Here is a 576,716-nt window from a genome sequence, read left to right on the forward strand (position 1 = left end):
AATATAGCAGCCTCGAGGTTTGGCTTAAAAACCAATGCTCTACGTTACAAGTCACATTTCAGCACAGCACAAATACAAAAAAATTGAACTGAAAATACTTAATACTCATAAGAAAAACTTGGATATACTTAAATAAAAAATAGACTTTTTGGGACCTCAATTTTAAAAATGGGTAATTATAAAATAATTCCCAAAATAATGTCTTTAAAACTCCATAAAGACATTACTTTTTAGGAATTCCATCTACTACAAAGACTGTGTACCTTTTACCATAATTTCCTTATTCATGACAGATTTTTAAAAAAGATCAACCAAAGAAAAGCCAAAAGCCACAGTAACACAGAACATTGAGCCTAGTGGAAAGTGGTTAAATAAATAAATTGGTCAGCAGGAAATGCCAATTACCCAACAGGCAGTAAAGGAAAAATAAGATGGCAAGAATGCTCTGGTAAAACCGTTTATGTATCTGTAATTATGAATTTAAAAAAAAAAGCACTATGCCTCCAGAATCAGATACAAATCAAGCAAATAATTCAACCAAAATGGCAACAAATAGTAAGGAAGGATAAACCTGGAAAAGGGGACTTGTACTATTAAGAATTTCAAGTTTATATTAACTACAAAGTATAAACCCCTTCCCCTCAGAAATCAAAGGTAAAGGTATCATGATATGTAACTTCACCACATTTCTAGAAAATAAATTATTGCTATGACTGTAAAAATGGAGGCAAGTAAAGAGTTTAGAAATATACTCGTTTATAATCAATTAAATGATGAGCCATAATTTGAACCCTAATTATCACATTATGTAGAAATCACAATTCAGGTATTGTGTCCTCAGTTATTAAGATATATGTTAAATAGTTCACATTTTAAAAACATTTTATCATTACATAATCAAATTTGATAAAATTTTATCAAAACATCTATGTATTCAATATAAATCATATTGTTAAAAGTTTTATAAAGTAACATTTAAAGAAAACTGCTGAGGTGCCAAATAATTATTTTCTATTAAATATACAACTTAACATTTAGAACTCATAAATTAATTCTTGCTAAAAGTTGATCAGGTTTACAAAGGCATACTTTGTGAACTATAATAAATTTCCCCAGCACCACCTTCCTTTTCCATTCCAAAATTCTTTCATTAGGTTTAACTTTCTTCTGTCATTCATACGTAAAAGTTACAGAAGGTTTACAATACGTAGTCTTAATAGTAACATGTTTTTAAAAAATCTAAGCAAAGTGCACATTACACTAGCTACAACTACTCAAATTCCTTGATTATCATCAAATAAAAATAGATGAACACTTCATTCACTTAAATCTTTCTGAGGAAGAAAAAAAAATAGTATAACCTTGCTTAAATAATAATTCCCCAGTAAGGATATTATATAAAAGATTTCCCATGTTATTTTATTTACTTTCTCTCATTAAAACTTTTTAAAAGTCTAATGAAGAACACACACTTATAATGCCATATTACACAACTACAGTACTGTTAAATAAAGCAGCCCAGTATAGTTGTAAACATTTTAAAAATGTAGTAAACAAGACGTGGCATGTCTTTTCTTCCCAAAACTTGCCATTACAATGCTCTTTCCATGAATAATTATTCTTCCTGGAAAAGTTTAAGGTATATTTTAGTCTTTAAAAATATTACACTGAAATAATATGTGAAAAGATTTAGTCATGGCAATTTCACTGAAGCTTTTATTGCCTCTGTTGGTAATATGACAGGGATTGTAAGAAGCACAATTGAACTTACAGAGATATGCAGATGATAGTCACTAAAGATAATCTTGATCTCAAGTATTTTTATATGTGGGCACTTCTAATTTTATACACTTTACTATTTAAAAAGCATTACATTTTAAAATGTGTACCTGTTTTGACATTTGGCAAAAAGGAAACTGTACCTGTGGTTCAATTTAAAACAAAAAATCAGCCTGGGGAGTTTACCAAAATGAAGACTGAAACACTAATGAATTAAAGCATTTCAAGTTGTGTGTGTGTGTGTGTGTGTGTGTGTGTGCACGCGTGTGTGCGTGTGAGAGCATGTGTGTCTCTTTCAACCTCTCTCTGTCAATCTCTCTCACAGACATACTCACACACATACATGGCCATATGTATAAGCATTTTTTTAGTACAAAATATTCCCTGTAACCAGACATATATCCTCAAAATAATCACACCACATTAAACCAGTCTTCTCTTTTCAGCCCTAGTAATAGTATTGTTTAATTCTAAGATGCCATCATAGAGTGAACAACCTTAACTTTTATGCTACATAATTATATTCAAAGCTTTATGTATTTTTTGTTTATAATTACACAGTAATTATAAATGTTTAGTACCAAAATGATGACAAACACTATTTTGTTGAAAAAGGTCTTGCATTTAAAAGGAAAAGTCTGTAAACCCAAGGCACTAAGCCATGAACCAGTATCAGACTTCTAAGAAAAACCATTAATATTGAAGAAAAAAAAAAAAAAGCTAACGGGATCTCATTTTAAAACACAGCATACTCGAATTAATCAATCCGAAAACAATACCATAACTCAAAATCTTCAAGACAAAAAACAAAATAGTACATATATATATATATCTTTTTAAATTTTTCATAATTGAAGTTCCTCTTTATATTTACAAATATGAAATCAGGAAATACTGAAAGCAGCAGGATTCTTTTTTTCTCTTTTTTTTTTTTAAATAACCAATTCCAGTAACCTGAATAGAAGTTTTCAAAATATTCTTTTGGTAGAATTATATTCTTGAGTTGAAGTTATGATTGGAATATTAATATAATACCTATGGGAAAAGCTCAATTTCAGGAACTGTGTAAATAAAAAGTAGTTGTAAGATGTCGTCGTTTCTTAAAATCATTTCCACATCTACATAAAACGTACTGCTGTTCTGAAGTACATTCCTTTGATAATTTTAACATTGGACCTTAGAGAGTTGCCTGGATATACCAAGCAAAATCTATTCCTGCTAAAGACCAAAGTCATCCAATATATGAAGTTTTCCTTTTTTTTTTTTTTTTTTACTTGCCTTACAGAAATGTTTAAGAAAGCAAGAAAACCTTCACATGTCAGGAAGTGAACAGAGAAATGAGGCATCTTCCGCATGAAAGCAGGTCATGGGTCTTGTAAATGAAAAAAATACATACAAGATAGAATTCTGCTTTGATGTGAAAACTGAGCTAATTTGAACGAAACAAAAAAGGTGAAGAAACTAAATAATTTACAAAAATAAAAGCCAGATTTGTATTTTGCATCAAGTACATGCTTGCTTGAAAATTTTTGCTCCTGAAGTATTTGGCAACCACAGTGATTAGCAGTTAAAGCAATTTCAACAAAATAAGAAGTCATCAAAAATGGACTATTTGTCTGAAAGCAGTACCTATAAGGATTGAACTTCATGGCTCATCATGACCATTTTCAAAATTTAATTCCTACTATCTTCTTATAAATTAAGAGAATTTCATTTGTGTTCCATAGTGTGCTGACAAAAACAAAACAAAAAAAAAAACCAAAAAAAACAAAAATAAACCCTCATGCCTAAAATTTAGAATATTGTATTGTGTAGCAATCTAAAACATTCAAAACAAATTAAATAGTTTAACTTATTCGACAGGCATATAAGCATTTCAAAATCATAATGAAATCCAATTACATAGTGCATAATGTAGACAGGAGTAGAATCTAACATTATGCAGACATTTCCTAAATAAAAGTTCCCTGTAAGACAACTATATATAAACAGGGGCAAGGTAAGTGCAGACTAGTTCTGTGGAACCTTTTGAAATCGAGGGTCTGAAACACAATAAATTTTTCAGGTAGGCACACCAAGTTATCCTAAAAATTTTTCACGTTGGTTATTTTGACATCAGTTACTCTACTCACATCAACAATACATGTGATTTGCCAGGAAAAAAAAAAAAATCCCCCCAAACCAAAACACCATTCCAGATCTGGTACACTTAAATATATCACTCTCATTGGAAGTGCTATCAGCATAGTCTTTGCAACTAGCCCAAAGCATATATTTAAGAAGTTTTTATAAATTGTTTGTGATGTTCATATGTTTAATTCTTATGCCAAACTGTTTTCTGATGAAGACAGCATTGTGCTTTATGAATGAATGGAAACCTCAAAATAATCACCATAAAGCTTCTAAGACTTATGGGAGAATAAACTAGGATGGTCCACAGATATAAGATGAAATCCACAATGTTGGAATTATAAATGTTTAGAGCGGCCCAGACTAGAAGACAAGCCCAAACCACCATTAGAAGAATGAAATACGATATGGTCCAAGATGTATCCTTAAAGTTTTGACACAACCCTCAGTCTGAATTGTGAGGATTGATCTTCAGTTCAGTCCAGCCAGCAGAAATTGACTGTGCAATTTTCCGTTGTATTTATTGTACAGACTATGTACATTCTAGAAGGTTCCTTTAGTGCTACACTGTTGTACTTTTTGTCCCAGCAATTTGAGGGCGTGCAAATTCCACAAAGTCATCAATAAGAACAGGCCATGCTCCTGGGGGGAGGGGGGGAACAGTATGGGAACAAAGAAAGGAAGAAAAGCAGAAATAAAACATTTTAAAGAGAATCCTTTACTCTTTAAAATACCTTCCCCACAACAGCTAAAGCATATCATTACAAATATTCCCACTGATAAGACTTCCAAAATTCTGACTTTTCAGAGTTTCAACCTAAAATATTCCTTGTATTCTCCCTGTGCTATTATTCTAAAACTTTATTATCCCCTGAATAATAAATAATAACTCTTCTGGCAATCAATCAATAATACCATGGTTTTCTGAAGGCCACTGAACTGGCAGCCCAAGAAATGGCCATGCTCTAATGGCACGCTGCCAGCACTGAGAGCATAGTTAGGTAGGAGGAAAAAAAGTTCCCAGGCATTTTGTGGCAAACTCACAAGGGAAATCAACAGCAAGTATCAAATTCCATCCTATTTCATGATAATAAATTACTAAACGATTTTAAATTGCATATATGCATGCCTCTACACACCCACATGCCAACCTCCAAATCAGGAAGTTCTCCTTTTGTGTAAGGCATAACAGAAAGCACAATTATTATCAGTCATATGCAGGATTAGACATTTCTCACTTGTTAGTGAAGGCTGTACATTATAATGAAAACAAAGAGAAAAAAATAACATCATCTCTGGTTAGATTAATAGTTCCAGGACACTTTTAAGGAGGCCAAGGTCATTGGAGATTTTTCAAAGAGTACCTCTGTCTATTCGACAATGTCAAAAATGCATCCTGCTAATAACTCTCAAGGGAGGCCAGGTAAGGATGTGTGAGGAAGTCAATATAAACCACTACCACTTCTCAAAAAATAAAAGCACATATCCTCGTAGTGGACAGTAATATCACCTTTTTACATACATGAAAAAATATCAAAAAGATATCAACTGATGATCATTTACTGAATGCCAACAGTACTACAGTAGGCAGCTGAAGTACATTTCAAATTTAACAAAGTCACTAAACTTGAGTTTACAGTCAAGTTCACAGACAAGACAGATAACAATAAAAACACAAATATAAAGTACATTAAGAGAGTACTGAGTAAACTGAAAATCTAAAACATGGATGAAAACTATTCATGCCTTTCTGGAAGACAGGATTACTGAGTTGGTATTTAAAGAAACAGAACAATATAGACTAGTAAAGAGGACAAAGGCATTTTATACATTCAGAACGACACAAATAGGTCAGAGGACAGAAATCCAACTCCAAGAAAAACAGAAGTAGATAAGAAGTTCAAGAGTATGTGATAAAGTAAAACGAAAGCAAAACCAAAATTAGGCAAAAACGTTCATTACCTTCTTCATCATAATTAGACATGTCATCTGCAATCATTGTACTGAAGTCTAAAAGAAGATTCCAAGTATCTTTTGGTATTGATCGTTTATGATGTTCCTATTTTTAAAAAATAAGTAAAAAACATCCAAATCACCAAAGAGAGTTTCAAAATATCAGCCCAAATATCACCCAAATGATGCTAAATTCAAGAATGCAAAATAAATTGTGCAATGAAATTCTGGTAATCAAATTTCTCATTCTATGTCCACTACACACTCTGAGATGAGTCAGTCATGCTTTAAAAAATGTTAATTTATCTTCAAAGTAAAAATATAGAGAAAAGATGGAGCTGCAGAAAACATGAACTTACCAACAAAAATTTATTCCATAAGTCTAAGAATTTAAATCTTCCATTAAGCACTAAATTCCAGTAGGCAATGGCCATTTCTAGATCTGTAATATTAAAAATAAATTATGTATTTCAAATTCCATGAATATTTATCCCCGCAAAAAAAAAAAAACAAAAACAAAAACAAAAAAAACACAGGTAAGACCAAAGATAGTCCTAAAAAAAAAAAAAGGTTTTTTCCTGACTACTTATGTCGTAAAATTTTCACAAACAGATAAGACCAAGGTTTGCATCCTGCCTCCCTCACTAATGAACAGCCCCTTAGGGCAAGAAGAATATCACTTACCTCACAGTGGGTTTTTGAGGCCTAAATTGGTTAGTGCAAAGAAGCACACTTGACTAGAAAAGTATTAAAATGTTAATGTAAGTCAGTGTTTCTCAACCTCAGCACTTTTGACATTTGGGGCTAAATAATTTTTCGTTGTGGGGGACTGTCCTCTATTTTATAACATTAGCAGCATCCCTGGCCTCCACCCACAGCTCCATTCTACCCCCAGTGGTGACAACCAAAACTGTCCCCAGACAGTGCCAAAGCTGGGGGGGGGGGGCGGGGGGCAAAGCTGCCCCGAGTTGAGAACCACCGATGTACAACTACAGGCTGTAACGCAAACGACTGCTCTCCACAATGGCTGACCCTGACTTCGGAGACTACTAAAACTACTGATTGAAAAAATTCATCAACTAAGATTTGCTTTTGGAAAAGTTTGATGAAGACGATATAAATGACTATTTAATTGGGTTTGGAGCAGAGTGAAGCCATACTGTTACATGACACAGTACAATGCCTGTCATGACAGAGAGAAAGAGCTATCTCTTTCAAGGAACTAAACCTGTTAAGAAGGTATCAAGCTTTTATGAGTAAATTTACATCTCTAGGTCAGGAAAAATTACATCCCAAGTAACTTAAAAGTCCTTTCAGATATGATCTCTAAACCACTCCTGATAATCTGAAGAATCCTGAGACTGGGGAAGACTCCAAAGAGGCTCACATCCTACCTCAAAGAACAATATATAGGCCATAAGGCAAAAAATCCCTCTGCCGCACTGGACCTTCACCTCTTCAAGGACAGGGACTGCACACCCCCAAATGAGCAGACTGAAACACACGGTATGCATTCCGAAACCGCTGAATGAATGAGCTTCCTACAGTTCCATGTGCAAATGCACTACTTACCTTCGAATCCATCATTATGTCTTCCTTCAAACTCAGAGGAAAAAGTGTCACTTTTCTTCTACCTAAAGATAAGCCCCTAACACCAGTGTTCTCAGGCCAGTACCACCCTGCCTCTTCAGGAATCTCATCTATTGCTTAGCCTTCCTCTCTCCCTACATCTTCAACTTTGTCGTCTTCCGGCTTTTCCCCCCTCACGAAGAAATATGCTCAAGTTATAGCACTTACCTTAAAAAAAAAACAAAAAACCTTTCTTGGATCTCTCATCCCCTTAACTAGCTATCCTCTTTCTCTTTCCCTTCACGAATAATCTTGAAACACTAGATGGAGTCTTCTACTTTTATCTGTAATGTGCGCCTAAAGCAAGTATGAAAGTCAAATTCAGAGCCCCAGGTTTTAAGAAAACTGGAAATATGACACCAACTCCTAATCATAATACCTTTTTAATCTTTGCAGCCTTTAAGGCTCTATAGCCCATATTCCTTCCAGGTTAATTTTGTGGTTTTTTTGGTTTTTGTTTTTTTTTTAAACGACGACACATGTTAATTGCCTGGCTCTAGTGCAGTACGACGGCTGCTATTAGCATGCTTAATGATCTCCTTCCCTTCAAATGCATGAAATTTATAACTAAGCTTATTACTAGTGCTAGCATTTTTTTCCTTTTCAACTAATTTTCACAAAATAAGGATAAGAAACAACAGAGATATTCAAATAACTACAAACCAGGAGACACCTATAAATACCCATTTGTCAGCCGATACACTAAAGAATCTGACAAGGGTGGAAGCGTATGTGCATGATGTTTGAAGGTTTAGGCTGTAGTCTACGGCCATACCACCCTGAACACGCCCGATCTCGTCTGAAGGTTTAGGTTGTAAAAGAAGATAATTTCTTTGTAATCTACATTCATTGCCCCATTTACTCACCTCCCACACACTCTTTAATTCTATAAACTAGCGTGTACCTCTGTCACTCTACTGAAAGTAATCTCTGCCAAATAAACACTTTTTATGTCCTTAATTTACCTGGCTCTCTGCCATATTGGACAAAACTGAATACACCTCCTAGATGGAACTGTCACTTCCTTTAGCTTTAACTGATAGCGCTCTATTATTTTTCTCTGTCCTCTCTGGCTTTCTCTTTCTCTTTTATTGGCTTCCCTTCCTCCATTCATCCATTCGATGTTGGTGTTCTGTAATACTCTATGTCAGCAATAACCATTTCTACTCCCTGCAGATTTTTCAAACCTTAACTTTTTCCACGTCATACGCTCAACTGTCCTCAACAACTCCTAAACCTGAACCCTTCAACTCTATGTTCTAGATTCATATATCAAATTGCCTAGGACATCTTCAACTGGATATCCATAAGCAGCTCAAATTCAACAGAGCTCAAACTGACCTCATTTTCTGCACAGACCCACTATTCGTTCTCTCAATGTCCTCACCCTACAGTGTTTTTCAATGAAACACAATTTCACATTGTGAAGAACTGCCCTATGCACTGCAGGGTATGTAACACCTTCCTAATGCCAGAAGAAACCCTCAGTCATTATGACAACCAAAAAACACCTGCATGCATTTCCAAATGTCCCCTAAAGGTATTCAGAATTGATAGAGAAACTCCTTTCTTCCTCATCACGCACTTTCAGTCGAAGCACTTTCATTTTGGCTTCTAAGCACTTTTTAAATCTCTCTCTTCTCCATCCCTACTGGCAGGACCAATCCTAGGGTCCTCTTCCAGTCCAGCTAAATCACTGCAACAGCTTCATAACCAATCACTCTTCCTTTAGTTCTGACTACACTCCTTTTAAAGAACCACAATGCTTTCACATGGACCTTTCAGGCATATAAATTTGGTGTCACTTCCATGTTAAAATTCTTCAATAATTAAAACAACAATGAGATACCACTACACACCTTTTGAAATGGCCAAAATCCAAAACACTGACAACACCAAATGCTGGCGAGGATGTGGAGCAACAGGAACTCTCATTCATTGCTGGTGGGAATGCAAAATAGTACAGCTACTTTGGAAGACAGTTTGGCAGTTTCTTACAAAACTAAATATACTCTTACCATATGATTCAGCAATCGCACTCCTTGGTATTTACCCAAATGAACTCAAAACTTAGGTCCACACAAAAACCTGCACATGAATGTTTACAGCAGCTTTATTCATAATGGCCAAAACTTGGAAGCAACCAAGATGTCCTTTAGTAGATAGAGAGATTATATAAACTGTGGTACATCCAGACAAAGGAATATTATTCAGTGCTAAAACAAAATGAGCTATGAAGCCATGAAAAGACATGCAGGAAAACAAATGCATATTAATATTACTAAGTGAAAGAAGCCAGTCTGCAAAGGCTAATTCTGAAAAAGGAAAACTGTGGAGACAGTAAAAAGATCAGCAGTTGCCAGGGGTTAGGAGGAAGGAAAGGATGAATAGGCAAAGCAGAGGACTTTTAGGGTAGTGAAAATTCTCTGTATGATGCTATAATGATGGATACATGTTATTGTTACGTTTGTCCAAACCCACGGAATGTACAACATCAAGAGTGAACCCTAATGTAAACTTGAACTCTGGGTGATAATGATGCATCAATATAGGTATAACTGTAAGAAATGTACCACTCTGGTGAGGAATGTTGATGGGGAAGGAGCTATGTATGTGTGGTAGCAGAGGGTACATGGAAAATCTTTGTACCTTCCTCTGAATTTTGCTGTAAACCTAAAACAGCTTAAAAAATAAAGTTTATTAAAAATTTTTTAGGGGCGCCTGGGTGGTGCAGTCGTTAAGCGTCTGCCTTCGGCTCAGGGCGTGATCCCGGTGTTATGGGATCAAGCCCCACATCAGGCTCCTCTGCTGGGAGCCTGCTTCTTCCTCTCCCACTCCCCCTGCTTGTGTTCCCTCTCTCGCTGGCTGTCTCTATCTCTGTCAAATAAATAAATAAAATCTTTAAAAAAAAATTTTTTTTTAAATCTGCAATGATTTTCCTATTGCCTTCAGATAAAATCTACACTTCTAGTTAAATGAACTTACTTACAGTTCCTTAAAGGTGCTGTGTCTCTCACCTCTGAGCAACTGAACTTGCTAATCTCCCCACAAGAGATGGCTTCTATTTTTTTTGGCCTTGAATACTTATACTCATTCTTCAAGGCTCAAAAATTCATATCTTTGCTTGAAGATCCTGCACTGGAGGAGGTGCACGCAGCTAACCCTGTCTTCCTCACTCGACTCTTACAGCCGGTTCTCTCTGGGCACAGCGGCAACTCTTAAGGAAAAAACTGATTGCACCAGCTGCAGAACCAGCTGCAGAAGGCAACCATCCCAAACAATATGATCACTCTAGTGGGTGTTGGACAAGTTGGAATGGCATGTGCCATCAGCATTCTGGCAAAGTCTCTAGCTCATGAACTTGCCCGTGTGGATGTTTTGGAAGATAAACTCAAAGGAGAAATGATGGATCTGCAAAATGGGAGCTTATTTCCTCAGACACCTAAAATTGTGGCAGATAAAGATTACTCTGTGACTGCCAATTCTAAGATTGTGGTGGTGACTGCAGGACTATGCCAGCAACAGGGAGACAGCTGGCTCAATCTGGTGCAGAAGAATGTTAATGTCTTCAAATTCATTATTCCGCAGGTAGTCAAGTACAGTCCTGATTGTATCCTAATCGTGGTTTCCAACCCAGTGGATATTCTCACATATGTTACCTGGAAACTGAGTGGACTACGCAAGCACCGTATGATTGGAAGTAGGTGTAATCTGAATTCCTCTAGGTTTTCCTATCTTATGGCTAAAACACTTGGCAGTCATCCCAGCAGCTGCCATGGATGGATTTTGGGAGAATATGGCGACTCAAGTGTGGCCGTGTGGAGCGGAGTGAATGTTACGAGTGTTTCTCTTCAGGAACTGAATCCAGAAATGGGAATAGACAACAACAGTGAAAATTGGAAGGAAGTGCATAAGGTGGTGGTTGAAAGTGCCTACAAAGTCATCAAGCTAAAAGGATACACCAACTGGGCTACTGAATTAAGTGTGGCTGATCTCACTGAATCCATGTTGAAAAATCTATCCAAGATTCATCCAGTGTCAACAATGGTGAAGGGGATTTATGGCACTGAGAACGAAGACTTCCTGAGCCTTCCGTGTATCCCGAACACTCGGGGCTTAACCAGTATGATCAACCAGAAGCTGAAGGATGATGAGGTTGCCCAGCTCAAGAAAAGTGTAGATACCTTGAGAGACATCCAGAAAGACCTAAAAGATCTGTGACTTCTGGCTTCTAGGCGGTAGAAATTTAAAACTACAATGTGATTAACTGTGAGCCTTTAGTTTTTCATCCATATACATGGATCACAATTTGCTTTTATCTTCCTAAATACGTGAATCTGGTCTCACAGAATCAAAGCCCATGCTTGGTTTAATGCTTGCCATATGAGCCCTTGAACAAATAAAATTAACTACTGTAGCGTGGGAAAAAAATTGATCATCTTTGTGAAGACTCTGCAAACTCACCCAGACAGACTTAAGACATTCCTGGCTCCATGCTCACAGAGTAAGGAGTCAATAAATATTTTTTGAATGAAAAAGGAATACTCAAAAAAATGAGTAATAATTAAGAGTTGAAACGCAGGGGCGCCTGGGTGACTCAGCTGTTTAGTGTCCGACTCTTGGTTTCAGCTCAGGTCATGATCTCAGGGTCCTGAGATTGAGTTCCACGTCGGGCTCTGCACCTAGTGAGGAGTCTGCTTGAGATTCTCTTCCTCTTCCCCTTTTCATGCACCCCACCCTGGCTCGCTTGTGTGCATATGCATGCCCTCCCTCTCTCCCTCCCCTCCCAAATAAATAAATAAAATCTTAAAAAAAAAAAAAAATTGAAATGCATAAGACTGTACAGGGATAAAACGGCAATTGCCACACATATATGAAAAACTGCCCTTTAGATAGAAATGTCTGGGTGACAAAGAGAAGAGCCTAGCTAGACAGAAGTGGTTTAAAATAGTAGTTTATTTCCCAGAGTCCACAGTCTCTCATGGTTTTAAGGAGGGCACATATTGCATGGTGCACTGGGTGTTATACGCAAATAGTGAATCATGGAACACTGCATCAAAAACCGGGGATGTACTGTATGGTGACTAATAAAACAAAAATTATAAAAAATAAAATAAAAATAAATAAATAAATAAATAAAACAGTAGTTTAGCCTCCCAACCCTACTACTAGTTAAGGAAATCTGGGTAAGTGAATTCACCTCTCCATAATTCAGTTTAAAATAAATATAACAGTACCTACTCACACAGGGTTTAAAATAAATATAACAGTACCTACTCTCAACTTGCTGTAAGGATCAAACAAGTTAATACACATAAAACATTTAGAACAGTGACTGGTAAATAATATAGGAGTCCTTACTCTCGTTATTATTTATTTTTAATAATTTTTAAAAGTATTATTATAGATTCTGAAGCAGTATTGGAAAAGAGTAAATTCAACAAGAAGGTAACAAGTGGCAACAATAGAATAAATAGAAGGAAAATACAGAGAAAAAGAGACAAGCAAATAACAGAATCTCCTAAAACTGATATTTGCAGAATGAATTCTTAAGCCCTTATAGTAAAATTAAAGATGTGAGGTAATCCCAGTGTCACACAAAATCAACAAGGCAACTTGGGATTTCATAAAAAGCAATGAACCGAGTGCAGAATGAACATGGAAATGAACTGAGACTGGATCCAAATACTGTCCCTAAAGAAAACAAAATGTTGCCAACTCACTAGGGAGGATGGAATGGTGATTAACAATCCTATTCACAATGTCTTCATTTACTTAGAAATATCCACAGTTAGCACAACATAGTATAAAAAAAAAAAATACAGAATGTGGGGCCAGAAGATCTGAGACTGAGTCCCAGTTCTACCAACTCTAAAGTTACATGACCTTAGTAAGTCAACATGTCTACCCACAAATTTCTCCATCTTTATGACAAAGAGGATAATAGGTTTTTTACTTAGCTCAAAGGGTTGTTAGAAGAACCAAATGGGATTACATAGATGAAAATACACCTTAAAAACACTCTATAAAATTATTTATTAAAGTAAATGTCTAATAAATAATCTTAAATTTTTTTAAATCAATTGCACAGGTGTAAGATTATAGCTGAACCACAGTTCACAAGAAAATAAGCTACGATCTTTAGAATACTAAAAGTTCAGGATGGTCCTAAAAATGGCATGGTTGCTAAAGAACAAACGTAATTTTTGACCAAACAGAATGAACAGGCTCACAAAAAATAACGGACTCATGGCGTTCTACATTAAACGACCTCCTTCTGGAGTATTATGTTCAGCTTTAAGAGCTCTATTGTGAGAGAATATGAGAAATTGGAAATGTGCCTGGTAGGGGACAGTATAGCAATAACAAAGGTCTTCTCAAATGAACAACAGTTAAAATAATTGGAATGCTGACCTGGAAAAAAAAAAAAAAAAGAAGAGGGTACGTGACAGCAGTCTTTGGACTGGTCAGACTTCCTCCGTGCTGTCAGGAGGACAAATACGAGCAGTGGCAGCAGTGAGCACGGCAAAGATGCTCACTTCTTCATAAGGAAGAACTGTGTGATAAGAAGTAGGAGTATTCTGTGACGAGAACAGACCACTTCCTAAAACAATGTGTGTCCAATCCCTGGATGTTCCAAAGTAAAAACTAAACGAGCATCAGCTACAGATGCTACTTTGGACAGGTTAGACAACTTATGAAATCCCTCTCAAATTTAAGATTCAGAAGACTATCAGAAATGCCAGGTGACGGAAGCAGACGGTGATAGTGGAAGCACCCTATCCTGGTGTCAAAGGAAATCAAGTCACAGAAAATGAGAAAATATGGAAAACACCAGCTCTCATTATAACTAGCAGAGCTATTTATAAATAAACCACAGTGCTGTCACTGTCACTCTGCCAGTTTGTTTTGGGCCTCACCTCCTCTCCTATGATCTTCTAATTCTTCTCTGCCAAATACTGTAATTTAAGAGCCCTGTAAGCCCTTAGAAAGGCTGTCAAGAAAATGGTTTTCCTTTTAATTAAGTTCTTCAACTAAGCAAGTCATTACATTTCCTGACACCCAACACCAATGCAAAACAGAAGGAGAAACTAGGATTTGTTTTCCTATTATGTTTTTTTTTAATTAAGAATTTTTTAGTTTTAGTCTTACAGAAAAATTGAGCAGAAAGTACAGACAGTTCCCATTTACCTCCCCACCCCCCGTTTCCACTATTTTTAATATCTTGCTTTAGTGTGGTATATTTCTTACAACTGATGAGCCAATATGGATATACTATTATTAACTCAAGTCCATATTTTACATTAGGGCTCACTCTGGGCTGTACATTCTATGGGGTTTTTTTAAAACAATTTTAAAATTGTGGTTAAATACACACAACAAAATGTATCATCTAAACCATTTTTGATTGTACAGTTCAGTTAGTATTAGGTACATTCACACTGTTGTGCAACCAATTTCCAGAACACTTTTTTCATCCTGCAAAACAGAAACTCTATACCCATTAAACAATATTACAATTTTCTTAAGTTCAGTACTCTACATTAGATAATAAATTTTTTAAATCTAATTCTATAAAATCTTTTTTGCAATTTTCCCTATAATCCAAAATTCCAATTTATTATCATGTTAATATATCCAACATCTAATAAAAATTTAATTTTGCTGTATTTTCACCACATATAATAAAAACTAAGATTCAATATCAAAACTATATATTCACCCCAAAATATCCTTAGTAGTATGCTCCGATATGGGATAGGGATAGAACTAAGGAAATAGATTCAGCCCATTTAAATCAACATTTTATATTCATAACATTTTGTTTAATCTTATCAAAATATTGTGCTACATTTCTAAACACAACAAAAATAGTTATTGTAGTGTATACATATAAATTCAAAAATGTTAATCAGTTTTTATTTGTGGGAATGAAGGAGGAAACCAGAAAAAAGTAGCCCAGTTAACTGATGGCCACAGATAGTAGAGAAACTAACCCAACGTATCATCCATCCCAGCTTACTTTGCCTGCAAAATGAGGAATTTTACTGCAAGAAGAAAATCCAAACTAAACTGAACAATCAGTTGGAAAAGAGGTTTCATTATTTGTAATTCTGCTTTACAGGTATCTTGTATATCTTCAATCAATTCTTCAACCACGTTCAGTCACTTCTTAGGCCAAATCTCCAATACAAATGTACACTTATCCCTTCCTCACTAGCTTTCAACCACTTCCTTGGTTTAATCCCTAGTCACATAATCCTTTTCTCAATGTGTTTTCCCCTCTAATTTAAAATATAAAGAAGGATTAGCTCAAGAGGCCCCTATTAGCCTCTCCAACTGCTATATCTTCAAAATCAAAAACAAACTCACTTCCATCATTGGTAAGTTACTTAACTTTCCTGTAGGCACATGAAGGTTTCCTCATCTGCAAAATCAGGATAGAAAAATGGCCAGCACTCTATTACTACATATCTGGCACAAGGCAGGTGATGAGTTATTGAACGAAAAAATGAGTAACTCATAAAACTGTTAAACATGAAATGAAGCAGTTCGTGTACTTAGCACACTGCCAGGCACATAGTAAATGGAAGATATTGCCATCACCAAAATCTTCAGTGCATCCCTACTGCCCACAAATCCTAATTTAAACCTTTTCTGCCCTGTTTTTAAAGGAAGCCTCTGGTTGTCAAGCCTGACAATGTCTCACCAACTTAATCTCCAAATAAGCATTCCCACTAAAATCCTATCAATGTTTTCTCTCTTCTACAAAGAAGCCAAGCTTATTTCTGAAGTTTCAGATATTCATTCATAACTATTCTCTCCAGCACCTTTTATCTTTTATCTTCCCTTGTACAGTCAAGTACCATATCCTTTAGTTCACATCCCATCTTGCCCAGGAAACATTTCCCAACCATTCCTGCTTTTACTCATTTCTCCTTTGATCTAAAACCCTCACACACGTTTATTATTGTGTATTACCTGCTATCACCCGATCTTTCTAGGTAAACTGTAAATTACACTGTAGCTTTTACTTCCATATCCTCTAACCATCCCCAAAGCAAGTGTATGGATATTACATACAGCACAAACTGAGCTAAACCATTAAGAGTGGATGATCATGGATAGGATTTCTGGATAAGAATATACTTGATAATCTTCATTTTTATTCTTTCTTACAGCTTCCAAACAAACATAACCAAAAAGAATAGATTTCTTTGTCATTCTATGACTCAGAAATCTTACAATGCTATTGCTACAGATCCATAGTGAAATAACTTATGGTCCTATGGTCCTACAATATCTTCTAAATAATAAATAAATATATACAAATATATATACATAAATATACACAAGTAAATAAAGGTACATATGTATGCCAGTGAAACAACTACTTATTTTCTATATTTTATATTTATATAATTTATATATTTATATTTTATTTCTATATTTTCTATATTTTTATATTTATATTTCTATATTTTCTATATTATAGCTCTTAAAAAAAATCAGTGGTTCAGATATGGTATCCAGGATAACCTTATTATTCAAGGTGCATGGTATTTTCTGATTAACTGAAAGCTCATTGTTTCTCATTGTTTTTCAGTAACTGGTATTTTCATGATGACTTTACGCTCAAAACGCAAAACTTTCTATTACAAAAGTGACAGTCAATGTATTTTAATATATTTGAAACATCAAATATAATTTAAAAAATTCTTACCTAATCCTTTTTGTCCTGGATTCTTTGCAAAATTAAATGTAAACTGGTAAAAATCCTTAAATCGTCCTGGTTCTTTCAATTCTTGTTCCATCTTGGGTATCTGGGCCTTTAGTTTTTCTATGCTGTCACATCTATATTGTAAAATTAAAATTTATAAAAGATAACTTTTTCACTATAAATTAAAGACTTACTTATTCCTATGATAGCTTATATTTATTTCATAGAACCTTTTAAAAAATCAGTTAGTTGAAATTTTATCTTTTTACATTACATAAGCAAGTATAGGGTTAGCTGGAGGAAGTAACAGTCTGGAGTGATTAAACGTCAGAATTACCATTTTTAAAGGAAATGGAGTATTACTTTTAATTATGTAATTCATTGGACTATCAACACACCCAAACTGTAGAAGTCAGCTACAGTGAATAGAATGTATAGTAATCACCATAACAATCACCAGTTTAAACAGTAGTAGATACTCCTTACCTGGTAAGAAGTCACATGTCTAGCTCTCAAACTAACTCAAAGCATGGTCTCTTGCTTAGGTGAGGAACCATTCCCCTTGAAAAGGTGTTGTTATACAAAGTATAATAAGAAATATCACCTGAGCCCCCTACCATCTCCAACTGCATATCTCAAATCAGTATTAAGCTTTTTCTACATTTGCAAAGCATTCAACTTCCAAGGAATTGAAAGGGTCTATGTACCCATCTTACTTTCCACATAACAGCCTGAAGGCAGAAATCCTCTTTTTTTTTTTTTTATAGATTCCACAAACCATCATTCCATTTTTCTTCTAATCGTTTCTGATTTTATTTCCCTTCTATATTCTTCATAACACCTTCTAGCTCATTAGTTTGTAGACTAAAATTTTGATTTGGAAGTTCATTACATTTTATATGAATTCAGTTTCAAATGAAAAAAAAAGTTAAGTTCTAGTGGAACCTATCCTAGTACAGTAAATTCCAGCAAGTTCAGCATACAGCTGGCTTGGGAGGCAGAATACAGTGTCCAGGCCAGTTATTAATTTATTGCTTCTCTGCTTTAAACCTACCATTCTTTGCCCTACTTTGTGACTATCTGCAGTCAACTACCAAGAGGCTTTGTTTTTCTTACCAGCTGACTGTTAGGTTCTACCAATAGAGGGCGACAAGAGGCTGGAAGAGGAAGAAGGAACTTCTATCCTAGCTTGTTTTCTGCAGCGAGCAGTGTTCACAACTGGTGGCAACTCACAGGCCCGGCCGCAAGCGGCCTCCAGCCAGTTTCTTCTCTAACAGAGCGGCAGGCAAAGCAAGCACCACAGGCCCAGTGTTTCTGCAGCAGCTACACCCCTCCTCTGAACTCCTGAATCTCAGCCTTGCAGGGATTTCTTTCGTTTCCAGGTTTCTTCCTTGCTCACTTCCTGCAGCTGCAAGGGTGATGGCAGCTTCCTGCATCTCCCACTTCTGTTATACCTCAGAATTTTCTTTTACCTCTTTTTACACAATACAACTTTTTAAATTTTCCCCGTTCAAATCACTGACATGGTTTTTGTGTCTTTTCTGGACCGACTGATTACAATGTCCCTCAGGCTTGAGAATCAGAATGCCTGGGTTCAAATTCTGGCTCTAATCCTACCTAATTCCATAATTTCTCTGTATCTTACTTTTCTCACCTCTAAAATGAGTAAACACTACTTCTCTCACAAAGTTGTTGTGTAGGTGAAATACTTACTTACTTAGCACAGTTCCTGAAATAAAAATGAATGTTCAACAAATGTTAGCTATTATTACTGGTCACCCACTAAAAACAGAAAGGGTAGCAACCCAACACCTATCCACAGACTGAATACTTTTTCATATTCTCATTAACTACAGACAACTAGACGCCATAGGTAAAATCTCTACCCATGACTTTTTAACTTATTTATCCCAAGTCATTTAGCTCATCAGCTGTTCAAGGTTTAAGTGGAACAAAAAGTGATTAGTAACTTCTAAGATTTTACATTCTAGGAGTTTGTTTATAAATTCAGAGTTCACAGCCTCACAGTGAGAAATAAATTAAAGCTTGCTCATTTCACTTATCCATGTTAAATATTAAAGCATAGTAATTTATTTTAATACTAATGAACCTCCCTTAGAAACAAATGATAAAAGCATAATGCAAATGGAATAGGCTAAACTACACAGAAACCTTGACAAACCCAGAAAACTATGTAACATGGGAAGGAGCTAGCATACTAGCTCATTTCTATTTATACCAATGTTTGTAGGCTGGTAAATTTAAAAACTGACATTTACAAATACATAACACAATTCAGTTCCACGGTTAAATCTCATAGTAATGTACCTAATTTCCTGCGGTAATTAGATACTCACCCTAACTCTGTCATACCATCCATGAACTCTTGTTTGGAGAACTCGCACTGCGTCGCTGCTCTGAACTTCCACGCAATGATCAACACGCTAATGCTGGCGGGATCGAGTGCCAGGTCATCACAGAACTGCTGTATACCATCTATTCCAATTTTATTTTCATCTTGAGGATCTTTAAAAATAACAGTACAATATTAAATTAGTGCTGCACTTTATTATGCTATGCCTGAAACTAGGAAAGTAATGCTCTATATTCCATTAAAAAAAATGTTCACAAAAGATCAGAGATATGAAATGGTAATACTCTAACATATTTTCCCACTATAATATTTAAGCCACTTTGTCCCTGAAATGGCATTCTTGAGATGAAAGGGGGGGGCACTTGATTTTTAAGTTTTATTTATTCATGGGAAAAATGTGCCATGCCCATATACTCAGAAAATCAGACATTCCTACATAGAAAAAAAGGATTTTTTTTCTGAACATATGTACAGAATTTGTTTTCTTACAGCAAAGTTCATTTTATAATGGCAATCATTTCTTAATATCAGAAAAACTAAAACTCTGCAATTCAATCCCAATCTCAACAACATAAACATCTGTTGTTCAAATTAAAGAAAAAACCCAACTATCGATATATTCACTCATTAGATGGCAAAAATTTAAAGTAATGACAGATACAAGGAGAAAGAGGCACTCATACTGTGCACTGTTGTGGGTGATTCTCTAGAAATAAAAAATGTGCCCATCTTTTGGCTTCTGGGCATGAGTTAAGCATAAAATGTAATCCCACTTTAGGAAAAATTTTGAAAGAAACTGTGTTATCTATTTCTGCATAAACATAAAAGATACGGAAGGATCCACACCAGGCTATCAAATATAGGTTCCCTCAGGAGAATTAAGAGGGAGAAGCTATTAACTTCTTCTTTATTCATCTATTATATGTTGTTTAACATTTTTAAAGTATTACTTCATAGTTCTTTAAAGGTTGTTAAAATTATTATGCAGGTTTTCTTAAAATTGGTTCAGCTGAATTTTATGAAAATGAGGGGGGAAATCCAGGCCCCCAGTCACTATTCAAAAACTGGAGCTTGAGGGAAGAAAAAAGGGAAAAGATAAGGGAGGAAGAAATAAAGAGGCTAAGAAGAAATTTTAGTGAAAAGAGGGAAGGAATTTCTCTCACATCTCTTGACATAATACTAAGATCTACAGAGCTCTGCTGGACACATTCACCCAATTTATGTTCTATGTATGCCTGATTTCTCATAAGCATGTAACTGTGGAAAACCTAGCTCAAAATATTTAAAGTCACAAGCACTCACCTTTGTATCTATTGTATAGTTGTTCTAACTTCTTCCTGTCCAATGATCCTTTTACACTCTCTCGTATATAAAGTTCAGGATTTTGGAAAAAATTGTCTGTTGCAACATCTAACTTCCAGTCATTTTGAGACAGACAACTTACTGCTGTTTTTTCACTAGATTGTGTGAAGATCATAAACTGACGAACTTTATCCTTCTGCGATGATTTCAACTTGTTCTATTGAAACCAGAAAATAAATTGAAACTACGTAAAATCAGATGACTATATCTATATGGCCAACTAATCATTCTTAGCAATATTTTTTCCTCATAAAATACTAAAATATTTTAAGTCAAGACTAATTTTTTTTTATTATTCAGAAAGACAAAAGTTTTTAATGTAAAACACAAAATTTAGTATTTTACAGAAGAAATTAAAAGGTAAAGGAGTTTCGACCACCCCGCATTTCTCCTAAAAGTGGGTCCTGAGCACATATATAAAGGCTCTAGAAAGGGAAGTACAGCTACTCTCAAAACCTTGATCAAGCACGAAGCTCTAAAGAGATGCATAAGGAGTGGTGGTGAAGAAGTGACATTATCTAGCCAGCCAGAACAGTCAATGACCCAGGGGAACAATGAGGTTAACAGGTGTTAAGTGCAGTCTTAAAACCCATTCTAAAGGATATAGGGTACAATTCTCCCACCCCCACCCCTTGTTTTCTTGCTATTTTTACCAAATGTGAAAAAGAAATAAAATGAGTACCCTACATTTCTCCCGATGGTGTTCAGGAACCAAGATAATTATCAACAGAATTTCCCCATATTTGCTTTCAAACAGAAAGCAGTGCAATACGAACAAGTACCCTGGATCCTTCCAACGAAGGAAATTCTTAATATAATTCTTTTTTTCCCCTGAAAGCATCACCTCTTTCCCTTGGCCCGAGCCTAACAGAGGCTCTCCCCAAACAGGCTCTCTGCTGTAATAACCTCTTCTTACTTGCCTTATGTTGACACAGATTCATTTCTCATCTGACCTGAACCCTGTGCAAAACAAAGCAGGGCAATTAGGCCCTCTACTCTCCCAGGATCAAGGACCGTGTTCTCCCTCTCTTCCCACCCAACCTGGTCTCCTCTGCAATTTTAGCCTCCCCCCTATTAGTCTTCCCCCTACCAGGTCCTAACACCATCTCTCAGCAAAGTACTTGGGTTCTTGCTGAGCTACTACTGCAAGGGGGGAAAAAAGCACGTGAGTAGGGCACACATTTAATAGACAGAAACCGTTCTGTGGATTAAGCAACACTTCTGAACCCCAGCATCTTTGATCTAGCCCAAACGGACAGATCATAAACTTCAATCCCCTGATTGTACAGATGAGAGAAGACACACAGAAAGTTAAGGAATTTGTTCAAAAATCACCCAGGTTATTATTAGTAGAAATGGGACAAGAACAAAAAGATCTCATGAATCTGAGTCTTAGTAATCTTTCCACAAACCACACTGCGTGCAGTACATAGTTATAAGCCTTTTGAGATTTTCAAGAAATAGACTACCAAAGATATAAATATTTCTACCTATTTCAGAATAAAAACAAGAATATGCAAAATCAAATATGAAAACCAACCCTATCTCTTGAACTATGAAAAATGTTTATGCCTTGGAGTCTGATTCGTCAGCCACACTCTTCACTCTCTGTAAATATGTTATTGTTTAGGATTATGGATTAAAATTTCAACCTCTGTTCTCCATTAAAATTGAGAAACTACAAATTCACTAACCTCATGTTACCTCACTAATAACTCTACCACCTCTGGATAGCAGATAACCCATACCACATTATACAACACATCTCTCAGAGATCTAGGATTCTTCCCTTTTGAAAAATATCTCCTCAAGATTTATTATTCAATTGCAACAAACCCACAATGAAATCAAATGCCAAGGAAGATACCAATCTTATTTTAATACACTGTTTAACTGAAAGAAACCCACTTTGATTTCAACTTGTATTATTAAATACTATTTTTAAAATTCATATACCTTTTCCCTTGAGAGTGATAGTACACAGACATACATTTTAATCTTTCTGTGAAGAACAGAGAAGTATCTGATGGTCACTATGATCACCAGTGACCCCTGTATAAGGTTATAAAAGATGTTGGGAGATTAATCTGAAGTATACCAACTACAGGCTACATCCTGGAAATTACTTTTTAATTAAGCCTGAATTAACTTCTTTGTATTAACTTTTTCCCATTCCCCTAAAACTTGGAGACAGAAAAACAATCAGAATTATTTGGGGTTTCACCATACGATACTAAATTCAGTGCTCTATTCCCTGAAACTTGAATCATTTTTATTGTAAAGAGGAAGGAAAAATATAGCTTAAGTCACTTATGCAAGCCAAAAGAACTGTTCAGTCTATAATGACTTCTTGTCACAGTGCCAGATGAGAAAACTGGGGAACAAAGATAAAAAATCATCTTACCCACACAAATCAGTATCAAAATTATACAAATGAATAATTTAACTCTATTATCTTACTTGAAAAAATGTATGTAATAAGTAATGTCTATGTATATATAAATTAAACTATTTTAACTGGTTAAGTTTCCAGTATATGGGGCAATATCAATATATTTTAAGGAAAAGGGCTGTAGCTCCCACTTCCAACACCATAAAGGCTAATGAGTGAAACCTAGCAGAGAACTGACAGGATGGGTTTCAGCTAGGCCAAGAAGTAACAAGCAATTCCATTCCTGCAAAGGCTAGTAAGAACCCTCCCCTTCTTGTACTGATAATGCACTCTTACCATTTTTCTGTCAGCAATCTGTGCCTAGAATCAATCTTAACCATGTGCTCCCCTACTAGGGAGGATGTACTCAATTCTGTAATCTCAAAGGCTGTCCTACAATAAAGCTGGAGAGTACTACATAGAGTTGTCCCTTCCCCAAGTCTCTAGGAGACCTCTAACACTCCCACCCTCTTTTCCCAGGCTACATAGGGACATCAGGCAAGGTTTTCTGATTTTAAGAGTATAGCATCAAAGGTTTAAATTTCTATCAACTTAAGGAAGAGAAAAAGGGTATCCAGCCAGCAAAAAATTATTTACAGGGGATGAGAGGGTGGATAGAAAACTGAAGTAGAAGACAAAAACAGATGGATTTTCTCTATTTCTACTACAAACACAGTGGGGATCTTCCTAAGAGCAAAAACATGTGACAACTACAATGATTCAGCACTCAAATAAGTATATGTCATTCACTTTCAGATTTTTTTAGTTTGTTCCTTTTAGATAAATCGTATTTATTTAAACTAAATCAATCATTAAATAAGATTATATAATACAATCTTTAGTACTCAAATATGTTATCAAATTTTCAAGGAAATTCAGTATTGAAATATGTAAAATGTATAAAATACAGAATATATTCTGATTATTTTTAATTCTAGCAAAAAAGGGGGGAACCAGAAGAAGGGGGAGAGAGGAAGAGTAGGACAGTGAGAGGAAGGGAAAAAAGGAGAGAAGTGTTGTCTTTTGTAACAGAAAGCTAATTACGATTGTGTATGGTCACCAAAGTTAGAGATACTATTATAATCTGGATAGTAAAAAACACTTACTTATTCATCTTTCCAAAATAAAAAATCCGGTTATCAACACATATTGTTTAATACTTGTATCTATCATGTCTGCAATTTTTTTCACTCAAGAGATTTATGAATCACACTTAAAATAATAGTTTATGGGGCTCCTGCATGCCTCAGTCAGTTAAGCGTCTACCTTTCACTCAGTTCATGATCAGCATCCTGGGATGGGCTCCCAGCATCACTGGAGCCCAGCATCTGGCACTCTGCTCAGCTCAGTGGAAGGTCTGCTTCTCTCTCTGCCCCTCCCCCCACTCGTGCTTTCTCTCTCAGTCACTTTCTCTCTCCCAAATAACATCTTTCTAAAAATTATTAAAAAAGTAAAATATCTTATCTGGAAAAAAACAAAATACTTTGGATGTAGCCAAGTATCATACATACAGTCAAGTACATTTTACCACTGAACCTATAGCCTATTGTGATAGAAGAATGGGGACTTAGAAAGGCTTGCGAAGCCTGCGTGGCTCAGTTGGTTGGGTGTCTGCCTTGGGCTTGGGTCATGATCCTGAGATCCTAGGATCCAGTCCTGCCTCGGGCTCCTTGCTCAGCGGGAAGCCTGTTTCTCCCTCTCCCTCTGCCTGCTGCTCCCCCTGCTTGTGCTCTGACAAATAAGTAAAATCTTAAAACAAAACAAAACAAAAAGAATGGGGACTTAGGCTCTACAATAAAAATAATGATCATAATGGTATGAAATTCCTCTTACTACATATTTCCCTCAAGAAAAATAATGAACATGGAAAATTATTTTCTAGTCAACTAAGTCCTATTAATTCCAAAATGGAAATAGTTTCAATGGACAATATTTTTAAAGCAAAAAAATTAAGGATACATTTTATTATTTCTATTTTTCTGAATTTTCACCTTCTCACCCTTAAGTTTCAAATTCAGTCTGAACTAAAAAAAAAAAAGATACACTTTTAAAGGAATTTTCTTTTTTTTTTTTTTTTTAAGATTTTATTTATTTATTTGACAGAGAGAGACAGCCAGCGAGAGAGGGAACACAAGCAGGGGGAGTGGGAGAGGAAGAAGCAGGCTTCCAGCCCAGGAGCCTGATGCGGGGCTCGATCCCAGATCGCCGGGATCACGCCCTGAGACAAAGGCAGACGCTTAACGACTAAGCCACCCAGGCGTCCCAGGAATTAATCTTCTAACTCAATTCTAGTTCTCTCAGGATTTGATGACTCTAGCTCACAAAAGGCCATATTTAAAAAATCAAAACACTGTAATGATCACCCATAATTCTCACTAAAATCTCTGTATATTGATTCTCATGTATTTACCACATGATTAACAGTTTAACTTTACCTGAAACTTCGAAGAGCTAGTTTAAGTCCAGAGAAATCATACTGTCCATATATGATACACAGTATTCAGCAGATACAACCAAACGTTACCAATATCCCAAACCACTCATCTATAAAAGAGTCCCATAAGATAACAGGTTTGAAGTCAAAAGTGGGAAGAAAAGTCAATTCAACTAATGAGACTACCCACTCCTAGAGAAGACTTTCACCTAGCGGCAAAGCTCTTCGGGAAAGCCAGACTAAGAATCTAGGTAAGAGAAGTTGAAAATCCTCTTCCCTTCTACCTGCACAGAGAGGTAATACATGATTAGTGTGACTCTCAAACCAGACTGGCAGGATTCTAATCCCACCTGTGCCTCTTAATTGCTGTGTGACTTTGGGAGAATTACTTAATCTCTGTGTGCTTCAATTTCCTCATCTGTAAACAGGATGTGAAGGTTACAGGAATTAATTCAGGTTAAACTCTTAGAACTGTACCTAGCACATAGTAAGGCCTCCTTTCAAGTCCGTGAAGGAAAGAATATTCCAGAAGAAAAAAATAATTTTATGCAAATAGTAAAATAAATAATCATAATCAGAAAACTAGCAGCTAACATTTGAGCTCCTACTGTGTGCCAATACTGTGCTAGGTACTTAATTATTAACAATCCTGAAAGGTGGTTATCATTGATTCCACTTTACCAATGAGAAAACCAAGCCTCAGAGCTCCATTTATCTAAAGACAGACAAAAAGTAGCAGGGCTAGGAATGAAACACTGATGCCTGGCTTTAGGGCACTCAGTCTTTCCATTTATTCTATATTTTCATCAAGTGAATGAGAAAACAGAAAGGGCAAAAGTGCAACCACTGACTAATTATGTGTGAACTGGGAGGAGGGGGGAATTGTGAGCAATATTTCTTCACCTACTTTTATGGAAAAGTTAAGTGATCAACTGACCCTTCCCCAATCTCATGTAAACAATCTGTACTCTGACTAAAAATTGCCCATTAAGCATTCCCTCACAACCTAACTAAAAGGCTAATTTAGGGATGGAACTTCCCTTTTAGGGTTTTTGGGAGGAAGAGAAGGGGAGAAAAGGGAGATAGGTTATATTTTAAGAAAAGTAATTCAACAGGAAGAAAAATGTGTTTATTGTCGTGTCATAGTCTATTTTTAGAGCTGTCCACAATCTATAGCTTTAAATGTAAAGATGGAAAACTGGGGGATATTTAAAGTCAGGATTTCCTTTTCCAATGAGAAGGCCTGAAACCCAGAGAAAATACAAACACATCTGTAGGTTATGCCCCCAAAATATAAGCAAATGTGTACAATTTCAAATATTAAGCAAAACAAAAAACACTCAGTATTATTTTAAATTATAATCTGCAGTTTAGAATCATTTTTTATGGTTAGGCCAGTGCCTCTTATCATTCTTCCATAAATTTCCTGTACTTTCAATGACAAACTCTTCTTTAAGAGGTGTTGTATCAATACTAAATTGAATGTGGAATTATACCATACTACATTATGCAATTATTGTAGTCAATGATGTTTTATATAACAACAATTCACCTGAAAAAAATATTACAGAAAGTATACTTGTAAGATTCAAACTGGTTTCGTATGTTTCTCAATTTTGTTTGGTTCGGTATGGTTTTCCTCACATGTTTTAAAGAAGTATCCCGGGGTGCCTGGTTGGCTCAGTCAGCAGAGCACGCAACTGTTGATCTCAGGCTTGTGTGTTCAAGCCCCACAGTGGGTATGGAGCCTACTTAAAATTAAAAAAAAGAAAATTTTTTAATATATTAAAAGAAGTATTGTTGACAGAAATTTAATGGATTTTCTTCTCCTCACCCTAAGAATTATTAGATTATTCAAAAGATGACTCCCACTGTAAATGGAATAAATGGTTTGATTTCAGCAAGACTGTTCTATTAAAAAGTTATTTTTGCTAAATCCTGATTTCTATAATAGGATAGAAATAACCTCCTTAAAACACTTGTGTTAGCCATCATATTTCAATTGATTCCCCCAAACTAATTTTGAACTTTTAACAAGCAGTCAAGGTAACTAATTTAAACTTGCTTCTCCCCTCCATAAACATCTTCTCTAAAGAAATCTAGAATTAACAAAGAGATTACTCAGGCAAAAACAAAACAAAAAACCAAAGAATTTAATGAGATTTTGAAGTTTCATAGTTAAATAACTTATAGTAATGACTAGCATTCAAAAGTCATGTGATCTTTGTTTCATAAAGAGAATAAATGATCCTTGAAAAATGAAATCTCCTAATTCTAAGATCTGGTATCTATTCAAATCCTAAATCCAAAAATATTAGAATCTTATGAATAATAAATAAGCACTCTAAATGTTTACCGAAATGAAAATATCCTAATATAACAAAAATATGGGCCATGAACTTCACCAATTTATCTCTGTTGCTGAACACCATGTTCAGTGTTGAAGGATTCAAAAGTGTAATGCAACAGAATTCTTTAGAAAAGAATTATTATTTAAAAGTAAATCCCTCTTAAAATTTTACAATGCAAACAAGCGGCCTAATCACCGTTAGTGATTAGGTGCTAATTATATAAAAGGGATTCAACAAAGTGATGAAAAATCCTTTAGTAGCATTCTTCTCTTCTGTTTTTGCTTTTTCTTAGGTGGTGTGTGTATACCTAAAATGACTAGGTAAACTAGATAGTCAGCAGGTTATTCAAGAGCTTATTTGTGTCCACAAAGCAACCGAATCCTATTTGGAACTATTTCTCTTCATCAAATGTCATGGCTAATACTATCACAACTTGAACAACACACGCTGAAATTTAAAAAGGCGCTTTCTCACAGATTTTCATTATGCTTGACCCAACCTATAAGACCATAATGGAAACAGCAACTTGACTCAAATGAGCTCAGCTTTTTTAAAGCTTAAAACAAAACAAAACAAAACACCACCACCAGGAGAGTTAATTTTACTTTCAACTTTTTTACTATATGTACCAAAAGAGTTTTAATTTTTCAGTTACTTAAATGTTTACATCAGATCATTTCATTTGATACAAAAACAACTAGGTCACTAGGAAATATGATAAGGAAGAAACAAGAGTGAAACTAATCAAAAATTCCACACCTACTGAAAGAGCACTTGCTGGGTATTTAAAAACGGGGCGGGGGGGGGGGGGGGGGGGAGTAAAGTGTGTTAATCAGAGACCAGGCTTCTAAGCCATGCTCTGCCACATACTAGCTCTTTAACCTTGGTCAAATCATTTAGAACCACTAAATCTCCATTTCCAGAAACATTAAAAGGACATAGCAATACCCATCTCAAGACTGAAGATTAATAATAGTTGTAAATTGTCTGACTAGCAGACAGTATCTTCTCAATAAACGTTAAGGTCCTTCTTTCTCCCCAAAGGCCCAACTTCCTGCATATAGCTATTAAACTATGTACAAACTACTAGAACATATTCAAAAGCAATCTATGGAAGAGGTTTTGTTGTTTTTATTAACTAGCATGGTTAACGGTAAACTCAACGGTCAACTAGTTTTTACTGAATACTAGACAGTCATTTTAACCAGAATTGAAAACCCTATACACAGAAGCTGCAAGGTAAAGAAAACTATAGCAAGGGTTTTGTTGTTTTTAAAAACTGCTTTAAAAAATAATTGCCTATAATATTGTAACTGGACACTGCAGGTGAACAGAAACAGAGTCTGTCATACCACTCAGAATCTTTCAGTGGCTTCCCATTTCTCTAGGAGTAAAAACTCAATATCCTTACAATGCCCACCCACACCCATCCATCTCTACTCCTTACCACTCAGACCTCATCAGCTCTAATGCCCAAATACCCTTCGTCCCCACATACACTGCTCCAGCCACACTGGTCTTACCACATTTCTGCATGGCTTAATCCTTCATCGCCTAGTCTGCTCAAAATTCATCTCATCAGTGGCACAGACACCATTTTGCAAACCCACTACCACTGTGCCCCCACCCCTCTCCCCGTACCCCTCCTTAACACTGTTTTCTCCCAAAGCATTTAACACCTTCTAACAAAGTAGAAGAAAAACATATACTATGTTTATTATTTGTGTCTCCCTACTAAAATGTAGCCCTCACAAGAGGAGGGATTTTCATTTTTTCAGTGAAACACAAAAAATACACACACACACACACACACACACATTTCCAGTGCCCAGAACAGTGCTTGGCACAAAGTGTTTAATAAATAATTACTGAAATGAATTACGGCCCTCCTTTAATTTACTTGTGGATATGCAAAAGACTGTGAAATAAGTTCTAAAGAGACAAACGGGACTACATTCATTTGGACTTATAAACTCTGTATTTGTTGAAAGAACAACTTAAATTTCAAAGTCCACACACTTTTTTTAAAAAGCCATTAAATGCATTGTAATTAACATCATTAGTCATCCATTTGAAATTTATTTAACATATTCATTAATAACACATGGGTTTTCCTCTACTTAAAGGAATAATGTAATTTAACATCAAATCCAATTTTCAACAATTTCTCTAGATTCCATGTGAGTTAAGAGATAACATGTACCACAAATACTGGCGGAAATAGTAAACCAGGAGAAAAAGTTTCAGTTCTGCAACAAACAATTTTGCAAATTTGAACCTCAAAACCTCCTTGATCCTCAATTTCTTCTTCTGTAAAAGGGAAGAGGAGTAAAACAGATGTTCTCTGAAACCATTTCTGGTCAAAAAATCCTATGCCATGAACCTATAAAAATTTAGTAGCTTACCTGGTACACACGCCTCACACATCTATTAGATGAAATTAGAGAGTCAAAATTTTTATCTGAATAGAACTTTAGAAATCATCAAGTTAATCCTGTCATCTTACAAGTAAGAAAACAACCCAGGAATTTTGAATACTTTTTAAAAGATTTTCAGGAATAACAGAATATTGTCTAGTTTTGGAGTTATCTCTGGTCCATGTATGTGTCAGGTAGGTTAACTGAACTTTTCTTTATACAAAATATTTCAGATATCCCATCATTTAAGCCTACCCTAGAATTAACAACATGTCTTCTAGAAATAGGCTGAGCTACACATCCTGAGAAATATTAGCCCCAAAATTATGTCAAGGAACAATTAAACTTATGATGAAAAACTTAACTAAAAAAAATCATATGGCCTACCTTCTATTAGAGTGCATGGTGATTTAGTTTCTAAACTAACGAGAGCATACCAAGACAATTCTAGTGACATGATCTGAGTTCAGCCACAGAAAGTGTTTTAAATTAGTGAAATGTTGCCACTACTAGTATCATTAGATGAGTTATGGCTAAGTTCCAAAACTAGCTAATTTAATATTAACAAAAGGACAGAAGCTTATACAGCCTCCAATCCAAGCTGAACTCTTGCATGAACCACATGAATCCTGAATTCCTGAGCAGGTGATGAGCACTGTCGAGAGCCTGGTTTCTGGAGGATGCTGCAGATTTACAGACTATTATGAACAGTGCACATTTCAGTGCTCTCACAGAGTGTTTACCAGGGAATCACATTTCATTACTTCAAACTTACTATTCATCTACATGCCAAGAGTCTGAAAACTTCAGGAGTAGTGTCTATGACCCTCAAAATACTTTTAAAAATTTAGAAAATGTTTAGATGCCCTAGATCTTTGAACACTGCAATGTCAATCCAAATATTAACCCATATTTTATGGCAAAGTTTTCTTACAAATACAAATGGCACATTTTCATGAAACTTACCATGGAATATATGACAAACCAAACCACATATCCATACATGACACCAAAATTCTGCCAAGTTAGAGGCTGGAGCTAGATAAGTGTTATTCAGCAGAAATAAACCCAACTAAAAACAAAGATACTGGGGCATTCCTTTTAACACAGACACACACACACACACACACACACACACTCCTCAAAGAGGCCTTTATGTTCCTCATGAGCAAAAGGACAACAATATCATTTTTACTGTCTATTCATACGGTAACCTGCATGGAATTCAACTCATGCTCAAACTATAATGCCAAACATCACTTCTAGAAAAGAGAACCCAAAAGAGTCAGGTGCAAGATTACCAAAATGTAAACAGTTAACTTGACTACCACTTCTTCAAGCTGGTAAGACGACTGTTTTTGTTGTTTCTGTTGCTCTTTTTTTTTTCCAAACAAAAAAGAAGAGGGGAACAACTTAACAAACTGTTTTTTAAAAATCACAAATGGTCTTTAACTGACATAATAAAGCAATTACTCCTCCCACCCCAAGCAAATTAAACATGTGCTCAAAAGGTAGCAAGTCTGTTTCTCCTAATTTTACGAAATGAGAACAGGTTGCACTTCCGTACTCCCCGCCCCCCCCCCCCCAGTCCCCCAAGCTCAGCGGTTTCCCATATTCTCAGTTCTCAGCGGAGAGGCGACTATAACCTCCACCAACTGGCCAGTTACACTCTCATTTTCCAAAAGCATGGGACGCATCTAGAGGTGATGGGAGAAAGGAGAAGGGCTAAAACCCCGCCCCAAGCGAAACTGCCTGGAGACTTGAGGGGTGTTGGAGCCGGGAGCGGAGGAGGGAGAGGAGCGCCGGGAAAGTCTTTCCTTCTCGCCGGCGGGGCGGAGGGGGAAGCCCCGGCTCCCGGGCGGGGGGAGGCTTCTCACCCGGAACCCCGGACCCCGGTCCCCGGCCAGACACAATGGAGCCGGCGAGGGGGCCCGGCAGGGGCAGGGCCGTTGCCCCATCCCCTCCCCCCGCCCCAACGCCTCCCCCACCCGCGCCGGGCCCGGCGAGGGGCACCGGAGGCCGCGCCCCGCGCCCCAAACTCCCCGGGGCTCCTGACTAGGCCCAGCTCCGCTCCGCCTCCTCGGCTCTCGCGTAGCGGCGGCGCCCGGGCGGGAAGGGGCGAAGGAGGAAGGGAGAGGAGGGGAGGAGAGCCCCGCTGGGGAGCGGACGGAGGCCGCGGGCCGAGGCTCGGGGCGGCGGGGTCGCCACGGGGCGGAGGGCGGCGGGGCGGGGGTGCGCAGCTGCGCCGGCCCCCAGCCGGCGGGGCGGGCGGGCGGGCGGCCGCAGTGCCTCACCATGTTGGTGTCCTCCAGGCCTCTCCCCTCCTCCTCCGGCTCCGCAGCGAATGGACGGCGGCGGCGGCGGCGGCTCCTCTCACGGGCTTGCCGGGCTCCCGCTCATGCGCAGTGCGGGGCGGCCCCGGCGCGGCCCGAGGAGGCAGCCCCGGGCCTCGGGGAGGCGGAGGGACTGGGGCGGGCGTCCGGCACCCCGCGCGGGGCTTCCCCTGGGCGCGGGGTCCCCCAGGGCGGGGGGCGCGGGCGGGGGAAGGGGGGCGACGCACGCCCTCCGCGCGCCGACATCCTCCCGCCGCGCCTGGCGGTCTCCGGCGGGGTGGGGGGCCGGGGACACCCACCTCCGCTTCCTATGCGCTCCTTCCGCCGTGGGGAAGGTGCCGGCCGTGTCTACACCGTCTCGAGGAGGGGACGAGCGGTGGCCAATAACTTGAGCAGCCGAGGGAGACTGGAAGGGATAGGGCTGAGGCGCTAGATCCATCCCAAACCACCCCTCCCCATCAATACAAAAAAAAAAAAAAAAAGTGAAAACACCTCCACCCCGTGTTTTCTTTTTTGCCCCTCGGTTGCAATATCCGGACTGCATCAGGTCCCCTGTGTGGTCATACCAGAGGAGACCTTAGTCTAGCCACGTGGGAGCCGTAATGCCCTTTAGCATGGCACAGGTTCTTCCCAGACCTAAGTGTCCGCTGGGAGACCAGTGTGCTGGCCTTGGAGTTCTTGGCCAGGAGACCGGAGGAGTCAAGGCCCAACACATCCAACGAGTGGCAGTATCAACACCTGCTTGCTCTAAATATCCCCTCAGTTCAACCTTACCAGGATAAGTTTTGGGAAGTAACTGTAGAACGTTTTGTGTTTTGTTTTGTTTTGTTTTGTTTTTCCTGATGGTTGACGTCATTCCAGGTGCACCGTACGGGCTTCACCTATTCTCGGTTCTAAGTCCGGTGAGGCTGAGGATACCAGGATTCTGAGGGGGGTTCAATTGGACAGGAATGTGCTCACAGGGAGTTCAAAACGCTGGAGTGTGCCCCTGCCCTTAAGAAATTGACTATCCGATTGGAGAGATGGGACACTTACATACACAAAGGAAATAAGAAAACAGGTAATGAAGCAAACCTAGTCAGAAAAATCACATCTAAGACTGAGCCAAGAGTTTGGATGTGTTCCAGGACAGAACCAACTTGAATCAACCTGTTACCACCATCCTCACTAACACCCTTTTCCCCCCAACGCCAGCATAAGCTACCAGATCAACCCTATGACTTTGAACTTCTTATCAAAGCCACAGAATTTCTTTGGCAACTCCCCAGGGCCGCTTAACACTTTCTGGAGCCAGCCCTTTATCAGGAGCTCCCAGACCTCTACTAAGACTCTGGCCACCACAGCCCCTTGCTAGGTTCTGGATAAACAGCTCTGTGAGGACAGGCCAGATCTGCTTCATGCAGCCAGCCTGAAGCTGGCCCACACCCCTGGATGTTCTCCGGGAATTCCCCTCCATTTGACCTGAAATACTAACTAACACCTAGGGTCTTAAGGAAAAGGATTCACTGTATCTCTTTCTCCACACTGTTATACTTAACTGAGGTAATAGCTCACAGGTTTTCTTAAGCTCTTTTTCTAATTGCCCAGTCCAAAGGACAATTCTCAGTTCTCATTCTACTTGACCTCTCTCCTCCATTTGAACACTTCCTCCTTGAATTTCCTCTCCATCATTTTCTGTGATTCCACTTTCTTCTACATTTCCCTCCTTCTTCTATGAACACTCTCCTTTGCTGGCTCAGCTTTCTTTGGCTCTGAAATGTTCCTGAACCATCCCTGAATCTCTTCCTGCATACAATCTGTATCATGTTCTCCCTCACATTCCCACAATGTCAGCTGCTACCTCGATCTTGAGGAATACTGAATCTTGACTTCCAGCTCCTGAGTGGCAGGCCTAAATTCTAATTTTGGTCACATCACAGGCCCATCAACTTTGACAAATCCCAAACCTTATCCCCAAGCCTGCTTTTCCTCCAGTCTTTTTACCAAATCACCCAAACTGGAAGTCCAGGATTCATCCACAACTCCTTCTACCTCAACCCCTTAATCTAATCGTTCACTAAGTCTTATCAATTTTAACTTTGAATCTCCATTCTACCCTCCATCCCCCAGCCAAGCCTTGACCATATCTCTTCTCATCAGTAACCGCTTAACTAATCTAGCCTCTAGTCATTCCCCATTGCTCCAGAGTTACTTTTCTATAATACAAACCTGAATTTGTTCCTTAAAATTCTCTACAGGATCCATAAGCATAAGCCTCCTGGGTGTGGCATAGGAGGCTCTCTCGCCATAATCTGACCATTTCCCACCACCTTCCACAGAAATACACCTCAAATTTCAGTTTTGACAAGCCAAGCCTGCCATACTCCTTTGTGTCTCCTTGCTTTCTCTCATTCTGCTATCCCTGGCATTGGAGCTATGACTGAGTGAGGGTCATGCACTGTCCTGAGGCCATGGCCCACACTAACTCACATAATCCTCCCTTCGGCCCTATGAACCGTGCCCAGTGATTATGCCCATTCTACAGAGGAGGAAACTGAAGCACAGAAAGGTTAAATCACATGCCTAAGTTTCCTTGGCTGGTAAGCGGTAGAGCTGGGATTTAAACCCATATAGTCTGGCTACAGATGATTCTTGAAACCACCACACTGTATTTCCTACCAAGACCTCATACTCAATTCAAAGACCGTCTTCTCTGTGATTATCTCCTGACCTCATTCATTCCCGGATTCCAGCAGTTAGGCATGTTTTTCTTTCTTCACTTGTGACACCTTGTATATGCTTCTATTACACTTAGGATATCGTGACATCATAGGATAATCATTTGCCTACATGACCACCCCCCCTGCCAGACTGTGTACTCCTCCAGGTCAGAGACCCAGCTGCACACATCTTTGAGTTTTCAGTGTCAAAACAAGTATCTGACATATATGACATATGTGTTATGTGATAATAGTTGGATAAATTAAAAAAAAGTTATCCGATGTCTGTCCATTTGCCTTAAGACTATGTCTATGTTGTTTGTTATTGTAATGAAATGTCTGTCCTCTTTGGCAAATACATGTTACACCATATGGTCAGATGGTAAATGTAGTAGCAACTGTACCCATTACTGCACTTACAAGCTACAGAACTGAATGTGAAATGGAGGATTATTACTCAATCATCATTATTGAGAGAAACATGTTTGTTAAAATTGTCCTGATTATTTTTGAAATGGAAAAGTCCTGAAGATAAAGCATAAATTACAATATTCGATCAACTAAGGAATATTCATTAACATGTTCATGTTACTTTTTTGTCATGAGGTTTCAGATATTTAAGTTAAGACTTGGAGGTTTTTTTAAGAGCAGAATTTGTAAGATTATTTCCTGAGTGACAATCTCAATATAAAATAAGAAATAAGATGGAACCATCCAGCTGAAATCCACTATCCTCATTCCCTCTGTGTGTGTGTGTGTATATATATACACACACACATCTCTATATATAACACATATGTGTGTGTATATATACACACGCAGCGAGAAAGTACATGCGTACATATATATTCCCTGTACAGCTATAGCTACATAGACAAATTAACATAGAGTATTTATAGATAGTATAACTTTTCAAGGTAAAACATGCAACTATTTGAAAATGAATGTTGCCTCAGATGCTTAAAAATTCATGTTAAGATAAATATAATTGCTGATAAAATTGTTACAGTTCCGTTTAAAGAAACATGTGAAACCAAGGATTCCATACTTTTAAAATCTGTCTTTTAGCAAAGAGAAAGAGCAAAAGTAATCTGAAGAGACAGATTGCTAACATTTCTGGTAGTTCATCTAGCTAAAATTAAGCCTGCAGGGTACCCATGTATACATAGTTACAGTTCAAAAGCACTAGTCTGGGACGCACAGCCGCCGCCCTCCCACACTGCACTTGGGTGGACTCAATTTTGCCCAACATTTACATAAATGTGCTTATTGAATTCAAGCCCGCCTATTTATAAATACAGAGGAGTAAATGAGACTGACCAATGCATCTTATTTTTGTTTGAGTAAAACGTGGCATTTCAGTCTTATTGATCCAGAATGGTAATATTTTAAAGGGTGAAGCAGACAGGATTAGGCCTCAGGGGCAGGGATGGGCCCTAGCGTAGCTGCAAGGAACCTAACATGAGAGCCATAGCCCCAAATTAATGCCTAGCTCGCCAGGGTAGGGGAAGAAATGGAAGGCTTTGGCTCTCCTTTCCCTAGTAAGCGTGTTCAGTGCGGCTGAAGAAATGAATGATTGCCTGGGACTCCTTCCCCCACATTCTGAACTATTGGAATATGAATCCTTAATCCGGACAAAAGGATAAACCTTAAGGACTGTCCTTAGAAAAAGGAGCACCACTGGCCTCTTCACACAAGAGAGCCAACAGAAGGGTCACCTCTAAAGAGAAGAAGGAAGTATTCACCAGAGCCAGTCTGTCGCCTCAAGGTACATGTGGAGCTGTTGATTTTAGCTGCTCCACACTCATGGTAGAGGAATGGACTTGCAGTAACAGCTGAGACTGGAGGGCCAGCACTGGGAAACCATCTGAGACCGTCACTGATGATGTCACAATGTCCCACTGTCCTAAGGTGTCCATCCTGGACCTCCCCGCCCCGCCCAGCATGGTCCCTCCCACATGAGACTGCAGCTCAGCCCGCGTGTCTGTCTTAGACAGCTCTGGTCAGTTGCAGAGAGTAAATTCATGGAAATCATAAAGGCTGAAGTAGTTCTGCAGGTGGTACAGTTGATAGTCCTCTAGAATCCAGAGTGTTCGTCCCTGGATACTTTGGATATCTTCACTAAGGCATTCGCCACTGATGACGACAGAGAAAATGCTGGTATTGAATCAACACCTTGCGTTCCTGTCTTTAGTCAGTGGGTGGTGCGGAAAGCATACATATTTCTCTGGGACTGGGTATTCTCAATTACAAAATGAGAAGATTGGGTTGAATTATAGTAGTTTCAATCAAACCCTGAGTTTGTTTGATTCCTTCCTGGTAGACCATCATGAGCTGTCCTCAAAGATCAGGAAAGTATAACTTGTCTCATCCGTTCACTCATTCATTCATTTCTAAGTGTATGAACTACCTGAACTAGCACTGTATGGCAAATATAATGCATGCTACAAATGTGAGGCACTTGTGAAATTTTAAAATTTCTAGTAGTGACATTTAAAAGAGTGAAAAGAAACAGGCTTCCCTTATTTTGTTTTTAATATTTAACCTAAGATAGGCAACATATCAACGTATCAACATGTACTCGATCTAAGATATTGAGATAGCTTACATTCTTTCTTTCAGAGCAAGTCTTTAAAATCTGATCTGTATTTTATACTTAAAGTACATCTTAATTTGGACTAGTCATATTTCAAGTGTCTGGTCGCCACATATGGTGATGGCTACTTCATTGGCCAGCACAGGTCCAGACAGTGTCTGTCCTGGAAATAGATTCTCGACAAGTGGGAGAAATAAGTACTCTTACTTCCAGGAAATAAATGAAAACCCAATAAATTTGTTATATCTGTATATAACCAACAGTAGTACAAAAATATTTAGCATTGGGAAAGCTAATGTAGTTCAACTAGAAAAAAAATTGACAAGAGGGCAATGTGAATTCTTTATATTATATAAAAATAATAAATATACAAGTAATCGATGAATTATTAATAACAAGTATATATGTTTACAGACATGAAGTAAATGTTTTCAGTACATAGAGCAAACTAGGAAAATCACCCGTACAAATTTATAAATGTCTACCACACACCAATAATTGCCCTGGCCCTGACCACGTCATCCTCTTAAATGTGATTTTTGTATAAGGATTTTTCTATCAAAGTAAGACATATGAAACACTGAAACACACCTCACAGCGGCTTTAGAGTTTTGAGGGATTTTTTTTCAGGGCTATCCAGTAATATGGTACCCAGTAAACAAGTAAGTGCCATTTTCTCCATTTCTGTTCAGATAGGTTACCCTTTGCAAAGGCATTATTTGGGATGGGTGGAGAGAGAAGCGCTGGTGAAAGAGAAGATTTCTGTGCAAATATTGTACAATTTGAAACAAATTAATATCGGGGTCAGATTAGCCTACAGCCCTATGAAAGAGAAAAAATGATAAAAATCACAAGGAAGCTCCTATTGTAAGATTATCATTTTGAAAATAAATCTACAGAAAGAGAAAGTCAATGAAGGAATCTGCAAGTGAAGCCCAAATGGGTTAATGTGTTGTGAGGACCCTTTAGGACATTTGGGAAAGGAGACAATTGGGCAGAGTTCTTCCGAAGAAAATGTGATGAGGCCACTCTCACCCGAACGTAAGGAAAATGTTGTGGCTGCATATCACCACTTGGAAACAAAACAATGAATTTTAGAGAATTTGAAGAGGTCCCCTGATTTTGACAGCCTGACCTGAAAGAGGAGTGCGGGGGAGGGGGGTTGAGTGGGGCGGAAGCATGATGGCCCAGGGTGAGGCCTGGTGGGTGAGCGCTGGTGACAGCACAATTGGCAGACCAGGTCTGGCTGGAAGGAACAGCCAGTGGGAGGGGCAGGAGAGAGGAAGGGATTATTTTCATTCCTGATCAATAGGCTCCAGCCCGCTGAGTAACAACAGAGTTGTGAAATGCCTAAGAGAGCACTCGCTCAGGCTGGGCACATATGACAGGGCCACACACCTCGGGTGAAGTGTCTGACTCAGAGCCCAGGTTCTTAGTCCATCACCCCAGAGCCAGGGGTTTGGCTGATGTTTCGGCTGAAAAGAGTCTTAAGATTTGATTCTAATCCTTCGGATGGATGATTTCTCCAAAGAAGTAATGAATAGTGTTAAGTCCCTCATGAAGTCACTGTAGTTAGAATTTTTTTTTCCTGCAATGTTATCTTTACATGAATTAAAGTTCAGATCCCTTGTTTTTATTTTCACATGTGTATTACCTTTATATGCCTTACAAACTGAGGGGCGGCATCAGCTTTGAAACGTCGGAAACTGGCCTAGGGGTTCCGCGAAAGAGCCGCGGACTAACCGGATGACTGGGCAAATCACACCTGTCTTCTTGGAGCCTCAACTCCACTGAGTGCAAGTCTGGATTAGATAACTTCCTGATTTCCTTCCAGCTTCAAATCTGAGCTTTCCTCAAAAGTCTAGGAGGTATAATTGTTCTCACTCCGTCACGTATTTCGACATTTGTTGAATGCCTGCACGTCAGCCACAGTATGAGGTACTAGAAATACAAAGAAAGAACCAACAGTCCTGGCATCCCTGCCCCCCCCACCCCAGGAACTCAAGATCAGATGATGGGGAAACTCTGGGGGTTGGGGAAAGGGGTCTGAGACGGCTGTGCACAGTACTGCAGCCGAGAAGCCCAGCAGGAATGTGGGCGGCGGGCGGCTACGTGTAGCAGGAGAGGGTGGGCTTCAAGCTACCTAGAACTGTCCGGGAACCAGACTCTACCATTTTATTATAAAGGTGATGTTGGTGGGGTATCTGGGGTGCTCAGTCGGTTAAGCATCTACCTTCGGCTAGGGTTATGATCCCAGGGTCCTGGGATCCAGCCCCACATTGGACTCACTGCGGGAGCCTGCTTCTCCCTCTCCTCCCTGCTTGTGCTGTCGCTATCTCTGTCTCTCTTTCCCAAATAAATAAATAAATAAATAAATAAAATCTTTAAAAAAAAAAGGTGATGCTGGCATATTTCTTAATATGAGCCCCAGTTTCTTCATATATAAAATACCTACAGCTCAGAGGCTCGTGTGGAGAGTAAATGGGACAGCATATGTAATGCTGTGGCGGGCGCTTGTGCAATCTAGAAGAGGTTACATTTGAGCGGCCTTCTAAAGAATGAACACCAGTGAGCCTCAGTCTGAGGTGACTTATTTTCAGAAAAAGAAAGTCGCTTAAAGTGATGTTTGGAAAAAAAGCAGTTCTTTCCTGTTACATTTAGATGCCTCTTTAATCAAAAGGCGCCCTCAAGTAGAGTATTGTGATTGTGAAAAATAACCCAAATCAGCCATGATCATAACAAATATTAAGGTTATATGATGAGGCAAATGCTGGCTAGATAGTCAATTCCTTCCAAACACTATATCAACACACAGATTCTTCTGATACTTGATATGGTTTTGGCATCTAGAAACACTCTGAGGGTGCCTGGGGGGTTCATTCAGTTAAGCGTCTCCCTTCAGCTCAGGTCATGATCTCAGGGTCCCGGGATCGAGCCCTGTGTTGGGTTTCCCACTCAGCAGGGAGTCTTCTTGTCCTTCTTCTCCCTCTCCCTTTGCTCCTTCTCCTGCTCAGGCTCTCTCTGTCTCTTTCTCAAATAAATAAAATCTTAAAAAAAAAATAGAAACACTTTAATCAGTAGAGTGGGCTTGACTGATTATATATATATAATTATCACATTTCTTCCCCAATACCAAGGGGCTACAATAAGAAGTTACAACAATGTTCAATGACTACTCAGGAGACGTTTTTCTATCCCTCTATGCTACAGAAGAGAAAATGAAGATGGCAACTTTCTCTTCTGTCTGTGATCAGTTGGGAAGTTTGACTTTGAGGTACTTAGGTTCTGTCATACCATCTGTCTCTGCCCTTGTCTGCAGTCTACAGACAGATAGTGTGAATAGAGGACCCTGAATGGGCTCTCAGATGAAACATCTATTAAATTTTGGTGGTCAAACCAGTAGATAAGATCTAGTTTCTGTTTTAAAAATAACTTACATGGGGCGCCTGGGTGGCACAGCGGTTAAGCCTCTGCCTTCGGCTCAGGGCGTGATCCTAGAGTTCTGGGATCGAGCCCCACGTCAGGCTCTTCTGCTATGAGCCTGCTTCTTCCTCTCCCACTCCCCCTGCTTGTATTCCCTCTCTCGCTGGCTGTCTCTCTCTCTGTCGAATAAATAAATAAAAATCTTTAAAAAAATAAAAATAAAAATAAATAAAAATAAAAATAACTTATGAAACTTGTTTCTCAAAAGGAAAAAGAAACAAATAATTGCGAAAATTACTGTAATGCAAATTCTGTTTACCTGTCTATAGAAGGCAGATGTCAATTCCATGAGGCCAGTATTTTCCTGATGTGAAACCAAAAACAGATATCAAAGAAAACAAAACGACAGACTAATACATAAATGCAAAAACCCTTTAAAAATATTAGCAAACCAAATTCAATAATGTATGAAAGGTTTATATACCATGACCATGTACCCAGGAATGCAAGGTTGGTTTAATAGTTGAAAATCAGTTAATGTAACGTACCATATTAATAGGATAAAGAAAAAAACAATACTATCAGGGACACCTGGGTGGCTCAGTCTGTTAAGCATCTGCCTTTGGCTCAGGTCATAATCCCAGGGTGCTGGGATCGAGCCCCATATCAGGCTCCTTGCTCAGTGGGGAGCCTGCTTCTCCCTCTGCCTGCTCTGCCTGCTTGTGCTCTCTCTCTCTCTCTGACAAATAAATAAAATCTTTAAAAAGAAAAAAGAAAAGTGATGGAGGAGAAAAAGAGGATTTTTTAAAAAAGCAATACAATCATCTCAATAGATGCAGAAACAGCATTTAACAAAACCTAACATCCATTTATGTTGAAAATTCTCAATAAACCAGGAATATAAGGGAAGCTCCTTACCTGATAAAGGACATCTACAAAAAAAACCCAAAACAAACAAAACAAACCTAGTGTTATTATCATACTTAATTATGAAAGACCGAATGCTTCTCCCTATAATGGGAACAAGGCAAAGACATTTGCTCTTTCCACCTCTAATCAACCTTGAACTGAGGTCTAGCCAGTTCAATAAGAAAAAAATTTTTAAGGCATCCAGATTAGAAAAAAGAAGTAAAACCGTCTTTATTCTCAGATGATATTGTTTTCTACATAGAAAACTCTAAGGAGTCCCCTACCCCTGCCCAAAGCAGCCAGAACAAAAAAATGAGTTCAGCAAGGCCGTTGGATATAAGATCAATATTTTAAAAATCAGTTGCGTTTCTATATACTAGCAACAAACAATCTAAAATTAAGAAAACAATTTCACTCACAATAGAATCAAAAAATAATACTTGGGAATAAATTTAACAAAAGAAGTGAAAGCTTTGTACACTGAAAATGATAAAACATTGCTGAGAGAAATTAAAGATCTAAATAAGTGGAGAAATATCCCATGTTCATGGATTCTAAGACTCAATATTGGTAGGATGGCAAATCTCCCCCAAATTGTTATATAGATTCACCGCAATCCCTATCAAAATCCCAGTAGGCTTGGTAGAAGTTGATGAGCTGATCCCAAAATTTATGTGGAAATTCAACATCATTGCTCATTGGGGAAATGCAAATTAAAACCACAGGCTAACACTACACATCCACAAGAATGGCTATAATTAAAAAGATGGACCTTCCCAAGCTTGGGCGAGTGTGTAGAGAAAACGGATTCTCATGCACTGCTGATGTAAAATGGAAACTTGGACAATAGTTTGGTGATTTCTTACAACTTAAAGTTACCATATGACCCAGCAATTACACTATTAGGTGTTTACCCAGAAGACATGTACAACAATGTTTAGAGCAGCATTGTACATAATAGACAAAAACTAGAAAATATTTCAATGTTTATCAGTTAGTGAATGGATAAAGAAAATGTGGTATATCCATATAATAGAATACTATTCGGTAATAAAAAAGTGATTCTGTTTGACGCCTGCTTCTTCCTGTTCTCTTACAAATTGGAGTCTCCCTAGGGTAAAAGTAAGCTAAGAGAGTGATGTACTGGCTTCCAGCAGAATCCTTAATGTGGAAAATTCCCCAAACACAAAAAGATTTTCAATTGCTATCGTTGGGTGTCATAAAACATGACAAGTATCCACAGATCTCTCTTTAGGACCACAGACTTCTAGAGTCACAAACTTGGGACTTTGCCCCAGGGCACTGAAATGTTTAAGGCTCAAAAAAATGGATGGGACAAGTGCACCAACGTCAAGAGCAGGCAATGCTTTGTATGTAGATCTGCTCTCTTTCCCAAACACACAGAAGCAAGCCTTGTGCACTGGCCGCAGCAGCAAACTTTCTAGGCATGGCTCTGCCACTTCCCTTTCTTTCTTTCTTTTTTTTTTTTTAAAGACTTTATTTATTCATTCGACAGACAGAGAGATATAGCCAGCGAGAGAGGGAGCACAAGCAGGGGGAGTGGGAGAGGAAGAAGCAGGCTCCCAGCGGAGGAGCCTGACGTGGGGCTCGATCCCAGAACGCTGGGATCACGCCCTGAGCCGAAGGCAGATGCCCAATGACTGAGCCACCCAGGGGTCCCATGCTACTTCCCCTTCTACTCCAACCTCCTGAATTGCCTCACTACCACTCACCAACATTCCGAGCTCCCGAGTTAGGCCCTCCAATCTGTCCTGCTCCCCACCTCATTGTCCTTAAGGTCAGCTTCACGCTGTTCCTCTGGCTCAAAAAATTCCAATGGCCATTTATGTGGATATCATCTTAACTCTTTAGCTTAATTTTCGGAAGCTCCATACTCTGCATACAACTTGTGATGGCGTGGAATGCATCTGATCTGTATTTCCCTGAACTCTCTTTCTTGTATGTTTTCTATTAGGGTGGGCCATAAGGAAGATTCTTGGAGATTTGGAGGGCAGAAGGGAAGCAGCCATTTTGTGGCTCACACACAGTTTGGCTGACGTGCTGATTCACCTCATTGGCATGAAGCAGCAACTAAGCCTGCAGCTTCTCTTCTTTGCCCTGGGTTCTCCCTTCCGCTTCTCCAACTCCTGAGCCAGGTGTTTGTGTTCGGCTCTGTGACATAGGGTCCTCACTTCTGCAGAATAACCTTAACCCCAAGGTCAGAGGTCACAAGAATGGACAGAGCTTTCGGTCCATCCTCGTGGAATTCCATCTCATGCTTACGCCTTCCAGCCTTCTCTTGATCCCCCCTACTTCACATCCATCGTCCCTTCCTAACTGCCTGTACGGTGGTCTTCAAGCTCCAACATTAGACATGGAGACAATGGCTCAGAGCGACTGCTTAACCAGCTCACACAATCGTGTAAGACCAATTCCATAGAACCGTAGATAGACAGACAGGCAAGACGGATCTCCTGGTGGTTCTGCTTCTCTGTCAGGAACACCTTTGTCCCCATCACCCTATCTTTACCTTCCACAGGCTTCCTCTTCTTTCAGTCCCCAGAGCACTTGGCTCACTTGGCCTTTCGTCTTAGGTATTTCTGCCCACGTCACATTTCCTCTACTGGTGACTAGACTGTATGTCTTCCAAGGCAGGGACCATACGTCATACATTTGTAGGTCTCCTAAAGTATTTTCTACTGGCCTAGCACTCCACCCAGTGAACTGAATTGAACCAGGCTGAACACTCAAGGGGGAGAAGAGATGGTTGATAGGGAGATAAAAGGCTTCCAAATAAACCACTTGTTTCACCGCCTGCCTGCCTGCTGAGCCCATGTCCACATGTCAGCCTCAGGATGCCTTTCCTCTCCAGCAATAGCCAGGGACATCGGTTTTATAGCAAGAAGACACAGAAGGAAAAGAATGTAAGGACGCATATACCCAAAAGATTATTTACTAGTTCATGCAATTTTATGTGTAATAATGCCTACCAATGAGAAGGGGAAAAATCATCTTTAAGAAAACCTATTATTTTTTTTTGCTACCAAGGCTCTTTTATAGGAGCTCTGAATGATATAATTTAATGAGTAGAGCTATTACCCCAACTACAGTTTGCAAAGGTAGTAATATAGATCACAGACCATTTTCACTATGTAAAAAAGTCTAACAGAAATGGCTTAGCTAAAGAAAAAATAAAAGCTTCACCTGCTAACAAATTGAAATGCTTCCCTTTTAGCTGGGGCTATTTTAGTCCAGGGTGATAATGCATATTATTCCAAGCTCATTATGAACTACATGTGTCCTTTGATTACTTTAAAAAAAAATGGAGAAGTTGCTTGATGACTTGCTAATAAATACATGTAGCTTGTTAGGGAAAAAATTGTTTTAATGCCAGAAGCCCCTGTTGATAGAAATAATTAAGAAGAATCTAAAAGGTAAAGAGGTTGATTAACTGTAAACTGGATATTTAAATTAGAATAGATGTTAGAAACTGAGGCTTCAAGATATTAAAAATTTACTCCCTTCTCATTGATGGGATCATCTTCTCTACTATGAATCTAAAATCAAAAAATGGTGGCATCAGATTTTCTATTTAATAACAGTGACTTGGGTAATTACAGTGATATAATTCAATGAATTAAGGGGGAACAGCTTCAACAAAGAGGGAATACAACAAAAGAAATCGTTCCTGAGAGTATCCCAGGTTTATACTATCAGTTTCAATTTTAACTCAAAACAATTCAAATCAATAGAAAAATGAATCTCTTTTACCTTACTTGAAAAACTGCAGAAAATTAAGCTTTTATTTTGTAATTTTCCATTTGCTTTACTGGAAGATTTTTTATTTGGCTTTTTGTGTGTGTGTTAGTTATATTCTCTATTGATTAATTCAACCCAGTGCCAAGGAAGCAGGAATTGAGGTGCTGGCAGACGTTGCCGCTTCTAACAGATAGAATGTATAAGAGAAGAGCCAACCGGTTTCCACATTGTGCTTTCAATTAGAGCTTAGAATGAATAAACTCATCTAAGAGAGTTCAGGATCCCACCGATCCTGAGGAAATTCATAAGATGAATCATTTCTGTTTTATTCCCAAATAAACATAGATTTTAAAGTTCAAGCAGGGGTCAAAGTAAGCACGATTTCTCACTAACCAAGCTTTTTTTTTTTTTTTTTAATTATTTCTTTTTTTTTTTTTTTTAAGATTTTATTTATTTATTTGACAGAGATAGAGACAGCCAGCGAGAGAGGGAACACAAGCAGGGGGAGTGGGAGAGGAAGAAGCAGGCTCACAGCGGAGGAGCCTGATGTGGGGCTCGATCCCATAACGCCGGGATCACGCCCTGAGCCGAAGGCAGACGCTTAACCGCTGTGCCACCCAGGCGCCCCACTAACCAAGCTTTTTTGTCAGCATCTCCCTTCCAGGTAGGGACCTCTAAGTCATGCAGGGCAGAGCCTGCGAGCCCACCGAGCAGACCGTCAGAGAGGGGGGAGGCCCAGGAAGAGAGGCCCGGCAGGCTGGCTGGGTAGGATATGAACGTTGAGAGAGTCTAATGGGCTGCGTGGCGGATCACTGAGGCTCCAGTCATACTCAGCGCTTTGATTTCACAGTCCAAGGAAAGCTAAACATGGTGTAATAATTTGTAAAAGTTTTCAAATATATGCAAAAGTAGACCAAATGTATCCAGCACCCAACTTCGACAATTATCAACTCAAGGCCAGCCTCGTCTCGTCTATACACCATCCATTCCCACGGCCTGCACAATTTTGATGCAAATCTCAGATACATTTTATTTGTATGTATTTCCATATCACTATAAGAAGGGGATTTTAGAAAAACAAACAAACAAGATACAATACCATTACCTCACCTGAAAAAGTAACAATTCCTTAAGATCGTCAAGTGTCCAGCTTGTGTTTACATTTCCCTGTGGTGTCTTATACATATTTTAAGAACATAAACTTTACTTAGAAGGTTAATTGACTCAGGTTTATGTCCCTGATTTCCTAATAAAATGTAAACTGCTTGAGCAGAGGGATTGTGTTTTGTTTATGCCTGCCTTTGAGTGTTTTGCCCATGCTTATGCCCAGATTTCACAGAAAAGGTAATTAAGTAAATGTATAATAAAAGCTTTTTATGACTCTTCACGCAATTACATTCACAAATCAGAAAAAAAATCACCACACTACTTGTCCAGATTTTTGATACAGAAAATAGAAACAATATAGATGCTCAATTTCCTCAATTAAATGGAAACGAAATGTCATCTAGAGCATAATTAGGCAATTGCAAATCTGCAACATTTGGCTACTAAAGATCTCTCTTGAGAGCTATCATAATTTCTGACAACCTAAGAAATGGATTCTCCAGACAGTGACCTACTCTGTCAGTTTGGGCAGAGTATCCACGGTGACCAATGAAATGTCAAAGAACATCCCTGATAGGAGAAAAATGTGTTCTATAAATTTTAATGCAAAAAAAAGTATCCTGAGGCATATGACCATAATATGAGAAAAGAAAGCTATGCACATCAAATTATTAAGTGCTGCGTTATTTTATAATAGCAAAAATTAAAAATAATCTGAATGTCTAAGATTAGAAGCATGGTTATATAAATTATATTCTATCCATTTACTGGGAATAACTAAGGAATAATTATGCAGTTTTTAAAATAAGAATTATGAAGACAATGTACCAACATAGAAAATGATGTGTTAGGTCCAAACAATCAGGACTGAAATTTTATGGACACTATGATTTATTTATTTATTTATTTATTTATTTATTTATTTATTTGAGAGAGAGTGAGCACTGGATCTGGGAGTTGCAGGGGGAAGAGAGAGAGAGAATCTCAGGCAGACTCCGTACTAAGCACAGCCCAATGCAGGGCTCTCACAATCTTGAGATCGTGACCTGAGCCGAATTCAAAAGTTGGACACTTAACCGACGGAGCCACCCTAAGCGCCCTTGGACACTATGACTCTAACTATGTAAAAAGTGTACCTATAAGTAAAAAACTGAAGGAAATAAAATAATAATAGTGGTTATGTTAGTGTGTGGAATTACACATGATTTTTAAGATATTATTCCTCTGGCCTTCAGAATATGTTAAATAAAAATGAATTTCTTTTGTTTTTATGTTCCCTCTACCTAATATTTTAAAAAATTGTATGACTGGAGATTAAAAAATTTTAAAGCTAAAAATAATAGAACTTTGGTTAATGGCATTAAATTTAAATGTTTAAATTTATATATAAGCCCGTACCCAGCTTATATATAAAACATATATATAGTTTCATATAGTTATAGTTTCATATTTTTAGTTTTACATATAAAACAATAGTAAAAAAATAAGATGAACTTTCAAAAATGTTGAAATAAAATAAAATTCTTTTTTTTTTAAGTAAGATCTACACCCAAAGGGATCTTGAACCCACCACCCTGAGATCAAGAGTCACATGGTCTACTGACTGACTCAACCAGGTGCCCCTATTTAATTTCTTTCATTAAATTTTACTTAGGGGGACCTGGGTGGCTCAGTTAAGCATCTGGACTCTTGACTTTGGCTCAAGTCATGATTTCGGGGTCATGAGATTGAGTCTCTGGGCACGGAGCCTGCTCAGGATTCTCTCTTCCTCTCCCCCCAACCCCCCATCCCAACCCTGGTGCATGCACAAGCTTTCTCTCTCTCTCTCCTTAAAAAAAAAAAAAAAAAAAAAATTTTAACTTCTTCTACTTAAATAGTAAATATTATAATGTATTTAATAATGCGATACCTAGCAAAGATCCTTACACGTTTAGGCCCTTGATATATAGGGGCTGAATAGATTTGAAATCATTCATTTATTTGTGCATTCATTCAAGAAATGTTTATTGAAGAACTACTGTACCCAATGAAATGTGTATTTTTGCTGACTTAGAAAAGGACCAAATGTTTTTTCAAATTATGAAATACACATAAAACAATAAAAAATGTAAGGGAACAGCTTAACAAATTGCTATAAAATAAACCCCTGGTATCCACCTTCCCACCCAGGTCAAGAAGTGGAACATCACCAGCACCCAGAACACCAGCCCCTCCAGTCCCATCCCAAGCCCTGCCTGCATCCCAGGGGTCATCAGGACAGCGCAGGCATGTGGGGACACCCAGGACGCTCCAGGGCCCTTGTTTGTGTGGGCCCTTCCAAGGGAGTGGGCATTTGCTCTTTGTAAAATTTGTAAAAGTAAACATTTCCCACACTTGGTTAAGATTTCTCTGTACTTTCGTAAATAACTTTGTATTCAGAACTTCACATATTTTTCTTAAATAGGGTCCCACCAAATCGTATAAGCCTCAGGACTCATGAAATCTGGATCTGTCCCTAGGCAGAGCCATCCTGACTATTAGATATTCTTTGCTTCCGGATGGATCACACAATGTGACACTGTCCATTTTCCAATGACAAACATTCCCAAAATATTCCACAGGTTTCTAGGAGCTCAAACCTGTGTCTGCTCCAGGAGCTACTTAGAAGAATTGACTGGCCTCTCCCCCGAGGATAGTAAATGGCTTGGGTTTGGGTCTCCCAGCAGTGGACCTCCAGAGCCAGCTTTCTCTTCTTTATGAGCCAGGCCGGTGAATTGATGACCTCCCGAACTAGTCCCTACAACGTGGAGTTGCTAACAGAAGCCTCGCTTGTTAGGCGCGCAGAATATTTACAACAAATCCAAGGAGTTTGCCAACATTTAAAAATCACAAGATCTCCTGTGAAAAGTTGGCTTTCTGGCTTCTTGTAAGCAATTGGAAGATGTGACTCCTTTGGACCCACATTCCCGCCTGGCCTGGCGCCTGCTGGGTAGAGGCGAGGCCCGGCTGCTTTCTGAAGCCAGACCTCCTGGCCGAAACCCTGCCACTTCACTTCAAGGACTTCTCGGAGTGTTTGGTCCTTTAAAGCATTTGTGAGCGCTGCTCTGACCAATTAGCTTGTATTAATACAAATTAAAGATAACAAGGACTAAGTTCCCCCCAAATAGTAGAAGAGGAGTTTCTTGCCAACATTTCCCAAACACTTGACAAAGGAGCTCGTAAGGTATCACCCCAAATGCAGTTAACTTGTCTAAAGGCAGACAACGTGAATCACATCAGAAATGCGCAATGGTTCATCTCAAAGGAAATAACTTTCCGATCAGAAGCAGTAAGAAGGGGCCAAGCATAACTATAGGTCTGTGGTTCTTGAATTTTCCAATGCATTAAAATCTCACCTGGAGACCTTGTTAAAACAGATTGCTGGGTTGCACCCCAGCGTTTCTGATTCATTACGTGCAGGCTGGGAATTTGCACTTCTAGGAGGTTCTGTGGTATTGCCTGGCCGCTGGCCCAGGAGCGCCTTTTGAAAACCACTGCCACTTCTTACTCAAAATGAGGTCGGTGCCCTGGCCAGAGGCTGGGGGAGCTTGTTAGGAACGGTGCATCTAGGACCCTCCCTAGACCAATGGAGTCAGGAGCGGGCACTTTGTAGGAACATTACGTTCTGAGATACATTGAACTAATTGTTTCCAACCCCCCCCCGGTAAAAATAACCTGGGTGTTTATTAAATATACAGAATGCCAGGCCTTTCTGTTAGAAATTCTATTCAGAAATCTATTTTTGTCAAGCACTCCAGGTGACTCCTTAGCATGCGGAAAGTTTAGGGAAAATAGGGTAATGGTGGTGTTAATAAGTCTAAAGGAAGACGATGTTAACAAATTGGGGGCGAGCAGACGACACACAGGGACGTAGGAAATCCCAGGAGAGCACACTGGTAGGATGATTTCAGCCATTTGGGGCTCTTTAGCCATCGGTATGCGTTCCTTTTGTGGGGAGAGATGCAGCAAATTGTTAGATCCTGTCCCACGCACCAAACTCCTTTTGTCTGGGTCCCTGCCCATCAAGAACCCCTGTCATTACGAGTTGGCTTCCCTGTACTTTTCATACCAGGAGAAACACACCAGTCGAATGAATAGAAGTGCCGGGATCAGAGTGACAGGTGCGTCTCTCACTGTGAATCAAGAACTCATCAGTAAGGTGTTGATGTATTTTTCTCTGGGTTCTATTAGTGTCTCTGAGAGATCAAACCACTTTTGTTTTAATAACAAAATCAAATTTCAGGGCATGTGTGTATGTTCTGTGAATTGAGGAAGGGACAAATTCTTTTGCCCACAAAGTTGTCTTATATGGATTCCACTGTGTAGTTTTTAACCTTTTCATACATTCATTTAAGTAAGTCAGATTTTTTTTGAAAGGAGAATTGCATTGGCAAATAATAAAAGTCTGCAAAATATATAAGAAATAAAATATTTAAAGAAGAGTTGATGAGGAAATTACCTTTTTAAAAAAAATTTTCGTCTAGTTGACATGTATTAGTTTCAGGCCTAGTGATTGGACACTTTCATATGTTATGTTATGCTCACTGCAAGTGTTGCTACCGTCTGTCACCATATAACACGGTTACAACATCACTGACTCTGTTCCTTACGGTGTACCTTTCATTCCTGTGACTCATTCATCCTATAACCGGAAGACTAGATCTCCTACTCCCCTTCACTCATTTTGCCCCTCCCTCTACCCCCTCACTCCTGCAACCACCAGTTTGCTCTCTGTGGAAGTTGTCCTTATTTTTATTTTTTAAGTAGGCTCCATGCCCAGTGTGGAGCTCCATGTGGGGTTTGAGTTGAGGACCCTGCGATCCAGACCTGAGCTGAGATCAAGAGTCGGCCGCCCAACTGACTGAGCCACCCAGGCGTCCCTGGAAGTTGTCTTTAAATTAACAACTCCTTTCAGTTTTTATAGTGAGATATTCGCCTTCATGGGTCATATCTTTTTCTCTTAATCTGTCTCCACAATTTTCCACAAGAAGGGCAAAATTTTACCCTTCTACTCAAGAAAACTAAACCATCATTGAATCTAAGTTTTCCCAAATATTAGATATTTCCAAAGTCCTTTAATGAAGTAAAAATCTCTGAAAGTTAGACCACATTGCCTGCTCTACTATCTACCCTCCCCCAATCCCACAATTTTCATCTGGGAAATTAACAAGTTTCTCGTCGATGGTGAAACATGGTATTTCTCTTAAGGTTTCAAGAGAATGATTTTATTCTGGACATAAGGCCACCAAAAGATCAGTCTGTCTGGAGGGTGTTGTTTTTTTTGTTTTGTTTTGTTTTTTTAAGTAGACTCCACGCTGGGCCCAAACTCACAACCCTGAGATCAAGACCTGAGCCAAGATCGAGTCAGATGCCCAAACAACTGAGCCACCCAGGTGCCCCTGGAGGGGTTAATGTTAACTCCCATTCTGAACAAAATGGTTTTAATTTCCAATTCTGATTCCCAGTTCCAATTCCACCTTAAGTTGCACTGACTTTTTAAAGTAGGGCGGCCTGTCAAGTAGCTTAACTGTGATTCTCTGGCCAAGCAAGCATGGGGGCCATGGTACCAGTAAGTTCTCCAGGTGGAGAGCTAAAAGAGTGACGAGATACTCAGCCAAGGAGGGAATGCTTTCAGAAAATGGGCATTTCTGAAGGAGTAAAATTGCCTTTCACCCGGCCTTCCTACTTTCGGAGGCGGCATCATACATAGAAAGCAGGGAATTTTGGAATGAAAAGTCCTGGTTTCAGTTTCGGTTCCAACGACTATGAAAAGTAGTATTATGTGGAAGTCACTCTCATAATCTCCATTCCCTCAAATTTCTAGGACAATATTGGTGATTCCTCCCTTGGTGATAAAATATCAACACATCATAAAATGCTTTATAAACGTGAGTTGGTACGGTGGGCACGGTAACACTACCCTCAAATGTAGGTGTTTTTGCTTAATTTTTTAATAATTATTATTTTCTGACCAAGGAATTTACTTCTAGGAATTTGTCGTAACAGAATTGTGTATGTGCAAAATGAAATATTGTCAGCTTCTTCACTGTATTTTTTTTTTTTTTTTTGTCATAGCAAGGCTTTGAAAATAACCTACATGTCCACCAATTAAGTGTCTGGTTGAATAAGTGAAGCCCATTCAGTGGAACAAATGGAATAATACCATGCAGCTGTGAAACCAAATAAGGAAACTCCCCGTAGATGGTTATGGAAGGATCTCTCAAGACACACGGTTAAATTAAAAAAAGCAAAGTGCAGAACTTGACCTTTATGGTAGAAGGTAGGAAATTAGATAATAGAGTTGTATTTGGTTTTGAGCACATAAACACTGGAAGTTTACACACAAAAAATAACCTGGGACTTATCTTGCACATGGATCTTCAGTAGTTCGACATAGTGTATCACTGTGGAATGACTCTGGGTTAAGGTGTGTGATGGGTCCCTAGACAGGAGGAAGGAAGGTTGAGGGCAAATGTTGCCTGTTGTGGATGAGGCAGGCTGCTTAGAATGGCACATCAGAAATGGAAGGTCTCAGTGGGGCCCGACGGGCAATAGGAGAACGAACTTAGATGGGATGCCAGTCTGAATTATGACTAACGTGACACCTGCCTTCAGGAATGGGAACAAAACCACAATGCTTTTATGACATAGGTGGTAATGATAAAGGAGTAAGAATAACTGAGGAGAAAGAGAAGCCCCAAGTTATCTTTTGTTGTTGTTGTTAGTGGGGTTTTTTATGTTTTGCTTTTTTTGTTTTGGTTTTTTTTTTTTTTTTTTTTTTTTTTTTTTTTTTTTTTTTTTTTTTTTTTTTTGGTGGGGGTGATGGATTTGGAATGAGGATTTATTTCTAATCTAAACAAAGGGTTTAGCACCAAGCTAACGAGGAGTGGTCTGTACAGAGAATGACATTAGCCATCTTAGGAGGGAGGGAGTTAGGTCAGGGCTTTGACTTGGAGGTTTAAGGGCCGGGTGCTCCTGGTACCTGCCATTCACTGCAGGAGACTGAGCCAGTGAGAGGCACCAGGGCCTTCCGATTCCCATGATCCAGCATATGCGAGACAAATGTCAGAGTGACAGGGTAATCTTTGGTATTGGCTATGATCTGCTAACAATCCAGGCACCCCCTGGTCCAGAAGGAATGGTGTCCCCAGGGTTATTCACAGGGGCTGGGGGCGGATGGGCAAGACTGCTCCCACCCAGCCTGCGACTCTCAGAGCCGTGCAGCATGGGCCGAGCCTCCTGGGACGCCCTATCCTTAGAGTCTGCTGGGGTAGAATCCCTCCCCCAAGGCAGGAGCTCCCTGGGGCCCGCCTTCAGGGAGCAGTGTGTCATTAGCGGGAAGGCACTAATGACCCAAAGCTCCCTGCTCTGCGCAAGGAGCAAAGCATTTGGGGACGTCCATCTCCTTCCCTCTCGCCGCACAGTTTAAATCACGTTTTCCTCTTCCTGGGTATCTTGAAGCTTGGTGTGAATTTCTAGGAGTGCTTTTAGAAATCCCCTGACGAAAGGTGCGACAGAAGTGCGAGGTCTTACTATCAACACCGTAAAATATCTTAACCACAGCAGAAGTGCCATGTGTAGGCAGAACCTAGATGCACGTTTCAACTTCTCATATTCCTCGGAGAACTATTTGAGGGTTAAAGAATGGTGAAGTGCAAGGGTGAGAAGAGAAGCCAGTCGTGGAGGAAAAAAACAGAGAATGAGTTCAGTCCAAGTAAGAGACCTCCCTACTCGGCTGCCCCCGTGGGAGGGGTGACGTCCACTCACACAGAGACTGAAGCCGGACAAGGAAGGTCCCCCCTCCAGCGCCATCCACACGTGTGACAACTGGGAGATGGAGCAAGTCTAGCCCAACCTTCGTGCAGGAAGCAAGCTGCTTCTGGGCGTGCTGCTGTCCCATCAGCACGCAGCCTCTAGGACATGCCAGGCTGGCAGCCCACTGTCGCAGAAGGAGGGGACCACAGAGCCTTCCCCAGATGGCGCCACAATCTGCCTGTGGTTGACCAGCGCCTGGGCCACCCTGAAGCGGGCTAGAGCTGGGGGAGCGAGTGCAGAGAGGGGACAGAGTGATGCATGTCCAGGTGGGGTTTTCCACCACCCCAGCACCTGGGGGTTTTGCCGGCAAGGATAAGCAGCCGAGCTGAATTTAGAGCAGTTCCTTAATTGCTCTGGAGCAACGACGACAGTGAAAAATTAATAATAACTATCAGTTGCGAATAAATGATGTTCTAGGCACAGTGCTAAAGGCAACCTGTACATTTTCTCGTTTAATCTCTAGAACAACCCTGTGAGGTAGTGTCACCACCCCCACTTACGAGGACACTGGGACTGTGACTTTCCCCAAGACATTCTAGTAAGTGGCAAGGCGAGGGTCTGAATGCCAGAATTTTAACTCCCGAGGCTGTTTTGACTACAATGCTATGTGGCCTCGCAGAAGATTAAAAAGCAAGCGTCAGGGCTCTTCTTTTGTTGTTTTCTTCATTATTCTAGACTTGAACACAATGCATCCAGAACGCCATTGTCAGAGAGAAGGGAGCAAACTGCGCTCTTCCAATCATACAGCTCAGGTTTTGACCCGTGCTTGCAAACCGAGGTTATCCCAAACAAAGGCTACTCTTGAGGCGTGGACGTGTGTACCGAGCCCTGTGCTCCCACCCGGCCCATCCAGCTCGGCCAGCCGTATTTGGTGCCTCTTCTGGACTCACTGTCTCAGGTCTCTCTCCACTTTCCAGTCCGTACTCCAGACTGGGGACAGAAACAACTTTGAAAAACGTGTTTGTCTGAAAATCTCCAGGGCTCCCAACTGCCTCCAGACCAGAATCAAGTCCTTTCCCTGCTGGGCTTGGAAAGGAGCCCCTCTCTGCTGCGCCCCTGGTGATCCAGCCTGAGCTGGATGGCTCCGTGCCCCAAATACCGAATACCGTGTGTTCTTTCACGCCTTACTGTTATTATTAGCCCTTGCTAGTCCCTCTCCCTGCGACGGCCTTATCTTACCTTCCTTCTCTGCCTGCGAGTGGCTGTACTCCAAAGCCCAGGTCAGATGTCACCACCTCTCCCTCAGCCTCCCAGCCCAAAGTAGACTTGATAACACCACCCACCTGGCCCCGCCATGGCACCTAGGGCACAGGTGTGTCATACTATCAATTAGAGTACATTCTTCTACACAGCTGAATCCTGTTTCCCATTAATTAGGGCAGGAGCAACAACCATTTCTTACCATCTTGGTTTCCAGAGGCCCCGGTATATGGCAAATGCTCTTAGAAGGAACAGATGCAGTCACCTGCGAGGGAACTCGGCTCACACAGCACCACGGTGGGCAATGCTGTCGAAGAATCCCATCAGTATGTGGGTAATTGGGCTAGCGGCCTTTAAATTCCTTCTATGCACGTTACTACCTATGCCCAACACGGTCAAGTAACAAGGAAATTGAGAGCTTGATCTTGTTCCGTGAAAGAGATGAAAGGGAGAAAATCGCAACTCCAAATTTCCACCAGAGCACCTTCGCTTTTCCCTCTTGTAGAGGGTTTTGCTTGGATAGGGGCAAAGCCTCTGTTGCTAAAAGTAGAGTTTTTAAAAGTTCTGGTTGAGATGGCCTTGTCCTTTATTACCCCACGCCTAAATATCTGTAAGAACTTCCTAACTGGTTTTCCAGGCTCTAGTCTTTTCCTCCTCCATCCACATGCATATTGCTGCCAGATGAAATTTTTAAAAATATTATTGAATTATGAAAACGTTCTACGGAACATGTTAGCTATGAAACATAATTGCATGATAAACATAACCAACCTAACCATTCAGCCCGAGGAGAACATTAGCAGCAGCTTGCGTCTATCTCTATATACCTCACCTGTCTCAACCATTGGCCTAATTAATACCTGAAGCTAATCCCTGTCTTTAATTCTGATTCCAAAACACACGCCTTGATGTTTCTAGTCTATTTTGTTGTTACATAGTATTCCGCTGTGTGCCATACCCGAGTTATTTACCCCTTCTCCTGCCAACCAACTGGGATTGTTTCCAATGTTATGGGTAATGTGGCTATGAACATTCTTAGTGCACAAGTGCACTTCTAGAAGTTGGGTCATAGGGTATGCAAATGTTCAGCCTTGTGAAATAATGTCAAAGTTTCTTAAAGGGGCTCTACTAGCCAGACAAATTTTCTACAAATCAGTTTTCCCTGCTAAAAAATAATTCAGTGTAACTGCTACTTGCAAGATAAAATTCAAAAGGGCTCTTCTTTGCCAGCTAGTCTGGCCCCAACCTAAATTTCACACAATTCTCTTACAGCCCCCAAGTACCCCCTACTTCAGTTGGGCAGATGTGTTTTTGGATGTAGAACACACCTTACTCATTTTCTTTTCTTTTTTTAAAAGATTTTATTTATTTAGAGAGAGCCGACTCTAAGCTGAGCGTGAGCCTGATGCAGAGTCTGATCCCAGGACCCTGAGATCATGACCTGAGCTGAAATCAAGAGCTGGACACTTAACTGACTGAGCCACCCAGGCATCCCAGGAGAATCTTAAGCAGGCTCCACACCCAGCGTGGAGCGAGACACAGGGCTTGATCTCACAATCCTGAGATCATGACTTCAGCAGAAATCAAGAGTCGGACACTTAACCGACTGAGTCACCCAGGCACCCCAGGAAAATCACGTTCAACTCAATCATGTTTTCAGATTTGCTTCTGTCTCTGAAATACGCGTGTTTTCATCATGATTTTAAGTGGGAAATAATTTAAACAACCTTTTCTCTTCCAGTCCTTCTCTTTTGATCAAGTTGCTACCCGCCTTCCTAAAAGACACTCTAGTGTATAAAATCTGAGGCAGAAACAAACTATATTAGCTTCCAATAAAAAAGTGTAACTCAATTTATTAGTATGAAATATTTTGAGATAATTTATTGTATTGGTGACCCCAGTACATGATTCTCAAAGATAAAAATGAGTTTTAGCATAATCATACAATCTTAGTAAAACTGCTGTTTTTTAGACTCCAAGGAAAGCAGAAAGGCACTTTCTCTTTTCGGTGTAGAGATGCTATATTGAAGATACTGCTGAAGGGGACATTTCTTCGACGGAGTTTATTCTGCTTTTCTTTTGTCAGATTCCTCCTCCTCAAACTCGATTAAAGGAGCGTGTCTTTTGGCCTGAGAACCTTCTTTGTAGAACACCTTCTTGATCGTGCCGTCCTTTGGAGACTTGATGGTGTGCTGCAGGGACAAGACACGACAATGACTGCAACGCCGATGAAGACTGAGCACGTGGCAAGGCAAGAGAGATGAAAAGTGAAAAATAAAGCCATTGTTTTGATGTTTCTCGAGCTTTTTTTATACCACAGCGTGCAGAGAAAAGAACATTTTCATGGTGTGCTTTGGGTTGTGAGGAGTCACTGTGCTGACATACCTGTAACACGCCCAGGTCACTGACCGGGAAGCTCTGGCCTCACTGGTAATTCGCAACAAGCCCGACTGCAGAGTCTCACTTGAGCAACTGTTAAAAACTACCGATCCCTGGCCCCCCCGAGGAGACCCCAGTTCAGGCAGTCTGGGGAAGGACTTTTGAAAAGCTCTCCCCATCAGGTGACTGTAATATGTGGCCAGGCTAAGAACTACTGGCCTACAATTTCCAACCATTTAAAAGCCTCAGCAGCTCATCTAGTTTGACAGACGTTTCCACCCTGGTACTGACGCTTGGCATCCAGAACAGCGACAGTTAACAATCAGCTGGGCAACAGCCTGAATTTAAGCTACCGATAATTTCTTTAATTTCAGTATCAGAATTGAGTTTCACAAAATTAAAATGAAAACGTATTTAAAAGAAGGGTGTTTGGTTTTATGTCCCGCAGTTGATGCTTCATCAACCCGTGGCTCTTAATATTTAAAATGGCATGAACTTATGAAATAAGGCAAAAAAAAAAAAAAAATTGATCTGAGAGTTCCCAAGTTTAATTGGCAAGTGAACTTGTGATTTCATTACCTCCATTTTCATGGCAATCATAACCATTAGAGAATCTCCAGCTTTTACTTTGTCTCCGACTTTCACAAATATCTACGAATTAAGAGTGACAGGTTAATATTTAAAAACACGGAGGTCCCTCGTGGCTCAGAGCTGGTATATGAATGTACACAGCAGAGGTACGGATCTATGTGGTTGTCTTATCTGCCACAGACAGGTGCGCGGGGGCAAATCAGAGACCTACACGTCAATCTGTGTTGCTGGCCCTCTTGTCAGTGGGGAGCACTGCTTAGCTCCTCACCTCCATCCCTAAACCATCTAGTTTTCCTTCAATTGATGAATATGCTTCATATATCTTGAGATCCTTTTGTGTCTTCACACATGTACAGACAAACCATACCACCAGCAAGGAAGAACCAATATACTTCAATGTCATAGGCAGGGTGAAGGGTCATGCCTGGTTTTCTAGATTTTATAGGTAGTCTAGGATAGTGCTCCAAGCTTGGAGGCCCCTGTGTAGTAAATGCGTAGACTATCTTCATGCGAAAGAATTAAACTTATTGGCAAACCTGCATAAAATCTCTATTTTCCTTTTTACATGTATAAATGAACTCATATATCCCATGTCTCACTGTCTTCTTGGTTAACATGGTGATGAAGCAGTTTTTGGAAATATCACACAGTGGAGTTAGATTCTAAAGTCCATGTGTAGAGCCCAAAGTGTGAAAAATGAGAAACACCTCTGAAAGCCCCCAAATCACCCAATGCTGGGTGATGCTATGATGGTGCTTGATGAAATCCATGGTCTCGGGGGCAGCTGTGGGGAAAATGTGCATCTTCTACCCACAGATGTGCAGGGACGCCCACATTATGGAATGTCCATGGGAATGGAGACCGAGTGATCCAAGTCTCTGAGCTCATACTCCCTCTGGGGCAAATATCTGGGGAGGGGAATGGTGGGTGCAATCCCTTCCACTACTTAAATGGTTATTTTCTTCTTCTTTTTGGGTACCAAGAATACAGAGCTGAATTTTTATTACTTAGATGCATTTAAAGGGACTTTACTATATTCAAGTGTATAAAAAGGAGACTACTGATCCACCACGATGTGAAGTTATTTCAGTATGGATCTTAACTCTGAATACCTCCAGCATTCAACACCAAACCTCATAGTTCTTCACCAGTACCAGTCTTTCCAATTTTATTTTAACATACATGCAATTACGTACATTAGAAAAAATGTTATTTCGTGATAAATTGTCTGCTGTTAAATTTAACATTAAAAAACAGCCCTTTTGGATAATGCTTGGTGAATGCTCCATTTTAATCACCAAAAGACAAATTTAGATGATTTGTACTTTGATGGAAATTCCCACTTTCAGAAATAACAGTATCATAAAATGGGTATTTTCACTGAAGACTGAACACAGAACTGGAATCTATCACACGGTCTCTTGTTTTCTTTCTTTTTCTAAGATTTTATTTCTAAGTAATCTCTACACACACCATGGGGCTTGAACTTACAACTCCAAGACACATGCTCTATCAACTGAGCCAGCCAGGTGCCCCAGTCTCTTGTTTTCTTGAACAGGATATTTCCAATGAGAAAGATTTGGAGACGGAAAAATGACGTATATGCCATTTACTGAGCCTTACTGAGCACCCTTCTACATATATTCACGTCATTACCTTTTCAATGGTACCCGTCATAGGAGCTCTGGTACCTTCCTGCGTTTCACCTGAGCTCATTGAAGACAAGTATTTGGGGACTGGGATGCCAATCTGAGTACTTCCGTCCTATAAACAGAAAACAAACGGGAAATGAAATCAAGATCAAATCACTGTAGTTTTATTTATATACCTAAGGTAGTGACTATTTTCAAGCTATTTGTTAATTATTAGTCATCTTTAATACCAGACTTCTAATCTAGCTTTGTGACCTTAAGCAAATTACTAACCCCCTCTCAGTCTCGGTTTCCCATTATACAGGAGTAATGGCATCAGGCCTCACAGGGCATTAAAGGAATTAATGTATGTAACTGTTGATAAAAGACAGCCACTGTCTGAAAGCCATACTGAGCAGCATCCCACTATCAAGTGCTTGGTCTAAGCCAGGAACTGTGTGTGTGTGTGTGTGTGTGTGTGTGTGTACAGTCATTAATCATCACAGCAAGCTTATGAGGTAGGTAGGTACTGTTATTTTTCCTGTTTAGAGAAGGGGGAACTGAAGCCAGGGAGTTTAACTTGCCCGAGCTCACACAGCTGCTCAGAGGTAGAGCCGGGATTTGAACCAAAGCGGCTTCACATTCCAGCACTCCTACTCGTCACCACTCCTTCATTCTGCCTCCACCACCATATTGTTAGGACAGAGTAACTGGAAAGGAGAGCCTGCCCAAGTGAGATGACCCTTGACTCTGTATACAGTAAGCAGTTTAATTACCGGAATACTAAAGGCATTTCATCACAAAGGAGTGTGATCTGTAAGATGGATCTCAAATGTGAGAAGACCCTGAAGAGGCCACAGTGTATTTGACAACCCGTTTTTTTTTTCTTTCCCTGCCCGTGCAGAAACTACTGGCTCATCAGGCGGCAGGCTCCTAACTGGGAGCAACGAGTCAGGAGACATGCTCCTACCCAAATCTATGCCATGCCTGCCTCAACCATCAACCATCCTTTGACTGCCAAGATACCACCATTAACCCCCACTACCTGCCTACTGCCCCCCTTCTCCACAAGGAATATGGGGTCCACAGACTCTTCTCTCAGTGGTCACCTCCTCCCAAATCCCCAGAATTCCAAGTGCCAGGAGGACGGGGTTGGCACCAAATCCCTGAGAAAATACCGCACACTGGGCACTGAGATACTCTCTGACAAGAAGAGTGTAAGGATGTGCTTCAGAATTAAAGGGAGAAAATGGATATGTGTCTATCAGTGAGGAGCTGTGTGAACAAAAGAACTAGGGAAGGCAGGACTGTGGCAAAGAAACAGAGTGGAGAGGGGGACAGAGACAAAAAGGTCACAGCAGTGACGGAAGGAAGCAGGGTCTTTCTAATGTTTCAGTGTGATGCCTCTGGTCAAGTAATGTTCTCCCAAACCTCAACAGTGTTATTATAAAAAAGAGACATTACCATGGAAAACAGGTAAATAGTATTTTCCAGGAAAATTAGCTTAGTTTTACTAGCAGCTCCATTTACAGAACATTTCAGGTAAGTGCAGTCTCCCTCAGTACAAAGAACACCAAGGACTTGGAAAGTTTTATCTTCAATCTGAAAAACACAGAAAAATAAGATCCTTAAAATAAATAAACAGCCCTACAGAATTAATAAAATCAGACTCAATTCTTTTCTATTAATAATTTCAAAAGGTAACAGGTGAACTATATTTTTTTGAAAGCCATGTAGGAACTTTCCCCTAAGATTCATAAACAAAGTACTCTAGATAGAAACAATATAAGATAATTAAAAGAAAAAAAACAGGTAGTGCTCTACAGATAAATGTTCATTTAAGAATAACCATAAAAACATGAAATACAAATCAAATTAAGCAAGACCATTAAAATTCAATTGACTATATTACACGTTAGTATTCATTTCTGAGTACTTGAAGTCAAATTTGGTTTTACTATGCCAATGTTAGTAAAGAAAAAAGCCAGAACCACGTAATTAAACGGTATATCTTTTATCTCCCCAACATGCAGATCAAATTTATGGGTTTCCGTTTTGAGTTTAAGAAGATAAATTAGCTGGAGACTGGCCACAGTTCTCTTACTGTAAGAGAGAATGCCAAAGCACAGATTTCACACTTGATCTTTCAAGGAAGCTGACAAAGGGACATGAAACATTTCTGTTTTAAAAAATGTCTTCTCACATATACACTCAAGAAAAAAAATTCCTTTACACACAGGAAATCCATTTAAATCTTCTCTATTTTTCATTTCAATTCCCGTGAGGTTATTGTCAAAGTCCTGTGGCTATTCTTTTCAAATATATTACAGAGGCGAAGGTGAACCAGGTTACTCTGCAGTATTTATATGCTGGTTCTCATCTATCCTAAGTTAAATATGACATTTACTGGGCTCTGTAACCTACTAAAACAGCCATTTGAATGTTTGAAATTCTCAGGACATAAAGGTTAGATCGGGAACAGTTTTGTTTAAAGATTTACACAAGCGCGTTCTAAATTTGTGGATGTAGTTCAAAGAGCAGATTAGAACAAACCTGTAGTTGACTTTACCAAGGGAATAAGAAGGGGTCCCCAAACCAGAGGTGCCAATGTGAATTACAACTCTCATACACTAAAATAGGTAGACTTCCCAGTTTTTCTGAATCTAAGTGAAACAAGATGGTATCTCACGGCATTGGCAGATCCACTGCATACCCCCCATCAGTCCTTTAAGAGACTTAAAGTCTCTTGGCTCACATTAAAAATGATTTATTCTGCTCTCTGAATTTGTACCTTATTATATAGGAATTTGGTTGAGTTCTCACATTGTTGGTTTTTTTAAAAATCCATTTCCACATTTCATTTCGCCAGAGTAATGGACTGCTTTTAATTGAGGATTATCACAAACATTTTGACTAGAGATTCTCCAAGTATGACCTGCCGATCCCTTGGGGTCCCCAAGACCCTTTTCGGGGTCCACAAAGTCAAATTGCTTCATAATAATACTAATGTTACTTGCCTTTTTTACCTCATTCTCTCATGAATATACAGTGGGATTTTCTAGAGACTGCAGGATATGTGATAATGTTACCCCGACAGCTAATGGAACGTATGCTTGTATAATCTTAGGTTTTAAATTTTCTCAGTTTATCCTACAACTCAACAACAACCAAAAAAACCAACCTGATTTAAAAGAGAGGCAAAGGACTTGAATAGACATTTCTCCAAAGAAGATATACAAATGGCCAATTAGCATATGAAAAGATGCTCAACATCATTATTCATTATGGAAATGCAAATCAAAACCACAGTGAGATAACACTTCATACCCATTAGGATGGCTATTATAAAAAAGAAAAAAAAAGAAACAGAAAATCAATGTTGGCGAGGATGCAGAGAAAAGGGAACCCTCGTGCACTGTCGGTAGGAACGTAAAATGGTGCAGCCACTTTGGAAAAGAGTATGATAGTTCCTCAAAAACTTAAAATAGAATATGAACATATGATCCAGCAATTCTATTTATGGGTATATGCCCAAATGGATTAAAAACAGGGTCTCAAAGAGGTATTTGTGCCCCATGTACATAACAGCATTATCAACAATAGGCAAAAGGTGGAAGCAACCCAAGTCTCCATCAAGAGACGAATGAATAAACGGAGTGTGGTATATTCAGAGGCAATGGAATATCATTCTGCTTCAAAAAGGAAGGAAACTCGGACACATGCTACAACGCAGAAGAACCTTAAAGACATGCTAAGTGAAATAGCCAATCACAAAAGGACAAATGTTGAATGAGTTCATTTATATGAGGTACTTAAAGTGGTCAAATTCATAGACATAGAAAAGTAGGACCGTGGTTGCCAGGGGCTGGGGGAGCGGGGAGTGGAAGGGGGCAAGTGGAGAAAAGAGGAGATGGATGGTGGTGATGCTTGTAAAACAATGTGAATGTACTTAATGTCTTTACACTCCAAAATGTTTAATATGGTAAATTTTACATATAATTTTAAAAATAGACATTAAAAAGAACAGTAAGAAATAAAAGTATGCTCGGTTTAACTTTCTAAATGGTAAATATTAATATATGTAATTAACACAAACAAAAGCTCTTCGGGGAGTCTTAATAATTTTTAAGGGTGTATGTGGATTTGGAGACCAAAAAGTTTGAGAACAGCTGCTTTAGATGTAAATACATGCACATACTTTAGAGACTTGTCAGGCATCTGATTCAAAGCTATCATTACTTTTTTTTTTTTTTTTTTTACGAAGTTTTCATTCTTAAGAGAACCACAGCCAAATTGAGGAGACAATCAGAAACTGTAAAGGGGGTAATTTCCCCAAATTGGTCTGAAATAAAAGCACATGACATCCTCTTAACTATAGTCATACTGGTCACTGGCTTAGGAGAAACCAGAGTGCAAAAAAAAGAACCTCCTCGGTATGAGAGAGATCAGCTTTAGTTCTAAACTGTAGAACAAAACCAGTAAGACTTACCCGCATGCCATACGACCCATCATGGTTATATGTTACAGCTATGGTTACATCTTTATGGAAAAGGGGGGAAAATTGAAGAAAAATTAGAAGACATTCATTTATTCAGTAACTGATATTCTACAAATCTCTTTCAACCTAAAAGATAACCAGCTGTTAGGGATATCAACATCTTTTAACTCCCTGACAATAAAGATTTAAAAAAAAATCTATAGGTAGATTCCAATAAAGGTGAATTTCAAAGTTTTCTTTTTTAAAAAATGGAGTTTTAGCAGTCTCTTAACTCTTACAGAGAAGAAACTGATGGTCACCAGAGGGGAGGTGGGTGGGGGGATGGATGAAACAGGTGATGGGGATTAAGAGTACACTTATCTTGATAAGCACTGATAAGCACTGAGTAACGTATAGAATTGCTGAATCACTACATGGTACACTTGAAATTAATATACATTGGAATTTTTAAAAATAGAATTTTAGCTCTTTAAATGTTGTAGGATATTTTAGATATTTTTCCTTCAACAAGAAAAGTTGCAGTGTTAAAGCAGGAAATGCAATGGATTGGGAGAGAGAAATTCTGGTTTAAGACCCAAATCTGCCATCTGTGCCATGATCCCCTCTGTGATCTTGACTAAGTCACTTCAGATCTCAGAGTCCTGATTTCCTGGTCCATTCTGACCCATTAAATGGGCATGAGAATGTAACAATGATTTAATAAATGTGAAAGTGCTTTATAAACGGTAACAGACCATACAAAAATAATATACAATATATTTCATAGTATTATGTGAACACAGAATTGGTTAAAGACTCTCCTAGGAGATGGGAGAGGAAAAAAAAAAAAGACCTTCCTAGGAAATGGAAATCAAAAGTTCTGTGGTACAGAGAATGCAGACCAAAGTCATTTCATCGACTCCTGATACTTTAACCACCATTTTGATGCTGCCAGCTCAAATCTATTTCCAGCCCTGACCTTCCTTCTCCAGAACTCTGATTAGTCATTCCCAGCTGGATGCTCTATCGGCACCTTAAAGTGAACATGGTGGGTCCAATAAATCATCTCCCCGCTCTGCCTGGATTCCCTCCCGCCCTGGGAGCTCCATGACTGGCACTACTATTTTCCTTGTCATCCAGGTTGAAAACCTGTCATCCTTACCTTCTCCTTTGCTTTCCACATGCGACAGTCACTACAAAGTTGCCAAATTCTTCCCCATCTGTTGTATTCATTTCTTCCTCTCATTCCCATCACTCAAACCTGATTCAGGGGGAAGGCCGCAGGCCTGGGTAACGCTGAGGTCTTCCTGGGACTTCCTGCTTCCTGTCTCAGCCCTTCCAGCTAATGCTTCCTAGCGTGTGTCCACGATATTCAAAATACTTGGCCTGGTATTGAAGGCCCTGTAACTCTCAGTTTTATTTCCCACCATTCTTCTACATGGTCCTATATTACAACCAAATGGGAAAATGGGCCAGTTGATGTTCTCCATATGCGCCTCCAGTCTTCCCCGTACTGGGCCTCTTTGCTCATGCCCCTCCTTCACTATGTTGCCAGTCCCCAGTCACACCAACTGAAACCTCGCCCTGTGTTCACGTCACACTCACTCACGGTCCCTGGGAAAAGTCTGTCTAGCTGGAATGAATTTACTCTTCTCTGAACTAGATAGACGTTTGCATATAAAACACCATTATGATTCTTTCCTCATCCAGTTTTATCATAGAGTGATTTTTCTCTTTATCAGCAGTTTTAAAAAAAAGTGCAAAAATAAAACTGTTCACAAAAGTCAAATACTGAAGTATATAAACTAAAAAGGGAAGTCCTCTCTATTGCCCAGTGTAACAACTATTAAACTCTTTAATGTGAGTCCTTTCAGAACACACAAACTTATATTTTTTAATAAAAATAGTATATTCTTATACATATTGTTCTGCAACCAACTTAACAAATTTTTTTTTTATTTTTCCCAACTTTTTTAAATTAACATGTGACACATATATCCACTTTGTGTTTCAATAGTAGGGAGGGGGTAGTTTAATAATAATAATGATGATGATGATGACGACAGCTAATGTCTACTGACTGCTTGCTATACGCCGCACAATGAGCTTTCTATGTGTCTTCTCATTTAGTATCCACAACAACTCAAGGAAGTAATTATCACTATCATTCCCATTCATAGCTGAGGACACTTGATGCTTACAGAGAGTGTGTGTCTTGCCCAAGGGTCACAGACAACAGAGGAACCAGAATCAAACCCATAAGAGCCTAACTCCAGGGTCTGCATTATTTTTAGCTTATTTTAGTTTTTTAAAGATTTTTCTATTTATATTAGAAAGAGAGCAGAGACAGACAGAGAGAACACAGTGGGGAGGAGCAGAGGTGAGGGAGAGAGAGAGTCCCAAGCAGACTCTGTGCTGACTGTGGAGCCTGATGCGGGGCTCGATCCCACGACCCTTAGGTGCCTCAGGGCCTCAGCCCAAACCAAGAGTTGGACGCCTGACCAACTGTGCCCCCCAGGTCTGCATTATTAACCACCACACCATCTATCTTCCCAACATACCCACTTCTCCTCTGCTAGATGGTAAATTCCTTAAGAGGGAAAAGTAGGGACAAAGACATCATTTGTTTCCTCTTCAAATTACTCAGACATCTGTTTTTTTGAAAACTTTGTAATGAACATATGAGTAAATGAAACTTCTCCAACCTACATCTTGCCAATATTATTTTAACCCTTCTTAAGAGAAAATGCATCCAATTATACCAGATTAGGATTTTTTTCTATTTATGAAATATGAAAAGTATTTAGCTGACATGAATGCCAATAGAATCATAGTAAACACATTGCCAGGAAAACTCTATAAATTCTTTTAAAAAATTTTCTTAAAAATTTGAATTATAGTTGACATACATTAAATTAGTTTCAGGTATACAACATAGTTAATTCAGCAATTACATACATTATGAAATGCTTACCATAAGTGTATTCCAATATTATTGACTATATTCCCTATGTTGTACTTTTCATTCCTGTGACTGACTTGTTTTATAACTGGAAGTGTGTACCTCTTAATCCCCTTCACCATTTCATCCACTTGCCCCCCAGTCCTTCAGCAACCACTAGCTTGTTCTCTACGAGTCTGTTTCTCTCTTTATTGTTAATTCACTTGTTTTATTTTTTAGATTCCACATACAAGTGAAATCATATGATATTTGTCTTTCTCTGGCTTATTTCACTTAGCATAATACTGTCTAGGTTCATCTGTGTTGTCACAAAAGGCAAGATTTCATTCTTTCTTAAGGCTGAGTAATATCCCATCGTGTATATATGCCACATCTTCTTTATCCATTCATCTATCGATAACCCACAGCTAACATCATACTCAATGATAAAAAGCTGAAAGTTTTCTCACTAAGGTCAGGAACAAGACAAGGATGTTCGCTCTCACCACTTTTACTCAACATAGTACTGGAAGTCCTAGCCAGAGCAATCAGACAAGAAAATAAATAAATAAAAGGCATTCAATTGATAAAGAAGAAGTAAAACTGTCACTATTTGCAGATAGTATGTTACTATACATAGAAAATCCTAAAGACTCTACCAAAAAACTATTAGATCTAATAAATGAATTCAGTAAAATTGCAGGATACGAAAATCAACACACAAAAATCTGCTGCATTTCTATTCACTAATAATGAAATAGCAGAAAGGGAAATAAAGAAAATTCCATTTACAATTGCACCAAAGAGAATAAATTCTCTCATATGTTACAGGGTAACTGAACTTGCTCCTCCCTCCCCTAGTTATCTCTAGATCTCCACAAGAGAACGTTAAACATACTCTTATTTCTCTATTTGTAAAATTAATTAATTAATTTTAAGTAAGCTCTAAGCCCAACGTGGGTCTTGAACTCACGACCCCATGATCAAGTTGCATGCTCAACAGACTGAACCAGCCAGGCGCCCCATCCTCTTATATATTTAATAAGGTATGGAAGTGTGTAGCATGGTGCAGTGTTAGGTAAGTGCATATACCCCAGAGTGTGGGTTCGAATTCCGGCTCCACCAATTACTTTTGGAATGACTTTAAGAAAATTATTAATCTCTCTAAGCTTTGGTTCCCCATTTATAAAGCTGACACTAATAATAACATCAATTTCATTGGCCTGGTCTGAAAACGATAATTAAATAACCCATGGAAAGCACTTAGTATCTGGCATATACAAAACACTCAATAAATCTTAGCTATTATTCTTATTCTTATTATTGAGGGTAGGGCAGGGTTTTGTGAGGCATGGCCACTAGCAGCAAAGTAGGAATATTTTTCAAGCCTTAAGTATTTAAAATACTTGATCATTCTCACTGAGATCGTTAAGAGCTGGTTCTACTTTAGGTTCATAACTGCTTCTGGGCCCTTAAACTTCCTGTTTGGTGTACTCACTAAGCCATAGCTACTGTCAGTTAGCATTTATCAGAGACCCACCAGAACATTTCTGAACGCTGTTACATTCGGGCCTGGGTTATCGTTGGAAAGACTACCAGAAGGAGGTAGTGAACAGCAATCATGCTGGTTTTCAATAATGTATTCATTTTTAATTAAAAATTTTAAAAATTTCCAAGAAATGCACTGTAGTTCAAAACACTGCTAAGTGCCTTGGTGAAGCTCTCCATACCAAATAACACAGTTGGCTCATCAGAATCTTAATCACATGTGCGATTTTTCTGTTTAATTTAGGTTGAAAAGGCCACTGAAACTTTACTGCTACTGATACTTATATTCAGTATATAGGAGTCTAATGTAAGATAAGCCCTGATTTTGGAGGGGCTGTTTTTAGAATGACATAATTAAACACAGCAGCATAAAATGGACAGGCTAACCATTTGTAGAGTGCTACTCTGTAAGGGATGTTTGCAAACTTTTTTTTCCCCATGTACTCGATACATTGAAGGTAATGACCATCCAGGCTCAGGATGAAAAAATATCTCAAGAGCTGTAACCCAATCAACTTCTGTGAAAAAGGAATTTGCTAAAAACCGAACAGATGTCTACACAGAGTTGGGATAAAGAAGATCTTACTCTGTCTGGGGAGGAGGGTACTGCCGTGAACCAGCAGGAGGATTCTGTTCTACCTGGTAGGCACGTTTCTATAATGGAGCTTTCACAGTTCAATGACACCTCACATTCAAGGTTATGCAGCCCTCCCAGCTCTGACTCTGCCCCCATCTGGCTTCCCATGCAAACTGTCCTGCAGCAGGAGGGATACTGCTATCAAGGGATTCTGATCCCTCTGGTACATTGTTCCAGCCACAAATTTATAAAAAATTTAAAATTTTTGATGTCAGTCTCTCCTGGCTTCAATTACAATAAATCAGTCCCACCCTCAGCCTACTCAAATTAGTTTGCCATTAAAAATCAATTTTCCACTGGAAAAGTAAAAATAGCACAGGAGTCAAGGTCAGAGAGGCTGGATGTCAATGTCACTAACCTTCAGAAAGTTACTTCACCTTCTCTGCCTCAGTTTCATCGGCCATACACAGGTATGGCAGGGACTCCCCCTCATTCAATTATAGTGAAGATAATTTTTTTTAAAGATTTTTTTTCAATTTTTTTTAAAGATTTTATTTATTTATTTGACAGAGAGAGAGACAGCCAGCGAGAGAGAGAACACAAGCAGGAGGAGTGAGAGAGGAAGAAGCAAGCTCCCAACGAAGCAGGGAGCCCAATGCGCGGCTCGATCCCAGGACCCTGGGATCACGCCCTGAGCCGAAGGCAGACACTTAACGACTGAGCCACCCAGGTGCCCCTTTTTTTAAGATTTGATTTATTTATTTGAGGGAGAGACAGAGAGAGAGAGCACAAGTGGTGGGGAGGGGCAGAGGGAGAGGGAGAAGCAGACCCCCTGTTGAGCAATGAGCCCAACAGACACCGGGCTCGAGCCCAGGATCCTGGGATCATGATCAGAGCTGAAGCAGACGTTTAATCAACTGAGCCACCCAGGTGCCCCTATTTTGGTGAAGATAAAAAGTTACATGTGCCCAATTGGGCACTTAATATATCATAGCTCCTCAATAACCCCCTTCAATAACCCCTCAATACCCGAAACACTGCCTGAGTGGTGGGTAATCTTACCCCCTAGAGTAGTTTTGGATATTGTTTTTCTTATTTAAAAGTAGTACATTCTTGCTGAAGAAAAACTGCAAGGCAAAGAAAGTACAAAGAAGTGGGTTGTGGGGTTGGGGGGAGAGGACACAAATCACCTCAGGTCCCACTACCCAACGGTCACCTAACATCTTGGCATATTTCATTTAGTCATTTTGCTATGTATATTTTATGACACGTTTTTCAAATTTTTACAAAATATAGAAAAAGGAAAAAGAAGAAAAATACCACTCATTGTACCACCCAAGCCAATCAATCCTGGTGTTCCTACCAGTGGTTAAGCTAGGGAGTTAAAAAATGTAACTGACTGATCCGTGACTGGTGGATCCTTTTATTCCAGGTGAATGTGACCTACTTCCATGAAGCACACTCCTCTTTTAATAAAACATTACTTACTGTTTTTACCATCCCTCAGAGTTATGTTTCTGGTGTAACAGATATTCAGTCTTCTTCCACTGCTGGATGCAAAAGGCGAGTACTGATCTAGAAAAAAATTAAAATTCAGCAACACATTTACAAACATCAAGCCTGACTTCATACCCTACCAAAAAAAACGTAAAACACTGGCCCTGTGCTGGCAGCCCAAATGTGTCTTCTTTGTTCCTACAGCTTTAAATTTAAATTAGATACTTTCATTTACATCTCAGGAAATGTCATATGAAAAATTCCAGCTTCTCTGAAAAATCAAGAGTATTTGCAGCCTAAGCGCACTTCCTCTGGGGGCGTAAGTGGCACAGTGGTCTCCCCTTCTTGGGCAAATGCATTCCAGGTCACCAAAATGTCCACCACTCACTACTTTCCTCCCGCCTCGCCTCCCTCTGCGTCACCCGTCCCGCCCACAGGCTAGTGCGCTCATCCTCTGTTGGACGACATCCAGGAGTCAGAGCAGAGCTGAGCTGAAGCCATTGCTTCTGAAGCTCGTACGTGTGCCGGTTACAAAGTGTAAAAAGGAAGGAAAGAGTAAGAGGACGCTCGATTCCGGGGCGCCTGGGTGGCTCAGTTGGTTGAGCGTCCGCCTTCGGCTCAGGTCGTGATCCTGGAGTCCCGGATGGAGCCCCACGTCAGGCTCCCTGCTCAGCGGGGTGTCTGCTTCTCCCTCTGACCCTCCCCCCCTCGTGCTCTCTCTCTCTCTCAAATAAATACATAAAATCTTTAAAAAAGAAAAAAGAGGCTACTTGATTCTAACCATGCTGTGTTCAGGCTTAGGAACGCCGTGTGGCGTATTTAGAGGCATTTCCTGTCGTGTAAAAGGACAAAATGAGAATAGAGCACACACCTCCTAAAGCTGTAGTTACATATTTTAAGCTTTCAATATAACTTTCTTGAATGAATCTAGAAATTAAAGATCCTAACAATAAAATCCTATAATATAATAATCCTAAAAATAATTAAGAGATAAGTGGATTAATTTTTTTTTCTTGTTTGCTTCAAAGGTCAGAGTTAGCCTGCAGTAAATATTCTGGAGCAAGTTTGGGAGAGCTCAGATTTTGCTCAATTTAGAGGGAAGAACTTTTACAGGAAGAACTGACTGAAACCATAACAGGCTAATGAGTTCTCGTTACGAATTTCTAGCTTCCTGAGGTGCTAAGAAGAGGTTGAGCAACAACGTAGCGGGGTATGTGCGTGTGGCAACCGTGACGAATCTCTGCCCTAGTCCCTCCCGTGCTCAGATTCTCTGATTTGAGGAAGTACCTCGGTCTCTAGTTCGTCAGAAATTTGATCACAGAATGGAAAAGGAGGAAATAACGCAACGATAAATCTCAGGTAACCCAAGAGAATCTGAGAGTCTCCAGTGCTGCTTCATCCCTCGGACCAAGGAAGTGGCCACAGGTCTAGAACGTACAATAACGTAGGCCCTCGAGGAGCAGCGAATTGAAAAAGCTTCGGAAGGAGTCAGCACAGGGTGTAGGAAGAACTAGTGTTTGGTTGAAAAAAGATCCATCTCAACGCTGCTAGGCAATTAGTTCAGTTACATTCAACGGGTTGGGAAGTGTTTACGGGCACATCCATGCTATTCGAATCTACTTCACCCTAAAAACCACATTAGCAGAGGGCGGTGTCAATCACCGAGGAGGAAAAGGGACGCGAGAGCGGCATCAAGAAAGCAAAGCACCTCCAATGCTTAGTCACAGACTCTGAACAAGCAGAGCAAAGAGAAAAGCATTCCATACCTTGTGACTGAATGTTGAAAACGTCAGACACGGCTTTCTCTTTGAGGATGAGACCCAGAGCTGCCTGGCATAAAAACTCCTTGGCTGTGGCCTTCCTACTGGGAAACAGTTCTTTGTGGTGCTGAGCGATGAAATCAGTGTGCACGTTCCCAGCCTCAAACTCTGGGTGGCCGGACAGGCTAAGGAGGAAGTCAATGTTGGTGTGCAGTCCGACAATCTGGGAAGAGAATAAAGCCCACGTCCCCAGTGAGTGGGGAAAACGACATGTTCAGAAAATCGTTTCTATGGCATCTGCTCTATGTACGAAGTATTTCCTACTACGGACAACTCTCAAGGAAAATAAAAAACCCACTAAGGTACCACCTGGTGGCAATAGGACCACTTGTAGGAAAAACAAAACAAAACAGAAAAACCCACTTCACCATCACTATCTATGTGGACTGGACACTTACAACTGCATTTTATGATACACTTTAAAATGTAGTAGCTACATTTGACTCTTTATGATACAGAGGACATAGGAAATGATGTTCTGGTAGGTAGTATGGAGACATCTAATTGACTCGGGCTAGGAAAGTGATAAATGTTAAGAAACTTAAATGAGATTTATTTGCAAGATATTGAAGGCTTGCTGCTCAGAATACTCCCACAAAATAGGAAGACTGCAAACAGAGAATAGGATTGTTACACTGAGAGGGGAGAGGATCAAATGACCTAAAAGGAACTTCCTTCTGACACTAAAATCCGAACTTTACACACTGATATAAAAATGAAAAGGTGGGGTGCCTGGGTGGCTCAGTCCTTAAGCGTCTGCCTTCGGCTCAGGGCGTGATCCCAGAGTTCTGGGATCGAGTCCCACATTGGGCTCCATGCTCCGCTGGGAGCCTGCTTCTTCCTCTCCCACTCCCCCTGCTTGTGTTCCCTCTCTCTCTGGCTGTCTCTCTGTCAAATAAATAAATAAAATCTTTAAAAAAAAAAATGAAAAGGTATAAAATGAACCCACATATGCCCAATAAATGGGACCAAGGGTAAAACCAGCTATCCGAGTCTTGGGTTCATTAATTAATTCATCCAGTCATTCATTTAATAGCCATTTACTGAGCACTGTTAGGTGCCAGGCCCTGATCCAGGTAATGGGGACACGATGAGGAACAAAACCTCACTGAGCTTACATTCTAAGGACAGATAACAGACAATATCTATAAACAAATATCTAATATGATGTCAGGCCCTATGAAGAAAAATAAGGCTGGTTAAGGGGATAGAAAAGAGTGAAGGGCCCTATTTTAAATGGGGTGACCTGGTTTTAAGCTCACTACAAAGCTGTAGTAATAAAAACATTATGGTACTGGCACAAAAATAGATACAAAGATCAATGGAACAGAACTGACAGCCCAGAACAAACTCATGCTTATATGGTCAATTAATCTATGACAAAGGAGGCTCAAGAATACACAATGGGAAAGGACCATCTTTTCAATAACTGGTTTTGGGAAAACAGGACAGTTATAGGCAAAAGAACGACACTGGACCACTTTCTCACACCATACACAAAAATAAACTCAAAATGGATGACAGACCTAAATGTGAGACCTGAAACAATAAAACTCCTAAAAGAAAACATAGGCAGTAATCTCTTAGATGTCAGCTTTAGCAACATATTTATAGATATGTCTCCTCAGACAAGGGAAACAAAAACAAAAATAAACTACTGGGACTATACCACACTAAAAAGCTTTTACACAGGGAAGGAAACCATCAACAAAATGAAAAGGTAATGGCAGAAGAATGGGAAAAGATAGTTGCAAATGATATGTCCTGGTAAGGGGCTAATATCCAAAATATATAAAGAACTCCTACAACTCAACGCCAAAAACCCTAATAATCCAATTAAAAAGTGGGCAGAGGACCTGAACAGACTTTTTTCCAAAAAAGACACAGAAATGGCTAACAGACACATGAAAAGATGCTCACCATCACTCATCATCAGGAAAATGCAAATCAAAACCACAATGAGATATCATCTCATACCAGTCAGAATGGCTGGTATAAAAAAGACAAGACATAATAAGTGTTGGTAAGGACGTGGAGAAAAGGGAATCCTTATGCCCCGTTGGTAGGAAGGTAAATGGGTACAGCCACTGTGGAAAACAGTATGGAGGTTCCCCCCAAAATTAAAAACAGAAATATCATATGATCCAGTAATTCCACTGCTGGCTACTTGCCCAAATGAAATGAAAACACGAATTAGAAAAGATATATGCACCCTATGTTTATTGCAACATGTTTTATGATCGTCAAGATATGGAAGCAACCTCAGTGTCCATCCATAGATGAAGGATAAAGATGTGGTACATACACATAACGGACTACTACTCAGCCCTAACAAAGAATGAAATGTTGCCATTTGTAACAACATGGATGGACCCAGAGGATATTATACTAAGTGAAATAAGTCAAAGATGAGTATCATTTGATTTCACTTACATGTGCAATCTAAAACACAAAGCAAACACACAACAGAAACAGACTCAGAAATAGAGAACCGGTGGCTGCCAGAGGGGAAGGTGGTGAGGGGATAAGGTAAACAGATGAATGGGATCAAGAAGTACAACTTTCCAGTTACAAAATAAACCCGTCACAGGGATAAAAACTACAGCATATGGAATATAGTCAATAATACTGTAATAACTTTGGTGACAGATGGTAGTTACACTTATCGTGGTGAGTCCTGTGTAAGGTATAGAACCGAATCACTCTGTTGTCCACCTAAACTAATATAACATTGTATATCAACTATACTTTAATTAAAAAAAAAAAAATGGACGGGCGCCTGGGTGGCTCAGTCCGTTAAACGTCTGATTCTTGGTTTCAGCTCAGGTCATGATCTCAGGGTCATGAGATCAAGCCCTGTGTCGGGGGCAGAGTCTACTGGGGATTCTTTCTCTCTATCTCCCTCTGCCCCTCCCCCTCACTTGTGCTTGTGTGCACTCTTTTTTCTCTCTTTCTCAATAAATAAAATCCTAAAAAAAAAAAAGGAGCAGCCTGGGAAGGATTCTGAAGTGAGCAGGAGTTGAGGATGGTGAGGAGGGAGTCCTGTGATCATGTGGGGAAAGAACATTCTGGAAGAGAGAATAGGAACACATGGCTCCACGCTGGGTGTGTCTAAGGAATGGCAAGGAGACCAGTGTAGGTGGGGGATGAGAAGTTTGGTCAAATTAATGACGTATAACACTTCGGATGTCACAGGTTAATAAGAAATTCTTCTATGAAGCGACATCAGTGTGGTCTGGGGCTTACTGCACCAAGGAAATTAATGTGCTACAAAAAAGCAACAAACTCTGTTAAATGGATAAAACTGAATATAATTATTTTCCTCTGGAGAAAATAAAACCAGACTGTAGACCACACTTGTGTAGCTGGCCTTATCTAAGAGGATGAATATGAATTTAATATCAGATTTCACTGAAGTATAACACTGACATTAACAGTTTTAGCCCTGTAATTTTTCTTTTCTAGCTGAATCAAGAAGTCATTAAACTCTATTTTGACCCATGGGAATGTGAAATCAGTTTGTTCCTGACATCTGGGTAATTGGTGGAAATAAGCTGACCAAGGCTGACCAGGCATGACAGACATACTTGGCTGAGGAGATACACAGATCATCAGGGTCCCCAACATGGCCCCAGGGCACTCACATTGTACTGACGAAGGCTGTACCTCAGTTTCGTCAAGGCCGCCTGGCGATCTGCAGCCCATACGACCAGCTTCGCAATCATGGGGTCATAATGCACCGAAACCTCATCTCCTGAAATTGAAAAACCACAGTAACCGCTCCAAGTCAAAACTCAAAGTGATAAAGTATGGCACGCAAGACATTCTGCTGGGGCTTTATGCTCATTTCACACTTAATCTTCAGGAGCCCTTGGATGATAGACATCATTACTACTGTATTATTCATGAGGAACTGAGGCTCGCAGAGGTTTAAAAACTACCACAAGTCTGAGGAGAGTATGGCCATCCAAGGGCACCAGGCCCGAAAACTGATCCAATGACACACAGGCCGGCTTTCCCCATCCTATCTTCTTCTGAACCCGCTTTTCCCTTCTCATTTTGGAAGTCAAGTCAAACTGCCTCTACCCTCTCTTGTCACAATCACTTTTGCCCTTAGCATTCCCTTCCCTCCACCCCTCAGTCTCCTCATCAGAAAAATACGGATAATAATCCTACGATCCTGGTGGGTTCTTGGGAGGATAGACAATGGAAGGCCACGTGCCATACCCAGCAGAACCAATAAACAACTAGCAGCCATCACTACTAAGACGGAATCTTAGAGACAAGAATCTGAACCACACACCCGTCAGTTCAGGGCCATGGGCACGAAGACCCAGCTGTAAGCCTGCCCGTTCTACCCGAGCTTCTGGCTGGAGTAGTTAAAACAAACAAACAAACAGAACCACGTACGTCTCATGGTTCAAGGTTAAAAATGGTTCAAGTCAAAAGGATGTGGTATGTTATAAAGAATACTGTGCTAGGACCTTTGTGTGATTTCTGGCGGGTCACTTGACCCCTCTGAACCCCAGGATCTTCATCTATAAAATCAAGGGGTTAGATTACACTCCCTTATCCATCAACCACCCACCTATCCACCCCATCACTCACCAACACATACTGAACATTTCTAGGCCCAGGCCTGAGCAAGGCGCTGCAAATATAACATGGAAGAAACTTACAATATAATGGGAAAACTAGACAAGGAGTAAAAGGTTACTGTAAAAACAATATAATAAGGAAAGTGACCAAGGAATACACAAGGGGCTCAGGGAACACAGAAGAGGAGGGTTGGGGAAGCTTCTTGGAGTAGATAAGAATGCCGAGATATGAATCTGGGAGGCCTTCTCGGAATTACACCTCTGCTATCCTGAGCACCTTCAGTAATAAGTTACGCAAAGTTTTGCTTGCCCTGAACAGTCTTTCTTTTCCATTGCGAGTGTTCTCTATTCTCCGTCTAAAGTGTCCTGCTGTTAAGTTCAAAAAATTTACTGACTATTAAATCTTGCTGTGGTTTAGCCAGAGCTCTCAAAAGTCTTCCGATTTGTCCTCCAGAGGTCCTGACCCCTCATTTTGGCTTTCAAGACACTGTAATCTGCTCTCAACCTGTACCTCCAGCTGCCCCTCCAACTATTCACCATCCTGACCCCTTTTCTCCAGCCCCACGTTTTCCTAGAGTTCCTCCAACACACCTGGAGTTAGGCTCTCCTTTCTTCACTGTTCTGTGTGCTGTTCAGTCTGCCTACTCAAATGCACTCCACACTTCCTCTTCGAAATGTGTCCCGGCTATACTGGCCTAACATAACCTCTAATCCTGAGAACTGCTTTTCATCACTCACCATCAGGATAACTTCTCTGGCAACTAAAGTCAAGGTGTTAGGAAAGCTCACAGCATGGACTCTGGAGCCAGAGAGACTGGGTCTGAATCTTGGCTCCAAGGGTGACCTTGGGCAAGTCACCTAACTTCTCTGTGCCCTGGTTTCCTCATCTAGGAAATGGGGAGTGATAGTAACACCTACTCGCAGTTCTCACGGTTAAAGCAGCCCATATAAAAAAGTCACCTGGAACAAGGTATACAGTATAGAGTAAATGCTAAATAATTGTTATGACCATTGTTGTTAATCATACGCTATGAGAGCTCTTGCGCTGTTATTTTTTTATTTCTCTTTATCTCTTTTATTATTGTTTAGCTTGCACTGAATTTATATATTAATTCTCCAGCTTGACTTTAAGTCCCTTGAAGGCAGAGGGCATTGGGCATAGTGGGGATCAGTGACTTAAATCACTTTCAGAACTAGGCAGAGAAGAAATATAAAACAGCACGCACAAAATGTTTGTTATTTAGGTTTGAACAAGTACTGCTACAGTTCAACAAAGGGCGTATTGTTTAAAAATACTAGCTATTTTTTTTAAATAACTATTCCAGAAAGAAAAATAAAGATTAATGAGAAATCAATTAAGTCCTTTACTCTAAAACATCCTCAACATTTCCACAAGACACAGGGAAAAGACACCATCTGGAAATAATCACGGAAAGTTCAAAAAGACCAACTCTTTTCATTTTATTTCACTTCACCTTGTCTCACTCCAGTTTCAATCCTAGTGCAAAGGTCTGCCTGAGGGGTGGAGAGATGCACCAACGGCCCGGCCCCGGGCATGAAGTTATTGTCAGGATCTTCTGCATATATTCTCGCCTCAAAGGCATGGCCCTGCAGACTTATTTCTTCCTGGCTCAAGGGAATCTTCTCTCCTGCTGCAATCTGGTAAAAGAAGATGTGCTTCTATGAAAATCCCCCTTATAGAACCAATGAGACTTGGGAAGTTGATGGTCTTGCCTTTTTTCCATGGAAAATGTACATTTGGGCTTTATAACGAAGCCAAATAAAAACTATTATTTTATCCACCTCCCCGAGTTTGAGGCAAAAACAAAAATAGGTTAAAAAACAAATGCAGCTTGGAAATAATGTATTAATTACAATGGGTTTCTAGAGTTTTTAAGTAGAAAAAGCAGGTGAACTGATGACTAACTTATAAAGATCAGTGTTTTTTCAATGTAATTACAATTAAAATTTCTTACTGGCAAGATAATCTGTTTTCATTTAAAACATCAGTGCTCAGTTACCAAACCAATCTTTTTTTTTATAGTTATTAGCTGGTGTTTCGGACTACACTCAGAGCTATGGCTAAAGTGTGGCATTCGTCATCTTTGTTAACCCTTTTTTTTTTAAGTTTATTTAAGTTAATTTCTACACCCAATGTGGGGCTCAAACTCACTACCCTGACATTAAAAGTCACACGCTCTATCGACTGAGCCAACCAGGCGCCCCCATCTTTGTCACCTGCATCACAAGTGAGTGATAAAGCAATACAAGAAGAGGAACGTGATGGTTTTCCAATTTTGTTATGTTAACTCCTATCGCGTGACGCCAGGTTACAAACAGGATGACCATCATTGTTTACCATTACTACAGTTATGCTGAGTACTGTGTACCAATACGAAGCTCTCTCTCCGACTAGTATAATTTGGAAAAGGCTCTTGGAGGACATGCTGTCACTCTCTCTCTCTACTCTCTCCTTAAGTTTTCCTCCAAGATGAGAAAAGGACAAACTGAGAAAGGAAAAGATACAGGGGAAGAAACTACGTAATTGAGCACCACTTGGAACTAAGCAGGTAAGCACGAAACAGAGGTAAAGGCGTCATCTCTTTAAAAATCTGTAGATAAGAAAAATCAGGAACCACAGCAATTAAGAACGAAAGGAAAATGGACTACACTGAATGCCTTTATGATGTGGTGTTTCAAACCACAGACTCTGCAGCCCTATTGCCCAGGTTCAAATTCTGTCTATACTTACTCTGTTCTGTTTCTTAACCTCTTGATGCTTCAGAGAAAAGTGCATACAGTAAGCACTACACAAGTGCAGCTATTGTCATTACATTCTTATCCTTTATAATGAAATACTTTTTAATGTTCTAATAAAGAATTCTATTTGTCTTGATAGAAACAAGGAAAAGAAGGACCATGTGTCCGTATTTCAAGATGTGACCTTACTTCTGACTGTATAGCCCCATTTCAACCTGGCTTATCTTTGCCTATTTTCCTCTCAGGTTGGCTTCTATCTGGGCTCAGGAAAGACAGGCCCCAACCATGCCTTGGAATTTTGTGCCACGTGAGTTCGCCGAGGCTTACACAGTGACTCTTTGGAACTCCTGGACCCTGGATGTTTCCCCAGCTTCCCCCGGACATGGCTCCCCATGTGCGTCTGCAGCCAAGATGCTGACATTACTGCAGCCTCATTCTAGGGAGCCCTCGACTCCAGAGGCTGGTCCTGGAGCTTGAACTCTTAACTCACCAAATGGCGAGGCCCCTTGTTTTACCTCTGCCTGGAAGCCAGACTCCAAAATGTCTTGAACATTGTAAATGAGGTCCAGTGGTATCCATCAGTTCTAGAATTCCTCCCCAGATAAGAAAGCCTACTTCTCTTTTTAAAGGGCCTTCAAAGCTCTTGCAATTTCTTGAGATGAAGAAATAAAAGTCTACTGGTTCCCCTTATGTCCAAAGCTTTCTCTTTCCTTCCCTAGAAACCTTTTATCCATCATGATTTCCAAAATTCTGGACTCCTGGGGCGCAGGAGGGCATAGTCAGTTAAGCATCCAACTCTTGGTTTCAGCTCAAGTCGAGATCTCTGGGTCGTGAGATTGAGCCCTGCACCGACCGGGCTCTGCACTCACTGTGGAGTCTGCTTGAGACTCTCCCTCTCCCTCTGCCCCTCCCACCACCTCTAAAAATCAATCAATCAATCAAAAAAAATTCTGGACTCTCTCAGCTACTGCTTCAGAAAAGAAAAATGTCCCCCCTTTCCTTGAATTCTGGAAACAGAAGCACTCTTTCCAAAACTTTCTAAATCTGCTACAATTTTCCCATCACTTACTAACACTTACTAGCCTGATGTGCTTGGTTTTCATTAGCTCCCAAGGCTACAGAGGCCTCAAAGAATCTTATGGTTCAATTAAAACCACCAATCATCCCCAAGGAACCAGCAAAGGGAACATCATATTATTGTCCACAGACGTTCTGAAAAGACAGAATTATCAAAATCAAGACTTTAGCATCACAACACACAAAAATATTTAGATTCAGAATATATAGAGAACCAAGAATTCTACAGGAATCAAAAGTATTTATAGTACTTAAACATGTTCTTCATATTAAAAAAGGCTATAAAATCAATTGTTTTCAAGAATGAGAGTAAAACAGACTAAGATATTATTCTTATTTGAAGGAATATGCTTTGTGGAACTCTAGTTCAGGCCAGTGCTTCTCAAACTATTTATAACAAAGGAACAATTATAGACTTACACTTTTGTAACATACAGTTACATTGACATATCATAGCAATGTCAAAAATGCTATAAAAATTTCTAAACACTTATTCTGAATGGGCTATACTTATCCTACCACAGGCCAGCAACAGTGTGTAAGTCAGCACTTTTCATGTGGTTCACTCAATTGGTCTAGACCATCACCAGCTCTTCCTTAGATCATTTCACTGGAGCTAGCATCTGTCCTGCCTCTAAAATCAAATGATGGCCCAGCCCAGAATAATGTGGCCTCAGGTACAGCACGAGGCTTTGATGTTGAGATAATGTGGTCACAAGAAAGCCTAAGTGGCAGCAGCTTACCTGCCCCTCGCCTGAGGCTGCCCCATGCCGAAGAGAAATGATGGTAAGTGACAGGTTAGAAATCTGAGTCCATAAAATGACAATAATGTCACAGCAACAAATGAAATATCATCTTTAACTTCCCATTTTCCTGTCCTCATGACAACCACCAAGAATTGAACCCTTGTCCAAAGTGAGGAGGCTAGCAGGCAATATATTCCCAAGACTGATCTTTAACAGAAAAAAATATTCCTACCCGAAGTTGCCACTCCACCAAGTCAGTTCCTGTGATCATCTCAGTAACAGGATGTTCCACTTGCAGCCTTGTGTTCATTTCCATGAAGAAGAAATTGTGCTTTGAGTCCATAATAAACTCCACAGTTCCTAAAAGATAAAATACAACAGTCACATTTCAGTAGTATATAATCAGTAGAAATCCAAATCTTCTATGATGTATCACATCAACTTTTTATTAATACATTTTTAAATATTTAAAATATTATAATATATAAATTTAAATATTTTATTTTAATTCAATTAATTAACATATAGTGTATTATTAGTTTCAGAGGTAGAGTTCAGTGATTCATCAGTTGTATATAAGGTATATACAACTCATTCCAACACGTGCACCCCTTAAAGTCCATCACCCAGTTACCCCATCCCCCCACCCACCTCCCCTCCAACAGCCCTCAGTTTCCTATAGTTAAGAGTCTCTTATGGCTTGTCTCCCGAAACCAGTGAGAGAAACAAATCACATCAACTTTTAATGTTGCCTCCATTCAGTGGTAAACATTTTGCATTTTGTGAAGAAAATATCTCACATTTTGTAGTAGCAAATGATTCTTTTTTTTTTTTTAAAGATTTTATTTATTTATTTGACAGAGATAGAGACAGCCAGCCAGAGAGGGAACACAAGCAGGGGGAGTGGGAGAGGAAGAAGCAGGCTCATAGCGGAGGAGCCTGATGTGGGGCTCAATCCCAGAACGCCGGGATCACGCCCTGAGCCGAAGGCAGACGCTTAACCGCTGTGCCACCCAGGCGCCCCTGTAGTAACAAATGATTCTTAATAAAAAATAGAGAGCCACATGAAATCTGGTAATAGAAAAGTATGTTTGTTTTGAGCAAATGGTAAGCCCAAGTTATGAGCAGTCTCAACTGCTGCAGCGAGGAGAACGTGGCTGGACGATGTGTCACGGCTTCGGTGCACCAAGAGCCCTGGAACCTCACACTGGGACATTCTATCTCACTCTAACCCAGCAGAAAAAATATAATAACATTTTTTCCTCCAGACTGTGGGCTTTGGAGGTCTCAAAGTCCTTTTGCCGGTGATCCACTGGAAGACTGCTTAGCAACTAAAGCTATAGCTTTCCCAACTTTATTAAGATATAATTTCATATAATAAAATTTATCCATTTTAAGGAGGGAAGCATGTTGAGTTTCAACTGCAATTGAATACAGTCATAGAACCATCACCACTACCATGAAAATGCAAAACATTTCCATCATCCAAAATGTTCCCTTGTTCCCCTTTGTAGTCGGTCTCTTCCCCAGGTCATTGGCTCCAGGAAATCATAGTTTTTTCTAGAATGTCACATAAATGAAATCATATACTACGTAGTGTTTCGTGTTTGAGTTTTTTTCACTTAGTTGAAAGTTAGTTCCATATAATTTAGACTATATTTCAAACTGTAGGTCATGAGTGCCTTGTAAAAATTTAGGGACGATTTCCAGTTTCTGGTCCATAAGAAGCTAAGAAGTCAGCATTCTAACCTGACAAGAGTAAAAAGCCAAATAAACTGAAAAATCAACAATTTTTCTCAAGATCCATCAGAGATATGAGGTCACAGGGCAAACTGCTGCCCCTTTAATCAGAGACAGACAGGCAAATACAGAGATTCACAACTTACTGGAACAGAAACCCATGAACTAAACTTCTAAGGGAACAAGTACCAGAGGAGGAAAAACTGGGCTGTAACTGACGAGTTGCTGGACGCTCAGTGTGGACAACTCTGAGCTGCAAACTCCAAGGACAGCCCCCCATACTTTTGCGTTTTACTTCCAGAAGCTCTATCAGGTCCTCACTGTGAATACTGGAGAAAAATCCCCTTGAGCCTCTAGCAGCGGAAGGGGAAAAGGAATCATGTGAAGTATGCCAGGGTTCTGTTCTGTTCTGAACACGATTTGTCCACAAGGGAACTATTTTACTAGAGCCTAAACTATGGGGGTTTCCTCAGAGCCTAATTAACATAACTGGAAGAAGGAAAATATACAACTCCAGCCATCCTGTCCCCCATAAGTGAATAAATCAAAACAAGCAAAAAACAAACTGAGATGCACTGGGGAAATTCACAGTTCAGGGCACAAGCTCACCAAAAAACTTAGATGTAATCCTAGGACCACAGAACACCTCCCCTTCCCCACGCCAACCACCACACGACTAAAGACCTCTTCACCACATTTCTTTTTACCTGGCACCTCAGTTCTGGTTATCAAGAAAAAAAATCACAAGGCATACGACGAGGCAAAAAACATAGTTTAAGGAGACTGAAAAAGCATCAGAACCTGACTCAGATATGACAGAAATATTGGAATAATCAGACAAAGAACTTAAAAACGTTTTGATTAGTACACTAAGAGCTTTAATGGAAAAAGAAGACAGATGCAAGAGCCCATATGGATAACAGAAGCAGAAACATGGAAATTCAAAGAACGAATCAAAAAGAAATGCTAGAAATCAAAACACTGTAATAGAAATGAAGAATGCCTTTGGTGGGCTCATTGGTAGATTGGACACAGCTAAGGAAAGAATCTCTGACCTTGAAAATATGACAACAGAAACTTCCAAAACTAAAAGCAAAGACAAAAAAGACTGAAAAAAAAAAAAAACAAACAAACCAGAATATCCAAGAACTGTGGACAACTAGACAAGGTGTAACATATACACATAATGGGAATACCAGAAGAATACAAGAGAAAGTTCCATAAACAATATTTGAAGCAATAATGACTAAGAATTTTCCCAAATTAACGTCAAGACACTGAACCACACCTCTGGAAGGTCAGATGGCACCAAGCAGGATAAATGCCAAAAAACCCTAAACCTAGGCATATTGTTTTCAAAGTACAGAAAATAAAAGGGAATGAATGAATGAATCCTGAAAGAATCTGGGGTGGAGGGGAAACACCTTACCTATAAGGGAGAAAAGATAAGAATCACATATGACTTCTCTTCAGAAACCATACAAACAAGAGGAGCGGAGTGCTACTTCAAGTCCTGAGTGAAAAAAAAATCATCAACTTGGTATCTGTTATCTTGTGGAGTTATCCTTCCAAATTAAAGAGAAATAAGAACTGCTTCAAATAAACAAAAATTGAGAAAATTTATTGGCAGTAGATCTACCTGCAAGAAATGTTAAAGGAAGTTCTTTAGAGAAAAGGAAAATGACAAAGGTCAATACTCCAAAAAGACATACGAACCTTAACGTGTATGCACCTGAGCAGACAGTGTCAAAACACATGGGATAAAAACTGAGAAATGCAGACAGATGAATCCACAAATACAGCTGGAGATTTTAACACCCCTCTGTCAGAAATGGACAGAGCTAGCAGGCACAAAAGTAAAGACATAGTTGAACTCAACAGCACCATCAATAAACTGGATATAATTGAGGTCTATAAACTACTTTATCCAACAATAGCAGATTACATATTCTCAAACTCACATGCAACATTCACCAAGACAGACCACATTCAGGGTCACAGAAAAAACCTTATCAAATTTAAAAGAATAGATACACAATGTTTGCTCTGAAGACCACAATTAAATTAAAAATCAGTTAAACTAGAAATCAGGAATAGAAAGATAGCTGGGGAAAAATTCCCAAATACTTGCAGATTAAATAACACAGTACTAAGTAACACATGGGTCAAAGAAGAAATCCCAAGTGAGTTTTAAAAATATTTTAAACTAAATGAAAACAGAAATACAACTTTTTAAAATTTAGGAGATGCATTGAAAGCAGTAGCTTAGAGGGAAATTTATAGCACTGAATCCATATATATGAAGAGAAGAAAGATCTAAAATTAAGCTTCCATTTTAGGAAACTAGAAAAAGTACAGCAAATTAATTCCAAAATAAGAAAGAGAAAAGAAATAATAGAGTAGAAATCTATGAAATTGAAAATAGAATATCTATAGAGAAAGCCAATAAAACCAGAAGTCAATTCTTTGAAAAGATCAATAACATACATAAGCTTCTAGCCAAGTTGTTTAAGAAAAAAAAAGAGACAAAATATTAATATAAGAAATGAAAGAAGGGAAATTACTACTGGTCTTACAGTCGTTAACAGGATATTAAAAGTATATTATGAACAACTCTATGCCTATAAATTTGATAACCTAGATGAAACAGACCAATTCTTTGAAAGACACAATCTGCCAAGAGTCACACAAGAAAAAATCACTCTGAAACAATCTGAATAGGCCTATATCTACTAAGGAAGTTGAAATGATCATTAATAACTTCCAAAACCTCCAAAATAGTCCCAGATTGGTTCACTGGTGAGTTCTACTGAACGCTGAAGGTAGAATTTATACCAATTCTCTATAATATCTCCCACAACATAGAAGGCAGAATACTTCCTTACTCATTTTATGAGACCAGCATTACCTTAATACCAAAACCAGAGAAAGATCATACAAAAAAAACTACAAATCAATATCTCTTATGAACATGGATGCGACAGTCCTCAACAAAATATTAGCAAATCAAATCCAACAATGTATAAAAATAAGCATACACCATGACCAAGTGGGATTTATCCCAGGTATGAAGGCTGGTCCAACATTTAAAAAACAATTTATGTAATCCATCACATCAACAAGCTAAAGAAGAATCATCTGACTGTATCATTAGATGCAGAAAAAGCATTGGATGAAATCTAATACCTCACTATAATAAAAACTCTCAACAAACTATGAATAGAGAGGAACTTCCTAATTTGATAAAGAAGATTTACAAGAACCCACATTATATTATATTATTATATTATATATTATTATATATTATTATATTATATTATATTATATTATATTATATTATATTATATTATATATATTATATATTATATTTAATGGTGAGAAACTAAAAGCTTTCCCACTAAGAAATAAGGGAAGGATGTCCACTCTCACCACTCCTTTTCAACATCATACTGAAAGTCCTAGTAATGCAGTAAGAGAAGAAAAGGAAATAAAAGGTGTATACCTTTGAGAAGGAAGAAATGAAACTGTCTCATCACAGATGACTTGTCTATGTAGAAAAATACAAAATACAAAAAAATACAAAAGCACTGACAAAAAAATAAAAACAAACTTCCTGGAACTAAAAAGTGATAACATATTAACAACGTTAATATATAAAAGTCAACTGTTTTCCAAATACCAATGATGAACAAATAGAATTTGATATTAAAAACACAATACCATCTACACAAGTACCCCCAAAACGAAATAGGCATAAATCTAACAAAAAATGTATTATAAGATCTATATGAGAAAATTATAAAACTCTGATGAAAGAAGTCAAGGAAGAACGAAATGGAGAGATATTCCATGTGCATGGATAGGAAGACTCAACGTTGTTAAGATGTCAGTTCTCCCAATTCCCAAGATGTATAGACACAACACGATCCCAATTAAAATTCCAGCAAGATATTTTGTGGATATCAAAAAACTGATTCTGGTCTTTTAAAGGGAGAGGCAAAAGACCCAGAACAGCCAATTCAATATTGGCTATTTGAAGGAGAATAACAAAGTTGGAGGACTGACACTGAGTTCAAGATTTATTATAAAGCTATAGTATTCAAAATAATGAAGTACTGGGGAAAGAACAAATAGATCAGGGGAGCAAATAGGCAGCCCAGAAATAGACCTGTATAAATACAGTCAATTGATCTTTGACAAAGGAGCAAAGGCAATACAATGGAGCAAAGACAGTCTTTTAAAAAAATGGTGCTGGAATGGCGTATGGTGCATGTCTACATCAAAAAAAAAAAAAAATCTAGACAGAGATCTTGCATTCAGAAAAATTAACTTAAAATGGACCATAGACCTAAATCTAGAACACAAAACCATAAAATTTCTAGAAGACAGCAGGAGAAAACCTAGATGATCTTGGGTATGGTGATGCCTTTTTACGTACAACGGTAAAGGCACGATTCGTTAAAGAAATAATTGATAAGCCAAGCTTCATTAAAATTAAAAACTTAGGCTCTGCGAAAGATAATGTCAAGAGAATGAGAAGACAAACCACAGACTGGGAGAAAATATTTGCAAAAGACACCTCTGATAAAGGATTACTATCCAAAATGTACTAAGGAGTCTTACAACCCAATAATAAGAGAACAAACAAACCAATTTAAAAAATGGGCAAAACACCTGAACAGACCTCACTAACGAAGAAACACAGATGGCAAGTAAGCATATGAGAAGATGCTCCAATCATGCAATTAGGGAAATGCAAATTAAAATGAGATACCACTACACACCTATAGAATGGAACACTGATAATACCAAATGCTAGTGAAGACGTGGAGCAACAGGAACTCTCATACACTGCTGGTGAGGACGCATCATGGTACAGCCACTCTGGAAGAAAGCTTGGCAATTTCTTACAAAACTAAACATACTCTTACCATATGATCCAGCAATCAAACTTCTTGGTGTTTACCTAAATAAACCGAAACTACGTCCACACAGAACTCTGCACGTAGATTTTTGTAATAGTTTTATTTATAACTGCCAAACTTAGAAAGCAATCAAAGTGTCCTTCAATAGGTGACAGGATAAGTTGTGGTACATCCAGACAATGGAATATTATTCAACACTAACAGAAATGATCAACCCATGAAAAGACATGGAGGAAACCTAAATGCATATTATTAAGTGAAAGAAGCCAATCTTAAAAGTCTACAAACTGTATGATTACAACTATATGATCTTCTGGAAAAGGCAGAACTATGGAGGCAACAGAAAGATCAGAGATTGTCAGGAGTTAAAGACAGAAAGGGATAAAGAGCAGAGCACAGAGGCCATTTAAGGCATTGAAAGTACTCTGCATGATACTACAATGGTGGATACGTGTCCTTATACATTTTTCCAAATGTATACTACACACCAATGTCATAGAAAGTACAATACCAAGAGTGAACCCTAATGTAAACTATGGATTCTGGGTGATAATGATGTGTCACTGTAGGTTTGTTGATTGTAACAAATGAACCACTCTGGTGTGGGATGCTGATAGTTGGGGAGGCTGTGCAAGTGTGGGGATGGGAACTCTGTACTTTCTGCTCAGTTTCATTATGAACCTAAAAAATTAAAGTTTACTAATTTTAAAAGAGGCAAAAGAAATTATTTTAGTGATTCCATTTTAAAATGGGATAGAAAATATCAAATAGCATTACACATAATTAGGGTAAGTACTGTTTAGTGAATTTTTTTTTCCAAACATACATATATATAGACATAAATACTTAATGCGTATATACTGGGTCTCAATGTAAAATGTATTTCTGAATGTGGATATAATTTGTTTGAAAGACAATGATTTACAAGTTGTAAGTTTCTTTTGCCTTCTGAACATAAACAAATGATTACTTCTTCCCCTCTATTTAAAGTAAATCTTAGCATACCTGCTCCAACATAATTTACAGCTTTAGCAGCTCTGACTGCAGCTTCTCCAAGCTTTTTTCTTATTTCAGGTTTAATACCAGGCTATGAAAAATATTTAAAATACATTTCCATTAGTTCTTTGCCCTACTGGAAATTTCCATTAAGATCCAACATTGCATTTCTAGGTATCAAATATTACATTAAAGACATAATAAGGATAAATAGCGAATGCTATACATTTCATCAAGAAACACACCCTACAGCACAGTCAACAGCCCCATACCCAAGTTTAATGGTTCTGTTAGTAATTTCTATGAACTGCAGATATTATTCAGCATAATGATGTATCCATCTCCTTTGTACCGACATAAGAACGTTCATGACTATATGTCTAATTACATGTACCAATACAAAAACTACGAATGATAGTTCATAACGATTTTATTTAAAGATGGTAGAGCAACCTGTGCCATGTGCCCAAGAATTATCTTGGAATAATGGTTAACCTTAAGATTCCAAGTTAATAAGAAAGGTTCATTAAAAAAAAATGTAGATCAAAAAGTAGGCAAAGGTTGTAACATTTTAGAACAGTGCTCTACAGACATACATTTAAGCAAACACTGCTTGAAAATAAGGCTTTACTGAAATTGTTGTTGACATTTACTTTGAACGATATCATATACTCTGCAACAGAAATTAAAGTTTGAATACAGTATGAGAACAACAAACTGATTAACCAGAAACCTCAGATCCCTGACTTTTTAGAAGCACCTACAGTAAAAAAAAAAAAAAAAAAAGTATAAAAGCTTGGACAAGAAAGAAGCCTATGGTAGTGGTAGACTCAAGAGAAATTTAAGTCCAAAAAGAGGTAATTCTAGCAGTAGGCCTTGACCCAGAGGACAATCTAAACCAATCAAGAGATAGACCCAAAGAGGTGTAAACAATTCCGAGGGGGCAAAAGCTGCCAAATAAGAGCAAATCTCTCTCCTTTACAATAAACCTATATGGCAGGAAGATACTAATGTATTTTAGGGACACCTGAAACAGCAGTTAAAATAAAAGAATCTTCATAAAAAATATATTCAATGAACTAGGCTAATCCATTCCTCAAACATTCCCATTACAATTTAAAATCTACATGAAAATATTATACAATTGCTCATTATAAATCAGATACAGATCTTCCTCAACTTACAGTGGGTTATGTCCAGATAAACCCATCATAAGTTGAAAATATCGAAGCTGAAAATGCATTTAAATACATGTCACCTACCAAACATCCTAACTTAGCTTAGTCTACCTTAAATGTGTTCAGAACACTTACATTAGCCTACAGTTGGGCAGAATCCTCTAACACAACACCTCTTCTATAATAAAGGGCTGAATATCTCATGTAATTTGTTGAATACTAAGTACAGAGAGTGTAAGAACGGGTACGGGTAAGAATGACTTTAAGCCTATCAGTTGTTTGCCCTCCTGACCGTGTGGCTCAGTGGCTCACTGCTGCTGCCCAGGAGAGTATCATACCATATACAGAGCCCGGGAAAAGATCAAAATTCAAAACGAAGTATTTCTACTAAATACATTCTCACTTTTGCACCACCGTAAAGCCAAAAAATTCTAAGTTGAACCATCATGAAGTCAGGGACAGTCTCTACTTGGATCAGAGTACATTTTCCTAGATCCCATCCAGAAGGATCATGGCCCTATTGTGCTCTCAGTATGGTAGCCTGAGGATATCAACCCCCTTCTCACCCCCAAAGCACCAGTGGGGCCTTATTATTATACTACCACTGGGAAGCAGGTATTCAGCAGGACTTTGGAGGAGACACTACCTTCACAGATTTCTGATGTGAAAATCAGAGTGACTGAGGTTTGTGTTATAGAGAAGCTTGTAAATTTCTTTACTAGGTCCTTACCCCTGGGGCTTCCTCAATGATCTTCTGATGTCTCCTCTGTACACTACAGTCTCTTTCAAACAAGTACACAGCATTGCCATGGTAGTCACCAAACACCTGGACTTCTACATGCCTATTTAAAAACCCAATCAGAAAGTTTCCATTTGTAGAATAAACATTCTAGGGGAAAAAATTACATACATGAAGTGACTAGGAATTAAGAAAACACAGGAGACTATATTTATGAGTAGGGGCAAGTCACAAGTACAAACTGGCAAGGAAAACACTGACTATCTCACATCAAAATTACAAATTATAGTCACATTTCATGTATTCTCAAAAAGCCAATGAAAACTTTTTTATGATCAGGGGATTTTTATTTTATTTTTTAATTACTTTTTAAAAGATTTATTCATTTATAGAGAGAGAGAGCAAGTGGAGGGAGAGGCAGAGGGAGAGAGAGAATTCTGAAGCAGACTCCCCACTGAGCACGGAGCTGGACACAGGGCTTAATCCCTAGACCCTGAGATCGTGACCTGAACCAAAATCAAGAGTCAGCTGCTTAACCGACTGAGCCATCCAGGAGCCCCATGATCAGGAGATTTTTAAAAATCAGCTCTTATGGTCAGATTTTATAAACTCAGGCAGACTAAAAATGACAATGGCTCATCCATAATTAATGTAAATCATTAATTTTTTAAAAATATTACTAATATTACATCATAAAAACAAAAATGGCACTTTAATGTTGAATCTAAAATAGTAAAATTATGAGAAATCATATTAAGAGTAAATGCACAGAACACTTGGGAAAATTAGGGTAACAGACCACTTGGTGAACATGAAAGCATTCTTCTCAGTAGGTTTATTTTGATACGTTCGCTCTGTAGCTCACCTCACATTTTCACCACCAGGATGTAGAAACGAGTGACCAGCAAATGTTTTTTCTGTTGACTTTTTAAAATAAAAATTGTCAAAAAGAAGAAATAATGATAAAAGAAAAACCAGGAAGGGTCTTGTAAATGTACTGTTAGCACAACAGCTCATTTCTGTTCCTTTTTGTTCACCTCACGAAGCCACTTCATTAAACCACTTGGAAGATTTTAGTTTCTTGATATACCATTTCTACTCAATGTTCAATTTTAGCATTTTCCAACCTGTCTGACACATTCTCTTGACAAAATAATAGAAGCTGATTTTTTCCTTTTGGATCTGCCTGAGTTTTCCTCCTTTTTTCATTTATCTTTAAGCTATTAATACCAAACACTTTTTTGCTATTCTTACTCTGGACAAACCGTTGTCTGTGAGATCAATTGAGAAGAGAAAAATTTAGCCTCATTTATTCCTTCTTTAATGCTCTTCCTTTCTTTATGGAGATCCAAATTTCTGACCTGTATCACTTTCCTTCTCTCTGAAAAATTTCTGTTATCATTTCTTGCAAGTCAAGTCTCTGAAGACAATGTCCCTCAACTTTGTTTGTCTGAGGAAGTCTATTTCTCCCTCTGGTTTGAAGGATAATTTCACGGGACACAGAGTTCGACGTTATCTTTTTCTCTTTCGATGCTTTATAAATATTTCATTTCCCCCTATTCTTGCTTAAGCCTGATATATTTCTTACCTCGTTTCTCTATAGGTAAGATGTTCTTATCCCTCATGTTTTTTCTAAGATTTTCTATTGGTCTTTGGTTTCCTGCAGTTTGAATATGATTCAAAAAATGTTTTGATATTTATCCTGCCTGGTGTCCTCTGAGCATACTAGTTCTGTGGTTTGGTGTTTGTCATTAACTCTGGAACATTTTCAGCCACTATTACTTCAAATATTTCTCCTGCTCCTTTCTTTCTTCTTGTAGTATTCAAATAACACATATGGTTCACTTTTTAAAATTGTCCCACAGACCTTGGATATTATGTTGGTTTTCATTCTTCTTTCTCTTTGCATTTCAGTTTGGGAAGTTTCCACTGACATATGTTCTAGGTCACAGATTCTTTCCTCAGCGGCGTCCAGTCTACTGAAGAGCCCATCAAATGCATTCTTCATTTCTGTTACATTGTTCTTGATTCCTAGCATTTCCTTTTGACTTTTCTCTCATAGTGTCCATCTCTCTGCTTACATTTCCCAAATGTTCTTGCATGTTGTCTACTCACTCCATTAGAGCCCTTAACATATTAATCAGTTACTTGAAACAACCCTATATCTGTTAATTCCACAATCTGTGGTTCTGACGTTTGTCTCCTTACACCGTGCTTTTTCTTGCCTCAATTTTCGCATGCCTTGTAATTTTTTTTTGTTAAAAGCCAGACATGAGGTATCACTTTACAGTAACTAAGATAAACACAGACCTTTACTGCAACGCTTAACGTGAATCTGGCTAGGATGCTGGGTTTAACGTCTACAGTAGCTGTTGGTACCAGGGGCTTGTTTCCTCTAGTGTCCTTGTTTTGTTTTTCCTGTTGCCTTTGACTAAGAACTCTTCTTAAATAGAGTCTATGTCTTGCAGTTCTTTCAGTTGAAACCCTGTTATTATACTGGGGCCCTGGTGATGTGGTGGAAGGGTGCAGGAGAGAGAAAACATCCTGTGATCTAATGATGAAATCTCAGTCTTCCAGTGAGCCTGTATTCCTGTGTGCTTCAGGCTTCTATGTTCCTGAGCACCATCCGTTTGTATGTATGTATGTGTGTGTATGTGTGTGTTTATTTTTAAAGATTTTATTTATTTATCTGACAGAGAAAGAGAGCACAAGCAGGGCGAGCGGGAAAGGGAGATATTTATTTTTAAAGTAAGCTGTATGACCAGCGTGGAGCTTGAACTCACAACCCTGAGATCAAGAGTCACCTGCTCCCCTGATTGAGCCAGCGAGGTGCACGCAGAAGTGTTTCTTAGCATTTTTTCTCGCGTTATATGAGACAGGAAGGCTAGAGGGGGTTAGAGTTGGCTAACTGCCCTTTCCACAAGACAGAAGAGGTGCTGGCAAAGTTTCCCTTGGAGAGCTGGCTTTTGTTAGGGAGAATAGACCACTCTGGGCCTCTTTCAGATGGTTATTTTTCTCCTCCCTCTGCCCCAAAATGGTATGGAATTTTTCCTGGATTTTCACTGTGAGCAACTGGTGGTGTTCTTAAAGGAAAAACTCATGAAAATTTGGGGTTCCCCTAACACTGGACCTTGAGGAGTTTCTCACTATCAAGCTAGTCCACATCCAGACTCCAGTAATTTATCAAAATCCCCGTAGAAGTGTTCCTATCAGTTTCCGGCTCCAGCGGCTTCTGCTCTGGCCGAGCGGATCTTGGCTATGATTCACTGTATTCACCTGCAGTCCAGCCTTCACTCTAAAATTCACTGACTCATTTTGTTCAGATTTTTACTTGCTTCTTGGATGTGAGTGATAACTTCTAAGCTCTTTACAAGTTGGAACGAAATGATTTTTCAAATTCCAATTGTAAAATGTCGCCACTTCCACTTCCACTTATCTGTTAGCTGCTCCAGGGAAGGAGACAGTAGAGCACGGACTCTAGGTTCTGAACGGAACACATAAGAGGGGCACAACACAGCTCTTTTCTGAGTTCTCAGAAATTGGAAACAGTTGTTCCTTTGGCGGCTTACAAGGGAAACTTTTTGCGGATCTGTGTTCTGTTATGATTTCTGCAGTGATCATAGGGCTTCTGTTGTTTTCCTTTTTCTGACGGATCCTTTTTCTGTGCTGCCTTCTCTAACTTAGAGATTCTGCAGCAGGCTGTTTGAGAACCAGGAGACGCACCCGACCCCAGCAGCTCCAGTTCAGCCACTGCTGGGACCTGGCCAGACAGACAGGTGCAGCTGAGTCTAAGAATGCCTTGATAATATTTTCTAAGAGTTCTACAGTTTTTATTTTCCTATTTACATTTTTAATCCATCTAGAATACATATTGAATGTGAACTGCAAAACGAACCTGATTTCCTTTTTTATCCTCCAAAATAGTACGCTTTGAAGACTGTGTCTATCTCAGCCTTTCAGGGAAGCTCAATAGTTCTAAGTAGATTTATAAAACATCTTGATGTGTACTTTTCTGAGTTATAAGCACCACCTTGACAATCTTCCGGCATTCCATTCACTCAACAGCTGATTACATAGCCACATACAAAACAGTATAATTATCATGATATTACTAAAAAATGCAGAATAAATAGATACAGAAATACTATTACTTATATTAGGAGAAAGAGATTATGAGTGACTTTGTTTTCCATCTTCTATATTTTCCATGTTTACAATGTATTTATATTACTTCTATATTTCAAAAACTATTATTATTGATGCCCGTCATGAAGAAAGTAGCATGCCAGGTGATACAGAGGGGAAAATAAAAAGAAATGTACTATCAGGTCCTTGATTCCCACGAGCTTCCCAGCTACTGGGTGAACCAATTACAACATGAGGTAATATACAGCTAACACTTCACATGTAAAGAATTTACATCTTCAGAAAACGTTGTAGGCATTGAGTTACAGTCACTGAAATAGCTAGCTGACATCTCCACGATAACAAGAACATGCCAATTTGGACAATCAGCCTATTCTTTTTTGAAACATATTGTGAAAGGGAGCCCTCCACAGAGGACGGCCGCCATTTTGGCCTTACTTCCCACTAATACATGGCAGACTTTTAAACTATCAAATCTAAATGAATTTAACTTACCATGCCATGTTCAGGGACAGTTCCAAGTTTTGCAGCACTTGAAACAAAAGCAATTTGGGGGCCGTCTTTAAGGAGAATACAAAATTAGGTACAGGATTTTAGAAGAGGCTCACACAAGGGAAAGGCCTGAAGCTTTAGCATATTACCTTCAAGGTGAGTCCTCTCTGCTCATGGTTCCCAAGTGATTTATTCTTTATCAAGCTACTTGACTTATAGCATATATATATATGTGTGTGTGTGTGTGTGTGTGTGTGTGTATATATAGTATGTGTGTGTATTTATATATAATTACCACAAAATCTTTGAAACAAGAAGCTTTTATAGTCAGTATCTTATTTTAAGCAATACATATGAAAATAAAATTCCAGAAAATAAAAAAATTAGAAATTCACACGGCATCTGTTAGAGCAGTGCCAAGAGAAGCAGTTTAGTACAATGATTAGAGTGTGAATTCTGAATCCACATTCAGCTTCATCACTTCCCAGCTGGGAGACCCCAAGCAAGTCATACGACCACTCTGTTTCTCAGGGTCCTCACCTGCAAAATGGGAATAGGGCCTACCTACAGGACTGTCGCAGGAATTAGATTAGAAGTAGGATGGCAAAATTATTTAGTATATGTAAAATGCTTAGAATGTGGCAAATGGTAATTGTGATATATGGGTGAGATGTTAGTATTATTATTTGTTAACATACCACTACCAACTCAATTTAGTATCTATTCCCATTCTCTGAGCATCTCAACTGATGTTTATAGAGTCTGTAAGATAAAACGAAATTTCTTACAAGGATTTTTTTTATTCTGAAAAAATCCCTAAGTTCCGTCAACGAGAAATGGATTAGGGGTGTCTGGGTGGCTTAGTCGATTAAGCATCTGCCTTCGGCTCAGGATCGAGCCCCGCATCAGGCTCCCTGCCAAGCAGGGAGCCTGCTTCTCTCTCTCCCACTGCCCCTGCTTATGCTTGCTCTCTGTCTCTGTCAAATAAATAAATAAAATCTTAAAAAAAAAAAAAAACAATAAGAAATGGATTGAATAAATTAATGGTACATCAATATCACGGAACCATTAAGCCCAATAAAAAGAATAAGGCAGACCTGTATTTACTGACATGGAAAGATGGCTATGATGTCATATTAGCATACGATACTATGTAAGATTGTACTCACTGTATTTGTGTGTGTATTTTGTATTCTGTGGTATGTATATAAATATTTCTATCCATGTAGAAAATGCTGGGAGGAGTGCATACCATATATACTAAGTGGTTACGTCAGGGGGTGGGACTGGGGAACTTAATGTACTCATGCACTATTAGAACTTTATATTTTATATAATTTGCATGCATTTCTTTTATAATTTGGTTTTAAAAAGCTGAGTCAGAAAAATAGCTGAACCCACCTTGGCGTGTCTACAAACTTCTCGATCAGCATCGCATCATCATTGAAAGACTTCTTAGCTTCTCTCCGTGCCGATTCTAACTGCTCTTGAAATTCTTCTTCAGATCTGACGATCCTCATACCCTAACAGGGCAAGACAGTTATGACCACAACCTAAATAAAACTAAGAAGACTAGCCGGAAGTGAAAACAGGAGCGCACACAATCTTACTTTTCCTCCTCCACCACGGACGGCTTTAATCATGACAGGATAACCGATCCTCCCCGCCTGCTCCCTCAGGCACTGGTCCGACTGGTCCTCGCCGTGATAACCTTCCACCACCGGCACTCCGGCGGCAGCCATTATGGATTTGGACGTGCTTTGGAATAAAAAAGGTGAGATGCCCCAATTCCAAGAATTATTTCATACAAGAGAAACACAAAAACAGCCCCATCTACAAATACAATGGAACTTTTTAAAATAAAACGTCCCACTGGTGAAGAAAAGACTAGTCTGAGACAACAAATATTAACGTAAATATTAAAATATTAGTTTTTCTATGATAACCAGGAATCCAGTTTTTCATGTGATAGCTTATCCCACCTTTTTAATCCCTAAAACTAATTCATATATTGATTAGAAACGCTAGTTAGATGAACATTTTCTGTAACTCAGGGGAGTGGCAGTTGAATAACTTACACTTAGGACAACCGAAGATTCTAATTACCCTGTCTCTTATAGGTTAAACAAACCATTTCAATTGACCTTCTTACGGTTATATTTAAAAGATAGAAATTAATACCTCTTTATACCCATGTCTTTAATTGCAGATGAAGGAGGACCTATAAAAAGAATTCCTTCTTGTTTACACAGTTCGGCAAATTCCGTGTTTTCTGAAAGAAAACCGTATCCTGGATGGATAGCCTAGAAGTGAAAATGAAAGGACAAACTTACTAGTACTCCACTGGCACGCTGTGTGAGGCAGGAGACGTCCTCTTCCTCTGGGGAAGCCTCTCCCTACGCTGGTGGTAAGTACACTATGGGCTCTATCAAAATCTGTTTATCATATGGTTTCACTCATTTATGGAACATAAGAAATAGGAAGATCGGTAGGAGAAGGAAGGGAAGAATGAAGGGGGGGTTAAGCGGAAGGGGGAATGAACCACGAGAGACTATGGGCTCTGGGAAACAAACTGAGGGCTTCAGGGGCGGGGACTGGGATAGGCCGGTGATGGGCAGTAAGGAGGGCACATACTGCATGGTGCACTGGGCACTATACGCAAATAATGAATCATGGAACTTTACATCAAAAACTAAGGATATACTGTATGGTGACTAACATAACATAATAAAAATTATTACTAAAAGAAAAAAATCTGTTTCCAAAGAGGTATCTGAAACATTCATACCAAAGTACCAAAGCCTGACCTGAACCAGAAAAATCTATGTGGTAGTATATATACGACATAGAGTTTACCATTTTTACCACTTTTAAGTGTACAGTTCAGTGGCATTAAAGTACATTCTCAATGTTGTGCAACTATTACCACCATCCATGTCCAGAATGTTGTCATCATCCCCAACAGAGACTCTGTACACATTAAATGTCAATTCCACATTCCCTGACCACTTCTTACTTTGTGTCTCTATGAATACCCAATCTAGGAACCTAATATAAATGGAATTGTACAATATCTGTCCTTTTGTGTCTAGTTTATTTCATTTAGTATTATGTTTTCGAGGTTCTTCCATGTTGTAGCATGTATCAGAATTTCACTCCTTTTCATGGCTGAATAAGAGAATACTGTGTATATTGTACATTTTGGTTTTTTGCTTATCCATTCATCTGTTGATGGATGTTTGGATTGTTTCTACCTTTTGCTTTTGTGAATACACTGCTATGAACATCAGTGTACAAGTACCTGTTTGAGTCTCTGCTTTAAATTCTTTTAGGTATATATCTATAAGTGAAATTGCTGGATTATATAGAAGAATCTATTATTTTAATTAAAAATAATACTGCTGTTAGGGTAGAGTGTCAATGAATATTTGCAAGCAGGAATAAAGGGCTCCAGAGTAGCAGTGGGGTGGGTTGTTGACTCTGTCTCCATATAAAGCTGGCCTAGAACTGAAACCATGGTACCCAAAACTGGAAAGAACACACTAGCACAGTAATACCCTGTTTATCTTCAGGTCACTATCTGCCAATATCACCTTTCCAGAAAAAAAGCTAAGAAGCAAACAAAAAACCATATATTAGAGTCCACATATACTTAGTGAAAGAGGACCCCCCCCCCTCACATGTTAACCTAGTCACTTGCAACTTACTCAGAGTTTTAAGAAATGTATTTGTCTGGCTTTCTAGCCCACAGAAGAGGAAAATCAATACCTGAAGGACAGTAAGATTCCTAAGAGTAAACATACTCACAGCAAAAAGGAAGGATACAGTGGAAAGCAAAAAGCAGAACAGTCTTACATGATTTAGTGAGGGATAAAGCAACTTTCTCTCCAACCTCAACAGCCCTGATGGTATTTTTGTTCTTCTAAAATAGTAAGAATATATAATAATTATAACCAAGACAATGGAAAAAGGAAAAAGTTTAGCCAATACTATTTCAAAACATACATATTCAAAGAATAATTATGTTTTAGGGGCTCCTGGGTAGCTCAGCTGGTTGAGCAACCACCTCTTGATTTCGGCTAAGGTCATGATCTCGGGGCTGTAAGATGGAGTCCCATGGGGCTCCACGCTTGGTGTGGAGTCTGCTTGAGATTCTCTCTCTCCTCTCCCTTCGCCCCTCCCCTGGCTTGTGTGCGTGCCCTCTCTTTCTCTTTAAAATAACTAAATAAATACAAACATACATACATACATACATACATACATACATAAATAAATAAATAAAATCTTTTTAGAAAACCCCAAAGAATAGTTATGCTTCAAAATTAAAGGGGTACGCTTCAGACATCTGGGAAACTCATATGAATAGAACACCCACGTCTTAGTGACAGCAAACAGCAAAACGCTAGATAATCACATTAAGATGTCAGTTTGATCAGTCTGATGTTTTTTAAACCAAAGTTCAATTTTAGTAATTTTACATGAAATGTCAAATATTATTTATGCGAGGCAGAGCGAGACAGGTCTACATCCCAGTCTTTCCAACGTCTGAACAGCTTTTTTCTTTTATGGTTTATAGTACATAACATTCACTCATTTACAGTTTGATTTATTCAGCAAATTTATACAACTATGCAACTGTTACTATAATCCAGTTGTAGAATACTTCCGTCACTTGAATAAGTTCCTCTGTGCCCTACGCATAATTGATTAATCCTTGCTCCCAGAACTAGGCAACTACTGACCTGCTTTTGGTCTCTTATAATTGCCATTTTTAGAAATCTCATATAAACGGAACCACATAGTCCACAGTCTTATGTGTCTGGCTTCTTTAACTTAGCATAACATTTTCTGGCTCACCCTTGTCGGGTGCCTGGGTAGTTCATTTTTTATAGACCTTTTTATATTTGTTGATGCACTGAATGGATAGCACACGTTTTATTTATCCATTCATTTGGATTTTTTTTTCCAATTTTGGACTTTCTGAATAATGCTGTCATGAACACTCATATACAAGTAACATATGTAAACGCATTTTTCATTTCTCTTGGTAAATACCCAGGAGTGCAATTGTTAGGTCAAATATGGTAAGTATATATTTAACTTTTTAAAACCAGCCATTTTCTAAAGTGGCTGTACTATTTTGCATTTCCATCAGCAATGCATGATGCTTCTAAGTTTCTCTATATCCCTGCCAACATGTGGTTTTATCGGTCTTTTTTTTTTATATAATAATTTTTATTAATTATGTTAGTCACCATACAGTACACCCCTAGTTTTTTATGTAAAGTTCCACGATTCATTACTTGCGTATAACACCCAATGCACCATGCAATACGTGCCCTCCTTAATACCCATCACCAGCCTATCCCATTCCCCCACCCTCCTCCCCTCTGAAGCCCTCAGTTTTTATCGGTCTTTTTGACTTTAGCCTTTCTAGTGTGTACATAGTGATACTGCATTCTTAAAACATCTTCATTGACATACAACTGATATACCATAACCTTAGCCAACCCAGTGACTTATAGTATTATTCACAGAGTTGGCAAACATTACCGTAATCTAAGACACTGAGTAAGATCTAATAACGTAACTTGTCATTACCCCCGAAACAAACTCCATGCCTCTTAGCAGTTATTTTCCATTCCCTACATATCTCCAGCTCTAGGCAACCACTGATTTACTCTGTTTCCATAGATATGCCTATTTTGGACACTCCATATAAACTGAATTATACAATACATACAGTCTTCAGTGACTGGCTTCCTTCTTCCACTGAACACAATATTTTCAAAATTCATCCATTTTTTACCATGTATCAGCACCTCTTTCCTTTTTATTGCTGATTTTAGGTTTATCTTTTTGTATATAAATATCCAATTTGTGTTCCAGCACAATTTGTTGAAAAGACTATCTTTCCCACTGAATTACTTTAGCTCTTTTGTTCAAAAATTAATTGACATATATGTGTGAGTTTATTTTGGGACTTTCCATTCTGTTGCACTGATATATGTACTTTTCCTTCTGATACCATACTGTTGTGGTTACTGCAGGTTTATAATGAGTTTTGAAATCCGAGAGTCTAAGCCCTACAAATTCATTGTCTTTTCAAAATTGTTTTTTTTAAAGATTTTCTTTTAAGTAATCTCTGTACCCAACATTGGGCTTGAACTCACAACCCCGAGATCTAGAGTTGCATACTCTACTGACTGAGCCAGCCAGGCACCCCTCAAAATTGTTTTCACTATATACTAGACCTTTGGACTATTTTAGGACCAGCTTGTCAATATTCACCAAAAAAACCCGATTGGGATTTTGATCAAGATTGCCTTAAATCTACCGATCAATTTGGAAAGAATTGTCATCTTAACACTACTGATTCTTCCAATGATATATCTATCCACTTATTTAGAACTTCTTTAATTCCTCTCAGCAATGTGTTACAGTTTTCATGCATAGATCTTAAACCGATTTTGCTAACTTTAGTGCTAAGTATTTGTGATGTTATTGTGAATATAACAGTTTCCTTAATTTCATTTTCAAAGTGTTGCTAGCTTCCCTTCTTTTGAACAGATGGTTAATTCAATAGAACTCTGATGAACTAGATATTCTCCCTTCATAACTAAAAAGAAAAGCACCTACCTTCTTGAAAAAAAAAAAAAAATCCAACCACACATTATGGTAACGACCTCAAGAAGTTTTAACTAGTTTATCTTAGGAAGAACAATTTAATATATCCAAGCCAAATCCAAATACTTGAGCATTTGAATATATAATAAAGGAAAACTCAATACTACTACTGTTACCAGGGGCTAATTTCTCTAGCCATCGGGCAGGTATTTAGCCACCAGTTCACCCTGGTAGGTCCCAGGATGGCAAGCCTGTTTAGATCCTTCATTCCATAGTACTAACATGCCATTAACAATAAAGACAGAAACCATCATCTCCTATCCTTAAATCTCTGCCAAAATAATTTATTCCATGCTTTTAGTTTGTAACCTTTCTGCTGTACTTTTCAAGCACATGTACAGATCCAAAGTTGTTGTCGGCTCTGCTCCCAAGCAGAAATGAGAGGTGCCCTTTCCTTGGTGGAGAGAACAAGCCATACTCTTTAAATTCTTACTATCCAGAATTTCCTGTCCACATCTCCGATACTTAAACATATGGATTTCCTTTTGGTCAATTACACAGATGACCAGCATTTAAATAACTTGCAATATTCATTAAAGTTACCTATCAGTGATTTTGAAATGCCTGTAATAAAGTTATTCATTGCTGGTGGTACGTTAAAAGAAACTGGAGCACTTCACCAAACATTAATGCTCAGGAACTAATGCTGTCAACTGAGGGGATAAAAGTGTTTTTAAACCTTTCACTAAAGAATAATTCACATACAGAAAAGTGCCTGTCGTAAGTATACAGCTTTTATAAACAGTTTTCATGAACTGAATACACCTGTGTAACCAGGAGGCAGCTCAAGAAACAAAATATCACTAGTATTCCACGAGACCCCTATATGCTCTCTTCCAGTAACCACAGCGCCCTCCCCCAAGGCACTGTGGCAACAGTCTCTTAAAGGCTCCTCAGGCAATTCTAATCTCCAGCCAGCACTCACTACTCCATCTTTCCCAAGCAGAGAAGGTCTGAGACAAATGACAATCAAGAGAACTAGAGAACCATTACATTTTCTAGAGTCTCTCCAGTTAGCCATGTCAGCAGGCAAACCACGAGAGATTCGGCTCATGTGCAAATGTTACTCTAGCATCTGTAAAAATGCCTAAGTCAAAACGGCTACATTGACAGTTCTACATTTTGGGCAACCTTCTTTCAAAACCACTAGACTAATGTTACTCAAAGTCCTATATCAGAAAGATCAGTAAGTTTCTTCTTTAAAGTTAAAGCAAGGTTTGCTCCCCGAACTGACAAGTATCCTTTCATTAGAGAGCCTCGTCAATCATAACCCACCAAATTTCCTTTTTGATCAGGATTCCAGGAAGAACTGAAGTAGGCTTCTTTGGCCTAAGTTTTCTGACTTAATTCCAGCCCCTATCCCCAATAATAGTCCCATACTACTAATTTTTTCTGATGCTATTCTTTGTTTTACAAACATTACAGGTCATGTTTACAAGCCATCTCAAATCGTGAATATCCAGGCAAAGTGTGTGAAAATTATTTATTCTTTCTTCATCGATGGTTTGTTAGTATAGCATGTAACATAAGACTAATCGAGATAGACACAGAGTTAATAAATTCCCCAGAATTAACATATCATTCACTTGCTACAGGGTTGTTATTTAAACTGAAAAATGGTCTCAGCAATCATTAAAAAGGGAGAAGATTTTAGGGGCACCTGGGTGACACAGTCGGTTAAGCATCTGACTCTTGCTTTCAGCTCAAGTTGTGATCTCAGGGTCATGAGATTGAGCCCTGGTCGGGCTTGTACTCAGTGCGGAGTCTGCTTAAGATTCTCTCTCCCTCCATCTCTGCCAATCCCTGCCCTCCACCCCCCTCCCCTGCTTTATCTCCCTCTCTCTCAAAAAAAAAGGGGGGGGGTTTCACCTCTGAGGAAATAACTGATTAGAAATATCTGATTATAAAACAATGATAAAATAAGGAAGCCGGCTGGCCTACAAGAAACTTTTTTTTAAAGATTTAATTTTTTGAGAAAGAGAGAGAGAACTTGAGCAGGGGTAGGGACAGAGGGAAAGAGACTCCCTGCTGAGCATGGAGCCAGACATGGTACTCGATTCCAGGACCCTGGGATCATGACCTGAGCCGAAGGCAGCCACCTAACCAACTGAGCTACCCAGATGCCTCTACAAGAAACTATTTTTAATTAATTGAAATTTCTGATTAAATAATATCTTCCCTTTTACCAAAATGCAGGGCAACAAAGTTCTGGTCAGCCTGGTCTAACATAGGGCTGGAAGTCAGGAGACTCTTGTTTAATCCTCTCTTTCAATAATAAGTTTTGCTTTCAAGGTACCTGGGGATCTTAATAAAAATGCAAATTATGCATAAAAATGTAAATTACAGTGGTTTGAGATGAGGTTTAAGAGTCTGTATTTCTACTAAGCTCCCAATCAATGCCATGGACCATGCTTTCTGATTAGCGAGACTAGGTGATCTGGGGTATCATGTAACCTTCTGTGCATTAGATTTTACATCTGTAAAATGAAGGTGGTAATACTCTCTCCTAAAAACAACAAAAAAAGAAATATGTAATGGAATCTCAGTATTCCTGAATGGATCCTGAATGACAGCGCCTCACTGCCTTTACTCCATCCACACTGAATACAACTGACCCGTGAACACCAAGCTTGTTTTCATCTCAGCGTCTTGGCAATTGCATTTGCCTGAATCTCGCTCTTCAAATTCTTCATATGGCCGACTCCTCATCAGTCAAGGTCTCTGTTCAACTGTCACCTCTTCGGAAAGGCCTCTACTGACCACCCTATTTTAAAGTATCTCCTAACCTGTCTTTATCCCCTTATCCTGCTTTATTTTTCTCCACCACTTACAACATTCTTAACTGTAATATTTCTTTATGGACACTCTTAAATGCTAGGCTAACAAGTTTGAACTCTAACCTGTAACCACTGAAGATTTACTCACTAGGGGATAGAATGAGAAAGGGTGAGGTTATTAAAAAAAAGAGCAGGGAATAATGAAATTAGTGTTTAAGAAACACTTGTCTAAATAGTATGGAGAACTCACTGGATAGGTAATGGACTTAGAAGGAGGGAAACCAGCTGAGAATCAGAAATCTAGATGAGAAATCATAAGGTCTGGTTGTGTGATTAAAAAGAACTACTTCTGGGACGCCTGGGTGGCTCAGTCAATTAAGCGTCTGCCTTTGGCTCAGGTCCTGATCCCAGGATCTTGGGATCAAGTCCCGCATTGGGCTCCTTGCTCAGTGGGGAGCCTGCTTCTCCTTCTGCCTGCTGCTTCCCCTGCTTGTGCACACACTCTCTCTGATAGATAGATAGATAGATAGATAGATAAAATCTTCCAAAAAAAAGAACTACTTCTGAAGAAATTTCAAATGAAGACTCCACACAAGTCGGTTCCTATTTTATTTTGATGTAATAATACTGGAGTTTTGAACCTGGGAGACTGGAAAACTTGGGAGTGGACTGGGACTTGGGAGTAGAATGGGACTGGAAAGTCAAAAGGTACACAGATTTCTTGCTTGATTATATTTTTTCTTGGAATTTATAGCACCATCTATTTCCCACAAAGGATCCGACGATATTCCTAGGCTCTGGTTTTGACGGTAGAAGGACGGAATTCCCTCTTAATTTGAATTTATAATTTAAACCCTTCCTCTACCTGTTTTCCAAAAGATCTAAAGTGCAAAGGATTCAGTGCGAAGGTGAAGCGACTGAGGAATAAGGGACATATCTAGTATACAACAATGAGTGATCAAACGTAAACATCTTGGGAATGGCTAAAAATGGAGAATGAGTTCTGAAAATGGTAAGTGCTTTTGTGTAAACTGTACAAAACTTCTTCCTTTTGCATTGTAAATCTCTTCATGACTCTTACCTGGGCAGCGGAGATCTTGGCCACTTGAATGATCTTCTCCATAGAAAGGTAGCTCTGCTGCGAGGGAGCGGGGCCGATGGAATACGCTTCATCTGCCTGTTTAAGGAATATTACAAGCTTAAAAGATCTCACAGCTAGCACACACTAAAAAAACGATAGAACTGCTTCAGGGTCATTTGATTATCATAAATAAAGACTGGCTCCCCAAGAACAATGCAAGAATTAAGGAACAGAAGGACCAGCTCACGTCTGCTATCAAAATAAGCCAGTTTGGAATCTTTCGCATGAAGAGGATGCCCAAACGTGATTTTTATGTATAAACCAAACACTAGAGTGAAATAAAATGTCTTTAGGATAGAAAGCAACAGGCATTAATCATAGTATCATCATTGGTAACAATAACAATCTTAAATGCACCTAGTGCCAAAAGTGTACAATTTGACAAGAGACAAAATATATGACTGTTGTATACAGCAAGAAATAAAATTATGAAGTTTACTAAAGTTTATAATTATCCTGATATAATGATAATGCTCTTTCTATACATTTGTGAACTACTTCATACTGTCCTTTAAAACTTTCACATAATCACAGCAGCCCTCAAAGCAGACGGGATAGAAAACATCACTCATTCACTCAAAGACTTATTGAGTGCCTGCTCCGTGCTGTGCTTTGAGCTGGGAGCTGCCTGCACTACGGTAAACAAATGTCCCTGCCTGGAGGGAAGAGACAGACATCGATATACATCTACACACTTAATGACAACTGTGATAAAGGCCATGAAGGAAACACAAAGGACACAATGCAGGTGAAGAGGGGGACTGATCAGGCCTGAGGGTGCTCAGGGAAAGGCTGGGAGGGAAGGGCAGGGGCTCCTCCAGGACGACCAGGACTTGGCCAGGCAAATGCAGGGAGGATGTGGAGTTGGGAACAGGAATGGAGGGGAGGGCCAGCCTCCCACGCAAAGAGAGCAACATATATGGAGGTCCAGAGCTGGCAAGAAACTTGGTCCATCTGAGGGACAGAGGCTTGTGCGGCTGGAGCCCAGTGAGCCAGGGGTCAGGGTCCAGAGACATGGCTGGACAGACCAGGGAGCACAGGTTTCAGGGGGCCTCCTGGGAGGTGAAAGCTTTGGATTTTCTCCCAAGGGAACACATAATGAGGTTTTCTGGGTATTGTTTTTTTGTTCTTAAACTTTTAATTTCACAAAAACACAAATCCCTTCTTATTTTAAAGAATGTGAACAATGACACAAAGGCATCGCCCCCTCCCTCACTTCAAACCTCTTCCACACAGAACTACTATGATCGATTTGGGACATATTTTTCCACATCCATATTCCTATTTATTTGTATATATTTACACAACACATACAGTTTTAGTTTTTATGAGAACAGGATCAAACTTCTGTAATCGCTTTTTTCATTAACAGGATGTCTTGGGAGCTCTCTTCTTGCTAGTGCACATACGTTTACCTCAGTTTTTATAACAATCGCATAATGTTCCGCAGGATGGCGGTCCCACAGTTCTCTGAACAGACGTCTAGGTCATAATGGCAAAAAGCCGGATGCTGGCAGCATTCCCATACACGCCTCATTTGCACATACGTGCGAGCGTGTCTCTGGACTGAGATCTAGAGGAATGTGTGCAGGGTTGGGCGAAAGATAGGACATTTTAATAGCTCCTCATTAATCAACCCCTGAAATGGTATCACCAACATACCTTTCCATCAACATATTGACTATTAACCACGCTATGACCAACGATACTATCCATCTGTTAAATTCTTGCTAATCCAGTAGACGATAAAAAGGTCTAAGGCATTTAAGCAGAGAAGCACCATGAGAAAAACCTGGTTTTGGGCTACTGGCCTGGCTGCAGTGTGGAACATACCATGGAGGTGGTCAAGATGCACGCAGGGGGACTACCTGGAGGAGGCTGTGGCCCCGGACCGGCAAAGGTGATGGCGGCTCTGACTACCGGTGCCAGTGGTAGAGGCAGAAAGAAGTGGAAAGAAGTGTTTGGGTAACAGAATAAACAGCACTAGGGGCGCCTGGGTGGCTCAGTCATTAAGCGTCTGACCTGGCTCAGGTCATGGTTCTGGGGTCCTGGAATCGAGCCCTGCGTCGGGCTCCCTGCTTAGCGGGGAGCCTGCTTCTCCCTCTGCCTGCTGCTCCCCTGCTCATGCTTGCTCTCTCTCTCTGTCAAATAAATAAAACCTTTTAAAAAAATAATAATAAACAGTGCCAGGTGACTGCCTAACTGGGGAAGGGAAAGATGCAGAGTGGTGGGAAGACAGAAGATGTTCTAAGACTCCCAGATCTCTGGCATTATGGCTTTTTTGGGCAACAGTGTTGCCATCTGCTGGGTTAGGGAAGTCTGAAGGAAAAGCAGCTTCACTCCAATCAAAGTCATGAGTTCAACTTCAGGCATGTTAGCTTGGTAGCTGTGACACATCCACGCGGAGATGTCGAGTGGGCAGTTGGAAGGACCTGTATCACATTCAAAAGAGAGTCTGAGCTAGAAATAGAAATAGAAATTTGGAAGTGTTTAGCGAAGCCCTAGGAGGAGACGAAATGATCCAGAGTGAGAGTATCCAGCGAGAAAAGCAGAAGCTGGAAGATGCTTAAAAAAAGGTAAGAGGAGGACTGCAGAGCCCAGGAAGACAACTAGCCTTGGATGGAACAAGGCCAGATGCAGGCGCAGCAAACAGAAGAAGGGCACCTCCTCCTCTGTGAATCAGGATCATGGCTTGAGAATAGGTGGATAAAGGGATAGTCGGAGGCTGGAATGGAGCAAAGCAGGTTTGAGTCGGTCACTACACAGAATGAGAGAAAAGTGGCCAGGGAGCCCACGGGCCTGCCATGCAGTGCTGAAAGCCACGAATTTCTGTCGCTGCTCAGCCTTGCTGCAGGCATAGGGAAGACCAAGAGTTGAATTCATCCATGGCTGTTTCTGGCTGGTGAATGATAGCTAGTAACAAGTGGTAACACTCAGGGGAGTGGGATCCTTTTAGTTATAATCTTATAGTTAAGCCCAGGCTCAGAAACATTAAGTGACTTGTCAAAGATCCCTTGGCCAGTAAGTAGTAATTGCTAAGACTGGAACCTGGATCCTTCTAGTACATTGGGGACCCAGATATGCGCTACTCAAAGTATGATCTGTCTCTGAACTGTCTTAACCAACCCTTGATGAGACAGGACTTTGCCCGTAAGTCAACTACACAACCAAACACACTGTTTAGTTCAACGGATCTTATGTTTGGAAAACGTTCCCCACGGGGATGACTGAACTTACCCACTTATGCCCTGTTAACACAGCAAACATAAACTGTCCACATAAAGAAGTAAAATACCAACACAATAAAAAAATCCAATCACTTACAAAATTTGACTTTCAGTTTTTAACAACGTACCATGTCAACATGCATGGAATTCCTGTCGGCCTCACTATACACAGCCACGGACTGTATACCCATTTTTTTGGCTGTTCGTATCACCCTGCAGGCAATTTCTCCGCGGTTTGCAATGAGGAGCTTGGCAATGTTTCGTCCTGTTTAAAACACCGTGAAAATCATACGTAAACGTTACTGGAGAGCAAAGAATGAGAAAGCAAAATAAACATTCCATGACATTAACCAGCCGATAAACGTTTGTTTTGGCAAAATCAACATAGCAGGGCCTCAAATAACCATTTTAACTAATATTAATGCCTTTTTTTTTTCTCTTCACTGAAATTCAAGATGCCCCTATTAACATCAACTCTTAAATTATCAAGCTTTTTCAACTTTAAAATGAAAAGATGCTTTGAAATGCCAAAGGTCAATAGCCCCAAGCCCCCATCATAGTTAATAGTAATTAATCTTTCGTAAGTACTTATGCCTCAGAACCTGTGCTGAAGACTCACTCTGGACTTAAATCCTCACAGTAATCCCATGAAGTAGATACTATTAATATTATACCAATCTTAAAGGTAAAGAAATTATAACTCAAGGAGATACTACTTTCCTGAAATAATACAGCTAAAAGAAATAGTGGATCCAGGATTTGAACCCACGTCAGCTTCACTCCAGAATCGGAACTCTCAGTCACTCCGCCCCACTCCCTCTAGCCCCTGTACACGTACACAGGGACGTGTGGTTCTCTTGCCATATAAGTGAGGACCGTGCCAGTTCACTGGCACCAGAGCCATCACGATGAACAAATGTACTTCCATCATCACACATGAAATAAATGTTCCCTGGCAGTTTATCGTAGTTATTGTTCTCAAAAAAGAAGGTTATATAATTTAAAACAAGGTTTTTCTATAGGGATCTCTAGAGCCTGAGTTGTCACAGGAGCTACCGAGATGATGTATGCATGAGTGTGTCGCGGGGAGGAAGCTGCATCCAATCAACCAGCAGTTACGCTTATATGTGTTTCAGAGTTGGGAATTCCATGTAACATTTTATTTGAAAAAACATTCTGCTACTTAACAGAACTGTTGTAAAACACTGATTTAGACCATCACAGTTATGCCTTTGCAATTCACTGCACTAAAGATGATCAAAGAGGCAGAAATAACAAAAATATATTTAAATGTTCTCAATTATTTCTGTATATAGTTTAGACTCAACAACAAGAAAGATTTGACATAAAAAGAGGTGGAAACCATGACTCAATACTTACTAAGAAAATGATCATGAAAATCCCAAACTTCAAAAGTCTAGGAGAACTGATTCTACATACACAAATTAAGGAATCTGACATTTCGCAATCTGAAGCGAAGCCAAGGAGAGCAGAGACAGTACCTGTGGTTGTCGCATACTTCATGGATCTCTGCTTCCAAGTGCATCTCCTATCAAGCGAATCCAAATGGAATTATAATTAAACAGGATACACAAGATCAGTTGTTGTTTCAAAAGAACCAAAATTTTAAAAACTTGAAACCAAGTCCAGATATGACCTTGGTTAAGCCTGAAGCCTACGCAGTGACTTAGTAACACTTTCCTCTAGGGAAAGCGGGAAGAAAATTCCTCTAGAAACCGGAAGTTACAGTTCTGGCTGTTCTCCCTGGCACCGCGTGTCCTTGAATAGATCACCTAACCTGCTTGTCCAGAGCCTGGCATCTGGCCACAGAGTCACCAACAATTAGAAAGTCAAGGTACTTCAAGAACATCCAGTTCAGCTTTTTCAAACTCTTTTGACTAGAACCCAAAGTAAAAACTGTATTTGACGTCACATGCTGGTACACACACAAAACAGAAGTTTCATGACAAAAGATTTTCCCTGCGTTTTGATACTCTCTGGTCTATTCCAGTTTATTAAATAAAATACACTGGTCAAACTACAGCTTGAAAAATACCAATCTAATTTAACCCTGATAAGACAGGTTTGAACAATTAAGCCCAGAGAAGTAAAGAGAAGGAGCTGATCAAGGGTAGCAGAAAGAAGGGCGCCTGGGTGGCTCAGTTGTTAAGCGTCTGCCTTCAGCTTAGAGTCCTGGGATCGAGCCCCGAATCAGGCTCCCTGCTCCGCTGGGAGCCTGCTTCTTCCTCTCCCACTCCCCCTGCTTGTGTTCCCTCGCTGGCTGTCTCTCTCTCTGTCAAATAAATAAACAGGATCTTTAAAAAAAAAAAAAAGGGTAGCAGAAAGAATGCTGGCGATGGGGCCGGGAGAGCCCCCTCCGACCAAATGTTGGTGACCCCAGGCAAGTCTCTTTACATCAGTGTTTCTCCAGTCTTTTTTCATTATGGCCCCCTAATGCAAAAACATGAATACTAAGATTTTGTAAGAGGGGTTGAGCCTTGGAGGGTATGGTAACCATAACATCTAAGATTTTTTCCCTCTCTCAAGATCCAATTTTCACTTTCCAACTCAAACTTCAGTGTCTTCATGGAAGACAGGAGACTCCAACAGGTGCTCTTGAAGATACTTCTCAGTTTTCAAAGTACACAATAAGCTGAGTCCTTGTATTAATAAGAAATGGAGAACCAGGAGGCTAAATGACTTGTTTGAGATGTCTTATCTAGGAGGAAGTTCATTAAGGTCTAAAACAATTTTTAAGTTCCATGATATCTATTGATAGAGTAGGTTACAAAACTTTAAGCAAGATCTGACAGAACGCAGGCCACATTCACTTTGGGGACAAAAAAGTATAATGCCTATCAGGTGTCAGCTAAAAAGAATACATTGGGAAAACAACAAATTGCAGAAGGAATTCCACCTTCGTCTTTCCCATCCGTATCTGGAAGATCTGGCAAAACTCTGGTTATACAGAACTTCCCATTTTAGATATTTACAAAGCAGGTGATAAAAAGCATAATGTAGCTTAGATACTATGCAACTATGTATACGTAGCTTGTATATACTGTTTATATAACTAGGTAACTGAATAGGACTAGCATTTCACTGGGGTGGAGGTGCAGGAGGTGGGATTAGTGGGTCCCACAGTCATTGGCCTCTGAGGCACACTCAGTCAGACACTGACATCCATCCAGGGCTGCTGGGAAGACCCACAGCTATGGCACTTGAGTTCCACAAGACGGCTTCCTCAGGAGGCTACTGCTTTCCCACATCTTTCCAATTCCACTGACCTCATTCTCTTGAGCTTTTAGGAGAAATATCATTTTTCCTTATCTTTAAAGGTATCTTCTAGTTCATAGCATCTTCCCATCACATTCTTCAGATAGGGGGTGTGTGTGTGTGTGTGTGTATTTATATATATATATATATATATATATATATATATATATATATATACACACACACATATGTATTTTAAGGCCTGTCCTGCACAGATGTATCTATAAAATGGCTGCTTCTTGGTAAATCCAGCTTAAGACTCTGATTAAGTTTCAAGGCCACTGCTGAACTAAAGTTTTCTTTGCCATTCTAGTCACGACAATCACATACATACACACCACTTAACATAATCCTCTATCCCAACAATGTTTTGATTGACCGTTTCCATTTTTCACCATTATCTAAGCTACAACTTAGAACAATGGCTTAAAAAACAAAATTAAGAAGTTCCTTCCATGAGACAATTCCACCCTAATTCAACGTAACTTCTTTATCAGTTTATTCTCATTTCTAGAATTCCACCACCAGATTTCTTTTCTCTGAGTTACTAGAGAATCATTACAAGACATGTAACCACCCTCTATAACGGTAAGATTTGTAATTCCTTACGCCATTAACAACTCTAACATTTTCCAGGATGACAGCTACTTGAGAACAGTTCTGTACACAGTACGGAAGATCTGAGAGGGAGAGGGAAGAGAGAGAAAATGGGTCTGTGTAATATCTTGAAGAGCCCTGGAAACCTAAGAAAAGAAAAATGAGAAAGAGAAGAGCACTAATGCTGCTTTCACCAACTATCTTATTTTACTCTGGGGCTAGTCCTACAATTAAGTAACTGAAATCTAAATACCTCTACAGTAACTTGTAGAAAACAAAAGCAAGTAAAAAACTTGACCCCAATGGAAGTCTGCAAAGGCTGCATTCATGGATTGATTCATATGCACCAGGTTGTTTGAGCCTCTTTCCATGTATTATTAATGCATTGAATTCACACAATCCTAGATACTAATATCTCCTCTAGGAATACTATCATCTCCTCCTAGGTAAGTAAACTGAAGCACGGAGACATTAAGTAACTCGCCCAAGGTTGCTCACACAGCTAGCGAGTAGCAAAGCTGAGATCCCTGGCTTCTGACTGCAGTCTGAGCGCCCTTCGGCACTTAGCTCTGCCGTGTTTCCAGAATGGAGGAGAAGGTGAGAAGGAGGAGGATGAAGAGGCAAAGCAAGCTAGAGAAGCCTGCTACCTGGGAACCTGAGAGTGTCTTCACCGTCAAAGTTATTGTCTATAAGGCTTATAGCTCAAAATCTGAAACTGATCCGGAGTCAGGTTAGTTAACTTGCCTCCAAGAACTTTTGACAGAAGTTGTTAACTTGATCCATTCCAACAATGAGAAAGAACTCCAAGAGTCTGAACTGGACACACCTGACCGGGGATAGCTGAACCAGAAGGGGCTTGAGGGCGTCCTGGCTCCATTTCTTACTACTTGGTAAGCTTGGGCAGGTCGTTGACCCCTTTGGGCTTCACCAGAACCGGGATTATCACCACTTCCAGAGAGGGAACGCCGAGAACGCACCATGTTAACGGTAGCAGCTGTGCGGACGTCGCTCCTGCCGCGGTAGTGAGCGGAGTGTGGATGTGGCCGACCCAGCTCAACCCCTCCCCCGCGCCTCAAAAATGGAAATAGAGAGGCAGGGGGCTGCGGGGCGGATATGGGAAAAGGGGAGGAAAAGCAAGCACCGGGTGTGAAGATGTCCCCCTCCCGATGTCCAGACTGAAAGCAGAACACCCCGAAAGGGGCCGGGGTTTTCCTTCCGTGCTCTCTTGGTCCCGTCCACCCCCTCCACCCTCGGTCCCTGAGCGCCTCTCGCGGCATGCAGGAGTCCATTTACCACCACTCCTGCCCCCCGCCCCAGACAGAGATCCATCACCCCTCCACCTCACGTTACCTAGGCGGCAGCAGCAGGCTCGGGACTCGCAGCCACCGGTTCCTCTCCGCCGCTACTAGCAGCACCGACACCGCAGAGGCTGCGGCCATGTCCCCACAGCCCGGTTGCTCTCCGACTCCTGGGTACACCAGCGGCTTCCCACTCGCTGCTCCACCTTTCCTCTGGTTCGCAAGCCTATTGTCCTCCACGGGCCACCGTCCAGGTCTGAGTCAGGCGCTAGGCCTCTCTAGCGTGGAGGGGGCGTCTCTCTCAAAACCAATCAAAGAACAGAGCAGGGCGTCGGGGGCGACGATTGGTCAATCGGCCATGAACCCGCGGGGGTGTGGTCCCTGCTTCTCCTGCCCCTCGGGTGTGGCGCCTACGGAACGCAGGGTCCGCCCTCACGTTCCCTAGCACCCAAGGGTCCTGGGTTGCCGTTTCTTCTATTGGCCCGCAGGGTTCCTTCGTTCTCCTCGCGCTTTAAGGAGAACCCGCCTCTTGACCTTTATCATTAAAGCCGTGAGAAAGTGGTGGAGGCGGAGTCCTGGGGGAAAAGTCAAATGGGATGAAGAGCAAAACACACAATTTTCTAGTGTTCTCAAGAAAGGAAAAAAAATAACTAAAATAAAATTTAAAAAGTTAAAAATACCCGAGTTTTTAAAAAAGTGTTTTAGTTGAGGGGAGCCTAGGTGGCTCAGGGGGTTAGGCTTCCAGCTCTTGGTTTTGGTTCAGATCATGCTTCATCTCAGGCTCCAGAGACGGAGCTCAGGGTGGGGCTCTTTGCTGAGCCCGAAATCGGCTTGAGATTCTCTCTCTTCCTTTTCCCCCACCCACCCCCTCCTGTCCTTAGGGAGCGCTCTCTTTCTCTCTAAAAAAATTAAAATAATAATAATAAAAATAAATAAGTGTTTTAGTGCACTATTGGGAAGTAGAGGAAGTCAAAACCGAAATTACAGAATAACTAGAAAATGAAAACATTGCATAGAGACGCTTATTTGGACATAGTTAAAGCAGGGCTCATAAGCAAATTCATAGTGGAAGTAAAATAATCATCCAATTTAAGGGCTAAAATACACAAAAATAAACATAAGGAAAGCAGAATAAAGAAATTAGTAACAGAAAGGGGAATGAAACATGAGAGACTATGGACTATGAGAAACAAACTGAGGGCCTCAGAGGGGAGGGGGGTGGGGGAATGGGATAGGCTGGTGATGGGTAGTAAGGAGGGCACGTATTGCATGGTGCATTGGGTGTTATACACAACTAATGAATCATCGAGCCTTACATCGGAAACCGGGGATGTACTGTATGGTGACTAACATAATATAATAAAAAATCATTTAAAAAAAGAAATTAGTAACAATAAAAGAAAATAATGAATTAAGAAAACCAGTTTTAAAGAACTAATAAATCCAGATGTTTAGAAAAGAAATCAATAATGTAGTTAACTAATTTAATCAAAGTAAATGGGGGAAAATGCACACTTGCCATGATTAAAAAAAATAAGTGGGAAAAAGTCACAGATACAGAAAACAAATTATAGATTTGTAGGAAACTAATTTTGCTCAACTTTAAGCAAATAAATTTGAAAACTTGGATGAAATGGATGATGTTACAAGAAATGATTCAATATTCATATAGTTAATTAATTAAACTTATTAATAGTTTAAAAGAAAAAATCTTACATTCATAGATGCTTAACAGGTCATTAGTAAAATTCAACATACATTCTAGATTTTAAGACTCAATAATTCAAGAAGTGGTATTGGGACAAGTGGCTAGCTCTCTGGGGAATAAAGTTTAATCCTTACTTTTCACACCTAAAATCAAAATAAGTCCTAAAAGAATAAGAGATTAATGTAAAAGATGGAAGCATAAAAGAGGCTAGAAAACATCATGAGAGATCTTAAAAGAGGGAAGGTTTTTCTAAGTGTAACATAATACTCAAACTATAAAAGAAAATTAATCAAATTCAGTTTTGTTTTGTTTTGTTTTTAAATCTGCACAGCAAAACATACATAGGACCCTGAGAGCTTGTTTGGAGGTTCTAGCAGGGGAGCGCAGCTACTCTTATACCCTTGACGGAAGAACAGTCCACCTCTATCCGGGAAGGTCATCCTCTTCCACCCAGCGCGCAGCTTCGGGAGGGACGCACGTGGAGCGGTGAGGAGGAAGGGGACACCCGCCTAGCCAGCCAGATCAGTGGAACCAACCCTGGCGATCAATGGGGTGACAGATGTCGCAGCCAGATGGCCCTCACATCCAGCAAAACATACATAGGAAAAAGGAAACAGTAAACTGAGAATAATTTTATAACTCTTATCACAGATGAAGGGCTACTTTCCTTATTATATAAGTAACTCCCACAAACCAATAAGAAAAAAAGAACCGTAATGCAAGAGAACATTGTGGGCTGATTTTAGATGGCACCTGGGAAGCTTCCAGGAGGGTTACAAGCCAACAGGTTGATATATAAAATATACAAAGAATTCATACAACTCAATAGCAAAAAATAGGGACACCTGGGTGGCTCTGTCGGTTAAGTGTTTGCTGTCAGCTAGGGTCATGATCCCAGGATCCTCAGATCGAGTCCCACATCAGGCTGCTTGCTCAGCAGGGAGCCTGCTTCTCCTTCTCCCTGCTGTTCTCCCTGTTTGTGCTCTCTCTCCTTCTCTCTGACAAATAAATAAATGAAATCTTAAAAAAAAAATAAAACAAAGTGATGCATGCTGTTTATTAATTATAAAAAATAGCAAAAACAAAACAACCCAACTTGAAATGATCAAAGGACCAGAATAGACATTTTTCCAAAGAAGACATACAAATAGCAAACAGCCATGTGAAAAGTGCTCAACATCAATACTCATCAGGGAAATACAAATCAAAACCACAATGAGATGTCACTTCACACCAGTTGGGGTGGCTATCATCAAAAAGACAAAAGATAACAAATGTTGGTGGGGATGTAGACAGAAGGGAGCACTTGCACACTGGTGGTGGAAATGTAAAATGGCAGCCATGCTGGAAAACGGTATGGAGGTGCCCTAGAAAATTAAAAATAGAACTACCACATGATCCAGCAATCCCACATCTGGGTATGTATCTGAAAGAAAGGAAATCAGTACCTTGTAGAGATATCTGCACTTCCATCTTCATTGCAGGCTTATTCACAATAGCCAGGATCTGAAAACCACCAAGGTGTCCATCGACTGGATGAACCAAGAAGATGCACGATAAATGTGCTCAATGAAATAATATTCAGCCATGAGAAAGAAATCCTGCCATTTGTGACAACATGGAGGAACCCGGAGAGACATTATGCTAAGTGAAATTAGCCAGTTAGAGAAAGACAAACACCATTTTGGAAAAACTTTTCAGCAGTTTCTCATAAATTTAAACATATAACTACCCCAAGGCTTGGCAAATTTTCTATAAATGGGAAGATGGTAAATATTTTAAGTTTTGTGGACCAGTTTCTATTACAACTATTCAACTCTGCTGTTGTAAAGCAGCCATAAACAATACATAAACAAATGGGTATGGCTATACTCCACAAAACTTTATTTACAAAAATGGGTGACCAAACCAAGAGCCATAGTTTCTTGACCTCTGTCCTATTACCCATTCTACAACTGACTTCATTACTTAGTGGATTTGACAGAATTCAGCTCAACATGGGCAATTCTGGATATGTGGTAACAGTGTCCCAAAGTCAAGTGTTCCAGGACCCAGTAACATGCCAAGAGCTGTATCTTAAAGGGCATCTATTTCTCTCCAGCAAATGGCATGGCCTCCAGAATACTCAGGGCCTGTGTTACGATTCTCCCACGGGAGTTTGCCAAAAATGCCATGTACCCTTACCCACCACTGATACCTCCAACATGAGGTTTGCCTGATTGTATAGCTCAAGCAGCAGAGCGGATTGCATCACGGCCTGGAGTTGCTGTACTGCCCTCTCCTGCTCATGGGCCAGAGGAATATTCCAAGCTGTGGAATGTTGCCTCTAGACCCTAAAAAGGCCTACCTGGTCCTATGGTTTCTTCTTTGTGGGATGGATGCAAGATGCAAAATAGCTGTATGGTTTTTTGGAGGGGATATCTGGCATGCCTCTGACCCCCTGGGTCTCTAAACACTCCAGTGAACTAGTCAGTCCCTAGAGCTTCATCGGGTTTGTCTCCTACTTCCTGGAATACATATGTCTTACCAAGGCTTCCAACAGAATAATCACTCTGTGCTTGTCCTGTCTAATTAGCATAATGTCATCAAAGTAATGGTTCAGAGTGATGTCCTGTGGGATATCTGTGTGGTCCAGATCTCTTTGGATTATATTATGGTAAAGAGTTAACAAATCCTTGAGGCAAAGCTATCAGTTAACATTGTAGAGCAATGGGCCCACAGCCAGCGCTGGTGAAAAGGCAAGTATGCCTGAGCCTCGACTGGTCAATGAACTGTCAGCACCAGAGGTTGTGAGAGGCTGCTCCCCTGGGGAGGTGCCATACTTGGGGCAGAGTTGGTAGCAGGCTGGAAAGGGCCCTGCCCTCATTACCCTTTGTATAGTTTCCATAGTAAGCCACTTCTCTTAGTGTACATACTGGAATTTATTTACCTGAATTGCTCCCAAAAAGTAAACCAGTAAACTGGAGATGTACTGTATGGTGACTAATATAACAAAATAAAAATTAAAAAAAAAAGAAAGAAAAGAAAAGAAAAAAGTAAACCAGTAATTCAACCTTGACAATGGACCTGGAGTAGCCAGTATCCAAGATGGCCCCCCTTGATTTCCACCTCTCCTGGTCTTCACTCCTACATTATACCAGAGATGGTTGGTGTGGCCAATAGAATTCAATACAAGTGATGGTATGTAACTTTTGTGAATAGGTGGTCAGTCTCTCTCTCTTGAATCACTCACCTGGAGAAAGTCAGCTGTCATGTTGTGAGCATTCCTATAGATATGCCGCAGAATGTGAACTTGCAAGCAGATCCTTCAGCCGTCGTTAAACTTTCAGATGACAGCTTAACTGCCTCCTAGTGAGAGAACCTGAACCAGAACCACCCAGCTAAGCTGCTCCAGGAATTCTGAGCATCCGAAGCTGTGTGAGATAATAAATGTGTGTTGTTTTAACCTGCTAAGTTTTGGGTTAACTTGTTACCTAGCTATCCAGGACTAATACAGCTAATACAGGACTTCTCATTTATCTCAGCCCCTACCAGAGTGTCTGATATTTCGTAAGTCCTTAATTGATGTTGGTTCATTGATTGAATAAATGGATGGATAAACTGTGGCAGCACTTAAGTAAACTAGTAATCTAGTCAGTCTGGTCTAAGAGTTGAGAGATTTAATTTACAACTTGGATGTGGTTTTCCTCTCAAAAATTCAGATTCTCTCAAATAGGTCTTCCAAGTTAGTAGTAAAGTGACAGTAGAGAATAGAACAAAATAATTATAGAAAGATGATTTAACTTATCTATTCAAGCAACAACCACAACTATGATGGTAAACAAAAATTTTTATAGCAGGAAAATCAAATCATAAGACACGAATGACATAAATTCATCCCCAAAATAAAGTTTTTTATTATAAAAACTTTTAATACAATCCAATACTCTATTAAGACTAAACCGAGGATCTTGCCAACCCTATTCACTCATAAGAGAACAAGTCAGGAAAGTCAACATGTCCTCCAGGGTGACCTGAATTATTCCTTTCCTAAAGAATGCTAGGGGTATGTGGTCTTTTGTGTTAGCAGACTTAGCTCCTTCCTTTAGTTGGAAGAACAAGCAGGAGTACAATTCTTGGCGGGTTGCTCTACAGAATAAAGTGAATTAGAATAGATGTGGCTGTAAAAGTGCAGAAGAAGCAAGTTACCACAAGGGGGGATCTACATTCAAGGAAGAAAAGTTGGTTGGCGGTTAGAAGATTTCTCTATTTCCAATGACTTGAGAAGTTTCCTGCATTCCTTTATCTTTTGAGCCACAGCCGCACAATCCCATACAAACGAGAAACCCTTGTTTTTCAGAGCCCCTCAGTCTCCTTCAAGACGGTAGAGACCTTTATTAAAGATTGGCTATTTCATTACCTATCAAGTCCTCCTTTCGTGTCTTCTAATCTCTCATGATCCTGGAGAAATTCATTTTCTCTGTGAAAAAGGAGCATGTGTTGGTGAGGCTTCAGGCAGCGCTCAGTGTCACTGGTGTAGTGAAAAGTCCAGAGAGCTTGCCACCAGACCAACTGGCCGTCAAATTCTGGCTCTGCCACTTGTGAGCTGGGCGACATGGAAGTGATTAATTTCCTTAAGCCTGAGTTTACTCAACTATAAGTTGTGAGAATTTTATGGCTTGTATCTAAACTTAGCCTAGTGTCTGGCATAGATGTGTTCAAAAATTAAGGGCTATTGTTTCTTGCCTATTAGTGAGTTCTGTTGTCCATAGCCACCGAACTCCTAGTCTCTAGTGATTCTGCAGGAGGAGGCCTCAAGATTATAAGTTGATTTGCTCCTCTTGTTGGTGTCACATCAAACCTAGACAACCTGTGATATGGTGGGTTTTTTGATGATTTTTTTTTAAATGGAAAAGGAAGCAAGTAGGTCATCAGACATAGGTATATCATATAAAACATGGATAGTAAATGCACTAGAAGTCCATTTTATAGACAAAGCAGAGGCATTTTTTTAATGGGAAAGATGGAGGATAAAATAAAATCCCCAATATGCACAGGGAGCATTAATTACAATTGACATTTTAGTTTATAACTTGGAAGCATATACCACTTTGCATACATTATGCTAATTTAATCTATCTCAAAGACTGACTTAGAATGGTTAAAATATTTTGAAGAAAATTGGAAAATACTCTGAAACAGCTCACTAGATCTTTCATAAAATGAACAAAAATATGCAGAAATTGATTTGCTGCTTGAACTTCAATCAGGGATGACTTGGGTTTTGTGAAAGATGGTGGTTTACATCTCTGGAAGGACTAATTCTAAGGGACGTCCCCAACATCCTGGAACCGATGAAAGAATTCACTAGACTCCATTGTTTTCTTTTCCCCAGGGCACCAATTAGATTCTCTGGTATCCAGATGATTCACGTCTTAGGCGGATTCCATAGACAGTCAAACCCACAGCACAGAGACCAAGCACAATGGCCCCAATCACAGGAAGCACAATTGTGTAGTCAGACGAACACTCATCCACTGAGAGAGAGAGGAAAAAAATACAACATAGCGGGTAAGGTTTGGTGAGGACAGACCAGAAAGCAGGTTAGAGGGGGAAGTATATGAACTTTGGAGTCAAACCCAAGCCTGACTTTTTTTTTTTTAATTGGAGTATAGCTGACACACAACCCACCTTGACTTTTAATTCCACCACTAACTGTGTGAACTGGGATGAGTTACTGAACCTTGCCATTTCCTCATTCATAAAGTAAGCAAGTAATATATAAAATTGTTGAAGGATTAAATAAGATAACCTTATCCTTTTGGCAATTATTAGATATTTAATAATTGTTAGACTTGCTTTCTTCCAGGTGTGCTCTCTGCAAAGTAGAATGTGTTTACGTAAAAGAGACTGTTGTTAGATTACACACGATCCCTTGAAAACATGTGATGTTTATCCATGTTTTCAAAAATGTAAAACATTTTTGCTATACTTAACGTTCTTTTGAATTGCTTTTAATGAGCTAAAAATACTAGAAAACAGACCTAAATATTCATGAGAGCTGAAAAATGAAAGTTTGTAAATTCGTCAAAACTTTTTTCTTTATTTCATTAGAGAGTGCTCATTCAGTTCATTTAAAATGTAATCAGTCTCAACTGGAGAAAGATGAAGAGCCCTGAGGAAAAGAGGAATGTGATTGAATACAAATAAGTAGAAAACTATATCTATATCTTATTCAAGATTAGATAAGAGCCAATAGATGAATGGATAAAGATGATGTGGTATTACACACACAATGGAATACTATGCAGCCATAAAAGGGTGAGATCTGGCCATTTGCAGCAACGTGGATGGACCTAGAGGGTATTATGCTCAGTGAAAGAAGTCAGACTGAGAAAGACAAATACCATATTATTTCCATTCGTATCAGGAATCTAAAAAAACAACACAAATGAATAAACAAACAAACAAAAAGCAGAATCAGACCTATAAATATGGAGAACAAGCTATTGGTTGCCAGAGGGAAAGGAGTTGAGGGGATGGGCAAAATAGGTGAAGGGGACTGGGAGATACAGGCTTCTAGTTGTGGAATGAATAAGTCACAGGGATGAAAGGCACAGCATAGGGAATAGAGTCAATGATATTATAATAGCATGTACGGTGACAGACGGTAGCTACATTTGTGGTGAGCATAACATAACCTATAGAGAAGTTGAATCATTATGCTGTATACCTGAAATTACTGTAACACTGTGCATCAACTTGAATTAAAAAAAAAAAAAGAAAAGAAAAATCTCCAGTATATGTTAAGGGGGGAAAAAGCAATACAAAGAAAAATGCATATAGTACTACAATGTTTTGTGTAAATAAAGAAGAAATGAAGATATATGTGCTTGCATTTACTTAAAACCTGGAAGGATAAGAATGCATGATAAACCACTAAAAGTAATTGCCTATAGGTGGCTAAGGGGAGAATGGGATGGAAGAAGAACAAGGTGAGGGCAAGGATTTATAAGGTAAAACATCATATCATCTCAGTTTTAAACAGCATGCAAAGAAAAATTTTAATCAAAATTTCAAATATTTGGATAACATAAGAAAAAGGACAGATAAGAGAATATATCCATGAGATTCTTGCATGAAACAATATAAAAATGAATCAAGGATCAATTCTCACTTGAGGTCAGAGAAAAAAGAATCGGGAGGGACCAGGGGCGAGCGAATGATAGAGACTCCAGGAAACAACAAATCTGTCTAAGACAAGAACCGTGCTGGTCCTGCACTATTTGACATGGGAGTGGACAATATTTACATAATTATGATAATATATACCTTATTAACTTAGCAAAAAACAATGCTATAACCATACAAGGAATGGTGTGAGAGTATGAAGTCTTTATCTGCCATAATAAGTAGTTTAAAGCTAATAAATTAAAAAATAAGAAAGCTTTTTAACATTTTTAAAAAGAATTATTGAGATAGTTACCATAAGAAATTATTAAAATTAGTTAAAAGTACTTTGTTTCTTAAAGGAAGGACAGAGAAATGTTGCTTTTCATGATAAGCCCTTTTGGAGTAAACAATTTTGTTACGTATATATACATATTTTAAAATATTTATTTATTTATTTTAGAAGGAAAGAGAAAGAGCACGCACACGTAAGAGGGGGAGGCGCAGAGGCAGTGAGAATCTCAAGCAGACTTTCCGCTGAGCACAGAGCCCCACACAGGGCTCCATTCCATGACCCCGAGATCATGACCTGAGCTGAAATCCAAAGTCCGACACTTAACCGACTGAGCCACCCAGGCACCCCTGTTTTATATATATATATTAATATCTATTTCTTATATAAAAAAGAACATCAACAAATTAAGAAGTTAATTTGATTTAAATGACTTGGAAAGAAATGCAAAAATGTTAAAATGTAAAACACATACCCTAAAATAATTCCACCACTAGGAATTTATACTCACGATAATTCATGTAAGTACACAAAGGTATGTTACAATAATCTCATTTTATGAAAACAAAACGGACAATCTAAATATCTATCAAAAATTTAAAATGGCATATCCGTACCATAGAATATCGTGCAGCCACTACAAAGAATATGGTAGATCTCAGTGTGCTAGCAGGGAAGTTCCCTACGGTCTGCGGAGGGTTGCATGAACTCAAACAAATGTGGGTGTGTGCCTAAAATAAAAAGATAGGCAAGATGCTGGGGAAGGGGTGGGATGGGAGAAGAGAGCAACTTTTACCCTCCATACAGGTTTATACTATTTAATGTCACATTGTTTAAATGTTTTTAAAATGCAGAAAAGTACACAAAGAAAATAATTTTCTAATCACCACAGTCCTTCCACTTGAATGAATCACTGCAAACCTTGAAGGCATTTGCTTCTTGTGTGTGTGTGTGTGTGTGTGTGTGTTTGCACGCATGCACTCACATGAATGCTTAAACATCATCCTATTTTTTAAAAAATTGTATTTTCTCATTATAAATAATTAACATGATTTACAAAAGCTCACAAAAAAGTAAAAACTGTAGGAGAGGAAGAAAATTCTTCTTTCCTCCAAGATTCTGCCAACTGGTTTAAGAATTACAGTTTAATAGGAGGAAAAAAAACCTAAATTTTATTATGTATGCACAGAGAGCCAATAATGAAATTGACACCCAAAGATGACTAAGGCAGGCAGTTTTGACACATTTTAGACAAAGAGATAATACATTTGTGAAGATTTGACAGGATAAAGAAAACAGATGTTTGGGAGGTTTAATTTGTAAGGAATTCTAAGTAGAATTTGGGCTGAGATGGCAGATTAGTAAAAAATAGCAGGGTTTGTTTCTATAGCCTTCTTGGCTTTAAAGTTCCTTTCTCTGGTGATAAGGAGGTATTTTTACTTCTTGGCACAGGGAGGGTAGCTTTCATAGGGGAGATTTATTTCTTGCTTTCATGGTGACAGAGGAAGTTCTATGAGTGTCCTTGTTTCCCAATTCAAAATAATCAATATGCCGTTGTGGGACATTTTGGACCGCCCTTCTCTGGGACCCCTCACAAAACCAATCACCTAAAACTACCCGCCCAGAAATTATTCTTGCTAAAACATGGACCAATATAACTTCAGGCATCCTTCTATACAACTACAAGCACAGATGGGCAGAAAAATAAATACAAGTACTTGTATTAATATAGGATCACGCAAGGGCTATTTTACCAAAATTGCTGTATTTCGTTTAACTTGATTTCATTGAAGAAAAAAAGCTAAAACAAAACTGGGACAATTACCGAACTTCGAATAAATGTATCTTTGTCACAGGAGATATTGTTTCATAAAAGATCCCTTTAAGGTTAAAAAAGAGATTATAAATACACACTAAGGGATTATGAAATGCATTAAGAGGGTTATGAAGTAAATGACAGACATTATGTGTTTTCTAAACTCTGTGTTTCCAATTTAGACATTATCTATTGAAGTGTTTTGAAAGATGAGCTCAAGCAGATTCCCTTCCATCTCTCTTCTTCCAAATTCAAAATTTGAATAGATATGTTATTTTTTTAAATCATTGTTTGGGTTTACATTATTTCAATTCTATTTGATAACTGTCATTCCTATGGTTAAAAAATTTTGTTTCAGGGGCGCCTGGGTGGCGCAGTCGTTAAGCGTCTGCCTTCGGCTCAGAGCGTGATCCCAACGTTCTGGGATCGAGCCCCACATCAGGCTCCTCCGCTATGAGCCTGCTTCTTCCTCTCCCACTCCCCCTGCTTGTGTTCCCTCTCTCACTGGCTGTCTCTCTCTCTGTCAAATAAATAAATAAAATCTTTAAGAAAAAATTTGTTTCAAGTATATAACACATTCACAATTCAAAGTCAAAATACTACAAATAGCTGTACATTGAGAAGTTCCACTTTCATCCTTGCCCCATCTTAGTTCCCCCACCCCTGTTGTAACTACTTGGCTTTTTATATATATTTCCAATGTTTCACATACAAGCAAAAATGAAAAAAAATATTTTTCCTCCTTTTCTCACTATTATCATGCATTATGTTTTTTTCACTTACCAATATATTTTGAAGATTTTATGTATTTATTTGAGAGAGAGAGAGAGCAAGTGGAGGGAGGGGCAGAGGGAGAGGAAGAGGGAGAGGAAGAGAGAATCTTGAGCAGACTCTGCACTGAGCACAGAGTCAGAGGCAGGGCTCAGTTACCACTCTGAGATCATGACCTGGGCTGAAACCAAGAGTCTGATGCTTAACCAACTGAGCCACCCAGGTGCCCGAACAATATATTTTGGGTAAGTTTCCTATACATACACAAATATGTATGTTCTCATTCTTTGTTATAACTCTATTCTGTTGTGGGGTGTATTTGTCCCAGACTGATGGACACTTCATTTGTTTTCAATCTTTTGCTATTATAAATAATGCTGTCATGAATAACCATGTCTATATATCATTTCATATACAAGAAGGTGTAACTCTATGATAGATTTACAGACCCATGGTCGTTTAATGCTTTTTATATTTAACTACTTAAATAGATAAAATGCCTTTTTTAAAATGTGGCTTCTCTATTTCTGAGAGATATTTGTTTATATCCTTGTTTATAATGTGGCTTCTCTCTGCTCTTATCAAATTTCATTGTCAAGCACTATCTTGAAGAAGAACTCATTGGTGTTATATCCTTTGAATTATTTCATGTTTGAGGATATCAGCCTGCTGTCTTAATAATAATAATTTGGGGTCACACTTTCTATCCCTTAGGATTTTGTAGACATTGGTTTATTATTTGCTGAGTTTAAATGTTACTGTAAAGAAATCTGAGGCCAAATTTAACTTTCCCCTTTATAGGTGATTTGCTCTTTTGGGAGGGGAGGGAGAATTCATATGTCTAAAGAATTCTTTCTGTATCTTTAAAGTTCTATAGTTAATTTGGATGTATCTTAATGCTAAGCCTTCTGTGTCAGTTTTTTTCCTGGGACACACTATGCTCTTTCAATCTGCAACTTCAATTATTTATCTTAAAGAAAATCTCGGAAACCATCAAATTTATCTTCCTTCTGTTTTTGAACTTGCTACGTCAGAGGCACCAATTATCCTTGCTTTAGCTGATCTGAATATCTTCCATACCTAGCAGCTGCCCTATAATGTCATAATCTTAATTTTTAGCTGCATTAACTGCTTATTTCCGTTATTCTGTGAAGATAATTCACTTTTCAGCTCTATCAATTCTGCCTCTTACTATTTCTATTTATTATTGGGTGTTACTTTGATACTCAATTTGTTCACCTGTAGGAGTGAAATCTCCCTTTCACCTCACTCTTTCATTATAACATTTCATCCATGAGCTCTGGTTATATGGAATTCACGCTCTTATTAAATGATTCTCAGCAAAAACCAATTGTCAGGGATTTCTCTCTGTTCCTGAAGTTATGTTTTCTTTGTATTTTGTCAACTATATTCCTTTCTAACTCTCCCTCCTTTAATTGAGGTAAAAGATACATAACACAAACTTTACCATCTTAACTATTTTTAAGTGTCCACTTCAGTGACATTAAGTACATTCACATTTTTGTGCAACCGTCACCACTATCCATTTCCAGAACATTTTTCATCTGGCAAAGCTAAAACTCTATAGCCATATTTTGATCTAATATTATTCTTCTGTTATTTTGCTGCAGTACTTTTGCATAGTGGTCATAGAGCTTGTTTTCATCTTGCGTATTCTTTTTTTTTTTTTTAAGATTTTTTTTTTTTAAGTAATCTCTACACCCAATGTGGGACTCAAACTTACAAACCCAAGATCAAGAGTCGCACGCTCCACCGACTGAGCCAGCCAGGCGGGACCCTCATCTTGCTCGTTCTTGAGCATCTCATCCATGACATTGCGTTTCCTTTAATATCATTTGGGTAAATTAGGGTCTTTCTTTCCCCCGTGTCTGAGATCAGTTAATGTTTCCCATTGAACTACCTGTTTGGATTCTATCTTCTTTTCTGTATCTTGGGACTTAGCTACAGTCTGGGGGTATCCAGTGATTTGGGTTTGGCTCCCCAGTTCACCTCCCTCAGTCTCTGTTTACTCTGCCTACTCTTCCCAGTGGCCATTTTCACTACTCCTAGATGAGAAGAGAGGAAATGACCAGTCTTTTTCTCTCCAGTTTTAGGAATGGTAGTAAGTGTTCACGAGATTTTTTTCTCTCTCATCATATGGCTTCCTGGTGAGTGTGTTGGGGGAAGCAGGTGCCCAGAGCCTAGCTCTGCTGTCCTCTCAACTGTTCTTCTGAATCTTGTTTCTTTTTTGTTCACCAGTTTAAACAGTTTATTGCATTAGATTGTATCTTGACTGCTACTCGTGATTTTAAACACTGCCCCCCAATCTATTAGATCATGAGGAAGGAAAATTCTGTGAGGAAAATTCTAGTCACTATTTTAAATCTACTTTTTCATTTCATATATTTCTGTAATATTTAAAACAAATTTTAAACCATCTACGTGTATTTCGTTTCAATTTTTTTCTTAAAAATTAAGAATCAGTACTGCAGAATAAATTATAACCATTTTAAACAGTTTACGAGGCAAAACCAAAATTCAGGCACACATTTATACACATTGGTTAATCAATGTCTTATCTGTTTTGTAATTCATATGTAATTCTTTAATCACAATATATTTGTGAAAACCTAAAACAATAAAAATTCTCAACACAATAATTAGTAAATTTTTATATAATGTTGATAGCGTATTCAGAGCAGCCACAATAATGACAGTTTGCACCTTTAATAGCATAGAGAAATGCTTATGATGTACAGGTAACAGGATTCCAAATTGTGTACTCCGCATGCTCGGTTTGTAAAACAATATTTATGCTAAGGAAATACATCAAAATGATGTAGGTTATCTCCAGGTGGGCGGTCTCTAGGCGGGCTGTAGAGGGAGGGGTGAATTCAGGATGCTCTACCCTCGTCGGAAGAGAAAAATGGAGTTGAAACCCGCGGGACCCGCAAGCAGCAGGTGCACTAAAGGCCGGAGAGGCTCGCAGACGCCCCCCGCAGGCCTTCGGAAGGGGGCCAGAATGCGACCAGCAGCGCTCTGCAGTAAGCCTCGGACCCCTGGAACTGCAGCCCTGAAAGTAGCACCAGAACAATCCGGGCCGGAGGAGGCCACTTCCCGACCAGCAGCGCGTCGCAGTCGCAATCCGGGACCCTCCCCGGAAGTCCCTGCACAAAGTGGGCAGAGCTGCGGGGCAGGAACGCATCCGGGCTTTATTTACTAATCTTCCAAACGAAACCTTTGCCCTTTGCGCTTACTAGAATGTTAATTCACGGCAATTTGAAAGATAATTAGCGGGGGGGGGGGGTGTAGATAACAAGACTGCTGCAGGTACCACTCCAAAGAACTCACTGAAGACGGTAGAAAGGAGAATTGCACTTATATGAACTGCCTTACCCCTCTCTTCTTGATTTTAACTCCACGGCTTTTCCCATGGAAATTCCCACACACTGCAACAGTAAGCTTCCTTTAGTCATCCTACAGGGTGGTCAGTGGCACGGTGAATAAGCAGCTCGTGCTCTGCGGTATAGAAGCCCTCCAGTACGCTTGAGGCGGAGCTGGAAACGGCAGTGGGGAGCCGAGTATTTGTTGATGCCTCCTGGAGGGACCTGCTGGAAGGACCTGCTGGAGGGCCTGCTGGAGTTGGAGAGAGATGGCATCTCTCCAAAAGCAAGCCCTCGCTGGTAAACCTGAGTCACTCTGGGGAACACCGGGTCCTCACAGCCCAGATTTTCTTCAACATTTCCTGTTGTAAGGAGGAAACAGGAATGTCCTAACACTCCAAACGTCTTAGGGGCTCTTGAAACGCTCTTGAAGCTGCTGCGTGCCCTCCCCACCCCCTCAGTTCTGAGAAAGTGGAGAGAGCTAAAATCCTTGCAGAGACAGCCAGAACATGCCCTAGATAAGCAGTGGTTATAGAGCTGTTGCCAAGTGTCATAAACTCCCTGTTAAAAAACAAGGGATGGCACCTCTGGCGACTATAGAAGAACAAGAACACTTCTGCTCGTAAAAGCAGTTAGAAACATCCAGAAGCCCATACTGTCCCTTTTCTCCAAAAAACACAAAACAAAACAAAACAAAAAACCCCTCAATTCTCCTACTTTTTTTTTTTTAATGTAGGCTCTGCACCCAGCAGGGAGCCCAAGGTCAGGCTTGAACTCAGGACCCTGAGTTCAAGATCCAAGGTGAGATCTAGAGTCACAGGCTCAGCCAGCTGCCTCCTCAATACTCCTCTTTAAACAACATAATAAAAAACCATGAATGAATAACATTCTAAGCCATATTTGATAGAATTTTTCCTCCATATATTAATCTCTCTCAATCAGGAATCTCCTGGCTTATGATTTTTTTTTTTTTTTGGTAAATGTTTGCTTAAGAGGAAAGTGGGTAATAATCTGGGGTAGATCTACCTGCCCTGTTTGCAGTCCCTGGTTGTTTTGATGCTTTGCTTACATCCCCTCCCCACAATAGCCCAGATTAACAAATTTACAAGGATAAACTAAGGATCAAAGAAAAACAGAGACAAAGCAGGAAAAAAAAAATGTTAAGGAGACAGACAACAGATGAAGGTGAAGAAATTGGAGAACTAATATTTATGGGGCCTCTTGTTTGCCAAGATCTCTGGTGTGTGCTTTACATTAAAAAAAAAAATGAAATGTTGGGATGTTATCTAGTTATCTAGTTATTAAAAATAATAGTCTGTTAACACCATTCTGTAATTCAAGTAAATCAGGAATTGGGCAAAAACCGGGAATTTAAAATCACTTTAGAATCAATTTTGAAATGGATTGTTTTTTTAAAACTAAAATTTTTGAAAAACTGGATATTGAGACTCTTAAAAATGTGTAAAAGAAATCAGTGCACTTTGAAAATGTCTTTCTTATAATTCTCCCTTTAGGTATTTGCTTTCTCCTTCTCCCAAGCACCTTCCCCCTGTCCCTGCTTCATGTCCCTAATTCTCAAAGCCAGACCTGTACTACCAGGTGTGGAGGGTGGAATTCAAGCCCCTATGGCACAGCCTCCCTGTGCCAATAGGAGAAAGTAGATGGGGCTACGTTTTTGTTAGTCTTCCGAAGGCCTAGCGGCGGAAAGCCAGGTTTTCTAATCAGATCGGGAGGGTGGGATAGGCAACTAGAAAAATGGATCCCTTCACTTCAGGCTGAATATGAAGCCAGAATTCCCAAGGCCTTAACCTTGCACATTTTGAAGAAGGTGGGGCTTTACATGCGTTCATATCCTCTACTGGGCCTCTTGCTGGCCACCAGACACGCTGTTAGCAAAACGATAAGCAGTACTGCGATACTCAGGCCCACGGCCACAGGGTTTTCTCTCCTGTTTCTGTCAGTGAAGCATTCATCCGCTGCAATTGAAGTCAGAGTAATAGGTGTTACAGGCTGGCCACAATGCTGGGAAGTGATACTGCCTCTACCTGCCTCAGCCATGCAGAGAAGGAAACCTGGGGGGGGGGGGGAGCTGCTGGGCTTCCCACCTGCTGCCTCAGACACACCGATAGGTGAAAACGAGGAGGGAAAGTCAATGCGATAATCTGAAGTGTGCAGTGCTCTCTTAAATTGCAGATACCCTGTCCCCACACCCAGGAACTTATGATTCAGTGGGTTGGAGGTGGGGCCCAGATGATTCTGTTGCAGCTGGAAGACAGATCCAACTTTGGGAAACATCGATTTGGTCTAGAGAGTCAGGATCAGAACTGTAAGCCTGGGTAAGTTCTGGGGCCATGCTTTCCCAACTCCGGCAACAGACATCTGCGCCAAATTGCATGGCCGAAGTTTTCTCGCCAGACTCTGCTTCTTAGAGGTTACTGCTGGACAGCCTCGGGCTCCAGGTACCAGAGAAACCTTCTACAGGCTCTGGGATTTTCACTCCCTCAAATGGATTGAGAATGTGGGAGGTTGAGAGTTATATGAAAGGGGGAGGAAGGGAGGGAAAAAAATGAAAAGATAAATTGTCTACATCTCCTGTGGGCGCTGCTGAGAGGCCAGGTGTATGTTGCTGAAAGGTTTTATTTCTCACCTCTGCCACTACTAGGTTTCCTACCTGCTCACTTCCTGCTTTACAGAAGTTCAGAGGAGGAGGAAGAGTGAGTGTGTACCTTATTTTTTAAGATCACATGATGAATTACAGAGGCTTTTCAAACCTTCATCATGAATTTTTAAGTTTCCCCAAATTGGAAGTTTTGAGACCAGATGACAAAGTGGGGCCCACGCTTACTAAGACATTTTAATATTTTTATCTTAGCACTGTGGTAAAGGTCCAAAACAGAGGCAGAGATTTGAAGACTCAGACAAAACCTACAGAAATCCGAGGCCGAGGCCAGCAACACTTTAATCCTTCCTCTACTCAGTGCTTCCCAGCAAGTATATCAAAAGTTTTGTGTAGGCACATCTTCAACTTTATAATGGAACTCAAAGAGAAGTTGGATTCACATCACAGAAATTTAATTTACAGCTAAACTTCTAGCTAAAACTATTTATGAAAATTGAGAGGTACTCATAATGTTCCTAGTTATTATGAGAGGAATGTTTTAGAAACTGAAACTCAATTCCTGGACATAGGTAGGAATCTTTATATCCCACTTTCCCAGAAGAGAAGAAAGGGCTTTCTCAGAAAGTCACCCTGGTCTGTCCCTGGCCTTCTGCCTAGGACCTGCTTCCCTCTGTGGTGGCTAGAACTCAAAGCAGAAGTTGCATAGAAACTAACACCAGCTGCAAGGAAGCTCTAGTCAGGGGAATTGAGCTCAAATTTGAGAAGAGGGGGCCCAACAGAGTATATTTCTATCTTGAATTATTGCAATTTTCTCTTTTCCCTCTATAAGTGGGAAAGAATCTATTCTGAAATCTTGAATTTCAGATATTACTACTACTCAGGATCTTTAAAGTCTCCAACTATACCTGAGTTTCCCAGTACTCAACAGCTTGGAAAGGGAACGTTGCAGGTGGTATGTTCTGACTTTTTGATTGAGTATGTGTGTGTGTATTTGAGGAGTCAGACTATGTATTGTGGTCATACAAGGAGAATGTATCCTGCTGTGGGAGAGTGGTGGACTTGAACGGATTAAAGTGTCCAAATTTTGAGGTTGGTATTGACTCAAAGGAAAGGCAGGAGGGAAAGTTGGCCAGAGAAATTTGGCCCTAAACGCTTCGGGGAATCACACTGTTGTAGGAAGCTCATGGGATTCTTGTCCCTTTTGACAGTTGCACACACAGAAAACAACTTGAAACTACCCTTGGGTCTCTGAAGTTTATGTTTGCGACATGATCAAGGCTTGACTTACCATTTCCAAAGTGGTCATCCTCGAAATCAAAGGCTTGATATTGGACATTCATTGTTTTCAGCTGAAGCCGGGTTGACAGCTGGATGCTCTGTTCACTCACACATTTGAAGGAATGCCCAACCACAGTCTCAAACATCACCACAGAACTTTTCGTTCCTTGGTAAACTGTCTCTGAGAACAGAAGGATGAAATATAGACACTTGTTGGCATATATCCATTGAGGATCAGCTGTTACTGGGTGGCCCATGTGCAGTTGAATGGCCTTCCTTTAGATGTGGCTTTAACGAGGTCTGCCTTCTCTTAATGAAGACCCACTCTCGGTGCTCCCCGGGGACTTTTTTCTGGTATTATAAAGTAGATGGGGGCAAACTCACCTAAGTGAGAATGTGATAACATTGAAATGAGAACTTTTAGGAACTTTTTCTTCAGCTGTCTTGTTTCATTTGGAGCAGAGTGGGTGGGGACTATCTTCAGGGCTTGGGAACTACAGAGAAATGCCCACAAGAACCTCAGAAAAGAGAGAAGTAGGGTTGCTCTCTGTGACAGTCACATGAACCCTTAATCAATCAGAACAGACATACGCAGTCACCACGTAGAACATCTGCATGGTACCAGACTGTGTTAAGATAGCAGAAGGACAAGTTAATCCATGGGAACCCAGAGAAGGGAGAGGCTCATCTCTGCCCACCTGAGTGCCGTTGGGGAGAGAGAGACCTGCTCAAGGACTGGTACTGTTTTATGAGAGGTATAGCCTTTTTAGGGAAGCATACGCTTCAAGGCAGATGGGGTTAAACATTTTCATCGTATAATTAACTCCATTTGCTCTAATTCTACATTCACGCAACACCCTTCTGATTATACTTTGGCTTATTGAATGGGAGAAAGTTCACTGGCCAGGGGACGCTGCTGTCTAGTCCCCTTGGCAATTACTGTAAGAAATAGTTGCCCGATAAACGCACACGTTTGCATTTGGATTTTATACATCAGTTTCATGACCTTGGTTTAAGTGTCTCCTTGAAGAGACAGAATACAAAGGGGGTGCTGACAGCTCCCACGATTGAGGACCAGACTATGGACCTTTGTGAATTCACCAAAGTTGTGCCTGAAAGGAACACCCATGGGCTGTTAATGGGGGAGCTTGAAAGTCTCCCTCCTTTCCTGCCTCTGTGGGTGTGTTTGCCTGTGTCTAAGGTAGCCTTCCACATTAAGGGTCAGCTTGCTATGTGCCAGGAGCCACGCAAGTACTCTGCATGCACTGTCCTGTTTAATTCTTTTTTTCTTAATTTATTTATTTGAGACAGAGAGAGAGCATAAGAGGGGGGAGGGTCGGAGGGAGAAGCAGACTCCCCAGGGAGCCCGATGTGGGCCTTGATCCCAGGACCCTGGGATCGTGACCTGAGCTGAAGGCAGCCGCTTAACCGACTGAGCCACCCAGGCGCCCCTGTCCTGTTTAATTTTCATACAATCTTTTAAGATTGGTTCTGCTGTTTCCATTTTACAGACAAGGAAATGGAGAGTCAGAGAATTGAAAACATTTGCCTAAAGCCTGCAGCTAGTAAGTGGTATTTGAACTCAAGCAATCTCACTCCAGAGCCTGCTATCCTAACCACGACACTATTGTGTTTCCTGCCCATCACTGTACAATTTACTGTAGACTCTTGCATATGTACATGCAAATGTCCTACATCATGCACTGAATTATCCATGTAGACCACTACAGCACGTGTTATATCCCAGGGTAGTCCGCTACAGTCACTCCCACTAACGTTACAATGGTCATTACCACTATAATTACAACTAACTACTGTCACTAATACTGCCACTGCCACCACTGACGTGCAAATGACCACCACCGTGGCTCCTACAGCTCCTCCTGCCACGGCTGAGCCTGGATTTTTGGGACCTAGAATTGTTTTATCCCCTTTCTCAGCCTCTAACTTAGCTTCTGGTCTGACTTTGCCTTCCCCTGCCTCTTGAGACACTACTACCTTTCTCCTGGCTCAAATGTAGTCCATGCCTTGTGATAACATCAGCTAATTTGTGTTAGCATTCTCAATATTTATTCCCCAGCCTCTAGAGTACACATATCTAAGTGAGGTACTATGTATGAAAATGAGTTGTCAACTATGACATCTTACTTACTTTCAGCCAATAATCATGGTCAACATCCTCTTGAACAATATCAATAAAATATATCTTATGTTTTAGATAGACATTTCTCCACATTTTCATTTCTTGTCAAATTTCTTTAGTATAGGTTCCTTAATAAGATAAGCTTAAGCCCGTCAAAAGATAGAATTTTAAAAAGGGGGAAATAGACATGAAAATTCTTGGTACAGTACCCGGCACAGAGGGGGTGCCCAGCAATGGTTTGTTATCGAAGTCTGGGCTTTCCAGAGAAATGTTTGAGCCCTCTGAGCAATTCCCACCGACTTGACTGGGAGCATTCCTTTTCTGGATGGGAACCTTACGGCAGTTCTCTCGACTGGCCCCACTGTGGGCCATTCTCTATATAGCAACCAAACTGAATCTTTATCAGTGTAAATCTGATCTACCATTTCCCTACATAACCCTTCCAATGGCATCCTTTTACGCTTTAAACTCAAATCCAAAGTCCTCACCTTGCCTTACCCGGAAGCCCTACATGCTCTGGCTGGACATGCGTCAGACCTGATCTGTTGCTCTGCTCTCTCTCTCAGGCACAAGTGGCGCTCGCCACTCCCTGAACACACGCACATGTTCACTTCTAAGGACTTGCGTATCTGTTCTACCTGCCACCTGAAAAAAGCTTCCCCAGGCCCAGATGCCTCCAAATGGGGATATCTCTCTGCTTGAGTCTCACCCCTTCAGAGAGACCCTGAGGGCTTCCCAAAGGCCCTACCTAAAAATATCTTTCCAGTCCTCTCCCACCCCCATTCCCGCTTTGCTCATAGAACTTAATACTACTTAACTGTCTACTATAATTTAATGTGTCTGTTTACGGTCCTCTCCCCACTTCTAGAACGTAAGCTCCAGGACAGCAGGGATCATATGTTTGGCTAATATGGATTTCTACTGCCTCTTACAGGGCTTGGCACCTCGCTGGCACTGACCCCATTTTTGTAGAATGAAGGCATGATTCCAAGAGTACAGAAGAAACTGCACCATCACTAGCAAATCTTTCCCAAAGTCACTAAACTCTTCAGAGTTGCTGATGATGATCTCTGACATAATGTAGTCCAGCCTCCTTCATGAGCAGATGAGCGAATGGAAGCATGCCAAGATGGAGTGCATTCTCCTGGTTACTCTCTCAGTCTGTTTCTCCAAAGCTGCATCAAAGATTAGCAAATTCAATGGGCTGAAAAATGAGCTAACCAGAGGCACAGCATCGTTGCTGCTGGAGTGGCCTTCTCTAACTACTTACCTGGATTTGAGACTGTCAAATAGGCTCTCACTTCATTGATATAATACGAGTTTTCATCCTGCAAAACAGCAGTGTGTTAACCTTTGAGCCATCAGTTTTTGTGCTTATGATCCTGCTTTACAAAGTTTGTTTAGGCAGGATTCCAGCTATTCAATCCTTGATATGGGGATTTGGGGATATGTTGGTATGGAACCATAATTGTGTCTGAAAACTTCAAAAAAATAAATACACCACGCAATAAATAAATAAGTAATGGCTTACTCCTGGTCCCAAATTTCTCTATTGCATATTTGTTGCTAGAGCCTAAAATTCATATTCCATCAGTCCAAAGTCCCTTCAGTTGGGCCAAGTTTCTTCCTGTTAAAATGCATATACATCTGGAAGGTGGAGAGATTGGAGGGGTATACATTATGCTTTTACTAGTAATGTATATCTTAGGGTAGAGATTCAAACTGAGACCATTCATCTTTTTTTTTTTTTCTTTACAGTCAGGAAGAGCTTCGGCATTTAAAGATTGATTGATTGATTGATTGATTGATTTTAGAGAAAAAGAGCAGAGGAGAAGGGCAGAGGGAGAGAGAGTGTGGAGCGACTCCATGTTAAGATTGATCTCATGACCGTGAGATCAACCTGAGTTGAAACCAAGAGTCGGTTGCTTGACCAGCTGAGCCACCCAAGTACCCTGAGCCACTGATCTTTAAGGCTACCATGGGTGGACTTCATGGGGCTCAGCAGCTCTCTGGGAAAAACCGCGTGCAAAATTTTTCATGCATTTTCCTGGGGAGGGTATCAGTTGCTTTAATAGATTAAAGGGTTCATGTCTCCAAAATGGTTAGATGGGGCCACCATGAGGAATTCTGGAAACAAATGGTTTACTCTGAGATCGCTGGGTGTTCTCTAGAAGAGGACCCCAGGAGGTTGTGTTCAGAAATATTAAGCAGTGTCCCACATTTTATTCAGGGATTGTCCTTTTGGAAAAACAAAACAAACAAACCATTACAAAACAGCTCTATAACCTCCTGAGAGACTAAGGGTGTAAAACACTAAAGGGAATTGAATTGAGATATGGAAGGGTAAGTTGAAAAAGGAGGTTTTGGGGTTTTTTAAAGTAGGCGATTTAGTTATTTGTAAACATTCATTAGAAAACTATCCACAAGGGCACCTGGGTGGCTCAGTAGGTTAAGCATCTGCCTTTGGCTCAGGTCATGATCCTGCAGTCCTGGCATCGAGTCCTGCATCCGGCTCCCTGCTCAGCAGGAGTCTGCTTCTCCCTCTGACCCTTCCCCCTCTCATGCTCTCTCTCTCTCTCAAATAAATAAATCTTAAAAAAAAGAAAGAGAGAACTATCCACAAGTAAGAGGTGCAAAAAACGGAAGAGCAACGAAAATCAGAATCCGAAATAGAATTACCTTTAGAAGCTCCAAGTCAAGTCATAAAGAAATTTAACAATAATAATCTTGACTACATTTAAGTCCATTTGTGTATTATTTGTATATGAAATGATTCCCTACACAATGTAAGGGTTCTAAAAATACAAACTGTTTTAGTAAGGTAACTGCTACTGATACACTCAACTCTAGATCCTATAACTCACTGAACAGCACCTACCACACGCTGGCTTCTTACCTTGTGCCAGGCACTGGAGCAGACACTTCTCTGCCATGCCTTATGTAATCCTCACAGCCACTCTGAGAAGAAATAGAGGCTCACTGACTTGCCCAAGGTCCTAGCCCTAATAGGTGACAGGGGAAGGTATGACCCCCCCCCCCAGCTTCTTGTCTCCACATCTAGAATTTAACCTCTCTTATATTCACTCTAGACCGAACATTGCTCTAGGTCCTGGACGAACAATAAGACGTGGATCCTTCCTTCATGGTGCTCAGTCTTGGGTCTCAAAGGCAAGGTGAACAATGTGCTTGGACCATCCATTTGTTTTAGAGAGAACATCTGTGACCCAGGCCCTTCCTCGGTCACTTTCACAAACCATTTATTCAGATTATTCTTTATTTGGGGTCCTTTTTAGCATGTAAGAGACCTGTACCTCAGGGCCCAAAGTCACTGATACAAGACCCCTGCCCTATTCTAAGAGCAGAGAGGATCCACTGATGAGATTTAAGCAGGATAGTGACATGAGCATGACTTTGTTTTTTGAAATTGCATGGGTTGCAGTGTGAGATAGCTTTAAGGAGCAGCAGGAGAACAGTGGTAAGGCCAGCTCCGAGCTCCATAGGGGACCTCCTAGAATCTTCCCCTTCCTGTGGCATCTCCTTGATCTATCTTCACATAAGGAAAGGCTTTGTATTGCTACAAAGGCTTCACAGTTTACTAAGTGCATGCTTTCACCTACATTGCCCCCTTTGATCCTCACAACAGCCCCTGAAACAGAATACATATTATCAGCCCAATCTGTAGCTGAGAACAAAGAGGCTCAGAGGAGTTAAGCATCTACCTCTAATTCACATTGTTTGTAGATGACACAAAGCAAAATCTGGTCTACAGGATCCTGCCCTACATTTTCCTCCATGGGATATGTGAGTATGGACAAAAAAATTCGTTGTGCAAGAGCTTTCTTTCACATTTCATGAAATGCAGTTGTCCGTATTTAACCATCTATCGGAAACAGGGCCAGCTACAACATTTGTGGGGCCTGCTATAAAACCAAAATGTAGGATTTCTTGTTCAAAAATCATTGAAGAATTTCAAGAGGTGACAACAAAGCTTAAACCAAGCATGGGCCCAGCTGACTGCACAAGTCACATGCTCATGAAGGTCCTGATAGGAAGAGCCGTTCCTGTTCCTCAAGAACCAGGGCTGTATAGGGTTAATGCCAAAAGTGAGCCCTTCCAAAGTGGATGACAGAGTGCTCACACTCACTGTGAGGTCACCTTTTGTAAGATTTTAAAATTTTATTTATTTGGGGGTGGGGGGAGAGCATGAGCAGGTAGAGAGGCAGAGGGAGAGGGAGAAGCAGACTCCTCACTGAGCAGGGAGTTGGAGTGGGGCTGGATCCCAGGACCCTGAGATCATGACCTGAGCCAAAGGCAGATGCTTAACTGACTGAGCCACCCAGGCGCCCCACTGTGCGTTCACCTTAATGACGCAACAGGACAGAGTCCAGAGCCCACACCCAGGTTTCCTTCTATTAGCCAAATGTTTCCCAGGCCTGAGCTTATGTCCATGGTTAGGATAAAGGAAAAGCATTTGTTAGGTGAACTCGCGCAAACAGAAGTGCAGGCAGATGTTTGGTTTCCTTGAGATTCTAAATTTTGTATACTTTATGTTACTGATACCAAATGAGTCTTATCTAGACAATTGTGCCCACTTTTTCTGTAGAGTTTTGGAATAGAAATAGAAATAATAGAATAGAAATAAAATTGTCTTTTTCTTTTTAAGTAATCTCTACACCCAATGTGGGGCTCGAACACACAACCCTGAGATCAAGAGTCACACACTCCACTGAATGAGCCAGCCAGGCACTCTGAAATTGTCTTTTATTTAAATTAGAACAAAGCATTTATTTTTTGACTCAGAAGTTCAGAATTTGCATAATTTGAATGGTAGTAGGACTGAAGTTTATTCTATAAAAGGGGTTGACAAGTTTGTTTATGTAAAGAGCCAGATGATAAATATTTTAGGCTTCATGGCTCTGTGTAGCTGACACTCAATTCTGCCATTGTAGCACAGAGGCAGCCATAGACCAAGATGTACACAAGCGAGTGTGGCCACGTTCCAAAAAAAGTCATTAATGGACACTGAAATTTGAATTTCATATGATTTTCATGTGCCATGCAATCTTCTCCACCACCACCAGCCATTTAAAAATGTAAAAATCCTTCTTAGGCTGCAGACTGTACATTTTTTGCTGGCAGCCTGAGTTTGGTTTGGGGCCACAGCTTGTCAACTCCCAGTTCCCAGCATCAATGAAAAACAAAGTCGCAGAGCAAATCAGTTGGTTAAAACAAAAGCAAAAATGAACTATCAGGACTTCATCAAGATAAAAAGATTTTGCACAGCAAAGGACATAGTCAACAAGACTAAAAGGCAACCTACAGACTGGGAGAAGATATTTGCAAATGACATATCTGATAAAGGGCTAGTATCTAAAATCTATAAAGAACTTCTCAAACTCAACACCCAAAATAACAAAAAATCCAGTCAAGAAATGGGCAGAAGACATGAACAGACATTTCTCCAAAGAAGACATAAAAATGGCCAACAGACACATGAAAAAATGCTCAACATCACTTCTCATCAGGGAAATACAAATCAAAACCACAATGAGATACCACCTCACACCGGTGAGAAAGGCTAAAATTAACAAGTCAAGAAACAACAGATGTTGGCGAGGATGTGGAGAAAGGGGAACCTTCTTACACTGCTGATGGGAATGTAAGCTGCTGTAGCCCCTCTGGAAACAGTATGGAGTTTCCTCAAAAAGTTAAAAATAGAATTACCCTATGACCCAGCCATTGCACTATTGGGTATTTACCCCAAAGGATACAAATGTAGTGATCTGAAGGGGCACCTGCACACCAATGTTTATAGCAGCAATGTCCACAATAGCCAAACTATGGAAAGAGCCCAGATGTCCATTGACAGATGAATGGATAAAGAAGATGGGGTATATGCATATAATGGAATATTACTCAGCCATCACAAAATGAAATCTTGCCATTTGCAATGATGTGGATGGAACTAGAGGATATCATGCTAAGCAAAAAAGACAAATACCATATGATTTCACTCATATGTGGAAACAAAACACATGAACATAGGGGAAGGGAAGGAAAAATAAAATAAGAGGAAAACAGAGAGGGAGGCAAACTGTAAAAGATGCTGAACTCTTGGAAACAAACAGGATTGCTGGGGGGGGGCAGGGGATGGGGTAATTGGGTGACAGGCATCAAGGAGGGCACTTGATGTAATGAACACTGGGTGTTATATGCAACTGATGTATCACTAAATTCTACCTCTGAAACTAACATTACCTACTATGCAGTTTATAGTCTCTGCTTTCTCCTTTGATGCCCACAAAGTGAGTCTCTGCCAGATGTTTTTCTTGGGGTTTGGGTTGGCAAGTGACAAAGATCTACCATGCCAGATTCTTGAAAACAAAGTGAAAATCCTTTGTGTTCCCATCAGCATTGCCAAAAGGGGCTGAGGACCCCTAACAGCTAACTGTGGTACTTCAGCTCTTACAGTGTGTCCATGGGAACGGACCACTTGCACCAGTCCCATCCCACCCTTCAACAGAGATGCTGACACAGTGGCTCCTCATCGCCAGTATCTAAGAGCTTGGCAATAGCTCATCAAAGGGGCCCTAATTCCCCAAGGGACCTAAACACCCTCCTTAGCAAAGGCCCAGGTCCAGAGCAAACCAGCCAATCAACCTGCCCCGGAAGGCATATCAACGACCTTGAGGCGCAGGGTCCTCGTCCTAACTTCAGCAAAATGCATTGTGGGAGTTTCATAGTCACAGATGTTCAGGATGTAGATTTGGTCTTCAACATTAATCAGGCGTTTTTTGCTCAGCATTGTTGTGACTATGTCAAGAAACCTTTGCTCTGTATATAGCAAAGGGAAGCCAAAGAGACTGTTTCTTTAGAGCTGCTGGTCTACTTTTTGGCAGCTTGGCCAAGAGTCCCTGTGAAATTTAGATTTATTCCTTTATTCATTCATTTCCTCATCAAACAATTTGCTAAAGATACACTATGTACAAAGTCAGGACTGGGCGCTGTGAGTAAATCACAGACACGCCTTCAAGACAGCAAAATGTGCAATAAGTGCATTAATGGAGGTCGGGAACAACCAATGGAGGGCCAGGAAACCAAAAGAAGAAAGTCTCCCAGTTTTACCTGGGATGGAGGTGGGGGCTGGGGCAGTGGGGAGACCTCACAGGGTGAAGATAATCGAGCCATCTTAAAGCATGAATGCAAAAGGGGCTGAGGGGTGGGAGGGGCATTCCAGGCCGAGGGGAAAGCATAGGGGAAAACAGGGCATGAAATAATACAGCATACCGGGGAAGCTCTAAATAGTGCACTCTGAGGGTATTCGCGTTTGAACACTGAGGACAGTTCTCTGAAGTCTCTAAGTTAAAAGCGCTCCAAATACCCCTGCAAGGCTCTGGGTAAACACCAGGGCGGTGGGCAGCATTCGCTTTCCAGACCTTGGCTGGCCAGAACGCTGCCTGGCCCAGTGTCCCCCCCACCAATGATTTCTCCCATGTCCCATCCTTGAGTCAGGGGTGGAAGCCTTGAGCCGCCCTGACAGCCAGGGGTAGTGTTGAACTGGAAAAATAAACTACACAAAGTTACTGAAAGATGTTCTAAGACAAACTATCCTAGCAGGAAGGAAGTTGTGGGGAGTGGGGGAAGGGAGGTCTATTTGTCTTGCACCTGGAGAGCCTTAACAACTTTCGGTTTGTCACCTTAATCAAATGAGACACTGACATGGAAAGGTTTTCAGTTCTTTAAAAAATGAAATAAGAGAAATGAGACAAGAAACCCACCTCTCCTAAAGCCACTATGGGCCAGACGTCACACTCAGGATTGCCATGTCCACTAGCCTGATTCACCTTGACAGCAGCCCAACAAAATAGGTGGTGGTTGGCCCCATCTTACAGAGGAGTGAACAGGCTCAGAAAGAGCTAGAGACTTGTCCATGGTCACATAGAAATGACATGGATAATTTAGGTCTCCATTGAACAATGTCAAGGGACAATTTGGGAGGCAGACTTTTCTTTACATTTCTGTCATTGGCAGTATTTCAATTTTAAAAATTACATATTATTGTCCATGATTTGAAACCTGGAACTATAGCCTATATTTCCTTTATTTTCTCCCATAATGTCCAGCTCAGTGTTCAGGACACGGTAGATGCTCAGGAAGTTCCTACTAATAAATTGTTAATTCAGGCTTGCTCACCAGCATCCACTTACCATTCTCCAACCTGGTTCTCATTTGTAATATTTATGAGGTCATAACTAACAAAAACTATTTTCCAAGACTCTCTTTTTCTCTAGAATGGTGCTTCTTGACCAGGAGTGATTTTTCCCCCAGGGGACATCTGGCAATGTCTGGAGACATTTGGGGTTGTCACCAATGGGGCTGGGTGTTGTTACTGACATCCAGTAGGTAGAAGCCAGGGATACTGTTCAGTATCCCACAAGGCACAAGATAGCCCCCATCACAGACTTATCTGGCCCCAAATATGAATACTGTTGCTGCTGAGAAGCACTGGTCTAGAGAGTAGCAACATTTTGAAAAGTGGCTGACAGAATTGCTGAAGCCTTTCTCCTGTAGAAGAAACTGGATGGCTTTCCTGCCTAAATGCATTTCACACAGACCACCTGTTAGGGCAGAGCATCCACAGACCAAATCTGGCTTACAACTGTGTTCTGTTTGGCCAGCTTTGTTCAAGTTTTCAAAAAAAATGTGTTGCCAACATTTAAAAATAAAAAAGATCTGGAATTCTGCCTTGTCTTGAATGGTCAGAAGATCTGACAACACTGGTTTCTTGTGACCACCTGAGAGAGGTGATATGTAAAATATTCAACAACGGACATAGTAGGGCAGCAGGCACTCAGAATGTACACCCAGTCACCCAGAATGAATGTCCACCATAAAAGACAGTGACAGTCCCCAGGGAGGGATGCCAGCCCAGCCACTGGCACCACCAGCCAGAGCTGAGGAGTGGCTGCCCCCTCTAGGGAGGACAGGCACTCCCCACCCCTGCCTCGTGTCTCCTCTCTTCTGAGGCTTGCCTCTGTCATCTCATTCTCCAATGTTTTTCTTACGCAGACTTAATGGGAAGATGAAGTCTTCATCAAAAGTGGGAAAATAAAAAAGAAAGACCACCTGTTTCAAGGGAAAAAATTTTTTACTGGCCTATTTCTCTCCTTAAGTTTTATACTTAACCCCTGTAATCTTTGAATTTGTGGTCACTATTTCAGCTTACACAAGTTCTCTTTTAAAATGTGGAACTTCTGAAGAACTAAGGCTGATGGGAACTTTTACTCTCTATAAGGTTCTTTGCTTCCCTCTTGTTGTAGAGCTAAGGTAGGTGCTTGAGGAATTGGTGGTGGGGAATGAAATGAATACGGTGACTTTGGTTGGCAGGGCTCAGGCAAAGCAGCTATTGCAAACTTGGGGCCACGGAGAGTGACTCTCCTTGCTCCTTCCAGAAGGTGGGTGAAGAGAGAAAGGCCTTGCTGGTCCTTCTAGTTCTATCTCAGTATTCATTTCCTGCCCATACCTCTGGAGGTACAGAGATTTCCAAAAAGGCAGGGGTTCAACCCTTGGGTGGAGTTTGATCAAACAGAATCCAGTCTGAAGGCACTGGAAAGGAGACAGAGGAAATGAGCAAAAAGAGACGTTGAAAGGTGCCAAAGAAACTCCTGCTTGTGGGCCTGCCTAAGGCAATGACCACTGCGTGCTACAGACAAACCCTGGAGTTGAATGCCTTCCTTCCAACAGTTACTCACACAGGCAGTAGTCTGGGTGGGATCAAGCCCTGAACTAAAGCATAGATACTTATGCCTGTACCCTCTGCTCTTTTGCTGACATGACTTTAAAAGAATTCCTGACCCCTCTGTAGGTTAACCTCGGTTGTCCAGAAGTAGAGCACATATTCTTTCCAGAATGTTCTTCTGGGGTGAGAGAATATGTTTTTCCCATTTGATACTGAAAGAAAACCCCTGACTTCTCAAGAGCATCTCTACCTTAAGGAGAACCGTATGCACAGGAGGATAAAGCCTTCGACACTAAGTTAAGAACATCAACACCCTTTATTGAACATTGTTATGTACCAAGCATGGTGCAAGACAGTTTACATATACCACTTCTGATCCTCCCAAGTAATTATTTCCATTTTATAGACAAGAAAACATGCCCCAAATAGTCCAAGATCATGTAGCTAATCAGTGTTATGGCTGAGAGCCAGTCTTTTTTTTTTTTTTTTTAAGATTTTATTTATTTATTCGATAGAGATAGAGACAGCCAGCGAGAGAGGGAACACAAGCAGAGGGAGTGGGAGAGGAAGAAGCAGGCTCATAGCAGAGGAGCCTGATGTGGGGCTCGATCCCAGAACGCTGGGATCACGCCCTGAGCCGAAGGCAGACGCTTAACCACTGTGCCACCCAGGCGCCCCTGAGAGCCAGTCTTGACTTGTTTCACGCCAATGTCTACGCTCATTACTCTCCAAGTTCTGCTACCCAAAACCCCTTTAACTTCAGGGGTCACATTCCACAAGTAGGAAGGAGGCCCACACCAAGTCCCAGCTGCAAGGGTCATCTCAGAACCTGCTCCCCAGATCTTACTTGGCCTATTTGAACCACACTTTGGGAGAAGCAGGGACAAGTCTCTCCTTTGAGAGTGGGATGACCAACGTTGTATCCCCAAGACATATACCCACTTGAGTCACTGTAATCATAGCTACTGGCTCTTGAACATCTACTTTCCAAGTACTGGACAATGCTCTTTACAGAGGTGATCTTTAATTTCCTTCTCCCATTTCTCAAGTGTTCAAATAAAGCTCAGACAGGTTAAGTTGCTTGCCTGATGTCACAAGAAGAACAAGTGACAGAGTCAAATTTCAGCCAACACTCTCTGACCTCATGTCCATAGTCTTTCCACTCCACTCTGTTGTCCATCCCTTTTGTGATATGGTCTGGAGAACCCAGTGCCCAGTTAGGCCCTGAATCCTGCCTGCCACAGTTGGAAAGAACCCATCGTGACATTTGGTTTTGGTCTGAGAATAATCCTGTTTCTGTGTGACCACCGGGAATTTCAATGGGTCTGTTGATCTGTATAACTTCCTCCTTTGGGTGGTTTGCAAAGGGCACCTGTGGCTGGGTTCCCCAAGGCCAAGTCTCCCCTAAGAGGCACTGAAGCCCTTCTTAGGCTGCATGGAGGAGGCTGAAGGGGTTAGGAGGCAAACATAAGATGTCGACACTTCCCTCCTCTCCATCTCCATGCCCTTCATTCTTATCAGGGAATATCTCAAAAGCCTCTGAGATCTGTTTCCTTTGGAACTTGAAGTGAAGTGTGGGGTTGCACCACTGGGCCCCAGGGTGAGGGAAAGGGAAAGCGATGCTAGAGCCAGTTAGTATGAAGGAGCTCAGCCCTCACCTTCGTAAATGTGAAATTCACAAATCCGCCCTGGAAGTTCAAGAGAAGGTTGGATTTTCGGAAGCCACAGTTCCCAGAGGCTTGGGTTGCGTTGGGATCAATGTTGAAGTATCTCTGAGGTGAAAAAACCTAAACCAAATAAAATAGATCAGATCAATGAGATATGGAAGAAAACTCTAGCTAGGGAACCAGGAGCACAGGCTAGTAAGTGATCCTGAAACTCAAGTCTAGTGCGTGTTCACTTGAAAATTTCCAAGTCCCCAGAAAACACTTCTCACTTCCAAACTGCTATGTTCAAAAGATTTTTTTAAAGAAGGAGTTCTTTCACAGAAAGAATTCCTCAATAGAACATTTGTAGCCAGTCTATTCCTGATACCCTGCATGGAATTTAATTTTTATTAAACGTGTTACAAGGTACTACAGGAAAGATCTTGCTGCCTAATGTACTTCTGTTTCAAATGAAAACCTGAATGTGGAAGTTTCATAAAACTTCCACAAAAGAACGTATTATTTTTGTGATGATTCCTTTAGTAAATCAAATAATCTTACCCCACCCCTACCCCTTCTAATCTTCTTGTTAACCTGGATTTTTGATACTAATGTCACAGCCGGCTGGAACCATGGAGACCATAGAAGCCAAACCCCTCACTTCACAGGACAGTTGCTGGGGCTCAAAGTCATCAGGAGGTGTGGGGCCGGGCTGGAGGCAACATGGGACACACCCCAACGTTCTGCCCATGTTGGCTAAAAGTGAGAGGTGTGCAAAGTGACAATTTTGGTGCATGCCTTCTGCTAACTAGTCACTATCAGTTTCTATTTTTATATGTATTCTAAAACAGATTCATCTTTTAATGAAGCACCTTGAAGAAAGAGGAGCTTGCAGCTGTTTATTTCATTAAAAGACACAAGATGCAGGGGAATGTCTATTCTTAGCAAGACACACTGCACTCACACTTCTTTAAGGCAGTGTTACAGTCCTATGGCCCCAACTTACCGACTCTGTCTCTTGAACCATTAGCTCTATCCCCATCTCTGCTTTGACACAGAGCCTGCTTCCATTTAGAACTTGATAAATTCCAGTCTTGGCTGACGAAGGCCGAGGTGCAAGAGTGGGTCTGGAAGCTGTGGTGGCAGGCGAGGCCGTTTGGGTGGTATTGTGTACAGCTGTGGTTGGGCTGGGGGCATGACTGGGTTGAGCAGACTTGTGACTGGTTGTGCTGTTATGTGGTGGGGTGGACAAAGTTGCCGGAAGGGCGGTCTGGTTACTGGGTTGGGTGGTTTTCCTAGTTGTGGGGCTGATAGTGGATGGGCTGGTTCCTGTCATATGGGTCACTGGAGGGACGGTGGTTGGCGGTGAACCTGGGGCTGCACTGGGGCCGACTGTAGCCTCAGTGACTGGTGCAGCTGTGTGTGAGTTATTGAGTGTGGCCAAGGTTGTGATTAGGGTGTGGGCTGTTGGGCTGGTAGTTGGTGTGCTGTTTGTAGTTATCAAAGAAGTTGTTCCTACAGTTTTTGCTGTTGTGTGTGTGGTTGGGGGCTCAGAGCTGGAGGTCGGGGCAGCTCTTTGAGACGTGATGTGACCATCCATTGATCCTGCTGCTAAAGTTTGGCTAGGGACTTGGTGAGTTAGTTGCAGGAAAGGTTTTGCTGGGGCCTCTACTGTTGCTGCTGTTGTAGGTGGGTAGTCCCTTGTTTCTGGAAACACATTGGCTCTCATTTGACTGCCATAATGCAAAATCACTGCAAATTAAGAAACAAAAGTGTTACCACACTAAGAATTCACATTGGTGAGTCCTTCCCCTACCTCCATTTTAATGTCTCTTCACTACAAATTAACATGCATTTCTGTATTTACTTTTCTCTTTGAGATAGTTACTTTACTGCCTTCATATATATGTATACACTCAGAAATGTGATTGCTGGATCACATGGTAGTTCTACTTTTAATTCTTTTGAAGATAAATAGGATTTATTTTATTATTTCCAAACATGCCTATTTACTTTTAATGAGGAATATGCATATAGTTAGAGTTGGGTGAAATTCACAAGGCTGTAACAATGAAGATCACCAAAGATTCTACCACAAGACCACAATTTAAAAGTTTGGGTTGCTGCCATGTTTTTTACAGGGTTGTGATCATACTGCAGATATTCTCCTGTGTCCAGCCCCCTTGTCTGTACGGGGTGTGACACTAACACGGCAAAGTGGTCGTGCTTAGCTAGATATCTAAGTGTGGATGCCCCTTCATTCTCCATCTTCCCATGAGAATCCAGACAGTTCCGGATAACAAAGACTTACACAGAGTTGTGTAGTTTGCATACAATCATACAATCCTGGGTTTGAAAGGGGTCTTAATGATCATCTAGTCCAAACCCTAATCTGATGTGTGAATTGTACCTACGAATATTTGCCACGTGTTCATCCAATTGATGCATAATTACCTCCAATGATGGGAGATTCGTTTCTTTTATTTTGCAGTCGGTTTTTGTAAAGCTAGACCAGTTCCTGTCATTTCTTCACTTCACCTTTTGAACGGCCCAGGCTTTCTCATGTAGGAAAGAAAATTAAGCCATAATTGCTCTGACGAATCTGGTGGGCTGTCCTTCGTAGTTCGCTTAAAAGCCAGCTCTTCAAAGAGTCTTCCCTGACATCCTTATATAAACTAGCTCCCCACCCCACAATTCCCCATCACAGTGTTATACTCATTGCTTGCACTGCACAAATCACAACTTGTAATTATATAAGGGGATGATATTAACATTTAATAGTAAGCCAGGCCACACAGTGTGTACCAGCAGAATGATAGCCCTGATTATATGTTTATTTATTGGCTTATTTATGGATTGTGCATCTCTCCCACTAGATTAAAAGGAACCTCAAGGTGGAGATGGCGTGTATTTTTTTCACCACCACTACTTATGCATAGAAAGTGTTCAGTGCATCTGAATTGGATGAATAGATAACTGGATGGGTAAATGAGGATGATAGCATTGTAGACCTTCTAGGATTATTGTAAGGCTCAAACAAGTTGGTTTAAGTGAAGTCTTCCTAGACCATCAAGCATACCTATAGTGTGTGTTATTGTCACAGGTTCTCTCATGGGACATTTCTTAAGGGTGGAAGGCCTCTGACTCTTTTTCAACCAGAAAAGTTCTGTTCTTGCCTCTTCCCAAGCACGTAGAAAATCGGAAAACTAAGAAAATGCAAATGATGTTCCTTGAGAGTTTATGATCAGGCACACTGAGAGATGGCTCTGTCTCTTCAATGTTGTGGTTTCACTGTATTTGCCCATCGTATTTACACTTACTGAGCTGGAGCTCCCCAGTGCTGGCCAGTGACTTGGGAAAACATGAGTAAAAGGGAAAGCAGATCACTCTATGCTGGTGTTTAGAGTCCTGAATTTCACATCTAATCAAAATCATCCATAAACTCCTTTACTGTCTCCCTCTTTCATTCATTACATTTCTAAGTGGTTACTTTTCCTATAATAATAGCAATGAAATGTCTAAATTATTGGACACTTACTACATGGCAGGCCTCAGATCAAGGGTCATCTTTCACCCCCTCTTCTTAGAGACCCTCTGATGGGTTCTATCTTTATCAACCTTTCAGATGAGGAAACTCAGGTTTAGAAAAACCCCATCAACTTGACCATAATCCCACAACTAGTATATTCTGGAGGTGAGACACCTAGTAAATTTTGGAGGTGAAACTTGAGCCCCTGTCTGAACCAAAGCCTGCCCTTTGATTTGGGGTGGATGGAGGTGGTTACACATCACTGGGAAGAATGGTGAGAGAAGAGACAAAAGCAGAGAAGAGAATAGCAGGGTGCCTCTCCAGGGATGCCAAATTGCCAGACCCTCATAATGCTGGTCTTTGGTGAGGCTTTCAAAAGCTTATATGATAAAATAGTGATTATTTTCCAGAAGAAAAGTTCTAACTTCAAGCTCAGTAGTAATGCTTATGAATTATTTCTGCATAGCTGGCTTGAAAAATGAGAAAGACAAAGCACCAGTTCAAATTGCTTTGAATAACCTTTAAGAAAGGCTTATTAATGACATTAAGTTATGTGAGACTATTACTAAATGGTCTTTTTTTGTATCTAAAATGTTCATTTGGATAATTCAAAATGTATGATACTTGAGAGTTGTGGATTTTATGGGCTGTAAGTTTCCTTTGTAAACCTTCATAAAATCACTGTATGTGGAAACTTCATGCCTACACTGTAGAACTCAGAGCAAGATTTTTCCTTTCAAGATTGCTATGAAGGTTGACAGTTGTGGAATATTTATTTTCACAATTCATTTGGCCTAAACCTGACTTGCTGGTTCCTCCATCATGACCCCAACAAAAACTCCATTAGGTTTATACTATTACTATGAAGAAAGAGAATTCACTCGCAGATGTACTCTCCAGGAATATCTTGTAGTGGTAAGCAAAGATTGCTGTAGAGAACTCTAGGAGACTGGAAACCACTTTCCTTTTGTTCCATTCAGATCAAAAGGATCATTAGATCCTTCATAAAATCTCACTGTGCACGGTTTATGCTTATGAGCTAAAGCAAACCTTTCTCAACTGAGTAGAATATCCTCAACTGAGTAACACACCCTCTAAAAGGGGGCGTTTTCTCATAATGTAATGAAAAGTCCTCTCTCAGTAGTGATAAATGAACTCAAACAAGGGAGGAAAAGCACGTTGCGTTCATGAATGCACAGCCTCCCAAACAAGACAAGATGACTCCTGGTACCCATCAAGATATACTTGGGGTACAGGAAGTATTTGTGGGGTGGCTGGAGGTGAGGGCAGTCATGGTGTCTTGATATAGTGTGTGGCTTTGTGGTAGGCAGAAAGCTGGGCCAGCAGGAGGCTGGACCAAAATTGTCAGATTGTATTACAGATTGAACCAGACTGTGTTCCCAGATAGAACTGGGAAATATTGTTCTAATAGTCTTTTCCTTCCCCTCTGCGGCTTCTCTCCTCCCCTTCCCATCTCCCTGTAGAAGTGTGGGGTATAAAAGATGGGCAGATAATTAGATGGAAAACTGACAGGAGTAGGTATGCCGTGCATTATAATACATTCTAGAAAGTTCATATGATAGGTAGTTCATAGAAATAATGCTCTGAAAAATATTTTATAAAGTCTATGTATATGACCACACATATATGACCAATCTTTGTCAAAATTGGGTCACAGTTCTTAAACAGGACCTTTGACTCTGTAAAGGTTTAGTTTAAGTTCACCAGTCTGTCTGAGACCCACAAAGAGAGCAGTGGGCAGAAGCAAGGGCAGGGCTAGCTCAGAATCCGTCTCAACCCTTCCTCTACTCAACACAGCCCAGGGGTTCACCTGCTGATTTGTCAAGCCTACACCCCAAATCCCCTGTCGTCTTCTCTCCAGGATTCAGAAGACTCCGTAAACAAGTACCCCAGAACCTAGACCCATTGCTTGGACTCCTCTAGATGATGAGCTGCAGGAAGAGGTTGGAGAAGGTTTGGATTCCCCTACAACCCACAGAAGGAGCTGAGAGATGACTCACCAGCCCAGCCCTGGGAAAGTCAGAGACCATGCAAGGGCTTTTTCTCTAGGTACTTTCCGGATGGCTGGTCCTTCCCAAATAGCCTTTGTTTGGTTTCCCTGCCACACCCAATTCAACAGATATGTAGGAGCTTCTTCTGAGCCAGGCTCCATGCCTGGCACTGGGTCTTTGTTTTCAGGGGCTCAAAGCCTTGTGAGGCAGACACATAAGTGGACCACATTCCCCCGTGTGACAAGCGTTATTATAGAAGGGGGCCCTGAGTACACAAGGTGGAGTGGGGCATCCAACACCAAGACAAATTCCTTAGGCAGACAAGAAAGTAAGTGGTATCCCAGGTAGGGATACAAGGTGTTCAGAGCCTGGTAGGTCTGGAGAACAGCAAGGGGGTAAGCATGATGGGAACATAAGGAGGAGGGAGGTGAGGTGAGGGGCCAGCTGGGAACAGGCCTGACAGGTCTTGGAGGCTGCACTTTGTCTGCAGTTGGGAACACAGGTGCTAAGTAAATGGAGCCCCCTGGCCACACCCAGGGGCAGGGAAATGAATTTTAGCCCTCAAATACTTTCTCTGACACCTCCCTAAGGAGCTGAAGCAGCCCCAGCTAGGTGCAGCAGGAAGACTGTTTCTGGATGTGTGAGGCAGCAGGGGTGGGCCCTTAGTAAGATGTTTACAGTTTCACAATTCAACCTCAATCTTTTAGGAAAAAAATATAAATCTTACCTCTGTTACTTTCTGTGGGACTTGAGATTCAAAGAGAACCCTCATACAGAAGTGGCTCCAGCCCCGTGGCACAGACTGCTGGCTAACTACTCCCAAATCCAGCCTCCCCTTTTTCCTTAGTAACAGAACCACAAATTTAAGCTGAGCTCTTGCTGCCTGGAATAAAGAACCCTACCTCCAAGACTCCTTTCCAGCTGGGTGGGAATGTGCGACTGCATTTGAGCCAGAACAGTAGAAGTGTTAGGGTTATGTGGGCCTTCCCGGAATGCTGCTTGAAGGGGGCTCCATCACCTACGTGACCTCTCTATTGCCTTTCTGCTTTCCTTTTCAAACCAGCCTGCAACTTGTATGTGATGGCTGGAGCTCCAGCAGACATTTAGAACCATGAAAAGACCTTGCAGGTGGGAGTCACACATAGGATGGAGAGTCCACAATAATGAGCTCCCACACCGGACCTATTACGGATTCTTTTGGACTCGTTTTCACATGAAAGAGAAACACACATTTATCTTGTTTATTTTGCTCTTATTTGTGTATTAGGAGCAGTTGAATCTAAACGTAACTGATACAAATTTAAATCCCCTCATTTTGTGGGGGAGGAATTTGAGACCAGGGCAGCAGAGTGAGTGGATAAAGATTACAGAGCTAGTTTACCTAGAAGCTATGTCTCTCCTACCAACATGTCCGATGGTTTCTGCTCATCTCCAATTCCACAAGTATGTCTTGAACCTCTGTGTGCAAGGCCCTGAAACCAGGCTTCCTGGATGCAAAACTCAGGGCTGCCACTCGCTAGCTGAGTGACCACGAGCAATTTGTTAACCTGCCTCAGTACCCTCATCTGGAAAATGAGGGACCCTTCACACGCTTCGTTCACTCGGTCCACCCTGGAGAATCCGCAGCTCAGGGAGGAGAGGTCAATGGAGGTATTTCCTCTCCACCTTCCCGGGAATTTATTGAGCGCTCACTGCATTTCTGAATCTGCCAGTCATCTGCTCATAGGTCACTGAGGGTGACTGCTAGACTGAGATCTTTTGCTTTTTTATTAGCTTAGATTTCGCCTTTTGCCTCCAGAAGAATGTGGAACTCTATTTCTGAAAATGTGGCAGAATTAAAACAGCCAGGATTAGGCTGGCCTGACCCTCACCCAACTTTCCTGACAATTCATGTCACAATCCAGTGCCTCTGCATCCCCCCATTGAGCGTGTAAGCGGGGCCACGTGGGTGCCTCACATATTCAACTCAGTGCGTCTAGAAGGAGTTGTAAATTAACCAGCAACTAGGTAACAGCACAAGAGACTCAATATCCTAGAGAGAAAATGCTTGTGAAAGCAGGGGGTGGGCACAAAAAATAATCATTAAAAGCCCAGTTTCCCAGACAGCTTCTCTTGACTCCTTGGCTTACCCCTCCCTGAAATGGCACAATTTGCCAGACCACATCCCATTCATCTTCACAGTTCACTGTTTCTATAATGTAAACATAGCCCTTCTGTTTGAGAAAAACAGGAAAAGCAAGGCATAATGTGCTTAGCAAGAGCCCCGTTTCTGAAGTCTGGCTCAGGTTTCCATCTCTTAAATCTAAGTGATTTCCAAAACTCTCGCTGATAAGGTGCCCAGAACCCATTCGGGAACCAGGTACCGTGTCACTATCTTCTGGAGTTGACATCTACTCTGCCTCATGGAAAACAAGTCCAAACTGTGAAAGCCCTTGGGAAAAAAATGAAAGTATGCCCCATGCATTTAAGGTAATGAGGGGGTATCCCAAGCCAAATACCCACAGTAGCTGAAACCGTACAGCGATCTCTCCAGTCTGTCCTGTCTCCCCTTGGACCGTGGCACTAGAATGCATTTGAATTGAATAGGACCAGAGGTAGCAGGGTCACCACGGAAAGCCACGGTGTCACTCACCAGCCAGGGACAGGAAGAGCACCACCACTGCAGAGAGCCGCCAGGGCATGACTGGGGAGCCAGAGACCACCGCTGCCTCACCAGGAGCTGGCTCTGCTGCTGCTCAGCGGCCACGCTCAGCCCCTCTCGGTCTTCTCAGTAGCACGAGGTGAATTCCAGGGCAGGCTCCAGGAACAAAGATACCTCTCTTTGCCCCTTATTCATTTGTGGCAGAGAAACCAACGTCACTTTCATTATGACAAGTAGCTGAAATGCCCTCCTGAGGTGTAGGCTGAGTGGGGAGGGAAACCAGAAGTGGCCCTTGTGTGAAAGCAGCCACTCTCACCTCTGCCTTCAGTGTTTGCGAGGGGTGGGGAACACCCCTCCCCCTACTCCAGCCGAGGTGAAGGGCATCTGAGACCATTTCCCCACAAGAGATGGAGGATCTGTGGCCGTGCCAGCTTCCTTCTCTCAGAAGCTGGGTCTCCATTTTTCTTTAAGATCTTGAGTACCTTTCTCTCAGCCAGGAGAAAACCAACCCCTCAGTCATGAAGGTGAGCAGGAGTCTGAAAACTCAGTGGCAAGAACACTGTCTCCGTGTGTAGCCACAAAAAGTCTGAGGTAACCCTGCTTTATGCCCATGGCCACCTCACCTTGTGGAGACCATAAGGAGTCCGAGCTTAGGAGTCAGGGAGAGCCGGGTTTGAATCTGGTCACCAGTTGTATGACCTTGGGTAATGTTTTGGAGCCTCGGTTTCTTCTGCTGTTTAATAGGGATGATATTGCCTACTCCTGGGTAGCTTACCTGGAACACACAAAAAAACCCTCAATATCTTGGAAAAGCAACCTTTCCATGTCCTATCTCCTTCCTCTACTAATCAGACAGAATAATGATGGTCTATCTCTTAGGACTGTGAGTCCCAGTGAAGAATACACATTTAGGAAGTATATTAGGATACTCTCCTGATTCCTACGTTTAGGGCTTTCAGCTTAGTCTCAATTTCCTGAAAAACAACTTAGGCTAGCTACAATGATTTGATCTTACTATGTTCCTCTAAACACTCCAATCAAGCAAATTTACCAGTGAGTAGTGTGTTTCCAAATTGGATTTTTATGGTGGAAGGTGAAGATTAATGTGTGTCAGTTGATCTAATTTTAGCAACTACCTGCATAATATTCTGGCCAATTTATTCTACAGACAATAATTAAGCAGAGAGTATATGCCAGACACTCTTCTTACTCCATCTAAGTCCTACAGCCACCCTATCTGGGCACTGTTATCGTTGCTGTCTCATTTGACAGATGGGGAAACTGAGCACTGAGAGGTTAGATGACCTGCCTAATCACTTAGGTCATAAATAAAGAAATTGGGTTGTGAATCCAGTTTGGCTTGAGAGTCTAGGATTTTAAGCACTACGCTGTACTATTGCTGAAGAGGTGTTCTAAACTAGAATATTATATAAATTTTCAAGTTGCTTGATGCCTAGATGAGAAACAATATTTATTAATATACAATAATAGCCAGAGTGACTGATCAATTGTTTTTTGCTTAGAGCTATACTAGATGAGGAAAGGAATAGTCAGAGATGACCTGGTGGTTGTTGGACCTTGGAGAGACTTTGAAGGTTGTAGAGGATGTGGATAGTTGGAGAATAGCAATAGTATTATTGCTGCTATCATTATTATTATTATTTCCATATAAGGAATCTCTACTATGTGCCTGGCACTGTGCAACACATATGGCACTCTTCAAGGTAGATTTCGCTTTTTTTAAAAGTAGGCTCCAATGTGGGGCTTGAATTCACAACCCTGAGATCAAGACCTGAGCTGAGATCAAGAGTTGGACACTTAGGGGGCGCCTGGGTGGCACAGCGGTTAAGCATCTGCCTTTGGCTCAGGGCGTGGTCCCGGCGTTATGGGATTGAGCCCCACATCAGGCTCCTCCGCTATGAGCCTGCTTCTTCCTCTCCCACTCCCCCTGCTTGTGTTCCCTCTCTCACTGGCTGTCTCTATCTCTGTCTAATAAATAAATAAAATCTTAAAAAAAAAAAAAGTTGGACACTTAACCAACTGAAACACCCAGGCACCCCTCAAAGTAGATTTTTTAAATTCCAATTTTATTGATGTGGAAACTGAACCACCCAGCATCAGATATGCCATATACCCTCTAGGACTTGTGAGTAATAAATCTTGTTCCTCAAAGTTCCCTGATGGTTTCTTGCTGAAGTACTTCTTATAATAAGAACCACAAGGGCCTGTCCAGTCACAACACTGACCCCTATGGGGAGAAATGTCTGTGGGGGCTCTCTATGAGTAATATGGCCCAGGTGAGTGCCTCAGACATTTCTAGCCCATAGCATCACTATCAATAGGCTAAGGTCAACACAACATGGGGGGGGGGGCGGGCAGAGAGGAGATGACACAATTCAGCCCATAACAAAGGTCTGTCTTGATAAACGATCTGTGTGCACTTAAGAACAATGTGTGTATTCTTTTGTTGTTGGATTCAGTGTTCCGTAAATGTTAATTAGGTTAAGTTGGTTGATAATGTTATTCAAGTATTCTATATTCTTCCATTTTTCTATTGTTTTATCAATTCTTACAAGAGAGGAGTTGAAATATTGAACTATAATTATGGATTTGTTTATTCTCTTTGCAGTTCTGTTTTTGCTTTGTGTATTCTGAGGTTCTGTTATTGATGTATAAACAGGATTGCTATATCCTTTTGATGGATTAGCTACTTTAGAATTTATTAATGATCTTCTTTATTTTGGTCATATTTTTTGTTCTGAGACCCACTTTGTTTTATATTAACATAGTCATTCTGGCTTTTTTGGGGCGGGATTAGTGTTAGCATGGTATATCTTTTTCCATTCTTTTGCTTTTAATCTATTTGTGTCTTTATACTGTTAACAGATGAACTGAGGCATATTAAAAATTTTGTTTATTTGAGCAAAAATCAATTCAAATAGGGCAGTGCCAAACCAGGAGTGATTAGGAACACTCCACTGTCAGGAGTTAGTGGAAAGACTTTTATAGAGAAGAGGTGGAAGAAAAGCAAGGAAATTATTTGATTGGCTATAGCCGAAATGGTTGCATTCTTTGAGAAAATCGAGCTGGCTGTCTGTGATTGGCTGGACTTAGGTATCAGTTTCCTAACCTTGAGGCATTATAGGCAAAGATTTTGGTTTGCTTGCCTAAACTACTAAGGCATTAAAGCCACCTCAGTCTAATGGCCTCCTTGTTTAATTAATCTAACAATACTTAAATTGGGTTTCTTAAAGCAGGACACAAGGATGGTCTTTTTTTTTTTTAATATCCATTTGATAATCGCTCTTTTTTAATTGAAGTGTTTAGACCATAAGATTGGTTATGTTTCTATCTACCATCTTGGCAATTGTTTTCTACTTTTCCTATCTCTTCTTGGTTTTGTTTCTCTTCTTTCTCTACCAACTTCTGGATTAGCTGCATTTTTAAAATTCCATTTTATCCCATTCTTTGGCTTGTTATAACTGTATTATTTTAGTGTTTGCTTTAGAATTTATAGTATATAACTTTAAGGTATCACAATGTACCTTCAAATGATTCAATAACACTTCACACATAATAAGGAAACTTTTGCAACAGTATACTTCAATTTCAGTTCTATTGTTTCATACATTTTAATTCTGTATTTATTATACATTCCACAACATATTGTTATTATTTTTTACTTAAGCAGTCAATTATCTTTTTAGAGGTATAAATAATAGGGGGGAAAAGTTTTGCACCTACTCATGTGATTATGATTTCTTGTCAGAGAAGTCTTCATTCTTCGGTGTAGATCCTTGGTTTCTTGTTGCTATAGTTACCCTTAGGTACACCACACACTTCTCACTCCTCAAGTTTTACTTGTGTTTAGGGTATGAACTTGTTTGCCCAAATGTTTTCCTCAGTGTCTGCTCCAGCCTCAGGTTAGGTCTTCCTGGTGTCTGTCAGACAACCTCTCAGCATGCACTGTGGCTCTCCCCACCGTAGTCTACTATTGCTTGTTGGCCAATGGTTGTCAGTTGGCCTGGGGCTGAAGGGTGAGTGCTCCTCAGTCAGGCAGGCATTATGCCCCCAGGTCTTGGGGTGGGAATTTGTTTGTGGTCTTCAAAGTACCTCCTCCCCCAGCAGCTCTGGGCCTGGCACATATTCCTGCCTCCCCCGAGGATGAGAGATTTGGTTTTTATTCTGTTGTCTTTCCTCAGCTGCAATTGCATTTACCGGCCCCCTAAGGGTGTAAGTGTTTATTGCCCCTTCTCCAGCACTTGGTTCTGTTATTGTTCTGTAGGAAGGACGGGCAAAAGGATCTGAGCATGGTTTCATGCTTTTCCTGCAGCAACTGATGTTCCCCTCTCCTAGTCTGTGACAAGAAGGTTGCTTTCTTAGGACTCCTGCTAATCTTTTTTGTGAGTGTCCAGTGGGGTTATTGGAGAAAAGTCTGCAAGTGGATGCAAATTTCCATGGTATCTGTGGCCCCCAGGGTTTCCATTTTCTCTTGCAAGCTCATATTAGACCATTAAAGTAAATTCTCCTTGCTAGTGTATAGCAGTGCCTGCTTCAGGTAAGGAAGTGCTGGAGTCCCATCTCTCTGTAGATGCCTTTTCTTAGATTTCAGGTTACATGGTTGTCCCAGGAGCTGAGCTCTTTCACAGGTCCAAGAAAAGTGAATTTGCGTATTTTCCAGATTTTTTTGATCTTGTAAGTATGAGGACAGTGCTCTTTCTAGTTTCGTACATCTCAGGCGGAAGACTATTTTAAACAACCGCATAGGGTTCGATTGTACACCAGTACAATACTTTATTAACCAGCTTTTTATTATGTAATATACTTATTATCCATTGTTGTTTAGCAAACTACCCTAAAACTTAGCAGTTTAAAACAACATCTATTATCTCATGGTCTTCTGGTAATGAATTCCAGAACACCTTAGCTGGATTCTTCTGGCTCCGAGTCTCTCATGAAGTTTTAGTCAAGACATGAGCAGGAGCTAATACTATCGGAAGGTTTGACTAGGGCTGGAGACTCTTAATTCCAAGGTGGCTCATTTACCCGGCTGTTGGCTGGAGGCTTCAGTTCCTGCTACATGGGTCTCTCCATAGAGTTGCTTCACTGTCCTCTCAATATGGTAGCTTGCTTCTTCCACAGGGAGTAATCCAAGAGAGAGAATGAGGAAGAAGCCAAAATGCTTTGATAACCCAGTCTTGGAAGTCAATTACCATCACTTATACCACATTCTCTTTATTAGGGTCACAAGTACAGCCTACACTCAAAGGAAGGCTAATTTGACTCTGCCCTTTGAAGAGAGAAGTATCAATTTGGGAATAAATTTTAACACTATCATGGACATTTAGGGTGCTCCCCATCTCACACTACTTGTTTTCCTGAAGTGACGTTAAGGGGCACTTGGGTGACACAGTCCGTTGAAGGTCCAACTCTTGATTTTGGCTCAGGTCTGATCTCAGGGTCATGAGATCGAGCCCCACATTGGGCTCTGTGCTCAGCACGGAGTCTGCTTGTGTTTCTCTCTCTCCCTCACTATGCCCCTCTTCACTGCATGCTCTCTGTAAAATAAATAAATCTTAAAAAAAGAATAATGTTAAAATGAACATCTGTATCCCTTGTTCATTTGTATGGATATATCCTTCAAATAAATTCCTAGAAGTGGAATTGCTAGATCAAATCATATACATATTTTAAACTGTTGAAAGCTATTATAAATTGTCTTCTAAAAAGCTAGTACTAATTTATACTTTTACCATCAGTCTATGAGAGTGCTGATTTTCTTGTATCTTCTCCAACACTAAGTATTATCAAAGTTTTAAATGTTGGACAGTCTGGTAATGAAAAGAGTATCATTGTTTTGCTTCTTTTCATATATTTGTTGAATTTTGAATTTATTTTCAATTCGTGTATATTCATGTCCTTTGCCCAATTTTTCTATTGTTGCTATTGATTTGTAAATCTCCTTCTATATCAAGGAAAATTAGTCTTTTACCATATGTTTTGAAATGTATGTTTTGAGTTTTTAACTGTTCCTTTTTTCTATATATAAGTTTTTGCCTCTTACATAGCCTGTATTGTCAAGATTTTTCTTTCATAGCTTCTTGTTTTCATTTTTGTTGAGAAAAGCTTTACTCTATTCAAAATTATTTTTAAATGTTTTGATTTTCATGATTTCTTTAAGTCACATAGTTGAACAATATGAATCATTTTAAGGGCTGGTGTAAAACTTATCCTTCTTCCCCACCCCCCATATTGCTATTCAGTGGTCCCAGCACCACTTTCACACATAATTCATCTTTTCTGTTCAAAACTAATTTGAAATGTCTTTTTTCATGCTTTAAATTCTGAGAGGAATTTGGGTCCATTTCAAGATTCTCTACTCTGTTCCTCTTATGTTTGTTCATTCCCACAATATGTGTTCTCTGGTACATTAAAATATAATATAAACTTACAATTTTTTCTACTTTAATAGCCATATTTGAGGGGCACCTGGGTGGCCTAGATGGCTAAGCATCTGCCTTCAGCTCAGGTCATGACCTCAGGGTCCTGGGATTGAGCCCCTTGTTGGGCTCCCTGCTCAGCGGGGAGCCTGCTTCCCCTTCTCCCTCTGCCTTTTCCCCTGTGCTCTGTTTCTCTCTCTCAAATGAATAAATAAAATCTTTTAAAAAAAATAGCCATATTCGAAAGTTAATCCATACATAAAAAATACCAGATTACAGATGCAACTGACAAATATTTTATAGAGAATTGGTGAAGCTATGTTTTCTATCCTCATCTGACAGTAACCCTGGGACTCTAGAGGCACTTGAAACATGTCTGAGGAAGCAGATGATAGTGTAGTAATCCTGGCCTAGGAGTTAGAAGACCTGGATTCTAGTCCCTGCTTTGCCTCAGGCTCATTGGGTGACAGTGACACATAGTTGTCAAAGCTGCAATTGAGCAACAGCCTCCTGGCTAGGTTTCCAACCCCTCTTATAGCTTGGTGTGGCCATGGAAGAAGGCTTTTACTAAAGGAATATAAGAAAATACACTGTGTGACATTTTGTAGGCTAGGCCTTAAAACATTGCAATCTTCCAAGTTCTTTCTTCTACCGGCAAGCTGGAAATTGGGCATTCCTGAGACAAGCTTTTGACAACATAGACAAGGACTAAGGTCTAGAGGATGGTGGAAAAACCAGAACCTGGGACACCCAATGACTGTGTGGAGCAGAGCAGGCTGCATACACAATCCAGGCTGTTCTGTGAGACATACATATTCTTTAAGGCACTATACGGATGGATCTCTGTTGCAGCAGCTTTTCCCTTACTAATATACAAGGAATGTTATATTCCACAAAGAGAAGGATTCTGTGGTCAAACAGGTTTGGGAAATCATGTTTAACAAAAATATACAGACTTACCTCATGAGAGTTCTCAGATCTTTTAATTCACTAACTGGGATCAACCAAATGAGAAATAGAATACATAGTATTTTAAAAATATATTAAAAAATTTTTTCAAGGTGGGATTAACTCATGAAACTCTTACACTCTTCTATTTTGCAAAATATGCTCTGGGAAATGCTGATTTAGAGGATCTCTAACTTGTCTAATTATTTCAGAAGGCATGGCTAGTGTTCGAGTGTGGACTCAGACTCCAGGCCGCTTTCCAAGATCCAGGGCTGGTTCCAGCCTGGGCACCTTCCTGTCAGGCCGCAGCATGCCCAGTCCTCAGCACACGTTGAAATGAGTCCCTCTAGTGGGCAACGGGCAACTCTATAAAGCTGTGGACGACTTGAATAACAGGCTGGAAGATTTTATCTGATGGTTTTGAATTCTTTTCCATTTACTCAAACAGAAAGATGACATAAGTTTCACTCACATAAAAAGCCACCCTTTATTTTTTTTCTTGTTTCTCTCAGAGGACACCTATAAGCAGAGCAGCAGTGTGGCGCTTACCAAAGGAGCCAGAGTGGAAGGTCACAGTAGGCTACCATAGAGCAGCTGGGGGCAGCATCAGCAATGATGACTGGTCCTGAAATGGTTCTTCTGGCCGTCCATCTGTGATGCAGGATTTCTGGAGACGCTCCTCATGTGAGGCCTGGGGGGGGGGTGGGTAGGCACTTCGTACCTTACCAGCACCAAGTGTGGCTGGTTCTGCAGATTCACAAAATGACTGATGTCCAAAGGATTGGGAAAGTTTGGGGCTGTTTCTGTAGTGGGCACATGGCTAGTCAATGATCAAAGTGTTTAAGAGGATCCAAGTGATGGGTTTTCTGACAATTCTAATAGAATCTAGAAGATTTTTCTGTCCAGCTCCAGTTCTTACATATTCTTATTGAGACATGTATATGGTGATTGATAAGACGACCAGAGAGCCAAAGCAGAGAAGTATGCTGAGAGACATATTCAAGACTGAATGAATGTGTTCTATAGAAAAGTATGAAAATAGGCCATCATAGATTGTGAAAGACTATACTTTCTTTTGACTGGGTAGACATGTCCAGTGCTGTTAATGCAGCAAAGGGCTCTGTGTGCTTTTAAAAATCTCAATCTGTTGATTCACAAGCTTTGACTGGTTGTAAGGCAGGCTCCCCACCTTGGGAAGGCACCCCCACAAGCTTTCAAGGGGTGTTGTTTGCAGTTGCAGGTTATGATTGGTTCACCAGGAGCTCAGTTGCCACCATGCTCGTCTGCAGAACTCCCCTAGGAGACCCCACAGCGGCTCCCCTCTGCTCTTGTCTGCCTCTTCTGCAGCTGGCCGCACCTGCACCTCACAGCTGGTCTCAACCCTCCTCCTTCCCCACGGATGTTTAAGAGGCAGGAATCAAAAGATAAAGGAGGGAGGGACTCACCTCCAAGGGTAAGTGGGGAGAAGTGAATGGACCAAGGATAAAGCCAGAAATGAGTTGAAGAATTCCAGGAATGACAAGTCAGAGGACCTGTGATTGGAACAGGAAGGCCAGGAAGAGCATTGACTCTTGAGATTGCTTCCAACTCTCTTGCAGACTGGCTGTGAGGACCAACTGAGGTCCTATTTGTCAAGCACCAGGGCCAACCCTAACGTTAGTGCTTTTCTGAACCCTGTGGCCCAGTGGCCTCTGTCAACGCATCCTCCCTGCCATGCATTGCTCCTCCACGCCTCTGTGCCTGTGCACAACCAGGATGTCCTTCTCCTTTTCCACCTGGAGAAATCGCCTGCTCCAGGAGACCCAGCCCAGATATCACGTCATCACTGACTACATCAGGAAGTCAGTGGCAGGGTTCTGTGCCCCCAAAGAATGTGTCACACTGTGTTGTGATGATGTTTCCACATCTGTCTCCCTCAACTGTACTGAGAGCTTCTCATTCATCTTCATGCCTTTCTGGTCTCTCCTGATGCCAGCACTTTCCTGAGGACAGAGGTGCTCAGGAAATAGGTATTGAGTAGAATGAACAAACAAATAAATAAATGTTCTATGGCCAAAATGAAATAATGTATGTTGGAAATAATGTAAGTAGAAGGAAATAAGATTTCCTATGGGTTTGGAAAGAACTTTATTTTAGTGTTTAAACAATCAATATTGTAGTCTACAAATATGAAACACACTCCATCGTCGAGAAAGATACTTTGTTGTTAGGAAAGCGGCACAAGAAGGTAGCTCCACAACACAACTTTCTGAAAAATTTCAAATAACACTCTGTTGGACAATTTTGCTGAAAAGCCTCTCCCTGATGGTCTGTCCCTTAGTCTCTGCCCTTTTTTGGCCACAAAGTCAAAGGGCTTCTTTATGAACAAGGTGAGATACTTATTTTTGTTTTCTTGTTTTCTTGAATTCTGAAGCGATTTTCTTGAGTCACATGGGAGACAGTCCTCAGGTGTTTAAAAAGTTCCCACTCCATTCCAGAAACAAATCCAGAAACCAAAAACTTAACCAGATCCCACATTCAGTGAAAAGTTGAAATTAAATCACGCTAACAATTTCAAAACTAACTAAATCCAAAACTAACTCAAGTAAACAGCTCCAGAGGTCAGTGTGCTGGTTATTCACCATGATTTCTCGGCTTTCAGCCCACCCTTCTAATCTCTGCTTTGTGGCCTGGAGCCACTCACTTCCATTGCCAGCTGCTCCCTGTCAGGCTTGGCCAATAAAGCAGACTGACCAGAGGATGGAAGAGGGGAGAGGGACCTCTGTGCGCCTGAGTTCCTGTCAGCATCCCCCCAGCAACTAGTCTGCACCGTGAGAACAACAGCTGGTTCCAGTGGCTACAGTATGCCATTTTCCCAATACTTCCATAACCAGCCTCATCATCCCTCCCCCTGCTCTTCAGAGACTCCAGCACTAGCTGACTGCACCGAGAGTTCTGCATCCAGCTCCCAAACCAACTTCCAGCTCCTGGGACACCTGTCCTGGGGGGCAGCACTTCTTCCTCAGAGAGTCAAACCCAGCTATGCAGGGCCACCTCCAATCTCTTCCCTTTGCTCCCTCAGCCCTTGGGCTGGTGGCTGCTTCTTGCAGTTAACATCTCCATGATATCACATTATCATTTTTTTTTCCCTCTTAAAATCTTCAATAGCTGGATAACAAATTTATACTAAATTCTCTCTGTTAAAATAACTGATGTCATGTCTCTTGTTTGGATCCCCCAGACTAATTCCAATATTAAATAATTCTGAAAATAAATCTCAAAATGAAATAAGTAAAAATACAGAACATAAAAAATTTTTAAGTGGCAAAGATGTAACTGAAAAGTAATAATTGAGAATAAATAACTGAAAATAACTCAAAATGAAATATCTCAAAAACTCTGAATATAAAAAATTCAGTAAATGCTCAAAAATGCAACAATTGAAAATAATTTAAAACCAAATAACTAAAAGATAATAATAAATAATGTAAAATTAATAACCACAAATCTAAAATAACTAAAAATAAATAACTACGACAATAAGCAACTCTAACAAAGGAAAAAAAACTCTAAAATAACTAAAAACACTTTCTTCTGAAAATAATTCTAAAATAATTTTAAAACTCACAGTGAATTTTTAGTAGTTAAATAACTGTAAAAATTAACTCAAAAACTCGAATAACTAAAAAACAGAATAACTATAAAAGTAAATAACTCAGATATTAATAATTATAAAGATAATTTAAAATAATTCTAAAGCTAGTTTGGAAATGTATCACTCTTAAGATAACTGTAATAAGAAACTGAAAATGAATAACTCAAAAACTAAATAACCTTGAAAACAATTTATAAACAAGTAACTTTAAAGCTATAAAATAACTAGAAAACTAAAAATAGAAATTAACTAAAAATTAACTAATAAAATGAAAAATTAAAAATAACTGAAAATAACTGAAACTAGTTTTAAAACCGAAAAATCTAAAAAGAAATACCTCAGACATTAACTTGGAACCAACCCTCTCTGAAAGGATCAATTCTGGAACAAAGTAACACAAACACCACAGGAACATTCTTGTGGAGATTCAGAACAGCACAGGGCTGCCCCGTAGACTTTCGGCTCTTCCAAGGCTCGGACAGGAGATTCTCAACAGATCTCCCCACACCCACCTCAGGAAAAATTTGGCAATGTCTGAAGGCATTTTTTAGAAAGATTGTCATAATTTGGGTGAGCGGGTGGGAGAGGAATGTTGCTGGCATCTTGTGGGAAGAGGCCTGGGATGCTGCCAAATATCCTACAATGCACAAGACAGCCCTCCCCTCCCCAACAAAGAATTATCCAGCCCCCAAAGTCAGAGTGCCACCGTTGAGAAACCTTGGGCGGAGCCCTCCAGGGCTGGGCTCCACTAACCTCCGCAGACGCGTGTACAGCAGCTCCGCGGTTCGTGTGTGCCTGCGCCCAGTCCCCGCGCTCGCGCAGGCGTGTGAACAGCTCCGAGGTTCGCGGGAGTCTGCGCTGAATCCCGGCGCTCGCGCAGGCGCGTGCGGAGCAGCCCCGGAGTTTGCGGCAGTCTGTGCCCAGTGCCCCGAGCTCGCGCAGGCGCATGGAGAGCAGCTCTCAGGTTCTCCGCGGCCCGCACCCGGAGGGTGGGCTCCGCGGGCAGGCAGTGGACCCTTCCTCAGGCTCCTGGAAGGCGGTCCTGGCCCCTCCCCCCCAACCCCCGCCACGGTGGCAGATGCGGAGGGTCCGAGGCCCCTTGGCTGCTTCCTATTTAAGGGTGGGCCCGTCCCCCGGCGCCCGCCGCAGCCTGTGCCCAGAACGAAGGCCGCCTGGGGTCGCTCGGCGGAGCCGGGAGCCGCGGTGGTCTGGAACCGGTGTCTGTTCTCTGGGGAGAGGGTCCTCAGGCATCCTTCCCTCGCCCGCACTGCTTTTGCCCGCAAACTAGTTGTCTCCCCCGCAGGGGCGAGCAAGCCAGTGGACACTGGCTTAGTTTTGTTTGTTGTCCTGAAATTCCAAGAAGAGTCAGAGGAGCGATGGCTAACAGATCCGCTTCCCGTTCTTTCCTCTTTCACACTCACATGTCCTCATCGCCAACTTCTTCTTTCCCCTGGATACTTTCTCCTGTTTCCAGGACAGGTTTGGAGGAACACGTTTCATAACTGTCGTCCAACTGGAAAAGTCCGGATAGCTGTAAGGGAGGGGACAGTGGTGCACCCTCAGAATTGGCAGTGCAGAGGAGTGCCCAGGCGCAATTGATGATTCCCGCTGGCAGGTTGAGGCCCACCCTAGCTCTCCCACGGGGGCCACTCGGGATCCCAGCAGGAGCCCCATATTTATGACCAGAAACTAGTGCATTGCTAAGGAGACGGGGCCGTGCTAGGCTGGGAGGGTCTGAGGCACTTTGAAGATCCAGTGACCTCAGCTTCCTGGGTTAGGTCTGGTCCTTCTGGGTGAGAATCAGGAAAAACAGGGAAGAGAGGAAGGGGAGAGAGAGGAAAGGGGGAGAGGAAGAGGCAAGAGAAGCTGATGAATAGGAATGAAGGAGAAAAATGAAAGAGGTAAGAAGAAAATAAATTACACTCAGAGCGCTGCTCTCCTTTTCCATTTCTTCTGCACCTTCAGGCTCCTCAAAGGTTTCCATTGAGATAAACTCCCTGCTGGAGCAGCCTTGGAGAAAGAAAGGGAAGAATTTGGCCTGCTGTACAGGAGAGGGGATGGCCAGATGTCCCAGGCAGTGCCTGTCCCCAAGAACCCATTCTCCCCCATCTCTAACTCCTACTCTCCCAGGATCTGGAGTGCCTCACCTGGGGGGGGGGGGGGTCTGTGTTTTTCAGGTTCCCTTTCCAGCTCAAAATTCTGTAAGCGTGACTGAGAAGACATGTCTACATGGTGTTCATAGCCCTACTCCTTGTCCCCCAAGAAAATGGTCGTCTTTTTGTGCTTGACAACCTTCTTGGCCTCCATCCTTCTTCTCTCCATTCTTTTCCCCTTGCCCCTTTTCTCTCCTCTGATTACTGCCCATTTCCCATTCCCTTGGTAGCCTCTGTCACTGCTCTCCCCATGGGAAATTAGAGGAACAAGCACATCCTGCCTCTCTCTCCAATGAACTGATTCATTAACTGACCAGTCATGCCACTGTGCACCTGTCATGTGCTGGGGCTGCTAGACACTGAGGAGAACAGCAACCTCCACCAAACACTGAGCCCTGCTTCGTGCCTGTTGGAATGCCGGTTTGTCAAAAGTTAAGCTTCACATAACCTTGCAAAGAGCTTTAGCTCCATTTTACAGATGAGAAACAGATGAGAGAGGAATAATCATCTGGCCAAGTTCTGTTGGCTGACTGGCTGAGCAGCAGATTCCCACAGGAATCTGAGTGCAGGACCAAGTTTCTGTTCAGGTGACAATGCAAGGGCAGGGATTGGGGTGAGGCCTGGAAGGGCATAAGCAGGGCATGGGGAGCGAGGGCTTTCTGGACACAGGAATCCTAGAGGAGCCCAGGGTTGGGGTGGTGGCACAGTTACAGATCAGTGAGCAGTAAGTGCACATGTGGGAACTCCCTGACCTGCTGCCCAGAGGCCTCCCAAGCTGCGTTCTGGGGCCAAGAGCTCTCCCCAGAGCAGATCAGTGGGGGCTGTGCCAGCAAAACGGGGAGCAGACCTCCAGGGACCCCGCCTGATGCTGGAGAGTTGTAAGGCAGCTGGACAGAGTGCTCTCAGATTGCAGCAAACCTGGTTTAATTTCCAGTCCCAGGACATGGTAGGGTGAGGGGTGGAGGGCTCACAGAGGTGCCTCTCACTGCCTTCCTCCAGAAGGAACTCGGGGACATCCGCAATAACACCCAGAGTCTCCTCTGTAGGGCAGTCATCCAACCCAGACCCCCTTACACCGGGGAGCAGACAGTGAGGATGAGGAAGGGCAGTCTTGCTGAAAGGCTATAAGGGATGAAACAGAGACCTTGCCCTTGACCACATTTCCCCCTCCCCACCCCACTGTGTGAAGAGAAGGGCTGCTCCTCCTTTTGCCCCAGACGAAGGGCAGAGGGGTGCAAAGAGCCCAGAGCTACCCCCTGGGAGACCAGGGGTGGGTCCAGCTCTGAGGCCTCTGGCAGTCATGGAGCACTCAGGGTCTGGGGCCCGCAGGGCTGAGGGGGAGGGCAACGCTGCAACTGAGAGACCTGACAGCCAGTTCCGGCCACCCCGCAGGTAACTGGCACCTGAGGTAAAATAATGACCAGGCCCTGGTGGTGGCTTTCCCCTCTCCTGCAGGCCTAGCCGGAGGGGAAGGGGACCCTCAGCCAGGCACAGGGCTGGGACAGAGGATCTCTCACACACTTGGCCACAGGTTGACCATTATTTCAAGGTCACCTAGGCCATTCCCTGCCTTCAGGAAGGATCTGCCTGAGCCTGGAAAGAGAAATGATCTTCCCAGCGCTGACAATAGGCAGATGCCACCTCCCTGCTGGGGACTGTCAGCACACACGGCTTCCTTCATTCCTGATACCACAGGTGGGGGTGGAGGATGCCCCCAGTTCAGTCTAGACCAGAGTTTTCCATACTTCTTTGAGTGCAGCCACAGAGAGATGCCAACTTTACATCCAACATAGTGTACACACATAATACATCTCTGAAGTGAAAACAAGTTTATGGAACAGCATTCCCCTTACAAGTATGATGTCCTCATCTGATCTATTCTATTCTATTATTCTATTCTACTTTATTCTATTGTGTTCTATTCTTTTTTTTAAAAGATTTTATTTGAGAGAGAGAGAGCACAAGCAGGGGGAGGGGCAGAGGGAGGGAGAGAGTTAAAAGGAGGGGAAGAGGCAGAGGGAGGGGGAGGGGCAGAGGGAAAGGAAGAAGCAGACTCCCTGCTGAGCACGGAGCCCAACCGGGGGCTCAATCCTAGGACCCTGAGATCATGGCCTGAGCTGAAGGCAGACACTTAAACCATGGAGCCATCCAGGCACCTCTATTGTGTTCTATCCTATCCTATCCTATCCTGGGAGACAGAGAAGGAGAGGGGCTGTGGAGGTGGTGGGCTCACCCACAATCACATCATTAGACCCTACAAGGGAGAATTTCTTCTGACACAAACTGCAGCTGCTCTGGGTGAGCCCTCCTATGTCTCCCCCCTGGGTCCCGGGGCTCTTGGCCAGAGAGACTATGTCCTATTCACCCAGTATCCCCCCCGGCTCCTGGAAGAGACTCAGCATTCTCAGAACCAGCAAACCTTGGAGGACGTCCTTCAGTCAAAGCTGGAAGTGCAGGCGACAAAAGCGCAGCTCCCAGTCTGAGTTTTGCTGCATTTTTGTCATCTGCATATTGAAGCCCTTCCTCCAGGATTCACTGGCCATGGGCTCTTAGGGGTCTTAGGGACTAAGTCTTAGGTCCTATAGAGGTGACAGCACTCAGGAGACCCCAGAATCTTGGGCTCAAGGTCTGGCAGATCCCGTGAGTGAATAAATGAAAGCTCATTGTCCAGTGGTAGGAGCAGAGGCTTCAGGCTCAGTGAGACCTGAGCGTGGTTCTGACTTTGTCGCTCATTCTCTAGCTGTGTGATCCTGGGTAAGCCACTTAGCCTCTCTGAGCATCAGTTTTCTTGTCTATAACAATGGGGATAATAATATCTATTGTAGTTTTGATATAAAGATTAGCAAAAGGGCTTATAAAGTAAAATGTCTGGTACATCTTAGGAATTTAATAAATAACACCTGTTGTTATTGTTAATAGTGATTACAATAATATTAAAGAGAAGGTTTCAGAACAACTGTGGGTACTACAGGTATGCTATTATTACTCACCTTTGGGGGAGATTCGTTTGCCATTGTCTTTATCCTCATAAGTATCTGGAGGAGGAAACAAATTACAAAGGTAATAAATGCCTTTAAAAGGAAACATAGACACACACACACACACACACACACACACACACACTGAAAACAAAACCAAACACATAGATTCTTGAAAAATATTCAATTTGATTACAGCAAAATTTTAAATGGTGGTTGCATTCTTGGAAAATGAGCAGAATGGCTCTGGTACCTACAGTCAAGGTCCAGTGGTGTGTTGGGAAGGTATACTTTGAGTGTCTGTCCATGTACCAGAATAAGCATAAAACTGTTGGTGAAGAAGGATAAGAAGAATGGGAAAGGTGGGCGGTGAAAATTCATGCTAGTAAGGACTGGTGTATATTCTCTTTTCCTTCAGTGGATGATTTTTCTAGCATACATCACATAAATCCTAAATGGTTTCGGGAATTTAGTTTTAGCACTTATTGTTTAGAATTCTGATCTTTTATTTTGGTTTAAAAATTGAATGAAATTTATTAACAAGTGAACCCATTAGTGAGTTTTTATCCTCATCAATATAACATGTTTTGGGTAAATTACCACCTTTGAAGGTAAGACCATACCTTTCCCTTGCTGTCCACTAGATGGCATAATAGGACCACTGTAGATCTCACTTGTTCAGAGGCCGCTCCTTACCCCATGAATTTCAAACGGGCAAACTATTTTTTTCTTTCAAACTATTTTTCTCTATTCCTTACAATTATGCAAAACTTTTTAAAAGATTTATTATTTTTTGAGAGAGAGAGCAAATGCCTGCACGAGGTCGCGTGCGCAAGCGCGGGGGTTGGGGGAGGGGGCACAGAGAGAGAGGAAGGGAATCTCAAGAGGACTCCACGCTGAGCATGGAGCCCTAACCAGGGCTTGATCTCAAGACCCTGATATCCTTATCTGAGACAAAATCGTGAGTCTGACGCTTAACCAACGGAGCCATCCAGGCGCCCCAATTATGCAAAAATTTTTAAGGACCACCTCTATCACATGAACTAAAGTAAAGTACATCATTTTCACTTGGGGTCAGTGGGATGGAAACATGTCTTAAGATTACAGGTAAGCCTTTCCTTTCCTTCCCTGGAGGAACAAATGTGGGTAACTAGTTGCTAATGATAATATGTAAACAGCCATCTAGGCACTAGTCTGAAAGGTTCATCTCATTTAATTCCCACAGTAAGACTATACAGTATTACCTGCATTTTATAAAATAAATGATGACAAGAACTTAAGCACAAGGAAGTGATGTAATTCATCCAAAAACACAGAGCTGGGTTGGAGTTGTGAGCTCTTAACCACTGTGCTATGGGGCTAACGAAGCTCCTTCTCTGCCTTCCAGGAGTTAACTCATGGGGTCACGTTATGCCTAATCCCTCCCAGTAGCTCTCCAGAGCTCACACGACAGGAGAGATCTCCAGGTTGTTTCCACAGGTACTAGGCTGGATTAGGATCATTTGTTTGGTGTCCCAGAGTGTAAATGTGGACATCAGGGCTGGTCTGTATCTAAAGTGTCCATTTCCTTTGCAAACCTGCCTTTGGCCAAGAGGAAGGGAATCACTCCTAAGCATTCAATTAATAACTTTCATATTGCACACATTCTCATAGCACCTTTTATTTATTTATTTTTTAAGTGTGTTTTCTCTTGTCAAAATCTTTGCCAGCTTCTGGGGCGGTCTGAGCCTGTTGTCTTGGATGTTCAGAGCTGCTAGGAGCTGAGGTCAGGAAACTTGAGAACTGGGAAACCACCTCCAAGCTCAGCAGTCAGCAGCCATCACATGTTTTGAGTTGTAAGAGACCCACGGGGGTGGGTGGTAGGACAAGCTGAGGTATCTAGTTGGGGTCAGTCAGAGCTTGTCCATTTCACCAGAAATTTAATAGAAATTTTTCAAGAAGACTAAGATATAAAGACCCCTAACCTGTTTGTGTAGTATGGCTCTAATTTTTTAAAAAATATGCATTTCTATAGACAAAACGTTTGAGGTAAAATATTTACAGTGGTTATTTCCAGTTATGTCTGATTTGCATTTTTATTTGTCCTTTGCTTCATTACACGCTAAATTTTTTATAAGCTGCATATGTATTTTTTATAATCCGAAAATGAAGCTTAAAATACTGAAAACCAATTGGTCAGATATCTAAAATAACCCACAATCTCACAAGAGAAGACTGTTTGCCAGACCTTATTTTCTTTATCATAAGAGTACATCAAGTCATTCTGAATAACAATAAAATAATAAAATAATGAAAGTAACCAAATCTAGACTTAAAAGGAAATTCCCCCCAAATCAGCAAACAATCTTTACGTATGATAGTAAATGGCTCACAGATACTAAAGCAGACTCCCCCCACTCCCAAGACCCTGAGGGACCAGTCAAGGGACCCACAGTTAGACCTGTGGCTAAGGATTAGCAGACAGGCTCTCCTGTTACCTTTTGGCACAGTGGTTTTTCTCATTTTACATACCTTTCAACGGCCAGGGTTTTGAAAATTAGGGATAAAACTAAATTCAGAATTCAAAGCTTTCAGTGCAATCTGGCTAGGAAAATACTATTAGCTTAACTCCTTTATGTTAACCAATAGCACCAGAAAAAGCATACTCATCTGTTCCGTGACTGTCTCATCTTGAAACTGCTGAGGCTCTTAGGAGAGTTCCCACCTCACTGCCTTCCCCCATTCAGGCCTTACCACTACCAGCCTGAGGAGCCCCACGACCACTCCATCCTCATGACAGCAGACATGCAGGCAAAGAAAGCAGTGGCCACACTGGAGGAAGCAATTGATCGTAATCATCGTGACGAGGTCAGGCTGTTACCTAACAGCATCTGAGAGGAACGTGCTTGATGCTCAGGTGACCTACTGGGACATCCCCCAATACCGCCACACCCAGCTGTAACTGTAAATGGGCAAGTGAAAGAACAATAGCCTGAGAAGAGTCTGGGACACCCACTGTGCACACCACCAGCAGAAGGTGAGAAGGAGGGGTATCTCGAATGAGTGGGAGGGAGACAATAACAACGGTACAACCTAAAGACCAATTGCAGCAGCAGGTGGCATAGATTCAAGTTAAGTAGGATTCTTACTATGTCCCCTGGTGGAAACTCCCCTCTTGGGAACCAAGAGCTCTGGACTCACTGAGACTAACGTTGCAGGGATGGGGAAGACAATGCCCCGTGCAAGTCACTAGAGGGTGATAATGAGTAAGGTCACAACTCATTCAACCTCTCGCCTCCCAGATTCATATATTCTGCTTACTGAGGGCACAGCACCATACCATGGCCATTGGCTTAAGGTATATACTGCATCCTGAAGGTTAGCACCCCAACCCCACAGTGTCATGTCTAAACTGTTGCACATCCTCGCTTTCAAGAGGCTGTTCCATGGCTCTATCAGGCTGGCAGCTTCTAAATGGAGTGGTGTGTGGTCAGACTGTAGGTCAGTCCTGTGGTCATATGCCTACGGCTGAGTCTCCATTAAAGCAATGTTGTATAGTTGATCAGACGCCGCATGAGTCCTCGAACAGTGACGCTGATGAAGGCACTGTGAGCAGGAAAGGCACATATGCCAATCCTGCTCAGAGTGAATTACTGGACTTCCCAGCCTGGAAGGGGTCTGATGACATCGACCGTTCTCCTCAAGGGATAGTATCCAACTGGGAGCTCAGCATCCATCTGTGCTGGCCAATCGGACAGTCAGCAGTGGCGGTAGCTATGTCGGTCTTGACGAGAGGAAGCCCATGCTGCTGGGCCCATGCATAGCCTCCCGCTCGGCTGTGAAAGCGTCTCTATGAGCCCTCTGTTCTCTGATGGGCACGAACACGGTAGAGATCCTCACATTTTGAGCTTAAGTCTATAGGTCTCTGTGCCTCTTCCCCAGTCAGATCATTGTTATATTTAGATGCTAATTATTATTCTGGAAGAAAGGTGGGGACGCATCTTGAGAAGGGCAACCATTGTCCTGTATGTCTCATTTGAGGCTTCTGCATAATCTTTGGGGGAGAAGTCTCTCTCCCAATAAGGGGGGGTGGGCCACTTATGCCAGCCCAGGGGGATTAAGGGCCTAGACCCAGATGTCCTCATTTCAGGCTTTACAGTCCCACATCTTCCCTATCAGGGCATGTCCTCCCTGCTCTTCTACAAGCACTAGGAGTCCAAAATGATCAGGCAGCAGATTTGCCTAGGCTGAGAATTCATCCTCCTCTCACATACTGCCGTGCTGTAGAAGATGAGGGGCTGAACTCTGGAAGGAGGCCCTCTGATTCTCACACGGGGCTTTAAATTGGTGGTTAATCTGAGGCCGTCACTTTCTTCACTCTCTTCAGCACATCCATGGTGCTTACCAATAACCCCAATTCTGTGGTCCTGATACTTAATATTTTCCCCAGACTTCTCAAATGCTAGAGACATCGCACCAACTGGGACATCCCTGTCGCCCTGTACCTGACCCCATGTGTCATCACAGGTGAAGATCTTAGCAACTGAACTGCTACCACAGACCAGGGCCCAGGGCTTTCCACACTCCATCTAACCAGCAGCAACGGAGTCCTCATTGCCACCTGGCCAGCAAGTGACCTAATAATGCCAGAATCCCATCCTTTCTAGGACATTTCCTGGTACTGTCTTAGGTCAGGTTTCCCAGGAGCAGGTTGCACAAGCGAGTGATGGAGAAAGGGCTTTCAGAAAAACCTGTAAGAGCACTGAGGACAGAAGACAGGGCAGGGAAGAAGTGGGCTCCTTTCAAGTCTAGCTCCAGCCTGATCTCCTGGGAAATCCTGGACCATAGATGGCACCACAGGTATCCTATTTGAGGCAGAAGGGCTGGCTTTTGTACCCTGAATCAGTCAGCCAATGGCTGGCTGGCCATAAGCTGCCCTTGAGGGAGGCCATAACTTCTCAGGCATTTCCTGGCTACACAGCTCTGGTCAGCTGAGGGCAATCCTCCGAAGGGCACAACTGAGAGCTGCTAGCGGCTGACCTCACAGCAGCTGGGCAGTGGGTGCATGTACCTGATAAAAAGGATGTGGGTGAGGTATCTACAGCCCCTATGACACTACTGTATGTGATTTTTTTAATTTAAAAAAATGAACAGATTTTATTTTTAAGGCAGTTTTAGGTTTACAGAAAAATCGAGCAGAAAATACAGAGAGTTCCCATACAATCCCTCTCCCCCTCTCACTGGCTCCCCATACAGTATCTCCTATTATTAACATCTTGCATTAGTGTGGTGCGTTCATCACAGTTAGTGAACCAGTACTGATGGGTTACCGTTAACTAAAGTCCATCGTTTACAGCAGGGTTTACTCTTTGTGTGGTACAGTTCTGTGGGTTTTGACAAACGCACAATGTCATGGATCCCCCATTATGATATCATACAGAATAGTTTCACCACCCTAAAAATCTCTTCTGTGCAGCCCGCTCATCTCCTCTCCCCCATATCCCTGGTAACCACTGATCTTTTTACTGTCACTATAGTTTTGTCTTCTCCAGAGTGTCAAATAGTTGGAATCATGCAGTATGTATTTTCAGATGGGATTCTTTTGCTTAGCAATTGCCACTTCGGTTTCCTCATGTCTTTTTGTGCCTTGATGGCTCATTTCTTTTTATTCCTAAATAATATCCCATTGTATGGATGTATCATAGTTTGCAATTCATTTGGGTAAATACCAAAGAATATGATCTCTGGTCTGTATGGTAAAACTATTTTTAGCTTTTGTAAGAAGCTGTCAAAATATACCATTCTGCATGGCCTCCAGCAGTGAATGAGAGTCCCTGTTGCTTTGTATCATCACCGGCACTTGGTGTTGTCAGTGTACTATATACTACTTTTCACAAAGTAACTCTTCAGTTTTGCTTCTTGTTGCTTTGTTTTGTTTTATTTTGAGGTGTCAGCCAATCTTCTGAAGACCTGACCACTTTTTGTGAAACGAACTCGTGAAAAAGTCATCCAAGTTCACATGGACATCATAGTCATTCCCTTGTATCTTTCTGACTTCTGAAACCAGCCTGCATTCCTAGCACTGATGTGTGTGCATACATGTACCAGATAACACACAGACGCACATAAACATAAACAGTCTACAGCCAAGTCCAGACTAAGACACACATCCATTCTTCTGCTCATCTCACACCTTTGAGTCTGATCACTTTGAATTAGCAGGATAGACAGAAGGAAAAATAGAAAGGCACCTGGACAGTCCACATCCTTATGCTTTGGATGAAGGAGTTACAACTCTATCAAATGGCTTGTGCCTGTAAATCTATAGATTATGCCACTGTGTTGGCCAACATATGCCAATGTCTTCAAACAAATCTCTTTAAAGTATTCTTGGCACACGAAAAAAGGAGTTAAAGTCTTCAAGAACAAAATATACTTTAGGACCAGATAAGGTTGATAGGCTCAATTTTCTTGAAAATCTGAAGAGTTGCCTGTTAAATAAATAACCTGGAATAGAATTCTCAACACACATTTTCTCATCTGTAGGGCTCTAGCTGAAAGGAGAGTCCAATACCAGGGGTCTTCCTTCATTCTGAGCTTTTCAAAATAGAAAAGGAAGTCAGGATGTGACTTGAGTAGAGACAGTATTGGGGGATAAAACCAATTAATTAGGACATAAAAATCTGATTTTATCTTTTCTTTAAAAAGTTTTTTTTTTTTTTACAAGCCATTACAAAATACCCATGGAAAACAAAACGTAAAAATTTCACACCTCCCAGAGATTCTGCTATATCCCATAGAGGGATAGGCCTTATCATGCAAAGCAAATTTAGAGACTGTATTATATTCTATGACCTTTCACCAGCCAAGATTTTTCTCAAGCCTTACTTTTCCTGGTCTGTATTTTCCAAATACAAAATTTTAGGACACACATACATACTCTAATTGAAAATCACTGCTTTATTTTTATTTATTTATTTTAGGGAGGGGAGGGGCAGAGGGAGAGAGAGAATCCCAAAGCAGACTCCACACCCAGCATGGAGCCCAATGCAGGGGTGGATCTCATAACCTTGAGATCATGACCTGAGCCAAAATCAAGAGTCAGAAACTTAATCAACTGAGCCACCCAGGTGCCCTGACAATCACTGCTTTATTAATTGGCATTGCCATTAATATTTGTTGACCAAGACTGCACATCCAATTACTTATTATGTGACCATCTTCCTGTTAATTTGCCATTTCATGCTCATTAGCATCCAAGGGTCTAGAAATCTGACCAAGAGGGGCGCCTGGATAACTCAGTCATTACGCGTCTTCCTTCGGCCCAGGGCATGATCCTGGCATTCTGGGATCGAGCCCCACGTCAGGCTCCTCTGCTGGGAGCCTGCTTCTTCCTCTCCCACTCCCCCTGCTTGTGTTCCCTCTCTCGCCGGCTGTCTCTGTCAAATAAATAAATAAAAAACTTTTTTTTTTTAAAAAGAAAGAAATCTGACCAAGAAACATAATATTAGTTAGCTTTGCCCCTGAGTGGGGGTGTGGGATCTGTGTATATTTCTTCAATGACTTTTGTACTTTGCAGACACTCTATAAATGTGTTTTGAACTAAAATTCCTTCCAGAGGCCTTTTCTAAATAAATCATAGGTCTGAATACATACCTCATATCCCATCAAATTAATTATATAATAGTCCAAAACCAAAATCTCAAATGCTAAATTCCCAAGACTTTGACTATGGATACTGGTAAAAGCATAAAGTAGAAGGTCTTTTGGAAAAGGTTATCTCCAATTTAAACAGGTAGGGAAAGACAAGATGACGACAAGAGCAGCACATTTGGAGCCCCATAAACCATAACCTAGTATGTCATTAAAATATAAAGTATAAAAAGCTTCCACACTTGTTTTTCTTTGTGATCCCATACAGAAAACTGACCTACAAAGAAGTCAGGGATGAAGTCTCATGGGGAAGCACCTAGATCAAGTGCTCCTAACCTTTCCATGGAAAGTTTGGAGAAGAAGTGAAATCCATAAATCTTGGATAGGGCAAGAAATAAAGTTGCCATGAGCCAGTGTCTTTATTCCCAAGCAGAGACATTAGGGCAATACTCTTATCCCTACAACCATTTCCTTAAGAGGACAGCTTTTCCAAAGAGGGAGTCACTTTCAATGTGAAACATTTGCCCTTCATTTTAATTGGAGCCTAATTAGATACACATATGAATAGCATAAAACTGATATTATATCTTTCTTCTCGCTCACATAATTAAGGAAGGGCTGAGACTCAGGCAATACCTTGCTCAGCTTCTAAACAGCTGGTTATCATCCATTGCTGCCCCACTCTCCCACTGGATCCTACCTTTAATCCCATGTATGCTGGGGACTGGCTCTTCCTTATGGCTGGTAGCTCTTTCCATATTTTCAATCCAGGGTACAAGTTCCACTCCAATGCCTTTGCTTTAGAGAAATATACATGAACATTGAACCATAGGAAAGAACGGCACATGCATTCCTCCCTATACCAGCTGGGGTGCTGCTGGCTCACCCAGGTTCTCCTAAAGTCTCAAGGACCTGCTTTATCCTCCTCCTTCTCTTCAGTCTAAGACTTGGCCCAGCTCTGTGCATGACATTCAACAATGGAATGCTCAATGGACACCACTTGCTGGATTATAGAGTTAACTTCTAACTGGCTGCAAGTCTTTTTTTTTTTTTTTTAAGATTTTATTCTTAAGTAATCTATACAACCAACGTGGGGCTTGAACTCACAACCCTGAGGTCAAAGTTGCATGTTTACCAACTGAGCCAGCCAGGCGTCCCTGGCTACAAGTCTTAAAGTGGGAGAGGTGAGGAGGAAGAATCCCCTTTCATCCTCTCATAAGCTGTTTCACTGGCTCACTATAGCTCCCTCCTTCCCTCTTTTCTGTCCTAAAATGCCAGCTATTAATAGTAACTCTTTTGGGTTAGACTAGCTCAACAAATAAACACTTGCTAGGTGCTGGAGGACTGAGATGAATGAGATGTGTCCTGAGCTAAACCACATCACCCCTGACTCTGCTTGCAGAGTAGTCTGCCAGTCTGACGTGATTATTCAATGAGTTCTTTTATTTGTTTATTCACTAAACATTTACTGAGCACCTATGAGTGCCAGGCCCTTGTATAATATGAGGCCCAAGGGAAGCTAAAACTACTAAGACAACCTTCATGCTCTAGAGGAATTCATGGTCTCGTGGGGAGAAAAACTTAAACACATCATAAAATTATAATATAGCCTGTTAGATGCTGTGATAGTGTAACTCTGTGAGTGTGGATGCCTTGCCCAGAGCGTACAAGGTTATTATGCTCAGCAATCCCAAGGGTTAAAGATGGTATAGGAATGAACTGGGATGATAATCAGTTATGTGTCAGAGCTTTGTAAAATGCTAGACAGACATAAGGTCCTGATATTCCTGATCCTGAAGCCTCCCTTCCCCATTGCCTGATGCTTCTGAGTCTATGTTCTGTCCAGGAAGTCTCTTCTCTCAAGGACAGGCCCAAGGCTCTGCTCTGGTCTGCTGCCGGAAAGTTGTGTGAAACTGATGCTCTGCTTGCCAGTCTGTAAAAGGAAGGTGCTGGACAATGCTTCTGGGCCTGTCTTTGAGTTCAGTAGGGCTTTTCTTTTTATCTACATGTTAGGTCTGGTTCTGCTTTTTTTTTTTTTTTTTGTACTTTTCATTCCAGTGACTTATTTATTTTCTAACTGGAAGTATGTACCTCTTAATCCCCTTCACCTATTTTCCCTATTCCCCACCCACCACACCCTGGTAACCACTAGTTTATGTTCTCTATATTTATCAGTTATTTCTTTTTTGTTATTGTTGCTTGATTGGTTGGTTTTTTAGATTCCACATGTAAGTGACATAAAATACTTGTCTTTCTTTTACTTATTTCACTCAGCATAATACCCTCTAGGTCCATCCCATGTTGTTGCAAATGGCCAGACTTCATTCTTTTTTATGGCCAAGTAATATTCCATTGTGTATATATACCACTTCTTTATTCACTCATCTATCTATGGACACTTAGGTTGCTTTCGTATCTTGGCTATTGTAAATAATGCTACATTAAACATAAGAGTGCATATATCTTTTTGAATTAGTGTTTTCATTTCCTTTGGGTAAATAACCAGAAGTGGAATTACTAGATAGTATGGCACTCTTATTTTTAGTTTTTTGAGGAATCTCCATACTGTTTTCCATAATGGCTGCACCAATTAATATCCCTGCTATGCTTGAGGGTCCCTTTTCTCCCTGTTCTCAGCAACATTTGTTATCTCTTGTCTTTTTGATACTAGCCATTCTGACTGGTGTGAGGTGGTATCTCATTGTGGTATTGACTTACATTTCCCTGATGTCTTCTTTGGAAAAATGTCTATTTGGGTCCTCTCATTTTTTAACTAGATTGGACTTTTTGGCATTGAGTTGTATGACTTCTTTATATATGCCTTATTGGATATATCATTTGCAAATGTTTTCTCCCATTCAGTAGGTTGCCTTTTTTGGTTTGCTGATGGCTTCCTTTGCTGTGTAAAAGCTTTTTAGTTTTATGTAGTCCCAATAGTTTATATTTTTGCTCTTACTTCCTTTGCCTGGGGAGACTAACCTAGAAAAATATTGCTAAGGCTGATTTCCAAGAGATTATTGCCTATGTTTTCTTTTAGGAATTTTGTGGTCTGGGGTCTTACACTTAGGTCTTTAATCCACTTTGAATTTATTATTGTGTATGGTATAAGAAAGTGGTTCAGTTTCATTCTTTTGCATATAGCTGTCCAGTTTTCCCAACATTTATGGAAGATACTGTTGTTTCCCCATTATGTGTTCTTGCCTCCTTTGTTATAGATTAACTAACCATATAAGCATGGGTTTATTTCTGGGCTGTCAATTGTGTTCCATTGATCCGTGTCTATTTTGTGCCAATACCATACTGTTTTGACTACTATAGCTTTGTATTAAATCTTGAAATCTGGGATTGTGATAGCTCCAGCTTTGTTCTTCTTTCTCAATATTGCTTTGGCTTTTGTGGTTCCATACAAATTTTAGGATTATTTGTTCTAGTTCTGTGAAAAATGCTATTGGTATTTTGATAGGGAATGCATTGAATCTATAGATTCCTTTGGGTAGTATGGACATTTTAACAATATTTTTTCTTCCAATCCATGAGCTTCATATATTTTTCCATTTATTTGTGTCATCTCTGATTTCTTTCATCAATGTCTTATAGGTTTCAAAGTATAGGTCTTCCATCTCTGGTTAAATTTATTCTTAGATATTGTAATGTTTTTGATGCAATTGTAAATGGGATTGTGTTCTTAATTGCTCTTTCTGCTATTTTATTAGTAGTGTATAGAAACACAACAGATTTCTGTATGTTGATTTTGTATCCTGAAACTTTACTGAATTCATTTATTAGTTCTAATAGTTTTTTTGGGGGGGTGGAGTCTTTAGAGTTCCTATATAGTATCATGTCATCTGCAAATAGTGAAAATTTTACTTCTTGCTTGCCAAATTGAATGCCTTTTATTTCTTTTTCTTGCCTGATGGCTAGGACCGCCAGTATTATTTTGGTTAAAAGTGATGAGAGTGGACATCCTTGTCTTTTTCCTGATCTTAGAGGAAAAGATCTCAGTTTTTCACTGTTCAGTATGAGGTTAACTGTGAGTTTTTCATATATGGACTTTATTATGTTGAAGTATGTTTCTTCTAAATCTATTTTGGTGAGAGATTTTTATAGTAAATGGATGTTGAATATTGTCAAATGCTTTTTCTGCATCTATTGAGATGACTGTATGATGTTTATCCTTCATTTTGTTAATATGATGTATCACATTGATTTGCATATATTAAACCATCTTTGTATCACTGGAATAAATTCCCTGATTGTGGTGAATGACTCTTTTAATGTATTTTTGAATTCAGTTTACTAATATTTTGTTGAGGATTTTTGCATCTATGTTCATCCCCTGATGAACATCCCCTAATATTGGTTTGTAATTTTCTTTTTTAATAGTATCTTTAGTTTTGGTGTCAGGGTAATGCTGGCCTCATAGCATGAATTTGGAAGCATTCCTTCCTCTTCTATTTTTTGGAATAGTTTGAGAAAAAAGGTTTAACTCTTTTTTAAATGTTTGGTAGAATTCACCTGTGAAGCCATTTGGACCTGGACTTTTGTTTGTTGGGAGTTGTTTTTGTTTTTTAATTACTGATTTAATTTTGTTACTAGTAATTGTCTGTTCAGATTTTCTATTTCTTTCTGATTCAGTCTTAGAAGATGGTATGTTTCTAGGAATTTATCCATTTCTTCTAGGTTGTCCAATTTGTTGGCATATAATTTTTTGTAGTCATCTCTTATAATCCTTTGTATTTCTCTAGTGTCAGTTGTAACTTCTCTTTCATTTCTGCTTTTATTGGAGTCCTCTCTCTTTTTCTCTTGATGAGCCTAGTTAAAGGTTTATCAGTTTTGTTTAATTTTCAAAGAGTCAACTCTTAGTTTCATTGATCCTTTCTATTTTTTCGTCTATATTTTACTTATTTCCACTCTGATCTATACTACCGCCTTCCTTCTACTAACTTTAGGGTTTGTTTTATTTTTCTAGTTCCTTTTTTTAAAAAAAGATTTTATTTATTCATTTAGAGAGAGCACATGCACACACAAGTGGGGGCAGAAGCAGAGGGGGAGGGAGAGGGACAAGCCGACTCTGTTGAGCATGAAGCCCCATGCAGGACTCAATCTCACAACCCTGAGATCATGACCTGAGCTGAAACCAAGAGTTGCTTAACTGACTGAGCCACCCAGGTGCCCTCCAGTTCCTTTATATGTGAGGTTAAAGTGTTTATTTGAGATTTTTCTTCTTTCTTGAGGTATGTCTGTATCACTATAAACTTCCCTCTTAAAAGAGCTTTAGCTGTGTTGCAAAGATTTTGAACTGTAGTGTTTCCATTTTCATTTGTCTGCAAGTATTCTTTTGTTTTTACTTTGATTTCTTCATTGACCCATTGGTTGTTTAGAAACATGTTATTTAGCTTCCATGTTTTTGTGTTTCTTCTAGTTTTTTCCTGTAACTGATTTTTAAAGATTTTTATTTATTTATTTATTTATTTGTTTGTTTTTCATTTTTTTGAGAGAGAGCTGGGAGATGGGGGAGGGACAGAGCGAGACTCTCAAGCAGGGTCCACACCCATCATAGAGCCCAATGTGGGGCTTGATCTCATGACCCTAAGATCATGCCCTGAGATGAAACCAAGAGTTGGACGCTTAACCAACTGAGCCACCCAGGCACCCAATTTTTTTCATTTTTAAGTAATCTCTACACACCACATGGGGCTCACTTACAGCCCTGAGATCAAGAGTTGCATGCTCTACTGACTAGCTAGCCAGGTGTCCCTCCTGTAACTGATTTTTTTGGGGGGAGGGGCAGAGGGAGAGGAGAGAGAGAATCCCAAGCAGGCTCCACACCCAGCTTGGAGTCCAACGCAGGGCTCAATCTTATAACCCTGAGCTCATGACCTGAGCTGAGATCAAAAGTTGCATGCTTAACTGACTGAGCCACCCAGACACCCCTTGATTTTAATTTCATATTGCTGTGGTTGGAAAGGATGCTTGATATAATTTCAATCTTCTTAAATTTATTGAGACTTGTTTTTTGGCCTATCATGTGATCTGTTCTGGAGAATATTCCATGTGGGGTTCTGCTTCTTATTTAGATTTTACATTACTGTCACAACCTAGGAAGCATAGTGCTAGGACTTCAGAAGGGCTTGAGAATGTATTTCTGAATTGTTAACTGAATAAATGTCATGTCCTCATAACAAACACGTGTCTTTTTTGTGTGGGGCAGAGCAGGGCAGGGTGATTCAGTTAAAATCTAAATTGTCAATCAAGAACAATTTTGTTAAGATGTCCTTTCTTACTAAGTTGATGTACAGATTTTACACAATACCAAGCAAAATTTCAGCAAGTTTTGTAGAAATTGAAAAGCTGATTCTAAAATACACACAGAAATGTAAACAATGTAGAACAGCCAAAACAACTTTAAAAAGGAAGAACAGAATATGGAGGTGGAATAGGAGAACTCTAGGTTCACCTCATCCCACAAATACAACTAGATAACTGTCAAATCATCCTAAATACTCCAGAAATTGACTTAAAGACTGACAGAACAAACTCCACAACTAAAGGGAGAGAAAAGGCCATACTGAGGAAGGTAGCAAGTGCAGAGATGTGGTTTAGGGGAGAAAGAGATCACAGCTGCTGCAGAGGGAAGGGAGTCGTGATCGCAGAGAAGGGTGAGAGAGAGAGGAGCACACAGGGGAATGCACAAGGAGAACGTTTCCCCATAGCCACTGGCTTGGAAAATGAGAGGGGCTGAATTTTCATGAGTTCTTGCAACCAGCAGGGCTGAAAGCCTGGAATCTTAAAGATCAGTGGGCTTGGCTGGGATAGAGCCTGGAGGACACCAAGCTGCTCCTGGAGAGAAGGCAGGCAAACAACCCTGGACCATACAGCATGGCAATAGTGATCTGAAGAATGCCTGAGGCACACAGTGGAGAGACTATTTGCTTTTCTTAGAGTGTGTTCCTGAGAGGCGGCATTCATGGAGATGCCTCTCTGGAAACAAAGGAGATAGTTGGTGTCATTTCCCTCCCCCACCACTCAGCATAATATAGAACCACCTGCAGGAAGCAGTTCCAACACTGGCTGCCTAACTTGCTTACACCAAGCCCCAACCCATGCACTCCAGTGGAACTACTCTTCTCAGGCACACTTGCCTCAGTCCCAGCTTGGTGGGCCCCTCTCCCAGAAGACCAGTACAAACCCTTGCCCACACCACGTCTCCCAGTCAGACAGTTTTGCAAGGCCTCAGTTCTGGTGGAGGTGGTGACAGGTCTCATTTCACAAGCAGACCAGAGCACACTTAGTTAACACTTGCCACATTCAGGCCAGGGACCAAACACTGCTCACAGCAGTCAAGAAGAGCCTCTGCAGATGACTGGCCTGAAGGATAGAGCAGCCAGAACACAATAGCAGAGTGCATGCAGCACACACTGAAGATAATACCTGAAGCACCAGGCCCAGGGCACTACATGACTTCTTCTTTATAAGACCATTATTTTCAGAAGCAGAAGATATAACTGGTTTTTCTAGCATAGAGAAGAAGACGAGACCTAGACAAGATGCCAAGATAGAGGAATTCATCCCAAATGAAAGAACAAGATGAGGCCATGGCCAGAGATCTAAGTGAAACAGATATAAGTAACTTGCCTGATAGAAAATTTAAAGAACTGATCATAAGGATACTCACTGGGCTTGAGAAAAGAATAAAAGACATCAGTGAGACACTTACCACAGACATAAAAGAGCTAAGAAAGAATCAATCAGAAATGAAGAGTGCGATAAGTGAGATTAGAAACATGCTTGATGCAATGAAAGCAGGCTGAAAGAAGCAGAGAAATGAACTAATGACCTAGAAGACAAACTAATGGAAAGCAAGGAAGATGAACAAAATGAGAGGAAAAAACTTATGCAAAGTGAGAATAGACTTAGGGAACTTAGTGACTCCATCAAATGTAATAACACTCATATTATAGGAGTCCCAGGAGAAGAAGAGAGAAGAAAGGGGGCAGAAAATTTATTTGAAGAAATAATGGCTGAAAACTTAACCTCATCTGGGGAAGGAAACAGACATCCAGATTGAGGAGACACAGAGAACTCCCATTAAAATCAACAAAAGCAGGCCAACACCAAGACATTTGGTAATTAAATTTGTAAAATATACTGATAAAGGAAAAATCTTAAAAGCAGCAAAAGAAGTCATTAATTTATAAGGGAAAGCCCATAAGGCTAGCTGAAGATTTTTCAACAGAAACTTGGCAAGCCAGAAGAGAGTGGTATGATATATTCAAAGCGCTAAACAGGAAAAATCTGCAGCCAAGAATATTCATCCAGCAAGGCTATCATTCATAATAGAAGGAGAGAAAAAGAGTTTCCCAGACAAACAAAAACTAAAGGAGCTTGTGACCACTAAACCAGCCCTGCAACAAATTAAAGGGGACTCTTTAAGTGGAAAGGAGAGACCAAAAAGTGACAATATAAAACCAGGAAACACAAAACCAGTAAAAATGAATATTTCTGTAAAAATCAGTCAAGGAACTCACACACAAAAAAAGGATATAATATAATAACATATGCTTAAAACATGGGGAGGAGAGGAGAAAAGAATGGGTTCAAACTTGAACAACCATCAACTTAATATAGACTGTTATTTGCAGAAGACATTATATACAAACCTAATGGTCACCATATATCAAAAAACACTGATAAACATTCAAAGAATAAAGAGAAATAAATCCAAATATGTCACTAAAGAAAATCAGCAAAATGTGAAAGAGAGAAAGGTATGCAAGGATCAGAGAAAATCTCCAGAAACAACCACAAAACAAGTAATAAAATGGCAATAAATACATATCTATCAATAATTACTGTGAATGTAAATGGACTAAATGCTCCAATCAAAAGACATAGGGTGTCAGAATGGATTTAAAACAACAACAACAACAACAACAATAAGACCCATCTATATGTTGCCTACAAGAGACTCATTTTAGACCTAAAGATACATGTAGATTGAAAGTGAGGGGTTGGAAAAACATGTATCATGCAAATGGATGTCAAAAGAAATCTGGAGTAACAATAATTATTGGACAAACTGTACTTTATTTGTTTTTTTAAGTAGGCTCCATGCCCAGTGTGAAGTCCAATGCAGGGCTTGAACTCACAACCCTGAGATCAAGACCTGAACTGAGATCAAGACTCGGATGCTTAATCGACTGAGCCACCTAGGTGTCCTGGACAAACTGAACTTTAAAACAAAGACTGTAACAAGAGACAAAGAGGGGCACTATATAATAATAAAGGGGACAATCCAACAAGAAGATAAAACAATTATAAATATTTATGCACCCAACATGAGAGCACCCAAATATATAAAACAATTACTAACAAACATAAAGGAAATAATCAATAATAATACAACAACAGTAGGAGACATTAACACCCCTCTTACATCAATGGACAGATCATCTAAACACAAAATTGACAAGTAAACAATGTCTTTGAATGACACACTGGACCAGGTGGACTTAACAGATACATTCAGAACATTCCATCCTAAAACAGCAGACTATACATTCTTTCCAAGTGCACCCAGAACATTCTCCAGAATAGATCACATATTAGGTCATAAACAGGCCTCAACAAATGCAAAAAGATTGAAGTCATACTATACAAACTTTTCTGACCACAATGCTGTGAACCTAGAAGTCAACCCCATGAAAAAATCTGGAAAGACCACAAATACACACAGGTTAAGCAACATACTACTAAAGAATGAATGAGTCCACCAAGTGTCCAACACCTTTGGGATACAGCAAAAGCAGTCCTAAGAGGGAAGTACATAGCAATACAGGCCTACCTCAAGAAGGAAGTAAAAAACCTAATCTTACATCTAACGGAGCTAGAAAAAGAACAACAAATGAAGACTACAGCCAGCAGTAGGAAATAATAAATATTAGAGCAGAAATAAATGGTATAGAAACTTAAAAAAAAAAAAACAGATCAATGAAACCAGGAGCTGGTTCTTCGAAAAATTAATAAAAGTGATAAACCTCTAGACAGACTTATCAAAAAGAAAAGAGAAAGGACCCAAATAAATAAAATCACAAATTAAAGAGGAAAAATAACAACCAATACCACAGAATACAAACAATTATAAGAGGATATTATGAAAAACTGTATGCCAACAAATTGGATTACCTACAAGAAATGGATAAGTTTCTAAAAACATATAAATTACCAAAACTGAAACAGGAAGAAATAGAAAACTTGAACAGACCAATAACCAGCAAAGAAATTGAATCAGTAATCAAAAACTCCTAACAAAGAAAAGTCCAGGACCAGATAGCTTTACAGCTATCTGTAGAATTCTCCAAACATTTAAAGAAGAATTAATACAAATTCTTCTCAAACTATTCCAAAAAACCAAAGAGGAAGGAAAGCTTCCCAATTCATTCTGAGGCCAGCATTACCCTAATACCAAAACCAGACAAAGACACCACAAAAAAAAATAAATAACTAAAACTAATATCTCTGATGAACATAGATGCAAAAATCCTCAACAAATATTAGCAAACCAAATATAACAATACATTAAAAGAATCATTCACCATGATAAAGTGGGATTCAGTCCTGGGTGGCAAGGGTGGTTCAGTATTCACAAATCAATCAACATGATACATCACCTTAATAAAAGAAAGGATAAGAACCATATGATCATTCCAACAGATGCAGAAAAACATTTGACGGAGTACACATCCATTCATGATAAAAACCCTCAACAAAGCAGGATAGAGGGAACATACCTCAACATAATAAAGGCCATATATGGAAAACCCACAGCTAATATCATCCCAAATAGAGGGAAACTGAGAGCTTTTCTTCTACAGTCAGGAAAAAGACAGGGATGTCCGCTCTCACCACTTTTATTCAAACTAGTACTGGAAGTCCTAGCCACAGCAGTCAGACAACAAAAAGAAATAAAAGGCATCCAAACAGGCAAGGAAGAAGTCAAACTTTCACTATTTACAGATGACAAGATACTGTATATAGAAAATCTAAAGACTCCACCAAAAAATGCTAGAAACTAATAAATGAATTCAGTGAAGTCAGCAAATACAAAATCAGTGTACAGGAATCTGTTGCATTTCTTTTTTTTTCTTCTTTTTTCTCTCTTTTTTTTAAAATTTAAATTCAATTAGCGAACACATAGTTCATCATTTAGTTTCAGATGTAGTGTTCAACAATTCATCAGTTGCATATAACACCCAGGGCTCATCTCATCACATGCCCTCAATGCCCATCACCCAGTTACCCCATCCCCCGACCCACCTCCCCTTCATCAACCCTCAGTTTGTTTCCCATAGTTAAGAGCCTCTCATGGTTTGTCTCCCTCTCTGATTTCTTCCCACTCAGTTTTCCCTCCCTTCCCTTATGGTCCTCTGCACTGTTTCTTATATTCCACATATGAGTGAAACCATATGATAATTGTCTTTCTCCAATTGACTTATTTCATTTAGCATAATACCCTCCAGATCCATCCACGTCGATGCAAATGCCAAATATTCATCCTTTCTGATGGCTGAGTAATATTCCATTATATGTGTGTGTGTGTATATATATATATAATACATTATATAATTATATATATAATATTACCATATATTATATTATATATTATAAATTTTCTATATATATATATATATATATATATATATATATATCACATCTTTGGCTATTGTGGACATTGCTGCTATAAACATTGGGGTTCAGGTGCCCCTTTGTTTCACCACATCTGTATATTTGGGGTAAATACCTAGTAGTGCAGTTGCTGGATTGTAGGGTAGCTCTATTTTTAACTTCTTGAGGAACCTCATACTGTTTTCCAGAGTGGCTGTACCAGCTTGCATTCCCATCAACAGTATAAGAGGGTTCCCCTTTCTCTACATCCTCACCAACATTTGTTGTTTTCTGTCTTCTTAATTTTAGCCATTCTGACTGGTATAAGGTGGTATCTCATTGTGGTTTTTTGGTTTGTATTTCCCTGATGAGAAGTGATGTGGAGCATTTTTTCAGTGTCTGTTGGGCATTTGTATATCTTCTTTGGAGAAACACCTGTTCATGTCTTCTGCCTGTTTCTTGACTGGATTATTTGTTTTTTGGGTGTTGAGCTTGGTAAGTTCTTTATGTATCTTGGATACTAGCCCTTTACCTGATAAGACATTCTCCCATTTCATAGGTTGCCTTTTAGTTTTATTGACTGTTTCCTTTGCTGTGCAGAAGCTTTTTATCTTGATGAAGTCCCAATAGTTCATTTTTGCTTTTGTTTCCTTTGCTTTGAAGACTGTCTAGCAAGAAGTTGCTGCATGGCATTTCTATACATCAATAATGAAGCAGCAGAAAGGGAAATCAAGGAATCAATACTACTTACAATTGCACCAAAACCAATAAGATACCTAGGAATAAACCTATCCAAAGAGGTGAAAGACCTATACTTTGAAAACTACAAAACACTGATGAAAGAAATAGAAGATGACACAAAGAAATGGGAAGACATTCCATGCTCATAGATTGGAAGCACAAATGTGGTTAAAATGTCCATACTACCCAAAGCAATCTACACATTTAATGCAATCCCTATCAAAATACCACCAGCATTTTTCAGAGCTAGAACAAACAATTCTAAAATTTGTATGGAACCACAAAAGACACTGAATAGCCAAAGCAATCTTGAAAAAGAAAAGCAAAACTGGAGATATCACAATTCCAGACTTCAAGTTATATTACAAAGCTGTAGTAATCAAAACAATATGGTCCTGGCACAAAAATAGACACATAGATCAATAGAACAAAACAGAAGCCCAGGAATGAACACACAAATATATTGTTAATTAATCTTTGACAAAGCAGGTGAGAATATCCAATGAGAAAGACTGTCACTTCAACAAATGGTACTGGCAAAACTGGACAGCAACATACAAAAGAATGAGACTGGACCACTTTCTTATACCATACACAAAAATAAATTCAAAATGGATTAAGCACTTAAATGTGAGACCTGAAACCATAAAAATCCTACAAGAGGACACAGGCAGTAACTTCTTTGACATCAGCCACAGCAAATTCTTTCTACATATGTTCCCTGAGGCAAGGGAAACAAAAGCAAAAATAAACTATTATAACTACATCAAAATAAAAAGCTTCTGCACAGCAAAGTAAACAACCAACAAAACTAAAAGGAAACCTAAGGAATGGGAGAAATATTTGTAAATGACATATCTGATAAAGGGTTAGTATCCAAAATACATAAAGAACTTATAAAACTAAATACCCAAAACACAATCCAATTAAAAAATGGGCAGAAGACATGAATGGACATTTTTTCAAAGAAGACATACAGATGACCAACAGACACATGAAAAGTTGCTCAACATCACACATTATCAGGACAATGCAAATCAAAACTACAGTGAGATATCATCTCACAGCTGGCAGAATGGCTAAAATCAACAACACAAGAAACAGCAGGTGTTGGGAAGGATGTGGAGAAAGGGGAACCCTCTTACACTGTTGATGGGAATGCAAACTGGTGCAGTCATTCTGGAAAACAGTATGGAGGTTCCTCAGAAAATTAAAAATAGAACTACCCTATGACTCAGAAATTACACTACTAGGTATTTACCCAGAGGATACAAAAATACAGATTGGAAGGGGTATATGCAACCCGATGTTTAAAGCAGCATTATCAACAATAGCCAAACTATGGAGAGAGCCCAAATGTCCACTGACTGATGAATGGATAAAGAGGGGGTAGTATATATACACAATGGAATATTACTCAGCTATAAAAAAGAACAAGATCTTGCCATTTGCAAGGACATAGATGGAGCTAGAGAGTATAATGCTAAGGGAAATAAGTCAATCAGAGAAAGACAAATATAATTTGTGATATAATTTCACTCATATATGGAATTTCACTCATATGTGGAATTAAAGAAACAAAACAAATAAGCTCAGGGGGAAAAAAGGAGGGGGGAACAAACCAAGAAACAGACTTTAACTACAGAGAATAAAGTGATGGTTACCAGAGGGGAAGTGGGGGAAAATGGGTTAATAGGTGATGGAGTTAAGGAGTGTACTTGTGATGAGCATCAGCTGTTGCATGTAAGTGTTGAATTGCTTGACTGTACACCTGAAACTAATATTACACTGTATGTTAAGTAACTGGAATTTAAATAGAATTTTTTTAAAGGAAAAGCAATGTTGAAGGATTTGATTTTAAGGCTTATTATAAAGCTACAGGAATCAAGATAGTAAAGTATTGATGTGAGGATAGAGAAATAGATCAATGGACCAGAATAGAGCATCCAGAAATGGATGCACTTATATAACTAGTCAACTGGAGAAATGGTATGGTAATGGACTAACTGGACACCAATAAACAAAAAAACTGAACTTTGATCCATGTTTCACACCATATACCAAAACAAACAAACAAAAATCTCAAAATGGATTAGAAACCTAACTGTAAAATTACAGAGATAATCTCTGTGACCTTAGACAAAGATTTCTTAGGCACATACCAAAAATATGATCCATAAATTTTTTAAAACTTGGATTTCATCACAATTAAAATCTTCTTCTTCAAAAGATACTCTTAAAAAAAAATTAAGTATACTCCATGCCCAACATGGGGCTTGAACTCACCAATCCTGAAAGACCCTGAGACTGAGCCAGCCAGGCACCCCCAATAGATACTCTTAAGAGTATGAAAAGATAAGCTCCACACTTAAAGAAAATATTAGCAAAGCATAAGTCTAATAAAGGATTTGTATCTAGGGTATATAAAAATGAACCTCTCAAACTTAATAATAAGAAAACAATGAGCAGAAGTTTTGAATGGACACTTCACCGAAAAAAGATATATGGAGAGCAAAGAAGCACATGAAAAGATGCTTGACCATCAGTCACTAGGAAAAAGCAAATTAAAACCTCAATAACCTACTATTCTACACCTATTATAAGTCTGGCTTAAAATTAAAAGACTGACCACATCAAGTTTTGGTGAGGAATGTGGAACCAGTGAAACTCTCATGCGCTACTGTGGGAATAAAGATGGTATTACCAACTGGGAAGATAGCAATTTCTTAAAAAGGTAAACATGTACCTGCCATATGGCCTAACCATTACACTCTTAGGTGATTACCCAAGAGAAACAAAAACACATGTCCACAAGAACACTTATACTTGAACATTAATAGCCGCATTATTCAAAACAGCCCAAGAAAGTGTAAATATTCATTGACAGATAAATGGATAAAGAAATTGGGTTATAGCCAAACAATGGAATACTACACCTCACTTAAAAGGGATGTACTATTGTTATACAATGCAACATCAATGAATCTCAAAATAATTATGCTGAGTGAGAGAAACCAGACCAAACAAAGGACATGCTGTATGATTCTCTTTATGGAATGACAGAAAATTCAAACTAATCTATAGTGACAAAAAGAAGATCAGTGACCACCTGGGAAGCAGTGGGAGATAAGGGAAGGGCAGGAGGAAGGTAATACAAAAGCGCATTTGGAAACTTTTGGTGTTCATTATCTTGCTTGTGGTGATGCTTTCACAGGTATATACATGTGTCAAAACTTATCAAATTGCATACTTTAAATATGTGCACTTTACTATGTTAATTATAAAGTTGTTCTAAAAATAATAGTTTGGGGTACCTGGGTGGCTTAGTTGGTTAGGCATCTGACTCTTGGTTTCAGCTCGGGTCAACTATCTCAGGGTCCTGGGACTGAGCCCTGCGTCGGGTTCCACGCCCAGCACAGAGTCTGCTCATCCCTTTCCTTCTGCTCCTCCTCCTGCTCTCTTTCTCTCTCTCAGATGAATAAATAAAATCTTTTAAAAAATAGTTTAAGGGGGCACCTGGGTGGCACAGTTGTTAGGCGGCTGCCTTCGGCTCAGGGCGTGATCCTGGCGTTCTGGGATCGAGTCCCACATCGGGCTCTTCCACTGAGAGCCTGCTTCTTCCTCTCCCACTCCCCCTGCTGTGTTCCCTCTCTCGCTGGCTGTCTCTCTGTCACATAAATAAATAAAATCTTTTAAAAAAGTAGTTTAAGGCCTCTTCCCAGAAACTTTAATAAGCTAAAATGCATATTCCAAGCCATTAACCCTAGCTGCCCTAATTCCACCGTTCTAGGGTAGGACCCAGCTATCTACATTTGTAACAAGCCCTTCAAGTAATTCTAATGCAGGCTATCCCTAAAACATCCTCTGCGAAACTATGGTAAGGATTTCTAGAACAATCTTGTGACTAGAATGTTGCTTCTGGGGAAAACAAGTAATTTTTTCTACTGGGGTTGTTACATCTTCCTGTCATATGCCTCCAGAGCATTCATAGTCAATTACCTTAACATATATTTAGCACAGGATTAATAGTTTAAGAGTAAATCATAGTTTTTCCCCATATTACCTTTATATAAATTAAAATAAACTATACAATGTAGTTATTATTTCTTGGCAAAGGCCAATAAAGTTTAAATAAGGAACTTACATCACTCGGTTGTTGTGACAGAAAACTGATGTGGTGGTTTTCCAGTCACAGTTCCTAGTTTATCTTTTTCCTCATCTCGTCACGCATACCCACCCTTGCATCTTCCTGTCCAACTAATGGTCAGAGAAGACACAGAAAGAATGTGAAATGGTTGCATTCCTGATAAGTCTCTGAGGACAAAGTTTATCTTTTCATATTTACATAACTTTCCTTACCAAACACACAAATCATTGTCAGTATAAATGATAAGAGATCGATTTTCCACATGCGACTAGCATTTCTTTGCCCTCACAACATTACCTGAAGGAAATATCTGAACTCAATTGATGCTTGTAGATTTTCCTACCAAATATCCCTGCTGCTATGAGGATCAACTGAAAAAACAAATGTGAAAGGGCAAAGCCTACTCAAAGATGATTGTTAATTATTTAAAGGAGTAAGCAAGTGATACCTGTGAAAATGGTGCAGGAAAAAAAAAAAACTTCAAAAATTCTCTTCTCCATGAAAACATAGAAAAAACTGGCAAAAATAGTCAGAAACAATATTTTCAGGACACTAGAAATTAAACAAAGGCTTAGAGCAACCAGGAGAACATTTATTCAAGAAAAATGGCTAAATCTTAATATGAACAGTGAGTTTGTGGTGTTTTGGCTGCTCTGTTCCCAACCTACCCCTTCTTGATGGTAGCCTTAGAAATCAAGAGCCTACAATCATGGTGAAAATTAGCAATCTAGCAACCATAGGAAGGGGCAGAACAGGGTTAGAGTTCATTTAAAATCTCATTCCCAGAGAACTGTCATTATTTGACTTGTTTGGAGGTTCCTTGGGATACCCTACTTACAAGGCTATCTTTATTAGACCTATTCATAGCTAGAACAGTGTGAAAAACATTTTTCCCAGGGGCATTTATTGAAAATTACTAGAGGCAATTGTTTAACTTCTTGGCTGCCTACTAGAAGCACTGGATAACAGCTGGGGCAAAAATAGGCTAACTGAATGTTTAAAAGGAAAAGCTTGGGAATGAGAGGTCCATAGTGGCTTTGAAAAGCTCCCAAATTTTCCTGAGAATCTAGAAGACCATGTACAAATGCCCAAGTATGTGTGCATATTCAGGACAAATCTAAGAAGGCCTTATGCTCTCATATCTGGTGGGGAGAAATCCAGGGAATCTGCACAAACAGCAAGTGAAGGCTAAGGTGGAATTGTCACCTGCTTGGCTGTCTGTTGAAGGTGTGCTGAAAGTGCACCCCAATATCCACACAGGGCTCATGGCAAAGACTGGACAAGTTACTAAATAAACAAATAATAACAAAACAACAAATAATACCAACAAAAACCACTGGAGGTGGAGACTCCGATTTCTAAAATTGCCACATTATGTTATTAAATGTCCAGTTTTCAACAGAAACATTGTAAGCCATGTAAAGAAACAAAAAAGCATGACCCATACATTAAAAAAAAAAGCAATCAAGAGAAACTGTCCCTGACTCTAAGATAATTAGACTTCCTAGACCAAGACTTTATTTTTTTAATAATATTTTTTTATTATATTATGTTAGTCACCATACAGTACATCCCTAGTTTTTGATGTAAAGTTCCATGATTCATTACTTGTGTATAACACCCAGTGCACCATGCAATACGTGCCCTCCTTAATACCCATCACTAGCCTATCCCATTTCCCCCCCATCCCCTCTGAAGCTCTCAGTTTGTTTCCCAGAGTCCATAGTCTCTCATGGTTCATTCCCCCTTCTGTTTACCCCACCTTTCTTCTTCCCTTATCTTCTCCTACCGATCTTCCTACTTCTTATGTTCCATAAATGAGTGAAACCATATGATAACTGTCTTTCTCTGCTTGACTTATTTCGCTTAGCATTATCTCCTCCAGTGTCGTCCATGTTGCCGCAAATGTTGAGAATTCGTTCTTTTTGATGGCTGAGTAATATTCCATTGTATATATGGACCACATCTTTTTAATCCAGTCATCTGTTGAAGGGCATCTCGGTTCCTTCCACGATTTAGCTATTGTGGACAATGTTGCTATGAACATTGGGGTGCATATGGCCCTTCTCTTCACTACATCTGTATCTTTGGGGTAAATACCCAGTAGTACAATTGCTGGGTCATAGGGTAGCTCAATTTTTAACTTTTTAAGGGACCTCCACACTGTTTTCCACAGTGGCTGTACCAACTTGCATTCCCACCAACAATGTAAGAGGGTTTCCCTTTCTCCACATCCTCTCCAACAATTGTTGTTTCTTGTCTTGTCAATTTTTGCCATTCTAACTGGCGTAAGGTGGTATCTCAGTGTGGTTTTGATTTGAATTTCCCTGATGGCTAATGATTTTAAACATTTTTTCATATGTCTGTTAGACATTTGCATGTCTTCATTGGAAAAGTGTCTGTTCATATCTTCTGCCCATTTTATGATTTGTTTATTTGTTTCTTGTGTATTGAGTTTGAGAAGTTCTTTGCAGATCTTGGATACCAGCCTTTTATCTGTAGTGTCATTTGCAAATATCTTCTCCCATTCCGTGGGCTGCCTCTTAGTGTTTTTGACTGTTTCCTTGGCTGTGCAGAAGCTTTTTATCTTGATGAAGTCCCATAAGTTCATTTTTTCTTTTGTTTCTCTTGCCTTTGGAGATGTGTCATGAAAAAAGTTGCTGTGGCCGATGTAGAGGTTGCTGTCTATGTTCTCCTCTAGGATTTTGATGGATTCCTGTCTCACATTGAGGTCTTTCATCCATTTGGAGTTTATCTTTGTGTATGGTGCGAGAGAGTGGTCAAGTTTCATTCTTTTGCATGTAGCTGTCCAATTTTCCCAGCACCATTTATTGAAGAGACTGTCTTTTTTCCACTGAATGTTTTTTCCTGCTTTGTCAAAGATTAGTTGCCCAAAGAGCCGAGGGTCCATTTCTGGGTTCTCTATTCTGTTCCATTGGTCTATGTGTCTGTTTTTGTGCCAGTACCATGCTGTGTTTGTGATCACAGCTTTGTAGTACAGCTTGAAATCCGGCATTGTGATGCCCCCAGCTTTGTTTTTCCTCTTCAACAATTCCTTGGCGATTCGGGGCCTTTTCTGGTTCCACACAAATTTAAGGGCTGTTTGTTCCAGTTCTTTGAAAAATGTCATTGGTATTTTGATCGGGATGGCATTGAAAGTGTAGATTGCTCTGGGTAGCATAGACATTTTAACTACGTTAATTCTTCCAATCCATGAGCATGGAATATTTTTCCATCTTTTTGTGTCTTCTTCAATGTCTTTCAAGAGTGATTTGTAGTTTCTAGAATATAGATCCTTTATGTCTCTGGTTACGTTAATTCCGAGATAACGTATGATTTTTGGTGCTATTGTAAATGGGATGGATTCCCTAATTTCTCTTTCTTCAGTCTCATTTTTCGTGTATAGAAATGCAACTGATTTCTCAGCATTGATTTTGTATCCCGCCACATTACTGAATTGCTGTATAACTTCTAGTAGTTTGGGGGTGGAGTCTTTTGGGTTTTCCATATAGAGTATCATGTCATCTGTGAAGAGAGACAGTTTGACTTCTTTGCTGATTTGGATACCTTTTATCCCTTTTTGTTGTCTGATTACTGTTGCAAGGACTTCTAGCACTATGTTGAATAATAATGGCGAGAGTGGGCATCCTTGTCGTGTTCCTGATCTTAAGGGAAAGTCTCTCAGCTTTTCCCCATTGAGAATGATATTTGCTGTAGGCTTTTCATAGAGGGTTTTTATGAAATTGAGGAATGTACCCTCTATCCCTACACTCCGAAGTGTTTTAATCAGGAAAGGATGCTGTATTTTGTCAAGTGCTTTTTCTGCATCAATTGAGAGGATCATATGGTTCTTGTCTCTTCTCTTATTAATGTGATCTATCACACTGATCAATTTGCGAATGTTGAAGCACCCTTGCATCCCAGGGATGAATCCCACTTGGTCGTGATGGATAATCCTTTTAATGTACTGTTGGATCCTATTAGCTAGGATCTTGTTGAGAATTTTGGCATCCATATTCATCAGGGATATTGGTCTGTAATTCTCCTTTTTGATGGGGTCTTTGCCTGGTTTGGGGATCAAGGTAATACTGGCCTCATAGAATGAGTTTGGTAGTTTTCCTTCTGTTTCTGTTTTTTGAAACAGCTTCAAGAGAATAGGTATTATGTCTTCTTTGAATGTTTGGTAGAATTCCCCGGGAAATCCATCAGGCCCTGGAGTCTTTTTTTTTTTTTTTTTTTTGGTAGGTTTTTGATCACTGCTTCAATCGCTTAATAATTAATTGGTCTGTTTAAAAAATCAATTTCTTCCTGTTTCAGTCTTGGTAGTTTATAGGTTTCCAGGAAGGCATCCATTTCTTCCAGGTTGTTTAATTTATTGGCATAAAGCTGTTGATAAAAGTTTTTAATGATCCTTCCTATTTCATTGGTGTTTGTTGTGACCCCTCCCTTTTCATTCATGATTTTATTAATTTGGCTCCTTTCCTTATTCTTTTGAATAAGTCTTGCCAGTGGCTTATCGATCTTATTTACTCTTTCAAAGAACCAGCTTCTAGTTCTGTTGATCTGCTCTACTGTGCTCCTGGTTTCTAATTCATTGATCTCTACTCTAATCTTGATCACCTGCCTTCTCGTGCGTGCATTAGGCCTGTTCTTCTGTTCCAGCTCCAGCTTCTTGAGGTGAGAATATAAAAACTGCATTTTAGATTTTTCTATTCTTTTGAGTGAGGCTTGAATGGCTATGTATTTTCCCCTTAGGACTGCCTTTGCTGTGTCCCATAGGTTTTGGACCATTATGTTTTCATTCTCGTTGGCCTCCATAAATTGCTTAAATTGATTTTTGATTTCCTGGTTTATCAAATCATTCTTGAGCAGGATGGTTCTTAGTTTCCAAGTGTTTGAGTTTCTTCCAAATTTTTCCTTGAGATTGAGTTCCAATTTCAAAACATTGTGGTCTGAGAATATGCAGGGAATAATTTTAGTCTTTTGGTATCGGTTGAGACCTGTTTTGTGACCCAGCATATGATCTATTCTGGAGAACGTTCCATGTGCATTCGAAAAGAATGAGTATTCTTTTGTTCTGGGGTGTAGTGTTCTATATGTATCTATGAGGTCCATCTTAGACCAAGACTTTAAATCAACTATTTAAAACTGTTCAAAAAATTGAAGGAAACCATAAAAAAAGAAAGTATGAGAAAAAACTCTCATCAAACTGAGAAAATAGAAATTATATTTGAAAGGGCCCATAGAAATTCTGAAATAACTGAAATGAAAAATCCACTAGAGTGGCTCAAAAGTAAATTTGAGCAGGCAGAAGAAAGAGTCCGGGAACTTAGATATAGGTCAATTGAAACTATCCAGTTTGAGGAAGAGAAAGAAAAAGAGTGAAAAAGAATTTACAGAGCCATAAAGACCTGTAGGACTCCATCGAGTGTACCAACATAGACAGAATGGGAAATCCAGAAGAAGACAGAAACAAAGGGGCTGAAAGAATACTTAATGAAATAATGGCTGAAGACTTCCCAGATTTGATGAAAAACACTAATCTCCACATCCAAATGATCTATCTACAAACTCCAACAAATATAAATTCAAAGAGGTCTACACCTAGACACATCAAACTGTCAAAACATAAGGAATCTGAAAGCAGCAAGAGAAAAGCAACTTGTCGCATGCAAGACATTTTTTAAAAATGTTACCTCTCATATATATATATATATATATATATATATATATATATATATATATATATAATGTTACCTCTCATACACACACACACACACACACATATTTTTAGAGAGATGGTGTACACATGTGCTCAGGGGAGGGGCAGAGGGAGAGAGTGAAGCCCAAGCAGGCTCCATGCCCAGCACAGAGCCCAATGCAGGGTTGTAAGATCACTACCTGAGCCAAAATCAAGAGTCGGACACTTAACCAACTGAGCCACCCAGGTGCCCCAAAATATTTTCAATAAGATTAATAACTGATTTCTTATCAAAAACTATGGAGGCCACAAAACAGTACATGATATGACATATTCAAAATGCTTAAAGAAAGCAACTGTCAACCAAGAATTCTATATCTATGGCCAACTGATTTTCAACAAGGGTGCTGTCTTAGTTCAGGCTGCTATAACAAAGGACCACAGACTGGGCAGCTTGTATACAACAAAAATTTATTTCTCACAGTTCTGGAGGCTTAGAAGTCTGAGATTACAGAACCAGTGTGGTTGAGTTCTGGTGAGGATCCAATTCTGGGTTGTAGATTGGTGACTTCTCATTATATCCTCACACAGCAGAGAGCAGACAGAGGAAGCAAGTTCTCTCATGGCACTTATAAGGGCATTAATCCTATTCATAATGGCTCAACTCTTTTAACCTCATCTACTCTTAATTACCTCCCAAAGTCTTCTCTTTCTCATACCACTGGGTATTACCATTAGGTAAAGTTCTAACACATGAATTTTGGGGAACACAAACATTGTTATGGTACTTGAGTCCATAACGATTGCCAAGACCATTCAGTAGAGAATAGAATAGTCTTTCTAACAAATGGTTCAGGTACAGAAGGATATATATACACATGTGGAAAAATAAACTTAGATCCCTAATTCACACCTTATATAAAAATTAACTCAAAACAGATCAAGGAGTTAAAACTAAATTTTTAGGAGAGAGCACAAGTGTAAATCTTGGATTAGGTAATGGTTTCTTAGATATGACACCAAAACACAAGCAACCAAAGAAAAAATATATAAATTAGACTTCATCAAAATTAAAAACTTTTGTGCCTCAAAAGACATCATCAAGAAAACGAAAAGACAGCCCACAGAATGGGAAAAAATACTTGTAAATCATATATTTGATAAGAGTCTAGTACCCAGAATATATAAATAATTTTTACAACAAGCACAAAAAGACAAATAAAGTAATTAAAAAACGGGCAAAGAAGTTCTCTAGACATCTCTTCAAAGGAAATATACAAATGGCCAATAAGCACATGAAAAGATGCTGAAAATTATTAGTCATTAGGGAAATGCAAATCAAAACCACAATGAGCTACCACTTCGCACCTACTAGGGGGGAAAGAAGAAGAGGAGGAGGAGGAGGAGGAGAGAACGACAATGACAATAAGGATGACAATCACAAGTATTAGGGAGGGGAGAAGATGGAACCCTTATACACTGCTGGTGCAAACAAGAAACGGTGCTAGTACTTCAGAAAACAATTTGGAAGTTCCTCAGAAAATTAACATAGGTTTACCATATGGCCCAACAATTATTTATATACATACATATTCTTTCAGAGGTTCACACAAAAATGTGTACACAAGTTCCCATAGCAGCATTATTTACAATATCCAAAAAATGGAGAGCACCCAATATCCATCAACTTCCAAATGGATAAACAAATATGCTATATCCATACAATGCACTATATTTCAGCCATGGAAAGGAACGAAGTACTGAGACATGCCACAACATGGATGAACACTGAAAAAATTATGCCAAGTGAAAGAAACTAGACAGAAAGTGCCAGATTTTATATGATTCCATTTATGTAAAATGTCCGGAATAAGAAAATCCATAGAGATAGAAAGTAGATTAGTGTTTGCCAGGGGCAGAGGGGAGCAGGGAGAAGATGGGGAATGACTGCTCATGGGTACAGGGTTTTTTGTTGGGGAGGGTGATGAAAATGTTCTGGTAATGGCTGTACAACCTTGTGAATAGACTAACACTCATGGAATTGCACACTTTAAGAGAGTGCATTTTATGGTATGTTAATTATATCTCAGCTTTGAAAAAAAAGCAGTACAGCTTCTGAAAGTAGTATTGGCCATTTAAGTCCCCATTAACATAATCTTGGGTGGCTTTCAGATTTGGGGTTGAGTAAGTTGATCTTGGCAATTAGGTATGTGGGGGGAACACAGTCGAAAGGGACACTGCCACACACAACCACAAAAAAACCCCACACAACTTAAAGCAGGCACAGGTGCTTCCAGGTACCATGAAAATGTGGCCCACAGTTATTTTCCTGGCCAACCATTTCCTTCAACAATATCCTTCACCAACACTGTGCACACCCACCACAAAGTTGGAATCAGTACAACTCTCCCTACTAAAGTTAGCAAGGTAACCTTACCTTTAATATTGTTTTGTTGTTCCATCAGTAATTTACTTATTTCTGAAAACCAACAATCTCTGATTTCTTTTGAAGGTGCCTGCAAATTGCAGATAAGAAAATACTATGAGTATCAGGTCACTTGGAGCATTAACTGGACAGGGTTTTTATTCTCTGGGTGACCTCTAGAATAATGAGATAGAAAACACTCGCCAAGCCATGGGAACACAGGAAAGAGTAGCAGACACCTATGGGGAAGACACGAGCTTTACCTGCATGATGTATTTTTCGAGTCCGTTTTGGTTGGCAATTTCAAACTTTCGGCTGCTCCCCCTTCCAAGCTGGCGAATTGAAAGTGTCATCAACTATTGTAAAGAAAGAAGAAAAATTCCTGTGCTACCATATTCTGATTTTAAAATTGTCCCTGTCAGCTACTCTTGTTCTTTCTACCCTTGATAGCTCTCTTCTTCCATCTTCCTTCCGCGCGTTTTGTTGCCCTCTGTTAATGGCCCCAGGGAGCATAAAACACAAGCATTGTGTGGCACAGTGTCCTCTGTCCTCTGTGTTTCAGGGGACAACACAGACTGCATCTTTCCATATGTAGGGCTGCAGCCCTCAGTCTTTAAGCAAAGAGATCACTTCTCCATTAACACCTAAGTATTTCTTTTTTTAAAAAAATTTTTATTATGTTATGTTAGTCACCATACAGTACATCATTAGTTTTTGATGTAGTGTTCCACAATTCATTGTCTGCGTATAACACCCAGTGCTCTGTGCAATACGTGCCCTCCTTAATACCCATCACCGGGCTAGCCCATCCCCCATCCCCCTCCGCTCTGAAACCCTCAGTTTGTTTCCCAGAGAACACCTAAGTATTTCACAAATCTGTACATAATAGTCACTGAATTAGTATCCATTAAGAAACATAAATAACAAAAGCTACCATGAATAATTAACAACTTTAACCACAAGAGCACAAATGTGTGTGGTGTGTGTGGAGGGGTGGGAGTGGTCTCATCACCAGCTATGAAGTATTTCGTACGCAGGCTAGAGATGACACTTGGTGTGGACATGGGTTCCTAGATCTCCAGAGTTTTTGCCAACACTTGTATGCAAAGATGTGTGGTTGAGAAGGACAAGTCGGAGATGAAATCCAGCCCATGCTCTAATCAGCAAATCTTTCCCCCATCTGCATGGAGGGTACTTTCCTAATTCGTTTGTCAGGACAGGCTGCCATGTGGTCCCTGTTCTCTACCCAGCACAAAGGCACCTCTACGCCAGCCCTGGCCCTATCCACTGACTGATTATAAGCCCGGACTTCGGAGTCAGAAAGACCTGGGTGTGGAACCTAGTTCTGTTGTGTGGCATTTGGCAAGTTAACCTCTCCTCTCTAGGCTTCAGTTTCCTTATCTGTAAGATAAGGATAACGATTTTTCTCTCCATAGGACCATGCTGTTTCTCAAGTGCAACAGGACCCCTTTACCTTCATAGATTTCTTAAAGCTGTAATGAGGAGCGAGGCCCTCGTCACTGGGCTCCATTCGAATCTTACAGAACATGATTCCTCTTTCAAACAGATAGATTTGCCTCTGGCTGGGTTTGAATCGGATAAAATCCTTCATTTTATAACGATCCTTGTGAACTGTCCAGACGTTGAAAGAGCCATGCATCAAGAGCTTGCCCAGTTTCCTGATATCATCCTTTGGGGAAGACAGATATACATGAAAAGAAGCTGTTACATTGCTTGATAGGGAAAGTACTCTTAAGGGTCTGTTTTCAAATTATAAAGTACGCCTATTTGAAGCTGACAATTTAGAAAGTGCCAAACAGGCTCATCTGCCACTAAATCAAAACTATTCTTCTGTGAGCTTCACTGAGCATGGCCCCATTCAGTTACATAGGTCTGTGCGAGGTAATATACAGCAGGTTAGAAATACTTGAAGTAAAGATACTGGTACTCTGATCTTTTTGTCTTTGTAATTAATTTTAACTAGTAGAATTCTATTTCCTCATCTTGGTTTTTGATACATGACAGTCTAAAAGGGCAAGAAATTAACATTTAAGTATGTTCAGGAGAGACAGAATTTTTGCTGCATTATGGACCTATGCCATAATCATCCCTGTGCTCCAACCGCACCCAACAGCTGCTTCGGGTATGAGCACCTAAGAACACGGGATTTGTTCTGAAAGCAAAAGGCTTCATATAACCTAATCTTCATAACACTGTAATGAAAATAGTAATGACATTCAATTTTGCATTTCTCAGAGTAAGTGGACAGGGCAAAGATAATCCCAAATGACAAAATCTTTTAGAAAGTCTGTTTGGCTTCAGGGCACATTTTTATGCCTTTTTTCCACCAGCAAACCCATCTTTCTCGTATGTCTGGTTAAAAGTCCAAATGAGTGACCCTGCCTTCTCTGAGCTCTCTCCAGAAAGTAGTGGGGTAAGACGAGCTAAGGACGTTGTGTTTTATCTGGTATTTTTAAAAAATTAGATCACTTGAAGCAGATAATCAAGAATTTATTTCCCTGAAGGGAAATGCCAAAAGGAGAAAATTATTTGAACAGGACCAGGACAGAGAAATTTCCCTGAGTTATATCTAGCTAATAAATCCCTACAATTTCTGAGTGAATACTAGAAATATGTACATTATTTCTAATTGGGCATTTTTATAATTTATTGCTTATGTTGAACAAACTGTGAATATTGTTTTAAAAATAATTTACTGCACTTCTGAAATTCTAAAATAAAAACTTCAAGAGCATAAACTCTACTCATTTCTATGGTGCTTACGGCATATTTTCTGTGCTATTTTTCTCTATGCTTGGTAAAATTTACATGTGTCAGCTGTGGTGAGCAAACCACTCAGTGAGGACTAAAGAGCCCCCAGCCATGAGGACTGCTCTCCTACAGGCACGATGCTTCTGCTGTGGTTGTGAGGGCACGGCTTGACCATGCTCTGAGACAGATGGGTGATGGGCTCATGAGGACCCTTGAGAACTTTTTCACTTTATCCACATTCTTCCAGGAGCCACTCCAGCCCTCAGTGATTGCATTCTCTTTTAAACCCATTCCATTTCTACTATATAGACAGAAATTATGCAGGAAATATGTTTTTGTCAAAGTGACTGGCAAAAGTTGGTGCTTAATATTTGCCACATGAACTGCAATCAGTAGTTTCTATTTTATTTTTTTAAAGATTTATTTATTTATTTGAGAGCGAGAGAACAAGTGGGAGGGGCAGAGGGAGAGAGACCATCAAGCAGACTCTGTTCTGAGCACAGAGCCCTATGCGGGGCTCGATCCCACAACCCTGAGGTCATGACCTGAGCCAAAACCAAGAGTCTGAAACTTCACTGACTGCATAGTTTCTATTTTAAAATGTACTTATACTCCACCTCATTTCAAAAATTCGATCTATCTTATAAAAAATATATACATTATAGGCAGACAAAAACATTGGTTAATGTTCTTAGGGTGAAAAAAGATTTAAAAAAATAAAATGAAGAGGTTGTACATAAAACCCATATAATAAAGCCATGTAAACCTACTGTAGGCTAGGCTAGGACCTTCTAGTGTGCACTGCAGAGGGAAACACAGGGAGTTGTATGATACATTATGTACAAAGACATACTTAAACCAATTGTTCAGAAAATGCACAGCAATTCCTATTAATAAGACATGAGAGAAATTTCTCCCATGGGTCCTGGTCCTCATAAAGAGTCACTGAGTCAAATACTAAGCACATCCTCAGCCACATCCCAGAATAGATAGACAAATGGATTTTAGGTAAAGCTGTTTCTGACAACACATTTGGTGAATATGGAGGCATCACTTCAAAGCACAACTGTTAAAAGCAATTCTAAAAGAAGCCAGAATAGAGAACTGAGAAATGGACCCTCAATTCTATGGTCAACTAATCTTCAACAAAGCAGGGAAGAATATCCAATGAGAAAAAGACAGTCTCTTCAACAAATGGTGTTGGGAAAATTGGACAGCCACATGCAGAAGAATGAAATTGGACCATTTCCTTACACCATACACAAAAATAGACTCAAGATGGATGAAAGACCTAAATGTGAGACAGGAATCCATCAAAATCCTAGAGGAGAACACAGGCAGCAACCTCTGTGACTTTGGCTGCAGCAACTTCTTGCTAGACACGTCTCCAAAGTCAAGGGAAACAAAGGCAAAAATGAACTATTAGGATTTCATCAAGATAAAAAGCTTCTGCACAGCGAAAGAAATAGTCAACAAAACCAAAAGACAACCTACAGAATGGGAGAAGATATTTGCAAATGTCTTATCTGATAAAGGCCTAGTATCCAAAATCTATAAAAAAACTTATCAAATTCCACACCCAGAAAACAAATAATCCAGTCAAGAAACAGGCAGAAACCATGAACAGACATTTCTCCAAAGAAGACATCCAAATGGCCAACAAACACATGAAAAAATGCTCAACATTGCTTGTCATCAGGGAAATATAAATCCAAACCACAATGAGATACCACTTTACACTGGTCAGAATGGCTAAAATTAACAAGTCAGGAAAAAACAGGTGTTGGCGGGGATGTAGAGAAAGGGGAACCTTCTTACACTGTGGGTAGGAATGCAAACTGATGCAGACACTCTGGAAAACAGTGTGGAGGTTCCTCAAAAAGCTGAAAATAGAGCTACCCTATGACCCAACAATTGCACTACTAGGTATTTACCTCAAAGAAGGGGCACCTGCACTCCAATGTTTATAGCAGCAATGTCCACTCTAGCCAAACTATGGAAGGAGCCCAGACGTCCACTGACAGATAAATGAATAAAGAAGATGTGATATATATACACAATGGAATACTACTTAGCCATAAAAAAATGAAATCTTGCTATTTGCAATGATGTGGATGGAACTACAGGGTATTATGCTAAGAGAAATAAGTCAAACAGAGGAAGACAATTATATGATTTCACTCATATGTGGAATTTAAGAAACAAAACAGAGGAGCATAGGGGAAGGTAGGGAAAAATAAAACAAGACAAAATCAGAGAGGGAGACAAACCACAAGAGACTCTTAACCACAGGAAACAAACTGAGGGTTGCTGGAGGGGGGGAGGATGAGGGGATGGAATCACTGGTGATGGACCTTTAGGAGGGTATGTGATGTAATGAGCACTGGGTGTTATAGAAGACTGAATCACTGACCTCTACCTCTGAAACTAATAATACACTATATGTTAATTAATTGAATTTAAATTTAAAAAAATATAGGACTGCTTAAATGAATAAGTAGAATTAAAAATAAAATTAGTGGAGACATAAAATAGAGGCATCTCATTACATTTTATTAATGAAGGTTGTCTAAAAATAAAAAAAAATAAATTAAAATTAAAATAAATAAATAAAAGAAGCCAGAATGATGGGGAAATGGGGAACAAGTCCCAGTGTGCACTCTCTAATGACCTGTAGAGGGCTGGGTGAGGTTAGTTAAGGTGTCTGCCAAGGTTATGGGCTGCAGAGGAAACTGCCCTATCTATAGCCCTGCACAAGAGGCGACCTTAGGCAGTGACGTTGCCTTTAACACCTCTGCTCTCTCCTCCTCAGCCCTCCAGCAGCCATAGCTGTTTGCACCTCAGTAGGCAATTGACCAATGGATACGAATCCAGAGAGGGGTGAGCACCTGACCATAGAGGCCAATCTGATCCCTGTCTGAACTGAGGCAGTAAGTAGCAGGAGTTGTAGCTGTGAGATGCTTTATAAGAGGGCAGGAGCTGGAATAAACAATAAAGTAACAAAGCAATAAAGAAACTGAGTCACCGGAAAACCAGAAACTATGAGGAAGAGGGAAAGACACCAATGGAGGGAGAGAACCAGACAGCAGGTGGTAAGAGGAGAAGACAGCAGGTGTGTGGATGTACCTGGCATATACAGGCAGAGCACACACATAAGAACCCCCACTCTCTCCCAAGCCAAGGCCCCAGAATTGTAATGGGTCCTGGAGTTGTCCCATTCCCACCTCCGTGAGCCTGGCACTGTCATTGTGCTGGCTCTTTCCAAGGCTCCAGTAAGCCATCATCACTGAAGGTCAGTGGAGGGAATTGCTGGGTCTTTTGAGTCCAGCTAAAACAGAAGGGTTGCATGTGTCGGATTGGACGTCTCAATACTCAAGGCCCACCTTGCAGTGGTTGAGGGTGTGTGCCCCATGCATTGTTGATGAAGGGCAGGTACGTGCATATTACCATACCACCAGCCAGGATGCATGCCTGCATGGAGGCACCCCCACCTCCCAAGGGAAAGGACCGGGGGAGTTCCTCTGAGCAAGACCGAAGATGAACTTTGGCATCTTTCAACCATACGGATCTTTTCTTTCCAATCAGACTGCAGTTGGTCCCAAGGCCAGAGACCACATGCATGATTCTTGCAGATGTATGTCCCCCAGACACGTAATATTTATTCATTTAGTGGCTCAAGTGCCTGGGGTGACATGAGGCTAAATGCTCAGCACCGTGAGCAAACTAATTCAGCGATGCCCCAGTACTAGGTTGAACAGTGTCTCCCAAAAAACTCATGTCTACCTGGGACCTCAGAATATGATCTTATCTGGAAATAAGTTCTTTGCAGATTTAATGAGCCAGAGTGAAGTCCTACTGGATTAGGGCGAGCACTGGTGTCCTCATGAGAAGAAAAAACAGATACAGACACACACATAGAGAAGCTGGTCACAAAGACAGGCAGAAGTTGGAGTCATGTAGCTGCAAGCCAAAGAATGCCAAGCATTGCTGGCAACGAGTAGAAGCCAGGAGAGAAGCAAGGCTGGATTCTTTCCTAGAGCCTTCAGAGGGAGCAAAGGCCTGATAACACCTTGATTTTGGACTTTTAGCCTCCAGAACTGTGGAGCTTTGTGATGGCAGCTCTAGGAAATGAATATGTCTGCAATCAGTTTTTCTACTAGTGATGGCCATCACTTGTGTATGTTGAATCTAATGGATATGAACTCGGATATACAACACCATTTGGTATCGGCTACCCTAAACAAACAAGTGAAAGGTCAGATGGCTTCCTCTATATGGGAAATGATGGCAAAATAAACTAGTAAATGTTACCACTTTTCGTGGGTGGGATTTTGTAGTTAAGAGCTCTGGTGTAAGAATTTCAAACGCAACTATATCAGCCAATGGAGAATCTTGCTGAGAGGATGTCTGGTGAAGCCAACCTCCAGAAAGAGACCACTTTTGGGTGCCCAGGTTTTCATTCCTGGCAGTGACAGCAATGTGGCAGAGCTGTATACTTCTTGCACAAAGAAGGAGGAAACATCTGGATAAGTGAATCAGCACAAAGCCAGTCCAGAAACAAAAAGCAGAAACTGTAATTACAATCACTAGAAGCAAAAGGGTTCCTTCCTTTCCAATCAGATCAAGTATCCAAATGAGTCAGCCTAGGGCCCTTTACTCAGCATCTCCCAGGTGCCAGACACGGTGCTGGGTGCCTTTGTTATGATTTAATCCTCATTTACTCCTCATAACCACTCTTGATGTAGGTGTCTTGAGTGTGGGAAGATGCACAGGCAATCCCACGGAGTCGTTAAGATTATTTACTCAGCCTTACTCCGCAGCCAACATTCTGCTCGGGGAAGTGGAGACTGAATCAGAAATAAGATACCTGGCCTTTGCAATAAAAATACTTCCTTTATTGGGGCGCCTGGGTGGCGCAGTCGTTAAGCGTCTGCCTTCGGCTCAGGGCGTGATCCCAGGTCCCTGGGATCGAGCCCCGCATCGGGCTCCTCCACTGGGAGCCTGCTTCTTCCTCTCCCACTGCCCCTGCCTGTGTTCCCTCTCTGGCTGGCTGTCTCTCTCTCTGTCAAACAAATAAATAAAATCTTAAAAAAAAAAACTTCCTTTATTAAATGACAGAAAATAAAAATGTTTCATTCAAGCTTTACTTTTCAACTTTGGAACTTGTTCCTGATAAGCCAGGATTTAAAAGCACTCTATACACATCTCTATTTTATGTGTTAGATTGAATAGAGGCGAAACTTATTTTTCTTTTCTTTCTTTTTTTCTTTTTTCAAATGGAGAGAAGTAAATGATATCTCAGTATTCCACAAAAACAAACTTTCTTAAAACAAAAAAACTTAAAAGTTCCTGTGATTGAATTAAATCGAGAACTAACGGAGTGTACACAACAGGAATAAGATGTAGATATCAGGAGGGATTTTTTCTTTTCTAGTTGTTTTAATTATGCATTCACCCACTCAGGTTCAATGTCTTTCCTTTTCAAAACCAGGTCAATATTGGATGTCAAGTAGAGAAACTAACAGGTTAGGTTCTGGGTTCATCCACACACTCAGCATGTGATTTTCAGCTCCCTGTGGCAAGCTTCTACAAAGCTGACTCAAAGACTCTTAGAATCATTAGATGCGAGTTAGGAGTAGCTGGGCTGTTAGTAGACTCTAAACAAAATCAGATGAAGAATGCATTAAGAGAATGAATGGCACTCTGGATAGGGAGTGAAGAGGTCCAAGAAGTGGTCCAAACTGTTGTACAATGTGATCTTGGGTGAATTAACTCTTCTTTCTGTGGATCTACTCATGAATCAGAAAGGGAATTTCACTGCCTGCTCTTCCATAATTCAATAGGATCATACAATCCTGTCAGGGTAAAGTAGCTGACGTACTAGATGTAAAGCAAGTTGAAATCCTAGTGAAAAAAAAACAACAATAGAGTTTATGTCAAAGGCACAATTCTGAGGACATATGGGAGAAAAAATTTCTTTGCATTTGATGTAACGAATCTCTACAATTCTCCAAGCTGGTTCATCTTATTTGCATGCAAGCTGGCTTGGAACGAAATTAGAGTAGATTGTTATTTACTCACGTTTTACTAATTATTTTCTCATAACTTCCTCCTCCTCTTATACTTAGACTCAGAATAATAACTGGGAGTTTCCTGCCTTGTGAATGGTTTCCGGGACATTCATTTGATTCAGGGAAATGGATATCTAAGAGGGGTAGCTGACGTGTGTTCAAAGATAAAAAGAGCAGAAAGATGTCCCAAAATGATTAAACAAATGACTCCCTTGAGTTTCCTTAAATGAAGAAGGAAAAAATTATTACCAAGAAAATGATCCTCTCCCACGCATACCCTGTGGTTCATGAATACCCTCCTGAATCATGCATCAGTAGTAAGCCGAGAGCACTCGAGTCCCAGGGGACAGTAACAGCATCACTACCTGGATCACTGTGGGCCCAGTGGGGCTGCTTCTGAGATGCTGGCCAGAGAAATACCAGGAGGGAGGGAAATAAAAAGATAGTGGGGGGTTTTTTGTCACTAATTTGCATGGTTTGACTGATGACCAGGAAATAAAAGAAGGGTCATTTCTTTTGCTCAGACCTCAATGAACAGTATGTTAAAACCAGGTAAAAAATGAAATGGAAAAAGAGAGAAGGGAAAGTATATGTTTGAAATGTAACCCTCAAAATGTTTCATCCGTGGGTGGTAGACAGAATAGCCTTCCAAAGAGGTCCACATCCTAACCCCTGGAATCTGAGGGGATATGTCAGGTTACATGACAAATGGGAATTAAGGTTGCAGATGGAATTAGGTTATTCATCAGTTGACTTTGAGACAGGGCGATACTGTGGATGAATGGGTGGGTCCAATGTAATTGCAGAGTCCTCAAACGTGGAAGAGAAGCAGAAGAGAAGGTCAGAATGATGTGAGTCAAGAAGAACTTTGACAATGGAAGAAGGTACCATGAGCCAGGGAATGTGCGTGGCCTTGGTAAGCTGGACAAGGCAAGGAAACAGATTCTCTCCTAGAGCCTCCCAAAAGGAAAGCGGACACCTCGATTTTAGCCCAGGGAGACTGTGTTGTGTTTCTGACCTGTGGAACTATAATATAATACATTTGCGCTGCTCTATGCCACCAAGCTTGCGGTAACCTGTTATGACAATGATGAAAAACGAATTGACCTGAGGCAATATCTAGAGCACCTCCCCGTGAAAGCTGCTGAAAAGTAATGATGTCCCAGTCCTGAGGAGCTCCTATGGTTACAGAGGATGGCCTGCCTGGAATTCCTGGGACTGCCCTGCTCAGGGTTTACCCTCATGCCCGGGTCGAGGCGGCTCAACTCCCCAGCACTGCCTCTTCTGGTAGTTTTCCTCAACCATTTGGATTACAGAATGTATAATATATGCTTGTCGGTCCTCTTCTAAAATCTGTGATGTAAAAATGGAGTTAGACTTCCACTTAGGACCCATTGTCAAAGGACTTTGCCAGAGAAAATCTGAGGCAAGAAGGAAAATCTTTTAATCTTTTAATAGTGCCATGAGTCAGAGAATAAATTACTCCTTCAGCACCTTGTCCTGTCCATCTATGTTCTGGCCTCTGAGTTCTTGGGTGTTCCCGAGGGTGGGTCAGTCTCAACATTCAGGACCCCAAGGAATCCAACCCAAGAGTCCTGAAAATGCTGAGGGGCTGCTTGGATTCCCACAGCACAGATTTGCTGCACAATTTCATCTGCTTTCCTCAGAGTCAGATTCTTTTACCACAGGTCACCTCTTTACCTTTGCCACAGCATCTCCTACCTTCGTAATATTGTGCCTGCCTTTTGCTGAACTGTTCCCACACTTGCTATGGCCCATACCGGACATCCAGTGACTGCTGCCAGGTCCACGGCCAACTCACAGGACTTGATCAAATCCTCTATCATGGCCAAAGCTTGCTGTAGTTCGGCTGAGAATGCTGAATCCTTGGTCTTCTTTGGCCCATTCTGTGGAAACCAAATGCCTTGTTGGAAATCAAAACATAAACCATTTAACCAAGTGAACCAGGGAAACAGGACCCTGGTTAAGGACCCATGGACCCTGCCACCACAGAGATGGGGAAGGAGGATACATGGATCTCTTGCTCTGCTCCCAAAGAATGGTGGCTAAAGATACTTGCTGGTTTACATATACAATATACACACAAGCAAAATCATCGACTAGACCTTCTGTACATGGCACTCATGAAGAATGGAGTTCATAAAATCATGGACATTATATTCCTGCTGCATAAGAAACATACTGACCTTCTTTAAAGCATGGAAAACCCAGATCCTTTAAATAGGCTGCTCTCCCTTTTTACACCCCTAGCCCTGGGGCCTATTGAAAAGTAAAATCTGAGTATCGTATTCCTGTACATAATGTGAAAGTCCTATTCCTATGGGTAAAATTATACTTAAAACCATCCCAGGGAGAATGAGCTGCCCTGTGGAGGTTTACTAATGATGCACGTGTAAATGTCATAACTGTTGCATTTGACACATTGAATCCCCACCACCTCCCTCTGCCCTTTCTCCCTCTTCTCCTTCCCCTGTCTTTCTCACATTCTATCACTGTTAAAGACACCAAAGAGATAAGCCAACATGGTCGGCACCTCCCAAACGGGAAGACTCAGCATTGAGTGCAAACTCTGTAACTGCTAATTCAAGAGACCAATATTACTACTGAGACACTTAGGACATAACAGAGATGATTGTTCCAGTGTGAAAGTCTTTCGCTTACAGTTCCAGTATTTTATTCTCCAGCTACCTACATAGCACATTTATCTGTTCTATGGTAAATACCAACAAGAAATTTTGGTTTCTTTTTTTTCTTTTTAACACATCGATTTCTATAACAAAGAACAGACAGCTCTTTGTTGGCTCCCCACTCCCTGTATAGTCCCACCTTTTTTTGTCCTCTACCGTGTGATGTAAGCAAAGGTTTGTGTATTCTCCTAATCTCTGCTGAAGCACGGAGGATTCGCTTTTTTGGATCAGAGATATGAGTGACAGGGCTGATGAATGGGGCAGAACACGCTGCCATCGTTCAACAGTCTGCCATGGATTCTTACCTTCTCACTCATATCAATACGCTCCAGGTGCTGGGATAGACAACAGAGTCTCACCTGAGTTTTTTGAAACATCATCAATAAAGGATTTCGTTCCTACATCAGGGCTCTTCCTCTTTACCCAACAGTTAAAACTCAACTTCCTTTTAGAGACTCAACTGTTCCTATTCTCTCTCCTTCCCACTAACCCTCCTCCCACAAACATAGCAGGTAGCTACTTTTACATTGTGTAATGCAGGGCTTAGAAACATCCTTACAAACGTTATTAAACTAACTCAGCCTAGCTCCCCTTGCTCCAGGCTATTAAATTATTACCTGTGTCTTGAGTGTCTCTTAATTATGAGGAGTCCCTACCATATATACTGAGTGGAGAAGGCATGCAAATGATTGCTTCTCATGTTTTTCTTGTTAAACCCAGAATATTCTGTAGAAATTTTAAAAGAAATCCCACTCTTAAGTCACAGATTTCTTCCCAGTACGGTATGGTCACCATTTCTTCTGAGGGAACCTTGGCTGTCTTAGAATTCACACCCACAAACACACTTAGGTGAACAGGGCATAATGTATGCAAATCAGATATACTAAGAAGCACAAACAAGTAAATATAAATCATACATAATCCTACCCTGAAGGAAAACCACAGCAGAGATTTTATCATATTTACTTCTAGTCTTTTACGTATGCATTTTACACATTGACTTAATTTTGTATTCCTGTTAAAACATTTTTATGTGGAGGAAAGAAAACATATTACTAATTATCCTGTTACAAAACCTCACTTTGAAATTGCCTTTCATTTTTTTTCTTTTTCTGTGACTATAAATTATAGGATATATGCTATTTGCAAAAATTTAAATCATAAAGATCATAAACAAGAAAAACAAAATTGCCATAAATCTGCCCAGCCATAGACAAACACTATTAACAGTCAGTTATATAAAACAAAATTTAATATACAGTACCTTAGCCAAAACTCCTTCGTCACCTGGGTCTATCCCCAAATCCTCAGGAGACTCAAAATCCAGCAGACCCTGCATTAACCCAAAAGCCTTATTGGAAATCAAAAAGTAGAATGCCAACTAAATCTACTGCACAAGCTCCAGCCAATGCTAAATTAACAGGAGGTAGGTAAATTTCTCTGTTGTAAGTAAGAGGGAAAGAATTGCCCGGAGTTCTTTCCACAAACAGAATCATATTGGACACACTGTTTTGTAGCCTGTTTTTTCTCACTCAACAGCATATCCTGAACATTTTTCCATGACATTATGTTTTAAAACATGTTTTTTAATTGTTGCAGTGTTGCATCCTGTAGATAAATCATAATTCATTAATTTCCCCCCACTGTTAAACACTTAGGTTCAAAATTTTTTACTATAATAATAATGATCTTTGTGCTTTTCTCCTAAGGATAAATTCCTAGAAGTGAAACTGTCAATGTTAAAAGTTCTTTTTTTTTTAAAGATTTTATTTATTTAATTGGAAGTGGGGAGAAGCAGAGGGAGAAGGATAAATAGACTCTGTGCTGAACATGGAGCCCAATGGGCACTCGATCTTATGACCCTGAGATTATGACCTGAGCCAAAATCAGGAGTTGGACACTTAACCAACTGAGCCACACAGGCACCCCACTGTTAAAAGTTCTGGTGCATACTTCCAAGTTCTTTACAGAAGGACTATGTTCCTACCAGTCATATATGGAAGCCTGTTTCACCAGCCCCAACCCTACATGGAGTATTAACATTTAATCAAAAACCTTTGCTAATTCAATCAACAGAGAAATCCTACCTCACTGTTTTAATTTGAATTTCTCAAATAACTGGTGAGGTAGAACTTTCAAAAAAATGTTTGCTATTAACATTTATTCTTCTGTAAACTGCCTTATGTCCTCAGTTCATTTTTTTTATTATTTTCTTTTTTGTTTCAGCTTTGAGGTATAATTGGCATATAAAATTGTTAGGTATTCAAAGTGTATATGGTGATGATTTGATATATGTATATATTGTAAAAGGATTTCTTCTATCTAGTTAATTAACACATCATTACCTCACATGTTTATCTTTCTTTTTTTTTAGCAAGAACATTTAAGTCCTACTCTTAGCAAATTTAAATTCTATAATACACTGTTATCAACAGTCACCATGTTTTACATTAGATCCTCACACCTTATTCATTTTATAAACTAAGTTTATATCCTTTTACCAACCTCTCCCTATCAGTTCTTTTTGTCTAATAGTAGTCTATTTAATTCTTTCAAAAGAAGAAAAATGCATATCACTTCTAGGACATTAGTCGCATTACACAGGAAATCAGTAAAACCACCTCTTCTAGAATATCCTTCTTATAATAAGTAACATTTATTGTAAACAAATAATGCACCATTTTCCAAATCACATCTTAAAATCCAGGTAAGAAAAATTCTCTACATTAAATTTGATTGTTTCAGGGCACGTTCGGCTCAGGTAATGTTAAGTGTCTGCCTTTAGCTCAGGTCATGGAACCCAAGGTCCTGGGATCAAGCCTGGCATCCGGCTCCCTGCTCAGTGGGGAGCCTGCTTCTCTCTCTCCCTCTGCCTGCTGCTCTCCCTGCTTGTGTTTGCTCTCTCTCTCACTCTCTCCCAAATAGATAAATAAAATCTTAAAAATAAATAAATAAATCTGATAGTTTCCATACATCCCTTAGCTTCTTTGACATAAATCATGACCTCAATAAAAGTGAATTCTTGTTGTCCCTAAATGCATCTATTTCTAACAGATGCTAATAAATAATGTATTATTTAATCAGCTTGCCATGACTCATTAGACATGTGCATTATGTATCCAAAAAACTCTGTCACAACTGTTAATTTTCATAATATCTCAGAAAAGATATTAAGCATTTCATAGGTATTATTTCTTGGTTTTGTTTTTTTTTTAATTATTAACTTCTATGAGCTCATTATTAAGCACGCTGACCGTCTGTCCCGTATCTTGCTAATATTCTATTTCACCCAATTTTTCATGTGTCTGTTTTTAATGGTATAATCTATCATTCCCCTCCCTTTCTTTTGTACGTGGAAAAAGCCTTCTCACACCAGGATTCCACGACCCTTCTAAGCCATGAGGCCGTCCGTCGACACCCGTGCTCCCAAACGCGCTGATGGCAGGCGCTGCAGAATGAGCCCTGTCCCTCAGGGTGGGGAACACTACTTCCTTTCTTCACAGGCGTGCCAGTGGTTTGGACTTGTTTTTCCAGCACGCAGCAAGCTTAGCAATGGGGAAAACTGGTTTGCCTTGCATAGCCTCCCAAGGTTTCCCACAGACCCCAAGGAATTTTTTACAGTGATTCTGTCTCGTTTCCTCGGTGAAATGAAACTAACAAAATTCTCTCATTACCTTTAACGTGCATTCCGTCGTTCATGCTCCCAAAGAGCATACCAGGAAAGGACTAGTACTACCTCCTCTTCACCGCTGAGGAACCGGAGGCGGGGAGAGCTGACGCGATTTGCCCGAGCTGCGCTCCGGGCGCGTCAGAGCGGGATCACGCCCGGGACGCCCAGCTCCCCAGTCCCGGTTTCTGATTACCGCGCGCTGGAGCCCTCCGTGCGTGGTACAGAACTCGCTCTTGCGGCCACATCGCTTCTGTGGGAAAGCTCGGGCTCTTCCCACGCGCGGACCCAGACCGGGGCGGTGAAGACCCCCACGCGTCCTGCTCCTTCCTCCCTGGGCCCAGGGCTGGGACAGCTCGGTGAAGTTGGGCTGCTCAGAGGAGGGTGAGGCTCTCCGTGAACGCCGAGTTGCCACAACCACACTCACAGCTGCCGCTCATGGACGGAAGCAGCCGCCGTCATCCCCATTCCCACACTGCTGTGGCATCTCTACGTGGAAAACAACGGCGACGGCTACGCCTTCCAGGAAGCTTCCTGGGGGCCCGCACCAGCAGCTCTCTGCGCGCATTACTCACTGGCTCCTCACAGCAATCCTCTGGAGGAGGTTCTAGTATCCCCACCTCACACAGGACAAAGCCAAGGCCCGAGAGGTCGGGCAGTGCCACACCTGGTGACGGCAGGGCCGGTCCAGCGGAGGCTGGGACTGCGGAGGCAGAGCTGAAAGGGGCAACTTTTTCTGAGGGCAGAGGGTTAGGCTATGAGCTTAACCTCCCCGAGCCTCAGTTTCCTCACACTCCAGAGCCTTTCCGGTGCATCCGATTGTGGGGAATAAATTAAAAAATACATATGGGAAGGTATCCGGCAAACAGCAGGTGCTTGTGGGTTTTTTGTTTTTGTTTTTTGAGAGATAGTAGCCACTGGGCAAGAGCTCCTTATAAATGTTAATTCAAAACACAAGTTGGAGTAGTGGCCCAAACCTTTCCCTCAGCTCACAGGGGGGGAGGCAGCCTGACAGAGACTTCTCTCCTGTTTGGGGGGTCTGGGAGTGCTCTCCTGCAGGTGTGCTGTTGGCAAGAACCACCCAGGGGTTCAGCAGAGCAAAATTCATTCTATGATGTTGCTCTTGAGAAAGATCCTTAATGGAGGGGCGGAGGTAGGTGCTGCAAAAGGAGAAAAGACTCCGGTTTTGCCTTCTCCCTTCCATGTTTGAATGCACAGAAAAATTGTGACTTTGGAAGCTCCTTGCCTCATCTGTAAAATGGAGCAGATGATATCTGACCTGTAGATACCCTATAGATGAGAGCAGGGGCTTTGGCTGCCTCCCCGCCCTCTGGGCTGCCAGCAGTGTGGTGGTGTTCCCCTTTCTCCTTTTGCTCCCCAGGAGTGCTCCTGCCCCAAACCAGCCTCCTTGGAGATTCATGCCTCAGGCTGCATGTTGGACTAGCCAGGCTCCCAGATCCCTTTCAACTCTCTGATTCTTTGGTCTTTCTCCTCACTGAGGTACACTGCTTTAGACTTGGAGGACAGAAAAAACCTGAAGGAGAGACATATCTTCCCCTTTGGAAGACGAAGTCATAACTCTACATGTCTAAGGAAAAGAGCACCACAGCACATGCATGTTTTCCCAGCACAGGAAAGCACTGTCTTATCGACTTTACCTTCAACAGCATCTGATATTTTATAAGTCTCTGGCTTGGTCCTCTGAGATACTTAAAAAGAGGGAGATTGTGATCCAGTTGGCGCTGGCATACCTTTAAAAGCCAAAGAAAAACAATGTAAAACAAAACCAACAACACACAGAGAGAAAAAAGAGGCAGGATTTGAATACAAGAAATGAAACTTGCTCTTGGGGAGGGGGGAGAGATGCAGCTGTGTTGACCAGCCTGGTGATGTTACTGAGCCTTGTATGTTGGGTGCCTTAGGAAGAGTGTGTCAAATGAAAGAAACGGGAAAGAGGATGGCTTGGCTAGTAATTCTAGATGCAGCTACGGAAGCAGGACCATTTATTTCTTTTAGAAAGCAAGTCTACTAAAAAAGAGGCAGCCTGTCTTTGAGTTGGGGGTGGTGGTGTCTAGTCAGGTCACTTTGAGTCTAGAAGTTACACGATGACTTACTAATATCATTCCAAGGAGACCCAGAGTGTGGCCTTTTGGATTTAATTCCTCTTAGAATTCCCCATCCTAGATGAGGACTCTGGTTTGCTCACCAGAGACCCAGGGCCACCTCAAAACTTCCAATGTGTAATTTCAAAATAGGAGAGACTTTTAATAAGCATGAATTCAAATGCCAGATTCCCCTGCCTTGTTCATACTTCTGATTTCTTTAAAGACTCGGCACACATAAGCATTGCCCAGGGAAAACCATTTGTGGGAGACTTTGTGATCTTAACATTACCCCAAAGAAGGTGCAGTCTTGACATTCTTGCCAGATTGCCCTCGCTCGAGGCAGATTCTTATGGTATTTAAAATATATTTGAAGATCTTCTTTCTGAGTGGAAAAAGAATTGGGACAAATTAATCAGGTAACATTTTTCAGTAAGTGGAGAGGATGATACCGTTTATTCATTCAAATATTCAACAAGCTTGAGTATTTTCATGGTGTGAGGAACTGGGGATGCACGATAACTTCATGTTGGGGTGACTGTGTGAGGGCAAGGTAAACTGAGGGTTCTAAACAACCGTAAGTACTAAACACAGATATGAACAGAGTGCTGTGGGAACAACTACAGGATTCTAGTAAATCGGTAAATTCATAAACAGGAGCAGGTTTTAATCTTCATCCTTCCTCCTCTGCTCTTTATCCAGGACATCACTGTCTCCCCAGAATAGCTCTGCAGTGAGAGACGAAATTGACAGAAAAGGTGCTGGTAGCTGAGGGCCCCTCCTTTCTCTCTCCCTATCTTCCTATTTTGATCATTGTGATGCCAACCCCAGGGGGAAAAAAAAAAACAAGAGACAGCCAAAAGATAGAAACACCCAAAGTGAAAATGTGGCAGCTTGGAGAAAACAACACAGCTCTAAGTCCCTTGGACAACCCCCAAAGCAGCAGACTCGCCTCAGACATCACTTTCCACCTACAGCACTGGATTCCAAGACAGGAAACATTGTATGACTATCTCAGGGCTTGAGATCAAGACAGATTCCAAGTTCTGTGTGACCTATTTCTCATTGCATCGGAGACCATGCGAGGTAGGCACATTCCCACCAACACCCCGGAAAGGCTACTCCCAGCCTATGGAGTCAGCTTGCCAGCTTCACGCACTCCACCACTCGCCCCTGGACCACAGCAGCTCTGCTGGCCACAGAGTCTGAGAAGCCCACGGGGCTACATCCTGGTGGATTTCTGTGTCCCTACATTTCTCAGGCCAAATTTGATGTCCTTCATGTGGACATAGGTTATTGTTTTCCTCACAGCGTCAACTATGTCTATTTCTTTCCATTTCTGCATGTGGAAGGAAGGGAGATGACTCTGGAGAAATGTTGTTCTGACAGGTTAAGGAACTAGAATACTAACTCAGAGCTTAACAATATGTTCATTCATTCAAGAACTATCCCCTGTGTGCCTTTGATGTGCCGATGTGCTAAGTACATTTGTGAAACTCAATGGCTTCAACAGCAGAGTAGCCTACACGTAGGGAACACTCCTGCCATACCGAAGGCCAGGCTTATAAAATACTACAAATTGATTAAGGCATCTCACCCACATTGGGTCTGTCAGAGCACAAGAACCCTGGCCTTTAGCTCCTAAAGGAATTCAAGGTTTCACTGCTTTCAACACTAACCACCAGAAGATTATATAAAAGCTGGAGGAGACTTTGGAGCTCCAGCTTCCCACCCAGCGAAACATCCTCGACAGTCAGCCACCTTTCCCCAAACTTTCCCAGCAACAGAGTCACCTGGTTCTCTCAGTGGATGCTGAGCTGAAACGTGTGCTCTTGAAACCCTCACCCCTTGGTACTATGCCTACACTTAGAGCAATGCAGAACACCACAGGCCTTCAAGCACCAAAACACGACTGTTGACCTACATTTGCTCTTCAATCCAAAATTCCTTAAAGAAAGGATATGCACTAACCAGCAGCATATGAAAGTACCCAACTATCCTCACCTGCTTATAGAATAAATCAGGAGGCTAAAAAAATTGCTACCAAAAACTCATATTCACACACACTCATTTAGGCAGCATTAGGATGGTGGGCTCTGGTGGTGGATGGTCCAGGTTCAGTTCTTGGCTTTGTCAGTTCCAAACCAAATGGCCCAAGTGCAGTTACTTAACCTCCCTACACTTCAGTTGTTTCATCTATTAAGTGGTTCACAGCAGCAGTCAACTATGACTACTGCGAGATTAAATGAGATGATATATGGAAATTTCTCAACAAATGCCCCATACATACGGAGCACCCAATAATGGTAGCGATTGACAAACCACTTTTTACTTTGTAGAACCCTTCTGCATACACTGATTTATTAGATTTCCACAACGACTTTACATATTGGTATTATTAAACCTATTGTATGGAGGAGGGAAGTGAGACTCTGGAGGTTTAAGTGACTTAACATGAGGTCATGCAGATAGCAAGTGGCTCAATTTAGACAAGAAGTTACATTTCCTGAGTCCCACCCCAGTGCTCTTTCCATTTTGCCTTGTCCCATCTCAGAGCTAATGGAACTCAAAGTAGATGATTGACAAATATTATTCTATGTAGAGCTTGGTCTCTGGGGCAGAATCTTCCTGGATTCTGCAGACTATAGAGTCTGATTAAAACATTTGGCCAGAGCAATATTTCAAAACTCATTTTCATGATTAATGGAATTCTGCAAATATTATTGAGAAAAGGTCAATGGTTGTAGTAACTAGTGGGTGAGGGGCCCACCTCGTTGGCTAACAAATACACGGCAGCAGCCAATTCCCTTAAGGAGCCTCAAAGATTAGCTAATCATGGTTATTAATTACTCCATCAGTCCCAGACTAATAACTTCATGATTGAGAAGAATTTATTACCTGTGCTATGTCTCTAACATCATAAATCACATAGGATTATATGCAGAGTTTACATGCAGGTCTGGATTACTGATTTCTCGGGTTTCTTCCAACATGGGGGACTATAGAAGGCTTTGTAAAACTTTAGGTGAGGAATTCTTCTAGGAAAAGATGTTTTGTCAGCAATTCCCTGACCATTGCCTCATATTTGTTCAATTTTTTTTTATCATATCTGTTTTTCCCCACAGAAATTTGGTCATTTTCTCATCCAATAATTTAAATAAGTCTTTGCAATAATGACATAAGCAATTATAAAATATTTCTAAGCTCTGAAACTAGATTTCACATTGATGGTTTGATGAGTGCAAAATTACAGAATAGTGCAAAATATGAATAATGCTATAAAAGTAATTCAAAAAAGAAATTAATCAGATTAAGTACAACATAGTTTTTAGTGTACCTTGAATTCTCGCACTTGACAAAAAAATCTATGATGAGGCTGTTGTGGAAAGCCCATACGGGGTGGTGGAAAGGGCTTTCTAAGCTGGCAAGAGCTCTGAGGGTTGAAGGCTCTGTTTCTCCATTATGTCAAATGCCTTGAAACCCGAGGATTTCTGTTTGCTTGCTCTCAGTGTATCACATGTACTGCTTTTAGACTTATCAGCCATAATTTGGGTTGTTTAAAAATTTTAAGTTGTTTGATCTGTTGTCTCAGGCTCACAAAAAGAAAAAGAAGGAAGAGAATAAAAGAAGAGCTATTTGAGAGAAAGAGGAGAAATGCAAAAGACTTAGAAAGTCCAGGGCACCAGGATCAACTGCATTGTCCTCCCAAGGGAAGAATGCGCTTGGTGGGGAGTGGTGCTAGGTAATACATGCCTCTGTGCCAGCTCTGACGGAGCACCGCGGGCCCTAACACCTTATTCACTGCCCAAAGCAGGGGTGTGGAGAGGGCAAGAGGGAAGAGGTCTGTGCATGGGGAAGGGGATGTAGTCGGAGATGGTGGTGGAGGGCAGGAAATCATAAATTAGGTACTAAGCATAAGAGAGACCATAGACACTGAACTCTACCTCTGGAACTAATAATGCATAATATGTTAATTAATTGAATTTAAATAAAATAAAATTTTAAAAATAAACTTTGGAATATGCTCCAAAGTTATTTTTTCATTAAGAATAAAAAATAAATAAATTCCAAACTGAAAAAAAAAGAGAGGCCACAGATTTAACATATTCTAACCATCCTCTACACTGTAAAATGATAAAATGGAAGAAAATACATTTTCTGAGACTTTTAGTTTAGCATCAGTACTTCTTCTCTTGAGAGTGTTAATACAGCTTTAGTGAGGAATTTAAGCCTGCTGTGTGATTCTTGTTCAAAAACAGCTTAGTCATTCAGAGGAGGGTCATCTGGTTTTGGGGGGGCCAGTCCTCCATGTCACCTGGCTTTGCAGGAGGCCAAGCTTATAAGTGGCTGCCATCTGTCATACGAGCCTAGTCAAACTGGACTCTTCTCACACTGGGTGACATACTACAAAGCACTCCTGCTTTTCACTCAAAAGGTATGTGTAACGTTTCAGAACATTGGTGTTTCCATTTGCCCTTGCCTCTTAACACAGAAAATTAAGGGCTAACTTTAATCATATGGTTATTTTGACTTACTGGGAGCTCAGACTTACTCTCTTGAGAAAGCAACGTGCCAGAAGTTCAGGGTTTTCAGTGCACTTTTTCAATTCTTTTAGAAAAGTCCTAGGGAAGGAAAAGTATAATAACGTTTTAATTTTTTACATGTATGAGGTTAAAACACATAAGGTTTTTTCTTAACCAAAATCACATAAGATTTTAAGAGGTGCTCAGAAAAATTCTGTTTCCTAGGCTTTATTGCTCGTGACTCATCTTCAACATATTGATTTGGAAGAAAAAAACATTCTGTGACATTACTAGGATTCCTTGAAGCCAACCACAGCTATCCTGATAATTCTAGGCACTAGCTGCAGACAGACAAGATGCACGATGCTCCCTGCTACATGAGAATCACGTGAATATGAACGGCTGTTGCTGCTTCTACTGCTAATATCACTGAGGACTTGAGGCAAGCCAGGCATAAGCTAAGTACTTCATAAACAATATCTCATTCAATCCCCCACCAAACCTAGTAAGGTAGGGTTTCATAAATGTGAAACCCGAGGTGTAAAAGAGGTTGACTAACTTCTCCGGGGAGGGTAGCAGAAATGGGATTTTCATTTCAGTTGTGTGTCTGGCCAATGGGCAAGAGATGGGGTTGGGAAAAAACTGTGGGTCAATTCACCAAGCAGTATCTTCTTTCCCATCGATTACATGTGTGATTTGGGGTTATCATATTGGGTAGAGAGGAAACTAGCTGCAGGTTCATCTGTGAAATGAAAGGCTTGGAAGATGATCTCCAAAGTCCCTTCGTCCTCTAATTCTCTAGAACTCAACACGCAAGCACCCCTGGGCTAAAACGACAACTTGTCTGACCAGTTAGCATTTTCCAACACTAGCTCCCAGCACTACTCAATGATAGTAGGTATGTGGACGTGTGTCTTGGTCATCTTTGTATTCCCAACGCAGAACACAGTGCCTGACACAGAATAGGTCCTCAATAAAGGCAGATGCAGGAATAGATAAATAAGCAAAGAAACACACAAAAAATATAACATTAATGCCTGACCCCTGGTACATGTTCCATTGCTGCTTTTTCCCTTCTCCCTCAGAGATCTGTGGCACTTCTTCCCTCCTTCTTATCCCATCCCATCCCATCCCAACCACGTCTGCTGACTCTGGACTACTTGCTTAAACCGAGCAATGTCTACAAATGTTCATCTCCAAATCCCATCAGTCTGATTTCTGTTTTTCTCTTACTTTCCATTTTTCCTGATAATTTGAATTATTATATACCTGTTGTGAAATTCATAAAGTTCTCTAATATTCCCAAAGAGAAATTCTTTGTTATTCTGAAGAACATCTGGAATCAGATGTTTCAGCCAAATAAAATCCATTGGAGTGATATATCCCTGCAAAGGTGGAAACAAGGTAGGTTTTACAGATAGGAACATTTAAGAGATGATCTGAATTAGTACTCCAGGGACCAAAACTTTAATAATTGGGAAATACGGCACACTTATTTCCTGAAAGCCATTCCACCAAATGCTTTCTTTTGATATTATTCCCTTCATGTGTCCATCTTCAGAAGAAGATGGTTAAATTTAAACAGTGATGATAATAAAACAGCATTTTATAGAAAGAACACGTATATTTTTAAATGTTTGTTATACAAGCCAAGTGTGAAAGCAAAAAATTTATCCATCATTTTACAACCAAATGCAATTAGTCTTGTTTTATTATGTTTCCTTCATGACTTTTTAAAAGCTTATCTTATACTGTTTTTAATTTAATTTTATAAGCATTTTTCAATGTTGCTGCATATTATTCAAAATAATTATTTTGTAACAGTTGAATAATACTTCATTCAGCATAAATATCAGACTTTATTAACATCCCCCTTTTTATTGGAGATTTTATTTTCTTCTGATATTTTATTATAAAAATTCTATTATAATTTTGTATAGATCATTTATTTCTCAAGATTATTTCCTTAGGAAAAGAGCAAAAAATCAAATTTTCACTCTCAGCAAAATATCCTACTTGAAACAATTCTCCGTTATTAAATGATCAAAAGCATTCAATGATTATGTCCATTGTTGGCAACCATAGGGTAAACCTCTTGGGCCCTGCTAAAATCAGTATGAATTGATACAGTCTTTTGCAAGTTATTTGGTTACATGGATCAATAGTCATAAGAATGTTCTTATTCCTATTGGAAAGATACTTGTGATATTATAAGACCTGAACTCTTGGTGGAAATTCTAGAGACATATGGCAACTATTTTAAGTCCCTTTGTGCAAAAGAACTTCTCTAATTTGAATACATGCTTAATGTCCTCTACCCCAGTCTACTTACATCAATTATGCTCTTCATCTCTTTTATATAAATCTCTTCCGTCTCAAGCAAGTCATGTATCATGCGCCTGAATCACAGCAGCAGGTGGGAATATGAAAGAGAAAGAGATGGAGGGAAGGGAGAGAAGGTTTTTAGAATTCTTTTAGGATAATGCACATCAATACAGTTTCCCTTAGCGGCTTACCTACTTAGCTTGCGGTCAGTGCATTCTGTTCTACTGAACAGCCAAGGCCAACACCTCACTCAAGCACACTCTGATCACACTGGCATAAGAAGAAACCGTAAGGTTAGAGGACTCAGAACCTATTTGTACAGCCAATGAATGATCTGTCCTCTGGTGGGTCACAGTGTAGAGGTCAAGAAGGCAGAGATTGTGGAGTCGGAAATGCCAGGTTTGGATCCTTGGTCAGGAAGACCTGCCTGACCCCTACATTGTATGTATGGTTTCTGAGATTTTTCTCTGCAGCTTTCTGCTCTTTCATTGCTCATATCAAGATCTTTGACCCACATGGGTGGACTTTGTTGTGCATGAGGTTAGATGGATTCTGGTCATGCTCCCTTTCTCTGGCATCTAATGTTCCAGTAGGATTGGTTTCCTCGGCCAACAGACATGACCTCTGTCTGCTTCCCCTGAGAAAGGCAGGTGGGAGTCATGGTGGGCAGAATGCTATGATGACCCCCCAGATTCCTGACACCCTGTGTACATACACCTCCTCCCAGTTAATTAACTGAACACTAATTTAGGTGCTGCTGAGGAGGGACTTTGCCATTCTGTTTTGTTCCAAATCAGTTGACCTTAAGATAGGTAGTTTACCTGGTTGGGCTTTCCTAGTCTCATGAACTCATCAGACCTGGGTCTGGAAGTCAGAAAGACTGGAAGCATGAGAAAGATTTAACACAAAGGAAACTGTCCTCGGCTGGCTCTGGAGATGGAAGAGGCTGTGTGGCAAGGAACATGGGCTGCCTCTAGATGCTGAGAGTGGCCCCCAGCTAATAACCAGCAAGGAAACTGGGACTTTAGTCCTACAGTTGCAAGGAACTGAATTCTGCCACAACCACATCAACTTAGAAGACAATACTGAGCACAGCTGACCAACTTTATTTTAGCTCTGTGGGACCTGACCTAAAGCCAGTCATGCTGTGCCTGGACTCTCATCACAGGAAACTGTGAGCTGTTAAATTAGTGGTCATATTTTTGCAGCAATAGAAAACCAATAGAGTAAGACCAGTCTCCACATCTATCTCCAGATAGACTGTTTCCTTTCTCTGCTCAGACACTTTTTCTTTTGGGCTTTCTTTTAGGTCTCTAAGTGAGTTAGTGTTTATACTGGTGATCATGTATGGAATACATACATTTATGGTTTCCTATGAACTGTTAGTAGATTATCTATTAAAAGGTAGCTTATCCCAGTAATTTCTCTGACATTCTCCATAGCAACATTTTTCTAAATATGTCTCCTGAAACAAGGGAAATAAAAGCAAAAATAAACTATTGGGACTACATCAAAATAAAAACTTCTGCACAGCAAAGGGAACAATCAACAAAACTAAAAGACAACCTATGGAATGGGATAAGATATTTGTAAATGGCATATCTGATAAAGGGTTAGTATCCAAAATACATAAAGAACTTATACAACTCCATACCAAAAGAATCCCAAATAAGCCAATTAAAATTGGGCAGAAGACATAAATAGACATTTCTCCAAAGAAGACATACAGATGACCAACAGATGCATGAAAAGATGCTCAACATCACTCATCATCAGGAAAATACAAATCAAAACTACAATGAGGTATCACCTCACACCTGTCAGAATGGCTAAAATTGATAAGACAAGAAACAACAAGTGTTGGTGAAGATATGAAGAAAAAAGAATCCTTGTGTGCTGTTTGTGAGAATGCAAACCGGTGCAGCCACTGTGAGAAACAGTGTGGAGGTTCCCCCCAAAAAAATTCAAAGCAGAATTCTAGTAATTCCACTACTAGGTATTTACCCAAAGAATACAAAAACACTAATTCAAAAAGATATATGCACACCTATGTTTATTGCAGCATTATTTACAATGGCCAAATTATGGAAGCAGCCCAAGTGCCCATCAATAGATGAATGGATAAAGAAAAGGTGGTATAGATCTACGGTGGAATATCACTCAGTCATAAAACGAAATCTTGCCGTTTGCAACATGGACGGATCTAGAGAGTATAAAGCTAAGTGAAATAAGTCAGTCACAGAAAGACAAATACCATGTGATTTCACTCACAGGTGGAATTTAAGAAACAAAACAAATGAACAAAGGAAAAGAAAAAAAGAGAAACCAAAAACAGACTCTTAACTATAGAGAACAAACAGATGGTTACTAGAGGGGAGGTAGGTGGGGGGATGGGTGAAATAGAGGAAAGGGATTAAGAGCACACTTATGATGAGCACTGAGTAATGCATAGAATTGTTGATACACTAGATTGTACACCTGAAACTAATATAACACTGTATGTTAACTACGCTGGAAATAAAATAAAAATAATTAAATAAAAATTAAAAAGCTGAACTAAAAAAAATACATAATATATGGTAGTCTATCCTAGTAAAGGGTTTCTTTTTCTCTCATAAAACGGATATGGCAAGGGACAAATAATCAAAGGATATAATACAGGAAATTCACATATATATAAAAATGACTTTGTCTTATGAAAAAATGCTCAATTCATGCTAATCCAATAAAGACATAATAAAAAGAAGTAATGTTCAACTACTAGAATGGCAGGAATTTCAAATCTCAAAGGAAGACTAATAGATAAGAATGTGGAAACACTCTCGGATAATATTGATAGAAGTGTAACTGCATACAACATTACTTGGAAATAGCTCATCAAAATTTAAAACATGTGGGGGTGCCTGGGTGGAGCAGTCATTAAGCATCTGCCTTCGGCTAGGGGTGTGATCCCAGCGTTCTGGGATTGAGCCCCGCATCAGGCTCCCCCGCTGGGAGCCTGCTTCTTCCTCTCCCACTCCCCCTGCTTGTGCTCCCTCTCTTGCTGGCTGTCTCTCTCTCTGTCAGATAAATAAATAAAATCTTAAAAAAAAAAAATTTAAAACATGTGCCCCTTGGTTCAGTAATTTCATTTCCAAGGATGTTCATTATCTGTAATTATTTGCACTTCAACAGCAACCAGATATAAATCAGAAATTACTTATTTGCTCATCAATAAATCAATATATATATATATATATATATATATATATATATATATATATATAATGAAATGCCATGCAGTTTTAAAAAAAAGAATGAAGCTGAGTCATGCTAGTATGACACAGTCCTGGTATTTTAAGTGAATTAAGAAACAAAAACAAAAAGCAAGATGGGGTGCCTGGGTGGCTCAGTCAGTTAAGTGTCTGCCTTTGGCTCAGGTCATGATCCCAGGGTTCTGAGATCAGCCTGCTTTTCTCTCTCCCTCTGCCCCTCCACCCAGCTTGTTCTCTCTCTCTCTCTCTCCCCCTCCCTCTCTCTCTCCAAAATAAATAAATCTTAAAAAAACCCATGAAGAACAGTTTACATAATATGACTGTAAAACTGAGTTTGTGTACATATATACATACAATTGTGTACACTTAGAAAATTCATTCAAAGAAACTTAAGACACTGTTAACAGTGATTGCTTTTGGAGAGTTGTACTGAAGGCTAGAAAACAAGGAAGGAGAATTTTTACATTTTATTTTATGCGCTTCTACAATCTTTGATTAAAAAAACTTTTACCAGTTTTATAATTTAAAAAATGGTTTACATGACATTTTAAAATGAATGTTACTGCAGGTAAGACATATAAACCCCATTTGAGAGATAAAAATAAAACCTACAACTTACATATTTTATAGCTCAACAGTTATCTTTTCTTAAAATAACGATTTTGTATCTATTTTTTCTTTTTTTAAAATTAGTTTCAGAGGTAGAATTTGGTGATTCATCAGTTGCATATAACACCCAGTGGTTATTACATCATGTGCCCTCCTTAATGCCCATCACCCAACTATCCCTTCCCGCCACCCACCTCCCCTTCAGCAACCCTCAGCTTGTTTCCTAGAGTTCAGCATCTCTTATGGTTTGCCTCCCTCTCTATTTTCATCTTATTTTCTTTTTCCTTCCCTTCCGCTATATTCATCTGTTTTGTTTCTTAAATTCCACATATGAGTGAGATCATATGATAATTGTCTTTCTCTGGTTGACTTATTTCACTTAGCATAATACCCTCTAGTTCCATCCACATCATTGCAAATGGCAAGATTCCATTCTTATTGATGGCTAAGTAATATTCCATCATATATATATATATATATATATACCACATCTTTTTTATCCATTCATCTGTTGATGGACATCTGGGTTCTTTCCATATTTTGGCTACTGTGGATATTGCTGCTATAAACACTGGGGTGCAGGTGCCCCTTTGAATCACTATGATTGTATCCTTTGGGTAAATACCTAGTAGTGCAATTGCTGGGTCCTAGCGTGGCTCTATTTTTAACTTTTTGAGGAACCTCCATACTGTTTTCCAGAGTGGCTGCACCAGCTTGCATTCCCACCAACAGTGTAGAAGGGTTCGCCTTTCTCTGCAACCTCACCAACATCTGTTGTTTCCTGAGTTGTTCATTTTAGCCATTCTGATGGGTGTGAAGTGGTACCTCATTGTGGTTTTGGTTTGTATTTCCCTGATGCCATTTGTATATCTTCTTTGCATCTATTTATAAACCCTTATTATAAGACAAGACTGGTAAAGGATAGTCACTGACAAAGGATACAATTTCAAGAAGCATACAGACTAACAAAAAGTTACTTTAGGATCACATTTGGCTACAAAGTCACTAAGAGGTTCTACTTTTTATAATCATCCTGAAATGACGACAGTTGCTATGTCAGAAGGAAATAGGGGAATGCCAATCTATTTCTATGAGCCGTGGCATCAACAACAGCCACAGTTAAGTATTCATAAAAACCAGAGTACAGCCAGCCTCTTAAGCCCTTATGAAGCGGTGGGCTTAAGCAACTTGGCGAATCTGTTTAAGAACGTATTGACAATTACATGAAGTCAGAAGACAGAGATAACTACATGGTGGGTAGAAATCTATTTTATTACCCAACAGTTATGGAAGAACTTAGAGACTCAGCAGTTTTTAGGAATCTGACACAAGAAAGCATTCACAGGGGTGCCTGGGTGTCTCAGTTGTTAAGCTTCTGCCTTCAGCTCAGGGCGTGATCCCAGAGTCCTGGGATCGAGCCCCGCATCAGGCTCCCTACTCTGCTGGGAGCCTGCTTCTTCCTCTCCCACCTTCCCTGCTTGTGTTCCCTCTCTCGCTGGCTGTTTCTCTCTCTGTCAAATAAATAAATGAAATCTCTTTAAGAAAAAAAGAAAGAAAGAAAGTATTTACAACTCAGAAGGAAAAAGAAATCACTTGTCATGTCATGTCCCAGTGTATAGTTTGGAAACAGTCTAGAGCTCTTGTCTAACTGCTTCATTTTACTTGTTTAAGTGCAATGGGTACAACTCCAATGATAGGAAGTCCCTTGTACACCATCCACCTAGATTTCAGTTCAGATTCTTTTTTTAAATAGCCTTCACACCACAGTTAAGCCATTCTTTTTCCTTTCTCTCCTTAGTTTTTTTTTTTAAATAACATTAAATGGGAGAACATTTATGACTCTTTCTCTGATGACTGCCTGCTTTATTATTCCAAAGCCTATAACTTTGTTTGTAGAAAAGGCTATCAAGGATTTAACATCTCAAGTCATCAAGTACATATAATGCAGATGAAGAACAGAAAATATAGAAAGTACTCAAGTAATGTGAAAACATTTGAACACCTAGAGCAATTGATGTCCTGATGGATATCTATCCAGAGGCAGAGCACTGTAATTAGGGCACCGAACGGAGTTGACCATGCTAGGTCAGCCTGCAGTAATGAACTCTACACTAGTGTACATTCTGTCACTTTGTTTTACACTGAAAAGTGGATCTTCCCCCACCTCCTGACCCTGAGGTCATTAAGGAGGAAATGGAGGGGTAAAGCGTTTGAAGGAACTGTTTCTTCTCTGAAGCCATATTTCAAGGTAGCATAAAAACAGAGTTTTGGTTGCATTCGATATGACATTTCATGTTTTTTCAGATGACACCATAACCAAGAGGCAAGAATGGAACCTCTTTTAAAAACTGAATGCAGGATGCCTGGTTGGCTTAGTCAGTTAAGCCTCTGCCTTCAGTTCAGGTCATGATCCCTGCTCAGCAGGGAGTCTGCTTCTCCCTCTCCCTCTGCCCCTCACCCCCTGCTCATGCTCTCTCTCTCTCAAATAAATTTAAAAAAATTTTTTTAAAATAAAAAATAAAAACTGAATGCAACCCTATTTTGTAAGCAAGATCATTAATGTACATACATGTTAGTATTTCCTGATGTTTCTTGTTTGTCCATGCATCCTAGTCCCTTCCTTCTCCCCTCCCCATTTCCTAGCTCTCTAATAGAAGAGTATCCTTTTGGAAACCAGTCTTTCTGGAGTATATTTTTATTTTTGCTCATTAATTGTCAACACAATTTGCCATCAAGAGCTTTTATTTACTCCTGGTATGACAGATCACAACACACACATCACAAAGTATTATAGATTTTCACTTTTTAACAGTTAGTTTTCATCTAAAACCCTTTTTGCCAAGTTGAAAAGACTGTTTTTATCCTTCTCAAACTCTAGCACATCTGACATAATGGGTACTCACCTTAAACCTTTGTCTCCCTTTGGTTTCTCTTTATTATTCAACCTTCATTCACCACCCACCTCTCTGTTTCTTCCCTATTTCCTCCTTGCTTCATCTTCCTCCTCCTGTCCAATGTTATTGATCCCACAGCTCTGAGCTCAGGTTTTCAGCTTCATTCTTTCCTCTTTTCTCATGCTGTTGACCCTCCCACATCATTGTCTTCTTCCCAGACCTTTATTATACTCAAGCCCATGTTGCCAATAGTGACACACTTGTCAGCCGGATGCCTCCCAGACGTCTCAGTCACCTCAGGTTGGAACAGAACTCATTAGACAGAAGGAGCACGTGTATCAGTTTAACTGCCATTTCCTGGGTCCCTAAAGCACAACTGTCATTTCAAAGTCCTGCTTACCATTATTGCTTATACAACCAATCTGTAGCCAAGCCTCTTCATTTCCTCTCTCTACAGGCCTCTTGGAGTCAGTTTAGTCCCCATTTCTGGTGCAGCCAGGAGAAAGCAAGCTCTTCCCTCCTCTCATCTTGAATACTTTGGTGCACTCCTGGCAGCTCCCCTGGCCTCTAAGGTCTCCCTCCCACCAATCTATTTTGCAGACCACTAGTCTATGCCCTTCCTAAAGCTCCATTTCCATCATGCCATCATTCTCCCTCTTCAGAAACTTAAAACAGCTTCCAATTGCCCACAGTTGCCAACATTCCTTCCAGGATTTCAAGACTCTCCATTCATGTGATAAGAATCTACTTGGGGAGCTTGTTCTAAAGGTAAATCCGGACTGACAGATCCAGAATGGGGAGTAATGGGTGGGAATTACAGGTGGAATCTATAATTTGTACAAGCACCCCAGACAACCTAGTGCAGGTGTTCTGCTGTTCAAACAAGGAATCTGACCCATACCTTTTAGCCACCTCCTTCCCTCTCCCCGCATTTACGTTCTTAGACCAGTGTTATTATTTTACACTCCCTTTCAAATTCTAATCATTCTTGAAAACTCAGTTCCAAGTCTCCCTTTTCCATGAAAACTTTTTCTAACAGCTTTGAATGAAATTGGTACCATAGTCTTGTCCTTACTTCCCAGGCAAAGACCATTAGATCCATTTACCAAACATTTATTGGTTATAGGCACCATTATAGCCATTTGGGCTCAAGAAACGCCCCATAATCCTAGGCCTTAGCTCATAGTCTAGCGGCAGAGACAAGAAGATCAATGACTCCAGTTTGTTTCTCAGAGTCCACGGTCTCAGAGGGGAGGGGGGTGGGGGAATGGGATAGGCTGGTGATGGGTGGTAAGGAGGGCATGTATTGCATGGTGCACTGGGTGTTATACGCAACTAATGAAACATCGAACTTTACATCAAAAACCAGGGATGTACTGTATGGTAACTAACATAATATAATAAAAAAAAACATTAAAAAAAGAAGAAGATCAATGACTCCAATACAGTGTGATAAGGTACCAGGTAGTCAGAGTTAGGTGCAGAGGAGGGGCTGAAATAAGGCTAAGGGTAGCAGGAGACACTGCCAGTTTTAAGTTGAGCAAAGTTTAAGCTGAGTTTAAAAAAGAAAGGGAGCAAGGGGAAACATTTGAAAGAAGTATATCCCCGGCTGAGGGGAACAGTGTAGAGGAGAAACAGAAGCAAGACACGCATGCTCTACCAGTACTCGTAAATTCTTCGGGGGGGCTGGGCCAACAGTCTAGAGGGTTCATAAAATGCCAGAAGCAAATACGACCTTAAAGACCATTCAATTCATCCTTGTTTTGCAGATGAAAAAAATAAGAGGTCCAGAGCCTCAAAGTGACTTGCTAAAGATCCTTGCCTTTGGCAAAGCCAATGTTCTTTGTGCTGTTACGTTGCCCCTCTCTGCCTGTGTTTGGAATGCATCCAAAGTCCTGTTTCCTGATTACTAAATAAAACACAAATTAAAATGAAACTAATATGATATTGGAAAAATACTGGGTTTCAGGGCATTAGGTTTTCAAGTCTATTTCTGCCTCCAATATACAGGGTGACCTTGAGCAAGTCACTTTCTTTCCCAGGGTGCTCATTTCCTTATGTGTCAAAAGGCCAAATTAGATAAGCCTGAGCATCCGTGCTGGCTCCCAATGATGCTGTGGTCTTTGGTCTACTCACACCTGGCTTTTCATTTCCTTCTGCAAGCAATGAAACAAAACTTGGAAGACCTTCTATTCATCACATCCTCAACGAACTAAATAGCTACTGTGTAACTGGAGAGTGCACCCGACAGCAAGGACAGGGGAATCCACGTGGGCTGAAGATGTCCCGGAGAAGGGGAAATCTGAACTCTAGAAGGGGTGAGGGCTTGGCCAGGAAGACAGCAGGGTGTTCCAGGAAGAAGGAAACATGAGCAGGGTCTGGGAGTTCTGGCCACACAGGGGCCTGGCAGGAACCACGGTGCTAGGGAGGGGGCTGGATGGGGAGCCAGGGAGGCAGGGGGACCCCGGATGGAGGAGATGCTCGTCCTGCCAGGCTACAGTGTAGACTTGATGCAGGAGCCCAGGGGAAGGGGTAGGAGATGCATTTGGCCAGCAGGGCAGGCAACTCGCCAGAAGACTGTTTCATTAAGCACAGAAGAGGCCCTGAGGGCTCGGACTTAGGGAAAGATGTTCTTGGTTCTCCATCCTTCTACTGTTTCGATTAGGTGTTCCGTAATGACACAATCGATTCTCAGAACTGTAAATGGTAGCAACGTGAACGCTACAGACTCACACAATGATCCGTTGAAACCAATGATATTTTAAGCAGCAAGGAAAGGTCTGATGACTAGAAACACTTCCCTGGTTTTAGGAGGCTCACGGTGAGACTTCTGCTCTGTTGCTCCTTCTCTTCTTTTGTGTCTCAGGTTCTATATTTTGTCTTATGTCATTTGGATCTGACCTCATTCATTACTCTGAAGTGTTTAGAGTAAACTACCTCAAATTCTTTTTGGAAGAAGACAGGGCATAAATAAATTATTATTAAAGTTTATCTGGATGGACGCTTCAAGATCACGTGATAAATAGTGACCAAGTAATTTCACACATATTGAACTTTTTTAAAAGAGGGATTGATTATAAACCCAAACGCATGAATCCTAACTCAAGTTAACCATCCTGCATTTGCACAGCATTTTAGGGATTATAAAGTTTTTTTTTAATTGTAAAATACATATAACATCAAATTTACTTACCATTTAAACCAGTTTTAAGTGTACAATTTGGTAACAATAAGTACATTCACAATGTTGTGCAGCCATCACCAGAACTTTCTGGTCATCCCAAACTGAAACTCTGTATCCATTAAACACACTAGCTCTCCATTCCTCTCCCACTCCCCCCACTCCACCGTCACCTCTATTCCACTTTCTGTCTCTAAGAGTTAGCCTGTTCTAAGTGCCTCGTTTACGTGGGATCATATAACGTCCGTCCTTTTGTGTCTGTCCTTTTGTTTTTTTCACTTAGCACAGTGTTTCAAAGTTCATCCATGTTGTAGCGTGTGTCAGAATTTCATTCCTGTTTCAGGCTGCATATCTTCAGTTGTTTGCATAGACTACATTTGGCTTATCCTGCCGTCTGTGGATACATACTTAGGTTGCTAGGTTGCTTTCACCTTTGACTCTTATGAAGAATGCTGCTACGAACATTGCTGTGCAAGTCTCTGTCTGAGTCTCTGCTTTCAATTCTTTGAGGTATATACCCAGAAGTAGAAATACTGGGTTATATGATACTTCTATCTTTAACCTTTTGGAAAACCACCGCACCGTTTTCCACAGTGACCACACCACTTGCCATTCCCACCAGCAATGCACCAGGGTTCCAATTTCTACGCATCGTTGTCAACACTTGCCATTTTTCCTTTTTTAAAAATGATAGCCAGCCTAGTGGGTATGAAGTAGAGTTTTTTTCTTAACGTGTGTATTATCTTCCTTGATGCATTCAACACCTGACAAAGAGCTCCTCCAGGGTATCTGTTCTGTTTTATTTACCCTTGTCCACCTGCCTTATAAGTAGGAAATTCTCAATAAATGTTTATCGAATGGATGAATGGTAGAGTTAAGGAACAGATACCAATTCTGTGAGCAAGAGTAGGTACTAATTGTTATTCTTATTTCGCAGAAGAGGAAACTGGGACTCAGAGCATTAAGTGACTTGATTGAGGTCAAACTGCTGGTGAGGCGCTGCCCCCGAGGTCACGTCCAGGCCCTTTAGCTCTAAAACCAATGACAGGGGAACTGATGTGCCAAGGGTGAAGGTCAGTCCACTGCAATAGGACCCAGTATTCTGACTCTGTAGCATGGCTCCATAAATGACAGGGCCTACACAGTGAGGACACAGGTTAGAGAAAAAGGGCTGGTTCAGACCATCATCTGTGTATGTGTAGGATTCAAGGGATCTGCCTCAAATCTCAGAGCCATGATGCACATCTGCAGTCCAACATAACACAACCTGTGGGAGACTTCTGGTACTCCAAGGAGATTCCTGGAATACTGCTGACAGGAAAACCTTTATTACTTCAGTTCATGGGAAAGGGCTGTACTGGTACTAACTCCAACAGCAATATCCAAGTAACTCAATAATTTTCCACAAAGAAAAAAAAAATTGAGACTGCGAATAGGCTTCTACTTCATGAAAACAAAGAGAAATGTATTGCAAAAAAAGAGATTCCCAAAGGTAAAATACACATGTATAAAATAAATAAAAAAGATAAAATAAACATTGAGGACACACTGCTTTCTCCACCTTTCGTACCTCTTTCGCAGACCCAATCTTCTCTGTATCTACTCAGCAGATATCACATTATTCTATTAAGCCCTTTCCTCCCAAGAGGGTTTATTTATTTGTTTATTTATCTGGTATGATAAAAATGTATCTCTCAGAGATATTCCTCTCTCTTTCCAGTATTCCTTAGCCCATACCTGTGGGGTCAAACAGGTGTTGATGTTGGGCTTTATGACTTTATACCGTCAGATCAACCAAGACTGATTCATGAAATGTATGTTGTTTCAGATCACCTGATTTACCAAGGACTTTAGACCTGGCCTTTTGGAAGTGCTGTTATAAGAAAAAAATCTCAGTATAACAAAACTATTTCTAACTCTTAGTTAATGGTCCACTTATTTTAAGTAATACTCAGTAAAAATCCCAAGCAGGCTTATAACTATCTTTTAGAAATGGTTTGAGTGAGATTTGAACCCCATATGCTCCATAAAGCAGGTAATAAGCACTTAGTAATTATTAACTATTAAGAAAAGGGACACAGAGGATGATATTCTACCAGCACAACCAAACTTAACTAAGTACAAAATTTTTAACACAAATGACAGCGTCTGGGCCAGGCATGTAGCCCCCGTACCATAGCCAATAACTATTTTCTGAACATTTCCATGCTCCGTAATTGCCTTCTCCTCTGTACCACCCTATCCCAGGACCCAAGTCACTGTGCTTGGTTTAGATAGCTCTGGCAAGGCTGGTGCCAGCTGTCTTTTAAACCATAAGCAATAACCAGACAACACTCCAGATTGTCCCTACACAAATGTCACTCATTCACTCCATTTGGATATGCCGTCTTGAGTGGAAGGAGGTGGAGTAAGAGGCAGCCCCTTGGAACTTTTTTTTTTTTTTTACAGATTTTTATTTATTTATTTAACAGAGATAGAGACAGCCAGTGAGAGAGGGAACACAGCAGGGGGAGTGGGAGAGGAAGAAGCAGGTTCATAGTGGAGGAGCCTGATGTGGGGCTCGATCCCATAACGCCGGGATCACGCCCTGAGCCGAAGGCAGACGCTTAACTGCTGTGCCACCCAGGCGCCCCAAGCCCCTTGGAACTTAAACAGAACCTCAAGAGCCCTGGGGGCTGAAGCCTATGTCAGATCTGCAGATGGGGAGGGAAGAAATGCTGAGCAATCCCTCGTCAGGGAGTGGTACCGAGTCACCGAGTCACAGTCACTGGGGCCGTCTGAGCACTGGCAACATGGAGGGGAAATCCGAGTCAGCCCCACACACACCTTGATCCTCTCCCCCACCCCTCCCCCAGTGAGGCTCACCCTATCAGCTGTGCTGGGCCAAGGAGGGTCCCAGAAAGTACGGCCTGCCTCCAAGACCGTCCCCACCCCTGTGGGGCCCCAATGAGGGTTAGATGAGCACATCAGAGAAGCCCTAGCGTGTTGATGTGGAAGGAGCTCACCATTAAGGAGGGGGGAGCTCCCCAGTGCAGAGAAGAGAAAGGAACAAGACGGGTTCGGAGAATGGCCTGCAGGGGAGGGCCACAGTGTGCTTGTCAGTCCCCTTCAGCTTCCAGTTCAGGGCAGACTGACAATGCTTTCACCTGACTGCCGAGCTCCTGGAATTGAGGGAGGATGCCGCCAAAGGCAGCCAAACCACAGGAACAGAGGCGAGAGCTGTAGGAAAGGGGCTAGTGTGCCTCCAGTGTCCGCTCTGGGGCCTTGACGGCTTCAGGGGAGAAGTACACAGGGACCTTTGTACTGTGGGCGAAGCTTCTTGGAAGGAAAGTTTGAACATGTGATGAATGTGGGAAGCGTTCAGCAAAAATTCAACTCGACTGGCAGTTAATGCTCACATACTCTGTGCAAGGCATTGTGGGAGTTTCTTCAAGGGAACTGGAGATGTGCAGGATGGGGTCTCCACCCTCAAGAGGTCTCGGGACTCTCAAGAGTAGGGAAAACAGATCCACGGACAATGTCTACAGTGACAAAAGGCCACTGCCTGTTGCTGACACGTCACTTGTTGGGCTGGGTCCACTGGTGAGAAGGAGGAGGGCTCTGGCCTTTGGGGCCTCAAGTCCCGTCCACTCACCGGCTCACTAGCATGCGTTTGGGTCTTCGTTCACATATGCTCAGCTTAACTCTGATGTGACACACTGGAGTGGACACACTCAAGTCTGGAGCCCAGAATCTAGACTAGAAATAGGAACCAGGCACTAAAGGCAATGGATGGGATCATCAAGGAGCAAGGGTAGAGAGAAAAGAAACTCAGAAGGATATGTGTGGGGTGGGAGGGGGCTGGCGGGAGTGAGGCAGGAGGAGGCAGGCAAGGAGATGCTGCATTATCTTAATGAGTGATGCTGTGTTAACAGAAAATATGTTCCAAGATGTGAAAAGAAGCAAGCAGGTCCTTTTAGAGCGATGACGGGTGCAGCATGAAGACCACCTCTGCTGGCTCTTCGTATGAGAGGGGCTTTCTGCAGCCTGGGGTGGGCACAAGGATGATGGCCAGCCATGCAGCCCGTGCAGCTGGCCGGACCTATGCTCAGTACTCCACACACATGATTGCTTTTATATTCAGTCCTCACTGGACCCATCCAGGCAGGGATTACTGTGAGGCACAGAGAAGTCAGGTCACTTGCCCAGATACCAGGGTGGACAGGGAGTGAGGTCGGTACCACCCCATGTCTCTAGCAGCCCAGGCCTTGCAGGAACCTGGCTAGTTTTGGAACACACGGCCTGTGGGGTGTCTGAATTCACAGAACAGTATCTGTACAAGTTCTGTGAGGAAATTTCTTTTTCTTTTTTTTTTTTTTAAGATTTTATTTATTTATTTGACAGAGAGAGAGAGCCAGAGAGAGAGGGAACACAAGCAGGGGGAGTGGGAGAGGGAGAAGCAGGCTCCCAGTAGAGCAGGGAGCCCAATGCAGGGCTCAAACCCAGGACCCTGGGATCACGCCCTGAGCTGAAGGCAGACGTCTAACGACTGAGCCACCCAGGGGCCCCTGTGAGGAAATTTCTTATCTAACAGCGTCCAGAAGGTACAAATTTAAGCTAAATAAGTCAAGCCTGGCACTGTATCGGTATCCTTCAGCTGTGTTAACATTAAGCCAGTCAGTTATCAAATCCATCACTGCTTTCATGATCTCAGTCAACATTTATCTCTTCTTCAGGTCTTTTTTGCTTCTATCACCTCCCAGGTTCTCTGGAACGTAGGTGGCTGTCTCCTCTGCCCATAACTCATGATAGTGCCCTGACACCCACCCTCTGGCCCTCTCTCCTACATCTGCTTCCCTTCTGCTCTCTCTCTGACCTATCTTGTCCCTTCTCAATCTAACATGCCAATTGCAATGCTTCTCATTTTTCAAGTTTACCATTTTCATGGTACAGTACTTTTTCCAGTACTTTCCATAGTACTTTCTAGTGTTCTGTGAAGCACATTTCTGAGAGAGAGAGATTTCAAGTCGTTTATAAATCTAACTGTAGCGGTCTTTGTTCGCAAGCAGCTACTGTGGACGCTGAGGACGTGGGCACAACACAGTCCTCCATGCTGTTCAAATCAGCATCGCCACTATCACCCACCTATTTTTATTTCCAACGAGTTTCAGAATTTTCGTACAATCCCTCCCAATAAAAAAGAAACATGAGTACTTTGTTCTATACCATCAAGTCTATTATCCTCTTCCTCTCCCTGTGGGGTGGGATAGGGAACCAGCCTGCCGCAGGAAATGCTCCCAGATGGACAAAGGAGGCTGCTGCCCCCTTCACTGCGTGGTGTGTGTTCTGGTTCACTCTGCTGGGCCCCCTCTCCCATCCACATCCTCTCCCCTCCCCCAACCACAAGCCCTACATCCTCTTACAGACCTCCTGACTCACTTTTGAAATCGTTTATCTGTCTGTGGTGTCTATGTGTAAATAGAATGATGTAAATATGTGATTTTTAGATGCGTTTTTCAATGTTGGAGTCAGTTTGTATTTCTTGCAGGTACAGCCCTATGTGTTCACACAGATGGAAAACAGGGGAGGACACCTGTGTATATGGACTTGGTTCCAAATGACCTGAAAGGAATATAATGGTAAACGAACATTTGCACATAAATGGAACAAATACATATGACAGCTGGGGGGGGGTTGTATGTGGAACCACAGTCGGGGTTTTATTTCCCATAGATAAAGAAGGGAGGTGATTTGCACTGTACAAACAGTGAATCAGCTTATGTATGGGTCACTGTCGGTGACCCTTACAAATCACATTATATTACTATTTCTGTATGTGGTCCGACATGCATATGGCACTATGATCTCTTAGCAATGCTAAGTAATGCTTTCTATTGATAATATATGAAAAGAACTGTATGGTTGAAAATACGGTGAAGAGCTTAAAGAAAGCAATTACAAAACTTCCTAAAACTCTAGTTTGAAATAACAAATACAACGTTGTTTACAGTTTCAAACTCTGGTTCAGTAAACTACTTTTTTTTTTTTACATATTGGAATGCATATTTTATTATAAAATTAAGTCCTCTTATTTCTCTTCTTTATTTTTTTTAATGATTTTTTATTATATTGTGTTAGTCACCATACAGTACATCCCCGGTTTCCGATGTAAGGCTCGATGATTCATTAGTTGTGTATAACACCCAGTGCACCATGTAATACGTGCCCTCCTTACTACCCATCACCGGTCTATCCCATTCCCCCACCCCCCTCCCCTCTGAGGCCCTCAGTTTGTTTCTCATAGTCCATAGTCTCTCATGTTTCATTCCCCCTTCTGATTACCCCCCCTTCTTTATCCCTTTCTTCCCCTACCGATCATCCTAGTTCTTATGTTCCATAGATGAGAGAAATCATATGATAGTTGTCTTTCTCTGCTTGACTTATTTCACTTAGCATTATCTCCTCCAGTGCCGTCCATGTTGCAGCAAATGTTGAGAACTAGTTCTTTCTGATAGCTGAGTAACATTCCATTGTATATATGGACCACAACTTCTTAATCCAGTCATCAGTTGAAGGGCATCTCGGCTCCTTCCACGATTTAGCTATTGTGGACATTGCTGCTATGAACATTGGGGTGCATATGGCCCTTCTCTTCACTACGTCTGTATCTTTGGGGTAAACACCCAGTAGTGCAATGCCTGGATCATAGGGTAGCTCAATTTTTAACTTTTTAAGGGACCTCCACATTGTTTTCCAGAGTGGCTGTACCAACTTGCATTCCCACCAACAATGTAGGAGGGATCCCCTTTCTCCACATCCAGTAAACTACTTTTAACCCATTACCTGTCTTACTGCCTTTACAATAAGAAAACCAAAGCTTTTATTTTCCTGAAGTATTTGGGTTAATGTTTTGTTTTCTGTCACGTTCAGAAATATGCACAATTACAAAATCATTCAAAATATTACCTGTTAAATGGTAATGTTTTTTCTATTAGGAGAAGGCTAGAACATTTCGCGGACAAGAAACCAAAACCATAAAGGATTTATTTATAATCTCTTTCCTTATTAGAAATTTGTATTCTCCTGATTTTGTCCAGTTACGTGCATGAAGTATTTTGAAAGGGGGGAAACAACTCAAAGGGGCCATTCCTGCGGATTCTTGCTCAGTCGATCATCTGAGTAAATGATCTCAATTAACCGAAGAGGCGGTAGGGTGGGTACTTCCTGGAGTCGTCAAGCACTAACAAGAACTGACTGGGCGGGACCCATCACCTTCAGCAACCAGCCGAGTTGGCGGTGGAGGCGCAGGTCACGCTCGTCTTTGGCAGTGAGCACCAAAAGGTGCAGGAAACGTGCCCTGGCCACGCCGCAGGGGAGGCTCCCGGAGGCCGCACCCCCACCCTCCGCCGGGAGCCCCTGATTGGGTCCTCCCCTTCGGCCGGCTCCAGCCTGCCCCCGCCCGGGGAAGGTAGCCGAGTTCAGCACTGGCTGCCCAGTCCTGGCCCTATTATTTAAAGCGGGGAAGTTTTGTTCTTGAGACCACCGACTTTCGCTCCGATGCCAGGAAGAGAGCCGACCTCCGACTTAGGAGTTTAAGGAGCTGGGCTTGGACTTGGTGAGTTTTGCTTTAAGCTCTCTTTGAATTTGAGCTGGCCTTGAAGGTAAAATCACTGGGACGCGGGAGATCCCTCCCCAATTGAATTTTTAAAAAGAACTGCTGTAGCGAAGCTTACTGAGTTTGATGTAAATCAGAGTTTTCTTCTGTTGTGACCTAGGCCCCAGAAGCTCAAGGCATAAGTGGCGTGACAAGTGATCTTTTAAAAGGACTAGCCTGCCCGTAGAACTCTTGAAAGGACATGATCAGAGAATTACAACTCAGGCACAACTTACCCACCGTATATGCATAACTGTTGCATGTTCTGAACGAACGGATCATTAGTATAACAAATCCTACTTCCTAATGAAAAGTGTATTGAGACCAGTTGTTTCATATGGAATTCATATGTGCGATCAATCGTACGATTTTAAAAAATGCTGTGCAGCCCACCGCACCCTAACCGAGGGCCCTCGTGGGTGGAACTGTTGTCTTCCCTTCCTGATCACTAAATGGGGGAATTTCTGGCACACTTGGAGCGATAAATCTCAGCTCCGCGGCTGGTTGGTTCTTTGTGCCGGGGACTGCAGCCGGGCTCCCGAGGTCCGCAAAGAGTGCTCCGGGCCGCCTAGCCTCTGCCCCGCCCCTGCCCGGCACGGCAGCCCCACTGCGCCGCGCCTCCTCACCGGAGCAGCTCTCAGGCTACGGGGAAGGAGACTCGGACTCTCCTTTGCTTTCTTTGGACCAGGAGAGGTCTCTGAGGGGCCGAGAGGGAAAAAAAGGGGAAGAGACCCGCGAGGAGGTGAAAGCACGCCCGTTCGCATGGGTGGCTCCAGGACTTAAGGTTGGAATGCGCGCCGGGGCCAGAGCGCACGGCTGGAGCAGACTCCCGGGCCTCGGCCCTCTGCTCTGGCCTGGACCGCGAGCGGCCCAGCCTCGGGAGGCCCTAACCGCCACGGGGCAGGGTTGCCCGCCGTCCGCCAGCGCGGCGGGGAAGGGGAGGGCGCGTTCCCTCTCCGGAGCGTCTTTGTTCGCTCGGGCTGGCGGGCGCGGGCGCCCGGCAGCCGACACCCCGGCCCGAGCGCCGCCCGGGTGCGGCAGGTAGGTTGAGGACCCCGGAGCTCCAGTTGGGGTTAAGTTTCCCGGGGCCCGGCGGGTTCCTCCTTCCCCGGGGAGCTCCCGCAAGGCGAGCGGAGGCGGTCGCCGCGCGGGGATACCGAGGCGGGCCGAGCGCGGGAGCCCGCGGGCGAACGCCGCGCCCTGCGGTCCCCGGATTTCGGATGGGGTTTCCCAACCGTGCTACCATCCCTGGGCTGCAGGGGTGAATTCGCGTAGAGAGTCTGCATCGGGCTGGAAATTAGGAAGCCGCCAGACTGGGGAAACTTTCGGCGAGTTACTGACTAGGGAAATGGAGACAAGGAAGTGGGCAGGCAGGGGAAACTGGAAAAGGAGACCTCTTGTTACCGGTAGGTCTTGGCCACTCTTTTTTTGACTGCCGAATTTTATTTTGTAACCTGAAGTGGCAGCCGGTTGCTTACTCAGATACAATATAGGTCAAAGTAGTAACTTTTCATCCGATTCTAACTACACAGCCTATATTTTTTCTTATGCAGTGTTGGTTTTCATAGGTTATGGGTCATGTTAAAGGGTCACCGATGTTGTAACGGCACAGTGGCTGCTGGTGGCTTGTAGCTCATATTTAGGGTAATTCTCTGATGGAAGTACATCCGTTAGAACTGGATTTGTTCCTCTGTGCCTTTATTTTGGGAACTTTGCCCGGTCCCTATGGGGGAAGGGAGAGGGACGTGAGAAACTGAAATTGACCCAGAAAGGATGCTCAAAGGTAGTTGTGTTCAGTGGTAGCACTGAAAACATCCCCTCTTGAACTTTCTGAAGGGGAGAGTGGTGATTAGCCTCTGAGGTTTCAACTTTCTCAAAAGAAACTTAATGGTAGATTTTGTATCTTGTCACAGGGGAGGGGGAACTGCTTTTTGGTCAACTCTTTTTAAATTATTATTGTAAAGCAAGATAAATTTGATACCTGAATGTTTACATTATATACTTCATATGACCCTTCTCTCTTCCGCTCCTTCTCTGCCTCCCTTCCCCTGCTCCTACAGGCACCCTCCATTTATTGAGCGCTGGGAGGCTAAAGCTGAGGCTGGCTCCCTCTAACTCACTTCAGTTACCCTGGGGCTCACCCTGACACCCTCTGATGGAGATGAGAGTGACGACACAGGAAAGTTCAAGCTAAAACTCAGAGAAGCTGTTTCTGAGGAATGAGGGGTGATTAGGAGGCATAAGTGTATTACACATAAATGCCTTGCCCAAACAAAAAAAGCCCCCCCAAAACCTCAGAAGGTAGAGAATAATTTTTAAAATAAAATGCAGGCTCTAGCAAGTAAAAACGTCACATTATATTTCATTAAAATGGAGATCAAATTCCCCTTTTATAGAAGATTGACTCAAATAAGGAGATTGTAGGAAAGTGAAATAACTTGCTAATTCTTAAATATAGAACAGCTTGAATAATAACTCTTGGGTTTTGAAATGGGTCATCTTTTAAAATGGGTCACTTTGGCTGGAATCATTGCACTTGGTGACTTTCAAATTGTAGGTAGAGTTCTGAGGACCAACTGCTCCATAATCTACGTAACAGAACATTAGGATGTTGTAGAAAGAAACTGGGAGAAATTCAGAAGTGGTCTCTTCTCAGTGTAACAGTGTAGCCTATCTTTTTGGAATTTTGTGCGTGCTCAACTGAATTGCTCTAAGCTTTGCATTTTATAGCACATTATACCTTTTTTGGAATATTTCCATAGCCATTATTTTATTCCATTGTTAGAATAATCTTGTTAGGAGCTGCATATATTGTGTCTATGTTCCAGAAATTAAGGCACAGCAAATTATTATAAGAGCTCTTCCATTTGCCAGCAAACATTTAGCCAGAACAATGCAAATCCAGGATATTTTTCTTCTAGTATGCATATATATAGGAGGTATAAGAATCTTTGTACAGAAAGATAAGAAACTTGATCAGGTGAGAAGTAAACTTAGAATAAATAAAAGCGATTTTTTACATTTCTGTGCTGGAAATTCAGAGACTGGCTTTCATCTGTAACTTATTTTTTAAGATTTATTTATTTTCTATAGTGAAGGCTTTGATCCTAGAAGCCAGTTTTCTACAGAAAGGAATGTTCTACCACGTCTGCAGGGAATAAGCCCCTAAAAGTCCAAGTTCAAAATACTACTGCATAGCTTAAGATCCACCTAAGATTTCATAGTTTATCTCTTTATTCCTTTTCCTACAATTTTTTCTGCAACTCTTTATAGTGCTCTAGCAAAGCAAGTTAAAAAGCTGACTCAGCTTAGGTTTCCTTCTCCATAATTTACAGGGCCTTATAATCTTCTGGCTGTGTCATCTTGGTAGAAATTTTTTTTTAAGTGCTTGTGGGAACCATATTGTTCTTTGCTGTCAAAGATAATGGAAAGGCATGTTCAGCCAATTAGTAATGATACTTCTGTTCTCAGTCTCACCAGTATTGGGGATGTGTGAAGTGCCCCTTAGCAATCAGATCAGTATTTTTAAAAACTTACATCTAATGAATATTTTTTGAGAAGAAGAATATTAGTGTATAGCTTACCATTTTGAAAGGTAACTAACCCCTAAAGAATACCAGTTACTAACTACAGCATCATGTTACAGATGCATGAACAATTTCTAGAGAAAGGAAATTAGCATAGATTGAACACCTGATTTGGACCACCCTTTGTCAAATAAATGGTCTCAAATGATCCTCAGAAGAGACTGTGGCACATGGTTTAGAGAGAAGTCAAGTTCATGTGACCAGTAAATGGAAGCAACAGAATATAAGTCTACTTTTGTTCATGTTCTAAAACTCTGGTTTTTCTACCCATGTGCCTTGATCAGGTCCAGATTCCAGATTGCACCAGAACACTTGCTTACTCCGTTAGGGGGTTCTACACTGGAAACATCTCTGAAGCTTTCCCTGCATCCTGCCTATGGCCTACTACACAGTATGTGGTAAATTCATATTTGTTGAATTAATTAAATGTAGGCATTACCTACTTTCAGGGCTGCTCAATATAATCCCTGGAATAGGTCGATGTTTAATAAATGATAGTTAACTTGTTATAATAAATGTTGATTGAGACAGAAATGTTATATATACCTCTTACATTTTATACCATTATTTTGTGTACTCTGTAAACCCTCAATCAAATGTTATTTCCAAATGTAATATTTAGAATGGGACATATGAACTGCCATTGGACAAGAAGCTTGTATATCTAGCTCACATAATAGGTTTATATCAGGTTATAGTGTCACCCTATTTTTATTTTATTTTTTTAAAGATTTTATTTATTTTTATTTAGAGAGAGAGAGCACATGTGTGGTGAGTGGTGGGGGTGGGGGAGGAGCAGAGGGAGAGGGAGAATCTCAAGCAGACTCCATGCTGAGTATTAAGCCCGCTGCAGGGCTCGATCTCCTGACCCTGAGATCGTGACCTGAGCCGAAATCAAGAGTCAGACACTTAACTGACAAAGCCATCCAGGCACCCCTGTGACCGTATTTTTAAATCACTATTTTTCATATTGTAATTTTATCTCAGCTGTACCTTTCAATTCATCCAATACTTATTCATCAAATATTTGCTTGAAACATCCTGAGTCCTATACTCTTTACTCTCCTCTCCTTCCTTCCTTCTCACCTCTTTTTGACCCCCTTCTGTCCTTAAATCCTCCAGTCTTCTTTGTGGAAGGAAGACGTTATGTACCCAAAGGACACAAACTCATGAGGTCACTTTTGCCTATTCTCTTATGCTACTTGGACCAAGAAAAGGAAGGAGAGAAAATTGAGATGGAAGGTTAAAGAAAAGGTGGGTTACAAAGAAAGGGTGGATTACAAAATGCAAGTGATAGTAAAATGTAAATGACTCCAGACTTCAAGGAAGCAGATTCAAGTTGCCTTCTTGGGTGTTTCTCCTGGCCCTGTCGCGCTCACTTCCCTGCCCTCCCATCCTGATGGAAGCTCCAGGAAAAGCGGCTGGCCAGTGCCAGGGAGGAAGGCAGGTGTGGAGCTCAGGGACAGAACCTGGAATCCATCAGCTGCTTCAGAGCTTCCACGGGTTCTGGAATTTTGGAGGTTACTTGGTCAGCCCCATGTGTGGGTGCCTCAGTTTCTCCAGCAACACAGGGAAAGCCTTCGCCCTCATAGGTTTTGTTGTGAGGCTTAAAGAGTTTCCATAGACCTAAAGCAGTCAGAACAGAGCCCAGAGCACTGTAAACACTCCCATGTTAGCAACTGTTGCTAGAGCGGGCAAAAGGAGAAGTTTGTTTCTTAAGTAGGCAAGAATAAAACTGACAAGAATTGTATTTAAAAGAGCAAGCAGCCCTGTCAACACAAACAACTATGCCTTAGGAATGAATACAGAAGGCCAAGCTCAGAAAAGCACATGTTTGACCACTCTGAGACCTACTTTTATTTCTGCTTTTTTGTTTCAAATTCTGTTACTGGGAATTTTCAGTGACTTTTAATATAACTCCTCTAAAATATAATAATACTCTATAGTCCCTCGCCACCAGTTTCCTTAGTGCTTGTCTTAGGGCCTGTCTTTACTTGTTTGTTCATTTAGTATTTCCTTGTCTTTTCTTCCCCTATAACCGGCAAACAGAAATCTATACCCATGTTTAACTTATAAAGAAACATATAATTTTGTTTATATAGGGGGGAACTTGTTACTGGATTCACACTGTAGGTTTTATAACTAATTTTTCCCTCTGCCCCACATCCATGCTAGAAGTTGGAATTTAGTCTTTGGCTACCACTGAATCAAGAGCTAACTCTATAAATGTATTGTTTGTGGATGCATCTGCCAATAGCTTGAGCTACATTTTCATAGCTCAAGTCACAGCCACAAAAACATCTAAAGACAGCTGTTGGGTAGAATTTTTCCCTTTTTTACAGGCCTTGTATTGGAAACACTCAAATATGAAGTAAAGAATAAAAATATCAATTGAGGGAATATTTAATTTTTCTCACTTAAAAATGTGAGTTGTAAATGCAAATTTTGCGTTGTTTCCTTCCTTTTTGAGCAAAGAGATTAGGCAATTTTTACTAAATAGTACCCACTTGTGTTACTCATCACCAATGACTGTAACGAATTTAACTGAGAAAAATGTAGGCGATCAAACTATAGCCTTTCTTGTAAATTTAGGGCTCAACCTGATTTCCTTTAACATGGCAACTTGTCTCTTGAGGATTGGTCTTAGCTCTCTTTAACAGGGAATAGATGATTAGAACAAGCCAGGAAAACAATACTTAGAGTATAGAACAAAATGCTATCTGAAGATGGACAGAAAATGGCGTATTTCTTCCCTTTGAGTTATGCCTGGACAGGAACCAAAAACTACCTCATATGGAATTACACTATAAGTAATACAGCTTTAAATATAGAAGGTTGAAGTACTTCTGTGTGTTGCATGTCTGCTAAGTAAGATTGGGAAATATAGTTTCTCTAAGATTAGATGTTGGTGATTTATTACAACAATGGCCAGAAACAATGGTCAAGAAACATACAGTTGGAGACAAAAACAGATACATTTTGAATTCAAACCCAGGGCTTTCTCTAGTTCACATTCCTCAGCCTTCAGGTCTCAGATTCAGTGTTGCTCCTCCTGGAAGATGCGTCCCCTGCTCCAGCCACCCCCATGGCTCCCCCCATGGCTCCCCGCACAGCGCCCACTGTTTGCCCCACGGCTCACCTCCCGCACTGGCCTTGTCTGTCCTGCCCTCCGACTATCACCCTCTACCCATTCCTTACCCCATCTCAATTTTCTATGGACTAGCCCTTTAAAATAGTACTTTTTAGGGGCGCCTGGGTGGCGCAGTCATTAAGCGTCTGCCTTCGGCTCAGGGGCTCAGGGCGTGATCCCAGAGTCCTGGGATCGAGCCCCACATCAGGCTTCTCCGCTGGGAGCCTCTTCTTCCTCTCCCACTCCCCCTGCTTGTGTTCCCTCTCTCGCTGGCTGTCTGTCTCTCTCTCTCAAATAAATAAATAAAATCTTTTAAAAAAATAGTACTTTTTAGAAGAAATAACCATCTGAAGTTTTACAGAATTTGTACAGTATTCTCCTTCATTTGTCAAAAGATATTACCTAGTCCTTGAATTCAAACCAGTGCAAAGAAATTGAGATGCCACATAAATATATGCGTGCATGCACACACACGTAAAACAAAATACATGCACGCGTACATGTGCACATACGTAAAATAAGATGCTTCCTTTTTCTTTGCCTCCTCCCCCTCCTCCGTCCCGGAGTTTACTTCCTCGGGGCCCCTCTGCTCCTCTCTGGTCCTGGAGGCTCACTGGCCTCACAGCAGCCCCCTTCCTAATGCTCAGAGTGCTCCCTGCTCCCTGCATCTGCAGTCCCGCTGCCTCCTCCAGTCTCACCTGACCCCCTGACTGCTTCACCTGCTGTCTCTCAGGCACCTCCCGCTCAACCCCAGACATGCTCCCTCCTCCTCCTAACTCAGGAAACCAGTCTCCCCTCCGCTGTCGCTAATGCTAGAAACTAGAACTCCCCGCTCCTCCTTTCCTCCCATCCCAGGCCACTCATGAGGTAGCGCTGGGTTTGTTTTTCTCAAAAGGGTTTTCATTACCCCTGACCTCCTTCCTCACTTCCCCCACCCTAGAGTAGGCCCTCCTCGCCTCATTCTGCATCAGCGTGAGGCCCCCATGGAGCCGGGGGCCCTATCTCCAGGCATCCCACATCCATCCTGCGTGCCACCACCAGATTAGTCCCTTTCACGTAGCGCTTAGTACATATTGACAAGGCACTTATCATTAAAAACAAAAAACCGAAACTTCTGTGACTTCTTGCTGCCCTTGGCACACACCGACTCCCCTGCCTCATTTTCAAGGTCCCCCATAAGCAGGCCCGACCTCCCGGCTTTCAAATACATGCTTGTATCTCAAGTATTTGCCGTGTTGTTATTTTTTCCTTTCCTGCCTGAAACAGATTGCTTCTCTTCATGTAACCACCTAAATACTGTTCATCCTCAGGCCCTCCTATCCTGCTGTCACTGATCTCTATTACCAGGGACTCACCTTTTTTGCCTAGAGTTGGTATCGTCTAAATTAGTGCTGTGACACTGTCTGTACTTTATGGTGATCTGCTGATTATTGTCCATGGGAACACGGGCATCATGAGTCTTGTCTCAACTAGATGGCAGATGCTTTCAGAGAGGAGACTATAAAATACTATGACATGACTCCATCGCGCCCAATTGGCATAATGATTCCATAGCAAATACTCACATACTTGTAGGATTTGTTGAAACTTTGAACAGTGAGGTTGTTTGACTTGAACTTAAAGTGCAGGCCTCGCTATCTTGATTAAAACTTCAAAATTTTTATCAGGTTCTGTATAATATTTTAGGATTACTAAAGTAGACCCAAGAAAGAAATGGGTTACCAGTAAGAGCAAAGTAGAAAAAAAATCAGAGGTCATTTACGGTAACTTGTAGTACCTAGTTTTTTCCGGAAGAGTTTAAAAGAGTTCTCTTATGAAGAAATATTCTTGAGTAACTGTGGGGCCCGGCTCCCAAACTGAAAAGCATTTGGGGCAGGCTCAGCCTCCTTCTTTTCTGATGTTCCTGTTCTACGTCTAGTCTTTATTCTGCTGGCTACTTCTCTCTATTAGGAAAGAGAATACTGAGAGTATCTGCTCCCTCTTTTCAATCCAAATAGAAGCAAACCCAAGTTATAGTTCAACTGTTTGCATACAGGTCTTGCTCAACAAAGGATGGGGTTACATCCCAATAAACCCACTGTAAATTGAAAATATTGGAAGTCAAAAAAGCGTTTATACACCTAACGTACCAAACATCATAGCTTAGCCTAGCCTACCTTAAATGTGCTCGGAGCATTTATATTAGCCTACAGTGGGGCGAAGCACCTAACACCAAGTGTATTAGATACTAAAATGCTGACTAGCTTATGTAATTGAATACTGTGCTGAAAGTGAGAAAGAAAACGGTTGTAAGTGTAGCGGTTGTTTACCCTCATGATTGCCTTGCTGACTGGGAACTACAGCTGGCCGCTGCCCAGCATCGCCAGAGAGTATCATACAGCATATCACTAGCCTGGGAAAAGATCAAAATTCCAAATTTGAAGTATGGTTTCTACTGAGTGCATATTGCTCTCACACCATCATAAAATAAAGAAATCATACATTGGGGACTGTCTCTATTTGCCTCTGAGCATTTCTTTGTCCTGTTCTCTCTTGTGGTCTTCCCTGTTTCCTACTTCCAGCAGACTCTGAAATCATCTGTAACAATACATTGACACTCACCCCCAATCTGCAGATGAAGTCACCAAATCAGAGTGCAGGGAGGGTTGCCCGAGGTTACACAACGAACCTGGCCCCAAACGGGGTAGCCCTGGAGCTTGCAGCCTGTGGCCTGGTCCCTGAACTGCCCATTGTGCACACAAAGGAAGCTGCAGGCACAGCGTTCTGGTGGGGATGGGTACCGAGCTCTCGGGCATTATCTGGCTCCTTTGTTTCCTGGCAGGCCCAGCACTTTCTTTCTCCAGGTCGTGCAGGCCTGTGGGTTTCTCTGCAGCCCCCTCCCCTGCACGTTGAAGACAGAAGCTAGATGTGCTTTAGATGAGCGTTAGACTCTGTGTGACCCGGAAGAGCAGGCGTCAGTTGCAAGTACGTGGCACCCATCAGCAAAGCCGGGGCTGTTGGGCAACACGGTTTGGTTGTAATTAACGAGTTTAGACCATGGAGGTGCATTTTGCTTCTGGTTGGGCAATGCCGCCTAGCGACTGGGTTCAATTTGGAGGAGTTCGGGTGTTCTTTTGTTATAAAAGAAAAGTTGGGTACTGCGAAAGAGTAGTTCACCTTTCCTAATCTTCCCCTCATCATATCAGTCCTATCAGTGGGGTTTGGTTATGATTGGTATACATGATAGCTAAACAATTCAAGCTGCTGAGATTGGAGAAATCTTGTTTTAGAATTTCACATGCTGTTCTGAACCTATATAAGTAGTGTGGGTTGTTGGCTTTGTGACAGGTTCTTTGTCATTTTTCAGAAACTGTTTGACTCTTTGAGGTCAGTGGGGAACAGGTGAAGAAATATAGGGAAATAAGGTAAATACATATGTGGCAGGGGTGGGAGCAGGGGGATAAATGCTTGTTCTGGGCTGGCTGCTAAAATGCACGTTAGCAGCAGAACACACCAATCAGAGGAGTAATAGGCCCTATTCATGGAGAGATACTGGGGCCTCTGTGAGTCAAGTCTTTATGTGGGTGTTGGAGGAGTGAGGCCTGTGGGCTGATTGTCTAGCAAGAAGCTCAGACTTGTAAACAACTGGGAATAGGTGCAAAACAAGCTAACGTTGCAACATTATGAGCACAGCTGCTCAGAAACGAGAAGCTAGTTTTGCCTGTAGTTCCACAGGTTACTCTCCTCTTTGTCTCTTTCCCAGGGTCTGTTGGAATAGAAACTGCAGATTAGTTTTAATTGATAATTTTCTTACAATTCTTAAATAGTTACGGGATCTTAAAATCTGCCCTTAAGAATTCTCTGCTGCTTTGCCTTAAGCCTCCAAGTCTAGAGGCAGAAGGGGATATCCGCTCTCACAGGGGGACCCTTATCTAAGCGAGCACTGTTAAGTCTGAGAGGAAGTGCCCCCTCCACCCACTGAAAGTGATTCTGCAAAGTTTAGGCAGATGCCACCATCAGAAACTGATATTTTCCGCTGTCTTTTCCATTCTACTCTAGAGGATTCGGTCCACCATGACCAGCCAAACCAAGAGGGGAAATTTCTGATACTGATCTATCCCTTACAGTAGTATTTCTTGCTTTTTTGATGGTAAAGCACATAAAAAAATACATTCTACACCCCAAACTGAAAGCACATATCCATAAAACTGAAAGTTTCACAAAATGATACTTAAATGACTTTCAGGGCACTATGCCATTCTCTATTTTGTTCTTTTTCTTTTTTAAATACTGGTTGTGACTTCCTGAGAGGCACTAGCAAGTTTTAAAATCTGTACCCTAGGGGATAAGACGATTATCTCTGGACAAAGTCTCCGTGAGGGTTGGCTCCGATCTCCTGCACTCCTTGCACTTTTGCACGCCTGGTCTTTGCTGTTATCAGCCCAACAAGGAGTAACTACGGCAGACAGGTAATACGGCTGTATTTAAAGGGCCAGAAGTTGGGAAGAGGTCCCACAGCCAAGGTTAGGCCCGTAGAGCAGGGTGCTCTCAGTGTATGCAGTTGGTTTCATAGCAGGGTCCAAGGACAGGGGACTTAAGGTTGAGATCTTTGGGCACAAAAGCAGGGCCTTTTCCCTGGGGCTTGTGATGTGGGCTCAGCTACCTAGCCAGCCTGGAATGAGTGGAGCTTGCATGGTCTTTTCCCTGTCAATCTGTTGAAAGCTCAGGAGACTGATATGTTAACCCTGAGGGGAGAGACTACTCCAGGCAAAAGTATGTATCTTACTTTGGATAAGCACTGGGGACAGAGTCCTTGAGGACGGGAGGTGCTGTCTCCTAGTCATGGAAGAAAGGAGAGGACATGTGACTGACTGGGCCTCCCGACCCTAGTTCTTCCCAAGTGAGCAGCTGTTTGAAAGGTGGCTCCACACCTCCATGGTTCTTTGCACCAACATTCAGAGAATGCCTACCTGGTGTCAGGCACTGACTCAGATGCTGAGGGTAGGGTGTCTACGACATCGTGCCTGACCTCACGGAGTTCCCAGTATAATTGCGGGAGGCAGTTAAATTAAAAAGTAAGTCCAGGAAGATGGGTGCAAGAATGTGCTGTGCTAATACAGATAAGAATAATCTTTGCTGGTAGTGCTGGAGGGTGGCCTCAATTCTGACTTCCCAGAAAAGGATGCCAGTGGAATTTACTGAAGATTAGTATACTTCTTATTCGCATGGGGAGCAGGGCTTACCAGGCCACAGGACTGCTGGTACAAAGGCTGCCGTGTATGAAATAGCAAGCAGGGCCGAGTTTCCAGCCAACAGTTTGGTACTGACAACTAGTAAGGGGCATCTGAAGGGGGTGAAGGAGCTCAGTTAGTCTCATGGTTAGATCTGAGCTTTAGAAAAATCACTCTGTAGGGTAGAGGATGTGTTGGTCAGGGATCATTTTGGCTGCTGCACTGGTATGGGTGAGAAGTGATGATAACAGGAAGAGAGATTTAGAAGAAGCAATTCACAGGATTAAGTAACTGGATATGGAATGGAGGAAAAGGAGGACTTTCAGATTTGTGGCACAGATGCATGAAGTGCAGTCAGACACAAAGAAAGAAATGGCAACAGCAGGTTTTAGGGGAGAAGACAGAAGGGGCTAGAAATGGCATTTGAGTGTCCCTGTGTACAAGGTAATTATCTATCTGCCTCCCTCTATCTGTATACCTATGTACATTCCCATTTACTTTGCATAAAGACTTCGAGTTAATTGGGGTTATCCTGGCATTTCAGATTTCTGGGTTAGATGGATGCTACTGAGCAGGGGAAGAGCCCTCACAGGTGTTCACATTGCCGGGCTATAACCCTGTGGCTTCCTGGTTTGAATGTGCTAAACTTGTGGGACCTGTTGAGTTTCCAAATGAAAAAGAACAGGAAAAAGATGACTATGTAGATGTGGGGCTCACAAAGTCATTTTGGTTAGAGAGAGTTTGAGCGATGCTTTTGAAAATGTATCTCGACTCCTTGATTTACAAACCTTGATTTTTTTAAAACAAAATCTTACTGTTATTCCTGTCTCTTTTGTGGCAAACTTTAATGAATTTTAACTGTTATGAACTTTTCATCATTCATCTATTTTGCCTTGAAGTATACACAGGCATAACCTTGGAGATACTGTAGGTTTGGTTCTAGACCAACCGTAATAAGGCAAATATCATGGTAACGCGAGTCAAATGAATTTTTTGATCTCCCGGTGCATATAAAAATTATGTTCAGACTATATGGTAATCTATGCAGTAGTGCAATGGCATTATGTCTAAAAATATATACATATTAAAAATACTTTATTACTAAAAAATGCTAACCATCATCCAGGCTTTTACCGAGTCACAGTCACCTGATCACAGATCACCATTACAAATAAAATAATGAAAACATTTGAAATATTATGAGAATTACTGAAACGGGACACAGAGACATGAGGAGAGCAAATGCTGTTGGAAAAATGGCAACCCCTTGCTTGACGCAGGGTTGCCACAAACCTTCAACTTGTAAAAAAGGCAGTATTTGCCAAGTGCCGTAAAACAAGGCGCCCCCGCTCCTTTCATCCTGGCTGTGTTGCAGATCGTATATTGCTGGACACACCCATGTGAGATTGTGAACTTTAAGTGTATAGGCTGATAGCCATTTGGGAGGCTTTTTATTTTTTAAGGTCGAGACAAGGAAAAGGCCTCTGTATTCTGAAGGGGAAGACAGTAGAGAGTGAGTGGTTCTTTCCCTTTCCCTATCCTTTCCCCCACACCCACCAAAAAATAAATACCTGTGTGTCTCTGTGAAATACTAGCAGCCTTATCACCTTCTGTCCACATTGGGCAAGTTACATTTCGTTTTTAAGGAACGAAAAATAGTTTCTTTTTGGTCACTCTCCCCTGTTCACTTGTCTTTTCTCTTCCTGACTCTAGCAGGTGGCACTTGACTCTCACAGAAAGAAGCATATGGACTAGATGGACCTGAGGCCAGTCACCTAACTCAACGAAGGATGCCGGTGTGGAAACACTGTGACCTGCCCGTGTTCTCCTCCTACTGGGCGTTCCACTCTTTCGCAATCTCAGAAAAAATGGTATGAAAAGAAAATATTTTGTGAACCAAGAAGCTCCTACTTTTTTAATGACGAACATGTATTAAGATGGACATCTGTTCTCCACAATACCAAGTTCTATGGTCTCGAAGGAGCAAGCGCCCATTTAAAACCAATCCTAAGTAAAAACAGAGCTGCATGGATGTCAGAATGTTTGTGAGTGGCAGGAGAGTTAAAAAATGGCAGTTTGTTCATTTATTTGCCACTTGTTTTATACTAAGCCTCATGGTTTTTTGGGGACCCATCGATAATCACATTGTGAGCCATATGAAGTCCTACTCTTACAGATACCTCATCAATAGCTATGACTTTGTGAATGATAGCCTGTCTCTTAAGCATAGTGCGGATGGGGCTACCCACTACCAGTACTTGATTAACCACGAGGAGAAGTGTCAAGCACAAGACATCCTCCTGTTACTGTTTGTAAAAACCGCTCCCGAAAACTACGATCGACGTTCCGCAATTAGAAAAACGTGGGGCAATGAGAAGTATGTCCAGTCTCAACTTAATGCCAACATCAAAACTCTGTTTGCTTTAGGAACACCTTCTAACCCACTGACAAGAGAAGAACTGCAAAGAAAACTGGTCTGGGAAGATCAAGTGTACAGTGATCTAATCCAGCAAGACTTTGCTGATTCTTTCTATAACCTTACTCTTAAATTACTTCTGCAGTTCAGTTGGGCAAACAGCTTTTGTCCTCATGCCAAATTCCTTATGACTGCTGATGATGACATATTTATTCATATGCCAAATCTTATTGAATACCTTCAAAGTTTGGAAAAAATTGGTGTTCAGGATTTTTGGATTGGTCGGGTTCATCGTGGTGCTCCTCCTGTTAGAGACAAACGTAGCAAATACTACGTCCCCTATGACATGTACCAGTGGCCGGCTTACCCCGACTATACTGCTGGAGCTGCCTACGTGATCTCCAGTGATGTAGCCGCCAAAGTCCACGAGGCGTCACAGACACTTAACTCCAGTCTTTACATAGATGATGTGTTCATGGGCCTCTGTGCCAATAAAATGGGGGTCGTACCACAGAACCATGTGTTTTTCTCCGGGGAAGGTAAAACTCCTTATCATCCCTGCATCTACAATAAAATGATGACATCTCATGGACATGTACAAGACCTTCAGGACCTCTGGAGGGATGCCACAGACCCTAAAGTCAAAACGATTTCAAAAGGGTTTTTTGGTAAAATATACTGCAGGATAATTAAGATAGTTCTCCTCTGCAAATTGACCTATATGGACACATACCCTTGTAGGGCCGCCTTTGTCTAACAGTACTTGAATGTTGTATGTTTTCACTGTCACTGAGCCAAACCGGGATGGAAAACTTTAGATGTTTGTCGATACCTTAAGTGAAATGAATATGAAAAAACAAAGAAATATTTTGAAAACCCAGTCTATCAGAATGTTTCTTTGATTCTAGAAGCTATTCAGTGTAACTTATCTACTTCATTGCCTAAATTCATTTCAAGGTATTTATACTTAGAAAAGGTTTATGAAGACAAAACTAAAGGGAAATTCAAGTTCTCACTCAATGCCATGTGAATATTTGAGGCATAGAGAAGTTAATTAAGGTGCCTTGGTGTTAGAGCAACCGCTTTTGGAAAATACCAAGTGAATGTATAGCACAACATTTCAAAGAAATGAATATATTGTCGGACCAGGTTTACAAATTAGTTTTTATTAGAGAGCACTTGACTGGGAGAGATGTGGGCAGGGGAGGATTAGCATAGGAGAAAGTACTTGAACCTGGTAGAAGAAGGTTCCTATTCTTCAGAGGAGACTTAGAAAAATGTACACGATTTCTTTATAAACAGCCAAATCACTTTTTGTCACATCCACGTAGATAATTTACCTAGATAGTATTAGAGTCATTTAAAATATATTTATGTCTTTTTTTCAAAGTGTAATGTGAAATTTGAGCTGTCATTCACTCTGCCCTAACTGGTACTCATGTGAATTTTTTAATTATTAGAAATGACACAAAACATGGGCAGTTTGTTACTCACAGGGTCTTTCTCTAGGGAGAAATCATTATTAATTCAAATCAGCCAATTTTAATGAATTTTTCAGCTGGTTTTTAAATATTCAATATCAGTCTGTTTTTAAGGTAGTTATTTGAATATAGTTTGCTCAGAGGAATATAATAATGGAGAGGACTTCGAAAAGAAAGAACATTAAAAGCCTCTTTTCTCCTTTTCTATAATTCATAAAATAAAATTCTTAGTGTGTAAATTATTGTAACAACGACTAAAATTAGCCTACCCCTCCCCAACAAGGTCTCGTAAACCACAGTACTTTATCAGATTTTAAAACTGAGAGCATTCAACATCAAATCAAAGCTATCCTATCTTTAAAAAAATCAGTTCTTTCATCAAAATGACTATTGGAGGTGTCATCAACTTTGAAATACTTCACACTTGAAAGCAGAATGAAGTGGTAGAAATGTCACCAGAATGAGGTTTAAAATATTTGTGAAGCTTCCTATTCAAAGAGCTACGGCTGAGCTCTAAAAGTGTAAGTTGCATTTATCTTACAGAGCAGGATAGAAATGTGGTCGTGATGCAACAACCTCCCCTCACTACAGAAAGAACTAGGTGATGTCTATTGTCCCAAGGATTATATGACATCCAAAATGGTGACTTCAGCAACAGCAGCTGAACTGACTATATGAAACCTGTCTCTCCACAGAGGTGCCTGTTAGGGAAAACCAAGATGTCTCATCTCATTAGATGAGGCCTGAAACATGCAGAAGAAAAGAGAACTAAAAGAATTCTTGGTAAACACAACTGGAGGATGATATATATTGTAATTTTTTGCAGATAGCTTTTTAATGTTTATAGGAATTTTTTGTTAATTTTTTTTCTATTTTGAAAATTGAGGCTTGTTTACATTGATTGCTCAGATAATTTAGAATTTTTAACTAATGTCCAAAACTACAGTGTCAACCATTCTGGGTTTGTAGTTACTTTCAGAGTAGGTTCAGCGTTTTTAGATCATGACACTTTAAATTTTCTGACCAATTTTAAAACCTGTAGATAACAAAATCACATTTTGACAAAGCTGGTTTATAATTAATTTTTATTAGTTGATTCTTTAATAACCATTTGCCTTTTGGCCATACATACCCTGTGTATCTGTACTTGTACCTGTTTAAATTTTCCATTGGTTGAAAACATAAGTGTCTCTCTGGCCATTGAAATGATCTTGTTTACAGCAGTAATTTTGTGAAACAATTATTTATTTGCAAAAGAGCTCTCCTCAACTTTGTTCATGTTTTTATTTTTGCTTAGAATAGAATGGAACAGCTTTAAATTTAAAGGAAATATGAAGGCACTTCCCTTTTTAATAAGAAGGAAATTGCTAGATGCTTCCTTCATTAGATTTAAAGTACTGAGAAGAATATTTGTAAATAAAAGGATTCCAGCCTTTTAAAAAAGAAGGAAAAACTTTTTGGTGCTCTAATGCAGGGCTGTCTCAAAAATCGTCAACAAAGGGAAAATAAACTATCAGCCTGGATGGTCACTTGAGTAGACGATGGTTGTACACAGTGTTATTGCTAAAAACTTTTACCTCTTGGTTGGTTTGCATCTTTTTTCCATATTATTAATTTTATACCAGTATGTTAAATATTTATATTATTTGAATTTTGCTCTTGTATGGCAAAATAATTAGTGAGTTTTTAAAAATAAATCTGTGATTTCCAATAAACAACTTGAAAATTGTCAGCAGATGTGTATTTTCACAAACTTTTCAAACTCATGTGCGAACACCGTTTGTTTATATAATCAACTTGTTCTGTTTAATGTCAGGGAGGTCTGTACCACACAATCTTAATTCTGCTGCTGTTCAGACTTGCTGCTATGCCTGGGATAGAGGATTATCGTGTCCTCTGCGGTGGAGCCACCTAAAATGCTTCTTTGGTTTGTTAAATGACTTATGCTGGAATGTCTAGGTTGGGGGAATTCTCTTTTCTAATCGATTGTTCAGGAAAGAGATGAAAACCCATAGCCATGGAGCCATCAGATACCATTGGAAAGGGTCATATTTTCCTTTTATTTGATATCATTAGGTGTCGGAAGGTAGGTTCAAAAATTGCTCAAGTCTTTGAAAGTCAGGAACGTTCTTAGGCCTGCTTCCGTCTGAGTGCTGCGTCAGTATATTTGTACATAGTATGTTCTCCTCTGCTTTTCACCCAATTCCTGCTCAGTTCTTAGTCTAAGATATGGTATGATTCAATCTGTATATGTTTTTAAAATTTGGAAGCATGTGATTTTTTTGGTTGTAGATATTCTTTTGCACCAGACCTCAAAGGCTCCTTACTGTCTTGAGCATCAAATCTAATCTTCGACCTGGTTCCCAAGGCTTTACGGAATCTTCCTTCCCTTCTTTATTCCCCGTAGGGTTATTTTTCCCACCACCACTATCATCCGTCACAAATCTCATTCATGACCACACCTTGTGTAAGTTAACCAATGGAACATCATTTCTCCTGGACCTACTGAAGTCTTGAAAATCCAGCCCTAACTGTGCTCTTCCGTTAAGCATCTCTTCCTGCCCTCCTCCCAAAATATATACTTAATCACATATATTACTGTGCTACCTACTAATTGTTTCATGTGTTTTTTCCTAGCTAAAATAGAAGTTCTGAAGATAGGGACTGTGCACAGTGCTATCACATAGTGCTTAAAATCATTTTTTTTTCCCCTGGGGCGCCTGGGTGGCGCAGTTGGTTAAGCATCTGACTCTTGATTTCAGCTCAGGTCATGATCTCAGGGTCATGAGATCCAAGCCCCGAGTCGCGCTCCGTGCTTCACGTGGAGCTTGCTGAGGATTCTCCCTCTCCCTCTTCCCTGCTCATACTCTCTCTCTTAAAAAAAAAAAAAAAAAAAAAAAGGTACGCTGTCACTTAAAGGCAACAACAGAACACATTGCCAAGTGGTGCTTTTCTTTTTCTTTTTTATTTTATTTTATTTATTTTTTTTTTTACAGTCCTAAAATTTTTTTTTAATGTTTTTTTATTATGTTATTTTTTTTTTTTTTAAAGATTTTATTTATTTATTTAACAGAGATAGAGACAGCCAGTGAGAGAGGGAACACAAGCAGGGGGAGTGGGAGAGGAAGAAGCAGGCTCATAGCAGAGGAGCCTGATGTGGGGCTCGATCCCATAACGCCGGGATCACGCCCTGAGCCAAAGGCAGACGCTTAACCGCTGTGCCACCCAGGTGCCCCTTTTTATTATGTTATGTTAGTCACCATACAGTACATCCCTGGTTTCTGATGTAAAGTTCAATGATTCATTAGTTGCGTACAACACCCAGTGCACCACGCAATACGTGCCCTCCTTACTACCCATCACCAGTCTATCCAAGTGGTGCTTTTCTGAGACAACCCAACTAAAGACATTTTCAGTTATGCTGATGTGGGCCATTTACTATAACCGGGGGAGATAACATTTCAGTGGGTAAGAGGCCACATGTTTCCTTGGGTACACCTTAAAGTGAAAGAGTATAAAGTAGACTAACTAAACTAATACGGGCTTTAATCAAGCAGGCAAGTTCCTAAAGACATTGGTTCATTTATTCTCCAGGCATATTTTGGAGGCCTGCTAAGAGCTAAGTATTATCATAGTCCCTGGGCACAAGAGTGGCTCATAAGTCAGTAAGTAAAATGGTGTGGATCTAAATAATGTGATGATTGCTAGAACAGAGCTAATGATGGAGATTCTGAGTATAAAGTTTTGGGTTTTTTTACGCATTTCCCCTATGCTTTTGGTGTTTAAACCTAATTTAGGCTTTCTGAACGGCAGAGTAGTCACATGCATGCAAATACCTTCCTGTAGTCCAAAAATAGCATTTAATTTGTATAAACTGTGTCTTTGGGGAACCTATTCCCTTTAAATGCTTTCAAACCAATAATTCCATCTATCACCATTAGTTTACATTTACTATTTTCTATTTTCTTGATAATTCATTTTTTAAAATGCTTGCTTTATAAGTCATGTGCATCTCTTGCTTGTTGCTTTTATGAGATCAAGGAGTTTATTCTCAGGTACGTAAGTGAAGGTTAGTATAAAAATGTGCTTTTATCGGGGAAAAATGAGTGATGAGATATAAAACAGAGGACACCCTCCCCTTTCCCCGCCACTCCAAGGAGTTAAAATGACTCCTGCCGGGGATCTGCAATCTTACCTTGTGGGGGAAAGATTTTCAGGACTGCCGAGCTTCTCTGGCTCAGGGCTCTCTCCATCATGACTGCTTTCCAGTATTTCTTCATTCTGAAGTGACAGAAATTTTGGTAAGACTGTCTATTTTATTTGGGGGCTGTATATTTTTCTTGCCCTCAATTTATTTGTTTTGTTTTCAATGTTCTAGATAAGCACCAGGTCCAGTCCCTCTTCTTTCTCTTTCTTGAGTTTTTCCCAACCTCTCCGCAAATCCGTTACAGTTTGCCCTTCAGGCTTCCTTTTGAAACATCAAAAACTTTCTCAAAAGCAGGGATCGTTTTTTTTTCCTTAATAGTGAACGGCTATTAATATGGTAATCTTCCTTCCTGGTTGACTCACAATAAAGATTCAGAGTTTGAGCTAAGGGGAAACAGTGAAGAGATCATTTGACTCGATATCTCTTTTTTTTTCCCCCACTGGGGGTAAGAAATGAGGATCTGGAGAAGTTGCGACCTACCCAAGGCCAAAGAGCTAAAGACAGAGATGAGATAAACCCAGAGTCCACTTTCACAGGCTGCTAATCACAAATCCATTCTAGCGTACTGCGACCTGGAGCAGCTGGTCCCTTAGGCTGTACAGACTGGTACAGGCTTGAAGCCAGCTAGTGGTCGGAAGCCCCACTCACTACCTGCCAACTCTGAGACCTTGGGCGAGTTCACTGAACCTCTCTCTGCCTCAGTTTCCTCCCCTAGCACATGGACCCCAAGGTACTATCTACCACATAGGGCCAGGATCTTTTTCAGAATAGTAGGCATTTAATTCTCAAAAAGAGGCAAAACTACTCATTTTACTTTCAAGAAAATACAGTTTTAACAAGGGAGTGAATTTGTATAACATTGATAGCACGCAGAGTATCTTAAAGATATTGACTAATAATGAACAAGGAGATAATTAGCCAGCATTTCAATTCTTCCTGCCTGCCATGTTCTGTTTAAATGAGTTATTTTATACTGTCACAAAAAGGAGTATAGATTTTGAAAGGGCCCTCTTGCAAAAGTATCGTTTAAGGAAATGTAATAAGTATATGTTTATGTAAATTAGAGCTGGAAGGTGAAGGATGAGCTTCCCCCAGACTGAGAACAGATGAGAAGTCTCCTTATAAAACAGGTGAGAGTGATAGGCTCTCCGCTGGTTGTGGACAATGCAAGAGAGGCCTCTCACTGGATTAACAGAAAGCAGTCAAGGTAAGGTGGTTTTTATTATTCACAATGCCAACCACACAAACAGCAATACAAAAATGCTCAACAAATGAAAGAAAATCATGGATCTTTGATCTTTTTCACTGATGTCCTCCCAAATCTGGCATATCCAGAAAGCAGACAAACAAATAAAGGACTATTTGGGATATCAGTTTTGCATTCAGCTCTCAAATACAAAGGCAAACTTAAATTCCAAGTTCATATTTGTTTCTTTTAAAACAGGATATCATTTCACTAAGAATCTAAATTTTTAGTGCCCACTATTACATATATTTGACCAGATCCTAGTAGATATTTCTCATTTCAGTCAATATACAGAAGTAAATACCAGTTCCTGGATTCCAACCAATCTAGTTATTTTCGCCACATTACCAAAGCTCTTTCTTCACATTTTCTCTATAACGTTGAACTAATTACCACGGCAGTTAATGTTACATCACATCCCTTTCTAGTTCCTCCCCGGTGACATTACTATGCCAGAAACACCTGCTGGACTTTGAGCTCTAGCCTTATTTGTCTTTGGATCCCCAACATGTAATACGGGACCTATGTAAAGAGTAACCACTATTTCTAACCAAAATTCGTCTCACTGTAAAACTTGCTACGGCTTATAAAATGAATTGTGCTCTTTCCAGATCTTCTGTTGGTCTATTTTAAGTGTGGTGTATTGTAGAGTCTTTTATTTCATGACAACCTAAGGGCAGACAAATAACAATGACTCAAGGTGTATAGGTATGGACTGTCATCTTTTACACTGAATGATGATGTCCTAATTTATGGACTTTGTCACGCATGAGACATGGGCTGGCTGAAATGCCTGGGCACGGACTTGGTTGTGTCAACCCACATGCCTAGGACCATGTGTCAGACAGTTGGTGTCAGGGTAGAGAAAGAATCCTCTGTCGATCAAGTTTGATGGAATACAGCACTGCTGCCATTGAGAATGTGATGGGAAGGATCCACAGCAGGTCTGGGTACTGCTTTAATAACCTGCAGGGAGGTAGTTAACTATACTGTATACCAAGGTTTTGCTAAGGTTTAGACAGATTAGTTATGTTCTAGTGCAGTAGCTTCCAAAGTCTGACCATGCCCCACAAGAAAAACATCAAAACATACATACACACATATTGTGATTTATAATAAATATATATTTGACCTTGTCCTATTTCTGGTACAGATCTCCTAAAACTTGTAATTTCCTAAGTGATAAGAGCCATGAAGTTTTCTTTTGTTATTCATAACAAACTACTTTCAACCCCACCAGAGTTTATGTTAATAAGGTAACTTTTGGAAAGCACCAAAGGAGGGGGGCTGATTGTCAGGGGAACCAACCACGTAATTAGAGGGTTGGAACTTTCAATTCCCCTGACCACCACCGCTTCCAGGGAGGGGAGGGGGGCAGAGATTGAGTTCAATTACTAATGGCCAGTGGTTGAACCTGTCATGCCTTTGTGATGGAGCTTCCTAAAACATCCAAAAAGAGAGCCTCTGGGTTGGAGAACACATGGAGATGGGGGGTGGGTGGCTTGCTCAGAGAACACGGAAGCTCCATGTCCCTATACCTTGACCTACGCATCTCTTCATCTGGCTATTCCTGAATTACATCCTTTTAAGATAAACTGGAAATCTAGAAAGTATAATGTTTCTCTGAGTTCTGTGAGCCACTCTAGTACATCAATCGAACCTAAGGAGGGAGTCATGGGAAACTGATCTATAGCAAGTGGTCAGAAGCACCAGTGACAACCTGGACTTTTCAAACAGCGTCTGAAGGGGGTCGGGGAGCTATCTTACAAGACTGAGCCTTTAACTTGTGGGGCATGATTCTATCTCTAGGTAGACAGTGGCAGAATGTAGCTAATTGCTTGGTTGTGTTGGAAACACACACACACACACACACACACACACACACACACACACACACAAAACAGACATACGTATAGCTGATGTGATATACTCTATTTTTAAATTAGGCTATCCCTGTTGCATTCTGTTCTTTTTCCTTATTTTTCGATGCTTGTGAACCCACCAAATTGAGTTCACTGTCACCACTGTGACCAGAACTTTGAAAACCACTTAGAGAGTGAAAAGAACACAGATTCTTCATGTGAGAGGTACATCTGGGTGGCAATCCCTGGCTTATTTTTTGTTTAGAAGTGGCCTTGGGCAAGACTTCTTTGCACCTGAGGTCTCTCTCTGTAAAAGAGGACTCATTGTATCTGTATTAGAGGGTTATTGTGGTGATTTAAGATAAGGAATTAAAGTACTTAGTACAAAGAAGACTTGATAAATGGTACCTATGTTTGGCCCTTTAATATCTACTCTGTGGGGATTAAAATAGGTAATATATGTAAAGCAACGAGGCACACTGACCTGCAGTAATTGTTGGACAGTTCCTACCTACTCATGTGTAATAGAGACCCCGTATTTCTCACTACCTGGGAGGTGTTGGCCAAGTCACGTAGGCTCCCTGGGCATCTATTTTCTTCTGTATAAAATGAGTGAGATGTGTGAATTGGCGATGAAACATTCTTCTGCTTATAATATCAAATACCAACATAAGTGCTATTGCTTCCAATTTTGAGATGAAAGCTAAATAAATTGCAGTAAGATTACTTTGGGGAAGAAATTTAAATTAAGCTTCCTCAAAGCTCTCTAGAAGGAAGACCACATATTTAAATAAATGCTTGCTTTTTCAAATATTGGGTCTTTTGTTCCTTTTATTTTATTTTATTTTATTTTATTTTTTTGGATTTTATTTATTTATTTATTTTTTTTAAATGATTTTTTATTATATTATGTTAGTCACCATACAGTACATCCCCGGGTTCCGATGTAAGGCTCGATGATTCATTAGTTGTGTATAACACCCAGTGCACCATGCAATACGTGCTCTCCTTACTACCCATCACCGGTCTATCCCATTCCCCCACCCCCCTCCCCTCTGAAGTCCTCAGTTTGTTTCTCATAGTCCATAGTCTCTCATGTTTCATTCCCCCTTCTGATTACCCCCCCTTTCTTTATCCCTTTCTTCCCCTACCGATCATCCTAGTTCTTATGTTCCATAGATGAGAGAAATCATATGATAGTTGTCTTTCTCTGCTTGACTTATTTCACTAAGCATTATCTCCTCCAGTGCTGTCCATGTTGTAGCAAATGTTGAGAACTCGTTCTTTCTGATAGCTGAGTAATATTCCATTGTATATATGGACCACAACTTCTTAATCCAGTCATCTGTTGAAGGGCATCTCGGCTCCTTCCACGATTTAGCTATTGTGGACATTGCTGCTATGAACATTGGGGTGCATATGGCCCTTCTCTTCACTACGTCTGTATCTTTCGGGTAAATACCCAGTAGTGCAATGGCTGGATCATAGGGTAGCTCAATTTTTAACTTTTTAAGGGACCTCCACACTGTTTTCCAGAGTGGCTGTACCAACTTGCATTCCCACCAACAATGTAGGAGGGATCCCCTTTCTCCACATCCTCTCCAACAATTGTTGTTTCTTGCCTTGTCTATTTTTGCCATTCTAACTGGCGTAAGGTGGTATCTCAGTGTGGTTTTGATTTGATGGCTAATGATTTTGAACATTTTTTCATGTGTCTGTTAGCCATTTGTATGTCTTCATTGGAAAAGTGTCTGTTCATATCTTCTGCCCATTTTTTGATTTGTTTATTTGTTTCTCGTGTATTGAGTTTGAGAAGTTCTTTGTAGATCTTGGATACCAGTCCTTTATCTGTAGTGTCATTTGCAAATATATTCTCCCATTCCGTGGGCTGCCTCTTAGTTTTTCTGACTGTTTCCTTGGATGTGCAGAAACTTTTAATCTTGATGAAGTCCCATAAATTCATTTTATCTTTTGTTTCTCTTGCCTTTGGGGATGTGTCATGAAAAAGGTTGCTTTGGCCGATGTCGTAGAGGTTGTTGCCTATGTTCTCCTCTAGAATTTTGATGGATTCCTGTCTCACATCGAGGTCTTTCATCCATTTGGAGTTTATTTTTGTGTATGGTGTGAGATAGTGGTCAAGTTTCATTCTCTTGCATGTAGCTGTCCAATTTTCCCAGCACCATTTATTGAAGAGACTGTCTTTTTTCCACTGGATGTTTTTTCCTGCTTTATCAAATATTAGTTGCCCAAAGAGCCGAGGGTCCATTTCTGGGCTCTCTATTCTGTTCCATTGGTCTATGTGTCTGTTTTTGTGCCAGTACCATGCTGTCTTTGTGATCACAGCTTTGTAGTACAGCTCGAAATCCGGCATTGTGATGCCCCCAGCTTTGTTTTTCCTTTTCAACAGTTCCTTGGAGATTCGGGGCCTTTTCTGTTTCCATACAAATTTAAGGACTGTTTGTTCCAGTTCTTTGAAAAATGTCCTTGGTATTTTGATCGGGATAGCATTGAAAGTGTAGATTGCTCTGGGTAGCATGGACATTTTAACTATGTTAATTCTTCCGATCCATGAGCATGGAATATCTTTCCATCTTTTTATGTCTTCCTCAATGTCTTTTAAGAGTGATTTATAGTTTCTAGAATATAGGTCCTTTACGTCTCTGGTTAAGTTAATTCCAAGGTAACGTATGGTTTTTGGTGCTATTGTAAATGGGATGGATTCCCTAATTTCTCTTTCTTCGATCTCGTTATTCGTGTATAGAAATGCAACTGATTTCTGAGCATTTATTTTGTATCCTGCCACGTTACTGAATTGCTCTATAACTTCTAATAGTTTGGGAGTGGCTTCTTTTGGGTTTTCCATATAGAGTATCATGTCATCTGCAAAGAGAGACATTTTGACTTCTTCTTTGCCAATTTGAATACCTTTGATCCCTTTTTGTCGTCTGATTGCTGTTGCAAGGACTTCTAGTACTATGTTGAATAATAGTGGCGAGAGTGGGCATCCTTGTCGAGTTCCTGATCTTAAGGGAAAGGCTTCCAGCTTTTCCCCATTGAGAATAATATTTGCAGTAGGCTTTTCATAGATGGCTTTTATGAGATTGAGAAATGTACCTTCTATTCCTACACTCTGAAGGGTTTTAATCAGGAAAGGATGCTGTATTTTGTCAAATGCTTTTTCGGCATCGATTGAGAGGATCATATGGTTCCTGAGTCTTTTCTTGTTGATATGATGTATCACGCTGATTGATTTGCGAATATTGAACCACACTTGCATCCCAGGTATGAATCCCACTTGATCGTGATGGATAATCCTTTTAATGTACTGTTGGATTCTATTAGCAAGTATCTTGTTGAGGATTTTGGCGTCCATATTCATTAGGGAAATCGGTCTGTAATTCTCCTTTTTGATGGGGTCTTTGCCTGGTTTGGGGATCAAGGTAATATTGGCCTCATAGAATGAGTTTGGTAGCTTTCCTTCTGTTTCTATTTTTTGAAATAGCTTTAGGAGAATAGGTATTATTTCTTCTTTGAATGTTTGGTAGAATTCCCCAGGAAAACCGTCCGGGCCTGGAGTTTTGTTATTTGGAAGGCTGTTTATCACTGACTCAATTTCTTCATAATTAATTGGCCTGTTTAAGGAATCAATTTCTTCCAGTTTCAATCTTGGTAGTTTATAGGTTTCCAGGAAGGATTCCATCTCTTCCAGATTGCTTAGTTTATTGGCATATAGCTGTTGATAAAAATTTCTAATAATCCTTCCAATTTCAATGGTGCTCGTCGTGACCTCTCCTTTTTCATTCATAATTTTAATAATCTGGGTCCTTTCTCTTTTCTTTTGGATAAGTCTTGCCAGTGGTCTGTCAATTTTATTGATTCTCTCAAAGAACCAGCTTCTAGTCCTGTTGATCTGCTCTACTGTACTTCTGGTTTCTGCTTGATTGATTTCAGCTCTAATTTTGGTCAACTGCTTCCTCATGCGTGGATTAGGCCTGTCCCTCTGTTGCTGTTCCAGCTTCTTGAGGTGAGAATATAAAAACTGCATTTTAGATTTTTCTATTCTTTTGAGTGAGGCTTGGATGGCTATGTATTTCCCCCTTAGGACTGCCTTTGCAGTATCCCATAGGTTTTGGACTGTTGTATTTTCATTCTCATTGGTCTCCATAAATTGTTTAATTTGATTTTTGATTTCCTGGTTTATCGAGTCATTCCTGAGCAGGATGGTTCTTAGTCTCCAAGTGTTTGAGTTTCTTCCAAATTTTTCCTTGTGGTTGAGTTCCAATTTCAGAGCGTTGTGGTCTGAGAATATGCAGGGGATAATTTCAATCTTTTGGTATCGGTTGAGACCTGTTTTGTGTCCCAGAACATGGTCTATTCTTGAGAATGTTCCATGGGCATTAGAATAGAATGAGTATTCTTTGGTTCTGGGGTGTAGTGTTCTATATATATCTATGAGGTCCAACTCGTCGAGTATGGCATTCAAAGCCTTTGATTCTTTGCTTAGTTTTTGCCAGGGTGTTCTGTCTATTTCTGATAGTGGAGTGTTGAGGTCCCCTACTATTAATGTATTTTTATCTATGTGTCTCTTTATTCTGGTTAAGAGTTGGCTTGTGTATCTTGCTGCTCCCCTGTTGGGGGCATATATATTTATAATTGTCATATCCACTTGTTGAATACTTCCCTTAAGAATAATATAGTGCCCTTCTGCATCTCTAACTATAGTCTGTAGTTTAAAATCCAATTTATCTGATATGAGAATTGCTACCCCAGCTTTCTTTTGAGGTCCATTTGCGTGAAAGATGGTACTCCATCCCCTTACTCTCAGTCTGAATGCATCTTTGGGTTTGAAATGAGTCTCTTGTAGACAGCAAATGGATGGGTCATTTCTTTTTATCCAATCTGCAACCCTGTGGCGTTTTATGGGATGGTTCAAACCATTTACATTAAGACTGATTACTGAGAGATATGATTTTAATGTTGCCATGTTGCCAGTAAAGTCTTTGTTTGTATTGGCTGTGACTTTCTGTTCTGTATCACTCTTGGGGCCTTTTTACTTTGATAGAACCCCCCGTAATATCTCCTGTAGGGCTGGTTTCATGGTTACAAAATTGGTTAGTGACTGGCGATTCTGAAATGTCTTTATTTCTCCATCAATTCTGAATGACAGCCTTGCTGGATAAAGGATCCTTGGCTGCATGTTTTTCTCTGAAAGAGCTTTAAATATGCTCCCCCAACCCTTTCTCTCATTCCAGGTCTGTGTAGACAGGTCTGACGTAATTCTGATGCTTTTGCCTTGGTACGTGAGAAATTTCTTTGCCCTGGCCGCTTTCAATACTGTATCCTTGCATCTAATATTTGCGAATTGCACTATGACGTGACGTGGCGTAGGTTTGTCGTGGTTGAGCTTGGGAGGGGTCCTCTCTGCCTCTTGGACACGAATGTTTGTTTCCCTTGCTAGATTAGGGAAGTTTTCAGCTACAATTTGTTCAAATATCTCTTCTAGACCTCTGTTTTTCTCCACCCCCTCGGGGATGCCGATGATTCTAACATTGGATCGTTTCATTGAGTCAGTAATCTCCCGTAACCTACATTCGTGGGCGTGGATTTTTTTAAGACCATCTTCTATTTTCATTTTTTCCTCTATTAACCCATCCTCCAATTCACTAACCCGTTCCTCTGCTTCTGCGACCCTGGCCGTCAGAGCCTCTAGTTTTGCCTGCATTTGGCTCATAGAATTTTTAATTTCTGTCAGATTCGCTCTCATTTCTGTCCTTAGGGATTCTATATTCTCAGTAACCTTTTCGTTAATAGTTTTTTCAATTCTACTCATCATTTTGACCATCGTTACTCTGAATTCCATTTCTGATAATTTGGTTACATCCATATCCATTATTTCTGTGGCAGAGGCCACAGAATCACTGTCTTTTCTTTGCTGGGGGGGGGGCTTCTCCTTCTTGTCATTCTGATGAAGAGAGGTTGCGGGGTTTCCAGAGCCCAAATTATTGACTGGGTCCCAGGCCGTGCCCCTTGTTTTATAGGGATCTTAGGGATGTGGGCTTCTTCTTTAAAGATTTTATTTATTTATTTATGTGGCAGCCAACCAGCGAGAGAGGGAACAGAAGCAGGGGAGTGGGAGAGGAAGAAGCAGGCTCCCAGCGGAGGAGCCCGATGAGGGACTCCTTTCCGGAACGCCGGGATCGCGCCCTAAGCCGAAGGCAGGCGCTCAATGACTGCGCCACCCAGGCGCCTCGGGCTGTGGGCTTCTTGATTTTTCAGCCTGCCTTCTGTGTTCTGGGGGAGGGGCCTGCCGCGCCGATACTCAGGCAGCCCTGTTTGGGTAGAGTCTCCGTGTCCCCTGCGAGGGGGGATGGGGATGGGCACTCCCTGAGCCGGTATTTCCAGGCTTTTGTTCTCTGGCGGCTTTCCCTGGCGGTTTGCTGTGCCTCTTCTGAGAGTCAGAGCAGCAGCGGCCAAATTTCAGCCTCTGTCACAGAACAGAGGGATTGCGGCCCGTTCTCCACTAATGTTCTGGCCACTTTAACTCTGTTTCTGTTGGTGCTGCTCAACCCTGCAGCGTCCCGGGATGTGCGCCCCACACCCGGCGTCCCAGCCCTCACTTCCAGGGCCGGCGCGTCTCTGTCCTTTGTGTTTCTAACGCCGCCAGCCGCCAGCCGCCCCGTGCGCGCTCCCGGATCTCCCGGTCTCAGTCTGGATCCAGTGAGCGCACCGGGATTCCGGGGTTCCGCGAGATGCCTGGTGGCGCGCGCACCCGGCTCACGGTCTCAGTCTGCTGTTTTGCGGGTGCCATCCGCGAGCCCCGCCCGCTCTCCCGTGCAAGTGGCTACCGCTTCCCGGCGCCCGAACACGGCGGCTCCCTCCCCCTTCCGTTTATCTTCCGATATCTGTGCACAGTTTCATGGCTCCCCGCTTCATACCTCAATACTCAGCGCTGGAGATGTTCATTTGTAGAGATCCAGATGCGTCTTCCTGCGTCTCAGGCTGGTTCCGTGGTTGTTTAGGCTGGTCTGGTACCTATCCAGCTCCACTCGGAGGACCGGCTGAAAACGGTGTCTCCTACTCCTCCGCCATCTTAACTCCTCCGGCTGTTCCTTTTATTTTAAATAATTAACCAAGAAAATTGACCACAGACCAACCAACCAGTTGCTGCTATATTTTGGTTACAGATTCCTTAGGAGACTCACTGAATTATAAAATGATGCTTTTTAATTTTTCTTTAAGATTTTACTTATTTATTTTAGATATAGAGAGAGAAAGAGCGTGAGTGTGGGGAGGGGAGAGGTAGAGGGGGTGGGAGAGGGACAAGCAGACTCCACCTTCAGCACGGAGCCTGATGTGGGGTTTGATCCCACGACCTTGAGATCATGACCTGAGCTGAAACCAAGAGTCGGATGCTTAACCGACTGAGCCACCCAGGTGCCCCTAAAAGCAGAGCAACAAGTTCCTGTGGAATCATATCCTATATTTCCCTCTGTCAACCCTGACTTAGAGTTGCCCCTAGGGTATCTCAAAGAGCAGATTTTCTCAGCCAGCTGGTGATATAAAAGGGAACTGACCCATAAACCACCCTACTGGAGAGGCAATCAGGTAGAAAAGCCCCTCCCCATTTATGTTCACTTTATTCTGAAGAAAAAGGGTGGCTGTGAAGGCAGGCAGCTGCCAACGGCTCTGGGCCCAGCATCACTCCCTGTACCCCCATTTCTAACCCAGCCTCTCCTGAGTTTCAAAGTGACACCAACCCATATACAGGTTCTCTAAGAGCACCTTGAATGATGACTTCCTAGGTCTTCTCAACAAACATGTAATCTAATTGTTTTGTTTCCCCCATATTTTGAAGAAAGATGTATTTCAAAATTGAGAAAACAGGCTAAGTGCCTAGCTTGAAAGGAATTTTGTTTAAAAATTTTATTTCAGGGTCACAGTGTGGCTTAGTCAGCTGAGCAACTGACTCTTGATTTCAGCTTAGGTCATGATCTCAGGGTTGTGAGATCAAGCCCCCCACTGGGCTCCTTGCTCAGTGGGGAGTCTGCTTGAGATTCTCTCTCCCTCTCCCTCTGCCCCTGCCTCTGCTCCCGTGCATGCTCTCTCTCTCTCTCTCCAGAGAATATCTTTTTAAAAGTATCCATCAATTTTTTAAAAGTACCTACATTTTTTAAAGTATCAATAGCTGGGGGCACCTGGGTGGCTCAGTCAGTCATGTCCAACTCTTGGCTTGGGTTCAGGTCATGATCTCATGGCTGGTGGGATCAAGCCCTGGTTGGACTCTGCATTAAGCGGGGAGTCTACTTGATATTCTCTCCCTCTGCTCTTCCCACCACTCACTCTCTCTCTCTCACTAAAATAAATGAATAAATCTTAAAAAAAAAAGTATCACTAACTGGTTTTCAATTGATTATTATTATTTTTTTCTTCCCCAAAGGAGAGATATGGCCACATTTGAACTGAATCAAATTAGCTTTTCCCTGCAGTTAAATTATTTCACTTTATGACTTTAGGTATGCGTGGAAAGCAATTTCAGTTTCAACTCTTTTAAAGCAATGGTATCTGGTAATTCAAGGTGAAAATATTATTTATTATATTATCACATTTCTTTAAAAAGAGAAGCTACTAGACCTCATTGTGAGAAAAAGGTAGATAAAGGGCTGAACCACCCTCTTCATTTACATATAAAAAGTGATCATTGCAAGAAGTATTTATGGTTAAGCACTTTACAAAATTGTAAATTAATTATGAAAACCAGAGAAAATAAATGAAGAGGTAGGACAAGTAAGAATTATTGAAAAATTACACAATGGTGGGGTGTAGGGAGGACAGTGGGGGAAAAAAAGGAAAAGGAAAACTCTCCAAAGGCCATTCAACTTCCAGCCTCAACCCAGGGTGGTCTTAGAGACACAGTCCCAGACTGAACAGCACCAGCCTCGGAAGGGATGGCTCTGCCTTTTCCTCCCCATTGCTGGAATTGCTGGGGAAAAGGGGGAAACCCATTTCTATTTCTTTTTCTTTTTCTTTCTTTATTTACTTTTTTTTTTTTTTTTTTGGTTAAGATTCAGGGGTTTCTGATGTGGAGAATAGGAAGAACTTTTGAAAAACAGGAACCACTTAGAGAATCTACCCTGGGAACAGATCGCTAGCTGGCTAGTCTGTCCTGTTTGCTCCATCTCACCGGCCCTTCCCAGCACATCTTTTCTTACTCTTCATTGCCACTGCCTGAAGAAGCCACTGGCTTTGGATAATAGAGCAGTCTTTTTTTTCTTTTTTTTTTTTAATGGCAAGTATTTCCAGAAGGGTTAAGGAGCTGTCATCCATGCATTGCTATGAGCTAGCTCATTCAGATATTCTCCTACCTCTAGACCAAGTTAGCTACATTGGGTAGGGGCTTCCAAGAGGGAGGGGAGAGGAGAAGAAGGTTTTAGTACATGTTATGGACTAAAGCCCTTTGGAGGAGCAGGGCAGGCTTAAGAAGACAGGCATGAGTAGTCCTGAAGCTTTGTGCGAATGGGAAATGAATAGCGGAAGATAGGGGAATGGGTCCCAAATGCAAACTTTTCCTATTTCAAAATTTTTCCAGGGTCTCTTTTATCTAAGATCTTGAATTTCCCAGCCAGAATTATTAGTAATTAGTTCAATGACCTCATTGGTTAAATTGGTTTTTAAAGGCTGGACTAATACTCTAAACAATGTTTATAATATTTTGTTTATGAGAAAAGTGTCTTCTTAAAAAACTGTAACATTGTTTTAACAATGATTTACAAGTCTGTAGTTCTGTTTAAAATACCAGAAATTGAGAAACATGTTGCAAGATACCTTTCTCCCATTCCCAAACCAAGAAATGTGAAGGAAACAAGCGTGCCAAGGACATTGAAAAGAAGTTGCCTACGTACCCAGAATTTTCTCAAGCTGTTTGATTTCATGTGATTTTAACCTCAATGCATAAATGTCAATGTAAACTTATTTTTGTATGCCTGTAAATCTTAATTTGTAAATAAAATCACAAGTTTGAAAAGTACTTTTTTAGACCAATCTTTGGTCCCTAACCTATTTCACAAATAATTTCCACATAACCTTAAGGTCAATTGGCTGGCTCTCATTGGTGTGTGTGTTGGGGCGGGGGGGGGGTGGTGGCTACAGCTCATAGAAAGAGAGGGTGTGGGTTGTTGTTACAGATCCACAAAACCCTACAAAGTTTGGACTCAGCCTTCATAAGTCCTCACTTTCTACTGTTTCTCCTGAGTGCTCTATATTAGCCAACAAATTCATCTAATGAAAAATCCGAGATGGAAACCTCAAACTATCTTCAATATCTTCTTTCCCTCTCTATTAAATCTCTTCCCTTTCTTGTCTGCCTTAATCTACACCTCATTCATCACACTTTCTGAGACAGTCTAGTGTATTCTAGGCACTGGGGAAGACATCTGGATTAATTGGTATGAGCTTTGCCTATCTCCCTTTTTTCTGTCATTAGGAGGCTCTTAACACAGGAGGCACACCCAGACCATGACACCTGCTGGCACCTGGTCCTCCTGCCTGCCTTCTTCTAGTCTACCCTTCATTGTTGTTGTACCAGAGTCATCTTTCTAATACACAGGTACCCTTCCTGGCAACAACTCCTAACCAAAGCCTTCAGCAACCTGTTCTGGTCTACCTCTCTGGCTTTCTCGAACCATTCCCAGAATGGCCTATGCCCCTTCAGACTTTTGAGACTTTATATCCTTCCCCATCTTGACTGACCTTCTCTGTCTTATCCACCTTTCAAAGTTGTATTTATTTTTCAAAGTTAAGTTCAAATGCCATCTCCTTTCTAAAAATATTCCCAATATTGTTGTTATGAACTGTTCCCTCTTCTGCCTTCTAACGTGTTATATTCCTTTTACTGGAGGTATGTCACTCTCTCCTACATTACAAATTATTTGAAATATGTAGTTTCCCTCATGAAACGTGTAAGATTACTGAGTTCAGTCCCCATGTTAGAATTGTTTCCATATGACCCATAGCAATTGCTTTAATGCATATTAAACGGAGCTGAATAAGACACCCAGTTTGGACCCATGAAATATTTTAGTCATCTCAGTTTTTTATTGGTCAAAGAGCAAAGTCAACAGTGGTCTTAAATGCTATTCTCTCCTTTTTCGTATAGCTCCCTCAATGAAAGTCCGTTCTCATAGTTTAATATAATCACACCCTTACTTCACTAAGTTCTAAACTCTGTATTAGCCTAAGAGATCCATATCCACCTTAATGAGCTCTCCTTTGTCCCAAGTCTTTATGACCAGTGAATATAGCCTCTAGGCCAGTGTGACCAAAAATGCAATCCTTATACCACCTGTGTTCTAGTCACCAAATTAAAAATTTTAAATTTCAAAGTTAAAAATTCAGATTCTTGAACCATGTTCTTCTAGCCCTCCTGAATCACAATCTCTGAGGGTAGAGCTTGAGAATCTGCATTTTTTATAATAATTTTTTATTATATTATGTTAGTCACCATACAGTACATCCCTAGTTTTTGATGTAAACTTCCATGATTCATTACTTGAGAATAACACCCAGTCACCATGCAATACGTGCTCTCCTTAATACCCATCACCAGCCTATCCCAATCCCTCCCCCGCCCCAAACCCCTCAGTTTGTTTCCCAGAGTCCATAGTCTCTCACAGTTCATTCCCCCTTCTGTTTACCCTCCCTTTCTTCTTCCCTTTCTTCTCCTACCAATCTTCCTACTTCTTATCTGCATTATTAATAAGCTTCTCAGGGCTGCAATACATAGGGAACCTTGAAAATCTTGGTTCTAGAAATTCTTCAGAAAGCTTAGTTGGGGTTGCTTTAAGATTTGGTGGATTCACTGAATGACCAGACTTCAAGCATCACAGAGGGTGAACACTGAAATGTGCTTATAGTTTATGTAGTTCTCCTGTTGAGAATCAGAAAGGTAAATGAAAGCTTTGGGGGTTCAAAGGAGTGAGAAAGCAAGGAACTGAGTTTGGCCTGATCTGCTATCATTTGGCAAAACAGTACACATTCAAGATTAGGAGAAGCTATTCAATTTAAGATCTGAATCTGACCTTCCTTCAGCTACTTTTCATCTTTTACACAGAACATTCTATTTATAAACATGGGATTAAATGGGAAACTAAAATTAGTAAGAACCTGCTATATGTGAGGCATCATGCTAGGTACTTTCCATATGTTTCTTGTTTTTAAAATATTTTTATTTTGATTTGTTAACATTATCATTATTATTGAAGTCATATAGTTTTCATTTAACCAACCACCTGTGAGGTTGCTTTATCCCCATTTTGCAGAAGAGGAAATTTAGAGTATGAGAGATTAAGTAAACTGGTAGTTAGGTAGATTAAGTCACTGATAGGTTATAGGTAAATAGATCAAGTCAGATGAGTAAACTATTAGATTAAATAAACTACAAGTTTCAGATCCCAGTTCCACCATTTAGTAGTTGTGTGACCCTTAGGGAAACTCGCTTAACTTCTCAGAGTCTCAACAGCATCACGGATAAAACAAGGGAAACACTATCTTCCTCATCTTCTTCCTCAAGGTATTGAGGATTTGTGATGAAATCAGGTACATAGAGCACACAGCACAATGTCTGGGCCTCATCAGTGTTAGCAACCTTTCCCTCACCTCCCCATTCTGTAACTTACAGCCTTGGCTGTAAGTTACAGATTTTTCCCCCCTCTCTCTTTAATTTTTATAAAGGAGACTGTTTGCTTGCAAGCCTAAAAAGGCCTCTACTATCTAAGCCACATTAACAGGTGCCCAGGAACAGTTTGTTGGTGCCCATATCCAGTAGCTTGGTCTTTATCCTGAGGGTTCACATTCATGAAAAAGGAATTTTCATCAGCCTCTGGCCTCTTTCCAGCTCTGAAGAGGCTGTGAAGCGAGCAGCCTGGGAAAGCAGCCCCCATGAGTCATGCTTTCAGCTTCCAGCTGGTGACGTAAAGGACCCGAACTAGAAACATCACCACTGCCAGCAACCACAGCGAATCTCCTCCACGGCTGGGCTTTCCCAGACCACGTCAGTGAGTCTAGCGCATGGCCACACAGCTGCCAGATGGCCCCGAGAGCCTCAGCCAGCTTGTCAAGTTTAGTTTGCATTCCTTCCAACAAGTAAAGCAAGGATTACCCCACCTGAGAAGACGGAACGCCTTTTTTGGAAATGAGTTCTCTGATGATGATAAATTCACATCATGATTTTGTTGCATGATTTTGTTGTAGTGAGTATCAGTGAGTCTAGTGGCAATCTAATGGTTTTGGTTTCTTTCTTTCTTTCTTTCTTTGAGCATTTACCTGAGGAAGGCAAGGTGGGTCATTTATCACAATGTTATGATTTGTGCTGTGGTTTCATTTTGTCTTTGCGAGCTAGGATTGTCAGGATTGTCACCAGGGTTAGATGTGATGCATTCTGGTCATCTGTCCTGGACAGTAGCCACAAAACAAAAGCAGCAATGATTGCTCTTCATGTTAGTCAACCTCCTTGTCCCCCTTTTAATAAGCCATGAATCATACAGACATGAGTCTAAACCTTTTTTTCTAACCAACTATTTTCTTTTACTAGTTTTCTTACATATTTTGGAATGACAATTTCCCTGGTTATACTACCTACCTTGCCAAATGCTAATGACATTTACTGGTCCTGAATTGATTTTTAAGTCTAGGATTTTGGGATTTAGTTCATAGATCCTCTTCCTTCCTACTCATGGTCATTCACAACTATATGGGCTCTGCTCATACTTCTTTTTTTTTTTTTTAAGATTTTATTTATTTATTTAACAGAGAGTGAGACAGCAAGAGAGGGAACACAAGTAGGGGGAGTGGGAGAGGGAGAAGCAGGCTTCCCGCTGAGCAAGGAGCCCGATGCGGGGCTCGATCCCAAGACCCTGGGATCATGACCCAAGCCGAAGGCAGACGCCTAAGGACTGAGCCACGCAGGCGCCCCTCTGCTCACACTTCTTATAGCCTTGGTGTTTAGAAGTCTGACAGACCAATTAATCATGAAGAGATTGAATTAGTGATCAAAAACCTCCCAAAAAACAAGAGTCCAGGGCCTGTTGGATTCCCTGGGGAATTCTACCAAACATTCAAAGAATAAATAATACCTATTCTCCTGAAGCTGTTTCAAAAAATAGAAACTGAAGGAAAACTACCAAACTCATTCTATGAGACCAGTATTACCTTGATCCCAAAACCAGGCAAAGACCCCATCAAAAAGGAGAATTACAGACCGATATCCCTGATGAATATGGATGCCAAAATTCTCAACAAGATCCTAGCTAATAGGATCCAACAGTACATTAAAAGGATTATCCATCACGACCAAGTGGGATTCATCCCTGGGATGCAAGGGTGGTTCAACATTCGCAAATCGATCAGTGTGATAGATCGCATTAATAAGAGAAGAGACAAGAACCATATGATCCTCTCAATTGATGCAGAAAAAGCACTTGACAAAATACAGCATTCTTTCCTGATTAAAACCCTTCAGAGTGTAGGGATAGAGGGTACATTCCTCAATTTCATAAAAACCATCTATGAAAAGCCTACAGCAAATATCATTCTCAATGGGGAAAGCTGAGAGACTTTCCCTTAAGATCAGGAACACGACAAGGATGCCCACTCTCGCCATTATTGTTCAACATAGTACTAGAAGTCCTAGCAACAGCAATCAGACAACAAAAAAGAATAAAAGGTATTCAAATTGGCAAAGAAGAAGTCAAACTCTCTCTCTTTGCAGATAACAAGATACTTTATATGGAAAACCCAAAAGACTCCACCCCCAAATTACTAGAATTCATACAATTCAGTAATGTGGCAGGATACAAAATCAATGCTCAGAAATCAGCTGCATTTCTATACAGGAACAATGAGACTGAAGAAAGAGAAATTAGGGAATCGGTTCCATTTACAATAGCACCAAAAACCATAAGATATCTCAGAATAAACTTAACCAGAGAGGTAAAGGATGTATACTCTAGAAACTACAGAACACTGATGAAAGACACTGAAGAAGACACAAAAAGATAGAAAAACATTCCATGCTCATGGATTGGAAGAATAAACATAGTAAAAATGTCTATGCTACCCAGAGCAATCTACACTTTCAATGCCATCCTGATCAAAATACCAACGACGTTTTTCAAAGAGCTGGAACAAACAATCCTAAAATTTGTGTGGACCCAGAAAAGGCCCTGAATTGCCAAGGAATTGTTGAAGAGGAAAAACAAAGCTGGGGGCATCGGGTTGCCAGATTTCGAGCTATACTACAAAGCTGTGATCACAAAGACAGCATGGTACTGGCACAAAAACAGACACATAGACCAATGGAACAGAATAGAGAACCCAGAAATGGACCCTCGGCTCTTTGGCAACTAATCTTTGACAAAGCAGGAAAAAACATCCAGTGGAAAAAAGACAGTTTCTTCAATAAATGGTGCTGAGAAAATTGGACAGCTATATACAAAAGAATGAAACTTGACCACTCTCTAGCACCATACACAAAGAAAATTCCAAATGGATGAAAGATCTTGATGTGAGACAGGAATCCATCAAAATCATAGAGAACATAGGCTGTAACCTCTTCGACACCGGCCACAGCAACTTCTTTCATGACACATCTCCAAAGGCAAGAGAAGCAAAAGAAAAAATGAACTTTTGGGACTTCATCAAGATAAAAAGTTTTTGCACAGCAAAGGAAACAGTCATCAAAACAAAGAGGCAACCCACAAAATGGGAGAAGATATTTGCAAATGAAACTACAGATAAAAGGCTGGTATCCAAGATCTATAAAGAACTTCTCAAACTCAATACACGAGAAACAAATAAACAAATCAAAAAATGGGCAGAAGATATGAACAGACACTTTTCCAATGAAGACATACAAATGGCTAACAGACACATGAAAAAATGTTCAAAATCATTAGCCATCAGGGAAATTCAAATTAAAACCACACTGAGATACCACCTTATGCCAGTTAGAATGGCAAAAATTGACAAGGCAAGAAAAAACAAACGTTGGAGAGGATGTGGAGAAAGGGGAACCCTCTTACACTGTTGGTGGGAATGCAAGTTGGTACAGTCACTTTGGAAAACAGTGTAGAGGTCCCTCAAAAAGTTAAAAATAGAGCTACCCTACGACCCAGCAATTGTACTACTGGGTATTTACCCCAAAGATACAGACGTAATGAAGAGAAGGGCCATATGCACTCCAATGTTCATAGCAGCATTGTCCATAATAGCTAAACTCTGGAAGGAGCTGAGATGCCCTTCAACAGATGAATGGATAAAGAAGGTGTGGTCCATATATTCAATGGAATATTACTCGGCCATCAGAAAGAACGATTACCCAACATTTACAGCAACATGGACGGGACTGGAGGAGATTATGCTAAGTGAAATAAGTCAAGCAGAGAAAGACAATTATTATATGGTTTCACTCATTTGCGGAACATAAGGAATAGCAGGGAGATTGGTAGACGAAGGAAGGGAAGAATGAAGGGGGGGTAAACAGAAGGGGGAATGAACCACAAGAGACTATGACTCTGGCAAACAAACTGAGGATTTCAGAGGGGATGGGGGTGGGGAGATGGGCTAGCCCGGTGATGGGTATTAAGAAGGGCACGTATTGCATGGAGCACTGGGTGTTATATGCAAACAATGAATCATGGAACACTACATCAAAAACTAATGATGTACTGTATGCAGACTAACATAACATAATAAAAATTTTTTTAAAAAATTACAGTAAATGCCCATAGAGAGCCAGGAGGCAAACACAGGCAATCTGGTATCAGAGCCCAGGTTCCCAAGAATTCAACTATAACTTCACATGTACACATATGCTTATTTTTTTAGGTATTATTAAGTAGCAGGCCAAAGTCATGACATAGATGCACTAAAATAGCAATGTCGATTTTCTTTTAGAAAATTGGATCATTTTATTTTCTTTATACCTGAATGTTTAAAAAATTATGCAATAAACATTACTTTTATAAACACACACACACGCAAAAAAAGAAGTCTGACCAGCCTGTTTGCCAAATTGAGGAAGTCTGCCAGACCGTTCCTACCCTGCTTCCTCCACTGCCTTGACTGTTAACATACATGTTGTTGCAGGAAAAGCCCTTCATTAAATACACAAACAAGGTAACAATAAGGAAATACGACAACAAAGCCCAGGACAATTGTCACATGGGCTTGTGCCAGCTTACCCGTACCTATGCTGTTGGTGACTGCCTAAATACGAGGGAGCCAGCATCCTAGCAGGACGAGCTTGGAGTCTGAATTAAATAAACAGCACAACCAAAAAAGAAGAAACCAAAAATCTAGTGGTCAGAGCTTCTTGGATTCTACTTAACATTTTCCAACCCTATAGCCCTCTGATTCTTCCCCTGACCTAGTTTCTGCATTGTCTATTTTTACCAAAAATAAAATCAAAGTAAATAAATGCATTTTATGGAAACATTTCACCATAAATACCTTGAGGTCTTCCCTGAGAAAAGGTGCTTTACGATTACTAACTATATTTCCTTCCCCCCCCCAACAAATAAAACAGCAGCACTCACTTTTATTGTTCACACTTACTGAAATAATTCACTCAAATTTGGATTCCTTTCTGTAAGAACCGTCATGTACGCACAACTCCTATGGCATCTTTATAAAGTGTGTAGGCCATAAATATGTTGTCTAAAGATGGGCAAAGGAGATCACAGAGCCGAAGTAGTTCGAATCGCATTGCGGGTTAATAGCAACAGCATGTGAGTTCAGGGGCTGGATCTGGGCTTTGGTGCACTTGACACGGCTCTCACCCTCAGAGATGAGATTCTCTGAAGCCCAGCGTACAGAGATGGGTAGGGTGATGCGCAGTTTTGAAGATGATCACAGTTCAGCCCTTTTTATATCACTCCATAATTCCACAGACTTCACGGATGTCAAGTCGGGCGAAGTTTCATTACATTGGCCCACTTCAAAAAATTGCTCTTTACTCTTTAAAATGGCTGATCACGACTGTGTGAAACTGCAGACTGTTTCTTAACTCTGGAAGACATGGTAAAGCAATTTCTCCCACCACAGGGGATTCTGAAACAGCTATAGCAATGTCCTCATCTGTCTAAACTACGAAAGGATGACTAAACAGAAGAATGCAGGTTTTTCTCTCTAAGTCTGCTGGCAACTCCACTTCCCACATTGTTTCTGCCTCGAGGAAGAAAAGTCTGAGACCCGCTTTCTGCCTGACCCCCTCATGGTCGGTGGAATACCTGTGGGGTCCTCTATTCAGACCCATTAGACACAGATGGTAGATCCAAACTGTTGCTAAAGTGCGTGTGACCCAGGGTCTACCGGCTTCTGCTTTCAGCATCATTCCATCAGCCAGATACTCATCATTTAGTGAGGCAGGAGGAAAGGGACCCTTCTAGGGTTGCTTTTGCGGCAACATATTTTTAATTTGGGCATTTAAATATGTTACCTTACAATTATACAGTGCTTGGCACTTTTCAAATTTCCATTTGCTGCCAAAAATTAGTTTCAGGTGATAGCTGTTGTTATCCCCGTTTTTATAGACGAGAAACGGAGGCTTAGAGTGGCTTCTGTGGCTTCCATGCAGGTCTGCCTGATTCCAAAGCTTATGCTCTTTTTTTTTTAACTTTTATTTTGAAATAATTATGGATTCACATAAGGTTGCAAAGAAACATACAGGGAAGTCTCGTGTACCCCTCCCCCAACTTCCTCTAATATTAATATCTTACACAACTAGAGCATAGTATTAAAAGCAAGAAAATGATGTTCACACAATCTACAGCGTTTATTCAGAACTCACTGGGGGTACATGCACGCAAGTGTGTGTAGCTCCATGTAATTCAGCCATGGTTTCTGTACATGAACTGCACACTGTTCTACCAAATTTAAATATGAAGTCAGAGTACAGGAATGCACAAAATGACTGTTCCCTCAATAACATAGTATCTACCAACAATTACATCCATGACCAAACAGTTTTTCTAGTTTCAATTAAGAAGGAAGAAAAGGAAGAAATCCTACAAACCTCAGCTCTTGAGAGCACTGGTCTGTGCTATGTGTCTTTATGGCCACATCGTCTGGAGGTGACAGGTACGGGACAGGGGAACTTCATTTATTGGTAATTATGGCAGCAACATTCTCTTATGTCAGAAATTTCTATCCATAAAGGAGAAAGGTGATCTTACCTTGACTTCAAATTTAGTCTCGTCATCCTCCTTTTCCAAAGTCCCTGTAAAAATTTCCTCAGATGTCCTCTGAAGAGGAGCTAGAGAGACAAAAAAAAAAAAAAAAAAACCCATGCCATTAATTTGGCAACTCAGCTTATAAATAACCCAGAGCGTATCTCCTGGCTTGGACGAGCAGCTGGACTGGGTTGGCCCAGCTGAATAACAAAGCTTAATTGAGCTGCTGCGGTGACTTCCGAGGTGGGAGATGAAATTGGAGGTGAAGGAGAGATGCAGAAAAGAAATAGCCCTCAACCCCAGGCATTTAACATTTGATCCAAAGAGACAAAGATCACACACACCACCACATGAAACATCAAACTACAACAAATCAGTAAGCGTAAAGCAGTAAAAACGAGAGAATTTCCATCATTCCCATTTTTAAGGCTCAGGGAAAAGGTCACTTTCTTCAGGAAGTCTTCCTTGACATTCAAACTTCATGGATTCTTTTATGCTCTGCCGCTTTAGCATTTATCTTTGTACTGTATAATGCTGCAGCGGATGTTGCTCTTGGATTAGAAGACAAGATTCAATTCTAGATACCACATTTATTGAACATATTTTTTCATTATACAGGTAGTTAATTTGTGCTTATTATAGACAATTTTAAAAACACTAAAATCTTACCACTTAAACACAATCATTTCCTTACAGTCTTCTTCAAAGTGTTCTCTGTCTCTACACACACACACACACACACACACACACACACACACACGCAAACCCCCCCACTCACATAATTATACTATGATTATATAAGAGGATATCTATGCCTGCCCCAGCCAGAAATTGTTGCTAATCTAACAGTTGGATTCCAGAACTGATGGAACCACATTATTAGTGGATGAGACAACTATGTGAAAAATCAATTGGCTGAGTCAGGATGGAAATGGGCTGCCTTGCTCTTGCTCTCTTCTCTCTGTCACTTTGTCACCCACCCCTCCGTTCCACAGAGCTCTTGGGACACCTGGGAGATATCTTTTCTTCAGGCCTCCAAGGAAATTTGGCAGTAAGAATGGGACTTGGGGAGGAGAAGCCCTGGTTAGGCCTTGAGGCCTTCTAACCCAGCATTACCAGAGGGCTGCATTGGGGATGATGGCTCCAAGGCTACTAAGTAAGTGGTACTTTGAGTTCTTGTTACTGTCAACACCCTTGTATATATAATTCCCTTGGAAAACTCACAGGATCCCTGGGAACAACCTAAGAATTTGAGTGTTTCTGGGTCCCATGGCCAAAATGCCATCCACCTAATGCCCCCAACATTATCATCCTGATTTTTATCTGTGGTGAACGGTGGCCTCCAGAGATTCCTTCCAACCCTCAGGTTCTGTGAGTCGACTGGAATCTGCTTGGGCTTTCTATGGATTTTTTTATAGATATTACTGAAATCTGCAGTGAAGTGACTATTTGCTGTCCCTGGTTATACGACCGCTGAAGCTACTTCATAACAATGAACAACGCTTTGGGCTCCTCTCTCTCTGCAGGATCCCTGTAAGCTGAGTGATTCCAGGCAAAATAACTACATGCTAGGAGTGCATACATTATAACTGGCAACACCCATGACTGAGAAGCACCACCCTGCCCACTGTAAGTACAGTGATGAAGTTCAAGGCTGGGGCGAGGAGATACACTACCAGCATTCGAGTCTTGCTCTTACATGTACAAGACACATATTATCAAAGTAATCTCTGTGCCTTAGCTTCTTCATCTGTAAAGTGTGGAATAATGAGAAAGCCTACAGTAGAGGGCTGTTATGAGGCTTAATGAGTTAATACATGCAAAGTATTTAGATCATGGTAAACAGTACATTTTAACGATTATTATAGCCACAAAAGAACTTTTTCACATTCCTTATAAACTTTAGAGAGGTTAAATGTTGTACCCAAGGCACCCAGCTAACAAGAGTTAGAACCAAGATTCCAGCTCCCTCATGTTCCTTACACTGTGAAATATAATGGTTTATCTTGGAACAGACTCGGTTACTAAGGAATCGGATAAATATGTTTGAAAATCCTGTTAGTAACTTGCCTGAATCCATACTCAGCGGTTACTATCCAAAACAAAAGTGCAGAATTGTTCTGCAAAATGGGCAAAATGTCGGGCCAAAGTCAATGATACCCATTCAGATATGATGAAGATCTATTTAGACTAGAAGGGTCATTGTCCATTACGAGATCTTGTGTTTGAAAAAAAAAAAAAGAGAGAGAGAGAGAGAGAGAAACAAGCTATCATTCCTGCTTTATTTACTTGCAATAAACATATATCCCTTAGAACAATGACAGAGGAAAATCACAGAAGTGAACATAATTTAGTTTTGGGAAAGAGCCCTAAATGAGAATTAAGGAGAACCATGGCCTAATTTCAGGCATCCAAAAATATGTCTCTATGTGTGTGAGTATCTGTTTGTATGTGTGAGCAGGATGTGTGCATAAGTGTATTAAGTGTGCATGTTTGTGTGTGTTGAATGTGTGTGTATGTGTGTGTGTGTGCGCGCACAGAAAATTCAAGAAAGAAATGCGCTAAACTGCTATCAAGTCTTGCTTCTAAAAAGTGCAATATGTGACGGGAGACGGGATTGTATACCAAAGGAAATGGAGAATTACCAAGATCCCATAATTTTCAGATATATACAAAACAAAAGAATTTGTTGTCAACAGACTTGCACAAGAAATGCATAGGAAGTTCTTCAGCCTGAAGAGAATGACACAAGTGATGATTCAGATCTCCAATAAGGAATAAAAAGAACATTAGAAATGACTGATTAAGAGAGTAGATGTAAAAGATTATATATAAAATATAAAAGACTATATATAAACATATATCTGAAAAAAACAATGCAAAGAGGTATGCTAAAAAGCCAATAAAAGAATTAAAACAGAAGACTAAAAAAAATTGCTAACCTAAAAGAAGGCAGGAAAGGAGGAATAGAGGGAAAAAATGAGAAAATAACAAAATTATAGCTCTAAATCCAACTATATCAATAATTACATTGTATGTAAATGGACTAAATACTCCAATTAGAAGACAGAGGTTAACAGAATGTATTAAAAAGTCAAGACCCAATTGGGGCGCTTGGGTGGCTCAGTCGGTTAAGCAGCTGCTTTCCACTTGGGTCATGATCCCAGGGTCCTGGGATCGAGCCCTGAGCCCTACATGGGGCTCCCTGCTCAGCGAGGAGCCTGCTTCTCCCTCTCCCTCTGCCCCCCGCCTCGTGCGCTCTTTCGTGCACACTATCTCTTAAATACATCAAATCTTTTTTTTTAAAAAGTCAAGACCCAATTATATGTTGCTTACAAGAGATACACTTTAAAAACAAAGAAATAGAAGAATGGAAAAAATATATTATGCAGATACTAAACATAAGAAAGCTGGAATGCTATATTAATATCAGACAAAATAGACGTCAGGACAAGGAGTATTACTAAAGATAAGGAGGAAAGGAGAGATGTTTCCTAATTAGAAGAGGGCCAGAATATCTGGAAGACATAACAATTATGAACATGTATGTGCTTAATAACAGAGTTTCAAATAACAGAGTAACAAATAACACATATAACATATCCAAGAGTAGTTTATCCCAGGAATGTACAATTGTTTTAACATTTGAAAATAAATCATTGTAATCCACCATATTAACAAATAAAGGAGAAAAACTATATAATCATTTCAATAGATGCACCAAAAAGAGCATCTGAAAAAGTCAACAATCATTCATGATGAAAACTCTCATCAAACTAGGAAGAGAAGGGAACTTCCTCAATCTGATGAAAGGCCTCTGTGAAAAACTTACTCTTAACATCATACTTTAAGGTAAAAAAGGAACTCTTTGCCTTAACATTGGGAAAAGACAGGGATGTCTGCTCTCACCACTCCTATTCAACATCGTACTGGAGGTCTCGGCCATTTGAAAAAGGCAAGGGGGAAAAGCATAAAGATTGAAACAGAAGAAGTAAAATGTCCCTATTCACAGATGACCTGATTACATTTTATACAGAAATATATTACTATTAATAGTTAGATATGATAAATTCCATTTACTATATGGTTTAAAAAAAAACATGAAATGCCTAAGACCTCTACACTCAAACCTACTATACTGCCAAATACCATGTGATTTCACACGTATGTGAAATTTAAGAAACAAAACAAATGAGCAAAGGGGAAAAAAGAGAGAGAGAGAGAGGCAAATCAAGAAACAGACTCAAACTATAGAAAACAAACTGACGGTTACCAGAGGGGAGGTGGGCAGGGGATGTGTTAATCAGGTGATGGGGATTAAGGAGTGCACTCGTCCTGATAAGCACTGGGGATGTATGGAAGTGCTAAATCACTGTATTGCACACCTGAAACTAATATTATACTGTATGTTAACTAACTGGAACTTAAATAAAAACTTTAAAAAAGAGCAAACCAAACTGAAAAACTACTATATTGCCATGAGAAATTAAAGAAGACCTAAATAAATGGAGAGTTATAACATTTATAAATTGGAAGACCCAATATTGGTATGATAACAGTTCTCCCCAGATTGATCTACAGATTCACTGCAACCTCAAGCATAATCTCAACAGAAATTGAAAAGTGATTCTAAAATTTATATGGAAATGAAAAAGATCTAAAATAGCCAAAATAATCTTGAAAAGGAACAAAGTTGGAAGACTTATACTACCTGATCTCAAGGCTTACTAATAAGCTCTCATAATCAAGACCATGCAGGAATGGTGTAAGGACTTACCTATTGTTTTTATCTCTATAAAGAACTAAATTTACCACTGGATCGATAATAGAATTTTTTGAGCATTTTAAAGGTCCTTAATGGAGTCTATTTTATGCTGATGTTATTTGCACATTTATATTATTCCCCTTCTAGACTGTGAGCATCTCCTTGTACACAGGCACTCAGTTTTATCTAACTCTATAAAGTCTTCAATGCCTGTACTATTCCATATCTGTAGTTTATTTTAAATAATATTTGCCAAAACAACCACCATTATGCATCTTAAACAACCACAATCTCAACACTCATGAGCACTGATTAAACATAAGGGCACAAATCTTCCTTGCCCCAAATAACCTACCCAAGGTGGAGGGCTGGCTGGTTTTCGGTGACACCCATTTTGGGGAAGACTCAGGATGGGGGGCCACAGGTTGCACCGGGCGAGTCTGTCTGGCTGCCAGTTTCATCAGACTCATTTGCCTCTTGTGAAATATTTCCTGCACATCGCCCAGCTTCTGCAGGACTTCCTGGGCTCTGGCCTGCAGGAACAAAAGCAAATCATGACCAGGTTACTCTGCACTGAGCCTGAGGACATGAAGCTTTCCCTTTCTCCCATCTTCCCCTCTTCCCCCAACCTCACTTCCTTCAGGTGACCCTTCCATCCATATGCAAGTCATGGCACAACTCGCCCTCCACCAGAATTGTGATTCTGAAAGTCTGCATCTCTCACCTGATAGACAATGATCATATCCTTTTCACTACTGTATCTCCATGCCTAGAACAATGCCTAGCACAGAGTAGTGCTCAGTAAATACATATTGAGTGGATAAATGTTCATGAAGCCATGTCCATTAGTAGTAGAAGAGGATGCCACAGACTATGAATGAAGGACATTAGGTCACTTTACAAAGCAGGAGGGTTTCAAAGTAAGAGGTGTACCCTGAATAAAGGCCCTGATGCAGAAGAGTTCTGGGGGAAAAGCATTCTGGGGGAAAGAATTGGCTACATACTGAGACAGTATCAAAGGAACCCCAAATACCCAAGAAGAAACATTTGAATTTTATTCGGTGGGACCCCTTCTCTATACATAAATAGTAAAGAAGTAAACTGAAAAAATACCAAGGGAAAGATGAAACTCACAGACATGCTCATAACTGACTGTATGTTCTAAGGCAGAGATTCAAGAGAATAAGAAATAAAGCCTGGAAGTCTTTGAGTTTCAACAAAGCCTAAACTCAGCTGAATATGTTTCTTCTGGCCTTGCTTGCAGCATGACATCTCTCTACCCTGGCGGGTCAAGGGAAGTGGGTAGTCTTCTTTGTCATAGTCTGATACAGTACCCACAAGCCACATGAGGCTACTGAGCACTGAAAATGCAGCTGTGCCATCAGCGTAAAACACACACTGGATTTTGAAGACTTAGAAATAAAAAAAAGAGAATGTAAAGTATCTCATTAATAACTTTTGATATTGATTATATATTGAAACAGTATTTTGGATATAGGTTAAATAAAACATTATTAAAATTGATTTCCCGTGTTTCTTTTCACTTTTTTAAACGTGGCTACTAGAAAATCTTAAGTCACATATACAGCTTGTATTATCTTTCTATTGTGCAGTGTTGGTCTGGACTAGGGGTCAGCAAAATTTTTCTGTAAAGGATCAAACAGTAAATATTTCAGGCTTTGCAGACCATGTAGTCTCTGTTACAACTACTCACCTCTGATGTTGTAGCATAAAAGCAGTCATAGATAATATATACTACATAAATGAATAAGTGTGGCTGTGGTTTGACAAAACTTTATAAAAGTAGGTGGCAAGCAGTTTTGGCGAAAAAGCTATAGTTTACAGACCCCTAATCTAGATTAAAGTGGGGCTTGTGTTTAAAAGTTCTCTTCACTTTATTATTTCCTTTATTCTATTTTCTTTGGGTTATTTTGTTGTTCTTTCCTTAACTACATAACTTGAATGCTTAGTCTGTGTTCTTCCAACCACCCTTAATTCTTGATAGATGCATTTAAATCTATAAACTCCATTTAAGTACTGTTGCAAGCCACACATTTTTATATGTATTTTTGTTGAAGTTTAGTTATACATGCTTTGTAAATTTAATTTCTATTGATTCTGTAACTTGACATTATTTAGGAATGTGCTTTGTAGAATCCAAACTCATGGGATGTCTAACTATGATTTTGTGAATGACATCTTTTTTTTTTTGGCTATTATATTGTTATTATTATTTTACTATACATGATAAGTGACTATTATCTGAGAAAAGTCCTTTAAAATCATTGGTTTGTCATTTTCAAAAAAAAATAAATAAAAAATAAAAGGTCTCTTCAGAGAATGTGCCTCTAGCTTCAAGAAGCTCAGTTGTACAGTGGACTCAAGGTTCCGACAACACAGCTATGAGTTCAGATCCCAAAAGAATAACTTCCTTGTTTAAATGTCCTGCTGGGATAAAGTCCAGACTCCTCATGAAACAGTGGACCCTTCATTAACTACACTGATTTCCCTCCAGTCTAATCTCCACTAGTCCCCACCCCTCACTCTAGCCTCCAGCTATGGCAGTTACGGGAATGTTCTTGTTTCCAGTCTCTTTGCCTTTGCACCTCCTCTTCCTTCTGCTGAGGTTCCCTCCCTTTGTTTCGTCTCCCTTGAAAACTCCTACCCAATCTTCCAGACCAAATGTAGGCATCTTCTCCTATGAACACCCCGACCTCCCCAGGCTGAGCTGACCTTTGCCTCCCCTACATGCCCCACTGTTCCTTCCATTCCATATGCTCTTGGACCAACAGGCACTTACTGGGGACATGTTTGTCTTCCACTAAATGGCCACCAGCTTCATTACAGGGATTATGAATTTCATTATTGTAGTCCCATGACAAAGTACAAACTGGCTTCCCAGTGAATATTTAAAGAATTGAATTTTGTTATTTGTTACTTCGGTTGTTTCATTTTCTAGACTGGATGGTGAAAGTGAACAAGGGAGAAAAGTCAAAACAGCAGCACTAAGGGGGTGGTGGAGTAGCAATATATTGCAGAAAAGCACTTGAAGAGCCTCAGACAGACAGGCTGGCTGTTACAAGAACAATAGTTTAATTGTTGATGTAGCTTTGATAATCACTATGTCTTAAATGTAACAGATTCAATTGTTTAGACATGGAGTAGTACAAGTGTTTTAGAAATAAATTTTATTTTTTCAAATAGTTCTAGAATTACAGAAAAAAGTACAAAATAGTACAGACAGTTCCCATATAGACCACCCAGTTTCCCCTAAGTTTCCATTAGTGTGGTACATTTCTTACAATTAATAAAATAATATTGACTGCTATTTTTATTATTAAAATAAATTATTATTATTATTATTAAATAAAGTCCATGTATTAGTTAGATTTCCTTAGTTTTACCTAATGTACTTTCCCCCCCTAGGTTCCCATCCAGGATACCATATTACATATAGTTGTCATGACTTTAGACCCCTCTTGGCTGTGGCAGTTTCTCAGTTTTCCCGGTTTTTGATAACCTTGACTGACTATTTTGAGGAGTATTGGTCTGATATTTTGTAGCATGTCCCTCAGTTGGGATTTAGGTGATGTTTTCTTGTGATTAGACCAGAGCTATGGGTTGTGGGGGTAAGACCATGGAAGTAAAGTGTCATGTTCATCACATCATATCAAAGGTATATCATATCTGCTTGACAACATTGTTGATGTTGACCTAGGTCACCTAGCTAAGGTTGTGTGGTGTAAAAAAAAAAAAAAAAAACACTTCACCATAAAGTCACTTTTTTTTTCTCCCTCCCCATACTGTATTCTTTTTTTTTTTAATGATTTTTTGTTATATTATGTTAGTCACCATACAGTACATCCCCGGTTTCCGATATAAAGTTCAATGATTCATTAGTTGCGTATAACACCCTGTGCACCATGCAATACGTGCCCTCCTTACTACCCATCACTGGTCTATCCCATTCCCCCACCCCCCTCCCCTCTGAGGCCCTCAGTTTGTTTCTCATAGTCCATAGTCTCTCATGTTTCATTCCCCCTTCTGACTACCCCCCCTTTCTTTATCCCTTTCTTCCCCTACCGATCATCCTAGTTCTTATGTTCCATAGATGAGAGAAATCATATGATAATTGTCTTTCTCTGCTTGACTTATTTCACTTAGCATTATCTCCTCCAGTGCCGTCCATGTTGCAGCAAATGTTGAGAATTCGTTCTTTCTGATAGCTGAGTAATATTCCATTGTATATATGGACCACAATTTCTTAATCCAGTCATCTGTTGAAGGGCATCTCGGTTCCTTCCACGATTTAGCTATTGTGGACAATGCTGCTATGAACATTGGGGTGCATATGGCCCTTCTCTTCACTACGTCTGTATCTTTGGGGTAAACACCCAGTAGTGCAATGGCTGGGTCATAGGGTAGCTCAATTTTTAACTTTTTAAGGGACCTCCACACTGTTTTCCACAGTGGCTGTACCAACTTGCATTCCCACCAACAATGTAGGAGGGATCCCCTTTCTCCACATCCTCTCCAACAATTGTTGTTTCTTGCCTTGTCAATTTTTGCCATTCTAACTGGCATAAGGTGGTATCTCAGTGTGGTTTTGATTTGAATTTCCCTGATGGCTAATGATTTTGAACATTTTTTCATGTGTCTGTTAGCCATTTGTATGTCTTCACTGGGAAAGTGTCTGTTCATATCTTCTGCCCATTTTTTTATTTGATTATTTGTTTCTCGTGTATTGAGTTTGAGAAGTTCTTTGTAGATCTTGGATACCAGTCTTTTATCTGTAGTTTCATTTGCAAATATCTTCTCCCATTCCGTGGGCTGCCTCTTAGTTTTTTTGACTGTTTCCTTGGCTGTGCAGAAGCTTTTTATCTTGATGTAGTCCCATAAGTTCATTTTATCTTTTGTTTCTCTTGCCTTTGGAGATGTGTCATGAAAAAGGTTGCTTTGGCTGATGTCGTAGAGGTTGCTGTCTATGTTCTCCTCTAGAATTTTGGTGGACTCCTGTCTCACATCGGGGTATTTCATCCATTTGGAGTTTATTTTTGTGTATGGTGCTAGAGAGTGGTCAAGTTTCATTCTTTTGCATGTAGCTGTCCAATTTTCCCAGCACCATTTATTGAAGAGACTGCCTTTTTTCCACCGGATGTTTTTTCCTGCTTTATCAAAGATTAGTTACCCAAAGAGCCGAGGGTCCATTTCTGGGTTCTCTATTCTGTTCCATTGGTCTATGTGTCTGTTTTTGTGCCAGTACCATGCTGTCTTTGTGATCACAGCTTTGTAGTACAGCTCGAAATCCAGCATTGTGATGCCCCCAGCTTTGTTCTTCCTTTTAAACAGTTCCTTGGAGATTCGACCCATACTGTATTCTTGGAAAGGAAGTCACTATGTCCAGACCACATTTAAGGATTGGGAAATTATGCTTTACTTCCTTGAGGGCAAAGTATCTACATAAATCATTTAGAATTCTTCTGCATGGGAGATTAGTTTCTTCTGCCCCATTTATTTATTTATTCCATCATTTATTTATATCAGAATGGATTCATGGATATGTATTTTATACTTTGGGTTGTAATCCAATACTACTTTATTACTTTTATTGCTCAAATTGTTCTAGCATTAGCCATGGGGAGTTCTTTTCAGTTGCCACTATGTGCCATCACTGTGGTTTGTTGTTTTGTTTTTAGTAGGTCCTTCTAGCACTACAAGATGCTCTAAGGATCACCTTGTATATTCCCTGCCCTGGCCCTAGAATCAGCCATTTCTCCAAGGAGCTCAGGAGTCTTTTATTGAAGAATGGTATTAGAAACCAAGATCTCAGTGCTAGGTATGCTCATTGACACTGGGGGTCTCATTGCTTCTATGCTATCTCAATTGTCAAAGTAAAAAGATACATGTGTCTGTACAATATCTACATATACATATATCTAGGAATATTTCTGTATGTATAGAATACCAGTTTTGGCAACAAAGTCATTACTTCTCAGTGGACAAAACTTTCTCTGACTCAACAGGATATTTAAGTCCTATAACCTAAAATTTTACTCCAAAACAAAAGAAGAAAAGATGGGTTTGGGGATATTTTGATCCATTTGACATACAGGATTAATAAATATATTTCTCTTATAATCCTCTCCTTTCTCCATGTTTCTGCCTACTTTCCAGAGATGGCTTATTAAGTTTTATTCATTTCCTGGTAGGTAGTATGGCCAGGAAGTTTGCTGAAGTTGGCCAGAATAGCAGCTGTAGCCACAAATCTCCCTGGTTGACTTAATGCACTCATTTGAGCAGCTAATGGAGTTGGACTTGGGTGAGACTATCTTGTCTTAGGAATCTGACCTGGAGCTACCAACACCAGGTCTGCAGTGTAGAACCTACACCAGAGGGCCTTCCCTTTGTTCCCTCTGCAAGGAAGAGGAAGGGTCCTTGTGTTGGGGGAAGGTGTCTGCTTAACTATACCCCACCCCTTACCAAGATCACACCTTACCACCAAAAGGTTTCAGGGAAAGAACATCATTAAGGTACAACCCCACATTGAGCTGCCCCCACTGTACTTGGCCCACTCTGCCACCTGCCTGCCCACTAGCTCAACAAATATGGATTGGACACCAGGCAAAGGCTAGGCACAAGGGTACAGAGATGAATAAAGCTACTTCCCTTCAGAAGCTCCCAGTGTAATGAGCAAGACAGACATTTAAAGTACATAAGTAGAATATATTATGGTATGTAACATATTATAGCAAAGGCTCTTAGCCTGAATCCATGGATGGATTTTAGGGTATCCCATAAAATTAATTATAAAAGTTATATATGCTGGATATTCCCTATTTGTCACCCTACTACATCTTCTTTTCCCAGCTCTGTGTCCCAGGAAGCTGACCTCTACAGGGTCTGTTGAAGAGGTTCACTTGCCCATGGGCTTTTAATTGGCTTGGCCAATGGGAAGTACCACCAGGAAATCCAAAAGAGGGAGCGAGGAGAGTCGAGATATATATTCCCCCATCAGTGGTTCCATTCCTCTGCCCAAGGCCACAGCCCTTACTAGCGCCTCTCACTGTCACAGCTACAGTACTTCCCGGGTTCTTCTTTGCCCTTTATGCTTATGGATGGTAAATTCTTCCTGTTTCTTGCTAGCCCCAAGGACCTTCACCATCCCTACGGGGTTCCCTAAATCCTGCCCATATCTTGATAAAAGTGCCTACCTCAAATTCCCTTTAATTACTTTGAGTATGCAGAAACCTGAAAGTATGTGAATCAGATTCTGTGATTCAAAAGAGATCTGTGACTCAAAGGAAGTAAAGAAGGTCCTACGGGAGAGATATATACAAGGTGATGTAAATCTCAGAGGAAGGTATGCTATCCATAATTCTGCTGACTTCATAGAAGAGTGCTCCTCTCAAAATGCAAATCCAATCAAGTTATTCCCCTGCTTAAATCCTTCAGTGGCTTCCCACTGCTCTTAGAATAAGACCAAACTCCTTAATATGGCCCATAAAGCTCTGCCTCATCTGGCCCTCTCTTATCTCACCCCAAACATCCTTCCTTTGCTCTCTGTACTCCAGCCACCCTGGCCTTTGGGTTCTGCACTTGTGCCAACTTCCCTCCAGTCCTGTGTCCTCTGCACATGCTGTTACTTCTGGTCTGGAAAGGCTCCCCCATTATCTCAACTCAGTCTCCAGGCCTTGGCTCCAGTGATCCCCAGTCAAGGTCAAGTTCTTCTATCACATGTCCAGCAGGACCCTAAATCTCTCCTCTAGAGCACTTATCTCAGCTTGTGCCACATTCTTATGTTTTGTATTTGACATTTATTAATGTCAGCCTCTCCCACTAAGCTCCATTAGGAATGGAACCATGTCTATTTCTTCTCATTGCTGTATCGTCAGCACAGTGCATGATACATCAGGACGCTCATGAGTAGCTGGAGAGAAACAAATGACTAAAGGTGATATTTGGGTCAGACCATGAAGGATCACATTCCCAGGAAGCACAGAGTCTAAGATACCACCTGAGAACTCAGGAACTCTTGAGCCTGCTCAGTACATTGTACCTCGACTTTCTTAAGCAACAGGTGAAAGGCCCTTTGGTGCTTCCTTTCCAACCACAAGATTAAAATAACCCAGAAACATTACCTTGACGTCAATGGTGAGTATCAACTCGAACTGGCTGTAAAACTCCATGTGGCTGGGCAACTGGTACTCCTTTGCTGTACTCAGGAATGCCTCAATGTCGTTCAAGGCAACGTCAACCCCCTCTCGTGACTGGCACTTGTCTACAGCTTGGGAAGCCAAAAGGTAGATTCCTGCTTCACACCACTGGCTGACCTTTCAAAAGAAACACAGTGCTCTATGCCATTAACCTGACCACAACTCAGCCACCACAACCCTCAGAAGGCCTGAGCTTACCTGTAGTCTAGAAGAATTCTGAGACAATGGAAAATTGTTGTGGGACAGCATAAAGTTCATAGGTCTAACCACTGTTAACACAACTCTAAGATGGACAAACCCAAACTAATTTTACATCTGTCCACTTCTCAGGGAAGTCATCCAGTCAGTAAAAAGACTTGCATAAACATTCTTCTCTTTTCCACTGACAATAATTGCTACATCTCCAAAAGAAAAGAGTTAGGTATTCCTAAGTTTGGTCTAACCATTGAGGAATGTAACCAATGACTTTTCAGGTTTGCTTTCTAGGCCATTCATCTTGCATCCAAATTGGTTATAAGCGCATAGGGTGACAAATGAGGCATTAGACCTGGCCCCTACATGTCTTCCTAGGCAAGGGAACATCCCTCCTAACAAAAACACTCCTTTCCTCTGTCCACATTTGCTTTTACTGGCATTTGTTGGTCCTAGGGAAGCATCCAAGAATGCAAAGCTTTGTAACTCAGGACAGCAAAACTCAAACTTTCCAGAATGCTGGGATGAAATCAGATAGGTGATGAACTCTAACAATTCAATTTTTAAAAGACTTAAACAGAAAGACAGGGGCCCTTGTGCTGCCTGAATATTTATGTGGAAAAAAGCTGCCAGTGCAAGTATGTCTGCATTTCCATTTACCGTGTGACCTGAAGACCTACATAAAATAACTATACAGGGGGAAAAAGAGCAAAAGAGAGCACTCCAAAGTAGTTAGCTCTAACTGGAAAAATTACAGGCAACTTACATTTGTCTTTATTTTTTTCCTTAAATTACTTACACTGAATGTGTACTACTTATAGAATAACAAAACATAATAAAGATATTTAAAAATTAATGATTACCATCATGTAGTGATGAGGAAGTGAATGGGATGTGTAGATGTCCAGAGTAACTTTTTTCCTCCTCCTTCCTACATTTTTGGATTTTCAAAATAACGTAAATCATGCTTTGACACATACTCTATAATTTTACATATATACTCTATATGCATGATACATACATGCTTTGATCTATTTCTCTTGAACATCATGCCCAGATGTGTAGAAAACAGTAAGTTGGGTTCTTCCACAGAGTCATAGCAGATACTAACTCTCCCAGACACACACACACACACACACACACACTCCACACATCAGCATTAGGCTATTATCTCTGGAGCAGAAATGGAGTGAGGAAAACAGCAGCTGATCCTGCAGAGTTCAGCACACAGATCAGGCTGTGGACCAGGCCCTTCTGAGCCACTTGCTTCTGTAACAGTTGTATTTCATTAACATTACAATCCCTTTGGCATTGGGATGGCGTAAACAGCCTGGGTGTGTGCCCCCAGCCATCAGAGAGAAACAGCTATGGGAACGGAGCATGCTGACTCATGGCCATGAGTCACATGCTGCCTGCAAACAGCTGACAGGGAAGGCTCCAGAAGTCACTGCCCCTGCTGACCAGGCACCTGTCCCAGGGATCACTACTGAAGGACGCCAGGGGCTGTGCCCCTTCCCTGTGAGCCCTCTGCACACAGTGTTGCTGTCTAGTCTAAGGAGCCTGGGGTTTGGAATATGGCAGTCCTGACTTCAAATCTGCAATCCCCTATTTTAACTTCAGGTGTGGTTGTGAGCAATCACTTATCCGGCAGTTTCTCAGTGTCATCCCTGTACCACCTACACCAGAATCACCTGGAAACTTGGTGAAAATACTGATTCCTGGGCATCATCCTAGACTTTACTGAATCTGAGTCTCTGGAATGGCACATTATAGAATCTGCAATTCTAGCAAACTGGTTCTCACGTATTAAATATTGTGAACCACTGATCTAACCACGCTGAGTATCAGTTTCTGCCTCTATAAAATAATGTCATTAATACCTTCCTCATAGGTTGTCTTGAGGATTGAACAGATGACATAATTATGTTTCTGACAGGAACACAGTAGGTGCTCAATAAATGGCAGGAGTGTGTAATGGTCATTATTACTTAAGCTTCTTCAAAAGGATTGATGCATATATATATAAGGAGAAGCACTTTGCAAATATAGTGTTTGGTTCTCTGCCTGAAGGGGAATCATGGGGCCAGGCCAAAACACTCTCTAAGTCTACGTCCACATAGAGGAAAATGAACATTTGTTCATTCTAATGGGATATAGTGGGATGGTGGGGTCATTTTTGACTTCCAGTACTTCTATGACCTAGTATCGGCACCGTTTTTAATGCCTCTCAAGCACTGTTTCACATGAAGTATGTTATCCTCTCAGCAATTTTGTGGGGCAGGGAGGATGAGTATGATTAAGACTGTTTTACAGAAAATTTAGCAGACATCATGGTCCTGGCTTTGTTGTGCTCACCTTGTCCAGCTGTCTATGCAACTCCAAGGACTTTCCTAAAATGTCATATTTTTTCTTGTTTTCATTGATGAAGTCATCACAGAGGTGCCTGAGCTCTACACATCTGGGTCTGATGGAATCCACTGCGTAGTGGTGGCTTTGGATGAGCTGGTCCCCAATTATTGCAAGCAGCCGGGCCTTTTCCAAGGGCTCCTGTGAAGGGAACATCCGCAGCCAAGCATCAGAAGCCAGGTCATGGTGAGGCTGGTATTTGCCTACCGTGTGCTCCAAACCTGGAGGCTGCCTAGGGAGATGTCAGCTCTTAGGCTGAGAGTTGTGGCTACAGAACCTGGGAAAGCTCTGTGGCAGTTCAAGTTCTCCAGGAAGTCTAGCCTAGTCCAAGGTCACCTGCACTCTGAAGAAGAGCAAGCCACTCATTCAAATGTCTGTTCAGTTTTGGGCTAGGCACTGAGGATATAGGGTTAACAAGCTATGATTTTCAATCTAATGGAGAACTCAGATTACTAAATAAATAATACCAGTAATTCAACTATTACAAGTGTGATAAGTTTTTGGCAAAAGAGCATTAAGTGTTATACTGACCAGAACTGGAGACTCTGAATTCCCCTGCCAACTAAATGGGAAAGTAAAAGGATCAGACATGGGGCCCTGAGGGGAGAGAGGAATCGGCTGAATTTGGGCAACTAGTAAAGATCTGGTTTGGACAACTCTGTGGGAGCATGATGAGACTTAAGAAATATGTTTACCTAACCCCTTCTTGCAACTTACAGGCTCCAGGATTTCAGTCTGCTCTGACTCCAGGATCCAGCAACCACACCTCCTACCTCTCTCTGCATGGCTTGCTTTGTTCTAACCCCATGTGCCATGTTTATTTGTTTTGTTTTGTTTTCTTTTTAAGAGAGGGAGAGAGAATCCTAAGCAGGTTCCATGCCCAGTGCAGAGCCTGAGGTGGGGCTCAATCACACGAACCTGAGATCATGACCTGAGCCAAAATCAAGAGTTGGACACTTAACCAACAGAGCCACCCAGGTGCTCCCATGTTTATCTGTTTTTAATTCATTCATCACATACTACTGAGGAGCTGCTATGTGCCAAACACTGCCCTAGACGCTAGGGGTTTGGTGGTAATCAAGGAAGCAAAAATTCCTGCCCTCAGGAAGCTTACATGTTAATAGGAGACACAGGCAATAAACAATTAGATGTGTAGATTATATAATATCTTAGTGATGGATGCGTGCTATGGAGAAAGGTCAAACAGGGAAAGGAGGGTAGGGAGTGCTGGTGGAGGAGTTGCTATTTTAAGTAGGATGGGTGTAAGAAGGGCTCACTGCGAAGGTGCCATCTACAATGTCCATTGGGGAGGGTATGTGTTGTAATGAGTCCTGGGTATAAGACTGATGATTCACAGTCCTGTACCCCTGAAACAAATAATACATTATATGTTAATTAACTGAATTTAAATTTAAGGGAAAAAAAAAGATTTGTAGTTGAACTTGAAAGCTTAAGGAAAAACTAGACTTTACAGTTACTTCAACAAATTGAATATTTATTTAAAAATTAAGAAAGAAAGAAAGTGCCAAGCAGTGCAGAAATGTTAACATAACAGGCTGAGACTGCTGTCCTTGCAAGCTCTGCTTGCAAGGTTAGCCCTTGGGTGCCATCTAGGAATGTCAGAAGGGTACCTATCATCCCCTGATAAGAATGGTTCACCATACCTTAACTCTTGTGCAAACAATATGCTTTATATTAAATCCCTACTTTCTTTCTGGGAGTATGAAATTCTGGTATATGGCAGGCAGAGGCTACCCACATGACCGGTCCCCAATAAAAACTGGGCATTGAGCCCCTAATGAACTTCCCTGATAGATATTTCACAATGGTGTCACAACTGTTTGTGGGGTGGGAGGGCAGAATCCGGGGCAGGGATCAGGATCCCATGGGACTCCACTGGGAGAGGAATCTTAGAATCTTGTATCTGGTTCCCAACAGACTTTGCCCTATGCACTTTCCCGTGCTGATTTTGCTTGGTATCTTTTCACTGTAATAAATCATAACCATGTGAGTCTAATTACATGCTGAGTCCTATAAGTCCCCCTAGCAAATCTTCAAATCTGAGTGTGGGCCTGGAAACCCTTGACACAGAAGGCAAGGCCTAAAGTGAAGGACAAACTGTGCAGTACTTGACTGAGAGGTGGCAGCATGTTTGCCATGTTCAGGTAGCAGGGGGAGACCACTGTGGATGGAACAGAGGATGCAAGCAGGAAAAGAGGAGAAGTAATCAGGAGCAAGGGGGACTGGGTTGGGGAGGGCCCCGATGCTGTTCTGAGCACTTCAGCTTTTGCACAGTGTGCTGTAGGAAGCCCTAGAGGGCTCTGAGAAGGGGGTCTCATTCATATTTTTAAAAGAATTGCTCTTTCTATACTGTTGAGAATAACAGAGAAGAAGCAAATCAGGGAGACCAGCTGGTGGCTACCACAGTAATCCAGGTAGGAGGTATGGTTTAAACAAAGATAGCAACCAAACTAGCTCCTGCCTCAGGGCCCTTCCCTGGGATGCTTCACCTAAGGTCACTGAGGTAAATTCTTGGCTCACCTCTTCACAGGGCCTTCCCTGACTACTATATCTAAGTCACTCCTCGCAACCCACCCACCCAGGCCCTCCCTTTCCCTTCAGTTTCTTCTTCTTCTTTTTTTTTTTTTTTAACAGCACTTAACCTCTACCTGAACTTATCTTCTTTGTTTACTTTCACTTATGATTCTTTCCTCCTCCACCCACCCCTACCAACACACAAGCTCCATGAAATCACTTAGAAATATCTCATAAATATTTGATCAATCAAATGAATTAACCAGGGAACTAGAAGATGCCGTGATATACCTGGCTGGAATTGTGTGAAACAACATTGACCAGTGAGTGAGCACAGATGACTTCCATGTTTCCAAAGGTCTCCAGGCGCTGAGAGGCCACGTGCACCCTTAATGACCATGTTGAGCATCCCAGTGAGACACATTTGCCCTAGTTTAACTTCTTACAGTAACACAAGGAGTAATGATGATTCCAGGTGATAACATCCTGCCCCTCTCTTGATTTGCAGGGGTTTATGGTTTCAACAAACTCTAAGATGCTGCCCCCCTACTGGGCCAGTCATTCACCAAGCCCTGCAGAGCCCACATCCTTCTTAACAACTTTCAAATTCTGAACCCTCCTCCACCAACTCCTGAGATTGTCTGTTCCGGCTTTCATGTTTTCTGACCAGGACAGCTGGTCTCTTCGCTTTCCTTCAGGGTCTCCTTCAAATCATGCTCCATACTGCTGATGAAGCAGCACCTCCATTGCAGTGTCCCACCGTGTCTACAGCACTCCCCAGCCTCAAACCCTTCCCCAGCTCCCCATAGTCTTCAGGAGAGAAGTTCAAACTCCTGAGCAATGCACAGAGGGCCTTTCATTACTGGCTCATACCTGTGCCTCTCCCTCCTCCCCTTTCCTCGCCCCCATCCTCTGCTATAACCCAACTAATGACCTGCTCATAGCTCTCCAAATATTCAGGCAGCTTGAGGCCTCCATGGCTTCTCTACTTGCTCCCTCTGCCTAGAAACCCCCATCCTTCCCCTCACCACCCCCACTCCCACATCTCCAGCCCCACCTCCTGATGCACCTACACTCCTCTGGAGCCAACTCTAACATCACCTTCCAGAGTGCATCCTCTCCAGGAAGCTTTCTCTAACTCCACCATTTTATTTTGATGCCCCTCCTCTGCTCCCATAACACTCTGTGCCCTTTCTGGATCAGAGCAAGTACTTCGCTGTATTGTGATCACTGATCTATTGCCCACACTATGCTTCGGACCCTTGTGAGCATGCACCAGCTCTTATTCAACTTAAGACGCCTATGGTACAAATTAGGTACTTAAGAATAAATGATTGTTGTGTAAAACAAAACTGAGTAATAATATAGGAATAAAGTGACACAAATTAAGCAGTGGCTATTTTAAAAGGACTCAAGGATAAACACCCAGTGCATTCGGACTGCTCAGCAATGCACCGGTTGCCATCCCCGAGAAAAGGCTAGAATGCTAATTCCTCAGGCAGTGATATTTAACTGTTTTCCTCACTGCTGTGTCCTCACAACTTAGAACAGGACTTGGCATAGTAGGAGATCAACAAATATTTGCAAAGTGAATGAAGAATGGATGAGACGCTCTTACTAGAACTGCTCGGCCACTAGAGGTTGAACCTAAGAAACATTCCATAGCACAGAATTCACCCCCACTACCTCTGTGATGTTAATGACAACAGCTAATATTCACTGAGAGCTTTCTCCATGCCAGGCACTGCTCTGAATGCTTAAACTGACTGTTTTACTCCCTGCAACAAACCCTCTGACATAGGCCCCGTTTAACAAATGAGAAGTAGAGGCAAAAATGGCCCAAAGTGACCCAGGTAGGAAAGAGAAGAGCCAGGCTTCAAAGTCAGGCAGTCTGGCTCCAGAATCTGGTTCTGACCAACACACACAGAGAAAAATGGCTGCATTTGCTCTGCCTAAGCTTAGAGACCTCATTTGGTTGGATCAAACCTGTCTGATTCTAGTCAAATATAGAAGCATGAAAACTTGGCAAGGAAGTCTGTTGACTTTTTTTTTTTTTTTTTAAGTCCAGCTGCGAATTTACTAAGAACAGCACAAGTTTTCTGGGCCCAGGGAACTTCACCACAGAATATTTTCCAAGTGCTTTCTGGCGATGACAGCCTGCCCTTTGCTTGTCATGCAGTATCTCCCCCTTCAGAACTTCTTAAAACACTGAGATGTTGGAGGAGAGAGGAGCAATAACTTAGGAGCCACACTGGATGGCTGGAAGATCACTCAAATGAAATGACTGGGTACTAAAATAGCTTCCAGATTCTGACCACCTACTATGCTCCAGTCCTTATGAAGCCTTTACCTCATTTCATCTTCACAGGGAATAGGGAATGATTACTATCAATTTTATGGCTGGGGAGATGTGTTCAGAAAGGCTAAGAGACTTGACTAAGGGCACACGGCTGGCAGTTGTTAGAGCAGAAATTTGAATCCAGTTCTGTCTGGCTGCAAAGCCAGTGTTTTGTCACCTTCCAGCCCTCTTGGCCTCTTCACATGTGCTATAAATGATGGCTGCACAGCCATGACTATCAAATCCTTCAGGCGCCTACAAAGAACTTGACTGTAAAACCTCCAAATATCAGCTTATTTCTTAGTCTATATAGCATCTGTGGAAGAAAATCAAGTGACAAAACCACCAAAGTCAAAGAGAAATAATGAGAAAGAAATGGCTGAAATCTGTTGCTCTGATCACAAGCTGGCCTGGCATCTTTCAGATGCTGAAAATTCTAGAAGGCTGGATAGTCAAGTTGCAACACGTAATTCAGAAATCCTTAGTGTAATAACAGCTTATTTTTCCCCAGAATCTACTGCTATGACAGATGAAAGATGAAAGTGTCTACTGTGAAAGAAAATGATGAGAAAGGGTGATGCTCTATGTCAAGGAACCCAGAATAACCCACAGATAATGGCACTGGAATGAAATATACATGTGGGGACGTGGGGCCAGATGAAACAAGAAAGGCAGAAAGTTAATGGTTGTGGAAACTGAGCATACACATGGGAGTTAATTGTACTAGTTGATCTACTTTTGCGTGTGTCTGAAAATTTCCATTAAAAAAAAAAAAAAAGTCATGCCCCTCCAGCTAGATTACATCCCTAGGAGGTTAATGATCTGGGTTCCAAGACTTCCTGGACATGCACTGTAACTGCTGGCCCCTGGCCTTGTGGGGAGAGGTCAAGACTAAAATCAGGTTGGTTCCCCTGCCTGGTCCATGTCTGCTCTCTGCTGACCCATCACCAAGGGCCCCCGCATGCCTTAGAGCCAAAACCCTACAGAAAATTCTGCCCTGGGTTGCCTGGGTGGCTCAGTTGGTTAAATGTCTGCCTTTGGCTCAGGTCATGATCCCAGGGTCCCTGCTCAGCAGGGAGTCTGCTTCTCCCTCTCCCTCTCCCTCTGCCACTACCCCCACTCGTGCTCTCTCTCTCTTGCTCTCTCTAATAAATGAAAAAAATCTTTAAAAAAAGAAAAAGAAATTTCTGCCTTAAAAGACGTAAGAGTGGGAGCTGAAACCACTCTTGTTTCTCAGAATTAGAAATGAACATTCAAAAGATTGTTAAACCAGGGGTGTCCGGGTGCTCAGTTGGTTGAGTGTCTGACTCTTGATTTCAGCTCAGGTCATGATCTCGGGGTTGTGGGATCAAACCCTGGGTGGGGCTCCACACTGGGAGTGGAGCCTGCTTGAGATACTCTCTCCCTCTCTAAAAAAATAGAGATTGCTAAACTATCAAACCAGAAAAAGATAAAAGAACAGGCTCAATTAGCATGCAGTAGAAGTCTGATTAGTGAGTTGGTTCAGAGGTTACCCATGAGGATGATATCATCATACAGAATAAGGAAGTTGGCAACAACCCAGATATCAGTGAGTGGCTATGCCGGGAGGAAAGCTGACCCCTGAATGCTGAGTGTAGGACAAACCCAAGCAGGTTTTTGTGGACTCTAGACAGACATCGCCTTGTTCCTTTAACACTTTACGGGACAAATGGAAAGATTAGCGAAGCCTTGAAAATCATCTGAAGAAACACTGCCTTTTAGAAAGCTGAGGGAAGACATGTTAAAAAGGTCCTGGTTATGATAGGATAGTTTTGTTTGGTTCATCTAAAGGCAGAGAAATAGGTCTACTGCATCCTTTAGAAAATAAGTAAAAAAACAGGGTAAGTAAGGCACAGAACGGGTAAAACTAATATGCCTGGGCTCTGCAGGTCATCTGCTGTGAGTCAGTCTACCTGGTTCTGGTACTTTGCCTGTGAAAGATCAATCATGGGTTCACAAAGCAATCTTATGTTCCATGACCATAGGTTTCTCCCCTAGCTCTGGTCAGCAATCTTTAAAGTATGTAGCAAAGATCTCAAGTCCCAGAAGGGGGTCAGAAAAGAGAAAATGGATGTAGATCAGCCACACTACTTATTATTTTTTTAAAGATTTATTCATTTATTTGAGAGAGATAGCACACATGAAAGGGGGGAGGGGCAGAGGGAGAGGAAGAGAGAGAATCTCAAGCAGACTCTGCACTGAGTATGGAGCCCAATACGGGGCTCGATCCCATGACCTTGAGATCATGACCCAAGCTGAAATCAAGAGGTGGATGCTTAACTGACTGAGTCACCCAGGTATCCCTCAGCCACACTACTTAAAATCCAACCCAGACTACCCTCCAATAGGTTCCACTGAAAATAAAATTCAGTCTTCACCACCTTGTTCCTTCCTGGCTCACTATGTTCCAGACACATTCCTTGAACTCACCAACCTCATTCTTGCCTCAAGAGTTTCGCACTTGAGGCTTCTCTGCTCTGTATGCTATTCCCCAAATCATTGCATGGTTATCCAGAGCACAGATCAAAGGGCACCTTCTCAGAAAGACCTCTCCTGACTACCTGAGCTGAAGCAGCACCCCCAGTCACTCTCTCTCATATCCTGTTATTTTTTTCATAACACTTGTCACTATCTGATACTATCACTTATTTGATTACTTTTTACTCAACACTCTTTCTCCAGTAGAATGTAAACTCTATGAAAGCAGGGTCTTGACTGTCTGGTTTGCCACCATATCCACAGAACCTAGGACAAGGAATACGTGATGATGAATGAATGCCTTCCTTACAGGTGAGTAGCTACTTTCATTCATATATATGCCATGACCATATTTGTCAAACCCAAAATATAAGGAATGGGCTTGATGAGGCTTTTTTTCCTAATATATGAATGTATGCAAGTGAAAATATGTAGTATTTTTTTAAAAAAAAAAACTAAAATTACGTAAAATTGGGACTATCTTAGAGAATCTGGGACACAGTCATCAGATACATGAAATTCGATTTTTTTTCATTGTTTAATAAATGTTTCTGATTACTCATGGCTACAGTACGAAAATGTTTAGTTGTCAAGTGATCACTGGAACAGAGGGGTGCTCAGAGGAAGGATGGGATTCTTGAGTGAGCGTCTGGGTGCACAGATAGGTTCGTGTGTTCACACACGTGTAGAAGCACCTGCAGTTCAGAATCTACAACTGATACCTCTTAGGGTCAGAGTGAGCCTGGTTTACATTTGTTCCTTGTTCTTTGGGGAGAGGAAGGTATGTCTCTAACTATAATGTACATGTCAATCACCTGGAGATCTTATTAAAATGCAGATTCTAATTCTGAGGGGGGTGCCTGAGATTCCACATTTCTAACAAATTCTCACTCAGGTGACATCTATGCACCAGTCAGAGGATCACACTTTGAGAAGCAAATCTCTCTTACTATGAAATTACCATGTGGGAAACATGCATTTAGATAAGCTCAGAGAGGAAGTGCTAATCTTCAAGGACTCAGTGCCCAAAAGACAAAACATAAGGAATCTAATTTGAGAATAGCAAAAAGGAACTTCTCTAAAAAGAGAGGACTTGGCTTTCTTAATTCATAATAACCCAAATTTATAAGGACTTAAAATAGAACCACTACTACCTGCTGACTTGCGTGCAGATCTGGGAAACTAATTCTCAATGAGAATTGTGAAACATGTAGTCTTTTACAAGTTTGATATTGACCACTCTTGGAGCATGAGAAAGGAGAAAGCTTTGCCAACTCTGTGTAGCAACAGAATTAACGTGGACCCATTTCCCCCTCTGCACCATTCTGCTTGTTATAAACCCAGCTGGTATTTTTTTCTGGTTTCCCCTTTTCACGTTTCCCCTCCTTACCACCAACTCCCACCCCCACATCCTGCTAGTAATAATGTGCCCATTGTGACCTTTCCTCTTGCTGCTTTTGTATGGGCAGGCAAGTCAACCGGAACCTTCAGTCCACTTGGGGTGGCAGTGGGGACTGAAAAGGCAGGATTTGGGCATTCCTGTGTCCTTCGGCAACCTTCCAACAAAAATGAGTGGACATGATCTGTCATTGTACACAGTGACTTCCTTCCCAGTCCATAAAAACAGCAAAAAAAAAAAAAAAAAACCAAACCTGGCCTTTTCCTTCCAGATTTTTGTGTTCCTTAAGAAGTTGCTCCACGCGTATCACACTGTCTCCAATGTCTGTAAAGTCTGCTTGCTCTGCCAACAAATTGTCCAGGGCAAGCTTAACCTGTAAGACACATTAGAACATCCAGAAATTAGCCCTGAGCACCCCTCTGGAGGTATAGGTTTGTATATGCTAAGGAAACTTGAAAATCCAAAAAGGATTCAGGACTTTTGTGTATCTATATATACCTTTTTTTTTTTTTTTACAGCTCATAACCTTTTAGATTAAACTTGGGGCAAGGGTGGAGAGAGAAGTATGGTGCTGAAACACATAGAGATGAAAGAGTAAAGCTACATTCACAGATTATCAATCAAAAAGGAAGATAAACCAGACATGAAATATCATGTATGCCAACAGGAAAATGGGATTCTAGAACATTGCTGCCCCACTGAAAAAGGGAGAAGAGGATGATCAATGAGGAAGCAAGAATGTAAGAAGGGGGGTGGATTAGGGAGAAGAGGGACACTCAGTGTCCGGAGTCCAAGGGGGAAGAGAGAACCAGAAGTCACCAAACCATGAAAGGAAACTTTATGCAACAAGAAAGTAACACCTCATAAAAATTGTGCTCAAAGTGTTGTAGTTGTAGGCACTGGTTAAGCTTCAGGTGATGCTCAGACCAAAACTGATTAAAGGCTCTTCCTGTCTCATCCAACTGAAGTAATAACCTGTCAAGAAGCAGAAAGTGACATTGTGGTTAGCATTCGTTTCCACAGGAGTCCATGCAGGCTTATGTAGGTAACCCCGATGTTTCCCGTCAGTGTTACAAACTGTGGGAATCTCCTTTTTATGCTAGTTTGTCACCTCTGACTTTCTCACAGTTCAGCTAGAAATGGAAAATTTTTCCATTTTTCAATCAGGACACCCTCAGAACTAGGCAGAAACTTCACTTCAGATGCAGCTGCTGAGCTTTGAAATGTGCCTCCAGTAACCTTACCCTTGTGCCTTTTGTTTTCTACCTGAGATGACAGGTGTGTAAAGCACAGCACCCAAACTGTTATTTAGAAATAAAGATAAATACATACTCCCATCTCCCTTGAAATCCTGGGATGAGAACATAGCACAAAAGGAGGGAATAGCATTCTCATAAAAACATCTCTGTCGGAGGATACCATCTTTGCACCTTTTTTGTCTCAAATACTATTCTTTCTTGACTCCAATAAGACCTAGTACTAGCTGTACCAACTGTTCTCAGTTGTTTCAGATCATCGAGTTCTACATATTTCCTCCTTTCTCACTCACCTTTCCATGGTAGCTACATTCTCTAGTTCATTGGGATTGAGTTTGCTCGTGGAGCTTTTGGTTGCTGGTTCTTGAATACATGACAGTAATGTGGTCCCTTGCTTTCCAAGTAATTTCAGCTCATCCTAGAGAAAGGAAAATACAGTTTGTCTCAGAAGAAATGAACAATCTAGCAAATTCTTGGTAGATTTGTGGTGAGGAGAATGGCAGATCAGGTGTATCTTTCATTTAGGAAATTAAACGCTTAAAGAAGTCAAGCTGCAGCTTTTAAAAATTAACTCATTTATTTTTGTTTTTTCATTTTAATTCCAGTGTAGTTAACATAAAGTGTTACATTAGTTTCAGGTGTACAATCCAGTGATTCAGCAGTTCTAAAATATTACTCAGTGTGCATGATAAGTGTACTCTTGATCCCCATCGCCTATTTCTCCCATCCCCTCACCCACCTCCCCTCAGGCAACCGTCTGTTTGTTCTCTGTAGTTAAGATCTGTTTTTTGGTTTGTCTTTTTTCTTTGTTTCGTTTCTTAAATTCCACACCTAAGTGAAATCATATGATATTTATCTTTCTCTGAGTTATTTCCCTGAGCAGTATACCCTCTAGATCCATCCATGTTATTCCTTTTTATGGCTGAGTAATATTCCATTGTATATATACCACATCTTCTTTATCCATTCATCTGTCAATGGACACTTGGGCTACTTCCATAATTTGGCTATTGTAAATAATGCTGCAATAAACATAGAGGTGCATATATTTTTTCAAATTAGCGTTTTTGTCTTCTTTGGGTAAATGCCAGAACTGGTATTACTGGATCATATGATTATTAAGTTATTTCTAACAGGTAATACATATACATGATACAAAATCCAAAACATACAAAAGGGTATATATTGGAAAAGATAAGTCTTTTGTTCCCTGCCCATCCACTTTTCCTCTCCAAAGCAACAACTATTAAATTTTCTGTGTATCTCAAGCTGCTGTTATATATTTAAAGCAAAAGTAATAAATCAATAATTTTAATTATAAATTACTTATATTAATCACTTAATAATAATTTCAAATTTATTAACAAATTAATAAAATCTGGCTCTAATTCAAGGCAGTGACTAGAAACAAGAAAATGACAGATACTGAATAATTAGTGCTAGAAACTGGCATGTAATAATAATGTAATAGTTGCTAGTTGAGCAGGAAAAAAACTTCATCTGGTCTCAGTTGACACCTGCCTCTCCTTCTATCTGCCTGCCAAGTGTGGCCTCATTCAATTATTGAAATTTGGTGGAGATGGTCAGCAACTTCGGTCTGACATGGAAAGAGTCATATTTCCAAGGCAATGCTATCCTGCTCCCTTTACATGGGATGTGGGGATTTGCAAATGGAGATGTCAGGTTATCTCCTGCCAAATCCAACAGCTCAAATCCTCTAATCACACAGCACAAGTCATCTCTCTCAATGCCCTGAGTGTGAACCACAAAACAAGCCAAAGGGGTGGAGCCTGGCAGGGAATTCTGCTCCTAGGAGCTGGGGGTTTGGTGCATGGGTCACACAGAATGCTGGTTAGTATGCTCTGAGCATTAGAATAGGCCCATAGTTACAAAACAATAATGTCTATGCACACGAACCCTGAATCTCTCCTCTAGGCCTGGCCGCCTCCAGCCTTCACACAGTATGAAGCTCATTCCCTGTGGGAGGAGTTTCAGGTCTCTCCACCCTGTTCACACACAAGTCCTGGCCTGCTCACCCTCACGCCTTTGCTCCTTATCTCCCATCTCACTCCAGTATTCAGCTCCTTGCAGGCTTCCACTGTCCACGCCCAAACTCAAATTTGTCCCTGGATTTGGTTGATGATAAATTTGACTTCTCTGATCTGGCCCAAGTTTTTGGACATCCCCTGTGGCTCTGTCCACTCCAGGAAATGCCCCGAAGTCAAGCCCTTGGCTGGTACTCCTGCCTGGGAACTGAACACATCCCTTTTTTCCACTCTCAGGTATCAACCCTCATTTCTTCTTATCTCACCAATGCTCATTACATATTTGTAGGTTGGATGAATTAATAATAGTCTAAAAGAAATTAGGCTGCAGATGAATAAGGACAAATAGGATACGATAGGGGAAGGGGCGAAGCACTCATTAGTAAGTACTCTTACCTTGCACTCTTCCTACCTTCTAAAAAAGGGTCTTGGCTTTTCTCACTAAATTTCTTAGATGTCCTTGAGATTCCAGCATTCCAGCAGGACTCTGGCATTACCATTATTAGATTTTATACATACTTAGTGCGTGTATGATGTAGAGTTGGGAGGAAGAGTAGAGGGGCCAGAGAGGCAGATGAGTATTGCTAGGGCAGAAGAAGACTTTTAGAAGGGAAAGCTTGGGAGAGAGATATACCCAAAGAACTGCAGAGTGTGAGGAGATGTGTGAGAGAGGGAAGGTAGATCTGAGTAAGTGGTGTCATTCACTGTGTGTCCCCTTCACACTACCAAAAAAACACAAGGAAAAATCATGACTGGGTACTGCTTTGGGACTAGTCCATATGTGGTCAGCTTCAGCAGGGTTACAAAAATCTGCCATAGATACACGGGGAAAGATTGAGGAACTATAGTACCTGGAAAGTGAAAAGATAAGTTGCACAGGCCAAAAGTGGAGTTTACCCTTGTGCATAGTAGTAACAATTCAGAATATTTAAGAACTGTTTAGAGCAGGCACTGACCAATCAGCACAGATGTCAGAAGCAATGCTGAAGCGGTCCTGAGGCCAACTGCAGTCCATGTGTTAACCCCTTTAGTGGCCAGAATCCTGAGGAGGTCTCATGGGTCTTAGGAAATGGGCCAGGGAGGTAAAGTCGGACACTCAAGGAACATCAATATTTAACAACTAGTATGGTTGTCCCAGTGTGTACTCATCATTACAGGTCCATTATTATGGAAACAAGCCATTGGTTCGGAAGACCCACTTAATAGGGCAAGCAGATTGCTTTAGGCTCAAAAGAATTTAAATTTTCTGGGGGGAATTCTTTCCTATGACAACGGTAGGGTAAGCATGAATCTAGACATTCATTCATTCATTCATTCATTCATTCACTGAAAATACATTTATAAAGCATGACTCTCCATGCCAGGTACTGTGTTCACCTGTGTCATAGGCCGGGGGTGGAGGTGGAGTAGGTAGTTAAAGGATGAATCAGAGCCCAGAGACTATATGAATGACAATGTTTTAGACTCCTCGCTTCATTTTTATTATTTAACTCTATTTCTACCACTACAAGTTAGCTCTGCCTGCTTTTGTGTATAATGCTGACTAATGGATTCTAGAATCTAGCCTTTAAAATGTAAGTCTTCATAACTGAGAAAAAAGAAGTTCCCAAAAGAGAAGAGACACCCCTTTCCTTGACAGCTCTTGAGAGAAAGCTTCCTGTGGTATTAAATTAGTACAAAATGCTAATTTGTTAAGGTATTAACACTGAAAGCATTCATAAGGATATCAAGTTTGTCTTCCTGTGCAAAATCAAGACCTCTGTGTCTATCCATTCCTAACTTATATTCCCCGCAAGTAGGTTCAAACAAAGGGGTCTCTAAAAACTCCTAGGACTATAAAATTATTTCTATGGCCTACAAAAAAATAACTTGCAATACCAATTATCTTCTTGATTATTTGTAACCCTGGAAATACTGATAGAACTGTCATCTCTGAATACAAAACTGAATAAATACTGAGTAGAACAAATACTGAATACTAAATAGTATTCCTATTTGTAGAAGAGTGCTTTATCACATAATCAAAGGACCCACTGGCACTTTCCTCCTGCATAATGAGAGAAAGGCCTTTGGCTCTGTTAGATTTCTTATTTTAACAACAACAAAATATGAGAGTCTTACCCTATTTAAATGAACACATGGTAAAGTGTCTCAGTTGACTCAAGCATCTGAGAGCTGAAGGCCAAGACCTTGGGGTCTCTGGCCTAAATAAGAGTGGCAAAGAGGTGAGAATCACCTCCTTTGGGATTCAAAAGGGAGACTGCCTGCCTCTGTAAACTGCTCCCAACACCAGCTCGGAATTAGACGATGGGACAAGCTGTTTTGCTAAGAAAGAAAGTCTGCAGGGCCATCATGAACAGTAAGAAAAGCACATATCTCTATAGGCTTCACGGTTATTTTATTGTTGTGTTAGGCCCAAAGGTCTTTTTCTTTTTTAAAAAATTGAGATATAGTTCATATAGTACCATAAAATTCACCTTTTTAGTGCACACAATTTCATGGTTTTCTCCTCCAGAATATTTTTATCACCGTCAAAAAGAAACCCCATACCTATTATCCATCACTCTCCATTTCTCCCTCCTCCCAGCCCCTGGCAACCACTTATCTACCTATCTTCTCTCCAGATCTACCTACACTGGAAACATTTCATGTAAGTGGAATCACACGATATATGGTTTTTCATTCTGCTTCTTTCATTCTGCATAATTATTTCAAAGTTCATACATATTACAGCATGTATCAGTCAGTACTTCTTTTCCACGGCTGAGTAACATTCCATTGTATGGATATACCACATTTTGTTTATCCATTCATCAGCTGATGGACATGTGGGTTGTTTCCACTTTTTGGATATTATGAATAAGGCTGCTACAAACATTTATGTGTAACTTTTTATATGAAACATATGTTTTCAAATTTCTTGTGCATACACATAAGTGTAGAATTTCCGTGTCATACGATAACTCTATGTTTAATTTTTTAAGGACCTACCAGACAGTTTACATTCTCACAGGCAATGTATGAGGGTTCCAATTTCCTCACATCCTCACCAACAGTTGTTATTGTCCATCCTTCTAATTGGAGCCACTTTAGTGGGTATATCACTGTGGTTGTGATTTGCATTTCCCTAATGACTAATGATATTGTACATTTCTTCACTGTGCTTAATAACCATTTATATATCTTCTATGAAGATATGTTTGAATCCTTTGCCAATTGGGTTGTCTTTTTACAAAAGTTGAGTTATAAGAGTTGTTTATATATTCTGGATACTAGACCCTCATCAGATACATGATGTGTAGACGTTTTCTCCAGTTCTGCAGGTTGTCTTTTCACCTTCTTTTTTTTTTTTTAAGATTTTTATTTATTTATTTGGCAGAGATAGACAGCCAGAGAGAGAAGGAACACAAGCAGGGGAAGTGGGAGAGGAAGAAGCAGGCTCATAGCGGAGGAGCCTGATGTGGGGCTCGATCCCATAATGCCAGGATCACGCCCTGAGCCAAAGGCAGATGCTTAACGACTGCGCCACCCAGGCGCCCCATCTTTTCACCTCCTTGAAAGTGTCCTTTGAAGCACAAAAGTTCTTAATTTTGATGATGTCCAGTTTATTTATTTTCTTTAGGTGCTTGTGCTTTTGACATTATATCTAAGAAACCACTGCCTGATGTAAGGCCATGAAAATTTACATCCATATTTTCTCCTAAGAGTTTTATAGTTTTAGGATTTACATTTAGTCCCTTGTTCAATTTTGAGTTAATTTTTGTATAGGATGTGAGGTAAGCATCCAATTTCCTTCTTTTCCATGTAGCTATCCAGTTGTCACATGGCCCACAGAGCTTAAGCAGGTTTTTGTTCCCACAAAGAGATAATACCCTTCATCATTTTGGGTATTTCATTATTTTATTGTCAGCACTCAGGCTACAGGAGGATTTCAGGGACCAGCTTCTAGGAAAATCTATAGAAGTCCATGGGAGTTTCCATGAATTTCCTCCTTGTGCAGACAGGGTCCTAGTGGCAGCAGGATGTGTGCCACTGTTTGTAAACTGAGAGATGGCCAATAGCCTGTCAAAGTTACTTTTCCTCAGGAAACGGAAGCTGTCCTTGGAGAAGAATCCAATATGCAGAAGAGCCTGGGACACCTGCATGCACCTGTTCTGAAGATGTGCTCTAAGTCTCCATCCATGTGTAAAAAGCACACATAGGAACAAGATGGGTGTGCTAAGTTGTACATGTTTTTGTCAAGCTCGTCAGAGACATTTCCCTGGAAAATTTCTAGGATGCTTTCAGGTTTTCCCAGTTTCAAACCAGATCTTTTAATTATGCAGAATAATGTAGAAAGTACATTTTGAACTCTTTTTGCCTATCAAGCTCCTTAAAAAGAGAATTTAACAGTGCTCCCTGACACATGGAAAAATTAATTTGCCTTAACTACTAGACTCCAAAGACCCCCCTAACTCAACTATGTGTTCCTTGAGTTTACTTTTTTTTTCCATTAGTTTTCCTGGCATGTAGTGGTAGGTCATCAATAAATGTTGACTAAATGAACAAATCAACCACATAGAAGAGCATTTTTGTAAATTGGAGGCCACAGATTAAAGAGGTCAGGTCTTGCCAAGCTCTTTGCAGCAAGAATACATCTAATGCGAAGATGTATCCACCTTCTAATCCTCAGTTTGCTGCTCTATGGAGTTCTGGTCGTCTGTGAAATAATGGATATGGTCCGTTTGTGCTTCTGGATCTAGAAAAGAGCTGACGCCCATCATGTAAGCCCCAGGAAGACTTCCCTTTACTGCATGATTTGAAAGAATCTGCCAACCTCCATTCTTAGCAGGTTCTGACGTGCTTTTATGAAGTTAATAGGTGCCTCTCCTTAAACCCAGTTCAGAGCACTTTCCATGTCTTCTTTCTCAAATTACTCCCCAAATAAAAAGATATATCCGTGAGAAAGTGAAGCAATATGTCAGCTTATTAGTTCACCCCAAAACTTCACAACAGCCTCAGGAAAACTTTTGCCTCAAGAGCCAATTCCCACCCCTCCTTCCCTCACTGCAGTTCCATCCATTATATCTTGTTCTGTCCCAAGCAGATCATTGGAGTGCTGCCCTTGAAACGATGCTCAAACACCTCTCTTACGAGCACAAAGGTGGAATGAGTCTTCCTTTATGGGGCTGCTTCTCACAGGTCTTAATTACAATCCTCTTACATTCACCGACCAGTCTCAAGAGGTTTTTTTCTCTTCACATACTGCCTATCTAGAAGGTTTAAGATGATTGATCACTGCCAAGTCACTGGAGAAGGGGGAGAAAGAGGGCCTAACTTTTAATTCTGCTCCTGGCTCTCTCTAAGAGGCTGGCCTGTGAGAGGCCACTGACTACTCACCTGCAGCTTGTCCCGCTGCCTTGTGTGGGACATGAGGAGGTCTTCAGTGGACAGCACACCTCTGGGCATGTCTGTTGTGGCTAGGCAGTCCCCAAACATCTGGAGCATCTTGGCAGTGGTCTTCAATGTCATGGCAAAGTTTTCAATGGCCTGGAAGGACAGACAATCATAACAATGAGGAGAGCTTAACATTCACCGATATGCTGTCTGAATAGAAGGACAGTAGAACTAGTTACCATTTCCTGAGTACCTGCAAAGGGCCATGCATTATACCTGGTGCTATACATTTGTCTATCATCTCAATAATCCAGAGTGGAAGGTATTTTATTTCCATTTTACAGCAGAGGGAACTGAAGCTCCAACAGATCATATTACTTGATCAATAAGGAAGGAAAAAGGCAGGATTCAACCAATGTCACCAAGTTTGGGAGGCAAGTTTGACCCCAAGGGAGAAAATGGACATAGTGATTAGGTCACTAGTGACCTTTCTAAGAGTTACTTTTGTCACATGTGATGAGAAGTTGGGGACCTCTGCCTCTCACTCCTTTGCAAAAATTTACTTTCCACTAAGGAGTCTACACTGCCATTAAATGAATACTTACTAACTGATGAGTAACTTCACAGCTAATACCCCAGATGAGATATTTGCATTTAGCAGAGTGCATTTTAGCAGTAAACACATGTCCTAACCTAGAAAAGGTGACGCTCATCATCAGCAGATTTAGTTAAAGGCAAGTGGCTTTTCAGAATCCCACAAGTCATTCTAGTCGGCCATATTGGCTCTACCTTGCCCACTTCCCTCTGCTCCTGAGATAATTTTACCCTCGAAGGGCGAGCACATTCATCTCTGTTCCACCAGCAAATGGTACTATGCCTATCACACAGTAGGTGGCCCATAAACAGCTGCTAGATGGATAACGGGTAGTGGCAAAGAGGCCCAACCTAATTTTCTTTTGGGAAAAAAATCACCTCTGCTCTTGCATCATCAGAGAACATTTCTGAAAACCCGAATGCACATCATAAAGAATGAGCCAGATGTGGGGCAGTCCTTTTCTGTAATGGAGGCCAGAGCTGAGGTTGCTGTGATAGAGGCTTCCAGATCATGGCATACCTCTCCCTACTGTCTGAACCCAAATCTTTCTCCATCAATCATTTTTTAAAGTAAACTCTACTGCCAGTGTGGGGCTCGCCAACCCTGAGATCTAGAGTCACATGCTCTACCGACTGGGCCAGCTAGGCGCCCCCACCATCAACCCTTTTCATACTTGAAGTATTGCTATAGGTGGAATCTCCCCTATTAGTACAAGTATTTGTGCAGTCTTGAACATCATAGTACTTTTGGCCTGGAAAGTCAGACAAACACTAACTTTTATGAAAATCTTTCTTTCAAGCATATCAAAGTGTATTTACTTTTATATAATCTAATATCTGTATAAGATACTCTTCCAACTTCATTCACCAATAGCCTCTAATGAATAACATAAAATCTAATTTATCAGAGGACTTATAATAAGAAAATATGAGATTGAGTACTTTGCTTTATATGCCCTACCTCTTGTAGTACATCTCAATTAGGTTACTACTATCACCACATTCTATAGATGAGGAAACTGAGGCATATTAAGGTTAAGGAATTTCCCCGAAGTCATATAAAAAGAAAAAAGTGGCAGAATTGGGAATAAACCCAGGGCCAGCACTCTTAAGCGCTATGCTATACCACCTCTTGGCAATAAAAACTAGATTGAACGGAACTAGATGTAAAATTAGATCAACTAAAGATCTTGGCTTTGAGAGTTTAAGACTGGAATTAGAGTCCAGATTCTGCTGTCTAACTGTGTGATCTTGAGTAAGCCAGGTATTGCTCTGAGTTCTAGTGTCTTCATTTGAAAAATGGGAACAATGGCTGCTCCGTTTTTGCAGGGTTTTTTGAGGATCAAAGGAATAGCGAATGTGAAAGGACTTGGACACAGCAAGAGTACCTTACAAGTGTAGTAACAGTAACAGTAACAGCTGTGAGAGTCAGGTGCAAGGCTTGCAGATGCTGACCTGAAGAGAGATGAAAGCCGGGAGTTTCCTATGGAGAGTCCTATTAACAAATGAACTTGATTCCAGGTATCGGACTAGCAAACAGTCACCTTGAAAATGGTACAGAGGACCTGATGCTGACAGGGTGATGAGAAGGGGTTTGGCCTTAGTCTTGGCTCTGCTAATACTCAACCATATAACCTTGGATAAGTCATTTCTTTACTTTGAAGGTCAGTTTCCTTATCTGTAAAATAAGGTAATTGAAATAAGTGATCTTTAAGGTTCTTTTCAGTTCTAATGAGTCTCAAAGATCTGACATCCAGAAAGTATGCTGTTAACCAAAAAAGGATTTATATTTATTATATATACATGATATGTATATGTATTATGTTATTATAGTTCTAATTATATATGTGTGTATATAAAATATATACATAAAACATGCAAAAGTATGAATATAAAGAATATGTCTGATGTTTTAATACTAGTTGTATTTTTTAAAGTTCATTATAATATGATTAACACATGCATAAACAGAAACCATGGATACGAACTAGGCCTGGGGTGGGAACGTGTGTGCACATGTCTGCTCATGCCATGTCTTTAAGTAATCTATGTTCATGGCTTCAGTCTTTACCTCTCTAAGTTCTCAGAGAACTACTCTTGTCTTTGACGTCAAGGCACATTCATTTTTTATTTTACTCATTTGCTGCAAATTTGTGTTATTTCAAAAAAGATCTGAGGCAACTTGAAAAACATTAATAACATAATAAAACAAAGGATTGGTAGAGAAGTCAGAGCAAAAGGGAGAGCTAGCGAGGCCAAATAAGGCTGGCAGGACAGTAAATTCTTTTGATTATTAAAGTAATGTAATAAAATCCTAGTAAGTGAAGAAATAGAGCCTGGAAGCACTCCAGTTCCACTTTTCATATGGTCTAATGAAACTGCAACCCAGGACAACCCTGACCACATTATCTGTGTGTGATATCCTACATAAGCTTCCCTCCGTATCTTTTCTATTTAGACCTAGTGAGAATAATAATAATAATTCCTTTTTTCATTCTCAAGAATTCTCTTGGAGTCACTGTTATTGCAGTAAAACTGATGAGAAGTTTGTAGGGTTCATGCCCAGTTTGTGGGTCTTCCTCTAGGTTTGGGGAAGGGTCCTGTCTTCCTTAGAATTACATAGCATACAAAGAAGTGACGGAAGGATTAGAATCTGTAGCTTTGAAATAAATGCACTGTGTTGCTAGAAATTTATTTTTGTTTAGTTCTTAAATTTCCTTTTAAAAAAAAATAACCACAAAGCTTCACACTCTGAGTGAATTATCCTACCTAATTAAATACCATTCAGGTGTTTATTGGTAAATGTTGGGCAACATGTTTCCAAAGTGACCCAATACAGAGAGAGGGGGGCTGACCCTGCAACTTGTCACTGGGTTGGTGAAGGGAGCTTCTGACTCGGCTCAGAAAACCTAGTCATTTTGAGGGCCTAGGGGCTCTGAAAGTGGGGAAAGAGGAATGGCAACTTTATACAGAAACACTTATTATTTGAGTTTCAATCCCACTTTTTCCTCCATATTATTGACCCTTCTAGTTTAGCAAAACAACCAGAACCATGAGTGAGTCAAGTAAAGTACTATATGTCAGGGACTTTCACGCACATTACATCACTTCGTCTCACATCACACTCTCAGGCAGCTTCTGCTAGTCTGAGGTTTCTTATCATCGGCACGATTGACCTTTGGCCCAGACCACTCTTTGTTGTGGGGGGCTGCCTCGTGTAGAAGTTACTTAGCAGCATCCCTGGCTCCTACACACTAGATGCCAGTAACACTCCTCTCAAGTTATGACTGCAAAAAAAGGTCTAAAATTGCCCCCAGCTGGAAGCCACTGTTAGTTCCATTTTAACAGGGGAGATAACAAGCTGAAAGAGGTTTAATAACTGACCCAAGGTCAGACAATAAGTAATGGTGACAATATTCAAATGCAGCCCTTTCTGACTCGGCGGGTTTTGATCTTTCCGTTCATTAGAATCATCTGGGCAGTTGTGTGGAATGCTAATGTCTGAGACCCAACCCTGATCAAGAAAATTAATTTCTCTGGGGTAGAGCAGGGTGCTGGTATGTTGAAAACTCCCCAGGTTCATTCTAAATCAAGTCTCCCCAAAACCCCATGCCAGATGATGAGGTGAGGCAAAGGAGGATAGCAGGACAAGCCACAGCGTCTTTCCTTCCACCCCATTTCTCCCCCACTTGTGGCTTAGAAAACCCAACCTTCCCAATGTTAGGTGGTCATTGCTGTTAGGTGGTCATGGGCAATGACCACCCAACAGTTGATCTTTAACTGCTCTGTCTTCTGGAAAACAAGGAGAGACAATGTAAAGGGCACATAAGTTGGTACTCACAGTTCGATGATTTATCCACTGACTGTGGTGGTATTCCAAAGTTCCCCCTAAGTCCTCCGTCAGTTGGCTTTTGTCAATGTAGCCATGAAGGTCAGACACAGAGTTTAACATAACGATCTATAGAGGAAAAAAATCAATATATTCCTCACAGATAATTAAATAGTAGCTCATCTAGGTTCTATTGTTATTTAAATAGCACTTGAACTTTGCCTGATCAGGAATTCATATACAAAGAGTTACTATATCCAGCAGAGAAATGTTTTATATTCCCTTTACATTTTCCCCCTTTAAGCAAAGAATACCAAAGGTTCTACAGCCTGTGACCAAATGGTGACTTGGTTCAGGGGACTCTGTTCTAAGCTACCCAGAAGTCGGGTCTTACTTTAGGTAGATTTTTGTCAAAAGTTACCAAGCTAAAGTATACTCTTCAACCACCAAATTCAAGTGTTATATTGAGACCTAAAAATCTGCAGTGAGAAACCCAAGCTGGTGAATATCAAAATAAAATTAGAATACGGGGACATACTGAGGAGTATGTATTAAAAAGATCTACTATACTGATAACTCCCATGAGGAATGTTGGTATGCCCCCAATGTATCCTGCATGGAAGAGATTTGGAGGTGATACAGAGTGGGTTTTTATGAATTAACAATCTGGTTGATGAACAAACCCATGCTGATGAATGAATGCCCACACACCTAGAGGGAGCTGACACATTCCAAATTGTCCCTTTCTGCTCCTCTGCAGCAGCTCTGATCAGGTCATGGTCCTAGCTCTCTGTTCCAGGTATTATATCACAGCCCCTACTCACTCCTAAAGAGAAACAAGGACCCCTCACTCCTACTTCTGAAACATGTCCCCCTGTAAGGCTTTAACTTAATGACTTTATATTTGTTCACTCCTTGTTGATTATTTTGAAAACTGACTCTTGGTCAGAGGACATAAGAACATAGGCATTTTGGGGTGCCTGTCTGATCCAATTGGTGAAACATGCAACTCTTGATCTCTGGGTTGTGAGCTTGAGCCCCACATTGGGTGTAGAGATTACTTAAAAATAAAATCTTAAAAAAAAGAATAGGGGCTTTCTTCTATTATTACATAGTATTAGTCAAGTGATAAACCTACTTTGGAATAGAAAGAATGTAAGTTAGGGCCCAAAGTCTATAGGTGAAAACAAAATTGATGTACTCATTCAACAAATATGTATTGAATTTCTAATAAATGCCAGGATCTGAGGGATAACATAGTCAGCACAACAGGTCCTACCTCAAAGAACTCAGGTTTAGTGGGATTTGGTTACTACATATCACTGTTAACCTTATCAGGTCCCTGCCTTTCTCCTTCACTTCTGAAAAGAAGTTTGAGAATTTTTTTAAATTAATTAATTAATTACATTTTTTCTTTACTTTGTGGGGCCCGAACCCACAACCCTGAGATCAAGAGTTGCATGCTCCATCAACTGAGCCAGCCAGGCACCCCGGGAGTTTGGGAATTTTAAAAATTACATTCATAACATGAGAAAAAGTGGAAAGAAACTAAACCTGAATCCATCTATGTCTTTCCCTCCTAAAAATTTTTGGGAGTTTCAAAAAGATTTTTAGTCTTTCTAAAATTAGAAATTATAGGACTCAAAACAAGATATCCACTGAAATTAAATTTTCAAAACGATTGGCATAAAGTTGTACACAATGTACTTGCATGAATTTTAAATCCCAATTATATACAGAGCTAATACTCAGCTAATAAACATGGTGATACTTATAATATATTTAAAAAAAAGAAATTGCCAACATATTTTGCTTTTTGAAATATTAATTGCTATGATAACACTTGGCAGTTTGTTTTTGTTTTTGTTTTTTTAATGTCAATGTGGAACATCTTATTAGGTGGAAGTAACTTTGCCACACAGCCTTGTGTTTTAAAAAACATATCCTGGGGCTCCTGGGTGGCTCATTTGGTTAAGCATCTGCCTCTGGCTCAAGTCATGATCCCAGAGTGCAGGGATCGAGCCCCACATTGACTCCCTGCTTAGTGGAGATCCTGCTTCTCCCTCTCCCTCTGCTGCTCACCCTGCTTGTGCTCTCTCTCTCTCTCTCTCTCCCTCTGTCAAATAAATAAATAAAATCTTTAAAAAAAATAAAAAGAAAAAACATATCCTGCCAGGCTGCACATCTTCTGTTCCACCTAACTGAACAGGAGAGAGAAGCATGTGTTCCATGCTTGTTGGGACTCTGTCTTCTCATCTTTAGCTGTAGAGGACTCAGGGAAATTTAAAATTGGAAGCTAAAAATGAAAATTAGGAATAAAAGGAAGATATAAGAGGATTTTGTACTGTTAAATATTGATCGAAGCAATCCCAATTAAAATCCCAGCAGACTCTCTGTAGAAAGTCTCAAGCTAACTCTAAAATCTATATAGAAATGCAAAATAGAATAGGTAAAACAATTTTGAAAATAATAAAGTTTCAAGACTTACAAACTACAATAGTCAAGAGTTTGGTAACAACAAAGGACAGCCAAATAGATCAATGGAACAGAATAGAGTCCTGAAATAGACTCACACAAATATGGTCAAGTGATTTTTTTTAACTCTTTATTTTAAAATAATTATAGTAGTTATAGTAATTTTGAAATAATTACACAAGTACAGATGCAAGTTGCAAAGATAGTACAGAGAGGTCCCATGTACCTTTCACCCAGTCCCTGCCCTCTCTGGTTACATTTTACATAATTATAGTACAAAATCAAAGGCAGGAATTTGATACTGATGTAATGTGTATGTTTAGTTCTTTATCATTTTCTCACATCTATAGATTTGTGTAATCACCAATCAAGATGCGGAACTATTTCATCACTACAAAAGTCTCCCTTGTGTTATCCTCTACAGGCACACACCCCCCGCCCCAATCATTCCTGAACCCTGGCGAACATGAACCTGACTTTTGAAAGAGGTGCAAAAAGTCAATTCCATGAAGATATAATTCCATATTCAACAAATGGTGCTAAAACAACTAGACATCCATATGCAAAAAAAGGAATCTTAACTTACATCTCATATAAAAATCAACTCAAAATGCATCAGAGATCTAAATCTAAAACATAAAACTTGGAGAAGAAAACATAAAGGAAAAATCAGGAGAAAATCTTTGGGTTAGGCAAAGAGTTCTGAGATACAACACCAAAAACACAACACATAAAAGAAGAATTGATAAACTGGACTTCATCCAAATGAAAAACATTTGCTTTGCAAAAGACATGGTTAGGAGGATGAAAAGACAACCCATAGACTAGGAGAAAATATTTGCAAATTACATATCTGACAATGGACTCATATTTACTCTCAAAACTCAACAGTGAAAAAAAACATACAATCAAAAACAGGCAAAGAGGACTTCTAGAAAGTGGAGTAGGAGGACTCTGAGCTCACCTTGGCCCACAGACACACCTAGATAACAGCCACATCAGGGCAGCTCAGAAAACCCAAAGGCTGGCAGAACAGACTTTCCACAGTTAATAGAGAGGAGGCCACAGAGAAAGAGGTAGGAGAGGCAGAGATGCAGTTGGGAACCAAACTTCCAGAGAGACTTAACCAAAAACAGCAGGGACACCAAAAGCATGGAGAAGGGTGAGGAGCAGACCTCACACTAGGCACCCGGGGCACAGGGAACCTGCAGTGGAAGACAAGTCCCATAAGATTTGGCTTTGAAAACTAGTGGGGCTTAACTTTGTGACTTTTTACAATCAGTAGGGCTTAACTCCAGGTACTTTAAAAATCAGCAGGCTTAGCTCGGGAGAGACAGAGGGTGACAGGAAACTGAGTTCCCATCCTTAAAGAGCCAACACAACAAACAACCCAGCCAAGGTACGGTATAGAAGCATCAGTCTGAAAGCACCAAGGGCATATGGGAAGGAGATTTATTTACTAATCTCAGAACCTGCACTGGAGGGGCAAGGATATTTAGGTGATTTCTTCTAGAACAAAGCCCCAACAGGTGCCAACGCCCCCAACCCCACCCCAACCTAGATAGCCAGACACCTGTGGAAACCAGCTCAAACATCCTGCCATAGCTAATACCACACACCCCACTCCTGCATTCTCCTGCAGATCCACCTCATCCACCCCACCCCACTCCACAGGCCTCCCTTCAAAGTGGCTCCTGCCAAGACACATCCTGCAAGCAACCCCCAGTGATTCCTCCCCTGGGGAGAGAGGAAGATAGCCACACACATCAGTGTGACTATAGTCCCAACAGATGGGACTGGGGCAGACATCTGATCTACCTGCCAGCCCCACCCACCAACAAGGCTCTCAGGGGGCAGCATGGGAGAGCACCCTGCAGTTTAGTACCACTGCAGCCCTGGCAGATGGGCTGAGGGTAGGCATCTGGTCTGACTGCTGACATCACCTAATTATAAGCCCACAGTGGCCCCAGATCAGCCCTTTAACAGCATGGGGAACAAACTGCCTGGTGCACGCACAAGAGGCAAAGTCAGCCATTGCAGCCAACTGGACTGAAGACAACGAGGCTCAGCCACAACAGTGGGACACACAAAACCCACAAAGGAGACATCCCTAAAGCACCTGGCTCAGGTAAACAGGGGTCATTGTGCTACAGGGCACTACAGAACCTCTTCTTCATAAGGCTACTACTTCCAAGAGCAGAAGACGAAGCTGACTTTCCTAACACATAGAAACAGACACAGAGAGTTAGACAAAATAAGGAGACAGGAGTGTGTCCCAAATGAAAGAAAAGGACAAAACCACCTTTAAAAAGTCAAATGGGGGGTGATTTGGGGGCTCAGTCAGTTAAGTGTCTTGATTTCAGCTCAGGTCATGATCTCAAGGTCCTGGGATCAAGCCCCACATCAGGCTTCATGCTCAGTGGGGAGTCTGTTTGAAGATTCTCTCCCTCTCATCTTTCCCTCTGCCCCTATCCTGCTCACATGCATGTGCGCATGCTCTCTCTCTCTCTCTAAAATAAATAAATAAATCTTTTTTAAAATGTTAAATAAAAGAGACAAGTAATATGCCTAATAGAGAACTCAAAGTAATGGTCATAAAGATACTCACTGGAGTTGAGAAAAGAGTGGAGGATCTCACAGAAACCTTCAACAAAGAGAGAGAAAATATTAAAAAGAACCAATTGGAGATGAAGAACTCAATAACTGAAATTAAAAATATACTAGAGGTATCAGTAGCAAATTAGAGAAGGCAGAAAAACAGATCAGTGATCTGAAATACAGAGCAATAGAAAGCAACCAAGCTCTCTGCTCTGGGTAGCCAGGCCCAAGGCAGGGGAGAGGGGAAGCAACCAAGCTCAATGGCAAAAAGGAAAAAGAATAATAAAAGCTGAAAATGGGTTAAGAAAACTCAGTGATATCATCAAGCATAATAATATTAGCATTATAGGGATCCCAGAAGGAGAAAAAAGAGAAAAGGAGGCAGAAAATTTATTTGAAGAAATAATAGCTAAAAACTCCCCAAATCTCAGGGAGGAAACAGAAATCCAGATCTAAGAGGCACAGAGAGCCCCCAAGTAAATCAACACAAGGAGGTCCACGACAAAATACACAGTAATTAAAATGGAAAAAGTAATGATCGAGAATTTTAAAAGCAGCAAGAGAAAGGAAAACAGTTACATAAAAAGGAAACTCCATAAGGCTATCAGCTGGTTTTTCAGCAGAAACTATGCAGGCCAGAAGGCAGTGGCATGATATATTCAAAGTGTTGAAGAAAAAAAAACCTATAAACAGGAATACAATATCCAGCAAGATTAGCATTCAGAATAGAAGGAAAGATAAAGAGTTTCCCAGACAAACAAAAGTTAAAGGAATTCATCACCACTAAACCAGCCTTATAAGAAACATTGAAGGGAATTCTTTGACTGGAAAGAAAAGGCCATAATAAGGAGTAAGAAAATTATGAAATAAAAAAAATTTCATAAGTAAATGCAGACATAATAAAAGTAGTAGATGAAGGACACTTGGCTGGCTTGGTTGGAAGAGCATGCAGCTCTTGATCTAGGGGTCATGAGTTTGAGCCCCACATTAGGTGTAGAGATTCTTAAACTTTTTAAAAAAGTAGTAGATGAGTCACTTACAAAACCATTACGGAGGTTAAAGCACAAAAGCAGTAAAATCAATTATATCTACAGAAATCAGTCAAGGGATTCACAAAATAAAAGGATGTTAAGTATGACATCATATACATAAAACATGGAGGGTAGAGAAGTAAAAATTTAGTGCTTTTAGAATGGGTTCAAACTTAAATGATGAACAACTTAATATAAATGGCTCTATGCATCAGATATTACATATGAACCTAATGGTAACCACACACACACACACACACACACACACACACACAAACTTGTAATAGAAAAAAATAAAGAGAAAGGAATCCAAGCATATCAATAAAGAAAGTCATCAAACCACAAGGGACAACAGCAAGAGAAGAAGAAAGAAACAGAGAAGAACTACAAAAACAACTGTAAAACACATAATGGCAGTATGCATTTATCAATAATACTTTGAATATACTTTGAATCAAAAGACATAGAGTGATTGAATGGATAAAAGAGCAAAACCCATCTATATGCTGCCTATAGGATACTCATTTCAGACCTAAAAACATATGCAGATTGAAAATGGAAAATGGAAGAACATTTACCATGCAAATGGAAGCAAAAAGAAAGCTAGGATACCAATATTTATTTATATCATACAAAATCAACTTTAAGACAGACTGTAACAAGAGACAAAGAAGGACACTACATGATAAAGTGTACAATCTAACAAGAGGATATAACAATTGTAAATTTTTGTGCACCCAACATGGAAGCACCTAAATATATAAATTAACTATTAACAGACAAGAAGGAAGAAATCAATAGTAACACAGTAATAGTAGGGGACATTAACACCCCACTTACATCAATGGATAGGTCATCCAGACAGAAAATTGACAGGGCAACAGTGGCTTTGAATGACACACTGGACCAGATGGATCTAACAGATATATTCAGAATATTCCATCCTAAAACAGCAGAATACATTCTTTACAAATGCATATAGAACGCTCTCCAGAATAGATCACATGTTAGCCACAAAACAAGTCTCAATAAATTCAAAAAGACTGAAATCATATCATGCATCTTTTCTGAACATAATGGTATGAAACTAGAAATCAACCACAAGAAAAAATTTGAAAAGAACACAAATACATGCAGGCTAAATAACATGCTACTGAACAATAAATGGGTCAACCAAGAAACCAAAGAAGAAATCAAAAAATACACATGGAGACAAATGAAAATGAAAACACAACAGTCCAGATTTTGGGGATGCAGTAAAAGCTGTTCCAAGAGAGAAAATTATAATAATACAGGCCTACCTCAAAAAGCAAGAAAAGTCTCAAACAAACGTAACCTTACACTAAAGGAGCTAGAAAAAGAACAAAGCCCAGAGTCAGCAGAAGAAAGGAAATAATGACTAGAGTGAAAGAAATAAAATGGAGACAGCTTTGTAATATAGCTTGAAGTCCAGATCTGTGATGCTACCAGGTTTGGTTTTCTTTCTCAACATTCCTTTGGCTACTCGGGTCTTTTTCTGGTTCCATATAAATTTTAGGATTCTTTGTTCCAGCTGTGTGAAAAATGTTGATGGCATTTTGTGTGCATTGAATGTGTAGATTGCTCTGGGTAGCATAGACATTTTAACAATATCTGTTCTTCCAATCCATGAGCATGAAATGTTTTTCCATTTCTTTGTGTCTTCCTCAATTTCCTTCATAAGTTTCCTTCTATAGTTTTCAGAGTACAGATCCTTTACCTCTTTGGTTAGGTTTATTCCTAAGTATTCTATGGTTTTTGGTGCAACTGTAAATGCGATCGATACCTTAATTTCTCTTTCTTCTATCTCATTGTTAGTATATAGAAATGCCACTGATTTCTGTGCATTGATTTTATATTCTGCCACTTTGCTGAATTCCTCTATGAGATCTACCAATTTGGGGGTGGAGTCTTTTTGGTTTTCCACACGGAGAATCATGTCATCTGCAAAGAGTGACTTTGACTTCTTCTTTGCCAATTTGGATACCTTTTATTTCTTTTTGTTTTCTGATTGCTGAGGATAGGACTCCTAGTACTATGTTCAAGCTATATTACAAAGTTGTAATCATCAAGACAGTATGGTACTAGCACAAAAACAGACACATAGATCAATGGAACAGAATAGAGAACCCAGAAATGGACCCTCAACTCTATGGTCAACTAATCTTTGACAGTGCAGGAAAGACTATCCAATGGAAAAAAAGACAGTCTCTCCAACAAATGGTGTTAAGAAAATTGGACAGCCACATGCAGAAGAATGAAATTGGACCACTTTCTTATGCCATATACAAAAACAAACTCAAAATGGATGACAGACCTAATTGTGAGACAGGAATCTATCAAAGTCCTAGAGGAGAACATAGGCAGAAACCTCTTTGACCTCGGCTGTAGCAACTTCTTACTAGACACATCTCCAAAGGCAAGGGAAACAAAAACAAAAACGAACTATTGGGACTTCATCAAGATAAAAAGCTTTTGCACAGCAAAGGAAACCATCAACAAAACCAAAAGACAACCTACAGAATGAGAGAAGATATTTGCAAATGTCTTATCAGATAAAGGGCTAGCATCTAAGATCTATAAAGAACTTATCAAACTCAACAGCCAAAAAACAAATAATCCAGTCAAGAAACAGGCAGAAGACATGAACAGACATTTCTCCAAAGAACACACCCAAATGGCCAATAGACACATGAAGAAATGCTCACCATCACTGAGCACCAGGGAAATACAAATCAAAACCACAATGAGATACCACTTCACACTGGTCAGAATGGCTAAAATGAACAACTCAGGAAGTAACAAATGTTAGTGAGGATGCAGAGAAAGGGGAACCCTCTTACAACTGCTGGTGGAAATGCAAACTGGTGTAACTACTCTGGAAAACAGTAAGGAGGTTCCTCGAAAAGTTAAGAATAGAACTACCCTACAACCCAGCAATTGCATTACTAGGGATTTATCCAAAGGATACAAACATAGTGATCTGAAGGGGCACCTGCACCCCAATGTTTATAGCAGAAATGTCCACAATAGCCAAAACTATGGAAAGAACCCAGATGTCCACCAATAGATGAATGGATAAAGAAGATGAGGTATATATATACATATATGTATATGTACGTATGTATATGTATATACATATACCCATGTGTGTGTATATAGCATGTGTGTGTGTGTATATATATATATATGTATGTATGTGTATATGTGTGTGTATATATATATATATATATATATATATATATACACGATGGAATATTACTCAGCCATCTTGCCATTTGCAATGATGTGGATGGAACCAGAATGCATTATACTAAGAGAAATAAGTCAAACAGAAAAAGACAATTATCATATGATTTCACTCATATGTGGATTTTAAGAAACAAAACAGAGGATCATAGGGGAAGGGAGGGAAAAATGAAATAAGATGAAATCAGAGAGGGAGACAAACCATAAGAGACTCTTAACTATAGGCAACAAATTGAGGGTTGCTGGAGGGGAGGTGGGTGGAGGGATGAGATAACTGGGTGATGGGCATCAAAGAGGGCACTTGTAATGAGTACTGGGTGTTATATGCAACTGGTGAATCACTGAACTCTACCTATGAAAATAATAATACACTATATGTCAATTAATTTAATTTAAATAAAATTAAAAATCAAAAAAATAAATGAAATGGAGACCAAAAAATAACAGTAAAAGAGATAATGAAATGAGGAGTGGTTCTTTGAAAAGATAAACAAAATTGTTAAATTTTTAAAAAGTATTCTTATTTATTTATTTTTGTGAGAGAGAGAGAATGGGGGGGGGTGGAGAGAGAAGCAGGCTCCCTAATGAGCAGAGAGCCTGATGTGGGACTCAATACCAGGACCCTGGGGTCATGACCTGAGCTGAAGGTAGATAGATGCTCAACTGACTGAGCCACCCAGGTGCCCCCAAATAGTTGAATTTTTTACCAGACTCAGGGTACCTGGCTGGCTCAGTCAGAAGAACACATGACTCTTGATCTCAGGATCATGAGTTTGAGCCACACATTGGGTGTAGAGATAACTAAAAAAAATAAATAAACTTTAAAAAGAACTTTCAGCCAGACTCATCAAAAAGAGAGAGAGAGAGGATTCAAATAAATAAAATTAGAAATGAAGGAGGAGAAACAGCAACCAACACCACAGAAATACTGAATATTATAAGAGAATATTATGAAAAAATACATGCCAAAAAATTGGACAACCTAGAAAAAAAACAGATAAATTTCTAAAAACATATAACCTTCCAAAACTGAATCAGGAAGAAATAGAAATTTTAAATAGACGAATTACTAGCAATGAATTGAATCCCAACAAACAAAAGTCCAGGACCAGAAGGTTTCACAGGTAAATTCCACCAAACGCTTAAAAAAGAGGTAATACCTATGCTTCTCAAACTATTCCAAAAAACAAAAGAGGAAGGAAAGTTTCCAAATTCATTCTATAAGGCCAGCATTACCCTGATATGAAAACCAGATAAAGACACTAAAAAAAAAAAGAAAAACTACAGACCTATATCTCTGGTGAACACAGATGTAAAAATCCTCAACAAAATATTACCAAATTAAATCCAACAATATATTTTAAAAAGTCATTCACCCACGATCGAGTGGGATTTATTCTGAGGATGCAAGGGTAGTTCAATATTCACAAATCAATCAACATGATACATCACATTAATAAGAGAAAAGATAAAAACCATATGATCACTTCAATAGATGCAGAGATAGCATTTGACAAAGTACAACATCCATTCTTGATAAAAACTCTTGGCAATGTGGGTTCAGAGGGAACATACCTCAACATAATAAAGGCCATATATGTAAAACCCACAGCTAACATCATACTCAATAGGGAAAAACTGACAGCTTTTCCTCTAAGATTAGGAACAAGGCACTCTCACCACTTTTATTCAACATAGTACTGGAAGTCTTACCCACAGAAACTGGACAACAAAAAGAAATAAAAGACATCCAAATTCATAAGGAAAAAGTAAAACTTTCACTTTGCAGATGCCATAATACTACATATAGAAAACCCTAAAGTCACCACCAAAAAACTACTAGAACTGATAAATGATTCAATAAAGCCACGGGATACAAAATCAATACCCAAAATTTGTTGCATTTTTACATACTACTAATGAAGTAGCAGAACAAGAAACTAAGAAAACAATCCCATTTACAATTGTACCAGAAATAATTAAATACCTAGGAACAAACTTAACCAAGGAGGTGAAAGACCTGTACTCTGAAAACTAAGACACTGATGAAAGAAATTGAAAGTGACACAAACGTTGGAGCGCCTGGGTGGCACAGCGGTTAAGCGTCTGCCTTCGGCTCAGGGCGTGATCCTGGCGTTATGGGGTCGAGCCCCACATCAGGCTCCTCCGCTATGAGCCTGCTTCTTCCTCTCCCACTCCCCTTGCTTGTGTTCCCTCTCTCGCTGGCGGTCTCTATCTCTGTCAAATAAATAAATAAAATCTTTAAAAAAAAAAAAAGAAAGTGACACAAATGAATGGGAAGATATTCCATGCTCATGGATTGGAAAAACCAATTATTGTTAAAATGTCCATGCTACCCAAAGCAATCCACACAGTTAATGCAGTCCCTATCAAAATACCAATAACATTTTTCACAGAACTAGAACAATAACCCTAAAATTTTATGGAACCACAAAACACCTTGAATAGTCAGAGCGATCTTGAGAAAGAAGAACAAAGCTAGAGGTATCACAAGCCCAGATTTCCAGATATACTACAAAGCTATAGTAATCAAAACACTATGGTACTGACACAAAAACAGACACATAGAGCAATAGAACAGAACAGAGAGTCCAGAAATAAACCTACAATGATACAGTCAATTAAACCGTGACAAAGAAGGCAAGAATATACAAAGGGAAAAAAGTCTCTTCAACAAAGGGTGCTGGGAAAACTGGACAGCTACACGCAAAAGAATGGAACTGGGCCACTGTCTTACACCATATACAAAAATAAACTCCAAATGGATGAAAGACCTAAATGTGAGATCAGAACCCATAAAATTCCTGGAAGAAAACATAGGCAGTAATTTCTTTCACACCAGCCATAGATATGTTTTTCTAGAAATGTGTCCTGAGGCAAAGGAAACTAAAGCAAAATTAAACTATTGGGACGACCTCAAAATAAAAAACTTCTGCACAGCAGAGGACACTATCAACAAAACTAAAAGACAGCCTACTGAATGGCAGAAGATATTTGCAAATGATATAGCCAGTAAGGGCTTAATACCCAAAATATATAAAGAACTTATACAACTCAACACCAAAAAAAACCCCACAAATAATCCAATTAAAAAATAGGCAGAAGACATGAACAGACCCTCCTCCAAAGAAGACATACAGATGGCAAACAGACATATGAAGAGATATTCCACATCACTCATCAGCAGGGAAATGCAAATCAAAACCACAATGAGATAGCATCTCACACCTGTCATAATGGCTAATACCAAAAACACAAGAGACAACCAGTGTTGGTGAGGATGTGGAGAAAAAGGAACCCTTGTGCACTGTTGGTGGGAATGCAGACTGGTGCAGCCACTGTGGAAAACAGTATGGAGGTCTCTCAATAAATTAAAAATAGAATTACCATGTGACCTAGTAATTCCACTACTGAGTATTTACCCAAAGTATATGAAAATACTAATTTGAAAAGATATATGCATGCCTATGTTTATTGCAGCATTATTTACAATAGACAAATTATGGAAGCAGCCCAAGTGTCCATCAATAAATGAACGGATAAAGAAGAGGTTGTGGCACCTGGGTGGCTCAGTCAGTTAAGCGTCCGATTCTTGGTTTTGGTTCAGATCATGGTCTCAGGGTTATGAGACTGAGCCCTGCATCAGGCCCCGGGCTGAGTGTGGAGCCTACTTAAGATTCTCTCTCTCCCTCTCCACCTCCCCCTGCTCTCTCACACACACTCTCTCTCTCTCAAAAAAAAAAAAAAAAAAAAAAAAGGAAAAAAAGAGGTGGTGTATATAGGCAACGGAATATTACTCACCCATAAAAAAAGAATGAAATCTTGCCATTTGCAACAACATGGATGGACTTAGAGGGCATAAAACTAAGTGAAATAAATCAGTCAGAGAAAGACAAATACCACATGATTTTACTTGTTTGTGGAATTTAAGAAACAAAACAAAGAAAAAAACAGACAAAAACCAGACTCTTAAATAAAGAGAACACACTGGTGGTTGGCAGATGGTAGGTAGGTGGAGGGGTGGGTGAAATAGGAAAAGAGGATTAAGAGTACACTTATCATAATGAGCACTGGGAAATGTATAGAGTTGTTCAGTCATCATATTGTACAGCTGAAACTAATATCACACTGTATGTTGATTATACTAGAATTTTTAAAAAACAAAATAAACATTTTCAAAACACCAACCATTTAAAATAGTTGTTCTCTGTTCTCTTAGATACTGTGTTTGTCTATTTGGCATCATTTCATCACAGGACCACTTATATTAACTACATTTTCTTATTTTCTGCATTCTTGATGCTGTGGCATTTGTGGGATGGGGAGAGACTGTCCCTCCCAGGGCTAGCTAATTCTTAGAGATTAAGTAAAAGGACTCAGAAGGAGCCCGTGGTCCATGTCCAAACCAACTGATCCAAGCCCATATCCCCAAGTACTCCCTTATTTAACTTTTACACACCAAGCCAATATTTCACTTGCCCTAAATCATCCCAGGACCAAATACCATACAAAAAGAGAGTGCCCCTATACCCCCAAACCCACTGGAAGTATTTAAACTAGCCAATCCTAAGCTGTTTACCTTGCCTGGCCTTGCCTTTCCTGTGGAAACCCAGGAAAGGCACTGGCCTAGGCTTTTCCCTTCCTCCTGCTTCTGCTTCCTGGCCAAAACCTGGTGTTTCCCCTGTGGCCCTCCATGGCATGCAGTGACTCCCATCTCATTTCCCTCTCATTTCCTCCTGTGGATGCACCAACTTTACCATACCATTGCCAACAAGTACATCCTTAGAATAGCTGTTATAAATTAAGAATGTCATTTTTTTTCTTTTCAGTATACATTTATGTTCTTACTTACATTGCATTAAGCTGTTCTTTAAAGGAGATACATGGCCTCTGAATTATGAAAGAAGAGTTTTTTTGTATTTTGTCACAAACTCCAGTTTTAAAAACTGATTTGTACATCCATAGCTCCTGGAGAGATTTTTGCAAGACTGTCTTAGCCACTTCACATAACAATTTTGTGAGGTAGCTGTTAATACAGCTATTTCAGAATGGGTAAGTGCCAGCAATAGGTCCTCTAAATCCTTTGCTATTTCAAAGCATCCCTCTCCTTGAGGAAAGGTATGGTGAGGCTAAGTGACGTTGGACCTTGGGCCACCTCATTCTTATGAGTCATGCAAAATATACTTGTGAAAATATAACTATCATCTAACTAGAAAAGAGCAGGGAGATGTTGTAATAAGAGAGGCCAGTGAGCTACAAAGTAAAGTGCTAATATCACAACCATGTTTTAAAAACAAAGTAAGACCAATATCCCTGATGAACACGGACACAAAAATTCTCAACAAGATATTGGCTAATTGTATCCAACCGTATATTAAAGGATTACTCGCCATGACCAAGTGGGATTTATTCCTGGGTTGCAGGGGTGGTTCAACACCCACAAATCAATCAACATGATACACCACATTAATAAAAGAAAGGATAAGAACCATATGATCCTCTCGATAGATGCAGGAAAAGCACTTGACAAAATACAGCACCCTTTCTTGATAAAAATCCTCAACAAAGTATAGAGAACGTAAAGGCCATATATGAAAGACCCATAGCTAATATCATGCCCAGTGGGCAAGAACTGAGAGTCTTTCCCCTACGATCAGGAACAAGGCAGGGATGTCCACTCTCATCATTACTATTTAATACAGTACTAGAAGTCTTAGCCTCAGCAATCAGATAACAAAAAGAAATTAAAGGCATCCAAACTGGCAAGGAAGATATCACACTTCCACTATTTGCAGATGACATGATACTGTATGTAGAAAACCCAAAAGACTCCACCAAAAAATTCCTAGAACTAATTCATGAGTTCAGCAAAGTTACAGTATATAAAATTAATGTGCAAAAATCTGTTGCATTTCTATACACCAATAATGAAGTAGCAGAGAAAGAAATCAAGGAATCAATCCCATTTGCAATTGCACCAACAATAAGATACCTAGGACTAAACCTAATTAAAGAGGTAAAAGAGGGGCGCCTGGGTGGCTCAGTCGTTAAGCGTCTGCCTTCGGCTCAGGCCGTGATCCCGGAGTCCTGGGATCGAGCCCCGCATCGGGCTCCTCTGCTGGGAGCCTGCTTCTTCCTCTCCCACGCCCCCTGCTTGTGTTCCCTCTCTCCCTGGCTGTCTCTCTCTGTCAAATAAATAAATAAAATCTTTAAAAAATATATAAATAAAGAGGTAAAAGATCTGAAAACTATAGAACACGTGTGAAAGAAATTGAGGAGGACACAAAGAAATGGAAAAGCATTCCATGGTCATGGATTGGAAGAACAAGCATCATTAAAATGCCTATACTACCCAAAGCAATCTCCACATGTAATGCAATCCCTATCAAAAGAACATCAGCATTATTCACAGGGCTAGCACAAACAATCCTAAAATTTCTATGGAACCACAAAAGACCCTAAATAGCCAAAGCAATCCTGAAAAAGAAAAACAAAACTGGAGGCATCACGATTCCAGACTTCAAGCTATATTAAAAAGCTGTAGTCATCAAGATAATATGGTACTGGCACAAAAATACACACATATCAATGGAACCGAATAGAGAACCTAGAATTGGAACCACAACCACACGGTCAACAAATCTTCAACAAAGCAGGAAAGACTATCCAACGGGAAAAAAATGACAGTCTCTTCAACAAAAGGTGTTGAGAAAACTGGACAGGAACATGTAAAAGAATGAAACTGGACCACTTTCTTACACCACACACAAAAATAAATTCAAAATGGATAAAAGACCTAAATGTGAATCAGGAAATCATCAAAATCCTAGAGGAGAACACAGGCAGAAACCTCTTTGACCTCAGCCACAGCAACTTCTTACTAGACACGTCACGGGAGGCAAGGGAAACAAAGGCAAAAGTGAACTATTGGGACTTCATCAAGATAAAAAGCTTCTGTACAGTGAAGGAAACAGTCAACAAAACTAAAAGGCAGTCTAAGGAATGGAAGAAGATATTTGCAAATGATATGTCAGATAAAGGGTTAGTATCTGAAATTTATAAAGAGCTTATCAACTCAACACCCAAAAAAATAATTCAGTTAAGAAATGGGCAGAAGACATGAATAGACACTTTTCCAAAGAAGACAGCCAGGTAGCTAACAGACCCATGAGATGATGCTCGACATCACTCATCATCAGAGAAATACAAATCAAAACCACAATGAAATATCACCTCACACCTGTGAGAATGGCTAAAATTAACAACACAAAGAAAGAGGTGTTGGCAAGGATGTGGGAAAAGGGGAACCCTCTTGCACATCTGGTGGGAATGCAAACTAGTGCAGCCACTCTGGAGAACAGTATGGAGGTTCCTCAGAAAGTTAAAAATAGAACTACCCTACAACCCAGCAATGGCACTACTAGGTATTCACTCAAAGGATAAAAAATGCAGATTTGAAGGGTACATGCACCCCAATGTTTATAGCAGCTTTATTAACAATAGCCAAACCATGGAGAGAGCCCAAATGTCCATCGACTGATGAATAAATAAAGAAGATGTGGTATACATATACAGTAGAATATTATTCAGCTTAATAATGAATGAATGAAATCTTGCCATTTGCAATGACATGGATGGAGCTAGACGGCATTATGCTAAGTGAAATAAGTCAGTCAGAGAAAAGACAAATATCATATGATCCCACTCATATGTGGAATTTAAGAAAGAAAACAGATGAACATATGGGAAGGGGGCAGGGAAAGGGAGAGAGAAAAATAAAACATAAGAGACTCTTAACAATAAAGAACAAACTGAGGGTTGATGGAGGGACGTAGGTGGGGGGATGGGATAGATGGGTGAAGGGTATTAAGGAGGGCACTTTTTGTGATGAGCCCTGGCTGTTGTATGTAAGTGATGGATCACTGAATTCTACTCCAGAAACCAATATTGTTAACTAAGTAAAATTTAAGTTAAAAAATTTTTTAAATTAGGGGCGCCTGGGTGGCGCAGTTATTAAGCATCTCCCTTCGGCTCAGGGCGTGATCCCGGCGTTATGGGATCGAGCCCCACATCAGGCTCCTCCGCTATGAGCCTGCTTCTTCCTCTCCCACTCCCCCTGCTTGTGTTCCCTCTCTCACTGGCTGTCTCTATCTCAAATAAATAAATAAAATCTTTAAAAAAATTTTTTTTAATTAAAAAAAAAGTAAAGAAGAAAAACCAACAGTTTACGCTGTCATTTAAAAGGCTAAATGCAGTACTATATGCTGGCTGATTGAACACAATAATTTTTTTAAATCTTCAAAAAAATAAAAATATAAAATCTTTTAAAGTCTAAAAAAATTTTTTTAAAAAAATTTTTAAAGGCTAAATGTATTTTGAAGTCTGGTTCCATCAAGTTTGGTAGCACTACCCAGAACTCTATGGTGCATCAGAACAGTGAGGGGAGTGTGATTATCTTCCACAGGTGAAATGGTAGCCGAAAGGGTAAATGTTTAGCATTTAAAAATGCCAAACTAAGTGAGCCTTTAGTTTGGGTGACAGCTTTTTAAAAAGTTGATTTTAAGTTTAAAAATTGAAAACATGATAGGTAAGGAATCAGCATACATTACGACATACAGAAGTAACGAAAGACATAGGATCAACATAAAGTATTTGGTCCTTCTCTTAATATAGATGCACTACACGAAAAGCAGGGCATAAATCACATATGTATGTGTATACATATTATCTCTTGGAGAGGTGTGTTTTATACACAACCAGGGAACACGTATACATTTGGTCAAACGCTTAGTTCTAACTCCAAAACTTTTTGAGTGACAAGAAACAATTTTCTTTATCTCTGAAGGGGAAGAAGCTTATGAGGATTACAAAAAGTTCATTCATTTCTTGTAAGTCATCTCTTCCCCAGTGTTTTTACTCAGTTCAGGAAAACAGAATAAGAAACTCATGGCTCACATTTCTCTTAAACACTCAAATATTTTGAAATAGGTATTTAAAATAAAATAGGAAATACATTTTGTGTCTGGGTAACACCCAAAACATAGGGAGGAAGTATTTTAAGAAATCTGAGTATTAATATAAAATGAAACCAAAAGAGGGAAAATAAGAGTGGGAAAGGAAATTGAAAAATCCCTTATCTGAGATAGTCAGTTTTCATTGAGATGGATTAAATATTTTCTCAGAGCAATTTCAATTAAAGTGAAGTTTTTCCTTTGTTTTGAACAGATAACATGTGTATATGATAAGAAATGCAAGCAGAAAGAGTCTGGCTAAATTGAAAATAGTTTCCTCCTCACCCCTACCCCCAGACGTCCAGTTCTACACCCGGAGGCAACCACTTCGACCATTTTTTTTTTTAAGATTTTATTTATTTATTTGACAGAAATAGAGACAGCCAGCGAGAGAGGGAACACAAGCAGGGGGAGTGGGAGAGGAAGAAGCAGGCTCATAGCAGAGGAGCCTGATGTGGGGCTCGATCCCATAACGCCGGGATCACGCCCTGAGCCAAAGGCAGACGCTTAACCGCTGTGCCAACCAGGCACCCCAGTTGTTTTTGACCAGTTTCTTGATGTCTTACACAGCCTTCCCAAGGTGAGCTACACATATACAATCACATAGATGCCACTCCTATTTTATTCAAATGGGAGTATACTATCCGTACTATTTTCCCTTTGCTCTTATCCCCACTTAAAAATACATCTTAGATGACCTAAATTTTTTTTTAGCACCTACTCTGTAACTTTCTTTTTATTGAAAGTATCTTGCATTCATGATGGATGCTTTCTGGGTTAATGTTAAAGGTTAAATTACTTTTTTACATGCAAGTAGTGTGAAGTTTCCCACATAAGGGATCACTGATGATGACCTAAAATTTAAAGTACGAGTGTGAACTCTATAATTTCCAGAGTAAACAAATATATTTATAGAGAGAGAGACATACATATATGTCCAATGATAATAGACAAATAAATAAGGGAGAAGGGAAAGTTCCAGCTTACAGTAGAATACTAACTTCTGAGGACGCCTGGGTGGCTCACACCATTAGGCGCCTGCCTTCAGCTCGGGTCATGGTCCCAGGGTCCTGGAATCAAGTCCTGCATCATGGACCCTGCTCAGCAGGGAGGCTGCTCCTCCCTCTGCCTGCTGCCTCCCTTGCTTGTGCTCTCTCTCTGACAGGTAAGTAAATAAAATCTTAAAAAAAAAAAAAAAAAGAATACTAACTTCTGATTAGTGTATGTTCAGAGAGTATTACAGTTGGGAAATCATTATTTTGCAATCAATTTAAAAAGATCATTCCAGGCAAGAATTGTCAATAGATATTAAATATAGAGAGGAATCTTTGAGGAGCAGGATATTTGTATGATCTTAAAATGTTTCTCCAAAGATTCTGTTTTAGTTGCAATGGAAACATAATATATTTGAGAAAGTGGACAACACCTTATCTAGGGGATCAAAATTAACATTACCAATGGGGGAGCACATGAACACTATGTTCTCCACATGTGATACCCTAAGAAGGACATGACATCACTTCAGCAGTATTCCAGCTAGGAATGCATCACCTGAATCGAATTCTGAGAAATCATCACATGAGCCCCAAATGAGGTAAGTTTTGTTTTTTTTTAAGGGATTGTATTCTTCAAAAATGCTCATGTCATAAAAGACAAAGAAAGATTGTGGAAATGTTTCAGATTAAAGGAAACTGAAGAGACGTGACAACTATTATGTACTGTCTGCTCCTAATCTAGACCCTCTATATACAAATACACATAAACATATCTCATATATGTATAATACGTATATTTATACATATCTTTATATGTAAATGTGTCTATATATACTATAGAGAAATAAACATATTTATATATGTGTATAACATTAGAGAGAGAAAGATATATATATCTATAGAGAGAAGCAAATAATAAGTAAATAATAAAGCAAATGGGGATAAAATGTCAACAATAGGTGAATGAATCTAGGTAAAGGGCACAGAATGTTCTTTGTACTAATCTTATTCTTGAAATTTTTCTGAATTTGAAATTATTTCCAACTAAACAAAAAATAAAACAAAAAATATGTATTAGAAACTTTTCTGTCACTATAGATTCATCTTACCTATTTTTTCCTTTTTTATGTTTTTTCTTTTTCAATTGAGATATAATTTACATCGATAAAATGCAAATTTTAAGAGTATAGTTCAATTAGTTCTGACAACTGTATACACACATGTAACACCATCCAATCAAGATATACATTTCCCTAGATAATTCCCTTGTGCCTTCTTCCAATCAATCTCCCCTCCCCTTCACCCCTAACAGCAGCCATCATTGTGATTTCCTAGGTTAGTTTTGCCTCGTCTTAAATGTTATACAAAAAGAATCGTAGAACATATGCTCTTTAGTGTCTAATTTCTTTCTTTCAAGAGAATATTTTGGAGATGTGTCCATGTTGTTATAATAATCAATACTTCACTCTTTTCTATTGCTTAATGTTATTCCACTATGTGAATATGCCACAATTTCTTTATCCATTCACATGTTGATGGACATTCTTGTTTGTACATATCTTTTTGTGGACACGTGTTTTCATTTCTCTTGGTTGGGTCACAGGTTAGGTGTATGGTAACTGCCACCTGTTTTCACTGTGGTTGTATCATGCCTTATCACTTTTGATGGCTACAAAGTATTTAGTTGATTGTGTATTTACTCCCTTGTTGTTCATCATTATGGTATTTCTAATCATTTATTCTTACAAACAATTTGGTAATTAATATCATTGTATATGCACATGTGTGAGAATATCTGTAGAATAACTTTTATAGGAAGGTCAATGAGTGTATATACTTTAATTTTTGATAAATGCCACCAATAAGTCCTTCATATCGGTCATTACCAACTTCATTCCAATCAGCAAAGTATGAAAGTACCTGTTTCCCCCACATCTCTGCCAAAGTTATCGGTAAAATAATCTTGTCATTTTAATTTGTTTTCATTTTATGAATATCACATATTGGTTTTATTTTTACTCTACAGTTGCCTATATTTATTTTAGACCCTTATTTTCTTTTACCCATACTATTATAATACCTCTTCCTCTTTCAATCACTTTCTACGGTCTTGGACACTGTCTTTAGATTATATAACTCCAATACCACTTTACCCAAGTCACATCCCAACTAAAAAACCTTCACTGGATCCCCACTGCCTACTGAATAAAATCCAGACCTCTTACTCTCACACTGAAAACATATTCCATGTTTTCTACCTTTTTTTCTTCCAAACAACTATCCTATATATAGTCTAACAAGAATGAGGCTTCCCTGTGGACCGCACATAAAGTACGTCGTTCCTGCCTCCATGTCCTTACATATGCTGTTCCGTCTACACAGAATACCCTCCTCTCTCTGCCTGTGGAGTCCTACCTTCCTTAGAAACTCAGCTCAAATGCCATCTTCTCCACAGGTCCTGACCAAATGCAGACAAGATGAAAGTCATGCTTACCGGCACTTTCATTTTAAATTCATCTCGGTAATATTTAATGCCAATGTCAGTGAATGTCCTCTGGATAAAGCGAGATGGACGAAGGATGAATATGAGCTGCAAGTTTCCTGGAAATGCTACCTGGAAGGATCATGGAAAGTGTCAGGGCAAATGTCACATCCTTTGGTCTCCTCTTGCCCAAGATCACAGACAGGACAGTTTAAGTAGACACCATAGATGCCAAAGAATTAGAGTATATATCACAGGATTTCAGAGCTGAAAGAGATAGTGTTTGAATAATCCAAACCCCTCCTTAAAAATCATAACAAATCAAAAAACAAAAAAAAAATCTGATTATAAAAGTATTTCATACTCCTTATAGAAAAAAATTGGAAATTAATAAAAGTATACATTAGAAAAAGAAAACCACCAAAACCACCCATGATCTCATAGCCATTTTTAATATTCCAATCTAATTACTTACAGGTTATTTTCTCTGCTGAAATATCTTTATCATGAAATATCTTTAACCATGATTTTTCCCTTAATACTATACCATGAGCTTTTATTTCTGATATTTAAAAATTCTTTGGAAATATTATCTTTCATGGGTACACAATTTACTTAACCAATCCCTTACTGCTAATGATTTAGGCTTTTTCATACTTTTATACTTATAAATAACACTGAAATAAACCTCTTAATCCACATTTTGGAACACTTTCTTTGGATAGTTTCCCAAAAGAATTACTGAGTCAAAGATAGTATTTTAATGGTTCCTGATGCATGTTACCGCCAAGTTGCTTTCAGGAAGCATTGCATTCATCTTGAGGCAAGTTCCTGAGAAATGAGGTAACTCAGATTCATATAACAACTTAACGGCACAACTGGGACTCCAAGTCTCCCATTGTTCACGCCTCTCTCTCCTTCCAGTGGTTCCCAAAAGCAACTTCCTAAAGTGCTTGTTAAAAGATAATCTGGCCTTTAGCCTGGAATATTCTGATTCACTAGAACTGGGATGAAGTTCACGTTATCTATTTTCGACAAGCCCCTGAAGAGATTCTGATTGGGAGCCAGGTTTTGGGATCCCTGTGCTACAGTGTCTTTTACCCATAAAGTGATCATGTAATTCTTGAACAGATTAGGCTCAAGTATTAGATTATTCAAGTATTGTCAATGGACCCTGGAAAACCACAACTCTCTTGAGGCCAGTCCTCTAAAACATTCATGGGCACTGTCAAGTGTCTAAAGCCTCAGCGCATCAACCACCACTGTATTTATCCCAAAAATAAATCCTGTAGCCAAAACTAAACCAAAGGGACAAAACAATCCCTACACAAAGGGAAGGGAGTCTTCCTTTCCCCCAATGCTTGAAATGCAGGCTCCTAAACAGAAGAAGCCTGCATTTTGTTATGTCATGATAAGACAAATGGGCTGAGACACTATTTGTATTTCTGGCTGAGGCTCTAGATCTAAGACTCCATATATGTGCATGTTTGCATGTGTGACTACTTTTGTAAATAGGCATAAATGAGGATTCAAAAGTCCCTCTCCCATCCCAGCCTCCACATGCACATTATCACCCTACTATACCCCATCCTCTTCAGCCATTTCCAACTGCCCTAGGAAGCCTGTGCTTTGGTGGAAATGCAGGCATGGCTGCCCTGAGGTGTCTCTGCCAGCCCATGTGGTTGAGTTCCCTGGCCTGAGGTCCCTACAGAGAGAAAGGATACATCTACTTGCTGAAGGCAACAACCAGGGATCAAAATCAGACTGATTAGATGGAAAAGGAAATTCATCCAAGGTTGTACAATCTCATACCAAAGGCAAACATATATCATATTTTGTCTGCTTTTTCCAGTATCTTTCAATATGTGAAAAACTAATTTGAATACTGAAATGAAGACTGGCTTACATTGGGTAACCACCTCCCCCAAAGCAAACCCTAAGACAAGGATCTGGGTATAGAGTTTATTGAGGAGGTGTTCCCAGGAAACACAGCGAAGGAATGGGGGAGAGTGAGAAAGTGATAACAAGAAAGCCAATGTATCAAGAGGGGGCACTGCTGTTGGCAAGAAGGGCTGGGACCCTCTAAGATACTGTGTGGCACATATCTCAGAATTGTCCCACTGAGGGGTGTGGAGGCTGGGGCATTTATCCATCAACTCCCATAATTCAATAGTTGGTCACTCCTGGGGCATTAACTTCCCAGCACTCCCTATCTGCCCCTCTTCGGTGACCAGAGAGGTCAATAAGGTAGACTCAGGAAGATTTTGATGTGCTCAGGAATTGCTGCAGTGATCTGCACATGGCAGAGGGGATATGGACGTGACTCAACAGCCTCTGCTACAAAGACCTTCCCAAAATTTGGCATAAAACAATTGCCTTTTCCCTGTGACTTTGATAGGAAATTGTTGAACAGTTTAAATTACTTTTTATAATAACAGCACAAAAATGAATATTTACAGCTATCCGTGTCAATGATGCTTTTATGGAGCTCCACTTGTCCCTTCGCCGGTCGATAACAATGACGAATCCAATGCTGGCAGCCTCCACACTGCAAAAAAGGGTGGTCAGTATCAGAAACCAGGTAAGACACATGGGTTCTGGTGGTTCCCTCACCAGGACATTCTACAGCCTCTGGCACTCCGGGCTCATGTGTAAACACGCCGCGTGGCACAAGGGGAAAATCTGACTTCCCCAACAAAAGAACCAACGTCCTCTCCTCATCTCGGCCTGGCAGCCTTAACAAAACAGAAATACTTGGTGTCTCAAACCCTTCCAAGGGCTCTGTTTATGGCTGGCAAGTGTCTGAAACACCCAAGAAGTACATGTGCTCATACCTAGAGGAAAATGCACGTATCAGTTAGGCATCACATGTCCCAGTGTACGCAAAGGAACTCAAGGTTGAGCTCTGCCATCTTTTCACTCCCCAAACTGACATTCATGGAGCTATCAATATGCTTCCATAGGAGTAAGTCCTAGAGGTGTTCAGAAATACCACATGTCTATGGGAAAAACAAACCCTTCCAATACCCTGCTATAAACAGCCGGCAAATTATATGCACAAGAAGATATTCTTTTTATTAAGAATGAAAGGAAGCTGTTTGACCCCCCTCCTAAGTCCTCACAAAAGTCTTTTAAACTAAAGTCCCCAAAATGAAAACATCTTTCTTCTGTCTCTCTTTGGGAGGAACTATGATATACAGGAAAGAGCAAAGGCTCTGGATTCTAACGGCTCAAATCCTAGTGCTGCCACTCACTAGCACTGTGACACTGGGGAAATCACCCACCCTCTCTAAAGCTCAGTTTCCTTACCCACAAAATGAAAACAATACTACCAATAATGACATTGTTAAAAGCATAAGCTCTGACGCCAGATTGCCTAGGTTTGAAGCCTGAATTCCACCATTCATATAGTGTATATGGGGGTGGGAGGTAGAATTACTTAATCTCTATAGTTTCTAAGAGTCCCCATTTGTAAAGTAGGAACAAAAATAGTACCTACTTATATGGTTGATGTGAGGATTAAATGAGTATGTATAACATAGATATATAAAAGGCTCAAAACAATGCCTGGCACTTGGTACATACACACTGTAATTATACTAATATTATGATTATTTCACATGTGCTTGTCATGGCAATGAAAAGAGATCAAGTACATGAAAAGTAGATGGCCTCTAGTAAACCTGTAATAACTCTTTAATATTGGATAAAAGATGAGCTTTACCCTAACAAGTGTCTATATGTGGATAAGGCAGAAGATCTAAGCAAACACTAAGAAAACACAAGCAGCTGATCTGAAGTAGGCATTATTGGGCCAAGCCATTATCACAGTTCCACAATGACCCAGGTTCTCTCACTGGGAACATTTCCCAGGCCATAGTATAAGGAGGACTGGACTCACTGGGTAAAAGAGGCAGAGACTGGGGATTATGGAACCAAAAGTCACCAGAACTTGAGGAGTGTGACTGTGAAGAAGGAACAGTGTGAACTCCAGAGAGGAAATCCCAGAACTCTTCATGGAAGTTCTCCTTTAATGTAGCCAATGCCAGGGTCCCACTATTTCAGGCAAGAGTCCAGAAGGCTAACAGAGAACAGCAGCTACACATGTGAAAACTGATGAACAGTTATAAAGTTTGCATAGTTCTGGGGAAAGAAAGACAGTTGGCACTGGGCCCACCCAGAATAGACAGACTTTGATGAGCACGCTGGGCCTTCAGGTGAAACTCTAGAAGGGCAATACTCTAGGATAAATGAAACATCATAGGAATTGCCATAGGATTAAAGCTACACTCTGGGAATAAGGACCAAGCAGAAATGGACTTGCCCTAAGAAAACCTAAAAAGCAGGCCTCAAAAAGATCAAGCTGATTTACCAGTAATTGAACTTCCCACCAGATCAAACTCAATACTTTTTGTAAGCAGATAAGCCTCTACAACATATCATCTACAATATCCAGCATAAAATAAAAAATTAACAGAGATGCAAAAAAGCAAGAAGAAAACAATAATTAAGAGATGAAATAGTCAATAACTGTAGACTCTAAGATATTCCTGGTTTTGACAGACAAAACTTAAAAATAATTATGATCAATATGTTAAAAGAAAAAGAAGAAAGGGTAGACAAAATAGATTAAAAGATACATTATTTCAGCAGAGAATAAGAAACTATAATAAAGAATCAAATGAACCTCCTAGAATTACAAGACACCAATATCTGAAATTAAGAACTCAGTGGATTTAACAGCAGACTGAACCCAGCAGAAGACAGGAGAGGTGAAACTGAAAACATATGAATTGAAAATATTCAAATTGAAACACAGAGAAGTGGAAAGGATACAATGTTAAAGAGATATGGGCCATGAACAGAGTCCCAAAAGGAGAGGAGAGAGAGTATGTTACAGAAACAATATTTTTAAAAATAACAATGAAGAATTTTCCATATCTGATCAAAGACATCAACTCATAGAGTCAAGCAGCTCTTCTAATACCAAGCAGGATAAATATAAAGAAAACAACATCCAGGCATATCAGAGCCAAGTGGCTGAAAATTAAAGATAAGGAGAAACCCTTAAAAGCAACCAGTGGAAAAAAAAAAAAAAGACACATTACCTCCAGAAGATTAACATTAAAAAAAAAAAAGTCACTGATTTTTCAACAGGAACTATGCAAGCTACAATCCAATAGAATGCTATGTTTCAATTAGTAACCTGAAAAAAGGACCCATTTAGCCATTCTATACCAATTGAAAATTCATTTTAAAAAATGAAGGTGAAATAAGGGTGTTTCCAGACAATTAAGCTGAGAGAATTTATTGTCAGTAGACATTCACTTCAAGAAATATTAAAGGACGTTCTCCAAGCTGAATAAAGTTGGAAGCATGAAAGGGGAAGAAAAATAAATAAGCCTGAAAAGGAGATTCAGTGTTGATTAGGAACACTTTCATTCTTATATTTAAAAAACAAATAATCAAAACTACTAGAGAGTATTATGCTAAGTGAAATAAGTCAGTCAGAAAAAGACAAATACCATATGATTTCACTCATATGTGGAATTTAAGAAACAAAACAAAGGAGTAAAGGGGAAAAAGAGAGAGAAAGAGAGAGGCAAAGCAGGAAACAGACTCTTAACTACCGAGAGCAAACTAATGGTTATCAGAAGGGAGGGGGGTGGGGGGATGGGGATTAAGGAAAGCACTTATGATGAGCACCAGGGGTTGTATGGAAGTGTTGAATCATTATATTGTACACCTGAAACTAATTTTACCCTGTATGTTAACTAACGGAAATTTGAATTTAAAAAAAAAAAAAACACCTTCATGGAAACTGACTGGGCAGAGGTTAGGAGCTGCACAATGAATGCTGACCCCTCTTCAGTTTAGTTAGTTTTGTTTATTGCCAAAAACACTGATTGTAACAGTGAGGTTTACTGACATCTAATGGGATACAGTGTGAGATTAAAGTGTCCATAAAGCCACTGGTGCAGCAACAATGACAACCACAAACTGGTTAAGTTAAAACCCACATGTGTCCTTAAAGACATTAGGGAACTCTGAAAATAAAGAAAATAAACAAATCCCAGAGAGAGTTAAGAGTTGCTTCCATAGGGAGCAACTACTAGAAGAGGCTTTTATTTGAAATGTGGTCCATATATACAATGGAATATTACTCAGCCATCAGAAAGGATGATTACCCAACATTTGCAGCAACATGGATGGAACTAGAGGAGATTATGCTTAAGTGAAATAAGTCAGGCAGAGAAAGACAATTATTGTATGGTTTCACTTATTTGTGGCACATAAGGAATAGCAGGGAGACCATTAGAAGAAGGAAGGGAAAAATGAAGGGGGAGAAATCAGAGGGGGAGACGAACCATGAGAGACTATGGACTCCAGGAAACAAACTGAGGGCTTCAGAGGGGAGGAGGGTTGGGGGATGGGCTAGCCCGGTGATGGGTATTAAGGAGGGCATGTATTGCATGGAGCTTTGGGTGTTATACGCAAACAATGAATCATGGAACACTACATCAAAAACTAAGGATGTACTGTATGGTGACTAACATAACATAATTAAAAAAAAAAAAAAGAAGTAGTGGTTGCTTACTCTGATAATAGGTTAATAAATGTCCATCCTTGAAAGGAAATAATCCCACACAGTAACCTGAATCTGAAAAAGGAATGAAGAGCACTGTAAACATTACATATGTGATAAATATTATCAACTGTGTTTTTATTTCACGAAAAGACTACTGACTATTAAAAGTGAAAACAGGGGTGCCTGGGATCAAGCCCCGAGTAGGACCCTGCTCAGTGGAGAGCCTGCTTTACCCTCTCCCTCTGCTGCTTCCCCTGCTTATGCTCACTCTCTCTCTATCAGATAAATAAATAAAATCTTTTTTTAAAAAGTGAAAACAATAAGTATTATTAAATATATTATATGTGGAAATATATATGTATATATTAAATACATTATATATGTAAATACATTATATATAGTTATTACATACTATAACACTAGAGAAACCATTGCTTAAAATCCAATAGAGGAGATTGAATGGAATACTGAAAATATTTGAAAAATTCAAAGGAGAGCAGGGGCTATAGACTGAATGTATCCTTCCAAAATTTGTATGTTGAAGTTCTAATTAAAAATGTGACTGTCGGGGCGCCTGGGTGGCACAGCGGTTGGGCATCTGCCTTCGGCTCAGGGCGTGATCCCGGCGTTATGGGATCGAGCCCCACGTCAGGCTCCTCCGCTGTGAGCCTGCTTCTTCCTCTCCCACTCCCCCTGCTTGTGTTCCCTCTCTCGCTGGCTGGCTGTCAAATAAATAAATAAAATCTTTAAAAAAAAAATGTGACTGTCATAGAGAAAGGGCCTACAAAGAGGTAATAAAAGTTAAATAAGGTCATAAGGGTGGGGTCCTAATTTGATAGGATTAGTGCCCTTCTAGGAAGAGGAAAAGACAGCAGAGCTCTTGCTCTGCCATGTGAGAATACAGGAAGAATACAACCATCTGAAGACAGGAAGAGAGCCTTCACTAGAAACACAATCAGCCAGGGGCGCCTGGGTGGCACAGTTGTTAAGCGTCTGCCTTCGGCTCAGGGCGTGATCCCAGCATTCTGGGATCGAGCCTCACATCAGGCTCCTCTGCCGGGAGCCTGCTTCTTCCTCTCCCACCCCCCCCCCCCGGCTTGTGTTCCCTCTCTCGCTGGCTGTCTCTGTCAAATAAATAAATAAAATCTTTAAAAAAAAGAAGAAGAAGAAGAAGAAGAAGAAGAAGAAGAAGAAACACAATCAGCCAGAACCCTGATCTTGGACTTCTAGCCTCCAGAATTCCAAGAAAATAAATTTTTTTCTAAAGATTTATTTATTTATTTATTTATTTATTTGGGAGAGAGAGTGTGCAAGCACATGGTGGGGAGGGGGAGAGGGAGAGAGAGAAACCCAAGCGGACTCCCCACTGAGTGCAGTGTCCAAGTGGGGGCTCGATCTCACAACCCTGAGATCAAGACCTGAGCTGACATCAAGAGTTGGACACTTAACTGACTGTGCCACCCAGGCACCTAGTGGGAAAACAAATTTTATTGTTTCAGTCATCCAGTCTATGGTGGTTTGTTATGTCAGCCAGAGCAGACTAACATGGCAGGAAAGGAGAAATAAAGAACAAGTCACAAATGGTACAAACAGCAAGATGGTAGATTTAAATCCAACCAATTTCAATGATCACATTAGGAGGAAATGGTCTATACTACTCCATTTAAAAGGCAAATAGTGTTAAAATGAAAATACTGATTACAAGAAACAGTGATTACGCTTTAAACATGAGTACAGAGATGGAAAGAAAAAGGATGGTGAAAGATATACTATGCAATTACCAATCATAAGAAAGCCAGTGTGGCTATATTAACATTAGAAAAAGTAGTATTCAACACAAGGAGTATTGGCAGAGACATATGATTCACAAAGATAAAAGGGTCAGTTCATCAGGAAGATACAACAATCCTAAAGGTCTACATAAGCAGGAACACTGCTTCAAAATACATTAATCAAAAACTAATAGAACTAGGGCACCTGGGTAGCTCCGCCAGTTAACCATCTGCCTTCAGCTCAGGTCATGATCCCAGCATCCTGGGATCGAGTCCCGCATCACATCATGGTCCCTGCTCAGCAGGGCGTCTCTTCTGTCTCTGCCCCCTCCCCCACTCGTGCTCTCCCTCTCTCAAAAATAAATAAATAAAACCTTTAAAAAAAAAACGGATAGGACTAAAAGAAAAATAGATAAATCCACAAAGTTAGAAACTTCTCTCCTAGTAACTAAAAACCAGTAAGGACATAGACTTGACTTTGAAGAACCTGACATTCAACAACTGCAGAACACCCATTCTTTTCAAATGTACAAAGGACATTTATCAAAAGAGTCCACTATTCTAGCCCATAAAGCAAATGTCAACAAATTTTAAATGATTGCAATCATTCAGGGTGTATTTCTGATCACTGTGGAATTAAAATGGAACTCTATTATTCTTCTGTTTTCTGTTTCATTTACCTTTTTTTTTTCTTTCACAATTTCCATCCTTCTCTATTCTTTGGGTTTAATTGCAAGTGTCTTTTTTGAACTTCTTAAAGTAGAAGATCAGATCATTGATTTTAAATCTTCCTCTCTTCTAATAAAAGTATTTATAGTGATATATATATCACTTAAATTTTGATATACTGTTATTATCCAGTTTAAAATGTTCTATTTCCTTTGTGATTTATTCTTTGGTCCATAGATTATTTAGAGATGATTGCTCAGCTTCAAAATACTGTGCAACCTTTCTAATCAGTGGTGGTAAAAGTAAGAATAGTGGTTTTCTTGGGGGAGGGAGGTAAAGAAGTGAAGAGCTAAGCCTGCAGATATTGGTGGGGAAGAAGCAGAAAAGACCCTTCATAGGAATATTTTACACCCTGATTTTGCTGGTTTTTACATGGTATGTAACCAGGCAAATATTCGTTGAGCTATACAGTAGAGATTTATGTACTTTACTACATGTAAATTATAACTCAGTTTAAAAAAACCAAAGAATTAAATAAATTTAAGGTGTGAGAAAGGAAAAATATCACAAAATTTAAGAACAAAGATCCATCCTTATCAAGTTCCCAACATGTGTCCAGCACTGATCAAAGAGGACAGAAGAATGACCAAAACTGCTCTGTAGTAGAGCAAAAACAAACTGATGTTAATAACAAAAATAATAATTTTAGATAATGATAGCCACTGTATATTGAGCTCCTATTATGTGTCAGGCACATTTATTTTTTTTAATGATTTTTTATTATATTATGTTAGTCACCATACAGTACATCCCTGGTTTCTGATGCAAAGTTCGATGATTCATTAGTTGTGTATAACACCCAGTGCACCATGCAATACGTGCCCTCCTTACTACCCATCACCGGTCTATCCCATTCCCCCACCCCCTCCCCTCTGAGGCCCTCAGTTTGTTTCTCATAGTCCATAGTCTCTCATGCTTCATTCCCCCTTCTGATTACCCCCCCTTTCTTTATCCCTTTGTTCCCCAACCGATCATCCTAGTTCTTATGTTCCATAGAGGCACATTTATTTTTTAATTTTACTTAACCTTATACAATAAATATTGTTATCCCCACTTTACAGAAGGGGAAACAAAGGCTGATGGAAATAAAATAACTTGCCTGATATCACACTAGCAACACTGGATTTCAAACCCCGAGCTCTCTGATACCAATGTTCATGCTCTTAATCCCATCCCACTGCCCCCCTTCAATTTTTTCTCACAGATGATCTGCTTTCATCCTGTGGCAGTTTTGTTTTGTATATTTTTCTGTCACTAATGTTTTTCTTTTCTTTTTTCTTTAAACCAAATAATCATTGAGTAATAATGTTCTAAGAGAACATCTAGGGCTCTCAAGCCAGGTGGAGTTGGGAAAGGCTCAACAAATATATATAGCACATAAACACAGGCTGTTCTTTCATCTACGAAATAAGCAGCTGATGCCTGGATGGCCTCCCCAGCCAACTGAGGGCATATGCCCCTCACAACAGGCTCAAGTCCCAGGGCCAGAGCATCTGGTCAAACAGGGTGGGATCTCCTGGGAAAATACCTGTGTACATAAAGGGCTGTGTCTCCTGACACAGCTGTGTACAGACCTCAGTTCAGAAAGGAGAGATAATAAATCATGACAATGATTTTGAATAAAGTCAAAATCATACAGTTTATCTTGGTATGGAAAGATAAATATTTTAAACAATATGCAGTCATATCAACTACTGTGGCATTATTTTTTTTTTCCCACTCTATCCGGTTCAACAAAAGCATGAAAACCTCAACTAAATCAAATGCACAGGAAATGGGGTTTCTGGACAGTGTATTTCTTTAAGCAACACTTGGCTATTTTAACCCCTATTGCTCTTTTTAACACTAAGGTCCTCTGATGTGCTAGATACCCAAATAAATGCTATTTAATATAATCCTCATGACCACTCTCAAAACCAGGTTGCTGATAACAGTTGTACTTTATAGATGAGGAAATTAATCCTCAAAGATGTTTAAAAAGTAATCATGACTTGCCCAAAGTCATATATCATGTGCACAGTTAAAATTCAGTCTTCAGACTCTGAAACCAATGCTCATGCCACAAAATTCATACCCTCTTGGTATGGAAAATGTTTAAACACTATAGTTCTTCATTTTCCAATCTTAGTAACTCCTCTGTAACAAATATAACTGAATTTTTAATGAGTCAAACATGGCATTTTAAATATGACTAAGTATAAATATAGAAGTATACATGATAAAGGTAAATGTGGTGTGACCCCAAAATACTGGGGCAGTTTTGTGGTGGATGTAGTATTTATTTCCTTAATTAGGCTCTGATGTTATATATTTTCCTATGATTTGCCTTTTTCAGTAAGCTAGTTATGAAAAATATTTTAATTAACTGAAATTTCCCTGTATTGCCATAAGAACTGAGTCAAATATAGGGTGACCAACTATCCCAGTTGGTCCAGGACTGAACAGTTTCCTGGGACACAGGACTTTCAGTGCTAAAACATGGACAGTCTCAGAAAAAACAAGATAACTTGGTAACCCCAACTCAAATGCCTAATTCAAACCATATGATTGTCTACTGGCATACTGCCTATGGGGCTTCTTACTGGAGAAAATCAAACTACTTTTTAGCATCATTTATATCTGTTGATAGTTACTCTGTGATCTTTAATACTTTTAGGAATTCTGTTTTGAATGGCAGTCCTCAAAGTTGTTCCTAATATAGGAGGTAGAATGATTAACCTATTTTTTAAAAAATATTATTCTAGTTCAGAAGTAAAGAATTCATAATGCTTTTAGTCTCACAGCATTCTCTTGGCATCTTCATCTGTAAAATGGTGGGCTGACACAAGCTCATCTCAAGTACTTCATCCAACTCTAACATTCTATGACTCTAATTCTGTATAATGACATCAAGTCCCCGGGACCATGGATGTACAAATTCAGTGGATAATTTTTAGAGTTTGAAAGAGATTATGAGGTAATCTCAAATTAAGAATGGAACACATAGGGGACATTTTAGTTTGATCTCTTGAATATCTCAGAATCTTTATCATATCTTCCCTCTCTCCTCAAACCTGGAAACTCTCCTTACCTCATCTTTTGCTATATTCTTTGATGCCTCATCAAGAGTAGAAACTTGCTTCCCATTTTCTCTGTAGGAAAACTAAGGTCTTCCTTTAAAATGGACTAGAGAAGATGCTGGAGGATGCTGGAGTAAGAGGACCCTAATCTCACCTTGTCTCACAGATACAACTAGACAACACCCACATCAGACTGATAGAGAATTTAAAGTAATGGCTGTAAAGTTACTCACTGGATTTAAGAGTGGAGGACTTCAGTGAGACCCTTAACAAAGAGACAAAGAACATTAAAAAGAACCAATCAGAGATGAAAAGCTCAATAATTGAAATTAAAAATACACTGGATGGAATATATTATAGACCAGAGGAAGCAGAAGAATGGATCAGCCACCTGGAGGACAGAGGAATGGAAAGCAATCAAACTGGACAGGTGAGAGAAAAAAATAATAATAAAAATAGACTTAAGGAACTTGACGACATCATCAAGCATAATAACATCTGTGTTATAGGGATCCCAGAAGAAGACAGAAAAAAGGGGACAGAAAATTTATTTGAAGAAATAATAGCTGAAAACTTCCCAAATATGGGAAGAACACAGAAATCCAGATCTAAGAGGCACAGAGATCTCCCAACAAAATCAACCCAAGGAAATCCATACACAGACATATAGTAATTAAAATAGCAAAATGTAGTGAGGAAGAGAGAATTTTAAGAGCAGCAGTTAGATATAAGAAGAACTCCATAAGACTATCAACTGATTTTTCAGCAGAAATGGCAGGCCAGAAGGGAGTGGCATGATATATTCAAAGTGCTGAAAGAAAAACACCTGCAGGCAAGAATACTTTATCCAGGAAGTCTATCATTCAAAATAGAAGGAGAGATAGTTTCCCAGATGAACAAAAGTCAAAGGAATTCATCACCACTAAACCGGCCCTACAATAAATATTAAGAGGGACCCTTTGAGTGGAAAGGAAAGATCGTAAGTAGGAATAAGATAAGGAGGAAGCACAAAAGTACTAAAATTAAGTATATCTATAAAAATCTGTCAAGGGATTCACAAAATAAAAGAATATAAAGTATGACACCTTATACCTAAAACATGGGGGAAGGGGAGGAGGAAAGAATGGGTTCAAATTTAAGTGGCCATCAATTTAATATAGACTGTTACATGCATAAGATGTTATATAAAACCTAACGGTAACCACAAATCAAAAATCATAAATAAAGAGAAAGGAATCTGTGTATATCACTAAAGAAAGCCAGGAAACTGTGAGGTAAGAGAGCAAGAGAAGAAGGGAATGGAGAAGAACTACAAAAACAACCATAAAACAAGTAACAAAATGGAAATAAGTACACACCTATCGATAATTATTTTGAACGTAAATGGATTAAATGCTCCAGTCAAAAGACATAGGGTGACTGAATGGATAAAAAAGCAAGACACATCTATATGCCGCCTATAAGAGATTCATTTTATACCTAACGACACATGTAGATTGAAAAGTGAAGAGATGGAAAAGTATTTATCATTCAAATAGAATTGAAAAGAAAGCTGGAGTACCATAGACTTTAAAACAAAGACTGTAATAAGAGACAAAGAAGGACACTTTATGATCATAAGGGAAATAGTCCAACAAGAAGACATAACTATTATAAATATTTAAACACTCAACATGGGAACACCCAAATACAAAAAGCAGCTAATAACAAACATAAAGGAAGTAACTGATATGAATACAATAATAGTAGGGGACTTTAATGATCCCACTTACATCAATGGATAGATTGTCTACACAAAAAATCAACAAGGAAACAGTGCTTTTGAATGACACATAGGACCAGATGAATTTAACAGATAAATTCAGGACATTCTATCCTAAAATAGCTGAATTCACATCCTTTTCAAGTGCACATGGTACATTTCCCGGAATAGATACATTTCCCAGAATAGATCACATATAGGCCACAAAACAAGTCTCAACAAATTCAAAAAAACTGAAGTCATACCATGCATGTTTTCTGACCACAATGCTATGAAACTAAAAATCAACTACAAGAAAGGATCTGGAAAGGGGCGCCTGAGTGGCGCATCATTAAGCGTCTGCCTTTGGCTCAGGGTGTGATCCCAGCGCTCTGGGATCAAGCCCCGCGTCAGGCTCCTCCGCTAGGAGCCTGCTTCGTCCTCTCCCACTCTCCCTGCTTGTGTTCCCTCTCTTGCTGGCTGTCTCTCTATGTCAAATTAATAAATAAAATCTTAAAAAAAAAAAAAAAGAAAGGATCTGGAAAGAACTCAAATACATGGAGGTTAAATAGCATGCTACTAAACAATGAATGGGTCAACCAAGAAATTAAAGAGGAAATTGAAAAATAAGTGAAGACAAATGAAAATGAAAATACAATGGTTCAAAAACTTTGGGATGCAGCAAAAGTGGTTCCAAGAGGAAAGTTTATAGCAATACAGACCTACCTCAAGAAGCAAGAAAAATCTCAAACAACGTAACCTTTCACCTAAAGGATTTAGAAAAAGAACAAACAAAACCCAAAACCAAAAGAAAAAAGAAGATAATAAAGATGAGTGCAGAAATAAATGAAATAGGAACTAAAAAAACAAACAAACAATAGGACAAATCAATAAAACCAGGAGTCGTTTCTTTGAAAAGAACAATAGGGGCACCTGGGTGGCACAGTGGGTTGAGCTTCCAACTCGGTTTCAGCTCAGATCACGATCTCAGGGTTGTGAAATCAAGCCCCGTGTCGGGCTCTGGGTTCAACATGGAGTCTGCTTAAAAAAGACTCTCTCCCTCTCCCACTGCCTCTTCCCCCTCCTGTACTTGTTCTCTCTCTCTCTCAAATAAATAAACCGTTAAAAAAAAAAAGAAAGATCAACACAATTAACCAACCTTTAGCCAGCCTCATTAAAAAAGAAAAAAAGAAGAGAGGACTCAAATAAACAAAATTAGAAATAAAAGAAGAGAAATATGAACCAATACCACAGAAATACAAAGAATTATAAGACAATATTATGAAAAATTGTATGCTAAAAAATTGGACAACCTAAAAAAAGTGGATAAATTCCTAGAAACATATAACCTCCCACAACTGAGTCAAGAAGAAATAGAAAATTTGAACAGACTGATTGCCAGCAATTAAATTGCATCAGTAATCAAACAACCAAGCAAGAGTGCAGGACCAGATGGTTTCACAGGTCATATCTACAAATATTTAAAGAAGAGCTAATAGCTATTCCAAAAATTAGAGGGGGAAGGAAAGCTTCCAAATTCATTTTGTAAGGCCAGCATTACCATGATACAAAAACCAGGTAAAGACTCTACAACAAAAGAGAGCTCCAGGCCAATATCTCCAATGAACAGAGATGCAAAATTCCTAAACAAAATATTAGCAAACTAAATCCAACAATACATTTAAAAAAATCATTCACCATATTCAAATGGGATTTATTCCTGGGATGCAAGCATGGTTCAATATTTCCAAATCAATCAACATGATACATCACATTAATAAGAGAAAAGATAAAAACCATATGATCACTTCAATAGATGCAGAAAAAGCATTAGAGTACAACATCCATTCATGATAAAAACTTTTAGCAATATGGGTTTTGAGGGAACGTATCTCAACAAAATAAGGCCATATATGAAAAACCCATAGCCAACATCATACTCAATGGGGAAAAACTGACAGATTATCCTTTAAGATTAGGAACAAGGCAAGGATGTCCTCTCTCACCACTTTTATTCAACATAGTACTGGAAGTCCTACCCACAGAAACTGGACAACAAAAGGAAATAAAAGACTTCCAAATTCATAAGGAAAAAGTAAAACTTTCACTTTGCAGATGCCATAATACTATATATAGAAAACCCTAAAGTCCCCACCAAAAATACTAGAACTGATTCAATAAAGCCACGGGATACAGAATCAATACCCAAAATTTGTTGCATTTTTACATACTTCTAATGAAGTAGCAGAACAAGAAACTAAGAAAGCAATCCCATTTACAATTGTACCAGAAATAATTAAATACCTAGGAACAAACTTAACCAAGGAGGTGAAAGACCTGTACTCTGAAAACTAAGACACTGATGAAAGAAATTGAAAGTGACACGAATGAATGGGAAGATATTCCATGCTCATGGATTGGAAAAACCAATTATTGTTAAAATGTCCATGCTACCCAAAGCAATCCACACAGTTAATGCAGTCCCTATCAAAATACCAATAACATTTTTCACAGAACTAGAACAATAACCCTAAAATTTTATGGAACCACAAAACACCTTGAATAGTCAGAGCGATCTTGAGAAAGAAGAACAAAGCTAGAGGTATCACAAGCCCAGATTTCCAGATATACTACAAAGCTATAGTAATCAAAACACTATGGTACTGACACAAAAACAGACACATAGAGCAATAGAACAGAACAGAGAGTCCAGAAATAAACCTACAATGATACAGTCAATTAAACCGTGACAAAGAAGGCAAGAATATACAAAGGGAAAAAAGTCTCTTCAACAAAGGGTGCTGGGAAAACTGGACAGCTACACGCAAAAGAATGAAACTGGGCCACTGTCTTACACCATACACAAAAATAAACTCCAAATGGATGAAAGACCTAAATGTGAGATCAGAACCCATAAAATTCCTGGAAGAAAACATAGGCAGTAATTTCTTTCACACCGGCCATAGATATGTTTTTCTAGAAATGTGTCCTGAGGCAAAGGAAACTAAAGCAAAATTAAACTATTGGGACGACCTCAAAATAAAAAACTTCTGCACAGCAGAGGACACTATCAACAAAACTAAAAGACAGCCTACTGAATGGCAGAAGATATTTGCAAATGATATAGCCAGTAAGGGCTTAATACCCAAAATATATAAAGAACTTATACAACTCAACACCAAAAAAAACCCCACAAATAATCCAATTAAAAAATAGGCAGAAGACATGAACAGACCCTCCTCCAAAGAAGACATACAGATGGCAAACAGACATATGAAAAGATGTTCCACATCACTCATCAGCAGGGAAATGCAAATCAAAACCACAATGAGATAGCATCTCACACCTGTCATAATGGCTAATACCAAAAACACAAGAGACAACCAGTGTTGGTGAGGATGTGGAGAAAAAGGAACCCTTGTGCACTGTTGGTGGGAAGGCAGACTGGTGCAGCCACTGTGGAAAACAGTATGGAGGTCTCTCAATAAATTAAAAATAGAATTACCATGTGACCTAGTAATTCCACTACTGAGTATTTACCCAAAGTATATGAAAATACTAATTTGAAAAGATATATGCATGCCTATGTTTATTGCAGCATTACTTACAATAGCCAAATTATGGAAGCAGCCCAAGTGTCCATTGACAGATGAATGGATAAAGAGGAGGTGGTATCTATATACAATGGAATATTACCCAGCTATAAAAAAGAATGAAATCTTGCCACTTGCAACAACATGGATGGACTTGGAGGGTATAAAGTTAGATACCATGTGATTTCACTCATTTGTAGAATTTAAGAAACAAAACAAACAAAGATAAAAAAGAGACAAACCAAAAAACAGATTCTTAACTATAGAAAATAAACTGACGGTTACCAGAGGGAAGGTAGGTGGAGGGGTGAAATAAGTCAAGGGGATTAAGAGCACACTTATCATGATGAGCACTGATAAAGTATGGAATTGTTAAATTACTGTATTGTACACCTGAAAATATACTGGAATCAAAATTTTTTACATAAATGAGTAAATAAATTAAAAATAAAAATAAAAAGGACTAGAGGCTATCGCGCTAGTACTCCTTTGACGATAATGCCAATTCCCCACCCAAATCAATGAAGACAGTCAGACACGCTAGTGCTGCACAGGAAAGCCAGTAAACAACAGTGCATGAAGAACATTAAAGGCTCTTGGGTGAGAGAAGGTGGGAGAATCTATAGAGCAACAAATGGCAATGTACTCACACGACTCCCTTTTGGATCTTAATTCAAAGTTAAAAGAAAAAAAAGATAGAGAAATATAAAAACTGACCAAATTATTTGGTGATATTAAGGTATATTTCATGATGTGATGTGATGTGATGTGATGTGACATGATGGTGGTATTATGTTTTAAAGAGTCTTTTAGAAATGCATACTGAGGCGCGCCTAGGTGGCTCAGGTTAAGTGTCTGGCTCTTGATTTCAGCTCAGGTCATGATCTCAGGTTTGTGAGACTGAGCCCCAAGTTGGGCTCTGAGCTGGGCATGGAGCCTGCTTAAGATTCTCTCTCTCTCTCTCTCTCACCCTCTGCCCCTTCCTAGTCCCCTTCTCCAAAAAAGAAAATAACATTTTTTTAATTAAGAAAAAATTTGTTTTAATTTAAAAAGAAAAGCATAGTGAAACACAGATGAAGTGATATAATATCTGCTTCAAGATGATGGTGGGAGGGAATATGGGTAGAGATATGGATGAAACACAACTGTTCATGCATTGATAATCATTGCAGCTTAATGACAGAAATTTCAATTTTCTATAATTTATATAAAAATTTTAAAGATTTATTTTAAAAACCCAAAAGCTCTTGGGTTATTTCTGAATTTAAAAAAATCTAGAATTATAGAAAGCTGAAACTTTAAGAATCAGCTCTACTGATTCATAGACTAGACAATACTTAGAGGACACTTCCTCTTTATAGTAGTAAAAAACATGGTCAATGACTTCATTCAGGTCTTTAACAATGAAGGAATCCCTTTGCACATCCCCGCAAGATGCCCATCCAGCTCTATCAGATGCATCCAGTTACAGGGCATCCACTGCCTCTAAGCCAACCAAATTCTCTGCCACGCTGCTCATAGAATGTGGTGGCCTTTCTCTACATTCAAATATTCCTTCCTATATAGCTTCCTTTTTTTTTTTTAAGATTTTATTTATTTATTTATTTATTTGAGAAAGAGAGAGCAAGCGGGGTCGGGGGAGCAGGGGGGAAGAGGGAAGGGGGGAGGAGGAAAGAATCTCAAGCAGATTTTGCACTGAGTGTGGACCCTGACACAGGGCTCGATCTCAAGACCCCAAGATCATGACCTGAGCCAAGACCAAAAGTCAGACGCCAAATGGACTGAGCCACCTAGGCACCCCCTTTCCTAGATAGCTTCCATATTTCAAACTCCATTCCTGCCACCACTCTTTTTTTAATGGGAAAAGACATAGGTATGTTAATGATCAATAATAAAGTCTCTGTAAGCCTGAAAGTCCACCGTGAATGAGTAAATATATGAACAAAGTACATTGCTGGGTTTGTCTACTGTACATCATGATATAAGATGATGCAATTGTTTAAAGTATTTGCATAAATTGCATAAAATGCTCCTAGATAGTCTTATGGACTCCACCTCCTCCACAGAAACACTAGGCCACAACTTTCTTTAAATAATATTCATTTCTAGAATACACATTAAACATTTGAAAATGAAAAAACTAGGATATTCTGTGCAGGAAGCAAAGATAGATAATGTCGCTAGAAAAGAATGAGATCTTTTTGGGATTGTGGATATGATTGAATTCCTCTTCCTAATAATGCTGAAGATAGAGGGGGAAAAAAGCTTAAAAGCTTCTTCATCTGGCGCCAGGACAGTCCCAGTCTTGAAGGAGATGGGGTCAGATAGCAGGAAAGGCAGAGTAATTAATTAGCGTCATGTATAACAATGTATCTCAAACTTTAATGTCCTCACCAATCACCTGAGAATCTTCTTAATATACCAATTCTGACTCAAGAAGTCTGGGGTGATGCCCCAGGTTCTGCTTTCCAACAAGCTTCTAGGTGATGTCCTTTATATAGGCCAACCTTGGAGTTGTTTGGAAGTTGTGAATAGAGAGCAGTGGGTTGTTCTGCAGCCTTGAGAACACCTTCCTTTACAAGTTGTATTTGCCTGAGAGCCTAGATTGTGAGTTTTGAAGCTGGGGAGAAAGCAGAGCAGAGCTTGAAGAAACCAAGACTCAGAAGAATATGGCCAGGAGGTCTTTCTAGAAGTGAATTAACTAAGACACTCTGCCTCCAGGACCAAATCCTCTTTATTATGATAAATAAAGCCTACCTGCTACCTAGCCAAGCATCCTAAAGGGAAATCTGTTTATAGCCTCCCCCTCCAGCAGCCCCCCACCCCGCCCACTGTGGCCTTACTCTCCTCCCATCAAGTACAGGGACTTTGGTTAAACGGCCCTACCCAAATGCAAAAGAAACACAAGCCAGACAATTATATTAATAATATAAATTTCCGTTCATAAATAAGGAAAGGCAACCAAAGGCCTTCTGAAATGAATAAAACCAAAGCATTGAAGAGAAAGATTGAGGCAAATAAATAGAACTACCAATGTAGAAACAGAAATAATTAAAAAAACAGAAAAGAACTTTTTTATATTTTCTAATTAGTAATCTCAGATAGTTGAAAGGCTACTGCATCCATAATATAAACACAGCCAGCTATGAAAAGAAAGTAATGAAAGATAAGAAATAGTGATGCCAATTATGGCCCGAATGTTTGTGTGCCCCTCCCTCCAAATTCATTTATTGAAATCCTAGCCCTTGATGTGATGGTATTAGGAAATAGGGCTTTTGGGAGGTAAGTCATAAGGGCAGAGCCTTAATGAATGGGATTAGGGCTCCTCTAAAAGAGATCCCACAGAGCTCTTTTGCCCTCTTCCTACTGTGCAAGGATACAAGTTGGTAGTCTGCAACCCAGAAGAGGATCCTCACCAGAACCTGACCATTTTGCTACCCTGACCCCGGACTGCTTGCCTCCAGAATTATGAAAAACAGATTTCTGTTGTTTATAAAACACTCAGTCCATACTACTTTGTTTTAACATCCTAGACTAAGATGACACTAGTATCTAAAAACTTACATTAGAGTTTACAAAAAAGGACATGGCCAATGATAAAATTAGTAACTTGAAGTTGAAAATTTATCAAAAATGATAAAGACAAGAACTTCTTTTGGATTATTGAGCAAAATCTGAATCTTTACACATCTTCTAAAAGTCATACAGATCAACAAAAAGAATATATAGAGCCACACAAATTTAATGCCTTGAGCATAACTAGAAGACAGAGAACACTACAAACTTCAAGTTACTTGTAAATAGATTTTTTAAAAAACAGACAACAATTTCCAGCAGAGCTCTTTCTTGAGCTCCTACTACAAGCCTATGCAGAGAGCTAGCGTATAATAGTTGATTTTATGTGTCAACTGGACTGGATCACAGAATGTCCAAATATCTGGTTAAACATTATTTCCAGGTGCACCTGTGAGGGTGTTTCCAGAAGAGATTAGCATTTTAACTGGTAAAGGAAAGCAACTGACTCCCCAATGTGAGTGGACATGATTCAATCCACTCTATGAGGGCCTAAATAGAATAAAAATGTGGAAGAAGGGAGGATTCACTCTCTCTTTGTCTGACTGCTGAGCTGGGACATTGATCTCCTACACTCAGTGCTCCTGGCCTTCAGACTTGGACTGTAATCTACAACATTGGCTTTCTGGCTTTCAGGCCTCTGAACTACATGACTGGCTTTCCTGAACTTTCCTGTGGGACTTCCCAGTCTCCATAAGCACATGAGTCAACCTCTTATAATAAATCTCTTTACGTATATATCCGAGATCTCCAGAGAAAAGAACCAATAAGGTATATATAGATATATAAAAGAGGAGATTTATTATAGGAATTGGCTCATGCATTTATAAGACCAAGAAGTTTCACAATCTGCCAAATGCAAGCTGGAGAACCATTGAAAGCTGGAGATGTCACTCTGTCCAAGTCCAAGGCTGGAGAATGCAGGGGCAAATGTTCTAAATCCTGATTTAAGTCCAAAAGCCCAAGAACCAGAAGCACCAATGTTCAAGGTCAAGAGAAGATGAATGTCTCAGCTCAAGCAGAGAGAGAACTCACCTTTCCTCTGCCTTTCTGTTAAATTTGGGCACTGAATAGTTTGCATGATGCCCATCCACATTGGGGAGGGCAATCTGTTTTACTTAGTTCATGAATCCAAATGTTACTCTCTTCAAGAAACACCTTCACAGACACACTCAGAAATAATGTTTTACTAGCTATCTGGGCATCCCTCAGTCCAGTCAAATTGACACATAAAATTTACCAGATAAATATATACATATCCTATTAGTGATATTTATATATATATAAATCATTATATTTTATATATATATATATCCTATTAGTTCTTTCTCTGGAGAACCCTGGTTAATACATAGGGAGTGTCAAGAGATGAGGAGATTGATATGAAACAACTCCCAGGGGGAAAAAAGTACACCCTAAGTACAAAGATACTAAAAAGAGAGTCCTAGTACATTAGGGTACTAATTAAAGAAGGACTCAAAGAGGCAGTCTTGGAAAGGCAAATCTGGGAGAAACTAGGAAAGAATGACTTTCATTGAATCAAGAGATAACTTGGGGAAAGTTCAGGAAAAGGATTCATTTAATATATTTAATAGTAGTTCTAATGTTAAACATACGAATAATACACAGAAATAAGGCAAGCTAAAAGGTGGAAAGAAAAAGGAGAGGGCAAGAAAAAAGAATAAAATACTGAATAAATACTGTTGTGTAGGCAGCAGACGGAAGTCAAAGGATATTACTGAAAACTGAAAAACCAGATAGGAAAAGGTTACATTTAAAAACAGAGACTAAGAACATTTAAAAAGACATAAATACAAGGACAAAAATCACAAATCTTCCTAAATACCAAAAGAAGTTAAAAATAAAAAAAGCAAAGAAAACCTATCACTAGAAAAATACAATAAATATAATACATTTATATTAGTTATAGTAGTTATAAAATAATGATGAAATGAAGAATGAATATATCAATCATATCAATATACATAAATGGGCTTAATTCACCTAATATAAGAAAAAGATTTTCAATTTGACTCACAAAGTTAAGACCCAACGATATACTGTATCTAAGAAAAAGATCTAGAACAAAGTTAGAAAGGCTAAAAATAAAGGAATTGGCAAAAGAATACTAGGCTGGGATGGCTAGCCACTAGGGTGGCTCAATTGGTTAAACATCCGACTCTTGCTTTCAGCTCAGGTCATGATCTCAGGGTCATGAGATTAAGCCTCACATGGGGCTCCACACTCAGGGTGGAGTCTACTTGAGATTCTCTCTCTCCCTCTGCCCCTTCTGCTTGTGTGCTCGCTCTCTTGCTCTCTCTCTCTCTCAGATAAATAAATAAATCTTTTTTTAAAAAGTACACTAGGTAAATGGAAACAAAAGCAAGGGGTTTCAGTCTTGAGCTCAAAATAGAATTCAAAAGCATTAAACATAATCAGGAACACTTTTTAATGCTAAAAGTCACAATTCACAATGAAAATATGATAGGTATGCTCCTAATAACCTAACAGCCAGCTTTTTAAGGCAGAAACTATAGGAGATACAAGAAGATGAGGATACATTTTTTTTAAAGATTTTATTTATTTATTTATTTATTTATTTATTAGACAGAGATAGAGAGCCAGCGAGAGAGGGAACACAAGCAGGGGGAGTGGGAGAGGAAGAAGCAGGCTCATAGTGGAGGAGCCTGACGTGGGGCTCGATCCCATAACACCAGGATCACGCCCTGAGCCGAAGGCAGACGCTTAACCGCTATGCCACCCAGGCGCCCCGAGGATACATTTTACATAGGAGGTTTTAATACACCAGTTTCAGCACGAGACAGAATAAACAGACAGCATGTCGATAAGGTTATAAAAGACCTAACCAACATAATCAATAAGGAAGAACTATGGATATGTGTTGAACTTTACATCCTGATATTAGAGGATTCATCACCTTCTAAAGCACACATGAAACATCCACAAAAAATGGTCATGATATAGGACCACAAAAAAAAAAAGAAAGAAAGAAAGAAAAAAACCTGAAAATTTTAAAACCTTCTATTAAACAACTCTTCAGTAGGGGGAAATGTAAAATGTAATTACATAATTTCTAAAATATAATGATAATAAAAATATTACATATCAGAGTCTATGGAATACATTTAAAGTGGTAATCAGAGAAAATTCAAAACCTTAAACACATATCAATAAAATGAAAAAATGAAAATAAATTTACTTTCCAACTCAAAAATGAGAAAAAAAATAAAGAAAAACCAAAAGAAAGCACAAGGAAAAACATATTAAAGATAAAGGCAGAATGAAAAAAAAAGATAAAAACAGAATGAATAAAGTAGAGAAAAAGAATGCAATAGCTCTAATTAATAAATGAGAATCCTATTTTTTTAATTAACAAAATAAAGAAACCTCTTAGCTAACTTAATCAAGGGGAGAAAAGGACAAAGCACAGGTATACAAACTAAGAAATAGCAAAAGGAAAATAACCACTGAAACACAGGAAACCTTAAATTTCCAAGAAACTATTTTGCATACTTCTATGCAAATAAACTCAGAAACCAAGGCATGAATAATTTCCTAGGAAAATATAATTTACCAAAATTGATGTCATTAGAAATATGTTTAAACAAGCCAATTTCCATAGAGGAGATAGAGAAAGTTATCAAGGCTAAGATTCACCAAGAAAATTTCAGAGGGGAATTCAAATTATCAATGACCATAAAGTCCCATGCCACACACACACACACACACAAAGAGCTTAAAAACTGAAAGAAAACTTCAAAATACTATTTATGAAGCAAGAATGACATTGATACTTAAACCTAATAAAAACAATAAGAAAATAAAATTACCAGTTAACAGATACAATGGTAGAGAGATCTCATTCACAAGAGCAAGAAATGATAAAATACTTAGTAATAAACTTAACAATAAAGGTACAAAACTGTCACGAAAATTTTAAACACTCCTGAAAGACACAAAAGTGATTTTAACAATCAGAAAGACTTTTCATCTTTTTGATGAGATTATTTCAACACCATAAATATGTCACTTTTCCAAAAGTTAATTTATAAATTTAACAAAGTCCCAATGAAAAGACCAAGCTTTTTTTTTTATGGAGCTAGATGCATATAAAGAAAAAAAAAAAGAACAGTTAGAAAAACATGAAAAAAGTAAATAAAGTTTAAGGGGCCAGGAGGGGAAAGAGAATTAATCCTATCAGATATTAAACATCCTCAATAAGCAAAGTAGTGTGTTATTCACTTATGAATAGACAGAACAATTAATTTCCAAATCACTGAGGCAAAGATGAACTCTTAAAATTAGTGGTGTTAGGGTAACTGAATAGCCATTTGCAAACAGATAAACCTCTATCTACACCTCATACCACACACAAAAATAAACACCAAGTGCATCAGAACTACCCATAAACAATGAAATTGTACTGTATTACAAGAAAGCCTAGGTGAATTCCCCCTATAATCTAGGTATTGGAAAGTTTTCTGACAATGGTTCAAAATCCATATGCAATAAAAGAAACACTGATACATTTGATGATATAAAAATTCTGCATGGCAAAAAAATCCCAAGCTAAGTGCAAGGACAATAAAAAGGTGAGAGAAAATATATGCAGCATATATCACAGATAAAGGGCTAATATCCCTAACCCATAAAGAAGTCTTAAAAATGGAGAGGAAGATAAAGATTAAACAACCTTGATGGAAAAAAGACCAAAGGTATGAACAGACAATTCATATATATATTTAAAATGGGGGAAGGGGTGCCTGGCTGGCTGAGTTGGTGGAGTGGGTGGCTCTCGATCTCCGGGTTGTGGGTTCCAGCCTCACGTTGGGCATAGAGACTACTTTAAAAAAAAAAAAAGGAGGGGGGAAGTGATAAGAGATGGAAAATATGAGAGAAAAGTTAAAGACACAGAAGAGAGATTTGGAAGATACAATACCTCTCTAATTTGAGTTCTAGAAGAAGCACACAAACAGACTTGGAGGAAAAAATTTTTTTAATTAAAAATAAATTAAAAAAAAAACACAGAAAAAACTTCTAAACCTAAAACAGACTTGAATCTCCCGTTCAAAGGCCCAGTAGAATGAAAGAAAAAGTTTGAAATCAAACCTGCAAAACATAAAGAAAAAAAAATTCTTACGGAAAGAAACAGCTTACCTATAAAGGAATGAGACTCAGGTGTCAGAAAGAACAACCTTGTTATCAATAACATTGGCTGCTAGAAATCAATGCATCAAGGGGAGCCTGGGTGGCTCAGTCAGTTGCACAACCCACTCTTGGTTTCTGCTCAGGTCATGATCTCAGGATTGTGGGATGGAGCCCCAGGTTCCAGCACAAGAGAGAGAGAGCACAAACAGGGCAGAGGGAGAGGGAGCGGGAGAGGGAGAGGGAGAAGCCTACTCCAGGCTGAGGAGGGAGCCCAGCACAGGGGCTCGATCCCAGGACCCTGAGATCATGACCTGAGCAGAAGGCAGATATGGGGGGCGCCTGGGTAGCGCAGTCCTTAAGCGGCTGCCTTCGGCTCAGGGCATGATCCCAGCGTTCTGGGATCGAGGCCCCCATTAGGCTCTTCTGCGGGGAGCCTGCTTCTTCCTCTCCCACTCCCCCTGCTTGTGTTCCCTCTCTCGCTGGCTGTCTCTCTCTCTGTCAAATAAATAAATAAAATCTTAAAAAAAAAAAAAAAAGAAGGCAGATATGGAACTGACTGAGCCACCCAGGCATCCCTGACCTTCAGAGATCTTGTAAGATTCACTTACCGTACACCTTTTCTGGAAAAGAAACAACTTAAGAGTTTTCCAGTGAAAATGAAATCACTATATTGTACACCTGAAACTAATATAGCATTGTGTGTCAGCTATACTTCAGTAAAAAAAAAAAAAAAAAAATTAAAGAAAAAGAAGGAACCACCTTCCCAGAGATATAATAAAAAGCAATCCCAGGTTGACATCTGGCAGCAGGTTCAGACAGCAGCCACCCTGAATTATGAGGGTAAGCCAGAGGGCCTCAAAAAACATCTTCAAGAAAAAAATATATGTATTACATAAATTCTATGATAAAGAATCAGCAAGATATTAATAATGCAATATAGATATATGCTACTCTGTAAATAAGAAAAAAAAGAAAGGCAATGAGAAATGTCAAGGGAAAAGGTATATAAATAAAAGTCATTTCCTGTCTGAAATGAATTAAATTGTGGCATGATTTTGAGCAACTGATGGATTTTTACAAAAGAGAACCCATTTTACCTGCACACGTGTAGCACTCCTTTGAGTGAGACAGGTTTAATGACATAGGACTACATTTCTCATTCTAGAGTCTAATGATATTACATAAATAAATGCATTTTACTGATTTCTGTGTTTGACTATATCAACCTATAGTCAAAGGAAAAAAAACATGTATAGTAAAGATGTAAAATATAAGTCTTACCAACTGAAAGAAAGTGGTACATAGGTAGAAGAACTTGAAGGATGAGAGAGAGTAAAGAAAGATGGAAATGTACAGTAGGAAATCAACAGATATTATCTAAGGTTGCTGGAGGACCAGACAGAGGTTAACTGTGTTCTTAAAATTTATCACGGTAAACACTACATGATCTAAAAACAATAATGTAACTAACAAAAATTAGGGGGTGAAAGGGAGCAAGGACTGAGAAGCATCATAGTATGCAAAACTCATTTTTCATAGCAAAGAATCACAAGATACTGTCTAAAGATTTATAAATCAAAAAATAAAAGCATAAATATGTAAATTAGCACCATGGAGATCACCACCATAACATTATCTGAAAACTTCATGATGCGCTGGAAATAGCACAGAGCCAAGAGCCAGGAAATCTAAGCCCTAAGCTTTACTTTTCACCAGCTATGTATACTTATACACGTTTTCTTCTTCTACCTGGTCTTAATATCCATCTTTGTAAATGTGGATAGTTCTCAAAGTGTGGTCCTCAGACCAGCAGCAGCAGCATCTCCTGGGAACTTATTAGAAATGAAAATTATTTGGCTTCGCCCAAACTGACTGAATCAGAAAGCCTGGAGTGGGGCCAGCAATCTGTTTTAACAAGTCCCCCAAATGATTCTGATGCATGCTATTGTCTGAGAACAATCATACTAGACCAGGGGCCAACAAATGGCAGTCCATGTGCCAAATCCACTCCACACCCATTTTGTAAATAAAGTTTTATTGCAAAACAGCCACACTCTTTGGTTTATATATTATCTATATTTGCAATTAAGCAACAAAGCAGAGTTCAATAGTTGAGGTAGAGATCATATGGCCTGCAAAGCCTAAAATATTTACTCTCTGGTCCTTTCCAGATAATGTTTAATAACCTTCAACCTAGAATATTCTGACTGATAATACTGATTGCACATCATTACTAAATTTAATTCAATGTTTATTACCCCGGTGAAATTGTAGAAATTATTCAATCAGAGAGGTATTTGTGCTAATAATGTCTAGAGTCCTTTCATAAGGTATTATGGACCAACTGATTCCCCCTCCCCCAACATTCTCAGGACCCCTTAAAACAGGAAGTAATACACAGTAAAGAACCACGTAATAATTAGTAAATCAATAAGTAGTATAAAAAATAAAATAAACAGCAAAAGTCAACACCCCCTGTGGCTTCTTAGGAAACATTATTGACCACATAATGACTGGTGGAAGGCATGATGAGTTGATTTTTAAAAAGCAACATTCACATTTTAAACTCAATACTGCACCCAATAGCTTCTACAATTTTCATCTCAATTCTTCAGATCACCCCATCACCAAAACAACCCACATTATATAATAAATAGGAGATGGGGCTGTTTGTTTCAGCTTGTGGCAATTATCTTCTTTATAATTAATAATACTGCTGAATAAGACCAAATTCCAGATATTTACAACCATTAGCACCCATAAATTCAAGCAAGAGGCTGTGCTCTGAATGTCTAAATAAACCTAAATTGAACATAATCAGAAAAGGCAAAGTGGGCTCCTATCTGAACTGGACAGGTGACACAAAGCAGGATAGTAAAGATATTCTAAAGCAAATGAACAAAGAAAAGCCATTACGTACACAGTAGGTCATCCTACTGGTGAGAAGTGCTGTCAGACTCCTACCTCTTACACAGAGAAGGACAGGACTCTAGCATATTAAATTGTTTTTTCTGCCCTCCGGAATAGTTCATTCAAATTCTCTTGGCATATAAGACTTCCTTACCAGTGTCACCACTTATTTATAACAAATCCATGGGGTGCTCTCTAATTTTGAGCCTTAGCTGGGTGTCGAAGTTCTGGCCTCTGAAGGCATCCCTCCTGAGGGCTGAAGCACATCCACCCACCTTGGGCAATGCAGCAGGCCCACAAAACTCCCCACCCCAACCTCTAGCCTTAGAAGTCAAACGAATAGTTCCATCTCCCTGACTCTGGGCAGCAATTCCTTGGCCAGTCCAGGAAATAATGGACCTCATTCTTGCCACTCAATCAAAGCAGCACTTTTCCAATTAATGCCATTCAAGGCCACTTAAAAACAGAGGTTTTCGTATAGCCTTCATAACAGTAAGAGGCCCAGAGTGAATTTACTTCTGTGGCAGGGCTGATTTCTAAAGCTGATGAATTTTTATAATATATAACATATAATAAGAAATATAAACGAGGGGCGCCTGGGTGGCACAGCGGTTAAGCGCCTGCCTTCGGCTCAGGGCGTGATCCCGGCGTTATGGGATCGAGCCCCACATCAGGCTCCTCCGCTATGAGCCTGCTTCTTCCTCTCCCACTCCCCCTGCTTGTGTTCCCTCTCTCACTGGCTGTTTCTGTCTCTGTCGAATAAATAAATAAAAAATCTTTAAAAAAAAAAAAGAAATATAAACAAATTGTTATAATTATAACGTAATTCAGCTTTTTAATACAAAGGAGCAGCTCTCATTATAATTCACAAGGCAAATAATAACAGTGTCCTTCTCCCCTCCTTTCCTAAAGTAGAAATGCCAAGATAACATTCTACCAGACAGCATATCACAAATGAGGATATGACTCATCTCAAAGACTATTAATCAGGCTTTATGGGAGGAAAATGGACATAGGAAAATTCACCAAACGTAAGCAGGCCTTTCATCAGATTCATTATAGAAAAGACCCTTTAGAAACAGTAAATAATCATAAAATTACCACTGTTATGAAATACAATCTAATAAAAGTACTTTCTCCAATCCCTGTCAAATAATGAACTCAGATCTGTAAGTAAAACAAAGAAACTGAATAGAGTAATTCAGTAATAAAAATACATACTTAGTTATACAAATATTGATTTTGAGAAAAACAACTGTGATCTAAAAATAGCTGACCATCTTCTCAGTTACTCAGAATGTTTTACTAACGCCTTTTCAAACTCTTTGGCTACAATCAGTAGCCACATGTTTTAAATGACAATATCTTACCTAATACCGCTGAGAAACTGACTCCTAGGATTATCCTGCTCTTGTTATAAGACAGATTCTGAAAACCTTTAGTAGTACAGACACATAGCAGATGGTACCTGATAGGCTAAAGTGGGCCCTCAGTTGTTACTGGAAACATAACGGTGATGTGGCAATGATATAACCATATATATTTTAATACCATGAGATCCACGTGGGAAGATTTCTAACTCAAGAGTTTTGTACTACATTTAATTCACAAAGAAATCGCAGAGTCAGGGAAGCTCAGGAAATATAATTTTTGGCTTATGTTGCATTTAAGGAGAAGAAATACAGAACTGTGAAAACAAGTCAAAGATTTGGGTACTGCCTTCCCTCTGTCTCTCAACTTCTCCACATGCCCCACTACTGCCTCTTATCCAAAAGCTAAGCCTGACTCCACATTTTCTTCCTCACACCTCAAATGCCTCTTCCCTTTCCCCACAGTGTCTCCCTGTCAGCCCTAGCAGTGAGTCTCACCCTCGGCGGAACGCTGGAATCACTTGTAGAGCTTTCAGCACTACAGAAGCCTAGGTTCCCCCCTGAAAAAGTTCTGATTTAATTAGCCTGAGTTTTGGTCTGGACATCAGGATTTTTTTAAAACTCCCCAAGTGATCCTGGAGCGCCTGGGTGGCTCAGTCAGTTAGGTGTCCAACTCTTGGTTTCAGCTCAGGTCGGTCATGGGATTGAGCCCTGCACTGGTCTCCATGCTCAGTGCAGAGTCTCTTGAGATTCTCTCTCCCTCTGCCCTTCCCCTCGCTTGTGCATGTGCTTGCGTATTCTCACTCTCTCTCAAATAAATAAGGGGCACCTGGGTGGCTCGGTCAGTTAAGCATCTGACTTCAGTTCAGGTCATGCTCTCAGGTCCTGGGATGGAGCCTGGGAAAGAGACCAATTGAACTTCCTACTCAGCAGAGAATCTGTCCCTCTTTATCTCCCTCTGGCCCTCCCCTCAACCCCCATGCACTCTCTTGCACGCTCTCTCTCAAAAAAATAAACAAAATCTTTTTAAAATTAAAAAAAAATTTTTTTAAATAAATAAATAACATCTTAAAAACCAACTCCCAAAAATTCCCGTAAGGTGCGGCTAGGATGGAAACCACCGTCCTAGCATACTTTTGGTAAGGGAGAGCCAGGCAAAATAACAAAATAAAACAAGATGGGACAATCAAAACCAAAATGAGGGGTCAATTCCACATGCCCAGACAAGCAGTGAGATCTGTGAATACAATTCCTAAAGCCAAATACCATCATCAGTTTCTCACTCTCCCCCTCCCTGACCCTCACTGGCCCCTTTCTGTCCATCCCTTTCTACCCAGTCCTCCTGCTATCAAGCTAGCTCCCTCCTCTTCATTTTCACCTGTCCCAGTGTAGAAGCCCCTAATCAGGTCTCCCTGCCTCCTTTTCCCGGCTCCGTCTGCTGCACCCTGCACACCACCACCAGATTGATCTGGTTGTCATTCTCCTCCTCAAAACCTCCAACAGCCTCTTCCTGCTCACTATGTCTAAACTCCTTAACTTGGTGGAAAAGGCCTGCCCAGTCTGTTTCCAGATGTCTTTCCAGCTCTCATTTCTCACTACTAGCTGAAAAGGACCTCACTCTGTTCTGATCAACCTGCATGGTCTATAATTCCTCAAACATACTCTATTTAAAACTTCAAAATTCAGGGGGTGTTGGAAATAGAAGCCAAATGTTTTGCCCAAAATCACACAGCTAGTGAGCAGTAGAATGTGGATTTCATTCCAGACTGGGGCTGTGTCCACAGCTCTTAAACACCACCCTCTTTTCTCTCTCTGGAATGTCACCCTTCCATATCTACCCGTGGAAATCTTACCTATCTTTCAAGGCTATTCGCTCCTAAAGCTGTCCTTGTTTTTCCTGTCTGAAGTGACTTTTCTCTTTTCTGATCTTCTTTAGCACTTTGTTTGCATATTTCACAAAATATCGTGACAACAGAGTCCTGTGACGAGCTTCTTGAAGTTGAAGATACTGTGTTATGGCCTCATCGGTCCTCTATAGCACCTAACAGCACCATCCACACTGTTGGCACGCAGCAAAGATCTGGTGAAGAATGAGCTGCCGTGAGAAGCTTTCTGCACTCACCCGACCTAGCCACAGTGAGAGCTCCTTGTTAATTTCAGGCACAGAGGTATCCTTGCCCTACCCTGGGTAACCTGCCATCCTCCTCTTCAAGGGCATCAGTTCTTCCTTGTTCTGTGTCATGAGTCCTCTGCCAACTGCCTATAAAACATTTTGCAACCTGGGAAGGGCTCTGTTGCCTGGTAACCACTGTAAGATTTAGAAAGATGCATATGGTGGTTAAGTAGGAATCATAAAAGAAACAAGGGTAGTTACATTCTTTGGAACCTGAAATGGAACCTGGACAGTAAGATTCAGGTCAAATTCCCATTTTGAGCCTTCTTACCCATTGTCTCTGTTTTATGTTGAAAGAAATAGGGGTGGGGCAGCAAGTAGGGTATGAGCAAATGCCAGGAAGAGGAAAGGAGACTAACTGGTCAGACAGCTATTCTTTCTCAAGAAACAAACAGCATTCTAGGAAAGGGGAAAACTTGTTATTTACAAGGAATTATATAAGGAACATAGAGCAGAAAAAAGACACCAGGCCAAAACGTTAGTCCCTGATTTTGTCTTATCTCCTCTTCTACATGTGGGAGATAGGGGTCCCACCCCTCAATGCTTCTCTCTATACTGGCCCAGATGGCACTCCATGTATGCTCCTCAGTGTGACTCAGAAAATGCTGCAAGTACAAGATGAAAACCACCTATTTTGTTTAGCACATGACTGCATCCGGGGATTCAGTAAAATTAGACGGTGAGTTTAAAACAAACATAATGAGAATGGGGGGGCCATGTCTACCTGTTGCCCGCTTACCCCCTTCCTTTGCTGCTTCCCCTGGAAGGAGAAGTTGCTAAACTGATGGGTCATTGTTTTAGAACGCAAATGAGCCAAAGAGGGAGACCAAGTTCAACCCCTATAAACCAGGGAGGTAAAGGCAGGAGGACTGGAGTTCCCCTCTCGACTCTGTCAGCAGCCTCCTCCTCACTCTATAACAAATACTCATCGATGGAAATGAATTATATCAGAACTGGAAATTCCACCAATAATACTTCTTGAGAACCTACTATGTGCTGGGCACTGTGCTTGGGTAGAGATAAAAGAAAACAAAACAAAACAAAAGCACTGGCCCCTACTCGAGTTGTTCAGTCTAATGCGAAATGCAGAAATAATTTCCGTATACTATGGTGTTATATAAGGGGTAAGCTCAGGAGTCTATGGAAATTAGGAGTCTGTGAGAGCAGAACTGAAGTCAGGGAAGGAGCCCTTGAAGAAATGAGATCAGACTGAGGGCTGATGAACATGAAGAAGTTAGCCAGATCAAGAAGGGTGGGAAAGATGCTCAAAAGAGAGACCCACTTGAGCTCAGCACAGAGACATAAACAACCATCCTTCAAACCAATAAAACCCCAAATCCTCACATGTCTGTGTAATACATGCCATATCTAGGGACCAAAGGAAGAAAGGAAGCAAATTTAAGCACTAAACTTCGAAGGAGTACATTAAAAATAATAATAATAATAATAATAATAATAATAATAATAATAATAATAATAAAAATCCATAGCCTTCTCTGAAGAAATAAGAATGGTAACAAGCAAACACAAAAACCAAAAAAATCTTTTAGAGTGGGTTTGGTTAAAGCAAACAACTCAACCGCCTGATCTCCACAGGTGGGATGAAACACCAGGTGGCCTTTCAATCACAAAGCTGGTATTGACCTCGAAATCACATGAGGCAGACAGAAAGCAAGCTAAGGAGCACACACATGGCCTAACCTCATGGCAGTTAAGTCAGAGAGGATGTCTTAAGCACTATAACCCCATGGAGGGCAGGGCCTTTCCTGGCTGGAGAGTGGACACCACATTAAGAGTTGGGTCTGGACCCCACTCCCAGCTCAATCTCTGTCTGTGAAATGGTTGTCACCAATATGAACTCTGTTTCGCACACTCTACCCCTAGGAGGCCTGGATATTTACTAGGTATGAGGCCCGGGTTAGGGAGAGTAGAAACAGCAGATGCCAAAAGCATCTCTGTCAAGGTCTCAACTGTAAGCACAGTTTTTATTCCCGGCCTTTGCTTCCTTGCTCTCTGACTTAGTTTCACCATCTGAATAGGACAGGTATAAAATCTGCCTCTAAATTGCTTATTTAGGGGAGATAAACTAAATTAACTCCTAAAATGGCTTGACCTCCTTTAACAAGGGCCATGTGTCCCAGATGACAGGCCCCAGGAAGCCAGAATCACCTGAATCCTGAGCAATGAACCTGAAAGCACAAAGTCAGCATTAGCTATTCAATGTTTCATTCAAACAATGTTTATTAAGTACCTCCTATGTATACACCAGGGTCAAAATGGACACTCACTTATCATTATTTTCTAGACTCTTCCCCCATCCCTTGTCTGTGATGGATAAATAGGAGAAATTGGCCAAGCTACATACTAGCGTGAGCCATGCTCAGGGAAGATTCCATCTCAACCAAGCCCTGCCACATGGGAAATTCAGAATAAAGCCAGTGACTGGGAAGGCAGCAAATGCTGTGTTCAGCTCACCTGGGGATGCTAGTCAGGTAGGTCATGACATTCAGAAAGTCTTCCTCTAGGAGGTGTTTAAACCCCACAAACTCTGGAAAAGTGATGATGGGGGCACCGTCTTTCCCTCGGCCTCCTGCAACAAAAATGGGTGGTCAAGATGTTAACAAAATGTCTTCGTGTCGCATCCTGCAGGTAAGGAACTTTAATGAATATCAAGTTGGGATATAGATACTGGCCTCCCCCTTTTCTCCCTGTATTATTTCAGACTAGAATGTGGGAAGGTAGACACAGAACTATTTTTTTTTAAAGATTTTATTTATTTATTTGACAGAGAGAGAGACAGCCAGTGAGAGAGGGAACACAAGTAGGGGGAGTGGGAGAGGAAGAAGCAGGCTTCTTCCCAGGACCCTGGGATCACACCCTGAGCCGAAGGCAGATGCTTAACAACTGAGCCACCCAGGCGCCCCGAAACAGAACTATTTTGAACAAGTCTCTTCTCTTTCATGTTTGCTCAAGTGATGTTGTGGGAATTCAATTCTTAAATCCTTTGAAGATAGTTACTGTATAAAAGGTAGTATTCATTTAATTATTTTAGCATAGGTGGAACAGTAAAATAATGTCAACACGAATGTATAATATTGTTCTTCATTTTTATAGTCAGTAAATATCAAAGGTAAAAGAGCATGGTGGTTAAGAGAGTTCATTCTAAAATCAGGCAGCCCAGGAGAGCGTGGGTGGCTCAGTAGGTTAAGCATCTACCTCTGGCTCAGGTTATAATCCCAGAGTCCTGGAATTGAGCCCCACATCAGGCTCCCTGATCAGCAGGAGTCTGCTTCCCCTCTCCCTCTATCACTCCCCCAGCTTGTGCTCGCTCTCAAATAAATAAATAAATTTTTAAAAATAAAAATAAAAAAATAAAATCAGACATCCTGGTTCAAATCCTGCTTTGCCATTTGATTTCTATGTGATTTTATGCAAGATACTTGATCTAAATAGCAGTGTCCATATATCTATCCATCTATCTATCTATCTATCTATCTATCTATCTATCTATCTATGTATCACAGGAATAATACCCACACCTACCTCAAAAGGTATTGTGAGGATTGAGAACATACATGAAAAGCACCTTAGTAGAGTGCTTATTACATGTAAGTGTTCAATAAATAGTGATCATTATTATGGTTATAATTATTACAAGGAGGAAATAATCATCTGCCCTTCAATAACTTACCAACAGGGATATAAGACATCACTGTGAAAATGGAAATATAAAATTAATATTTAAATATTTAATTTATCAGAGCAGAAGTCACTAGATTAAATTGAATAGATTCCATTTCCTCATCTCCTTGCAGCTAGATGCAGCTATGGGACTGAGTTCTAGCCCCGAGGTTCCCAAACTGTGTCCCAGGTACCCAGAGAACCATGGTGAACTTGCATAAGCACCATGAATATTTTAAATTTTTGAGGGAAACAGCAATAGTTGGCATCTATAGGACACTATGTGTGCTACGAGCTTGAGGTAGTTCACAATTCCAACATTAAATTGCACTATATTCTTTTGAAAGGCATTGCATCTTTGTGAAGCTGGGTTTTGGTGACTGTTGAGAGAAAAAGCAAGCGCAATATGAAAAATAATGTAGAACAGGAAATGAGGGGGGTGATGTCCAGTCTCCTTCCAAGGTTTGAGATTACTGTACTTACTTAAGAATGCAATTTAAACACGACTTTTTCTTTCAATTTCTATATGTTGTTGTTGTTTTTGTTGTTTTCAAATGGCTACTAAGTTCTAAGGATATAGAGACTTACTGAATTGTTTTAACTGTTAGGTATTGCTTTTGGCCAAGAAGGGCTGTGGAAATACTAAGATAGACTGAGATATCTATCTGAGACTAAAAAACTAAGGTACCAAGAACTGAGAAAGCTGGGGAACCTATGCCTTAGCCAATGGGGTAAGAGCTGAATTGCTGGGAGCACCTTCCAGGTTATGCCCATGGAGGAAAACTATAAGAAAAATAAACGCTCCCAAGTGAAGCCAACTACAAATGACTGCATGCGTTACACATCTAATGAAAGAGGTAGGGCAGGGTGTGGTTTAGTGAGAATTGTGTGATTAATGAGGGTGTGGGATCAATGAAGAAATTACAGAAAAGGGAGACTCAGAGAAGCAAAGGCAGGCCATGACTCTCAATGCTATCCTAAGGAGAGAGGGGCCTGGCCCACCATCACGAGAATCTAGGCCATGTCAACAGTCTACCTGATGACACCACCATTCAGATCATCCAATCCACTCTGCTGCTCTAAGTCCACACCTGATAAGCATCTTCTGTTTATACTCTAACTTTCCATGTAAATTTGTTTCCAGAGCAAAAATGTGCTGTCAGGCAGACATGAGTATTTGTATCACGTAAAGAGTAAGACAGCCTTGTGGTTTTCTACACCAGTCTCTTCTAGGTACTGTTAATGTGGGGTTAGGTTCTCAGAGACCAAACACTATGGAATGAAACCGTGCTACCTGTCTGGATGACTAGTCATTCTTCTCAGGAAGTATCTCTTTATTAACTCTGCATGTTTATTTTAAATTTTAAAGAAAGTCACCTGCAGATTAGAATGCCTGTCAAACTTCGACATGGTGATTAAGCTGCCTCATTATATTGACTGAAAACAACTTCAATCGGGATACTCTCAGCTTTCACCTCATATTCTTCCTCTTTGCAGTTTTATAGCCATAGAAAGTCTTAGATAAATGCAAATTAAGAGAATTTACATCTCTAGTAAGGCTAAAATTAGATGCATTATAACACTATACTAATTGCATAACCAATATTTGCCAAAAAAATGGCTAAAACATTTCAAGGACTCAAAACACCCTAAAATATTCATTAAGATAGGATTATATTATTTAATGATTTTGCCTTTTATTGTTAATTATAAATTAAAGCTCTTCACACCTAAGTGGAGAAAGATAGGTGGAGTGTTCTTATATCTCGGTTAATACCAGTACTGAACACCAGAGAGACCCAAGGTTAACTGGGGACACCACCTGCTGTTGAACATTAACTGTAAGGGACAGAAGCCCCAGGGAGACAAAGCTAAGCCTCCATACAGGCATTGACAACCCACAGCAAGGCATTCGGTGCCACCTTGTGAGAAAACATGGAAATGCAAAAGGATGAAAGTATACCAAGCAAGTCCTATTCAAGGAAAATGAAGAAAACCAAACTACTTCGAAGTTAAGTAAAATGATGACTTAAATAAATTTCAGGACTCTGGTATAATTTTTACCTGTTCATTAAATGGAAGAGGACTAGGTTTACTGCAGAAAACAGAAGTAAGTTCTTGGGATACATAAGATCCATGAGGATCTGGGTGTTGGCTGGCACAAACTCCTGTCCTATAGAGGAGAATTTAGAACACCAGGAAATCCTACAGCAAGAGGGTGAAGACCAACAATGAAAGAGAGAGTGAGGCAGCTAACTGCTATTTGTCTTCTAAAATCCATTTTTCTTTTCTCTCCCCCCAAAAAACTAATTTTAGCTGGGAAAATGGTAATACCACTTCCTGGGAGGCACTTTAGAAATCTCAGGGCCTGGGATAACGAATAATCTATCCTACATAATAAAGAATTGTCCCACTTCCTGTGTGGTTTTTGAATATCTTAACAGAAACTCAATACAAGTGAAAATTCCATTTATAGTGATCAGATCCTACACATTCTAACTGTTTTATACATAATAATAAAGGGTTTTTAAATATTTTTCCATTTTATTGAGATATAATTGATATTTAACATGATATTAGTTTAAGGTATATATATATATATAATGATTCGATATATGTATATATTGTAAAATGATCACAATAAGTTTAATTAACATCACCTCACAAATCACTTTACAAACTCTTTAGATCTAATCTCTTAGCGATTTTCAAAGACACAACGTGGTACTGTTAACTACAGTCATCACACTGTACATTACATCCCCAGAACGTATTTATCTTGTAACTGGGAGTTTGTACTTTTGACCACTTTCTTCCATTTCCCGCACCCACCCTGCCTCTGGCAACCACCAATCTTTATCTCTGTTTCTGTGAGTTTGGTTTTTTTTTAGATTCCCCATACAACTAATGGTAAAGTATTTGCCTTTCCTTGTCTGGCTTATTTCACTTAGCATAATGCCCTCGACACCCATGGTGTCGCAAATCAGAAATTATTTTTAAATGATTTAAATATATACTGAATTTTTCAGGAATGCAACTACCCTATAAATTGAAAGAAGATAATACTTTACTTTGTTCAGAATTTATCAACTTTGTTCGGAACTATATCAAGAATTGTTTACTCTTTCAGAAAATCACTACAGTAAGACCACTCAGGGGGTCTGATCACCCACACCGCACCCCCGCATTTGCAGCTATCACATTCATGGTGACTCCAAGCATCTGACTACTTTATTACTTTTTCTAGTATAGCTAGAAATACATATTGAAATACACACTATTTTACTACTCTTACTTTCCTTTTATTTCTCCTTTACTGCTCTCCTTTACATTTTCTTTTTTTCAGCATATGCATAAATAGGGGGTAGCTAGTCACCCTCTGTGAGCACACAACTAAACTACATTTGCTAGCTTCCCACGATGCTAAGTGTATCCATATAAGTGATCCAGGTTCAAGTCAATGGTATGTGGTGTATGCTGTTGCTGAGCTGAGGCTTTTAAGAAGCGGTATGCTCTCTTTTCCCTGTCTGCTTTCTGTATAGAGGTAATAAGATGGCCACAAAGTGGATAACAGTAACATGAGCCATAAAGTGGAAGGAACCTTCACGTGGGATGAAGATGGAGAAAAGTCATCTGCTGACCATGAACGTACATGCTAGAATGCCCCAAGAGAAACAACTAAATTTCTGTTGTGTTTGTTTGAACTACTATACACTTTGGAGTCTATTTGGTACGCCTGTTCAGCCCCCCCTAAATAATACTGGTTATGGTATCCATAAATTTCAATTCAGGATAGTGGAGGGCAATACAAATCATTTGTTATTTAAAAAAAAAAAAAAAAGGATTTCAATCCAACCTGACTGCAAACCATTTCCATAGTCTACACTACTCAATACAATAGCTACTAGACATATGTGGCTGTTGAGCACCTGCAATATAACCAGTCCAAATTGAGACGTGCTATCAATGTGAAATACAAACTAAACTTCCAAGGCTTAACACAAAAAAATGTAAAGTATCTCAACAATAATTTTAAGTATTGGTGATGTGTTGGCATAATATTATAGATGTATTGGGTTAAATAAAAATGCTATTAAAATTAATTTCATGTGTTCGTCCTTGTTTTTTTAGTATGGTTACTACAAAACTTAAAAGTACAAATGTGGGTCACAGTATATCTCTGTTAAACCATACAGCTCTCCACACCTTCTTGTATTGGTTCTCATTTCCTGGATACTAACCCCATCTCTGATTTAGATAGAAGTTTTGAATCTGGTCAGTTCCTTAATTTGACATTCTCCTTTGTTTCAGTGAGAATTTCCCACTTTCTGAGGGGAAACACTGTGGACTCCACAAGCCTGAGTATTTTACACCCTCATTATTAATTACTTCTAAAAGTGTTGTGTGAGAGAGGGGGGGAACTTTAGACAATTATTCCAAGGGGGGAAATCACCGTTAAAAGAAAAAGAAAAGGATAATTCCTTTTAATTAGAGGAAAGGTACAGATAAATGCTAATTTATAACCAACCCCCTCTCTCCTGACCACCTCCTACCATAGCCATTTAAAAGCTAAATATTTGCCTTTTCTGACTCCCTTGCTGGTAGAAATGTCTACATGACACTGTTCCAGGAGGACACATAAGCAGAAGTCTACCAAGAGCTTCTCGGAAAGTTTCTGTTCTTAAGGCAGGAAGAACAGAAGCAGCCAGTATTGCTCCTTCACCTTCTTCCTGCTTTGGACACAGACTTGGTATCTGTTCTTATCAACCACACTAACATTAAGACTTCAAAAAAACAAGAGAATCACAAAGATGCACCCTTAATGTCTTTGAGCCACTGATCTAATACAAGGAATTTCTACTTTTGGACTTCTTGTTATGTGGCTTAGAAAACAAACAAACAAGTCCTATGGTCCTATGGACTAAGCGCTTTTATAGTCAGATACTATGCAAAGCACTTTCCTTAAAACAACCCACTTTATCGACGAGAAACCTGAGGCTCACAGAGACATACTAATTGTGTTGGAATGTGAACACAGAATCGTCTGAGACCAAAGCCTAGAGTGTTTCCACCACACTAACCTACTTATATTCTCTTGTTTCCTAGCTAAGCCCTAAATTTAGAAATATCCCAAGTTCACTGGGAACATGCCAGTTGTCTTTCAACATCAGAGCCACCAGAGGCCCAGCCCTGGTCACTATCCAGTTCCTGCTCGTGGCCCCTGCTCACGGACTTGACCATCCATTGACCCCCAACCATCTGGCCACAAAGCTGGGTCAGCCATCTCTCCCACCAGCCATGGGAGCACACTCAGAGCACAGCAGGCCAGGCCACTGGGGCCTCACTGAGAAAAAGGCTCCATCCTGTCCTTCCCAGCATTCCTGGTGGACAGGGCCTCTGGCTCTTTCCAGAGCTCAGGGGAATCTGTAGAAAAGTCTGCAGCTAGAATATCCTCACCCTGCTTGCCTGAATCAGGAAACGGAAAACTGCCGTAACCCAGACCAGAGGCCATAGCTGGGTTGCCACAATGATGGGAAAAAACCTAAGCATGGAGATTTCCATTTTACAACCACAGAGACACAGGGACCCACCACGGTCTCCTTACTGACATCTGCTGCCGCTTCAGGTAAGGACGAAAAGGCCTAGTAATTCCAAGAAAGTGCTGACTCAGAGAACCCCAGAGCTACTGATATTCGAGACTTGCAGTGTTGCAAACACTACCACAGCTAATCCATGCTTCGCTCTCCTAAGAAGGGCAAACTTGAGGCCACGAGATGAGACAAGAAGTTCAAAAATGAAAGGAGTGTCTTTACCACGGTCAAAGTGATTTTTCCTAACGCAGAGGTGTCCTCTCTGGTCCAGTGTGTGTTCCTATAGTTCTGTGTTCTCCATTAAAGAGCAGCAATTATCTCTATTACTGACTTAGTTGTCATTTCAACTGGGAGCATGTCTTTGGTTTGTTATACAAACTGTATCATGCTGAAAAGTACTTTTTGTAATATAATCCTAAAATAAACGTTTTTATGGGATTACGATATATCGGGGGAAAAAGTCATGTGGTTGGTAGTTGCAAAGCTAAGCATTTTTCATACACTACGTCTTTGATCCTCAAAATTAGGATGATCACACCCATTCATTACACAAATGAGGAAAGTGAGGCTTAGAGAACTAAGGTGCCCAAGGAGATGCAGCTGGCCAACAGCAGAACCTAAATCCATAACTAGGGCTGTGTGGTACCTATTTACCACCTCTGAGAAATAAGAATAGAGAGAAACGCCTCAGTGATACTCAAAAGAGATAACTTTGGATCACTTAATGCATAAATTAATCAGTCACTGTTCTCCTTCCCCAGATGAGCCATTATATAGGCCAGAATCCTGTGCTGGGGCATCCAACTTTTGGTGTAAGGATACAGAAATGAACTCCACCTCACCCATCATCCATTCCAGGCCTTGCAGCCTTCTGTGGTATAAGGCCTCAGCAGCAGTTGCCAGAAACCCAGAGGGCAGTCCCCGTCCTGCCTTTCGTTGTACAGAGTCCCAGCCTCTCCGTGAGAAGCTGTGAGACTGCACGTTCAGGAGGCTAGTTAGGCACTCCCATGGGGGCCAAGACTGAGGTGCCTAGGCCGGGCATGTGAGGGGCAGTCCTCACAGGACAGACCAGCAGGACTTGGATAATTTTGAGCTGAGCTCCTATTATACTACAGTTTCTGTTCTGAACAATACAGGTAGAAATAGGGACGCCTGGGTGGCTCAGTGGATTAAGCAGCTGCCTTCAGCTCAGGTCATGATCCCAGGGTCCTGGGATCCAACCCCACGTAGGGCTCCCTGCTCAGCAGGGAGTCTGCTTCTCCCTCTCCTTATGCCCCTCCCTTCATGCTCTCTCTCTCTCTCATGCTCTGCTCTCTCTCTCAAATAAGTAAATAATTTTTAAAAAAATACAGGTAGAAATAAGAAAAATGAGAGCCTTCAATGACTATATGAGCAGTGCCCAGTGTGGAGGAAAGACCAGAGAATTCTCCAGAATGTCTGGATTGTGTAAGATGTCCCGACCTGGGTACAACTCTGGGATGGGGAGTGGTATCCCAATAACAGATTGCATTTCCCACAAACTCAGAAGGATAAGGACTTGGGAGCAGATTAAATATGACTTAGAGGAAGGAAAGAAATGCGGCTTTTTTTATATCCCATGTTGTAGGGTTAAATTCATACCAACTTCATAGTCTCTCTGTGATGGAACTAAGGTAGCTTTGTTGTTTTTTTCAGATGAGGAGGGTAACTTGCCCCCTTATTCCTCTATGACATGTGCTAAGGACAATTAATCTCACACATGCTTCTAAGACAGGTCTAACTGTAATTTAGGGTTTAGTATGTACCTCCAGTTTCAGTAATCAAAGTCATGTCACCATTCGCTAAGCGAGTAAGAAAGAGTATTCTGGTAATGACAACTTCTTAGGTTGTGCCTAGGCTCAGAAAATTTCTAGCCTTTTATGAACATTAGCCTCTCTTTATTCCCAAATACTGAATGGAAATTAATGCATTAAAATTAGGTCCATAAGAGCTAAGAGTAAAAGACAAATCTCTCAGAGAACAAATAACCTAACCAATGCTCATGAACCCTTAAAACCAAACTCTTTTAAGGTTAGATCTTGGAAAAACCTCCAACATGAACGGAGGAGGAACATCATGGTGCCAGCTGATATTAGTAATTTCCTTTTCCTTCCTCAAAATCTTTTTAGCTCTGTTCTTTACAACCCCAAAGAAATGTACTCCCTTAAGGAAGATCAAATTGTACCCAACAGCAATAGGAATGACATCTATGAGATCTGACCCTCCTCCAGCTGTTCATTGAAGCTCTGGGAGAGGCTGAAGGGATGACTAAGACTTGGGTACACTGTTCATCAAGGTTCAAGAGGCTGGGCCCTTCCCAACAAGATCCTCGCAACAAAATCTAAAATACAAATTAATTGCCCCTTACCTGAGAGAATGGCAAACTGTCTGTGAAGCTGTTCAATTATATCCACTGCCACCAAGGGCCTGATTTCCTGCTGCATAATTTCATCTGCACAAATGAAATACAAATTAGGTTAAACTCATGTAAATCACAAAGAGAATTTAAAAGGTAGCGGGATGGGGGGAGAGGAAGAAAGGGAAGCTTCACTACTAGGGAAATCTGGGACTTATCTAGATATGGTTATAGGCACATTATTCTCTTGAGAATTCTATTCCTGAGATGCAGGAATGGATCTGGGTTTTGTGTGGTTTGAAGCTTATACCCATGAGCACAGGAGCCCGTTTCTAGACCCTCTCCCAAGGTTTTAGGGAGGGTCAGTGCAAGGAAGGGGCCCGGAAGCTTAAGCTTCAGTAGCTGTACAGTATAGCTGCTGGGATGGTCTCATTACCAAGGCAGGTACTCAGGGACCCGCCTACTCCTTTAGGTCAGCAGGACATCTTAAACACAATCTAAGTGACCAGAGCTCGTCTCAGCCTGGGTCATGATATCTATCTGAGATTTATGAAGGTTCTTTGCTTTTTGTTTCCTTCCCTCCCTCATTCCTTCCTTTTTGTCTCCCTCCTTAATTACCTTTCTTCTCCTTCCAGATACTTCAAGGGGCCTCTTCCCACTGCCAAGCATGTTTAAGGAGACACTTCTCCATTTTGCTCATTAAAAATACTCCGTACTGAATAAAAAATTACAGGCTTCCAAGGCAAAAATTCAAATCTTTTGAGCACAAAACTACAAATGTCCTCTTACTCTGAGAGTGATTTGTAAGCCCTATGATTTGCATTCTATCCATTTGGGGGAAGGGGATTAGAGAGGGGAGAAAACTGAATGGAAATCCTTAGCCTGGACTAGAAAGAGGAAAGCATTTTCACACTCTCACGGCCCGATACATTATTATCCTCATTTAACCATTTCCCAGAGAATCTCAAAAAATGAACTGGTTATTGTTTCTGTAGCAGTTAAACATCAGGTAAGATTAAGGCACGAGCCAAATAGTCTTGTACATTCATGCTCAATAGGAATCTCCCATCAATTCAGTCTGAAGTCACGGTAATGGTATGAGATTGTAACGTTAACCAGTCGGAAGGTTATGTTTTGGGAGCTCCTCCCGGAGCCTAGGTTTCTCCTTTTCCACTTTAGTCTGAAGGTTAAAGGAGATGATGTATATGGGGATGGACACAGCAGATACTCAGTAAATACCAGTTATATCCCTTGGTCTCAAAAGGCCTTTCCCATATTTGTTTTCTGAAAGTCTTTTTTTTTAAAGATTTTATTTATTTATGTATTTATTTGAGAGAGAGAAAGAAAGAGTGCATGCACACGAGCAGGGGGAGGAGCAGAGGGAGGAGGAAAAATTTCAAGCAGACTCTCACTGAGTGCAAAGCTGACCAGGGCTCAATCTCAGGACCCTGAGAGCATGACCTGAGCCAAAACCAAGAGTGGGACGCTTAACCGACTGAGCCACCCAGGTGCTCCCTGAAACTCTTGTCAGGGCTGGGGCAAGTGCTGGTTTAAATGCTAAGACCCTTCTCGGGTGCCTGGGTGGCTCAGTCAAAGACTGCCCCCAGCTCAGGTCATGATCCCAGGGTCCTGGGATTGAGTCCTGCATCTGGCTCATTGCTCAGTGGGGAGTCTGCTTCTCCCTCTGCCTTTCAGTCTGTCTCTCATGAATAAATAAATAAAATTTTTAAAAATAAATAAGTAAGTAGGTAATAATATATATATATATATATATATATATATATATATATATATATATATATATATATACACTAAGAGCCTTCTCAATGAATTCTACCACTTTCTCTGGAAGAAAGCAGGTAAACCCAGGCCAGAGCTCTTTTATCCCTCTTTCCTCTTTCTACACTGAATTCACTAAAAATTCACTAAACCTCATTTCACCGTTGTTAACTGTAGTGGGAACAACAATGACACTGTAGTTATATTTGACAAAAAGGGAGGGCCGTCTTGGTTTTATACACGAACTAAAGTATTTAACAGTAAAATGATACTAAGTCTGAGATCTGCTTAAAAATGCTCAAGGACTCCCTCTCCCCTGCCAAAAATGTATGAGACAGGGGAAGGAAGGGATGAAATAAGATTGACAAATATGAATAATTGTTAAAGCTGGTTGGTGGGTCCATGGGATTTCATTATATAATTCTTTTGTATATGTTTCAAATTTTTCATAATAAAATATAAATTATAAATGGACACCAACATAGAGAATTTAAACAGGAACAGGAGTTACATAACTGAAGACTTTTTCAGAATATAATCTCCCACTAGTCCGAGAAAATGGTATACTCAAAAATAGAGCTGGATTATTATATTTTCATACCTGAGAGAGCATATTTAAGAGATAACATCCCCAAAGAAAAACCAAGATCATGAGATGCAATTTATTATTATTGTACCTCAATATTTGAGGTGTCCTTTAGACATTTTAAATAGGTAAGATCTGAAAATGGACAAAAGAAGTGAGTTAAGCAAACCATCCCCCGACCCACCTCATTTTTTAAGTGAAGAAAGGGAGGCCCAGAGAGATTCTGACCTTGCCTGGGGTCATATAATTTAAGCATGGAGCCAGGGTCAGCCAGGGTCTGTGCAGGGTCAGCCTGGGATCACCCGACTCTAGGGACAAATCTTGGCCTCCCACAGTAGGTTCCCAGACCCTTGGTCTTCAGCAGCACTGTCTCTACCACTCCTGAGAGGATAACTAACGTCTCTCGTCATGGGAATCTGTGAAGGTTTGCCCTGCCTTCCAACAGAGACCTTTCCCACCTGGGGTTACCAAATGAACAGGATGATGATGTATAATTCGTTTTTCAAGAATAGCAATGAGCTGGTTTGCCTTTGCTGAGAAAGCTTGGCCCCCTGCCAGGGAGTGAAAGGATTGTCCTTGAAGATATCCCAGCAAAGGAACCTCATGACCCCACCTGGCCAGCTACAACAGATCATGTGGGTTTCTTAGACTCAGTGCTGATCCAGAGCATGGAGATGACCTCAGACACACCGAGTTTTTAGTGATGCCTGGTATCTGTGGGCCTGCTGGAAGAGGGGCAAGCTCAGTTCAGCCCCAAACAGGCCACATTCATACTCTGACCAAAAGAGACACAAAGACCAGCCCTACTGCTGGTAAGCCTCACTATCCACTCCTGTCTAGATGGGGTAGGGAAAGGAGGGCAGGAGCTCTTTGCTCTAAAGGAGCACCTTTTTCTGCAATGGGAAAGAACCCAGATAGCCCTGCATGAGAAGGGCCATTTCTGCCAAGTCCTAGCTAGACAACCAGAGCAAGAATGCTCTGATCCTCAGTGTCCTCTGTTGTAAAATGGCTTTTCCTTCTCCAGAAACAGTTGGGCATGACCAGTGACGACCCACCGAAGTAGCAGTGCCTGCTACGCTCTGCCTGGCCCCTTGGTCCTGTGTGGCGGCTTCCTGATTTCTGCTTGCTACTTTTGATGTGATGGATTAGGGAGAAACTTGCCTCTTTCAACCCACATCAGGCCAGGGGAAGTGATAATTCAATTTCAACACAATTTGTACCCTGGGCAAAGTTACAAATAGATCAGGGGAATATTTGTCCCTTTTCTACTCCTGATACATATACAGGTGAGTAATTCTATGCTACCCTGGACCCAGATTTCCAGAGACGCAAAAGGCATCAAAGGGTACAACACAGCCTCCTCAGAGGTGGAATAACAGCCTAGCACATCCCATGGAAGCTCAACTTGGGAAGGCAGCAAGCAACACCCCTGCATTGTCCCCCACCCAGTCTGAGAGAGCAATGCAGGCTCTGCTTTAGGACCTTTCCCACTGATTGCAGCTGTCCTCACAGCTGAAAGCAGGGAACTGCTGATAACAGCTATTTGCAGTCTGCCTGTTACAACTGGTCAGGAATAAAAGGCAGCGAAACCCTTAGCCTCCCACTCTGGCTGTTCTGACATTTCAGTCACACTGGGATTTAAAAGATTCAAGTATGGTCTGAAGAAAAAAAGAACCAAATCGCTAAGTAAGTAAGTAAGTTAGGGAAACAAAGTTTGGTCTGGACTGAAGAGGGAAGGCAGCCCCAAATTTGACAGACCCTGCCCCATTTCTACTTTGCCTAGGGAATCTGGAGAACAGGAAAAATGGAAGAGTCTGCCACCCAGCTGGACCAGGAATGGGCCCAGGATCCCCTGGCCCAGCCTCTGCGCAGTACGCCTCTCTGTTACTAACACTACCCAGCACCAGCTGTGAGCCAGCCCTGACCGCACACCTCACAGATTAACTCATTTAATGAGTTGGATAATGACAGTAAAGGAATGCACCCTTGCACTAAAATGTCCCTCCTCTGGCCCACTCCGCCCTCTCACCCCCTCAACTAGACCAGACGTGACTGCCAGGAAGACACGTATGGACTAGAAGCTCAGAGAAATCAGTTGCCGGGCTGGTATGAAAAGCCACCTCATGAAGACATGCTGTTTTACTCCTCTTTATTGGCCAGGTCAGAAATAACACAAACTCATTTTTCCTTCTTTTACCTGGCCCTGTGCTATAGCAATGCTTGACCGGAACCATAAGACAGCATTAAAGTCTCGTCCGTAAATTTAACAATGAATAAAAGGCAATTGAAAAGCAGGTGGAAGAATTTTTTTAAAAGAGAAATTTAGAATTTTAAAAGCAAGAACTCTGAAAAATGTCCAACTTCCTATTAGTCAAATAATGCAATTAAAACAGTAAGAGAATATCTCATTCATCCATAAAATAACTGAGATTCTATCATCCAATGCTGGGATTTTGTTGAAAAACTAGTACGTGAAAAACTAGTAACCTTGGGGAGCGAAGTTGGTAGAACCCTTCTAGAAAGTAGTTTCACAATATTTTATCCAATGATTATTGTATAGTTACATACCAAACCCCTTATATGCAGCATCTCATGTAATCCTCAAAACAACACTAAGAGCAATATTGAACTAGATCTGCAGTAGCTCATCCAAGGTTAAGCAGAGCCAGGATTTAAATCCATCTCATTCTGAACTCCAAAGCCCAACATCTTAACCAGTACAATACAGAGCTTCAATACACATTCAAATCTTCATAATCCTTTTCCTATTCATCCTATACCTGGAAATTTATGCCAATAAAATAGTAAAATAAAAACTTTATACATAAGAAGGTAGACTGAAGTATTATTTATAAGAGTGAAAAAATGAGGGGCGCCTGGGTGGCTCAGTCGGTTAAGCGTCTGCGTTTGGCTCAGGTCATGATCTCAGGGTCCTGGAATCGAGTCCTGCACTGGGCTCTCTGCTCAGCAGGGAGTCTGCTTCTTCCTCTCTCTGTGCTCTCTCTCTTTCTCTCTCTCTCAAATAAATAAAATCTTTTTTTAAAAAAGAGTGAAAAAATGAAAGCAATCATTATATAATTATGAAGACCATCTCCATAGAAAAAGATTTAAGATATCATATCAAGGACATAAAAACCATATGTGAGGTGGGATTGTAGACGAGTTAAAAGAGAAAGAAGAAAGCACGTGGTGTATTTGTGCATATGTGTGCAGGCATATGAGAAAAGAATACTTGAAATAGTTGTGTTAGAGTAATGGAATCATATTGTGGTTACCCCCTTTAGCTTACATAGAGAAAACTATGCTCTGGTAGCCTTTATTTTTCGTGCTAATAAGACTTTATTGAAGTATAATTTACATGCAGTACAATGCACGGATCTTAAGTGTATGTTTGATGAATTCTGATAAATATATACACTCATGTAACCATCAGACAGATCAAGATATGGGACATTTCCATCACCCCCAAAAGTTTCCTTGTGACCCCTGGTCCAGGCCCCACACTTTCAAAAGCTCCACATATCACAGCCCTCCCTCCCATAAATACATATGTTAAAGACCACCCGGGAGGCTCTGTCACTCGTGATCCAGTGCTCTGGCCTGGCAGAGCACACTGCAGTCCTATACATCTACTCTGTTAACACCCCTGGAGCCCCAGGGAAGTACTTCGCCACATCTCTTGGTCTTTATCCTCAAAAGAAAAGGCGACTGCATCCAGTGCTATGCCGGTTTGTGGGCTGTGCCATTGCTGGTATCAGAGACAGACACTGCTTCTGAGCGCTGGGAGGACGGGAGCAGCGGCAGTGCTTGGGTAAGAGAAGAGGCAAATTAATTATCATGTCAAATCCTTCCTCTCACATGGCATGAATGCTGTAGATTCTTATATGATGAAATCTCATGCTCGGTACTACCAAGCATCAACCTTCTTTCTTCCTTCCAATTCACGATGCAAATACATATATTCAAAATGTGAATTCCTTGAACGCAATTACAACACTTCACTTAGAGTACATTGACTTTAGATCACTCTCAACAGAGCTCAAATTATGTGAAAATCTCAATTATAACAACAGTGCTTTTGTTGACATGAAGGCAAGAAAAAATATATATATTATGGATTAATGACCTACAGATTACAGATATCTTTATTACACGCCCAAATTTCACAGGCCCATCAACACAACACTCAGACACATGCAATAACTCAATTTTGTCATCTTTGCTATTTTCTGGTTTTTACTCATATAAAAACCAGAGCTTTACACATATTTTAACTTTGTTCTTGTGAGAGTATGTTTGTAAGGTGGGTGGGAAGATAAAACATATTTTATTTAACCGTGGCATGTGGGCCTCGGTTTGTACTCTTGTCCCAGGCTCTGCAATGCCTATTTAAAACTGCTTTGAGAACTGGTAAGATATTACTAAGCATAGCATTTCTGTTAATACTTATCCAAATCCCTTTTCTCCTTCTTTCCTTTGCAGACGTAGTTGATACATTTTTTTAAAGCTCCTTAATTTCTGCTGACATTTCACATTGGATCCTTGTATGAGCCAACAACTGCAGAGGTAGACATTTCTGTGCAATGAGTTGCCTTAGCAACAAGAGCTGGAGATGACATTCCCCCGTAGCCCTTCATAACTCCAGGACAGGTGAAACTGAGCTCTGCTGCCTGGGATATTCTGAATAAAAAGCAATCAAGACCCTGCAGAAAACTGAGAGAATCTCTGAAATTATTTAATCCCTCCTTCCCATAAGGCTCTCCCGTTATAACACTGGATTTCAAATGCCCCACCTGCATTTTAATCAATACCCCGCCCCCAGCAGTGCCTCTCAAATTGTAATGGATATATAAATCACATGGGTTTTCAAATGCAGATTCTGATTTAGTAGGCCTAGGGCGGAGCATTTCTAACAAGCTCTCCTGATGCTGCTTGACTTGACAAAGAAGCAAGCACAACGTTGATTCCAAAGCCTGTATGGTGACTAACATAACATAATAAAAAAAATTGTTAAAAAGAAAAAAAAACAAAGCCTGAGATTATTCTTGGTCCTTTCCTATTGCTTATGAGAATGCAGCTCAAGAAATTTAAAAAAAAATAAGGTTTTATTCGGGTTGTTTGCTGTCTGCTTCTCTTATTATTCAATAAAAATAATCATCTCTACGTGTTCAAAGTGTTCTAAAAACGGAGGCCTAGATGGCGTAAACTTTTCCTTCTGTGCTGATTGCGAGGTCAGCATCCTGGGAAACAAGCCAGCCCTGGCTTGAGAACCTGCTTACCTCTCCTTCCTGCACACTTCCACCTCAAGCCTGCCCGCAGCTCAACGTGGGCTCCTTCATGCCTAGGCCCTCTCATTCTTGGCCCACTCTAGCCCAGGATTCAGTACAAGTTTAGGGTCTGGAAGCAGTGCCTTGGGCAAAACAATATAATATGGTATAAGACGAGAAGACCTGATATGGGTAATAATCATTTAACGTAGCATTCTTCCAAAAGTGTCTACCACTTTGTTTCTAAAGCTGCTAGAGAAAAAAATATCTTAACACAAAGGAATCAAAATGGTAGGATTTTAGACATTTTAGCAATATGATGGATAAACAACTTTATTTTTGTTTAAGAAAAAGTCCTGGAAGATCTGGCAAACATTCCTTCCTTCCTCTCTTGATTGACTCATTCATTCATTCATTCATGCAGGTATGGAAACAGAATGAAAAGAACTGGACTTGCATCTGAGCTCTGCCACTAACCAGCCCCTCTATCTTCGGGGTCTCCCTCTGTAAAATGGGAATGAATAATAATTATTATTATTTCCTTGGAGAGCCACTGTGAGGATTAATACTATCATTTATTGGGGGCACCTGGGTGGCTCAATCGTTAAGCGTCTGCCTTCGGCTCAGGGCGTGATCCTGTCGTTCTGGGATCGAGCCCCGCATCAGGCTCCTCTGCTGGGAGCCTGCTTCTTCCTCTCCCACTCCCCCTGCTTGTGTTCCCTCTCTCACTGGCTGTCTCTCTCTCTCTGTCAAATAAATAAATAAAATCTTTAAAAAAAAATACTATCATTTATTGAACAATTACTGCCTACTGGACACTGGGCTACATGCTTTACACACATTGCCTAACTTAATTAAAATAACATGTGAAAGCAGTTTGTGTATAAGAGATTCAACAGAAGCTAATTAAATTGATCATTCAGTCCTTTGAGCTATGATCTCAAGGATACTACAACAGATTTCTCACAAACACCCAGGTTACTGCATGCGTTGGTGGTTTGCATTGATATTCTGCTCATAAACTCCCCTTAGTTGACCTTTCTCCTTCACTATGAAATAAGTCTGATAGAAGTTGAGTTCAGAAGGACTCAGGAGTAAAACAGAGATTAGAATTAGATCAAAATATTAAAAAACATGTAATATATGATAAAAGTGGCATTTCACATGGGGCCAGAGGGAGATTATTCAACAGGTTAGTGTTGGGTCAATCTGCTGGTCACAAAAGGACATCAATTATGGTGATTAAGAACATCACCTCTGGGGGCGCCTGGGTGGTGCAGTCGTTAAGCGTCTGCCTTCGGCTCAGGGCATGATCCCGGCGTTCTGGGATGGAGCCGCACATCAGGCTCCTCAGCTAGGAGCCTGCTTCTTCCTCTCACACTCCCCCTGCTGTGTTCCCTCTCTCACTGGCTGTCTCTCTGTCAAATAAATAAATAAAATCTTAAAAAAAAAAAAAAAAAAAAAAGAACATCACCTCTGATGCCACAATGCCTAGGTTCAAATCTTGGCTCTACCACGTACAGCAGACTAATCTCAAGCAAGTTGCTTGATGTCCCTGTGCCTTAAGTTCTTGATCTGAAAATGGGGTAAATTATAATACACACACCTGATCTAATTGTTGTAAGAATTGAGTTAATACAGCTAGAGAACTTAAGAAAAATTCCTGGTATATGGCAGGTGCTATGTAAGTTTATTTTATTATTGTGAAAATGTTTAAGTGTATCCATATTTTCACTTCTTGCCAAAAGAATAAACTCCAGCCAGATTAGATAATGAAACCATAAAAATACTAGGAGAAAATGTAGGAGAATATTTTTATAATACTGGAATCAGAACAGCCTTTCAAAGTATGGCAGAAACACCAGTAAGAAAAGACTGATAAAGTTAATTTAAAAACCACTTTGGCAGGGCAAATATACCTTGAACAAACTAAAAAAAAAAAATAGCACCAAATTGGAAAATGTACAGCATATATAGTTGATAAAGGGTTTAGCTTCCTAAAATATGAAGAGCAGGCTGGAGAGTGCCCCTCCCCCCTTCCAGAAGATAAGGCCCTGTCCTAATCCTAGTGCCTGTGAACATTGCCTTAGGTGGAAAAAAGGTCCTTGCAGATGTGACTAAGTTAAGGCTCTTGAGAGGGACAGCCTATTTTGAATTATCTGGGTGGGCCCAGAATGCAATCATCTGTATTCTTATAAGAGGGAAACGGGGCACCTGGGTGGCTCAGTCGGTTGAGTATCCGACTCTTGATTTTGGCTCAGGTCATGATCTCAGGGTTGTGGGATAGAGTCCCACAGGGCTCCACACTCACTGGGGAGCCTGCTGGAGATTCTGTCTCTGCCCCCCCCCAAAAATAAATTTTAAAAGAGAGAGAGAGAGAAAGGGAAACAGAGGACAAGACCATGTGAAGATGGAGGCCAACACTGGCATGCTGCAGTCACAAGCCAACACAGGCCTGGAGCCACCAGATCCTGAAGAGCTAAGAAAATAAATTTCCCCAAGAGCCTCTCGAGACCTGCACCTTGATTTTGGACTTCTGGCCTCTAGATCTATGAGAAAGTAAGTTTCTGCTGTTTTCATCCATCAAGGCTGTGGTCATTTGTTACAGCAGCCACATGAAACAAACAAAAAGCTAGGAACAGACAAGTCACGGAATAAATACAATGTCGATGAATGTAAGATTGCAGTAATAGCAGAAAGGCCCCTTAGACGCTCCCAAAACCTATGTTAAGATATTCAAATTTTCACTGTTATCTTGAGTCACAGACAGAATAAAACGACTGACAGCTAAAGCATCTAGGAAACATCTTACGACCTTTTATAGTGAGCGGGGGAAAGAAGAGCAACAACGTGTCTGTAATGCTGTGGTTTAGAACTCAGAAATTCTTCATAATCTTCTTTCAAATTACATCCTCTCCTCACTACCAACAAAACTGTAAAGCCCTTATGATTCAACTTCAATAAAATTAGGGCAATAATTTACACCTGAATTCAAGCCCTGTAGGATTTGTGTACATACACAGGCAAGCGTCTATGTGCTTTAAGAATGGAAAGCAAAATCTGATTAACAAGTTGTTCTTGGGGCGCCTGGGCAGCTCATTTGTTAAGTGTCTGCCTTCGGCTCAGGGCCTGATCCCAGGGTCCTGGGATCGAGCCCCGCATCGGGCTCCTCCTCTGGGAGCCTGCTTCTTCCTCTCCCACTCCCCCTGCTAGTGTTCCCTCTCTCGCTGGCTGTCTCTCTCTCTGCCAAATAAATAAATAAAATCTTTAAAAACAAAACAAAACAAAAAAAAACAAGTTGTTCTTTCTTAAATAGCAAATACATAGTACCCCTTGCCTTTGATAAGATAGTATATGTATTATATCCTATATAAGTACATGATACATACTATAAGCATGAATTCAGAAACTATACTGTAACAACGATAAAGCACACTTCTCTATTTAGGAATTCCCCTCTCTTCAAGAAATAGGTTCCAAATATAAGTAAAGAGCAATAAAGAGAGACAAAGACAGTTGTTTAATCACTTTTCTAGTCTGTGATCCAAGGGTAATGAACATATTATAAACATTTCCAAGGCAAAAAAAAAAGGGGGGGATGTGGTAATAACGAAAAACCCATCCATAAAAGAAGCAGCCTTAGAAACAAGTAGCTGGCTTCAGCTCTTAGAGCATGTGTCTTACTGGCTCCCAAATGCATGTAAGGCATACTTAGAAATGCTCTTCCTTCTCATCCAGCCCACTGAAGGGAAGTGTTTTTCTTTTTTCTACTCTTAAACCACCAGTCTGTTATTAGTTCATATGTTTAAAAATGAAGTCTTAGCATTTCAGATTTAACACTTTTTTCAGACTTAACATTTTTCTTCAGGAACATGAGTTTCATTATCTGGATTCTTATTTTCATTTTACGAAAGCAATATGTTGGTTATTTTTAAAAATAAAAACACACAACAAAAATAAGAAAAATAAAATTCCTTATCACTCCTTCACCCCAAATGAAACAGTTATCTCATTGGTGTATAATAGTCAATACACATATATTTATGTATAGACATATGCTTTTAAAATGGATTCATATTTATACATTCCATCCTACAATCTGATTTTTTCAGATATTTGGTCATCTTTTTAATTTGAATTTTTCAATAAATGACCATCTGTAATATTGTTAATAGCTGATTAATGCTTTTTAAAAAGCCCTTTCAAACTCCTTAGTAAAGTTGAAACAGTATTGCAAATAAATTTTCTTAATGTAAAATTTGTTAATTAAACCATTATTCCACTGAGAATGAGGATGAAAAACAAAACATACATAAAAGAAAGGCATTGTTGCTCTCACAATACCTTGTTTTGCCATATATTCTAGCCTGGTGCAACTTTCCAGGAAATGGTGGTAAGCCCTCATCTCTGCCTCTGTGATCCGCACGGAGGTGTAAGGTAAGTATATGGGGTCTTGCTGCCCACACTTCTTACACCAGGAGGCCATCGGATCCCAGCAAATGGTGCCACCTTACTCTCTCTTCACTCCTCTCAGCACTGCATTTGCATAAATGTGCTTAATCCTTTCTCCTGACTAATCTCACTGAAGTTCATTCAAGGTCATTTCATTGCAGAGAGTTTATCCTTTGGATTGGTGAGTGCTCACAGGATTACAGGCCCATAGTTACTGGACTTTCTCATTTGGAAGCAAAGAGAAACTGGGGGATGAAGATGTGGGATAGACAGGGAAATCCTAGAGTCCATGAGAATCAGAGTTTTTTTTCTTTTTTTAGAGGAATCACAACATGAGACATACATCATGCCAGTGGATATTTAAAATTAAATAATAGACAGGGATGAATTTTTTAAAGGATGCTCTTAAGAAAATTTATTCCAGGCCACAATCCTCCCCTCCCTCTCTTCCAGCCTCTCTAGACTGCGGAGGAATAAAATCCAGAGAGTTAACACTGCAGCCAGTAGAAGTCCCTATCTAGGTTCAAGTCCTGAAGAAATGTAGGGTGTTTCCTGAACTACTTCTAAAGACCAGGTACAAGTAAAATATCACGATTCTAAAATGAAGGATGTTCTTTGCTGTCATGACCTGAAGAAGACCTCCGCCCTTACTACCATTTGGGGAAAAGTGAGCTCACCTTTCAGAACTGTGCTGTGCCCAGAGAGAGGCTGATTTTTCATAATGCATTTTATCTTGGTTCTTCAAGCTTAATGTTTTCATTTAGTAATGTCATGCTCCAAGATTTAAAGAAAGGGCACAATATGAAATACTTAACAAGTAATAAATGTTTGTATATAAACTTCTAATTTTTATTTGTGTGATTCAAGCTGAAATTTGAATAAGGCTTGCAACTGGCCAAGAAGAAACTGGAAATCCTCTTTTATAAAAAATAAATAAATGTTTATTTTTAAGCAGAAGGTAAAATTAACATATATTGAAATACTCAAATCTGAAGTGTATATTTTAATGAGTTTTGACAAATGGATACATCCACGTAACCCATACTCTTTTCAAGATATAGAATGTTTCCATCTATAGAAAGTAACTTCATGCCCCTTCCCAGCCAACCCTTGTTTCTATCCCCCAGACAACCACTGAAGTGATTTTTCTTTTTTTTCTTTTAAATATTTTATTTATTTATTAGAGAGAGAGAGAGTATAAGTGGGGGAGGGACAGAGGGAGAAGCAGGCTCCCCACTGAACAGGGAGCCTGATGAGGGACTCGACCTGATCCGAAGGCAGACGCTTAACCGACTGAGCCACCCAGGTGCCCTGAAGTAATTTTTCAATAAAGACTAGTTTTGCCTTTTTTTAAACTTCATATACAAGACAGACAACAACAAATGTTGGTGAGGATGTGGAAAAGGGGAACCCTCTCACACTGTTGGTGGGAATGCAAGCTAGTACAGCCACTCTGGAAAATGGTAGGGAGTTTCCTCAAGAAGTTAAAAATAGAGTTACCCTATGACCAAGTAATTGCGCTACTGGGGATTTACCCCAAAGATACAAATGTAGTGATCTGAAGGGGCACCTGCACCCCAGCATTCATAGCAGCAATGTCCACAATAGCCAAACTGCAGAAAAAAGTCAAGATGTCCATCAGCAGATGAATGGATAAAGAATATGTGGTATATATGTACAATGGAATATTACCCAGCCATCAGAAAGGATGAATACTTACCATTTACATAGACATGGATGGAACTGGAGGGTATTATGCTGAATGAAATAAGTCAACCAGAGAAAGACAATTATCATATGGTTTCACTCATATGCGGAACATAAGAAACCAAGCAGAGGACTATAGGGGAAGGGAGGGAAAACAGAATGGGAAGTCATCAGAGAGGGAGAAAAACCATGAGAGACTTTTAATTCTAGGAAACAAATTGAGGGTCGCTGGAGGGGAGGTGGGTCGGGGAATGGGCTAACTGGGTGATGGGCATTAAGGAGGGCATGTGATATGATGAGCACTGGGTATTATATGCAACTGATAAATTATTGAACACTACATCTGAAACTAATGATGCACTATAAGTTGGCTAATTGAATTTAAATTTTTAAAAAATTCATATACTATAATCATACAGTATGTACTCCTGTGTCTAGCTTCTTTCTCTCAGGATAATGCTTTTCAGATTCATCCACCCTGTATGTATCGGAGTTCATTTATTTTTATTTCTGAGTTGTATCCCGTCATATGGACGGTCACAGTTTGTCCATTCTCTTGCTGATAGACATTCAGGGTTTTTTTTTTTCAATTTGGGCTGTTATGAATAAAGTTGCTATGAACATTCATGTAAAGGTCTTTGTATGGACACATGTTTGCATTTCTCTTGGATAAATACCTACTAGTGGTATAGCTCAGTCAAAGGAAAGGTGTATATTTAATTTGTAAGAAACTGCCAAATGTTTTCCCCTTATACCGGAAAGTCTTTTAAGATTAGAAGCTGCTCTGTTTAGTAATCCTCAGAGCCAATTCTATATTAGTGTTAACTGCATGTGAAGTACTTTAAGAAAATACCTAAGAATTAAGAGGAAGAAATTTAATATAATTTGAGATGCTAAAACTTACGAAAGCTCTTTTTTTCTCTACCATTAGGTATTGTGAATATGCTACCTCCAATTAAATGCCAAGTCTGAAAGCCCTAATGCAGGGCAGCAAACAAAGCAATTATTGAACAACAGTTTGAGATATATTGCCAAATTTCCCTCCAAAACAGTTGTGCCACTTTACATTTCTACCAACAATATGGAAAGCGCCTGATTCCCCATATGGAGGCTCTTTTTCTTACTAAACATTAGCTTCTTTACCCATTCATTTAGATATGAATAGCCATGAACACGTGGCTGGCATCACAACACCTACGAACATAAGAGCTATCTTTGTTAACCACATAAACCCACAATGGCAGTGTGCATGCAATTGCACACACCCAGCAACGACCGTAATTATGTTTTTGCAGCTTACAGAACTCTAAGGAGAGGGCAGACTGTAAAATTTTAGAAATTTTCTTTATAACCTTTGAATCTCTACTACATGAACAAACTGTACAGCCCTTACAAATCCTATATTCCATGCACTGACCTTTACCATTTGACCAAGATCAAATATCCAATAAAGTACTACATTTTCTTTATGATGAACAACAAATTCTGAAATAACTGGGTACTAGGTAACTCTCCATAGAAAAGAGCTGATGATTTCATAGTAATGACAATGAAAGATGAATGTTTTCATTCATTCATTGCATTCAGCCTCCCTGCAAGAAACCACTATTATTGGTAGAAAAGAAAAAAGAAAAGAAAAGAAAAGAAAAGAAAAGAAAAGAAAAGGAAAAAAAAGAAAAAGCTTTTTAGCACTTCTAGATTCACATCTATCTAAAATAAAATTGTGTATGTTTTGTATCTGAGCAGAATAAACTGAAGCCATCCACTTGCCCTTACCTATCAGAGAAAAATGGAGAATGAGAAGTCACAAACAAGCTCCAGAAGGACCTGAATTATCCACGCCACGAGAGCATCAGCGTTGTTATTTCACCAGAAATAAGACCAAAGTAATTTTAAAGGGAGGAATATTTTTTTCCTTATACGAACTAGACTTTGTTTTCTTTAAAAAAAAAAAAAAAAGTCAACATTCAAATGTTCTGGTGTATTTGCTAAGGAGATTAAACTGACTTTCCCCCAGAGTTGGCCTGAGGGGCCAAGGGAATAACAGGACTCTCGGTGGTGGCGCTCTCAGGGCCACCACACCCCATCAGTTGACCAAGGGGCCATCCCATCTTCCTAACTTTTCCCTTTCCTAGAGGGGTAGGGACACCTCGCTCCCTCTGAGTCAGGGAAAGGGGGCCTGCCACATCCAGTTACATACACGTGGAGAAACCCCTAGAGAAAGCATGCTGAACGGATGCGTGGTTCCCACTGGGGAGTGGGACTGAAGTTACAGGGGACAAGGAGACTTTGAGTTTTAACTTCCCACCCTTCTGTATTATTTGCAACTTATATGAAAAGCATGGATTACTTTCATTAGTAAACTTAAAATATACTAACAAAGATTTTTAAAAATTATTTTATGTGGGTTACTCCATATAACTAGCTTTCCAACATGCTCCTTGATACTATTTTTAGAGCACTGCCTTTATAAGCCTTTATAAATTTTACTGACCACTATGGCAAAATGTTGATGGTTATTGGAGCTGGGTGATGAGTAAGGTTTGAAAGACTATCCTATTTTTGTGATGTATTTATTTATTTATGTATTTATTTATTTATTTAGAAAGAGAGTGTGAGAGTGAGAGGGGTAGGGAACAGGGAGAGGGAGAGAAAGAATCTTAAGCAAGCTCCACTCTCAGCAGCACGGAGCTGACATGGAGCTTGAACTCACAACCCTGAGATCATGACCTGAGCTGAAATCAAGAGTCTGACACCTAACCTAACCAACTGAGCCACCCAGGCGCCCCTTTTGTGATGTCTTAAAGGTTTCGCAATTAAGGGGCGCCTGGGTGGCTCAGTTGGTTAAGTGTCTGACTCTTGGTTTTGGCCAGGTCATGATCTCAGGGTTGTGGATCCAAGTCCCACGTTGGGCTCCATGCTCAGGGCAGAGTCTGCTTGTCCCTCTCCTTCCCTTTCTGCCCCTTCCCCCACAAAGATAAAAAATAAATAAATCTCTTTTCAAAAATGACTGATAGAAAAAGGGAATTTTGCCTAGAAGATATTTAAAGATTATTATGTAGCAATAATAATCTAAACTATGTGGAACTGATACAAAAATAAACAGAAGAATAAACAGGAAGACCCAGAAACAGACTATAAATTCTAAAATAACTTTTTTTATGTAGAGAAGGAGACATTATGAATTAATGAAGGAATATTTAATAAATGCTACTGAAAAAATTTAGCTTCACCTCATATTGGAAACATACTTAGAGATTTAAAAACAAAAGTAAAAAATAAAGAAAACCATTAAAAATATTAAAATAAAACTCATGATTATTTACTTATTCTTTATTTGAGGCAGGATATAAAATAGAAGAAATCATAAAATAAAAGATTTGTAGATATGACCACATAAAACTTTAAACCCATTATATGTTGAAAGTCATCAAAAACAAAATTATAAAATAAAAGCAAACCGGAAAATATAAAATACCTGCTACAAACTTAACCAAGGCTTAATATGTTTAACGCTGAAAAAAACCTACACAAAAATAGCTTGACCCCCAAAAACACACAGACAGTCACAGAGCAAAAATTCAAACAGCAAATAATAAACTTAATAAAAATTATTCTAGTTCACTGGTAATTTTTTAAATTCTGTTAAAATGAATACCATGCCACTTTTACCTATCAAACAAGCAAAAATTCAAATAGTATCACCAAAAGGGGCTAACAGGATTGCAGCTATCATGCCATGCACTTAACATGCATTACTTCAAAATCCTAGAAGACAAGTTCTCTCATTACCCCATTCGCCACAGGAGGAAACAGATGAACACAAATGCTGATAAAGTGATCTGGTAAAACCAAGATCTGTTGATGTGTCGCTAAAATGGTATAAATTTCCCTGAAGGTAATTTGACCAAAATGTATTTTAAAAGTAATTATTCATACTTTTTGATCCAATAGTTACATTTGCTAGAAATTTATCCTTTAAAAACAATCTGGGGGCACCTGGGTGGCTCAATCAGTTAAGCGTCTGCCTTTGGCTCAGGTCCTGATCCCAGAGCCCTGGGATCAAGTCCCACATTGGGCTCCTTGCTCAGTGGGGAGCCTGCTTCTCCCTCTCCCACTCCCCCTACTCGTGCTCTCTCTCTCTCTCACATAAGTCTTTAAAAAAAAAAAGCAATCTGGAATTTGTGAGATGTGTGCAAAGATTTCTGAACAAAGATGCTCCTTGAATTTCTGAAAAAATAACACTGACAAACTGGAAACAACCTATCCAACCGACACTAGGGTAATATTTAAATAAAGTATAGTGTAACCATAGAGTGAAAAATTATAAATCTATTAAAATACTCTTCATGGAAATGTTTTATAATAAGGAATTGCTTATTATATAATTTAGTTTATAGCATAGTGTTAAAAAGAACAGAATTCATATCATTACATATATAATATGTATGATATACATAAAGAGAGATCATATCATTTTAACTATGTAAAAATGCCAAACGAAAAAAAACAGAAGAATATACTCAAAGGATAACTGTGATTGTAACTAGGATATGGAATTGTGGACTTCCTTCTTTGTACTTTTTTGTCTTTTCCAAATACTATGAAATGAGCATGTATTTTTTTCTGTATTTTTCTATCTGGTAATGTTTTTAAAAATTTGTTCTTAAACTGATATACAGTATAATTCACTCTTCTTGGCATACGGTTCTGAATTTTGACAAATGTATGGAGTCATTTAACCTTTGCACAAGAGGTAGGGAATAGTTCCATCATTCCCTTGTAGTCACACCACCTCCTCGCCCCCTTAATCCTGGGCAACCACTCCATCCTAATAGCTTTACCTTTTCCGAATGCCATATAATATGGCATTTAGTATGTACCTTTTGAGTCTGGTGTCTCTCAGCACAGTGTATTTCAGATTTATTCATGTTGTTGTGTGTATCAATAATTTGTCTTTCTATTGTTGAATATTCCACTGTACAGGTGTGTTACAAATTGTTTATCCATTCCCCAGGTGAGAGACATTTGGATTGTTTCCAGTTTTTAGTGATTAAGAATCAAGCTGCTCTAAGCATTTACATACAGATTCTTGTTTTCTAAGTGGCCATACCATTTTACACTCCCACCAACATACTTCTCATCCTCCCATGACTTAGTACTGCCATTTTTTTAACCACTCTAATGGGTGTGGGACTTCCTTGATGACTACTGATGTTGGCCATATTTTCACATGCTTATTTTCATCAGTGTATCCTCCTTGGGAAAATAGCCATTCAATTTTTTTTATCCATTTTTAAGTTGGGTTGTTTGGTTTTCATTTATTGTTGAATTTGAGGGTACTTTGTATATTCCGGATAGAAGTCTTTTGTCAGATATATGATATACAATTTTTTTTATGAAGTCCAATTAGGTTTTACATTTTGGTACATGATCCACTTTTTTAAAAAAGATGTTATTATTTATTTTGAGAGAGAGCACAGGTGCACACTAGCGGAGTGGAGGAACAGAAAGAGAGGGAGAGAGACAGTCCTAACCAGGCTTCCTGCTGAGCCCAACAGATGCCAGGTTTCATATTGTGACCCTGAGATCATGTCCTGAACCGAAAACAGGAGTCAGATGCTTAATTGACTGAGCCACTCAGGCACCCTGGTACATGATCCACTTTGAGTTAATTTGTGTGTATATGGGGTGAGATATAGGTCAAGGTTCATTTTTTTTTAAAGATTTTATTTATTTATTTGACAGAGATAGAGACAGCCAGCGAGAGAGGGAACACAAGCAGGGGGAATGGGAGAGGAAGAAGCAGGCTCATAGCGGAGGAGCCTGATGTGGGGCTCGATCCCATAAGGTCGGGATCACACCCTGAGCCGAAGGCAGACGCTTAACCACTGTGCCACCCAGGCGCCCCTCAAGGTTCATTTTTTTGTACATGGATGTGTAATTGTTCCAGCACCTTTTGTTGAAATTACCTTTACACTTTATTCCACTAAATTGCCTTCATACCTTTGTCTAAAATCAATTGACCATATTTGGAAATATTTCTGGATTCTTATTCTGTTCCATTTTGTCTATCCTTTCACCAATACCCCACCATCTTGATTACCTTGCTTTATAGTAAATCTTGAAATTAGGTAGTGTGAGTCTTCCAACTTTGTTCTTTTTCAAAAGATTTTTATTATTATAATTATCCTTTTTTTAAAGATTTTATTTGAGAGAGAAAGAGAGACAGCACAAGCAGAGGGAGAGGCAGGCAGAGGGAGAAGCAGGCTCCCTGCTGAGCAGGGAGCCCAATGAGGGGCTCATTCCCAGGACCCTGGGATCATTACCTGAGCCGAAGGCAGATGCGTAACCGACTGAGCCACCCATGCACCCCTATTATAATTATTTTTGCCTACTATAGCACCCTTCATTGATTATAAATTTTAGAATCTGTAGTAGATTTCTACAAAAGCAAACTTGATAGACTTAGGGCTGGAGTCATGTTTAATTTGTAGATCAATTTGGGGAGGACTGACATGTTAAAACTGACTCTTCCAAACCTTAAACATAGACCATGTATTATTTTTATAAACCATTTTTAAAGCCCTTATGAAAACCACATAATGTTCATTCCTCTCTCATTTCTTCTACTACTTTTTTAGATTATACCGCAAAGCCATAGGAAATGATAAACATCATCTTTCTCTTTAAAATCTGGTTTGGTGTTCCCGAGGCGCTGAGGGAGAAAATGCTCATGCCACACCTGAAGGGCAGACCGAGTGTGAGTAGTGGAATTTTCCTTCTCATCTCTGCACCATTTGTCAAGGTCTAACTCCCATTTTACAGCCTGAGGGATTTTTCCTCCTTTGTAAGCAAAGTTTCCTTTGGTTGCTGGAGGAATAAATACTGCAATGGAAACGAAATGGAATGAAAAATAGAGGGATGTGGGTAGGGCGATTTAGGAGGACCATCTTTCTAGTCTAGGTCCTGCATCAGAGCTCTCTCACCAGTGAGGGAGAAAAAAGAGGAAAGAGAAGGGAGCCATGGGGGAGGGAAGGAGTGAAATGGTGACTCCAAAGGCCTGTGAAACCCCCAGGAGCCCGGGTGGCCAGAGGACATTTCAAAAAGTGATGTCTCCAGCTCCATTTCAAAGTGTGTTTCCATAAATGTCTCTTCTCTCATCTTCAGAAAATTCTCCTGAACCCTCTAATCTTCTGTGTACATGACTTTTGAAATATTGAGGAAGAATTGAGTTTCACAACTAAATCAACCAGATGCAAAAGCAAAACAGCTAACGTGGACAGAAAAGAAGCAGGGAGGCTGGAAGACCACAGGAAGAGAAGCCCAATGAGAAGACGGAGGAACTGGGGAATGATAGCTGCCTCTGCCTAAAATTTTCCTCCTGGAGCTTACAGCTTAACATCTGCCTCTCCCGTTAGACTGTAAGGTCCAGGAGGACACCTTTCACTCCATCTTTCATTCCTACAGTCCCTGGGGAGCAGCAATGGGGCTGCAGCAGTGGAGGTGACCAGGTTCTGGCTCTCACATGGGTCATACTTGCTCCTTTACACCCGTCCCCAGCACCTGACCTCGTGCCCAAGCCCTGGAGGCCTTGGTAAATGTGGTTAGTCTCAAATTGGGCCTTACATAAGGAGACACTGGCAGATGGACCTCTTTCCCCTCAGTGACTGAATTAATTCTAGCTTCCTTGGGTACAGAAAGAGAAAAGGGCTAAAGTGAATTTAAACTGATCTGATAACAGATAAAGCAAACAAACAAACAAACAAGACACACAAACCAAAACCTGGGCTGAACATGATCTGGGCTCCGATAACTGGACAAAGAAATCTAGAGGTAACTCTTATAGGCCGGGCAAGACCAACATCCTCTAACACTTGAGACACCTGCAGGTTGTCCACCTGTGTATACTTCATGCTTAACTCTCCCTCCTAGTGAAGTCCTCTAAACACAGGGACTCTTCTATATTTAAAAAAAGTGCATGTACGTTACCTTGCCATTGTACCTGGGGGTCATAACTTTATTGGACTTTTTTCCCTAAGACTCTGGTGGTTAGCACAGCAAGTACAAGTAGACAGCACTCCTAAAAATGTCTTCCTTTACAAAGGCTTATTCCTAGCGAAGTGTTACACATTTACTACTTTTGCTTACTTAAGGATTATAAAGTAAATCCTCACATTTTAAATGATAGCTTTCTTTGGAAGAAAGTGACTAATAATAAACGAACATTTCAAGAGGCTGGTAAAATACTTAGACTCAGAGGACTAATGCTTTTAGCTTCCATTAGGTTTTTCCAAAGATTTTTAAAACTCACTAATAACACATTTATCATTTACTGGTTTATCTGCCCTTCTGTAATGAGAAATTAAACCAAGTATGACAACTCATAGTCATTGAAGCCAGCCAAACCTGACTTTTAATTCCACTTAGCATGACCTTGGGCATGCTTCCTAATCTGTTTAACCCTCAAATTTCTCCTCCATAAAAAAAGGACTGTACTTCTGACTAAATTTAATTAAATCAATAGCATATATAAAGCACAACATGTGACATCAAACAAATATAAAATAAATGGTAGCTATAATAACAACACTTTTATTTTTTTTTTAAGATTGATTGATTGATTTGACACAGAGAGAGAGGGAGAGCACAAGCAGGGGGAGCAGCAGGGAAAGGGAGAAGCAGGCTCCCTGCAGGACCCATGTGGGTCATGACCTGAGCCAAAGGCAGATGCTCAGCCGACTGAGCTACCTAGGGCGTTCGATGACATCATTTTTAATATTATTTCCATATCCTCTAGCCTCTACAACTGCTTTCCCCCAGAAAAAGGATCTATATAAAGAAGGAAAGAAAGTGAGATACCATATATAGATCAAACTTCCAGCGTGAGGTCATTCCTTCTTTCAAGGTGAAGATTAAAGCTTCTCAGTTGACCAGGGAGGTCTATGCAGACAATGGAATAAACAGGACAACCAGCACAGGAAGACCGGTTAAGTTAACGAAAGCAGCCTTTCCCTTCCCCACCCAATTAGAAAGCTTTCCCCTCTCTACCTACCTAAATCCTCTCCTTCCTTCAAACCCAGCTCAAGTCATACATCTAGTATACAGCTTTCTTGAATCGCTGAAGTTCACAACCTCAGCCTCGAAACAGCTCATGGGCTGTAAGCCTGCCACAGAGCCTTGCTCATAGTCAGCACTCTCCAAAAATCTGTTCATTGACCAGTTGGCTTCTTGATGTAGTTGTGGTGCCTTGGTACCTAGGTGGCCACATAAAAGCAGTGGGCCTTGTAACATAGCTGTCCAAATATTTCGTACTCTTACTGATTCTAAAGGTTGAAAGCACGTTCCAAGTTACTACACTTGTTCTGAGAGGTGACTGCACAGTTTAAAGCCCTCTTCTCCGAGGACTTCCTCTCCATTCCAAGACCAAACCGATTTCTGAACCCACAGCTGGTACGATCAGAAATGCCTAAGTTTCCTCTGAGCTGGGCCAATCCGGCTCTCCAGAGAGAGAATGTGTAGAGAGAGATCCAGAGACTGAGAATCAGTTAGTGATTGTCTCTAGAACTGAAAGGGGATGTGGCTGGAGTGGCCATGTGGAGTTCTGATAAACGATCAGAGGGCTAGTTGGCAGAGATGAGCAGAAAACTGTTACAGACACCAGAAAGAGACCAGGTGACAGCAGGGAAGAGAACACTCACCTCAGTTCTCGACTGTACATTTTAAAGCTGATGAGGCCCATGGAGCTTCCAACTCTGAGGTTCCCATGCTCCACCGCCTGGGAAGTATGGAACCCTCAAGTAACAGTACTCAGAAGCTCAAATTCTGGAGCCCAATCTGCCTGCGTTCAAAGCCTGGCCTTGCCACTACTAGTAGGGTGCTACAAAACAAACTATTTGTCCTCTGTTAATTTGAATGAAATATACACATCTTTAGTAACATCAATGTGTTAAATTCCAAAATCTCTGAAGTTTATTATAATCATTATTGCCTACTAGTAAAAAAAAAATAAGTGCTTGAATTCAATAAGTCTATGATAATGAGACAGTCTTCCTTTTTAGATTCATTAAAATCAATCAATTCCTCTCTCTCAAACAGAGAAAGAACCTACACCCACTTGGGATGCCAGACTAGGCACAGAGGCGCTCTGGCTGGGCCACACTCACTAACATCTAAAGGGAAACATGACAACAGCCCTACCCTTCAGGAAAACGCCAAGAAAAGCAAGACCATTTCCATTTTGATCCTCGATGATTTCAACTATTTTGGCAGAGATTTTAACATTAGCTACATTAATTATTAATTCAGCAGAGATTTCAGGCTACTTGAAGCATTTTTTAAATGTAGGCCCCTGGCCAAGGCAGGCCAAGGGAGGCCCTGTTAGGGGGACGGCATCCAGTAACCGTGCCTAACACCCATGACTCCCTGATATGAGAGATCCCCGTGCTTAGGTGGCTCCTGAGTAATATAAGTGAGGAAGCATTTTCACCTAGCAGAGTACTCTTAAAAATGAACTGCAGTTTTTTTAGCATTCAAGATCCCCAACACCTGGGAAAACACAAAGAAAACATTTTGAGACCCAATTTACTAATACAGTTTGCAAAGTTCCTAGTAGCTTGCCTGTAACAACACTGTGATGAAAGAAGGCTGTGTGAATGAAGCACATTTTCCCTGTGAAATATACACAAGGTGAAAAGCCAAGGAGACATTCTGCTTTCCCCTGGAACCCAGAATGTTGGAAAAGAGGCTCACTTTCGCCCTAACAACAAGAAACAGCCAGATTAACTAAAAAATTATAACTTGTCCAGAACCTATATAAACAAATAAAAAGAAATCACCTAAAAGTTTTAAATGAATTGTGAAAGGTTTAAGTATGGGCAAACATGAGCCAGGATGCAACGGGAGCTCCCAGCTACTTGCAGCTACTCTTCTCCCTAGACGGGGTAGAGGGCGGGAGTCTGGAGAGAGCCTCTGCCAAGGGGGCAAACCTGGAGAAGGGGAGATGCCCAGGAAAAACACATTTCTCCCTATGGAAAAGGCCTTCAAATGCTGGGGGGAAGCAGCCAGCACTTTAACTGGACTCCAGGGCACAGGTGAGGACCCACTGCAGCTCTGAGAAGATTAAAAGAAAACAAAAACCCCTACTTCTGGGGGAGGGCATAGGAAACTCTTCCAAAGAATATTTGCCAAAAAGTCTGGTTCAAATTATTTGAAAGCACTTGCAAACACAGCCCAGATCCAGTGCATCGTGTGAATTTATTCCATCTCTATGATAAAATGTGGAACAGTAGCCCCTCACTACAGGATGGCTTCACCATCTCCAAAGTGCACTGCGTGAGAGGCATGCTCTTCAGGAGTTTTAAATTTCTCTCCAGCATCTCTGGACAGCCCAGGCTCCTTCCAAAGAAAGAAGCAAGGACAGTGGCTGATTCTCAGCAGGAGGACAGATTATTCCACACTCACTCAAGGCAGCCATTCACAATTCCTGCCGCTGCCAGAGTGAAGGCCCAGAGTCCAGAGGCCTTCTCATATCCTCTGTCACCCCTGCCCCACTTCCTCTGCCATGCTGGCCCCACTGCTTCATCCTGCAGGCATCCTTTTCTCAACCTGTGCGCTGCAGAGCAAACTTGCACCACTCATGCTGCAGTTTCTAGTAAGTACTAGGGGAATACTGGGAGAGTATTCCTCTTGACTAGATTGGAGGGGCAATAAAACACTCCTTTTCATGCTTTTCCTGCTAGTCCATAAAGCAAACAATTGAAGTCATTCTATATTCATGGAGCCCCTTTTGCTATCGTCCTCAAAGGATTTCTGCTTAACCACTTTCACTATATAGGATCATTCCAAGTTGTAAAATAAACAGAGGGGCTGGTATAATTATCACCCTATGTTAGAGATGAGGAAATTCAGGGAATAAAGATATTCTTTCCATTCAATTAAACATGTGATTCTTGATCTCCTATAATGGTTTTAATTTAGCCTACAAGGCCATAAAGCAATCTTAATTGGGATTTCTACCCTTAAGTAAGACATGCCTATGTTATTAGAAAAGCCTTTAGAACATGTCCAACCAACAGCTAAAATATATACTATTTAGAACAAAGAGAAAAATCCAAGCTAGACTGCAATCAAATGCTCAAACACACCTATGAGACGGATACCAACTATTACAGGTGTTCAGAAAAGGGAGGGAGGCTGGGCCTGGCCTGGCCCATCCCGCGAAGGGCTCCTGGGGAGGCCAGGCTTGAGGGAAGCCCTGGAGAGTCAGACAGGCAGGCAGAGTATTGCTGGTGAGAGTAACCACAAATGGGACCTAGACAGAAGAAAGTGAGACCCAGGGAGGCTAGCAGGTGGATCAAATCAGGATGCTTTCCAATCACTTAAATAGAGCCAAAAAAGAAAGAGCTTTTTCATAAACAGTGACAGGTACTGAACTAAACCTAAGGATATAAAGATGAATCAGACATCTCCCTGCCTTCAGGGAGCAGACAATGGGGTGGCAAGGCAGAAATCCTTCCCCAGTACCAAATTAACATAAATGCCCAGTTTTTTAAAAAATTATTCTCAAGCAGCAGTAAGAATTTCTGCGTTGATATAATAGAACACAGACTTTGAAATCAGATCTGACAGATCCTGACTCTACCTCTTAGTAACACTATGGCTTTAAGCAAATTACTGAACTTGGGTTTTTTTTAATTCTTAGTTTTGACATCTTTCAAAATGAGAGTAATAACCCCTATTTTCCAGAGCTGTAAAGATACAAAGGCATATGTGGAAAGGCCTAGCACTCAATAAATTTGACCAATATTTCTTTTTTTTTTTAAAGATTTTATTTATTTATTTGACTGAGATAGAGACAGCCAGCGAGAGAGGGAACACAAGCAGGGGGAGTGGGAGAGGAAGAAGCAGGCTCATAGCGGAGGAGCCTGATGTGGGGCTTGATCCCATAACACCGGGATCACGCCCTGAGCCGAAGGCAGACGCTTAACCGCTGTGCCACCCAGGCACCCCTTGACCAATATTTCTAAATGGTTAAAGTTTTAACACACTTCTTTTTGGACTTTCTAGTTTCTTGCTTGAAATCTGTACCTCTGGATAGGTTATTAACTCCACCGGTTTTTTCAAAGTCAGACAATCTAGAATCCTGGTCTGGAAGCCAGCAGTGAACTGGAGAACGAAAGCTTTAGTCGTGCAACTGTTGAAAGCAGATCAGACCCCCTGGCTAACAGGCTCAGTCACATCCTGCAGACACTCTAGAATAGAAGCCATCAGTGAGAGGTCCTCTCCGAGACTAGGAGGAGGAACACTTGCTGGCAGCAATACTTCCCTCTCCTGTGCTTTTATAACCTGCTACCACCAGTGGAAAGACCTTGAGGGTGTCTCAAGTGCCAAGAGTCAGCAATATGCAGGCAGTTGGATTCTGCGCCTGAGTTCTGCTTTTGGCACTGCAAAGGAGAAAGCAGAGAGGTGGCCCCAGGTGGTGAGAACATAAACTCTTCTCTAAAGCAACATGTCAGGATTAGCCTACCCTACTAGAACAGACTTCCACAAGAAGGTGGGTACAAGAGGAAGAGAAGAACATTGATGGTGCGATGTATGAGGGCAAAGGACAAAGTAGATGATGCTGTCCTTGTATCTAAAGCTATTCTCATTATCCCTGCTTCTCAAGTTTCTCCCTCCAACAGGTACTAGGCATTCACAAGACACTATTTACACATTCATCTTCTACCAATCCTGTGAGGTGGGTATTATTATTTGCATTTTATATATGAGGGAACCAAGACTTGGAGGCAAAGTGATGTGCTGAAGCTGTTTGCTGGCAAAGACTGTGCACAGCCTTAGTTCACATCTGGAAAGGCAGGAATCGTCACTGATATTCTCCACGTTAGAGAAGATGATCAACTCCTGAATCAATATTATTTAGACACTGATTCTAAGAAATCCTACCTTAATAAATGACCATTTTCTATAACATGGATAGTTGCTATCATCATGACAACATTTTGATTAATATGTGCTTTCTGCCACATATTAATGCCACAAAATGCTACAAAAGCTGGCATTTCACATCATAAACACAATGGCGTCCATTCAGTCTTAGAGCACCACTGTATATCTGAGTAAATCCTATGCCTGACTCAGGTTACCAATAAACTGAAATTCCACTTCTCCTCCTTCACCATCCCAATATGGATAAGTCAAAGGCATAAGTCACAATATGACCAATGCTCGGTGAAGCAATGAGGTAGCTAGTCTCCAAGGCAGCAGCTATGGTAACAGAAAAACTCCTTCAAACCGTGCCCCCACTCCAAGATCTCTGCATCCTAATGCCCATACACTGTGTAGGTCAGGTTACATGGCAAAAAGAATTAAAGTTGCGGGTGGAATGAAGGCTGCTAATCAGCTGACCTTGAAATAAGAAAGGCCCAATGTAATCACAGGAGTCCTTACAAGTAGAAGACGGAAGAACCATGGAGATAGCAACACAAGAATGACTAGCCAGATGTTATTGGCTTTGGAGCAAGATGGAGGAAAGGGGCCATAAGCCTAGGAAGGCAGGCAGCTTCTAAAAACTGGATGGGGCGCCTGGATGGCTCAGTCGTTAAGCATCTGCCTTCGGCTCTGGTTGTGATCCCGGGGTCCTGGGATCAAGCCCCACATTGGGCTCCCTGCTGGGCGGGAAGCCTGCTTCTCCCTCTCTCACTCCCCCTGCTTGTGTTCCCTCTCTCGCTGTGTCTCTCTCTCTCTCTCTCTCTCTCTGTCAAATAATAAAATCTTTTTAAATAAATAAATACATACATACATACATACTGGAAAAGGCAAGAAAAAGGATCCTCCCGCAGCACCTTCAGAGAAGAATGCTGCCCTGCTGACACCTTGATTTCAGCCTGGTGAAACCTGCGTCAATGTTTGAACTATAGGAACGTGTGCCATTTTAAGCCACTAAGTATGGGGTGATGTATCATAGCAGCCATAGAACATGGACACAGCAACCAACACTTCCACTCCGCATGGTTGGGCATGCTGATCCTCCCATCAAGAGTGGGAACTTGTGCCCCCTCCCCTTGAATCTGGGCTGGGCCTGGGATCACTTTGACCAAAAGAACTTGGAAGTGACTTCACAGGACTTCAAGCCCAGTCATCAAGAAGTCCTGGCAGCTTCTGCTTCATCCCAGCAGAGACCTGAGCTTTGAGGTAAGAAGTCTAGACCACCCCGCTGGAGAAGGGCCACATGGAGAGGACCTGGAAGATGAGATGCCACCATGGAAAGAGAGACCACATGAGGGAACACCAAGGTGCCATCCACACAGTCACACAGGTCTACCTCCTTGTTTAACAGATGGGAAGTTTCACCCTGAGAGAGGCCCAGTGATCTTTAGTGGCATATGGGGATATGACCAATAGCACATTCACAGTTTAGATGGTGATTTTACCCACATCAGCTTACAAATAGGCTTCGAGCTAGGTGGGAAAGGATTATTAAAATTCCCATTTTTAGCCTGAGGTTGAATGACTCGTCCAGGAAGGATTCAAATCCAGACAGTAATTACCCCAGAACACATCTCTTTCCCTACACCGCAAATTCATGCATACGCACAATTTCAAGCACAACCATTTCAGCATTCAATATATTTCAAACTCCAAATTCTGTTTGTTTCATCCTGCCTCCAGCAATATTCACACTCAGCCTTCCCTGGTAGGATTCTACTGACCTTTGTCTTAAAGAAAAACCAGTTCAGCAGCCACGCTGGCACCAGAAACATTTTTTTAAATGAATCATCAAAACTGGGTTTTTCCAGATAAATCATTTTCACAAAGTATATCCTCACCTGTGTATCATTCAAGATGTATATCGTTATTGCACTAAATACATTGGACTAGGAAACCCATTAATTGAAGCAATATGTAATATATAAATACTAAGAAGGCAGTTTTAGCAAATGGGCAGAACACTGGGGTAAACACTTCCTGACTTTAAAACTAATTTGCATTATGGAAGGGTCTCAACGTTAAGTGACCAACACTGAAAATTACACCGATAATTCTAGTCATCTGCATCCAAAGAATCTCTATCTGAATATGGTTTTATTTGGCGAGGTCCAGGGAAGGGGTGGGGGAAGAAGATGCTAAGAAGGAATCAACGTACCACTGTCTCAATGTCCTCTTTACTAAACAGGGCCTGTCTTTTCACACAATCCTTATTTCAGGAGCAAGGCATGCATGTTCTGCTCCCCTCTTTTAACTCAACAGAAGAGGATTAACATTGCTCAGTCTCCTGCAGCCTGCAGAGGCTTGTCATCGGGGTTCACCACGAGCGTGCTGACACCTCCAGGCGCTACTTCCAACGCGCCGGGGCGCCACGCAGTGAGGCGACCCTCTATCGTAGCCTGCGGTTCACTACGCTTCCTTGTGGACAAGCCTCCGCGGCTGGCAGTAGTTTCTGCTGCAAAGCACCGGCACTCGTTCCAGTTCCCTCTCCTATCTCTTTATCTCGTCAACTGCAACACAACTCCCCACCCGCGCCGGGTCAGCGCGCGTAACGGATCCTAAGAGCCCAGCAGCCCTCAGGGGACTACGCACCTGCCTGGTGAGGGCACCTGCCCCCGCCTGCCCCGGCCCCGCCGGCGTGGAGGACCCGGGGAATGCCTGGCACTGGCCGCCCCCAGCAGCCGCGAAGCCGAGACGCCCGGCCCGCACCCCACCGCTTCCCACGCAGGGCGCTGCCCCGGGGCTGCGGGCGAGCGCGGTGAGGAGACCGGCCCCAGAGACTACGCCCCCACCTCCATTAATAAAACGCAAGGGGGGGGAAGCTCCATTTACCGACATGAGTGATCACTGTGGCCAGTCGCCGGCTGAGCTCCTGGGGGTCCATTTCTTCCTTTAAAGAAAATAGCATTTCACCGAAAAGCCACTCAGTATGTAAACAAAACAAAGCAACACGTAAGTGTTTCTACTGCTGTTAGGGATGGTGTTTCAAAGACCTCTCCCGAGGATGCGCTGCCCTCACACTCTTCCTCGCTCTCTTCAGGCACAAAACAAGTCACTTCCAGCCCAGGCCAACTTTCCGGGGCCGCTCGGCCAGCCACGCCCTTCAGGGGATTGTCTTAAAGATTGAAATTCAGCAGCTTTCCCAACATAATGTCTGGCTTTGAGAGCGAGGGAAATGGCAGTTGTGGAGGTAAGAAAAGCAAGTCGCCCCAAATCTCGCTGTAACCGCGCGTCGGGCTTCCCGGGCCGAGGGAGCGCGTGAGTCTCTGGATTTGCGGTGCGGGTAGGTCGGGTCTTCGGCGCCGCCTTCCGGTAGGGTCGGGAAGAAGGATGCTCTGCCAGCACGCGGAGGAACCGCGGAGCCTGCGCGCACGGGGGGCGGAGGGGCGGAGGGGCGGAGGAGCGGAGGGCGGAGGCGGCCGGCGGCCTGAGGCCCCGGCTTCTCCGCTCCGTCCACCTCACGCCCAGCTGCGCGCCCGAGGCGCCCGCCTCCGCGCCCACCTCTCCCCGCCCCCGGCAGCGCGCACGCGCCCGAGCGCCGTCTGTTGCCAGGTGATGCTGCGCCCCTTGCCTTGCGGGGACGCAGTGCTGTTGGGTCGATTCACGGTGTGTCCTCGCAGCGTTGCGGGAGAGGAGACAGCGATGTAGGCGCTCCTGCTAGTACCGGGGTTCTGAACGCCTGCCTCGGCCCCCCTCCTTGCCCGCCAGGTGCCTGCAGAGCTGCCCAGGCGAGAAGGGGGCTGACTGGGAGAGATGCAGCCATCCCGCGGGGGCTGCTGCTCGCACCGCCGCCCCCGCCGCGGGGGTTGTCTCACGCGGTAATCAGCGTGCACTGGACGCACCAGCGCTCCGAGCCGCGAGCGCGGGCTGTGCGCCGAGAGGGCTGGGCACGCATGTGCGCACACACATCTCCGCCGTGTGGGCCTTTTCCTTTGTGCAGCTACTCCGGGGCGCCACCGCTCCGTCTGCCACCGTCAGGCGAGCCAAGGCTCCATCCTAACGAGGCTCTGGCACAAGCCCGCGCGGGGCCCTCCTCCCTGTCAGCTCCAGGAGCGTCTTCGCTAGGCCGCTATCCCGCGGCTATCGACGTCCTGCAGCTTCTTCGCAGGGCCCCAGACACTGCCTGACAGGCAGCGAAAGGCTAACCCCCTGCCGCAGAACTCCACAGCCAAAGCCTAAGCAAGCGCGAAGCTGGTCGGGTTGTTCCTCAATCCATTCTACAACGGGGGACCCTGAGTATCTGGCTGCAAGAATGCCAGGACTATCACGGCCTCTAAGCCAGTGCCAGGAAGCTCAGCTTTCGTCTGTGACATGTAAAAAGCCAGACTCCACACCCTCCGGATCTAACTTCTCATAGTAGCCAGTCAGCCTAGGGGGATGAGGACATTTTTAAATGCTTTCTGTAACTATTGTGGGCTGTGGTTAAGAGACGTTACTCCACGTGCAACCTGAGATTCGCCTGGAAGGTTAGTCTTTCTTGTGAGGTGCGGTCTCGGCACTCTGCCTGCACAGAGCAACCATTAGCAACCACTTGAAGAAGGTTAAGAAAAGGGTTAAAGACACAAAGAAGTAAAACAGCTTTGGATTGTGTTTCCATAGTGGTTTCTCTGCCTATTCAAGAGTCACAAGTATTTTTGAGGAACCAGATGAAGTGGGTTGTTTGGGGGGGGGCGGTTAAGATCTTATTTATTTCACAGAGAGAGAGCACAAGCAGGGGGAGCAGCAGACGGGGAGAGAGAAGCAGGCTCTCCGGGGAGCAGGGAACCCGACGTGGGGCTGGATCCCAGGACCCCAAGCCGAGGGCAGACACGTAACCAGCGAGTCACCCAGGCGCCCCAAAGTGTTTCTTAATAGTAGTAGTCAGAACCCTGGTGCCCAGTCAGAGCCAACTGCGAGTTTCAATCACTAGAAACAAGCACATTGCTAAGGAAGCAGATAATGTGTGCGTTCTGGCCTTTGCAGACCTGGTGACCTCAAGCATCCTGGACATGTCCTTATTGTGTGCAAATCATGAAAAGGAGGGAGAGAGGGAAGGGGGAGAGGAGGCAGAAGAAACTGATAAATAGGAATGAGGGAGAAAAGGAAAGGCATAGAAAAGAAATCACTCTCAGAGTCCTGCTCTCCTTTCCCACATCTGTACCTTCACAACCTTCAAAGGTTTCCATGGAGATGAATTGGCTGAATTTATGGCAAGATGTAGCAGGCAGTGCCTGTCCTCAGAAACCAATTCTGTCCGCCATCTCTAACACATGCTCTTCCAGGGCCCCAACTGCTTTATCTGGGCTATGAGGGTGTGGGTCTGTGGTCTCCAAGTTCCCTTTTCCAGTTCTGAAATCCTGTCATTGTAACTAAGAAGATATGATTGCTTAGTGTGCAATAGCCCATACCTCCCCTCTCCCCCAAGAAAACAAAAGGTCATGGTCTCCATTGCTCTTATGAATATGGACATTCTTACCGTCTTCTCTTTTCCTCTTTATCCTCCTCCTTTCTGTGCCTCCTTTTCTCCTTCCTAATTATGATCTATTTCCTGTCTCTGACAAATCACATTGCTCCAATATCTGGCAAAATCAAGGAACAAGCCAGAATAGCCTGCCTCCTTCTCCAGTGAACCAGTTAGCAATCAGTCACATCCGTTGAACATCTGCATATGCCCAGGGTTGTGATAGGTAGTGTCAGGTACAGCAACTGTCACCACCATATAATAAGCGACTACTCTGGTGCAATGGTAGCATTTCACAGACACCATTTAAGCCTCACAACAACCCTTTAAGGGCTTTAGTCTCATTTTACGATGTTGCTAGTACAAAGACGAAACTGTGTATTACTAATCTTATGGATCTAGACCTTTCTCTGCCTCCGAGTAAAGATTTGCCTAAGCTTGGAAAGAGAAACCTCCTCGAAGCACGGCCAAGGTAGATTCCACCTCTGTTAGTGAACTCTCAGCACAACGAAGAGAAAGAATGGATCTACTTTGCGTGAAACAGATGAGGGTGAAGGAAGCCTGTGCATCATCACAGGGTCACCCAGTTGACTCCAGATCCATAGTTTTCAAACTAGCAGAATCACCTAAAATACAGGTTTGTTGGTTGGTTGGTTTTTAATATGGATTCCTGGTCCCCACCTCCAGAGATCTGACTCAGTAGTACGGAATGGAACCCGAGAATTTGCATTTCTAACAAGTCCCCAGGAAAACTGATGCTGCTAGTCCTGGGACTACACTTTGAGCACCACTGGCCTAGAGCAGGGCTCTTCAAACTTCTTAGACTGCAAACCACAGTACGATATAAATTTTACATCATGACACAGTATACATACATATACACAATTAAAACAAAAGTTATATGAACAATTTCTTTTCCCTTACTACATATAAATTCCTGAAACATTTTCTATTCAATTTCATTTTTAAAAAACAACAGCCCAAATTGGGAAAATTTGCATTTGGAAAGTAGGGTATTTAGTTATGTAAGAAAACATCCTTATTCTTTTAGAAGTGTATGCTGAAGTTTTTAGGGATGAAACATCACTGTCTGTAATTTAAACTACCTTAGCAAGGAGAATAAGATAAATACTGGGAAATATTCGTAATTGTTAAGTCAAGGTAGTATAAGGGTTGTTTTACTATTTATTCTCTCTACTTTTATGCATCTTTAAATATTTTTCATAATAAAAGGTTTTTTAGAATGATTGTTTGGACCTACTCAATTGCTTTAATGACCCATAAGGAGTTGCTGCCAGCAGTTTGAAAAGCTCTGTTCTAAGGCAGAGCAGAGGAAAACAGAAGAGGAAGAGAGATGGTAGAGATACGGGAAGGTGGTTGGGGAGAAGGTGACAGGAGATGGAGGATAAGGGAGGTAGAAGTGCACTGTGGAAGGGAGCAGGGGTCTCCACAAATGCCTCAAGATAATGCCCCTCTAAAGGGCCTCTTCCTCCACTTCCCACTCTATCTTCACTGTCCTTTCCACATTGGACCCTGGGCTACTTGGCAAGGAAAATATCTCATTCACCTCCGTAAGCCCCATAGCTCCTGAACCAAGCCCAGAATTAGAGACCATCCATCAGCAAAGCTTCTCATTTCACAGAGGTCTTGGAACTACCTCAAAATTGCAGTGTTGCCTCTTTCCCCCAGTGCTGCCTGGTAGGATAACCCTCTCTGCGCAGGGAGCCCAGCTGTTCTCATACATAAGACCACATTCTTGTCTAAGGAGTCACCATGTGCCATCTAGTGCACAGCTGACTGGATAGGTGAACCCAAGAAAGTGAAAAAGTTACCTGGGCTCACACCATCCTGACAGTCATTCCACTGTCACCTTGTGTTTCCCGAAACCAGCTGCCCGGACGAAAGGGAGTACTTGTGTACTTGTGAGTACATACGTGTGTATGCTTGGAGGGGATGGCACACCTGCCTCTACCTCTGGACTTTCACTTTCCTCCCCCATGTATGTCCTCTCTCAAATTTAATCTGTTGTCAAAATAATGTTTTGTTTTGTTTTGTTTTGTTTTTGCAGAACATATTAACAAAGAACAGAAAACTGAAAAGAAGTGGTAGGAGAAAGGAGAATTGATCATAATTCCATCACTGATAGGCAAAAACACTTGGAATTTTAAAGAGTACTTGATGTATTATTTTTATTAATAGACTATTTATTAGGGCAGTTTTGGGCTTGCAAAAGAATTGAGCAGAAAGTACTAAAAATTCCCACAAACCCACTCTCTCAAAACAGTTTCTCATATTATTAACATCTTTTATTAGTGTGGCACGTGTGTTACAACTGATGAACCAACATGGATAACGTTATTGACTAAAGCCTATATATTAAGGTTCGCTCTTTGTGTTGTACTGTTCTATGGGTTTTGACTAATGCATAACGTCATGTGTGTATCCACCATTACAATTATCATACAGAATAGTTTCACTGCCTTAGAAGTCTTCTATGGGCCACCGATTCATCCTCCCTTCCCCTCGAATTTGGAGCAAACGCTAATCTTTTTACTGTCTTCATCGTTTCACCTCTTGCAGAATGTCATATAGTTGGAATCATACAGTATGTAGCCTTCTCAGACTGACTGCCCTCACTTAGCAATATGTATTTAAGTTTCTTCTATGTCTTTTTATGGCTTATTAACTTGTTTCTTTTTATCACTGAATAATATTCTTTATATTCTGTTGTATAGAGGTATCTGTTTATCCATTTACCTAAGGAAGGACATCTAGGTTGTTTTCAGTTGGGGGCATTTATGAATAAAACTGCTATAAACATTGTGTACAGGTTTTTATGTGGTCTTAAATTTTTAAGTCATTTGGGTAAATACCTATGAATGCAATTGACTGATTGTGTGGTAAGACTATGTTTACCTTTGTAAGAAACTACAAACTGTCTTGTAAAACCATTTATACACCCACCAACAGTGAATGAGAGTCCTTGTTGGTCCACATCCTAACCAGAATTGGTGTTGTCAGCATTTTGGACTTTGGCCATTCTAATAGGTATTTGTGTTACCTCATAGCAGTTTACATTTGCAACTACCTAATGATATATGATGGTAAGCAACTTTTTGTAAGCTTATCTGTATATCTTCTTTGGTGAGGTATCTGCCCACTTCTTAATTAAGTTGTTTTCTTATTGTTGAGTTTTAAGAGTTCTTTGTATATTTTGGACAGAAGTCCTTTATCAAATATATATTTTACAGATATTTTCTCCCAGTATGTGGCTTGCCTTTTCATTCTCTTAACAATGTCTTTTGCAGGGGTGCCTGGGTGGCTCAGTCGTTAAGCATCTGCCTTTGGGTCAGGGGGTGATCCTGGGATTCTGGGATCGAGCCCCACATCAGTCTCCTCTGCTGGGAGCCTGCTTCTTCCTCTCCCACTCCCCCTGCTTGTGTTCCCTCTCTTGCTGGCTGTCTCTCTTTCTGTCAAATAAATAGATAAAATCTTAAAAAACAAAAACAATGTCTTTTGCAGAGCAGAACTTTTTAATTTTAATAAAGAACAATTTATCGATTTTTTCTTTCACGGATCATGCATTTGATGTTATATCTAAAAGTCATTACCAAACCCAAGGTTACCTGGATTTTCTCCTATGTTTTCTTCTAGAAGCTCTATAGTTTTGTGTTTTACATTTAGGTCTATATCCATTTTTGGACAATTTCTGTGAAAAATGTAAGGTTAGTGCCTAGATTCATTATATCGCATATAGATGTCTAGTTTTTCCAGCACCACTTGTTGAAAAGACTATCTTTTTTCCATTGAATTTCCATTGCTCTTTGTCAAAGATCAGTTGACTATACTTGTGTGGGACTATGTCAGGGCATTTTATTCTGTTCAACTGATCTATTTGTCTATTCTTTCACCAGCATCATGCTGTGTTGATTACTGGGTAAGAATGTCTATGGTTGGGATGGCTGGGTGGCTCAGTTGGTTAAGCATCTGCCTTAGCTTTGGTCATGATCCTGGAGTCCTGGGATCATGCCCTGCGTTGGGCTACCTGCTTGCATGGAGTCTGCTTCTCCTTCTCTCTCTGCCCTTCCCCACTGCTCATGCTTTCTTGCTCTCTCTCTCTAGTGTGCTCTCCCTCTCAAATAAATAAATAAATAAATAAATAAATAAATAAATAAAATCTTTAAAAAAAAAGACTGTCTATGGTCACTGTGTATGTGTATGTATCAGACATATGTGTGTTTTATTAGATTTTGTTATCAGTGTTATACTCACTTCATAAATAGAATTTGGAAGGTTTCCTTATTTCTGTGTTCAGGATAGAATCAATAGCAACCAACTCATCTGTTCCTTAAAGTTTCTCAGTAGATTTTTTCCTATGAAATAATATAGTCGTGGTGCTTTTGTGGATGGAGGTGTGGGAAAATACAGTTCTCTGGTAACATCTATTTATTCTATGGTAACCAGTCTATTTAGAATTTCTATCTTTTCTGGGATGTTTTGGTAAATTATATTTTCTTGAAATTTCATCTGTTTCATCTAGGTTTTCAAATGTATTACACAGAGGTGAGTAATGTGATTCCATATAATTCTATTAATTTTTTGCTTCTATAATTATTTTCTCTTATTTTAATTTTGATTGTACTTCCTCTGTCTAGCCAATTGTCTTTTCTATTGTTATTTTTCATATCCTATATTTATTAGTATTCCCATTTCTATTTTCTAATTTATGAATCGCTTCTTTTATCCTTCCACACAACAACCCACCACATGGGTGTTTATAGCGTTATAATTGTCAAAATCAGAAGCAACCAAGATGCTCTTCAGTAGGTGAATGAATAGGTCAACTGCGGTACATCCAGACAATGGAATATTATTCAGCACTAGAAAGAAATGAACTACCAAGCCACAAAAAGACATGGAGGAAACTTAAATGCATATTGCTATGTGAAAGAAGTAATCTGAAAGAAGTGATTACTTAGTTAAAGCAGTAAACTGCTACTGTACAATTCCAACTATATGACATTCTGGAAAAGGCAAAACTATAGACACATTTAAAAAGATCAGTGGTTGCCAGGGGCTGTATTGGAGAGAGGAATGAATAGGCAGAGCACAGAGGATTTTTAGCGCAGTAAAACTACTCTTTATGATATTACAATGGTGGACATATATCGTTAAAACTTCGTCTGAACTCGTGAAAGTACAACACCAGGAATGAACTCAGACACAAGCTATAGACTTTCAGGGATAACGATGTGTCAGTGTGGGTTCATCTATTGTAACAAATGTATCACTCTGGTGGGGGATGTTCATAATGGGGAAGGCTGTGCATGGGTGGGGACGGGGGTACATGGGAAACCTCGGTGTCTTCTGCTCAATTTTGCTATGAACCTAAAACCACTGGAAAAAAGTCTACAGACTTGCAACTAGAAAATGAGTACGTTCTGGAGATCTAATGGCCAGCATAGTGACTATAGTCAACAACACTCTATTACATACTTTGAAGTTGCTGAGAGACTAGATTTTAAATGTTCTCACTATGCACAAAAAAAAGAATTTTGTGACTTGACAGAGGTGTTAGCTAACACTATGGTGGTAATCATACTGCAATATATAAATGTATCTAATCACATTGTACACATTAAACGTGACAGGTCATTTACATTTCAATTTTTTAAAAATACCATTATAGAAAAAAATCAAGTGTATTTAAAAATTGTGTAATTTCGGTTTGAGATGATTAGGAGGGCTTTCTTAATATATGTTTTTCACATTCTTGAAAACATAAAATTTTGTCTTCTTAGCCCACATCCCTTTATATTCTAAGACAGCTGCCTTCCCTTCTTCCCCTCAGGGCCTCTAAAAATTAAAGATCATGGAGGGTTCCTCGCCCTGGAGCCCACGAGAAAGAACGAACCCCACGGACCACAGGAGGGCACATCTGATACCCAAGGGCCTAAGGAGGCTGAGGACAGAGCCCACACCTCCCAGCAGGCAGACAACCTAAAGGGCAGAGAAACCAATTGGCCAATCGCCACCACAGAAGCCCTGCTCTGTTCTTTGATTGGCTTTAGCGGTGACGCCCCCTCCCGAATTCTTTGCTTGGATTGGTCTATTTCTTGCTTCTGACCTGGACGGTGGCCAGAGGAGGACAAGAGACTTCCAGACAGAATGGAGGGATGATTTGGGTGACCTATGAAACGCAGTCGCACATCTGCAAGCAACCGGGCTCCCGGGACGTGGCGGCGGCCTCGGTGGTCTCGATGTTGCTGATGGCGACTGAGTGGAACCGGTGGGAGGGCTTCCCGAGCCCGCTGCTGCGGCCGAGGTAAGGGTTGCGGTCCGGCTCCGGGGCGGGGAAGCCTTGGCCTGGGCGGGGCGGGGGGGCGCTGAGAAATGAGGAGAGGGAGGAGGACCAAAGCAAAGAATCTGCGAGACCGGGTTTCTGCTTTCAGTCCCATCCCCGAAAGGGAGTCGTCTTACACCCAGCCCTTCCCTCTCTTCCTCCTCCCTATGTTCACCCTTCAGCCCGCCGTCTGCCTCAGTTTCTCTATGGGGGGGGCGGATGGAGGACAGTGGAGCTGGGCTTGTCATTCTCCATGCTTCCCTGGCCATAGAGTTGGCAGATTTGGCAATAAAAATAAAGGAGGAGGGGGGTCTGGGGGGCTCAGTCGGTTAAGCTTCTGCCTTTTGCTCAGGTCATGATCCCCCGTCTGGGGATGGAGCCCCGGGTGGGGCTCCCGCTCAGCGAGGGTTTGCTTCTGCTCCTCCCCCCAACTCATGCGCTCTCGCGCTCTCTCGCTCTCTCAAATAAATAATGAAATCTTTTTTAAAAAAATACAAGATAATAGTAAAATTTAAATTTCAGATAAACAACAAATAACCTTTGAGTATAAATATGTCCCCAATATAAAGATAAATTTAAATGTAAAACATTGTTATTGGTCTGAAATCGAACTGGGTGTGTTGTTCTTTATCTGGCAACCCTGGACTAGAATAACACTTGTACACCTCCTATTTACAGCATGTTCCCACAGCAGTCCCTATGTGGGGAGTGTTGTCGTAATCCATGTTCTGATGCAACCCAAAGAGACTTGCCCAGGGTTATGCAACTGGTGGGTAATGAGGCCAGGACACCTTAACAACCCATTTCAGTTCTGCTGTCCTTCACTCCTGGGGAGTTCTTTCTTATTGTTGGAATAAATGCGGTTAACAAAAGCAAACTTAACTTTGCGAGGGCTGAAGAGTTAGTTCTCCTCTATAACATTTACTTTATATCTTAGGGAAGAAATAACTGTATTAAATTTTCAAGGATTATAGCTCTGTGATGATGAAAGTATATTTTATAATTAATAAACAATGTCATATCATTTGGCTTTCGTGTCAGCGGACAAGGTTATATTTGTATGTATTGCAAGAGATCATACATCCCTATGAAGGTAGGGGTTAAGGCAGTAGATCCTATAAAGGCCGAGGGCTCAAATTCTGGAATGAAACACACCTGGATTCAAAGCCTAGTGCCACCACTCTGATGGCGGTAGGCAAATTACGTAATCTCTCTGGGTCCCAGTTTCCTTTACTTTAAAATAAAGATGATAATAATTGTATACACTTCATAGGATTGTCAAGTGCCTGGAACATCAAAAGTAATTAGTTTTAGCTATTATTAGCTATTACATTCGACTCTTAATAAGTGTGAATCTTTGGCATACCAAATGACTCTATAATTAATTTTTAAATTTTAAATTTTTATTTTAAGTTTTAAAAAGCCAAGTAATTAAAAATACTCTGGATATTTGAGTTTCAGTGAAAAGAAATGTACTGTTCAATAATGGTTAAGACAATATTTTAGATTGTAGTATACCAATTTTACCAAATCAAATATCCGTAAGCTGGGCTTATAAAATATTTATCAGTCTCATTCATTGTTCCCCATGCATAATTTTTATACTATTTTTATTTGCATTATTATTTTTTTAAGACTCTATTTATTTATTTGACAGAGAGAGAGACAGCCAGTGAGAGAGGGAACACAAGCAGGGGGAGTGGGAGAGGAAGAAGCAGGCTCCCAGCCGAGGAACCTGATGTGGGGCTCCATCCCAGAACGCCGGGATCACGCCCTGAGCCGAAGGCAGATGCTTAATGACTGAGCCACCCAAGTGCCCCTGCATTATGTTTCAAACAGAAGAAATATTACCAACCACCACGGGAGAGAAAATAACTACAGGGGGAAAGGTAAAGCTAGATAATGGGTTTACAGTCAGTGGTTGTTTATAGTAAGGTAGACTTAATATGTTTTAAAAACCGAAGGTCAAGCCTTGTAGAATTTTATATTTCTTTGCATATTGCTTTATTTCCTTAGTGTTTACAGTATTAAAATAGCTTACTTGCAGTGGCACCGGGGTGACTCAGTTGGTTAAGGTCCAACTCTTGATTTTGGCTCAGGTCATAATCTCAGGGTTGTTAGATCAAGCCCTGCATAAAGCTCTGCTACTGAGCGTGGAGCCTGCATAAAATTCTCTCTCCCTCTGCCTCTGCTCCCCCCGACGACGTGCCTATGTTCTCTCTCACACGCGCTCTTTCTCTAAAACAAGACAAAACAAAAGAGTTTACTTGCAGACTATTCCCTTAAATTCCTCCTGGGAATTTTTTTGGAGTTTTTCTTCAAAAAACAACAAAACCTTTCCACCACCTATGGGGGAATGTGGAATTATGAAGATTGAAGTTCTAATCTTAGCAACTACTATTTATTACCCAAGTGATTGTAAACAGTCACTTATCATACCTGATCCTTGATTATTTGTAAAATCATCACAAAAACTTGGTTCTGCACTCCCAAGGTTTATAAATGCTGTCAGTTATTCCTAGCTATTTGTCCACCAGAGAAAACTGCAACCGTGGATGAATCCAACTATTTGTCTTCATTGTGCCTGCATCAAGCTTCTAGAAGAGCTGGAGAAACTTGTGCACTGAGAAGACTTGATACTAAAGAAATTCGTGGTAGTCAACTTCACCTGGGCATTCAGCACTGCTCAGCACCTGGGCATTCAGCACTTGGGCATTCAGCACCTCATTCTTTCAGTTTATGCAATTGCTGTATCAGATTCTCCACTTTTTTCAAACCTCTGACATCCCTTACAAGCCATTCTCAGCAAATGATCTCAGTGTTAAGGAGGAAATAGAATACCTGAGCTCTGGGGTTCCTGCCAGCAAACATTAGTGTTTCCATCCCACTGCCAATGTCATCCTTGTCATATCGTGGTTCAGTTTGGAGTCCCATAGTCCCATGGTAGTTTAATAGAGCACAGGCTCTCAAGCATTTTTCCTGAAAATGATATTCTCCATTCATTAGGGACTGTGTTGTGCTTCCTCTTCCTAGATTGTGGCTTCTTACTCCACCTGTCAGGCCACCCAGGATTTGAGGCTGGAAATCACACACACATCATTCAGCAACACAAGGATCAGTTTTCCCTCTGAGGGCTTCAGCTGGAGAAATTTTCTGCTGGGAAGTTCATCCTCAAGGAGAAAGCTGGGACCAGTGCTTTCAAAAGTCAGACATGACATAAGGTATAGAATGCTTTTCTATTTCCTTGGTTATCATGTTTTTGTGAAGCCTCATTTAAACCTGCTTTTCTTTCTTTGACAGCATTTTCTGCAGATATGTTTTATTATCAAGTAGAGCTGTGCACTCATGAAGGCCAAATATAACTTAACTATTCCCCTAATGGTATAGAAATGGGTCTCTCACCCACACACTAGGTCTTCCTGCACCCTGTGCTGATCCTTTCCAATGTATTTTGCTCAGTCCTCTTCATGGTTCACTTAGCTGTGTCCTTCATATCTGCAGTCGCTTATTTGGACACTGGGACTAGAGAAAGAGCTATGCCCCAGTGGACCCTGGCTGGCTGGCTTATGGTTTCTCCTTCTAAATCACACCCTGGACACTCAGATGCCCTTGAGTTCCCACGATTTATTGTTGAGTTATTTCCTCTTCTCTTTATCATCCTCTGATTGAGGTGTTGGTTTACCTAGAGACGTAAGCACCCCATAGAATCATGGATCTGAGCATAGGAAGGACCATGACAGATACTCATCCTGGCTGCTGCATACATGTTTTGCACCCCCCAACCCCACCACTTAGCATCCTCACGAAATTGTTGCCCAGCCTCTTTCTAACACTTCAGGAAGCTGGAAATCCATCACTTCCTGAAAGTAGCTTAGTACAATTTCAGTCAGCTGTCCATTAGAAAGTTCTTCCCTCTAAATGGAGCCAAAATATGTGCTTTCCCAAACAGCCCTCATAATTTTTACCCAGGTTAATTTTGATCTTTGGGCCACAAGAAAAAAAATCTCTTCTGGTCATCCCTTTTATATGTAAAATTGTTAATTTCCAGAATCATTTAGTAAATTCTCATTGAAAGCTTTTTGTGTCATCTCTCATCTTCTTCTAGTAAATGAAAACACATCTACATATTTCTCACAAGAGATTCTTGGGCTTGAACAAACTTTTCACTTTACCTTCCTCTTTTTAAAATTAATAATTGGCACAGATAGGAGCTTCAGATTAAATTACTTAAATTTAGCGGAGCTCGAGCTCCTGGATAAATCAAAGACCCCATGCTCAAATGTCTGCAGGTCGCTAGCCCAGCAACATGAGTGAGTAAAAAAGCCCGTTGTAAGAAAAATAAAGAGAGGTAAAGATCCAGTGATGTGCAATGCATCTGGCCATGTAAAGCAGGCAGCCACTCGTTAGTTGCCACCAGAGGATAAGGAACAGGGTTACAATCTACTGCTTTTTCAAGTGAAGATGGAAATTTGGATTTGCATCTGAAATTTCCTCAGAAAGCATCTAATTCAGATTTAAAAGACTGTGCAAAACAAAGAAACAAGCTGCCAGTTTAAGACCTCTGTTGTTTCTCTTCTGTAAATTATAAATATTAGTAGGCTTGATATTCAAATTTTGAATTTTTAGTAACTTTTAATTTGAAATTATTTTGGACTTATAGAAAAGTTACAAAAGTGGACAAAAATTCCAATATTCTTGGGGCGCCTGAGTGGCTCAGTCGTTAAGCGTCTGCCTTCGGCTCAGGGCGTGATCCCAGCGTTCTGGGTTCGAGCCCCACATCGGGCTCCTCCACTGGAAGCATGTTTCTTCCTCTCCCACTCCCCCTGCTTGTGCTCCCTCTCTCTCTGGCTGTCTCTATCTCTGTCAAATAAATAAAATCTTTTTTAAAAAAATTCCAACATTCTTTACCTAGATTTTCAAGTGTTACTATTTATAACACGTTTGTTTTATTCCCTGTATATAAATACAATTCCACATATCATATACTCACATGATTTTTTTCTGAAGCATTTGGCAGTAAATTACTGACATTATGCCTCTTTACCCCTTAATATTTCAGTGTGTGTTTCTAGAAATAAGGGCATTGTCTTACATCATAACACAATTATCAAACTAAAAAAATAACAGAGATGCAATATTGTTTAATCTAGAGACCTTATTCAGATTTCGTCAATTGTCTACCTAATGAACGTTTTACCAAAAAAAGAAAAAAAATGGTATGTTTACTGGTCCAGAATCTCATACAGGATCAGATGTTGGATTTAGTTTTTATGTCTCTTTGGCCTCCTTCATTCTGGAACAGCTCCTCAGTCTTTGTCTTTCATGATTTTAATAGGCTAGGTGATGAAGTGATTTTTGGTATTCATGAGTGTATCCATAATAGAGATCTCTGCGTGTACTAAAAATACATGAGTAGAGGATGGTGCCAGTCATTGAGAATGGAGGCCAGTTTTTTTAATAGAATATCCCTCCATTGTGGGGTTTTATTTCCCCCCAACACTTCTTCACAAATAGATTCAGGCTATCCGTTTGGGGAAGAAATACCACAGAAGTGATGTTGTGTTTGTCTCAGTGCATCATATCAAGAGCCTGGTCAAGCTGCACCCTCAAGCATGTGTTGTCCTGGAAGTGGCTCAATCCCACACAAGAACTCTGAGATCAGTGTAGTCAGTCTGTGGGGTTGTCCTTACCAGCAGGCCAGCACTAACGTGTACACAGTCTTTGCTTAATGGCTGTCTGCTAGGGAAACATAAAACCTCAGATACTTCAGATTTTACAAAAGTGAAGAATAGCTTAAGATTTGGTGTAAAGTGGTCCATTCAGAACTGTCTTTTTAATTACTGTCCATTTGCAAGCATAGAGTTTTTGTTTCAAATTAAACAGGAACTAGGTTTGCAGATACGGTTTGCAGGGCTCTATCTCACTAGACTAAGAAACTAAAGCTTTCTTTTTTGGGGGTAGACAGAATCCATGCCCTTTGTGTTATTGTTGTTAAGTCTAAACGCGATTTTGTGGCATGTAAACTGAATGATCTGCAGTTAATTGGGAATCTTTGTAGTTTGCGATATATCTGCTGCGTGCTTTCTGTTTTCAAAGCTTGCTGCTATTAGCCATGGAATAAAGCTTTTCTTAACAAAGCTGTAGGCTTTATGAAGATCAAGGCTGGATGTCATAGTTTCCTATGGAAAGATTTAGTTTTTCTTTAATTTTTTTAAATTAACATATAATTATTATTTGTTTCAGGGGTACAGGTCTGTGATTTATCAGTCTTATATAATACCCAGTGCTCATTACAACACTTATCCGCCCCAATGTCCATCACCCAGTTACCCCATCCCCCCATCCTCCTTTAAAGTGAGTGAGAATCAGCGAATACATAACAGAACAATTTGCCTACTTGTATGTTTCCCTACTTACATGTCCTACACATAGAAGCGTAATACAGGAAATGTTTGTCTGGGTTCTTTGATTATCTAACTGGTATCTCTGGGAAACTGAGGATCCCAAGTTTGTAAAGGCACAAAAATCTAATTAAAAATGAGACACTGAAAGGGATTTTATCATGAAGCAGTTTGATAATTCTGTGTTGTAAGCTTTGAAGTGATACGGTGTTAGCCTGCTTAAAAGCTGTTTGCAGACCAGAATCTGAAACTAAGTATGAGCAGTTCAGCATTTAGCCGTGTGCTTCGAAAATTGCTTGGTAGAGCCTGTTTTTCTACAACATAATAATTTAAGCTTTGACTCTTAGATCCAAACGGCAGTCCTGGCACTTGACTACTATATGGAAACAACTTGTCATGCCTGCATTGTGGAAATGGTGTTCAAAATGAAATGCACAGCATACAAGCTGAAACAGCACTTATAGTTGTTGATATTTCAGGGAGAACATTCGAGGATATGTTAAATACAAGATATCTTTGTAAGTATCACCATGTTTTCCCGAGGGCATTTTTAGACTAGTGGTATTTGAGGTATGGAGGGAAAATAATTAGCCTAACTGTTTAAACCATTGCCATGCCTGAATACCTAGACACTATACTAGGACTTTCCTTTAGTAAACTTTATATTTTAGAACAGTTTTAGGTTCACAGAAAAATTGAGTAGTTCAGAAAGTTCTCATATACCTTGTTACCAGTTTCCCATATTATCAACATCTTACATTAATATGGTACATTTGTTGGAATTAGTGAACCAACCGACCTTGATACAATATTATGAACTGAAGTCCAGAATTTACTCTGATTTCCTTAGTTTTTACCTAATGTCCTTTTTCTGCTCCAGGATCCCACCCAGGATATCCCATTACATTTAATTGTCATGTCTCCTTAAGCTTCCCTTGGCTGTGACAGTTTCTCAACTTTTCCCTGGTTTTGATGACCTTGACAGTTTTTAGGAGTTAGATATTGGTCAGATATTTAGTAGGATGTCCTTGTATTGGAATTTGATGTTTTTCTCAAGATCAGACTGGGGTTATGGGTTTTTTGGGGGGGAGACCACAGAGGTAAAGTGCCATTTCATCTCATCAGATTAAAGATTATTACTGTTGATGTTGACCTTGGTCCCCTGGCTGAGGTTATGTTGGTTAGGTTTCTCCAGGTAAAGTTACTGTCCTCACACCCCCTTCCATACTGTATAGTCTTCGGGAGGAAGTCTCATGCACAACCCACACTTAAGTAAGACTTTTGTTTGTTGAGCTTTCCAAAATGGATCAAGATGCTTGTTTTGGGTGAAGCAGATATAAATGCTGAGTCTAGGGATTAAAGGTCAAACCCACAAGATTTACCAGAAAGTAAATACAAGTATTCAGGTATGCACATGAATCGTCTATACCTGGCGGGTTGGGTTACTTGTTACAATATAGCTGTGAAGTGCTATATTGTCCTTCCCCCTGCTGAAAGCAACTGTTTCCTACAATCTCTGTCTAGCTCAATTCTATAGTAAGACAGGGACGCTTGGTCTCAAACATTATTCCTCTATTATTATTATGAAAACTGTTATAGCTGCTTAATTGATATGCCAACATAATTAGTCATCTGTATTTTTTTTAAGGTTGGGTTGCTTTCTTCCTTAATGACAATCAATATGTTGGAAGTTATCAAGAAGTTCAGATTCTGATGAAGAAGGAAGAATTGACCCATGAAAAGTCAATCTTTTATAATATTTTTGAAAAGGGTAATGTTTTGCTTACTGATATACATAAAAATTATGGCCATAATTTTTTTTAACCTTCTTACTTAAGCTCTGTACTAAAATTGCAGGAACTAGCATCATGTCTTCATATTTGTAATAAAGCTAGCAGACTAAACACAAGAAGAAAAATAACTATACCAGATAGTGGAAAAACTGAGATGAACCTCTTTCTTAAGTCCAGCGTGCTTTGTTCTAAGATTTGGGATGATAATATCTGTATTTAGGCGGAATTAATAGAATGAATTTCTAACTGGTCCCTTCCAATGGTTGGATGAGAGTTAGAAATCAAATGGTTTTTTATTCCGACTCTGATAGGAATTATCATTATTCTCTCTGAAATACTGGAGGGAAGAAAGTTGTATGCTCCTTGTGTCAAATGACAGACCACACATGCTGTTCTTTTTCAGAACACAGCACAAAGGGTAGACTGGCTTCTGAGAAAATGCATGCCAGGAATTTCAATATCTGATGTGGTAAGAGTAATTTTTCCCTAGTATTGCTAGTTAATATACGGTTAACATCTAATTTCTTTAATAAAGTGATGCAGGATCTTGTTACAGTGTAGCTGCAAAGTGCTGCCTTGTCTTTGCCCCTGCTCAAAATAAAACTGTTACCTTTCTAGCCCTGTCTGCCCTGGTACTTAGCAGCCAGGGATGCATGGTCTCAGACATGTTTACCAAGTTGAACTCTGACTCGATGAATGACTCTTAAGAATTAAGGCTTATTAATATTTTGCAGGTGGTGACAGAAAGAAAGAGACATTACCAAGAAGGAATTCAGATAAGAGACAAACCACATTTTGATTACTACCAACTTACTGGTATTTCAATTTCTTATTTAGTCGTATTTATCTACCACAAGTTGGTTTTGAGGGGAAGATTTTTAGCAGTCTTGGTCAGCGCTAGCTGTGTGGGGGAATGAAGACCACACCCCACAGTGAGCTGTATGATTTCTCTGTGGTTCATTACTATTTTATGGCCCAGAAGATGTGCAGCCGTTGCTTCTTGAATCAGAATTTGAATGTCTACTATCATAACCTCGGGCTCGTGATTTTTATGAACAACTCGTATCTATGGTTATAAACTGCGATCTGCCCACTACTTGGGAAAACTATGTTCTCAGCTGATATTCGTCCTCTTCATTGAGTATTTGCTTTTATTCCAGTGAGATAAATGTATGTATTGTTGTTGAAGTGTGATTTTGTTAGCCAGATAACCTTTAAAATCAGGTGTATGAATGAGGAAAATAATCTTATCACCTAGTAACATGTTAAGATGTATTTAAATTCTACTTGGGAAGATTCATGATGGATCAGAACATAGTAGGAAAACAAATGTGAAATGTAGCCCAGACTTTGGATTTTGTACAACTGATATTCAAAGGAAAAATCAATAATGCTATTAGACCTGGTTGCCTTAGCTTACACACAAGACTTTTTTTTTTTGTCCTGTTATTCATATCTCATGCTTCCTTGATGATTCTTCCATAATTGGGATTTTGTTAGCATTTTCTGGTGGAAATTAACATTGACCCTGGCCTAGGTATAGTGGTTTTATTACTAAATAAGTTGAATTATGTCTTGCTCCTAATGTAAAAAGAACTTTGATTCAAGAAATATAATAGTCAACACAAGTAGATGACGAGGCAGTGTTCTGAAATGGCATCGGCCTGATTTAGGACATGGTTTCATGAGTGGAATAGCATATCGTTTGGATAAAGAGTGATTCAGTATTTCCTTATTTGTTTTTCTCCTGTCCTGCTTATTTGATCTTTTAAATTGCTCCAGCCAAGACATTTTTGATTGGCCATATTATCTGTTTTAGTAGAGAGCCGCGGTAGTAAATATATCCTAGCCATCTGTGTTACAGTGTATGAGGTAAACTGAGCAGAAAGCAGTGATAAAAATATGGGTTACCATAACAGATTTTTGGAGCTTCCTTACACATATACACTGTAAAAAGTTTTAAGTCCTAGACCAAGTCTGTCCAATAGAACTTTCTTCAGTGGTAGAAATGTTCTGTATGTTGGGGCACCTGGGTGGTTCAGTCAGTTAAGTGCCTGCCTTCGGCTTAGATCACAATCACGGGGTCCTGGGATCAAGCCCCACATCGGGCTCTCCACTCAGCGGGGAACCTGCTTCTGTCTCTCCCTCTGCAATCTCTCTCACTCTTGCTCTCTCTCAAATAAATAAATTAAATATTTATTAAAAAAAAAAAAAGAAATGTTCTATATCTGTCCTGCCCAACAAAGAAGTGACAGGCCTCCATGTGGCTATTGAAATGTGGTTAATGCAACTGATTAACTGCGTTTTCTATGTTTTTATTTTAATTTCAATATCCACATGTGGATAGTGGCTATTATACTGGACAACATAGTCCAAACAATAGCCAACATTCCGAAGGTTATGTTTGCAGTTGATAGTTCCAAAAGTGTGTCAAAATCAATTATGTAATTGTTTTTTTTTGTTTAGTCCCTGTGTTTACATCTGTCCCAGGCCAACAACTGCTCTTAGATGGCCCTCTTGGGGACGGGGTTTAATTTCACTGCCATGAACACAATATCGCCATCTGCTTTATAAGTAATAATACTTAAGATCCTTGATAGAATCCGATTTTGCAGCCAAAGGAATCCTTTTGCTAACTAACTACAAAAGAAACCTTTCCTTTTTCTCTAAATATTGCGATTACCATTAGTTAGAAGCACTTTACATACGATCCTGGCAATTAAACAGCTGCTGATAGTTAATAAATAGCTCATATTGTTAGTAGTTCATGTCGTCTTTGATAAACAATATTCTGATTAATAATTTTTCTTGTGTTCAGAATTGGAAGTGGAGGTCGATTTGGGAGGAAAGCTGTGGCCATAAACATTGAAGAAGACGAGCAGATTCTTGGTGACATTGAGACTTTGTACACCACCACAGTGGAGGAAATGCCAGTGAACGTGGCTCACAGCACTCGCTCTTGTGGACGAGGTGATAACAATGTGCATTGCGCCTTTTTCTGTAGGAATATTTGAAGCTTGTCTCAAAGCTCATAAGGGATCAGAAATACAGATTTTTATAGCAATGCTACTCTTACTCATGAGCTAATATGAGGAAGGTCATTGGCTTTATCTTCTTTAGAATTAGAATACTGGAGTTGGATATGAAAGGTGGGATTGTAAAAACCATTCTTAGAAGTTTATTTCCTAGTTCTGTAAAAATGGTTATATTGAGTGTTCTTTGTCATCTAATACTATACTTGTGGACTGGACAATATGTGCTGTATAAAGGGAGCCAATTCTATTAAATTAGTGTATCTGCTTATTGTATAGTCATTAGACTGAATAGAACTTGGAAATGATTTTTTTTTTTAAGTATTTGAGTTCTTTTTGTTTGGTATTGTGTTTGTATTCAGTAAAACATTTTATTAGTGGTAAGTGTGCACTGGAGACTTTTTTTAAAGATTTTATTTATTTATTTATTTGAGAGAGAGAGAGAGAGAGAGAGCATGAGCGGGGGGAGGGGCAGAGGGAGAGGGAGAAGCAGACTCCCAACTGAGCACAGAGCCTGATGAGGGGCTCGATCCCAGGACCCCGAGATCATGACCTGAGCTGAAGTCAGACGCTCAACAGACTGAGCCACCCAGGCACCCTGCACTGGAGCCTTTTGCTAAGCACCAGCAAGAATCATATCCTAGGGCTGAATCCCAGAAAAATTGCCATATTGCATATTGAATATTCGATACATTATAATAAAGAATATTTTTCTTTAAAGTTGTTTGGTCCTTATTACTTAAAGAATTATACTTTTTGCCATAATTCTGTATTTTCCAAGGAAGAAGATAAAACAACATTCTGTGATAAATATTTTATTCTAGTGACAAAATTACATGCAAAGGATACAGCCCATGTGGCTTTTCATAAAGAGTTGTAGTAGTTCCGAGTTAGCTGCTGTTTGGCCGTGGCCCAAAGACTCGTCAGTCGGTCAATTGCAGATGTTCATCAGCAACATCTGCTAAGCATTAGCTGCTTCATTGACAAAAAAGAAGTATTAGAATGTAAGATTTCTCTTTCTGGTGTGGCAAGCATTTCCTGGTATATACAAAGTAGCTACTTAGCAGCAAGATTTTCTATGTTAATAAACTAATTACTCAGTAAAGTTCTTTTTCCCATAGCAATACCATAGAGTCGCTATGATAGGTCCTATTAGCGAAGGATTGGCACTGAGTTTGATCCTCGTTTCTTCTTACTCACGAATTACCTACTGAGCAATCTTTATGTTGACCACAGCTCATAATTTTTCAGAAGAACCACTGACAGGCAGTGAACATTCCACCAGTTGTTTTGATTGGTGTCAGACAGAAAAGACTATGGTGGTGAATTTCTAGATGAAATAACAGCCCCCATCCTTTCTCAGTCCTAGTACTGATGCTTGTTAAACTTTCATAAAACCGCTGCTGAGACAAATAAGACAAATGCTTGAATCCCTGGAAATATCAGATTAGTTAAAAGTCACATCACTGTCTTCGGGAAGTAAATGTGTAAAAGGAAATCCTAAATAATGAGAAGCAAAGGATGACATTTCCCCTGATGTTCACTCCCTATGAAAACTAGAAGGCTGGGGAGGGGGGGGGCGGGGGCGGGGAATGGCATAAAGATGGGACAAAAACAAACAAACATAACTTGCTTTGGAAAAAGTATAACTACAAAATTTACTAGCAGGCCTCCCTTTCCCTGTCTCATAATGTGGATTTTATTCAGGGTCAGAGTCGTCTGTTATCTCCATCCAAGGACACCTTTGATTACTTTCTTGAACTCTTCCACACTCCTCTCTCCCACTCCTCCTCCTCTGTACCTGGCCCTCTGCTGTCCTCGTCACACTGCCTTTTGGCTTCCTGTGTGCTCTTCCAAGCATCAGACCGACTGCTCCCTGAATGTTTTCAGTACCATGACTCTGAAACTTCCATATGTTCAAAACCAAACTTTCCATCTTGCTTCAGGTACTTATCCCAATACCTTTCACTTCCTTCTCTCATCTAGACTTTGGCAGCGATTGCCAAACTTGTTTCCCTGCCCTTGGTCTTGCTCTATCCAATCCATTTACCACTCAGCCCCCAGGATGATCTCATAAAAATATGTTATTCAGTGGCTTTTCTTTTGCCTCGGGATAAATTTTAAAGTACAAGGCTGCCCTGCTTTGGGTGCCATATTTAAAACGTCGTCACCAAACCTGAGGTCATCTAGATTTTCTCCTATGTTATCTTCTTGGAGTTTTATACTTCTGTGTTTTGCATTTAGGTCTGTGGTTCATTTTGAGTTCCTTTTAGTGAAGGGTTTAAGGTCTGCATGTGGTTCATTTTTTTCCATGTGATGTCCAGTTGTTTCAGCACATTTGTTGAAAAGCCTATCTTTCCTCTATTGTATTGCCTTTGCTCCTTTGTTAAAGATCAGATGAGTATAGTTGACTGTATTTACGTGGGTCGACTTCTAGGCTCTTGTAAGGGAAACTCTTTTTTTTCTCCTCTACTCCCAAAACTCTACTCTCACAATGTTTCACTTCTGACAATTCCGGTCATCAAATGGTTTTTTTCCCCCACAAAGCAGTTCTGCAACACCAACTGGGTTCCCTAAAATTTACCTCAATTTGGACACTGTCTAACCTAGCGATAAAATCAGATCCCACTGGTTAAGTGTTTGATCCCATAAGACTGCCCCGCCTACCCACACATTTCAGATGCCAAATATAAGTCCAGGTTATTTAGGCTTCTGACCAAGTGGCTATAAATTGGAGATTCCCATGACCCCCCTTCTTGGGTTTGATTAATGCACTGGAGTGGCTCACAGAGCTCAGAAAAACATTTTACTTACCAGGTTACCAGGTTAAGACAATATAGGTCAGGAACAGCCATATGGAAGTGATGCATGAAGCAAGGTGTGAGGAAGGGACACTCCTCCAGCACATGCATGTGTTCACTAACCCAGAAGCTCTCTGAACCCTGTCCTTTGGGATTTTCGTACAGGCTCTGTTATGTAGGCATGGTTGATTAAATCCTTGGTCACTGGTGACTAATTCAACCCCTATGTCAGAAGGTGGGGCTTAAAGTTCTAACCATGTAATCACAAGGTTTGTTCCCCTGGCAACCCGCCTTAGGGGCTTTCTAAAAATCATCTCATGAATATAAACTCTGGTATAGTTGAATGGGCTTATTATGAATAACAGAAGACACTTTTTCCACCTTTATCCTCTGGAGTTATTTCAGGAACTGGGAACAAAACAATATTATAACAAAAGATGTCCCTATGGCTGTTATGTAGGAAATTACAAGAGTTTTAGGGGCTATGTACCAGCAACAGTGGAAGACAAATACGTATTCCTTATTACAAATCACAGTATCACAGGGGCGCCCGGGTGGCTCAGTCGGTTAAGAATCCAACTCTTGGTTTCAGCTTAGGTCATGATCCCAGGGTCGTGAGATCAAGCCCCAAGTTGGGCTCTGTGCTGGGTATGGAGCTTGCTTATGATTCCCTCTCTCCCTCTCCCCGGTCCCTGAACAAAATCTCTCTAAAACAAAAATAAATAAATAAATATTAAATCATAATATCACAGCTCTCTATTCTGCTCCATTGATCTATTCATCTATTCTTTCACCAATACGACACCATCTTAACTACTGTAGCTTTACTGTATGTCTTGAAGTCAGGTGGCATCTATCCTCCAACTTTTTCTTCTTCACTAATGTGTTGGCTCTTCTGGGTCTTTTACCCCTCTATATAAACTTTAGAATCAGTTTTTCTTTATATCCACATAGTAACCTGCTGAGATTTTTATGGGATTGCATTAAATTTATAAATCAAACTGGGAAGAATTAATATCTTTTACAATATGGAGTCTTCCTATTCACGAACATGAAATATCCCTGTTTATGTATTTCTTTGATCTCTTTGATCAGAGTTCTGAAGTTTTCCTCATGTAGATCTTACACATATTCTCTTAAATTTATACCTAAGTATTTCATTTTGGGGGCACTAACGTAAATGGTATTGTGTTTTCAGTTTTAAATTCCACTTACTCACCACTGGTGTACGAGAAAGCAATTGCCTTTTGTGTATGAATCTTCTGTACTACAACCCTCCGTGATTGCTTATTAGTTCCAAGGGTTTTTTTGTTGTTGATTTTTTCAGATTTTCTACATATATGATTAAGTCATTTGGAACAAAGACAGTTTTATATCTTCCTTCCCAATCTGTATACATTTCACTTCTTTTTCTTCTCTTACAGATTACCTAGGACTTTCGGTATGATATCGAAAAGAAGTAATGAGATTTTTTTAAGTGTTCTATAATGCTATGAATGGGCCTTGGTCTTTTTTTTTTAAGACTTTATTTATTTGTTTATTTATTTATTTATTTATTTATTTATTTACTTGACAGAGAGAGAGACAGAGAGAGAGGGAACACAAGCGGGGGGGGGTGGGAGAGGGAGAAGCAAAGCTTCCTGCTGAGCAGGGAGGCCTTTGCAGGGCTCCATCCCAGGACCCTGGGATCCCGACCTGAGGTCTTTCATCCATTTTGAATTTATCTTTGTGTATGACATAAGAAAGCGGTCCAGTTTCTTTCTTTTGCATGTTGCTGTCCCGTTTTCCCAACATTTGTTGAAGAGAATGTCCTTTTCCATTGGATATTCTTTCTTGCTTTGTCAAAGATTAATTGACCATATAGTTGTGGGTTTATTTCTGAGTTTTTTATTCCAGTCCATTGATCTATTTGTCTGTTTCTGTGCCAGTACCATTACAGCTTTGTAATATAACTTGAAGTCTGGAATTGTGATGCCTCCAGCTTTGCTTTTCTTTTTCAAGATTACTTTGGCTATTTGGGATCTTTTGCAGTTCCCTACAAATTTTAGGAATATGTTTGTTCTAGTTCTGTGAAAAATGCTATTGGTATTTTGATAGAAATTGCATTAAATGTGTAGATTGCTTTGGGTAGTATAGACATTTTAACAATATTTGTTCTTCCAATCCATGAGCATGGAATGTCTCTTCTTTGTGTCGTCTTCGATTTCTTTCATCAGAAAGGGAAACTAATAAAATAATCCCATTTACAATTACACCAAAAATAGTAAGATACTTAGGAATAAACCTAGCCAAAAAAGTGAAAGACCTGTACTCTGAGAACTATAAAACACTGATGGTTATTAAATTTCTTAATCCAGCTGTATGTATCCTTTCATCTTGCATTAAAATAAAACAGTCAGGGGCACCTGGGTGGCTCAATCGGTTAAGCGGCTGCCTTCGGCTCAGGTCATGATTTCAGGGTCCTGGGATCCAGCCCTGTGTGGGGCTCCCTGCTCAGTGGGGAGGCTGCTTCTCCCTCTCCCTCTGCCCCCTCCTTCTGTTTGTGCTCTCTCTCTCTCTCTCAAATGAATTTAAAAAAAAATCTTAAAAAAAAGAAACAGTCACTTAGCCTTGTTTTAAAGTAATGTCTGTGTCATGCTGGCTTTGGTATGGTCGTTGTTGTCATTTTATTATCTGAACTCTTAGCCAATATTGTCACAATATTTACAGTGTTAACATTAAGCTAGCACTACTGCCGCACAAAGCGCAGTCCGGCCACGGGCGCGGTGGAGGATGGACTGTCAGCACCAACCCGCAGGACACACTGAGGTTGCGTACTTCAGTCGCACCCCTTACAGGACTACACAGAAAGGTGTTGGATCACTGAGTACTGCAGACCATGACTGCCAACATCAGCAACCCCAGCTCTGGAAGATCATCGAAGCTGCAGCCATTCGACACTAAAAACAGTGTTGCTTTGGGGCCACTTGGGGGCTGCCGTCTGGACTTAACACATTTTCCCCAACCTTCAGCACACATTGTCTAAAGCTGGGATTTTTCATGTACTAGGGTAGGAGTTTCCTAGAATGCAGGACTTTTTATGTTAACTCAACAGTCCTGTGCAAGTAAGAACAGCAGAAAGCGTTAGGGGTCCCCAGAAAAAGAAAGTGGAAAAACGGCTTTCCCGACACAAGAGAAGTCATTTCAGGCCCCCAGCTATTTTCCACACTCTGTGCCCTGCCGGCCCAAGCACACTTCCAGCAGAACTTCCTAGGAGTTGTCAGAATTACAAAGCAATGCAAAAACCTCAGCAGTTAAGGATTTTAAAGAAACCAAGGGACTGCGAAAGCTAACAGCTTACCCCACCGGGAAATAGCCCAACCACATCAGAGACCAGACCGTAAATCAGTGATGAAAACTTCCAATGCTGCTTCAAAAGTAAGCAAGGCCCTGCATTCCTTACCCAAGATAAAAAGCCCAAGACCCCCACCAGTTTATACCAGCTCTCAGAGCTTGGCCTTAAGCCCTTCCCCTAGCTGACACTTACCCCTGCCTCATTATAATGTTAAGGTCTCTGCCGGAGGAGGAGCACAAGTTTCGTAACAGACCATTGCATACGTGTAGAGGCATGTTTTCTAAATACACTTGTGCAACCTTGCAGGCCATGAGAAAGCTCCCCTTTCTAAATATTCATTCTAAACCCTAAATAAAAGGAATCCACTCCCCCTTGCTTAGGGAATCATGGCTTTGGAAGTTATTCCCCATGCTCTTATTTGCTGGAAATAAAGTGTCCTTTGTGTGACAACTCCCCCCTGGGGTGTAGTCTCTATCTGTAACTCACCAAGGAGCCAATTCACGTTAGTTCAGTTGAGATCACCCACCTCAGTCGGGGTTGTTAGGAAGTTTAAAACCCACCCCTCACCCCTGCCCAAGTCCTCAGCAGCCTGAATAGTTTTGCCTACATTTACATAAACTAGAATTAAACCCTGCTGATACGACTGATCTGATGAGGGGAAGACTAGGAAAGGTGAACTATTCTTTCTTGGACCCAGCTCTGTAACAGGCCAGTGTGACTTCGTTCCTTGGTGAGCTGAACGGCACCAGGCTGCACTGTCGTACAAAGAAAACATTATCTGCAGCAAATAAGGTGATCATGAGAAATAGCTTCAAAAGCCATGCCTCCCCGAGCAAGGATGGATGGGTTCCTTTTATTTAGGGTTAAGATGGATATTTACATAGGGACTCCTTATCATCTTATGTAGAGGTGGGCATAAGGTCACTCATGAGCCTGAAGGAAACGTGTGTACACATACACTGTATGTTATGTAAATAAGGCTTGTGCTCCTCCTTGGGTGGAGATTTTAATATTATAATGAAATAAAGGTAGTTGTTGGTCATTCTAGAGGTCACTCCATCGTCCATCTGCACAGGCACAAGTCAGGGTTAAGCTCAAACTGGTCTGGGTGGTCTGGGCCCACCAGAGGGGGTTCTCCTCTGAGCAGTCACTATCACTAGAGGGCAGTTCCTCTTTCCATTTGCCTGGTGTTAAGAGATTAGCTAGAAAGAAGAGCTTAAGAATAAATGTGGGACAAAGGTTGGTGAGTAAAAGCTAGGTGGACATAAAGGTCAGTTATTAGGGTCTAGCTGGTGACAGCTTTTCTTTTATAACAAAATAACACCCGAACTCCTCAAAATTGAACCCAGTCACTAGGCAGCATTGCCCAACCAGAAGCAAAATGCGCCTCCATGGTTTAAGCTCGTTAATTACAACCAAACCGTGTTGCCCACCAGCCCCGGCTTTGCTGATGGGTGCCACGTACTTGCAACCGACGCCTGCTCTTCCGGGTCACACAGAGTCTAACGCTCATCTAAAGCACATCTAGCTTCTGTCTTCAACGTGCAGGGGAGGGGGCTGCAGAGAAACCCACAGGCCTGCACGACCTGGAGAAAGAAAGTGCTGGGCCTGCCAGGAAACAAAGGAGCCAGATAATGCCCGAGAGCTCGGTACCCATCCCCACCAGAACGCTGTGCCTGCAGCTTCCTTTGTGTGCACAATGGGCAGTTCAGGGACCAGGCCACAGGCTGCAAGCTCCAGGGCTACCCTGTTTGGGGCCAGGTTCGTTGTGTAACCTCGGGCAACCCTCCCTGCACTCTGATTTGGTGACTTCATCTGCAGATTGGGGGTGAATGTCAATGTATTGTTACTGCGGGGATGTAAAAATTACAGATGATTTCAGAGTCTGCTGGAAGTAGGAAACAGGAAAGACCACAGGAGAGAACAGGACAAAGACCATTTTGGAGGGAAATATGCAAATATTTGGAATATAACTTCATGTTTGTGTTTGCATTGGAGACAGATTTATTTCTTCTTCTTTTTTTTAATAGGCGATAGTGGTCAGAGGGATAAAGAAGAGAAGAGGAGAGTAAAGGAATATCGAGAAGCAGCTGGCAGGCCCCACCCCAAGTCTGGGAGCTGTGCTCCACAGCTATGCAAAAAACACTGCTTCACGAGAGAGTTCTTTAACTTTTCCTGGACTAAGCTGGTTTACTACAGTCACTTCTCATTAACTCCACCTCACCCCTGCTGGTAACTCATTTCTTTGTTAAGTCTACTTTTTGATCCTAAAATACAAGCAGAACCAACCGTATTCATTGAAATTGTAATTAAGGTGATGAGGTCTGCATTTTAATTGACATTAAACCACCACAGTTTCCAGTATTTCAATTCCCCCTGTATTTGAGTATTTTCTATGTAAGTACTTATACCAGGCACAAAGGAAAATAATAAAGTACTAGTGTCTTCCATCTCGAAGTATTGGAGACAACCAGTTGGATTCAAAACAAAATGTCAGAAAACCGGCCCCTCACAGTCAGGTTCAGACAGCCAGTCAGCTGGAACTGGGCCATCCCCACAGCAGCCCCCATGGGTGTGGTGGGGGAGCGCCTGGGAGCAGAGATCCGCGCTGCTTGGATGAGTCACAGGATTTCAGAAGAGCCTGAGGATCCCTGGGATCCAGGTGGTCTCAGGAGGAAGTGCGATCATTGTTTCCGGTGTCTCAGATAAAATAAGACCTTAGTTAAAGTAGTGGAAACAGATTTTATCCAGTACCTACTGTCAGCAGGGAAAAGAGCTGAGCCCATTCCGATTTGTGCAGAGCTGAGTGTTTTCATTTTGTTTTATTTTTTTTGATTTATATATTTTAGAGAGAGAGTGAGAGTGGGGGGAGAGGAAGAGGGAGAGAGAGAGAGAATCCTCAAGGAGACTCCCCACTGAGACAGAGCCCCACTTGAGCTGCATCCCACCACCCCAAGATCATGACTTGAGCTGAAACCAACAGCCAGCTGCTCAATGGACTCTGCCACCCAGAGGCCCCTTGACTGGTTGGTGTCTATAAAGGGAGGCTGAGAGAGTAGGGAGGGGACATGGGTGGGGGCCCAAGCAGATGCAGGGAATCAAGAAGTGAATACCTGTGGGTTAGTGAATGGCAATTCGTCCAGCTGCATCTGCTGGCTGGCAATCACGAGTTAGGATCCTGTTCTCCCACAGGGACCCACAGACAGAGGTCCTGTCCTTCCTGATGACTGCATTTCAGAGGAATGTCTTTCAGGTCCTTGAGAAAGACACTCCCGGGTTGTAGGAGATACATATAGATCTCAAAGGAACAGAGCAAAAATTCACAACTGTAAGCTTATTTTAGTAAAAGCTCCAAGAAAGAGGCGGGTCAGGGATCAATCTCCAGGTCTTGGTTGGAACAAACAATACGTTCCTTGAGTTTTTTCAGATAGGAACTCAAAGGAGGGCTGGCTCATCACAAGGATACAGCCTTGGGGTTCCAGAAGCCATGGTAGGGTTAAGTCTTAGTGCGGGGGGTTTGGACGGAGTCATTGTGTGCTGAGAGTTCTCTGCAGTTCTCACAGGAAAGGCCAGGAAAGAATTGCAGTACGGCAAGTACGTGAGATACAAGCATGTATTTTAAAGCCGGGAGGTCAGGGCCTGCTTATGGGGGACCTTGAAAATGAGGCAGGGGAGTCGGTGTGTGCCAAGGGCAGCAAGAAGTCACAGAAGTTTCAGTTTTTTGTTTTTAATGATAAGTGCCTTGTCAATATGTACTAAGCGCTACGTGAAAGGGACTAATCTGGTGGTGGCACGCAGGATGGATGTGGGATGCCTGGAGATAGGGCCCCCGGCTCCATGGGGGCCTCACGCTGATGCAGAATGAGGCGAGGAGGGCCTACTCTAGGGTGGGGGAAGTGAGGAAGGAGGTCAGGGGTAATGAAAACCCTTTTGAGAAAAACAAACCCAGCGCTACCTCATGAGTGGCCTGGGATGGGAGGAAAGGAGGAGCGGGGAGTTCTAGTTTCTAGCATTAGCGACAGCGGAGGGGAGACTGGTTTCCTGAGTTAGGAGGAGGAGGGAGCATGTCTGGGGTTGAGCGGGAGGTGCCTGAGAGACAGCAGGTGAAGCAGTCAGGGGGTCAGGTGAGACTGGAGGAGGCAGCGGGACTGCAGATGCAGGGAGCAGGGAGCACTCTGAGCATTAGGAAGGGGGCTGCTGTGAGGCCAGTGAGCCTCCAGGACCAGAGAGGAGCAGAGGGGCCCCGAAGAAGTAAACTCCGGGATGGAGGAGGGGGAGGAGGCAAAGAAAAAGGAAGCATCTTATTTTACGTATGTGCACATGTACGCGTGCATGTATTTTGTTTTACGTGCGTGTGCATGCACGCATATATTTATGTGGCATCTCAATTTCTTTGCACTGGTTTGAATTCAAGGACTAGGTAATATCTTTTGACAAATGAAGGAGAATACTGTACAAATTCTGTAAAACTTCAGATGGTTATTTCTTCTAAAAAGTACTATTTTTTAAAAAGATTTTATTTATTTATTTGAGAGAGAGAGACAGCCAGGGAGAGAGGGAACACAAGCAGGAGAGGAAGAAGCAGGCTCCCAGGGGAGAAGCCTGATGTGGGGCTCGAACCCAGGACTCTGGGATCACGCCCTGAGCCGAAGGCAGACGCTTAATGACTGCGCCACCCAGGCGCCCCTAAAAAGTACTATTTTAAAGGGCTAGTCCATAGAAAATTGAGATGGGGTAAGGAACGGGTAGAGGGTGATAGAGGGCAGGACAGACAAGGCCAGTGCGGGAGGTGAGCCGTGGGGTAAACAGTGGGCGCTGTGCGGGGAGCCATGGGGGGAGACATGGGGGTGGCTGGAGCAGGGGACGCATCTTCCAGGAGGAGCAACACTGAATCTGAGACCTGAAGGCTGAGGAATGTGAACTAGAGAAAGCCCTGGGTTTGAATTCAAAATGTATCTGTTTTTGTCTCCAACTGTATGTTTCTTGACCATTGTTTCTGGCCATTGTTGTAATAAATCACCAACATCTAATCTTAGAGAAACTATATTTCCCAATCTTACTTAGCAGACATGCAACACACAGAAGTCTAAGGAGCCCTTATGTTATAACGGGTATACCATTCTGTTCACGTAACCTCCCACACACTCAAGACAACTTACCAGCAAGAAAGTCATTTACGTGGCTTCACCTACAATTGCATTTCCTCTGAAATGTCAAATTCCAGTCCGCCCACTCTCCAGTCCCTTGGCTCTTCAACTACGACCTCTAAATATTCACCCAGAATCCTCTGCCCACCCCTTGCCTGCTCCCTAACGCTCGCACCCCACCCAGCAATCTCCTGATCTTTCTTCTTCCCACCTCCCTGTCTCAGAGGCAGAATCATCTGGCACCTTTGCCCTCTCCTCCCTGGTTCCTGCCCCTCCAACCCCAACAACCCCAGACCTTGGGTCCCTCCTGCCTTCTCTACTTCTGCAACACCTACCAGGCTGCAGGGGAGGCATAACGCGCCGGGCACTCGGCATCACTACAAATGGCAGTATCTAGCTGTGGGCAGAGGGCTCATGCTGTGTGACCATCCTTCACTTGTCCTGGACCTTCTCTCTCTCCTGTCCCCTCCCCTCACCAACCATACTCAATCTTCCTCCTGTTCCAAAGCCTGTGCCCCTCACTCTTAGCTGATGGCTTCACCTCCTGCCTCACAGAAAAAGGAGAAGACATCACACACATTGTCCCTTCTCATCCCCATGTGGGGCTCCTCTTTCCCGGGTCCCCAGGCTGTCCAACCCTCTCCATTCCCTCTGTAAAGCACACTGACTGTCAGGGAGAGGCACAAAACTTAAGGGGCACAAAAGGGCACAGTAATCAAAATAAATACTATTTAAATGCAATACTTTTAAAAAATCAAAATTAATGCAGAAAATCCATGATGAACCAAATTTCAAAATTAAGTCAGGGGCGCCTGTGTGGCTCAGTCATCCCCCAAGCCGATGACCCACCCATACACATCTGAGGAGTCCCATGACTAAGCTCTTACTAAACAGTAATAAATGACCTTTTCCTAAACAATAGCTAGCCCCCTCAGGATTCTGGAAATCTCGTTTCCAAAATACTTGGGAGGCTTATGTTATCCCTAACCCCCTTGCGACTTGAAAGTATATAATGGGCCACTGCTCATGACCCCAGTGCTGCTCTTTCGGCCCGCGGGTCCTGTCCCCGTGCTTTAATAAAACCACCTTTTTGCACCAAAGACGTCTCAACAATTCTTTCTTGGCCATCAGCTTCGAACCCTAATGTATTTCCTACATCATTCTCGTTAAAAATCATTCTGATATTCAAAATGCCTCAAGAATCATCAGTATTAAAGATGAAAGTGGCAGGTTCGAAAGTTATAAACTGATGAGTTGCCCCTAGGAAGCCACAGTAAACATCAGTTTTACTACCTTGTATCTTTTACTTTTAATCTTTCAAGTGCCAGATAGAACAATTCTTGGCTCTTGTCCAAGGATGGCAAAAGAAAGAAAGAAAGATAAAATCACCTCTACATGCTTCATGCTACCTCAATTCCTACATTCTAAGTATTTTTTCCCCTAGCTTGTTCTGGTGATCTATTCCTCATTAAACAAGGTTGTCCCTGCTAAGTCAGTCCAGGAGCCAAATGAGTATGTTTTTAATGATATTTATTTATTCATTTGAGAGAGAGAGAGAGAAAGAGAGCACCAGCAAGAGAGAGCACAAGTGGGGGGAGAGGCAGAGGGAGAAGCTGACTCCCCGCTGAGCAGGGAGCCCAATGTGGGGGCTCCATTCCAGGACCCTGAGATCATGACCTGAGCCGAAGGCAGACACTTAACCAACTGAGCCACCCAGGCGCCCACCAAATGAGCACGTTAAAAAAATAAAAAATCACCCAGAATTTACCGGAAAGTTTGTAATTTCAACTTTGTGGATTTTTCCCAGTAAACCCATTGAGCAACTGGTTCGCAGAGGCATCAATGCTCACTGTTTAATAGTATTGCTTAGCCTAACCTCCTAAGAAAGAAGGGAACAACCTGGAGTTTGAACTTACACTTTATGTGTGGAAAATTATGTGTTCTCTCAGTCATTATGTCATTCAGTAATTCAAATTTAGGGGCTTTCAGTTTGTTTGACTCCTCTACAAAAGACACAATCCTTTTGGCGGATGGCCAGCCATCATCCTTGTGCCCACCCCAGGCTGCAGAAAGCCCCTCTCATACGAAGAGCCAGCAGAGATGGTCTTCATGCTGCACCCGTCATCGCTCTAAAAGGACCTGCTTGCTTCTTTTCACATCTTGGAACATATTTTCTGTTAACACAGCATCACTCATTAAGATAATGCAGCATCTCCTTGCCTGCCTCCTCCTGCCTCACTCCTGCCAGCCCCCTCCCACCCCACACATATCCTTCTGAGTTTCTTTTCTCTCTACCCTTGCTCCTTGATGATCCCATCCATTGCCTTTAGTGCCTGGTTCCTATTTCTAGTCTAGATTCTGGGCTCCAGACTTGAGTGTGTCCACTCCAGTGTGTCACATCAGAGTTAAGCTGAGCATATGTGAACGGAAGACCCAAACGCATGCTAGTGAGCCGGTGAGTGGACGGGACTTGAGGCCCCAAAGGCCAGAGTCCTCCTCCTTCTCACCAGTGGACCCAGCCCAACAAGTGACGTGTCAGCAACAAGCAGCAGCCTTTTGTCACTGTAGACATTGTCCGTGGATCTGTTTTCCCTACTCTTGAGAGTCCCGAGACCTCTTGAGGGTGGAGACCCCATCCTGCACATCTCCAGTTCCCTTGAAGAAACTCCCACAATGCCTTGCACAGAGTATGTGAGCATTAACTGCCAGCCGAGTTGAATTTTTGCTGAACGCTTCCCACATTCATCACATGTTCAAACTTTCCTTCCAAGAAGCTTCGCCCACAGTACAAAGGTCCCTGTGTACTTCTCCCCTGAAGCCGTCAAGGCCCCAGAGCGGACACTGGAGGCACACTAGCCCCTTTCCCACAGCTCTCGCCTCTGTTCCTGTGGTTTGGCTGCCTTTGGCGGCATCCTCCCTCAATTCCAGGAGCTCGGCAGTCAGGTGAAAGCATTGTCAGTCTGCCCTGAACTGGAAGCTGAAGGGGACTGACAAGCACACTGTGGCCCTCCCCTGCAGGCCATTCTCCGAACCCGTCTTGTTCCTTTCTCTTCTCTGCACTGGGGAGCTCCCCCCTCCTTAATGGTGAGCTCCTTCCACATCAACACGCTAAGGCTTCTCTGATGTGCTCATCTAACCCTCATTGGGGCCCCACAGGGGTGGGGACGGTCTTGGAGGCAGGCCCTACTTTCTGGGACCCTCCTTGGCCCAGCACAGCTGATAGGGTGAGCCTCACTGGGGGAGGAGGGGAGAGGATTATGGGGTGGGAGGCGGACTGGTGAGGGTTTTGCCTCCATGCTGCCAGTGCTCAGAGGGCCCCAGGGATGGTGACTTGGTACCATCTTGGGGAGGAAGACCCTCCTCCGCCCTATGGTCCTTCTTGCTGGACTTAGAATTAACTTGACACGAGACTGATTGACAGGAGAAAATCCAATTTAATCGCATCTGTAGGGGGAATCCACACAGATAAGAGATTCCAAAGACAAGGAGGCCACAGGAAGCTTCTGTGAGCTAAGGGGAGGCGGGGGTCTGAGGACACAAAAGTTGTAAAGCTCATTAGCAAGAAGGTGAAGTGAGATGTTTGGAAAAACAAGGTTGCCCTGTTATGCAGATAGGGTCCTGAGGTAGAGAGTCTCTGTTAAAAGCTCTCTTCCTGTTGCAGGCTCTGCTTTCCAACTTAAATTTAGGCACTTAGGGGGAGGCAGAGAGCTTTTCCTCCATCTGCTGGGTTTTTATTACTTTTAACTCGAAACAATCTTTGTACTAAAGGGACCCATCTTGGAGCAGCCTGCCCGTGGCCCCTCCCCATTTCTCTTCGGTGTAAAGGGATCGATTAGTAGAATAATAGACTACCTTCTGGTTCCATAAAGATGACAATGGGTATAGAAAAGGTAGCAGGCTCTTCTAAACATTCCTGGAATATTAAATAGTCATGTTTTTCACCCATGAGAATTTTTGTCCTAAATCCACTTCTGCTTCTATGTAACCCAACTGAGAGCACATTGATCACGTCAGCGTGTTTTTCTTCATTGAAGATTATCTAGTTCCTTGGATACTCTGCTGGGAATTACTGGCAGCACAGTTCTCTCCTGTGTGTTGAAGCAACGACGGTTTTGCCAATAGTTCCGGTCTGCACATTCCAGGAATCTCCATGGTGTATGGGGAACCTCTCTCGCTCAGTGTCTTGCTGTGCATGGACGGTAGGTGTGTTGCACACTCCCACCCTGAGGTTCCAGGCCAGGTTCCTTAAATCCGAGGCACAAACAGGTGGGGGCTTGGTGCGGTCTCCTGTCTCCAGCCTGCTGGCCTGTGTCCTTGCTGCGCAGACCCTGTCCCAGAGCTCTGCTGCAGAGCCAGAAACTGGCTCCTCTCTTGTCCTTGACTCTCGTCAGTTTCCCTAATGGTTTCTCTTCTTAAAACCTGGAGTCGACCTCTTAGTCTGCGGTTTAACCTCAGTTGAGTCCTTTCACTAGTATGAGTCATAATTTCAGTAGTCTGCTGGTAAATGCTTTCAAACTGGCTCTCAAGGGATGAGGAAAGGGTTCTGACTTACAGTATTTGCTAATTTTGTGGGTGTAAGTACTCCCACCAAGGCCCATGCCAAGCTGCCGAGTGGAGCTGGGAAGAAATACGTGCCGTTGGCTCTCCTGAGCCGGTCCTCCAGCACACCGCTGCTTCCTCTTCGGCGAGACCAGAGTAATGATTAGAACACCTTTTTTTTTTTTTTTAATTTATTTATTCGACAGAGAGAGAGACAGCCAGCGAGAGAGGGAACACAAGCAGGGGGAGTGGGAGAGGAAGAAGCAGGCTCATAGCAGAGGAGCCTGATGTGGGGCTCGATCCCACAACGCCGGGATCACGCCCTGAGCCGAAGGCAGACGCCTAACCTCTGTGCCACCCAGGCGCCCCTGATTAGAACACATTCTTGCTCACGCAGTGATTTCTGATGTAACTGGATCAGGATGGAAGAGCTCACTGTTGAGATTGTCGCTCAAATAAAATAATGCACATCAAGGAAAAACTCCACCTTTTTGATCCTGAAAATTCTATACAATGTAAATTAACTTGAATTAGGTTTAATAACATGGGTTTACTAAGGACTTCAGGTTCTCTGTCCGAAAGGGCTCTATCTGTGAAGAGCTATTTTGTAATTATTAGGATAATGAGATATTGAAGAAAATAGATCTAGAGAAATTTTAATACTTTATTTATATCCTACCCACTTCCAGAAAAGCATTTGAAGTAGTTTGGTATGTGAAAAAAGTCAGAAATATAAGACCAAGTCCAATCATCACAATGATAGAAAGTGAGACACAAAAGGAGAAAGGAAGGAGCCAATGAGAGAAGGAGCAAGTGAGCAGAAGTCTCACCGTGAGCCTCCTAAAACCAGGGAAGCGTTTCTAGTCATCAGACCTTTCCTTGCTGCTTAAAATATCATTGGTTTCAACGGATCATTGTGCGAGTCTGTAGCATTCACGTTGCTACCATTTACAGTTCTGAGAATCGATTGTGTCATTACGGAACACCTAATCGAAACAGAAGAAGGATGGAGAACCAAGAACATCTTTCCCTAAGTCTGAGCCCTCAGGGCCTCTTCTGTGCTTAATGAAACGGTCTCCTGGTGAGTTGCCTGCCCTGCTGGCCAAATGCATCTCCTACCCCTTCCCCTGGGCTCCTGCATCAAGTCTACACTGTAGCCTGGCAGGACGAGCATCTCCTCCATCCGGGGTCCCCCTGCCTCCCTGGCTCCCCGTCCAGCCCCCTCCCTAGCACCGTGGTTCCTGCCAGGCCCCTGTGTGGCCAGAACTCCCAGACCCTGCTCATGTTTCCTTCTTCCTGGAACACCCTGCTGTCTTCCTGGCCAAGCCCTCACCCCTTCTAGAGTTCAGATTTCCCCTTCTCCGGGACATCTCCAGCCCACGTGGATTCCCCTGTCCTTGCTGTCGGGTGCACTCTCCAGTTACACAGTAGCTATTTAGTTCGTTGAGGATGTGATGAATAGGTCTTCCAAGTTTTGTTTCATTGCTTGCAGAAGGAAATGAAAAGCCATGTGTGAGTAGACCAAAAACCACATGGTAGAATATTTTAGAAACAGAAATACAGGGGTGCCTGTGTGGCTCTGTCAGTTAAGCATCTGGTTCCTGGGATCAAGCCCCATATAGGGTTCCCTGCTCAGCGGGGGTCCTGCTTCTTCCTCTCCTCCCAGGTTGTGATCTCTGTCACTATCTCTCTCTCTCAAATAAATAAATAAAATCCTTTTTTAAAAAAAGAAAGGAAGGAAGGAAGGAAGGAAGGAAGGAAGGAAGGAAGGAGATGAGGTTATCAAGAGAAATCATGAGGAATGAGAGTGTGTAGGGCTCTGTCCGCCTTGGGAGAACCTTGGCTTTAGGGAAGTGGCAAGACGTTAAAGGGTTTTAAGCAGAAAAATGCCATGATCTGACTTAGTTTTAAAATTATGAAGTCTTAATTTAATCTATTCAACTTCCTATTTGTAATAGGAATTAGTTGAACTTGAGTAAATAAATTCACAAAGAAAAGATTTAAGGAAAATTCCCTTCCAATACTTAATTTCTCTCCCAGATATGTGTGCTCAATTAGTTCATGGCTTAGGTGAATCACCAGGGAAACACTTTCAGATACTGTCATTATGGATCTCAACTGGGATGAATTTGATTTCTCTCCATATGTCAAAATCTTTTCTCTATTGAAACCAATGCATGATAGAAATGCCTTTGGGGCATGTGGGTGGCTCAGTTGGTTAAGCCTCCAACTCTTGGTTTCGGCTCAGGTCATGATCTCAGGGTCTTGAAATCCAGCCCCGTGTTAGGCTCAGAGTCTGCTTGAGATTCTCTCTCTCTCTCTCCCTCTCCCTCTGCCCCTTCCCCTGCTCATTCTCTAAAAAAAAAAAAAAAAAAAAAAAAAAAAAAATCTTAAAAACAAAACAAAACAAGAAATGCATTTGGATTCCATTTAGATCCTGATTGGTCACAAACAAGTTCTGAAGTTTGACTACCCATGCTGAAAAAACTATTTTTCTTTTCAAGGACTAGTTTGTGTGATCCAGCAATGGAAGGATTTTTATTGCAAGTTCTATACAAAACCCGTCATTGTGTAGAGGCTGCTTTTAGGCAGCAGGCTTGAGCCGTGGAAACCTGAGTAGGGTCAAAGGGCTCACAGCGACCACCGGGCTGAATGCACACAGCCCCAGTAAGGGACCCACCTCAAAATATCCATAGGCCCCCGCTGACCAATGGGCTACTTAACACTGGGCACAGGTACCAAAAAAAGGAAAAATTCATACGTTCCCATACTGCCTCACTCCCCCACTTAACTATAGCCCCCCACCACTGCCTCCTGCAGATGGTCTCTCCTCTGCTGTCCTGCTGGGCTGATCCCTTGCAGCGTATTCAACAAACTTCAATACCTGGGCCGCTGGGTTCTGCCCAATGGGGCCCCCCCAAACAATTCTGATTCAGTCTCCACTTCCCTGAGCAGAATGTTGGCTGCAGAGTAAGGCTGAGTAAATAATCTTAACGACCCCGTGGGATTGCCTGTGCATCTTCCCACACTCAAGACACCTACATCAAGAGTGGTCGTGAGGAGTAAATGAGGATTAAATCATAACAAAGGCACCCAGCACCGTGTCTGGCACCTGGGAGATGCTGAGTAAAGGGCCCTGGGCTGACTCATTTGGATACTTGATCTGATTGGAAAGGAAGGAACCCTTTTGCTTCTAGTGATTGCAATTACAGTTTCTGCTTTTTGTTTCTGGACTGGCTTTGTGCTGACCCACTTATCCAGATGTTTCCTCCTTCTTTGTGCAAGAAGTATACAGCTCTGCCACATTGCTGTCACTGCCAGGAATGAAAACCTGGGCACCCAAAAGTGGTCTCTTTCTGGAGGTCGGCTTCACCAGACATCCTCTCAGCAAGATTCTCCATTGGCTGATATAGTTGCGTTTGAAATTCTTACACCAGAGCTCTTAACTACAAAATGTCCATGCAACAAAATGATAGTGTGTTTTAAACAAAATGGAAGCAACATCTTCTAGTCTCTGTGCAGAATAAACGAGATGAAGCTCTTGGCAAAGCATGTGGCTCAGGGTACGATTTTAGGCGCTACTAACTGGTACCGTCAACTGTTGCTCAGAGATAAGAGGAAAACACCTGGGCTTAGAGCTTCAGACAGGGAAATGCCATACCTCCCTGTATGTGTTAGAGAGGGTCCTTAAAAAGTTGTGCTTAAATTGTTTACTTTTATTTTCTGAAAGGAAAAAAAATTTTAGATGGAACCAAAACAAAAATAGGTTCCCTCACTTTAAACCTGTGTGGCAGAGCGGCCGCGGAGCTCGTGCTATCTAGCGTGGTCCCATCCCGCCATCTAGTGGACAATAAGGGAAAACCCGAATTTAGAACAAAGTAATTCACCTAGTCATGACGTTTGTTTTAGTCTTTAATTCACTGAAAACGTGTTTTCTAATAGGGATAATTTAAATTCCCTATTATATTCGCTAGTTACAAGATTTTATTCAATGAGTTCAAGTAAAACGACAGTGCTATCTAAACACTAAACTCAAACACTAAATTTTCTAAGCCACACGGTGATGAAGTTCTACCTAAGAAAGAGAATGCTCCCCAGGTCTTATCAGCATGAATTTTCATGGCCCACCATTCCTATTCACCTGGTCCTTCCCTATCAACACACTTCGTGTGTCTTCTGCGCGTGGACTGGGAGTGCCCCCAGAGACCAGGGTTATGTCTTCCCTGTAGACTGCTGGACACTGGCCAGGACCAGAGAGTCATTCTGTTCATTTTCCAAGAAAGCAACTATCCTTTGTAACCAGGATGAATGCTTGGCAAGGGCCCGTGTTCTTGGTTTGGTTTGGTGTGTGTGTGTGTGTTTCCTCTCCTTTTATTATTAAGTTTGTTCATGACAAACAACCAGCTTCCTCCCCTAGGTGTTTATGAGTATTTCCTTTCTGTCTAGGAAATTGAAAACAATGGTAGCCCAGCTTCCCCCAAAATTCAGTCCCAGAAGAACACCCGACGTATTCAGAGTGTTTCTGAGACCCTCTAGTGAGTGTGGTTGTAATTAAGATTAACAATGACTGTCGCACGTGTTCCCAAGCACCCTGAGTTAGACACATTTTTGATAATCCTCACACCAACCTTGCAAAATAAGCAGTATTACCCCCGTCTTACAGATAAAGAAACTGGTGCTCAGAGAGGCTAAGTGGCTTACCCAGCATCACACAGCTAGCGAATGAGCGACAAAGTCAGAACCACGCTCAGGTCTCACTGAGCCCGAAGCCTCTGCTCCTACCACTGGACAATGAGCCTTTCATTTATTCACTCACAGGATCTGCCAGACCCTGAGCCCAAGATTCTGGGGTCTCCTGAGTGCTGTCACCTCTATAGGACCTAAGACTTAGTCCCTAAGACCCCTAAGAGCCCATGGCCAGTGAATCCTGGAGGAAGGGCTTCAATATGCAGATGACAAAAATGCAGCAAAACTCAGACTGGGAGCTGCGCTTTTGTCGCCTGCACTTCCAGCTTTGACTGAAGGACGTCCTCCAAGGTTTGCTGGTTCTGAGAATGCTGAGTCTCTTCCAGGAGCCGGGGGGGATACTGGGTGAATAGGACATAGTCTCTCTGGCCAAGAGCCCCGGGACCCAGGGGGGAGACATAGGAGGGCTCACCCAGAGCAGCTGCAGTTTGTGTCAGAAGAAATTCTCCCTTGTAGGGTCTAATGATGTGATTGTGGGTGAGCCCACCACCTCCACAGCCCCTCTCCTCCTCTGTCTCCCAGAGTAGGATAGGATAGGATAGGATAGGATAGGATAGGATAGGATAGAATAGAATAGAACACAACAGTGGTGCCTGGGTGGCTCTGGGGGTTAAGTGTCTGCCTTCAGCTCCAGTCTTGATCTCAGGGTCCTGCGATTGAGCCCCTTGTTGGGCTCCCTGCTCAGCAGGGAGTCTGCTTCTTCCTCTCCCTCTGCCCCTCCCCCTTCCTTTTCCCCTCCCCCTGCTTGTGCTCACCCTCTCTTTCAAATAAATCAATCTTAAAAAAAAAAAAAAAGAACAGGCCGCAGATGCTTAGGAGCTCACTCTGAGGAGGGGGCCTGACAGGGAACTAGAAGGACAGGACAGAGACGTAGGGCTTGGCAGTTCCCACCAGACTTTTCCTTTTAAGACAATAAACCCCGGGAGTCTTTGGCTCTGCCCCAGCACCACTTTTAAGGGACTCATGATCATCTTTTGCCCCCACGTGGACGCCTGTAAAAGTGCAGTCCTACCTCCTGCTGGAGAGTCTGTCAGGGCGGGAAGTCAACTGAGAATCCTCTCCAACCCCTTGTTGTTTTGTTCAAGGTCTCTGGCCTTGCACAGATCACATAGTGAGTTAGCAATATGTATTTCTAGATTTTTCAGGGTGGCTCTGGAATTGGGACATGCATGATCTAAATCCTCACATCAAACAATCATGGAGTTACATGGGTCCCGTGTCATCACTGCATCCAACATAGCCCCTCCTCGCAAGCAGCAGTGGGCACAGCAGAAGCATCGCCAGCTTGGGAGACACACAGACCTGTGTCCAGCCCTGACCCTGAGAAGTTATTCAACATCTCTGAGCCTCAGTTTTTGCATCCATAAAGCATCAATTTACTTCGCAGAGTTGGTGCATTACACAAGATAGTATATGTCAGATGCTACAAACTCAAATGCCTTTGGGGCCAAGCAGGTCAGTGGAGTCTGATAAACTAGAGAGCACGGCCCCTTTCTCAAGGGAACACTCCCTATTCTGCTCCGTCCAGTTGTTAAGTGGAAATATGGCCCCCATGTTGCCAATTTTTAAAAATATTGCACAGTCCGAACAAAAGATATAGTGGTTTTCATCATTCAACCTCTAATGTGTGTACAGGGTCTGGGAGGGGATCAATAACGTGGTGGCAATTGCTGGGGTGGCAACTTCTCAGGAGCCCTCCTCCCACCCCCCCCATTCTTCCTGCCAGGCAACAGCTTCTGCGCAAGATGCTCTAGTCCCGAAGGCCACGAAAACCCAGTCCCTATCATCATCCTCCTCGGGAGTCAGGGAGGTTCTGCGACAACGCTGGAACCTAGTCTAAAGCACCTCATCTCCAGCCTCAGTTTCCACTGAAGATTCCAACCACCCCCTGGGAAGACGCAATCTCTAAAGTCATCTGGAATAATGCTTTCCGCGCCTAATTTCTAGTTGGTGTCTGAATTGCCACACATTTTAGAGAGATTTTTTAAATAGCTTCTTGGTTTGCACTTAACCACTAAGGACACTAAGGATTTTTATTTGTTTTTTAATGTGCTGACCACAAGCCACAGTGTTTTGGCCTACTGATGAGAGGTTTCCAAATATCTCTAGGCTTCTCCCTGGAGGCGGGGGGGTGTCATTGACTTTAAAAGTTCCGGTTTTCATCCCCCTGCCCCGCCCACCAACATCACCACTAGTGATCTCATTGATACCAGGATGCCCATGTATCTGAGTGCTGCTGACTCTGTATCTGCAGAGAATGACTGATCCATCTTAGTTATTCGAGAGGCTTTCCCCAACCCCTCCCCCGCCCCAGACTCATGTAACTAGGCAGCTGGGAGAGGCAGCCCAGCCCACTGTGATGTGAGTGCACAGGGCACCACCAAGGATCTGGAGAAAGAGCTTGACGTTTGTTGCATTCACAGAAACCTTGCGTTCAGCAGATCCTAGCTCCTGACTGCCACTGGGAATGCAACAGACTTGGGTGTAAAAGCCACAGGCATGGGTACGTAACATTTGTGAATCTTTAGCATTTCTAAATTTGTCTTATGCCTTATCATCTTACCCTGATCACACTCAAAGTGCTTACAATGGCCTTGAGACTCCCTATCATCCCTCAGAATTCACTCAACTACACAGACCTTTTTACTGTTCCTTGAAGAACTGAGCCTCCTGCCTCAGGGCCTTTGCACTGCCTGTTCCCTCTACCTGAAACATGCTTCCTCCAGATATTCACAGGCCTCACACTTTCTCTTCACTCAAGTTTCTATATAATTGTCTCTATCAGAAAGCACATTTGCTCACTCTGTTTAAAGTAGCATGTGTGTCCTTTACCCTGCTTTTCCAGCATTTATCACTACTTGGCATTATTTATACACTTGTTTGGTTGTTGCCAGTCTTTCTCTACTAGAATGGTAGCTCATGAGAGCAGTGACATTGTTTTACTTGTGGACGTGGAGCCCTAGAACCTAGAATCATGCCTGGCATGTAGTAAGTGCTCAATAAACATTTGCTGCATTGTTTCACAAAGACTAACCCCATTATTCCTTCCACCAATGTCTACTTATGACTCAGTCAGAAGAAAGTCTAATGTATTATGTTTCCTCCAGGTTTCTACGGTGACCTTTTCTGGGATGCACTTTGATAAAGAAAAACCCCAGCATTTCTACCTAGACTGGTTTTGTCACTGTCCCAATCTCTTTGACTACTTCTGGCTCTGGGCCATGTTTCTGGGAAATTACACAATAGATACTCCCATTACTATACTTTTGTTATAAAAGAATAGACTATTACCTGCAAAAATTCTGTTTGTCTAAGGTCAGACTCATGGGTTTCTTCGTGCAGCCAGATGTTTCCCTCCAGTTTCTGCTGTGTTAAACAAAGGGTTTTCCCAACCTCCTCTCTCTTCACTCCTGCCCTGTCTTTGTCTGGGTCTGTGCCCAGAAGCCTTGTATTTTTCAGATGTGGATTGTGGTTTATGACCCATTGGTAGGTGATGAAATTAACTTAATAAATTGTGAAAAGCATTTTAAGAAAAACTAGAATAGAAAATATTGAAAATGTTTCCATTTTGAAACTGTGGGATATAGTCCGGAAAGTTTGAGAGAACCACTCTGGCCTATTTAGGTTGAAAGAAGTTTCAGCATTATTTTTCTCTGTAGTTGTCTTTAGAATATTCTACAAGGAGGGGTTTTGGCACTCCTGGTCTCACAGTGGGCTTGTGTTGAGTTGTAGAAAACAGGCAGTCCCCTTTTAAAATTCCCCCACCAGCAGTATGAGTGGTGGGCACACTTGTTCCTTTAGTTGTATCTGTTTCATAAAGCAAATACACCCAAGGCACTGAAAATGGCGAAAGTTCTTCGCATGAACACTCCATTCAAACCCTTGCACTAACAGACGTGATCAATCCTAGCAAGGCTGCCTAAGAAGACATCCCTGGGATGAACCAGCCCTCCTTTTGTGTTTCTGTCTGGAAAAGCTCAAGACTGTCAAAAGAATTTACCGTTTGCTGTAGCCAACACCTGAGAATAGGCCCCTGACCTTCCTTTCTTAAAGCATTTACTAAAGGGGGCTTACAACTGTAAATCCAACCTCTGTCCCTTTGAGATATACATGTATGTACCTCCCATAGCCTAGGACTGTCTTTCTCAAGGACCCGATAATCCATTCCTTTGAATCTTAACTATCAGGAAGTAGAGAGCCTCTGTCTGCCAGTGTCTGTGGGAGGACAGAACCCTAACTTCAACACTGCCAGCTAGCAGACACAGCAGGGCTAATCACACTTACGGACCGATGCTTTCTCATTTTTCACTTCCCTGCCTCTACTTCATTGCCCACCTGCTCCCTCTCCCCCGCTGTTTCCCCTTTAAAGCACCAAGTCAGCTCTGCATGAAGCAGAACGGGGCTCAGCTCTTCCCTCTACTGTCAGTAGTTACCGGATAAAATCTGTTTTCTTTGCTTTAATTGTGTCCAGCTTTGTTTATTGTTGACAGCATGTATGCGCGCGCGCACACACACACACACACACACACACGCACGCACACACACTCCCCTCCTAAGGATAACGCGCTGCTCCAAGACAGCTGGATCCTGTCATCCTCATCACCCAGAGCATTGCTCCTTTTTGTGCTTACTTCCCTATAGCATCTCTCAGTCATTAGTAAAGTTTTACTCAACTGTTCCAGCCTGGTCTGTGATGTCCTTTGGGAAATTAAGAGCCATGTATAGGGCTCTTTCCTTATAGGGAAAAGAGTTGGGTCTACGGGATCCAACTCTCTGTCCCCACTGGGAGTTTCTCCCTCTACCGCAAACTTGGAGGAACTGGGTTAGTTTTACTAAGGGAAAAGGAAAGTTTCCTTACACACAAACCTTTTTAAAGAATTCATAGCCAGGAGGTCTCCTATCTTCTTTTGCTCTTTCTCCAAACTTCAGAAATTAGGGGACCTGAGAGATACTATGGTGCTAGGATAGCTAGAGGTCAACACAAGAAGGGTGATGAGGTTTCTATGTTTGGAGACCCCAGGGGAGGGCAGTAGTTTAGGGACTTGATGATCAGAGATGGGGGAAGGCATGAGTGTCCAGGTAGCCTGCCATGCAGGAATCAGTAACAAAGGAGTTATCTGAGCACACAAGAAGAAAAGGAAAATTCCTAGGAGTTAAACAAACATGGAAGTGAACCCAGAGTGGTTGGTAATTAGGCAGGCAGATACTGGGCAGCTTGGGAGTGGGGGGGGGACCTGACCCAAATTCATTCCCAGCACCAAGGGTCTTGAATTGTGGCAGCGTATAAGAACAGAAAATGAGGGGCGCCTGGGTGGTGCAGTCGTTAAGCATCTGCCTTCGGCTCAGGGTGTGATCCCAGCGTTCCGGGATCGAGAACCACATCAGGCTCCTCCGCTATGAGCCTGCTTCTTCCTCTCCCACTCCCCCTGCTTGTGTTCCCTCTCTCGCTGGCTGTTTCTCTATGTCAAATTAATAAATAAAATCTTTAAGAAAAAGGAAAAAAGAACAGAAAATGAGGGCCACCTGGGTGGCTCAGTTGGTTAAGCGTCCAATCTTGGTTTCGGCTCAGGTCATGATCTAAGGGGGGTGAGAGTTCTCCCCATGCCTGCGGCGGACTCTGCACTCAGCAGGGAGTCTACTTGAGATTCTTTCCCCCTCTCTCTTCCTCCCCCCTGCTCCTCCCCCCACTAGTGTTCTCCCTCTCTCTCAAATAAATAAATAAAATCTTAAAAAAAAAAAAAAAAAGAACAGAACAGAAAGTAAGACATGAGCCCACAGGAGGTAGAGGAGAATTGAGATCCTGTATAAAGGCCACAGCTCCAGTGAAAATGAGGCAGGTCCAGAGGATGCCACACACCAGCAGAGAGCACCAAGAGTGGGGAAAGGAGCCAAGGAAAGCTGGGCAGATGCCAGGCCCTGGCCTAGCAGCACAGGCATCAGATTACCACTTAGACCCAGCAGGGAAACTGGAGGGCTCAGCAGTGAATTTAAGGTCAAAACCCCATTTTGACTCCCAGCTGGTGCACTGGCTGTCGGAGCTATTGCCCAGGATTAACTCCAGAGCACTTCCCACCGGTGAGATGGGGCTGTGCTTCCCAAGCTTTCCCACCCAGAGTCCCCAAAGCAGAGGAGCCAGCACCTCTATTTCCAGGGAGACCAGGAGGAATGTCTAAAGTTATGCATGTGATCCCCCATTTCTTTAAAACCTCAGGTTTTCCTTTTCAGTGGCATAGGATCTTTGTGATGTTATCCAAAACTAAACTGATGACAAGTTTTCCAGTAGCTGAAAACTACAGCTCTCTGTCTCACATGCCAAGTTCCACATGCCCTGATTTGAGAAACACAGGTCGGTTAAGGCTTCAGAAACAACACAGCAACATTGGTGAAGGCACAGTTAGGAGTCAGACCAGAAATCAGAAACCCAGAAGGGGGCCTCCTGCAAGAAGGGGTACGGCAGGCAGGGTGAGAGTCATACAGCTTGCAGGTGGGCTGGTAAACACACGCTCAAAGAGGCAATCAGCCTTTAGGGAGGGAAAAGCTGTCTACTTTTTTGCCATTTTATAGACCACCTCTGATCAATTCTATCCTATGATTTTATCAAAACCCTGTTGAACCAACTGAAATGTTTTAAATTTCCACCTCCTACAATAATTTCTATTCAGATACTGCTTAGTCACATCAACTGAAACAAGCAAAAAAAAAATCACCTAGTGATTGTGTCAACACATTCTTATCCATTCCACACATGTTACTGAATAAATACAAACTTTATTTGTATATTTATGTATAAACAATATCCTTAGTTTGATAATTTAAAAATACAAATTCACATAACCAAAATGCTTAAAGGATTTGGTCAACTAAGCATCAACTATTTTACCTATAAATGTGAAAATCTGGCCTGTCAAAATTGGTTTTGCAAGAGCCAAATCTGAGATATTTGTGGATTTCCATGAAGGTTAGCTCTTCAGATTATGAGATCTAATACAACACTCAAATCAGATATTAAGGGAAAAAATGATTATGCAACCCCAAGTTAGGACCTTAGATAAGAAATTACAGTGGTATCAACTCACTTTGAAAATTCTACTTGAGTACTTTTCTTTTTCAAAATCAAGTAGGATTTGTAAGTGACAACAGTACCTCAAGTGCTTTTATAAATAGCAAAGCTATAGGTTCACAGCTATATGCGAACAGTATTTGTATTTCCCTGAGATCACAGTTTGAGTTCAAGGGCAGTGTGTGAGTGTGTGTGTTTCCTGAAGCCACTGATTGCAGAATGTGGTGAAGGCTAAGAAGAGAACATTTATCTGTTGATGTTCAGGTGAGCTTAGCTCCCTGCCCATTGCAGACTAGCTTTGGCAACTGGGTCCCTCAACCTCTCCTACAGTTTCCACCCCATCAGAGCCTCTGGGCCTCATTCTTTTTAGGTCCAGTAAAATAGAGGAGACACAGCCAAGCAGCTCAGAGCCCCCTCCCCTCCCCCCCACCAACAAGTGGGTTTGGCTGCCAGTCCTTTCAAACTTGTGCCTCTCTTCTCCTGGAACCCACGTGCCTGAACCACGTGTTCCTTATCTCCCTTGCTTTTGAGAATGGAGTCATGCTCACAAACTCTAGGGACCATGATATCATTTTCTAGACCTGTTTCCTTAAACGACCTCCTCTTCCTCCTCCTAGCTCATCCTCTTCCTTCCAACAAGGGGAGCCCTGTTCTGTCACACAACGGGCTCCAGATCCAGTCAGCTGTGCCCTGCCTCAGTCCTCCGGCCCTTTGCCTCTGGCTCATCCGGCCCCCATCTGCCTCATCCCCCTGCTGGTGGGATGGGTTATGACAGCTACACAAACTAAATTTTCGATTCGTTGTTTATTTGTGAATGGAAACTAGATTTTAAGAGTTTCCATCCCTGGCTAGTGCCTAGAAGCTTAAATCCTGATATGCTTATAAAGTTTCTCTAAATTACTTGAACTCTTCTCTTTCCCTAAAAGCTGATGACTGGCAGCTTTAAGTGCAGAACTCTGTACCATCTTAACAGCTGTAACTGTCTGCCAACCCATGCTGTTACTGAGATCCTATTTCTTGAGGGCCGGTCACCGGAGATTTTACAATTCACCTGCATATCTGGGGACATAAAAATCACATAGAATCCTTCCCTTGCCTTCATCTAGGTATTCTGAACTAGTCCTGATACTTGAGTCCTGCAGTTAGAACCAGATTTATAACAGCGATCCTAAATCCTCACTTTCCCAAAGTAGGGCTGATCCACTGATGGGCACAAAATTTGCTGATTGCTCTTATCAAAGGACTGCCATGACAAGGAACACTCTCTTTCCTAGGGGAGCTCTCTGCGTATGCCATTGATGTTGTCATTGCATATCCTTCTTGGAAGTTCTTCCCTGCAATGATCTTGGGAAAATGATTTCTCCTATAGCTCATAAATGGTTTCTGAAGGCGATCTCAAAAAAGTCAAATATATAAGCAATGGCCACATCATTGACCCAAGAGCACAGCTTTCAAAACGACCACTGGGAGGGCAATAAAGACATGGATGTAACCTCATAACTTCAGGTACATCTCATTTTTCTCTAACTTGATGAAAAGAAAACTTATGATGTTAACTAGTGGGCTGTTTACTGTTTTATTAAGTGTTTCTTGGTTGGGGGGAATTTGTCTTATTCATTGGTGTCCCCAAGTCTTGACAAACAGAACTCCTTGAATGTTTGCTAAATGGAACTAGATTAAATTGTTTCAGTTGAAAGCTTCATTAAGGTTATTAGTCTCAGGAGTAAGTACATCACTTGCTGTAATGTGTTCTAAATTTTCAGAAATACGTTTGTATTTTCCCATCCTGCTTTTCAGAGCAGGGAGCTGAACCTAACCTGACCCCAAGGCACAGAGCTTTTCACACACCGACATGTGTTTATATTTATCCTCAATGACCTAAGAATACATAGAAATCTCATTTGTAATGTTCCAAGTCTTTTTTTTTAAATCACCTTGAACTTCAGCTTCTTCTAACCATAACTTTTCTATGAAAATTCAACTCACTATCAACTCTAATACCTCTAACTTCCCAAACTACTCAGAAGTACAAGCATGATCTGCCGCATCTGACATGAAATAAAACTCTGTAAAGAGATTTGAAATCATATGATGAAAATAAAACACATTGGGTAATGCAGTTACTATGTTGTTACCATTGTTGTTGGTTTTTAAGTACGGCACATGAAACAGAATCTCTTAATCTGTCTCCCTAATTTGGGGATTAGAATGAATTTCCAGTGAGCTCCTCTGAAAGCTCTATCTCCTAGAGTGAAAGGACAGACTCCATTCTTTGAGTCCAAATTGTGCCAGACTGATCCAAAAACCAAATAGAAGGGCTTCAAAGGATCCTGAAAACTAAGGTTCCAGGAAGGTGGGGCCTCAGGGACATGGACTCAAATCACAGTCTAAAAGACAAGAAGTATACGGTTCAAGAAGAGTCAGCCATTCCTGCAGTGGCCAGCGGTGGAGGGATGTTTACATTAAAAAAAAAACAAAAAAGTATTCCGAGTCTCTGGAAAACCCTTTCCACATTGCATTACAGGCATTGGACATGTGGAGGCCAGGCCACCGGCCTGTGCTGAAGGTACAATTCTGTCTGGCAATGACAGTTCTGGTCTGTCTGAATGCACCACCGTGAGGTACATATAAGAAATAGAGGTTTTGATGCGAGAAAAGTCTTTTGTCTCTTTCAAAGCAGATAAGTCTTCCCAGACCCATCTCCAAGTCCTGTCTGATAGAACAACATATGAGACACTCTTGGCAAGGAGCCGAAGGCTCTAATAGAAGAGAAAAAGAAAAGAAAAAAAAAAAAGAAATAACTTTATTTCCTTGCCTTTCTGAGTGACTCCTTTAGCACACTTGTCAGAACAAAAAATAAGCCAGTTTTTGTTTCCTACTCAGAGACAGACAGCATGACAGAACGCCACCGACCTTGCAATGGAAAGAGCTGGGTTTGGACTCCTGGCTTAGCCTCTTACAATCAGAGTAAGCAGGGGCAAAGCCCTCAGCCTCTCTGAAACTCAGTTTCCTCACCTGTAAAACTGAAGAGATAATATCCAGTCACCGGGTCGTTATGATGGTTAAATGAATTGATAGACACAAGTGCCTGGCACAGAACCTGGCATGGGACAGGTGTGTCCTGAATGTTAAATATTCTTCTTCTTTCCTCCTGAGGTAGGTCACGCAAACATTCCTGGCTGGTCCCGAGTGTCCCAAAGCTGTGATTTCCAGGGAGCCCCCACGGAGAGCTGCGGGGAGCCCAGGTGTAGGGCCTGTAGCTCAAGCCCATCCTACTGTCTTTAGTGGCACGAAGCCGGGCAACAGGTGCGGAGGTAGGAACCCGGCACCTGGTCCTGAGCCCCCGCGGCCCCGTGGCCCCGCCCTGCGCCCTCGCGAGTCACACCGACACTGCTCCGGGCACGATCCTCCTGATGTGGGTGTAAGACTTCCTGATGGTGACGCTGCCGTGGTGCGACACGCCCCGGGGCAGGACGCACTCCTCCGTCAGTTTCTGGGCCTCGGGGTCCCAGCACAGCACTGTGGCGATGACCTCGTTCTTCTCGTCCCGCCCCCCGGTGATGTAGAGCCGGTTGTTGCAGGGCGCGATGCCGCAGCTGGCCCTCTCGTGGCTGAGCTGGGTCACCAGGCACCAGCTGTCCTCCAGGGGGCTGTAGGCGTACAGCGCTCTCATGGCCCCTCCTGAAGAGGAAGGGAAACACAGTGGGCCTCTCACTGTTCTGGTTTTCTTCCCCTTTACCCACAAAAGTCCTACTTCTGGTAGGTCAAATCTACCACCTTGCCAATAGAAAGGGTAGATTCATGGCTCTCCGGAAAGCCCCAATGGTACAGGTGCAGTAAGTCTCACACTCTTCGCAGAGCCCTTGAAACTCTACGGCCAGGCCCTGATCAGGTGCTAAAGGACAATTGGCTTCACATGGTGCGAGAATGTACCCTAAGGCTGCTCCCTAGAAGAAATACCACCTGGTGCATCAGGTGCACTCAGCTCATCCCAGCTCTGCCGTGTTTTTATTGTAACCATAAGCCCTGAGACAGAGGTGGTTTTAAGGTATCAGAAGGAGCATGCCCATAAAGCACCTGCAGAAGGCCTGGTGCATACAAGCTATCAACACATGGCAGTGACTAGAGGCAGTGGCATCTCTTTGTAGACTGAGCATGACCTGGGACACCAGTCCAAGACACCATCTTAATTAAGATGAGCTTTGAAGTTATGAGACTGACCATACAGCTACAGGAAACCTGAAGCAAGGTAGAGAAGGGGTTTTTCCTTGATCTCTTCCTGTATTTTATTCTCCAGGAAGCCTTCTCTGATAAGCTGTTTGCTGGAGTTACATATTTTTGGCATCTCCTTAAATCAGTGACTCTCAATCGTGGCTGCCCAGGAAAATCACCTGCACATTAGAAACACCTTGCCCTGTTGGCCAGTGTCCTCCCTCTCATTCTGATATCATTGGTCTGGGGTAAGCTCCAGCTATGCACGTTTCTGTAAAAAGCTCCCTAGGTGATTCTCATGAGTAGTCAGGATTGAGATCCATCATCCCTAACAATTACATGCCAACTGTGGTCTGGCCAGCCAGGCTTTCCTTTGGGCTAAATGCAACTTTTCAGAGCCCCCAAAGCAAGTGGAAAGAGTAAAACTCCTATGAACACAAAATAAGAAATGATGATAGCTACCATTTATCGTTCACTTACCCATATATACTGTGCACATTTCAATTTCTGTACGTTTGCTAATGTTTACAATACACTTTGTTCCTGTAGCAACTTCTGGCTATTCCACCGGGCCCCGCTGTCAGTCTGCTTTCTATGTCCCCTAAACGTGGGCTGTTTCTGCATCCAGGACTGCAGGATGAATTCCACCAAGGCCTGGACCAATCCCATCTTCTCTTCCTTTTCAACTTCACCCACAGGAAACCTTGAGTTCCCAGGACGGCCTTATCTGATATACCTGCAAGGCTGCATGGGTGGGGGGCCTCAGATAAATGAGATGCCATTCATTCACTTACCAACAACATAGATGCGGTCCCGGAAACTGACTGCGTTGATGCATTTAGCCTCCACTGGCATGGATGACTTTAAACTCCATTTATTAGTTGAAGGGTCATAACACTGAGTCTTGTCTGTGGCCAGTTTCCCATTGGGTCCGCCTCCAATCACATAGAGCTTCTTCTTATGGCTGGTGGCTGCGAAGGAACTGACGTGGACAAGAAGGGGCGCTGCCTGCAGAGGCACAGAGCACCGGGAGTGGCTGTCAGTCACACAGCTGCAGACTGCTCCCAGATTGCCAGAGAAGCTCACAGGACATAGGCAAGGAGCTAGGGGACACAAGCCTGGGCATCCTATGCCTGAAGTCACCAGGCCTGTGGGCTGGACTCCCTTTGAGATGCAGAGAGGTCAAAGCACACATTTCCCAACATCCGTACAGGCTCAGGACAGGCTAGAGCAGGCTGAATGATGGATGTTTCCAGCCTGTTTCTTCCAAAGTTCAGTTATCAGAGGAGGAAAGGTGTACGTAGGAATAAGTGTTTATACAGATGAAACCAGCCAATGTTGGAGCAAAATGCTTTCTCAAACGTGCATATTTATATTCACTCATGTATTCTTTCATTCGAAAAATATTTACTGAGTGCCTACTATGTGCCAGGCATTGTCCTTATTGCTTCTATCTAGGAAGAAAAGCTGGTATAAGGGTTTCAGGTGGCCATAGGTAAGCAGACTTCCACTCTGGGGCAAAATGAAGATTTGGGGATTAAGCCAGACTTGTGCTCCCACCCTGTGAACCCCACGGCACTCAAGGGGACTTCCCAGAGCCTCTTATCCATTGACATGGCCCTCTGGGGTCATGGAGCAACTCTGTAACAGGACTGACAAGTTGAGCAGATCTGGGGCACACCCCCGTAAATATTAAGGGCTATATAGCAGTTTTCAGGTTGACAGATATTGGCTGGATGCCATGACAACCTGGCTACCTTTGCTTGTGCCTCTGATGATCATGTTTTACAGTCCCCAAAGTGGAACATACTCTGACATATGATCTGATAAGAAGAAAGTTTGAAATTGGGCACAACCTGAAAATACAGGAAGTGAGATCACTTTATTATTATTATTATTATTATTATTATTATTATTATTGAGACACTTAACATGAGATCTACTCTTTTTAGCAAATTTTTTTCCCACGTCAGATGGGTAATGTGCCAAGGTCATAACAAGGTTTGAGGGAGGCACTTGTCACACAACAGTGTGAACCCGCAATCATCATGCTTATGAATTACGAAAGGATCTCTCTTAATATATTTTTAAGCATAAAATGCGGTACTATTATCTGTAGACAGATCTCCAGAGCTTATTCCCCTTGTGTAATTGAAACTCTATGCCCACTGATTAGCAATGATATACACCTGAGGTTGAATTGCTACAGTCTTGCAAGCAGCATGTAAATGGTTCATCATCAATAGGCAAGTAAGTAAGAGTTAACCTCTAAACACTACCAAATGATTCTGACTCAGTAAACAGTGTAGTAAAGGGATCCCTGTATGCCCACTGTGGAGACAACAGGTGGCATATGAGGAGACAGAGACTCTGAGCTAAGACGTGCAGACTTGAATTTAGGTCAAAGCCTCCCCTCTACACCTGAGGTTCTTGCCCACACAGAGCTTCCCCACCTGGAAGGAAGTTATTTCTGTGACCTGATCAGCAATGCTGAAGCCATGGCTCCTTTTAGGAGGGAAGTTCAGAGCCGCCAACAATGCTCTCAGTGGGAGCAGAGAGATCAGAAAGCCATATGCCTACACGGGCATATACTTTTTTTTCAAGCTTTGAAGTAGTAATACAAAGTTACTCATAGAAATAAATCTCATATACCTCTGACCAGCAGTTATGGAAGGGGTCGTAGGTCTCCACATTGTTGATCCTCTGCAAGCCATCAAAACCTCCAATCACATAGACCTTGCCACCTAACACCACCATCTTATGCCTCCAGCGGCCTATGTTCAAATACTCAATTTGAATCCATTTGTTGATTGAAGAATTATATTTCCAAACATCGTGCTGTGTTTCTTTGCCACCTAGAAGAGATACAGAGCATTTAAGAAACCACCAGATGTGTCAGAAATGCAGTTTCTCCCATAATTTCCCACAGTCCTTAAGAGATCATGAAGGTGTGTGTGGTCTGGATGGGGAGACAGAGCCAACACAGGGGAATAGAGAGAGCCAGTGTAAGGCTGGGGTGAATTGTGCACCAGACTGTGTCATGTGTTACCTCTGTGCTGTGAGTTCAGAGAAGAGGTGGCTGAATGAGTTGGGTCCAGAGAAGTCTTCAGGGAAGTGGCACCCAAGTCCATGTGAATGGGTAGGGGCCAGCAGGCACCTGGACTCAGTGTCTGTGCAGCCAAGGGGCAGGAAGTAAGGCAGGACAGGTAAGACTGAACCATTACGTGTGGGGATAATAGGGCCTTGACCGGCAGCCAAATTAGAAGGCACCTTAAGTTCTGTTTGCTTACTTATTTAGACAAATACAAACCTGTAAAAATCACCAAGAAATCTTACAAAATGGTCTCAGTTCAAATCTCCTATATATACAAAAAACATTAGGTGGGATTTGTCTTATTGTTAAATAATTTTTATTAAAAAAGAATGAGATGCTCACAATAGATAATTTGAGAATGAGCTGGTAAATATTTTTTTCAACACCACTCTCTTAATAAACAGAAAATACATAATTCAGTTAGGATGAGAGAATAAGACAAAGGAGAACTGATTTTTTTTGTGATTTTAATGAAATATTTTATCAGCCTTGTGTTTCCATTCCTCATCAGCACAGAGTACCACCAACTACTTAAAGCAAAAGATGTACTTTTCAGACTGATAACTATAGACTAGTGGGGCAATGCCTATCACTTATAATGCTCTGTATCCTGGGTAAGTGTTTCTCCAGGGTAGAGCCCAGAAGTGAGATCTCTAAGTCAAGGGCACACACGCTTTTTAATTTTTATAGGTGTTGCCAAAGCGCCTTCCACAGCTGTCCTGGTTGACCTTCCCCTGCCCTACCCACAGCATATTATTAAGAGTGTTTTTGGGGTTTGTTTCTTTTTATAGGCTGATGGAGAAAAATAACGTTATGGTTTGGTTTTTCCTGGCTGCTAGAGAGAGACTGAGCTTCTTCCTCTTCCATGATTTTTTTGTTCATATAGTTTAGCCATTTTCCCTTGGGTTGTACACCTTTTAGAGGTCTCTATTCAAAACAGGGTGTATGATATTGATCCCATTTAGGCAGTGTCAAAAGTTATAAAATAGGGGCTCCTGGGTGGCTCAGTTGGTTAAGTGTCCGACTCTTGATTTTGGCTCAGGTCATAATCTCAGGGTCATGAGACTGAGCCCCACCCATGTTGGGCTCTGCATTCAGTGGGAAGTCTGCTTGAGATTCTCTCCCTCTGCCCCTCCCCTCGCACACACAAGCATGCATTCTCCCTCTCAAATAAATAAATAAAATCTTTTTTTAAAAGTTATAAAATAACTATATGCTTTCAAAGAAATATATGTACACTGTCTTAAAAAGAAAAATCTATGATTTTTACTTCAAGATGTAAAGAAAGACCTGATTAAGTGGGAAGCATATCATGTGCCTAGATGAGAAGACAGGTTATTGCAAAGATGTCAACCCTCCCCAAGTTAATTAAGATACACTCAGTGCCTTCGGAACTTTTCAGGGAACTTGAAGAGATCATCCTAAATTTCACTTGGAAGAGTAAATTCAGAAAAAATTTCTAAGAAACTTTGAAAAAGAATGAATAAGAAGGCTTTCCCAGCAAATATCAAAATACACCAAAAAGCTATCATAATGAAAGCAGCGTGGTACTGGCATAAGATGAGACAAACTGACCAATGAAAAACAAGAATACAGAAGAGACTGAAAGATATAAAGATCATTAAATAAATGGTATTAGAACAACTGGCTATTTATTTGGAGAAAAATTAAGTTAGATCCTTCTTTCACATTACAGTTAAAATAAAATTCAAAAGTAAATGATATAAAAGTAACTGGAGAATATATAGGAGAAGAGGTTGATGATCTTGGAGTGGGGAGGGGCTTTCTAAGCATGACATGAAACATAGGATCACATAGGAAAGAAAGTTACTATATAAATATAAATCAAAGTTAAAAGAAAATCATAGTCTGAGGGAAATTATTTACAAAACAAATAGCAAAGGATATATAATAAAAGCTCCAAAAAATTAATAAAAAGACAAACAACCAATAGAAAAACAAAGGGTAGGAATAGATAATTTTTTAAAATAAAGTGTTACCTAATAAATATATGAAAATATGCTAACATCACTAATGAATTAATTAATGAATTAAATATTCTAGGCTATTAAAAATGTAATTGATAATAACAAACATTAGCCAGGATGTAGAAAATGGGCACTGTCCTTCAACATTGGTTGAACTGTAAATTGGTACAAACTTTCTGGAGGACAATTTAGCAATATCTACAAAAATTCTAAATTGACATCTCTTATGATCACCTCCAGGAATCTCTCCAAACAGCAGCACAAGTTCATAAACCTATGTGTATTAAAATACCTATTGTGGGGCACCTGGGTGGCTCAGACGGGTGAGCGCCTGACTTCTGACTTCGACTCAGGTCATGATCTCAGGATCGTGGGTTCAAGCCCTGCATGGGGCTCCACACTCAGCGTGGAATCTGCTTGTCCCTCTCCATCCCCCACTGTTCCTCCCCCCGCAAAGTAAATAAATAAAATCCTTTTAAAAATAAAAAAATAGGGGCGCCTGGGTGGCACAGCGGTTAAGCGTCTGCCTTCGGCTCAGGGCGTGATCCCGGCGTTGTGGGATCGAGTCCCACATCAGGCTCCTCTGCTATGAGCCTGCTTCTTCCTCTCCCACTCCCCCTGCTTATGTTCCCTCTCTCACTGGCTGTCTCTATCTCTGTCGAATAAATAAAAAAAAAATTAAAAAAAAATAATAAAAAAATAAAATAAAATGCCTATTGCAGCACTTTTTCCAGTGGGAAAATAAAAGCTAAAAAAAATTGTGTTTCATTCATTCAACAGACTTAATCCATATGATAGATTCATTATATCAACATGTAATTATGTCCAAAATGGATTGTTAATTGAAGTACAAGTTTCTGTGATTTAACTGTGTGTAACAAGCATGACTTCATGTATTACTTGTATCATTTTTTAATAGACAACAACAAATCGAAATGAGGGGAAGGACGAGCTATAGAATAACATGTGTCGTGTATGTGACAAAGACTAACTATGATTGCCAAACCTGTCTTCCTCCTGCTCACACAGCTAAACTACATTTCCTAGCCCACCTGCATGGGCTCTGGCAGTGCAGGGCGGGGGGCATGTGGCTAGTTCTTGCCGATAGAATGTGAGCAGATTGATGCCTCCCATCCACACTGAGGCTGTTATGAGCAGGCGTGCCTTCTCAACTCATCCAGTATCTCCTTCTTCCTGAAATGCATCGACCTTGAAGGCCACCAGGGGAAAATGGCAGCATCATCAGATGGAAGAAGCCTAGGTCTCTGAATGACTGAGTGAAGCAGGTCCACTCCCCCGACATACTATTGCAATAATTCATTGAGATTTAGCGTTTGCTACAGCAACTAGCATTACTTACTCTAAGCCAATATAAAATTATTTTTGTAAAAAAGTTAAAACATATAAGATTGCAATGGCACAGAGAAACTGCCATATTTTACTTCATACTCTCCATATTTGAATCTTCTACAACAATAAAAAATATTTCTAAAGATAAATGAAAGTTATTACCTAATCTATGGTATTAACATACCCAGGGAAGAACTGACCTGCCCTTGATTTTGGATGTCAGTTCTGGGAAGAAGCTCTTCCCCAAACAAGTTCAGATTAGAAAAGCCTCCTAGAGAGGACAAGGGAGGCTTGTCTCCTCCCTTGGGGCCCCAAGAAGAGCTAGGTGGTTTTTGATGTCTTGGGGAGAGAATGGGACTCAGAGAACTTGGGTTGAGACCCTGCCTGACATTTACCAGTGTGTGACCTATCTTCAGATACATTCTATAATCCTTCAGAGACTGCATTTTCTCCATTTGTAACCTGGAGATTAAAATCACCTACCTTAAAGAGTTAATGTGAGAGACAAATGATTAAATACCACCAAAGTGTAAATTCATCTACTGTGCTGTAAAGATGGTAGAGACTTTGTCACTTAATAAATATTTATTAAGCATTTACTACTAGCCAGGCACAGTGCTAGGAACTGGCAATACAGTATTGACTCCCGTGGAATTTAAGGACTAATGGGAGTCAGGTGCAGTGTAACTGTAAATACGCAAATAACTTAGAAGTGAGAAATGACAAAGTACTGTGTGCTACTGGAGCGTCCAAAAATATGACAGTGTATTTGAGATGAGGGTTCAGGTTGGGTGTATTCCCAGTGTCTAGCTCAGTGTCCTACACCTCTAGCAAATATCAAATAAACTCCAGTATCACTTTCCTTCTTCCTTTTCCATGAAGGACCGGACCTGTCTGCCTGCTCCCCCAGATCATAGTACAATACTGCTCACAGGTTAGCGTCTATTAAGTAAGAATGTGCTTTCCAAGATAAGACCACCTGAGCTCCTGGTTTCCACGTGCTGACCCTGCCAGGGCTAGACCATCGCCATTCACAGTAATTCTTCTAAGTCGGTTGCCTGGCTCTCACTCAGGAAGTACATAGTGCCACTGGGGACTTGCTTTGGCATCATGTGGCTCCTGCTTACCTGAGATGTAGACCTCATTTTTTAATGTCACGCATGCAAATTCCACCCACTTCTTATTCTCACTCTCCAGCTCATGCTCCGTCATGGGGAGCTTGGCCACCTCCAGGCGGCTGCGCCGCAGGGGGTCCAGGCAGGTAACCTCCGCCACAAACCGTTCATCCTTCGTGCAGCCACCAATGATCATGAATACCTCAGACTGAAACTCATGCATCCTGGGCTTGGTGCGCTCCGAAATGATCTGGAAAACCAATGGGAGTACATAAAGGCAGGATGACATAGAGGTTCAGAGCCCAGGCTATGGAGCCAGACAGAGCAGAGCCCAGTTCCCAACTCTGCCACCAAGTGACCTCACTTTGAGCCTCAGCTCCATCATCTGTGTAACGGGGACTTTAGTGGTAACCACCTCATAGGTCTGTGGTGAGGATGAAATGGTATCACATACGTAGTGTGTCTGGCCTGCAAGGGGCCCGGTGTATAATAGATACTCAACAAAGTTTACCTACTGTTGTTTTCGCTGCTATCCTAAGAAGTCCAGGTCCATTTACCATCAAATGCACTTCACCCTTCCTGCCCAGTCTAAAGGCTTGAACCCTGGAATTTCATTTCCCGCCACCTTCCACCCCCTTATGGTTTCAATTTCTTAATGCTATCCCAGACTTTGCTCACCACCAGGCCTCTTCTGAAAGAGAAGTCCTGACAGTAGGCACACAAGAGCACTTAGAGACTTAGGGCACGGTGTGGCCAGGGACGTTGGAGGACTGGGTCCCAACATCAAAGATATGACCCTTCAGATCCTTAACAAGCAAAGAAATACACACCACAAACATTTAAGCCTAGCTGAAAAAACAGAGGTTTGAAAGTCAAAAACACTAGAATTTGGTCCTGGTTTCACCACCCGTGGCTATGTGACCTTGGAGAAGCAACACAATCTCCATAAATTCCTGTGATCACTTCCGTGTCATCAAGTCATTGTGAGCATTCATGCGGTTGTGATGTAGACAGATGAGCAGAGGACCTGGCATAGGCACAGCCCTTAACAGACAGGCATGGCAGTAGGAACAGCTAGAGATGTCATACTGGCATTATTAGGGAAAAGGGAGAGCTGCCCTCCTCCTGGTTCCATCTATCCCCTGGGCTCAGTGGGGAAGGTTCTGCAGGTGGGCTGTTGGGAGACAGCATCCATTTCCCAATGACCAAAGTATCCTGCAAGGTCAGACTGACCTCACACAGGCTTTGAAACTTCAATCTTGACCACCGATATGACAAGTTACAGTAGCAAAAACTGCCCCCTCAAGTGGTGAATCCAATCAATGGTCGCAGGTAAGCAGACCAGCCAACACCCAACCCCTACTTTTCTCTAAGAGACTTTGGTTTTCTGTACCAAAGAGACAGATACGGTAAATTTTTCACCCTCAATTCATGGCCATAAAGTGTGTCACAGGACTCTATTTTGGAGGTTGGCAGAAAGAAGAGGGGGATGTGTGGGGCAATGGGCACAATCTGAGAACACTGACAGTGGAGAAGACAGCTGGGATAAGGGTTGGAGGGGTGGTCCTGGGAACTTGGAAGCATCATAAGAAACCAAGCTGGCAGGACAGGATCTGAGCAATGAACTGCCAGCTAAGACAAATTTTGCCACTCTGTGTTTTTCTTTCCCATTATCTGCCCTACTTCATGCCCCTAAATCTCCCCTCTCCACAGCTGAAATGCAACCTTTAGCACTAATCTGGTCCTTTCAAAAGGGTTAGGGACTGTGGAGTAATGCTTAGAGGATAGCACTAGCCTCCTAGAATTGGTCCCTGAGTGACCTTTATTCCAGCTCTGAAAGCCAGGCCTCAGCATTCCTCTGAAGCCCCCCATCTTCTTCACAGTGGCTGCCCTCCTGCCTCAATAGCCTGCTGGCCAGTAGGGGACTGGATCTTACTCCTGATTCTCAGCCTGGCACCCCATTTCTGAGTCCTGGGCTGTGGAAGACTCTGCTCCCATTGACTGAAACCCCTGCATTCCTAATCTGCTATCTGGATCCCCCCATAATATCTGTCCTTGATTTCCCACACCACCTCCCCATCCATTTACCCTTTAAGTCATTGGCATTATTCCCTTTGTCCTTTCCTTTAAGAAGCCATTCTTGACTTTCTACACATGTTCCCACAGTCCTGAATTTCCCCATCACAGCCCTTTTCCTACTTCCTTATAATTTACTAAAAGGTCCCTGATGACAGAAAAAGTCCTTATTCTCCAATGGATCCTCAGCACCAAGAACAGTGCTTGGCGGTTGTGGGATTCTATAAACATTTGCCAAATGAGTGAGTGAGTGAGTGAGTGAGTGAGTGAATGAATGAATGAATGAGCTGGGTAACCCAGTACCCGATACAGACTTTTTCCCAGTCTAGATCACTGTTGTAACCAGCTTCCACAGCGGCGCCCAGCAATCCCCACCTCAAGGTATTCATATCTTCTGTTGTCCCCCCGACATTTCTCCAGGGTAGGCTTCTATGCCAGCAGAAGACAGCAGAGGCAACGGTCTACCACTGCTGAAATCAGGTTATAAAAAGCACTACAGCTTTCATCTTGATGGCTCTCTGTCTTTCTGGGGCCATTTGCTCTGGAAAAGCCAGCTGCTATGGAGAGGCCCACATGGCAAGAAACTGTGGCTTCCAGCCATCAGCCAGCAAGGAATTGACACCTGTCAACAATCCTGTGAGTGAGCCTGGAAGCTGATCCAACCTCCAACCCTGTTTGAGCTTTGAGATGACTGTAGCCCCTGCCAACAGCTTGACTACAGCTTCTTGAGAGACTCTGAGCCAGAACCACCCAACAAAACTATGCCTAGATTCCTGTGAGCTGTGAGATATAAAGGTTTGTTGTCTTAAACTATAAGGTTTGGGGGTAATTTGTTATACAGCAAAAGATAACTAATACTTAACCATCTAGTTGATGGATTTGCTGGGTATTAAGACCTGCCTTATCACTTGGCACCACAGAACTCCCAAGTGGTGGCACTATTATCAAACTGTAAATTCAGCTACATTTGACAAAATATTAACCCCAAAAGCGTGACAAGGGCCAGTCTTGAAGTCAGAGATGTGCAAGTTTGTTGCAGACACACAGAGTGTTTGCCAGTGATTCACACGCAACAATCAGTCCTAATCAGTTTCTTTTCAGATTGTTAAAAATAGAACAGACAGTTGCACTTTGCTGACTATTCATTAACAGGGCCTATACTAGCGGACCAATAGAAGTGATCGTGTTGCTTCAACAAAGCTGTCCTCAGGGTTGAGCCTCTGCCTCGCTCAGGAGTGAGCGACACCACACATGTCAGAGCAGCCTTTGGTATAAATCAAGGTGGTTGCTGGAAATTTAGGAGGCAATGAAATAAAGGGGAAACTATCTCTACCCCAAAAGACTTCTCTCAATAAAGGTACTAGCTACCACTCCTAAATCAAATGTAGATTGACACCTGCTTTTAGGGTTCTAAGATATCCCACTGTTGCCACCTCCACGAGCTTAGAGGAGGAATAAGGTTAAAAGAGGGAGATGATGAAAGGACAAGAAGGGTTTAAGTTTGGAAAAGGAAGGTTAAGGGGAGAAGCATGTTCAGAGAGTGGCCTCTAGACTTCGACCACTATTATCTGGAGGAACCTAAGATCATTCAAGCAGTGAGCAGACAGGGAGTTTCAGGGAATGAACTGGAAATGAGACCCCAATTCGAAGATCACAGTGATCGGTTAGTTCAGTAACCCTGAGGAGAATTTAGGACAATAAAGCAGCAACCCTTGGACACAATGAAAAGAGAAATCTGGGACAACTGGGTGGCTCAGTCAGTTAAGTGTCTGCCTTTGGCTCAGGTTGTGATCCCAGGGTACTGGAATCGAGTCCCACATCGGGCTCCTTGCTCAGTGAAGAGCCTACATCTCCCTCTGCCTGCTGCTCCCCCTGCTTGTGCTCACTCTCTCTGAAAAACAAATAAAATCTTTTTAAAAAAAGAGAGAGAGTGAAAAGAAAAAAGAAATCTTAGCTTCAGAGAAAGAAAATGCTTGGTTGTGAGAAATGGTGCACCATAAAGGAATTGAGAAAGAATGAGAACAGTCTTCATTTGTGGGGCCTTACCATGCACCAGACACTGTGCTGACCACATCTCATTCATTATCCTATTTAATTCTCAAAACAATTGTATCAGTTGGTAGGCATTATTATCTCCATGTTACAGGTCAGGACGGAGCTTTCAAGCAGTTAAGTAGCTTACCCAAGGTCACACTCTCTCGGTAAATTGTGTAGTTAAGATTAAAGCCCAGACCTGCCTAAATGCAAAGTCCAAGTCCTGCCATTGGAAACTCTTCCAGCTATCAGAATTCTCTCTTTTCCTAAATCCAAAATTCATAATGCCACTCTCCCCCACACTGCAAATACCAAAGTCAGAGCACATACTTCATAGCAGCAGTTTTGCAGAACGCATAGCAGAGATATTTTATATCAGCAGAAAACCTTTATCACCTGCATTTCAGGGACTTAGGAAACAGGAAGCAGACATAAAAGTAGCTAGAATATCGGAAGTGTAGTTGATCAAGACTCTGTACTTTGAATGCTGAACTGAGAGCAGCTGCAGAGACAGACACTGTCTGCAGTTTTATGAGGGCTTTGATACCCAGTCCTGAGCCATCTGCCAGCGACCCACACACCCAGCAGAAGGCAGCGCCCATATGGTTGCCTGGACTCCCTCCATCCATCTACTTATCACCGTTCATTCGCTTAGTGTCTTGGCTTCTCTGACAGACCATAAATTTCATAAGGCAGAGACTGTTTTTGTAGTGCCTGGTGCCATATCTGGCACACAGTTGGTGTTCAGAATTTATTTGCAAAAAATATATACATACGTAAAAGTACAGCTTATTAAAATATATGGGATGCTGTCAAAGGAGTACTTAGGGGGAGATTTATAGCATTACTGACGATACTAGAAAAAAAGGGGAGTTCTCAAATCAATGACTTCAGCTTCCACTTAAAAAAAAATAAGAGAAAATTAAACCCAAAGTAAGCAGAAGAGAAAATAATCAAAATCAGAATACAAATAAATGAAATAAATCCTAAAAACAAATGAAACCAGAAGCTGTTTCTTTGAGAAAATTGATAAAATTGAAAAATCAGTCTCTAACCAGACTACTCAGGAAAAAAAAGAAGAGACATAACCTACCAAATCTGGAGTGAGAGATGTGACATCACTGTAGATTCTACAGATATTAGAAGGATAATAAAGGAATGCCGTGAGCAACTTTATGCCAGTAATTTCCACAACTTCTATGAAATGGGGGAATTCCTTGAAAGACACAAGGTACCAAAGTGCATTCTAGAAGAAATAGATAACCCTGTATCTGTTAAAGAAATACAATTTGTAGTTAAAAACCTCACAAAGAAAACTCCTGGGGCGCCTGGGAGGCTCAGTCGGTTGAGCGTCAGACTTGATTTCGGCTGGGGTCATGATCTCAGGGTTGTGAGATTGACATCAGGCTTCACGCTCAGTGAGGAATCTGCTTGTCCGTTTCCCTCCCAGACTTGCATTCTCTCTCTCTCTAAAATAAATAAATAAAACCTTAAAAAAAAAAAAAAACCCTCCTGATTCTGATAGTATCACTGGTAAATTCTACCAAACATTTAAGGATGTATTTGCAGAGTGAATCAGTGACAGCAAATCTGAGGACAACACAGAGCTAGAAAAGGACACACAGGAAAAGAAGGAGGCTCTAGGTGTCTCAGATAATTTCTAAACCACTTGGGGCTAGGATTTCTATCAATGGCCTAACGAAGGTTTGGGAGCCTCTTCCAGAACTATTGTACAATGGCATATAGGTGTGTGTATTCATGCATATAAACTTAACACACTGTCCCTATATTATTATTTTCTGATGGTTTTGTTCCTCTCCACTAAGCCTATTTTTGTCGTTACGAAGTTTTGAATAAAACATTTCTTCAGAAATTGTTAAGGAGAACCAGGTACATCCAAATGATATGTGTATTCATCATCTTGGTACCCACTTATACATTCAACAAACACTTACTAATTGCTTACTCTATACCAGGGATTCTCCTAAGGTCTGGAGATGAAAAGTCCAATAAGACATATTTCTGACCATAACAAGCTGCCAGAATGAGACATTTACAGATGAGGCGGTTGGTGCTACAACAGAGCAATGCACCAGGTGCTATGAGAGTGAGAGAGGTCTCTGAAGAAGGTGATGCTTTAACTTTTTGCAGCTGGAGTAGAAGTCAGCTGGATGGAGAGAGGAAAAAGGTACTTGAACAGCACCTGCATTACCTGCATTAGTGGATGAAAAAGCACATCCACTTTGGGGAACTGTAAGCAGTACATTAGGAGCCCAGCAGGAGGGAGAGGCTGGAGACGGCACTAGAGAAGTGAGCGGGAGGTGAAGTAGGTAAGGCGAGGCTCTGGGAGCTCAGGCAGGAAGTGTGTGGGCTTTAGCCTCAGAGTCATGGGGAGCCATGAAGAGGGTAAGCCCAAGAGCACAATAATTAGGCATGAGTTTTAGATCATCCAGCTGAAGAATGAATTGGAGGGGGGCCAGACTGAAGGCAGGAAGGTGAGTTTTGAGGAAATTCAGGGAGGAAACAATGCAGTCCGAACCAAGGTAACGTCACAGGATATCCAAGAGACTTGAGGTTCTCCAGAGCGGGCAAACTAGGAAAGCGGTACTCCTATGGGATGGTGACCGGACAGGGCACATTCTATCCTGTGTGTGTCACCCCTGCCAACCTCCACCCTTACACACTGGGAAGAGGAAGGATGTGCCCTGCAGGGTGCTGAGTGATTTCCTATCTCACTCAGTCCTCCCAGTAGCTGTTCATGATCAGCCCCATTTTACAGATCAGAAATCCAGGGCTTCTGGAACTGCCTGACTCAAACCATGAACAGCGCAGTGTCTTCTTCTTCATGCCGTAAGGATTGGTAAGCCAGGCTCACGTATATTTCTGTGAGGCCGCTGACTCCTCTACTTCGCTGCTTAACTACAGGGTCGCTCACCGTCAGCTCACCTCATTGCCTGAAAGGTGGTACATCCGGGCTTCCTGAAGCAGTGGGAAGACCTCTGGGCACTGTCTGATAAGAGGATCTGCCTCCACCGTCTCCACAAAGTACCATGGGTCCAGAAGTGGCAAGCGCACATTCTCAAGGACATAGGGGAGCAAGCAGAGTCGTTCTGACTGTTTGTGCCGGACCCAACTCATCACAGTCTCAAACACCTGAGCCTCCTCGGTCACATAGAGGTCATCACTCTTCAAGATGTGGTACAGAGTGTCCACAGGAAGTTCGAGGAACTCCTCAGAGTTCAGAATCTGCACAAAGTTTTGAATGATGTAGTTTTGAACCTGCTTCTTCAGACTGTCCAAGGAGTGTGTGTCCGCCAGCCTCAATATTCCAACACAGTTTTCGGGGTTCAAGGCCTCTGTTAGGAAGCTGGCGCAGGCATCCACCATCCGCAGGAACTAAGAGAACAGAAAGGAGGCAAATCAGGCCAGAGACCCATTAGTCCACAGGGAGTCTTATCAGCAGTTGTGTGTAGTGACAAAAAATTAGAACAATCCAAATGAATGATAGTAGGGGGCCAGCTAAAGAAATGATGTACATTCTTCTTTTTGACAACTCTGTAGTCATTGCTATGACATGTAAAAGAATATTAAATGATATAGAAAATGTTCACAATGTATTGAGTTTAAATATCTGTTCACTGAATCCGATCAAGCCTCTTATTTTATCAGTAATTTACGAGAAATGTAGCAGAAAGAGGAACACGTTAAATGGCACCTTGGGAATATACAATCAGTGAAGTCTGGACTGTGAGAAACTTTACGAAACAAATTTCTTCAACAAATACATCACAAGGGTAAAGGAGAGAGAGATGGGGAGGAGGAACCTAGAAACGAGGAGAGATGTAAGAGACACATCAACCTGGTGCAAAGTCTGGACCTTATTTGGATTAGTATTCATTTTAAGTGTGATAATGGTGGTGTGATTATGTTTCAAGAGGAATCCTTGTCTTTTAGAGATATATACTAAAATATTTGCAGATGAAATGAGAAGAGCACTTCACAAAATTATAGGTACCTTAAGATCCTATTTTTATAAAAAATATAGAATATAGGCATAGAAAAAAGACTGAAGGGTATACACCAAAATACTAACAGTTATTATATCTCAGTATATCAGGTATCTTAGGACAATTTATGCTGCAGTAAAAACCCCCAAATCTCAGGCGCTGACAAGAATAAATGATTATTTCTCACTCACATTACATGTCCTACAGGGGTCTTCATTCCAAGACCCAGAATGACAGAAGAGCCCTTAGCTGAGATATGCCAGTCTTGTAACAGGAGGAGAAAAAAGATGGCATAGCCTCATAAGGATCTTAAAACTTCAGCTCACAAGTCGTACGTGCCATTTCCACTCATACTTAATTGGCCAGGGCAAATCACGTGGCAAAATTTGTTGCCAAGGGAAAAATAATCCTCCCATAGACACAGTCTCATAGGGAGAGAAAGGGAAGATACTGTATATGTAATGTAAGGAACCACACTTTCTAATAAGACTCTGAGAATTTCCCTTACTTTTTTTTACATACTTAAAAAATCCTCTAAAATGAATAAGTAGCACTTTTGTAAGTTAAAAATTCATTTGTAAAATTGTTGGTTTCCATATTTTAGTTTTAAGTTATCATCATTCTTATAAAAATATGGGTCCCTTATGCATATATAGCAGTTAACCATTTACAAAACACTGTCATATCCATTATATTGTTTGATATTCATTTTACAGATGAGGTGTTTCAAATGCATCAGTTCGTTCTTTTTTTATTTTTTATTTTAATTCCGATATAGTTAACATGCAGTGTTATATTAGTTTCAGGTGTACGATATTCAAATGCATCAGTTCATTCTTATTCATTGATCTCTGGAGCTTAGCTTTGAACAAGTCCAATTTCCTATCCCGCCTTCCTTGTCCACTGGGCCAGTAAAGGGTCAAGTTCTCAGTGTTCTTGGGTTGATGCATTATTTAACAGGAGGGAAAGACAAATGCTGAGTGGAGAGGACCTGGCAGGGAGGGCTGGTCTGAAGGCAGTGAAATAGTCCAGTGAGAGTATGGATGGGACAGACCTGCATCCGATGGGGTGCAAACTACAGAGGAGATGCCCCAGTGACGAGCTGAGAGTAGCAGGGGTGTGGGGCCTGAAGGGTGGGGGTTGGTGTAGAACTGGTCTTAGAGTGAACCATATTGATTTAGGCTCTGGCCTTCACTCCAGAGCATTCTAGGGGGCACACATCTCTGATTTTTGGGTCAATCCCAATTGCAACATACTATCTTTCTATGTCAGAACACTCATTCCAGTCGTCAGTTTAGAAAACATTGACTGAGGGTCAATGAAATGCTGGAGAAGCTTGAATTCGGCCTCAGACCACCCTGTCTGCCGGCCCTGGCCATTGCCTGCAGATCTACTCCTCGCATGAGCAACTGTAGAAACGGTTGAGACTGAGAATTCTAACACCTGTTTAGTTGTTTGCAGATTTTCAGTTCAAAGAGTAAAAATACACAACCGAGACCAAGCCTTGCTGAGCCCTCAGAACCTGTCACCAGAGCCCTATGTGGCCCTGCCCACAGACGTCTATGAGCACTGAAAGGGAACTCACTTTTGTGGCATCCTCCAGTCCAAAGAGCACGTACATGATTCCAGTGTTTGTGTGAGAAGAAGATGATATGAAAATTAAATAGATTTTCTAAATACATAAACTGTCACTGGGAGGCCGCCTAAGAACCACTGGTAACAGTGGTTGAGTCTGGGGAGGGGAACTGGTAGCGGGGGTTGGGGTGGAGGGGAAGACTTACTTTTCACTGTTCACCTGTTAGTACTTCCTTGCTTTGTGTGCCATGTGTTAGAATTCTCTATTTAAAATAAAGTTTCTGATAAAAATAAATAAGTAAAATTAAGTTTCTCATGAATGGAGAAAATACTAGAAGGTAACACACCAAAATGCTATCCACGTTTATCTCAAATGCAGTTTTATTGATAAAGTTATTAATTTGTCTTTTAGACTTTGCTGTTCAGAACAAATGTTCTAGGGGCGCCTGGGTAGCGCAGTCGTTAAAGCGTCTGCCTTCGGCTCAGGGCGTGATCCCGGCGTGCCGGGATCGAGTCCCACATCGGGCTCCTCCGCTATGAGCCTGCTTCTTCCTTTCCCACTCCCCCTGCTGTGTTCCCTCTCTCACTGGCTGTCTCTCTGTCACATAAATAAATAAAATCTTTAAAAAAAAAAAAAAAAAAAAAAAAAAGAACAAATGTTCTACACTGAGCATGAAGTTGCTTTTTTATTTTATTTATTATTATTTTTTCTTTTTTTATTTTTAAAGCGAGAGAGAGAGCACAGGAGTAGGGGGAGGGTGCAGGAGCAAAGGGAAAGGGAGAGAGAGAATCCCAAGCAGGCTCCACGCCCAGAGCAGACCCCAAAGTGGGGCACGATCCCATGATTCTGAGATCATAACCTGAACTGAAATCAAGAGTCGGACGCCCAACCAACTGAGCCACCAAACTGCCCCAACATGAGGTTGATTTAAAATCAGAAAAAATAAAATAAATACTTCCTTGCAATTTTCAAGTACACAATGAGAAAATAAAATAAAATGTAAAAAATAAAACAACACCTCCTATGTGCCAGCCCCTTTATATCACCTGGATAATTTAATCCTTACAACACTATAGAGTAGATATTTATTGTCATTCCTGTTTTATAGGTGAGGAAAGGAGATCCAGAGAAGTGAGGCAATTTCCTCAGGAACTTATAGCTAGTAAGAGGTAGAACTAAAATTTGAGCCAGTCTTATCTGATTCCAAAAATGCATGTTTTTAGACCATTTCAAGCTACCTCAGGTCAAATAGTGTATGCACAGGACAAGGGCTTGGCAGAGGTCAACCATGATTTGCACACTTCACCAAGGAGAGCTCCAATTATCTGATCTGCCCAAAGGAAGCCTTGGCCGACAAGGTGCTAATTCCTACCCCTGCTTGATGACTACTGATGAGCAAAGAAGGAAACCATGAAAAAGAATCAAACCAAGAACTCGAGCTCACAGTTGTTAGAAACATTGATTCAGAGTGTCCCTCCCCACCCAGAAACCATTCATCCCTCCATTCATCCACCTGTTAATTTCCAGAATGTGTATTGAACACCTGTTATGTAGTAAGCCATCAACCAGTGTTGGGGGTACAGAGCTGAAGAGAAAGAGACACAGTGCCTGTGCTCATTGGACGTGACAGACCACGGGGGGAGGCAGACGTTAATCGAGTAATCACACAATTGTCAAATTGTAACTGTGACAAATGCTATGTAACAAAGTTCAGTGATTCCGCTGTCTGAAAGTGAAGACATAGCCTTATTCTTACCCCTTGCTGTGCACTGTCACCACGACTTGCCCTGATGGAACCCCTCCACAGTCAGACCTGTCTGCTCACCTTCCCCAAATGTTCCTAAGCTTGCCTGTCACAGTGCCTTTCTGTGCTCATGCTGTTTCATCAGCCTGGACCAGCTTTCTCCCTCAACAGCATGTTAAAATCCTGCTCTCCTTGCTCAGGGAAATTGGATTCCAGAGCTCCACTTTTTAAGAAAGGACTCAGGATAGCTCACCCCAATTTCAACTTAAAAGGCCCTTTCAAGTTAACCTAAAAAGGGGGGGGGAGGAAGAGTACCATGACCATCACCTTATCTACACAGGGCTGTTTTCTTCATTCAGAGTGTTAAATCTGGGTCCAACAATGGGTTCCGGAGTGTGTGAACTCCTACAATGGTGTGCAAACATTTGTTTGCACGTGTGGCAATTCTCTGGAAATTGAGTTTACAAGAGACACTGTGAGTTGCTCTCTAGTATCCATGAACCTGAGGACAAAGCCAACACAAGAGGGAGAACCAGGCTGACAGGACCAGAGAGTCTTAACCAGACTGTGCTTTAAGCCTTCCCTGCCGCTGGACATTTTAAATTCTGGGCCAATACTTGCTTAAGAAGAAAGGAGGAGAATGAAATAAAAGGGAAGGGAAAAGAAATGGAGAAATCCTACCCATTTATGAGGTTCTTTCTCAAGAACCACTTCCCCTCCTTCTTGGCTTTTCCAGTTGCCCAACATGGAATCAACTCCTCCCTCCTCTGTGCTCCACTGGGCAACTCACTTGCCCCTCCATGGAGCATGATTACATTTCTCCCTTGTACTATGGTCAACCATCTCAAGGGCAGATTCTAGGTCATACTTGTGTTTTTATTTCCAATAGCACCTAGCACAAACTCTGCCAAAAGGGAAGGAAAGAGAGAGAAGGAAAATAGTTTTTGGATACCTCGTATGTACCAACATCTGTGCTAGACACTTTCCCATCTATTTTTTTATTTAATGATCAAATTTTATTTTTTAATGAATATATTTTATTTAGTAAGTAATAATAAGGTAGGTATTAGTACAGACCATTTGCACAGAAAAAGAAATAGAGAATTGAAAGAGTTAGGTGCATTGCCTAAGGTCACACAGCCACTAGGTGGTACAGATGACACTCAAGGTCATGGCTAGCTCACTCTTCTCACTGGCCATCACACTGCCTTTGTAACTGTCACATTGTTGAGCTAACAAACTTCCAGGAGAGTCTGAAGAGACCATATGAGGACAAGGGTAGCGGGGATCTCCAAGTAGCCTACATTTCCCCCTAAAATATGCTTCAAGAAACACTTTTGAACATGAGGGGTGTAGACAGCATCCTAACCAGTGGCTGGGAAACTGCTGGTGTGCAGGGCAGTCATGGGAACAAGAAATTGTTTTCTTTACAATATATATGCTTTTTGCTTCTTCATATTCAAGATTACTTGGACTTTAGCATAGATTTTCTTTCTCAGCCTGTCCCAATGACATATGAACTTGTTTATTAAAGCTGAGCTATGACAGATAATGGCAACAGCCAGCCAGCTTCCTGTTTGAGGGGACATGTGAGCAAAAGGTTACAGTCAGGCACCTGACTCTCGAATAGGGAGACTAAAAATACAATCAAAGAAACCACTTGAGACATGGCTGCAGTTCCCATGAGAAGTGTCTGCCTCAATGAGAATGTACCCCCTGTTCCCCATCTCCACTGCCCTTCCTCTGCTTCCCTTCATGCTCTCCAGAATATGGGTCTTAACGACTTAACCAGTGTAATTCCACATCTCCCTAGAGGTACCTTCAAATCCACTCCAGAAAAACTGAAGCCCTGTTTTGGCCCAAATCAGCAATTCCATTGACCAGAGTCCCCAAGTGATCTTACAGTTATTGCAAAGGGTGTGTAAAGACATTGGTATTCTTACCTTCAAGTCCCAACAAATCAGTGTTTGTGAAGAGCATATACTTTGTTGATGAGATTAACAAATCAAAATCATTTGAAATTGTTGTGAATTGTTTGTGAATTTCTTCTCAAACAGTAGTTATGAAAAGTAAAATTGTTCTCCTTTGAGGTGTGTACTGATGTTAAAGAGGGGTCTTCAGGGGCATCTGGCTGGCTCAGTTGGTTAAGTGTCTGACTTGATTTCAGCTCAGGTCATGAACTCAGGGTTATGAGATCAAGCCCTGTGTCAGGCTCCACGCTGGGAGTGGAGCCTGCTTAGGATTCTCTGCTCTTCCCCCCCACCAAAAAAAAAAAGGAGTCTTCATACTTAAAAATTGTAAATTACCACTATTCGTAATCTTCCAACCCTGCCCCTTTCTCTCTTTCTCAGGTGATACCTCTCGATCCCAGAACGCCAGGGTCACGGCCTGAGCCGAAGGCAGACGCTTAACGACTGAGCCACCCAGGCGCCCCTCTGCTTACAAGTTCTATCTGCCTAGAATATGTTTCGTCCAACCCAGCTGCCATTTGTTAAAATCCTACTCATTCTATGAAGTCCAGTTCAATGCCACCTCCTCCAGACCCAGAACTTTTTTCTACTCCTGCACTCTGCCCTGGGGTCTGGCTGGATTGCTCTGTGGTTTGAAAGCTCAGTGGAAATTCTTGCTTTTGAGGCTTTGGGTGTAGTGGTGGGTGGCAGGTATGTGGGGTCAGAAGTTCTGGGTTTAGGGGCGCCTGGGTGGCTCAGTCGTTAAGCATCTGCCTTCGGCTCAGGTCATGATCCCAGCGTTCTGGGACCGAGCCCTGCATTGGGCTCCCTGCTCAGCAGGAAGCCTGCTTCTCCCCCCTCACTCCCCCTGCTTGTGTTCCCTCTCTCGGTGTCTCTCTCTGTCAAATAAATAAATAAAATCTTAAAAAAAAAAAAAAAAAGTAGTTCTGGGTTTAGGCCCCAGATCATAGCTTCACTCTTTGATGACCTGCTCTTTGATGACCTGAACTCTCTGTGAACCACAGTTTCCTCTTCTGGAAAATGTTGAGAATAATAAAGCCCACCTTGCAGTCTCACTGTGAGGGTACTCCCTGGCCAACCCACTCACAGAAATATTGTCAACATCAGATGGGATCGTGTAGGGGAAAAAATACGATAAACGGTTAAATAAATGTGATCTGTATTCATAACTTTTATCTTTATTTCCCCTGATAGTTTCTTATAAAGTACCTTGCATGTAGAAAATAGTTAGTAATTTGTGGTAATTAGATAGAAGTAGAAGTCAGAATCTGGTAGCAACACTGGTTTTCATGACAACTAAAACCCATATCTCACTTCCTATATTCTACAACCTACAGGCAGCAACTAGAGCATTCCAGGCTTTCATACCCAGGGAAGGGGTGATAGGATAGACAAAAGAATACAATTTTGGCTTTTGAGTTTCTTTTTTTTTTTTTTTAAGATTTTATTTATTTATTTGACAGAGCCAGCAAGAGAGGGAACACAAGCAAGGGGAGTGGGAGAGGAAGAAGCAGGCTCCCAGCGATGCGGGGCTTGATCCCAGGACTCTGGGATCATGCCCTGAGCCGAAGGCAGACGCCTTAATGACTGAGCCACCCAGGCGCCCTGGCTTTTGAGTTTCTAAATACACTTTCAGAATTTATAATAGTGGTTATTACCAATTAGTGGTAATAACTGGGCCCTTTGAACTGGAAAAGCCAGAATACCAAAAAGTCTAGGCATAAAGTTTGCATCAAAGCAGTACATGTAGGAGCATGGATGATAATGTAGGAGCCAGCTTTTCCAACATTGATTCCCAGGCCAGGAAGAAAGAGGAGAAAGAGTCTAGTAATAGAGTGAGAAGCAGGTGTGGGTCCCTGGGATGATGTCCTGCCTCCCAACCCAGGTCAAACTCTAGAGTAAGGGAGATGCAAAAGGCTCCTTAGAGTTGTGGATCTGAGAGCAAAAGAATGTGTGCCTTGACTGCCGAAATGAAATCAGAAAAGCAGCAGTCCAGTAGAGCAGCCACAGAAGAGAAGCTGGAATGTGTTGTTTCTAGACGAAGGGGGTCTATGGCAGTAGCTCCAAGTTCCCTATAGTTCCAGATTGGCACAGGAGAGCAAATGGAAGTTTCTTGTGTGTCCTTGAGAGGGACACAGAAGCCACAGAGAGGACTGGCAGACCTGAGGAGGCTTTGCAAATGGGACAAAGAGAATGCAAAGTGATCCACAAGGACTGAGGGCCAGAACAAGGCGGGCCTAAGGATTTTCAGCTGATGTGGTGGGCGGGGGTGTCAATGATCAGACAGAGACTGATGGGAACACAGATGCTCCAGCAGGTGCCAGCATGGACCAATGATGCAGATAACCATGGTAAGCCTGGGCCAGATGCCTCTTTCTACTATAACCTGGCATTCTGTAAACACCCCTTGTAACCATATAAGCAACCCAGATTCTAAAGAGAGCATTCTGGGATGCCAAGAATGTTCTGGAGCTTGATCTGGGTGGCAGTTAATGGTTGTAAGCACATGTAAAAAATAAAAAACTATAGTTAAGATGTGTGCATTTTACTAAATGTAACTTATACCTAAGAATAAAAAAGAGTCACCATTGAGATTAAACACAGAACTGTAAAGACTAAAGAGATGCTGCGTGGACAGCCACAGGCTCACTGTTGAGATGGGGACACCTGGTGGCCCCAAGTGTCCTAGTTTCCCCAGAGGGAGTTAGGCATGAGGGGTGACAGCTGTGCCAGTCTCGCCCCCTGACGCAGTTACAGGGCCCCACTGGTTCCCAGAATTTTCCACTGGGCAGCCCTCTCTGAGGCTGCTGATGGCCCCAGCTGCCTTCGGGATCATGGCTTGTTTCAGGCCTCACGCCAAGGGACGGATGCAGCATGTGGAGCAGAGAACACACAGGCTAGCATAAGCGGACAAGAGCGAAATTCAGGTTCATCTCTCATTAGCCATGAAACCTTGAACACTTATATCACTAAATTTTAGTTCTCGCATCTCTAAATTGGGGGTAAAAATACCGACCTCATTTTAAATGAAACAGTATTGGCAAGAGTTGCCACACAGTGAATGTTCTGAAAAGCACAGCTATCACTGTGATGTGGACCAGGAAATTAACCCTCATGTCTTATCACTGACTGTGGCCACACAGCAATACTGGTTGACAAAGGGGGTGTGTGGGAGAGGGTGCATCAGTCAACAGATGGATTTTATCTAGCTAGTAGCAAAGACATAGTTGGGCTGGTTTCCTTGCTTGGATCGACGGACTACTCTGATGTTGGGTCGATATAATCTGCGGGTCCCTGTCAATGACAACAGAAGTTCATCTGTAACTTGCAGTAATGAGACCTGCTTTTGCTAGGTGTCCGGCACTTAGTAGGTGCTTAAAAATGAAGCAGTTATTAGTATTAACCTGTGGAATACTTCCTCCTCTACTAGCCCACGTTTCTTTAAGCCAGTAGTGGGCTTCTTAGTGTCCTCTTAAAGCAAGTCAGGCAATTTTTGATGGGGTCTTGAGCAGTTTCTGAGGCAGTCCTCATATTCAGCTAGTAATGAAGAAGAGAAACGCATGCCTTCATTGATTCAACAAATATTTATGTACTATGATCCACAAACTGAGTAAGCCAAGAAGCCAACCCAGGCCATCAGGGTCAGCCATTGACCACATGGCTACCTCGTCCATACAGATCTCAGCTCAGAGCATGTTGTGGTTTGTGTCTTCTCAGGCCCAGGCCAAATGGCCAGGCTCTCACTCTGGCAGCCTCCTTTCCCTCCTCACGTCAGCCCTCAGGACTCAGCCTGACCTCTTTTCGGCTTCTAAGCTCTTCTTCTAATCAGCTGCTCTGTTATCTTAGGCATCCTTTGTCCCAAAACTAAATGAGGGCTGAGCTGGTCTCCCTGACCTCACACCTTTTGCTGCCCTGCTGATAAACTCACAAGCCGTTATTCTCTCATGAGTTTTTAATAATAAAAATGAAAGTAACAAATACGACAAAGTTCTCCAAATGAATGCAGCAGTTCTCCAAAAACTGAAGAATCTTACCAAGTTCTTAGAGCCATTGTCCCAGGTCTACAGTCTCTGGTTTCTGACTGCCTCGCTCATCTAGAGCCTGAAGTTCCAACTAAAGTAAGTTCTTGGGGCCCCCACTGGATGACATTCATCTTAAAAACCCTGCCTCCCATGTGAACGGTCACTCGGGCCTTTCCTTGTAGGTGCTTCTTTTACTCTTACCTTTCTAGAAACTACTTGGAGAAAATATGTTTCTCCCCATAATTCACCAATAAATTATGGCTAGATTACTGCAAAGTTCCTCTCTAGGGCAGTTCATTCAGTACCTGCCCCACACTAACTTTCCTCCTAAAAAAAACTGTCCCACCCTGGGCCCAGCTGATTGGACCAATGACAACTGACAATGGTAATGGTAACTGACCCCTGGGTTAGCAGTCTTCATGAGGCCAGCAACTCATGAAGTTGCCTCACATGGAAAGCTCTTTTCAAACGGCAATCGTGGTGACTGGCTGGGTCAATCGAAAGATCTCTTTCTGGACTGGGAAATTCTGGCATAGAAGCAATCAATGGATAATAGCAAGAGAGCTGAAAAGAGAAGGAGAAAGTGAGGGAGCAACTGAAGATCAGCAACGATGTGACAACTAAAAACCTTTACCACCTGATGGGGTAGAGAACACCAACATACTCTGATTCCCATTGATTTCAGTCCCACAAAGGTGGTATCGGCTTCTGTGAATGTTCTAAAATAACAAGATAAAATGTCAACTCTGGCACAATTTTCTCCATCTATAATTCTGAGTTAATTAAATATAGCACCAGTCCAATTCATTCTACTAACCAAGTGTCATATGAACGTGATAAAACAAAACTTAAATCATGGTTTCTTATAATCCTAATCCAGGAAAAAGCAAAGATTTGGGGATGGCACAGGAAAATGTTCTCACAGCTCAATGTCAGCCCAGTTTATTCAAGGCACAAATTGTCCGAAGTAAAGTTAAAATTAATGCACAAATGATGAGAAGAAAATTCTATCCAGCATCTATTATGTGCCAGGCATTTTACAAATAGCATCCTATTGAATCCTCATAATAACTTTCCCTAAAAGGCAGGTATTATTATCATCCTAATTTTACAAATAAGAAAGCTGAGGCTCAGACAATCTAAGTAACCTGTCCACATCCACACAGCAAATAAATGACTGAACTGGGATTTAAACCCAGGTTCCGCCTGACTCGCACCCACATTCTTTCCACTCTACCACTCTGCCTTATAAGAGACTATTAAGATAACTTGACATGTTTCACTTCTCAGGAGACCCCAACAACATTATACAGCCATCAAAAAGGCTCTATGCAGGGGCACCTGGGTGGTTCAGTCAGTTCAGCGTCCCACTCAGTTTCAGCTTGGGTTGTGATCTTGGGGTCATGCTCTCAGGGTCATGAGATCAGCCCTGGGTTGGACTCCGGGCTCAGCAGGGAATCCGCTTGGGGGTCTCTGCCTCTCCCTCTTTCTCTGCCCCTCCTCCCTGCCCGTGCTTGCTCTCTCTTTCTCTCTCTCTCAAATAAATAAATAAAACCTTTTATTTTTTTTAAGATTTTATTTATTTATTTGACAGAGAGAGGCAGCGAGAGAGGGAACACAAGCAGGGGGAGTGGGAGAGGGAGATGCAGGCTTCCTGCTGCGCAGGGAGGCCAATGCTGGGCTCGCACTGGGATCATCTGGGATCATGACCTGAGCTGAAGGCAGATGCTTAATGACTGAGCCACCCAGGCGCCCTTCAAATAAATAAATAAAATCAGAAAGAAAGAAAGAAAGAAAGAAAGAAAGAAAGAAAGAAAGAAAGAAAGAAAGGAAGGAAGGAAGGAAAGGTCTCTATGCATATTGATCTGTAACAATCTCCAAAATATATTGTGAAGCCAAAAAAAGCAACATGCAAAATAGGGTGTATAGTGTGCCAACAGTCATGTTTAAAAACTGCAGACAATGAGTGGGAGTGATATACACACATTTACACTGTGCATAGGATATGAAGGACAGCAAGACATGGTTAAATGTGAACATGGCAAAATGTTCCACTGTCTCCCCTTCTGTTTTTCTGAATTTGGAACATGGATATGTTTTATCCATTCAAATGAATAAATACTCTTTAAACCCACAAAGTGATTTCAACAACCTATAAACTTCTGTCCCTTGTGGTGCTTTCAAGCATGAAGATATTCCCAGTTTTCTACATCTGAAACTTCAAAGCAAGTCATCCGGAAGCAATAGAAATCAGAAAGTGGGTTAAATAGATACCCAGACTCCCACAGCACTCTTCTCTTGTTTTCATAAGAATTAACACTCATAGGAAAATGAGTAAAATAGCCTCAAAGAGAAACCTGGTATTTTTTGCCTAGAAAGTGAATGAGATTTGGAAAATTTTGAGGTGAGGGATTACCAGAATAGGGGAATCAATAATAAACAGAGCATGCTCTATCTCTATCCTGTCTGTCTTCTTCTTCCTTCCACCTCTGATTAAAACCAAAATCTCTACTGAAGCTCACCACTTGAGAGAAAATGAGGAAGAGGTGGAGGAGGAAGAGGACGAGGACAAGGAGAAACTTTATGCCAAAATAATTTCCAGATACATTAAAGATTTAAGTATCAAAGCTGCAGACATAACAAAACTAACAGAAATTATAAGTGAATAAGTATATAATTAAGCAGTGGGGTAGGTCTTTCTAAAAACATATAACAAAGGCAAAAAAACATCAAGGAAATGATCAATAGATCTGATGAAACACGAACTTTAAATTTTGTACATTAAAAAAGTCATAACCAAAAATTATGAGTCAAATAACCAATGGAAAATATTTGCAACATTACAAAACTCTTTACTATCTAAACAGTTTTTATTAAAATCACCCAAAACTGAAAGGAGAACAAGAAACAGAAACACAAACTCCCTCCTCCATGAAACTGGGAGTTATCAGTAACCCCAAACCACAGACTATGAAGACTGGCAAACGGCTTTGTTGAGAGGAAAGAGGTCAGACCAAATGCCTACAAAGGAGTCTGTCCCTCAGAACCCCAGAAAGCAGGAATATTAAAGTCCCAGGGAAAGAGCAAGGCCAGGACAGGTGGGGCTGGTACTAGGGGTAGGTTTAAGAAGGATTTAAGCCTTCTGGGACTCCTCCCCACCTCTTGTGATCTAACAACACCACTCCCACTAGAAAAGAAGATTTATCCTCTGGAGAAACCAGACCAGAGAGGTTCTGGACTGGGGATGCCAGAAACTGAGGAAGACACATGAGCACATCACACTGAAAATAAGGAGGCTAAGTAAAGATTTACAAATATGCCCACACCCACACACCCACTGTAGAATACAGGCAGCTGTCTTATAGCCACCAGGCAAAAGCTGAACTAGATTGAGGCCCTATCTGGGAAGGATTTCCCTGAGGTCAGATTGTTGGAGCAGTGGGGGTTGGGGTGGGAAGCGGGATGAGACAGGGCTGCTGAGTGTGAGGTTGCTCAGTCCCTCCTTCCACAGAAAGCAGAGTATTCCTCTGCAGGTTAGTAAGGCTGAAGGGGTAGGCAGTCAGGACAGAGAAAGGGGGAGGGCTGTGTGTGTGTGTTGGGGGGGAGTAACTGACTTGGACACATCACCAGAAGGCGTGACCGGCCCTGATGGAAGTAACTTGCTCTGATTAAAATGCCCTGAGGAAACTGAGACAATAAAATTGGCAAACAATTATTCAGAACTCATCGGTGCTGTTTCATAAAGTTTCCTCCCTCCCTCTACTCTCCCTTCCTTGCTGGACTCCACAGATCCTGCCTAGGCTCCAGCTTCAACAAAGATAATCCCACCGCCCATGGTCTTGACTCATGGCCCCTTATTCCCCACCGTCCCAGACTTTGTTTTGTTTCCCCTCACTACTGACCTATTCAAGAGGATACCACCTCCCAAAGTCCCAAACCATGCACAAGATCTGACATTTGTCCTAGTCTCTGGGAATGACCGGGCTTGTACCTGGACTCTGTCATAAATCTCAACATCCTCAGTGAGACACACTCTGCTTAACCCGGCAAAACCAAGTTCAAGGTGTACTTTTAGACCTAGGCAAAGACGGTAACCGGGGATGGGGCCCCTATGATAACTACAGACGCAACCGATAGAATCTATGGGTCTAATTATTCCATGAAGCTAAATATAATTGTAATCGGATTGAAACAAACATAGTCAAATGGAAACAATAAAACTTAATCCTGAGGGTTCTCTCTTTTATCTTCTGTAAGACCCCTCATGAAAAGAGCTCTTCTTCCACACCCACCACAAAGTGCTGACCAGGCAAGATCCTGTGTGCCTCAAAATCTAGACACCGCTCCCAGAGAGACTGCATGGTGTACTGCAAAAATGTAGCTCCTGGCCTCGGAAAGCCCAGGGTTCAAATAACCCCCACTCTGCACCTTATTCTTTCTACCTGTAAAGTAGGGAGAAGTAACTATCTCCCCAGGTTGTGCTAAGGATTTGAAGTTACATATATGAGGGGTGCTGGGGTGGCTCAGTTGGTTGAGCATCTGGCTTTTGATTTCAGCTGGGGTTGTGCTCTCAGGGTTGCGAGATCGAGCCTTCCATCGGGCTCCAGAATCAGCGCAGAGCCTGCTGGAGATTCCTTCCCTCTCCCTCTGCTCCTCCCCCTGCTCACACTCTTGCTCGCTCGCTGTCTCAAATAAATTTTTTAAAATCTTAAAAAAAAAAAAAAAAGAAGTTACAGATATGAAGTGATGGCTAGAACCCCTGGTTCCGATTAGGCTTCTGCAAATTGTAGTCATTGCAGTCAGGAACCAAGTATAGATTCCAAGCACCATGCTGTCCTGGCTTGATGGCATTAAGAAGATAATGTCACGTCTCACCACCTCAGAAAATTTCCAAAGAAGCCTCTTCTGACTTTCAAGTAAGTAGAGGCCTGGCTATGTGTGTGTGTGTGGAGGGGGTGTGGTGTATGTATGTGTGCCAGGTATGAGCTTAGGAGCCAGTCCAGGCAGATCTCTGAGGAGTTGCTGCTTTCCCCTGCTCCAGAGGAGAACACTGAGACTGTTCACACACCTGGAAGAGGTTAGCAGCTTCCAGGACCCGCTGCACATTCTGCTTGGTGATCAGCGCCTTGCTGGTGTACGTGTAATCCAGAAGAGTGTGCATGGTCTCAGCATCAACACCTTTGATAATGATCCTCTTCTCGTACTTTTCCTTTAAATCGTTGCAGAACATGGCCCTGGAAGAGAGATGAGTGAATGTGAGTCCTACCCTGATCGTTAGTTCTAGGTCTAAACAGATCCCCCTCACACCTATCTGCCCCCATGGAACAGTGAGGTTCCCAAGGTCAGGGCCTGGGATGATTGCTCTCTGTTCCTCCAACACCCAGCACGCACCAGACATTCAATCGATACTTCCTGAACTGTCCTGCCCTGCTATGCCCAGCTGTGGTCCCTACAGCAGTCCCAGATCTGAAGGGGCAGTAGGAGCCATACTGGCTAAGCTGGTGGGATCTAGAACTACTTTACTGCACCAAAGAACTCCTGCAATGGCTCAGAGTGCTGGAGATTCTTCTGGGAGCAGTGTGGGGTCCCTCCCCTGCCCAGGCCTTATCTGTACTTTCTCAACGACTAGGTACCCCAAAACAGGGTTTCTGAATTCATTCTCAGTTCTCATTCCAGCTTTCTTCTGGCCTGGAGGCCTGGCCCCACACCCAGGCCTGCCAGCTGGGGCTCAAATGCTGGAAGGGATTTAAATATCAGGCAGTCTCTGGACTTCGTTGTGTCACCCTAAAATTCATATATTGAAACCCTAACCCACCAACATAGATAGCGCTTTTAGGAGATAATTAAGGTTAAATGAAGTTGCAAGGGGACAGGGGTCCTAATCCAATAGGATTGGTGTCCTTAAAAGAAGAGGAAGAGATACCAAAACTCTCTCTCTCTCTGCCATGTGAGCACACAGTGGCTGTCTGTAAGCCACGAGAGTCCTCACCAGAAGCTGACCATGTTGGCACCCTGATCTTGGACTTTCAGTCTCTAAAATTGTGAGAAAATACATTTCTGTTGTTGAAGCCACCCAGTCTATAGTATTTTTAATGACAGCTCCGGCTGGCTTATACAGACGTTCTCTCCCCTAGCCTCTCGTACTACAGAATCTAGGAGGGACACATACGCACAAATAATAGTTTACAAGGGTCAAAAGACTTACAAAGTGCTGTGCTGGCCAGGGATGGCTGCTCATGGAGAAGGAAAATGTAGCTATGTGACAACTGTGGATAGGACTTCCAGGTAATAAACACGGGAAGCAGATGCAAGAGTGTGGGGCATCCAGAGGATCTAGCTGGATTTGGCTGGAGCCCAGGGGCTATGAGAGAGGGTGGGGAGAGATCAGTGCAGCCAGATAACCTGGGTCCTGATTGTGGAAGGTACTGGAGGCAGGCTAAGGAGTTAAGTTTTCATTCAGTGGGCGACGTGGAGCCATTGAAGGGAGCAGAAGCAGACTCAAAAAGAACATTTTAAACAGGTGTGTTCTCACTTTAGTTTGTTGGTGACAGGTGCCTTTAGAGTAAAGCATTAATTGCACCCAAACAGAGCTGGGAGGCTTGCGACAATGCCAAACCCTCGTCCCAGAAGCCGTACTAATTGAGACAGTCCTCATCCTGCTAGGCAACTGGACCTCCTGAACTTGACAGGTAAACAGGACCCTTAGAGAGCCATTATCTCCCAACCAAGTCATTGAAATGGGAAGGTCCCAGGGTCAAGCCCTGATGATAGAATGCACTTCCCCAAACTGGGACTTCCATGCCAACACAGGGGGATTTACCCCTAAATCCTGCTCTTCCTCCCTTCTCCGCACCTCCTTTTCACCTCTGGGGATCCCCCATCAGTTTCTTTCCCCCATTTCCTAATCTGCAAAACAAAGGTAACTGCTTCTGCTTTCCCAGGAGCAATCATAGACATCAAAAGTCAAAAGTCCCCAGAAAGAGAGAGATTGAGAAAAAGAGAGAGAAAGAAGAGAGAGAAATCACTTGACTAGCTGACTTTTGAACCTTTTGTTTTAACCAATGAGATCTTCTCCTAGGGTCTCCTTATGTCCTTCCCAGATCCTTATTATAATCAACAGTAATCCTCCCACCCTTCTCTCCCTCCTCCTCTTCCCTCAACTGGCCTCTTTCTCCTTGAGAATATGACAGCAAGCAAGAAAGAACAAATGAGAATTCTGCAAAGTTACTAAATCCCAACTTGGAAGCAGAGAGGCAGTGATGTCATTTGGGCAGATGACTGATTTACAAACCACTTTTGTCAGCCATAAATCCTCTTGGCCAGAGAGTCAAAGAGCCATCTGCAGAACCACGTGCCTTTTAAAGTGGTATCACACAGGACTCACCTTGCTGCCTCCTGATCCCATAAAGAACCCGGACATCACAGCAAGCACACAATTTCATCCCAACTCAGCCTGTCCAGGATCTGGACAACTTCACTTGCTAAACCTCCCTTTTTTTCAGTCCCTAGAGCAGCGCCGCCCAATAGAAATATAATGCAAGCCATATGTGTAATTTCAGATTTTCTAGTAATGATGTTTTTAAAGGTAAAAGGAAATAAAATTAATTTTATTTAAGCTGATATACCTCAAATGTCATTTCAACATGTAATAAATATTTTTAAATTATTAATGAGATAATTTACATTCTTTTTTCCACACTGAGACTTCAAAATCCTTCATGTATGTTTGTACTTAAAACACATCTTGATTCAGACCAGTCATAATTCAAATGCTCAACAGCTTTACGCAGCTAGCAGCTATTCTGTCAGATAGCACAGCTCTAGAGCATCACCCAGCCACCATCTTAGGGGGTGAAGTGAATGCCACCCACATGAATGTCATGTACATCAACGTGGAAAACAGGACATCTGGCAGGAGAGTGTGGGCAGTGCTGATGGGGTCGAATGAAGCTTCACATAACTGAGTGAGGTACCATATCGACAGAGTCCCACCAAGTGAAATACAGAAATGCTATTTCACCTACAATGTGATTTTAAGATTAGTAAAAAGTGAATTTTTTGAACCTGTATGTTCCAATGAAAACTGGAAAAGCCCAAAAGAGAGATGTTTTATTATTAAATAAGATAGGTACATAAATGTCTAATTCAACGCCTTACACTCTGAGCGGCTCTTTCGAAGTCTATGTATTTCCCATGTGACACAATTATTGGGATCTCTGGGGTCATCTGGACTCTTGATCAGGCTATCACTGCTAGACACAGCTTCTGAATTCTCTCTTGGAATCAGTCACTGAATAATAATCCTGCTCCAGCTCAGCCCCTACCTGAGTGGGACTTGATTGCCCAGAAGCTGACCCTTGTGAGATGGTGATGTGTTAGGGATATAGGAAGAGCAGGACAGGGGAAGGGAGGAGGTCAAGCAAGATAAAAGTTGTATACAAAGTAACATCCACCTGATCCTGCGTGGGACCACTGGAGAACACACTTCAGAGTTGTCCCCACAAGAGGCAAAGAAGCTGGTCTGTGATTCGCCAGCATCTGCTGACAGTCTTAGTTATGGGCCGCCCAGAAGTAGGTAAATTCTCAGGCACTTCTGGCTTTCTGTGTGTGTGTAGTGGATGTGTGCACAAGCAAAGGGGCTCCAGGAGCCTAGGAGAGGGCAGGAAGAAGAGCCTGCTGTGCTGGCTGTTGGAAGGCAAAGGGCGCTGTGGTCTAGTTTAGGCTCTGATGCTACCTCACTACATGACTTTGTACAAGTGAGCAAACCTCAGCCTCCTTGTATGTAAACTGATATAATAATAGTCCCTACCCCACTGGGTTGTTGGGAAGAATAAGTAAGATAACATAAACAAAGTGGTTAGCACAATACCCAGCACTTACTAAGGGAAGGCATTTTAGAACAGATCAGAGGAATCTTGGCAGGCTAGTGGGAGATACTTGGAATAGGCAGGCCCATCATACTCTGCCTTGCAACTCTTGACTCGCCAGCATTTGGCCTGGTACCTATCGGGTAAGTGGGTGTCAGAGTCACTGCACTGCTGTCCACTGCCCCTCCAGAATAGAGTTAGGGCTCGGGCTACACACAGTCTGGTCCAGAGACATTAGCACGGTGCCTGTCACATAGTAGGAGCTCAATAAATGTTCATGGGAGAGAGAAAAAAAGTGCTCTTAAGACAGAGCCCTCTCTCTAGGGCTCTTTTTGCCTGCTTTGGCTCCTAAAGTCCCAACATTTCTCTGCTCTCCTCTGAGACTTTGTCACTGCTTTTCTGTCACTTAAATACACTCTCCTGGGCCATGATCATGCTCAATACCAACAGGGTGAAACTAGAAGAGATCTACATATTTCTCATAAACCAAACTCCCAGGCCTCCTGCTGCTCTCTTGGGCAGTCCATGGAAACACTTAGGCAAAGCTGGGACCCCATAAAAGGTATACAACCTATGTAAGATGGGTCAACCCTAGATTTCCACTTTAATAACAGTAATCTCTTAGATTTATGTTTGTAACACTTTGTAGGACAAAGAACAGTACCTTCTTTGATTACTATACCCATTTTATAGCTGATAGACTATAGAGGTAGAAGTTAAATGAATTGGCCAAGGCCATACAGGCTGTCAGCAATAGAATGGACATGAGAATCTAGGACTTTGGGCTCTTAGTCTGGAGCTCAACAATGCTGAAATCAAGAAAATAAGCAGGAGTTCAAGGCCACCTTTGGGGGTGTCAACTGAATGAGAGCACCATGTGAACTGGACCAAGTTTCACTCTCTGAAAAAAAAGCTGAGTTACTTGCTAATATTTACCCCTTGGCTTATGCTCAAGATAAATAAAATTTTTTTATAATAAAAAATACTTTCTAGACAGACACTGACCAATTCTCATGAGATTCTTGTAAAACAGAGAGAGCTATTAAGATCCTCATTTTATAACAGAAATAGTCTCAAGCAGGGGCGCCTGGGTGGCACAGCGGTTAAGCGTCTGCCTTTGGCTCAGGGCGTGATCCCGGCGTTGTGGGATCGAGCCCCACATCAGGCTCCTCTGCTATGAGCCTGCTTCTTCCTCTCCCACTCCCCCTGCTTGTGTTCCCTCTCTCACTGGCTGTCTCTGTCTCTGTTGAATAAATAAACAAAATCTTTAAAAAAAAAAAAAAAAAAAAAAAAAAAAAAAAAAGAAATAGTCTCAAGCAGGGAGCCAGTTGCCCAATACTCAGCAGTGAGCCAGTGCCAATCCTAAAATAGAGGCTGGGCGAGTGAGCTCCTCTCCCACAATAGCCATAAAAATCTCCACGGGCCCGAGAGTCTCCTGGAATGAAGTCAGGGTGTGGCCCCAAACACAGCCTGGGCGACACTCTTTTCCAAGCTCTGCCAGCCTTACTTTTCAGTCATTCAGGTCTCCACTCAGAAGTCACCTCCCAGAGAGGCCTTCCCTGATGCTGCCCCCAATCTAGTCACTCCCTAATATCTTCACTTCTTTTCTCTTTCTTTACAACCTGTCACAACCTGAAATTAACTAGTTTAACAGCGGTCTCCCCACTACAACATGAGTGGAGTGAGGGCATGGATTGTGCCGTGCTTATCACTGTATCCCTGGGGCTAGAACAGTGCCTGGAGCCTAGAAGGGACTCAGTAAATATTTGGGAGAGAAAATGAATGAGTGAATGAATGAACAAATGAACTTGTCCTTCCTAACCCCTATGTGTTTGCCTTTGACAGGAATCTGCCCCTCCAAAAATATTAAACACCCTTGGGAGAATCAGGCTGAGGAGGCCTGCCTTATGTGCCCTCCACCCCCATACAGAACTCCCATCACACCCCCAAGTCCAGGGTCTGGAGCTTGGAAAGGACACAGCCACACTGGAACATTCCACTTAGACCTCTGATGAGTGCTGACATGCCCCTGCAATTCCTAAATGTTACCAACTCAGAATCTTTCACCCACTCCAACATTACTACGGTTCATTGCCCTCCCTGGGCCTCCACACCTGCCTCTGAACCCCCTGCCTCCTATACCTCTAACCCCAATCACAGGCCCATAGACCAACACCCACCCCACCATCCCCACTATCTCATTTCTAGATTAGTTCCACCCATGCTGCCCCCTGCTCTGTTCTTCCTTTAATCCTCTCACTATCCCATTTATCCCTGAAACTAACTCTGCATCAGTGAGACATTCTGCATTGGAATAGCTCTAACATTGGTTAACTGAGTTAAATTCTATTTAAGAATATGAATGTTGGGGCACCTGGGTGGCTCAGTTAAGTGTCTAACTCCTGATTTCAGCTCAGGTCATGATCTCAGGGTTGTGAGATCGAGCCCCACATTGCGTTCCGTGCTGAACATGGAGCCTGCTTGGGATTCTTTCTCCCCTCTCCCTCTGCCCCTACTCCCCCCACCAAAAAAAGAAAGAATATAAATGTTGATGTGTATACAATTGGTTAAATTTTTTTTAATTACTAATCATGTGCTGCTCAATGATCACTACCATTAAGAAGAGATTTTTTGGATATAAACCCAATGTGGATGGTCAAAGGGGTCTCTACTGTAAAAAAAAGTAGAGTCAGAAGATGCAGGGGTGACCTAGCTTGGGATGACAACACTTCTGATTGTCCCCAGCACCTCTAAGCTGAGGGCACCAAAACCTTTCACCTGCCATTTCCTATCCAAGAGAAGGACATAAACATTTGGCTCAGCCCCATCTGACCTCAAGGTGCTCCCTAAGCCTTATGATGTCCCAACACTGGAGTTCCTTTTTTTTTTTTTTTTCCTTTTTAGAGAGAGAAAGAGCCTATGAGCAGTTTGAGGAAGGGGTTGGTGGAGGAAGGGGCAGAGGGAGAAGGAGAGAGAAAATCCCAAGCAGGCTCCACGCTGATCGTGGAGCCCAACGAGGGACTCAGTCTCACACCCCAAGATCATGACCTGAGCTGAAATCAAGAGTTTGACACTTAACCAACTGAGCCACCCAGGTGCCCCCCAACACTAGAGTTCTGCCCACATCCTTGGCCTACAGATACTCCAGCCTTAAAGCCAGTGGATCTCAAAGTATGTCCCTGGACACTTGCACTGGAATTCCTGGGGTGGTTGTTAAGAATGCAGAAGCCTGAACTCCACCCACCCCAGACCTGCTGAATCAAAATCCCTGGCAATGGGGCCGGGAATATGAATTTTCTTAGACTCCCCAAACCCCACCCACTATTCTTTGGCAAACCAATGTTTAAGAACCAATACCCTAGAGAGAGGTCCCCTCACTTCCCAACACAAGCCCCTTTGGCTCATCTTGAGGAGGAGGAGATTGCACAAAGCTCCAGGTCAAAGAAATAACTGACTGTGGCTCTGGGACAGACGTGCCCTTGAAAATCCTCCCTCCCTGTAGATTCTCCCTTTCACCTTCTGAGCTCCAGCCTCCTAGAATTCCATGAGGCCTAAGACTGCCTCCCAAACTGGGGGTGGGGGGCGGCACACAGCCTCAGATGGAAGCTGGCCTCACGCTGGCCTTTTAAGTCTTTCTCTTGATTAGGTGTATAGATGGGGCCCCTGCAGCTTATGTTCAAGTAACACAGTTCATTAGAGCTAGGAGTTCTGAAACAGGATGTGGTGCCAAAGCCCTATTAATAATAAATAGTGTGTAACTCTCTGTTCTTATCTGCTGTTCACATGTAACTCTCACACACCTGGAGGGGAGCCCTCAGAGATGAATTTGGGGGTTCATGGTCATCTCTAGAGACATGACTAACCACATGCTGCCATCTCTACCTGGGGCCTGGAGTCAGCTCCCTGAGCCCCCAGCTGCTGGCTGAGTCTTGGCTCCAAACCAACAGAGGAGCTAGAATCCTAGAGCTGCCCCTACCTGACTCTAAACATCAAGCCTTGAAAAGAACTGCCATCTGCCAAACTCCCTAAGTTCAGTACCCCTCAAGGACACTGCACATGGACCCTCTGAAGACCAGAACTCCAGCTATGTTTCTACAGAACCGTGTTCCTCCCAGCCACACTGGACCGTTGCTGAGGCCTCAGTGTGCCATGTAACTCAGTCCACCCAAATGTATAACAGAAAGAAGAGCTTGTTCTGTCCTGCAAGATCAAGCAGGATAGAACATCAATCACAGCAATGCTTATGGCCAGGATTCAGCAATGATTCAACTACAAAATATAGCAGGCAGTTCTTATTTTGCCTGTCCAACATCATTCCTAATCTTTTTAGTAGGCATACCCAGATTTTCCTTTGGGAAACTCTCTCTCCTCCAATATCAGTCCGGGAGGTTTGGAGGAGCCAGCTCCACCTCCTAGACCAAGGGTGAGCATAGTCCAAGTCACATATTAATCTCCTATGCCACAGGGAGCAGTTCATGAGTGGGCACAGGAAGAAGCCAGTCCAAAGCCAATTCTAGAACTTTCTCCAGAACCACTGGAAAAGAGAAGTTCTCTGCTGTAATGGCTGAGTTGGGAGAAATAAAAGTTTGGAGTTACTGGGTATTTTCTTGCCTCCATGTGTGAAGACCCTCCCTGACAGAGAAACCAACACAGAGAAAAAGTAGAGACAAGAGACAAGAGACAGAGAAAGAAACTGAGTCCTTATGACATTATGTGAACACAAGGATCGAACAAGACCTAAAATCAATCCCCTTGAATTTTTAAATTATGTGAGCAAATAACTTCTATTTTTAATATGTTTGAGCCAGTTTGAACTGAGTATCTGCCATTTGCAATGAGGAGTCCTGACTGACACAATTAGACAAATGGATAATGAATCACAAATGTGCCCAAATGCTAAAGAAGACTGTATTAAAAGTACCCAGTAAATGAAATGTTAATGTACTCTCAATATTGCCATTCAATGCCCCTCAGAGTCTGGTCTGTGCACCCCCTACCCCATCCCCTGATGCTGCTATGCCCAACAACTACAGTTTCCAGCATGTGCCTCTGTTTACCTCAACAGCCTTGGGCTAGACAGACTTCTCTATGTATACTCCACATAGCCTCTTTTTTTTAAAGCCTATTTTTAAGTAAATTCTAAGCCCAATGTGGGGCTTGAACTCACGACCCCAAGATCAAGAGTCGTATGCTCTACCAACTGAGCTAGTCAGGTGCCCCTATGGGCTATTTTTAATGAGTCTTCTCCTCTATTAGATTTATAAGGCTCTGAAAGGCAAGGGCTGGATTTTATTTCTCTCTCAATTATTTGCTGGCCCATAGTAGACATTTAATATTTGTTGGATGGATGGATGGATGGATGGATGGATGGATAGATGGATGAGAGGACTGGTGGATGGGTGGATGGGTGAGAGGATGGATGGATGGATGGATGGATGGATGGATGAGAGGACTGGTGGATGGGTGGGTGGGTAAGGTAAGTGGAGAGAAGGAAGCTACACATGCAGTGCCATCCTGTACTTGGTCCTGCCAGCCAAGTGGATTTGCCTATTTTATACCATACTCTCCAAACCCATATTTCTCCTCTAACTGCCATGAGAATAAACAACAATGAGCTCCTGGTACAAAGCGTGTGTATCGAGAGCTGTATTATTTAGTTATTCTAGATTCATCCCACGATGTTTACCCTAAGCCCTCCTGCCTTAGATCTTACAATACAAAACATGGTGGTTGTTTTTTGTCTTAATTTGCTTTGGCACATCTTCCATCTCCTTGCCAGAGATGAAACCTGGTTTCCCCTAACAAAACACCACTTCCCTCTTCAATGAGGTCTGCTCTGATTCTCACTTCCCACTAGGCCATGAGCAGGGTCAGCATTTGTGCTTACAGCCCACTGCCACATCCTGACCAGGCTGTTGTCCTAGACGCTCCTTATCACCCCCCTTTTCCAAACATGTTCCATCCCAACCTCCAGGATCCCATGCTGGCTTCCTTATGAATTCCATGTCATTATCCAGGAGTCATAGATCAGCCTCTTCTTTGAGATTTTTCTGAGCATTCCCTTGTTCTGATCACTTGGAAACATGTGAACTGGCACTGGCCCCAATCCTCACCCCAAGGTATTCCCAAGTCATAAAGGTTATCTCAATTGTGACATAGCAAATGTTATCATCTATGTGTTCCAGACTTCTCCCTCCACTAGCTGCCATGGAGGACTCTGGACTGCCAGGCCTGGTCCTTGGGCTTTTGTGATACAGATCCAGAGGGACGCGAGAGGAAAACAGGAGATCCTCCAGGTGGGAGTGGAGAGAAGTTTTAAAGCCAAAGATGAAGAAGGAGCTACCACAGACTGAGCTATACTCAGGACTGCTCAGATAGGTGCTAGAGTTGGGGCTGAAATCCAGCCCCTGCTACACCCCCTAAGCCTCGTGCCCTAAGGTGGACTGCGACAGTCCCCAGTGAAGAGGACATCTATTTCTTTTTTTTTTTTTTAAGATTTTTTTAATTTATTTATGTGACAGAGATAGAGAGAGCCAGCGAGAGAGGGAACACAAGCAGGGGGAGTGGGAGAGGAAGAAGCAGGCTCATAGCAGAGGAGCCTGATGTGGGGCTCGATCCCATAACGCCAGGATCACGCCCTGAGCCGAAGGCATACGCTTAACCGCTGTGCCACCCAGGCGCCCCAGGACATCTATTTCTAACTGGTCTTCCCAAACAGAACTTTTTTTTTTAAGGTTTTATTTATTTATTTGTCAGAGAGAAAGAGAGTACAAGCAAGGGAAGTGGCAGGCAGAAGGAGAAGGAGAAGTAGGCTCCCTGCAGAGCAGGGAGCCCAATGCAGGGCTCAATCCCAGGCCCCTGGGATCAGACATGAGCCGAAGGCAGACACTTAACTGACTGAGCCACCCAGGCACCCTGTGAATGTCAATGTGAGTTCTACTTGACCCTGGACCTGATACATCATATGCAAACCTGCTTGCAGGTAAATGTATAGATCCTTAAGTGTCTCCTCAGAAAGGGTTATGATTCAACTTTTGGTTTGATTGTGGTTTTTTTTTTTTATTGTGTTTTAAAGTCATAGCAGTATTAGCACTCCTGTAATTACTGTGGCCTTAAAGTTTTCCAAAAAAAGTTAGATGTAATAGAAGAATGTCTGCTCTTACAGCTTGTAGAGGATGTGTGGGTAGCCTAAATGATATTTTTTCATAGCAAGGGAGACTTATCTTTATACAAAAATGGCCTCTCCAGGGGTACCTAGCTGGCCATCAGTACCTAGCTTGACCTCAGGGTTGTAAGTTCAAACCCCATGTTGGGCCTAGAGCTTATTAAAAACAAAAACAAAAACAAAAAGCTTCCGCAAAAGAACTTAAAGTGGCTTATACTAAAGCCTCAGAGGTATTATAAAATACAAACCAGTAACAATAAAAAGTAAGAAGGTAAGATCTAAGTATTTAAAGTAGGAGGAGAATATATCACTGAAACCTAGGCTAAGGAAAGCTCATGCACTGAGCCTCCTGACAGCCAAAGCAAAGACAGAAGTATAATAAGTCAGCTAATAAAAGAAAGTAAACCAGGATTTATTATCCCTCTTTAACGTACAGTTATTTTTCCTTTAGCCTAGTGCCTTCCCCTTCTGGGAAATGCTCTTCCAAGTCCCACCCACATCATCTGGCTCAAATAGAAGCTCTCTACCTTTTTACCAATCTCCCCTTCTTCAGTACCCTATCCCCATACCCTCTTTGACCAACTTTGGACTCCTAAACTAAACTGGGTTGATCATTGTGCCCCACCTCCCTGACATAGTGATTGGTCTAGGATTGCATAATTGAATGGAGCTGGGCCAATTAGAGTCTGTCCTGAGGGCTTTTCACAATGAAGCTAGCCCCTCAGTTTCTCTCTGGAACCAACCAAAGAGAAGTGAGTTTCAGAGCTGCCAACAAGCAAACCCCCAACCGTGTGGCAGAAGTCCATCTAAGAAATCCCACCAGAGAAAGCCGCCGAAGGAGGTTGGAAAGAAACACCCTGACTGCATTCAAGGCCCTGGTTCTGCTTCTCCCCAGGCTCCCCCGCATCCCGGCCCTTCGTATGAATTGGCTGTGTGGCCAAATACCTTCCTCTTTTGTCCAAGCTGATTTGACCTCAGTTTCTATCTCTGGCAACCAAAAGAATGCTGACTAATATAGGATATAGGAACATTGAGCAATGTGATGGATGGTGAGCTCCAAGACAGTTTTACCAAAAACATAGATGTTCTCCATGTGGGCAGCTCTTCTCATGGACTGTTTGGTGTTTACTATATTAGAATCTACTCTATAAAGGCATTTTCATGGTGGAAAGTTACATATCTGTGTACCTGACATAGGGGTAAAGCTCGAACTTGAGATGTGAATGATGAAAGTATTTCTCTGTTGTGTTTTAGTTGAGAGCTCCGTGGAGCATTATTCAAAACAGGAGAAGAATGGATTTTCTGGTCTTGACTGAAGGGGTCATGCCCTAGACACATGCCCTAGACACCAGGGGCGGAGATGACAGAAATGAATTTTTATTGCTGTTGTTAAGTAGGCTCCACACTCAGTGCAGAGCCCAACGCGGGGCATGAATTCACCACCATGAGATCAAGCTCTAAGCCAAGATCAAGAGTCAGATGCTCAACTGACTTAGCCATCCAGACACCCCCAGAAATGATATTTCATTAAAAATTCAAAGGACCCAATTGTACTTCTACCCTGGGGCAGCAACTCCTGCCCAGTACCTTCCAATCCTAAAAAAAGTTCTGCAGGAGTCACTATGTAGGCATAGCACATTTGTGTGCAGTCATGTGAATAACCTATTGAATCCACAGCATTCTGAAGCATTTTAGATTTTTTAACTGCTCCTTCTAATTTTTCCTATGGTGACCACACTTGTTCATCCTTTCCTTTTGTAAAGTTGTGCAATAACCTCCCAACTTCCTATTCTGTGAGGACTTCCTACTCTGACCAGGATGCTACCTAATCAGTGACTGAAACTGCAGGAGGAATATCAAGTTTTTATTTACATTAAATATTTACATGTTGTCTACATGTAAATGTAGAGTTACCTACATAAATCCAGTTGATTTCTCTTCCTTAGGATGAAGAAATCTGAGTCATTATCATGCATAAAATGTTTAGCCAAATAAATTCATAAATGAATCTATTTATTATGTATATTTCACAAACTTATGGGGATAAACACAAATCATTGCAATGCCAGCCATTGCAATGGTGTCAAAGACCCTCTCATAGCTCGCGCTTTCAGCCAGTTTCTAGACCCTGCATGATGGATGAGGCCTGCACGCCACACACTCTTGCAGGTGTACTGGTGGCTACTCAAGATTTGAAGGGAGAAGAGAACTAAAAGTGCAAAAGAACTATCCTCTTGCCTGTAAGATCTCAGGATCCTTATCTCTGATACATATGAGACAAGAGTCATGGAATTCTCTAATACTTGCATATTTTTCATGATTCCTTAACCCTTCTTCTGCACCTAATGCAGGTCTGGCACATAGTAGCTGCATGTAATTGGCTCCTGCCAGTTGTTGGTTGCTCAGCATCTGAGGCCCTTCTTAGGTATGGCAAATTCTCCTTCAGAATGAGATGTAGTGTGTGGCAGAAGCCACTTCCTGATCTAGAAGCAGCAAAGGCCCAAGGCACACTTTCCCAGCCTCTCTCACAGCTAAGGCATTAGCATGTGTATGACCAAAAGGCATGGTCAGCCTTGACCAATCAGATAAATTAACTCCAGGCTAGGAACTGGGAGCTGGTGACGCAAAGAAGCAGGGACAGAAGACAGCCCCGTCGCGGGGGGGGGGGGGGGGGGGGTATGGCGCGGGGTGCGCGGGGGGCGGGAGGCGGGTAGCAGGAGCAGAGGCAGCCTCTAGTTTCCAGGAACTGCAAGGGCAACTGTGGCCAGAACTGTGTAGCCTTGGCCTCCAGGATCCTGCAGCAGCAGGGGAGTCCTCCCCACATGGCTTCTGAGTGGCTTTGGGCTGTGGTGCTGGCCACTGCCTGGCCCCCCCTGGCTCCCATCTGTTTTCTGACTTCGGCCTTCTGGGGGATTCTGTGAGTTACCTACATAAATCCAGTTGATTTCTCTTCTTTAGAATGAAGATATCTGAGTCATTATCATGCATAAAATGTTTAGCCAAATAAATTCACAAATGAATCTATTTTATTATGTGTATTTCACAAACTTACAGGGATAAACACAAATCATTAACTTCACTGTATTGTATGATGTCACCAAACATCAGAAAGGCCAAGCAATTCCTCCGAGATTTACACAGCCAGTAAGTGGAAGGGTATAGAATCAAATGCTAGTGATAAGATCTCCACACTATTCTTTCCATCATACCAAGTAGTCATTGGTTCCTGCCCCAACCTATAGGTTCTTGAGGCCCTATACTTTCAAAGCATACTGTCTCTTCACCTCACATCCTGACCTGCTTCCTTATTTCTTCTTTAATCCTTTGACCCAGACTGGTGTCCTAAGGCATGCTGAGTTTTTGCAGCTCAGCGCCCAGATACAAATTGGCTTGAATGTTCCCATAGTATCCTGCCTGTGTGTGGGGGTGTATGCACATAGAGGCAATTATTTTTACATTTCCTCCTCGTTTTCAGCTTACATAAACCATACCAGTGCATGGTGGGGAGAGGAAGTTAATGGTCTTACACAGCCACATTTCTGCCCAATGGAAAGATCTGTTTTCAATTTGGATCCCAGTGGGGAAGCCACTCTTCCTATCAAAGTGAGTTCCTTAGAGGGTAAAATGGAGACAATGTTACCTTCTTGTTGCTACCTGATTGTTGATATTGTGAAGATAAAACCAAACGAAAAAGAAAATCCAGCAAAGTTCCTGGCATGCAGTAAGTACTCAAAAAATGTTGGCCCGTCCAGATTCCAAACTGCAGAAAAATACTTAATACGAAGATGCTTATTACCACATTATTTATGAAAACAAAATATTAGAAGTAACCTACAAGCCACAATGAGAGAATGATTTTCATATTATGCATCTATTAAAAATGGTAGCAAAATAAATAAACAAGAGTTATAAAAACTATGGGGGAAAGATTATAATGCAAGAAAGATGCAAAACTGTATGCAAACTATGTTTACAAATACGTAAAACATTCCTATGAAACAAGGTAGAAGAATAACACCAAAATGAAAACAAACTTTATCAGAAAGTCCCATAATCCATTACCCCAGAATCTTGCAATCAGATGAGCTCTGGCATTCAGAATTGTTGGGGGAGTTCCGTATAGCACCTCCAACACTCCTTAATCCAATGCACTAGTACTTCAGCAGTGAATATATGAATAGTGGTCCTAAGAGGAATAAACAGACCTTAAATAGCCTCCCCTCAGCTCAGGACAGATGTCTCCATCAGAAAGTGCAGTTCAAGACACAGATTTGTCCACCAAATACGTTATAAAAAGCTTTTCAATTACTAGCACTTTGGGGATTTTAGAATTGCAGATAAGAAATTATAGACCTAAAGTACTTAAATATTAACCACCACATTGGTTCTGCCAAATGAACAATATTAAAAGCATAAAATGCAGGAACTGATGTTAGAAATACAATCACCAGTTTGCTTGAATTCACTACTGTGGCAACAGCAATTTTCAATGCTTTCACCATTAGCCAGATATCTAATCCAGACACAGACAGCCTTAACTCATTGCTTTCTTTTGCACTTATTCTATCATTCCTGCTTGCTGACTCCTTTGTAGACACCTTATGCTATTATGTAGCAGAGGCAAAGACTTATAACATCTACACATGGTTTAAAAGTAGCCTCTCACCCCACTTTCTACCATACAGTAATTGGTTAGTACATAATAATATATAATGATATTAATCGATTGGGCCCACAATGCCATTCCCATTCCTGACCTGGGCTTGATTTTTGTAGCCAGTGGTCAAAGTCCCATCATCAGGGCCTCAGGGAAACAGATCCAGAGACCGAGGTACAGAAGTACAAGGCAGGAGCCAAGGTCCAGGCAGATTTGGGGCATCAGCAGCAACAAAGGAGCTTGCTGTTGACTCAGCCTCAGTCTGCAAGCTTTTTTATTCATGTAGGAAGGCCAGTCAGGAGATAGGACTGTGAATAACTTGAGGATCCCTCCCTACATCACCACTGGGACTCACAACATGATTGCCCTCGGGGTCAACATCACTTATGGGGTGTCCCACAGTTGCAGTGAGTTGCTCCCTGCCCCCAAAATGGCAAGAATCACTGGTTTAGATGGAGATCCTTTGGGAGGTGGGGTTCAGCATGCAGGATGCATAACCGGTTCGAAAGACTTTGATTTGGGGACATGTCCAAAGGCATAAGACAAATAGCAGCTCTCTTAGTAGTCTTATAAAAGACGCTAGTAGTCTTGTAACACTTAAAAAACATTATTATGAATGTTAAATCATGCTTCCCTTGATATTCTTGCCATGAGAATATTCGGACACCTTGCCATTTGGTTGTTTGACATTTAATATATGTCATGAGCTACTTTTAAAGCTTTATTCTCCTTTGCCCTTTTCTCAGCCTCAACTCTATGTATCTTCCCAACTTCCTCCTTCCAGTCAAGACTTTTAAATAAGCCCCCAAAGGGAACTATATTGTCTGAGTTACTAATAAAGTCCCTGTTTACAGCCACCATGGTTACATATGTGGCTCAGCAATAGCTAGGCAGCAGGTCCAAAGAACATGCATAAAATGATATCAGTGAGGAAGATTCTTTGGGGGGAAAATGGAACTGGTAGATTCTCTGATAACGGTGAGAGGCTTGAATGAAAGATAGTCCCAAAATTAAGCAAATGGAGAAAAGAATGAATTTTTTTTTAATATTTTCTTTTTTTTTTTTTAAGATTTTATTTATTTATTTGACAGAGATAGAGACAGCCAGCGAGAGAGGGAACACAAGCAGGGGGAGTGGGAGAGGAAGAAGCAGGCTCATAGCAGAGGAGCCTGATGTGGGGCTTGATCCCAGAACGCTGGGATCACGCCCTGAGCCGAAGGCAGATGCTTAACCGCTGTGCCACCCAGGCGCCCCAAAGAATGAATTTTTAACTGCAGGAAAGATAAAAAGTTCTACAAGAAACAGAGTGTAACATTATCACACAACTTGGCTTAACAGGAAACAATATTTTCATGGACATAATATAATTCTTGATACAAACTAAATTTTAAAAATGTGATAACATTATATTGAGAGATTGTAGGGAAGGGAAATGTATGGTAAGGGAGTTAGGTGTAAGTGCTAAGTCCTTATCGGACATACCAGGAAATCAATAAACGATGTCTAACATCGAGAAATCGGGAAAGAGTAGTATAAGCGTATTTTGAAGAAATGTAAATATAATACCAGAAGAAACAGCTAAATGTCAAAAATGGTGGCTTCTGATTAGCAAAACCGAAGGGTAGAGGAGGTGAAGAGGAACTTTTGTTTGTCATTATAAGCCTTTAAATAGTATTTGACTCTTTATTAACTATCTGCATGTAGTACTTTGATAAAAATAAATTTTAATTTTTAAAAAATGTGAAAATTTGAAAGGCTGTGAAGAGAGAACTTGCAGTAAAAGAACTACACACAATCCTTAAGCATATGGAAAAGTGTTTGAGCTTATTAAAAATAAGAGAAATACAGGCTGCTTGGGTGGTTCAGTTGGTTAAGTTTCTGACTCTTGGTTTCAGCTCAGATCGTGATCTCGGGGTTGTGGGATGGAGCCCCAAGTTGTGCTCTAAGCTCCACAGGGAGTCTGCCTGAGATTCTTGTCTCTCCCTCTGCCCCTCCCCTCTCTCAAATAAATAAATAAATATTTTTTAAAAAAATAAAAGAATTGCAAATTAAAACAGATACTATTTCTCATCTGTCAGATTGGGAAAAGTCCAAAAGTTGGAAGCCAGCCTCTTTTGGCAAGCCTGTGGGGAGTATAAAACGACTGAACCCCTATCAAGGAGAATCTGGCATATCCACTTAAACTGCAGATGCATTTCTCCTTGACTCAGAAAACCCTGTTCTAGAAATGCCCCCAGATACTCCTGCACGCATATAAAATGACATGTTATTCATTACGACATTGTTACATAGCAAAAGATAAGAAACAATCCAAATGTCTGTCAACAGGGGACTGGTTAAATAAACTATGGTTCAATCACTCCATGGAAAATATTTATGTTTTCAATGAAAACTTACACAATTTAACAGCCAGCTCCCAGGCCCTCCCAAGCACGGGGAGCTGTGTAGGAAGCCTCTCAGACAGAGCAGACTCTCTGCCCTTCCGAAGTGTGTGCATAAAAGGAACTTGGCTCCCAACCCCTTTCAAAACCTTAGAAACAAAGCAAGACAGGCGGTGAGGCAATGTCTGACTTCATACCAGTCCTAGGTCCAAATCCCACTTGGTCACTTTATTAACTGAGACACTCAGCGCTTTGGTTCCTCATCTATAACGGGGTAAAATTCCCTCCCTCGCAGGGCTGTTGTGGGACAGTGTGTGTGACACCGGTGGCACAGAGTTCTGCTCCCAGTAAGTGCTCAATGACAGACATTATTATTAATAGTAGTACTGGAAAAAAAATCCTGTCTCCAGGACTGTGTTCATTATAGGAGGAAAGTCATCTTGGGAATACCAAGGTAAGAATCAAAAGTCACTGCTCTGAAGAAGAGAATAGAAGGAATTTCCCTCCATGACCAGGCAATTCTGGAAGCAACTCTTCATCCCCAGGCAGACATGCACACCATGTGGGAGCCTCCAGCATCTCATTGCCACCACCTCCTCTGAGGGCCGGTAGACACTTTCCCTATGTATCCCGCATCAGCGCGGCGGGAAGGACCTGGGGCCAAACGCCTTCCATTTAGGATGAGAAACCCAAGGACCAGAGGAACCAGCGATGTATTTGAGAGCACACAGCCAGCGGTCGTGTTCCATAGCCAGGCCGAGCCACTAACTAAATTGCTAATCGGGTATATCTTTGTGTGACAGCCATTTTCCAGTGATTCAAAACAGAATGAATAAACCTAAAAATGGGTACTCAGGACCTCGAGCCAAGTTGACTCTCATTCACTTCTGAAAGTGGTTGTGATGAATGTAAAAGCCATGCTCCAAAACTGGTGGGTAAGTAATGTGTTTATCTGTGTCAACCCATCTTTATGGCTGTGCCTACACGTTACCTTTTGTATACTTCCTGTGGATTGAAGCCCCAAATTTAGGGACAATTTGTATTGCAGTAAAAACAAGGATTTCTAGAATGTGCCCAATCCCTGCTCTAGCAATGATTACATATATAAAGCTGGGTTTCCATTTCCTCATCTGTAAAAGAGAACAGCAGCCACCTTCACCGCACTGCTGCAAAAATAAAATCAGATAACTACGTCTGTCTGGCACATAGTGGGCACAACTTCCTGCTGACCCAGGTGTCCCCTTGTCTTGTCTACATATGAGACCTAATCAATTTCACAACAACCCATTGACCCTGCTCTTTAAAACCCAAGGAAAAATTTCCCTCTAAGCATCTCAGAAAAATGAAAAAACAAAATAGTTTTCATGATATTTACATAGGTAAATGTTTTTTAATTTCCTCAGCCTGAGCCAAGAGTTAAGAAGAATCTCATTAAAAAGAATTATAAAAGCATTTCTTTTTCAAGTTCCCCAAATACCTTCTTCATCCTCATTTTCCTTGGGGACTGGTTCCCACCACATCTACAGTGATCTGGAGAACTCTGGATCCAGCCCTATTCACTGCATTTCTGATTCTCCCACCTTCCTGTCTCAGGCATTTGCTCGTGGTAAACACTCAATAAATGGTTCTAAGCTGAGCCAAACAGAATGAGGTGAAGAATTTCAACAAAGACATACTGAGCATCTACTATACTCTAGGCACTGTATAAGAGCCTTTTCCCCCTCATATTTAATTATCACAACAATCCAGAAAGGTAATCATTGTTCCCAGCTTACAGATGACAAAACAGAAACTAAGAGCATGCAGTGACTTGACTCGAAACCCAGTGTCAGGAAGGGCAGGATAGGACGGAGCTCAGGTCCCAAAGTGTGTTATAACTGGGAGCCCCCCGCTGCAAAAGCACCTTTATTACTGCTTTCTTTTCCAATCTACCCCCTGTGCACAACAAGAAGCCCCTAATTTTCAGCAAGTCATTTGATAATTCCAAAAGAGGAGACACAACCTTTTCTCTACCTCTATTGGTGAACAAAGACAACATCATGTTTCCAACACACTAGTCAGACCAAGGGGGAAAAAATCCCCATGACTTCAGTAATTTTCCACCCTCTGGAACAAAGACACATATACAGAAGATTCACCATAATATATAAACATTGCTTTTTCAATGATACCAATCTCTCTTTTAATATGGCTCCAACCCTAAAATCTAAGGTTTAATAGCTTCCTTTCTTGTATCTCGAATAGACACACAAACCTAAATAGATATACAAACCATACATACGACAACGGCAACCTAGCTAGATTGAGCTCTCACGTCGATACTGATTTTCCTTACAACCTGCACCCAATTTGACCGTAATCCTAGATGGGCTGACCTGAAATAGTTGCTGGCCGCAGCAAGCACCACGCGGTGGCAGGAGAATTCCTGAATGTCCACACACAAGATGACATCTGTCAGAGCGTTTTCCACGCGAAGGGTGTCCAGGCCATTCTGCAGAATTAAGGAGAGTCCCGTGTCATCGAATTTTACCTTATCGCCATTTAAGATTTCTACCAGGTCTCCCCTTTTCTGGGAGGGCTCATCTGTAGAAGGTGCCAGAGGCCCTTCCAAACTCTTCTCTACCACATCACCCATGGTCCAGGCGCCCCTTTGTCCTGCCATCAACATCCAGACTGAAGGAGCGCCCAAGCTTCAGGCAGGTCACATTGCAGAAGCTGAGCGGATTTCCTGTGCAGAGCCCTCCACTTATCACCAGCTGTCACACACACACAACAGGAAGTCTCGTACTTTCTCATCCTGTTACTACAAACGCCAGTAACTTCTATTCTTCTTCTTTCTGTGAGTCAACAAAAGGTTAGAAATTACTTAGAACGGGTGTGTAGAAAGGGGCTCCAGGAGAGAAGGGGTGGCTTCTCAGAGTCTACAATTAGGGCTGTGAGGTTATTTTGGTCCATCTCCCCCTCATATCCGTGAGCAGGAAGCCTCTGATTTTGGTTATTACATTTGTACTTCTGGTGTTTTATAACCGAGTTGTCAATGATAGGATGGGCAGGGAACATTCTATGATCTTCCCCCTCCCTCTTCTCAGGAGTCTGAGACCCCACGATAAGTCCCCACCCAGTCCCTTGGGAACTTTGGAAAACCCACTTATCGCTGGCCTTCTCGTTTATATCAGCACTGCGCATCTTCTGCCTTTGTCTTCCTCTGCCGCGCAGGGGAAAACAATGTCATGGCAAATATTAATGTTCTCCCCCCAAGAAAGTCTATTGTTTCAGATATGTCTCTGGGGACAGAGGAGAAATGGTCTCCAGAAACTCCATCCCCAGGGGCTTCTCTCTTAGTAGACTAATCAGGGTAGGTCAACACCAGATTACCCTAGCAAGTCTCAACTCAAATTGGCCTGATCTCACTCAGCATCTAGTGGCCACATATCTAGTGGTCCACCATGAAGTATCTTCGTTATCTCTGCAGGTCTCTGTTAAATGATAATAACTATCTTTTCATAAACTCCCACTATATTACGGATTAGAGAATTTAACTTATTTTAATGTATTTTAATCCTTATAAGAACTCAATGGAGCAGATAGGATTTTCCTCATTTTACAGAGAAGGAAACTGAAGCTCTGCTCAAGCAAGTGGTGGGACCTAGATCTGTTTGGCTGCAAAGCCCGTTTCCCCACCACCATCAGGCTACGAGAGCTGTAACATCATGTTGGTCCTGACTCCTGCATCTCCCACAGAGAGAACAGCAGGGCTTGCCTGCCACGGCTGCTCCAGTCCACAGCGCCTCACCGAAGTGGCCTCTGCTGTCTCGTTCCTGCTCTCATGCACCGTCTAGCAGTGGGGAGCACTGACTGAGCCCTTCCAGGGGTCCTGGTTCTGTCTCAGCACTTCTTCTCTTCCATGGATGCTCACTCCTAATGTCAACACCTTTGTTATCTCCCCTCCGCCAGACTTGTGCTGTATCCAGAGCTCTGTCAATCAAGACGCTTTGGCCTCAAGAACAGAATAGGCCATCAAAAGTGGTTTAAACAATAGAAGTCTCACATTATAAGAAGCCAGAGGTATGGAGTCCCAGGTTAATCCAGATGCTCATCCTTCTGTGTCATCAAGGACACAGAATTTTTCCATTTTCCCATTCTGTCATACTCTCAGTGTGATGGAGATGCCCCCTCAAGATCGCATAATAGTTGTCACAGTACCAACCAGTCCAAATGCAGAAAGAAGGGCAGGTCTCTTCTCCTTCAGCTGTTTTTACCAGAAAGAGGATATTTCCTAAAATCCCCATCAGACTTCTCCTAGGTCACCTAACCACCTTAGACCAAGCTCCAGGAAATATAAATGGAATAACATGATTGCCTTGCACCAAACATGATTCATCTACTGGCTTGAGTCCACTTTCCCCAAGAACAAGGATCTGATAGCCAAAGAAAATCAGGGCCTGTTAGCACAGAGGAGGGGCAAGTGCTGGTGTGTGCTTAGCCTCCTAAGCCCCCCACAGGGAACAAGAGCAACACTGACTCTTCCCACAAGCCTCGACTGGGAGGAGCTCAGCACTTCCATCTCCATGACTCTCACTGCCACCTCTGGTAGAACTGAGGCTAACACATGACCCAATCCCTCTCACGGCATCTCGTCACCCAGAACACCTCAAAGTATAAACAACACTGACCATGTTCAGCTCCACTCCAACCGCCCCCCCCCCATTAAAACAAAATAAGAATAAAACTCAATTCTCTATTCACGATGGATCTTGTTCACCAAGTTCCCTTATTATTTTTCATATAACTCCAAACCCACCTGCCCCATTCCCTTGACATAAGCAGATAACTGTTACTGTCCCCCCCCCCACCCCTACATCTTCCTAGTAGGGATTCATGTACAGACTTGTACCGTAGGTGTGATAATGTCTACAATTAGATTTAGTGCAAAGGAAAAAAACACAACCAGTTTGGCATCCATGTCAACCTGGATATGCTCTGAGATTTAGTATGAACTGATAAATATTCTTTATAGCTACAAGCAAAATAACTCTGTTCTGTTGAAGTTTTATTTTCCCTACCAAGCAACAAAATGTACAAGCCACTGGCAAAAGCTTTCATACTGAGAAAACAATCTAATTATAACTTACTAGGCTGGTTGGCTTTACAGTGCTTGAAAGGAATAGGTTCTGTCCCCATGCAAATGGGTAGCTTCACTCAAGGGAAATCTCTATTCCTAAAACCACAGGTTGCCCCTTCTGACCCCAGTCAACTGCCTTCTCTAACACAACTTATATTGATAGAAACAAGTCTTAAGTCAGCTACAAAGGAAGAGCCTCTGGTCCCTCATGTTAACTTATTACTACTAAAGCAATCACTTATTGAGTATTGACTACATTTCGAGAACTATGAGAGGAACTTTATGAACTCTGATGCACTTAATCTTGCCACCAATCCAGTGCAGTTATGATCTCCATTTTAGAGACATGAAGACAGAGAGGATCACATAATCGGTATCATGTCCATATCCCCTCAGTCCATGCTGGAGGTCACCCACAGACAGTTCCTATAAGCACACCAAAAGCCCCACTCTGCCTGAGAGCGTTCTCCAGCTATAAGAGCATGTGGGCTCATGAGAAGTGCTCCCAAGAGTGACCTGCAACTGAGAACCAGGAGTTGGTAGATAAAAACACTAGCGTCCTGTCTCTTGGTGGGACAATGCTAAAGTGTGTTCTGCCCTATCAGAAGACTCTCAGAGGTTTGAGCTCTAGTTGCCCACAGTAGTAACCCATTCCCCTCTAAGGGAAGGCAGCCTCTGATGCCATTTGCTTAAATTCCAGGGAAGAAAAGGAAAAGTAAAGACTGCTCCCCCTCCCCAGAGAGGCTCTGTTTACATTCCAGAATAAAGGTTTCTCTCTCAGGGGCGCCTGGGTGGCACAGCGGTTAAGCGTCTGCCTTCGGCTCAGGGCGTGATCCCGGCGTTATGGGATTGAGCCCCAAATCAGGCTCCTCCGCTATGAGCCTGCTTCTTCCTCTCCCACTCCCCCTGCTTGTGTTTCCTCTCTCGCTGGCTGTCTCTATCTCTGTCGAATAAATAAATAAAATCTTTAAAAAAAAAAAAAAAGGTTTCTCTCTCAGGAGGAAGAATATGAGGAGGAAACAGACCCATGTGCCTGCTGCCCTATCTAAGTTCTGAGTCTCATAATTTCAGCATTCACCTCTTATGGTGCAACCCCATTGTACACTCAGGGCAACATCAGGCTTTTGTCGCATTATCTATAGAGACAGGGATGCAGGGAACTGGTAAGAAGATGGTCTGCGCGTAATAAATGATCTTTTCTCTGATTCAGAGACTTTGTATTTCCTGTCAGAAAAAAAAATTAAGATATATACATACATACACATTTAACAAGCAGCTCATTTTATTTATTCATTTATTTATTTATTTATTTATTTATTTAGGAGTGGGGAGGGGAGAGGCAGAGGAAGAGGAAGAGAGAGAATCTTAAACAGGCTCCACACCCAGCGCAGAGCCTGACACGGAGCTCCATCTCACAGTCCTAAGGTCATGATCTGAGCCAAAATCAAAAGTTGAAGCTTAAGGGCGCCTGGATGGCTCGGTTGAGTGTCTGACTCTTGGTTTTGGATCGGGTCACAATCTCACCGTGGTCGGATGGAGCCCTGCGTGGGGCTCTGCACTCAGTGCAGAATCTGCTTCAGATTCTCTCTCTATCTCTCTCAAAAAATAAAATCTAAAAAGAAAAAAAAAAGTTAGAAGTTTAGCCGACTGAGCCACCCAGGTGCCCCAACATGCAGTTCATTTTAATTTGATTTCTCCAGGATGAGCCACAACAGGTGTGGGAGGGTAGAACCAGCAGAAGGAACAAAGTGCTTCAGGGTCTAAATACTATGAGGGAGACCTAGACTTCATACTTTCCTGCTGCCTGCAAAATTTATCCTTCAGGATAAATGTCTTTCCTGCTTTTATAAAGTTTCCCCAATATACCTACATTTATTGCAAACCTTGCATGTGTACTCCCTGCCCTGCTCATGCTTGTATGGATGCACTAAAGCACTGTATTATCACTACCCGGCTACTCGTGTGCCTCCCCCAGCAAGCTGTGAGTTCAGGTGAAGTCATCTTATATCCCAGAACCTGCCACAAGTGCAGTTACATATGCTTCAGTCAAGAAATACGGGGGAGGGGGGGATAGACGAATTTCATGGTTGGATGAGAGAATAATCAAAAACTGGAAGAAGAGCTCTGCCTTGATAGCCAGTGGCTCTCCTACAGGAGTTCCTGCATGGCTGAGGTAATGTGTGAGCTCACCTGGGAGGACAAGAAGAACTTATGAGAGAAAAGGGAGAGGGCAAAGGCTTTCCAGGAAAAAGGAGGAATGAACACACCAAAGGTGTAAAAGAACAAGGAGTATCTGGAGAACTACAAACCATTAGGTACAACTGGAAGACAAAGTGTATGAGCAGGGTAGGGTTGGAAAATGAGATACGACAGTAAGACACCAGACCAGAGGGAGCCTCCCCGGCCCCTCTCTTGTGGGCCGGGTTCCTGAGTCGTTGCTGTGCGACCCCCATATCCCTGTGAATGAGCGAGTGGTGGTGCGGAGCATGCGGGCTGTGGGCTTGCAGCCTGGGCACCGCCTCGGCACCTCCCCCCAACCCAGGGCCTGCCTGCCACCATCTGGGGGGTTGAGGGCAGGTGCTGTTGGCCTGATACTATGCGGGCTCCGCTGGGCTCTCTGTGCATTAACTCCCAGGAAAACATGAATGGACAGCAACAGAAAATGGTATTGGAACAGTACGAATCAGCAATTTTGTACAGGAAGTTGTTTACTGTAGTCTGCCTGAAGTTGGGGCAAAATTGGACAGACAAGATGAGTTTGGAGCTTTGGAAACTGTGAAAGCTGCTAGTGAACTCTCTCCTCTATGAGGAGAAGTAACTGAAATTAATGAAGCCGTTCCAGAAAATCTGGGAATGTCAACAAATCTTGTTATGAAGATGGTTGGCTGATCAAGATACACTCAGTAATCTTTCAGAACTGGATGAATTAATAAGTGAAGAAGCATATGAGAAATACATAAAATCTATTGAGTGAAAATGGAACCCCTAAATAAACTTAATCTAGCATAGAAGTCTTAAATTAGTGGTGCATGGAGGATTTAAAAATCACAACTTCTAGCATTGCCAATGGAAAAAGAAACTACTTGCAACAATGTTCATGGAAGAAAACACCCCTTGACTTTCTAATGATTGCAGATAAACACAATATGCATCTTTTTGCGACACCCTATGATTTTTAGGCCAGGGTCCAGTTGTAATAGAATCCTGAAATTATGTGTGGTTAAAAACTCGTTATAAAAATTATGTAATTCAAGAATAACACTGCAATCTTAAACCTTAGGGAATATTGTAACTTGCTTACATCTATCCCTGGATTGGGGTCAAAATACTTAAATGATCTTTCCCTTGGAAATAATTGGCAGTGGAGAAAGGTTTGTTAGTTGCATAGCATCAGATAAAGAGCAATACTATCTTAATTTTGCAATATACTGTGCTTGCTGGTGCCATTTTTATACAATGAAGCAACAGCTTTATAAAAAGATAAATAGTTTAATAATAAAATAATATAAATAAAATAAAATCTCCTTCCTTAAAAAGAGAGAGAGAGAGCAAGCTAGTGAGGGAATTTGGACTCATGCTCTCTGGCAGTGATACTGAAACTGGAGCAGGCATCAGCATAACCTGGGCCCCAACCCCAGACTTTCTAATTTGGTGGGTCTGGAGTGGCATCTGAGAATTTGCATTTCTAACTCCAGATGATGCAGATGCTGCTGGTCCTGGTCCCAGGTCCATTCTTTGAGAACCATTGTCATATGTGAATCTGTCGGAGGCTCTGCAGGTGTTTAATAAAGGAGAAAAGAAGGACTCTGATACGGGATTTGGAAGGCCATCGCGTGGAAGAAACTAGAGGATGACTCCAGTGAATCAAATAAGAGCCAACAAAAAACAGTTACAGGAAGGCCACTTGGAGCCCAACTTGAAGAATTCTCATATCCTTAGAGTCGTCCCCGTCTGGCTTACAACTACTTCAAACAAGTAGTTTGTAGATCATGAAGTAAACCCAGATGATTAAGTGACTTCCCCAAAGTCACACAGCTAGTTAGTAGCTGAAATGGGGCAAGAATTCAGGACTGGCAGCTCCTGAGCCAGTGCTTTATCCACCCCAGGCTCAAGTAGGATGATCAAGATTTTGTATCTTGCTTGTAAGTGGGAGGTAACTGGAATATCCACCCATGCCTCAAACAAGAGTAGCCTTACCTTCTGTCCTGTGATCGTCTTCTGGTTCCACTTAATGGCTGAGGATCCAGAGGACAGAGACCCTGCAGCTTCTACCTCAGATCAGGTTCACCTGTGAATCCCCAGCTCATGGGTGGAGCACCCCAGCCTCTCCCACTCCCATCCTGCAGACACCGTGGCCTGGTCTCTCTTCCCTGCCTAATTCAAAGCTGCCCAAGGCTCCTAGACTCCTGCCTGTCAAACGCTAGCCCTGGGCCTCTGAGGCCAACTCCTCTTGACAACCTTGCCCCAGCTTAATAATAACAAAAGATAAAAGCTTTCATAAAGAACAGTGAGCTGGGGGCCTGCCTGAGTCCGAAACAGGAAGCTGGGAAGTTGCATGAGAAGGAGCAAAAGGCTGATCTAAGTGGGGAGTCCAGAAACCAAAATCTGAATACAGGGTGAAGTCTAACACCACCTGTTTCATCATTTAAATCTGGAGGTGATTATTTTTAAAAGATCTGTCAAGGTTTTATTTTCTCTTACAAATGCCACATACAGCAAACACTTTCCATAGCATAACTTTACAGTTTTTAGTCAACATAATGAAAGACTGGTCATGTATTGGTTATAGTTTTCCCAAACTCTATTCAAAGCCACCTAGCCAGGTCCCTGGGCATCACTCTGGAATGTCTTCTGCAGACCTGAACTTAAGGAAGATCTACCTGGTGGGGTAGTTCTGAGCAACCTCTCTCTGAAACAATGTCCACAAAATAGGAGTCAAAATTTGGAAGTGAGCTCAACCAAACCTGCTGTAAGCCCTTAGGTGGACCCAGGAGCCAATGGCAAAAGTTAAGACTGACCTTCAACAAATGGCAAAATCAAAGAAGTTTATCTGTAATACGCCAGTCCATATCCCATATGTTTCTATTTTTTAAATAACTTCTGTTACTTTTTTCTGATTATAAAACAATAATAAACCACCTTCTTGAAACTTGGAAAGTTCAGGAAAAAAAATCAAAGTTAACATCTGATGTGTTGAAATAGACTTAAACTGACTAGAGAGATAGAGTTGCATGTATTTCTTCCCAACTTCAAATTCAGAGATATTATGTTGGTTGAAATTGGCCATGATAGGAGTATTTACACCACAGAAATTGGTAAATGCTATAAATCAGCACCTTTTTGTCTGTCTGCTGGTTGGTTTGTTTGAAATCCAGTTATTAAACATTTACCAGCCCCTGAATGATATACCACCTTTCCTTTTAGACTGTGGAGGTCCTGAGGTTACTTTGAATATGGACACTCTTCAGCTCCAGTTAAGGCTCTACTACTGGATTTCAGAGAAATTCTACTTAAATCCCCCTTTTCTCAAGGTAGCTTGATTGGTCTTCTGCTCCTTACACCCAAATGGGCTTCCCTGGAACAGAAACAGCAGTACCAGGATGCTCCTCTGTCTGACCCGCACACTTACCACCATATCACCCTTCTTCTAGATTCTAATGTTGGCCCCACCTCTAAGCACTCACTATAGAATCACATCTGCAGCCCTTCAAGCTTCTACACCTGCCCTGATGGCAATTCCAGTTTTCTCATATGGGGAATTTCCCAACAGACACTTATTTTTGAACCACTTAACTTCATGTAGCCTCTCACTCATTGTCCCATTGTGGTTTTCTGTCCCAACTCACCTCTTAGCCGGGGTTGCTCAAGATATTAAGAGGCTTTTTTCTTTTTTTTCTTTTATTTTCTTTACCAGAACTGCCGTATTCCAATAGTTCACCAAAATGACTAACACAAAAGGAAAGAAGAGCAGCTCCCACTATATGTTCTCTAGGCCTTTAAAAAACATGGGCTTGTTCTTTTTTGAAGCAGTGCCATTCCCTTATGTCTACAATATCACCTTTCTTCTAGATTTGGGTGTATGTGGCTAAAGGAATGGCAATGCTCAAAAAGGGGCATGTTTGCATGGCAAAACTGGAAGAGTCTACAATATTACCCAGCATGTTGCTGGCATTGCTATAAACAAACAAGTTAAGGGCAAGATTCTTGACAAGAGAATTAATGTATATTTTGAGCGTATCAAGTACCCTAAGAGCCAAGATAGCATCCTGAAATATGTGAAGGGAAATGATCAGAAAAAGAAGGAAACCATAGAGAAAAATACTTGGGGTCAACTTGTTGGAGAAGAGGAAAACTTTATCAGTAGCCTGCTTGGTTCTTTTGGCTTGTGTAATAATTAAATTGACATAAGACAGATCAACAGGAGAAAAAAAATTTAGGGGTGCCTGGGTGGCTCAGTCGGTTAAGCATCTGCCTTAGGCTAGGCTCATGATCCCAGGGTCCTGGGATTGAACCGCATTCAGGCTCCCTGCTCCGTGGGGAGCCTGTTTCTCCCTCTCCCTCTGCCTGCTACGCCCCCTGCTTGTGCTCTCTCTCTGTCAAATAAATAAATAAAATATTTTGAAAAAAAACAAATTTAATTCATATGTATGGAGACTCATAGACATGGGACCTAAGACGTAACAGGCAACTTTATACTTTCTAGACAAAGAAATAATAAATTTCTGACAAATTGATAAGACAAACTTAGTTTGGGTATTAATTAGTGGAGAATCTATGCAGAGTTTGTTTACATGGTCTTCTTGGACCTCAATTTCAAACCTCTGACTTTAAAGATGTCTCTATACTTCCTGGTACAAGGAAGTTACCTTTCACATGAAAGATATTTCCTGCTGTCTGGAGACAAAGTAAGGTCAGACTGTTTCTCTAGCACTGGCTGTTTCTTAAGTAACCTCAGTTCAGAAAAATCAATATGCCACTGTGGCCCATCTTGGGGCCTGCCCTGAGCCCCAACAAACTGAAATCCTAGCCTGCTCCAACCAGAGAAGTATACTTTATGAAAATCAATGGAAAGGAGCCTGAACTTCTAGAACCCATTCCTTATGGCATAATAGGTGTTAAAAAAAAGAAATCTCTGGACTGTTTAAAAAAAAAAAAGGTATCAAGGGCTCTGGTGGCAGCCCTCAGGTTTGAGGTTTATGAAAGAATGTTAGCCCTGGGAATAAGCTGGAGGAGAGAGGCAAAACTCCAGTCCTGAAGGAATAGCAATACCAAACATGGTACCTAGAGGACTAAGGACTAGAGATAGGCATAAGGTTAAAGCAAGGTCAGTTGATTATGGTTTATTGAAAGGATTTAAAAAATAGGTCAATGTCTCAGTATCTTTTTCCATAAACTGGTGATAGTAGTCTCCACCTCCATGTGTTTGTGAAGAAGGAGAAATGAATAAATATATGTGAAGCCTTTAAAATGATGTCTGGCAGGGGCGCCTGGGTGGCTCAGTCGTTAAGTGTCTGCCTTCGGCTCACGTCATGATCCCAGGGTCCTGGGATCGAGCCCCGCATTGGGCTCCCTGCTCAGTGGGAAGCCTGCTTCTCCCTCTCCCACTCCCCCTGCTTGTGTTCCCTCTCTCACTGTGTCTCTCTCTGTCAAATAAATAAAATCTTAAAAAAAAAAAAAAAAAAAGATGTCTGGCAGGGGTGCCTGGGTGGCTCAGTAGGTTAAGTGTCTGACTCTTGATTTTGGCTCAGGTCATGATCTCAGAGTTTGAGGTCAAGCCCCGTGTGGGGCTCCACACTGGGCATGGAGCCTGCTTGGGATTCTCTCTCCCTCTTCCCCTCCCCCACATTCCTCTCTCTTGCCCTCTCTAAAAATATTAATAAAATTAAATAAATAAAATTTTTGAAAAATGATGTCTGACATATATGAAGCCCTACGTAAGCATTAGATATTATTATTCAAACCTTTCTATATAAAACAAAGTATGTGTATTTCAGTCTAAATCTGGCTTCTGGCTTCAGACCAAAAACTCCTTCAGCACAATGGCCTTTGTTAGTACCTACAGGCTATCTATTGTCCTCATGTTATCTTGGATAATTTCCATATAATCAGTATAGAGAGGTCCATAGACCACCATCTCCCCAGAGAAATAAACATTCCCATCACTCTACCCTGTGCATCAAAAATATTATTCTACCCAGAGTCACAACAATTCATAGAAGAATTTATCTACTGGAAAATTCTTCCCAGAAGTAACCCGGTCTAATCAGAGGCAATTTAAAAATATATTATTTCAATTATATTAATATATATAATATACAATATATGTTAATTATAAATACAGTTGACCCTCAAACAACACAGGGGTCAGGAACACCAAACCTTGTGCAGTTGAAAATCCACATATAACTTTTGACTCACCCCCAAAACTTAATTAGTAGCCTACTGTTGACCAAAAGTCTTACCAATAATATATTTGATTAACATGTAATTTGCAAATCATATGTATTATATACTATATTCTTACAATAAGGCAAGCTAGAGAAAAGAAAATGTTATTAAGAAAATCATAAAAAAGAGCACTGCACTACAAAAAATCTGCATATAAGTGCACCCATGCAGTTCAAACCCAAGTTGTTCAAGGGTCAATTGTATATTAATATGCTATAGATGACACTATTACTAAAAGAGCATCATTTGTTGAGATGTTATCAGGCTAAGTGCTCTGTATGCTTTGTGTCATCCTATTTCCTTTTATCCTGATACCTTGATAAAATGGATTATTTTCCTCTTTTTACAACTGAGGAAAGAGAGGCTCCAAAATGAAGTTGGATACTTTGTCCCAAGTTACACAGGCTGTATTAGGTATGTCCGTTAAAGCATCTGATTTGCCCAGGCCCTATTCTAATGGAAAATTCCCAGCCCACATCTTCTGTTGCCAGGAAGCCATTTGTGGTACCACATGACTCTGCTGCTCCCCTTTGTTAACTGTACTAGAGTGGGTGCACCCATCCAAAGACAACCAATTGTATACAGAGATTACTTCAGAGACACATACAGCTGGCTCAAAAAGATCCTATGGGGGGGGGGCGCCTGGGTGGCTCAGTCAGTTGGGCATCTGCCTTTGGCTTGGGTCATGATCCCACGGTCCTGGGATCGAGTCCCACATTGGGCTCCCTGCTCAGCGGGGAGCCTGCTTCTCCCCCTCTTCCCTGCTTATGCTCTTTGTCACTATCTCTGTCCCTCCCAAATGATATATAAAATATTTTTTAAAAAAGATCCTATGGGACAATTAGAGACTCTCTAATTTGAAATAAGAAACACGGAGTTTGCCATTTGAGAGCAAAAATAGGAGGCAAAAGGAAGCATCAAGAGATGCCAGATGATAGAGTCAGAACCAAACTAAAGCCATTTGCAAGCTAGCTTCTGAAGAGCAGAAGATACTTGGAAGGTAAGTAAGCAGAGAGACCTGGAAGGCAAGAAGAGAAGACTGAAGCCAACATAAAGAGAGTAGTTGGGAAAGGTCACCCTGAGACTAGGTAGAAAAACCATAGGCTCCTGTTGCTGAAGTCTTGAGGCCACTCTGATCCTGAACCCACCCTCTAGCTCTAGTAAGGGCTCTGCTCTTGGATTTCAGAGAGATTTCTGCCTAGATCCCACTTTTCTTGACATAGCTTGATTGAGACTATTCTTACATCCAAATGGACCTCAGTGGAACAGAAGCGGAGCAGTTCTATAAAGCTCATCTGTCTGATTCCCACATACTAACCACTGTGCTACCCTTTCTCCACAGACCAGGGAAGTTACCAGGTGCAGAGATGGGCCCTGAAAAAGGATCAGATGTCATAGCTGTAGCCAGCGCTAATTCAGATCTGCTATCCATATACAACTCCAAAGCAGACTTTCCAAATGAAGACTCAAGAAGTAAATTGGACACAGCAAAAATTCCAGGGAGTGGGTTTTGTCAATAAGAACAGCCCCATATTCACTTATTGTTAAGTGGGGAGAAAAACTATAAAATAGTAGGTACACTATGCTCTCATTTTCGCAAATATGAGTGTAATAAAATACCAGAAGGAAAGGCATTTCCTTATTCATCAAATATTTAATGAGTATGTTCCAGGTGCTCAGGACACAATACTGAGCAAATAGTGATACAGCCCCCCGCCAAAAGCTCACAGTCTAGTGAGGGAGGACCAACATTAGAAATAAACACCCATGCATGGAGTGTGTAATCACTATATTGTACACCTGACACTAATATTACACTGTATGTTAACTAACTGGAATGTAAATAAAAGCTTAGAAAAAAAACCACACATGCATAGCAATCATTCTAAGCACTGTGATGGAGATGCACTTAGTGGAGAGCCTTTGTCAGGGGCAGTGTGACCTGGTCAGGGAGGTCGTTGAAGGCTTCTCTGCTGACTGAGCTGTGATGGACAACTGTACAATACCTACACAAAGAGTTGTCTAAGCAGAGACTACAGAGTGGACAGAGCCCAGTGGTACAAGGGACTGCAGCAAGGATAAGGAACTGAGAAAAAGGCCATGTGGTTGTAGTAAAGACAGCTGGGCAAAGAACGGTGTGGGATGGGGCTGGAGGGGTAAGCAGGGCCACATCATGCAGGACCTTGTAGGCCAGGTTAAGAAGTCATTACATCTGAGGGATGAGGGGAAGCAAGTGAGGGTGAGGTGTGGAAGATACCATTGGATTTGCACTTTGAAAATATTTGTCTCTGTATGGAGAACAAGTTACTAGGGGCCAGCATGTGTGAGCTAGAAGAGAAAGGGACCAGTGTGAATCAATCATAATCCAGATGGCTTATGATGGCAGCATGGACAGGGCAGTAGTGTTGGAGAGAGAAACAAGTAATGAATCTGAGGCATATAGAAAAGTTAAAAGCAGGGCAACCCTCTCAGGTCCCCTCTCTCTTTGGGAGCTTCGGGTACTGTCACTTTACTATCGCTCAATAAACTTAGCTTTGCTGCCCACCTAAAAAAAAAAACCAGTAAAGTTAAAATCAATAGAATTTGTTGAAGGATTGGACGTGGAATGTAAAGGAAAAAGAATTTTCAAGAATGGCCTAGGTTTCTAGTGTGAACAGCTGGATGAATGGAGATACCAACATTCTGATATAGAGAACACTGCTAAAGGAGCAGGTGTGGGGGAGAGGAGTAGGAGTTTATTCTTGGTCATGCTGAGTGTAGAGTCTCTGAGACATTCGAGATGCACTATCAAGTGAAATGTTTGATACACGGTCTGGAGCTCAAAGGAGAAGTGTGTGTTGGAGATAAAACTGATGTACTGAGACATGAAAAGTTATTTCTGGGTGATAAGCTCTTGTATCTTTTGTTTTATTCTATGTACTTTTCTGCTTTTCTCATGTTTTCAGCAATGAAAAAAATTTTTTTCTAAATAGAGTTTTTAAAAAGAGTAAAATTTTCCCTGTGCTTATAGCAAAGAAGAATACTCTACTTCTCATAACTAGCATTAGTAACCTCAACAGGAAGGTCCTAGAGTGGAGAAAGCCAAATTAGTTTAACGCTAATATCTCTTTGGCAATACTGGATTTCTTTTACATGGGTCTACGGAGAAACTGCCGTCTTCCAAACTGTAACTTGTTATCCTGAGTAGACTTATGCAACAGGAGGGGTCCACTGTGCAGGTAGATGGTCCAGTCTGGTATTCAGGTGTCTTCCTGATAATTGAGGTGTTTTAAGAAGTCCAATAAAAAGCAGTATTGGATGAACCTCATCCTGATGAACCAACTGATAAATAAAACAAAGAGGAGATGAGGGCCAAATATTTGTGTACTAGCTGAGCTCGGGAGACAAACCATATAATCAACATATTATCCACCCTGTTGTGGCAACACTGAAACAGAGCCAGCCCCTAACTCCACCTTATCCCCAGAATTGCAAAAAAGAAGGTACCTGAGAGTAGCCAGCAACCAAAGGAGGAGAGGAAGACTCTGGATCATGCACACACAGTTTCTATCTCCTCATTCAGCATCTTCCCTGAGGCAGACAGAGGGAGGACGGATGTAAGGGTGGAGAAAAACCAGGAGTGTGAGGCTAATCCCAGAAGTGAGGTGCAGTCACACTCACCAACACCCACTATGAGTTTCTGTATTTAGCATCAGATTTATAAATCAACCTCAGTCATATACAAGATGCTATCCATATGCATTTGGATAGGGTCTGAGTCCCTGATGACTAGCACTAAGTCAACACCAGCTTATTTTTTAGCACAAACTGAATTTATTAGCACAATATTGGGTGTATAATTCTTGTTTGGATCCTGGATTCAAAAAGAAAAACAACACCCATATTCATAGCAGCATTATTCACAATAGTCAAAAGGTGGAAGCAACCCAAGAGTTCATTGACAGAGGAATGGATAAACAAGATGTGGTATTTACATAGAATGGAACATTATTCTGCCTGAAAAATGAAGGAAATCCTGTCATACACTGCACCATGGATGAACTTTGAGGAAACTGCTAAATGAAATAAGTCAGTTGCGAAAAGACATAAATGCTGTATGATTCCACTTACATGAGGTACGTAGAGTGGTCAAATTCATAGAGATGGAAAGTAGGAGGGTGGTTGCCAGGGGCTGGAGGGGGGAGATGGAGATCGAGGAGTTAGTGTTTAATGGACACAGAGTTTTAGTTTTTCAGGATGAAAAGAGTTAAAGAGATTGGTGCACAACAATGTGAATATATTTAACAACACCAGACACTACACTTAAAAATGGTTAACACAGTAAAAACAAAACAAAACAAAATCCAGCAACAAGAATAACAAAAACAGCTAGAAGAAGGAGTTTTCTTTCTAGTTTTAACACATTGGGAATATTGCGCACAGGTTATTCCAGAGTTCCAAAAGTATTAACATCAAAAGTCACACGTTTCAAAATATCCTTAGATGAAACACTATTGAATATGGACTTGGGTTTGAAATAGAAAATTAATCAAAGTTGAGTCCTGGGATATTTAAGATGATCTGAGATATTTTCAATTATGTGTGAATTCATCTAGCACAAAAGTGGTATTAAAGGTTTGATTACAGTGCCCAAAAAATGTAGCTATAAAGGACGTTTTAAGGACTAAGGAAAATCTGAACATGAACTATGCTCAGTGATTTTATATCAAGGTTATGTTTCTTGCATATGATAATGGCACTGTGGCTACGTAGGACAGCATCCTTGTATTCAGGAGATACATGTGATTTTTAGAGTGAAGCATCATACCTGCCACTTACTTTCAAATGGTTCAGCAAAAGAAAATATTGTATAGAAACAGAGAAATAAAGCAGAGTATATGGGAGCTCATCATACTATTCTTTAAGTTTTTTTTTAAAGATTTTATTAATTTATTTGACAGAGGATGAGAGAGAGTGAGAGAGAGAGCACAAGCAGGGGGAGTGGCAGGTAGAGGGAAAAGCAGGCTCCCCTCAGAGCAGGGAGCCCCATGCAGGGCTCGATCCCAGGACCCTGGGATCATGACCTGAGCTGAAGGCAGACACTTAACCGACTGAGCCACCCAGGCATCCCAAAGTTTCATTTTTAAGCAATCTCCACACCCAACGTGGGGTTCAAGACACAACGCCAAGATCAAGAGTCACACACTCCACCGACTGAGCCAGCCAAGCACCCCATATTCTTTTATATTTTAAATTTGAAATGTTTGGATCCTGTTGTAGTTCAGAAGCATGATGATGGGGTGTTCACACCATTGTGTGACATGTGCCTTCCTCAAACCTTGTTTTGACCATGACACATTATCCGTCTGATGTGAAAAAATATAATTTATTAACTAATTAAAAACGTCTGGAGGGTGTATGGGGAGCACAAAATCTCCAGCTTACAAGGAGAACAAGGCTTGAAAGATGCAGTTAAGAACAGGCTCAAAATTGCTCTGAAGGATCAGCCTGGTGAAGACAGCACTCTCCTCACCCCTGAGCATGAGACGCTGCAGCGTTCAGCACTAATATTGCTGGTACAGGGCATGGGGATGCCACCATTACACCCACGCCATCGCCTCCCCCAAGGAAGCGGCCTTACAACACCCTCCAAATGAGTAAATAAGTTCAGCAGAGATGGTCACCTCTGGATGTACCATTAAAATTAAAGTGTGACCTGATCAGCTGACAATAAGAAGACAAGGCATAGCTTGGGGCAGAGGAGCTGGGGGACGGGGACTTCCAATCAATCTCATTCTGAAACAGCCAGGTGGCCTTCTCACCCTTAAGACACTTCTTCCAGGGTAAAGAAATATGATCAAGTCTGAATTTTCAAGCTACAGAATTTCAAACACCTTTAGATGACAGATGAAAAATAAGAAAAACACTGTATTAATAAAATCTACTTTTTCTACATCTCCATTTCAAGGGAAGTTTTCATGTCTACCTCTGGGTGTATTATCCATGTTATCCAGAGGTTTCTGTATTAACTTAAGTTCTTCTAGCCTTAACATACTGGAAACCTGATAAAACAAATATGATCTAGTAGCTGTTATCTTGTTTTTAGATTTATTTATTTATTTTAGAAAGAGAGAGAGTGTGTGTGAGAGAGTGCAGTGGAGGGAGGGGCAGAGGGAGAGAGACAGAATCTCAAGCGGACTCCTTGCTGAGTGCAGAGCCTGATGCCCATGGGGCTCAATCTCACGACCCTGAGATCATGACCTGAGCTGAAACAAGTCAGAAACTGAACTGACTGAGCGACCCAGGTGCCCCAGCTCTTATCTTTTATGATTCTTTAAATATATATAGACATATTTTAACACATTCCAAAGCCATTTAGGAAGGACTTTTGCACGATCCCCAATTTGGGTTAACAACACAGCTGCTCAGCACTATGGATATATATACATGAAAAGAGAAAATATTATAAAATGTGCCCTATATAACCAACAGTCTTCTGTAACATAGTTAAACATCATATCAACCCTTCCAAGTACAGATACGACAAGAGATGTTGGGGGGGTGCACACAAAGTAAAGTTCCCTGTTCATTTCTGTATCTCACATTGCCACTTTGCCAACTGCCTCCTTCAGCATGGTGTGTAAGAAAGGGAAGGTGTATTAGACAGTTCTAAGTCCACAGGGACTGGAAAACTTAGCCATCACTTTCTCAGAGGGGTAACTGGGGTTTTGAGTTTTTATACCTGGAGAAAGGATCCCTGTGTGGTGAGTCAGGAGATCCATCATCCCATTCTAAGGGTCTAGGGGTTCTACTTGAGCAGGAAAGAAGACTACTGCAAAGGACCAAACTCTAGAGTCAGAAAGACCGGAATTTTAATCCCAGTTATTGCATTTCCCACAGTGTGGCCTTGGGCAATATGCTTAACTTTGCAGATCCACAGACTCGTTATCTATAAAATGGATTACGCATCTCATAGCGTTGTGTGTTACTGAAGGAGAGCTCATTATTTAAAGCCCCCAACACTACACCTGACATGCTGTAGCGCTAAATAAATAGCAACTATTATTAAATAACGAAAGTTTCAAAACCTAGGCAAAGAAGAGCAGAGACATAAATTTCCTCCAGACATGAGAACCATTCTGGCACTGACTAATATGTAAATCATGTCTAACCTTCTCAAAATAACCCACCATAACGGAAAGTAATTTCTATGTCTAAATTGGACAAAGTACACCCCTTTCACCAAGCTGCCCCTTTCTCTAACCTGCTCTGTCCTGGATCTTCGACAGGTCTGAGATGACACTGACAATGGGGAGTTGAAACAGGTTCTTTTCCAGAATTTAAGTTTAAGCTTAATGAATTTGCATTAAATGTCAAGCATGGTCCAGCCACAGTGCTGGAAAATAGGAGATACTGAGGTGACTAAATATCCCCCAGTCTGCCCTCAAAGAGCTCCCAGATTAATGAGGCCAACAGGTGAACAGGAAAACTGAATAGCATATAGAATATACAGGCTACTGTGAGAAAATAAGACACCCGAAGTTTTATGAAGCCTTTTGACCCGATCTTTATATATTTTCAACATTTTATTCCGTTCTGCACTTTGTTTTCCTTAACAATTAAACACTCGGAAAATAGGCCTAAGTCCAATGTACATTCAAATGAGAAAACAAAATTCACCACTTTCAGTTTGCTTAAAAAGTTGCCATCTTTAGGGCGCCTGGGTGGCTTATAAGGTTGATTAAGCGTCTGACCTTGGCTCAGGTCATGATCTTCGGCTCGGGTCATGATCTCTGGCTCGGGTCATGATCGCCGGCTCGGGTCATGATCGCCCGCTCAGGTCATGATCTCACACCCCTGCTTGTGCTCTCTCTGTCTCTCTCTCTCTCAAATAAATAAATAAAATCTTAAAATGAAAAAAAGTTGCCATCTGTGTCTCAATTGTGCTAAATTTGTCAGCTCTATGATTCTTATCCCTAGCATCAGAGGAAGGGTATCTAATACAATCTGGAGAAGGCTATGCCAGAAAATCTCTCTGCTACACTCTCTGTGAGAGTCATACGGGGGATTAGGACTTTCAACATACAAATTTGTGGGGACATAATTCAGTCCATAGCATTGTGCCTCTGGTCCCCCCCAAATCTATGTCCTTATTGCATACCAAATACATTTATTTCATCCCAACAACCCCCAAAGTCTCAACTCATTCCAGCATCAACTCTAAAGTCTAAATCCAAACTCTTCATCTAAATATGTAAATCGGTTATAGGTGAGACTAGAACTGTGATTCATCCTGAGGCAAAATTCCTTTCCAGCTATGAGCTTGTGAAATCAAACATGTTATATGCTTCACAAATACAAGAGTGGGTCAGGCATAGGATAGACATTCCCATTCCAAAGGGAGGAATAGGAAAAAAGGAAGGAATGATAGGTTTCAATTAAGTACAAAACCCAACATGCTAAATTCCATCAGATCTTCAGTCTTGAGAATAATCCTCCTTGGCTCAATGCCTAGCCTTCCAGACCCACTTTGGCAGTGGCCCCACCCTGCAGCTCTGCCAGGCCAGGGTCGTGATGCCAAGGCTCTGCCAGCAGCAAACCTGCCCCCTAGGCTCCAGTTATGTTAACAAAGAGAATTTAAAATAGACAGTGTTTAACTAGGTAATAAAGAATTGTTAACTAAGTAATTGAAAAGGCAAAAAGAACACTAAGCTTTCACAGGTAGCAACAGCAGGAAGCAGTTCCTAGGGCTGCGGGAACAAAGGGAAGAGGTTGTAATTAAAACGTAGAAGCTTGAAGGAGAGTCCCAATGGATTGGGACCGAGGCTTCTGAAAAGGGGTGCCAGTCAGGTGAGCTGGTGTCTCTGCAGGGATACAATGAGTTTGCCTTTGCAAGCTGGTAAAACCTCAAACTAGATCCAACTGTGTGTTATTTGCTTGGGCTGCCATAACAACGTGCCACAGACTGGGTGACTTAACAAAAATCTATTGTCTCACAGGTCCAGAAGCTGCAAGTCCAAAATTGAGGTGTTAGCAGGGAGGGTTCCTTCTGAAAGCTGTGAAGAAAAGATCTGTTCCAGCCCTCTATCCTTGGCTTGTAGACAGCCATCTTCCCCCTATGTCTCTTCACATTGTCTTCCCTCTAATGCATATCTTCTTATTAAGACAGTCGGGCGCCTGGGTGGCTCAGTCGGTTGGGCAGCTGCCTTTGGCTCAGGTCATGATCCCAAGTCCCAGGACTGAGTCCCACATCGGGCTCCCTGCTCAGCAGGGAGTCTGCTTCTCCCTCTGACTCTCCCCTCTCATGCTCTCTCTCTCTCTCTCTCAAATAAATAAATAAAATCTTTTTTAAAAAAAGAGACATTAGTCATAGTGAATTAGGGTCCACGACTGCATGTTAACTTGATTACCTCTTTATCTTTTTTAAAGATTTTATTTATTTATTTATTTATTTATTTATTTATTTTGAGGGCAGGGGAGGAGCAGAGGGAGATGGACAAGCAGACTCCACACTGAGCACAGAGCCTGATTCAGGGCTCTACCCCATGACCCTGTGATCATGACCCGAGCTGAAACCAAGAGTCACATGCCCAACTGACAGGGCCACCCAGGTGCCCCTTGATTACCTCTTTAAAGATCCTATCTCTAAATAACGTCACATTCTGGGGTACTGAGGGTTAGAACTACAGCATATGAATTTTAGGGGACACAGCTGAACCTGTAACAAACTGCTCCTGCAATGAACTGGCTCCACCAGAGTGAAGAAGCAGCATTGCTGGACGCTGATGACAGGAACAGGAAGCCAACCAGAAAAAAACCAGAAGCAAAGAGGAAAGAGTAAATCCCTTCTTCCTCATCCTGCCATGCAGTCTCCCTCTAATGTTCCTTATTAATAGAGCCTAAAAGGAAGCAGCTGGCAAAGGAAAAATGTGGTTGGCAGAGTCCCAGTCCCTGCATCACAAAGCAGAATATAAAAGAATGGGTTTGAAGCTGAGAGCCAATAGGTTAGTAACTGGCACAGTGCTGAATAACTGAGTCTTTCTTATTAATAACTAGCATCAGAACTTTTATTTTCATTTTCCATATATTTTTATAATATAATAAGAAAAGTTGCAATAAAATATTTAATTGAACAAACATACTGGCTACTCTGCTGAAGTTGTCCTGATGGCTGGAGGGCTGGAACATCACCACGCCGCAGCTCATGTTCATTTGTTCACTGACATATGGCACTGAGTCAGTGGCCTTCCTAGGGGAGGCCAAGGTGTAATGTGCATGGTGTATCAGTAAACTAAAAATTTGGAATCCAGCTTGTTAGCAAGAGTTTTCTCCATCTTATGGCTGAGAAGGTGAACATTCAGAAGGTGAAGTTGTTTGACCAAGGTAACACAGCTAATAAGTGATAGAGTATTGTTTTGAACTGAATTCTGATTCTCCGTGCCTCAATTTCTTTATCTAATAAATGAAGATAACATCTATCCAATAGAGCTGTTATGAGTATTAGATGAAATAATATATGAAATGTGCATAACACAGACACAGCCTGACATATACTAAGAGCTTTAAAAAAGTTGGCCAAGGGGCACCTGGGTCACACAGTTAAGCGTCCAACTCTTGGATGCTTAGGTGATGATCTCACGGTCCTAGGATCAAGCCCTGTGTCTGAATCCCCAGTAGGGATTCTCTCTATCTCTCTCCCTCTGCCCCTCCCACTTGTGCTGTCTCTCTCTCTCTTTCTCTAAAATAAATAAATAAAATTAAAAAAAAATAAATACATGAAAATTTTAAAATAAAAAAAATTTGAAAGTTGGCCAAGTCTGTGGCTTTTTCTACCATACCAGGCTATCCTATCCCATGCACTCGTCAAAACTTCACAGTATTTGGAGGATAGAACTTTAAAGAATCGAGATGGGGCTGGGAATAAAATTCCTTTAAAAAATTTTTATTATAACATATTTGCTATCAAATCTTTCTGAGGGCAATCATCCATTTTGGACTCCCACAAACTATAGACAAATGTTTACTGAGCACCAGCCACAGGGTAATTACTGGAGATACAACACTGAGACACAGAGAGCCCTACCTTCAAGTGTCTCATCAACTACTGGAGGACTTAGTCAAGCAATGACAACACACAATCTGGACTAGGATCAACGACATCCAGTACAGGAGCCTATAACAGGGAAACCTGATGTAGACTTGAAGAAGTCAGAAAAAGCTTTCGGAGAGTCACATTTAAGCTGAAATCTGAAGAACAAATAGGAGATTGGTAAGCATTTCAAACACAAGGGAAAACAAGAGAAAAAGCCACAGGCAGGAGGGAGCAAGGAATATTCAAAGAACTGAAGGAAGCTGACTGTGGCATGGAAATTGGGACGGGCAACGGACAGAGCTGGGAAGACCCCTAGGACCTATTCCTGAAGGGCTATGTGAGCCATAGGACCCTGGACATTAATTGGAAGCAGCATAGGACCGCTGTAGGGTTTTAGCAAGTGAGGGACAAGTAGATGTATACTTTACGAAGATCAGCTTGAATGCCACGTGGACAATGGCTTGCAGTGAGGTAAGAAAAGAGGTAGGGAAATCAGAAAGTTGCTACCTGCCAGCAAGCCAGATGAGAGATGATGGAGGTTTGAGGGAAGTGCTCCTAAGGATACAGAAAAACGAACGGATTCAAGTAGCATTTAAAAGGTAGAGCCTAGGGGCGCCTGGGTGGCTCAGTCATTAAGCATCTGCCTTCGGCTCAGGGCCTGATCCCAGAGTTCTGGGATCGAGCCCCGCATCAGGCTCCTCCACGGGAAGTCTGCTTCTTCCTCTCCCACTCCCCTGCTTGTGTTCCCTCTCTCGCTGGCTGTCTCTCTCTTTCTGTCAAATAAATAAATAAAATCTTTAAAAAAATAAAAATAAAAAAAATAAAAGGTAGAGCCTAATGAATCGTTGAACACTACATCAGAAACTAATGATGTACTATATGCTGGCTAATGTAGTAATAAAAAAAAGAAAGAAAAACAAATAAATGAAATGTATTCCCAATATAAATACATACATACATAGTAGAGCCATCTTTTATCAGAACTGCCAACATGGGCCACGTTCGCACCAAAACCATGAAGAAGACAGCCTGGGTCATCACTGAGAAGTATGACTCATGCCTGGGCAACGATGCGCACACCAACGTGTGTGAGGAGACTGCCATTATTCCTAGCAAGAAGCCCTGCTACAAGAGAGCAGCCTTTGTCACACGTGAGATAAAGCAGATTCAGAGAGGCTCAGTGAGAGGTGTCTCCATCAAGCTGCAGCCGAAGGAGACAGAAAGCAGAGATAATTGTGTGCCTGAGGTCTCAGGCCTGGATCAGGCCATCACTGAAGTAAGAGCCTGACACTAAGGAAATGTTGAAATTCTTGGGGCTCTGGCAGTATGTCCAGCCTGCAGGTCACTTGGCCTACAGGTGGGATGAATTTCAAACACCATGTGGAGCCGTATGAATCTTTCTGCTGTGTGCAATATCTTCAATAATCCTTGGACAACAAAAAATAAGTCAATAAAAAACAAAAAAATAAATAAAAGGTAGAGCAAACAGGATTTGGTAGATAACTAGAAGTAAGGAGTGAGGGGCAAAAGAAAAGAAGAAAAGAGAGAAATAAAGGAAAATGCCCAGGTTTCTTCTTTGGGTAACGAGATGGCTGGTGATACCCTTTACCAGGACAGGGAGCACAAAGGCGGAGGAGGTTTAAGGCGGAAGCTGATGGGCTTAGGTTTAGGTTTAGGGTTGAGTTTAAAGTGTACAAGGGTCATCCAGATGGAGATGATCTGCAGGTAATAGCAAAGCAAACCATCACATCTTTTTCCATTTCAACCGTTGACCACAGTCCTGCCTCGCCAAGCAGCATTGCTGTCTATGAACCAACCAATAAGTGCCTTGAGTACCACCTGCTATGGAGAATATTATTAGCCTCTTGTTTTAATAACCAATACATTTAAATTTTCTTCCCCTCCAAAATGCATCCTAAGTGAGAACAGGATGTGGGTGTAACCAACAGATAATTATATACATACTATGAAAGCTGTTTAAAATGAGACCATTCTTATACAACTGATAGAAATTTTCAAACCCAAATCAAATTTTTTGCTCTTTATTTTGCTACCACCAACAAGGATAGAAGGTCCATTTTTTGTAAAGTCATCCTGTCATATTATTCTTCACAAAAAATAAACACTAAGGAATGGAACACAAGTTATTTGAATTTTTATTCTTGAAAAGAAAATCCTAAACTTTACAATATCAAATCAGATTTCTTAATCTGAGAATGTAGCCTGTTTGGAATCAGAAAACATTATGGGGTACCTGGGTGGCTCAGTTGTTAAGCATCTGCCTTCGGCTGAGCCTTCGGCTCAGGGCTCGATCCCAGAGTCCTGGGATCGAGCCCTGGGATCGAGCCCCGCATCGGGCTCCTCTGCTGGGAGCCTGCTTCTTCCTCTCCCACTCCCCCTGCTGTGTTGCCTCTCTCGCTGGCTGTCTTTCTCTCTGTCGAATAAATAAATAAAATCTTAAAAAAAAAGAAAACATTATAGCTAAAACATTTAAATAATTGGTTATTTTTCATTCAGAAATCCCTACACACAAGGTTCTTTTCAACAAATTTTGGCAGTGTTGGAAGATATGTAAGTGTAGTTCTGGTCTCCTCCACAAGGGTCAATGCTGCAAGAGAGGAAATAGTGAAGTTTCTTCAGGTGTAAGCTTCTCCCAGGTGGGAGCTGCTTCCCATGAAAGGAGGGGTGACCAAGCCTAGGACAGAACTTCTAGTGGGACTACACCTTTGAAGACTGAGAAAACAGAAAAGCCACAGCCTACCTTATCGAAAGGAACCATATATATTGACAGGGATTCAAAAAGTCCGGTTCCTCTAGAAAGCTTTCCTTCATCCTACTCAGGCTGGTTTAGATGTGTCCCAAATTTGCTCACATAGAACCCTGGGCATTTCTACCACGGCACTTGACACCCCTTATGAGAAATATCTGCTCCAGTGACCATTTCTATACTACACACACTGGTGTGCAATGTGTGGACAGAAACTATGTCTTGGATAATAGTACCTCCCTAGTGTCAGGTACAGCAGATACTCAGTAAAATCTGATAAAAAAAAAAAAATAGTGAATGCCCTACACACATGTTTCTCAGGCAACTCTATCATCAATGAAGACACTTGAGTGGTTAGAGTTAAATACAAATAAGCATGTAATTTTATGAAATCTTATTGACCCTTAGCTCTTCTACTAACATAAAACCCAGCTCCCTGAAAAGTTATTTTTAAGAAGGACTTATTTTAAAGGTACCCCCAAATAAATGTGGTTTTGTTTTCAGTCAGCCACTGCATGAAATTTGTCTTTTCTCCTCTGCTCTGGTCCACTTCCGCAGGGCACCATTCGTACATTGTTTAATTCAAATATATTTATCCAGTGCATACTCTATGGCAAGCACTGTGCTTAAAGCAGGATATGCAGCATCGAACATGATAGAACCAGGCCCATGACTTCATAGAGCTTATAGTCTGGTGTCCACCACTCACCTCCAAAGTTCTAAAGAGTCTGAGGATGCCACAGGGGCATAATACATTTTTATCTTTAAGCTCTTGAAAATGTAATACACCGATAAGGCAAGCCCAAGCTAATTCAGGAACATCTGGAGGCTTGCTGTCTAGAGTTAAATAACAAGTTTGCTAAAGTATTTCAATTTTCCCAAGGTAACTGAGAACTGATCAGTCTAAAGGGATCCATTCTGAGGCACATCCAAGTTTCCTCTTGTTTGCCTTCAACGTGGGCACCTGGACAGGCATATCCCACCCTGACTGCCATCTCAGAATAGCCAAAGGGAGACAACAGTGTCACGTAGCATCATCTGCTAAGGTCTCTCAGTTGCCTGTGTATGAGGCATTCTTGTGTAAATTAGAGAAAGGTGCACCCTCTTGGCAGGGGCATTAGAAAAAAAGGCATCCCTTTCTCCCCAGCAGATGTAGGTGTACAGCTGGATAAGAGGAACTCAGCCAGGATTTCGATCCCAGCTTGCCCCTTCTGCATAGTTCCAGGCCATGCTACCATCTCCCTGGTCAATGCACTGGGCACAAAATGCATTAGTGCATTTATATTCTATGTGTTTTAAATTATCCTTATAACTAAGGAAAACAGTTCTGTGAAATTACTGAACTATATGGAAATCCTTTCCTAAAACCCAGCAGCAGCCACAGGAACTTTAAACATGATTCAAAGGCATTAAACTTTTTCCAAGAATGCACCTTATTTCTGCCAAATAACTCTGTAACTCTTCAAAACCTGTGACTTCAACTGAGCTCTGAGCAATTCATAAATGGAAAATGAGCACAGTCTCCAGCTGTGTGGTTTGGGACTGAAGCCTTGCACCTCCCTGGACAAATATCAAGGTCAGTGTTCCCACAACTTGCCAAAGTCTTATCACTAAGGAAGTGCAGTCTAGTAGTTTTTGAGTCTTTCAGAGTTTAGATTCTCAATAACTCATTTTTCTCAAGTAGGAAGTCAAGAAATCCCCTCATCCTAGCCATGTATCATATTAAAATAACCCACTCCCTGTATCCTTTGGGTTCAGCTACTTCCAAATAAACTGCAAACTGGTAGCAGTTCAAAGCACAGGCATAAGAAAAACACACAAACTTAGTCATTTTTTTTCCATCACATCATTCAATAACCCTCACTTGAAATGTGACCCCCACGGCAGCTGGGGTAGCCATGCCCCTTTGAGATTTAGATAGGACTGGTTCAAATCCCAATCCTGGGCCCTGTGGAAAGTCCAGGCTCTCCTGAGATTTCTGCAAACAGAGCAAGGAAGTGCTCACAGAAACTTCGGCTCTGATTCCCAGGCTCCCTGGCCATCCATTCTGTCCCCCTGGGCTTGTTCTTTACCCTGGCCCTGGTGTGATTCACTCAGGACCAGCACTTTCATGTGGGACTCCAAGACGTGAACATAAGGCTGCTGTGGGGAGACATTACAGGGCTGCCCTACATCAGCTGACACTCATGTAGACAACCTGTTCTCAAAGGTCTCTCAAACACTCAGCACTGGGCATATCTCACTACCCACACCTAGCCTGGGACATCCTGGCCTTGCTCACACGTCTTCCTCCTTCTCCTCCCCCCCCTTTCCTGTCACCACCACACCCTAGGTCCAGATTTTCCACACAATTTGAGGTGAGCCATTCAGCCCCTCCTTCCCAAGTCACCGAGCCCCAACTTCAAGTAAACCCTTCAAGGGGCTCAGCTGAACAAACAGGCCATGTACTCTTTCAACAGAGGCTTTGACTTACAGTTGTTTTTTTTTAACAATATTCACCATCCTTGAAGACAGCTGTGACTTCAAAGAGCCATTTCTCTTTGCTTTTGCTTTTCTAATGAATGATGCAATGGAAATCAGGTACTTGAACCTCCTTCTTCAGCTTGAATAAACAGTGGAAACCTTTTTTCCCCTCCCTTTTATTGCAGGTGTTTGGTCTATGGTCAATGCATTCAAATTCTCCAAGCTTAGAATAAGGTTCCCAAATCACTAACTGGCAGGTGGTTTAGCCCTACTGGTTTATTGAGCTAGCTACTTAGGCTTAAAGACAGGAAGAGTTTTAGTATAAAATCTCAGTCCGGCCATGGTCCAAGGTCTGACAGGCCCACTTGGTTGACAAGCTCTGTGTTAGGCAGCCTGTCTCAGCAATGTTTCCATACAGTGGCTCATGCCTGCCTGCACGTTCAGTGGGTTACTCAAGGCAAAGGACGGGATTTGCTTAGTTTTGTGGCTTCTTTGGCTGAGAGTCATTTTGCTTTTTCCTCCGATTCTTCTCTGCTATCCCTACTCACACATCAGAAGCAGAAAGGGGCAGATTCTAATTTTCTACATTCTCTGAAAAAATGAAAAGGAACACTCTCTTACCTTGTGTGAGCATATAGTCATACACATACATATGCATATATATGTACGTCTGTATATATACATTTTCTTCATAGACTCCTAGAACTCATCATGGTAATACTAAACCCTGACAGTATATTAGAACTACCTCAAGAGCTTTTTAAAAAAGTCTTGTGCTTTGGCCCATCCCAGACCAACTGTATCATTGGGAGTAGAGCCTGGGTACCTGTAGCTTCTATGAGTCCTTTTTAAACTCCCAAGATGATTCTGAGGTAGAGCCAGGATTGAGAACTCCATAGAGTTCTAAGCCCTAGCTATTCAAGTCTGAATGGCAGAGCAGCATCACCCAGACCTACTCAATCAGCATCTGCGTACTCTACCTGCATGCCACCATTTGAGAAGCCCTGCTCTGGCTTCTCTCTTATTTGATCATGAGGCCCCAAGAGACCAGTGACTTCAAGGTGTCATTCTGTCAACTGGAGACTCAAATGAGACCCTACTAGACCTCTCCTCCTTCTCCTTTATTTTCATTACATTAGTATTTTTCAGATTTAACCAATAGTTAAGTAGTCCTCAAAATGTGTGTAATATAGTCTTTCTCAAGTTTATCATAGCTCTCTCTGACTTGCCTCTATTTTTTTAAGGATCAAGTTTTAAAAAAAAAAGTAAGACTTTCAGAGGCTTCCTTTTCTGCTAGTAGAGGACAAAATGATTAGATGACATGACAAAAAAAAAATATTTCAGAAAGACATGGTGGAGCAGTTGCAGAGAAAAAATGGAAGACATTTAACCAAATGCTGGCACCTAAGCTGTGAATTACCAGGTTGCAGAAGCCACCTAATGTTGATAGGAAGACAGACATCGCCTATAAGCTAGCAAGGCTGTATCCTGTGACAAAGGGGAGACATGAAAGCCTTCATCTTGCATCTGAGGAAGAACATCTGAAAGAGGGGAGATTGTTCATAGGCTTGCAAATTTCACAGGTGCCTTTCCTGTCAGAACAGTACACATTATGGACAAAGGAAATGAACAAAATTCCACAGATCCATATAAGACAAAGTTTTACAGTCAGGATGGTCAACTGTATGAGGAATCCCATCAATCCCACACTCTACAGCCCTAGGAACTTGCAGGATTCCCCTTTCACCAGGTTCCCGGCTCCATGTTCCATCTGCACACTCTGAACAGCTACTTCAAGCCCTCACATCCACCCCCCAGAATCACACAGGCCCCACAGGGAAAGGAGACTTCCTCACAAACTTGAACCAGTCTTCTTGACCCAGTCCTCATGCTTTCTTCTATTCTGATTATGCTACTTATTTGGGGGATGATTTTGATGCTCCACCCTGGTCATGTGAACTCAGACTGCTTCAAGCAAACAGCTCTCCCCCATCTGACCGGCCTATGACCCTTGTGTCCTGGAATGGCTGACTGACCCTCTAGTCCTGAGAGTGGCATCAGGCCATCAGGACTCCACAGTCCCAGGCCCAGGAGCACTTGCTCCTCTCTGGTTCCCTTGTCCCACTCCCTTAAAACTCCTAACAGTTCCATACCCCAAGGTTGGTGACACAGCCCTGAGAAGAGGCCTCAGCCCTGTAGGCTGAGCACTGTCCTAGGGCCACTTCCTTCCATGATGTCTTTGCTGGGCCATTTTCTGGCATATTAATGCAACTTCTTAGCTTCTCCATGCAGTTTGTGCTTTCATGACTGTGACTTTCCAGAGAGACAGAATGAGTGGTGTTTTGGTTCTCTGCCTGATGAAAGTGATCCACATCCAAGGACACATTCCTTGATCTGTACTGCTTTTCCAGCTATCTCTGGCAATGGTGGACTCAAGAACAGAAAACACCACTGCTAACAGCAAGGACTACAGAGGAAAGACTCTGCAACTCAGAGAGGTCATGCTATCAGGGCAAATGCCCCTCTGTGAAGACATGTAGAAATTTTCTACAGCTCCTTGGATGCCTGCTCTCATGAAGCCAGCTGGAAGCCAGGCCGGGTTTGGGGCAGCACCAGGGAAGGAGGCAGCAGCTGTTACAGGGTAATTAAAGTCAGGCAAAACGCAGAGGCTGCCAAAGCTGATGTGAGGTCAGGCAGGACATGGATCAGCTCAGGCCTGTAGCTGCTGTTAGAGGCCTACAGACAGAAATGGCTCATCTAAGCACTGTCCAAAGACAAGAAAATGCTAACTGAAAGGATCTGACAAGTCTTCCTTCATAGAACCACCACCAGATCCATTCTCTCACTCCCAAGTGCTTCTACTGGGGGCTCCTTCCGGAAGGTTGAAGAAGCCCTGTTTCTTGTTAGATGATTTGACTAACAGGAAATTATTTCCCTAGTTTGTGCCACACTGAATGGATGGATGGATGGATGGGTGGGTGGATGGATGGATGGATGGATGGAGAGAGAGGAGTAGAAACAGGTGTATTCCATAGACAGAACCAGTTACAAGGATTCGGTTTAAGGCTGGGATTTACCACCCTCCCCAAACTATCTCAGAGAACCACACTGACATTTGACTTTCAGGAATGCCCCCAATGAAGCTAAGGGTATGATCCTCATGGAGTGGTACCAACAGCAATAGTAATAATGATAGCGATCATTTTTGTCAGGAGCTGCTGCTATGTACCAAGCATTGTGTTGTACACTGTATTACACAGGACTCTTGCCTGTTCTGTGCAAAAAACTAGGAGAAGAGTGTTATTTCAGAGCATGAATGTGATAGCTCTTCTGTAATGCATTTCAAGAAGTGTTTACAAACACATGTAATAATAATGGTTATAAAAGTGGTATCTGCATGGGATGAATAAAACAGTGAAAAAAAATTGTTACCTGCTGTCACAAGTAACAAAACCCAACTCAAATTGACAGAGGTGTGAAAAATGAAACTGTTACAGATACACAGAGATCACTTTGAACCCATGACCAGGAATACTCCCAGACTCTCCCAGGGCAGAGAATGAACCAGGAAACATTCTCTTCTCCTAACATCTGATTTACTATTTTTCTCAGACTGGCTCTTTTAGCTTCTTCATCTTTACAACAGAAAATATGACTGCTACCACCATCCACACTTATGTACAATTGTCTTATCTCTCATGGCAAACAATTACCCAGTGCTTGAGGGGATATGTAAGATGTCATTGGTAAAGGGCTAGAAAACAGAGGCTTTGAAGAAAATGAATGACATGGGAAGGAATTAACATAGTCTCATGGCCTTTGGATTGGAAAACAAATGGTTTTCCATTTGTCTACTGAGAAGCTGACCTGACCTAGACTGTCATTCCTCTGTTTAGACTTAATCTCTTATGATTCAGCCTGCCACCTTGTAACCGTGCTACTTCCTGGTAACCTCCTATCCCTTGGAATTAGATTACCTTTTGTTTCCAGCATGGATCACAGGCACCTCTATGTCTTAATATACACCAATGATATGCTGGATGTCAATCTTGACCCAAATTTACTTGAAATCAACTTCTTGCTTTACAGCATTCAGCTTCTCTAAAAGGCTCAGATCCTCCCAGGTTTAGCACAGAGATGGGAGGAGAAAGATAAGACAGGCTTTGCATTTTATTATGCCTATGAAGTGTTTTAGCACAGTGAGGTATAAGCAGAAGATCTCCCACCATAATGATCATACCATCATTTGTCAGGTCCTTTCCAAGTATTGGAGCCTTAAACCTGAACAACTTAACAAAGGTAATTATTCCTTAAATGGAGAAATTAAGATCCAGAGAGGTTAAGTAACTTGCCCAAGATCATTAAGCCAGTAAGTGACAGAGGCAGAATTCAAAACCAGATGTCTGGCCACATGCTCATGTGTATTCCACCATACCATGTTGATCAAATACTCATCGTCATCTATTGCCATTTGCAATTTGAATTTGGTTATGGAGGAGGGCATGGAAACTATAAACATAGGATGGTATCCCAGAATTTCTCATCACTTTTGTGAGTCACTGCACCTTATCCAAGTCACCTTGTATCCTCTATTAGTTGGGTGCACACTAAATGAGTTTTCAGCTTTAGGAGATCTTGAGGGCTCCAGTAGAGGTAAGCACTCTGTCCCTGAGAAGGGAGATCTTCACCCGGGCCCTCTGTACTGAAGGATTTGTTACTCAGTCTGGCCATTACAGAGTGGAATGCTTAAAGTGTTGCCCTTTTGCCATCCTGACAGGACTTTCTTGGGGAGAGGCTGTGCAAGCCTTAAGTAAGTTTCTTTCTCTATCCTCTTCTGGCCACAGAAAAGAGAAAACTAACTACTGCTAACATCTATCTTCTCCGGACCATGAGGATACTATGCCCCTCTTCCCAGGTAACATGGCAGAGTGGGGCAGTGGCCCACTCAATTGGATAAAACCCCACCTTGAAGCAACATCCTCCCCTCTGAACAAACTTAGGGCCCCTGTGATTTCACTCCAGGCTCTAACTCAGGTCCACCTGGTTCCTTCGGAGGATACCTACTCATTGTTGGATGGTTCCCCTTTCATTCATTTATTTGCTGAGTATTTATTGAGCATCCATTCTCTACTAGGCACTATTCTAGGTGCCAGAATACTGGTGTGAACAAGATGGAAAGGTCTCTGTCTTCATGAAATTTACATTTTGGTAAAATAAATAGAAAATAAAATAAGTAAATAGATAAGATCATTTAAATGTGTGATAAGTGGGTGTCTGGGTGGCTCAGTTGGTTAAGTGACTGCCTTCAGCTCAGGTCATGATCCCGGGATCCTGGGATTGAGTCCCACATCGGGCTCCCTCTGCTCTGCAGGGAGCCTGCTTCTCCCTCTCCCTCTGCCTGCCACTCCTCCTGCTTGTGCTCTCTCTCTCTCTGCCAAATAAATGAATAAAATCTATTTTAAAAAATTTGTGATAAGTGCCATGGATACAAGAAATAAGGTGATTAGATAGAGAGTAACAGAGGACTCAGAAGGAGCTTCTTTAGACAGAGTGCTCAGGAAAAGCCTTCCCAAAGAGATGATATTAGAAGCAGAGACATGAAGGCTAAGAGGGATTCAGCCTTATCAGAATCAGTAAAAGAGCATTCCAGACAGAAGGAACAAGTACAAAGTCCCTGAGATAACAGAAGACTGGACCATTCAGAGAAGAGTGACTGCAGCCCAGTGAACAAAGAGGGGGTGGTCAATATGAACTTAAAAAGGAAGACAAAAAAAAAAATTAAATTGAAAAAAAAAAAAAAAAGGAAGACAAAGACCAGGTCATAAAGGCTTCTGTAGGCCACGTTTAGGGGTTTGAATTTTATTTTTACAAAATAGGAAAATAATAGAGGATTTAAGCAGACTAGTGGTATGTTTGGATTTAAATGTTTAAAATTGACTCTGGTGATGTAGAAAACAGACTAAACAGGGATAGAATGGAAGGTGAGAGACCAGGAAGGAGGGCTTGGAGTAGCCCAGGAGAAGCTGATGGTAACTTGGAGGAAGGGATGACAGTAGAGATGGAAAGAAGAGGATGGACTCGGGATATATTCTTAAAGTAGAACTGGAATACGGGCTGGAAGTAGGGGATAAAGAAACGGGGAAAGTCCAAAATGACTTTTAGATTTAGGGGTTAAGCAATTGGTTGAAAGGTGATGCTCTTTATTTTTATGGGAAAGAGCTGGAGAAAAACAAATGGTGGAGATGGGACAGGGAAATTTGCATGTAAAGATGTCTATTAGACAAGCAAGAAGTGGAGTTGCCAATATATTGGATTCATGATTCTGGGGCTCAGAGAAAATGTTTGGGCTAAAGCTGCACATTTGAAAGGCAGCATAAAGTGGGTCAAAGCCATAAAATGGAAAAGGATAACGTATCAAGAATGTAGACAGGGGTGCCTGGGTGGCGCAGTCGTTAAGCGTCTGCCTTCAGCTCAGGGCATGATCCCGGAATCCCGGGATCGAGCCCCACGTCAGGCTCCTCTCCTGGGAGCCTGCTTCTTCCTCTCCCACTCCCCCTGCTTGTGTTCCCTCTCTCGCTGGCTGGCTCTCTCTGTCAAATAAATAAAATCTTTAAAAAAAAAAAGAATGTAGACAAAGACGAGGAGAAGACCGAGGACAGGTCTTGGGCACAACCTCATTTAGTGGTTGGATAGAAGAGGAAAAAGTCAATCTTAATGATGCATTGAGCAAGAGGGATGCACTTGGTATAATCAGAAAACCATTTTATTCTTTTTCTCCACTACCTGTTCAAATCATCCCCTCAGTGGAACTGGCTGTTCCCTCCTCCTTAAATAAAATCAAAGGCAATTTTGTGACTTTTCTAGACATTCTTAAGTAATAAAAAGCCATCAAGTTACCTCTGGTCAGACACACACACACAAACACAGTTTCATTTCAGTAAGTATTACAAGCGGTCCAAAGTAATAACAACTTCCAAACAGATGAAGAGTTGAAGCTTCTCCACCACCCCCAGCTTGAGTGCGCTCCAACCTGGCTGCCCCTAGTGGGAAAAAGTATAGGTGGCTCTTAATGCCTCTCGCCTAAAACTTTCAGCCCCATTTCTCTGCTTCTACTTCATCAGGGTTGAAACAGACTGGGGAGGGAGAAAAAGTATGCGGCAGGAAAGATTTTAATTGACTTATGAACTAAACAAAGTTACTTAGGTTTGGCAGGTATTTAGAGCTTACTCTTTACTTCATGGGACTATTTTGTGGTTTTTTCAGAGTTCCATCATCTCAGGAAATCCTACAATGGCAGTTCCCTTGTTGTAAGTAAATGCATCTCCTACAGCTGGTCACTTAAAATTCTCCCCTCACTACCCCAGAATCTAACTGTACATCTCCAGTGTTTGTGTTTTTCCCCAAGCAGCTCTCTCGGGCAGGATCTAAGAAAACCCCATACTTGCTCTCTATGCGTGTACTACATGAGGTTTACGGAAAGCTCTGAAGCACCATTTGTCCAAAACTCTGGGAGAGCAGCCATCTCCAACACAGCATTACCTCTTTACCCTGCCATCAGAAGAGCTAGCCAGCCACGGTCAGACTCCAGTCCTCTGTGCCCCCACTCTCCAAGGGCTCCCCAGTAAAGCCCCTTTCACTAAACGGAGAGAGAAGAGCAAGCACCCCTACTGCTTCCCTACTGTGGCTACTATATTGCAGACCTCTAAAGTAATTTTTTCTCTAATTTCTTATGCACTTTGGTCTCTTCAATCTCTTTTAAAGGTTGGATTTTTATAAGCTAATGGACATAAAACCCACTCTTTGCCACCTCCTTTGCAAGTCCTGGATAATCATCTCATTCCTTACTTTGAAATGTTGGAACCATCTGACTGTGTTGGGAAGATAAAGTTGAAGACAAAATAGGATGAGTCCTGTTTTACAATCCTGTGTACACAGGAAACCAAGAAAAAACAACTAGAGAGAATAGAAAAACCAAGAGAACATGATGTGGCAGAAGCTAAAGTGTACTCAAGTAGACAAATGTTGCTAAAAGGTGGAATAAGATGAAGACAAAGAAATGCTCATGGGAATTTGGTGCCTCGTGCAATTTCATCCCAGTGTAGTGTGGGGACAAAAGTTAAACTGACATGTTAGGTACTGTGACAGAATCTGTTCTCCCTTTCTTTCTTCAAACAGAATCCTATGGCCAGCTCCAATGTAAATCCCGATTGGTCCAAGCCAACTACTATAATCTACTTTCCTGTAACAATATTTAGGAATGGGCATGTGATATAATTCTGTCTAACAAATGTGAGGGGAAGTTTGTTGGAGGATTTTTGTAAAGGTCTCTTTTTCCTTAAAAAGAAACATAAAGAAAAGACAGCTTCTCTTCTTCCATTGGCTACTGTCATTTCTGCATATGACACCTAGCTCTGCAGAAACCACCTTGATACCAACCTGAGGATAAAGCCAGTGCCAAAGAGAAGAGCAGACTCAAGAGAACTGCCACAAAGCAGAGCCAGAACTCATGCTTGAAGCCTACTCTACCTTTGGCGTTTTTGTTAAACTCATAAATCCCCAGTTGAATCAGCATTTTCTGTTTTTTTCTTAAAATATTTACCTATTTACTTACTTACTTATTTGAGACAGAACATGTGGGGGGAGGAGCAGAGGGAGAAGGACAAGCAGAGCCCCATGTCAGGCCCAGTCTCAAGATCCCCAAGATCACGACTTGAGCTGAAACCAAGAGCTGGACCCCTGACCAACTGAGCCACCTAGGCACCCCAGAGTTTGCTGTTATTTAATGCCAAAAGCATCCTAAGGATAAACAACAGTCTTAAGGGAGCTGAAGAATCAAAGGCAGAGTGTAGGTAATTCTTTTGAGATTTTTTTCTGGGAAGAAAGGCAGAGAGATGGTCTGACAGCTGAAGAGGGATGAAGGATCTAGTGTAGGCTGTTTTAAAGAAGGGAGACACTATACCCAATTTGTAAGTAGATGGGAATGATCCAGTAGAAAGGGGAGAGGGCAGGCTGCAGGTATAAGCGTGTTCTTGCCACCTCACTTACTGTGCATAGCCACTCTTGGAGTCTCCATCACTGATCTTGCTGATGCCCCAACAAGGAAGAGCCACCAATTCTAACACTATTGTTTGCACTGTCTGACTACAACTGCTTGCGTACTCCCTCCCTGGTGGTCTGTTGGTAGAATCCCTCCAGCCATCTCTGAGCTGTTTCTTCGGAGGAAAGTCAATGGCTGATCCCTGCAGGGCGGGGCTCTTCAAGACAAACTCTGAGCTCAAGTGAGGCTAGTAAGAGCCCAGCTTTTTATCCTCTTGAGGTTATTCCAAAGGAAGGACCAATCCTCCAAATTTTTACTTCCCCTCACAAAGAAACTCAAGAGGCTAGGCTACCTAAGAGCCTAGCTTACAGTTATTTGTTTATCCCCCAAGCTGAGCCTACCTGTAAGCCCCCCTTTACCCAGGGCTGCAGGCAGATCAACTTAATGAAGCTTGTTGTTACTTAACCCCTCCCTCCTTAACATTCCTCCTTTTTTTTTTTTTTTAAGAATTTATTTATTTATTTGAGGGAGAGCGAAAGCGAGAAAGATCACAGAGAGAGAAGCAGACTCACTGCTGAGCGGAGAGCCTGATGCAGGGCTTGATCCCAGGACCCTGGGATCATGACTTGGGACAAAGGCAGACACTTAACTGACTGAGCCACCCAGGCGCCCCATAACATTCCTACTTTCTAACTGTAATTGCACAAAAGGACATGTACCCACGCCTGCTGAAGAATATAGCTCCTCTTCTCAACTGTGGGAAGCCTCGTCCCCAAGTCAGCACTCTCTCCCTTTCCTAGCCACCTGAATCATATGCAAATTAACTCCGGCTATAGGGCCTTTCCTCAAGGGAAAAGAAACATTCAGTCCCAGCTGGGGGCTTGCGCTATATCAGACACCCATTACTGATCAACTAAATGGTGATCCGAAAGGGTATTACTATAAAGCATTTCCAGTAAAAATATAAAAACAATGCAAAGGACCAAGTCAAGAACGTTGATTTGCCTTTCTATTGTTTCCTGTCCAGAGTAATGATTTGTTCCGCATTTTACTTCCCCTACTCAGTTAGCAGTAAGACAAGATATGTAGCCTAAAACGTTTAATACCCATGCTAGGGGGTACAATTAGCTATAGTCATATAGAAACACCTGGTAAAGCCAGACAACTAAGTTTCATTTCCTTATGAAATTTTAACAATTCGTTAACCAAAACATTACAATTAACCAAGATATTTTAAATATCTAAAACTAGCTCCCTCTGTTGTTTAAATTCAAATTGATTTGCTAGTTCTTGTTTTATCACATTTTCTTACCAATTTAATTTTGGCTAAAATACAGACTGTGTTTAAGTAAAAGAAACAAACCAGCCAAATACTCACTTTTTAAAAAATCTCCACACTTACCTGTAATCACTAGGAATAAACTTTCCGCTTAAAACAATAACTTAAACTAAGCCAGACATTTTAAATGATTTTGAAGTAAAGTATTTTAATACTAAATTTATGTATTTTCTAGGCTTATTATATTAAAATCTGCACCTGTCCATACTTTAAGAATTAGCTGTCTCATATCCTTTTTCAGAATAAGGCAGTTGTTAATTAATTATTTTGTAATAATCTCTCTCTTGTTGATGAGTCCTTGCAATGAACATCAATGACATATGGTTGCAAGAGACTTCTTTTGGGATTCTCCTCTGAGAACTCCCCTTTCCTATGGGGGTAATTTCCATAGGTATGTTCTTGTTGATTTCACTCTCCTGACCATATTTGATTGTTCCAAGGATAGGCACCTGGCCAAGCTGGGCTGATCAGATTGTCTCTTATGGAAATTTGGAATTGGATATAGCCATTCTAGTCAGGCTATATAGATACTGAAGAGAATGGACGAGAGGCTGAGCAGACAAAAAAGCAAAGGAAAGAAAAGAATGAAGCACACTCTCAAGGACAACAGAAATAAAAGGCCATGAGGCCTCACAGAGAGAGGTAAAGAGGAAGAAACAACTTGGTTTCTGGTGGCTTTCCGGAATCCAATCTGGTGCCTCATGAGGCTCTCTCTAGACCTTTGGTTCTATGAAACACGTAGTCTTGTGTCTCTTTTTAGCTTGTGCAAGTTTGAGTGAGTTTCTGGAACTCTGAATTAAGTCTCCTCTAAAATAACCTCAGGGCCTACTAAATTATGGAGAACAACTGGCAACAACAATAACACTAAATTTCCACAATTTCTGCTTGCTGAGTTCTTGGGCCTGTTTCTTTCTTTGATGTGTTAAGCACCTATACAGACTGAATAATGCTTTCAAATGTTTCTGACCACAACGCACAGAGTGAAGTCATCAAAATGGTGAAATAAGAGTTTTCTATCATCTTACCCCTAAAGAACACTGACTCTGACAATCACCCATAGACAACAGTGCCTTTGTGGAAGTCCAGGAATCCAATGGAGAAGTTCTAGCACACTGTTGGAGCAAAAAAATAGCTGATGTTGGACACACTGAAGAGAGTAAGAGGAAACAGTTTCTCCTTACCCATGTCACCCCTCCCCCAAGGCAGCACATCTCAGTGCAAAGAGTTACCTACTCAGCCCATGATTTCTCCCACAGGGGAAAATGAGAGTGTGTGAGTAAGTGCTCAGCATCCCTAGATGTCCATGATGCCGCCAAGAGACCCACTTCTTTCTCACCCATCCAGAATACTGAGGAGTACTGCATGACCCAGGGGTGGGGGTGGGGGAGGTTGGGTCAGAGAGTGGCTAGAGACCAGCAGACAGGGCTCTTGAAGATCATCAAAGGGACAGAGATTTTATTAACTGTGTCATGTATTCCATCGAGAAGCCCAACTATGAGCTCCTGGGGATGCCTGACCTGAGGACCCCCCAACTTGTCCACAGGGACCCATAACAAAGCTCAACATGCCTCATCCACATACACCCATACTCTTTGGCGAACTCCCTGTGTGTGTCCTGAAGGGCAATGAGAATGAGCCTTTGCAGAAATCTAGTGAGCACAAACAGAAAGCTGGCCAAGCCCTGAAGGATTAGGTGAAAGTAAACAAACTTAAGCATTCAGTACCACTCCAGGGAAAGCAAAGGGGAGGCTGTCAGCACCCAGTCTGGCTTTGTATACAATCTTAAGAATCCCTCCCACTCCCAAGAGAGAACAAGAAATATGAAACAGGGATATCCACAGAAAAGATCTGAGAAAGCCTTGGGATCCTTAACAGGGCTGACAAAAGGTGTTTCTCTCCCAAAGCCAGTCAGTAAAGGCTAAAGGTGACTTTCTTCAGATGTGAAGGCAGTAATGGAAGACTTTAGGAAACATTTAAAAAATCAAGGAAACATAATATTAGCAAAGAAAAACAATAATTTTCCAGTAACTGACCCCAAAGAAATAGAGAACTGTGATTTGCCCAATAAAGAATTCAAAATAGTTGTTTTAAGGAAGCTCGTGAACTACAAGAAAACACAGAAAGACAATTCGACAAAATCAGGAAAATGATACATGAACAAAATGAGAAGTTTAACAGAGACAGAAATCACAGAAAAGAACAAACAGGAATTCTAAGAATTAAAGAAGAATTCTTATGAAAGAATACAATGAATGAAATGAAGTGAATGAAATGAAAAACTCAATAGAGAGCATCAATAGCATACTGAATCAAACAAAAAAATATGTGAAGTAGAAGATAGGTCATTTTAAATTATACAGAGGAGGGGCACTTGGCTGGCTCAGTTGGAAGAGCATGTGACTCTTTTTTTTTTTTTTTAAGATTTTATTTATTTATTTGACAGAGAGAGAGTCAGCCAGCAAGAGAGGGAACACAAGCAGGGGGCGTGGGAGAGGGAGAAGCAGGCTTCCCGCTGAGCAGGGAGCCCGATGCAGGGCTCAATCCCAGAACACTGGGATCATGACCTGAACTGAAGGCAGCCGCTTAACGACTGAGCCACCCAGGCACCCCAGAGCATGTGACTCTTGATCTCAGGGTTGTGAGTCGAGCCCCATGTTGGGTGTAGAGATTACTTAAAAAGTAAATAAAAACTTAAAAAAAGAAAAGAAATAAATTATTTGGAGGAAAACAAAGGAAAAAAGAATGAAGAAGAATGAAGAAAGCCTAAGTGAACTATGGAACAGTGTTAAAAAAAACCATTCTGTGCATTGTTGGAATCCCAGAAGAAGAAAAGAGGAAGAAAAGGGAAGAAAGTTATTTTAAATAAATAATAACTGAGAACTTAGCAAATCTGGGGAGAGATTTAGACATACAAGTTCATGAAAATCATAGGTTCCCAAAATATTTCAATTCAAAAAGATTTTATTCAAGACATATTATAATAAAACATTTTAAATTCAAAGACAAAGTGAAAATTTTAAAAGCAGCAAGAGAAAAAAAAATCCTCACATACAAGGGAACTCCCATAAGGCTACCAGTGGATTTCTCAGAAGAAATTGTGAAGGCAATGAGAAAGTGGGATGATATATTCTAAGTGCTGAAAGAAAAAAAGAAAACTGCCAACCAATAATACTTTACCTATCAAAGCTGTCCTTTAGGAATGAAGGAGAGAAAAAGATTTCCCCAGACAACCAAAAGCTGAGGAAGTTCATCACCACTAGAACAGCCTTACAATACATCCTGAAAGGAGTTCTTCAGGTTGAAATAAAAGGACACTATTAGTAACATGGAAACATGAAAATATACAACATACTGGTAAAGGTAAATACATAGTCAAATTCCAAACACTCTAATACTATAATATGTTTAAGTGTTAACCATTAAACTCTAAGTATAAAGGTTAAAGGACAAAAGTATTAAAAAAAACTATAACTACAATAATTTGTTATAGGATACACAATACAAAAAGTTGTAAATTGTGATATCAAAAATACAAAATGGGGGGAGCGAAAAATCAAGTTTTTATATATAATCAAACTTAAGTTGTTATCAGCTTGAAGTGGACTGTTATATCTATAAGATGTTATATTTATAGGATGTTTTATGTAACCCCCATGGTAACCACAAAGCAAAAACCTACAGTAGATATACAAAAAGTAAACAGGAGGGAATCAAAGCATACCACTATGGAAAACCATCAATTCACAAAAGAAGCCAGCAAAAGAGGAAAAAAGGAACAAAGCAGCCAGAAAACAATGTGGCATTAGTAAGTTCTTACCTATCAATAATTAGTTTAAATGTAAATGCATAAATTCTCCAATCAAAAGGCACACGGAGCACCTGGGTGGTTTAGTTAAGCATCTGACTTTTGATTTCGGCTCAGGTCATCATCTCAGGGTCATGAGATGAAGCCCCCAGTTGGGCTCTGCGTTGAGTGTGGAGCATGCTTAGGATTCTCTCTCCCCCGCCTCTGTCTCTGCCCCCTCAACCGGCTGACATGCTAGATTTTTCTTTCACCCAGAGTGCCTGGGTGGTTCAGTCTGTTGAGTGTCCGACTCTTGATTTTGACTCAGGTCATGGTCTCAAGATCATACGATGGAGCCCCACCTTGGGAATCCACACTCAGCAGGGAGTCTGCTTGGGATTCACTCTCCCTCTCCCCGCCCCTCTCCCCCTCCCCCCTCAAATAAATAAGTCTTTAAGGAAAAAAAAGGCACAGAATGGCTGAATGGATTTAAACAAAAACAGCAAGGTCCTACTTAATATGCTGCCCACAAGAGACTCGCATAAGCTTTAAGGACACACATAAGCTCAAAGTGAAAGATGGAAAAAGGTTTTCCATGCAAACAGAAACCAAAAGAGAGCAGGCGTAGCTATACTTAACATCACACAAAACAGACTTTAAGTCAAAAACTGTAACAAGAAACAAAGAAGGTCATTGTATTTTAAAAAAAAAGGGTCAATTCATCAAAAGGATGTAAAAATTCTAAATGTAAAGGTAAGAGAAACAAAAGATAAAATGAACTTGTGGGACTTCATCAAGATAAAAAGCTTCTGCACAGACAAGGAAACAGTCAAAAAAACTAAGAGGCAGCCCACGGAATGGGAAAAGATATTTGCAAATGACACTACAGATAAAAGACTGGTATCCAAGATCTACAATGAACTTCTCAAACTCAATACACGAGAAACAAATAAACAAATCATAAAATGGGCAGAAGATATGAACAGACACTTTTACAATGAAGACATACAAATGGCTAACAGACACATGAAAAAAATGTTCAAAATCATTAGCCATCAGGGAAATTCAAATCAAAACCACACTAAGATACCACCTTACGCCAGTTAGAATGGCAAAAATTGACAAGACAAGAAACAACAAATGTTGGAGAGGATGTGGAGAAAGGGGATCCCTCTTACACGGTTGCTGGGAATGCAAGTTGGTACAGCCACTCTGGAAAACAGTGTGGAGGTCCCTTAAAGTTAAAAATTGAGCTACCCTATGATCCAGCCATTGCACTACTGGGTATTTACCCCAAAGATACAGACGTAGTGAAGAGAAGGGCCATATGCACCCCAATGTTCATAGCAGCATTGTCCACAATAGCTAAATCATGGAAGGAGCCGAGATGCCCCTCAACAGATGACTGGATTAAGAAGATGTTGTCCATATATACAACGGAATATTACTCAGCTATCAAAAAGAACAATTTCTTAACATTTGCAGCAACATGGACGGGACTGGAGGAGATAATGCTAAGTGAAATAAGTCAAGCAGAGAAAGACAATTATATGGTTTCTCTCATCTATGGAACATAAAAACTAGGAAGATCGGTAGAAGAAGAAAGGGATAAAGAAAGGGGGGTAACCAGAAGGGGGAATGAAGCATGAGAGACTATGGACTCTGAGAAACAAACTGAGGGCTTCAGAGGGGAGGGTGGTGGGGGAATGGGATAGGCTGCTGATGGGTAGTAAGGAGGGCATGTATTGCATGGTGCACTGGGTGTTATACGCATCTAATGAATCACCGAACTTTACATTTAAAAAAATTAAATTTAATTAAAAAAAGATTACCTTAAAAAAAAATCAGAAAGGGACACCTGGGTGGCTCAATCAATTTAGCATCCGCTTTCGGCGCAGGTCATGATCCCAGAGTCCTGGGATCGTGCCTCATGTCAGCCTCCCTGCTCAGCCAGGAGTCTCCTTGTCCCTCTCCCTCTGCCCTGCTCGTGCTCGCTCTCTCTCTTCTGTGTCTCCCTCTCTCAAATAAATAAATAAAATCTTTTTTAAAAAATTCAGAAGTCCAGAAGTAAACCTATACATATGCAATCAACTAATGTTTGACAACAGCGCCAAGAATACTCAATAGGGAAAGAACAGTCTCTTCAATAAATGGTACTAGGAAAACTGAATATTCACATGCAAAAGAATTGGATTCCTATTTACACCACTCACAAAAATCAACTTAAAATGTACTTAAGACTTAAATGTAAGATCTGATACCATAAAACTCCTAAAGAAAACATAGCGGTGGGGTGCTAGGTGGCTTCCTGGGATGGAGCCCTACATGGGGTTTCCTGCTCAGCGGGGAGTCTGCTTCTCCCTCTCCCTGCCACTTCTCCTGCTTGTGTGAGCACTCTCTCTCTCTGTGTCAAATTAATAATAAAATCTTTTTTAAAACAGAAAATTTGTAAGTAGTTATACAGATATTCGTTTGTGTAGTTTCTGATAAAAACTCTACTCTCAATCTTAACTTTGTTCCTCTTGTATAATTGTCCCTTTTCTGTTTTTAAGACTGCCCTTTTTTTTTTTTTAAGATTTTACTTATTTTTATTTGAGAGAGACAGCACATGCACATACCTGGCAGTGGGGCAGAGGGAGAGGGAGAAGCAGACTCCCCATTGAGCAGGGAGCCTGGGCTTCATCCCAGGATCCCAGGATCACAACTTGAGTTGAAGGCAGATGCTTAACAGACTAAGCCACCCTGGCACCCCTAAGACTGCTTTAAAATTTTTTCTCTTCATACTGGTTTTCAGCAATTTTCTTATTATATGCCTTGGTGTGGTTTTTCTTGATGTTCGTTCTGCTTGGGGTTCATTATACAAGGGTTTATAGTTTCCATCAAATTTGGAAACATTTTAGACATTATTTCTGCAAATACTTTTTCCTGTTTCCTCCTTTAACCCCTCCTTACTTCTCTTTCTGGGCTTCCAATGACATGTATGCTAGGCTGCTTATATTATTCCACAGATCATAGTACTTTGTTCATATATTTTCAGTATTTTTTCTCTCTGTGCCTTGCTTTGAATTTGAATTACTGTGATTTCAGTCACTGATTTTCTTCTTCAGTAACTAATCTCACATACTATATATTTCATTTCATATATTTTTCATCTCTAGAAGTTCCATTTGGATCCACTTTGTATCTTCCATTTCTATCTCAGGTTTTCCTCTACCTTCTTGAAAATATGGAGTCTATTTATAAAAGCTGTTTTAATATCTTTGTCTTCTCATTCTATCATGTCTGTCATTTTTGAGACTGGTTCTATCGATTGACTTTTCTCTTGTTTATGGATATTTTTCCACTTCTTTGCATACCTGGTAATTTTTTTTATTGGATGCCTGACATTGCGAATTTTATCCTTCTGGTGCTAGCTTTTGTTGAATTTCCTCAATTAGTTTTGGATTGTGTTCTGTTGTAATCACATCACTTAGAATCAGTTTATTCTTTTCAAAGCCTCCTTTGAAGCCAGAGCAGCCTTTAATTTAGTCTAGGGCTAATTTAGCCTTACTACTAAGGAAATACCTTTCTGAGATGTCTCCCTGATGCCTTGGAAATTATAAGATCCTTCTACTCCAGCTGCTGGAGCACAAACTATTCCCAGCTCCATGGGAGCTCCAGGAATTGTTTGATTTACAGCTTTGTGGAGATCCTTATCATGGCCTCAGTAGTTTCCTCTCAGAAATGTGCAGATCATTCAAGCAAAGACTTAAGGGGGTCTTTCTGTAAATATCCAGTTCTCTCTTTGTGAAGTTTCCTCCTCTCCTTTACTCAGCCCTATAAGTTCTAGCTGCATTGGCCTCTCTGAATTCCAATTTATATTTATAGCCTAGAGAGTTGGTTCCTTTTCCCTGCACTGAGTCCATCCAGGCAGTAGACTGAGTCAATTATAAAACTCATCTCATTTGTTTTTCTTCTCTCAGGGATCACAAGTCTGTTCCACCTGCTGTCCACACTTCAAAAACTGTTATATATTTCGTCCAGAGTTCTAGCTGTTTAAGGCTGGGGGGTAAATCCAGTCCCTATTATACTCTATCACGTATGGAAGCAAAGTCAGCTCATTTCTTTTTCGTTTTTTTTTTTTTTGTAAGATTTTATTTATTTATTTGAGAGAGAGAGAGAATGTGCAAAGGGGGGGGGCAGAGGGAGAGGGATAAGCAGGTTCCCTGATACGGAGCTCCATCCCAAGATCCTGGGATCATGACCTCAGTCAAAGGCAGATGCTTAACTAAATGAGCCACCCAGGCACCCCAAAGTCAGCTCACTTCAATCAAAAACAGAAATCAGACAGGAGTCACCCCTTTTATTTAATTTATGGCAAATGTTATTAGCAGAAGAAAAGAAAAAATATCAAGGTGATATTATTATGTATTAAGCAAATTCAAACAAACTACCTATATTGTGTGAAGACTATTCCTGGTCTTACAAGGCGCAATGTAGTTCTTTGAAAGTTGCAGCTAGGAATAAAATGTTCCAGCCCTCAACAAACAGGAGAGCTTGGCAAATCTATGTAAAGAAACCAGTGAAACAATGACCCACACTTCTCTGCCTATTTCAATCAATGGTTAGTTATGAAGTTACAATCATGCTGCCCTCTTACATTTCATTACCACTAAAGATCCTTTATATACTTTTCTTATTTTTAAATGTATACTGTTTCTACATATTCACTATAGAAAAAATTAGAATATACAGATGAACAAAAATAGAATGAACATTCACCCAAAGTTTGCATACAGATTGCAGGAGATAACAATTTAAATATCATATACCAGGGGCGCCTGTGTGGCACAGCGGTTAAGCGTCTGCCTTCGGCTCAGGGCGTGATCCCGGCGTTATGGGATCGAGCCCCACATCAGGCTCCTCCGCTACGAGCCTGCTTCTTCCTCTCCCACTCCCCCTGCTTGTGTTCCCTCTCTCGCTGGCTGTCTCTATCTCTGTCGAATAAATAAATAAAATCTTTAAAAAAAAAAAAAAAATAAATATCATATACCAAAAAAACTAAAACTCCTTGGTGAATTTTAATGAAATAAAACTAGCAAGAATATGAGGGAACCTGGGTGGCTCAGTTGGTTAAGCATCTATCTGCCTTTGGCTCAGGTCATGATCCTAGGGTCCTGGGATGGATCCCGCTTTCAGCTCCCTGCTCAGTATGGAGTCTGCTTTTCCCTTTCCCTCTGCCTGTCCCGCTGCTTGTGTTCATGTGTGCTCTCTCTCTCAAATAAATAAATAAAATTAAAAAAAAAAACAGCAAGAATATGAATGACCATTTAAATAGACATCATAATTAGGAAATCGGTTTGATACGGGGCTACAGTCAGAAAAAAAGATTCTATCTCTCAAATAAATAAATAAATCTTTTTTAAAAAGAAAGAAAAAAATAACAAATGAAATTGAATCAAGATCTCAGAAATAGACTCAAAATACCAGACCATAAGCACCTACTGCACAAAATCAGTAACACCTATGAAACATTAGGTAATAAATCTTGGGGATTAATAATAACTCTTTAATAACCACTGTTAACTATTTAAAGCTGCAGATGTATTAGAGAACCAAATGTTTTTAAATTTTTATTTTAATGGATGATAGATTTATGACTACTAAAAAAAAATAAAATGGATTTTCTGTTATAAAATAGATACATTTTACAGAAGGATATATACAAAAACTTCAAAACAATGAAATGGAATAGGACTCTACCACAAATAACACAGACTGCAGAAAAATACGTAAGGCAAATATGACTGAAAAAGCTCATTAAAAGTATGAAGATTTGAATCTTATATAAAAGAGAAGGTGTCAGCACTCATTACAAATTTAAATATTTTAAAAATATTGTTATTGACCAGACCTTGGAAATAAATACACCCAGATGTTGCATTTGCATTTCAAATTGGTCCAATGTGTGTAAGCACCAACTGGCAGGCTACGAAGCTGTTTACACCTTTGACCCAATCATTTCACTTCTAGGAATATAGCACTAAGGAAACCTGCATTCTGGGCAAAAGTTTTTATGTTAGTATGGTTTTGAATAGTTTAGACAAACAAAATTTAGAAACCTTCAAAACCTTAGAAATGCCAAAAGCTACAGCTACAGAAATAATTGCTCTAAGATATTTTAACACAGTGGAATACTATACACAACAATATTAACAATTTTAACCACCTATTGAGCACTTGCTATGGGCCAGGTACTGTGCTGGATGTCTTGAGTATTCTATTTTGTATTTGCATTTAATTGCTTAATAGTCTCTACCTTAGGTAGACAGCTACAGATGGAGAAATTAAGGCTCAGAGAGATTATGTAATAGGCTCAAGTTTGCCATTAATAATAGAAGACAACTCAGATCTGTCTGACTCTAAAACCATTCAAAGACTCCTTCCAGGGCACCTGGGTGGCTTAGTTGATTACGCATCTGCCTTCAGCTCGGGTCATGATACCAGGGTCCTGGGATTGAGTCCCACATTGGCCTCCCTGCTCAGCAGGGAGTTGGCTTCTCCCTCTTTCCCCACTTCCCATACTGTACCCCCCCATCCCATCTCCCCCATCCTCCCAACCCCGCTCATGCTTGCGCTCACTCTCTCGTAAAAATGATATCTTTAAAAAAACAAACTCCTTCCACTTTATCATGGAGTTGCAGGATCCAAATAGGGCAAATCCCAAAGTTCATAGAAAAAAATCAGGAAACATAAACCTTTGAGAACACAGGATGCAGTAATCAAAATTATATGCTCTATTACTGGCCACCTAAAGAGATCTTTTCAGGAAAATTTGTAATTGTGATTACAATACAAATTTTCAGCACTGTACTCTTTAAGTACCATGTATTTTAGTTGATGTAATATCATTTTCAGTCATGCACCTGCCTTGGTCCTCTTTCCAAACCCTTCCTCCATACCTTCTTTCTGTCTCCTTAACATCCTTGTCACAAACCCTTCCTCTTGTTCCATCAATTTCTGCCAGTCTCCTGCCTTCTCTCATCTCTTCCACCCATCTCCCATGCCTTTCCTGCAAAGAGGCCAATCTCTCTGCTGTGGAAGGGACCAAGCACATCCCTCCAGCTGGGAAAGAAAATTCAAAACTGATGAAACAAGTGGTCCAGAAAGCTCATTCCTGAGTGCTAAACAGAGCAGAAAGATACGGAAGAGGGTGGGTCTGACAACTCCAGGAGACCACTTCCCTGACAGAGAGGACTGAAGTCCAAGGGAAGAGCCACACCAGGAGTGATCAGAGGAATGATATATAATAAATTTAATTTTTTCTACTGAAATACAATAAGTATGTGGTTTCCATGGGTTTTATTTTATTTTACAAATTCTGAGATAAATACAGAAATACCAATATTGCCATCATGCTGTCACTAACCTGTATATGTGTTGCTGATGAATGTAATTGCATCACAGATTACAAAGGGACCCAGGATGCCTTCACTATGTGGAAGGCATGAATTTAAAATGCAACTGGTGGGAGAAGAACTATAGATTTTTAAACAGAGTCATTAGGAAAAGCTCCACATACAGAATAGTTCAGTGATTGATAATGCAAGAGAAGAGGATCTACCTGCATTTACCTAGGACTGTCCACAGAAGACAGACAAGACTTGGTGACTTCTAATCTCTGGAAAAGTGCACCTTATAGAGGAGGAGAAATTCACACCCTGTCACACCCCAGCTGAAACAAAGGGTACACACACACACACACACACACACACAATGGACTACACTCCAGAGGTACAAACAGGAAATAGCTTTGTCTCCTAACAATGTCTTTTAACATGCCTTTTTAAGCCCCCGGACAACCAACATCCAAGTAAGATCTTGAAGTTTTCCAGGGTCTCCAACGGTTATATGAATAGCTTCATCTGCACCCCTTTAAAAAAATCCAGTCCATAGTAAACAAAAAAAACTCACATTCAGTTCAATACTTCTCCCCACCCCTCAGGCCCGACCTGTGGCTGGAGGATCCACGTTGGGTAAGAAGGCACCTGTGGTCTGCCATTTCTCTGGCTACCTCATCCACCTCTCCTGGCTTCTGCGGGATTGGGTTGAGGGAAGGGTCTTGTAACCTAGGCTGGTACAGTTTGTGATCTCTTGACTAACAAGTGGACCGATGTCCAAATGTTAGGTCTTTTTTCCTTTTCTTTTCTTTCTTTTATCAGGCCAAGAACAGAGCTGGGCCCCACCTGACGGGAGGACCCCTCCGGGGAAGCGGAGGGTCTCGGCCCACATCCTAGCGTAGGTAGTGGCCGGCGGCCATTTCCGCGGAGGAGGGGAGGCCCTGGGGAGTCCGGCACCCCAGGGCACGCCCTCAGGTCCGTGGAGAAGGCTTTCTCAGAGCGCACGTCACCGCCATCGATTGTCCCCACCAGTGGGAAGGCATTTAGAGACGCCGGGGCAGTGGGCGAGGGTGCGGTATGGGCAAGCCTAGGGCATCGCGAGCGTCTGCGGTGGAAGCTATAGCCCCGTGCTGCCACAGCCTTGTCCCCTTGCCTCCCTCGGCTCCTCGAAGTCTTACCGAGCATCCAGTGTTGCCTGGAAGTTCGCTTTTCCGGCAGGAAGGGAACCCAAGCGTACACACATATCGGCCACAAGGTAGCTCTCAAAGTCTGCCCGCCACCATCGCTCACGCGGCCGCGTGCAACCCGACGAACGTGACACGCGATGAGCCCGGCACACAGCGGGACGACGAGGCCGCCCTCAGAATGGGACCAGAGCGCCACCCTTAC

General features: G+C 41.2%; 7 protein-coding genes, 1 long non-coding RNA gene, 6 other non-coding genes and 1 pseudogene across 31 annotated transcripts; 9 read left to right on the forward strand and 6 right to left on the reverse strand.

Annotated features, from left to right (window-relative positions):
• Positions 1 to 739: 739 nt before the first annotated feature.
• Positions 740 to 33,313, reverse strand: DCUN1D1 (defective in cullin neddylation 1 domain containing 1). Of its 6 annotated transcripts, XM_057306641.1 has the most exons (9): positions 31,883 to 32,126; positions 27,458 to 27,564; positions 21,793 to 21,908; positions 20,889 to 21,105; positions 19,570 to 19,738; positions 17,216 to 17,346; positions 6,222 to 6,304; positions 5,872 to 5,968; positions 740 to 4,551 (listed from the first exon to the last, which is right to left on the reverse strand). In XM_057306641.1, the coding sequence occupies exons 4-9, from the start codon at positions 21,061 to 21,063 to the stop codon at positions 4,472 to 4,474; spliced, it is 735 nt and encodes a 244-aa protein (XP_057162624.1). In that variant the 5' UTR covers positions 21,064 to 21,105; positions 21,793 to 21,908; positions 27,458 to 27,564; positions 31,883 to 32,126; the 3' UTR covers positions 740 to 4,471. The 6 variants fall into 6 exon arrangements, with proteins under 6 accessions (XP_057162624.1, XP_057162623.1, XP_026353730.1 ...); XM_057306640.1 differs by lacking the exon at positions 21,793 to 21,908; XM_026497945.4 differs by lacking the exons at positions 21,793 to 21,908; positions 27,458 to 27,564; positions 31,883 to 32,126 and adding an exon at positions 33,214 to 33,313.
• LOC113254570 (L-lactate dehydrogenase B chain-like) lies at positions 10,667 to 16,535 on the forward strand. The gene has a single exon (XM_048214890.2). It carries the CDS (start codon positions 10,774 to 10,776, stop codon positions 11,710 to 11,712), a length of 939 nt encoding a protein of 312 aa, XP_048070847.2. The 5' UTR covers positions 10,667 to 10,773; the 3' UTR covers positions 11,713 to 16,535.
• A 24,978-nt stretch (positions 33,314 to 58,291) lies between the features above and the next one.
• On the reverse strand, positions 58,292 to 117,099 carry MCCC1 (methylcrotonyl-CoA carboxylase subunit 1). Its single transcript, XM_026497901.4, has 19 exons — positions 116,354 to 117,099; positions 112,633 to 112,679; positions 111,259 to 111,395; positions 107,844 to 107,939; positions 99,480 to 99,601; positions 98,909 to 99,056; positions 98,700 to 98,821; positions 92,652 to 92,763; positions 90,753 to 90,834; positions 83,315 to 83,442; positions 79,975 to 80,158; positions 77,546 to 77,655; positions 73,848 to 74,064; positions 72,073 to 72,159; positions 65,531 to 65,580; positions 62,506 to 62,643; positions 61,067 to 61,174; positions 59,399 to 59,470; positions 58,292 to 58,632 (listed from the first exon to the last, which is right to left on the reverse strand). The coding sequence occupies exons 1-19, from the start codon at positions 116,440 to 116,442 to the stop codon at positions 58,504 to 58,506; spliced, it is 2,178 nt and encodes a 725-aa protein (XP_026353686.2). The 5' UTR covers positions 116,443 to 117,099; the 3' UTR covers positions 58,292 to 58,503.
• Positions 117,100 to 122,972: 5,873 nt separating this feature from the next.
• On the reverse strand, positions 122,973 to 157,272 carry LAMP3 (lysosomal associated membrane protein 3). 3 transcript variants are annotated; one of them, XM_057306644.1, is made up of 7 exons: positions 157,020 to 157,254; positions 149,853 to 150,598; positions 148,859 to 148,987; positions 138,732 to 138,789; positions 135,329 to 135,499; positions 133,230 to 133,396; positions 123,440 to 123,525 (listed from the first exon to the last, which is right to left on the reverse strand). In XM_057306644.1, the coding sequence occupies exons 1-6, from the start codon at positions 157,066 to 157,068 to the stop codon at positions 133,257 to 133,259; spliced, it is 1,293 nt and encodes a 430-aa protein (XP_057162627.1). In that variant the 5' UTR covers positions 157,069 to 157,254; the 3' UTR covers positions 123,440 to 123,525; positions 133,230 to 133,256. The 3 variants fall into 3 exon arrangements, with proteins under 3 accessions (XP_026353671.2, XP_057162627.1, XP_057162626.1); XM_026497886.4 differs by lacking the exon at positions 133,230 to 133,396 and having other exon boundaries at positions 122,973 to 123,525; positions 157,020 to 157,252; XM_057306643.1 differs by lacking the exon at positions 123,440 to 123,525 and having other exon boundaries at positions 130,730 to 133,396; positions 157,020 to 157,272.
• Positions 157,273 to 166,527: 9,255 nt separating this feature from the next.
• MCF2L2 (MCF.2 cell line derived transforming sequence-like 2) lies at positions 166,528 to 424,478 on the reverse strand. Its single transcript, XM_048214906.2, has 31 exons — positions 423,856 to 424,478; positions 393,256 to 393,339; positions 384,073 to 384,187; positions 351,377 to 351,467; positions 348,932 to 349,051; positions 327,052 to 327,168; positions 322,620 to 322,769; positions 315,489 to 315,613; positions 314,800 to 314,914; positions 314,193 to 314,312; positions 305,118 to 305,309; positions 302,496 to 302,687; positions 294,713 to 294,890; positions 289,596 to 289,675; positions 267,250 to 267,335; positions 229,667 to 229,733; positions 228,604 to 228,719; positions 227,364 to 227,433; positions 223,104 to 223,196; positions 222,368 to 222,460; positions 218,307 to 218,375; positions 216,116 to 216,241; positions 206,966 to 207,181; positions 205,755 to 205,847; positions 205,504 to 205,582; positions 197,452 to 197,475; positions 181,514 to 181,606; positions 173,194 to 173,238; positions 169,972 to 170,060; positions 169,472 to 169,581; positions 166,528 to 169,397 (listed from the first exon to the last, which is right to left on the reverse strand). The coding sequence occupies exons 1-31, from the start codon at positions 423,929 to 423,931 to the stop codon at positions 168,728 to 168,730; spliced, it is 3,894 nt and encodes a 1,297-aa protein (XP_048070863.2). The 5' UTR covers positions 423,932 to 424,478; the 3' UTR covers positions 166,528 to 168,727.
• On the forward strand, positions 246,961 to 264,769 carry B3GNT5 (UDP-GlcNAc:betaGal beta-1,3-N-acetylglucosaminyltransferase 5). 9 transcript variants are annotated; one of them, XM_026497841.4, is made up of 3 exons: positions 246,961 to 247,191; positions 251,102 to 251,215; positions 260,871 to 264,769. In XM_026497841.4, exon 3 carries the CDS (start codon positions 261,185 to 261,187, stop codon positions 262,328 to 262,330), a length of 1,146 nt encoding a protein of 381 aa, XP_026353626.2. In that variant the 5' UTR covers positions 246,961 to 247,191; positions 251,102 to 251,215; positions 260,871 to 261,184; the 3' UTR covers positions 262,331 to 264,769. The 9 variants fall into 9 exon arrangements, with proteins under 9 accessions (XP_026353626.2, XP_026353605.2, XP_048070789.1 ...); XM_026497820.4 differs by having other exon boundaries at positions 251,102 to 251,208; XM_048214832.2 differs by having other exon boundaries at positions 251,102 to 251,208; positions 260,874 to 264,769.
• Positions 424,479 to 432,581: 8,103 nt separating the features above from the next.
• Positions 432,582 to 452,621, forward strand: LOC113254515 (uncharacterized). 3 transcript variants are annotated; one of them, XR_006409440.3, is made up of 8 exons: positions 432,603 to 432,788; positions 435,840 to 436,027; positions 439,555 to 439,725; positions 440,856 to 440,978; positions 441,404 to 441,469; positions 441,735 to 441,816; positions 443,819 to 443,970; positions 452,198 to 452,621. It is a non-coding gene; the product is annotated as an uncharacterized LOC113254515 (long non-coding RNA). The 3 variants fall into 3 exon arrangements; XR_008957289.1 differs by lacking the exon at positions 452,198 to 452,621 and adding an exon at positions 434,464 to 434,695 and having other exon boundaries at positions 443,819 to 444,752; XR_003315848.4 differs by lacking the exon at positions 452,198 to 452,621 and having other exon boundaries at positions 432,582 to 432,788; positions 443,819 to 444,752.
• On the forward strand, positions 440,642 to 440,772 carry LOC113257021 (small nucleolar RNA SNORA63). Its single transcript, XR_003316790.1, has one exon. It is a non-coding gene; the product is annotated as a small nucleolar RNA SNORA63 (small nucleolar RNA).
• LOC113257113 (small nucleolar RNA SNORA81) lies at positions 441,031 to 441,209 on the forward strand. Its single transcript, XR_003316836.1, has one exon. It is a non-coding gene; the product is annotated as a small nucleolar RNA SNORA81 (small nucleolar RNA).
• On the forward strand, positions 441,538 to 441,667 carry LOC113257017 (small nucleolar RNA SNORA63). The gene has a single exon (XR_003316789.1). It is a non-coding gene; the product is annotated as a small nucleolar RNA SNORA63 (small nucleolar RNA).
• Positions 441,848 to 441,982, forward strand: LOC113257037 (small nucleolar RNA SNORA4). The gene has a single exon (XR_003316796.1). It is a non-coding gene; the product is annotated as a small nucleolar RNA SNORA4 (small nucleolar RNA).
• An 18,726-nt stretch (positions 452,622 to 471,347) lies between the features above and the next one.
• On the reverse strand, positions 471,348 to 526,638 carry KLHL6 (kelch like family member 6). Its single transcript, XM_026497781.3, has 7 exons — positions 526,293 to 526,638; positions 505,916 to 506,081; positions 490,475 to 490,924; positions 483,431 to 483,668; positions 478,524 to 478,726; positions 476,666 to 476,879; positions 471,348 to 475,340 (listed from the first exon to the last, which is right to left on the reverse strand). The coding sequence occupies exons 1-7, from the start codon at positions 526,583 to 526,585 to the stop codon at positions 475,039 to 475,041; spliced, it is 1,866 nt and encodes a 621-aa protein (XP_026353566.1). The 5' UTR covers positions 526,586 to 526,638; the 3' UTR covers positions 471,348 to 475,038.
• LOC113257078 (small nucleolar RNA U13) lies at positions 477,839 to 477,942 on the reverse strand. The gene has a single exon (XR_003316819.1). It is a non-coding gene; the product is annotated as a small nucleolar RNA U13 (small nucleolar RNA).
• A 16,096-nt stretch (positions 526,639 to 542,734) lies between the features above and the next one.
• LOC113257081 (small nucleolar RNA U13) lies at positions 542,735 to 542,838 on the forward strand. The gene has a single exon (XR_003316821.1). It is a non-coding gene; the product is annotated as a small nucleolar RNA U13 (small nucleolar RNA).
• Positions 542,839 to 549,549: 6,711 nt separating this feature from the next.
• Positions 549,550 to 549,983, forward strand: LOC113256687 (40S ribosomal protein S17-like; annotated as a pseudogene).
• Positions 549,984 to 576,716: the final 26,733 nt, after the last annotated feature.

The sequence above is a fragment of the Ursus arctos genome, unplaced genomic scaffold, assembly GCF_023065955.2.
Source record: "Ursus arctos isolate Adak ecotype North America unplaced genomic scaffold, UrsArc2.0 scaffold_4, whole genome shotgun sequence".
Taxonomy (NCBI): Eukaryota; Metazoa; Chordata; class Mammalia; order Carnivora; family Ursidae; genus Ursus; species Ursus arctos.

Excerpts from the sequence above, each read along its gene's own strand:
- LOC113254570 (XM_048214890.2), top strand. The coding sequence starts at position 10,774 with ATGATCACTCTAGTGGGTGTTGGACAAGTTGGAATGGCATGTGCCATC.
- DCUN1D1 (XM_026497914.4), bottom strand. Across the intron at positions 6,305-17,215 it reads TCCAGGACAAAAAGGATTAG|ATCTAGAAATGGCCATTGCC; the intron begins GTAAGAATTTTT and ends TTAATATTACAG. Across the intron at positions 5,969-6,221 it reads TATGGAATAAATTTTTGTTG|GAACATCATAAACGATCAAT; the intron begins GTAAGTTCATGT and ends TTTTAAAAATAG.
- MCCC1 (XM_026497901.4), bottom strand. The coding sequence starts at position 116,442 with ATGGCCGCAGCCTCTGCGGTGTCGGTGCTGCTAGTAGCGGCGGAGAGG. Across the intron at positions 107,940-111,258 it reads ATTCCATGCATGTTGACATG|GCAGATGAAGCGTATTCCAT; the intron begins GTACGTTGTTAA and ends TTCCTTAAACAG. Across the intron at positions 59,471-61,066 it reads TGACGGGTACCATTGAAAAG|ATATTTGTGAAAGTCGGAGA; the intron begins GTAATGACGTGA and ends CTTAATTCGTAG.
- LAMP3 (XM_057306644.1), bottom strand. The coding sequence starts at position 157,068 with ATGCCCTGGCGGCTCTCTGCAGTGGTGGTGCTCTTCCTGTCCCTGGCT. Across the intron at positions 148,988-149,852 it reads TGGTTCAAGAGACAGAGTCG|GTTTTTTCACCTCAGAGATA; the intron begins GTAAGTTGGGGC and ends TATTTGGTTTAG. Across the intron at positions 138,790-148,858 it reads TGAATTTCACATTTACGAAG|GATGAAAACTCGTATTATAT; the intron begins GTGAGGGCTGAG and ends GCTGTTTTGCAG.
- B3GNT5 (XM_026497841.4), top strand. The coding sequence starts at position 261,185 with ATGGATGTCAGAATGTTTGTGAGTGGCAGGAGAGTTAAAAAATGGCAG.
- MCF2L2 (XM_048214906.2), bottom strand. The coding sequence starts at position 423,931 with ATGCTATTTTCTTTAAAGGAAGAAATGGACCCCCAGGAGCTCAGCCGG. Across the intron at positions 294,891-302,495 it reads TACTCACCATTGACGTCAAG|GCCAGAGCCCAGGAAGTCCT; the intron begins GTAATGTTTCTG and ends TTGTTCCTGCAG. Across the intron at positions 289,676-294,712 it reads CAGCCAGCCCTCCACCTTGG|CTCCTCTTCAGAGGACATCT; the intron begins GTAGGTTATTTG and ends TTGTCTCTCTAG.
- KLHL6 (XM_026497781.3), bottom strand. The coding sequence starts at position 526,585 with ATGTTGATGGCAGGACAAAGGGGCGCCTGGACCATGGGTGATGTGGTA. Across the intron at positions 483,669-490,474 it reads ACCACCTTTCAGGCAATGAG|ATCATTTCGGAGCGCACCAA; the intron begins GTGAGCTGACGG and ends TTGGTTTTCCAG. Across the intron at positions 478,727-483,430 it reads AAATGAGGTCTACATCTCAG|GTGGCAAAGAAACACAGCAC; the intron begins GTAAGCAGGAGC and ends TATCTCTTCTAG.